Source organism: Trichosurus vulpecula, chromosome 4 (genome assembly GCF_011100635.1).
Source record: "Trichosurus vulpecula isolate mTriVul1 chromosome 4, mTriVul1.pri, whole genome shotgun sequence".
NCBI lineage: Eukaryota > Metazoa > Chordata > Mammalia > Diprotodontia > Phalangeridae > Trichosurus > Trichosurus vulpecula.
This window is the reverse complement of record NC_050576.1, coordinates 13033107-13609822: the sequence shown is the minus strand read 5'-3', so window position 1 is coordinate 13609822 and position 576716 is coordinate 13033107. Positions and strand designations below refer to the sequence as shown.

At 42.2% G+C, this 576716-nt stretch overlaps 1 protein-coding gene across 2 annotated transcripts; it reads left to right on the top strand.

The window, feature by feature from the left end:
• Positions 1 to 107549: 107549 nt before the first annotated feature.
• PDE4B (phosphodiesterase 4B) lies at positions 107550 to 551911 on the top strand. Of its 2 annotated transcripts, XM_036755376.1 has the most exons (15): positions 107550 to 107949; positions 385710 to 385904; positions 395478 to 395514; positions 395637 to 395707; positions 402059 to 402108; positions 502718 to 502830; positions 530808 to 530901; positions 536658 to 536839; positions 538262 to 538360; positions 538503 to 538667; positions 541262 to 541361; positions 543891 to 544045; positions 544150 to 544272; positions 545272 to 545454; positions 549576 to 551911. In XM_036755376.1, exons 1-15 carry the CDS (start codon positions 107714 to 107716, stop codon positions 549954 to 549956), a joined length of 2184 nt encoding a protein of 727 aa, XP_036611271.1. In that variant the 5' UTR covers positions 107550 to 107713; the 3' UTR covers positions 549957 to 551911. The 2 variants fall into 2 exon arrangements, with proteins under 2 accessions (XP_036611271.1, XP_036611270.1); XM_036755375.1 differs by lacking the exons at positions 107550 to 107949; positions 385710 to 385904; positions 395478 to 395514; ... (1 more) ...; positions 402059 to 402108; positions 502718 to 502830 and adding an exon at positions 529600 to 530167.
• Positions 551912 to 576716: the final 24805 nt, after the last annotated feature.

Below are 576716 nucleotides of genomic sequence, written 5' to 3'. Positions count from 1 at the left end.
TCTGAAGGTCAAAGGAGCTAGGATTAAAACCAAGAATCACCTACCTAGCAAAACTGAGTATGATGCTTCAAGACAAAATATGGATTTTAAATAAAATAGAATACTGTCAAGCTTTCTCAGTGGAAAGACCAGAGCTGAATAGAAAATTTGACTTTCAAATACAAGAATCAAGGGAAGCATGAAAAGGTTAACAAGGAAGAGAATTCATAAATAGACAGAAGGCACAGGGTGAGTTGAATATGAAGGGATGATATCTAAAAAAATCAAATTAAGGGATGAGAGAGGAATATATTGAGAGAGGGAGTAAGGGAGAGATAGAATGGGGTAAATTATCTCACATAAAAGTGGCAAGAAAAAACAGTTCTGTTGGAAAGGAAGAGGGGGGCAGGTGAGGGGGAATGAGTGAACCTTGCTCTCATTGGATTTGACCTGAGGAGGGAATAACCTACACCCTCAATTGGGTATCTTACTCCACAGGAAAGTAAGGGGAAGGGGATAAAAAGGGGGAATTATAGAAGGAATGGCAGATGGGGGAGGAGGTAATCAAGAGAAAAAACTTTTGAAACGGGATAGGGTCAAGGGAGAAAATTGAATAAAGGAAGACAGGATAGGATGGAAGGAAATATAGTCAGCCTTTCACAACATGAGTATTGTGGAAGTGTTTTACATAATGATACATGTGTGATGTATGTTGAATTGCTTGCCTTCCTAGGGAGGGTGGGTGGGAAGGGAAGAGGGGAGAGAATTTAGAACTCAAAGTTTCAAAAGCAGATTCTCAAAAAAAAGTTGTTTTGCATGCAGCTGGGAAACAAGATATTTAGGGAATGGGGCATAGAAATCTATCCTTCTCTACAAGAAAGTAAGGGAAAAGGGGATGGGGGGAATGGGGTGACAGAAGGGAGGGCTGACTGGGGAACGAGGCATTCAGAATATATGCCATCTTGGAGTGGGGGGGAGGGTAGAAATGGGGAGAAAATTTGTAATTCAAAATCTTGTGGAAATCAATGTTAAAAACTAAAATATTTAATAAAAATGATAAAATTCAGAAAAAGAAAAGAAGAGAAAAGAAAATGATAAAAGAAGAAAAAAGGGAAACTGGGCTTCTTTCGGGTAATAGAAGTAGATTTTGCCCAAATGAAAGATGTAGGTGGAATTCTGTTGAATGTATTTTAAAGGAGGGATGTCCAATGCCCCATAAATAACAGCCAGATTTATAGAACACCTGGCTCCCTAAGAGCTCTGGGCATCTCAACACTATTTACATAGCTCGTTATTCATTGGGTCCATCAGATAGCCAAGACTGTATAACTCATTTCTGTTGCAGCTGTTACATACTAACAAAGAGGGTAGAATTATGTGCTCAATATTCAGAGACATCATCTATCAGGCAGAGGCTAGGGACCTGTGGGAGGAGCTTTGGGGACTTAGCTAGAATCTTCATATCTAGATCCCTGCTAGACATTCCTAGATGTCCCACTGACACTTAAACTCAAAGTGGTCCCAAAGTGATCTTATACTTTCCTCTAGACCTGCCTCTCTTTCCAATCCAATCCAGTCCAATCCAGCACAACCTAGGGCTATGGCTCCAAGTCCATTACGCCAGTTAGTTACTTGATTAAAATTAATCAATGATGACCCCTAGGAATGAAAAGATACTAAATCATAAAAATAGTAAATTGTTATTGCATTCAAGTAGCAGAAGGAGGGAATGTTGCATTTTACAAAGCTTTTCAGCAGTGGTTAGGAATGTTTATTTTAAAAGCTCTTACAGTTATCCCAGAACTTCAGTGGCCAGAACATCCCACCTCCCAAACATCCTGGTGAATCACTGTTTTGCCTTTCCTGAATGAATCAAGTTGTTTTTAATTGGAAATAATCAAAAGTCAAATGAACAGTAGTGTTCAGAGTACTTCTAAAGTTCAAGATTAGATCTGGAAATGGAGATAGAGAAGAAATAAATGAATGCATAATTCGATTTGGCTTTCCAGAACAGTTGTACCCAGACACAGGTTCACCAACAGTGTATCAATGAGCCTGTTTTCCCACAGCCCTGCCAACATTCGTTATTTTCCTTTTTTTGGTCATCTTTGCCAACAGAGTAGGTATGAAGTATAATCTCAGAACTGCTTTACTTTGCATTTCTCTAATTATTAGTGATTTTGAACATTTTTGAATGAAGAGAATTTATGAAGCATGTTTTATTAAGCATTTGTGAAAGGTATATGTATATCCCTAGACGAATATAAAAGTGAGCCAGTTCTTGCCCTCAAGGAGCCTACATTCTACCAGGGGTTGAGAATAAAGAGCTGGGGCAGGAATGTAGTTGGCTAAGTTTCGATTTGGTGCTCCACACACTCTCTGGCATGCTATGACCTTTCATCTATTCTCTCTGTTTCTATGTAGATCTTGATTATACAAAAAAGATCATAGAAAGACAGCTCTAGGGACCTTAGGGATCCAGATAGGAAAAGGACTGTCTGCAGACACTACCTAGTTATTTGTGTATCATCACCTCCATTTGAATTTAAGCTCATTGAGGGTAGGGCTGTTTTTGCCCTTAGTAACGATAGCTCTTAGCGTGGTGCCTGGCACGTTGTAAGCACTTCATGAATTCTCACCGTCTGACTGAGAACCAGGACCGATAGTGAGTTTTGCAGCTCTTTTCTCTTAGTTCTCCTCTTTTCTGTATTCAAGAGTGGGAGGTATGATTAGAGATGAAAGGCAAATTAACAGTTTCACAAATCTTAACACAGAATAGAGATGCAGGATGGTTTTTAATTTGTTTTTTCTTCTAGGTGGCATAGTGTATCGAGGGATCAACTTGGAGTCAGGAAGATCTGAATTCAAATTCTGATTCAGACATTTACAAATTTTCTAACTCTGCTCAAATTATTTAGCCTCTCTGTGCCTCAGTGTCCTCATCTTTAGAATGGGGATAATTATAATCCCTACTTCACAGGGTTGTTGTGAAGATTAAATGAAATAGTATATGCTAAGTGCTTTGTGAATTTTAACTATAAAAATATCAACTGTTATTATGGTTATTTTCTCATGGACCAATAATGATATGCATAGGGTGTTTTAAAGTGTGCAAAATCCTTTTCAAATTTCTTATTTTATCCTCACAACAATGCTGGGAGATAGGGGCTAATTGTCTTCATTTGGATGAGGAAAACTGAGAACAAAGATAAGGAAAAATGAGATTAGGAAACTGAGGCTGACAGAAATTAAGTGACTTGCTCAGGGTCACATAGCTAGGAAGCGGCTGAGGGTCGATTTGAACTCAGGTCTTTCTGCCTCCAAGTCCAGTGTTCTCCCTACTATACAACCTAGCTGTTCTGCCCTTGGTATGCGCCATTGCCAAGAGTTCACTGTAATTGTCACCGTTTTATATGAAGTTAGATAATAGCGTATTCAAAGTGATTTCCTTAACAACCCTTTCTACTTTACAAAATAGCACTCTCTAGTTCACAGGTGAGTTGTATAAAGGACAGTGACATTTTCAAAGTTATGGCCAGATACTCCTTTTTAATGGAATTTTGTTAATAGAAATGGAAATTTTCTCCCAGATCAATCAAAACTCCAAGAAAACAGAGACGGTTTCATATTTTATCTTAGTATCTCCATCATTTAGTGCTGTGCCTGGAGCTCACTAAGTGCTTAGTAAATGCTTTTACAATTAAATTCATTTGAATTTTAGAGAGCAAAATGCTATAGAAATGTTTATCATCTACTTTTATGGAAGAATGACATAGATATTAAGGTAAAATGAAAAATGTGAATTTTGGTTTCACCTATAAGACTGATGCATATTCAAGTATTTTCAGATTAGAAAAATTTCAAATTTAAAAGCTTTTGTTGTTCAATCATTCAGTTGTGTCTGACTCTGTGACTCCATGGACCCGAAGGCACAGCAGGCTTTTCTATCCCTCACTGTGTCTCAAAGTCTGTCCAAGCTCACGTTTGTTGTTTTCATAACACTCACTATCCATCTCATCCTCTGCCGTCCCATTCAGCTTTTGCCTTCAATCCCTCCCAACATCAGGGTCTTTCCCTGACCTATTATCTGGCCAAAGTACTTAAGCTTCAGCTCAGTATTTGACCTTCCAGTGAACATACTAAATCAATTTCTATAAGTATTAACTGACTTCAAGCTGAGTCATTTTAAAAGAGAAATAAAACTTTGAAATATTTTATTTTGAGAGAGGGCTGTGATCACTTTCATTTTCACATCATGCTGTATGATAATGTTTGTTATTTATACAACTTGCATTTAACACAAAGTCCTCCTTCCATGCCTAACCATAATGTTGATGTTTCTCAAAGGTTATGTTAGGATAGTACAACGTGTCCCTTATGTTAGAAAAAACAAAACAAAATAAAACTTCTTGATGCTTTTTGCTTATGCAGTGATCGTTTCCCAGTTTACTTCACCACCACCGCCACCATCCCTCTAACACCCTACTTGTAACAAAGAAAAAAATTGATCCAAAAGAATAAACCCAAGTCTAGTCTACAGGTCTCTAAGTGTGTGCCCTATTCTGTACCCTGCCTCCTACTGAGACCAAGAAGGAATTTTCCACCGTTTTTCCTGTATAGTCAGGATTGGTCATTGCATTAAATCTGAATTCAGATGCTTTTCACTGTTGGTTTCATTTGAATTATTTTCGGCATTATGCATATCATTCTCCTACCTCTGCTTTCTTTCCTTTTGTCCCATTTCTCACGCATTCGATGATCATCTCTTTGCACATGATTCTCAGATTTATTTTTCCAGCCATAACCTGTCTCCTGATCTTTACTAGGGAAGTGATATGTGCACAGAAAATTAAATACAGAGCATATCCACACTAATTTATGAGAAGATATTAGTAACTTGAGGGATAAGGAGAGGCCTGAAGGACAGTAATATGTAAGAAGCCTGGAATATTTGAAATGAGCTAGGTTGTAAAAGGCTTTAAATTCTACACAGGAGAGTTTTATCCTAGAGGCCATAGGGACTTGTTGGAGCTTCTTGAGCAGGACACCAATATGCCCTACAGCTTGTGTTTTAATTTAGTAATGTCACTTTGGTAGCTGTGTGGAGGATGGACTGGGGAAGAGAGAGCTTGGAGGCAGGAATCTCAATGGAGAGCCTCTGGAATTTATTGAATTGGGTGATAAGATAATCAGACTTGGTTTTTAGGAAGATCAATCTGACAGCTGAGTAGAAAATAGGTTGGAGTGGGGTGAGATTTGAGGCAGAGTGACCAACAAACATGCTCTGAAGTAATCTAGGGATAAAGTAGTGAAAGCCTGCATCAGATACCGGTACCTAACATTGTATCTGGTATACAGTAGGTGGTTAATAAATGCTTTTTGAATGATGTTCTTAGTGAGGCTGGATGGGATAAGTGTTTGAGATTGTTGACTGATGTAACACCTTTGGGTTGTCTATGGATTTCTTTTAGACATTCTCTAGTAGTCTTCTAATGTCTTATAGAGGCAAAAAGTTGACGGGATTCAGGTGATGCAAGAAAGCCTCAGAAGATCATGGCCCTGATGTCCCGGTTACTGTCCTACCTCCTACCCCTAATTTCTTTGAGCTTATTGATTTTTTGTCAATGTATTGATTCTCCTGATCAATGGAGAATGGAAGCTCCTTGAGAGCAGGGGATATTTCATTTTTGTCTATATATCCCTAACACTTAACACAGTGCATGGTACATAGGAGTGCTTAATAATGCTTCGTTCTAGATTGATGACTGTGGGTGCATGTGTCTGCATGTGCACATGCATTTTCCATGCCTCTTAGTCTGATCAGCATTTCTTTTGTGCTCCTCTAGGGAGTCCCATGCCAGATGATGACTGGTTGAAGAAATGGGGGATGTATTGAGAAGAGAAGAACTGGGGGCAGAGCAGCAGTTTTCAAGTGTGTGAAAGGTTGTCATAAGAAAGGGGATACAGCTGGTTCTGCTAGACCCAGGAGAGTAGAACCATGAGGAATGGAAGCTTAGTAAAATCTGGATTAAGGAAAAAAAAACTTCCAGAGTTATCACTGTTGGATGCAATGTTTTGGAGGGCAACGAATCCCCCACCCCTCACTGGAGGACTGGAGATTTTTAAAGAAGCGCTTGATGACCATCTATTGGGCATGGATATTATAAAGGGGATCTTTTTATAGATAAAAGTTAGACCAGGTGATTTCTGAGATCCCTTTTGTCTCTGAGATTTGGCGATTATATTAAATACATACGTACATACGTACATATATGTATATATATGTACATATATGTATATATACACATATATACATATGTGTATGTGTGTGTATGTATATGTGCATATATATGCATACAGATAGATAGATAGATAGATAGATAGATAGATAGATAGATATATGTTTTACTGTGATTTCTATCCAGTAATTATTTGCTCCTATTCTCCATGGTTTCTAACTTCTTTGGCAGATCTGGCAAAGATTTGTTGCACATCACTGGCTAACATTGAGGACAGCTAGGTGGCACAGTGGATAGAACAATGAGCCTGAAATCAGGAAGACTTATATTTCTGAGTTAAAATCTGGTCAGGCACTTACTAGTTGCATGAGCTTGGGCAAATCACTTAATCCTGTTTGCCTCAGTTTCCTCATCTGTAAACACGGAGAAGGAAATGGTGAATCACTCCAGTATCTCTGCCAAGAAAACCCCAAATGGGGTCATGAAGAGTCAGATATGATTGAAAAATGACTCAACTGGCTAACATTTTCTCAGAAGAGGCAGTGAGAATCATGGTGGGCATTGAGTCGAGAAGACCTGAAATCAAATCCCCCCTTAGAATCTTTTTGGCTGTGTGATCTTCACCAAATAACTTCAAATCTCTGTGCTTCAGTTTCATTAAATGTAAAATGAGGGAGGGGGATTCAGTTGTCCCTGAGGTTCTTTACAGCTCTAAATCTCATGTAATCATGAAGTTCTCTCTTTGTTTTGATGATAAGCCTGGTAAATAGCGTAAAGATAGAGGAGAGGGTAAGCTGACACTTTTGACAATGTCAAATTGTTCATTAAGAAAATAAGATTGAAAGGTAGGGCTTCTGTGAATTCCTCTTGAGAAAAAAATCCATATATGGTGATGGTGAAAAGAGTTGGGAAATTTAAGAAAAATTCCTCTTTTTGATATTTTCAAGATTATTCCATGGAGCCTGAGAACTCTCAACTGTAGGAAAACATATTAAGGCCGTCAAAAATGTTCCACTTGATTCCGGAAGCATTTGCTGGCAATGAACTCATTAATTTGCCCATTAAGGCATTATTTATAGAAGGAACTTCATGTGAATAATTGCTAGCATTCTCTCTGTTGGGTTGTGGTTACACACAGTGTGTATCCTACAGGCTGCCATGGAGAATCGTTTCTGGCCTTCCAACCAATGGGTGTATTGATTTTCAGTTTGCACCCAGTTATTAATACTCAGGGAATTGGCTGTACGTGGTCATCTCCAAGATGATCACACCCCAGAGCGGCTCATTACTCCAGCTCTCTTGCCATTAGGCACCCAATTAAAAGAATACTGTTACATTATTACCCTTTTTCTTGGCTACAGTTCTTTTGCTCATGCTGGCTAATGGCTTAAGTTGGTATTAATTCCTTGTACTTACTCATCTTTTATCTGCAAATGCTTGTTACACATTACCTAATTAACTGACCTGGAGCCTTCTCCAAGAAAGAGGTGCCCAAATTTAAAAATGCTATCAATGAATCTTTGGCATTTTCTCCAAGAAATTAAAAAAGTAAACAATTCTTTATATCGATGACTACATTAATTCATGTGCTATCATTGGTGGTGGTGTTTTTGCCTTCAGTTCAATTTAACAAACATTTATTTAGCTCTCTCTGGATAAAATATTGAGGATACGGTGGGGGAAAATGGAAATCCCTGCCCTCAAGAAGCTTACATTCTACTGAGAGAAAACAACATAGGAACAGACCAATCAATATAAAGCATATGCAAATGAAGTTTGTGGGGTAGAGAACAGTAAGATTTCAAGTGAATAATTCAACCAGTGTTTATTAAATGCCTGCTCCAGGCTCGTGTTAGAAGTAAGACAAAAATGAAACAATCCCTGCCTTCAGGAAGTTTCTACTTGACTGACCAAATATTGCCTTACAGCATCACAGAATTAATATGGTGGATGGAATTTCAGCAGTTATCTGGCTAGTTCAACTCATGAAGGATCTCTGCGGTAGCCTGCTTGGCAAGTGTATGCCTGTATCTCCTTGAAGACCTCTGAGAAGGGGGAATCCACTGTGACCTCTCAGGGCCAATCCTTCCACTTGTGGACAGCGCAGATGCTTAGTAAGTTTTTCCTGCTTCAGACCTCATTGGGCTACTTTGTAACTTCAACCCCCGGGGTCAAACAGAACAATCTATTCTCTCATCTCCTCGACAGCCCTCAGATGCTTGACCACAGCTATCATCCCCACCCCCCTCTACCTGCCGGGCGCACAAGTTGTCCTTTCTCCAGGCTAAACATGCCTCAACTGAACTTCGTATGTCATCAATGACCTCCACTATCCTGGTTGTCTTTCTTAGGTGTGGTGCTGAACTGAACATAATACTCCAGAAAAAAATCTGACAAGGAAAGAGCATGGTAGGACCATCATGTCCTCATTCATGTAAGCTCTGCCCTGCATTGTGCAGTGAAGAAGGCATTCATTCTGTTGGTCGCCCCATCCCACTGCTGGTTCACATTGAGCTTACAGTCCATTAAGGCCCCCAGATCCTTTTCAGAACGGCTGTTGTCTATCCATGCCTCCCCCACTGTTGTTTGTGGAGCTGATTATTTGTTCCCAGCTGTAAGACTTTACATTTATCCTGACTGAATTTCTTCTTGCCACATCCAGTCCAATGTCTTAGCCTGCTAAGATCCATCTTGATCTGTCACATGCACAAATAAATATATGAGGAAAGTACCTAGAAATTCAGTTTCATAGGATCACAGAGTTAGAATTGGAAGAGACCTTATGTGTTAGTTGGACCCCTTTATTTTATAGAAGAGTAAAGTAAACATCAGAGGAGTTGAGTGAATTGTTCAAAGTCACATGGGGATAAGCATAATCTGGTAAAATTTGAACCTAGGCCCTCTGACTCAAGAGTCGATTGTCTTTTCATTGTAATTTGCTGCCTTCTTAATAAATACACATATACACAAGTATGTAGTATATTTTATTTATATAATATATTATTTATGTAATATAGATTTTGTTTATATTTGACATATACATACATACACACACAATCTGTGTAACAATACCACCAGCAAGTTCTAGGGCTGGGCATACAAATACGAAAATAAAACAGTCTTCACTCTTGAGAAGCTGAAATTATACTAGGTGATACAACATGTTCACAAGTAATCATACACATTTTTGCAAAATACAAAATAATTTGAAGAGCGAGAGAACACTAGTCATGGGGTATTGGGAGGGACTTTGTCCATTCCCACTGTAACACAAACACAGAGTTCTGAGAAGGAAATGCGATTTCCCCCATCTCACTAATTTCCCCCCCAGCAGGTTGCTGTTGACAGCTTCCGAAGTCCTGAGCCTGGGCAGGTGTGATCAGATTAGCAGTGACGATCTCATGACAGCTGTTGTTACACTTTATGGAAGCACATTCTGCCTGTTTACTCCTATGTGTGTCTAGAGCACTGTTTCCCAAACTGATTTGGCCACAGAACATTTGGAAACATGACATAACAGGATTGTCTCCTAACTTCCAAACTCAGAAGAATGTCAAATGTCATTTAGTCCCAGAACTCTTAACCTTTGTTCTTTCATGGATACCTTTGACAGTCTATTGAAGCCTGTGGCTGTCTTTTCAGAATCGTGTTTTTAAAAACATAAAATAAAATATGGAGGCTTCCAAAGGAAACTAGTGATTTTGAAAGATAGATATCAAAATAACTTTAAAAAAATCAATTTCCTGGACCCCAGCTTAAGACATCTGATCTAATGTGTTTTATAGGAGGGTCAGAAAAAGGATGTGTATCATACAGGCCATGCAGAGCAGAGCATGGAATCACAGGACCTGGATTCAAATCCAAGCTTTCCCAATTAATAGCTTGGGGATCTTGTGGTAGTCACTTTGCCAGTAAGTGCCATTTGCATCACCCATCTTTCATGGTAGAAATACTCTAGAAATGCCACTTATTCTTGGCACAGTATCACTGCAAGATGCTCAAGGCCAAACTCATCTCCATCTTTACTATAAAACAATTGTCCAAAAAGGTGCAATGGCGGTGGGAATTACACAAGTAAATACGCTAGTCTCTAGGCCAAAATGCTTCTATGAAGCATGAATCTGAGCCTTAACAAAGCCTTTATCAAGAGATAAATGAGAATTAGTGAGGAGACAATTAAAATAATGGGGATGGATAATTGCAATAGCTGTGCTTTTCAATTAAAATGATTTTTTCTTCCAGCATCTAACATTTCATAGATAAATAGAGAGACAGATAGATAAACAATAGATAAATAAAGCATTTATTAAGCACTTCCTATGTGCTAGATGGGACAGGTAGGTGGCACAGTGGTTAGAGCACTGGGCTTAGAATCAGGAAGACTCACCTCAGGAATTCAAATCCAGCCTTTGACACTTCCTAGCTGTGTGACCCTGGGCAAGTCACTTCACCCTGTTTGTCTCAGTTCTCTCGTCTGTAAGATCAGCTAGAGAAGGAAATGACAAACTGCTTCAGTGTCTTTGTGAAGAAAATCCCAGATGGGGTCATGATGAGTCAGACATGACTGAAACAACTGAAAAACAACAAATGGTAGAGAAGTCATCATCATACGAAGTAGCCTAGCCACACCATTTTCAAAAGGAAAAGCAGTAATTGTTACAATTTTAAAAATATATAGTCAAGAAAAATCTAACTATAGCTTTAGCCTGTTGTTGTCTGGGATTTGCAAAACCATGATCTTATGACCCTGCGAGTCCTTTTTCTTTTCTAAATCTATAATCCCACTGTAATATTAATTAAGGTGGGACTTTTGTTTTTACTGTTTTCTCCTTTAGAATGCCAAAGTAATCAAGTGTCTTGAATTAAGTCTTACTAGGTGCAATGCTTTAGGCCCACATTCTTTTGCTGATTAGGTATGAAGCCTTTGGGCCCTATATAAACTCAGAGGTTAGCATTTTGTTTGGGGCTCTCACTCACTGGAAGAGTGTTGGTGTGGAGACTCTGGGTAGCCATTGTTAAGACCCCCCCACCCCCGCCAGCTTTGAAGAAAACCCAGATATTGGTGCTTCTCTTTTTGGTAACTATGTATGTGTTGTTTTGATCAGACAAATCCTGGCTGTTGAATTGTGCTATTTGCTCTGTTTATATTGTCTCTGTTTGTAATTTATGTTTGTATTTATTCTGAAGTTCAGGGTGCTGGCTTTCCCCCCCGAACTAAGCAAATGATACATGTATGTTTGATTAAAGTGAGATTGTTAACCCCTTAAGGTTGCTTTCCTTAGAAAAGCAGATCAAAGAACCTGTGCTGACAGCTCTTGTTGCTGGTTTTTTTGGGTCTTACACCTCAGCAGCAGCTGCAAGCAGCATTGCTGTTACACCCACAAACCTAAATCTTACCTCTTCTTCATTAAGATAAAGCTTTTTTTTCCATGCATGTTAATCTCTTCTCTCCCTCTAGGTTATAAGGTCCTTGTGGGCAGAAACAACAGCTGCCCTTTCTTTTGAATCCTACATAGCAGGATCATCCTTAGCCCAGGGTTGAATAGATGAGGCACCTCTTAGAAATCCACAGTTTTGTGAATTCTGTATCCTCCCCCGTAGTTGTTGCTGCTGCTTGGGAACCTGGGTCATCATTTCTGCCTGCCCAGGAGCCCTGCTATTGCATCCATCACCCCACAGCCCATCCCGTCTTACACGTTATACCTGCCAGCCACAATTTTAAACTGGGCACACAGGGAATGAGGTTTTCCTGAGTAGTTTTTTTTTTTTGCTTCATTGGTTTTCTCTGCTGGCTGTGCCAGGTGGCGTAGTTCATTGGCAGTGGTTTCCTTCCTTCCTTTCTTCCTTCCTTCCTTCCTTCCTTCCTTCCTGCCTGCCTGCCTTCTCTCTCTCTCTCTCTCTCTCTCTCTTTCTTCTTCTTCTTCTTCTTCTTCTTCTTCTTCTTCTTCTTCTTCTTCTTCTTCTTCTTCTTCTTCTTCTTCTTCTTCTTCTTCTTCTTCTTCTTCTTCTTCTTCTCGTCCTCCTCTTCCTCCTCCTCCTCCTCCTCCTCCTCCTCCTCTCTTAAAGGCTTTTTTCCTGGAAGAACTATGGAGTTTGAATGGACATTGAAGAATACTATTCCACCCCCTCACATTTTTTCTTTCTCATGGTTTTTCCCTTTTGTTCTGATTCTTCTTTCACAACATGACTAATGTGGAAATATGTTTAATATGATCATACGTGTATAACCTATCCTGGGGGCAGTGAGAGGTGAACAGACAGTGTAACCTGTGTTGGGTAAACAGTGTGTCTAAGGATAAAGTGTATGCGAATATGGGGGTATGTTCATGTGTGTATATAGTGAGTATCTTTGTATGTTTGCCTGTGTATTATGTGGACATTCAGTGTATATATACACGTATGCTGTGTATAATGTATTTTGCAGTAGGTAACCACAGTGTGTACCATTACAAGTATAGCTCCCACATTTACTGATTTCTTATTTATCTATGTTCTTTTATACACAGCACAATATAAATACATATGTGCATTGTCTGTATAGGGGTACATATGTGTATACATGCACATAATACAAAATTGACATCCATGTACATGTATGTACATAAGCGTGATTACGTGTGCATATGTAGGTTTAAATACATATGTATTGTGCATAGATTCATGTGTATCTGTCTGAATGTGCATGTGTATGTGTGTGCGTATGATGGTGCGGGTGGGGATACAGTGTTAGGGCTTAAGTTGTTAAGCTGTTTTTTAGCTGATTCTCACATATACCCAATATTTTCTTGAGAAATACGCATACAAAATCATTCAATGAACTTGTATAAATATTTTTAGTGGTGCTTCCCACATACACATCACTTTGCTAGGCACTGTGGGTGTTACAAAAAAAGGAAAGAGAGAACTGTTCCTGGTCTCAAAGAAGCTCCTGTCCAGTGGAGATGGACTAATAACTACTTTTTATAAAGAGTTTTAGGGTTTCCAAGTCACATTCCTCCAAACAGGTTTCCTGGACCTCAGCATGTGCAGGTGTGGGCTGGTCCCCATACCTGAGCACGCTCCTTCCTGACCTCTGCAGCCTCCAGTTCCCTACTTCCTGCAGGATTTAGCTCAGATGCCACCTTCCTAGCACAGGAGGCCTTTCCTTACCCATTCCCCCCATTCCCCTGGCTCCACGACCTTCAAGATTACCATCCATCTGAAGTTCTAATCTGAATGTCTTATATTTATTCACTGATTTTTTTCCCCGGTGTCCTCCCTATGATAGGCATGATGGTAGGGGGGATCACAGAGAGGCTACCAGCTTGTGTTAATATAGAGTTGCCACACCCAGGAGTTCCCTGTTGCCATGAAATCACAGAGCTGTACCTTATCTCTGCCTTATTAGAATGTGAACTCCTGGAAGGCCAATTGTTTTTGCCTCTCAGAGACCCCAGATCTTAACATAGCTCCAAGCATAAAGGAAATGGTTCACAGATGTTTACTTACTCAATCAAACATAGTGAGGAATTGTTATATGCTCGGTAGGGCCCAGACAGTGGGGCCCAGGACCCAGAAGAAGACTGGGGGCCCAGGGAAAGCTTCATGATGGAGGGGACATTGGAGGCAGGCCTGAAAGAAGGGGTTAAAGCTGAACAGGTAGAAATGGGTTTGAATTCTGGCCCTGATGGTGACTCTTGTGGGACCATGGACAAATTATTTCCATTTTCTGGACTTCAATTAGACTAGATGATCTTTGAGGTACCTTCTAGCTTCAAATCTGTGAGAGGTCAGGGAGCGCAAAAGGCAACCAAAGACCAAGAGCTGGGAAAGCCTAGAAAGACTCCAAGTGGGTCAGGCTTCCTAGAGGGAAAGGTATGAGCATGGAGATTGATAATGTCCAAGCAAACTGGGAAGGTAGCTTGGACTCATGGTGGAGCATTCCATCCCAGGCTACAAAGCGTAGACTCTCTTTTTCTAACTCTCAGGGATGCTTCCCTAGGTTTGTGGTCTGAGGAGGCAGGTGGAAATGTCAAGTTCCTAGAAATTCTGCTGTGGAAAGTATAGTTATGAAACATGTGAATGCCTTGTGCTTATGCCCCCAGTTACAGAGAGAAGACTCTGTAACAGTGGGCTGGTGGATTGGGATCCCAACCTTGTGCTGGGAAAGGTCATTCTTTCCTGTGTAGCTCATGAATTGTCTGGTCCCCTCATGCCATGAACAAAGGGATATGGAGCAATTGAAGGGACTGGGTCAGCCACTGATCTGCCTTGCCACACCTCTATCCACTATACAACACTGCCTCCCATGGGAGAGATAACAAAAACTGAAATAAACAAGCAAACAAACTAGTTAATTCATTGAAGAATAAATGTAAAGTAGATAGAAGGTGGAAGAGAAGAAGGTGGTACCCTGCCACAAGTCTCTCCCCACTCCAGCCCATTCTCCACTCAGCTGCCAAAGCCCAGGTCTGACTGTGGCTCTTTGGCCCCTTTCTCCCACTCAGTAAACTTTATGATTTCCCTCTTCCTTCTAGTGTTTGCTTTTCAAACTCTCCACAGCCTGGCCCTTTTCTGTTTTCTGAGGCTCTTATGTCTTTACACCCTCGTGTACCCTCTAATCCAGTGACTTGGGCCTCTTTATTTTCATCTCCTCGTCTCCACCACCTACATTTCTGGGTTTCCGTCAACACTCAGCTCAAGTCTCTCTTTTTGAAAGCATCTCCAGCCCCACTCCTTGCCCCACTGGCGGTCCTTTCCCTCTGAGCTTCCCCCCACTTACACCACGTATATCATGCATGTAAATAGTCCTTAGCATATGGTTCCCCTATTAGACGCTGAGCTCCTGGAGGGCAGAAGCTGTTTTTGTTTTGTCTAGAAGTCGTCACACTGCTTACGAGCTTCAAAATGCTTGGTGAACTAATGAGAAAAGCTCATTGATTATAATGAGTATTTCAGTACTTTTATAGATGAGGAAAATTGAGCCTCAGAATGACCAAGGATGCCAGAGCATCTTATGGAGGATTTGAACCCCTATTCCTGACTCTAAGACCACCATGCTGGCCACTCAGTTTCAGTCTCAATCGTGCATTAATTAGAATTTATGTTCAATAAAAAATAGACAAATTACTAATTGAATATAATCAACCAATAATCCTTATTTGTTAAGCGCATACTATGTTCCCAGCACTGTGCCAAGTACTGGAGATGCCTTCAAAAATCGTGTATTCTAATGGAGAAGATGACATGTACAGAATTAAGTTCATACAAGATGCATACAGAGCACATGGTGGCACACCTTAGACAGAAAGATAAGTGACCTGGGATTCAGACAGTAACTCAGTCAGTAACCACTTATTAAGCACCTGCTGTATAATAGGCACTTGCTAAGTGCTGGCTAACTCAAGGTGGTTTATTCCTGTTCTCTTTAAGTCCTCCTTCTGTGTCCCTTAGTGTCAAAGACAGAATTGTGAATTCTCTGAAACTCTGCTGGTAGAATACAAGCTCAGAGGTTTGGAGAGACTTTGAAAAGGGGGCTGGGGACAGACAGCATGCCTGCCATCTAAGGACCAGCTAGATAGTTAAAGACACTGGTCACTGGAGGGTCGGTTATCAGGAGATAAAACCTGGGGCTTATAATGACTTTGGAATACATGCTGATAAGGAATAGAAAGGTCATGCTGGGCATCAGTGTAGGGAGAGTACAATGGGACCAAATCAACAGCCCTTCAAGTTTTGTAGTAATTTGTTCATAAACTATTTTCTCATGTCAGAAAATAATTCATCTCGACTCCCACTCCAAATTCCCAAATAATAAAATAATTATTTTCTTAAATACATAGCACTTGAAGGAAGGGATATTGTTAGAATATGTACTAGCGAACAACAGAGTCTTCAAAATGGATGGGTTGTTTGGACTAACAATTATGGATTACTGGAGGAAAGAGAGAAAGGAAGGAAGAAAAAAAGGAAAAAGAAAGGAAAGAAAGAAGGAAGGTAGGAAAGGAAGAGAAGAAAGGAAGAAAATAGAAGGAAAGAAAGAAGGAAGGAAGGAGAAAAAGAAAAGTAAAAAGGAAGAGAAATAAGAAAAGAGAAAGAAGGAAGCAAAGAAAATTGAATGAAAGAGGAAAAGAATGAAAAAAATAAAAGAAAGGAAGATAAGAAAAGAAAGATAAAAAGGAAGCAAGTAGAAAGCAATCTAGGAAGGAAGGAAGACAAGGAAAGCATGTCTCATGGCAGCTGACCAGTCTTAGGCCAGAGAACAAACATTGAACTGCACTCCCACCTGGTAGAGAGGTGCAGGCATACACGAACAGACCACTGCACCAAAGGACCAATTTGATTCACTTCAATTAGCATTTCTCAGGTGCCTACTATGCGCTAGACATTATTTTAGGCAGGGCTGGAGAGTTTAGGTGAAATAAAGGATGAGATATAGTAACAAGAAGAAGGAATTGCTGCCCTCCAAGACCTGATATTTGCTTGTGACTGTGGGGATGTTTCATAAAGAAAAACATCATTGCAGGACATGTCAGCTAGGTTGAGCAGTGGATAGAGTGCCGCGGCCAAAGTCAGGAAGGCTCATGGTGAGTTCAAATCCAGCCTTGACACTTAGTAGCTGTGTGACCCTGGGCAAGTCACTTAACTCTGTTTGCCTCAGTTTCCTGATTTGTAAAATGAGGATAATAATAGTACCTATTTCATAGCGTTGTTGCAAGTATCAAATGAGGTAACAAATATAAAGTGCCTTCTGTTATGTAAATGTCAGCTACTGATAAGGTCATCTTCCTGTCTGAGATGTGCAAAAAAGTTCATATCAAATTCCGTTTTCTAGTCTTTTTGTCATGATCAGAATGGATAATGAAGGCAAATCCCATTTTTGGTTAGACAAGCTTTTGTTAAATATCCTTATTTGAATTTTAAATGGTAAAGATAGTTTTCACAGTAGGCATGCTTGTGTATTCAGACATCTAATTATGAAATGTTTGTGATCTCACCATTGGGTCAGTCAGTCAACAATCATTTATTAAGCACTTACCACATGTCAGGAACTGAGGTAAGTACTGACGATACAAAGAAATGCCCGCCTCCCAGAATATTTTTTTAAAAAACAATCCCTGACCTCAAAGAATTCTTACATTCTAAATGGGAAAACAACCCATCAGTCAATGACCACATGCACACACATGCGCGCACACACACACATATCTCACACACACATACACACATATATGTATATATATATATAATGTATATATATACAGAGAGACAGTGAGAGAGAGAGAGAGAGAGAGAGAGAGAGAGAGAGAAAGACAGAGACATACATACAGTCAGACAGAGAGAGAGAATCAGTCAGTCATGTGCTTTAGGAAGACATTTGGAGAACTGAATGGTATGGAGACTTGAGACCCAGCAGACAGCTATGGAGGCACCCAGTCAAGAGGTTGTGTGGACCTACTGACCTACCCCAGGGCAGGGGACTGTGTGCGTATAGAGAATGGAATGTGTACAAGCAATGTCATGAAGGGATAAATGACAAGATGCAGCTGTGGATTGGAAATATGAGGAAGAGGGAGGAGTCCAGGACGGCAAGTTTTACCTTGGGTGACAGGGACGACGATGGCACCTTACGAATAAGAGCTGGCGTTAAGTCCTCGAAGATCTGCAGAGTCCTTTACCCATGTTAACCCAGTTGATCTTCACGACAACCCTATGAGGCAGGTGCTGTTGTTATGTTCATTTTATAGGTGAGGAAACTGAGCCAAATAGGTTGAGTGACTCGCCCAGAGTCACACAGTTGGTAAGTGTCTCGTCATGATTCAAATTTTCTTGATTCCAAGTCCTAAGTTCTATCCACGGTACGATGTATTTTCCTTTATAGCAATAGGAAACCTGAGAAGAGGGGAGTGTTCAAGGGGAAAAGCCTTGAGTTCTGTTTTTCTATTTTGAACTGTATGTGACCTCAGCATTCAATAAAATCCATTTCTTTTAAAGTAGTATTTTATTTTTCCTGATTACATGTAAAAACAATTTTTACATTTGTTTATTTTTAAGTTTTGAGTTCCATATTTTATCCCTCTTTTCTTACCATCCCCCTTCCCTAAGACAGTAAGCAATCTGATATAGATTATACATGTGGAATCATATAAAGCATATTTCCATGTTAGTAATCATTTTGTGGAAGAGAACCCAAACCAAAAAAGAAAGAAAGAAAGATGGATGGAAAGAAGGAAGGAAAGAAGGAAGGAAGGAAGGAAGGAAGGAAGGAAGGAAGGAAGGAAGGTAGGAAGGAAGGAAGGAAGAGGAAAATAGTGTTCTTTGATCTATATTCAGATGCCACCAGTTCTTTTTTCTGGAGGCAGATACATTTTTTCATCATGAGTCTTTGAAATTGTCTTGGATCCTTGTATTGCTGAGAAGAGCTAAGTCATTCATAACTGTTGGTCCTACAATATCACTGTGACTGTGTACAGTGTTCTCCTGGTTCCCCTCACTTCAGTTAGCATCAGTTCATTTGAGTCTTCCTAGGCTTTTCTGAAATCATTCTACTTGCCATTTCTCATAGCATAATAGTACTTCATTACAATCATGTACCACAACTTGTTCAGTCATTCCTCAACTAATAGATATCACCTCAATTTCTGATTCTTAGAGACCATAAAAAGAACTGCTATAAACATTTTTTGTACAAATGGATTCTACCCTCCTTTTTTAATCTCTTTGGGATACATACCAACAGTGGTATTGCAGGATCAAAGGGTATGCACATACCTTTTGGGCATAGTTCCAAGTTTCTCTTCAGAATGTTTGGATCAGTTCACAACTCCACCAATAGTGCATTAGTGTCCCAGTTCTCCCACATCCCTCCAACATCCATCATTTTCCTTTTCTGTCATGTGAGCCAATCTGTTACATGTGAGGTGGTACCTCAGAGTGCCTTTAATTTGTATTTCTCTAATCAATAGTGACTTAGAGCATTTTTCATATGACTATGGATACCTTTGATTTCTTTGTCTAAAAATTGCCTGTTCATACCTTTGACCATTTATCAATCACAGAATGACTTTTATTCTTATAAATTTGACTCACATCTCTATATATTTGAGAAATGAGACCTTTATCAAAAATACTTGCCATAAAAATAGAAAATGCATTTCTAATTTCAGAGAGGCACATATGTGTAAAATAGGCAATGACATATATGGGAACCTTCAACCTCAGGAAAATCTTTTATCTCTAAAAGAGCCTAGATCCAAAGCTAAGGAGGAGGTAATGCAGCTAAGCAGTATATGAATAAAAGGTGACTTAGCTTAGTCTTAATTTATTCTTAGAAATAGACAATGTTCTTCTCATCTGTTTTATTTTTAGAAATGAAAAACAGGCAATATGATATTCTACTTGACAAATGCAAAGATCAGGACAAAAACCATCATACTTCTGTTCTGTCTTATGGCCAGTTAATGGTGGCAGCTATGAAGAAGGAGAAGGAGCAGCAAAAATGAAGGAGAGAGAAACTGGCCAGGCAGAACAGAAGGGAATGAACATTTACATAGTGCCTTCTATGTGCCAGGCACTGTGCTAAGCAATTTACAAATATTATCTCATTTGTTCTCACAAAAGCCCCGAGAGGTGTATTATTATCCCAGGGTCATTATTTGCCCAGGGTCACAGAGCTAATAACTGTGGCAAGTGACTGAGGCTGGATTTCAATTTCCTGACTCCAGCTCGGAGGTTCTATGCCCATGGCACCGCCAGCTGACTCTAGACAAGAGACAACACAGATATGTATCAAGAACAAAGTGAAAAACTGAGGGAAAGACTACATGGCCTATGTAGGCAGACCTGTGTCCTTTCTCTTCTCCATGTCACTTTTACTTGGTCAGTTTTGACTTGGCCATCCACATAATTCTGTAAAATGATGGTTTGGATCCAGAAGCCCTGGGTTCCTGGCTGATGCCGGTAGCGTGTCCCTAGCATTCCAAAGTCAAGGACAGAGCTGAAACACCATCACGCTCTTGATCTCTATGTATCTTTGTGCAGACTTTGAGAGAGGTCTGTGTTTCCGGTGTTGGGTTGTACAGAACAAAGAAAGTCCACACTATTGACTTGATGTTCAGAAGGAATATGGCAAGCTTGTGATCCCCAGACCTTGGGGAACTCCCACATGGACTCAGATTTCTTATGCTTAGTGACTTATGTTGCATGGCGGTTTTGTTCTCCTAACATACATCTTGTCCTACTTTGATAATCTGTTGACTCTGCCATCTCCCAGATATGAGTACTCTCTCCATTGTTGTAGGTAGCAACTCAGAGGATCAGAATGGGAATCAGTCAAGAAGCATTTGTTAAGAGCTTTCTACATGTGAGGGCAGCTAGGTGGCACCATAGGGCTTAGAGCACTGGCACAGAGTCAGGAAGACAACTCACCTTTCTGAGTTCAAATCCAGACTCAGACATTTACTCGCTGTGTGACCCTGGGCAAGTCACTTCCTCCTGTTTGTCTCCATTTCCTCATATGTCAAAGGAGCTGAAGGAAAGGGCAAACACTCCAGCATCTCTGCCAAGAAAACCCCGATGGGGTCATGGAATGTGAGGCACTACTAAATGACTAAACAACATGGATACATAGGTCAGGCACTGTGCTAAGCGCTAGCCACACAAAGACCCCTCAAGGAGCTTCAAGTCCATCCCTTCATTTGACCGCGAATACTCTCTCCTTCATGTTCTCTCACACATTCTCTATAGCGGGGGGGGGAGGGGGGGGGAGGGGGTGCATCCGAGATGCTGGAGACACTTTTCCTATTTCTCCTGACATTGTGTGGATACTTCTGGAGCTCACAAGAACTATAAAAAGAGCAAGCCCCCCTGCATAATACTTTGGGGTTCACAGATATTACTGCGCTTGATCCTCACAATAGCCCTGGGAGGTAGTTGCTTTTTTATTCCCATTTTACACATGAGGAATTTGAGGCTGAGTGAGGTTAGGTGACTTGTTCAGGGTCACACAGCCAATACATGTAGGAGGTAGGATTTAAACCCAGGTCTTCCTGAAAGGTCAGATTTCTATTCATTGCATCAATGCGGTGAATCACTCTGAGCTTGTGACCTAAGTGAATCTAATTGTTTCCTCTCCTTGATTAGTTGAGTCCTTATTTCAGTCTTTTGAGACTTATTTTATGTCATATTTTTGCGCGGGTTAGTCCAATCTAATCCAGTGTAATATCCCATTCACTGCCTAAGCCGGGCTGGGCACTGGGGTTCCAAGTCACCACAGTCACGATCCTCAAAGAGCTGACTTTCAATTAGAGGCTGAGGAGTTTTGACATCATGGAAGGGGATTCTGAAATTACAGAGTAGGCCTTGAACTTTTGCTCTCTTCCTGTGCTGACAGCGCCACTGACTTTGGCAGGTGAGCTGGAGATGGGCCAGCTGCACGCGTGTGCTCAACCCACAGGACTAAGCTGTCAATCTGGTCTTCCTTTCTTCCCCGTAGGTGTTGAGAGCTGCCGGAAGAGCTGGACTGAGTAACAGGCATCGTAGGAAGGGGCCTGTTTCCCATTTATAATGAAGAAAAGCAGGAGTGTTATGACAGTGACTGCTGATGAGGTAAGGCCTCAAATTCAGAGGGTTTTCCCCCATTTCTATCTTGTGTTCATGTACTAAGAAGGTGTGGGAGAGAGAAACCCAAAGAGATGTTCTCATTTTGGGGAAAAGTGCAATGTTTCATGAGATCCTAGATCTGGGACCAAGGGGGGATGTAGAGGTTGTCTGGTCCAACCTCTTCATTTCTTACAGATGGGTAAACTGAGGCCCAAGGTGACTCAGTGACTTTCCCCAGGTTATAAAGATAATACATAAGCATCAGAGACAGGACTTGAACCCAGGTTCTCTGAATCCATATCTAGTGATCACCTCAATGGGATAATATTTGTAAAGTGCTTAGCACAGTAGCTGACACATAGTTGGTTATGTGGTTGTTGTCCTCCATGGTCAAAGAGGACCAAAATGACATCACCAGGCCAGGGTCAAAGTGCAGTGTGTCTGTGGCTGATCAGACCAATATGAGCACAGGGCAGGCACAGATCGTCCACATGAACATTTGGGATGAAGGTGTCTCTAAATTTGGACATCTCAGAATTCCTTAGAGCTGCTGCAACTCTGCTTTGCTCATAGAGCACAGTGCCTTCTTTGGTGCAGGCATGCCATGCTGGGTGGTCCTATGCCAGTGTAGGTGCTTAATAAATGCTTGTATCCTTCCTCCCTCCCTTCCTTCCTCCCTTCCTTCTTCCTCTCCTTCCTTCCTTCCTTCCTCCTCCTCCTCCTCCTTCTTCTTCTTCCTCTTCCTCTTCCTCTTCTTCTTCTCCTCCTCCTCCTCCACCACCACTCCTCCTGTTCCTCCCCTCCTTCCTTCCTTTCCTTCCTTCTTTCTCAAGCCACATTGTACCATACCCAGAACAGTTTTCACTCTACTATCGGAATGCCTATTCTTTTAGATTCTGTGTGGTACCAGGGAGAGGAGTTAAGATTTGGAATCAGAGGATTTAGCTTCAAGTCTCACCTCTGCTGCTTCCTACCTCACTAAGTATGTCATGTCATCTCTGAGCTTCTGTTTCCTTATGTGAGACTAGATGTGCTCCAAGTTCCCTTCTAATTCTAAATCTATGTATTCTTCCTTGATCCTCCCTGTGTAACCTTGTGCTCAGGCCATTTCTTCAATTTTCTCTTTTATAAAATGAAGGGGTTGGATTGGATGATTTCTGACATAACCAAAGATCTCCCTCCTACCAATGGCAAACAGAAAAGAGCTGAAAAATGTGTTTTGATTTTCTCAGTCCTTTGCTGTGAATACTCATCTTGTGTTTAGAATGAGACAAAAAAGGAGACTCCTGGGCTTCTGACACTTACCTTTGTTCACTGATAAAGTGACCCACTAAACAGGAGATGAGTACTTCACTTGATATTCAGTAGTTTTACAAATTACCTAGAGATTTTGGCAGCATAATTTTAAATTAAAAAAAATAATTTTAATTTAAAATATTTTAAAAAACAAGTAAGTAGACTGAGACCCCAGCAGCATGCTACCTTCCCAAGGCCATATAGTCAAGGGTTTCACTGATGTTCTTCCAACTTCTGATTCAGTGCCTTTTACTCCATATGGTACTGTCTCTTTCATGTGCTATGTGTTGAAGAAAAATGAGTCGGGCCACTCGCTGAACCAGGGGATCATGATTAGAATGTAAGACAAGCATCAGGAGGGAGAGATCAGGGGCAATAGACAAATTATATAGATTACATATCTTCCTCTCTCTCTGTCTCTCTCCCTCTCTGTCTGTCTGTCTCTATCTCTCTCTGTCTCTGTCTCTCTCTCTCTCTCACACACACACACACACACACACACACACACACACACACTAAATACACACCACCTCCATCTTGTACCAGAGAAAATCATGGCCATGAGGGAAATAAACTCTAATCAAGGGTAGGGATTTCTTTGGAGCAGGTGAAGGCTAGCATTTTCTTGTGGAAATTAAGTGGTTTCTTGAGCAAGAAGGACAGGAAAAATAAGACTTCATATAATAAGGGCAAATAAAGCAATTTACCCTGAAGGGCATCCCAGAGTAAGATGAGCTCTGATTCAGAAGCTGTGATAAGGATGGAGACCAGCCTGTACATAAAAGCTAAGCAGAAGAATAAACAAGTCAATGTTTGAAGTGTGTGGCAATTAAGTATTGAGCAAAGGTATAATTTTATTTTGAAGTTTTTTTTTATTCTTGTCCTAACTGGAATGATTAAGTGACTTCTGAATAGACGGTAGAAATGGAAAATTTATACTTTGTCTTCTATATTAATAATTATACTCAGTTTAAAATTGACAAGGGAATGATCTTGTGATATATCTCTTATGCCCTCATTTATTTGTCTTTGACAAAGACAAGATGCTGGTCTGTTCTACCCTGAATCGGCATCACTCTTTGTGTGGTGGCAGCCACCTTAGGTACTCTCCTGGAATCATTTATATTCTGACTCTCTGGTTGGGGGTTTTCTAGGTGCTGATTTTGTTGTTGTTGTATAAAGCCAACTGAGAGCTTAAAACTCTACTATTTATATATCAAATCTTACAAGGCTGTTTTATCACTGACTCAGAAAGGTAACGTTGATATGCGGGCAGGCCAAGACTCAAATCTCATTGAGTCTCTCTGGCTGAAATTGTATGCCAGGGGCTCCTGCCTCTGTTCACCACATTAATCCTCCATTCTAATCATGTCCCCTAGTCCGGATTTGGCCTCGGGATAGCTTCAACCTTCTGGGGATCCACATTGAGAGATAACTAACCACAAACCTACTGAGGATCCCCACCGGAACATGCACACACACAAACGTCTCAAACTATCTGTTAGTTTCATTTTGTCCCACATCAGCCTTTCTCTCTCACCCACATTGATCATGACTTCACCCACAGCCTATCACTGTGTGTTCACATTTTGCTCTCCACACATTTCAAAGCCCTGGAGGCTGCTTTCTCAAGCAAGCCCAGTCCATTAATTAGCAGCATACTGACCAATTCTTTTTAGCCTGGAGGACAATTCACACACACACACACACACACACACACACACACACACACACATAGAAAGAGACAGAGAGATAGACAGAGACAGAAAGATAGAGAGACAGAGGGACAGAGAAAGAGACAGACAGACAGACAGACAGAGACAGAGAGAGAGCTGGGAGGCCTCTCTTTGGTTCTGGTCCAAAGCCACTCTGTGTTCAGACTAGCAAGGATGGGCATACTGCCCACATGGAATGAAGTCAACTTCAATGGAACTAGGCATTGTACCTTTCTTCCTAGTTTGTGATTTGAATTTTATAACTGCTTGGAGTAGAAGTTAGCTCATTTCCCTAATGAAATTGGAAGCTATGTAAATGTAGGAATGCACAATATTCACATACAGAGAGCACATTATAGCCTTTGGCTTCTGGACAGCTAGGTGGCCATAGTGGTTAAAGAACTGCGCCTAATGGCAGGAAGACCTGAGTTCCAAACCAATCTCAGACATTTACTTGTTGTGTGACCCTGTGTTAGCTATTTAACCTCATGTTTGCCTCAGTTTCCTCAACTATACATTGGGGATAATAAAAGCACCTGTGTCCCAGGATTGTTGTGAGGATCAAATAAGATATTTGTAAGGGGTTTAGCACAGTGCCTGGCACTCAGTAAAAGCTATACAAATGCATGTTTACTTCTTGGACATTAATAAGGACAAAATCAAGCTGGATCTTTACTGGTATTTTATGTACCCAATTATATGCAATCTAATATTATCCAATCTCCCAGTGGGCCTGTGGGCACTCCCTCCAATGAGGCAGCCTCAAACTCATATATGCCTCCTCATCTTGTGTGGCTTGTGTCCAGCATTTCCTCTCAGTTCATCATGATGGGGGAAGGTTTACCTGATGTGCTAGGGACATTCCTTGTGTTCCCTTCGTGTTGTGAGGAGACCAATAGAATTAGTGGCCTCTCCTTCAGTGATCCTTTTCTTTGCTATGACCCCATCAGTCCATCTGGTTTTTCTTATGTACATCTCTTTGATTCTGTCTTTTGTACAACTTTCCATGTGCACTTCCTTTTTATGATGTGTTCTATCTGCTCAAGAGCACTTCCATTACCCTTTGGTGATCCTCAACTTTCCTTCAATGAAGACTATGATTTGCCTTGTCTTACAGACACATAACGAATGCCAGGAGACTTGATATTTCAAAGACAGGCCTTTGTTTCAGGGAGAAAGTGTGATGTATAAAAAGTTCGAGCAACATAATTTCTGAGTAATTAATTATTTTATGGCTACCAAGTAATTATTAAAAGGATGGTTGTTTGGCCATTTCTCTTAAACCAAAGATGGGTCATGGTTACTTCTTGATGCTTATATGCCTTTGGAAGAGTGGGTATTCCTGACAAGCAGCAATCAACTCTGCTTGGTTAATAATTAATAGGAAGAATAAATATTATAATGAGAGATATTCTAATAAGGGGTTGGGAGATATGACTTTAATTACATCATTTTTACTCCCCAGCCACCCTCAGCTTTGGCAATCTAGACCAGGGGTGGGGAACCTGCAACCTGGAGGCCACATGTGGCATTCTAGGTCCTTGGGTATGACCTTTTGACTGAGTCCAAGTTTTGCAGGATAAATCCTTTTATTAAGGGGATTTGTTCTGTGAAGTTTGGATTCAAAGGGCCACACATGCGGACCTAGAGTTTCACATGTGGCCTTGAGGCCACAGGTACCCCACCCCTGATCTAGACAATCCTACCCAAGCCTGAGCAGAACACAATTGGCTTCCCCAAGTGGGTGGGATCTGAACAAGATTGAGGAGAAAGTTAAATCTAAATTCATTATTAGTCCCACTCCTCAAGAGCTGATCTGACAGAACAGAAAATGAGGAAACAGGAAGGGAAAAATCCTTGATCTTCCCAATAGCACATGGTTACCAATATAAGAGAGAAATAATCATCTCCCCAAAGCTGGAAACGTTAAAAGAACTTTGCAATTTCCTGAAAGTGACTTGGTCTGGTATGCCCATCTTGGTCAGGCCTGAGCCCAGCTTACTGCCATTTTGGAGTGTCTAAAACAAGACAAAACAAAGGAATGAAGAATGGCTAAAGAGGCAGTCGGGCAGAGAACTTGAATAGCATGTACACAAATTTACATATGTATGTGCGTGTACATAAACATGTGTGCATATATGAGTACATACACATTTTGTATCATGCATACATATGCACACTGTGCTGTACTATAAGCAGTATTTGGCATACTATATATGTGCCTGAATGTATACACACACAAGTGCATGTGAGGGTTTATATGTCTGTGTGCAATAAGCGTAGCCTATGTACCTAGGCTACATCAGTTCTCTGACTTCATTGACTTGAGTGTAGCCCACTAACACAAAGTACTATTTAACATGGCTTCATCCTTGAGAAGGGGCCCAAGCCAAGTCCTCTTTATCATCCCTCTTGTCACATCCATGAGTTTGGAAAATCAACTGGCCTCCAGTCAAGAGGGAGTGCCCGACAGGCTGGCGCAGCCATGACTGGAGGACTGACCCCTTTCTCTAAGTTGGAGGAATTGGAAGGATTCCAGACCCCAGCATGTTCTCAATTAAATGAGGGAGATTTAGAAAAGGAAGGCAGAAACTATCCAGTCACCCTTGGGATTGGGAGACCTAGATTCAAGTCCTGCTTCTGATATATACTGGATGTATGACCCTGGGCAAGTTCCTTGTCCTTTCAGTGCCCCCCCCCCCCCAAGTATCTTTCTGAGACTCTAAGTTTTACCATAGTTCCTGGTCTGGATTGATGAAGAGGGTTCCCCCAGGAGGAGCTCCCTATGCCCACAAAATAATATGTGTAGTAAAAAGAAAAAAATGGAGGGGCCTTAGGCAGATTCACATCATCTATTGTGTAGTTATGTTAGTTTTCCCTAGCTTGGGGTACCTTGGATGCTGACATGGGTCAATAAGCTTAGACTTTTGTCTGTCCTTATATAACTTTTCCCTTCCTTTTTTCTTTTGGTAAGAGATTTACTTCCAGATTTTTCTTTGCTACTAACATTCACATTTACTGGTTCTTAAAGAAGAGGTCATCAGGGTACTGGGGATAGACAGGGTAGATAATCCTCAAACATCCCCAATAATTCTCACTTGGAACACTTTAGCTGGTGGATATTTATTATTATTATTATTATTAGCAACAGAAAATCTATATTCTGTATTATACTTTCCTGAGGCTAATATTAAAATTAATGTTCGTTCCCTGAATATATGCCAACTGATGAGTGGTGGAACATTTCCTGCAGGCACACGGGGACGCAGAGAGAGATCAGACAGGGCTTGCAAATTTGCTGGAGATAATTGATAATTAACTATATTTGATTTAGGCCTAAGGCTGTAATCTTCTTGAGAATTGTGTTTATATTGATTATATTATATGTATTAGAAACATTAGAGATCCACGCCTATGTTTTACAGACATATTCTAAAGTCAGAAGATCAGATAAAGGTTCAGTAAAAAAAGCTCTGAATTTGGGAGACTTTGAACTCATAGTATTAGAATGAATATTCCACAGAGGGAAATAAACAGAAGCCAAAGAGCAATGTCCTCAGTGATTATGATGTGTGAATGGAAAGGAAGTCCAACATTGAGGAATGGGAAAACCAATGAAATTCCCAGAGAATGCATAGGTAGAGATTCTTCCTCTCTCATGGCTGTGAATAAAGGATATTTAGTCTCTTACCTCTCTGTCATGAGGGAGGGAATATCTTCAACTCTGTCTTCTCTGGGGTCTTTATTGGTTTCTCCATTGCTCTGTGTTGGATTTACTTTTTGTGATTTTTCCGTTTATACATCATAGCCACTGTGGGGATTAATCTTTGGAATCTGTTTATTTCACTCAGTGAAATATCCACTGTGTTTATAATTCATTGTTTCCTTTTTCTTTTCTTTTCCTTCTTTTATTGGTCTAGAATGTTAAGGATTACTTGGAATGCAGTCTGAGTAAGTCTTATAGTTCCTCCAGTAACACCCTGGGAATTGACCTGTGGAGGGGGAGAAGGTGCTGCTCTGGGAACCTCCAGTTGCCCCCACTATCCCAGAGACAGTCAGAAAGAGCCCGGACACCTGATGGAGATGGCATTTCCAGACCCACCACTCTACCTTTGCTGACACTTCCAAGTATCGCCATCACTACCGTAAGCCAAGAGAGGTAAGTGGCTTCCAAATTAAATTTCTAGATTAAAATTTAATTTGCCAAGTGCTGTTTCCTACCCCTGCTGCAGGGATGCCAAGGGCTTTACTCTCCTCATTTAAATTATTGCTTCTTTGTGAAACAGTTATTGGCCTTTGGGGAGTGTGGGTCTCTTGTCACTTCACACTATGGCTTCTTAACAAGGAAACTATTTTCTGGAAGATAATGTGAAAGAGTTTTGGTTTGAGCAGTGATGTATGTAAAAAGGAACCCAGAGATGTTTTTTGTGATGGCAAAAGGCAGAGAGAGTGTGTGTCGTGGGCCTCAGTTGTTTCAAGACTTCTTTGGTGGCATGTATCTAAGACAAACAAAACAATGTTCAATCCAATAAAATGGAACCTTGTTTAATATACCACTTAGAACAATAACACATCTGTTATAGAGAGAATTCGTGCCACTGAAGCCATGCGTGCATTTGCTCATTGCTGTTCTTTTTGTTGAAGAGGTAACATGGTATGGTGGTTTAAGAACTGGCAAGTAGACCTGGGTTCAGGTCCTGCCTTTGACACACACTGACTAAGTGACTTAACTTCTTGGTGTTCGAAACAACTCTCTTCAGCTGTTATAGAGACACTGATGGCTTGATGTGGGAGAAATTGCTGCCCAATTTAAGGATTTCTTCTACCAGTGAAATCAAAGGTCCGGTCCCGTTCTTTATCCTGTTCTATCTGCTATCATCCTATCCTCACTCAATATTTACGATGTTGCCTTGAAGGTCTTACTGTGCCGTCAAAAGAGTCCTGAATCTGTGTGTGGGCAATAGGATTTTGTGGCAATTTGAGGTTGGCCCATTAAAGAATATTTTGGAATGTTTAGATTGACTAATGCCATGGGTGTGTAGCGGAGGCAGGGGGGAGTTTCTTGGCAATCCCAGCTTGGCTTAGCAAAGGAATATTTTGGTCTATATTGTCTATATTGACACATAGAAAAAATGTTTAGGAGATTATAGATTGTGCAGCAGAAAGATTTTGGAATGTCTGGATTGTCTTGGAGGGGTTGCTCTCTACTAGATCATGTTTGAAAAATCTATTTAAATCCTCTGCCAACAAGTGGTATGCAACTCTCTGTTGATGTTGTGAGAATGTAGAAATATATCAGGTTATATGCTCGATTCTTTCCTCATTGAATTGTGGAGAGCTACTCAACAAATTTCTGTGCACCCAGGATTGTATGCTACAAGGATGAAAGAATCATTTCAGACATGGAAGCATCTTGGCAGATAATCTACTCCAACTCCTCCATTTCACAGAGGAAGAAACTGAGGACCAGAGAAGGGGATTGACTTACCCAAGGTCACACAGTTTGGAGGTGGCAGAGGCAGGATTGAATTCAGGTCTCCTGCTGCCAAATGCAATCCTCTTTTCACTACAGAATGCTGCATTTTAAGCTCTCCTGTCGAAAACATGACTTCCTAAACTTTCAGATCATTTTTGTAAGGGATTGGAAGACATGGTTATCTCATACAAACTCCAAAACTGAATGATTCCAGAAAATTGTAATGTTATAGTTTTAAAATATTTTTTTGTATCGTTGTTTCAGGGAAAAAGTCTTAGAAGCTTAACTTTCAAATGGTGTGTCATTTGAATGAAAATCAAGGTCTTCCTCACTCTTAGATTTCATACATTTTTAAAGTGGCAAATTTAAATACCATAATTCATATAGTGAATGTGTCTGGTGAATCATACCACATATCAAGCTTTCCAACATTGATGGATATTTGTTTTTTGACTAATAGTGCCTTTTTGTAGAAGAAAAGGCAAATAGTTAAAACAAGAATCCTTGAGAATCCAGGCTTCCATAGAAAATATCATGAAAGAGGGATTTCAAAACTTCTCTGAGGATAACACAATAGAATCTCATCAGGGCCATGCTTGATTCATGTCGATTATATTCACGATTCAGGTTTGAACCCCACCTTAGATATCTAAAAGCTGTTTCTAAATATACCTTATCCTCAGTTTTCTCATCTGTGGAGTTGGGAGAAAAATAACAGCCATGCCACAGACTTGCTATATCAATTCATATTTATATATAAAGCATTTGTCAAACTTTGAAGTACCATATGTGTATATGTGTGTATATAAGTGTTATGTGTGTATATGTGTTTATATGTGTGTGTACGTGTGTATATATGTGTGCACGTGTGTGTATGTATGTGTGTATATGTGTCTGTATATGTATGTATATGTGTGTAAATGTGTGCATGTGTGTGTCTGTGTGTATATATGTGTGTGCATATGTGTGTATATAAGTCTGTATGTGTGTCTATGTATATGTGTGTCTATATATGTGTGTCTGCATATGTGTGTATGTGTGTGTACGTGTGTATATATGTGTGCACGTGTGTATGTATGTGTATATGTGTGTCTGTATATGTATGTATATGTGTGTAAATGTGTGCATGTGTGTGTCTGTGTGTATATATGTGTGTGCATACGTGTGTATATAAGTGTGTATGTACGTGTGTATATATGTGTGCCCGTGTATGTATATATATGTGTGTGTATGTGTGTCTGTATATGTATGTATACATGTGTAAATGTGTGCATGTGTGTGTCTGTGTGTATATATGTGTGCGTATGTGTGTATATAAGTGTGTATGTGTGTCTATGTATATGTGTGTCTGTATATGTGTGTCTGTATATGTGTGTATGTGTATGTACGTGTATATATGTGTGTGCACGTGTGTGTATGTATGTGTATATGTGTGTCTGTATATGTATATGTGTGTAAATGTGTGCATGTGTGTGTCTCTGTGTATAGATGTACGTGTGTATATATGTGTGCCCGTGTGTGTATGTATGTGTATATGTGTGTCTGTATATGTATGTATATGTGTGTAAATGTGTGCATGTGTGTGTCTGTGTGTATATATGTGTGCGCATATGTGTGTATATAAGTGTGTATGTACGTGTGTATATATGTGTGCCCGTGTATGTATATATGTGTGTATATGTGTGTCTGTATATGTATGTATACATGTGTAAATGTGTGCATGTGTGTGTATGTGTGTATATGTGTGTGCATATGTGTGTATATGCATGTATATGTGTGTGTATATGTATATATATGTGTGTGTGCTGTTCCTGTTGTTTGCCTTGTCCGTTATTTTGATGGAATTCAATCAGACATGATACCCGTTATCAATATGGCCATAGCTGCTGTTGGGGGGCAGTGGGGCAAAGCAGACAGAAAGCCAGCCTTGGAGTCTGGAAAACACAGACTCAGGTCCTTCATTGGACGCATGCTGGTTGAATGATCTTATATCTCAGAATACTCACTCAAGGTATAATTTGAAGGTCTAACTGATATTGGTCGTAAGTGAAACAACAACAGCAAGGGCTCACGTTTATACAGCACTTTACAGTTTGCCAAGTACTTTATAAATATTATCCCATTTTATCCTATTTTATCCCTCCCTCTGGGAGGGAGGGGCTATTGTTACCGCCATTTTACCAATGATGAAATTGAGGCAGACGGTGGTGATATGGCCAGGGTCCCATAGCTAGTAAATGGCTAAACACAGATTTGAACTCAGAATCTCCTGACTCCACGTCCAGCATTGTATCCATTTGCCACCTTTCTACCCTCCCTGGTAGAGAGAGTTCCTCACCAGGAAACATATCACTGTCATTATTAATATTATTGCTTAATCACAGATGAATCATTTTGCTGCAACCCCAGTAGATAATTAAAAGATCTCATAGGAAGAGAGACATTGTCTAATCCAAAGCCAATTCATTTCCCTTGTATGGACTCAGGAATAATCTCAGATTTAGATTCTTAGAGACTTCCACCAGATTTATATTTAGGATCCACCATCTGTCCCTCCGTGGGATTAAATGTGCCTCATAAACCAAGAGTTGGGTAAATTTACACCATTTCAGAAACTGAGCCCTGCATCCTTCCAAACAGAGTGAATGCTGAGAGTTCCTTAGCAAAGCTGGTTGGAGTTTCCCAAGCTATGTCTCTGGCATATGTTGCCAAGCTTTATTTCTCCAGAGTTCAGACAGAAATAGAGGGCTCTATATTGCTGTAGTGTATGTGTCCTGTGTCAGATAACATCAACAAACACTTATTAATTGCCTGCTGTGTACCAGGTACTGTGCTCAACACTAGAGATACAAAGAAAGCATGACAAACATTGGTACCATAATGGATGGAATGCTGGGCTGGGAATCCAGAAGACCTGGGTTTGGATTTCACCTGTGATCCTCTGCACAGGGCTAAGCATCTGTGGGTTGCATACAATTTGCAGTTGGAAGGGACCTCAGTGGCCACCAGGTTCAACTTATCCCTGAAAGGATCTCCGTTAGAGCATACTAAACAAGTGGTGATCCAGTCCCTGCCTGAAAACCTCTAAGGAGGGAACCCTCCCACTGCTCAAAGCAGCCCATCCCACTTTGGGGCAGTGCTTGAGCCTTTATTTACTTTTGGACAACTCCCTAAGACATATCTACTAAATCAGAGAGAGATGCTTTACATTTGTGTGCTTGTGTTCTATAGACACCTGAAGACATGTGAACAGGATTACCACCGCCTTTCTGTGGTCCATCAGTAGTCCTTGAAGAATGCTTTGGGGTATCTCAAGCTCATGGACCAAGAGGTTTCATTAAAAGTCCTAGAGAAGACTTAGGTGGGATGTGGGAGTTGTCTTCAAGTATCTGAATAGCTCTCATATGGATGAGGGGTTACCTGCTCTGATTGGCTCCAGTGGATGGGATGAGGAGCAATGGGTGGAAAACACGAAGAGGCTAATTTAAAATTGATGTCTAAAAAAAAAAAAACCTACCCAACTATTAGACCTATTTAAAGGTAGAAATGGGTTGCATTAGGAGGTGATGGCTTCCCCTTCAAATAAAGAATCCATAACTACTTATCCATATGCTATAGAGGGGATTCCTGTCCAGGTATGGGTTACACTAGATGGCCATCAAATCTCCATCTTACTCTGATATTCAGTAATTTTGTGAAATGGCAGACTTGGTTTCAAAGAACTGTGAGCAAGTTTTTGACCAAATGCCCACATTGAAAATTTCAGTAGAAACTCATTCAATCAAATAATAAAGTTCTTCTTTAAAAGTCATTCCCTCACTACAGTTCCCTTAAAACTATATCTGTCCGTACAGCAAGTGCTGGAAAGAACAGTGAACATTCTGGCCATATATTCTATTTGAAAGAACATTTTTTTGGAAATCAGAGGGATCCAGGCATTTTCAGCCTGACTCACCCTCATTACTACTCACTTATTCAGTGGCCCCGGGTGTCTGAAACAAAGAATTCCATAACCCAGGACTCTGACTTGAGCAAAAAAAATGGCCACCCTTTACTACTTGGGATGATGGGGTTACTTCAAAAGCTAGCATGGACTCCATAAGTAAAGAAACACTTACATCACTGCATTATTATTTTGTATCATTATTTCTATACCATATTAAGGCTTGCAAAGTGTTATCTCACTGACAATGGGTTGAAAGCAATATCAGAGACCTGTTTTCTTATCCACTTAGAGCTTTGAAGTTAAGGGCCTAATCTTGGAACTTGAGTTAAAGGAAGGGTGCAGTGGTTGTGTGCCTTTCCGTGGGGTAGCCTGCACAGTGACTAAGGATGGCTGATGGCTTTTCAGTTAGGAAGAATCTGTCCTGATGAGGAATGGAACATGGTACTTCCAGGTTTGTGTCCTGTGCCAATCTCCTGTTATAATTACAAGCTCTTATTTTGGGAAGTACAAGAGCATAGTCAGTCAACAAGGATTTATTAAGTGCTTACTACGTGCCAGACCCTGGGGTAAGTGTAGGCAGAGGTATCAGACACATAGCCCATTGTGGCCCACAATATTTCTGAGTGAGACTGGTATCATATTAAAATGTATTTGGGACATATTTAACAAAATAAACAAAATACAATAGAACATAGATAATGTTAATATGTGACTTTTTAAGTCCAATATGCAGTTTGCAGAGATCTTTATGTAGTGTTTAATGGCTCTTGTTTCTAATTGAGTTCAATACCAGTGGGGTAGAGGGTACAAAGAAAGGCAATACAGTGGCTATTATTTCAAAATCTTCATTTTGGATTGCTTTGGGTACTTATTCTTTCCATTTACATTGTTGTGGTCATGACGCATTTTGTTTTCCTGCTTCTGCCTGCATTCACTTTGTATTGGCTCAGGTAAGCTTTTCTATGATTCTCTGTTTGTCATATCCATCATTTCTCATAGTACCAGAATTCAGCGTGTCATTCCCTAATCAACGGGCATCTACTTTGTTTCTAGTGTGTTTGGTATCATGAAGAGTATTGTTAGAAATAGTTTGGTACACGCTGAGCCTCCTTGGGGAACGCTCCTGGAGGGGAATCTCTGGGTCCAAGTATATGGATATTTTAGCTACTTGATTTGCATAATTCCAAATTGCTTTCCAAAATTGTTATACAACATGTATAACCTAGATCAGATTGCTTCCTGTCTTGGGGAGAAAGGAGGGAGAAAAATTTGGAACTCAAAATCTTACAAAAATGAATGTTGAAAACTATCTTTACATGTAATTGGAAAAAATAAAATACTATTAAGTAGAAAAAATCAAAATATATTTAATTTTTTTAAAAAATGGTTGTACTAATCTATAGCTCTACCAGTAATGCTGTCAATGATGTCTTAATGCACATTCACTTATCTCCCATCTCCCACCCTTCTGCCTTGGGTGCTACCTTGCCTTTATGAAGATTTCCCTTCTGAACAGGATGGTTCCATTGAGGCACTACTTTGCCTCACTGTCTCCTTGTCCTAAGTCTCAAACTGCATTTTGTCCTCACTTTAACTTTTTGAACCTGAGTACAACTTTCTTGTCCTCATTAGCTGCTTATTTTGTTCCCAAGCCAAGGTGGTGGAGGATGGCCCAAAGAAGGAGGGGTTATCAGACACAAGCAGTTTTTTATTGCACCCACAGTCTGTCACAAGTTGACAGCCTGCTGGGGATTTCAATTAAATATTGTCTCCTTCCATACTGCTTTTCATCCGCTGATCTCAAAGCTCTGTTTCCGGGATCAAAATAACCACAGATGCTGTGTGCAAATGCCATAAATTCAACCAAAGTTGGCACAAGGAGGGGATGCTGATGAGATATGCATCTGCTTATTCTTCAGCAAGTTCTGCCTTCCTGACATCTACGGGCTTGGCAAAGTGCTTGTCAGACAAGTTCCCCTCCATCCTCTATTGTCAGCTAGCAGGCACAAATTCACTTTAAAGATTTTTGTCCCAGGCATATCTGGGGGTGTTTTCCATGCACACCATCACTTGTGTTCTATGCGATTCATCGGCTGATTTTAAGACCCCTCTCCTGTTTCTGAGTAGCCTGCTCTGACTTCGCCTGTGACAGAAGAGCACTCATGTTAACATTGCTATGGGACAAGATCACGGGGTCATAGGATTTAGATCTGAAAGAGATATGAGAGACCTTTCCATCCAGCCCCGACATTTTGCAGATGAGGAAAGGTGGAGCCATTTGTTTTCTCTCACACAGTTTCTTGAATGAAATTTGAGGAAAAGGTCAACTCAAGCAGATCTCTGAACGAGATAACATTTATAAGCATGGGCATGCTACCTGTAAATAAATGAGTCAGTGGATTGACTCTATTTATGCCAAATACCTTGAGGAAAAGGACAGTTCCTCTTACATATGGTTTGGGGAGTGCAGAAAAAAGACTAGAATAGAGTCTATGACTCCAAGGGGTTTAGTACAAAATGACTGGTTACAGGATGCAGTGGGAGACCTTGGCCTTTTCAAGCTTAGTTCTTTAACAGGTCTCGGTTTGACTGATTCCCCATTTGGTGATTTAGGCTTAGTGAAAAAAAAATCAGGCAAAGAATGGCCTCCTTAAAAAAATTAGATCTGGCAGAGGAAAGCCCTCAGGGTTTCTGGCCAAAACAAAAACAGCTGTAATTTACATTCACTCTCAGCCAATCAGGGCTCAAACAGTGACCAAGCAGAGCTTGGTTTGGTACCATAGTGATTTGGGGATAAGGCTGGTCTTTAATAGAAAAAAAAATAAAAAAGTTTCAGAGTTTAAATTGGGCAAAGCACAGGCAGGTAAAGGTGTAATACCCAATGTGGAGAGAGAGAAAAAGGAAAGGAGAGGAGAGGAGAGGAGAGGAGAGGAGAGGAGAGGAGAGGAGAGGAGAGGAAAGGAGAAAGGAAAGGAAAAAAGAAAGGAAAGGAGAGACCTAGGGACTAGGGACCAAACTTCCAGTTGGGCAACACAAATTATATATAACAACAATGATAGGGAAGTTAGAAGGGGGAGGAGGGTTTAGGGTGAAATATGAGTTCAATTTTAGACATGTTGAGTTTAAGATATCTACTGGGCATCCAGTCTGAGATATATGAAAGGCAGTTGGACATGGGATATTGAAAGTCAGTAAAGAGATAGGGGAGGGATAGGTAAATTTGAGAATCATCACCATAGAGATGGTAATTAAAGCTATGGCAGCTGATGAGATCACCAAGTGAAGTAGCAATAGAGGGAGAAGAGAAGGGGGCCCAGGACATAGTCTTGGGGTAGACATCTGATTAGAGGGCATGATCTAGAGAAGGATCCAGCAAAGAAGACTAAGAAGAAGCAGTAAGATAGGTAGGAGGAGAACCAAGAGAGAGGGATATCCTGAAAACCAAAGAGATTATCAAGGAAGAGAGGGATGAACAATGTCAAAGGTGGTCAAGGAGAATGAGGATTAAGAAAAGGTCATTGGATTTGGCAATTAAGACATTATTAGTAACTTAGAAGAGACCAGTTTTGGTGGAACAATGACATTGGAAACCAAATGGTCAAGGTTTAAGAAGAGAGTGACAGGAGAGACTGTGGAGGCCCCGATCGTGGATGGCCTTTGGGAGGATGTTAGGGACCAAGGACAGAAGAGAAATAGAATAATACTTATAAGAAATGAAAGAATCAAGTGCAGACCCAAGATTCAAAGCAAAGGCCTCACACTCTAAATCTAGTTCCCTTTTTAGTACACCAGCTTGGTTCCTAGGACAGCAGATTTAGGGGAAGGGGCTAGATGGGACTGGGAGAGATTTGAACCCAAGTACTCAGAATTCAGAGTCATTGCTCTTTCCATTCTACCTTGTTCCCTCCTAATCACTTTGCAAAAGGGTCATTGATTTAGAGCTAGAAGGAATCTCAGTAGCCATCTATTCCAATCTCCTCATTTTACAGATGAGGAAATCGAGGCTCAGAAAGATGAAGTAATTTCTTCACAAAGGAAGTGGAAGGGCTAGGACTGGATCCAAGGATTGGAACATTGTCTGATGCCCAATTGAGATCTCTCTCTAATGTCCTACACTGCCTCTTTGTTAGATTAGGACCTACAACCATGGCTTTCCTTGGTTCCAGATAAATCATTGGTGGGTATTTAAAAGAGAAACAGAGCACCAAGAGCAATGCAAAATCTAGAATTCTTCTTGGGCTAAAGGATGAGGCAGGAAAGAGCTGTTTAGTGGATCAAGCCTTCTAGTTATCTTATTTCCCCTCCCCCACGTTTTCCCTTTAAAATGGCATATGGGTGTTTCAACAATCCAGCTAGCCGCTGTTGTGGGGGTGAAAGACCAACACAAGCGCAACAACAAGAATGCTGCCAAAGCCCAGGTTCTTTTGATCTGCTTTACTAAGGAAAGCAACATTAAGGGGTTGACAAGCTTACTTTAATTCAACATACAAATACTATTCACTTAGTTCAGGGGAAAAAGCCAGCACCCTGAACTTCAGGGCAAATACAAACAAATTACAAACATCCACAGACAGACCAAATACAATTTATAGTTACCAACATCTAGGTGCAGCCCGGGAGCTCATAACAAGGGCTGGCCCAGAGTCATGCGTGCCACCATGGCTGTGGGCAAGAGCTCTGAAAAAGAGAAAGCCACCCCTGGTTTTAGATCTTTTTCAGGGTCAGGGGTGAGTCACACATGCGACTCACCCATGTGACCAAAAATCTTCACAAAGATCTAAAAGCCTCTGATTCCCAAACATGCCACTCAAACTCATGTGTAAACTAGGCCCTCCCCTGAGACAAGGAGGTCACCAAGGACTCTCAATCTAATCAAGGAAACAAAGGCCAAACTCTTCAAGGGCACTTGGTTGAACTGAGTGCTAAGAGCCCATTTTGTTTACCAACACAGTGGGCTTTGGAAGGGATCATCAAATAACTGTCTCCTGATCTAGTGCTTCCCATGGCTCAGAGGGAAAAACATTTTAAGCCTTTATTTCATTTCCATGATGGCAGCAGTAAGTATGAATTGAGGATTTTATGAGCTAGGAGAAGAAAAGGGAAAATCACACACATATATGTATATGTATATATGTGTATGTGTATATGTATATTATATATATATGTTTCAAAGAGCTTTAAAAACTAGGTTTTTGTATTTAAGAATTCCTTTCATTTAATTTTTGAAGCTTTTTAAATGGTATCCATTCATAATAATAGCTTCCATGTATATAATACCTACTATGTATTAGGCACTATGCTAAAAGCTTTACAAATATTATCTCATTTGATTCTCACAACCCTGCAAGGTAGGTACTGTTAATTATCCCCACTTTACAGTCAAGGAAACTGAGGCAAACAGAAGTAAAATGACTTGCCCAGGGTAACTCATCTAGAAAATATTTGAGACTGGATCTTTTTTAAACTCAGGTCTTCCTGACTCTGTGGCTGGCCCTTGACTGACTGCATAGACGTAATCACAAAAAATCTGCTTGATATCGTGCGGTTGACTTTGCATTTATCCCTGTTGTGTTTCATATTTTTTGATTTGGCCTGATCTTGACTCCTGATTCAAATACTCTATGTGTAAGATAACTTTATGCTAGATGTGATAAGCATGTTCTTTATGGTTTTGTTCAAAACATACATAGCACACTTAGAGAACAGAAGCACAGGTTAATAGAGACTTCCTTATCAAGTTGAAATCAAACCATTAATGGTTATTCTTTGGGTCTAGCCATTCAGCCAGCTCTAAATCCACTTATCTGCTCTAGCCCACACTTCTCCATCTTATCCACAAGAATTGCCTGAGAATTTAATGAAATGTTTTGTGAAAATCAAGATAAAATTTATCTACAGCCTTCTTCTAATCTCTTTAGTCTAGTACCCTTTCAAAGTGATCCTATTCCTAATGAAGCAATTTTAGCTCTTCATGGTCACTACTTCCTTTTCTTTGATTATATAGTCTACATTATACACAGAATCAAGCTCCTCAGTTACAGATTTATAGTCTCTATTCCCTTCATTTTTCTTTTCTTTTTGAAAGTCAAGATGCAACTTTTTAACCTTTTCCAATCTTGAGACACTCCTACTGTTCTCCACAAGCACTGGAAAGTGTTCTCCATCCCTGGCCAGGAGCCCGGCTTCCCCATATTTTATTTTATTTATTTTAAACACTTTTAAAGTATATTCTGTGTTTACACCACAATCTTCTTGTCAGTTTTCCACTTCTCAGTTCTGCCTTTCTCTTGACACCTAGGTTTTCATTTGTCAGCAGTGAAGAAAATACTATGTGTCCTTGAGTCCTTTACCTTCTGGCCCAAGACTTCAGAACTTTTAGTCTTGCTTCCTTTCCTAGATCCAACCTTTTAGTATAATTTGTGTCCAAACGAATCTCCATGAAGTGGATAGTAGTCATCTGATTTGTCAAAATAGCAGTTACTGCTTTTGAGTCCGAATTGAAATTCCATCTCTTATGGGGAGTACTCCTTCATTATCACAGCACACCAGGAGCATCCATTGTGTATACCACTTACTAGTTCTCTAAAAGCATGCATTGTCTACATCGCTCACTTGTTCTTGTCATATGTAGATAGATCCTGATTGATCAGGAGGCAGAATCTGCAAGATCTTAGAGTTTGCAAGTGCCTTGCATGCAGTAGGTTCCTCATAATTGATTAGTTGAATTTCAGGCGCATATTTGGAATCTGGAATATGGTTCACTAATGTTATATTAATAAGAGAAGAAAAAGAAATAGAAAGAGTTAGAATAGACAAAGAAGAAACTAAGTTATGCCTCTTTGTAGACAATATGATAATATACTTAGAGAATCCTAGAGAATCAAGTAAAAACTATTTGAAATAGCAAACAACTTTAACAAAGCTGTAAGATATAAAATAAAACCACATAAATCATCTGCATTTCTATATATTACTAACAAATCTCAACAGCAAAAGATAGAAAGAGAAATTCCATTTAAAGCTACTGTAGACATTATAAAATATTTGGGAGTCTGCCTGCCAAGACAAACCCAGGACCTATATGAGCACAATTACAAAACACTTTTCACACAAATAAAGTCAGATCTAAATAATTGGAAAAACATCAGCTGCTCATGGGTAGGCTGAGCTAATATAACAAAAATGACAATTCTACCTAAATTTATTTACTTATTCAGTGCCATACTGATCAAACTAACAAAAATATTTTATAGAGCTAGAAAAAATAATCAAAATTCATATGGAAGAACAAAAGGTCCAGAATATCAAGTGAATTAATGAAAAGAAATGCTAGGGAAGGTGGCCTCACCATACCAGACCTTAAATTGTATTATAAAGCAGGAACTATCAAAGCTACTTGGTACTGGCTAAGAAATAGAGGGGTAGATTAGTGGACATAATAGTCAATGAGTATAGCAATCTAATGTTTGATAAAACCAAAGACCCCAGCTTCTGGGACAAGAACTCACTAAATTGACAAAAACTGTTGAGAAAACTGGAAAATAGTATGGCAGAAGCTGGGTATAGACCAACATCTGATACCATATACCAAAATAAAGTTCAAATGGGTACATGATTTAGATATAAAGTCTGATACTACAAACAAATTAGGGGAGCAAGGAATACTTTATCTGTCAGATTTATGGAGAATGGAAGAATTGATGACCAAACAAGAGATAGAGAACATTATGAAATACAAAATGGATAATTTTGATTACATTAAATTGAAAAGTTTTTGCACAACAAAGCCAATGCAACCAAGATTAGGAGGGAAGCAGAAAATTGGGAAAGCATTTTTACAACTAGTGTCTCTAATAAAGTCCTCATTTCTAAAATATATAGAGAACTGAGTCAAATTTACAAGAATACAAGCCATTCCCCAATTGATAAATGGTTAAATGATATGAACAGGCAGTTTCCAGAGGAAGAAATTAAAGTTATCTGTAGTCACATGAAAAAATACTCTAAATCATTGTTGATTAGAGAGTGCAAATCAAAACAACTCCGAGGTACCACATCACACCTTTCAGATTGGCTGACATGACAAAACAGGAAAATGATAAATGTTAGAGAAGATGTGGGAAAGTTGGAAAACTAATTCATTGTTGGTGGAGTTGTGAGCTGATCCAACAGTTTTGGACAGCAATTTGGAACTATGCCCAAAAGGCTATAAAAATGGGCATACCCTTTGACCCAGCAATATTGCTTCTAGGGCTGTATACCAAAAAAGATCACACAAATGGGAAAAGGATCCACATGTACAAAAATATTTATAGCAGCTCTCTTTGTGGTGTTCAACAACTGGAAATTGAGGAGATGCCCATCAATTGGGGAATGGCTGAACAAATTGTGGTATATGAATGTAATGGAATATTATTGTGCTATAAGAAATGATGATCAGGCAGACTTCAGAAAACCTGCAAAGACTTATATGAATTGATGCTGGGAGAAGTAAGCAGAACCAGGAGAACATTGTATACAGTAACAGCCACAGTGTGCAATGACTGATTTTGATAGACTTAGCCCTTCTCAGCAAAGCAAAGACCTAAAACACTTCCAAAGGACTCATGATGGAAAATGCCATCCACATGCAGAGAAAGAAGTATGGAGTCTGAATGCAGAATAAAGCAGACTTTCTTTTTTGTTTGTTTGTTTTGTTTTGGGTTTTTTTCTTTCTCATGGTTTCTCCCATTCATTATAATTCCTCTGTACAACATGACTAATGTGAAAATATGTTTAATAGCAATGTACATGTAGAGCCTATATCAGATTGCAGGCCATCTTGGGGAAGGAGGAGGGAGAGAGGGGGAGAAAATTTAAAACTTATAGAAGTGATTGTTGAAAACTAAAAATAAATAATTAACTAATAAAAAATCATGAAAAAAGAGAAATAATGTTATATTTAAAAGAAAATACTTAGGATTATAAAGGATACCAATTTTATATTGAAATACAATTCTCTCTATATACATTTATATATAGGGGTGTATATATATGTGTGTGTATGTATATATGTATATAGATATAGAAATGTGTGCATATGGGTGTGTATTTAAATTTCATGGATCTCAGGTTAAGGAAGCCCTCACTAGTAGCAGGTCTTGCCTCCCTCTGGTCTCCATCTCACTGAAGTCTTTTCTTGGAGCACCTTGTGGTTGGTTTATCTGTTTGGCTGTTTGTAATGCCCATTTTATAATGTTTGTAATATGTCTCTTCTTCTTCTTCTAGCTGCAAATCCCTGATGCCATTGGTATCTCTGCTTGCTGTGCTTATTGGGAAATAGGGTGAGATCTTGGGCCTTCATCTCTGTGCTTCCATTGCACAAGCAACCCTTTTGGAGGCTTTTCTGAGGATTTTTTCTGTAAAGTCAAAGAGAAGCAGAGGAAAGTGTTGCCTTTGGAATAAAAGGATGAGGGTTATAGACTAATAATTAGTAGTCTTTGTGTGACCTTGGACAAGTTATTTCGGCAAGTTGTTTTGTCCTCAATCTCCTCTTCTGTATGTCACCCCTCCCATTTTAGACTAAATAGTTCTGAGATCCCTTCCAGCTCTAAATCTATGATAATATAGAATAAATATAATATAACATATAATAATTTTATATATAATTAAATACAATGTCTATTTTATTCTATTACCGTTGCCCCCTCTCTCTTTTTATATTTCTATTGCCTATGAGAGAGACAGCAAGGGTCTAGGGGCTTGTGTTGAACCCTTCTGACTACCCCAAGATTGAGGAGGAGCTGTTTGGGGGTGATTTGAAGTATGCTAAGCCAGACCAAGCCTCCAGGGAATACAGAGCACCTATTCACAGAGTTTTGCCAAAGCACAAATCAAATATTAAAGGGTTTCATTGGCTGGACCTACAGAGAAGTGCTAATAATAGTTGCCATGTCCACAATACTTTCAAGTGGGCAAGGTGTTTTAGACACATCATCTCATTTGAGTCTCACAAGAACCCAGTGAGGTTGGTTGGTGCTAGAGAGATTATTTTCCCCATTTGTATATGTAAGGAGACTGAGACGCAGAGAGTCTCATGGTTAGTCAGTTAATCGACAAGTATTTATTCAGTGCTTACCATGTGTCAAGCACTGTGTTGAACTTTGGGGTATACAAAGAAGGCTAAATGCATGGTGTCTACCTCCAAGGAGCTCACCCTCTAATGGACACAGATAGTAAGTACCAAAGGTGGGATTTAAGCCCAGGTCTTCCTGATTTCAAATTCTGTGCTCTAACCTTTACACAATGTACACTGGTGATTATGAGCCAAATAAAGGGACAATGGAGTCATCCTCCATTCTCTCCTATCTGGGCTCGTTCAATACATCAAACTGATGTAAGCTTTTACAGAGACTGATAGAGAAGTGACAACTGGAGAGGGGAGGGAACATTATTCTTTTCAAAAATTGACGGGGTAAGGAGGCATTCAACCATTCCCCGATTCCAGGAATCCAGGAATTTTGTAGCTAGCATAGAATTTGGTCAATGTCTTTCAGGTGATGTGGTTCCTTTTGCTGTCTCCAGGGTTGGGAGAATTCTGCTGGGATTTCAGGGTTTGGGGGACACCATTGTAGACTGATGTATGTTCCTTTTTCCTTCTGTAACCTCTTGCCATTTCTAGCTTTGACCAAAGACTGGCTTTTCGGTCATAACAGGAGTTCATCTCTCTCAATACCCTTAGTTTATTCTTGGTTGCTGGCAAGTACACTCCTTGCAGGATTGTTCACACCATCCGGTACTGGGCATAGATACTTCCCCTCCATGGCTCTTTTCCTTCCAGCTCAGCATACACCTGATACAATTATATAAGGCTCAAGTCTCACTGCATTTGGATGTCCTCAAGCTTTCCCCAGGAATAGTAGGAGTGTAGGATTATAGATTTAGCCCCTTAAGGGGGCTCAGAGGCTATCTAATCCAAACCTCTCATTTGGAAGTAGACAAAATTGAAGCCAAGAGATATTAAGTGACTTTGCTAGTGGTCACAAAAGTAATATAGGTCAGATGTAGGTTTTGAACTCCAACCCTCTGACTCTAGAGCCATGTTAATTCCATGGCATTATACCATCTCCTTTGTCATAACATTTATTATTCTTTCTTTACATTTCAGTAGAAAATGACTCTCAAACTATCCTGGGCATTTTAGCACAGAAGCTGGGACTTGGGCTTCTGCAGCAGGGGTAATGAGAAGGGCTGGGAATTAGGGACTTCAGGTAAAGGAAGTTAGGCAAGAGAGAGGGGTACTGTTATTATAATCTTTTGGGATCCAAGGTTTGATTGATTGATTAGAGCTGGAAGGAACCTTAGAGAAAATGTGGCCCAACCTAGACGCTGCTCCAGGCAGATAGGAAGCATGGTCACTACCTTCTACATATATATGGACAGAGTTGAGGTCTGCTGTTTGTTGTAAGATGATGAAGATGATGATGATGATGATGGTGGTGATGGTGATGACGACGGTGATAGTGATGATGATGGTGGTGGTGGTAGTGGTGACGATGATGATGATGATGATGATGATGATGATGATGATGATGATGATGTGTGTGTGTGTGTGTGTGTGTGTGAGACAAGGTAAGTGTGGGGTGCCTTGGCAGAGACTGCAGCACCAGGGAACTTCCAAAGTGGGTCCTGAAGCACAAGCCTCTGCTGAGTTTGCCCTGCTGAGTCATGGCAACTAGTGAGGGAGAGAGGCTAAGTGGGCACATCAGGGATGAGTATTCTCTACTGCTAATACATAAGACTGTTTATCTTGTACAACTTCTTGCCCTTTAGAAAGGAAATAAGCATTAGTTAAGAGTCTACTATGTGCCAGGCACTGTGCTGAACTTTTTACAAATATGATCTCGTATGATCCTCACAACAGCCCTGAGAAATAGGTTCTATTATTTGAGGCAGAAGTGATTAAATGACTTGCCCAGGGTGTCTGAGGTCAGATTTGAACTCAGGTCTTCCTAATTTTAGACCAAATTCTGTCGACTGAGCTATCTGGCTGCCCAAGAAGCAGCTGTAATCGCTCTACTTCTGGTGCATAATTCCTCTTTGGGGCTTTTGTTTACTTTTTGAGAGTTGGTTGGAACTGGAGAAAATGTTCAGTCCTTCATTTTGTTGGTTGTATGTCCTGGAGGAGAGACACATGAATCATAAATGTAATAAAACTGTCTTTAACAAATAGTGAGTATACAGACTAGATAACCATGGGAAGACATATTGACTGGTGCATAGTGAAGGAAGAAGAACCTAGAAAATAATGCACACCATGACTTCAACAATGTAAATGGAAAGTATAACATTAACATAAAAATTGAAACTAAATTCTATGAAGTCACCACAAATCAGCTTGGCTTCAAAGAAAAGGCAGAAGAGTGCTCCTTTCTCCCTTCTTTGCAGAGTTCATGGGACATTACACATAATGATGAATTTCGTCAGCATTCTGGTTACTTATGCTGAATCCGTTTTTTCCCCTTCTCTTTTTTCACTCTTTGTCACAAGGGATGGCTTTCTGGGAGAAGGAAGGATAGTTCGAGAATGGAAGGCGATGTTGAAAATGAAAGAATAATAAATAAAAACCAAAGACATAAAGGGATTTAAGCAAAAGCAAGGAACAATTGGTGAATTCCTAAGCACAAGTGTGATTTGCACCTTGAAGAATAGTGTCAGGACTATCATGGGAAGCAAAAGATGGCAGAAAGTGTGTTTTCCAATTATGGAAAAGAAAAGAGTCAAAGATGGGATAGGATGCTATTTGGGGTAGATAGTGGAATACAAACCAATAAGAAAAGGCAAAACTACTCAACTCTATTTCAGCTTCGGTGTTGATGAGTTCTGTGACTCAGCAAGTCACACAATCTTTCTTCATCTTTAAAATGCAAGGATTGGACAAAATGGTTTCTAAGGTTCCAACCAGCTGGAAATGATTGGTACTAAGTATTAATTTGAGAAGAGACAATATGTATGGTAGAGAGAACTGACCTTAGAGTCAAGAGGACCTGAGTTCAAGTACTGCCTCTGGCATTTACTGACTATATGGTCCTGGACAAGCAACTTAACTTTTGGGTACTCCAGCCAATTCTTTAAGAGTATAAGTTAACTGGAAAGACTTATGTGAAGTGATGCTGAGTGAAGTGAGCAGAACCAGGAACAACATTATCCAATGAGAGACTTTGATAGACTTGGCTCTTCTCAGCAATACAATGATCTAACACAATTCCAAAAGACTCAAGATGGAAAATGCTATCCACATCTAGAGAAAGAACTATGGAGTCTGAATGTATATTGAAGCACACTCTTTTCTCTTGTTTTTCCTTTTTCATGGTTTTTCCCTTTTGTTCTCATTCTTCTTTCAGAACGTGACAAATAGGGAAATAAGTTTAAACATGATTCTACATGGAAAGCCTATATCAGATTGCATGCCATCTTGGGGAGCGGGGAGGGAAGAGAGGGGGGAATTTGGAACTCAAAATCTTATAAAAGTGAATGTTGAAGACTAAAAAAAATTAAAAATTAAAGAGTATAAGTTGAAAAGAAGACATCTATATGCGTTGGTAAAAGAAGTTTCATTATGTAGGAGGTCTCAGTGAAATCACAGTCAGAATCTCCATCCCTGTCACTTTCTCTGCCAAAGAGAATACTCTGCACTAGAAGGGGTGCCCCCAAAATGATCTTTGCCAAGAAAACCTCAAGTGGGTAACATATTTTTATGACTAAAAATAACTCTACATTGATATGCATAGATGCCAAAGGGCCCTTGCTCTTCTGCATAAGAATCTTAGACAATCTTCCAGGCCAGTGAAAGGCTCTATGACTTGTGTGTGTGTCAGAGATGGACTCAAACCCACTTCTCAACTCATATCACTATTCTGCCAAATAATCTCTAAAAGGAGAGAAGGCCAATAAGTGGGGATATCAAGAACATGAGACAAGTGAGAGAACACCCAGATGCTTTAGACAAGCTCATGTTACAAGGCCCAGATGCATTCTTCCCTTAGGGACTGAAGAAGCTGGAAGATGTGATTTATGAGCCTCTGTGGGCACTCTTTGAAAGATGACAGAGATTGGGAGGGATGCCCTGGGACTTTAAAGGACTAATGTAGTTCAATCTTTCAAAAAGAGGTAGGGGAGAAAATGGAGTCTGCCAGCTATAGATCTGCAAGTTCACTTTGACTTTGATAATTGGCAAATTTCTCAAATGCGTCATTGAAAGGGTCACTAATGAATATGTAGAAAAAGAACCAGTGGACCAAAAGAACCAATGTGGCTTCATCAAGAACAGGTCATGCCCTTCTCCTGGACACACATCTCAGAGATGTTACAGGCAGAGAGGTTGCCACAGATAGCAAAATAATCCCAGCAGTGTTTGCTTGCTAGCTTTTTTTGGTAGCAAATAAATGGAAATTGAGTAGGGACCTATTGATGGGTGGTGACTGAATAAATTGTGGTGTATGAACATAAAGGAATATATCTAAGCAGAGTTAGAAATCACAATTATGAAGCATTCAGAAAAGTGTGGGAAAATTTGTATGAACTGATACTGAGCAAAGTAAGTAGATTCAGGACAATAGTATATAAGATGCCTAAGATAACGTAGATGAAGTTAACACTAAAAGGTAGCTAAACCCTGAATAATTATAATGACTGATCTTGGTCTCAGAACAGATTATGAAACCTACCACCCTGCTCTTCACAGAGAGGTGGGAAACTGTAAAAAGAGATCTGACTGAATGGTTGAACACAAAGAGAAATAATTAACAGTTATATATTAGCTAAATAGTCAATAGTCAATAAATATTAAGTGCCTACTATGTGTCATGCACTGTGCTAAGTACTAAGAAAAAGAAAACAGCCCCTGACCTCAAGGAACTTATAATCGAATGGAGAAAATGATAAACAAAAGAAAGGTAAAAATGTGTGTGTGTGTGTGTGTGTGTGTGTGAGAGAGAGAGAGAGAGAGAGAGAGAGAGAGAGAGAGAGAGACAGCGACAGCACAGAGTGTGCACAGCTCAAGAGTGTGATGTTTGTGGAGTCAAAATCGATCAGAGAAGCTGATGGAAAATGAAGTTAGCTGGGGAATTCTGAGCCTTCTATAAAGGAAGGCTTTGGGAGGAATGAAAGAAGTCTCTGATGGGCTGTACCAGGGGATCTGTTTTTGTCCCGATGCTGCTGCTGCTGCTAATAATAATAATAATAAGTAGCATTCGTATGGTGCTATGTATGAGGTTTAAAGGATACTTTACACACATTAACTCTTTGGATCCTCACAAGAACGCTGTAATACTGTTATCCCCATTTTACAGCTGAAAAAACAGGCAGACAGAGGTCCTGTGACCTGCTTGGCATCATACATATAGCTAGTAAGTGTCTGAGATGGAATTTGAACTCAGGAAGAGTTCAGCTACCTCAGAACAGAATGCTGTGTCCAAAGTGAACTCCTTAATGCAGAACCAAGATCCATTCTGTTCTGCTGGCCCTGGGCAAAAAAAAGCTGTGACGCGTCTCTGTATTCCCCACAGATTTATGTCTTTAAGGACACTGAGCTGGGCTACTGGGGGAAGGCAGTACTGCAGTTAGGTAACACACCATCTCTTTGCTTCCAGGGCAGACACAGACACTATGATTCAGAGTATGTTCCAGAGCAGAACTTTGAGTTCCTTGTAAGAAAGATACCACTTTGTATTTTTAAAAGGAAGTGACAGCCTATAGATTGAGAGTTTTAGGTTACATTTGTGAGTGGGTGGCATGAGGTGGGTCTTTCTTTTTTTTCAAGAGGGGCTAAAACTGGACCATGACTTTTCCAGGAATTGCCTACGTTAAAGCTGTCTCGATGGTTGAACCATCCCACTACTTCATTTCTTTGATCTGTAATTGAATCGATGGATAGACTACCCCACTTCCATTTTTCTCTCACTTTGAATCCCACAGTGTTAGTGACTTCACTTTGTTCACTAGGGCAGTAAGTAATAGAGTTGGGATGTGAAACCATACTCTTTGATTACAAATCCAGTGACTTTTCCGCTATTTCTTCCATGATGCTCCTTCACTGTGATGGGGGGTGGGGCATCTGTACATCTCCCCCAGCATTTCCCACATCTCCCAATCGCAGAGGATATTTGTCTTGCTAGGCTATGTGTATTTGTTATAAGTGGTTTTTTTTTTCTTTCTAAAATTTTTTGAGGCAGGAAATGGAGAGAGGAAATAAATGCTTGTTAATTGGAAAGAAAAAAGAAACGCTTATTGAATGAAAAAAATGAAAAAACCGACAGTCAAGGCCAGGTCTCAGCTGCTTAGCTCCACTTGCCTGTTAAATGTCTAGGCTATATTCTTACAGTGTTAGGGTGGCCATCTGTTTCTGTATTGTCCTCCCAAGAGGCACCATGTTTACATTTTTGTACCTTGTCTTTCCATAATAGGTTGGAAATTGATTGTTTCCAAATGTCTTCTAATACCTAGCTTAGCTCTCCTACACATCTGACAGGCCTGTAATGACCCGTATCGCTGTTCTGCCCTATTTCCATATAGACATGATAGTTAACCTTTTGTAAATTTCAAGTATTAGATGAAAGTTGACCATGAGACTTTCAGCAGTTTGCAAAAAAGCCACTGTTCATATCTGGTTGACATTGGGAGATGAAAACCCGTTAGGAATCTTCCTTTTTCATGATTATCATTCAATCTTTCCTCCATGAGAAGCAGAAGCATATTGGGTTATTTTGCCTTTTTTTCTGGGCATGGGCATGGTTGTGCTTAAATGGTGAAGAAGAAGAAGAAAGGGGCTCAGAAGGTGTCTAATGCCATCACACTAGACCTGAGGCACCTGTATTGATGCTATGCTCCTAATTGTACTGTGAAGGAAACAGGTGAGGTGGGGAGAGGAAGGGTTAAGTGGATGGGTTCTCTTTGTCCCGGAAGGAAGAACTAGGGAAAAAGAGGTGAGAGTTGCAAAGAGAATTTATATTTGAAGTAGGGCAAATCAGCCTAATGTATATGTGTGTAAACGTGTGAATATATACGTATTTATGTGTATATATACCTATGCATATACACACATATAGATACACATAAATAGAAACATACATATGGGTGTATATATGTATATATGTGATATATGTACATATAATATAAACACAAACACACATGCACAAGGCAGCTAGGAGGTAGCACGGTGGATAGAGCACCAGGCCTGGAGTCAGGAAGATCTGAGTTCAAGTTTGGCCCCAGACACTAGCTGTGTGACCCTGGGCAAGTCACTTAACCCTGTTTGCCTTGGTTTTCTTACCTGTAAAACAAGATGGGGAAGGAAATGCAAACCACTCCAGTATCTTTGCCAAGAAAACCTGAAGTGGATCACAAAGAATCATATATGACTGAAAATAACTGAACATTCATATACATAGATGCCAAAGGGCCTTTGTTCTTCTGCATAAAAATCTTAGACAATCTCCCAGGCCAATGAAAGGCTCTATGGCTTGTGTGTGTCAGAGGTGGACTCAAACCCACTTCTCAACTCCTATCACTATTCTGCAAAATAATCTCTAAAAGGAGAGGAAGCCAATGAGTGGGGGTATCAAGAAAGGCATCTTGTAGGATGTGGTCTTTGAGCTATGCATTAGAAGGAACATCTGCTAAAAGGCAGATGTGCCGAAGGAGGGCTTTGCAGACACGGAGGCACCTTGTGCAAATTCACGGAAGCAGGAGATGGGATAACATACGTATGAAACAGCTAGAGGGTGAGGTTAACTCGGCGTATTCACAGATCCTCATTTTGCTTCTGGAGTCAAGAAACAGAAGTTCTAACTCTTTCTTCTGTTATTGCTTTGTTAATATTATCCAGGGTTGGAGAAAGTGCATCTTTGAATTAATACCACTGTGCTTTTCTGAGACACTTATAACATCTGAGTCATAAATAACCATGACTTATATTCAAGCTATTTTTTTTTTCAGGGAAGCACAATAGGATTGAATCAAATCTTTGCCCCCAGAATGACCCAATAATAAGCCTATTAAAGGCTTAAACTGAAATCCATCACATTCCATGGAACCACACGGGGGCGCTCCTGCTCCTTTCATTTCATCTGCATCCAGTATTTGATGGCTCTGGGCAGACAAAGGGCATGGAACCACAACGGAGGGTATCTAAGCCTTTCAGAATCATACGTATGACGAGCCAAGTTAAGTTAATTATCACTTGCATCTGAATCATCTTAAAGTACAGAAAACAATATTTTCTTATGTGTGTTTGAGCAAATTATAGCGTTGTTTGTTACTATTTTTTTCCAGTTTTATATATAAAAAAGTGCTATTTCCAAAGAGAAAGCTACCTCTGGCCAGAGTGCTCCAAGCCTGACTGACCTCCAGCACCTCCAGACACCCCGAACGGCACATGGACCTTTTCTCCTCACATGAAACCGAGTGAAATGGGCAGATGCTGTTGTTACCCCCCTTTAGAGATGAGGACGTTGAGGCAGACAGAGGGTTCATAACTCGCCTTGGGGTACACAGCTAGCACGTATCTGAGACCAGATTTGAGATCGTGCTCCTGAGTCGGGGTCCAGTGCTCTATCCATATACCACAGAAAACAAAACAAAACATCAAGGTTCTTTGCAAATTTCACTATACTGTATACCTGCCAATTATCACTAGCCTTCCATAAAGCAGATGATTCTGACCTGTTCTGAAGACAAACTAGTCTCCCCGAGCCTACTCTGTTAAACCTGGATTTAGAAAACTCCTTCCTTTGTAAAGAATAGATTGTCTTTTATTACCCGTTGTCCCTCACAAACCCTCTCTCCCCTATTCGGGGGCTCTTAATCACCCTCTGCTAGACACAAGGAAAGCTTTAAAAATTTATAAAGTCTTGTTTAAGATCATAGGACTCAGATTCCAGCGGTCCCATTAAAACTGAACATATATCACTTCACCAGAGTGGTAGAATGGAAATGTTTTAATCTGGGCTCTCTAACTGTACCCTGTTGAAATACTTGACTCCTAATCATTTTGTGGGGAATGTACTGGGCTGGAAGGTCTAGAATTCCTTTGGCATTTCCATGCTCTTCCATCTTTTGTGTAGGGGTCTAGGTAGATGGTGGTCATCAGAAATGTCAGTGCAGACAGGCCACAGAGCCTTTTGAAAGAATTGCCCCAGAGGAGGCAGTGTATCTTCTCACATTCCCCACAAAACAGTGGGCTGCACCATCCATGATTTGTGGAAGGAAAATATTCCAGGGACAGGCCCAGCCCTGATGCACTAAAGTATTCCACCTTGGCAGCCAATTTAATTTTATGGTATATTAAGAGAGGCTGAGAGCCCAGGACTAGGGCCTGAGAGTCTTAACACACCCTGCCTTTCTTAGTACCCCTGGTGCTCAGCACAGAGTCTTGGCATGCACTAAGCACTTAGTAAATGTTTGTTGACTGACTGCCCTGGTTAAAGGGTCTTGAGTCTGTCGCCTGTGATGATCTTTGGAAGGCACTGGGGTTGTTGTCTTGGAGGAGAGAGGTCTTGGGGGCTGGATGCCCATGAGATTGGCTGCTAAACATTTTACTGTTTGTTCCCAGAGGGCAGAAGTGGGAGTGATGGGTGAAAATTGAAGAAACACAGATTTGGAATTGATCTAAGCACAAAATTATGCATAATTAGAGATAAGGAAAGACTGAATGATGTAATGGAAAGAAAGCTGGTCAGGAAGATGTGGGTTCAACTCCCAACTCTGTTCCACTGAACAAGTTTCAGCCTCTCAAGTTCCTAGGCACCTAACTAAGCTTGGGTTAGAATGTAAGCTACATAGGGAAGTGGGAAATTTCATTTCTGTCTTTGTATCCCCAGGACCTAGGATAGGGCAGGGCACACAGTCAGTGATTAATAAATGCTTCTTGCTTATTTGGTTTAGAGACTACAAAGCCGTTTCTGATCCACATTGGTGCAGGAAGTTTCCTCACTGGAAGTCTTTAAGTAAAAACAAAAACAAAATTAAAACACCCCAGTGAAATGGGCAGCCTGGGGAGACTCCCCCTGACCTGAGGACCTTCAGTAGAGGTTGAATAACCACTCGTCAGGTATATGGCAGCAGGGATTCTTTTTCAGGTATGGGATAATAAATGATGATGATGGTAGTGATAGCTAACATTGATAGAGTACTTTCTATGTGCCAGGTACGGTGTTAAGCACTTTACAATTATTATCTAATTTGATCCTCCCAACAAACCTGGGAGGGAGAGGTTATTATTATCCCAATTGTACATATGAGGAAACAGGCAGGTTAAGTGACTTGCCCAGGGCCATACAGCTAATAAATATCTGAGTCAGGATTTGAACACGGGTCTTCTTGACTCCGTGCCCAGGACTCTATCCACTGTGCTACCTAGCTGACTCGGTGGTCTCTGAGTTCCCCTCCAGCTTGAGATTCTGTATTTTCTATAATTCTCTGATGGAGAGCGAGGCACCTCATTCCATTTTGCATGGCTCTCATTGTTAGGAAGTTTTTAACCTCTTTGTAACTTTTGGATCTAAAATTAGTTGAGTTCAAATGTCCCTTCTACCACTTGCTACCTTGGGCAAATTAAATTTTCTGTTCTGGGCCTCAGTTCGCTCCTCTGTTAAAGGAGGAGTTGGCCTCTGAGACCCCTGGGAGCTCAAAATCTGTGATCCTCATTCTGCATTTCTGGGATCAAACAGGGTAAGCTATGTCCCCAAGTTCTGGGGAACATAGAAAGCCTGAAAATATCGGTTATTATTGGTGACCTGCCCTAGTATTTTTCAAGTAAAGAGTTTCTTGTGGGAAGAAGGTACAGAGGGATTTTGTAAACAGTGGTGACCAGTGCATGTTAACCAATGCCGTTTTATTAATATATAGTTCATAGGACTGCAGATCTCAGGCTGGAAGGAACCTCAGGAAATGTCTAGTCTCATACTCTCAATTTAGAGATGAGAGAAACCGAGACCTAGTTAAGTGACTTTCTGAAGATCACACAGGTAGTAAGTGTCAAAAGTGGGATTTGAACCCAGGGTCTCTGACTCTTGAGTCAGTTCCCTTTCCCTTGTTTTAGGAGCTGGGCTAGAAAAGAGAAACCAGGTGCTGGCATCTATAGCCTCCTGACCTTGGCTGATTCAGGCTGCCACCTCAGAGCAGGGCAGAACCAGTTCCCTGCCCTTAAAGGCCAAGGTTTTTTGAAGACGGATGGAGTCTTTCCAAAAGATGGTCATTTTGTCAAAACTGCTGCTAGTCCTGAGCCCAAGCAGGCTTCTCTGCCAATCTGAAAACTCTGCTGTGGCCCCCTTCTCTCTCAAACTCAACCTATGATTTGGACTCAGAGGACTTGAGTTCAAATCCCAACTTACTACCTCTTGGACCCTGGATGACTTTCATTAACTCTCTAAGATTTAGTTTCCTCATCTGCAGGTGGAGCGGGCTGGACCAGATGACTTCTAAGGCCTCATCTAGCTTTAAATCTGTGAATTGCTTTGCCTTTTGGCACCCTAACAAAGACTGAGTCCTGAATAGACAGTCTCTATTTGAGACTTCCTTGGTGGCAGTGGGGAAAAGCAGAACAAACGCTAGCTTTAGAGAGAAAAGGTACTGGTTTAAATCCTGCCCCTGCCATTTACTCCATATATTACCTGGGACAGGTCATTTCACAGCATCACAGAATCATCAAATTAGAAAGTTGGAAGGAACCTCTGCTATAGTTCAACCTCTTCATGAAGGATTCCCCCAAATGTTCATCCAAACTTGAAGCCTTCCAAGGTGGCAGGGGTGGGGAATTCACCACCACAGGAGGCAGCCCATTCCACACTGGGACAGCTTTGATCATTTAGACATTTCTCCTAACACCAACCTTAGCAATTTCCATTACGGAACCTGGTTCTGCCTTTTGGGACCAATCTGAACAAACTAATTCCTCCTCTTCGTATCAGCCCTTTAAATACTTGAACACAGCCATCATGATCCACATGTGTCTTTCATTTTCCAGGCCAAATATCCCCAGTTCCTTCAACTGAGCCTTATATGCCATGGACTCTAGGCCCTTCATCATCATGGTTGACCTCTCACTGAATATGCTTGAGCTAATCAATGTCCTTCTTCAACCATAGTGCCCAGACCTGAATACAGTATTATCTGCCCCATCTGGGGGCAGATAAAGGCCAAGAACGATAGGATTAGCGCTTCTATTGTCCAGGAAGGCGTACCCCTCCCACTGCAGAATGAACATAGGTTGGCATTTTTTGGTTGAACCATCACAGTGCTGACTCATCCAGAGCATACAGTATACTGAAATCCCCAGATGCTTTTCAGGAAATATCATTTTTGAGTGATTTCTCCATTTGTGAGAGTGAATTTCTATATTAAGATGTAAGACTTTATAATTATCTCTGTTGAATTCCTAGCCTAGGGGTCAACAAATTATAGTCATGGGCCAAATCTGGCCTGTCACCTGCTCTGGACTTTGGTTCCCTCATTCACAAAATGATGATGTTGGATAAGATGCTCACCCAAGTTCCTTCAAACTTGAAATCCTCTGAGACTATTCTGACCCTGTTTCCTTTTCCCTCTTGGTGTGTGTGGGGTTGGGTGGGAGGCGGGAGTTACTCTGTCTTGTGATGACCTGTGTCCCTGTATTTCTCCCTTCCCTGAGAGAAATACAGCCCCACTAGGGAAACTTCTTTAATTCCTAGTTAATCGATGTGACACAGTGACTCCATTTCTTCAAGAAGTGTGAATAGAAAGCATTTATTTCCTCTTCGCTAACTACCTATGCTTAGAAATGTTAATAATAATAATAAATGGCATTTATATAAAGTGCTTCGAGGTTTGTAAAACACTCCACAGACATTGGCCCATCTGAGTTTTATAATACTCCCATGAGCTAGTTACTAAAGGTATAATTTCCCTCATTTTAGAGATAAAGAAACCGAGGCCAATGGAGGTGGCTTATCCACGGTCACAAAGCTAACAAGACAATAACATACATGGGAAGGAACTTAATTCTAGAATCAAGAGAGCAGGTAGCTTTTTACTGCTGATGCTTATGACCAATGAGACCTTGTGCAAATAATTGAACTTTCTTGGGTCTCAATTTCCTTATCTGTAAAATGAGAGGACTGAATTAAATGGACTCGCTGCTCTGACTGTTTAATCTTCTGGAGTGTGGGGGGTGAAATTTGAAGCCAGGTGTTCTTAACTCCAAGACTAGCACTCTATCCGTTCTGACATAGGGCTTAAGGTACATGAAATGGGAACATGATGCCATTCTGAAATGATTACAGCTGATTATGACAAACAGTTGCAACACGCACACCGCTTCTGAGAGGAAGGTCAGCGTGGTAAGATGACTTCCTTGGCAGAAAGCTCCAGCTCATTTTCAGATGGAGCACAGTACGTCAGAGACATTGAGATGCTTCAAATATTAAACAGTTACAAACGGTTCCAGGAATCTTGTGAACTTCTCTACCTCAGGCCAGTGCACTAATTTCCCAGAATCCAAAGGGTAACCTTTTAACAGCATGTCTGATGGGAAATATAACCATCTAGACTATAAATATTGCTAGCTACGTTGCTTTCCCCTTTTTGGACGTGGACGTTGAGCAGATAAATGCATGGCATTTATACAGTGGGCTTTATGGTTTTCAAAGGTCTTTGCATGATTTATCTCAGTTTATTTTCTTAGCAACTCTATGAGGTAAGAACTACAGGGGTCCATTTTAGAGATGACGATATTGAACCTCAGAGAGACTAAATGACCAAGGTCACACAACTGATAAATATCAGAGGAGAAATTTGAACCCAGTTGTCTCCTAATTCCAAAGCTAACATTTTATCCATTATCTATATGATCTATTATGTCCGTTATCCATATCCATCCTGACCCTACAGAGAGATTAATTGGGTTTATAAAAGACTTTGAATGTTCATTTGGATGTCTGCTTGGGGGATCTGGCAAGGTTAGCTGTGGTGGAAAGATGCTGGGGACAAGAGACCTGGGTCTGAGTGCAGATATGCCAAAGACAAGCTATGTGACCTTGGACAAGTGACAATTCCCACACACACACTACCCACCTTTCCTTTAATTGCTAGGTTTAGACTCAAAGGACCTGAATTCAGATTCTAAATATGTCATTTTCTACTTGTGTAGAAATCCTTGGACAAATCACATAATCTCACTGGGCCCTAGTTATTTTTATCTGTAAAATTAAATTGGAGGGTCTTTTCCAACTCTTGATCTCTTGATCTCTGACTCTAAGACAGTTCTATCTACTCTTTGGACCTCAGTTGCCATCTCTGTAAAATGAGGAGATTGGGTTCAGTGAGCCCAGTATATAAGACTCCTTCCGGCTTTAAATATATCAGCGTAGGACATAAAGAAGAATCTTCCTTCTCTCAGCAATAGGGCCTGGTGAATAAGAAGTGATGGCACCTTGAAACCTGAGGAGGGCACCAGTAAGCCATTTGTGAACTAGATGCTTCCTTAGTCCCTACCATTTCCTGAGACTTTTTATTCTCTTGAACTGTGCCATTTTCCCCTTGTGCTATGACCAGGGAATGGCAATGGGGGATTGTATGAGACTTCATGGACCGGTGCAATGGCTTTTTGCTATCTGGCTACCAACATTAGGTATATGTGTGGATCCTGGATTCGCGGGTTTGACTTTTAGCTCTGATGCTTATTCACCCTATGACCAAAGGAAGATACCCACTTAATTTCTCTGAGCCTTGGTTTCCTCATTGGTAAAATGGATTTTTAGAACACTTGTGCTACTTCTCTTGTAGAGTAATGGTGAGGAAAGAGCTTTCTAACGTTCATGATACTGGATATTTGGAAATGAGGGGGACTGTTCAAGGAGCTCTCAGAGGCCAGAAGTGGTGGTATGGTGGCAGATCTTGAGACAAAGGGGAAACTGAGGAAACTCTAGAGAGGGGAAAATACCAAAGATACTTTGCAAATCATAAATGCTGTCCAAATGCCAGTTATCATGAGGATCTCAAAGGCATTGTGATATCCACAAAAATATCTATCCAACTTGGAAAAATCAATCAATAAGTTTTTGTTAAGTACCTACTATATTCCAAACACTTTGCTAGGTGTTGATGTCACAAGTACAAAGAATGAAACAATCCCTGATTTTAAGAAACTTACTTTCTTTTAAAAATATTAATTATATTCATCCTTTATTTTGAAGTTAAACATCCAAGAAAGAGTATTTTCCTATGTACAACAGAATACAAGAGGATGGCGTATGAAACTCTGAAGTCAAGGAGCCCACATTCTAAAGGGGAAGATTGCAAACACGTGGATAAGTATAAGCAGAATGAAGATGACTGAATAGAAGCTAGTTAAAGACAATGCAGTGAGTGAGGAGTGATCAAAAAAGATTTCATCTCCAAGGTGGCAGGTGTTATTTGAGCTGCATCTTGAGAGAAGAGAAGAATTCTATAAGGCAGAAGCAAGGAGAGAGTTCATTATAGGTATGGAGCATCGCTAATGCCAAGACACAGAAATGGGAGATAGTGCCATGTATGAGAGACAGAAAGGCCAAATTGACTGGATGTGGGAAAGGAAGTGATGTATAATGGGACTAGATAAGGAGAAAACGAGACAAACCCAAGCAGAAGAGTTTATATCTGATCCTAGAGGCAATAGAAAGCCACTGAAGTTCATCCAGGAGCAGAGCGACTTGGTCAGATGTCTTCTTAAGGAAAATCATTTTGACAAGTGTGTGGAGGATGGATTGAGAGAAGAGACAGAGAAAGCAATTCAGAAGCTTTCATGGCAACAGTCTGGGTAAGAGGGCTTGAACTACAGTGTGCTGTGTGAATAGAGAAAACGGATTGATCGCAAGAGATGCTGTGGGGGCAGAAAGAGCAAGTGGCGTTTTATTGGCTCTTTGGGGTGAGGGATCAGCGCTGACACCAGAAACAGTGGCACCAATGGAGGATGGGGGGCGGGGCGGAAAGAAGCTTGAGAAGAGCAAACAAATGCCACATTTTCCCAATTTCAAATTTATTAGTTAACTTATACATCTTTTTCTAATTACTTCTGTCTTCCATCCTCTTAGTTAACAGATATTATAGAGCACCTCCCATCAATCAGCGAATTCTTATTAAGATGGAGATAAGCATTTAATTGGGACAGCTAGTGGCACAGTGGGCAGAGTACTGGACCTGGAGTCAGGAAGACTCATCTTCCTGAGTATAAATCTGGCCTCAGACTCTTGCTACTGTGTGACCCTGGGCAAGTTACTTAACCCATTTGCCTCAGTTTCCTCATCTTTAAAGTGAGCTGGAGAAGGAAATGGCAAACCGCTCCAGTATCTTTACCAAGAAAACCCCAAATAGGGTCACAAAGAGTAAGACATGACTGAAATGACTCAACAAAAACAATTTCAAAATATTCGATTTACTTTGCCATCCTGTGTCCTTTATTTTCTTCATTTAAAGACATGATTCAGAGATGGGGGTCCATATGTTTCCCTAGATTGACTATCAAGGGGGTTCATAACTGAAAAAATGTCAAGAACCCCTGTTCTAATGATGTCATTAGTTTTTTCTAGAGTTCTTGTTCATATGATTTTCAATCAATATTTAACTAGCATCTCCTGTGTTCCAGGACCTGTTCTAAGACCAAGGTGAGTATGTAGTGAAGAGGACCCTAAATGTGGAGTTAGAAGATCTTAATTCAAGTTCTGGCTCTGCCCTTACTTGGGAGAGGCAGTGCAGTGCAGTAGGACGAACACTGGCTTTTGAGTCAAAAAATCCCAAGCAAATCCAGCCTTTGTCATTTACTTCCAGGGTAACTTTGGGCAATTTCTCTATTCTCTTTGGGCCTCAGTTTCCTAATCTGTAATATGAAGGGATTGGATTCTGTGGGTTCTAAGGCTCCTTCTAGCTCTGAATCTATTCTTGGCTGACTGAATGAAGCATTTATTAAGCACTTTATATATATACATGTGTATGTGTAGATATATATATATACGTGTATATATACATATATTATATATATATGTATATCAGAGTGCTAAGAACTGGGGACACAAAGAAGAACCAGTCCCTGCTCCCAAGGAGCAGCTGGGGAAACTGGAAGATCATAAGGTTGATATACCAAGAATCTTGAAGTCAACAATTTCAAAGAAGGATAATCCAATTCAATCCAACAAGCATTAACCACTTGCTTTGGCCCAAAGTGGAAAGGGATTTCACAGGACATAATGAACTCTCCATCCCTAGAGATCTTGAAGCAAAGGCCAGAGGACCATCTGTTGCATCTGATTAATATGGAGGGGGTTCTTATTCAGGTACAGAAATTCCATGATCACTCATGTCACCGCTCCTTCCAAGCGGGATGTTTTACCGCCCACCATCCGCCTGTCTTCCCTTTTAAGATGGAGATCTAGTTTGTATGTTACTTGGATGGAACTGGTTACGTACATGTCATCTCCCCCTTAGATTATAAGCTTCTTGAGGGCAGGGGCTAATTTTGCTATTTTGTTTTCATCCTTACAACTTAGTACAGCGTCTGACACAGAGTTACTCCTAAATGCCTATTGACTGACTTTTGCCTTACCAAAACCTCTTCCTTGATATGTTTTGCAAACAATGGAGTGACTCTGATATAGTATTCCTGGATGCTTGATGGGAGGAGGGAGGATAACAGCTAGGTTTTGTTAATCAGCTTGCCTTTTATTTTTCAAGTAATACCAATACATTTAGCAGCTAGCTGAATAACCAGGTTTCTCTGCACCAAGCACAGAACAGTGTTTTTTTTCCACTAGATTGAGATAAGCATTTTAAAGCAATTTTCATTTACAGATAATAATAACTCACATTTCCAGAGCAATATATGCTTTATGCCCTGTGAGATAGGTAGGGAAAGCTTTGTTCTCCCATTTTACGGATGAGGCTCAGAGACATATAGTAATGTGCCTAAAGTCACCAAACTGGAGAGAGGGATGCAAGATTTGAATCCCGATCTCCTGGATCCAAGTAAAATGCTATTTCTACTATACTGTGCTTCTTGAGAAGAAATCTGGCTTTATCTGGACACCACTGGTCTAAGGAAGTGTGAGAGAATTCACCACTGTTGATGACACCCATATCTCCCTGAGCTCAGTTGGAAGAAAACCTCCCTATGCAGCTGGAATGAGTGTGCTGAGTGTGGGACGTGCTAAGCCGATGAAAGGCAGAGTGTGATCATTTCTGACAGTGCTTGGGTAGGATGCCATTGTCAGCACGTCAGATGTCCTTGACAATAGCTAGAAGAATGAAAAGTGACAAGAGGAACAATGAAGAAACAGCGGCACGTTCTGGATCTCTGTGTTTTATTCTCCAGAAGATCCAAGCAGCCCTTCGGCCCCATTTCTGTGGCTGAGCTAACAAAGCAAGAAATGCCTGAGTAAGACAGTAAATGAGTCATATTACCCCCAGGGAAGCAGCAAATATGTCATGATGGTTTGTACGTATATGCACATGCATGTATACATATGTGTATACAGAAACATCTATTTTCCATGTATTCCCATGAGGCAGGTGACATAGTGGGCAGAAAGCTAGAGTTAGAGATTCCATTCACTGAAAGCACTTACAATTCACTGAGGACTTAATGACAGGATTATCTTCTCATTCAGTTTTACTGCTCTGGCCATCTTTAGCTCCCCACTATCCCCCTTTCCCTACTCCTCCTCTACAGTCCCATTATAACTACCCTACTTTGGAATCTACATTCTTTCTGCCTTCTGCTTTCTTCTTTCTCCTCCCTTCATTCCCACCCCCCCCCCAACAATGCCTCAGTAATCTTTGAAACCTAGCCGTGTGATCATGGCTCCCCGTTATTCAAAACCTTTCAGGGACTCTGTGACTTGTAGAATAAAGTATGAACTCTTGATTCTGGCATTCAACACTCTTCACAATCTATCTCCAACCTTACCTGTCTGTGCTTTTTTCATGCCACTAACCTTTTACATATGTGCTGTATTCAAACTCTGTCTCAGCTGATTACTGGCTATGTGATTTTGGGCATATCATTTAACCCTTTGATCCTTAGTGTCTTCATCTGTGACAAGGGAATGATTGGGTCTTACTTAAAGGGTAATTGTGGGCTTTCAATGAGATAAGGCATTTGAATTACTTTGCAAAGTTTAAAGGGCTGTATGTTTGTTATTTTGCTATATTTTGTATTATAGTCTGAATAGGAAAACTATTGAATGTGCTACCAATGAACGTTGTCAAATTTCTTGGACCACGGTATCCATGATCATTCCTTATCCATATGATGCAATCACACCCATCTATGCCTATGCACATAAAGAGGATCTCAAGTAAATGAAGATATCTATAGACCAATATAGTGCACTTAGTCTAAAATATTTATAGTCAGATATTTAAAGAGGCTACAAAACTGCATTCAAAGAGTCAGACAAAATGACCAGGCCAGTTTTATACCAGGAATTTGGGCTTGGTTCAAAATGAGAAATTCTTTAAACATAATGGACCATGATGATAACAAATACAACAAAAGTCACAATTATATCAATAGGTGCAGAAAAAAGTTATTGATTAAAAAAAATATATTCTCCTCTATCCTAATCTTAGAGAAGGAATTTTTATTGACAAGTTAGATTCTTCATTCAAAATAAAACAAAACACAGTCAATTTGAAAGAAGTCTGGATTTGGAGACAGAAAATCCAGATTCAAATCCCAGCTCTGCTACTTGGGCAAATCACAACCCCTCTGGGCCTCAGTTTCCTTATAGTTAAAATAGATAAGGAATAACTGAACTCTGGGGTCCCTTGCAATTCCAAATGGGTGATTCTCTGATCATTTAATAAGCACCTCACATTCTTTCTTCTGAAATCCCACTTGTTGTCTGGAGCACCATCATCTTTCTGGTTAACACCCTCAGTGTCATCTTTGACTCCTCACTCTCTCTTACCCCATGTAGCTAATCAATTGCCAAATCTTCTTTCCACCTCTACAACATCTCTCCCAGATGTAGATTCTCCACTCACAGTTACAGCGCTAGTCTGGGCCCTCATCCCCTCTTGATTGGACTATTACACTAGCCTACCAGTGGGTCTCTGTACCTCCAGTTTTGCCTTTCTATGATGCATCCTTTACAAAGCCACTAAAGTATTTATCTTTAATTGAAGATCTCCTCTTGCTGCCCAATAAACCCTCATGGTTTCCCATTGCCATTAGGATCAAATATAAATGTATCTATTTGGCATTTGAAACTCTCCGTGACTGACTCCTTACCTTTTCAATCCTCCTACATATATTTTCTGCATATATTCTACAGTTCATTTCTACTGGACTATTTGCACTTGACATTCAATCTTCTATCTCCTGTCTCTGTCTTTTTACCGGCTATCTAGCATGCCTGGAATGTTCTTCTTCCCCACCCCTGCCCCCTTAGAATTCCCATTTTTTTGAGACAGCTGAAGTTCTCGTTTTTATGAGAAAAAAAATTTTCTGGTACCCCCAGGGGCTAAGATTCTCCCCCATTGGATCAGTGAATAAAATGCTGAACTTGAAATTAGGAAAATCTGAGTTCAAATCTGTCCACAAGTGCTTACTGGGTATGTGACATGGACAAGTCAATTAACCAATCTACCTTAGTTTCCTTATCTGTAAAATGGGGATAATTATAGCACCTACCTTACAGGGTTGTTGTGAAGGTAAAAATGAGATTATATTTGTAAAGCTCTTTGTAAACCATAAAGTGCTATATGCAGGCTAGCTGCTGTCATTATTAATTTTGAATTTTATATTTTCTCATATATTAACATGTCTCTCCATTATAATGGGAGATCTTTGAAGCCAGGGACTATTTCCTTCCTTTCATTGTGTCCCTAGTACCTAGCATAGTGTCTGGCACCTAGTAGGTACTACATAACTGCTGTTTGGTTGATTGATTGTTGTGGAAGTAACTGGGTTTTCATGGGTGCTGGAGCCCATATTTTTCTAGTCCTTTCACTGAAATGTGCAATTCTGGCAAAGCTCTTGGCCTCAGGGTATCTCAGTTTATCAGTTTTAAACAGATTTTGAGGGTTAATTGTTGTAGACAGATGGTCGAGCATCTGCCTGAAGGTCTCTCTAATGATCAGTCTGTTGAATGGAATGTGAGATGTTATTGTGCCCTGGTCTGAGTGGGGGGTAGGCAGGGACTGATAGTACCCATGAAAGAGGTGTCTGTCACACTGGCCATATCATTGCTGGATGGGACAACTGGAGCAGAAATGAGCACCATGGACAGTGTTTTCTTATGAGAGAGTTGAAATTGAAGCCAAAAAGCCAAGATGGTAAAGAGTCAGATGGGGAATGAATCAGGAAGTGTCAGGCTCATCTGATGTGCAGAAGCCGAAACGTCCATATCTGGGAGAGTCCTCCTGATTATTTGGCACATCCACTTACTTGCACCTCCCTTCTGTCTCAGGACATGGACTGCCTCTGGGATCTGGCAGATTTAGACCATCCAGGGTCCTGATAGCAAGTTTTTGCCTTACCTTTTCAGGACTGTCATTATAATGTATTCATGTCAGTATTGAGAAAGTGGTCATTTCTATAGGTCACTATTTTTTTTAAAAATTATTCAATAAAACAAGTATTTCCATAACATAGTACAAGAAAAAAGATGATTGCACACGAAACTACAAATCTGCTATGCACAACTTGCTATTCCTTTCAAATATACAACAAAATTATCACATAAATTTCTTGAAATTATTCTATATGTACTTCTAGTAATCAGTTCTTTCTTTGGATACAGATAACATCTTTCTTCATATGTTCTTTATGGTTATTTTGTGTATTTATAATAGTCAAAGTAACTTGTTCACTCAAAGTTGTTCTTAAAACAGTATTGCTGATCCTGTATATAGTGTTCTCTTGGTTGTGCTCGTTTCACTCTTCATTATTTCATGCATGTCTTTTCCACGTATCATAGAGCTCATCATTTCTTATAGCAAGTAGCATTCCATCACAATCATATACCATACATACATGTACACATACACATACATATATATGTCACTTAAAAACACTTTATTCCTAGGATCGAAGATCTACAGCTGTAAGGGATCGCAGACGTCATCTAATTCAAACCTTTTGTTTTACATGTGAGACAACTGGAATCCCAACATGTGAAATGACTTGACCCAGGCCGTATTTCTTGGTTTGTTTTTTCATTGGTTTGGTTTGAATATCAGGGCTATACATGGATACACGCCACCTCCTATCAAAAGGAAGGCCCTAAAATGTCCTCATAATAATAACAAAAAAGTTGGGCCAAAACAGCTGAAATGGTGGCCGTCTTAGTCACTGTTAAGGGACATTCTGACCCTGCAATTGGTCAGTCAGTCAACAAGCATTTAGGAAGCATTTATTATGTTCAAGGGATTTTGACAAGTATTCTGGATACAAAGAATAGGCCGAAGCAGACCCTGCCCTCGGTGGGCTTACAGTCTAATGAAAAGACAACATGCAAGCAACTCTGTATGCATGCAATATTACACAGAGGGGAGGAGGAATTGTAGAAAAGAAGACACTAGCATCTGAGAAGATGAGGAAAGGGCTGCCTGCATAAGATGGGATTTAAATTGAATACTGAATAAGGTAAAGGAAAGGAAGGAGCCCCTTTCAGGTACAGGAGACTACTGTTAAAAAACCAAGGATTCCTCTTTCTGCTAAGAAGAGGGAGGGAGCTTTCATCATTCTGATCCCTGGGATCAGCTCATTGGGGTTTTGGAAACCTTGTTATTGCAAACGAATTAATACAAATGGGTAAAAACGTGTGCCCTTTCTTGTTATGACATTGAAATGATTCCAGGAATATACTTTGGGAGGTCCACATGATTTAATGCAGACTCTTCTAAGGGCATTGCAAAAGTATTACTATACCATCTTCTCTTTTCCTTTCTTTTCTTTTTTTCTTTGCTTGGGTTTGTCTGACCTTCCTAAAGGAAAGTGCCTTGTAATAGGAGACCTTTGTCTGGGTGAAGGCAGAAATGAAAGTTCCCTAATAAGAAGCTTGCACAGTGAATAGAGTGCTGAATTTGGAGTCAGGAAGACAGATTCAAATGCTGCCTTGAACACTTACTAGCTGTTTAAACCAGGGCAAGTCATTTTACCTCTGTTTCTTCATCTGTAAAATGTATGAGTTGGGCTCGATGGTCTCCAGGCTCCCTCTTAACTCTCCATCTAGGATCACATGATCCTGCTGTCCTTGGATTTTTAGTGGCAGCTAATTAAATGAATGTAACAACCTTAGCCTCCAGCTCCTTTTACCCTAGTGGCCAAGAGCACCAGGGTTGGTACCGTGGATAGGGATAGTTCCTTTTCTTGGTGCCTCATTATTTTCTCTTCGTCTGTGCACAAAATAACCCTTTTTTGAGGGTTCTGAGTAAGACAAGAGCATCCCTGCTCTTCAAAGACATTGTGGAAATGAATAATCATGTCCTCATGTCCAAGTTCAGTAATTACTGAATATGAGGGAGGAATTACTAAATGTGGAGTATTCAGAAAATAAAACAATGCATTTAGCAAAAGAAAATCACGGTGGGATATAAATAATTGGCTGATTGACTAGTGGGATTTGATTATATCTTGATATAATGATAATATTAGCTAGTATTTATGTAGTATCTGCCATGTGCCGGGCACTGTGCTGAGTATTTTACAAATATTACCTCATTTGATATCCACAACAATTCTGTGATGTAGATGCTATTTTAGAATTGAGGGAAAATGAGGTAAATAGATGTTAAGTGGCTTCCTGAGGGTCCCACAGATAGTGGATATCTGAGGCTGGATTTGAATTCAAGTCTTCCTGGTTACAATCCCAGAGCTATATCTATGGGACCAACTAGCTACCTCAGAATCTTATTTCATGACTTTCCTACAACATTCCTACCAAAAATAGCAAAGAGCATGCAAATAAAAACTATGCCTCATATTTTTTTCTGGAGTCTGGTGGATCAGTTGTGATGCTTTTACCATGACCTTTGGCCTTTAGTGCTGTCTCTGCCTTCAATTTTGTGACTCTGGGCAAACCATTGGATCTCTCCAGGCCTGTTTTCTCTTTGGTATGATGAGGAGAAATTGGGCTCAATAATCTTTGAGGTCACATCTAGACCTAAAATCCTGTAATGTGTTGTTGATGATTAAGTTTGCCAACTCTAGCTAGGCAAATTCTAGAATAATAGCTCTGCCTCCTGTTGCTGGGCCCATACCCATAACCTTCCCAGCTTGGCATACAACCTATAAGAGATCACATTCTTCACTCATAGCTCCTGAGAACCTGTAATTGCTCCTGGGTCATGATGCCAAACTTTCTCTCAAGGAACTCCCAGACTAATGGAAGCAAACAAAGAAGTACAAATAAGGTATATATGGGAGGAATCAGAGATAATCAACAAAGAGTTAAGGGGAGCTAGGAAAGGCTTCTTATTGAATGTGAAACTTAAGCTGAGTCTTGAAGGAGCCTAGGGAAAGAAGGAGGCAGAGGAGAGGAGGGAGAGAATTGAGAGCAAGGGGGACAGCCCCTGAAAGTAACCAGAGTTGGAAGATGAAGTTTCTTGTGGGGGAATCAGCAAGGAGGCCAGTGTTGCTTAATCAGAGTACATTGGGGTGAGTAAGGTATAAGAAAACTGGAAAAGTAGGAGAGGAGTAGGTTACAAATGACTTTGAATGCCAAACAGACCATTTTGTATTTGATCCTGGAGACAATAAGAAGCCAGCCACTGCAATATATTGAGTAGTGGGGTAACTTGGCCAGATCTGTACTTTAGGAATATCAGTTTGACAACTGAGTGGAAGATGGATTGTAGAAGGGAGAGAACTGATTGTAGTGGGGAGACCAAAAACCAGGCTATTGTAATGGTCCAGGCAAAATGTGATGAGGACCTACAACAGGGCAGTGTCAAAAGAGAGAAGGGGGCATGAGACATATTATGAATGTAAAATTGACAGTACTTGACCACTGATTGGTCAAGGGGGACAGGGAGTAGAGAAAATGAGGAGTTGAGGATAGCACCTAGATTGGAAGCCCATGTAACTGGGATGATGGTGGCAACCTCAAAAGTAATAAGGAACTATGGAAAGGGGAGAATTTTTTTTCACAGAGGGGTGGGAGTTAACAATATGTTGAGTTTAAGGTGTCTATGATACATCCAGTTTGAAACGTCTAATAGGAAGTTGGAGATATGAGATTGGAAGTCAGGAAAGAGATTAGGTCTGGATAAATAGAATTAAGAAGCATTAGCATAGAAATGATAATTGAGTCCATGGGAGCTCATGAGATCACCAAGTGAAATTAATGTAGAGGAAGAAGAAAAGAGGGTCCAGAACAAAGGGGAGGATACCCACCTTAATTGGGTATGATCTGGATGAATATCCAGGAAAAGAGACTGAAAAAGAGTGGTCAGATAGGCAGAAGGAGGATCAAGATAAAGAAGAGTCATGAAAACCTACAGAGAATAGAGTGGCAAGGAGAAGAATGATTGAGAGTGACAAAGGCTGCTGAGAGGGTAAGAAGAAGGGAGATTGAAAAAGACTGGTCACTTAACAGATTATTGGTCGAATTGGATAGAACAGTTTCTGTGCAATGATGATGCTAGAAGCTAGAGATTTAAGAAAAGAAGTGTAGCAGTGAGGCAAAATTCATGACCTTGGAGAGGGCCATGAACATGCCTGAGTGGTTCAGAATCTTGAAATATAAGGAATTCTCTAGGTAGAAGGCAGAGGAAGTATAACAATTATTTAGATTCCAGAGGATCAGATTCAAGGACCAATGCCCCCAATTTGATATTGCAGCAATAATATTCCAAAAACGATAAGCCCACCTCACTGTAGTAACAAGAAAATTATAACAAAATATTATAGCAAGGAACCAAGCCATACTGTAGCTTCCCCTCGATGCTAGGACCTTCCTATAAAAAGATCACTCGCAAATCCTAGCTCTCAGCTCAGTGCTCTCTCCTGCAGCTCTGCTGACTCCGAATTCCTCGACAGCTACAACTCTCACTTCTTCAGCACTCTCCACTCTGCACTCTTGATGCTGGCTCTCTGCTTCTGAATTCTGCCACTATCCACTCCACTGCTCCCAGTTCTGCTACTCCTAGTTCTGGGCTCTCATTTTATACAATCCTAGACATTGTCTGATTGACTGGAACTCAGCACAGATACCATTAGCTCTGGTCTTAGCAACTCCCCTTAAGGCCCTGAGGGCTTCACGCCTCTCACAAACTAGCAAAGTAGTTTGCTAACTATCCTGGGGCCTCATACCTAGTTAGTGAAAGTGTCTGGGCCTGTCTCTAATCAGGCCTCTCTTTGTTGGCCCCACCAGAAGCCTATTCAATGGGTGGGAAAGATCTTTCACTTATTGATTGGCTTTACAAGGAGAGAAAGTGGAGGCACTGGTGTAGACAGCCATCTCAGAGAGTTTAGCCACAAAGGCAGGAGAGATATGGAATGGTGGTTAGTGAGGGTGGATGAATTAAGTGAGGGTTTTTGGAGATGGATGAGACATGAACATGTTTGTACATGGTAGGGAAGCTGTCAGGAGTCAGAGAAATTTTGAAGATAAGCAAGAGAGTGGGGGTGATAGAGTGAGCAATCTGGTGCAGACAGGATGTAGTAGAGTGCAACTTCTGTATGTGTCTCCTTGTAGACAAGAAGGATCACCCCTCTTTTTGTGAAATAGAGGTGAAGGTAGAGATAGTGACAGAAGGCATCTGAGTGATGGGAAATGAGGAGGAGGGAAGAAAAGGGAGTTCCTGGGGAATGGTTTCACTTTTTTTCATTGAAAAGAGGCAAATATCATGTCGTCTGGGTGATGGAATACTATTGTGCTATAAGAAATTATGAGAGGAGTTATTTCAGAAAAAGCATGGCAAGACCTATATGAACTAATGCAAAAGGAAATGAGAAGAACCAGGAGATCGTTTGCACAGTAACAGCAATGTTCTAAAGATAGTCAACTGTGAAAGACTTGGTTACTCTGATCAATATAGTGATCCAAGACAATCTAAAGGACTCATGATAAAAAAAAAATGCTATCTACCTCCAGAGAGAGAACGGATGAACTCTAAGTACAAATCGAAGCATAATTTTCTGACTTTCTTTGTGTTTCTGTTGTTTGTTTTGAGATATGGCTAACATGGAAATATCTTTTGCATGATTTTACATGTATAATTGGTACCATATTGTTTTCCTTCACAGTGGGTGGGGGAGGGAGAAAATTTGGAACTCAACTTAAAAAGAAAAGAATATTAAAATAAATAATAAATTTGGGGAAGTTTATTTTAAAAAATAAAATCAATCCCATGAAAATACACAGAAAGAGAGAGAGAGAGAGAGAGAGAGAGAGAGCGAGAGAGAGAGAGAGAGCGAGAGAGAGAGAGAGAGAGAGAGAGAAAGAGAGAGAGAGAGAGAGAGAGAGGGTCATCTGGGGACTCATTTAAGGAACCAGGCATGTTTAGCACTTGTAAGACAAAAAAAAGGGACATATCATCACTATCTTCATGAATTTGAAAGATTGTATTGGGGGAAAGGATCTAAATTTCCTCTTCTTTTTCCCATAGAATATAGCTGTAAAAGAAATAGTAAAAAGTTGCAAGGAGGAAAATTTAGGTAAGACATGAAGAAAAAACGTAAGATAATAATAATAGCCAGTGCATTAAGATCTTCCACTTCTCGTGTTATTTCATTTGATCCTCACAAAACCTTGTGAGGTAGGTGAGATTATTATCCGAATTTTATCTTTGAAGGAACTGAGTCTCAGAGAGGTAGGTGGCTGACCCAGAGTCATCTAGCTAGTAAGCTTTCAAGGCAGTTATTTGAACTCAGAATTCTAACTCTACTGCTCTATCCATTGCACCATCTAGTTGCTCCAATGGCTAGGGCTCTCCTAAAGTGGAATGTGCTGTTTCAAGAGGTAGTCAGTTCCCCTCCCTAGAAGTCTTTGAGCAAAGCCAAGCCTATTTGTCAGGGATTCTAGAGGGAATATTCGTTCAGGGCTGGGTTCATGTTTGACCTCTAATTAAGGAAGAGTTGGGTCCCTTACAACTAAAGATTCTTTAAGTCTGAATGATGAAGGAAGTCTATTGATAGAGAATCTTATGAAAAAGAATGTAACTGTCAATGCCATTCTTTTGCATGTTCTAAAGAAATATGTTGCTTTGGATGCAAGCTAAATCCATGGAGTAAATGGTCCTGAATGTTAAGGTTGAGTGGGCACCCTTCTAGAGCACCTTGTTCTAACTTCAACTTTGTTCATCTCTATGACACCTTTGCACAGTATCTCTAGTATGCACACCTGCCTACAGACCAGAGAGAACCCAGTTTGAGGTGAGAGAGTTGGCTCTGGGTCTAGAACTCACATCCTTTTAGGACAGCCTCTGATTTCATTGCCATTCAATTGAGTGAGGTTTTAATTTGTTTTCACAAAAGCTTCTCAAATACAGACACTTAATTATTCTTGTTAAATACACATCTCCTGTTTGAAAGAGGATGCTGCATTTGGGTGTGTGGTAATCTTAATAATAATAAAAAAAAGAATCGGGTCAAGAATACTCTTTAGGAACTATAATATAGTCTATGGGAAAATCATTCTTAATTATAATGCTGTGTTTTTGGACAGTACAAATGATAGCTTAGTATTGAAAGGAGAATTACTATGATTACCATGAGTCTCCTTGACAACCAGATCTGTGTTGTGAATATTGAATCTTTTAGAGCTCGATACAGATTTCAGGGTTTCTCAGTGAAATTATATTCTTTTCTGTTCATCTGGGTCTTGAATAGAAATACTTTAAAATACCATTTGTTATTCTCTCTCTTTTTTAAGGAGTCCCTTAAATCTACTGACATCATTCATGTTTTCACTCCTGCCCATCCTCCATAGTCATTAACATTACCCAACACTTGGTGTGTACCTCCTGTATGCAGGGCATGGGTCCATGAGCAGCTAGGATTGTAGAAAACCAGTTGAGAGAACATTTTGCTTACTTTCTATTAAAAGGGATATCCCCATCCTCAGTACCCAGTGACTCAGCTTGGGATATTGGAACTGAAGCTCTTCACAGCTGCCTGGTGTTCCCACTTGAAGAATTTGTAAAAGGAACTGGTCTTGCCATTTCATTATTCACTTACCATCTCCCTAAATCTGCCCCCTCCTTAGGGGGATCAGGAGGAAGAGGATGGTGAATAAAAGCTTGGTAACTCTCCAGATTTCCCTCTGTCTTTTGGCTAAACTCCTGTTTCTCCTGTGAATCATTACTCTGTACATAGTGTTACCATTGTGTTTTCTGAAAGAGTGTATCCTTCCCAATCGTGGTACCTCTTCCCTGCTCCAGCCCATAGTTCACAAGTCCATGTCTGCTGTTCCATCTGCCTGTGGTAAAGAGCATACTTGGCCAAGGCTGGGTTCAGACTGAGCGTCACCATTCATTAATATGCATTTTCTTAGTATGTGTATGGTGTTTCCTTATGTGCCTACATGGTATTTTACCCAATAGAATTTAAGCATTTTGAGGGAAGGAAGTCTTTAGTTTTCATTTCCTTGTCTCCAGTCACCAAGCATTTATTAATCCCCTGCTATGTGCCGGGAACTGGGATAGACACTAGGGCTACAAAAACAAATTTGAATATTAGTATCTATAATATATGCAGCAGGTGTTCCAAAAGTGTTAGTGTAGTTTTTAGGCTTTGAACTGCATTATGACTTTTTGGATACCCTATATACACATGCACACACATTACATTTGAGTTGGTTACTTAATTAAATATAAGCTTCTTGAGGACATCTTTGTCTTTGTAGGAAGCACCACCATCAAAAATGTATCTTGGTATGTACAGATACATACAGTTTGAGTTGGATGTTCAATTTCATGATTGTAAAAAACTCTGACTCTAGATAAGAAAATTCCTTCCACTGATGCAGATAGTGGCTTGTTCGCAAATCATAGTCTTAGAAAATTTGGGGGGCACAAAGAGGTGGAAAGATGCCAAGTCTTACTGCCTCTGAAGTTAACTTTCTTCTATGCGTTTCATATAGTTGTATTTGTAGGAACCCCTCTCACCCCATTCCCCCAACTGGCATTTGCACTGGTGGTCTAGATTCCCAGAGGGTTCCTGAGTACTCTCCCATCAGGGTTTTAGTGGTAATCCTGGGCATCGGGGGTTTCTGGCACTGCCACTCAGCTAGCCCCTTTCATGTTTCCCATTGATTGTCAGCTAGACTTAATTTGCTTTCAGAAAGTGCATTTGGTAATCAGATATAAGAAGGACAGTTATAGAAAAAATCCTTCTAAACCGACATTGTACTCTTCCCTAGCACACACATGGACAAGAACCCTGGCAGAGTGGGCTCAAGCTTCTAAGTAAAAAATGATCAGGAGGTACATTTGTAGAGAACAAATGTAGCCAGAGACACCTTGCAAGTGCTGGTTGCCAAATGCCAGTTTCTCCCTTCATAGAGCCTTCGCTGAAGCTCCCTTTAGGTAACTCTCTCTCCTTGGATTGGGGGATCTGGGCTGTTTTAGAGTTCAGAACTAACACCTTTCTTCATCACCAGCAGTCTCACTCCTTGACACTGTCACCATACTCAGGTAACTGTCATTCCACATCGATCAATCTCAATTCTTAGTTTCTTCTTCTGTTGGCCATGTCTGCTCTGGGAACAGTCACTACTACTGTCTCCAGTGGCCAATTGGATCACTTATGACTCTCATTGATCTCTCAGACCCAAATGGCCACTGGCAAAGGTGGAGGGAAGAGAGGGGAATTCTCTCATCTCCCCAGGGATTTGGATGGACTGGCCTATTGCCTGAGTGAATGATTCCAAACTGGTTTATTCAATTACCCTGTGGGGTGGTAACAACCATAACAACAACAGCTAGCATGCATATAGCACCCACCATGTGCCAGGCACTGTGATAAATGTAGCTTTAAAATATTGTCTCATTCGATCCTCCCAACAACCTTGGGAGGGAGGTGCTGTTATCACTGTTGAGGAAACTGAGACAAACGGTGGTTTAGTGACTTGCTCAGGGTCACACAGCTAGTTAGTGCTTGACGCAAGATTTGAATTGAGATCTTCTGACCCTAGTCCCAGGGCTTTCTATCCACTGGCCACCAGCAGCTAAGACATAACTGATTCTCATCAACCAAACACAAGATATTCCCTGGGCAATGTCATCCGCTTGTATGCAATGATCCCAAACCTGTGTCCTTTAAATTTACTCATACCTTGTTTATTCTAATTGGTTGATTGCCTATTCATTTGAGATGTCTGGGAATTCTGCGATTAATTGAGATGAGGGTGAACTCTCACATTTACATATGTTTGTTCAAAATAGGAAGAACTGCGTTCAAATCCAGCCTCAGACTCTTACTAGTTGTATCACCCTGGGCAAGTCGCTTCATTTCTAAGCTGTAGTTTCTTTCATCTATAAAGTGGGAATTCTAATAACACCTACCTCACAGGGCTTTTGTGAGTGTCAAAATGACAATATTTGTGAAGTACTTGGAACGGTGCCTGGCACATAGTGAATGGTCAATCTATAAAGTTAGTTATAATAAGCTGTCACGTTGTTATACACAATTGGGTAGGTCAGACGGCTGCATGGAACAGGAAAGGTCTCATGGAGGAGGTGGCACTTGAGGGAAGCTTTGAGGGAAACTAGAGATTCTCAGAAAGGTGGTGAGGACGGAGAAGGCCTTCCAATGCCTGGCACATAGTAGGTGTTTGAACAACGTGGGGCGATTGATGGCCCTGGGGAAGGGCAGGGTGGGCGGTGAGTTGGAGTATCCAGGGACCATTCACAAGGACGTTTCTCTGTGGCAGATCAGGGAAAACCCAAATAGCTCTTGAATGGAGCTTCCTTTCAGTATTGCCCCTCAGTGCAGGTAGGAATCACTTAGAATAATATTTCTGATGACCTGAATGAGTTAAAGCTTCTTCAGGAAACCATGGAAGGTCTCTAGCATCAGATGACTTCGAAGATATGATCAATTTCACAGGTCCAGCCAGCCTTTCAAACGCCGAAGCCCGCGCATCTGTTAAGCAATTCAGCCTGCATCTGAGAGCAGCTGTCATGGATTGGCCACTTTAGAGGTGAAAGTGTCCTTTTCAATCATCTGCTCTGACCAAGAACAGTTGTTTTACTACAATGCCTTCTGATTGTACCATAATGTTGGTACATACAATCTCATAGCAATACCATAGCATCATGGGACTTAGAATTGTAAGGGATTTTCAAGGCCATCTTAGCCTAACAGCTCATTTGACAAATGAAGACACTGGACTCCAGATTTAGGGGAAATGACTGACCCAAGGTCACACAGTCAGAAAGCAGCAGAACTAGCATTGGAATCCAGATCTTTTGACTCCAAGTCTAGGGTTTTTTTTTCCACAATATCATGCTGCCTTAGGCCCTTTCATTTTGCAGATGAGGAAACTGGGTTCCAAAAGGATTATCATGCGGAATCATAATTGGAAAGCTAAGAGATGACTCAGAGGGCAAGTATTTCAACCCCTTTACTTCACAATGAAAGAAACTGACATGTGCAGTGGTCAAGTGATTTGCCAAATGGGTCACAATGGCTAGAAAGATCAAAGGTGGGATCTGAATCCAGGTCCTCAGACCCTATAGCCAATATTCTTTTTAGTTGTTGAACAACATAAAAAAGGCATATCTCCTATTATTAAAGTTTCAGAAAACACTGATTAAATTTTGTCACAAATTCATTGTTTCTTCTCAGATAATAATGTTCTGAGGTCTAAAGAGCAGTTAATTTGTAGCCAAATTTTGCTTTGCTGGACAATACATTGATTAAAATTAATTTATAACTAATGAAGTTTTACCTGTGATGCTGGAAATTGCTCTGAATAACTCGTTGGTGGATAGGAGGTTTTGCAGAGAATTTTTGGTTATTTATTTCTGTGTTTATCACTTATTTCTATCTTCTTGTTAACTTTTACCTCATTCCTCTCTCAAATCCATAGCATCTTCTTCATTTGGCATTAGACTAGGAAAGTCAGGGCTGAGTTAGAGTTATTGATGGATTCAGATTCTGCCCTCAGTCAATTAGCCATGCTGCCTGCTGATGGATTAGCTGTTCTCAAGTTGGCTAATGGCTTGATTTTGCCCTGTAAGCCACATTAAACAGGGGCAATTTAGGGATTCCTCCAAGATGGGGAGCAGGACAGCAGGGGAGGGGGAAGGGAGGACATCAGACTTGGAATACATATTAAAATCAAATATGTATGTAAATATATGTATGTATTCAAATATAAATATTTAAGTGTATGTTCCCATTTGACATAGCTCATTAAGGTGGAAGAACAATTACCACTTATGAAAACCCTGTGCCTATGATCAAGGCAGAAAGTATTTTCTATTATGCATCTATGGTTCCCAAAGAAATTATTATAGAGTGAATAATACATATAGTTCATGGTACTTATACCATAACTGCTTTTTCAACAACTGAAAATGTACAGATAGCAGTGTTTTGACTATCTATCTTTAGCTTTCAGCTGTTGCTGTCACGATTCACAATTCTGGAATCCTGCCTTAAGAGGAACATTCACTTTAAATCCATTGAATCTACAATGATAATCACAAGGGGGTGCATGTATGTGTGTGAGTGTGTGTGTGTGTGTGTGTGAGAGAGAGAGAGAGAGAGTGTGTGTGTGTGTGTGTGTGTGTGTGTGTAGAATTTGAATCCTCTGAAGAAGGAAGAATGGCACAGCTGGCAGGGATCTTGGGACATGGAGTTATAGGACATTGAATTCACAGTGTCAGAACAAGAAGGAGGCTCTTGGAGCATAGACTGTTGGAGTAGAAGATGCTAGAGTAGGGAAGGGTCTTAATTTTAATTTAGTCTCACTTGTGATTTTTAGATGAACATGGTGAGCCCAAGAGTGATAAAGTAACTTGGCCAAAACATAAAGCTGGTGAGTTAGTGGTAAGACTAGTCCAAGGCCAGTACCCTTTCAAGTACACGTTATAATTCCCGAAGTGGGTGCTCCCCCCAACCCGACATTTTCTTCTTTCCTTTGTCTTTTGTGTTCTTGGTCTATACTATTTTGCGTTTGAGGATATGTGTTTTTTAAATGAAATGATGACATGTCCCTTCATTTTCAATGTTAGAGGAAAGCAGCAGCTCAGTGGTTTGTCAATTAAAACCCTTCACTATCTATCTGTGGCTCACCTTCACAGGCTTATTTCACTTAGTCCACCCTTCTGTGCTCTTGGATCCAGTCACACCGGTAGACTGTGTTTGACTACAAAGCATTCTATCCATCTTCTCCTTCTGTCTTTGTACTGGCTGCCTCTCCATGCCTGAAATGCTCTCCCTCCTTACCTTTGCTTCTTGGAATCTCTATTTGCATTCAGGGATTACTTTGAGTGTCTCTTTCTTCATGTTGTCTTCCCCAATCCCCCAAAGTTATGAGATTCACCCCCCCCCAAATGTGTTTATTTTAATTGAGCGGACCTCAGATTTCATTGCAAAAATAAATTATATTCTTGATTGGCTACCAGTGAAATAAATTACTTTGTATATATTTTGAGTATATATTTTTTTATCTGCGCACATGTATATATCCTCCTCCCATCCCCAATGTCATGTAGGTCCCTGGAGACAGGGCCTGTTTTGGCTTTGCCTTGTCTCCCCATCACCTAGCACAGTACATGGGATATATTTAATAAAGTTTCTTGAGTAGAATTTAATAGAGTTTAATGGAACCAAATTGAATCACAGAGCTGAAAATGGAGGCGATTTTACAGAGGTCATTACAAGGACACAAAAGAAAGAAGGTTTAATGAATCACCCACAGGTTTCTTTTTGAAATAGCTTCCAGAAGTGGAGGAGACACAGGTATTAGGACCAATCAGAGGGAACAGAATGCCTAAGATCTTAAAATAACCCATTACATTTAGCTTTCACCCGTTGCCACCCCCATCTCCAGAACAGGGGAAAGAAAGTAAACATTTATTATACAGAAAGTACAACATGATGAAAGCACCATTTGTAAAAGCCTCACCTGGAACCTGATGAATCAGTCGAGATTTCATCCCAGAACACTGTTCCTAGTAACAGTAACCAAGAGCATTGGCTTCTGAACCCAGGGCATCCATCACAGAGAGTGCATCATAATGACTAAATTCGTGCTGGGACTAGAACGCACAATAGAAATTTCTATCATTTACAGTTTGGACTTGAGTGAATATTAGGTGAATAGAGAATTTACCTGCATATTTTCTGCAGAACAGTCTTTTAGGCACACATGAAGATTTAAGTGTATTCTCTTTTGAGTTGAAATAATAACTCAAATTTATGTATCATTTCAATGTTTATCCAAAATACCTTTCTCTGCCAATGTCAGTTTATTGTTGCACATACATATCTTTGACTGATGAAATCTACAAATATTGGTACATATATTCATGAAAGGTGTCAAGAACTGGAGCCTGGTAAATAGTGTTCAAATCTTTTACAAAGGCAAAGCAGTGGAGTCTCTAAGAATAAGCTAACCAGCTTGATTTTGAGTCATGGCAAAATTCTAGACTCTTATACAAGGGGTACTTTGTGAGCATTTAGAAAGAAAAACAGTGATCATTGAGAGCCTGCATTGGTTTCTCAAGCACAAGTCATGGTGGGCTATTCTTTTGTCCCCTTTTTGATATGATTGGTGATTGATGAACTACTCTCAAGGAAATTAATAGTTTTGCCCTCTATGCAAGAGTGCACAAGAACAACAGGACTGCTGTAGATATAGTGTATTTACATTTCAGGGAGGCATTTCACATTGCATCTCATGATATCTTTGTAGATAAGAATGACTGTAAGATAGTAGAATTAGGTGGAATGAGAAGGGCTTCAATTGCTGAATCCAAAGCATCTTTGATGGAGCACCTCAAGGATCTTAGTGACTAAGTATTGTGCAACATTTTTTTATTTTAAATATTTTTTTATTTATTCATGATTTTTAATTTTCAGCATTGATTTCTACAAGATTTTGAATTACAAATTTTCTCCCCATTTCTACCCTCCCCCCACTCCAAGATGGCATATATTCTGATTGCTCCATTCCACAGTCAGCCTTCCCTTCTGTCACCCCACTCCCCCATCTACTTTTCCCTTACCTTCTTGTACAGCAAGATAGATTTTTATGCCTCATTGCCTGTATATCTTATTTCCCAGTTGCATTCAAAAACAGCTAATTTTTTGAACATATGCTTTTAAAACTTTGAGTTGCAAATTCTCTTCCCTCCCCACGCACCCTCCCTAAGAAGGCAAGCAATTCAACACAGGTCACACGTGTATCATTATGTAAAACCCTTCCACAATATTATGTTGTGAAAGACTAACTATATTTTTATCCCTCCTATCCAGTCCCCCTATATTCCATTTTCTCCTTTGACCCTGTCCCTTTTCGAAAGTGTTTGCTTTTGATTACCTCCTCCGCCATCTGCCCCCCCTTCTATCATCCCCCCTTTTTATCTCCTTCCTCCTTCTTTCCTGTGGGGTAAGATACCCAGTTGAGTGTGCATGTAATTCCCTTCTCAAGTCAAATCTGATGAGATCAAGATTCACTCATTCCCCCTCACCTGGACCCCTCTTCCATTCGAACGAACTGCTTTTTCTTGTCACTTTTATGTTAGATAATTTACCCCATTTTATCTCTCCCTTTCTCCCTCTCTCAATATATTCCTCTCTCATCCCTTAATTTGATTTTACTTTTTTAGATATCATCCCTTCATATTCAACTCACCCTGTGCCCTCTGTCTATATATAGTATGTATGTGTGTATGTATATTCCCTTCAGCTACCCTAATACTGAAGTCTCATGAATTGCACACATCATATTTCCATGTAGGAATGTAAACAAAATAGTACATCTTTAATAAGTCCCTTATAATTTCTCTTTCCTGTTTACCTTTTCATGCTTCTCTTGATTCTTGTGTTTGAAAGTCAAATTTTCCATTTAGCTCTGGTCTTTTCACTGAGAAAACTTGAAAGTCCTCTATTTTACTGAGATTTCATATTTTGCCTTGGAGCATTATACTCAGTTTTGCTGGGTAGGTGATTCTCGGTTTTAATACTAGCTCCATTGACCTCCAGAATATGATATTCCAAGCCCTTTGATCCCCTAATGTAGAAGCTATTAGATCTTGCGTAATTCCTGATTGTGTTTCCACAATCAATACTCAAATTGTTTAGTTCTGACTGCTTGCAATATTTTCTCCTTGATCTGGGAGCTCTGGAATTTGGTGACAATATTCCTAGAAATTTTCTTTTTGGGGTCTTTTTCAGGAGGTAATCAGTGGATTCTTTCAATTTCTATTTTACCCTCTGGCTCTATAATATCAGGGAAGTTCTCCTTGATAATTTCTTGAAAGATGACATCTAGGCTCTTTTTTTGATTGTGGCTTTCAGGTAGTCCAATAATTTTTAAATTATCTCTCCTAGATCTCTTTTCCAGGTCCTTGGTTTTTCCAATGAGATACTTCACATTGTTTTCTAGTTTTTCATTCCTTTGGTTGTGTTTGATAATATCTTGATTTCTCATTAAGTCACTAGCTTCCACTTGCTCCAATCTAATTTTTAAGGTAGTATTTTCTTCAGTGGTCTTTTGGACCTCCTTTTTCATTTGGCTAATTCTGCATTTCAAGGCATTCTTCTCCTCATTGGCTTTTTGGAGCTCTTTTGCCATTTGAGTTAATCTATTTTTAAGGTGTTATTTTCTTCAGTATTTTTTGGGGTCTCCTTTTGCAAGTCATTGACTTGTTTTTCATGGTTTTCTCACATCCTTCTCATTTTTCTTCCCAATTTTTCCTCTACTTCTCTTAATTGCTCTTCCACGGTCTGAGACCAGATCATATTTTTCTTGGAGGCTTTTGATGTAGGCTCTTTGAATTTGTTGACTTCTTCTGGCTGTATGTTTTGGTCTTCTTTGTCACCAAAAAAAGATTCCAAAGTCTGAGTCTGAGTCTGTGTTTGTTTTCTCTGCCTGTTCATGTTCCCAGCCAACTAACTTGACCCTTGAGGTTTTCGTCAGGGGTGTGACTGCTTGTAGAGTAGGGAGTACTTTGTCCCCAGATTGAGCAGCTGTGCTGCTATTTTCAGAGCTACTTCTACACAGCAAGCTCTGCCACACCAGTGCTCCTTCTCTCCCAAGAACCGCCAACAGGATTTCGGCCCAGATCCAGGCAGGGCAAAGCAGCCTTTGCACTCCCGTTCTAATCTGCTGCTTAATTCCAGTAACTGCAGCTGTAGCTCTGGAAGCAGCCTCAGAACTGTAGCACCTCCACTGCCCCCGGGGCTGTGGCCAACTGCGAACTCCTTTCACTCTGTCCCAGAAGCTTTTCCTACTAACATTCTCTGTTGTCTTTGGTGTTTGTGGGTTGAGAACTATGGTAACTGCCACAGCTCACTGATTCAGGGAGCTATGGCTGTTCTGCCCAGCTCTCAGTCTGGTTGGTCCTGGCACGGCCCAGGCTGGGATCTGCTCTTCTCCGTTCCCAGCTCCATGCAATAAACCTTTCCCAGCGACCATCCAGGCTGCCCTGGGCTGGAACCCTGCTTCCCTTTGTTATTTTGTAGGTTCTGCAGCTCTAGAATTTGTTCAGAGCCATTTTTGTAGGTGTTTAGAGAGATCTGGGTGGGGGAGCTTAAGCAAATTCCTGCTTTCCAGCATTGTTCGACATTTTAATTAATGATTTAAGTAAAAACATATTTGGCATGCTTATCAAATTTACATCACTTAACCAAGATAAAAATGATTACATGACCTAGATCTAAAGAGATATTACAAGAAAACTTTAAGAACATGGAACATATAACCCATCAGACTTATGAATAGGTGAATAATATGTGAATAAACAAGAGATTGAGAGCAATGTGAAATGTAAAATGGATAATTTTGATTACATCAAATTATGAAGGTTTTATACAAATAAAACAAATGTAGCTAAGATCTGGAGAGCAGAAAATGGGGGAGCATTTTACAGACAGTTTACCAGATAAAGGTCTCATATATCAACTATATAAAGAACCTTGTCAAATCTATAAGAATATGATCAATTCCCCAATTGATAAATGGTCAAAGGATATGAACAGGCAGTTTTTAAATAAAGAAATCAAAACAATTCATAGCCACATAAAAATTCTCTAAATAATTGTTGATTATAGAAATGCAAATTAAAACAACCTTGAGATATAATTTCACACCTATCAGATTGGTGAAAATGATTGAAGAGGAAAGTGACAGATGTTCGAGAGGATGTGGAAAAATTGGGACACTAATTCACTGTTGGTGGAACTGTGAACTTCTAACCCTTCTGGAGAGCAATCTGGAATTCTGCCCAAAGAGATATTTAACTGCCTATACCTTTTGATCCATCAATTCCATTACTAGGTCTGTTTCCCAAGGTAGTTAGGGGAAAAGGAAAAGAACCTATATATTCTAAAATACTTATAGCAGTTCTATTTGTGGTGGTAAAGAACTTGAAATTATGGGGATGCCCGTCAATCAGGGAATGGCTGGACAACTTGCTGAACAAGTTGCGTTATATGATTGTGATGTAATACTACTGTGCTATTAGAAATGATGAGATTGATGATCTTAGAAATACATAGATGGACTTGCATGAAATGATGCAAAGTGAAATAAATAGAACCAAGAGAACATCGTATACAGTAACAATATTGTTTTGAGAACAACTTTGAATGAATGTCATTTTGACTATTATAAATACCCAAATTAATTACAAAGGATATATGAAGGAAGATGCTATCTGCATCCACAGAAAGAACTGATAAATAGAAATGTATATGGAATTGTTTTACACACACACGTATGCATGTGTGCACTTATGCGTATATGTATGTATGTATGTATATATGTGTACATTAGTATGTAATAGTAGCCATCTCTAGGGCATGGAGGGGAGAAGACAAAAGAAAAAAAAACAAATTTACATTATACATTTTAAAAGAATAGGAAGTTGTACATAACAGATTTGCAGTTTCATGTGCAATCATATGTGTTTTTCTATTCTACTTTGTTATGGGAATATTTATTTTATTTTTAAGTTCAGAATAATTTTTTTTAAAGAGCATGATAGAATTTGTTGAATATAATGAAATTCAAGTCCCTCCTTGTGGAGGGGGGAGGGAAGGAAGGAAAGAGTGAAAGAGACAGAGAGAGAGAGAGAAACACAGAGAGAGACAGAGAGACAGAGACAGAGAGACCTATACAGAGAGACAGAGAGATAGAGACAGAGAGACAGAAAGAGTGAGACACACACACACACACACACACATACATACAGAGGGAGAGGGAGAAAGAGAGAGAGAGAGAGAGAGAGAGAGAGAGAGAGAGAGAGAGAGAGAGAGAGAGAGGAGAAGAGAGAGAGGGAGAGAGAGAGAGAAGAGGAGAGAAGAGAAAGAGAGAGAGAGGGAGAGTGTGTGTGCCAGGCTTATCTACAAGCTTCCCTTTGTCTTTCCCCATAGTGTGTGTGAGCCGTTCGTTTTTAGCAAACACTCACTCAGAATGCAATAAAAATCAGCTTATCTTTATTTGGAGACAAAACCCATTACAGAAGCACAGACAGCAAATAAAGCAGATGTAAGGGTAAGTGCTACTAATTCACTAGGCAACAGTGGGGCACAGGAGGGAGAAGATGAGGGGAGGGAGTGGAATGGTGATGAATTCACCTGATCTCAGTGGGGCAGTAAATTCTCTCCATGTCCGGGAAGGTCATTCCCTAAGTGGATCAGTGAGCTGGACAATACACCAAGTGGTCATGGTTTTATTTTATACTCCATTAGAGGTAACAGTGTCCTTCCGTTACAACCAGCTGGCTACTGATGCTGGGCAAGTCTAGCCCCTCTGTGGGGCTCACAATTTCCACACCAGTGTGCCTTCTGTCTGCCATAATCATTCAGTTCTTCTGTCCAGATGAGAAAAACTACTTTCCATGCATCCTCTTGCCAATAAGGGCTACAAGATAACTTTGTTTAGGTTTAAAAAATACAAAAGGTCTAAGTAACATGGGAAGGCAATAGTTTATGTGAGAATTTTAAGGGGTAAAACTTTTTGCAAACTCAATATGAACCAATAGGGTGCTGTGGAAGTGAAAAGGGATGCATAGTCCTAGACTGCATTGAAAGTCATCTTGTCGATATGCCTGATTTTTATGAAGTGACTTGGATGTCTATGTTTCTGCTGATCTTGTCAGAATCTCAGGGGTAGAAGTCATTGCATGGAGCTCTGAATGAGCCAGTACCTGGACCATAGTAGGTGCTTGATAAATACTCAATGACTTTGAGTTAATGGAGCTGATTAGAAATCTATCTACTGCAGTCTACATGTGTGACTTTGGGCCAGTCACCTTGACCACTGCAAGCCTTTATTTCCTCCTCTATAATAATAGTTAATAAAATGTCTATAATGTTTTCAGCTTGGCATAGTTTGTAACATACATGATCTCATTCGATTATCACAACAACTGTGTAAAGTAGGTGCTTCCAGTATCACCTTCATTTTACAGATGAAAAATCTGGGATTCATGGAAGTGACCTGCCTTGCTCATGGCCACACCCAATTAGCAAAGGCACAAGGTGACATTTAGACTCAGGTCGTTCATGATTCTGAGTTCAGAACTCTTGCCATGACACAATTCAGTCTTGATGTTTCATATATAAGTAACCTGAGATTAAGAGGCATGGACAGTCTGGATGAGTTCATGTCAAGAAAAAACTGGGCTGGTGCCTAGTGGACCTACCTTGTTGTTGCTAGGTATCTAGGTGCCACAATGGATAGAATGCTGGGCATAGAGTTAGGAAGACCTGAGTTCAAATATGACTTCAACCACACTCACTAGCTATGTGACCCTGGCCCAGTCAATTAGTTTCTGTTTGCCTCAGTTTCTTTATTTGTAAAATGGGGATAATAACAACACCTACCTCTCAGGGATGTTGTGAAGATTGAATTACATTATAATTATACAGTGCTCAGTACAGTGTCTGGCACAATGTAGGTACTATACACATGTTAATTATTATGTTGATATTATTATGATTAGTTCTGGCTTTGGCCCTCAAGCCTTGTAACTTTGGGCAAAATCCCTCACTCTCTCTGCGTCTCCGTCACTTTATGGAAGAAGTGATGGGTGAGGCAGAATCGATTCCATTGTTCTTTCTGGCTTCCGAATTCTTTGTCTCTGAGAATGAAATTTCATTAAGATACTCAGTGAATTAGTGGAAGAAGCAGAGTTGGACCCAGAGTGTCCTGACTACCAATTTTATTGTTCTTTCCACTACACATAAGAGACATGAACTGGAGATTGAGATTTGAGAGTCATCCACTCAGCCATTATTCATTCATGGTAGCATCTCCTCCCCCTCCCCCATTTTCATCTCAGGGTCCCATGTTCTCCTATTGTCTGCTACTCAATGATACTGCCCCTACTGGCATGGAGGACTTATTACAGGTAGAAAAGAGTGCAGGGCTTAAGAATTATAAGGAAGATAGCCCCAGACAATAACCTTAGCCCAAGAAAGAGCAGATCATGCACAAGCAAAACTTGTTATGAATTTGCCACACTGGGGTGGCAAAAAATAAAAATTAAAAAAGTAAACATAGAATTCTGTGGACTGAGAAATTTCCAAACTATTTGAACTCATTGGAGAGATTCTTAGTTTGGTACATGGGATGGTGATAATTGATGGCTTGCTTTTCTCAGCCTCTGCCTCTGCCTGAGCTCAGATTAGTGACAGGCAAGGCATTTAATTCTCTCATCTTTGCATACATCATTGTTGAAATGTTTTTAGCAATGTGAAATCTTTGTCTGAAGCAGAGCCAGACATAGTGATCATTCTGCAGCCTCTGCTTCTTAGTCTTGGAGGAAAGGCTTCTTTTTTTGGACCATTAAAATTTAGTGAAATATCTCTGATCCAAAGGCATCTTGGTTTCAGGAGTGTTTGAGATAAAAATCAACCTGAGAAATGTCAGATGAACATTATTTAGATGAAATGGGCCATCGCCCCCTCACCTTGTAGTTAAGAAGCATTTGTCCTATAGGTGGGATACTGATAACTAGCATTTATATAGATTTTCAAAGTGCTTTACATTTGTCTTCTCACTTAGTCCTCATAAAAATACTGAAAGGTAGGTAGGTGTTCTTCTTGTCATCTCCCTTCATAGTTGAGGAAGCTAAGGGAGAAAGAGGTTAAGTGTTTTATCCAGAGTCACACAGCTAGTAAGGATGTGAGGAAGGATTTTAACCCAGGTCTTCCTTACAAGTCCAGCTCTCAGCTCTCAATCTACTGTGCAAGCTAAGAATATGTTCTCTGTGGGCAGCTAGGTGGTGCAGGGAGTAGAGCACTGGCCCTGGACTCAGGAGGACCTGAGTTCAAATCCAGCCTCAGATACTTGACACACTTGCTAGCTGTGTGACCACGGCCAAGTCACTTAGCCCCAATTTCCCTGCCCTCCTCCCTCCAAAAAAAAAAAAGACTATGTTCTCTGTCCCTTTCAGACCTGATAATTTAGGAGAAATTTCCTATTTGAATGTAATAGCTCCAAAAGTATAATTTAAATAGAGGATTCATCCAGAAATTGTATTCACTTTCTTTGGAGAGTCAGCCAAGTGGATATGATTTAATTTTAGGGTACTCAATAATCTTTGTAGGATCACTGTGATATCCTAGTTTATTGTACTTAAATATGAATGATGTATATTTACTTCATTTTATTTAATCTTTAACCTTGGGGCATACACAAATTCAATCTGAATATATGTGCATCATGGACATACATACACATCTACATATCCACATACATATGTAGATATTTATGTTTTAGACTCCATCTTCCATCTCTATATATTGGCACTGGCTTTCCCTCATGCCCAGACTGAATTGCCTCCTCACGTTTTCCTCATAAAATCCCCATTTTTACTTCAAGATACAACTCAAACACCACCTACATGAATGAAGTCTTTTATCCTCTTCCTGGCAGCTTCTCCCTTCCTTCTCTCACCCCTTCCTATGTATTCTCTTTGTACTTTGTAAGCCCCTTCGAAGTCGGGATCGTCATTCGTTGTTTTCCATTCCTTGGGGGCCCTTAATAGATGCAGTCAGAGGCCCTAGGTTACAAGCTCTGTTCTATTGCTTACTGCTTGCACGACCCTACATAAATCACTGAACTTCTCTGGCTCCAAATTTCCTCCTATTTAAGAGGAGTGTTGGATTAAATTGTCTCAAAGTGCCCCCCACCAACTCTCAATCTAGAAATCATTTTAGAGAAATAGAGTTTTTGCCCTTATTTTTAATCATACATATCAATAATATCCTATTCACTTAAAAACCCCCGTTCAGTAATTTGTGAGCAATTTTACATCATGCCAAGGGACTGGAGTATCCTCTTTGAACATAGATTTTTCGAACCTTGGCTATGGGCAGTTTTTCCCTTTCTTTTGGGGGGTCTGACTCTTTCTTGGGACTATTTCTTGATGTGAACAATGACCCAGGAAACAAAGAGTAGAGCTTTCTCTGGATTTTCATCTAAATAATGGGCTTTCACAGAGTATGCCTTGTGGAAGAAGCATCTAATTACCTTGCCAGAGTCAGAAATCGTTGTGAGGAGACAGCATCAAAAGTACACCATCCCTAAGACCCGCTTTGGAGGAGTGGGTGAATGCAGCCTTCAGGGCCCTGCTATCGATGCTGTTTTGACCTGGTACTCCTCAGTGAGCATGGTACAGATCACCTCACCCTTTTATAAGAAGCAAGATGTTATGCATGCAAAGGTAAACACAGGTAAATCGCCATGATATGGGGATGTTCACTCAGCATTGCTTTGTACAGAGAGTAAGATGATAGACAGAAGCCTATGCAGCAATCCAGGGGCCCTGGGTATGAAACTCCTTTTAATTCTGGCTTCTGTTAATACATTAAAAAAGTTTTGTTAACTTTTAAGGAGGATATAGAATTCGGCTATTATTTATGACCTGATGTAATCAGTCCATTAACAAGCATTTATTAAACATTCTGCGGATACAAAGAAGGAGACAATTCCTAGTTACAAGGACCATATATTCAAGGGGAGAGAAAATAGTCATATAAATAATTTTATGTAGCATAAAACAATGCTTTGTCCCAAACAGCATGAATACAATAAAATGTCCCAAAGGTCTCAGGGCAGTTTTAAGTTCTAATATGTCCCCAAAATCACAATGCAGTTTTAAGTTCCAGTAGTTATTGTAGAGAAAAGAATTATAAATATATACCAAGTAGTTAAATATAAGGTAGTTTGGGAGGGAGGGCAAGCACTAGCAGCTGTGGTAATCAAGAAAGGTTTCACTTAGAAGATGGTGTCTGAACAGAATTTACTTTTTAAAATTCACTTATTTTGTAAATATTTATTATCTCTCCCTTCCACTGTTATTCCCCTCCACTGAACATTTTTTAAATGAAAAAGAAGGGAGCTTCCAGGGCCAAAAGGGTGGAGTAAGGCAGGAACTTACCTGAGCTCCACCAGATTCCCTTCCAAACAAATTTAAAATAAAGTTTCATGTGCAATCATCTTTTTTATTGTACTATGTTATGGAAATGCTTGTTTTATTCCATAAATTAAACATTAAATTTAATAATTAAAAAAATTAAAATAATGTCTCAAAATGAATTCTGGAACAGAAGAACCAACAAAAGGTCAGAGGGAAACAATTTTCCAGCACAGAACAACTTAGGTCAATAGGAAAAGATCTGTTTTACTGAGATGAGAGTGGGGTGCAGTCCAGCTCAGGCATCTTGAGCAACTACAAACTAGGTTGCACCCCAACAAGTCAGTGCAGGCCTTAGGGGCAACTGAAGCAGCAGCAGTGATTCCAGGAGCTCTCAGCCCACATAGGGAGCTGATGATAAGGGGTCTGGAAATGACAGGGGACACTTTGCTGGCACTGTGTGCAAGACTCTGTTGCATTGCCCAAATAGAGATCTGGTGCAAAGAGTGGAATCACAATCCCATGGTGAGAAGGAGCACTAGCACACTAGAGCATGTGGGTGCAGGGGAGGGTGATCCTGTTCATATGCCCAAAAAAGAACTCCTAAAGTGCCTAAAAAGGATTTTAAAAATTAAATAAGAGAAGTAGAAGAAAAATTGGGAAAAGAAATGAGAGGGATAAAATAGAATAATGAAAAAAAAGAGTCAAAAGCTCAGTAAAGGAAACATAAAACTGGAAAAAAATGTACAAAAAGTAACTGAAGAAAACGACTGCTTAAGAATAGAATTGGTCAAATAGAAATGAAGGTAAAAAGTGCTGACTGAAGAAAATAATTCCTTAAAAATTAGAATTGGACAAGTAGACAATAATAACTCAATGAGACATCACCAAAAAATAAAACCGAGGGGAGCCAAGATGACAGGGACTCACCTGAGCTCTCCTCTAAAACACTCCAAATGCCTACAACATGATTCTAGAGAAATTCTAGGGCAGCATAACCCATAAAAAGATGGAGTGAAACAAATTTCCAGCCCCAGACAATTTACAAGATCAGCAGGAAAGGTCTGTTGCACCAAAATGAGAGAGGAGTGCAGTGTAGCACAGACTGTGCAGCACGGACCAGGCCCCAGTGAACCCAGAGCAAACCTTAGGGCAACTGAATTTCAGGCAGCTATGGTAGTTTTCAGACCTCTCAGCCCACAGACACCAGGGACAACTTAGAAGGTCTGTAGGAAGGATCTGTTGCATCAAGGTAGGAATGGAGTACAGTCCAACACAAGCCCTGTTAGTCCAACCCAGCCCCTGCAGACCAGAAGCAGTGCTTAGGAGTAACTGAATCAGATGCAACAGTGGCTGCTTTCAGGGCTCCCAGCCCGCAGATGGCAAGGGAATTGAAGAAATGGTCAGAAAGAGATTATAGGACTCTCTTTGCTAGCACTGAGGCAAGACTATGTTGCTTTGCTGCACTCACATCTGGGTCCCTGTCCTGGGTGGCAGTCCCTAGGTGAAGAGGAGCACTAGCATAGCAGAGCTTGCAGCAGCAGTGGAGGGGAAACCCTCATCACAGTTCCAGAGCAGAAAAGAATGCTTATGGTTGCTAACAGACAAGATCCTAGGATGGGAGAGTAGAAAACACCTCTCCTTAGATCATACCACCTTGGGAGAACTGAAAATTTACAAGTCCCTAGAAGTATCTCTGAAAACAGCTGCACGAAACCCCTGAAGTTTGGGACAGTGTGCCCTCCACCCTGGAAGCAGAGCCCTACCTTAACAAAGAGTTGAAAGTCAAGTAATGGGCTGGGAAAATAAGCAAACAATGGGGAAAAAAAAGTACTTAGTAGTAAGTGACCATAATAGTCTAGTGTTTGATAAACCCAAAGATTCAAACTTTTGGGAGAAGAATTCAGTATTTGAAAAAAAAATACTTCTGAGAAAACTGGAAAAGTGTATGACAGAAACTAGATATAGACAAATTATCTCCTACCATATACAAATATAAGGCCAAAATGAATACATGACTCAGACATAATGGGTGATACTACAAGCAAATTACCTTTTAGATCTATAGATAAGGGAAGAATTTATAACTAAACAAGAGATAGAGAGCATTACAAGATGTAAAATGGATAGTTTTTATTGTATTAAATTTAAAAGGTTTTGCAAAAACAAAACCAATGGAGTAACAAGAGTGTTCTTTTAAGAATAACTTTGAGTGAATAGGCCATTTTGACTAAGATAAATATCCAAATTAACTTCAAAGGACATATGAAGGAAGATGTTACCTATATCCATAGAAAGGACTGATAAATAGAAATATTTATAGAATAGTTTTCATATATAAATATTTGTGCATAATGATAGCCATCTCTAGAGTGGGATGGGGGTGGGAAGATAAGATAAAAAGGAACAAAAAAGATAGTTACATGATAGCTTTATTATATATGTAAACAGAATAGCAAGTTGTAAGCAATAGAGTTTGCAGTTTCATGCACAATCTTTTTTTTCTATTTTGCTATGTTTTCAAAATTCTTGTTTTATTTCTTAAGTTCAGAATAAAATAAAAGTTAAACAAAATAAAACTTTAATGCATGATGGAAAAAAGAGGGAAAGGAGAAAGCTGGATTTTTTTATTGCAAGTATGTCTGATAAAGTCTCTTTTATCAAATATATAGAGAACTGAGACAAATTTAGAAGAATTCAATTCATTCCCTAATTGATAAATGGTTAAAGGATATGAATAGGCAGTTTTCATATGAAGAAATCAAAGCTATCTATAATCAAAAGAAAAAATGCTCTAAATAAGTATTAATTAGAGAAATGCAAATTAAAACAGCTCTGAGGTACCACCTCACATCTATCATATTGGCTAATACGACATAAAAGGAAAATGATAAATGTTGGAGAGGATGTGGGAAAATTGGGATATTAATGCATTGTTGGTGGAGTTATGAACTGATCCAACCATTCTGGTTGGATCTATGCCTGAAGGGCTATAAAGCAGTACATACCTTTTGACACTAATACCACAACTAAATCTGTGTCCCAAAAAGATTTAAAGGTGTGTGAGTGGGTGGGTGGGGGCCCTATTTGTACAAAAATATTTATAACAGCTCTTCTTTTGATAGATAAGAATTGGAAATTGAGGGGATGTCCATCAACTGGGGAATGAGTGAACAAGTTGTGGCATATGATTGTGATGGAGTACTATTGTGGTATAAGACATGATGAGCAGGATGCTTTCAGAAAAAACCTGGAAAGACTTCCATGAACCGACACAAAGTGAAGTGGGACAAATGAGGAGAACAGCGTGCACTTTAACAGCAATGTTGTGCAATAACCAACCATGGATGACAACTACTTTCAGCAATACAATGCTCCAAAATATTTCCAAAACACTCAAGACAAAAAATGATCAAGTCCCTGGCCACCAAATCTATTGTCAGAGACAGCGTGTTTATACATAGCTAGTTAATGGCTAGCATTTTACAGCAGCCACTATATTCCAGTCACTGTCCTAAATGCTTTAAAAGTATTATCCCATCTATTTCTTACCCTATGAGGTAGATGCTGTCATTATCCCCATTTTGCAATTGAAGAAACTGAGGCAGAGGTTCAATGACTTGCCAGAGTCACACTGTGAGGAAGTGTCTGAGGCTGGATTTGAACTCAGGTCTTCTGGACTCTCGTGCTCTATCCCTTACACCACCCAGCTGCCTCTCTGTATTTAAGGATCTCTGATGTCTCTTCTAAACCTTAATGTTGTGATCTGGCTATTTGGTTTTCTGGTCTTATAGAGCACCTGCTGTATGCAGCAAAGTTTTAGGTATTGTCACAGCTGAAAAGAGACATCTCTATATAACATTCTTTGGGTAAATGACTTGGAATGTCAGGCAAATAGCAACCAATTAGAGCAGAGTTCTCCCTTCCATTTTCAGCTATAATGGGATATGAAATGGAAAGAATACAGTTATTCTAGTTTTTATCTTTTTAAAAGAATATAATTTGCTTTTTAGGGGAAAAAAGCCCTTTTGTTTGATCTGTTTTATTCAAAATACCACCAGTTTAATTTCCTCTCCTTTGGTAATAAGTAGCTTGTCTTTCATATCAGTCTAATGAGAATCATCGATGTTTTCACTTGTCCATCCTGCTTAGATCTTAGATTGATCTGGGAACTCATTGTTGTGGGCACTCCTGTCACTCATCCAGATCCCCACCCCTTCATGCATTCTCCTCCTCAGTATTTCTTTTCCATTTCTTTCAAAAAATCTTCTAGGGAAGTTCCACCCAGAATGCTGAAGGTTTGCTTCTGTTCTTCTAGTATTTTCAGATTATTGGTATACTAAGCCTAGAAGTAATGAAAATAATAATGATGAGAATGAGAACCATTATAACGATGGCTGGCATTCACAACGTGCTGTATACATACATACATACACATATACACACACACACATATGTATGTATATTACACATTCTTCATGATAATCCTGTTAAGCAGGTGCTGATATTATTCTCCTTTCTTTAACTAAATCTATGAAAATATCCTTTACCAAGACTGGCTGACAATGACTCTTTTAGTCCGAGAAGGTTAGTTGGGGCATAAGAGTGGTTGGCACTTGCTATGTGTAAGAGGTGAAGACCTGACCTGGCTGCCTCTACCCCATATAAAGGATGAGGAAATTGAATCACAGACAGTTAGTGATTAACCCTTAGCTAGGTAGGTGGCACAGTGGATAGAGCACAAAGCCTGGAGTCAAGAAGACTCATCTTCCTTAGTTCAAATCTGACCTCAGACACTTACTAGCTCTATGAACCCCAGCAAGTCACTTAACTCTATTTGCCTCAGTTTCCTCATCTGTAAAAGATGGGAAAAAAGAAGCTGCAGAAGAAAATGTCAAACTACTCTATATCTTTGCCAAGAAAACCCCAAATGAGATCATAAAGACTCAGATGTGACTGAAAATCACTCAGCCACAAAAACAAAAAGTTCTAATTTGGACCCACTTCTTTCTGACTTCAAGCCTCGCACCGTGTCTCCTGTCTGCTCAGGCCAGCCCTCTCTGAGCCATCATTGCTGCTAAGTGAACATCTTAGTTCTTTCTCTATGAGTTCATTTTCTTCATATGTGGTGTGTACGTCATTCATGCATCCATTGTAACAGCAGCTAGGTGGCATCCTGGACTTGGAGTCAAGGAAATGCAGATCTAAATCCTCACATTCACTCACCTGGGCAAGTCACTTCACTTCTAAGCCTCAGTTTACCTATTTGTAAAATGAGGACAATAACAGCACCTACCTCCCAAGGCTGTTGTGAGGGTTGAAGGATATGACATGTCTAAAGTACTTTGCAAACCTTAAAGTGCTGTATAAATGTTAGCTATTAATGGGTAATTGGTTGTGAACCTCCATGCTTACTTATTCAAATCATGGTGATGTTTTATTAATTGTTATTAATTATTCACCTTAAATAATAGGATATGTGCCTAGGGAGTTCTGTTATTGAAAACTGAGCCTTAGACATCTAGTGGGAATGCTCAGAGTGCACCATGACTATGTGAAACCTGAGTTATTATCCCAGCACTAACCCTGCCACGCATCTTGGTGTCTACTAGGAGCCCTTATACCCAAGCACTATGGAGCATTCACTGCTTCATGAAGCCTTTAAATAGCTGTCTGCCAGTTACTCTGGGAGATGTAGGAGTTGAATTAATTTCCATTCTTCTTGACTACCTGTAGAACAACAGAAACCTTCTGCCAACAGATCACCTTTGAATAACTATAGTCTTCCTTGGCACAATTGAAAAGAATTGATGTGGGACTTATTACCTGGACTCTGCTAGGGTTCCTTTAATATCACTATGATGCCATCATTTGATTCTAGCACCACCACCCCCATTTGACACAGGATGAATTTCTATTTATGTCTTAAAATGAGTCTTTCTCTCTTTCTCCCTCTCATTGTCCCTTTCCCAGTCCTTCTCTCTAGTCCTCTCCTTCTTCCTGTTGCTGCTCCTGTCCCTGTATCTGTCCCTCCCCCTCCTCATAATCTCACATCTTGGACTTCTACTTTCAGTCTTGAAAAACTTCCCACAAGTCACTCTTTGACTCACTTCCCTCATTGAGGGCTTCTCATGTGATCTCTGGAGAGAATGGCCCTCAGCATTCCTTACACACATAGAGACTAATAACATGTATCAAATGCAGAACAGCCTTTATTTTATCCCTGATTAAAATTCAAAAAACCCAAAATATGAAAGATCCCATAAATAATGAAAATGTCCTTAACTCTGGAGAGCCCCACATTTGGGCAGCCTACAATATTCCCAGTCTGTCTGTGCCTGAGATTCTCCCCAAAGGGAAATTCTCTTGAGTTTGAACTCTCATCCCCTGTTGAACCCCACCTCCTTCTAGGGGCTGCCATTAGAACCCAGACCTATGATGGCCCCTGTGCTTAACTCCAATCCATGTGCAAGTCAAGACATCACCTATGATGTCATTGGTCCTCTTCCAAAAACAAGAATGAATAACCACAACAAGAAAGATCCCCTAAAAGGGAAATTTATTTGGCATGGCTCTTTCCTGTTTAACCTGCAAGGTCCCTGTAACTCACAATTATCATGAAGGACAAAGTCTTGCTTTTCTTCTCCACATCTTGGTTCTATCTTTTCCTCTTCCTCCTTAAGGATGGTTGTAATAATAGATAACATTTACATAGGATTTGAAAAGCTGAAGATGTGCATGTACATTGCCTCCTTTGATCATCACAGTATTTCTCATGGTAAATAGCATAGGTATGATTATACCCATTTTACTGATAAACTAAGGCACTGAGGGATTGGGTTAGGGAACCTGGACATAATAAGGCAGAACTCTTAAGTGAAAAACCAATGCAGAGGGGGTGGAGCCAAGATGGCAGCTGGAAAGCAGGTTCTTGCATGAGCTCCCCACCAGGTCCCTCCAAAAACCTATAAAAAAATGGCTCTGAATAAATCTTGAGCTTCAGAACCCATGGAATAGCAGAGGGAAGCAGGGCTTAAGCCTAGGACAGCCTGTATGGTCACTGGGTAAGCTCTATTGAACCGAGCTGTGAACAGAGTGGAGCACAGCCCAGCGTGGGCCACATGGACCAATCAGACTGGGAGCCAGACAGAACAGACCCTAGGGTCCTGAATCAGTGAGCTGTGGCAGTTACCAGATTTCTCAACCCACAAATACCAAAGGCATCAGAGAAGGTTAGTGGGAAAAGCTCCATGGGACAGAGTGAAAGGAAATTGCAGTTTGGCCACCGCCCCGGGGGCAACGGAGGTGGTGCGGCTCTGAGGACAGCACTACAGCTGCAGTTGCTTCCAGCCTCAGGCCCACCTGGTGGGAGGAATTAAGTGGCAGGTCAGAGGTGGAGTACAGAGCCTGCTTAAGATCTGAGTTGCGGTTCCAGGTTGGGGTTCTTGGGGGAGGAGGAACTCTGGTGTGGCAGAGGTTGCTCTGTAGAAATAGCTCTTTAAACAACAGCACAGCATCTCAAGTTGGAACAAAGTACTCTCTACTCTACAAGCAGTCATACCCCGAGGAAAAACTCAAGGGTCATGTAGTTGGCTGGGAACATAGCCAGGCAGCTAAAATGGAATCAATCAGATTCAGACTCAGACTTTGGAATCTTTCCTTGGTGATAAAGAAGACCAAAACATACAGCCAGAAGAAGTCAACAAAGTAAAAGAGCCTACTTCAAGAGACTCCTAGAAAAACCATGAACTGGTCTCAGGGCATGGAAGAGCTCAAAAAGGATTTGGAAAAGCAAGTTAGAGAAGTAGAGGAAAAAGAGAAATGAGAGTGATGCAAGAAAACCAGGAAAAACAAGTCAATGACTTGCAAAAGGAGATCCAAAAAAATACTGAAGAAAATAACACCTTAAAAATAGACTAACTCAAATGGCAAAAGAGCTCCAAAAAGCCAATGAGAAGAAGAATGCCTTGAAGGGCAGAATTACCCAAATGGAAAAGGAGGTCCAAAAGACCACTGAAGAAAATACTACCTTAAAAATTAGATTGGAGCAAGTGGAAGCTAGTGACTTGATGAGAAATCAAGATATTATCAAACAGAACCAAAGGAATGAAAAACTAGAAGACAATGTGAAGTATCTCATTGGAAAAACACAGGACCTGGAAAATAGATCCAGGAGAGATAATTTAAAAATTATTGGACTACCTGGAAGCCATAATCAAAAAAAGAGCCTAGATATCATCTTTCAAGAAATTATCAAGGAGAACTGCCGTGATATTCTAGAGCCAGAGGGTAAAATAGAAATTGAAAGAATCCACAGATCGCCTCCTGAAAAAGATCCTGAAAAGAAAACTCCTAGAAATATTGTTGCCAAATTCCAGAACTCCCAGGTCAAGGAGAAAATACTGCAAGCAGCCACAAAGAAACAGTTTGGGTATTGTGGAAACACAATCAGGTTAATACAAGATCTAGCAGCTTCCACATTAAGGGATTGAAGGGCTTGGAATATGATATTCCAGAGTTCAATGGAGCTAGGATTAAAGTCAAGAATCACCTACCCAGAACAGGTGAGTATAATGCTCCAAGGCAAAATGTGGATTTTCAATAAAATAGAGGACTTTCAAGTTTTCTCAGTGAAAAGACCAGAGCTGAATACAAAATTTGACTTTCAAACACAAGAATCAAGAGAAGCATGAAAAGGTAAACAAGAAAGAGAAATCATAAGGGACTTTCTAATGTTGAACTGTTTTGTTTACATTCCTACATGGAAAGATGATGTGTATAATTCATGAGACCTCAATATTAGGGTAGCTGAAGAGAATATACATACATACATACATACATACATACATACATATATATATATATATATATAGACAGAGGGTACAGGGTGAGTTGAGTATGAAGGGATGATATCTAAAAAAAAAATCAAATTAAGGGATGAGAGAGGAATGTATTGAGAGAGGGAGAAAGGGAGAGATAGGATGGGGCAAATTATCTCACATAAAAGTGGTAAGAAAAAGCAGTTCTGTAGAAATGGAAGAGGGGGCCAGGTGAGGGAGATTGAGTGAATCTTGCTCTCATCAGATTTGACCTGAGGAAGGAATAACATACACAATCAATTGGGCATCTTACCCCACAGGAAAGAAGTAGTAAAGAGATAAAAAGAGGGGATGATAGAAGCAGACACTTTCAAAAAGGGACAGGGTCAAGGGAGAAAACTGAATAAAGGGGGATAGGATAGGAAGGAGCAAAATATAGTTAGTCTTTCACAACGTGAGTATTATGGAAGGGTTTTACATAATGATACACATGTGGCCTATTTTGAATTGCCTGCCTTCTTAGGGAGGGTGGGTGGGAAGGGAAGAAAGGAGAGAATTTGGATGGACCTTGAAGTTTTTAAAGCAGATGTTCAAAAAAAAAGTTTTGCATGCAACTAGGAAATAAGATATACAGGCAATGGGGCATAGAAATCTATCTTGTCCTACAAGAAAGTAAGGGAAAAGGGGATGGGGAAGTGGGGTGACAGAAGGGAGGGGTGACTGTGGAATGGGGCAATCAGAATATATGCCCTCTTGGAGTGGGGAGGGATGGTAGAAATGGGGAGAAAATTTGTAATTCAATATCTTGTGGAAATCATTGCTGAAAAGTAAAAATATTAAATAAATAAAAAAAGAAAAAGAAAAGAAAAGAAAAATCAATGCAGATCCTGAAGAATAGTGAACAAAAGACCCCTCTATCACAGCAGAAAAGTGCATGAGTACAGGGACAAAACATTGTAGACATTGCCAGATATGTTTGCCATGTTGGATTTGTTGTTGTTGTTATTCTTCACCGCAAGGGAGATGGGGGATGGGTGATAAATGCAAAGGCACTGATGCTACATACTCGAAAAATGAAGGGAGGCAGGGAACTCAGGGTAGTTTTTCTTGGTGTTCTGGTCTTGGGTGAGTGGGAAGCTGAGCCCAATTTAATTCAGTTTACCAAGTATTTATAGGAAGCTCAGTGGCTCTGTAGATGGAATTATGGGGGTGTATAATAAAGTAGACCTGAGTTCAAATCCAGTTTCACATCCTTATGAGCAGTATGACCCAGACAAGTCATTTAACCTCTGTCCATCTCAGTTTCCTCATCTGTAAAATGGGGACCATAGCATCTATATCATAGGGTTATTGTGAAGATCAAAGGAAATAATATTTGTAAAATAGAGTCTGGCCCTACAGTTCTATATGTAGTAGTAATAATAAAATAATAATAAAAATAGCTAACATGTATAGAGCTGCTCACTGTGCTGGGTACTTTGTGATTGTTCTCCCGTTTGATCCTCATAACATACCTGGGAGGGAAGCGCTTTTATAAGCCCTATTTTTAATCTTTTTTTAGAGGGTAAAAGGCAGGGCAGTTGGGGTTAAGTGACTTGCCCAAGGTCACACAGCTAGTAAGGGTGTCAAGTGTCTGAGGCCAGATTTGAACTCAGGTCCTTCTGACTCCAGGGCTGGGGCTCTACTCACTGCGTCACCTAGCTTCCCTGTACTAGCCCTATTTTACAGATGAGAAAACTGAAACAAACAGCTAGTGTCTGAAGCTGAATTTGAACTCAGGTCTTCCTGATTTAGCCCCAACTCTTGGTGACTTGTGATGTCCCTCACCTGCTTCCTGCTTCTGCTAAGCTCTTAATCTGTGTCATGCCCGGTGCTAGATTCTGGAGATATTAAGACAGAAAAGAAGCAGTTATGCCCTCAAGAAACTTATGTTCTAGCATGGGGGTAGGGGTGAGCAGGCAGAGAACATGTACATCGATATGCAAATATGAAAAATTACTCACCGGAAATACAGAGTAATTTGTTTGGGGTCTGGGGGAGGTGCACTAACTACTGGGGAATCAAGAAGAGCTCTGCATGCATCAGAGGCAGCACCTGAGCTGGGGTTTGAAGTGAGGTAGGGATTCCAAGAGGTAGAATTGAGGAGAGGGAAGGTTCTAGGTATAGGGTGGGAGAGATAGAAGGCCAAGGCCAGAGAATACAAGTCCTCTAGCTTGGCTACAAGGCAGAATGCATGAGGGAGAGTTGTGCTAATCATTCAGGAAAGACAGGTTAGAACCAAAACATGAACAGCTTCAAATGCCAAGTAGGAGTTTGGATTTTCTCTAGTATACAATTGAAAAAAAATGGAAGCTTCTTGAGCCAAAGAGAAAGCATGGGCTGTATCTGACATGGTCAGACCTGGGCTTTACAAACACCAGTTTTCCATCTGTCTGGAGAATGAATGGATTAGAGAGGTGAGACCTGAGTCATGGAGAGTGGGTAGGAGGCTATGGTAATAGCCCAGCAAGAGGTGAAGAAGACCTGAACCAGGGTGGTGGCTACAGAAGTGGAGAGAAGGGGGATGAACGCGTGAGATTAGGTCATAGACTCAGAGCAGAAAAGGATCCTGGAAGCCAGCCAGAGAGTCCAGCCCCCTCATCTAATAGATGAGAAAATTAAGGCATTAGAGGTTAGGAGATTTACCCAGGCTCACACAGTGTCTTGAGGCAGGATTCACACTCAGGCCATCCTGATTTCAGGAACATTCTCTCCACTCTGCCATCTTGTTGATGTTATAGAAATAAAGTTGGAAAAATTTGGCAATTTCGTTGGACATTTGGGGTGAAGTCTCTTCCATTCCCCAATGGGTGAATGAGAGGGAAGGAGGTGAAGATAACTTTTCTTGCAAATATGAGTAACTGGAAGAATGGTGGTATCCTTGAGGAAGGCTTTTGGGGGAAAATAATGAGTTCTGTTTGGAACAGGTTGAGTTTGAGATATTGATGGGATGTCCAAGTGGCAACATCCTGCATGTAGCATGGAATTGAAGCTCAGGAAAGAGGTGAGGGCTGGAGGGATAGATCAGAGTCATGTGCACAGAAATGAGCTTTGAACTCCTAAGAAGCTGATGAGATCGCAAGAAAGAAAGTTGTCAGCTGTAAAGGTAATCAGGCAGGGACTTTTTTTTACTGTTTTCTCTTTTGGAATGCTGAGGTAATCAAGTACCTTTGATGAGTCTTGCCTTTCAAATGTAATGGCAAGCAAAGTAGGAAGTTTTGCTGGGTTTTTTTTTTGTTTGTTTGTTTGAGTGGTTCTCAGCACTGAGGTAATCAAGTGCCTTTGTTTCAACTGGAAGTCTTTCATTGAATCAAGAGTCTTTGATGACCTGCTTAAGAACCAAAAAGCCTCAGGCCTCAGGCCCCACACCTTTTTGCTAAATAGGCTCTGAGCCCTCAGGGCCCTGAACAGGGTATAAGAACTCTGAGATTGGCGTTTTGCTTTTGGGGTCAAGTTCATTGAAAGAGTGTAGGTGATGAGACTCTGGGTAGCTGTTGGAAAACTCAGCTGATGGTGCTTTTCTCTCTGGTAACTATGCATGTATTGCTGCGATCAGACAAAAGCCTGTTTGTTGATCTGTTTATATTTTCTGTTTGTATTTGCTTTGAAGTTCAGGGTGCTGACTTTTCCCCCTGAACTAAGTGAATAATATATGTATGTTTAATTAAAGTGAGAGTCTTAACCCCTTAACATTGCTTTCCTTAGAAAAGCAGTTCAAAGGACCTGTGCTAGCAGCCTTTCTGCGTGCTGGTATTATTGGTCTTACACAGCCACAGTAGTGGCAAGCAACTTGTTGTTATATCAGGGCAGAAAAAGTAATGCCCTGGATTTCTGTCTACTGAGGTGGACTCACTTAAGGGAGTAAGATATGGGTGGTGATCCAGGAAGGGAAACTAAAAAGGAGTTGCTTCTCAAAGTATGGAGGTTGGAGATGCTTTGCAGATTGAGGGAGAAAAAGAAAGATTCAGGAGAGTCACTGTGGTTAATGAGAGAAGAAATCAATGAGTCCAAAAAAAAAAATATCGCTGACATACATTGAGGGTTCAGCCACCTTTATGCAAGAAGAAATAGGGTGCAAATAGTTGAAAAACGTCCCAAATCAGAAGTCAATAGACCTCTCTGGTCAAGTCTCCACTCTCCTCCTGAGCTGCCTGGCTGTGTGCCTTCAGCACATTCCCGACTCTCTCTGCTTTAGCTTCCTCATCAGTTAAATAACTGAGCTGGACTCGGTGACCTCATGAAGCCTCCTTGTCCTGACATTTCATGATTTTGAGAGTCAACTTACCGTAAGCCTTTTTGCAAACATATTCCTCAGTCAGAGTCACCAGCAGAATCCTATTAATTTGCCTTCCATCGCTTCTTATCGTAGGCAGTGTGAAGAGTGACGTCAAATGTCCCAGCCTGACACAGACTTGACAGTGGAGTCAGTGGGTAATTATAACTGTACGATTCATGGAGCCTCAAGAAGATCTTGTCAACACTTTCTTATCTGAGCTCCAGCTTCTTATCTACCCAAAGGAATTTAATAACTCCACAGCCTTCCTCCACCCCCTACTTTTTAAAATAAGTATTTTGGTGGTATTTTTATAAATAGTCATCACTTCCTAATGGTCCCCTATGCCTGTAATAGCTCATTCCTTCATAAGAAGAAAATTCTGGGAGGAGGGAGGTGTGTATCACCCTCAGTTCTCTGAACTCAAAATCGGTCCTGAATTGATCATAGAGTAGTTTTCTCTCTTCCAATGTTTTCCTGGACATTTTCTTTCTGCCATTGATCATAGCAACTCAGATTTATAGCAGAAAGGGACCTTGGAGGCCACCAAATCCAACTGCCTCATTTTGGAGATGAGAAAACTGAGTGCAGGTAAATGATTTTCCAAGTATCACAAAACCTGTCAGAGCAGGATTTGAACCCAGATCTTTCTGACTCCAAGTCACTCCCTCTTCCTTACACAGTGCTGTCTCTTATGTAGATTTCTTTCTTGGCTCCCTTCTCCAAGTTCCTCTCATTCCTTCGTATTCTATTATATTTATGTATAATAACTTGTTCAGTCATTCTTCAAGTGATGATCACCCAGAGGATCATAGGGTCAGAAACCAAGAGCCAGAAGAGACCTCAGGATCCAGCAAGTCCAGCCTTCTTAGGCACAGAGAGATTAATGCTTGAGGCAAGATTTGAACCCAGGTCTTTCTGACTCCAAATCCTGGGGCCTATCCATGACACCACACTGTCTCTGTCTACATGGATGTCAGTACTTTGCTATCACAAGAACTTTTGTACCTATCTCTGGGTCAAAGGCTATAATACATTTTAATAGAAATGGTAAATTTGGTACAAAAATTACTTGGAGGGGGAAAAATGTTTCCCAAAATGATGATTTTTGATAGGTTTCATGAGGAATTTGGGGGAAAAGAAACTATTCTCTAAAACTCTCCTAGATTTATCATCTCTTCAACATGGACATTCTCTCCAGTAATATAGATTGTAGCCTTTCCTGGGAAACTTTTGTCCATGTTCTCTCCAAAATTCTCAGCAGAGGTTCCACCCACATGTTGAAGGATTTCCTCAAGTCTCTTTATATTGTATGGTTATCAGAGGAGCAGCCAACAGTTGCAACTCTCTCTCTCCCACTACATCACTAGCCCGTTCTTTTCTCCCTGCTATGCATTTCTTGGATGAAAATTTCAAGGCCCTTCCTCCTGAAGAATTTCTAACTAATAATGAGTTATAGCCAAATCATTGTCATATGCATCTCCCCATGTTCTTCTGGGTCATCTTCAACTCCAGTCTTTTGTTGCATTCTATGGTCCCAGTCATACAACACCATGAAAACAATATTGATCATAAAAAGATGGGTCTTTGCTTCAGGGGGAAGCTTGGGATAATTAAGAGAATAACACTATCCCAAAAGCAGCCTCTTCTGTCCCCATCTTTTTTTTCAAATTCTGAGCCTAGTTTCTTGTCCTTTTGTTGTGCCTGACCCAGATAAATGTAAATAAGGACCAGCTCCATAAGTTTTCCATCCAACTCTGTATTGTAGTCCAGACAACACAGGTATTCTTCATCTAATTGGTTTTTCCCATATGGATGGTTGGGCCAAACTCTTTTGAGTGGTTGTGTATCTTATTTAGGAGGTTTTCTAATGTTTCAGGGCTTGGTGAGGTCAACACAATATCACCCACAAACCTAAGCATTTAAAGGACCTTAGTACTTCAAAATTTTTACTTTAGGAAAACAAAAAATTGGGGACTTTGGTAGAATTTTACATTGTTTCTCTCAGTTTTAAACCAAACAGGCATAATATTCACCCTCCCAACACTATTCCATCTTCTGCCTCCATGACTTTGAATAGATCATCCCTCATGCCTGGAATGTTCTTCCTCCTCACTTTTTCCTCTTGAAATCCCTAGTTCTTTACAAAGTTCATTTCTAACATGGTGTGTCATGGTGAAGAGTACCCAAAGTTTCCTGGGATCTATCTGTATATATTATTGTTGAATGAAAAGACCACAACCTTGTTCACATATCAGTGTGACAGCCCTAAGAAGTGATACTGATGTTCAAATTAACCAAACATTATAGTAGGGATCTTTCTAAAGGTTTTGCTTCACTGATACTAGCAATCTTATCAGATGTAACCATAATATTTCCCCAAAATGGATAAGGGTGGGGGGAAAGAGTCTGGGGCTAGGAAGAGGGAATTTCCCAACTTCCTCCTCAGTTCCTGAGTATTTTTTAGCTTAAGATGCCACCAAGTGTTAGTTCACTGTGGCTTGTGATACAGACTTATCACTTCCAAATTCATAAATATTCTTTTACTGACATAGAATATTCCCATTTCCAGGGTCCTTATGTATCCCACTGATGATTCTCTAACTGTTGATAAAGGAAAATCTCTTAAATCACTGGCAAAAAGAATGCTTGCTATCAGCATTAATATCCTTATCATGCCCATCACTGTGTCATGAAAACAAGACTGTGTTCTTTCAGCAGTAGTAATACATGCAGATCCTACATCTCATTCCCTTGACAAGTATTTTTTCCAATTAAATCAATTTATTTTATTATTAACAATAATTATTACAAATTATTATTTTATAGTTTTATAAATATTCTTATAAATTTATCATCTGATGATGATGATGATAAAACATGTCAAGGTTTGCAAAGCACTTTGCATGTACTATCTCGTTTGTTCCTCACAGAAACCCTTTGAGGTAGGAGCTTTTATTATTGACCTTTTACAGATGAAGAAACTGAGATTGTGAGAGATAAAACAACTTGTCTCTGGCCACAAAATTAGGAAGTGTTTGGGGCAGGATTTGAACTCAGCTCTTTCTCCACGTCCAGGGCTCTATCCACTGAACCATCTCACCATATTAACACAGCTTAAACCCACTTGATAAGTGTGATACTATACTTGATAAGTAACCACTAAAATAAAAGAGAATGACACAATGACTTCTGAGGTCCTTTCCGGCTTCAGGCCTATGTGTGACCATCCTTAGAAGTTTTATTGATGTCTAGTGAGCAGTTTCTCCTGGTTCCTTTCTCTGGGAGAAATACATCTGCTTATAGGTCGGATCTAGGATGACTCTGTTCCCTAAGAAAACGGCAGAAACAAAAGGCTTTTGGGAGGAAAAAACAATTCTCCTTGCCATCCTCCCAGGTCTTTGTGTGAATTCTCTCTCTTCCATGGCTGTTGCTGTCGCACTCTTCTGCTCTTTCCAGTTTCTGTGAGATCAGGCTGGCTCAGGCTCTGGCCCTAATCATTGCTGGCACTGCCTCATCACAAGAGCTTTAAGCACAGCATGCCACAGCACTGCTCGCTTCCAACTGTCTTTTGATACAGACACATTCCAGCACATTAAAAAGGAAAGGAAAACACATCCATTTCAGGTTACAATCAAGGTTTTCTGAATTTGGGGGGAATTTGACTCTGGACTCCACTTTACTTTCCCTCTTCATCTCCCTGCCTCATCCCACCCTGAAATCCCTATGTTTACACGCTCCTTGGAAATGCTTGGTTTGAGGGAAAAAAAGAACAGGTGAACTCAACGCACGTCAGTATCCTATCCGACTTCAAATTTGGGGAGCTTTGGAAACGCCAGGTGGTGCCCTTCATTCTGATCATCACTGGCTATTCTGGGTCATCTCTGAGCAATCTGGACAAAGAAGAAGGTGAATTAACAGGAATAGCCTTCTTAGACACAAATATGAGGCTTTAGTTTCTCTGGGAGTAGGCAGCAAATTTCCCATTGCCTTACTGATTGGCGTTTGGGGGACTGGTGGCTCTTGGGAGGGCGAGGCAAGCCATTCACATCCCCGATGTTTTGTTCTGAGAGGCATTTTGTGAGGATTTTAAGCCCGAACTAGAATTGTTGTGGGATGAAAGGGCTCCGCTGTTGCAGGGCGCTCACACAATTTTGTGCCAGCCCGAGTCATGGAGGAGAGAATCCCTTTTGCAGAAGGGTGAATTGAGTCCAGTTGTCTAAAGAAACTGGAGCCAATGAGCCTGGAGTGGGCGGAGCTCCAGTCAGTACGTTACATGGCCAGATGATAATTCTGAATGAAGATTTTTAAAAATCTGATGTGCCCTTTGCTCCATGGCTGACTCCAGGTCTGCTATTTTGCTCAAATAGGTGAGTGCCTCGCCTGTGCCCAGCATCCGTGAAGCCACTGTAGTTTGTTTGATGAGGTTCTCCAGCCAGGTGCATGGAAAAGGCTTATGAGGAGCCCTTATGAATATTTCATGAGTAGGTCTCTCCAGCTGAATGAATTCAGTGAGTGGCAGTGTGTAGCTTGCAGACAAGCCATCTCCACAAGGAGGCTACAGACAGAGCATACACTAGGGTGCTGTTTTCAGAGGTAGAACCGGGGCTGAGCGAGCTGCTGGGGACGGCCGGAGCAAAGCTTGTTGGAGCATGCGACGCACCCTCTGGGTACCACTTGCAGCCTTAGCACTCCAGCGCCAGGAGCTGCCCAGGGTGAGCCTCTCACCGCTCTGAGGTGCAAGTGGGCTTTTCTGCTATGCTCTGGCTTTTTCCTCGGTGTCTGTGACAGCTTACACACCACCATCCCAGACATGACAGCCAAGGAGCCTTCAAAGGAGCTGGGAACTCTTGAAACCGATGTGCGCATCCGGACTTTCAAGGAGCAAATGCACTTGGAGTTGGAGCTGCCCAGGCTGTCCGGAAACAGACCTACTTCTCCCAAGATTTCCCCTCGCAGCTCGCCCAGAAACTCCCCGTGCTTCTTCAGAAAGTTGCTGGTGAATAAAAGCATCCGGCAGCGACGACGATTTACTGTGGCACATACGTGGTAAGCCGGGCTTTCTATCCCTTGTTCTTTCCACCCCGGTGCTGTGAGAGCACCGGCTTTATGTAGCAAATGGAAACAAAACAAAACCCGGTTTCATTCACAGTACGCGCGGCAAGTGTGAGCTGAATGGGGTGAGAGGCAGCTGGGAGGATTTCTAAAGCTTTGCTGGGGAAATCGGCCTCTGGCGTGTTCTTGTTTTGCAGATTAAATCGATAAACCTCGACATTGGTAGGGTGGCTCATCCGGATTGTAGAAGCGGAGAAGGGCGCCAGGTGTGCTATGATGGTCATGACCGAAGGGAAGGTCCCGGGATTGCTTTAAGAAAATGTCACTCAGGAACGGGTGCCTACTTGTTCCAGGAGCAGTTGTGTTCAATGGGGTGTTTCTCGTTTGCTGTTTTGGAGTTAAAGGGTGAGCGGATGCTGAAATGTTCCCCCTTTCTCTTTCTAGGCCATGGCATGGCTTTATCAGTCCACTTAAAACACATAAACTAGTTATAGATCAGGTTTTTAAAGTAGGCTTGCAGTTTTAGTGGTCTTTTTCTTCTGTCTCCCCCGCCCCCCCCCCCCATCTATGGAAAACACATTTCTCGTTCTGGGTAAATCAAGTAACAAAGGGCCAATATTGTTTGTGCTTGTTGAGTTGGTGGATAGCGTCCTTTCATTCTAAGAGGAGAAAAAGTAAGACTCAGCTCTATTTTTATTCCTGAAAACACTGTAAAGCTCCAGGCTTGACTGGGGCTACAATCCTATTTCCATCTTCCAGAAATTGTATGCACCCTCCGTTGATTTAGTCCTCAACTTTCTAAGAAAAGGGGAATGGAAGTGGCAAAGGGGACTTCTTCCTGAAGAAGCCAGCACTCTCTGAGGGAATCAATTCTAGTTGAAGCTGCCCCACTGTGACTATTTGAGGGAAGAATGTTGGGTTTCTTTTAGTTGTTGTCATTTTATTGTGTTTTCACATACGGATCTGTGACTGAAATAGTGTGGGGAAAGCCCAGTGTGGAATTGCTCACCGCTGATGTAGATTAGCAACTCTTCTCTGACTTAGAGTCTTAGAGAGATGTCTGGGATACTGCTGACCCATTAGGTGACTTGTCCTGGTATCAGAGGCTAGACTTGAACCTAGGTGTCCTGGCGACTGACCATCTAACGACTTCATGGAAATACATTTTGTTCAATTCATAAAAACTTAAAATTCTAAAATGCTTAAGAAAAGCAGAAATTCAATCAGATTATACATAGTGTAATAGAAAGAAAGCTGTGTTTGGAGTCACACAATCAAGGTTTGAACCCAACTCTGTCACTTGATACCTTGTAACCTTGAGCAAGTCACTTAACCTCTGAGTCTCAATTCTGTAAATGCTTGTTGACTTGACTGTAAAATGAGGAGGTAAGACCAGATGACCCCTAAGACCATTCAGCTCTAAGTCTAGGATCCTGTAAGAGAAAGAACTGGATTTATCTACTTTAGTTTGTACAGCACGAGCTCTTGAGTAGGGTGCAGTCCTTTTCCTGGCTCAGTCGTGAAATCTGAGAAATAGCACAGCAGTTATTTAGTCAGCCTGAAATGAAAATGCAAGGGCATCAATTCATTTGCTTTTTTTAGTTGATTCTTTTTCTTTTTAATGATGGTACCGTTCAAACTTAGATTCCCCTGCCCTTGGATTTTTTTGATATTTAATAGGGGCAGACATGGTAATAAGAGGGGAGCTAGCATTTCCTGAGAGCCATTTCAGCATCCCAGTTTCAGAAGAATATATTTCGGCAGAGAAGATCACTCTATACTGGCATCTGGACAATGATGTTTGAGGCCGTAAGAATGAATATTCACTCTAATTCATGGGCTTTCAACCACTTGGGGGTCATGGTCCCTTTTGACAGCCTGGGGAAACTTATGGATCTTTTTTTCAGAGTAATGTTTCAGGTTTTTATAATTCTTAATGGAAGAATATGGTAAATTTCAGTTAGAAGTTAGTGAAAATAATATTTTTCCTCCTCAATTTCATGGATGCTCTGAAATTTATCCACAAACAAGTTAAGGACTCCTGCTTTAATTATATTTTCTCATTGCCTTTTGGTGTTCTAACATTAACCCTACAAAGTTTCAGCCTGTTCGTGCTCAAGACTCACTGTTGTTACCCAAGTCATAGCAAGCGTGGTCAAATAAGCAAGCTGACTTTTAACTTATTCTGGGTAAAACTACATTATGATGGAAGATTAGAGCTTTCCACATTATTCATTTGGTAACAAAACCTTCTTCTGACTTTTTAAGATCCTGTGATGCTGGCATTTTTAGCAGAAGGTTTCTCCAAAAGAACCTTATGGTATGCAGTCTTCCTTTCTGGGCTCCTCCCTCCTTGCTTATAACATGTGGATGTGTTTATGCAAATGTTTCACTAAATTGGGTGACTATAAGAAATAGCTGAATGAGCTATTAATTATGCTAAAAAGAAAGTAAAATAAAATGCTATGATTTATATATAAATGCATACATAGAGATACATTTAAATATATCCTCACCTGCATTGGTAGGGGGAGTTTCCTCATGTGAATTCAAAGGCCTGTTCCCTATTCTTATGTACTGATGTATATATGGTACATATATACATCATACTGGTACATACATGTATGCACCCACATGCCAATATGAATGAACATATATCCCTACCTGTAGTCAAAACAAGCTGCAATTTTTTAGCAGAAGCAAATCTAATTAGAGTTTTTAGTAAGCTCATTTTCAGATAATGATAAATCCAATTAAAGCTCAGATATGCCTCCCATATGATAATGATTTTAGCTACACAAATACATGACTTTTCTCCTTGGGACAGATTTGACGCAGTGCTATATATATATGGATTGGATTATTCTCCAAGTAGCCAAACAATATTTTGGAATAATTACTTTGTGCTTTTAATTTTATTCACATGTTGTCCCCTTAGTGCACATAGTAAGTTAAAGAAAGGAAATTTTATGATTTGAGCTTGAGATCATGGTAGATGACCAACTTCCTTAGTCAAGGGAATTCTGTTTTTCTTAAATCACCCATGAGAAAAATGCCATGAAGGCAGTGTGGTCTAGTGACTGAAAATAAAAATGCCTGGCTTCACATCCTGCCTGTTGCACTGATTAGCTGAGCGGACAAGTCTTCTCTAAACCTCAGTTTTCTCATCTGTAAAAGAATAATAATTATAGAAGCATAGGCACCTATTGTAAACTAACCTGCTCATTTTATACATGAAAAACATCAAGAAAAGAGAAATGTTAGGTGACTTGCCCAAGGTCACACAGGTAGGAAGTGAAAGGTTCAGGATCTGAACTCAGGACCTAGAATGTTCCACATATCCCACTGTCTCCTTTTGCCTGAGATACATACAGGGGAAGTGACTTCCCCTCCTCTTGCTCCCCCAAGTAGTAATTGTCAAAGTTGGGATTTGAAGCTATGTCTTCCTGATACTAAATCTAGCATTGCACATACTACAATCTAGTAAGTTTCTACATCTTGCCTCTGGGGCAACTAGGTGGCGCCATAGCGGATAGAGCACTGGCCCTGGAGTTAGGAAGACTCATCTTAGTGAGTTCAAATCTGGACTCTGACACTTGCTAGTTGTGTGACCCTGGACAAGTCACTTAACCCTGCTTGCTTCAGTTTCCTTACCTGTAAAATGAGCTGGAGAAGGAAATGGCAAATCACTCCAATATCTTTGCCAAGAAACCTCAAATATGATCATAAAAATCAGACACAAGTGAAATGATGGAACAACACATCTTGCTTCTTATGTTTTAAAAATAACTAAAAGGGTTTCCTGTCTTCTTATTAAGCTATAATATGGTTCGCTTTGGTCAATTTGTCATGACAGAACCCAGCAGCCTCTTCTGCCAACATTTTCAAAATCTTGCATTTAAACTGGAAATAGAAAATATGCTCTCAGAAATGAGGGAAAACAAGTTATTATTTTTCACTGGATGGGAGGCTTCTTTTCAGGAATGGTTTGGATTCCTAGCCTAAAAATTAAAGAAATTCTCAACAAAATCATTCATAGGAGAGCTTTTGGATTCGAACCCCTTAAACAGGTTCTTGTGTCTTTTGTTATTTATGGAGTCAGGTTTACTTTGATGAACTTGTAGGGTTGTTTTTTCCTTTGTTTGTTTGTTTGTTTTATAAAAGTCAGTGGGAAAATGGGGTAGAGATGAGGGCAGAGTAAATGTTGTCATCCTAGGACTTCCTTGTGAAATCAGGATCCTGACTGGGAATGTGGTCAAATTGTTAGCTCTAATTAGGATCACCATCAAATCTTCCTGCCTAGGATGGCCCTTGTCACATCATCTAGTTTAACCTTCAACTTCAGGCAAGATTATTTAACCTCCTAGATACAGCTCTGAAATTGCCCCCTTTACAAGATCTCCAGAGAAAGAAGCTCTATGATCTTTCTTCATGCAAAACGTAATCATTTTGAGACCGATATTATTATCATATTCTTATCTCAGCCAGTCAATAAGCATCTGTTAAACACCTACTATGTGCCAGGTACAGGGGATAAAAAGGAAGACAAAAGATAGGTCCTGCACAATCCAATTGGGGAGGCAACAAGCAAACAACTATATTTAAACAAGCTATATACAGGATAAACTGGAAATAAATAAAAGAGACAGGGCATTGACTGGGAATGACTTCTTGTCAAAGGTGGGGCTCTAGCTGGGACTTGAAGGAAGCTGGGGATTCCAGGAAGCAGAGATGAAGAGGGAGAGCATGGGGAATAACCAGAGAAAATGCCCAGAGCCCAGAGATACCTACATCTAACCCAGCCTCTCATGCTGAGATTTAAGATGGATCCTCATTTGGATATGGAAAAGTGAATTTCCCGTCTTTTCTGTAAGATGCCATGATTACTGGATCAGAAACGAAAAAGCGGAAGGGACTTTAGAATCCCCTTCATTGATTGTTTTCACTGACATCTGGGAAAAATGAGATCCAAGAAGAAGTAACTTAGGGCAGCTGGTGGTGCAGTGAGCAGAGCACTCGGCCTGGAGTCAGAAAGACCTGAATTCAAATTTACTCAGAAATTTACTAGCTGTGCGAACCCAGGCAAGTCATTGGACCTCTGTCTGACTCAGTTTCCTCATCCGTAAAATAGAGAAAATAATAGCAGCTGCTTCCTGGGGTTGTCGTGAGGATCAAGTGTAAAGCTTTTGTAAATCATAAAGTGCTATATAAACACTAGCCATGAAATTAAATTGGGGTAGCTAGGGGACACAGTGAGTCGAGCACTGGCCCTGGAATCAGGAGGACCTGAGTTCAAATCCGGGCTCAGACACTTGACACACTTACTAGCTGCGTGACCTTGGGCCAGTCACTTAACCCCAATTGCCCTGCCCTCACCCTTCCAAATAAAAATAGAAAAAGAAATTAAATGGTCCAAGTTACAATATCTGATCAGTGTCGTACCTGGGCTTCAATCCCACATCCTCTGACTCCAGCTACCTTCATGAATTTCAATAACGTTGGAAGTTGCCTTGCAGCCTTCTCTTCTCCAGGCTGAATAATCTCCGTTGTTTTTAGCTTTCATCCACTAATTTTCCACTCTCTTAGTCATCTCTGGGATTCTTCTCTGAACCTTGTCCAAATTTCTTAATTGCTTTTCTGTTCCAGAGCTCAGAATGAGACACCCAGCTCCATGAAGGATAGAATCAGGCCTGAGAATGAGAACTTCTGCCACAATACTATAGGAGTGGACTGGTGGCCAGTTGGCTGCTCTCTACCTGGGAGATGGCAGCCCCGGTCACCTAGTGTTACCCCAGCTGGTATCCCAGTTTGCAGCTTACACTTAGCTACCGCCATGGTGTCCCTGCTTTTTCCAATCTTTGCTACATTCGTTTTGATAATTACATCTCCTATATGCTCCCTCACCTAACATTTTTTGTCAGTTGTGAGGGGTGTATTACAGTGAATTCTTAGAGGGGAACAACTTCTGTAGGTCTAATCTGTACCCTGGGCCCATTACTTCTCACCTCCATTACACGCTTTCTCCGTTTGGTCTTACAAGCCAGTGAAAAACATTTTGATGTGTCTTCTCCTAGATGTGTTTTCCCCCCATTTTTCTATAGAGGGAGGAAGCCTTACTTTATTTCATTAACAGGAATAAAAATCTTAATGCCTCTCTGTCTCTCCTGATCCTAAAAATGATATAATGCAAAGTGTGCTAGATCTGGAATCACAGGTCCAGAGTTCAAATCCCTCTTTTGACCATCATTAGTTGTATTATTTAGGGTCTTAGTTTTTCCATCCTTGAAACTGAGGAGGGTGGACCAAAGAGGTACAAGATAGGCAACTCAGTGGATAGAACAATGGACCTGGAATCAGGAAGACCTGACTTAAAATCTGGTCTTAGATGCTTACTAGCGGTGTGACCCTGGCCAAGTCACTTAACCTCTGTTTGCTTCAGTTTCCTAACTGTAAAACAGTGCTCATCATAGCACCTACCTGCACAGGGGATTTGAGGTTCTAATGAGATAATATTTGAAAAATGCTTAGCACAGTGCCTGGCACATTTGCTGTTGTTGTGGTGGTTGTTGTCGTTGTTATTCAGTCATATCCAACTCTTCATGACCCCATGGAGCATAGCACACCAGGCCCTTCTATCCTCCACTTTCCCTCTCTCAGTCTGTCCAAGCTCATATTTGTGGCTTCCATCTATCCATGTCACCCTCTGCCTCCCCATTTTCCTTTTGACTTCCATCTTTCCCAATATCAGCCCCCCCCATAACTCCTCTTCTCTTATTATGTGGCCAAAGTATTTAAACTTCAGCTTTGGTATTCAGCCTTCCAGTGAATGGTCTGAATTAATTTAAGTATTGACTGATTTCATCTCCCTGCTGTCCATGGGAGTTTCAAGTCTTTGCCAGCACCACAATTCAAAATCATTGATTCTGCAACTCTTAGCTTTCCTTATAGTCCAGCTCTTACAGCTATACATTACTAGTGGAAAAACCATGGCTTTGACTGCATGGACCTTTGTTGGCAAGGTGATGTCTCTGCTTTTTAGTCTGCTGTCCAGATTTGCCATAGCTTTCTTTACAAGGAGCAAGTGTCTTAATTCCATGGCTATAATCACCATCTGCAGTGATTTTTAAGACCAAGAATATAAAATCTGAAACTGCTTCTATTTTTTCTCCCTCTATTTGCCAGGAAGTGAGGGGGTCAGTCATCAAGATCTTAGTTTTTGTTTTGTTTTGTTTTTTCATGTTAAGCTTCAAGCCAGCTTTTATATTCTCTTCTTTCACTGTCATCAAGAGGCTTCTTAATTCTTTCTGCTACAAAAGTGGTATCATCTACATATCTGAGATTGTTCATATTTCTCCCAGCAACCTTAATTCTAGCTTTTGATTCATGTAGCCTGGCATTTTGCATGGTGTACTTTGAATATAAATTAAACAAAAAAGGTGACAACATACAGCCTTGTCGTATTCCTTTTCTAATCTTAAACCAATTAGTTGTTCCATGTTCAGTTCTAACTGTTTCTTCTTGGCCTGAATACAGGTTCCTCAGGAGATAAGTAAGATGATCTGGTCCTCCCATCTCTTCGACATCTTTCCTGTATAATTCTTCTTTGTATTCTTGCCATGTCTTCTTAATCTCTTCTACTTCTGTTAAGTCCCTACCATTTTTGTCTTTTATCATACCCGTTTTCGCATGAAACGTTCCCTTGCTATCTTTCATTTTCTTTAACTTTTACTTTAGACTCAAACACCAGAACAGAAATACAGAATAGAGAAAAGAAACAAAAGCATATCATAAACTTAAATATTGGAACCAAAATATAAAGTAAGAAAGAAAAAAAGCATGTCATGTTCATAGCAGAACACAATAGAAGATTCAAAATATGAAACAGTAAATTTTCATTTCAAGAAAGCCTGTATCACAAATACTACACATTGTGTTGAGAGCTGTCCATCTTTTCTTTGCTTCCTTGTAAGTTTTCTTTTGTTCTCTGCTGTGTACCTTTTTACTTTGTTCTTGATTCCCTCCTCCCCCCACACTAGAAGGCCACATTTAAGTGTAGATGTATTTCTCTATAGCTGTAGATATATACATAAACATACACACGTACACATACATATATAGACATATACTTTCTCAAACACATTCTACTCTTGATCTTTGTTATCTTTCATTTTCTTAATGGGATCTCCTGTATTTCCCATTCTATTGTTTTCTTCTATTTCTTTTTATTGTTCATGTAAGAAAACCTGTTTTCTCCTTGCTATTCTCTGGAATTCTGCCTTCATTTGGGCATGTTTTGCCCTTTTGCTTCCCTTCTTTCTTCAGCTATTTATAAAACCTCATCAGGTGCCATTTTGCTTTCTTGCTCTTCTTTTTCTTTGGAACGTGTGTTATTGTTGATGACGATGCCTCCTGTACAATATTGAGAGCTTCTGTCCATAGTTCATTAGGCGCTCTGTCTACTAGATCTCATCGCTTGCATCTATTCATCACCTCCACTTCATATTCGTAAAGGATTTAAGTCATAACTATATAGTCTGATGGTTTTCCCAATTTCAGTTTAAGTCTGAATTTTGGAACAAGAAGCTCATGATCAGAACCACAGTCAGCTCCAGATTTTGTTTTAATGACTGTGTAGAGTGTTTCCACCTTTGGCTGCAAAGTATATAATCAATCTAATTTCTATCTTGACCACATCTTGTAATGCGCATGTGTAGTCACCTCTTGAGCTATTGAAAGAAAAAGTGTTTGCTATGATGAGTGACCTATCTTGACAAAACTCTGTTATTCTCTGCCCTGCTTCATTTTGTACTCCAAGACCAAATTTGCCTGTTATTCCGACTATCTTTTGATTTTCTATTTTAGCATTCCAATCCACTATGATGAATGTGCTTATCCTTTTTTTTGTTGTTGTTGGTGTCATTTCTAGAAGATGTTACAAATCTTAAAGGAACTGACCGACTTTGGCTTCTTTGGCATCGGTGGTTGAAACACAGACTTGTATTTCTGTGATGCTAAATGATTTGCCTTGGATTAAACAGATATCATTTAGTCCTTTTCTCACCCTTTTATTGACTACAAGGGCTACTCCATTTCTTCTAAGTGAATCTTGCTCACAGTAGCATATATAATGATCCCCTGAATTAAATTCACCCATTCCCACCCATTTAAGTTCACTGACACCCAAGATGTTGATTTGTAATCTTTCCATCTTCTTTTTGACTACATCCAGCTTAACTTGGTTCATATTCATTCCAGATTCACTTGGCACATAGTAGGTGCTTAATAAATTATTGTTACCTTCCTCCTTCTCCTTCCCTTCCAGTCTTAGATCTATGGTCCTAGGATCTATTTTTGAAGGCCAGTTATTCCTCTTTTGAACTTTTCTCCTCTTGCCTGCATTTGTTAATCATTTAATGAATAGGAATTAATTGAGTGCAGTGTGCTAAGTAGTGTATTATGGATGGTCAACCCCGTATATTAGACAAGGACCCTGCCTTTAAGAAGTTTTCTACCTAGTTGGGGAGAGAATATGAATTGAAGCCATAATTATTTCTTTCAACCCTAATGACCCTTACTAAACCACAAAATGGAGCATTTATTTAATCATTTCTCAATTTACAGATGATGAGATGGAGACTGAGAGAGGTTAAGAGACTTACTCATTGTCCTATATCTGGTAGACATCATTAGTGGGATTTGAACCCAGTACAGTCATGATTCCAAGTGTATTGCTTCCATTGCAATGTTAAACTAAATTAGTATTCATCATTACTTTCATAAATATAAGATAAGGGAGGCATGACCAGATAGCACTTTGATCTGAGGTGGACTCCGAGATTGATACAAACCAACAATTTGATTTAGTGCCAAAAAATCTTGGACTGTTTCTTTAATAAAAGGTCTGTATTCAGGAACAAAAGCTGATACTCCTATAATATTCTGTCCTGGTCAGACCAGCTCAAGTCAACTTAAGGAGTATTCCTTATGTGCTTACTAAATGCAGTATTGTGTTTGAAATGCTGGGTACCATAGCTTATGAAGGATTTTGGTATGCTCAAGAGCTTCTAGAGAATGACAACCAATACCACAAAGTGCCTCAGTATCAGGCTACATGACGATCAGTTGAAGGAGGTCAAGATTCTCAGCCTGTAGAAGAAAGATCTCGGAGTACAGTAGTAGTGATAAGATGAAGGTTTGAAGAGTTGTCACAGAGAAGGGAGAAGACTGCTTATGCTTGGCTCCAGAGGAGAAAGCAAAGAAGAATGGGTTGAGGTTGGGAAGAGGTACATTCAAGCTTAATGTCATAGGACTGATGACTTCCTAATAATGAGCAATGGGCTGCCTCAGAAGCTACTGTGTTTGATCTCATTGAAGATCTCTACACCCAGGCTGGATGGCCACTTGTTGAGGAGGTGGTCCAGGAAATGTCTTCCTAAGTTATAAATTGTGGATTGGAATGTAGGGGCACCAATCGTCTTTCCAATTCTGAAATTCGGTGTTTGTATAATTACCTTAACATTTTCACTCTTGAATAAAGTTGGAAGTTTCTTGAGGAAAGGGATTAAATCTTCTTTTCTTTCCTCTACATGCAGCCTGTGTACCATGGTAGGGGCTTAGACAATACTTAATAATTTGAATTGATAAAATATCAAGTACGTAGGTACTGTTCAGTTACCTTTCACTTCTCACTCATACCAAGCACAATTCCATAGCATGAATATGGCAATATAGTTGATATGTCTCCTCCCAAAAATGAACATTAATGGCAAATAGAACCGATGAGACCTCACCTGAAGGCTTGACTAGCTTTGGCTGAATTCTGGGGACCACGTTTTATCGAGGACCTCGGCAGCGTAGGATGCTTCCGGAGGGGAGAGACAGAATGGGGCAAGGACTGGTGAGCCTGACGTCTGAGGATGGGGGCTGAAGGCTCTGGGACTATTGGACCTGGACAAAAGAAAACATATGCTATGTTGTTGTGGTGCTTGGCCTTCATTTTTGAAGAGGACCATGACATCAGGGAAGTAATGACGTGACTTGCAGTTGACTTTGATTTGTTTGAGGGAGGGCCGTGCAAGATCACCAGCCTCACTTCTTCTTCCAGAGCCATCTGGATTAAGTAACCAGATAGTCATCAGGATGCTTGCAGATGACTCAGGATGTAATGGGAGACCCTGGCCCTTTTGATATGCTTTGAGATGATTTAATAACTGTTTCTGAAGGCCCACCATATAGAACAGGGATTTGATGCATTAGCATTGGCCCCAGAACAAAGACAATGGGTGGACAAGTTGCAGAGAAATAGATTGGGGCTCCACATCAAGAAAAAAAGATGTCCTAACAGCTAGAGCCACGTAGAAGTAGATTAAGCCACCTTGAAAAGTAATGAGTTCCTCCTAAATTTAGCCTCTTCCAGCAGGGCTGGACAGACACTTAGCAGGTATACGGGAAAAAAGCTAGCATTGAACATGTGGGTTATCTTGGATTCCTCTCCCTATGCTGACATTCTATGGGTTTGGAAGAATGGAGAGCTGAATGTCTTTGTAGGGCGATGTCTGCACAATTCCAATTCACCTGAAAATTGCTCAAGTGTATGCTCTTTTTGGGGTATGAAGATATAGCTATGCAAGAATGCTGTGAGCCTCTCTTCTTATCTGAATGCTAACACAAACCAATGCAGCACAATTTGTGTCTGAAGCTATAATTATAGCATGAGTTTTATCCATAATGAAAGACTAAGGGTTGTCTTTATGGTCCCTTGGAATCTTCAGTTCTTCCATATGTTGGATTTTGTGTGTGTGTGTGTGTGTGTGTGTGTGTGTGTGTGTATGTGTGTGTGTGTGTGTGTATGTGTGAGAGAGAGAGACAGAGAGAGAGAGAGGTGACATGATAATCATTCTGTGAAGCGTAGTTTGTAACCCCCAGCCCAGAACCCTAAGGGTGCCATGTGGGGTGGTATTATGATCCTGTCTGTCATTTCCCCCGTCCCTACTAAAAAGGCATCCTTCCTTCTCTCCTTTTCTGTACTCCACCCACCCACCTCATCTCCTGTTGTTTAGCTGAAATTGTCAAAATATCCCATCATTCCAACCACTACCCAGGCTGCATGACCATTGTGCTGGAGACTTTAAGTGATGTATTTGCCTGAAATGTGCCATGATGCTCACCCCCAACCCTACACACACACACACACACACACACACACACACACACACACAAGCACTTTCTATCTCATAACCCTTTCTTGCCCCTTCCCACTCCCATCCCGTAATTGTCAGCTCCCTGCTTCCTCTTCCCTGATAAAGTGCTCTAAGTAAGAGGGATGGAAAAATGTCAATTCTCAGGTAACCAATAATTACAAATTCAGGCCCGAGTGCCAATTCCCGTAGCAGTCTTGATTGCCTCATGTCATGTTCCAAGCTCATCCCCATAACCCGCAAACAGACAAGACTGATTGAATCATCTCAGATTTCTTTAATCTTAAACAGATACAGACAAGTTTGGTCCTTGAAAGCTGGGACTCTTTCACTTCTGTCTTCATAGTGTCGTGAGTGTCTAGCGCGTCTAAAACACTTAATAGATATTGAAGGATTGAGTGGTTGTGATTGCCTTCTTATGAGAAGAGCATGCAGGACTCATGCAAACTCAGACATGAGGCAAGGAGGAATAGGAACCCAGCAGTACTATAGACATCATTCTGGGCCCATGTCGTAGTTGTTTTTCAGTTATTTCATTCATGTCTGATTCTTCGTGACCCCACTTGGGGTTTTCTTAACAAAGATACAGGAGTGGTTGGCCATTTCGTTCCTCCCATGAGCCAGTCCCAAGTTGCCATCTCTGAGGTCATCTTCAAGAAGGCTCTGGCTTTCTCAGGACAATGCAGCCAGTCCAAACAAGCAACAGTACCAGTGATTACCTGCTGTACTTTCTCATCCATTACTGCCAATGACTACAAGGCTTTGATTGAATCTGGCTGCCTCCAGCCTGCCGGCTTGAGCCATTGTGACTTCCTGCTCTGGGTGGCTTCTCCTGGCTTTTCATGTGCCTCTGTTTACCTGTATTTGTGACAGCGGTGGTCACAACCTTCCTCTTAGACTTCACGTAGTGCTCAGGCTTGGAACTCTGACACACTTAAAATGCCATAATATATATTATATCCATCAATATTGTCATCTTCTCTTTACCCGGACTGCATACTCCTTGATCACAGAGACTGTCTTGCCTAAAATCTGTGTCTCTCCTGGCACCCCCACAATATTTACTAGCCATATGACTTTAGGCAAATCACTTAACCTCTCTGGGGCTCAGTTTCCTCACCTGTAAGAGGGGAGGATCAGACTACATGGTTTCTGAGGTTTCTTCCAGCTCTAAACCTTCAAAGTAAATGTTTAATAAACATTTGTTGTATTTTAGTGAAAGGAGAATGGCTGATGATTACTCTCAAGAATAATTATTACTGTTTTTACGTTGGAGAATGAGTGGAGGTGTATTTATTCTTTAACTAAATTGATTTTTTAAGGACTCGATCTCCCTCTTTCATCTAAGCTGGAAGCGCAGGGATTTCCCTTGGGCCGATCCCACTACTGATGGGCTTGGGAATTCTCACCTGGGAAGGGGAGGGAGGGAAAGAAACATTCCTATAGTGCCTGCTGTGTGCCGGTCATTGTGCCAAGCACTTTTTACAAATATTCTCTAATTTGATCTGCCCTGGGAGGCAGGTGCTATTATCAGTTCTGTTTTAGAGCTGAGGAAATAAGCAAACAGAGGTTGAGTGACTTGGATGGGGTCCCACAGCTAGTAAGTGTCTGAGGCTAGAATTGAACTCAGCTTTTCCTGAATCCAGGCCTGGCATTCTATCTATGGCTCTAGTGATTGCCTCTAAACCTGGGCTGATTCATCTTTTCTTAGGCAACCTGGTGGCTTCCTGTTTCCAGTACAGACCCTCCCCTGCCCCTGCCCAATGGACATTTTCCACCTCAGAAAGCTGGGAAATCCTGAGCCTCAAGAGATCCAGCAGCCTCAGTCTCTCCGGTAGCAGAGCCTATAGACAAACATCTTTACACTTAACTGGACACACACACAGACACACACACAAACACACACACATAAAGTGCCTATCAAATCCCCCACATTGTGCTAGGTACAAAAGAACCAGATACAAAAGCCAAGACAGTCACTGGCCTCAGCTTACATTCTAATGAAGGAGACAACACACCAAAGGAAGTGATCTCCACTGAGGGGCATGTTTGACATGAAAGGTAGTCTCCTTTAAGAGGACTTGATAAGGCACTGTACAGTTTTTACCAATTTAAGCTTTTAAATCAGATGCCTTGAAATAATTTAGTGAATTTCCTAATTCTTTGTGTGAGGACATTTTGGTTAATGATCCTCATATTTTCAAAAAGTTCTACTCCAATGCCTCTTCAGAGGTTGTCCAAGTCTGTGCCAATGGAAAGTAAGTTTTAGCAGATTGTTCCAAATTTAAAAAAAAATGCTGATGGGCCCAGTGATGGATTATATTATATAGGTCTTCTGTGTAAGCACCCTCCTAACTAAGGTAACAAAAGCTTGTCCTCAGTTTGACTGAAGGGAGATTCTCTTTATTTTTCTTTCAGACACTGCAAATCTCCAAGAAAGCACTTTGCAACTATTATCTGATTTTATCCTAACAACCATGGGAGGTGGATTCTGTTGTTATGCCCATTTTACAGATAGAGAAACTGGACCCAGAGTGATTAATTGATTACCCAGCTAGTGTCTAAGGCAGAATCTGAACTCACTGGGGTCTTGAAGAACGCATTTCCTACACTCCCATCCCTTCCCCACCTAGCTGACGCAGGAAGCAAGAATAACAATAAACTGAATGCAGATCCCTCATCACTTCAGCCCATCTTTCTTGGGACAAACATTGCCATCAAGAAGGGTGTGAGAGAGCTGAGAATCCCACTCACTACCTGTGTATTCTATCCTGGTCAGACAACATCTGGAGCAGCTGGTCAATTCTGGGCATTGACCAATTGTGGAACATTTAAAAAAAAAAGGAATCCAGACTAATGAGGAACCTCAAGTTCCTGCTAACTAAAGGCTGATTGAGAGACTGATAATGTTTAGTCTGGAGAAGAGGTAGCCCTGGAAATAAAGAGATTAGACTTGACCTGTTTGGCCCAGGGGCAGAACTCAGAGCCTTAGGGGAAGTAGCAAAGAGCCAGATTTAGGCTTGACTTAGGGAAAGGATTCCTGCCAATTAGGCCTATCCAAATGTTCAGTGAGCTGCCTCAGGAGGTGCTGGCTCCCCACTCCACAGAGGAGCAGAGGCAGGCTAGTACCCGTGTAGCTTGTTTTGTGGAGGGATTCGTTTTCCAGGTAGGTTTAACTAGATGACCTTAGAGGTCCTTCCAGCTCTGAGGTATTGTAATTCCCTCCATTCTCTCTAACCTTTCCCAGAGCAGGTGGAGGCAATCCCTGTCAGACACAGCAATTTGCTTGGCAAAGAAATGTTTGGGTCCTGCTGTGTGCAAAATAAAAAAGGGGGGCAGGGACATCATTTGTTGACATTCTCAGGTAGCCTCCTGCTGTATGATCTTACTGTGAGGGAAAAGAATTTCTGCTATGCTTTACATGAATCAGTAAAAGAGAACAGCAGGCTGATGAGGGCTCATCCAGTCGATGGATTTAGTGGGCTCCTCCTGCCCCCACCTCTAGAACAGATTCTTACTACACTTAACCTTTAGGAAGAGTGATTTTCAAAATGTGGTTGATGAACCTTGGTGCTCCTGAGAATATCACCTTCTTTGGAAGAAATTCTATTTCATCACATGCTAGCATGCCCTTGGCATTATCCAAAGGGTCTATCTAGACTTTAGAACACAGTGGATACAAAGGGTTCTGTTGTTCAGTCATGTCTGACTCTTCATGACTTCGTTTGGGGTTTTCTTGGGAAAGATGCTGGAGTGGTTTGCCATTTCCTTCTTCAGTTCATTTTACAGTTGAGGAAACTTGAAACAAACAGGGTTAAGTGACTGGCCCAGGGTCACACCACTGAGGCTGAATTTGAACTCAGTTCTCCCTGCCTCCAGACTCAGTGCTCTATCCACTGCACCATCTAGCTACCCACAATGGGTTCTAACAGTCACAAAGTTAGAAAGAGGTTTGTTAGGTGATAAAGGAGAGAGCACAGAAACTGAGTGAGCAATCAAAAAACAAGCATTTGTTAAGCTTGAGTACAGTGAAAGGCAAAAAGGATCCCTGCCTTCAAAGAACTTACATTAAAGTGGGGAAGATAAGAAGCATGTAAATAGGCACTGATAGAATGTCTGCTTAGTAAAGGCACTATAACCAAGGCGGGGAAAGCTCAAGTGGATGATGGGGGAGGAGGAGAAACAGTAAAACTCTACAGGAAGAGGTGGAATTTGAGCTGAATTTTTAAGGAACCCAGGGCTGTTATGGGCAGAGGTGAGGACGAAGGGCATTTGCGGCATGGGGGATAGCTGATACAAAGGCAGAAAGTCAGGAGTTGGAGTACTGTGTACCAGGAAGAGCAAGAAGTCCAATATTGCTGGATGGCAGAGAGGAGTGAGGTCTGAGAGGGCAGCAAAGTAGAAAGGGGCCAGTGAAGAGCCTTAAATGCCAAACATCAGATTTGATATTTAATTCTAGAGGTAATAAGATAACTTCAGAGAACTATGAGATGTGAACGAGGGGAGAAGAGAGAGCTCATTGTGAATAGTCTCAATTTTCCTAGTGTAATAATTTTCCTCAGCTGAGAGCCTGGGGAGGTGTATTGCCCTGGGAGAAGCAGGGGGAGGCTCTAAGAAAGACAAGAAAGTCCATTGGAAGAGCTGCTGTGGTGGAATTAAATCTACTACAGAGAGGCAAAATTATTGCCTTGGTGCAGTGAGAGCCCAGTTGAGATTGTATAAAATCAATTTGTAGTGGACCCAGTCATCTAGGTTTTGTAATTTCTTCCAACTATGTGCAGCATCACTTGAAAAGGATCAAAAGAGACAGATGTTGAGATTAAACAAGGTTGGGATTTGGGAAGGCAATTCAAAAGCAAAGAAAAAGGCTTCTTTCTGTATAGACATATGGATATAGGTGACAGAACTACCCTGGAACTGAATGCATTTTAATGAATATTTTCAGTGGCTTGAGGTAGAATCAAGTAAAGTAAGACGGGTGGAAGTCTTTCAGAGAGCTATTTACAGGGGAGGGGTCTGCTCATTAGCGGAGGCCTCATCCTGAGATTGAATGGGGAAACATCTAGTGGATTAGGTAAATGAAAAAAGCATGTAAATGGGTGTAGATGGTAAGCAATGAGAAGGGGAAGTAACAATTACCAGTCTATCTGTCTGGTCTTCTGCACTTATTTCTTATTTTAAGCCCCAATATGTGGATATTTTTATAAAATGATTAACACAACTTGCAGCCTTTTTTTTTAAATTGAACCATACAAATTTAAGAGTTGGGGGCTAGAATAGTCCAATAACACTCTAGGAGATTTTCCTGGTAAGAAGTTATTAGCAGTGTAGGTCCCATAAAATATATTTTCAGTGCATGTCAATATACTGTGTTATTGCTATGGGATTCAAGTTCTCTTACTACAAATAGAAATGCTATTTCTTTTGCCAAAATTATCCAAAATAGAAGATACATATGAAATTTTCTGTAGTTTCAGAATGTTTTCCATAGGCTTTTTTTAGGTTTGTTTTGGAGTTTGGGTGGTAGCTTGAATTGTGTTATGCAACTTTTATTTGTATTTTAAGACTGCGCTTGGAGTCAAGTATCGGGTTCTCTTTCTGAATAGACTACTGACTCGCCAAAATCTTAGATTAGTTATTTAACTGTCTGGGCCTCAGTTTCCTCATCTGTAAAATTAGAGGAATCAAAATAAGTGCTGACATCCAAGCTTGGGAGATAAGTTCTGCTTTAGAGTCCAAAGATTCCCCTTCTGAGAAAAAACTAGAAAAAAAGCTGTTTCCCCCTGCTGCCTTTGCTTCTTTTCTTCTCACTTCTCACCCCTTCATAGTCTAGCTTCCAGAATGATTACTCCACTGAAATGGCTGTCTCCAAAGTTCCCAGTGATCTGATGGTCTTTTTGTCAGTCCTTATCCTTTCTGGATGTCTCTTCTTCATTTGATACTGTTGACTACTCTCTCCTACACACTGTCTCGTGTCTCAATTTTCCTGTCTGGTTCTCCTCCCCCCTGTCTAGCCATGCCTCCTCACTCTCTTTTGCTGGTCCATCATCGTATCATGCTCCCATATCTGTCCATGTTCCCCAAGGTTCTTCTCTTCTCTACCTGCCCTCTCTTAGAAAACTGGCCACCTCCTGTGCATTTAATTAACATCTCTGTGTCAATGACTTCCAGGTCTATATATCCAACTCCATTTTCTCACTTGACCTTCCTCCTGCATTGCTAATTTCCTATTAGACCTTTCAAACTCAATGTCCAAAAAAGAGCTCCTTATCTATCCACCCCTCTCCCAAACTCACTTCTCATCCTGACTTTTGTATTTCCATCAAAGGCATCATCATCCTTCCAATAAGCCAGATTTGTAACATTGGCAGTATCCTACACCCTTCCTTCTCCTTCAGCACATGGGTCTGGCTCACTGGCCAGATCTTGCCATGTGTATCTCAGCATCATCTCTCATATCCAACTTCTTCTCTCTATCCAAAAAGCCACCTCCTTAGTTCAGGACTCGATTGTCTTCTAGAGTATTACAACACCCTCCAAATGGGACTCTCCACCTCAAGTCTCTTCAGGCTACCTTACATAGTGCTGCTGAAGTGAATTTCCTTAAGTGAGGATCTGAACACATAACTTCCCAATTCAATCACTGCCGTGGCTTCCTATTGCCTCTAGGATAACCTTTAACCACTTCTGGTTCGTTCTGAATGCCCTTTATAACTTGCCTCCAATCTATTTTTCTCTTTTCATTACATGTTAGTCCCCTTCTTCCCTGACTAAGTTCACCCATATCCTTCTACCTCTGTGTCTTGGCACTCTCTGTTCCCATGCCTGGAATGCACTCCCTCCTCACTTCTGCCACACAGAATCCCACTTTTTGTTTAAGACTCAGCACCTTCTTCAAGTCTTTCCTTATTTCTGTCCCCTACCCCCACACTTTCACCTCCCACTGCTGGTGCCCTCCCTCCCAAACCAAGTGACATTGAACTTCTGTGTATTCATCTTAATTTCATTTAATCTTTTAATATTTGTTCTATACACACTCATCTATGTCCTTATTGTGTCTACTGTTAGAAAGTAAACTTTGTGGGTAGAGATTTTGGGCTTGTATCCCCAACACCTAGTGCATGTCTGGCACATAGTAGGTGCTTAGTAATGCCTTTTAGACTTGGTCAATTGATTCAACTCCACATATCTAACTGTGTGGACTCAAATCTTCAATGAGTCTCAGTTTCTTTGTCTATGAAATGACACTGATACGATAATGATAATGACAATGTTACTCACACCTACATCACAAGGTTATTTGGAGGTTCAAGGGAGGTGATATATGAGTTATAGTCAGTCATTCAATAAGCATTTATTAAGCACCTAGTATGTGCCAGTCACTGTCCTAGTGGGGATACAAAGAAAGGAGAAAGCCTGGTAAATGTTAGGCTATGTTGCTTCACATTATATCATATTATATCACTTATCATTGTTATTATTTGCAAAACATTTTACATACTTTATATCAGTTGACATTTTCAACCACCAAGTAAGGTAGGTGCCATTTGTCCTGTGAAGTTTGGATTCAGTTGAAGGGCCACACTTGAGGATGTAGAAAGCTTCATGTGACCTCAAGGTCACATGTTCCCCACCCCTGATATACTATGGGCTTTATTTTCATCATTTTACAGATGAGGAAACAGTATCAGAGAATGGAAATGACTCCAATAAGATAACACCTCTAGTATTGGAATCCAAGTCTCTCTTGCCTCCAAAGTTAATTTAATTTTTTAACACCTGTAGGACCCACCAAACACTTCAATAAATGATGTCCTCCTGCTTCATTTGATTATTACACCAGTAATGTGGGCTTTTTCCCTATAAGTTCAGAGACATGACAAGGTATATAATGTGTTGCTTTAAAAAAAGAAGCCAAGGAGAACATGAGTTTGTAATATTCATAGTGTGATTCATTCATTAGAACTAAACTATAAGCTCTGCTTCTTCCAAGGTCTCATCTTTAATGTTGTAACATTCACATACTCGTGTATTATGATGGATCCAACTTCAGTGGAGGAGGGGCTACGTAACACTGGACAAGTGACTTCATGTCTCGGTGCCTCTAGGAAACCCTCTAACACTCTTGTGTTACAATGCAAGTGTTGATCTGCATCAGAAGATGGAGTTTCCTTTCTGGTAGTTCCCTTATAGAAATGAAATTAGAAGTCTGACTACCTTCCCCCACCCCACCCCAAATGACACTTATACCCTGGGGAACCACGTTCAAGTACACTTCAAATGCTATGTTAAATAATTTTGTTCATGCATTCACTCAAACAAACATTTGTCAAGCTCCTACTTCATGTCAGGCATTGGAGATACAAGACAAAAATGAAGCAGCCCCTATCCTCAAGGGGCTTATAAGAGGATTTTTATTCTTGTTTTTCACCAGATTAAAAACAAATATCTATTTGTACTCATTGGGCTGGAAGGCAATGAAATAAGGCAGTGTGGTATAGTGGGCAGAACACCATGCTTAGCATAAAGGATACTGGGTTTGAGACAAGAGGTTAATTCACCATAGGCAAGTCAACTGAGCTTCAGTTTTCCCATTTGGAAATTGAGATGATAATAACACCTGCTTCATAGCTACTGTTAGGTTTGTGGTTCAGAGGTACTCAAGACTCAGACAGAAGCAGTTAGGGGTGCCACAGTGCATAGAGCACCAGACCTGGAGTCAGAGAGGCCTGAGTTCAATTCTAGACTCAGATACTTAGTGGCTGTACCACCCTGGACGAGACATTTCATCTTTGCCTCAGTTTCCTCATCTCTAAAGTGGGGATAATAATAGCACCTACCACCCAGAATTATTACAAGGATCAAATGATATCATAATTGTAAAGCACTTAGCACAGTGTCTGGCACCTAGCAGTAGTGATGTCAATGTTAACTATTGGAATGTGTTGGTAGCATTGTTATTGTCGTCACCATTATCATCACTGTGCCTGGAGTCAGGAAGCCCTGTGACCTTTGGCAAGTTAGCTAACCAAGGTCTGTTTCAATTTCCTCCTTTGCAAAATTAGAATAATAATAGCATCTGCTGGCCAGGGCCATTGTGAGTACAAGTGACATAATATTTGTAAAGCACTTTGCAAACCTTACAGCACCTTACAAATGCTGAGCATTACATTATCACCATCACCATCATCACCATCACCATCACCATCATCATCATCATCATCACCATCATCATCATCATCATCATCATCATCACCACCATCACCATCATCAGCATATCACCATCACCGCCACCACCACTACCATCATCATCATCATCACCACCATCATCGCCATCACCACCATCACCATCATCATCATATCACCATCACCACCACCATCACCACCACCACCATTGTCATCATCATCACCATCACCATCACCATCATCATCATCATCACCACCATCATCACCACTACCATCATCATCATCATCACCACCACCAGCTCCACCATTGTTACCATCACCACCACCACCACCATTGTCACCACCACCACCACCATTGTCACCATCACCACCACCACCACCATTGTCACCATCACCACCACCACCACCATCACCACCATTATCATCATCACCATCATCACCATCACCGTCACCACCACCACCACCATCACCACCATTATCATCATCACCATCATCACCATCACCGTCACCATCACCATCATCACCGTCACCATCACCATCACCATCATCACCGTCACCATCACCATCACCATCATCACCGTCACCATCATCATCACCACCATCATCACCATCACCATCATCATATCACCATCACCGCCACCACCACTACCATCATCATCACCACCATCATCGCCATCACCGCCACCACCACTACCATCATCATCATCACCACCACCACCAGCTCCACCACCACCACCACCACCACCATTGTCATCGTCATCACCATCACCATCATCATCATTATCATATCACCATCACCACCACCACCACTACCATCATCATCATCATCACCACCACCAGCTCCACCACCACCACCACCACTACCATCACCATTGTCATCATCATCATCATCATCATCATCATCACCATCATCATCATCATCACCATCACCATCACCATCATCATCACCATCACCATCACGATCATCATCATCATCATCATCATCACCATCACCACCATCATCATCATCATCATCATCATCACCATCACCATCACCGCCACCACCACCCTCATCGTCATCATCATCATTATTGTTATTGTTGTTATCATCATCATCGTCGTCATCATCATCATTATCCTACTTCTGATGCTAAGTATCTGGGTATCCTTGGGCAAAGCATTTGAATTCTCTGGACCTTTTCTTCCCTTGCCTAGAAAATGACAGGGTTGGATTGGCCTAGATGGCCTCTGAGACCCTGGCCAGCTTCAGACCTCTGTTCCCATGAACTGCTTGTTAAACTTTAAAATTTAGGTCAACTTTACTTCTTATTAAACTAATTAAAATGTACCACATGGTGGCTTCTCTGATCCTTCCCTGTCACAAGGTTCTACTTGGAGCAAGTTACCCCAGGATTCACCTGAGTCTTTAGAAATATCACTTCCTTTTTTTTCTCTGACTATTTCAGCACCATTCTGCATTCCACCCCCACCCCCCCCTTTCTTCTGACCTTTCAGGAGCCTGGCTTCCAGGAGCTAATTGCATGAAGTTACCTAGAGTTGTAACCTGTGTAGGCTTTAGAGCCTTCAGACTTGAGGGCTAATTCTCTCACCCAGGATGAAAAGTGAGAGGGTGGAGGGGTGAGAGGAAAGGAAGAAAAACAGGGCCCAGAGAAACTTTGAACTTCAATAAGACCCTAAAGGTGTGTTCATGTCCAGAGATGACTTTCTGAGTAGTGACTGCATTCCGGGTTTCGTTGTTGTCTTTGGCTTAGGAGTGATGCGAACGGCAGCTAGAAGTTCCAGGACATTTAGAATAGAGCCACGGTGCTGAATGTCACTTGGGCATTTTGCATCATTCAATGAAACCATTGTTTCTTGAGTGAATTCCAGCCCACTGAGGACGTGTCCTTCCCTGCTTGACCCATAGGTCACTTCCTCTCTCCAGTGCCAAACAAAATAGGCTCAGCCTGGCAAGCACACAGGTTTTCAGCCCTCAAATGGGCTTTAGGGGTGAGGAATCTGTGGCCTCGAGGACACATGTGGCTTTCTAGGTCCTCAAGTGCGGCCTTTTGACTGAATTCACAGAACAAAAGGATTTTTGTTTGAATTTCTGTGAATTCAGTCAAAGGGCTGCACTTGAGGACCTAGAGGACCACGTGTGGCCTTAAGGCCCAATCTGCACCCCTGGAGGACCTAGAGTCAATCTAGGTGGAAGACTAAATGAGATGCCATCTTACAGTCTCATCTTTCCTTGTGATTTGTTAAGCCATTCCCCAAACTGCCTGTTTGGAGTTCTTCCTACCAGTGAATATGAAATAGAAGGATGTTCTAGTCAAGACCTATTTCATTCAAAGATTTATGCAACCTTTTCCCAAATGTCTTTGCAACATTTAAATCAAGTTTCTTTTTCTTCCTTAGTTCGTTCCTTGGCTGTTTAGAAATGAAAACAAAAGGAAAGGTTATTGCTGGTCTTCTGTCAAAGGTTTCCCTTCTCCCATTATCATCGTTCAGGCTCATGTTGTCTTTTGGCAGCTTTCTCACAATCCAAAGGTCTTATCTTTTAGAATGAGATGTTCAGTTCTAATGAACTGGCTTTCATTGAAAATAATTATTTGAATGCACATATAGATACCTAGCATTGACAAAATGAAAAACCTGCAGATGTTCTAATTAGCATGTCCACCATATGAGGCTTTAGAACCCCTGAAATCTGTAATACGTGTGAGGCTTTTTGATAATTTCATTTTGTTAACTATAGCTTTAGTAACTTCATTTGAATGAATAATTGTGTTAGTTATCATTCAGTAATGATTTCATTTGAATAAAAAAACCTGTGAGATCAGGTCCTAAGGTAAAAACTTATCCACAAAGAATGCAGTGCTTGGTTGGAATACTGAGGCCCTAACTTTTGGTACTGACTCTCTGGAGATGCAGTGTGATCTCTTGGAGTTAGAAGCTTTGTATTCAAGGTCTGACTGTGACAGTTGCTGGCTCTGGGACCCTAGGAAAGTTACAACCTCATGAGTCCTCAGTGTGCTCATCTGTGATTTAGACTTAATAGTGTTGCAGAATTTGGACTTGGAAGACAGCCCAGTGGCTTTCGAGTTGAATGCATATACCAAAGGCATCCCTACCATAATAAAGCTAACAAGTGGTCACTGAGCTTCTTCTCGAAGACTTTCCATCATGGAACTTGAACCTGTAACCTCTTAGGACAGCTCATCGTACTTTTGGACATCTCTAAGTTTTGTTATTATTGTTAATTATGATAATAACCCTCAAATAGCACTTCAGCCCTTACAAAACACATTAGCTATATGTATATACATACATACATAAATAAATGGATATGTGTATATATTTATACATATATGCATATGTACATGTATGTGCATATAGATTTTATCCTCAAAATAACCCTGTGAGGTAAATACCATTTTGATGCCGATTTTACCAATGAAGAAACTAAATCAGAGAGCAGTTAAGTGACTTGCCTAGAGTCAGTTCCCTGAGATAGGATTTGGACTCAGTTCTTCCTCACTCCAATTTCAGTGCCCTAACTAATACACCACCCAGCTACTATATTAGTAAGATTTCTTTTTTCCCCTAACATTGAGGCTAAATTTGTGTCTTCGCTACTTCTTCCCATTTTTCCAGGTTTTGCCCTCCAAGGCTAGAATTCACTATACATACTATATTGCCTCTCTAAGTGAAATATTGCATATCGCATGAAGCTCTTCAGATCCCACCTAGACAGTGTTATTTAAAGTAGAGATTGCACTGCCATGTTTGCTCAGATTGTCACATGGTGCTTGCAGTTTGAGCTGCATCAAACTCACTTCAAAATGAACATGCTTAAAATGCACTTCACCCTTTCCAGGTTTCCTTCGAGCCCTGGTTTCTCCATTTCGAATTTAATAGTATGGCTTTTAACAAAAGCTTCCATCTGTCTTGTCTTGTAAGTCGCTACCCAGTGAGAATCCCATTCTTGCTTCCTTTTACAGATGAAAAAACTGAGGCCCAGAGAAGTGAATTGGCTTACCCCGGGTCACCCATTCAGAGGCAACGAGGCATCATGGGTAGCGGGGCTGGCTGGGAGTCAGGAATCTCACGGTTCGCACCCCAACATGGATGCTTATTAACTGTATGACCCTGGGCAGACCGCTTCAACTCTCTGAGCCTGTTTGTCATCTTCAAAATGCAGGGGTTCGATATGATGACCTCTTCTGTCCCTTCTAGCTCTAAATCTAAGATCCTATGAGGTCATACAAGTAGGTGGTACTACACACGCACACACACACACACACACACAATGGATATTTCCATCATTCCTAGGGTATTCTTCAGTCAGACAGCAAGGGAAAAAATCTCTATCTGGAGAAATATTCTTCATCTTTTAGGTGCCCTGCCCTACCATCCTTCAAAACTCTTCTCCTTGAGGCAGCTTGAAAATGAAGGATGAGCAACATTAATTTGAAGCAGCTGGGTAGCTCGGTGGGTAGCATGTCAGGCCTGACTTCAAATCTAGCTTCAGACATTTCCTAGTTATGTGACAGTGGACAACCAGTCATACGTTGTCTTTCTCAGAGTCCTCAGCCCTAAAATGGGGATAAGAAGAGCGCTTACCTCCCAGAGTTGTTGTATTGATCCGGTGAGATATTTGTTAAGCCCTTAGCACAGGGCGTGTCACGTAATACACACTTAATAAATGCCTGCTTCCTTCCTTTGTCGATGCCGCTTTCTATATCAGGGGCCTTTAACCCAGGGCCCCTGGAAAGGGGTCTGTAGATAGAGTTCGAAAACTCCGTGAACTTGGGGGAAAAATATATCTTTTCACTAACCCCTGATTGAAAATTTTTTATCCTTCATCTATGTCTTTAAAAAGAGGTATTCAATCTCCAATAAATGCTTGTTGATTGAGTAACTGTTCTGAGATGGGGCCCACAGGCTTCATGGCTTGTTGCAAAAAAAAAAAAAATTGAGAACGCTTGTTCTACTTGAAGTATTTCCTCATTTCCCCTAGCTGCTAGCGTTCCTCCCTCTGCAAAAATAAACAAACAAATAAATAAGTAAATACATAAATAAATATTGTCTGCATATTTTGTATCTGTCTTCCACAAAGAATATCAATCCCTTGAGCACCAGGGCTGTTTCATTTTTGCTTTTGTATTCCTAGTTCCTAGCATAACGTCTAGCATGTAATAGGTGCTTAATAAATGCATGTTTTCCATTTGCTCAAATAAACCCATATTATCACACAACATTAGTGGATGTATGAATGATCTAGGTGTAAAGTTGATCCTGTATGACTTCAGAGAGGTCTGTATAAATCATATGAATTGAGTAAGACACTCTCCCAAAAGCAGCAGTACAGATTTCTGGCTACTAACGTCATGCTTCAACCTTGTGACATGACTAGCCCATTTCCATCTTGTCTACGCATTCGTAGCCTTTATAATGCCTTTTATGCCCCTTCTCATGCTTAAGCCATCGCTGGTAATATGCAGCAACTCGCTTATACCAGCCATAGCTTTTCCTATTGTTCCTTAAGCCACTTCCATTTTGATTCTTCTGAGATCAAGGGGTCACGTGATTCATAGCCATCTAGAATTACCGGAAGAATATAAGTGTTCCCAAAAAGGGCCTTTTGGTCAGCAAACAGCATGACATCATTGAAAGCCCTACGCAGTTTTGACAGTGCTATTCAGCATGATCTCCTTTTGCTATTCAACTCTAGACGCAGCTCATTGTCTGCCCGTAGGGTGGTGGAGCGACTCAGTGGGCTTCCCATCCAGCTGCAGGTTGGATTCTTGGAAATATGTTCTTCATTTGTTCATCAAATATGTACAGGGAGGTCGATCTCTCCTAAGTGACTGGGGATCTTGGTGAAGTTTTGTTGTGTCCCAGGCTTGGTGCAATTAGTTTCACAACATCTGTGAATAATATCATTTGGAGAACTTAATCATGCATAGGGATCCCACTTCTTTTTGGACTCCAAATTGGATTCCTCTATGCAACTAACTTAGGTGAGTCCCCATCTCTGAATTTCATCTTTCCTGATATTGGTATTCAGCAAAACAAAGTTTTTATGAATAAGTATGCATGTGTGTGTACATCTACATGCAAACATATAAACAGATACATACGGATACATGTACATATACATATACACATGCACATATGTATGTACATATGCCTGTCATTTAATAAAATGCATTATAATAGGTCTATATTATCTAAGTAGCATTGGAATACATAACATAGATTTAAAAGAAGAAGAAAGTCTCTAACATCTTGGGCATATTCTCTATGGAAGATTCATAAGAAGACATGCACAGGAATCAAGGAAGAGGAGAAGGCATTAATGAGTTCAAAAATTCAATTCAGTCTAATAGGCATTTATTAAGTCCCTTCCATTTGCAAGGCAGTGTGATAGAGGTTGGGAGATACAAAGACACTGTAATCTCCTCATGGTACTTGTATTCCACTGGAGAGAGATACACTCTTAAATAAATACAAAGAAATTTGGAGGTAGACAGGACAAATTGAGGAAGTCATGAAAGGTCTCATATAACAAGTAACATTTCATCTGAGACTTAAAGGTAGGTAGGGATTCCAAGAAACAGTTTTGAGGAGAGTGCTCATTACAGCCAGGAGGAACAGTCTTGCAAAGAATGGGAGATAGAATATTGTATGTAGACAAATAGGGCTAATAGACCAGGTTGGCTAGAATAGGGAGTATATGATTGATTGTTTTGGAGCTATTGTGATGGAGCTATTTATGGTTTTTTTGAATTTTCTATGGGATGAAATAAAGGCTGTCCTATACCCTGTGTATGCATTGTTACCTTGTGTGCTTGTGTGGGACTTAGGTATCTTTCAACCATATCTGTGCAAAGCTAATAATGAGTTTCATTCAAACTATACTAGGGTTTCCCAGAAGTGATTCTGGGTAAGAGTAATAAGAGAGGAATGATTTGAGCGGGGGAGTTCCTCCAAGATTTTTGAGCCACATCAAAGAGTGGACTTAATGTATACAAACTTATCGTTGAGGGTTTCTGTGACATGGGTTATATATAACTATATTGTCTGACTGGACATTGAGTTCTGTGAGATGTTTTAGCAAATATCCCATGTGTATCTTAGCCACTCATTTGCCACTGTGTCCTTGACTATCAGAAGGAGCCAAACACATATATTCAAAATCATCACCTAAAAAGGAAAAGCATTTATGCTTTAAAAAAAATAGAATCATTCTTTGAAGAGAATAAATGTGAGAGAGAAAAATGAAAAATAAAAATCTTCTCAATGACTAGCCTTTGAAATAAATACCAGGAGACTTTACTCATGACAAAGCAAAGCAGGAGACAATAGTTATAGTCACTTCCTAATTTGTTTTGTTTTCAATTACTCATTTTGCTGCTAAATGAGACATGGCAAGTTTTTTTGGATTGTCTTATTTTTTCATATATCTGAATTTCAATTTCAGCTTTCTTCCTAACTTTGCTAAGTGCCAATAGTCATGTTATGGCCACATTTTTCCAAGCTTCAATGCAACCTATTTGAGTCAAATTTCCATCAGTTCAAGTGTCATTAGAGGTGGTTATTATTCAGTGGGAAACAATGGTCAGGGAGTTTGGCATCCAATTCTGTTCAAGCTTTGGAGTAGTCCACATCAGATACAGTCACTGTGTTTAGATTGGGATTTATGTTTTAATATGTTCTTTTGCCATTTCGTGTTCCCATCTGGCCCTCAGAAAAGATTCCAGTTTTTCCCTGTGAATTGGGATATTATTTAAAGAACACCATTATCATTCTGTTCATGTCTCTACTTTGGTTGTGTAAATCACAATGTTTACCTATGTTTCTACCTGTAGATTTTTTTAAGTTCAGAAATAAGAGGTGGTTTTACTCCCTGGCACATAGAAAGAATGAGGTCATCATGCTCCAATGCTGAACTTCCTTCTGTACAGCAAGAGGCTATCAGGCAAGAGTAGAAACGTCATGGTGAGCTGCCAGCAAACAAACCCAGCCTTTGCAGGAAATCCTCCTCCAGCACCAGAGCAATCTGCTCTCAGGCACTGCAGATGGAGGCAACATTGTAGTATCCTATGACCCTTCATTATGGAGACTGGTGGCATTTAAAAAGGTTCAAAAGACATAATTTCTGGGTAATGTAATCATTTTATTAATAGTGCTTGCATTTTACTAGAAGAATGGCCATTTGGCTGTCTCTCTCTCTTAGACCAAAAATGATCAAGGTGGCAGGCTTACAATCTATATGCCCTTCAAGTGTAGATGTTCCCCAGGGTGGAAATCAACCTGATGGCTTAACAATTAATGAGAGAATGAATATTATAATGAGGGAGTGCACCTGAACTTTGATTCAGTCATTTACTGCTTAAATTAACCTCATCCTGGAGCAATCTATTCAAAGTATTTTATGCCCCACCCAAGTACAGGTGGGGTCTGAACAAGAAAATGAATCCAATCTCTCATCAGCAATGTCCTTCAAGAGACTGAACTTTTAAAAATCAATTTAGAAAAAGGAGACGGGGACTCTGGATCTCCCCAAATCATTGGTTATCGATAATCATTTTTGTCAGAGTGAAGGCTCAAAAAGGATTCTCAGAATAGTGAGACACCTGGGAATCCATGGGAATGAGTGAAGTCTAAGGCACAACAAAGTGCCCAGCATCTAACTCAAGACCTTGCTCATAGTAAGTCTTTACTGTTTGTTGATGCATAGAGAAAAGGTGAGAGAGGTACTATGGCCTGGTGGATGTGGGCTCCCATCCTGCCTTCAGTACTCACTAGAACACCTTGATGATAGATAAGCCAGCTTCCTCATCTATAAAATGAAGGGACTGGACCAAATGACTTTTACCATCCCATCCAGTTCTAAATCCATGAGCATCTGTCTTTAAGGCTAGTCACTTAATCCTGAATAAATTATTTAATCTCTGGATGTCCCAGACAACTCCTTAGGACTCAAGAATTGCTTTTGATAAAGTATCTCATGCCAAAAGAGGATTGCTGAAGGAACTAGGTATCTGAAGCCTAGAGAAGAGAAGACTCAGGAGAGAAATCATATAGTCTTTTTTTTTTTTTTTTTTTTTTTTTTTACAAAACCACTATAAACTTTTATTGAAGGGAAGCACACATCAGGGAAAAAAAATAAAACAAAATACAAAAGCCCAATATGGTAAGGAAGCCCTGCTATCTAAAAAGAGAGATGTTTTCTCAGCAGCAACTATCTGCAGCAATGACAAAAAATTCACTCCAAAATGGCATTTAATTGTCCTTTGATAACATTTCTTTGAGCAGCATAGAGATCCAAATGGATTCTCTCTGCTTCTATCACAGGTTGGTAATTTATTGAGTAAATATGCAAATCTACCAATACAGGTGAAGTCTCTTAGCTAGCACATATTAGTAATTTCCTTAATTTTGAAAATGCAGAGCTGATATTCTGATCTTTTTTTTAAAATTATTATTTATTTAGCATTTTTAGTTTTCAGCATTGATTTCCACAAGAGTTCGAATTACAAATTTTCTCCCCATTTCTACCCCCCCCACTCCAAGATGGCATATATTCTGACTACCCCATTCCCAAGTCAGCCCTCCCTTCTGTCACCCCACTCCCCCCCCACCCCCTTTTCCCTTACTTTCTTGTAGGGCAAGATAGATTTCTATGCCCCATTGCCTGTACACCTTATTTCCTAGTTGCATGCAAAAACTTTTTTTTTGAACATCTGATTTTAAAACTTTGAGTTCCAAGTTCTCTCCCCTCTTCCCTCCCAACCCACCCTCCCTAAAAAGGCAAGCAATTCAACATAGGCCACATTTGTGTCATTATGTAAAACCCTTCCACAATACTCATGTTGTTAAAGACTAACTATATTTTGCTCCCTTGACCCTGTCCCTTTTCAAAACACGTTTGCTTTTGATTACCTTCTCCTCCTATCTGGTTGGAGAATCTTCTACATCATAAAATAACTTATTTCAATTTTGTACAGGTCTGATGATTCCTTCTGGGGTAGCTAGGTGGTGCCATACTGAATACAGCACCAGGCCTAGAGTCAGGAAGACTCATCTTCATGAGTTCAAACCTGGCCTCAGACACTTACTAGCTGTGTGATCCTGGGCAAGTCACTTAACCCTGTTTGTGTCAATTTCCTCATCTATAAAATAAACTGGAGAAGGAAATGACAGACTACACCAATGTCTCTGCCAAGAAAATCCCAATGGGGTCACAAAGAGTTAAATATAACTGAAGAATGATGGAACATGATGACTCCTTCTAAGATTATCTTGAGTTTATTCCATCTATCTCTTCTCATTTTGTTTTGTTTACATTTTGTTCCTAGAGGACAGGGACAGGTTTCTTTTTAGTTTTTTTGCTTTGTTTTGTTTTATCATTCTTTATATCCCTAGTGGTTAGCATAGTGCCTGACACATAGTAGGCACTTGTCAAATGCTTGCTGATATGATTTAACTCAAAGAATTATTTCTGGGAAGTATTCTTCAAAATTAAATTTTATTTTATTTTCTCCCTCCCCCTTCAGAAAACAAGATACTAAAACCGCCATTATGGACCGAGATAGGTCAAGCAAAAGAAATCCCCACATGGGTCACATCCAAAAATATATGTCTGAATCTGCATTGTGAGTCCATCACCTCTCTCTTTCTCTTGAAGTAGGTAACATGTTTTATGGTGAGTCTTCTGGAGATATGGTTGGCGTTGAGAATTAAGGCTAGCCAGCATGGCCCCTCCCCCAAATGGAAGCCAAAGGGCCGATGAGGGAGACTAACCTGGCCGAGGGATAGCCCAGACTAAGAAAGTATTAGGGACAGTCGGACGTTCCAGAGTGTAGAGGCCCCAGGCGCTGAGGGAAGTTCTAGGATGAGAAAGGGTCGGAGGCAGAAGTCCAGAAGGTTAGAATGAAGCTTAGCTGGCCTCCAGGAGAAGCTCACCTTCGGGACAAGGAGGGCCATCCTGCTAGAGGGATAGGCCAGGATTAGAAGGCCGCAAAGGTGACAGTTAGTTGGTGACTGGGTGACACAGTGGATAGACTGTGGGCCTGGAGTCAGGAAGACCTGAGTTCAAAATCTAACCTCAGACATTTTCTAGCTGTGTGATGCTGGGCAAGTCACTTAACCTCTAACTGCCTCAGTTTCCCCATCTGACAAATGAAGATAATAATAGCACCTTCCTCTCAAGATTGTTGTAAGGATAAGATAATGAAATGATAACAGTAAAGCATTTAACACGGTGCCTGGTACATACTAGGTGCTACAGAAATGTTATTTATTATTGTTGTTGGATATTTCAGGGTGCTGAGAGAAATTCTCAGATGAGATAGCAGTTGGTGCAGGTCTTTTCCAGGCACTCTGCTATCTATGGACACCTTGCTAATCTTGTATGTTGAGAATATTAATTTTGTTGTCGTTCGGTGGTTTCAGTCACGCTCAGCTCTCTGCAATTCCTTCACCAGATCATTTTACAGATGAGGAAACCGAGGCAAACAGGATCGAGTGAAGTCACATGGCTAGTAAGCGTCTGAGGCCACATTTGAAGTCGTGAAGATGATACTACTTGACCCCAGGCCCAGAGCTCTATCCTCTGCACCACTCAGCTGCCTGCCCTGCCTCTCAAGCTAAGTTTCAGAGGAGGTAATCTGCATTTGCAGAGGGAGCTTCCTCCTCTAGGAATTCCTCATACCAGTGAAATCAAAAGCCCAGGCTTAACCCCTGCCCCTTATCAGAAAGTGGTCCTGGGCTTCATTGGCAGATACAAGGTTTGCACATAGAATGATCCTTTTTGGGATCAAAGTTCACAGCAGCTATAACCCAAGTCATTCCCATAACTAAAACTGCTTTCAGAAGTGTGTGCCCACCTTACCCTGAAACATGCAGAACATTCCAGAGTGCGCCTCATCCATTTATTCAAGTCCCTGAGCCTCCTCTGGATGTTTTCATGGTTAGCACACATGTGAGCCAGGCAGGGTTAGTGCAGGGCTGCTCCCCATTGGCACATGAGAGCTCAGTCCCTGCATCAACCCACAGGATTGTGTGATGGCGTCCTGTTGCTTTTCTTTCATTCTCAAAGAGAACCAATGACATCGTGGGTGATACATTGACTTGCACCTGAACTGGATTTAATTGAAGCAGAGATGAACCAAGTCTTCACCTTCACTTTCTCCCCCAGAGTCGTCAAAGTCCAGTGGCAAGATAAAAGTCAAGACAACCACCGACGGCCCAGGATACAGTGGACACCCTTGGCCTTTTAAAATTAAGATCTTTCCCGTTCTCAGTTTGTCTGAGGCAATGACCATTTAATGACTAAGTTCTAAGTCAGAATTGAGACAAAAAAATGGCCTGGTTTACCATCACAAAAGTATCAACATAGGAGGGGAAGACCCTCAGAGTTTCTGGCCAGAACATAAAATATTTGCTATATATACTCACCCTAAGCCATCAAAACCTATGACCCACTGAGGTTTGGGCTAGAGACTACTTTTAGTCATTCAATGAAAGCCAGAGTGACTTGGTTTTAAGGTAGAATCCAATAGCTCTACTTGAAACACAATGGGGTTTTTAAGCTGCTTTTTTCAGAGCTATATTTCATAAAAATCATAAATGAAAACTGTGCAGGACAAAATGTAAATTGTCCCAGCTTTTTTTTTTGGGGGGGAAGAAATAAATTAAAATTTAAAAAAATAAATCTATCTCCAAACTCCCAAATAGCTTACAAATTACAAGCAAACCAAATTATATTCCCATAAACAGAGCATCCATGTGTAAGGACATGACACCCTGAGTGGAGAGAGGGACCACATATGATGAGGGAAGAAGAAAGAGAAGAAGGAGAAGGAAGAGGAGGAAGAGGAGGAGGAGGAGGAAGAGGAGGAGGAGGAGGAAGAGGAGGAGGAGGAGGAGAAGTAATAACATTAGTATTTTTCAACTTCTACTCAAATTGACAGGTTGATTCCACAGAGGGCAGCTACTACTACTACTCTCAGGGTTCTAGAGGTAATTCAGAGAGAGAGACTATGCTTCTCCTGACTGTGGTATCCTGACTGAGGACATAAAAGAAATTATCTTAGAGAAGAAATAAAGTATATGTTGTAGGTGACATAATTTTGAGGGCATGGAAGGATTGGTTCTCAAGAGAGTTCAAAGGAGACATAATACATGAAGCAGAAAATTGTGGAAAGAAAAGGAAAGGCTTCTACAAAGAATGGATGATGAGAAGACTGCTGGACAAAATTCACATAGGAATGAAGTGCCATTAAAAACAAATAGTGGATTTCCTAAAGGAAAGTTGAAATACTCAACTATTGTGAGACACTGCAACTAGGCTTTCCTGACTTAACCTGCTAATTATGATGATATTCTTAAAAAACAAATTATAAATGGAGGCTACAGAGTATAGAGATGAAGCTCTTGTAGGTGCTTCTTTCTCATTAGTTTTGCCTATTACACAAAGGCCAGTGTGTTCCATGAGTTAAAATAATAATGATATTTTCTCCCTTTGAACATGGAGACATGCATCTAGTGGGCAAAAAGTAATCCGGTGGATGAATTGGGTAGTTTTTTTGGCTTGAATATTGAGGCAGTTGATACAGTTATTTGCTTCATTTTTTCTGGATACAACTAACAAGACATTTTTATGGCATTTTTTAAAATCAGATGTTCAAAAACAAAAAACAAGTTTTTGCATGCAACTAAAAAATAAGATACACAGGCAATGGGGCGTAGAAATTTATCTTGCCCTACAAGAAAGGAAGGGAAAAGGGGATGAGAGGGGAGGGGGGTGATAGAGGGGAGGGCTGACTGGGGAACAGGGCAACCAGAATATACGCCATCTTGGAGTGGGGGGGGGAGGGTAGAAATGGGGAGAAAATTTGTAATTCAAACTATTGTGAAAATCAATGCTGAAAACTAAATATGTCAAATAAATAAATTTAAATTAAAAAAAAAAGTTCCCTGGCAGGCATTTCTAAGCACCCATGACCATGTCCACTGATTGTTCAAGGCCAAGAAAGCCCTCCAACTGCTTGGATTGTAGGGTGAACTTAAGAAGCAAGTAGCCAAAAATCATTTGAATTTATTTTTTAACATGATATTTCTACCAATTATCAATACTTATTCATTAGCTAGAGATGGGAATGACGAATAGACATTCCATGTCCCAAGACTTACAGAAAAGGCTCCCAACATATTGGATGGATCACTGTAGAGGACTTGTCAGGATGTGTATGGCCTATGGTCCCTAAAGATGGAAAGGCATCAGAACGGTGGGAATACACATTGTTGGAGGAAGTATACTTGGTGAGACTCAATTTAAGCCAATAAAATTGTCTTAAATGCTTCCTCTGTGCCCAGCATAATTCTAGGAGTTGAGGATAAAAAGACAAAACTAAGGTAATCACTGCTCTTAAGGAGTTTAGAATCTTATATCAAAGAACTTGCTTGTAACTTTTATTTTTAAATCATCCACATTTCCTAATGTAATTACCCCTCCACCAGCTATCCATTTTAACAAAGAATAAAAAGGGGAAAACAGGTTAGCTAAATGGCTTTATACAAGTCTGATGACAATATTCCACACCCATAGTACCCCCCCAACCCCAACATGCAAAAAAGAAGGAATGAGGGGAATTGTTGCTTGTATTTTTTCTTTGGAAACAAACTTGGTGGTTAAAATTTTACAGTATTTAGTTTTATTGTTTTATGCATATTCTTTCCGTTATGTTGCCAGTCACATGTATTGTCTTCCTGATCCTGCGACTTTCATGTTGCATGATATCAAATAATTATCATCATCATTCTCATAGCTAACATTTATATAGTACCTGCTCTGTATCATGCACTATATCTATATCTATATATATGTATATATATAATGTGTATATATATATATGTATGTGTATACACACACACGTATATATATATATAATCTCATTTGATCCTCACAACAACCTGTTATCATTCCAAATTTTTAGAAACAGAGGCAAACAGGGGTCAAGTAACTTGCCCAGTTTCACACAGATAGTGTGTGAGGCTGAATTTGAGCACAGGTCTTCTGATTCCAGGCCCAGCATTCTATCCACTGTGCTATCTGGTGGCCTCATAGGAGTCTTTCCACACTTTTCTGTATTGTCCATCTTCATAGTTTCTTACCCAGAGGAATATTTCTTTACATTTAGGTATCACAATTTCTTTAGCCATTTCCTAAATGGTGGCCATCTATTTTGTTTCTCATTCTTTGCTACTACCAAATGTACTGCTATAAATATCTTGGTGTTTATGGATTCTTTCTTTTCATCATTGACCTCAATTACTTACATTCTACAAATTCAAGAAAGTATTGAGACACCAAAGTCAATTAAATGTCGTGATGTTATAGATCAGAGGGCATCCATCGAATGCGATTTTAAGTGAACAGATTGACAAGAAGCTCACAATTCTCTGATTCTTGTTGCCTTAAAAACAGAGCCCAAGAACATGCTTTGATGATTAAAGGTATGGACAACACATATTATGCTGTAAAGAAAAATTGCTTGAAGTAGTTAATATGCCAGGTGCCCTGCAAAGAACACTGCCTGCAAAAACCGAAAATGTTGTTTCTTATTCTGGTTATTGGATGAAGGAGTAATTATGCTTGCAAATGAATGGCAGAAGTTACCAATCTCCATTTTCAGCTTTAAATGCTTCCCTCGGTAATGACATGGCACTTTCAGGGCTTTGGCTAATCCTCATGGAAACTTGGAATGGCTTTGCCGGGGGCCAACACTATGCTGCCGATTTAATTTTGATTTTATTACACTAACAAGCAGAAATGTATTGGGGATCTCCCTGGGATATGGAGCCTTAAGTAAGGAACTGAGGCCTCATTTGTTTGAGATCACATCTTACTCAAATTTTACAATTTGTCACAGGGCTTTTCAAGGAGGTTCCAAAGCAGCTTGTAGGAGATATTTTTCCAGGGAACTAAAGGCATCTTTCCTTGGAAGACTGATGCACAGTCAGATAAACCCATGCTATCAATGTTATTAGTAGGTTGAACTTGGGTAAGTCATTTTACTCTTACAGGTGTGTTTTCTCTTCTGTATAATGAGGGGGTTGGACTAGATCAGAGATTTTTAACATGGAGGCCACACACTCCCAAGGAGAAGAGAATGTGATTAATTTCAGGGAATCTGTGAAGGTGAATGGGGAAAAATGCATCTTTATTTTCACTATAACTGAGCTCCTTTGTGTTGGAATCCTTTGTCTTTTTTTTTTTTTTTTTTTTTGTACTTAAAAACATGATTCTAAGAAGCAGTCAATAGGTGTCACCACACTGCTCAAAGGGTCTGTGAAACAAACAAAAAATGGTTAAGAACGTCTGGACTAAATGATCTCATAGGTACCTTCTAGTCCTATGACCCTATAAGCCCACATCCATCCACCCATCCATATGTACATATACACCAACTCAGATATGCATAGACACACAGACTCACACAGACAGTGCTGAACTCCCTTCACCACTACTCCCAGTCTTTGTTGGGATGAGGATGACCTGAAACCAGGCTGTGCAGTGGAACAAAGGGCCTTCATTGTTCTGTAAAAATTAGCAATTTGGCTGATATGCATCCCAAAGTTAACTGAAGCTTTCTTGGTACTAAGTCCTTGCTCTTGGTTCAGGGCATCTTTCATTTCCTAGGCTTAGGGTGCCTCATTACATTTAAGTCTCATGTCCGAAGGAGAGTGGGTGCTTTCGATGTCCAAAGAAGCCTGGGAGCTAAGAGGTCTTGGAAGAGATCTCAGAGGCCATCTAGTCCAGCCCCAATTTGAATAACAGTCTACTCTGCCATGCTCCCAAGTGGTCACCCTTTGAGCCTTTGCTCAAAGACCTTCCAACCCTACCATCTCCCAAAGCAACCCAAGCTCCTTTTGAATAGCTTTAATTTTTCATGTGAACAAAAATGTGTCATAGAATCATGGGATCATACATTTAGGACTGGAAGGGCCCTTCAGTCTCATCCACTCATTTTATAGATGGGGGAATGTAGACTCAGAGAGTTTAGGTGAATAGCCTGGGGTCAAATGGCTGGTAAATGTTTGAGGTGGGATTTGAACTCATAGAATGTTTGAATGTGAAGAGAACCTCAAAGCCATCCAGTTCAAACCATAGATGAAATATAATCCCATCTCCAATGTTCCTGGCAAATAGTCAGTGATCCAGCCTCTGCTTGGAGACTTGCAAATGCATTTTGCTTACATATTGCTAAAACATACATGAATAATTGTTAAATGAAAAATCTGTGATAAGAAGACATGCCTTTTTCCAAAAGAAAAACTCAGGCAAAGTCATGACTTGGTTAGAAATATTTGTATTCTGTACTTTGCAAATTCTCTATAGAAATCTCTTTCTCTTCTCACCACCTCTGTCTTTTCTAGCCCATTCCCCTTCTTCCTTTTATCCTACCACACCATTCCCTTCTTAATGCTTGCACCAGCTACCTCTCACTATCTGGCATCCTCCTGGATGCTGTTCCTCACAACTCTACTGGTGCGTGCAGAGGCAATGGAAACTAATTTTAATATTATGCTAAGGAAAGTATAATAATGCCGGTAAATTGTCTCTCCTCCTCCCTCCCTCCTTCCCTCCCACACCTCTCCTCTCCTTACCCCCTCTCTCCCACCCTCCCTCTCTCTCTCGCCTCTTTTTCACAATATGTATATATTTATATTTAATATGCAAAATCACATATTATATGTGTGTATGATTTATAGATTATTTAGGTTACTACCACCTCTCTCAATCTGAGACTTGTACTGGTCATACTCATAAAAGATTTAGAAAATGGAGAAACAAAGTAGAAAAGGGTCAGGGTTAAGTCCAACCAAGGCTTGAACAAGACTTTACAACAGTCCCCAAGTGGTCATCTAGCCTTTGCTAAAAGAGCCTTCTGGAAGAGGAACTCTATCACCTTTCATGGCAGCCATGATAGTGTTTAACAGACCTTTACATACACAGTGATGTCAAAGGATCATAGAGGGGCAGCTGGACAAGGCCAACTCCACCACTTTGTTGATGGTGAAACTGACAAACAAGAAGATGAAACATTTTTCTTCTAATGATTTTATATGAGAATCTTGAGGTCTTATTTTTTTTAGCATTTTGACATTAATATTATTTAAGATTATCTTAGATTACTTTTCATTCAAGTTAAGCAGATGGCTACTTTTTGTTAGAATTAGCTCCACAAAGATTTCATAAAATTTGAAAAATGTTTGTAGTTATACATGCATAATTTCATCTTTTTGATGGAAATTTCCCTGTTTCGAGTTAATGATCAGTACTGTGACATAGAGTTGAGCTTTTTAATACTTCTGTGGATCTGGGGTCACATCAGTGGGACCATACCGTTTACTGGTTCAGATTGCGACCCTTTTATGGCACTTGCTTCATGACTGACCTCACTGCCTGTTCTGGAGATGTAACAACAATTTTTCTTCAAGAGGGCGAATTCTAGAGTGAAAAATATGTTAGTCAGATTTTATCTGCACTTGACATGATGGTCCATTTTATCTTATCAGAGATTTATTTATAATCATAGAACTTAATATATTTAATAGACCCTTGATGTCATCTGATCAAGGGTTCTTAATTCAAGATCTGAACTTTTAAAAATGTTTTGATGATTGCATTTCAATATATTTCATTTGCAATCCTCTATATTTTATTGGATGCATTTAAAGATATGATTGGGAAAAAGAGGTCCCTAGGCATTATCTATGACACCCCCCTACACCCTCTCCATTAAAAATTTTTGATCTAATCAGTCTTCTTTGTAATTTATAGAGGGGGAAAATGGAGACTCAGAGATGAAGTGAATTCTCTAAAGTAGCACAGCTGGTTAATGGGAAAGGTGAAACTAGATCTTGGCCTCCATGACTTCTGTTCCAATGGGCTTTTAATTGTACACTGTCTATTCTTTCAATTCTGATTAATTTGGAGGCTAAATAAGATCATGCTTTAATGCCTACTAGTTTTTGATTGCTTGCTTACTTTTCCTTCCTTCCTTCCTTCCTTCCTTCCTTCCTTCCTTCCTTCCTTCCTTCCTTCCTTCCTTCCTTCTTGAGTTTTCTTCCACAAAATGGCTAATGTGAAATTGTGTTTTATAGATTGCATACATATAACCTATATCCTACTGCTTACCATCTCAGAGAGAGGGGAGGTGAGGGAAGGAGAGGATTTAGAATTCAAAATTTAAAAAAGAATGTTAAAAATTGTTTTATACATGTAATTGGGGAAAATAAAATATTTTTTCAAAGTATACTGGTTCTAGGGTCAAAAGACTTGGGTTCAAACCTAATTCTAACATTTGCTGTCTGTGTGACCTTGGGAAAGCCACTTAATTCCCCTGCCCCTACCTCAGTTTTCCTATCTGTGAAATGAAGAGGTGGGACTAGATGGCCTCTGAGGCTCCTTCAGGCTGTCGATATCTGATCCTATGATATTATTGAGTTAATGTTCTTATTTAGGCAAATCCACATTTTCCTGCAGAACATGTCCTTATCTGCCCCATTTTGGAGGCCCTCACTTCTCAGAAATGCTTCTGCTTCTAGGTACCCACTAATGCTATTAGATAAATCCTGAGGTTGGAAAATAAGGACATTAAATTTTCCCCTCTTCTCCTTGACTTGACAAAAATAACAGTTCTTCATAAACTGCTACAAGAATCACTTTGGAGAAGGAAATAGCCAACCACTGCAGTGTCTTTGCCAAGAAAACCCCAAATGGGGTCATTAAGAGTCAGAGGTGACTGAGACAAGTGAACAACAGCAGGAGAATCACAAAGTCATTGTTTTGATGGGCTATCTGGCCGATGATGCTCGGTTGGGTTGGGGGTGAATTCCCCTCTTCATACTCATTGATCCAGCTTGCGCTTTGCCCCACTTTCTATCAATCCATCACTGTCATCATCGTAGCTCAAGGGCACTGGCCGTACAACACTGAGAACCATTTGGGAGTTCATCTCTGACTGTTTCATGTCTATGACTCGAGTTTTCTCACTGATAACATGAGGAGTTTGCACCAGGTTCAGTTTAATTCAGATAACATCTATTAAGTGCCTCCTATATTGCACACACAGATCTGAGCCGTGCAGATACAGAAAAAGACAAATATATTGATACATGGTCCATACCGTCAAGGAGCTCACATTCTAATGTGAGACACAACGTAGAAATAACTATGCACATATAAGACAGATACAGGGTTGATGGGAAGATTTCCCAGAGGGAAGACACTGGTAGAGGGATTGGGAAAGGCTTCTTACAGTGGAATTAATAGAAAGAGATTTGAAGATGCCCCCAGTCAGGAGAGGTGTCACATAGAAATGTGTGTGTATTTAGGAATTCTGAGAATATGAAGGTGGCCGTGTATGTATATGTGTTTGGATGGAGGCCAAGTCTGACTTTGGTAGTAAGAGTGTGAAATAGACATTACAGGGACATAGATTTAGGCTTAGAGGAAACCTTAGAATACATTTAGTTCAGTTGCCTCAATTTACAGATGGAGAAACTGAGGACCGGAGAGATACCATTAGATATCATTTTAAAGACCTTACAGGACTAGTCCAAGCTTTCTTAGACGAGGTATTTGAGGCCCAGAGAGTTTAAGCCATTTGCCCAAATTCACACAGGTTTCCAAACGTTGGGCTTCTTGGTTTCCTCTGAAGTTCTTTTGCATATATCCATCAATAGCTGTCCAGACGTATCACAGGAGTCTGACGACTGCTCCCGCCCTTAGTCCAGTTTCTGGTACATAGTAGGTGCTTAATAAGTGTTCATCACTTCATTGGTTACTGGAGAGTTTCTCATTCAAGGAACCCTTTGAGAATACTTAGGTAAAGTGAAGAATTTGCTTATCATGGGAATAATTCTCTTACCTTGCTAGATTTTGTTTCTAGAGTGCTCTAAAATGGGGTGTAACTGTAGAATGAAAGAAACCTCCAGCAACCAAAGGATTTCAGAGTTCAGAAGGAACCTCAGTGGCCCTCCTCTGACCCACATGTGAATGAGATTCCCGAACAAGATCATCCAGCCTTTGTCTGATAGAGTCTCTCCAACCAGTGGGGTCTAAGTCAGAAAGGGATCCGTGGGGGCTGAAAATTAAAAAAAAAAACACAAATTAACATTAGAAAACCACAAATTAACATTATCTATACTTCATAGAATTTTTGTTTATTTCGTTAGATATTTCCCAATTATCTTTTTCATCTTGTTCAGTCCCAGCACACACCTCTGCTCTAACCCATCCCTGACACAGCTGCTCACATGATTTTCCTAAAGTGAAGTCTGAACATGACAGTCCCTTGCTCAATTAACTCCAGTGGCTCCTTATTGTCCCCAAGATCAAATATAAATGTCTATTTCCTTTTAAAAACACTCATCACCTGGCTCCAACCACCCTTTCCTGTCTTATTAATTTTCTCCCTTTTCAATACTTCAAGCCAAACCGACCTTCCAGCTATTTCTCACACGTGATTTCTTCTATTCCTTATCTCTGAGCAAATGTACTCCTGCCAACACTTCAGCCTCTCAAAATCCCTTGTTTTATTCAAAACTTTGCTTTAAGTATCACTTTCTACCAAAACCTTTACCTGTCTCCTCCCACAAATCACCTTTGCCTTAGTTTCTATATATTTTAAACATAATTGTGTGTACCCAGCATTTCCCTTAATAGAGTTAGGCTCCCCAAGGCAGGCAGATAACTGTTTGATCTTGGTCAATGTGTATCCACAATTTGTTTCCACAATGTATCCACAGTGTGCACTCTGAAATTATATGATTCCTCATGGTTCTTTATTCTTATAGTTATATCCCCCATGTGCTCAGTTCCTGGGCATTTTGGATGTCCAACAAATATTGATTGATTTAAGACCTTCAATGCTAGGGAAACCAATTCCTGCCAAAGGCAGCCCATTTCTAATTTTGATAGCTCCAAAGATTAGAAGGTTTTCCCTTCTATCAAGCCTAAATTTTCCTTTTCTACTTCCAAGCATTCCTCCTTGTTTGGTCCCTGTGGGGCTAACTAGAACCATTCTACCATGGATTGCCACCTTTTCAATAGCAATGTATACATATATGTATATGTGTGTGTGTGTGTATGTATGTATATATATTTTAATTATCTTCCCAATACCACAAACACACAAATGAAATATTGGATTCAGAGTTGTTTGCTCTTCATCTTTCAGTCTTGAAGAGGACCAATGACATCAGAGGGATGATTTCTTGACTTGCAAATGAATCAGATTTAAGTGAGGCTGAGCTAGACAAAGCCATCAGCCTCACTGTCTCTTCCAGAGTCATATGAGTCCAGTGACAAGAAAGACATAGGTCAGGATTTCTGGAGATGGCCCTAGATGTTGGGTAAATGGACTCAAGTCACGAAAGCCTGGATTTGAGTGATTTCAGCACCTAGGTTGGTGAATGTATCTGGAAACATTCTTCTTGCCTCAAGGCTCTAAGCTCCTGCTCTTGGCTCTGGACATGCATCTTGGTGTGAATTGTAGGGTGGTTGGTGGAGTATATTAATAGTTTAAATGATACCCTGCTGTCTAAGGAATTACAGCTTGGCTAGTTCTGAAAAGACCTGTGCACGACATCCGATAGCTGTATTTAGTGTCCTAGGGATTGCCCATTACCTTCTTTCCCCCCAACTAATTGGGTGGAAGTGATCCTAAAATGGTAGTCTTTGGAATTCTAAGGAAAGAATATGCCCAAATGACTGAGATTAAGAAGAGAAAAAAAATGAGTATCAGGAAAATGGATTGCAACAGGCTTAGAGAAATAGTAGGAAACATATCATAAGGAGCATGAGAAACAAAGGGATTAGAAGAGTCCCCAGAAACCATTTAGCTGAACTTTTACCCAGGAAAATCACCCCCTCTATGATCCAATGGAGTGTAAGAAATCAAGAGATGTAGCTGGTGAGAGATTGGAAGAGAACTACCTTCTCTTTTGTATGGCAGCATTTCATCTATTCCAACAAACTTTTATGCGGCACCTACTGCATGTCAGGCACTGTGGTAGGCAGGGGGTACAAAGACAGAAGCAAAACAGGCCCTGCCCTCAAGTAGCTCACATTCTACTGCCCCTTTAGTATATCTGCAGGATTCTTGACCAGCAGCCATTGGAAAGACTTTGTGACCACACAGTACATATACCTATGTTATCCAGGTCAACAGTAAATAGGCAAAAAAAAATCTGTCCCTGGTGTGAGGGTGAGGGGAAGAGTTCTTCATCACATACCAGGAAGCAGGGTTCCCCTTCCTTCAAGCTTCTACATGCTTCCCTGGAATGCTTTGGAGGGGGTCCCTTAAGGAGGACCCTAAGGGTGATCTCAGGTAGGATGTAAGCTTCTCAAAGCCAGGAGCTATTTCCTTTGTCTTTGTGTTTTCAGTATCTGGCACACTGTAGGTATTTAATAAATGCTTGTTGATTGATAAGAGATCACAGACTATAACTGGAAGAACTCCAGAGAATATCTGGGTTCAATAGATATTTAAACTAGGATGTCCTCTACACCACCCCCAACAAGGGGGTATTCAAACTATTGCTTGAAGACCTCCATTAAGGGGAACTCTCAACCTCCTGAAACCACTTATTCTGCTTTGGGACTGTTCTGATTCTAAAAGTCAGCTAGGTGGCACAGTAGTTAGAGTTTGGTCTTGTGATCAGGAAGACCTGAGTTTGAATCCTGCCTCTGTGACTGTGAAAAAATTATTCAACCTATCTCAGCCTAGGTTTCTTCTATAAAATAGAATCGTAATAGTACCTTCATCAGTGAGGATCAAATTAGATGTCATGGTTAAGGTACTTTGCAAACCTTAAAACACTATAAATGCTAGCTATTGTTATTGTCCTTATATTTGTGGTTATTGTTAGATTATGAAGAGGAAGAAATATTTAAGAAGAGACCTTCCCTCTCTTTCTGTCTTGGGGAATAATGGCTTATGAATGGGATTTCACTTGGTGGAGGTGAATCAAGTCCCTCTTTCTTTCAGGGGAATGAGGATGATCTTCAGCATCTTTACATAAAACCTTCTGATCTGCCCTTTCTGGCACCATCTGGCCCCCTTTCTGGGTAGGACCTAGGAAAAGAGGGGAAAAATATACGTATTACAATTCATTTCAACTCAGCCAACATTATAGAGCTAACATGGTCAAGACACCACACTATGTGCTAAAGATATAAAGACAAAAACCTGTTGTTAGCACCTGCCCTCAAGGACTTTACATTCTACTGGGAACATATAACAGGTACACAGGTGATTCAGGAAGACCTGAGTTTAGGAGGCCATGTGACTCAGAAACTACTTAAATCTTTCAACCTCAGCTTCCTCATCTATAAAGTGAAGGAACTGTACTCAATGGCCTACAATGTCTCTACTAGCACTAAATCAATGACCTTATGATCCTGAGTAGATAAAAATTAATTTGAGAAAGCAGAGAGCATTACTATATGCCAAGTGATGAGTTCAGGAAACTAATCTTTGTGTAAGATGTGGTCCATGAGCTGAGCCTTAATGAGAGCCATGTAAGGCAGAGAGGTGAGGAAAAAGTGGAATAAATGCAACATGATAGAAAGGCATGAGTATGGAACATACAATTCTCAGCTCAGGAAACCAGTAGTTTGGAAAGAAGAAAAAGAAAGGAAGAAAGGAAGGAAGGAAGAGAAAGAAAGATGGATGTGAAATAACTCAGGGAAGGCTGGGGGGCACTAGATTGTGGAGGACTTTCATTGTCAGGCTGAGGACTCTCTACTTCAGTTCTGGGGCTCCTTGAGTCCTCTATGGCTCCCAATAGCCTAAATTCTTCTTACATGGGAAATTAGAACAAACCTGGCAGCTGGTGAGGCAGAGGCCATTTGCTACAAGTAATGAAGATAAATGAGAGGAATTATGCATGCAGAATGGAGATTGAAGAGCATGAAGTACATTCCTCAGAGTACCCAAGCAGTGACAGTGAGCAGGGGTAGTTGATGGAGTCCTTGACTAGGAGTTGAAACACAGGGGAGGTCATGGCTTCTCTCATCCTCACTTTCTTTATGTATAAAATGAAGATGATAATAGCTACTACCTCCCAGGGCAGTTATGAGGATCAAAGACATCATATCAATGCTGTTATCATTATTTTTATAATCCATGAAGGTAGAGGATGAGATAAAAACTAAATAGGAAAATCTTGGAGTTGGATTAGATTGACACCTGGGCGGGACCTCGGAGAGAAGATTTAGTCTAACCCACCTGTTTAACAGATGAAGAAAACAAGTCCTAGGGAACTGAAGGGAGTTGGCCAGGGTCACATCAGTAGCAAGTCTGAATTCAAACATCATTCTCCTGAGGCCAGCCTCATTGTCTGTATCTCTATGCTGTGGGGTAGGATGGAGTAGATTGGGAGTTGGAAGACTTGAGTTCAAATTCTAGCTCTGCCATTTACTCCATGTATTACCTTGGGTAAGCCATAATGAACTAGGCTTCAGTTTCTCATCTGTAAAATGCGATGGTTGGGCTAAGGGATCTCTTAGGTCTCTTCTAGCTCATGATCTTGTTATCTTCATCAGGGGTTCTTAACCTAGGGTCTTTGACCTTTAAATTGTGTCTCTGCACATGTGTGTGTGTGCGTGCGCGCGCACGTGCACAAGTGCACACACATACTCATACGAACTATAGTTCAGTATAACTGGCCTGCTTTGTAATCCTCTATATTTTATTTTATTCATTTAAAAACATTATTCTGAAACAGGTTTGTAGCAGATGACCAAAAGAGTCTAGGACACAAAACAAGTTGATCCCCCCACCCCCCATGGAGGGCAGATTTGGTAAGACTTGGCAACCCTTTGGATAGGAATTTGGGGGACAGAAAAGAAAGAAAATTTTTCTCCTCCTTGGCCTCAGTTTCCCATCCTTATAAAAAAATCTGAGACTTTGTCTAGCACTAGTTCTAATAGAATACAAGTACACAGTATGGGCTTTCATCTAAGCGTCTCAGAATGCTGCTTTAGGGGCTAAACAACAATCGGGGGCCCCCAAATTACCTCCACAAAAAATAAAATGAGTCCCATTTTCTACAGAAAAAGCCTCTCCTAGTCCTAATTAATCTTAGTACCTTATCTCTGAATTGATTTCCAGTTTATTCTGCTTATATCTTGTTTATACATATTGGCATGTTGTCTCTGCCATTAGACTGTGAAAATAGGGACCTGTTTTTTCTTCGCTTGTTTTTGCCTTTTTTATATTCCCAGCCTCTATCACAGTGCCCGGCACATAGCAGGTCCTCAATAGTGTCCGCTGACTCGACTTCTCCCCATGCTTAGGGCTTTCTCAGGTTTCGTCCTCTGTTTAGATTTATTGTAGTTAGGAGCCCAAGAGAATTATACGGCAGGACTCTTTCTTTTACTTTTCAGCAGAGTCACTGACTGAGTCAGGATAAATTTTCCTAAGACTCCTTATGTCTAATAATGTCAGGAAATCTAATGCCTTCATGCTCGTCTACCTCATTTGAGTGTCAGAGTGTATAGAGCTGGATACCCACCCCCACATAAGGCAAGGAACTGATTCACCATACTTTTCCAGGCTCCTGGCTGGTCCTCGTTGTAACAACATTGCTACTTGCTGCTACTGTGACTGTGTAAGGCCAGTAACACCAGCGCACAGCAGAGCTGTTAGCACAGGTTCTTTGATCTGTTTTTCTAAAGAAAGCAACTTTCAGGGGTTAACAATCTCATTTTAATCAAACGTACATATATCATTCATTTAGTCCAGGGGGAAAAGCCAGCACCCTGAACTTCAGAGAGAATACAAATAGAAATTACAAGCGTACCTTATATAAACAGAGTAAATAACACAGAGAGATTAACAGACAGGCCTCTATCAGGTTCACCAAAGAATTACATAGTCACCAGAAAGAAAGGCCCCAACATCTGGGTTTTCAAAGGCCGGGAGGTGGGGGTGGCATCAGCGCTCCAGCAGACACCCAGAGTCTTGGTCTGGTCAAATCACAAGACGTTCTTCCAGTGAGTGAGAGCCCCAAAGGCAACCTCAGAGTTCTTATACCCTGTTCAGGGCCCTGAAGACTCAGAGACTACTTAGCAAAAAGGTGTGGGGCCTGGGGCCTCACATCTAGTTTGTGAAAGGGTGTGGGACTGCCTCTGATCAGGCCTCCCTTTGTTGGCCCCACCTGAGGCCTATTCAATGGGTGGCAAAGGTTTTTCACTTACAGATTGGCCTTACACCTGTGTAGCTCAACCTGTGCCCTGGCTGCTTCATTCTGACTTGGTTTCTGCTTCCTATTCCACTCCCAAGCTTGTGAATCTTCCTGGTTACTGCTGTTTTCTGATGTTATAACTCTCTCATTAAATATAGGACCCATTTTCCTGAGTTTCATCTTCTCTCTATGGATTTTATCTACCAAATGCTTTTGTGAGAAGGACCTTCTGCTTAGCCATCATGTTCCTTGCCCAGATCCTGTCTTCCAGCTTCTTTCCCCTTCCTTTACCCCAAGTAAACTACCTTTTTTAATGACAACTTCCCATCTAGTAATGACCTTCCACCACCTCCCCCCGAATGCAGGGACAAATACATCACCCTAGATGGGACCTGTTCAGGATAAAAAGACCAAAATGTTCATAATCTTGCATGCTATGTCTTTCATATTATAAAATAATTCCTTATTAGTTTGGCTGCCATTTGTTAACGTAGGGAACATGTTGAGATGACAGTTCTTTAAAATGCCCAAGTCTTTTCCAGGTGGGCAGCTATGTCTGGAAATGTCTAGCTACATTTCCCCCATCTTGTACTTGTGAAATTGAGTTTTGGAATCCAAATGTAAGATCAAACATTTATTGCTATTCAATTCCAAAGGGCTAAGGGGAAGGTTGGCTATATTGGATTTTTCCAGGTGAAGAACCACTTCCTAATGACAAGAGACATGTGCATGAAGTCACAACAAACAAACAAACCAATATTTTCTCAGTCGTCATCCTAGGAATAGAAACAGATTTTTAGCAGTTGTGTATAGCTCATATTTTAATGTGACACATACATAGTTGGAGTCATAGATCTCCATACCCTGTAAACAAATTAGAGAATGCTTGTTTTTCTTGTTATTAATTATTGATTGGCCATCTGTAAAGTTTATTTTCCACTAAATTGGAAGTGGAATCATTGTTATACGTGTGTGTGCGTGTGTGTGTGTGTGTGTGTGTTTTCCTGGAGTATTTGTTCCAGTAAACTCCATATGGAGTTCTCTTAGTTCTTAAAGCTGTTCAATAGTGCAGAATCATGACAGACCATTTTTGAAAAGTCTAGTAATATAGATGACAGTAAAATAGCATCATGTGGTACTGTTTCAACAGTTTGGCTAGCAGCTGCTGTGGGGGTGAAAAACCAACACAAGCCCAACAACAAGAATGCTGCAAGCCCAGGTTCTTTTGATCTGCTTTACTAAGGAGAGCAATGTTAAGGGGTTAACAATCTTACTTTAATCCAACATACAAATGTCATTCACATTCACTCAGGGGGAAAAGCCAGCACCCTGAGCTTTGGAACAAATACAAACAAATTACAAACATACATTTATGAACAGACCAAATACAATTTATAGTTACCAAGGAACCATCAACATCTGAGTTAAGCCGGGAGCTCGACGAGGCTGGCTCAGAGTCACGCACCACTCCTGCTGTGGCTCAGAGCTCTGAAAAAAGGAAGCCAACCCCTGGTTTTATATTTCTTGTTCAGGTTCAAAGGTGAGTCACACACACAAAACTCACCCATGTGACCTAAAATCATCACAAAAATGCGACTTAAACCCACATGGTCTAAAAGCCTCTGATGTCACAAACATGTCACTCAAACCCATGTAAACTAGGCTTTTCCTTGAGGCAAGGAGGTCATCAAAGATGCCTAATTTAATCAAGGAAACAAAGGCCAGACTCTTCAAGGGCACTTGGCTGAATAAGTGCTAAGAGCTCATCTTGATATCCAATACAGGTACCTACTGGAGGGATCATTGTAATATATATTTAAATGTGCAGCACCCTTTCTTTCAATCACATTTACCATATGCAAAAGGCACTGGGAATATAAAGAGAAAAGGAAGAAAACCCCTGTCTTTGATGAGCTTACGTTCTACTAGGGAGATACAATGTTCACAAGTAAATAAATAAGAGACATACACAAAATATATAGCGATTTGGAGAGAAGCCTTAACAACTGAGGAAATCAGAGAGATTTCTTGAAAGAAATGGCACTTGAGCTGAATCTTGAAGGCAGGTAGGGTTTGCAGGAGGCAGAGACATGAGGGAGGAGAGTGTCCAAGACACATAGAACAGGGTAGACAAAGGAATGGATATGGGAAATGGAATGTGGGAGGTTGGGTGAGAAGCCAATCAGGCCGTAGCAAAGACTGTCTTAAAGAGAGTCATTGTGTTTAGAAACATAGACTGAAGCCACTGAAATTCCTCACGCAGAGGAATGCCGTAGTCTGACCTGTACCATAAGAACACTAGCTTGGTAGATATATCTCTGGGATGGATTTAGAGAGAGGCGAAACAGGATTTAGAGAGGTCAATATTGGGCTCTTGAAATAGAATTCACTATTTCACAAAAACTGCTGGGAAAATTGGAAAATGGTAGGGCAGAAAGTGGGCATAGACCAATATCTTATACCATACACCAAAATAAAGTCAAAATGGATTCATGATTTAGTAACAAAGGCTGATACTACAAGCAATTTGGGAGAGCAAAGAATAGATTACCTATCAAATTTATGAAAAAGCAAAGAATTTATGATACGACAAGAGATAGAGAGCATTACAAAATACAAAATGGATAAATTTGATTATGTTGAATTGAAAAGTTTTTGTATAAAAAAGGCCAGTGCAACAAAGATGGGAAGCAGAAAAATGGGAGAAAAATCTTTACAACTAGGGTCTCTGATAAAGGCCTCATCTCTAAAATATACACGGAACTGAGCCAAATTTATAGGAATACAAGTCATTCCCCAATTGAGGCAGTTTTCAGAGGAAGAAATTAAAGATATCTATAGGCATATGAAAAAATACTCTAAATCACTACTGATTAGAGAAATGCAAATCAAAACAACTCTTAGGTACCACATCTCTCCTGTCAGATTGGCTAACATGACAAAACAGGAAAATGATAAATGCTGGAGAGAATGTGGGAAAATGGGAACATTACTGGTGGAGTTGTGAACTGATCCATCCATTTTGGGGAGCAATTTGGAACTATGTCCAAAGGGCTATAAAAATGTTCATACCCTTTGACCCAGCAATACCACTTCTAGGGTTGTATCCCAAAGAGATCACACAAGTGGGAAAAGGACCTGTATGTACAAAAATATTTATAGCAGCTCTTTTTGTAGTAGCAAAGAATTGGAAATCAAGGGGATTCCCATCAATTGAGGAATGGCTGAACAAGTTGTGGTATATGAAGGTAATGGAATACTATTGTGCTATAAGAAATGGGGAAGATATGGACTTCATAATAGCCTGGAAAACCTACACGATATAATGCTGAGTGAGCACAGCAGAATTAGGAGAACATTATACACAAACACAGATATATGGATTCTGTGAGGACTAATCCTGATAGACTTCACAATACAAGGTTCAAAGACAACTCCAAAGAACTGATGAGGGAGAGAGATATCTACATCCAGAGAAAGAACTATGGAGACTGAATGAAGATTGAGGCAAGCTGTTTGCTCTCCTTTTTTTGTTTTTTTTTTTTGTTGTTGTTTTGTTTCTTCTTTGTCATGATTCATTCCATTGATCATAATTCTTCTTCACAACTTGACTAGTATGTAAATAAGTTCAATGTGAAGTTATATGTAGAAGATATATCGGATTCCATGATGTCTTGGGGAGGAGGGGGTGAAGAAGAAAATCTGGAACTCAGGATCATGCATAACTGAGTGTTGTAGACTAAAAATAAAAAATCTTAATAAAAAAAAAGAGTAGAAAAAAGAAATAGTCTGGGGAACAGGTTATATGGTCCTGGCCTATGGCAATTCTGATGTGAGAAGGGACAGAAAGATAGATGTTAAATGTATTGAGGAAGCAGAGTTCACAAGAGTTGGTAAGCAATTGGATATGGGAGTGAATGAAAGGGAAGAATGGGGGATGGTCCCTTCTCAGGTTATAAATCTGAGTGAATTAAAGGATGCTGGTGCCCTTGACACAAATAGTGAAGTTAAGGGGAAATGTGGGTTTAGGAGAAAAGATTTATGATTTTTGTTTTAGAACTGGAGCTCAGAAGAGAGATGAAGGCTGTATGTGGATATCTGTATAGAGATGGTAGTGGAATGCATGAAAATTGACATGAGAGAGAGAGAGGGAGAGAGAAACAGAGAGACAGAGAGGGAGGGGGAGGTGAGGCTCAATTGGATTTGGTGGAGAGGTGATACTCAGTTGGTGGCAAGACAGCTAGTAAGAAGATGGTGAGGGGACAGTGTGAAGTTTGACTAGGTCTGATCTAGTTAGAGTGGGCCAGGTGAGACATTCACCAAGCAGGACAATGGAGTTTCAGGTCAGGAGTTCCAGAGCAAAATGGGTTAAGTCCTCCTGGGCAAGGTCTCTGGTGGTGAGGGAGTGAAGAATTCTCATTGGAAGAAAATGTCTCTCACAATTTGAAGGATGACCAAGTGGAATGGGAAGGGCTCACAAGGCAATGCCCTACATTCTCATCACTAAAGGTCTTTGTAGGATTCTAGATGACCATATATAAAGGGACTTCGGCTGAAAAATAGGGTTTGATTGACCTTTTCAACACAAAGGTTCTATCATTCTGATATACTATTAGGAATTCTATATTTATTTTGCACCTGGAAAATAAAGGAGTTCAATAAGTATTTCCTCACAGTTGCCCAATGAAAATCAACGGCTAAGCTAAGCCTGACATTTTTCCATTTGTTGTTCAGCAACATTCCTTTTTCTTCCTAGAGGCAAATGCCCTGATTCCCCCTCAGAGGCCATTCTAGGGCCTGAGTCAGGATTCTCTGGAAATCAATGAGTATTTCAAGTGATGGTGCCCTATTTGTGGTAGAGTTAAAGAATGTCAAAGCTGGAAGGGGTCTTGAGGGTCGTCTAAGTCAAAGAGGGGGACCCGGCGCCTGGAATGAGGATACTGTAGAGAACCAGAGTTGCCGTATATAGAGAGTCATGAGAAATATTGTTAAATAAAGTCCACAGTCACTTTTTTTCAAATGCAACAAAATCCTGGAAAATACAATTATTCTGGGAGGGTCAGGCTTTTAAGTGGCTCACTTACAGGAAGAAATTGACCATGGCATGTTTTAGAAATTTAAAATCAATGCCTATTAGTGCTTCCTTTAAAAGAGGATTATTCAATTTAATTATATTTAAACACCTTGAGAGAACAGCCTTAGTTGGTATTTTTGGTATTGCCACTGGGGGTTGTGACCTTAAATTGCAAAGGGAGAACATTTTGATTTAAGAGAATGATTGCCTTTTCAAGCTGGGTTATTGATGTTGGCTCCTCAGATTGAGGCCTTGCGTGTTCAGAGGGAACAAGATTGCTGTCAATTCAATTCATAAGACTGTAATTTCATAGGATCAGAGATCCAGAGCTGGAAAGAACCTCAGACGCTATCTAGCCCAAGCTTTTCACTTTACAAATGAGGAAACTGCACCTCAGGGAAGTAAAGTGACTTACCTGAGGTCACCCAGATGGTAAACATCAGAGGGAGGCTTTAAAGCCAGGTCCTCTGACTCCAGAGACAGAACTTAATTCCATTGTACTTTACTGCCTCTATCCCATAAGCATTTATTCAGGACCTACTATGTGCCAGGTACATCACTGGGTGCTGGGGATACAAAGGCAAAAATGAAGCAGGCCCTGCCCTCAGAGAGTGTCTAGTCTACTGAGGGAAAGCAGTTTATGTACAGGCAGCCATCTTCAGGTATTTTAAGGATTGGTAAATGGGATACATTCAATGCTTAGATACTTATTAGGTATTTATTATGCATTATTATGAATTATTTATGTGTATTATGTATCATATTATGTAGTGATATATTATTATACAGTATATATGTATATTATATTTACATATATAATTATGTATATATGTATATTATATTATATTATGTGTATTATATATATATGTATATATATATATATGTTATGTAGTGTTATATACCACTGGCCGTTCTGGGGCTGGACATACAAAAGTAGTATTTGCCATTAAGGAGCTTATTGTCTATTAGGGAGACTAGCCCATACACACATGAGCAAATGAAAATCATTTACTACGTGATACAAGTCTATGGGGCTTGGGGGAGCAGCTGGGGGATCTGGAGAGCCCTCACCTGGAAGGATGCGTTTGGACTGAGCTTGGGAGGAAGCTAAGGATTGAGAGGCAGAAATGATGTGTGTGTAACGTACGTATGGCCAGAAATGTATAAGAAGGCTGAAAACACAGGTTAGAACCAGATTGTGAAGGGCCTTATATGCCCTAGGGAAACGGGACCCGAATTTTACCCTTGAGGAAACAAGGAAGTCTTAGGGTTATTCAGTTGACCTTCAGTTGTGTCCTATTCTAAGTGACCCCATTTGGAGTTTTCTTGGTGAAGACACTGGAGTGGTTTTCATTGCCTTCTCCAGCTCATTTTACAGATGAGGAAACTGAGGCAAGCAACATTAAGTGATTTGCTCAGGGTCACACAGCAAGGCAGTGTCTGAGACCGGGTTTGATCTCAGGTCCTCCTGAGTCCAGGCCTGGTACTCTATCCACTGTGCCACCTAGCTGCCCCTAATAAGAAGTTACTAGAGCTTTTTGAGCAGGGGGATGACATAAGCCGACTTGTCCTTTAAGAACATTCCTTAGGTAGCCTTCATGGAGAGGAGGTGTTTCAAGTAACTGATGAGGCTGGGAGCCAGATTACAAGGGGATTGAGAATTGGGAGAAAGTAGAAGAAATGCGTAGAATGGCTGAATAAATCTTTTATTTTATTTTATAGGTTCCTTGGAATTTGGCTGTGAAAGGAAGGAGAGAAAAAGATTGATAGCTTGAGGGAATGATGGGGCCAATTAATGATGGGGAGACCTAGGCATGTTTGTAGGCAGCCAGGGAGTAAGAGGTTGGAATAGAGAAATTGGAAATTGGAAAAAGGAAGGAGAGACACAAAGAGACAAAGACAAACAGAAAGACAGAAGCAGACAGAAAGACAGGAAAAGAGAAAAGGAGAAGGTGATTGTGGGGTGATTTAGTGAAAGATATTAGAGAGGGGATCAAGGGTACAAATAGAAGGGTTGGCTATGTCAAGGAGAAAGGCTATGTCTTCATCACAGATTGGAATGATGGAAGAGATAGTGAGAAATAATACCAAGGAGTTTGAGATTTTCTGTAGAGAAGAGGGAGCTCGTGGCCAATGGCCTTCCCTTTTTCAATAAAGTACATGAGGTCCTCTGCAGACTGTGGTGTGGAAGACCTGAAAAGGGACAAGGAAGTCTGGACCAGTTGCTGTGATGAATTAGAAAATGTATTCAATGCTCCAGCTTTGCCCCTTGAGAAAAGAAGTAGGGACAGTTGGGTGGAAGCTGCTGAGAGAAAGATTTAGCTTTGATGCCAGCCGAGCTATCTAAAAGTGCAGTGGGAGCCTTGGAAAATAATGATCCCTCCCACTGGAAATCTTCAAGGAAAGGTCAGCGACGACTAAGGATACCTGTCAGGTATTTTAGAGGGGGGATTCTCAATCAAGTTTAGGTTGGAGGATGTGGTTGTTAAAGTCACTTCCACCTCTCCAATCCTGTGACTCTGTTTGTGGCTCAGGAACCGCGGATGCTTGCGTGAGCTCATCTTCTGCCGTGGCTATTTTCTGACTTTGCAGTGGGCATGTGTGCTCTGAGCTTCTCCAGGATGATCAAACATCTGATGCGATTTGTGTGTGCGGGAACATGAATAGAACATTAAGGAGGAAGTCTGAGAATGAAATGAGCAAAGCTGATGAATTTCTCTAGTGAGAGGACCGGATAACTTTAGAAGGAACAAAGGAAATGAAAGGGGAGCGCATTTTATTTTTTGACAGAATAATGCAATTACAAAGTAGAATGACATATACGAGAAAATTCATCTAATACGTTCACCCCCTCTCCCCCCTCCTCAAGGTGTATGTAATTAACCCTTGAATCCAAACTTGAGCACAAATCACATGAACATGAATCACAGACCTGGGACTGAAGAGACATCAGAGGCCATCTAGTCTGAGTGCCTTCATTGTACACATCAGAAACTTAAGACCTAGAGAAAATAAAGAAATTGGCCAAGGTCACACACCTCAGAGATAGGATTTGAACCCAGGTCTTTCAGCTCTAGAGCCAAAGATCACTACAGGTCTCAAGAGAGAATGACCAATGCCCAAGTCCCTGATTATTAGGAAGGAGAAGATCCCTTTTAAAGAAGTTTGATACTCAAGTACGAGTGTCAATGGATAGGAGTATGGTTTCCATTTCTCTAGTTTCTGAGCTAAAATTGAAAGGGGCAAAGCAACAGAACCTAGCTATTGTGTGGCCTTAGCTTAGGGGTATTTCAGGAGACAAGGCTCGATCTTCCAGTGAGCCTGGAGAAAAATATTGGTAACCAACAGAAGTTAGCTTTCCTAGATCAAACAAAACTGTGAAAAATCAATTTAATTTAAACCTTGAATCCAGAAAAGGGAAATCTGTTTTAACCTCCTCTTTGAGAGAGATGCTTGGGTGAAATTGGCTCAGGTGGAAGGTAGGCCAGGAAGAATTTGAACCCAGAAACCTGAACCAAACTAGCTAGACCGGCAGTAGTTTGACATTCTGCCATGAAACACAGAGATGGCACAAATATTATTTTTGCTTTGAAATATTCCAAGGGCTCAAATTAAGACAATTGAATAGGACATTGCAAAGTAGATAGCCAAGGCAAGGAGTCTGTGACAGGATACAGTCTGAAAATGCAAAAAAAGAGAAAATGCTACTCCTCTCTCCCCAAATATCCAAACACCATTTTCCCCTCATACAGAATAATAATCTTAACTGAAATTTAGAGTGCTTTGCAGAGTGCAAAGTACTTTCCATATTTAAGACTTCTCCACGGCCTGTTAGATTCTAAACTCCTTGGGGGAGGACTGTCTTTTGATCTTTTATGTCCTCCCCCTAGCACACAACAGGCACTTAAGAAATGCTTCTTGATTGAGTAAATCCTGTAATTCAGGAATTATTTCTCCAGTTTTACAGATGAGAAAGCTGAGGTTCGTAAAGATTAAAATAAGGTGGATGTGGATTAAGAGGACCTGAATCCAGAAGCCACTTCAAATATTTTTGACCTAGAGCAAGTCATTCCGCCTCTGGGGGCCCTAGCTTTCTCACTGGTGAAATGAGGGGGTTGAACTAGTGCTAGATGATATCTGAGGTCCTTTAGGCCTTCACACCTATTACTGTCTGCAGTGACTCACAGAGGGGCACAGATTGGGTAAGTTTTTGAGGCAGAGTTTGAACCTGGAGCTTCCAAACTCCTGCCAACACCCTACGAGTACCCTGCTGCTTTGCCTTTTGTGTCTCTGCCAATGCTCTGTCCAGTAGGAAGGCTTCCCCAGTCTGCACTGTTGCTAGAGCCTTCTCCACTAAGGTTACCTTGCATCACCTCCTCATGTATCTTGCACATCTCTACTTAGAAAAATACCACTGTCAGCTCTTTTGAACAGCAGCTGTTTGTGCCTTCTATTTCCAGCACTTAGCGTAGTGCTTTCTACATAGTAAACACTTAATAATAAATGTTGTTTGGGCGATTGATTAATTGATCTCAGAACTGGAGCGAGCCCAAGAGATCTACTAGTCCAACTTGTGCCTAACTAGAAATCCCTTCAATAACCACATAAAAGAATTCTTTACCCTTAAAAGTAGTTTATAAATCACATTTCAAAGAGTTGCTTATAAATCATATTTGAAACATACTCGTGAAAGAAATCCAAGAGTTGCGTAAAGGCAAATAATTGGACCTTGCTTATCTTCTGTGTATATGTACGTATGTGTGTGTATGTGTGTGTATGTGTGTGTATGTGTGTGTGTGTGTGTGTGTGTGTGTGTGAATCTACATGTTGACAAATGTGGTTTCTTTAAAGCAGGGGGAGACACATGCATCCTGAGCCTATCCTAGGCAACTGGTGGTACAGTGGATTGAAGGTTGGGCTTGGAGTCACAAAGAACTGAGTTCAAATCTGCCCTCAAACACTTACTAGCTGTGTGACCCTGGGCAAGTCACTTACCCTTTGTTTCCCTTAATTTCCTCATCTGTAAAGTGAAGATAACAAGAGCACTTACCTTGCAGGGTTGTCTGGGGATTGAATGAAATTATAAAGTGATTCCCACACTGCCTGGTACACACGGTAAATGCTCTGTAAATGTTGGATCATGAAGAAGGAGAAGAAGAAGAAGAAGAAGAAGAAGAAGAAGAAGAAGAAGAAGAAGAAGAAGAAGAAGAAGAAGAAGAAGAAGAAGAAGAAGAAGAGGAAGAAGAAGAAGAAGAGGAGGAGGAGGAGGAGGAGGAGGAGGAGGAGGAGGAGGAGGAGGAGGAGGAGGAGGAGGAGGAGGAGGAGGAGGAAGATGACAACGACAACGATGCTGCCTAAAATGAACCCTAGCGGCCATGAAGTTTAGCCCCTTCATTCTCTATACTAGGAAACAGACAGAGAGAAATTAAGTGATTTGATAGAGGTCATGAGACTAACAAGTATCTTAGGTGGGATTTGAACCCACATCTCCTTGACTCTCAGTCTCATGCCCCATCTATTCTTCTATGTTGCCTCTTCCTCTTCCCATGGTTCTTCTGTCTTGATGTTAAACTCATTGTCCATTGCATCAGGGCTTTGTCCAAGCTTTATGGTCTTCCCAACTTTCTACTGTGCATGAGCAGTTGACCTTAGGTTCATTTCCTGCTCTCCGTCAGGCTTTCTTCATGTTCCAGAACCCACAAATCACATCTGACATTTTGTAATCCAGTCTAGCACAGAGCACATGTGACTGACTGTCTGTGCTGTCTCTCCTTAGTGCCCCAGTCTATTGTGCACAGAGCAAATCTCATTTCCTGCCTGGTCACCTTGATGTGCTTAAATTTCTAATTAGTATCCTGAGCACACTTCTCCACAGTCAAATGTCTGTGAGAAAGATAAATGGGTATATATTTTAAAAGGTCATTTTTGACATTTAAACTCATAGATTAGGTGCTAGAAGGAACCTCTAAGGCCATCTTGTCTGATGTCACCTTATAGATCTGCAACAAGGCCTGAAGGTGGTCAAGCAGGAAGTGAGCAACAGATCCAGGATTGGAATCCAGTACCTTTGCCCCCCAAATCCCATCCTCTTTCAGGGGTCACATACTTTGCTAAGGCTATATTATCCCAGATGACACAATCTAGACCAGTGCTTCTTACACTTTTTGACCTCAGGATTCCTTTACACTCTTAAAAACTATTGAAGATATTCCTTCAAGAGCTTTTGTTTATAGGGGTTACATCTATCAGTATTTACTGTATTAGAAATTAAAATGTCTTAGTATTTTTATGAAAATGCTTCTAACCTTGTAAATCCTCTGAAAGAGTGTCAGGAACCTCTCATGGGTTCCCAGACCGTAATTTAAGAGTAACTAATCTATACCATCTGGCTTGTGTGCTTTGTACAGTGTCTGGCACACAGTAGGCACTTAATAAATATTGATTTTGTCAACTTATCATTTGAAAAATCTCAAACGCAACAGCTCTGATGTTTGACTTTGCACCCAGCAAATCAGCAAGGCTGACAAAATAGAGAAGCTGTCTATGTTAGGGGCACTCCAGGAAAACAGGCACACAAAGACTTTGTCAGTGGAATGGTAGTCAGTTGAATTCTTCTGAAAGGGCTTTGGAATTACGCTAAAGTGATGAAAATATCTATACTCTGACCTAGAGATTGTAGGAATATATATCCCTGTAAGATCAAAGGCAGAAAGATTGCTTGTCCTCAGGCACCAAAATATTCATAGCCATACTATGCATGTTAACAAAGAATTGGAAACAAAGATGCTGCCTCTCACTTGTGGAATGGCTAAGCAAATTGTGGAACATGAGTGTGCTGAATATTATTGCAGTGTAAGAAATAGAGATGGAGGATTCAGAGAAGTGACAGAAGACTTATATGAACTGATGCAGAGTAAAGTAAATAGAACCAGGAAAAGAATATACACAGGGACTATATTAATGTCTTTAATTAATTAATAACAGCTAAAAACAACCCTGAAGGTGTACTCTATATAGTCATAATCACCAGAAAATTTGCCTTGGAGAAGTGAGAAAATTCCTCTCCCTCTCTCCTGTACAGATGTGAAATAGAGAACAGACTATGAAGAGCTTTAAATGACAGGGACTTTTTACTTGATGCTGGAGGTAATGGGGAGCCACTGGAATTTATTGAGTGTGTGTGAAGGGAGTGATGTGTGACATGATCAAACTTATGCTGTAGAAGAAAGGGGTTAGAATGTTTTGATTGGCTAGAGAGGATGAACTAGAAGCAATAGATTGATTAATGTTTGATATGAAGGGAACTTCCTAATCATTAAAATTCCTCAAAAGTGGAATGGGATAACTCTTGGAGTTGTAGGTTTTCCCTCACTGGAGATCTTTGAGAAGTTGGATGATCACTTGTCCAGGGTGGTGGAGGGAAGCTTCCTAGTGACCTATCGGAGCTGCGGGAATTACAATGGCTGTACAATCAGAGAATCTAGGTCCAAGTCCCACCACTGACATTTATTACCTATATGCCTTTGGACAAGTCATGCATGCTTTCTGCTCCTCCATTTCTTAATCTAAAAAATAAGGAGCAGATGAAGCAGCCTCTGAGGAACCTTCCCAGCTAAGATCTTTTCTATGATATCATAATAATAAAAATAAAACTGCCTCATATAATGCTTTAAGGTTTATTGTTTTACAAATAATATAATAACCATCATCATCACTAGCGTTGATAAAGTGCCTACTATGTGGCAGACACTGTGCTAGGTATTTTATATTACCTCCTTTTACCTTCCCCAAAATCTCGTGAGGTAAGTGCTATTAGTACCTCTATTTTACAAATGAGGAAACTAAGGCAAATACATATGTATCTGTGGGTTTCCCCCTTTTTAATAGACTGCCTTGAAGCTTTTACCAAAAAAATGGTTTTGTTTTCTCAGGAAGTGTTAGCCTTTTTCCTTTCAATTCAGAATGATGGGTAGAGTAGATAAAAGAGAAAGTCCGTAGCTCATACATAGTTTTAGAGAGACTCTTTGAAAAGGAACTTTATCCCTCTTTCCTCAAGTATTTCTGGTGGGTTTGAGGTTTTTTCCTTCTTTTTTATTTTTAAACTTGCTAGACAAAATACCCCCAGGTTTTTATTGCATGACATTCAAACACAGCTGTTCCATTGTCACCCTTAAAACCTAGAAAATGGAAACATGTTATAATGAGTCCACGTAGATAAATGGCTTTGATCATAGACTTCCTTTTCATGTTCAACTGAAGTTCCAGATCCAGAAACATCAAAAAAATAGCTAAGTCTTTCTTCCTTCCTTCCTTCCCTCCTTTCTTTCTTTTTTCTTTTTTTACTTCCTTCCTTTCTTTTTTCTTTCTTTTTTCTTTCTTTTTTCTTTTTTTACTTCCTTCCTTTCTTTTTTCTTTCTTTCTTTCTTTCTTTCTTTCTTTCTTTCTTTCTTTCTTTCTTTCTTTCTTTCTTTCTTTCATCTCTTTCTTTTTCTCTTTCTCTCTCTCCTTTCTTCCTCTCCTCTCCTCCTCTCTTTCTTTCTTTTTCTTTCCATAACATCATACCTACTTCCCCAATCTTCAGGACTTAGATCATCCTGGCCCCTCTCCTTTATGTGTTTCCTAGCTTATCCTTGGACTGCTTAGGATTCCATGGCTTTTACATTTATAAAGCCCCTACCCTAGAGTTATCTTCTGGAACCCTGGAACAAATTAATAAGTGACTGAAAAAGCATTTCATTAGGACTTGTTATGTGCAAGGCACTGTGCTAAACTAGGATAAACGATATAAAATCACTGGTCTCAATCATCGTCCTCATGGAACTTACATTCTACTTGGGGAAAGCAATTAGAGAGTCCTGGACAAGGAAGGGAATTTTGGCCCATAAAATCTCAGAGATGATGCATTGATCCATAAGGGGGAAAGGGGAAGGGAATAAACATTTATATAGTACCATTGTGTATGAGGCACTGTGCTAAGCCCTTTGATCTCATTTGAATGACATAACTCTTTCCAGAAGCAAAGGTAGTAATGGTTTAATTACTGTACCGAAAGCAAGAAATGGAAAGATGGGTGTTAGGGGTGGTGACAGGGATTATGATAAAGTCACCATGGTGTACAGATGGAAGGAGAGGACATGTGACCTGGTCTGAGGTTGGCCAGATATTATGGGCCAAGTGAGTTCCTACTTCTTTACTAATTTAGAGAGCTGGGCCCCCAGGAGGGGGAGTTCCAAATCTGAATGGACTTAATACCCCAGGTATTAAGGGCCAGGTACTGGAGGTCTTGTAGAGAAGGTCATATTCCAGGCATATAGAAACAGGACTGTGACAGAGTCAATGATGAAAATTTTAAGGGAGGACAGCTGAATGAGATGTGAAGCAATGGAATTCACAGACTCCTGGGGTCATGGAATCTCTGAGTTTAAGGAGACCTCAGAGGCCATCTATACAACTGAGATCTAAACAATAATCCATCCTAAACCATCCCTGACAAGTGGTCACTCAGGCTTTGCTAGGAAACCTCCCATACTGGGGAGCTCAGTACCTAACTCCCTTCTCTTCTCTGACACTGAACCCATCCTGGTGCAGACCCTCATAATCACAGCTGGACTATTGCAATAGCTGCTGGGGGTGGGAGGGATGGGTCTGAAGCAGGGTCTGCCTGCTTCAAGTTTGTCCCCACTTCAATCCATTCTCCAAAGAGTTGTAAAGGGATTTTCCTAAAGTGCAGGTCCAATTGCGTTACCCCCACTCAGGGTCAAATACAAAATTCATTGTTTGGCATTTAAAGCCCTTCATTACCTAGCCTTCTCCTACCTTTCCAGTCTTCTTATGCCTTGCTTCCTGACACATACTCTTTCGGGCCTCTTCTCTGTTCCTCTGTTCCTCCATCTCCCTATACACTCTCCATACACTCCATCTCTCAGCTCTGAGAACTCTCTCTGGTTGTCCCCCCATGCCTGGAACACTCTTCCTCTTTTGCTCCTACTACTGATTTCCCTGTCTTATTCTAAATCCCCACTAAAATGGTACCTTTGACAGAAAGCCTTCTTCAACCCCTCTTGATCCCCATGCCTTCCTTCTGTGAATTATTTCCTATTTATCCTATATATAGCTGGCTTTGTATATATTTGTTTGCATGTTGTATCCCCCATTAGATTGTAAGCTCATTGAGGAAAGAGACTGTCTATTACCTCTTTCTGTATGCCCTGGACTCAGTGCCTAGCACATAGTAGGAACTTAATAAATGTTCATTGATTGATTGATCCCAAGTCAGCCTGATACTCATTTGGACAATTCCAATAAGTAGGGAGTTTTTCCTCTCATGAAACCTAATTTTGCTTTTCTGTTCCTGGTTATGCCTACTAGAGCCAATCAGAACCAGAACATAGTTTCTCTAGAACACATTTTTAAAATTACTGTGTTGAGCTTGGGGCTAATATGTTCCTATGTATTCCAAGCCCCCTTCACTTAAAATCCCTTTGCAAGAGTGTGTATGGGGAAGAAAGGAATCTTTCTTTAAAGAAAAGAAAATATTTTTCCAAATAGCGGTCACTCTCTAATTTCCCAAAATAACTTCTCTACTGCTGCTGAGGGTGACCAGTGGGTATGAGCCTATCTGAGAAAAATAATTGCTAATGGTGCCATGTATCCTTTCCAGAGGCTGTTCATAGAAATGCTGCTTTTTGGTTTGCAGCTGTGGCCTTTTCTTGCAGAACATGATACTCTTAGTAATTCATCTCCTTTTTCTGGTCTCCCCAACATCATAATTGGAAAAGATCCTTCCCTAACTCCCCACCCCAGTGTTATTAATCACTAATTGCTTCACGACTTTTGCTTCTGGCTCCTGTGGTTTTTTCAGCACTGTGGGTTCTATCTTCAGATTTAACATTACCCTTTAATTTGGTTTTAGAACCTTGATGAGTTAGGAAGCAGACAGAAAAGAGGGGGCAGGGTGGTCAAAGACTCAAGTTTGGAAAGGCATTATGGTATAAGCAAAAGAACTTAGGTGGGTTCAATGAAAAGGTTAGGATAGATGGCTTGTGAGATTCCTTCCATCTTCAGATCTATGATCCCATGAGGTCATACCACGTGAGGATTGGTTGGAGTTACTCATACCGTGTATCCTAGAAAAGAGAGGAGTTGGTAGACATGATGGCTATCTTTGGGTATTTGAAAGGCTATCATAGGGAAAATGAATTAATTATCATTGTCTTTTTTGGGCTCAGAGGACAGACCTAGGAATAATGGGAGGAAGTTGCGGAGGAGCCAATTTAGACTTGATGTAATGGAAAATTTCCTAACCCTCAGAGCTATCCCACAGTAGATTGAGATGTGTCAGGAGTCAGAGTGTTCCTTTCAATGGAAACCTTTGAGCAGAGGCTAGTTGACCATTTGTTAGATTGTTGTAGAGAGGATTGTGGTGGAGGAAGGGTTAGACTAGGTGGCTGCTGTGGTCCCTCCCAATGCTGGGATGCTCCAATTCCTTTCCCATTCCAGGCCCTGGCTCTATAACATCTCTTGTACAACAGCTGCTTGGGTAGCCAGATGAATTCCAGTCTTGTCTGAATCCTTGACCTTTTGCTTTCTCTAGCTTCAGATTTATTGGGCAGTTCCACTTTAATACCCAGTGGTCACCTCAAAAGCCTAATTTCCAAAGCTGAACTTATTGTCCTCCCAGATCATCTCCCCCTTCCTCCCCAACTTTTCTGTCTCTGTCAGTGACTTCACTATGTTCCTAATCTCCCACTCTTGACATCCCAGGACTGTCTTTGATTCATCTTTAATAGCTAGTCAATCACCAAGTTCTTTTAATTTTAATTTACTTCCCTCTTAAATATGTGTCCACTTTCCATTCTCACTGATATCCTGTCTATACCTTAAATTATAGAATTATTTGATTCATAAGTGGGTACAAATTCTAGAGGCAGAAGAACTGGTGGAGCCATCTAGTCAAACCCTTCATTATACAAGTGAGTAAAATTAATCCAATGGAGGTTAAGTGACATGCCCCAGGTCACACAGGTTCTAAGTATCAGAAGAAAGACTTGAACCCAAGACCAGTAATTCTAGAGTCAGCACTTTTTCATTATACCTAGGAAATCAATTTGCTTGACCAAAGTCACAATGATAGTGAATGTATGAGATGGGGATTTAAACCCAGGGTCCTCTGATTTCAGGGCCAGTTTTCTTCCCAAAATGCCATGCCAACTTCCTATATTGGGGGAAGGGGAGTGGTTGAGAACACATATGGTTATGGAGGAAGGGAGGAGTATTACCACAAAGTATTATAAATTATAAAGAGAAAAAGATGAAGGAATTCCCCCTTGGTGAACTCAGCCTTGTTAGCAAAGTAAACTAAGCTTCTATAGTGGATGTAGGAGCTAGGAGCAGATCTAAAAGGGAGGGAAGTTGGTGACATCACTGCCCAAAGAGGGCTTTTTTCTCTAAGCATGTCAGCAGCAACAGTATTCCCCAGATCCCCAATGCTCATTTTTATCTCTACACTTGCATTCACATTTCCCTAACCTCCGATGCTCTGGCTCTCTTTTCCCTTCCCCTCCTTCCATGATCCCTTCCCCCACCATCCATACTCCCTGTATTTAAGGCCCATCTCTTCCCAAAGGCCTGAACTGGTGATTGTGAGCTTCCTAGACCACAAATCTAACCATGCCATAGCTCCAATTGTGTGTGTGTGTGTGTGTGTGTGTGTGTGTGTATGTGTGTGTGTGTGTGTGTGAGAGAGAGAGAGAGAGAGAGAGAGAGAGAGAGAGAGAGAGAGAGAGAGGAAGAGAGGGGTGGGGCAGGATATGAACTTGAGTCTTTCTGACTCAAAAAACCCACTTTTTCCCCTTATAAGATATCAGCTCTGAGGGCAGGGATTTGTCCATTGTTGACTCTTAACCCCCGTCCCCTGCTTCAGTGATTGGCTTGTTGAATTGAGCTCTGATCACCTGAACGTTGTCTCTCAATATGAATCAACATATAATTTGTCTTAGGTCATCCTTAAAACCTGTGCTTTCTGGATGAACAATTTCCTGACAGCTAAGGAGCTAGCTCTGCCAGCCTTCCACGGGCTTTGAACAATCTTTACTTCAGTCAATAGTCCAGGTTCCCATAGGCTCTTATGACTTACAGATTCTTTATCCCCCCTTCAGTTGGAACTATTGTGACTGATTCTGTCCTCTAGGGCCAAGCAGAGGAAATGTGATCCTTCTTCTACATGTCAGCTCTTCAACCACCTAAAGACAGCCACCCTGTCCCCCCTAGTCTTCTCTTCTTCAGGCTAAAAATCCTCAGTTCATTCAATCCGTAATCAGACGGGGTGAACCTGAGGCAGTTCACCATCCCACTACGAGTCAATCCATCTATCAATAAATAGTTTTTAAAAGCATCTTCCATATACTAGACATTGTGTTTGAGGCTGTGGATATAAATCTAAAGAGTGAAACAATCCTTGCCCTTGGAGTTCATATTCTTTAAAGAGGAGTTTTTGACCTAGGCTCCACAGACAGATTTGAAAGAATCTGTAAATTCCTTTTGTTTTCTCTAATGTTCTGATAACTATACTTCCATATAATTAATTTTGGGGGTTTTTTGAAATCTATTTTATTTTATGAGCAAAAAAACCCCACGAGTCTGAGAAGAGCTCCACAGGCTTCAACAGATTGCCAAAGGTCATAGGACACAAAGAGCCACTCTAGAGTAAGGACTTCCTTTCCATTCCTTTTCTGCCATCTGTGTTTGGGGTTCTCCTCATTTTCTCAATGCAGCTTAAATAACTCCCCCTCAGTTTACTCATTTGTAAAATGGAGCTGGCAATCCTACCTCTCTCAAAAGCTTACAGTGAGGATAAACTGAAAAAGGAACTGGATGGAAAAGCATTTATAAAGAGCCCTGTACAGATATGAGCTACTATTATGATGATACAGTGTGTCTAAAAGAGGGACTGCAGGAATGTGGGCTCTAATCCCAATTCTGCAAATTTTCTAAACAGTAACTTTGGACAAAGACCTTGGCAGTGTTGCATAGTGGGTAAGGAAATGAACTTGGAGTCTGGAAGACCTGTGTTCAAATCCTGTATCTGACACTTCCTGCCTTACTTGCCTGGGTAATCATTTAAACTCTCTGTGCCTTGGTTTCCTAATCTAGAAAATGTAGTAATTGTAGTCGGTGGCCTTGAAAATGGCTTCCAGCCTATGACCCTGCGATCCTAGGAGGCCTTCTTGGAGGTACAGTTACTTTATTTAGAAGACAATCCTGACTGGGCCCTGATTTTATTAATGTCATAGTTGGATTTTTTTAAAAGACTTTCTATCTAACAGGTATCATGTTGTTCCTGTTCATTGACTGTACCTGTATATTTCATGCCTTTGCTTGACACCACTGAGAATCTGAGACCCAGATGGTGCATGTGCTGTGAAGAAGGTGGGGGCTGTGGACATACCTGTGTTCACTTTCATGGGATCATTTTAACTTCACAGTTGGAAAGGACCCGAGAGAGCACAGTACGGTTCTCTCATTTTAAATTACATCAACCCGAGAGGTGGAATCAATATCTTCCTTAACATCACCCAGTGGATACAAGTCCAAGTCCAGACTCGAGCCTCGGTTTCTTGCTTCCGACCCCAGGACTCTCTCCCCCCGACCATGGACTCCTCAGGATGTGACTGATGACCGTAACAAGAGCTGCCAGGGACCTTAGAAGTCAGACAGTCCAAGGGTCTCATTTTACCAATGAGGAAAGTGAGACCTGGAGATCTGTCACACGGATAGATGGGAGCAAAGACAGGATTTGAACCCAGCTCTTGTATTGCAGAGCTAGTGTTCCTTTCTCTATATCATACTGCCTCTTGGATTCAAAACGTTTCAGTTTGTACTGTAATAAAAGCAGCAGTGATAATAATAATGATGATAATAACTATCATTTATTTAATTACTTTACAAATGTCATCTCATTTTATCCTCAGAAGAGCCCTGGGAGGTAGGTGCCATCATTCTCCCCATTTTACTGATTGGGAAACTAAGGCAGACAGATCCCTTACTCAAGGTCAGAGAACTAGTAAGCATCTGAGGTCAGATTTGAACTCAAGACTTCCTGACTCTCTCCACTAAATGATCATCGGATGCATCTTAGGTGGCCTCTAACGTGCCTTTCTTGCTTTGAAATTCTATAATTCTTCGATGGATGGGGAGAGCAACACACAAAAGAATCCCAGATTCAGAGCTTTGAGGATGAGGTCTTGGGTCAGTCAGTCCAGCCTTTTTATTCTATCCAGAAAATCACAGACTGGAGATTTGGAAGGACGGCTCAGTGGCCATCCAGCCTCACCTCCATCGAATGAGTCCCCAGGATAACACAGCTCACACGAGATCTACCAGCTCTCTCATTCTACTTGGGACAGCTCTCAGTCAGGAAGCCTTTTCCTGGAGTTCAGTCTGAACTGAGCTCTGTGCTACTACCCCCAACACTTGGCTTCTACCCTGCGGAGCCAAATAAAGTAGGTGGAATTCTTTCTTCAGTGATCGTTCTTCAAGCACTTGAAGCCAGCTATTATGGTTCCCCGATTCTTCCCTTCTCCTGACTGACCAAGCCCAGGTCCTTCGATGGATCTGCATAAGCCGTGGATTCAGGGCTTTTCATACTTTGGTTACTTTCCACTGGATATCCTTCAACTTAGCAATGTCCTTAAACCCTGGGGCCCAATTCTGCACACAAGGCTCCATTGCACACGCACAAGACAGTGGGAAATCATTCCTTTCTTAAAGCAGCCAAGATTACATTAGCTTGTGGAACTGCTATATCACATTACTGACTTGCATTATGTTTGCAGTCCACTAAGGCCCTCAGATCTTTTTCGTGAAGACACTGAAACCCAGCAAGGTGATGTAATTTGCCCAAGGCCACACAGGCACGAAGCCACAGAACTGAGATGGAAACCCAGGTCCTCTGACTGCAAATCTAGCCATTTTGCCACTGGACTGCAGCATCTATCAGAAAGTGCAGCAATCCCCATGTACAGAACAGCTCATTGGCTGCTACTGAATAGATAATATTGTCTACTGAGACCTGGGTCTGAATCCAACCTCAGACACTGACTGTAAATGAATAAATCACATCACTTCTTAGTATGCTAAAACAAACAAACAAACAAAAAAACCTCTCTGAAGCTGGAAGCACAACAGCTGATCTCCATTGTTCTAGGGACTTTCTCCACTAAGAGTTGCGTGCGCCAATGAAGTCGTAGGTTGGGTCATATGTGTGTCTTGTCCATGTATGTACATACATATGCATGTTATATATTGAGATCTACTTAAATCCTCTTTAAATGCAAAAGGAGAAAAATCAGGCAATTAAAAACCAATAAGCATTTTAAGCACCTACTATATGCCAGGCATTCCAGTGGTACAAATGTAAAAGTAAGACAGTGCCTATCCTCAGAGACTTATACATTCTACTGAAAACGGTGAGTCTGGGCAAAATTGATGTCTGGGTGATCAGTTAAATTTTGTTCCCTCTCTAAGACTCTATTACTCATACAACAGCCTGTCAAATCCAATTCAACCCTGAATATAAGATTATGCCGAACCCTCCTCAGAGCTCAGCAGGTAATACTAAACCAGCTCCGGATTTGTTTCCCCAGATGCCCAGTCCCGCTGGGCACCTCCATCTGATTTTCCTAAGCAAAGGGAGAATCACTGTTGTTGGTTCATAAGAGCCCAGCTGTTCTGAAGGCTCCATTGTCTCGGTGGCCAGAGGCAGAGATGCGGCTGTGTGAGGCATCGTTGTAACCATGACACCGGTGACATCATAGAGTGGAAATAGAATTGGGAACATTTAGGAAACAAAGCCCAGGCAGCTTCAGCTTCAGGAGAGCCAGGCTGAGTGCTGACAGCATCCAATGAGCCCAGTGAATGAGCCCATCTGCTTTAGGGATAAAAGGAAGGTACCTGCCTGTTGTTGGAAGCTTCTTCGGGTATAAACCAAAATGCCACTTAGTTTGCAGCCCCAGAAGTACCCCTGCCCGGGCCCAGGGTCATAGGATTCATTGACTTAGAACTGAAGGACCCTGAGGAATCATCTAGTCAGTCGGATGATCTCATTTTACAGAGGGTAAAACAAAGGCTCAGAAGAGGGTAAGCACCCTCCCCAAAGAAATACAGGGAATAAGAGATCAGGTCTTCTTCCCTCTGAATTCTCTGCCTCTGATTCTCTGCCTCTTTTTAAAAATGTTACTGTTTAAAGAACCACTTCCACTTCCTAGAATCCCCAACATCCTTCAAGGTTTGACCCGATGCCATCCTCCATGAGAATCTTTTCCTGTCTTCTGGGTCCTGAACTTACCCACTTTTCAATATGACCGCCCACTCTTGGGCATTTTACATTCGTCCAATTCACTTGGACTCTGAAAGTAACTGACCACAAAGGGATGCTTAGTTAAAAGCCTCCAAAAAGATTCTAGAATCTCTTTTCACCTTCCTCATTGGTATAGACAGTTGTGCTGCTCTATTCTTGTCGTTAACTCTTGATGCGGCCCTCAATCTCTCCCAAGGTCTGCTCCCTCATCACCCATTGCCTATTGGTCATTTTGACCCTGGTGTCCCAGGGGCATCTCAAAACCACCATGTCCACAACAGAATTAGTTATCTTTGGCTTTAAACCCACTTCTCTTTTCCAAGTACGCAGGACACTATCATCTTTCCAGTGCCCCAGGCTCAAGTTTATCCTCGACTCCTAACTCAACACCTGCCTTACAGGGACCATGTGAGGATCAAATGAGATAAGATTTGGAATGCACAGGATAGGGGCTTAATAAATGCTGGCTCCCTTTCTCCCTCAGTCACATGTCCTCTCCTCCTCCTCCTCCTTCTCTTTCTCTATCCCTCTCCCTCTCCCTCCCTCCCTCCCTGTCTCTTTCTCCTCTCTCTCCTGTCTCTGTCTCTCTATCTCTCTCTCTGCCTCTGCCTCTCTTTGTCTCTATCACTGTCTCTCTGTCTCTCTCTGTCTCTGTCTCTTTAACTGTCTTTGCCTCTCTCTCTCTATCTCTATCTCTATCTATTTATGTGTGTGTGTGTGTGTGTGTGTCTGTCTGTCTGTCTCTCTCTTATCTCCTTTCCAACTCATCCTCCATTCGGCTGCCAAGTGATTTTCCTAAAGCCATGTCCCCTGCTTCTCATTAAGAAGATGGCTAGATAGAAAACTCACTGTTTGAAAATTAAATCTCTTCTTTACCTGGACCTTTCCTATCTCTTCAGTCACACACACACACACACACACACACACACACACAAACACATACACACACACATACACACACACAAGATTGGGGGACAGAGTAGATACAAGATTTAATTGTACAGAGTACATGAGAGGTAGCTAGACTGTCTCAGGGAAGTAATTGAGAGTCATGGCATACCACTGAGCAGAAATGCAGAAAAATGAAGAGAATATTTAAGCAGAATTACTCTGTCAGTAGCATGGGCTGAGTGGTATCTGGGAGAATAACTGGAGACAGAATTCAAAGAGAAGGTGACAAAGGCCTGGAAGAGGGTGTTGTATATGAGGATGGAGATTCGGGGAAGGAAACAAAAATCATTTCACTGGGATGGTAGAAAGGGCTTGGGTGACTGAATGGGCACATGGGTTGAAGAAGACAACTTTGTACCACGGAAAGAGGTCTGGTTCTGGAATTGGAAGTCATGATTTTTCATCCAGTCTCAGGTGAGACTCCTCTCCCTGGGCCTCCCTGATCTCTATTGCAAAATAATCAGGGGGTTGGGGGGTAGGTAAGAGTAAATGCCCTCTGAGGCCCCTTCCAGCTCTAGAGCTATGAGCCTGTGAAGGAAGGGGTGATGCCAAGATGTGGTTTTAGTTGAGTGTGGGAAACAAAAGCCAGATTTGCAAGAGTTTAAGATGAAAGGAAATGGAGAAGAAATGGGAGCCCTCCATTATGTTTGATGGAGAAAGAAAAGAAATAATATAACAGGGAGAGGGAACAGAAGGGTCAAGTGAGGGGCTGTTTTTTTTCTCCTTATTTTCAAGGTAGAGAAGACCAGGCCACATTTGAAGGTAGAGAGATAAAGGTACCATTGGAAAGGGGGAGACTAAACAGAGATATTTTCAACAGGAAAATATAGTGTTGGTTGGAAATTTGCAAAGAAAATGAATGAAATGATTTAAAAGTTATCTTTGATCTCACTTCAAAAAAGGAGCTAACAGATGAATAGCATTCATGATCCTGTTTACTTCTTAAGATAAATTGTCAGATAGAGAAATTAACATTAGTCATCTTTTTTATATTTGCGATTAATTTTGAAAGATGAGCATTACTTCCGTGCCAGGTAAAATGTTCTCTAAAAATTTATATTTGTGGATGAATGTTATTCACAGATCCCTTTTTACTTTAAGCAAATTTTTAGCTACTATATTTTAATAAGTACCTTCAAAGTGATCAGTCCTGAAAAAACAGGTTTAAATTACAAATATGCTATCACATTTTCTAGGGTACTGCCTTTAACAAATCACATAGAAATGGGAATAAAAGTATTATAACCTGTATTGAACAAACAATTCTCTCTCTTTAGCTGTTGGAAGGCTGTTGGAAAGTTTTGGAGGAATATTTTAGCAAGCTTAGAAAGTAATCTAATTCATCCCTTTTCTTTATACACATAAAGGATATAGCCAGAAATGGCTTGAGGATATCTCTCTATGCATATCAACAAGTATATATTAAACACCTACTGTGTACGAGCCTCTGTTCTAGGTGCTAAGGCTACAAATACAAAGAATAAAACAGTCCCACTCACAAGGAGCTTACCTCCCAAGTCTGAAATTTGCTCCCTGCCCTTCATGCTTTCCTTCAAGTCCTAGCTAAATCTCATGTCATCTGGATCTATATCTTACCACTGGACCCAAATGGCTCCAGAGGAGAAAGTGAGGCTGGTGACTTTTCACAGCCCTACCTCACTTAAATCCAATTCACTTTCATGTATGTCATGACATCACCTTCTTAATGCCATGGTCCTCTTTGAGAACAAAGGACAGACAACAATAATAATAACTTTTTTCCTCTGCCACATCATCTTCCTCTTCATCTCTCCCATTGCTTCTTCACCGACCCATTTCTGGGTACCAAGGCAGATATGCAGGTGTATCTAACGACATGTATGACACAATCCGTTGGAATCCCTTGGACTCTACAGCCTTTGGGAACACAGCATGAAGAAGTAAGGAGTCTCCCTGGAGTCTGAAAATGTGTATGAAAAAATGGCTACATTAGAAGAATCTTGCTTAACAAAACCCTCCTTGGGCCGCCCCAAGTTCTTGACAGCCCATTGATTCTCCGATCCCTTCTTGGCTGATTTTGATCAAGTCAAAATTTTTTGTCAAGTATTTGTACCCTTGACAATTGTGATCCTGCACTTTTATTCAACCCAATAAGCCTTTTCCATCAATTCTTTGTGCTAGATGCTGGAGATCTGAAAGGACCAAAAAAAATCGTACCTTGAAGGATTTTACATGCTAATGGAGGGAATTGACAAATACAGAGATAAATAAACATTGTGTGTGTGTGTGTGTGTGTGTGTGTGTGTGTGTGTATGATCGTGCACACATAGATACACACACAAATGCACAAAATGATTTTTGGGGAGTGGGGAGTTTGGAGCTAGCTGGGTGGATCAGGAAATGCCCAGAATGTAGGAGGATTGTTGGGAGTGGGTTCCAAAAGGCCACGTTAAAAGGGGAGAGAATTTTCTAACCATTGAAGACAGAACACCTATAAAGGCATTGAAGGGAGCTAGATCACTGTGTACAGGGCAACAGCAAATCCACAAAAAAGGAGTAACAGCTGGGGGGCATTTGTTAGAGCGCTGTACCCGGGGTCAGCAAGCACTAATGAAGCACTTACTGTGTGTCAGGCATAGTGCTATGTTCTGGGAATACAAAGAAAGGCACTTAACCTCCTTCAGGCTCAGTTTCCTCATGTATAAAATGGAATAATAATAGCTCCTACCTCCCAGGGTTTTTGTGAGGATAAAATGTGATCACATTTGCAAAGTGCTTTGCAAACTTTAAAGCACAATATAAATTCTATTATTATTTGAGAGGCAAAGGAAATGAACAAGCATTTCTATAACACCTACTTTGTACTAGGCTCCATGTTAGGTGTTTTGTACAAATGTTACTTCATTTATAATTGAGACTGAAACAAACAGAGGTTGAGTGACTTGCTCTGGGTTACACAGCTAGCAAGTATCTGAGGCTGGATTTGAACTTAGGTCTTCCTGATTCCAGGACCAGTGTTCTATGCACTATGGCGCCACCTAGCTGCCTCTAAGCAGCAGCAGCAGCTGCTGCTGCTGCTTCGAGTTTCCATCCTTGCATTATTTTTAGGTATCTGAGTTATTGCTAACTTCCCTAGCAGAGGTATAACCGTTTAGGCTGTTTAAAATAAGCTAGGATTTTATTCATTCTAAGCAAAAGATTTTGAACCACTGGAGGAAAGGAAGGAAGGAAGGAAGGAAGGAACATAGGGAAGGAGGAAAGAAGAAAGGAAGAGAGGGACAAAAGAAAGAGAATGAGCCTATGTTGTGAAGGCTCTCGAAATCTCTCTGGGTGAACTGATGCAGTGTGAAGAAATTAGGCCAGCATGAATTAAAATTGAGATGCACAAGAGGAATGACCAAGAATTTCTTCTCAAAATGGATGGTCTGAGTCTACACCTGAGCTCATGGGCAATTGTTCATCGGGATGTACAGGGAAAGTTAGCTCATAAATGGCCAAACTGCTAAGATCGGTTCCTGAGCTTGAAAATCTATGGTGCTCTCCGTGCTGAAGCCCCATTTGTTTGATGAGACAGGACCCCAGCCAATGAATTAGCCTCAGTTGTGGTCATCAGTCTGACTCTATCCCTCACTGGACTGGAATTCATCAGGACTGAATTATGTTTTTACCAGATAGTAAGATGTTCTCAATCAAGATAAGTTCATAGGGTCATAAAGTTTAGAGCTGGAAGAAATCTTAAATATTTAGTCCAATCCCTTCATTTAAAGCTGAAAAAACTGAGGCAGAGAAAGCTTCATAGCACTTAGAGCTTCATGAGACCTTAAGATGTCAGGCCTGACCCCCTCATTTTATGGGTGGAGGAACTAAGTCCAAGAGGGAGGAGGTAATTTGTGCAGTCACACTAATAGTAAATAGCACAATCAGAATTTGAACTCATATCATCCTTCTAATCCAGTGCTCTTTCAATTCTACATTAGAACAAATAATAGAGAGGCCATACCTATGCATGGGCCAAAGAGGTTACAGAACCAGGATTTTGCCTTGTTCAGTGGGAATGATTCAATTTGATTAAAGTAAGCAAGCGTTTATTGTGCATCTTCTATGTACAAAGCACTGGAAGAAAAAAAAAGATTACAGAATAAGGCAGTTCCAGCCCTCCTGGAGCCTGCAGGGTATTGCATGCAGGCATAAAATATATACACAAATGAAAGTGATATCAATTAAAGATGGAGTCACGGGCAAAGAAGAGATCCAGCAAAGGACTCGAGAACTGTTTGAGAAGACACTGGATGCTTTCAGCTAGAGAGGACTGGGCAGCCAGAAGGGAAGAAGAAGGTAAGGATTCTAAGCTACACAGGTGAGGAGGGAATGTGTGCCTGGCATGGAGGGCAGTTACCGATGTGAATGTATGGAGTCAGGAGATTACATAACATTTTTAGGAACTGCCCTGGGTAATGGGAGGTGAAGACAACAGAAATCTAATATTTACAAAGATGAGAGAATAGCCCCTATTTTTCTGAAGTAGGAGTGATGAAAGCCTTCACTCTGGCTAAAGATTGGAATTCTACACTTTACCCAGGGATGACTCAAGTGAATTCAGAGCATGGACCCTGGGATTTCTTGGAGATCCAGATATGGAAACCAGTAATGTGAATGTCTGTGAACTCCAACAAAGTCAGGGATCTGGATGCAAAGATGAGGCCTCCACAGTCTCTGCTGGATTTAGGGTCCTGTTACCCAACTAGGGAAAACACTCCTCTACCATCTTGGATGAGAAATAGACAGAATGCAGAAAGTGTGGCACAGTACCCCAAACTCAAATCTAAGTTCTAGATCTGAGAGGAACCATAGAGGCCTTCTCTTTTAACCCAGCCATTTTACAGACGAGGAAATGAAGGCCGAGGCAGATTAAGTGACTTGCCCAAGCTCACAGATGTTAGAGAGTAAAAGAGGCAGGATGTGAACCCAGAGCTTCTTCCATCCAGAAGATGAGGGTCTAGCCCTGGCTCTTCTAATGCCAAAGGTAGGATCATCCCATTCTATCCATGGACCTCGGTTTGCTTTTCTGAAAAATGGGGGCCTTAGAGCACGTGAACGGTGAGGTCCTTTCTAGGACTGCTGCTCAGGTTTGACTGTGCTGTTCCAAAAATGTCCTTGTTCCCCAACTACTGTGCGTGTGCGTGTGTGTTTGTGTGTGTGTGTGTGTTTGTATATATGGACTTCATAGATTTATATGAGCTCATATATACACACATAAATACCCATACCTGTATTTATACATATACAAATATATTTGCATACATATATCTAGATAGATGTACACATGTACACACACACACACACTCAACACTGAGGCTGCAAGTCTGGATGTCTTAGAAGATGGTGGTACCTTCAACAATAATAGGAAAATTGGAATAAGGGGAACATTTTGGGGAAAAGAAAACAGGTTTTGCTGCTATTGATATGTTAAATTTAAAATGCCTACTAGCCTTCCAATTTGAGGTATCCAAAAGGCAGTTAGTGGCATGATACTGGAGCTCCAGAGAATCATTAGGACTGGATATATGGATCTGCAAATTGTCTGGATAGAGACGATAGTTGAACCCATGGGAGCTGATGAGATCACCAATTGAGATACACCTCCCGCCTCCCCCTGCTGCCCTGAAAGAAGGGAGGTAGGGAGAAAGAGAGGAAGGAATGAAGGAAGGAAAGAACAAAGGAAGGAAGGAAGGAAGAAGGAAGGAAGGAAGAAAGGAAGGAAGGAAGAAAGGAAGAAAGAAAGAAAGGGAAATAAAGAAAGGGAAAGAAGGAAGGAAGGAAGGAAGCCTTCCCACAAGGAGCTTATATTCTATCTGAAGAAATTATGTACTCAGATCAGTTTATAAAGTATGGACAAAGGCATAGTGGTGGTATGCTGGGGTGGTCAGGAGGTCTTTGTAGTGAAGTTCTAGGCTAGGGAATTACCCAAAGCACATAAAGGTTGAAGGATTTGCCTAGAGTCAAACAGTTAACAAGTATGAAAAGCAGGATTTGGACCTAATTCTTTCCCTCTCCAAGTCCAGTGCTCCACCCCCTCCACTATGGTGCCACTCCCCTAATCAGTGCAAGATTATTCTCTCTTAGATCTGCACAAGACTGTAGCTCAGCCCATAGGATCATAGGATTTCGGGTTATGCTGGGAGTGATTTTAGAGGCTCAGCCTCCTCTTTTTGCAGTTGAGGAAATGAAGGCCTGGAGAGGTTGTGACTTACTTGCCCAGGGTGGCAGTCAGTGGCAGAGTCCAGACATGAACTCAGGACTGCTAACTCCAAATTCTGTCCTCCCATAGTCAAATCAAAGAAGCTGAATGCTAGAATTGACTTCAGACATCGTCTAGTCTAAATCTTTGAAGGTCCAGGTGAGTCAATTGAAGCCCAGAGACGATCTGCATTGGCAGAGTTTCTACCTGTTCAGCTGCCATCATTCCACATTAGACGGCAAATGGGAGAAAGTCATTAGCTCCATGTTAGCAGAATGAGAGATTTGCCAGAGCTCTTGCCCTGCCTGGAAACATCTGTTACCAAAGTTCTTCATTTTCTCCAGGGGGTGAGGGGCACATTAGTAAAGTTCACACTGAGCTAATTTTGAAGTTTGCACGTATTTGGGGGGAAGAGCACACTTCCCTAAATGGTATCTCTGCTTGGTGCTCCAGTCTGCACATTCATTTGGTATGCAAAGATTGGAACATTTTAGACTATTTTCATGGAGAGAGTCTCCAGCCCTGCACGATAGAAGCCCCACAGGAGGAGGCCTAGAAAAACAGCTAATTGGTTTGCCAAGCAAATAACCCCAAGTACAGAAAAATCTTGGCTAAAACAAAAAAGCAGCCACCACTCTGGTTTTCTTAACAAAATGCAATTCCCTACCATCCAGATCCACTTTCCAGTGCTATTCATGGAAGCTGCTCTAAGTAAGTGCCTCTCTCTCTCTCTTGGCTAGCTATTGACAGTAGATGATTCTTTAATGGAATTCACTAAACTTTCCTGCAAACTTACCTTTTTACAGATCAAATCTCCTTGTCTCTCAATAAATAGAGAGGATGGTGATTCAGCTATGGCTTAAGTGAAAAAGATCTGGTGCCTTTAGGTGACTACCATCTTCATGTTCTCCAATGATGTGAATGCTATTAGCTAAAAATGTTAGCACCATCTTGCTTTGAGAGTTTGGGGAATTGAAGTTTTGTGGGTGGGTGTTTTCCATCCACTGACATAGATAATGATCATTTAGTTAATCAGCCAATAGGCATATAGAATTGTAGGTAGCATTCATTCATTTGTTTAATTTGTAATTTAGCCAGCAAGCTATTGAAATACAGATAACATCCACTCATTCATTTAATTATTAAATCAACAAGCATATCTAGGTCTGTAGAACATGGATACTATCAGTCAGCCACTGTGCTGGACACTGGGGATATAACCCTACCCTGCCCAAGAAATTGCTTTCTCTTAACTTTGACTATATTTTGCTTTTAATTTTGTGCATCTATTCCCCTCTGTGACTTACTAGACATTTTTTGGGCATTGTTCTTAATGAAAAAATTCAGTGTCTTTCTCAGCCTGATATGATCCTTTCTAAACTTAGCTAAGCTGCTCCTTCAAGGGCAGACATAGTCTGTCCCCAGTCCTACAGCTGAACCCTTTCCTGCTAGGTAGGTAATCTATTGCTATAGCCTTTAAGAACTCAAGGTCACCTTCATACCATGATGATCAATATTGGAATAGGAGAGACGTCATTATTGGCCACATCTGGCAAACTCATTCAGCAACTATTAAATGCCTTCTATATGCCAGGTACAAAGCTATGCACTGGGGATAAAGAGACAAAAATATAATATTGCCCTCAGGAAGCTTACAGTCTGCTGAAAAGGGAGTTGAGAACACAGGAAGTCATGGTCCTATGCTAGTCAGACAAGATTCTATAGGTTCTGTTTATGGCAAGGAACCATATTTTGAAAGGGATGTTGACAAAATAGAGGTGGTAAACCAAGTGATTAAGGAATTACTCACCATGCTATTTGAGGAATGATTGAAAGATGTTTACCTTGGAAGAGACATGATGGTTGTCTTTATGAGTTTGTTCGGCATAAAGTCTGACACATAGTGAGTGCTTAATAAATGCTTGTTTACTTGACATAGTTTAACTCCCCTGTGCAAGAGGTTGTTGACTTGTTCAACGCATGTCCATAGGAGAGAACTCAAGCGTGTGGAAGTTATAAAAAAACAATTTTAGCTCAGTAGAGGAAGGAACATTCAAACCAAATGGTATGTGTCATAGTGGAATAGTTATTGAAGTGAATTAATAGTGATTTGGAGACAGTCAAGCAGAGGGAGGGTGACCATCCCTCAGGGATCATTATACAATCAGAAATTAAAGTCACAATATTCGTAACAAATTGTTTAGGCTGGAGAAAAAAGGTTAAAGGGCATTATAGTTGTTTCCAAATATTGAAAGGGCTGTCATATAGAAGAGGGAGAGAGTACTGAACTTGGAGTTAGGCAGTCCTGGGTTCAAATCAAATCCCTCACTAGTAGTATGTATGTATGTGTGTGTGTGTGTGTGTGTGTGTGTGTGTGTGAGAGAGAGAGAGAGAGAGAGAGAGAGAGAGAGAGAGAGAGAGAGACCTCCTAGACAAGTGACTTAAACCTGTTTGAGCCTCAGATTCCTCATACATATAATGAAGGGGTTGACTTAGAAGACCTCTTTGGCCCTTTCCATTTATAAATTTATGATTCTATGATTTCTCTAGTTCAATCCCAGAAAGCAGAAATGAAAACAATGGGTGGAAATTGAAGGGGCAGCTTTGGGCTTGACATAAAAATGCGTTTCCAGACAGTCAAAGCCATGCCAAAATAAAATGGGCTGCCCCAGAAGGTAGACGGGTTCCCCATCACTGGAAGTCTTCAGGCAAAAGGTCAGATGAGTGCTTGTCAGATTCACTGTAGAAAGGACTCCTGTTCATTTGAAGATATATTAAATTGGCTCTGAGGTTCCTTCCAAGTCTGAGATTTTATAATGAGAGAGAACTCTCTTTATACAGTTTTGATAAGGTTACTAGTCCAATAAATCAGGGGAATGCTGCATTCCCAGAACATCTGCACTTACCTGAGGGATTTGACACCCTCTCTAATGATCAGAACTCTTGTGGAAAGCACCCAAAACAAATTCTGGTTATACTGAAGTGAATTCATAGCTCATAGAACCATCACTAAAAAGTGTTGACTAATAGGTCTGTGTCAATCTAGAAAGAGTTCAGAAAACTTTAGAGTTTAAAGGACTTTTGCAATTATCTAAGTCTTCCCATTTAAAAATACATTTTATTGCTATATTTTGGTTTTGCATTCCTTTCATTTTCCAGTGTATCTCCCCCCAGAGAACTATACCTTACAATAGTGGTATCAAATCTGCATAGAAGTGGGGGCCACTAATCCCCACATAAGATCCCTATGGGCCTCATATTGACTTAGTTTTAGGATGTGATATTATGCTTTATTGTATTTTCATTTATTTTGTTCAAATTTACCAATTATATTTTATTCTGGTTTGGGACTCTTGCAACTCTTTTGGGCCACATGTGATCAATGGGGCACGCCTCTGACACCTCTGCCTTCCAACAAAGAATAGAAAAAAAAGAACAGTTCAGTAGAAATGATTGCCCAAGCCCCCAACAAAAAATCCTAGAATTATCTTCGATGTTTCTTATTCACAGTCCCTCCATTCTATATTGAGGGAGGAAGTACTTCATCGTGTGCCATCTTTGGGATCAACTTTGGTCACTAAAAGTTTGTAGTCTTTAGTTTCTATTGTTTTACCGGTTTTTTTTTCATTTACATCATTTTAGTCATTGTGTATCTTTCTTTTCCATTCTCCGTAAGTTTTCATACTTCTTCCCATGATTCTCTATATTCATCATCTTCAACATTTCACAGTAACATTCCATTACATTGGCATTCCACAACTTCTTTAGCTATTCCCAGTTGATGGCCATCTGCTTTGTTGAGAGTTCTTTGCCACTACAAAATATAATATGATAACTTTTTTGGTATGTGCGGGACCTTTATTTTTACTTTTGAATTCCTTGCAGTATTCACCTAACTGTGTATTCTCTGGGTATCAGTGGATATGGAAAGTTTAGTCATTTTCATTGAATAATTCCAAATTATCTTCTAGAATAGTTAGACCAATTCACAGTTCCACCAACAGAGTGTTAATGACCCTGCCTTTCCACAATCCCTCCAGCATTGGCTGCTTCTATCTTTGGGCTTCTTTGCCAATGCATTAGGTGGAAGGTAAAATCTCGGAGCTATTCTAATTTTAATCTCTTTTATTATTAAGGATTTGGATTTTTTCATATGGTTGTTAATAGTCTGCAACTTTTTTGAGAAGTGCTTTTGTATGTCCTTTGACATTAGCCTCTTCCTTTTATAGACCAGGATCATATGTTTTCAGTCAGAATGAACTTTAGAGGTAATCGAATCCAACCCTCTTGCTGTAGAGATCATGATATGGAGGCCTAGAAAGAAGTAACTTGCTTACAGTCACCCAGCAAAGGCAGAATTTGAACTCAGATGCTGTGACTCTAAATCCATCATTTCTGGAAAGGGGGAAGGGGATGAGTATATATGTACTGCCTACCATATACCAGGCACTGCACTAAGTGTTTATTACAAATATTATCTCATTTGATCTTCAAAACAACCTTAAGAAACAGGTGATATTATTCTCCCTGTTTTACAATTGAGGAAACTGAGGCAAACAGAGGTGAAATAACTTGTCCAGGATTACAAAACTAGTAGGCATCTGAGTCTGGATTCAAACTCAAGTCTTCCTGATTCCAGGCCACCAAGTGCCTCTAAATTTCTGCACTGAGTAGGAATTTGGAGTCAATAATCTTTAAGGTCCCTTCTTAGTCTAAAAATAATTTTTTATAATGTAACAAAATGACTGTACAAAACACTACATATCTGTATTAGAGTATTCAGTCATTCATTCCTGATAACAGTGGAGTGAATCACCATATTTCAAAGTGTTGGCTATCAGAGTTTGGAGTCAGTGCATTCTCTTTTTTTTCCCCCTCTTTGGGGCATAGACATTAATGTGGGAATTAGGATGGGACCTTTTAATTCAGAAAAGAACCCTTTGAATGAGAAAGTGCTTCTCCTGCTCAGCCACATTCACAGTATATTCCTTGCCAGCCATGAACTTTAGGATTTAAACATCTGTTAGCCAGTGCTTCCCCACTGTCCACTTCCCCAGCTCCTGGCTTCATCGATGGCTTCCTGCCTGTGACATTATCAAAACCAGAGTCCTGAAAGCACCTTGAAGGCAGGGAATATTTTCCTCTTGGTTTTTGTATTCTGTACACTGTCCAACTATACATTGTATTTGGGCAACAACATATGCTGGATAAATGCTTGTTGGATTAGATTGAAAAAAAAAAACAAAAGCAATCTTGAAGACATAAAAAATATGGAAGTGTGTAAATGCACATTTCATTATTACCAGATCAGATTGTAAGCTCTTTGAAGGCAGCATCTGTCTTTTGTCTCTTTTTGTATCCCCAGCATTTAGCACAGTGCCTGATACATTGTAGCTGCTCAATAATGATTGTTTAGTTGATTCATAGAGATTAGACTAAAGGAATTTTGGCGAGGAAAATGATAAGCAAATTCATTTATTCATTCTTTCAGTTATTTAATGCCACATTATTAATGGTCTAATCCAGAACTCAGATATGAAAATTCCATTCAGTTCCATTTACATTCTGGCTCCTTTCATTAGACTCAACTCAGATGCCACCCCCTACAAGAGGGCTTTCTTATTTCCTTCAGTTATTAGTGCTTCCTTTCTGAAATAATATTGTTTCTATTTTGTGTTTTCTTCTCTATTGTTTTCATCCAGCTCTCTTGGATCCCAGAAGAATGTTCTCTCTTTGAGGGCAATGAATATTTGTTGCTTGCTTTTTTATCCCCAGTACCTTGAACTTGGTAGAGAATAGGCTCATAGATTTAGTTGGATGAGATCTCAGCCAACCTAAGCCTCTCCTTTTAGTGAGGATAAGGATTTACTAAGGATAAGGATCAACACAGGATAACCAAAGAGCATGACTTGTCCAAGGTCACAGAAACTGTGAGTTCTAGAACTCATATTTAACCCAGATCTTCTTACTTTAAAACCCACATACTTCCTACTGTTCCATACTTCCTCTCAATTAGAATTCTTAAGCTATTAATCAATATTCAGCAAATTGAATTAAACCATGAATCCATGAAAGGGAACAATTTGAAGCAACTTTAGAAAGGTAGGAAGGTGCCAGATCATAGAAGAGTTTGCATTTTATCCAGGGTGCATTAGGGGGCCAGTGGGAAAGGAAAACATATCCTTTTCTTTATGGATCTTCCCCAGCAGCAACATCTCCCTTTGGAGGCTCTGCCCCCTCTTCTGGTATTGCTTTTCAAGTGTAGTATCTTACAATTTTAGATCTGTAAGGAGAATTCAAGATCATCTGGTCATTTTACGGATGAGGAAAATGAGGCATAGACATTACCTGAGTAGTAAGTGGTAGAACCAGAAAGCATTTTATGCACTTAAAGTTGGATGGAATATTACCAGACTCCTTACATGTGCAAGGAGATGCATTGTGGTGTTGAAGGAGTGTCAGAGTTGGAGTCAGGGTGTGAATCCTATTTCAAGTACTTACTGTCTGTGTGATCTGAACAAGTCACTCATCTCTCTGGGTCTATTTCCCCCTATCTAAAATGTGCACTTGATGACTTTTAAGGTCTTTTCCAACTTTAGATCCAATAAAATTTAGTCTTTAAAAGTGTCCTTTGGTCTCTCATAAATTGATCAAGTATTTCTAGGATGCAAGTAGAGTCTGACTTGGATCAATCTGCCTTGATGATAAGCTAGAGAAAATGGTGCTTAGGTTAGCTAGCTCCCCATATATTACAATCAAGTAGCCCTGGAAGTACCACATGCATATGCTATATTTGATTTTGTTTTCTTTGTGTTCTTCCAATGTGGTGAAAGGCTGTACCCTCTGCCCACTTCATACCCCTTCTTTGCCACAACAACTTAGGACAGTATGAGAGTAGTTCTGAGAAAGTCATAGTTTGGGATTTGATTGGTTGGTTGGTTTTTGGTACTGGACCTGTGATTTCATTGTTATAGGGAATTTCCAGTGGGGAAATCCCTCTGCCAAGCCAGATTGGAACCTACTTTGCAACATATAATCTTAGAGAGTTGCCTGGTACCCTGAGAAATTAATTGCCTCATCTGAGATCACATAACTGGTGTGTATTAGAGGTCTTGACTCCAAAGCCATCTTTCTATTGACTCTATCAAGCATGTTTTCTTGCTGCAGATATCCTTAATTCAATCATGAGCCTTTTCTTCCATAAATCCACAAACCTTTGGATCTGGTAGAGGCCTGAGCATTTATCTGATTGAATAGCTTATGCATAATGGGAAGAATGCAGAGATGATTCAGTAAAGGAGATTAAAGAGGAGCAATCAGATAGGTTAAGGAGAATCAGCAGAGTCTATTGTCATGGATACCCAAGTAGGAGAGAATATGTGATTCCTGAAAATCTAGGATGAAAGTATTCCTCAGTGTGGATGCATCTATTTTGTTTCATGTATGGCCAGGATAACTTTCTTATGAAATTTACCTCCTTAGATGGAGGACTTGTTGCTAAGTGACAGAACCTTAGTGTCGGAAGGAACCTTCGAGTTGTTTCATGAAACCTAATATCCAGTCAATGAATCCTCTTACAACATTGTTGGAATATAGTCATTTAGCCTTTGTTGAGGATCTACTAACAGGCACTACTCTACCTGGCCTCCCATTCCATCTTGGGGCAGTCCTAATTATTAGGAATTCCTTGTGCGTACCTGAAATTATACTTCCTATAATGTCCATATATCTCTGCCCACTGGAGATAAGCAGATCAAGTGTCATCTGTCTTCCATCTGCTAAAGGAACATAATATGGAGCTCTGATTTCCTTTGTCGTCTACTCTCTAATGTTCCATTTATGTTTCTGGTAGCTAAAATAGATTGTTGATTCATTCTGCACTTAGAGTCAACTCAGAGCTGCAAGCCTGTCTCTGAGGAACTACTATTAAACTGCATCTCCTCCATTCTGAAGAGTTGCTATTGATTTTCTGAACCAGAGCACAGGACTTTACATTTAGCCCTTTTAAATTTCTTCTGATCTCCAAGGGCCAGTGTTCCATCCTGTTAAGATCTTCTAGGATCTTGTGTCTGTTTTCCATGGTAGTGTTTCTTCTCTGCTTGGTCTCACCTGAGAATCTTATTAACCTGCCATTAATATTTTAATCTTTCATTGGCCAAAAATATTGAAACAGATAAAGCCAGGGACTCTGAGGCTTGCAACGATGCAAATAAAGTAATTAAAATGCCCGCCCCTTTTGACCATATATTCCACTGTTTTGCATAGATCCCATATACAGGGATCCTGCAAAGGTCCCATTGAAACAAACTGTTTTTCACAAAACTCATGTGTGTGCGTGAGCGTGAGAGAGAGAGACAGAGAGACAGAGAGAGAGAGAGAGAGAGAGGGAGAGAGAGAGACAGAGAGGGAGAGAGAGAGACAGAGAGAGAGAGAGAGACAGAGAGAGAGACAGAGACAGAGAGAGACAGACAGAGAGAGACACAGAAAGAGACAGACAGAGAGAGAGAGAGAGAGAGAGAGAGAGAGAGAGAGAGAGAGAGAACTCTTACCTGTTACTCAGTCACTTATTCCTCAGATGACTTTGGGGAAGTCACTTCCTTTTCTTGGCTCCAATTTCCCAATTCCTTAAAAACTGTTCTGAATTTGAAGTTAGGGGACTTGCCTTCCAAACCTGTCTCTGACACTAAATGCAGGGCTTTGGGTAACTTCCTTCCCACCCTGGGCCCCAGTTTTTCTTCTATAAGATAAGGAAATGGGACTAGATAGCCTCTAATGTCCTTTCTGGCTCTCAAAAGATGATCTTATTCTGCAAAAACAAAACTAAACTAACAAAAGGCCTCTTTTCTTACAGCACAGTAGCATTACATTTCATCCATGAGCCACAATTTGTTGAGCTATTTTCCAATGAATGTTTATCAGCTTTGTTTCCAGTTTTTTTGTTACCACACATATACAATGTGTTGCTATAAATATGTTGGGATATATGAGGCTTTTCTTTTTATCAGTAATCTTTTTGGGATATATGCAAAGTAGTGGAACATTCTGGCCAAAGGGGATGTACATTTTAATCACATTCTTTACAGAATGCTACATTGTTTTCCATAGTGGAAAGTCAGTCAACAAGCATTTATTAAAGTGCCTACTATGTGCCAGGCAGCGTGCTAAGTGATAAAGATGCAAAAAGTGGCTAAAGACAGTCCTTGCCCTCAAGGACATGTGGGGGATTAGCAACAAGCAAACAAATATGTACAAACAAGCTATAGACAGAATGAATAGGAAATAATTAAGAGAGGAAAGGCACTAGAACTAACAGCTATTGGAAAAGTCATCTTGTAGAAGATAGAATTTTCATTGGGGCTTGAAAGAAGCCAGGGAAGCCAGGAGGTGGAAAGGAAGAGGGAGAATATTCCAGGCATGAGAACCAGGTAGAGAAAAAGATTGAAGTTGAGAGATGGATTGTCCTGTTTTGAGGAAGCCAGTCTCATTGGATCACAGGATAGGTGGAGAGGAGTAAGGTTTAAGAAGACTGGAAAGGTAGGAAGGGGTCAAGTTATGAAGGACTTTGAATGCCAAACAGAAGATATTTATTTGATCCCGACAGAGCCACTGGAATTTACTGAGTAGATAGGGGCAGTGATATGGTCAGACCTGTGCTTCAGAAAAATCACTTTAGAGGCTACAGGGAGGGTGGACTGGATTGGGGAGAGACTTGAGTAAGGCAGAACCCCCAGCAGCTGCTGTGATAATCCAGGCATGAGGTGATAAGGGTCTGCACCAAGGAGGAGGCAGTGTCAGAGGAAAGGAGGAGGACTATCAAGAGATGTTGCAGAGGTGAAATCTACAAGAGATGTTCTTGTTTGGGGGGGGGGGGAAATCTACAAGAGATGTTGCAAGGGTGAAATCAATAGGCCTTGGTGATAGGTTGGATATGGGGGGATAAGAGAGAGAGAGAGAGAGAGAGAGAGAGAGAGAGAGAGAGAGAGAGAGGGAGAGGAGAGAGAGAGAGAGAGAGAGAGGAGAGAGAGAGAGAGAGAGAGAGAGAGATGGAGGGAGGTATATAGAATGACTCGTAAGTTGTGAGACTGAGGAACTGGGAGATGGGTGATGCCCCATAATGCATTATTGTGTTTGTCTTTCTATAACCACAGTAACATTGATGATTTCTGGGTTTTGTCATCTTTGGCAATTTGCTGGGTGTGAGGTGAAATGTCAGGGCTATTTTGATTTTCACTTTGCATTAAAACTGATTTGGAGCATTCTCTCATGTGGTTTTAAAAATAATTTATAATTAATCTTTTGAGAATTGTTCATATCCTCTGACCATTTATCTATTGGGGAATGACTTTTAGTCATATATTTCTCTTAGTTTTGTGTATATACATATACCAATATACCTGTAGGTATACATACATATAAACACACATATATACATATATGTATGTATATTGGCATATATGTGTGTATATATATGTATATATGCATGCGTGTACCTTGAATGAAGGTTTGTGTCCTCTGACACAGAATGAAGTAAGTAAAAGCAGGAATACAGCACACACAGTGGCTGCAACAATTAAAACTGAACAACAACAACAACTTCTCAAACCAATAGGAACCGGATGTTTCAGAATTACAGAGAGTCATCTTGGCCCCAAGGAAGTGATATGAGATGGTGCCGTCCCTGCTCCTTTGCCGAAGGGGGAGGGGATGTCTACGGATATGGAACATTTCATGCTGTCAGTTTTTTCTCAATGTGCCGACTTATTTTTTTCTTCTTGCTCTTAAAAAATATTCTGTTTTGTTTTCCTTATAAAAAAGTATCTTTCTTGGAGGAGTTCATGGAAATTGTCGCTGAGGCAAAAATTAACTATATCAACGAACATTTATTTTTTTTTAAATCACTAATTTCTGTGAACATCTGACCGAGGACTGGGAAAATACCAGAATCCTACCAGATTATCTGTGATGTTTATGTTCCATTCGAATTCGGAAATCCTATGATGTTGAAACCTCCCATAAGGACAGCTAAATGGTGCAGTGGATAAAACATTAAACCTATAGTCAGGAAGATCTGAGTTCAAATCTTACCTCAGATACTAGCTGTGTCTGTTTCAGTTGCTCATATGTAAAACCGAGATCATAATAGCACCTACCTCCCAGGGTTGCTGTGAGGATCAAATCAGATGACATATGTAAAGTGCTTAAGCCTGGCACACAATAGGCGTTTATTCCCTCCCTTTACCCATAGATGTGTTAATCAACCTTCTCTTAGCTATGGTTCAACAAGCTACATACTCTCCAACCTCCATCGCTTTCTGTCAAGGTCTCTATCATGAGTCCATTTATGGAATGCTTTGTTTAAAGGCGGAGATGTCGCGCCCGTATCACTTTCCTGGTTTATGAGACTAGGACTCAAATAATTACATGGATCTATGATCTCATCACTTTAGGCAGCCCCTCCAAGCTATTAAAACCCGTCTTTGTTTACCTATCCTACATAACTCTTGTCCTTCCCCTCCCATAATTTCACCACAGGGAATCTACCCAACGTATTGGCAGCCCTCTTTACTTTCTGCTGATATCTCAAGAATACCAATGGATCACTATCCAGCTGCCCTCCCTCACCCTCACTGTGTGATTATCCTAGTAGAAATGTGAGTTTTTCTTATACAACAAGTTAAAATGCTGATTTACTTTCTCATTGAAAATTCTCAAAGTCTCAGACTTGAGGAAAACTCCCAGATCATTAATCTAACCTGTACCTGGAGGATCCTCCAGATCTGAAGCCATCTTGTGACAAGGAAACTGCCCTCTGCATGCAGTCACTCCAAGTCAGGTACTTCTTCCACATCAGATCCTTCAAGTTCATGAACATAGCTATCACGGACACTGCTTCTCCCGTCCTTCCACCCCACAGTTACCCGGCAGGGGATAGAGTGTTGGGCCTGGAGTCAGGAAGACTTGAGTTTAAATCTAGCTTCAGATACTTACCATCTGTGTGACTCTGGGCAAGTCACTTAACCCCGATCAGCCTCAGTTTCCTCAACTACAAAATGGAGATTAAAACCACATCTACCTCACAGTTATTATAGCGTTTTTTTTTTTTATTTTTAGTTTACCACACTCGGTTCTACAGAATTTTGAGTTCCAGATTTTCTTCCCTCCCTCCCCCCTTCCCTCCCCAAGATGGCATGGAATCCCATATAGCTTCCATGTATAACTTCGCATTGAATTAATTTACACACTAGTCAAGTTATGGAGAAGAACTGTGATCAATGAAATGAATCATGCGAAAGAAGAAACAGGACCAAAAAAAAAAAAACAACAACAACCCTAAAACAAAAACAAAAGAGAGAAAAAGAAAAAGAAGAGCGGGGGGAAGGCTAGCATGAAGTGTGCCTCAATCTGCATTCATACTTCATAGTTCTTTCTCTGGATGTAGATAGCATTCTCCATTGTGAATCCTTTGGAGTTATCTTTGTACCTTGTGTTACCTCACAGACTTCTTGTCAAAATCAAGACAGATAGTATTTATAAAAGCTGTTAGTGCAAGGCCAGGTACATAGTAGGTGCTGTATAAATGCTTATTCCCTCCCTTCCCTTCTTTTTTTAAGCTAACAGCCCAAGTTCTTCCGGTAATACTTACATAACGTGGACTTAGGATCATTGGGTCAGAGGATGAGAGATTTAGAGCCATAGGCACTTCAGAGGCCATCTAGTCCAACCCCTTCATTTTACAAATGAAGAAACTGAGGCCCACTGAATTTAACTGACTTGCCAAAGGTCACACATGGAAATCTAACTCCAGATCTATTCTCCTTTCCCCGTTCCCATGAACATCCTTCACCATTTTGGTTTCCCTTTTCACTCTGTATTCTTGAATGTGGCAGTCAGAACTGAACATACCTCAGTTCTTAGCAGGGCAGGGGTACAGAGGGAATATCAGCTCCTTATTTCTGGTAGCCAGGCTTCTCCTTTCTGGGCTTGTTGCACCTCACCCCACCCAATCCTATTCTGTGATTCATTGACAGTGGCCTCCTTCAGTTTATTTTCCTGCTGTAAGCATCTCTACTGGCTGCTCCCCATTCCTGAAATGCTCTCCCACTTCATCTCCACCTCCTGGCTTCCCTGGCCCCCTTCAAGTCTCAACTAAAATCCCACCTTCCACAGGACACATTCCCTGCTCCCCCTCAACAGTAGAGCTTTCTCTCTGTTGACTGTCCACAATTTATCTTCTCTATTGCTTGTTCCTACTTATGTGATTGTTTGCATGTTGCTTCCCCCATTAGACTGAGTGCCTTGAGCGCAGAGATTGTCACTTGCACTTTTTTATATCTCCACTACTAGCCCAATGCCTGGCACACAGCAGGGGTTTAATAAATGTTTATTGACTGATTCCTCGTTCTTCACATGAGACCAGGCAGATCACTGTTAACTTTCTGTTTCACATGGCATCTTTTTTAAACATCCAGGGACAGCTAGAGTGCTCCTCCAAGTCTGCCGTTCTCCCGGTTAAGCACCCCCACGTCCTAACCGAGGGAATGTGAGACAAGTTTGTGTCAAGGAATGCCTTATTTCCTTGAGTGCGCTCTTTTCTGGTGAATCTCACAAAAGCCGATTTCTCAACGATCTCGGAACGAATGGCTCATCACAGCCCGAGTCTGAAGTCATTGTCTGACGCAGACCTCATTTTGTCGTTTTGTCGGAGGAACCCTTTCAGGAAGTCATCTGCCTTGGGACAGACAGTCTGTATCCTGTTGAACCTTCTGAAATGATTAGGGGTATCTTCCTTATTTAGCTTGTACCCTGCATACTGAACATTGTAATGAGGCTTGGAAAAGGTCAGAATTAACCACGGGCCACCGAGTCACCCAAAGTTGAATCAGCTATTAAGCCTGGCGGTATGTTTCCCCTGAGATCTGGAGGCAGTTTTAGTGCACCATGAAAGCAAAAGATTTCCTCCTCCCTGAAATTTTCTTACTAGCCCAGTTTTCCATGAACCTGTGACCCCAGAACTACTTATGGCATGCCTAGCAAAGGTATGAGACAGATCTGCATTCCAGGATATCAGAATGGAAAGGGACTTCAGACTCCAGAGGGCAATTCATAATGGGAACAACCAGCCCCTCTCCAAAGTACCCGACATGTGGTGGTACAGCCCGAGTTTGCAGACCACTAGCGAGGGGGAGCAGAATTTACAGCTTAATTTAGGGCAAAACCTCTTAATGATATGAGCTGTCTAAAAGTGGAAGGAGATGTCTCAGGAGGTGGAGAGCTTCTCTCTGATGATTTCCAGCTGGATGCCCACTTGTCTGGCAGCGTGTTGGGAATTCTTGCTCAACAATAGGTTGAACTAAATCGCTTCAAGCTCTGAATCCGATCCTGTAAACTATTTGAATCCAAATCAATTCAGCAAATGGCCATCCAGTTTCTCCCTGGTGCAAGACAAGAAAGTCCTCATGTAAGAGGCAGGGCTTGATGCCATCTTTGAATGAACTGCTGGGTAGCACAATGGTTCCAGCACTGGAGTCGGAGTCAGGAAGACTTGAGTTCAAATCCTGCCCCAGATACTCACAAGATGTGTGGCCCTAGGCTAATGACTTAACCACTCTCAACCTCAGTTTCCCCCACTGTATAATGAGAATACCAATAGAGCCTGCCTCACAGGGTGGTTGTGAGGGCTAAATGAAAGCATGTGCATGAAAGCTTTGCAACATTAAAGGGCTGTATAAATGTTGATTATTATTAACTATTCCCCCGAGTGGGAAATATTAACAGTCACATCTTAGACAAAGGAGGATTAAACATCTAGGTGGCATAGTGGATAGAAAACAGGGTTTGGAGTCAGGGAGCCCTGAGTTTGGATCTCGCCTCAGCCCAGCTGTGTGATATTGGGAGCATCATTTTTCTTTCTCAGCTTCAGTTTTCCCATTTGAAAAAAATGAGACAGACTCTATGGCCAGTGTGTCAAGGCTACTACTGGGAGGCAATAGGACATAGACTATTGGACTAGGAGTCAAAAATCTTACCAACACATAATAGTTGTGTGACCCTGGCCAAGTCACTTGACCTGTGTCTTAAGCAACTCTCTAGGATCATTCAATCAGCAACTATTATTAGTTAACCAGTTGCTATGGTACAAGTAGTGCTCTGGGCACTAAGGACAAAAAGCAAAGGAAAAATAGCTCCTGTCCTCCTGGTTCTTACATTCCAAGTCACTTAGATTCTAGGGCATAGACTCTACACAGTTTTTATGGAGTGCTTCAACCAGATGTTTCACATCTGCCAAGACCATGGCTCCTTCAAGTGTTCCTGCAGGGTCATGTCCCTATGGTGTTCCTAGGGAGTGACCATGAGGTGGGGGTGCTGGGGAAGCAGCCAATCAATCATCAGTCATCCAGGGGATCAGACTAAAAGGTGCTATTGGTTTGATCTGGACTTTGACAAATGAAAAACATTTAAAAAATCAGTTACCTAAATCAAGTAGAATTTCAGTCCCTCAAGGGCAAGGTCTGTTCCTTTGTTTTTGGTCTTGTGATTCCTAATGTCTGCAACAGGGCCTGCCATAGTAGGTATTTAATGAATCTGTGAAACTGAAGTGAATTAAATTGTCTAATTCTTTAGGGGTTCTACAAGTAAAGATTGCATTAGAAGCCTCATTGTAAGCCATTTGTATCAATAGTACCAACACAATTCTTTCGTAATTTTCTTTTTAATTTAATTTGCTCTTATCGTATGTTTATAAAATCATTGAAATTTGCTTTCCTGGCAGTGATTGTGATGGAAACAGAAACCCTACCCTGAAGCTGCCTTCTATCGATAGAATGAATGGGGTATTTTTCTAAGTGTGCTGGGGAAAAAAAAAAGGTAATTTCCAACAGAGCAAAAAATAATTAGCAACATTTCTGTTGAATAAACAAAACTGATTTCACTTCTGAATTTACCCACACTGCCCTGAAACCATGCTTTGCAAAAATGCTTTGTGCAACAGCAGCAGCTCCTCAGAAATAGGTCAAAGAAAAAGCAAAATTCTGGGTGCTTGCATGCATTCCTTACGAGATGGCGAGTGGAATTCTGCTGCCTCAAGATAGGTTTGTTTTCTGGGCTAAAATGATGTGATTTCAGATGAGCATTTGCTTCGTCTTTTGTCAAGGCAATCCATCATTTTTTCTCTTTCCAGGGAGTGGGGTGAACTGTGAATTCCTCTAACCTTATACTGGCACAGCTCTCTGGAAGCTCTGCTGCTATTTTCAGGGACCAAACCAAAATGAGATATTGTGGCATGAATATTAAATGGGGAATTCTTCGTGATTCTTTTGTTTCAACTCCTGGCAAGACAGTGAGATAGTTTGATGGCTCCTTTTCATGAATATATTTAAGCTTCATGTTGACTTGACATCTCACCAATGAACCCTCTGGAAAAAGGATGGTGGGAGAGTGCTACCCGTTGGCGATATCGGTTACTGAATGACCTTCTATGGCCCTGGCCTCTTACAGCTTCCTGCTATTGTATAGCCTGAACGAAGTTAGCAAAGACATAATTAGGTTAGGTGGCGCAGTGGTTAGTGGGCTGGACTTGGAGTCAAAAGATCTGAATTCAAACCCTACTTGTCATACTTACTGGTAGCTAGGGCAGCTAGGTGGCACCATGGTGCATAGAGCACCAGACCTAGAATCAGGAACTCATTTTCATGAGTTCAAATCTGGTTTCAGACACTTCTTAGCTGGATGACCCTGGGCAAATCATTTAAACCTATTTGCCTCAGTTTCTTTATATGTAAAATGAACTGGAGAAGGAAATGTCCAACCACTCCAATATCTCCCAGGAAAATCCCAAGTGGGATCATAGAGAGTCAGACATGACTGAAACAACCAAACCACAATACTTACTGGCTGTGTAACCTCGACAAGTCACTTAAGCTCCCTCAGAATCAATTTCCTCCTCAATAAAATCGAGAGTAATAACAACAGCTCACTGGGCTGTTTGAGAACCCAATAAGATAGCATACTTGAAGCACTCTTCCAATATTAAAGTGCTCTAGAACCGCCGGCCATTGTATAGCTGACCCTTGATTTCATTTCCTCACTACATGAGTATTTACATGTATACACATATGCACGTATATGTGTATATACACAGCATGTTCCAACAGTCTTAGGGCAGTATTAAGCTATTAAAGTTTATGTTTTATAAAGGGGAGTCTTCCTTGTAAAGGGAGAATTCACTCCCATCCCAAGGCATCCCTTTCCAGTCTTGGACCAGTCTCACTGGTAGGAAATTTCTCCTTCTGTTGACCCTAAATCTTCCTCTGCCTCTTCTAATCGCTGTTTCTAGTCCTGTCTTCCAGGACCAAGTAGAATATGTTTTTTAACATGACACATCTTCAGATATTTGTGGCCAGAACTCATGTCCCTTCTAAGTCTTTTCTTCCTCCAATCCTATTTCTCCAGCCCCTGTAGCCTGTCATAATATGAGTTGTCTTCTAGTCCTTTAACCCTCCTGGATTCTTTCTACCGAACACTTGTTCATATAACTGTCTCTCCTGAAATACAGTGTCCCAGAGGGAACACAGTGCTCCATATGTAGTCTGTCTGGGGCAGAATATTGGTGTTTATCTCATCTCTGGGTCCTGCAGTCCCACTTAATACAGCCTATCATCAAATTAGTTTTTACGACTACCATTTCACATCATTAACTCATAATGAAGTTTGGCTTCCAAAGTCAGAGATTCTTTTCTCATGAACTATGGTCTGACCACACTTTCACTAACTTGTGCTTGTGAAAGTGATTCTTTTGAACCCATACTGATTTTACATTTTCTCTGTTACATTTCATCCTTGTAGATGTTCATGGAGCAGAGTTGTGAGTGTTCCACTTAGTATGTAAAGCCAAGGAAGCTTCATGAAAGGAGGTAGGTTTTGACATGTGGAAGGATGAATTGGATAGATAGGGACCACACTTTCCATTGTAAGGAGCTGTGGCAAAATATTTTGAGAAAGGGAATGGTAGTTGAAAGGTAATGAGAAGGAACCAGAAATGGTTCCAACATCATAAAATGATTCATCCCAAGTGTTGGCCAATTTGATTTTTTTTTGTGCAGAGACATTTTATTTTTATCATCATAGATTAAGAACTTGAAAGGTCTTTTGAGGCCAGCTAGAGTTTGTTGATGAGGAAACAGAGGCACCAGGAGATTAAAATTAGTTACCCATGATTGTGAGGTCACAAATTTTAGAGGAAGAACAGGCTATGAGGGGTCCACCTGTCCTACTCTTCATTTTAAAGATGAAGAAACTAAAACCCAGAGATGTTTAGTATTGTGCCCAAGGTCACACAAATAATGAGTAGCAGAATGAGAATTTAAACCTAGGTCCTCTTGACTTCACATTCCCTACTTCACTGTCTCTGTCTCATTGCCTTTTAGGTGGATGAAATTCCAACTCCTCCCCCCATCCCCAATAAAAAAGTAGATGAACTGAAATTTCCATGGAAACAATTACCATAAAATATTGATCGACAAAGATAGATTTGGAAGCAGAAAAGGAAAGCGATTGTCTCTATGGAAACGTGGACATTTGGGGGGAAATGCATTGGAATGATTTCCTTATTATCTCTTTCACTTAAATTTCAGACACTATTGTTCCATTCTTAGCTTGGAATCTTTGGCTTTCAAGATGACAACAACCACAACAAACAATAGATTTACCTCCGAACATTTTTGTTCTCTTTGGGAGTTCTGTTTATTGAAAGGAATGTGAGAGAGTGTGTTTAGTGTTTCTATTTTCAATCTGCCTCTCCATTGAAAAGATGCCATTCCGTCTGCTGTTGCAAACTCCATTCTTAAAAACAATAAAACACCGTACTTGTCTCCACGGGAAGACGTACCTTCCGATGAAAGCAAATGAAATTAAAATATCATGCAGCCCTCTTTTTTACACCCTTTATAAAAGCCTTGGATGATGGGTCACTCGAATGATTACTGCTTTTTGGCTAAATTAATGCTTTTCCATTTGCTTTGCATAAAATGCTTTGTGGTTCTGAAGTCAAGTTCATTTTGAGTGTTTTGTTCTGGGGTGACTCGCCACTCCCCCAGCGTGTGCAAGCACTCACACACATACAGCTAAACCTATACACACAAAAGCATGCAGAATACACATACACTGACTGAGACCCAGACCATACCCGCTCACACTCATACACCTTCCCCCATAGCAGCCCACTTGGTCTCTGAATTGTGCTTTTAATAGTTGGAACAGGACGACTCAAGAATTCTTTGCCTGTCTAATATGTGATGATAATAAAAATAAAAATAATATTCCCATAATATTTAAAATTTACTCTGGTCACATTATTTTATTTCAGCCTCTCACTGATGCTTTATGGTGCAATTCTGTATTCCTATCCCCATCCAACGAAGGATGAAACTGAGGCTCAGCTGAGTTAAATGACTTGCTCATGGTCACAGATGGTAAAAATTGTGAGCACCCTCTGTGCTCCAGGTATTTCGCTATACCCTGAGAATAGAAAAGCTGAATTGAAAACAGGCCCTGCCTTCAATGAGCTTCCATTCTACTAAGTGGAAACAAATTGTACTGAGATGAAATCAATGCAACATATACGCAGAATGAATTCAAAGTAACTTTAGGGGAGCAGGTTGTAAGCAGCTGAGGTTGCAGGCAAAGCTTCATATAGACGGTGATCAATGAGCTGGGCTTTGCTAGGGATTCTAAGAGGGGCCACTAGGGGGTGCCATCATGCATAGAGCGTGAGGCCTGGAGTCAGCAAGACTCGTCATGAGTTTCAATCCCGCCCCAGATGTTTACTAGCTGTACGACCCTGGGCAAGACACTTGACCCTGCTTGCCTCAGTTTCCTCATCTGTAAAATGACCCAGAGAAGGAAATGACAAGCCGCTCCTGGATCTTTGCCAAGAGAACCCCAGATGGGGTCATGAAGAGTCAGACCCAACAGGAAGGAAAAAAAAAAAAGACTAAATAGCCAGAAGAAGAGGCAGAAGTGAGGAAGGAACAGCATGGCAGAGCATGATACAAATAGGAGTGGGAGCGAGTGCGTTCTAAGCAGGGGGCACAGCCAAGGCGTGAGTGAGAATGGAATGTCGGGCTGCAGAAGCAGGCAGTAGGACCGCAGATGTGGACCTGGAAGGGACCTTGCTAAGCGTGCAGCCTGACCTCTCGCTGTACAGGTGAGGACACTGGAGTTAAATGACATCCACCCAACAGGTACACGGATTTGCTGTTGGCTGTACAGGTACTGTGACCACATTGGGATTTGAACCCAGGTCCTATGACTTCAATTCCAGGCCTCTTTCTAGTTCGGCTGAAATGTAGATCTTATAAATCAGGCCTGGAGTCAGATAAGGAAGGGCTTTGATTGCCTAAAGGAGGAAATGGTATTCCATCCTGGAGACATTAAATCTTTTTAAGGGAAGGAAGAGAAAAGGATTAATATGGCACCGCCTGTATACCAGAAACTTGCTATGGGGACATTAACTTTCATCCTCCACCACGCTAGGGAGGTAGGTGTTGTTATTATCCCCGTTTTACAGACGAGAAAAGTGAGGCTGAGAAAAGATTAAGTGACTTAGTCAACCTGGCTGTTAAATCCCTAAAGAGCTATTCACATTCAGATCTTCTTTTCTCCAAGGCCAGGGCTCTAACCATTGGGGCAGCCAGTGAGGTCACTAAGCCGCTAATATCCATTTAGTAGCTGCCTAGGGGATATTTTAAAGAGCAGAGAGTCTGAACGAAAGTCACTTAATCTTGCTAAGCCTCCATGCCTGAATCTTTACACTGGGGATAAAAATAGCAGAAAAAAAAAAAACACAAATAAAGAATAGGAAAAAAAAAACCCTCAGGGTTTTTCCGGGTCAAAATGCTTTAAAACCTTTCACCTCTATATAAATGGCATATGTGACTCTGAGCATTGAAGTCTATAGTCCAAGTCCTGGGAGGGGGCTCACGAATTGCTTCAGGATTGAGTACAAACACCCAGTAGACTTTAATTTTATACTTACTTAATTTTTATATGTAAGTATATAAAATTCAAGTGTTTGATGCACCAGCATCCCCAGTAGCAAGGATTAAAGATCTAGGCCACTAGATAACTAGTCCAGAGGACTATGGACTTAACATATGTATGTGTGTATACATATATTTACATATGTAGATATACATGTATAAATGTATTGTTATAAAACTGCATTTCAATATCAATTATTTTCTTTTATAATCCTATGTATTCCATGTTATATATTTAATAAGAGGTCTGAGAAAGGATTCACCAGGTGGCCTTAGGAATCCACTAAGTAACCTTTGACCTACAGCAGCAGTTCTCGAAGTGTGGCCCAGGGAACCTATGGGTCCAAGACCCTTTCAGTAACTCCACTGGGTCAAAACTATTTTCCTAATATTTTTAATATGTTTTAATGTCTAAAACAACAAATATCAGTAGATATAACTCACGAAAACAAAGCTCTTGGGTGGGGTCCTAGATAATTTTTATGAGTGTAAAAGGGTCCAGAGACTGAAACATTTGAGGACTTTTTGTTCTTAAATAAAACACTGGTCTAGGGCAACTTAGAAGAGGGAAGGATTTGATCTGGTAGAGAGAGGGAGGAGGAATCAAGGATAGCTCCATGGAGGATCTTCCTCTTTGAGCCCCCAAATCCAGCACAGTTTCTACCACCCCATCTCACTAGCTCCTGCGGTTGAGATGGGAAACAAAATTATTTTGTTCCAAACAAAGAGGGGCTGTTTATTTATTTTTATTTTTATGTGAAATTTTTTATATATATTTTTTAAATTACATATTAAAACCATTTTTAACTTTTGACTTTTAAAATGTTGAGTTCCAAATTCTCTCCTTTCCTCCTCCTTCCCTAAAATGGCAAGCAATTAGATACAGATTATACATGTGCAGTCATGCAAAATATGTTTCCCTATTAGCCATGTTGCAAAAAGAAAACAAAAAAAAGGAAAAAAATGAGAAAAAATAAATTTAAAAAAAGTATGCTTCAATCTGCATTTAGGCACTTCTGTTCTTTCTCTGGAGGTGGATAATCTTTTTCATCATAAGTCCTTTGGAATTGTCTTGGATCATTGTTTTGCTGAGAGTAGCGAAGTCATTCACAATTGGTCATTGCATAATATTTCTGTTACTATGTTCACTGTTCTCCTGGTTCTGCTCATTTCACTTTTGCATCAGTTCATTAAGTCTTTCCAGGATTTTCTGAAGTCATTCTGCTCATCATTCCATTCCCCAATTGATGGCAATCCCCTCAATTTCCAACTCTTTGCCACCACAAAAAGAGCTGCTGCAAATTCTTTTTTTTTTTTTTTGTAAAAATTGGTCCTTTTCCCTTTTTCTCTGATCTCTTTGGGATACGGACAGAGTAGTTCTGTTGCTAGGTCAAAGGGTATGCACAGCTTTATAGCCCTTTCGGCATAGTTCCAAAATACTTCTCCACAATGGTTGGATCAGTTCACAATACCACCAACAGTGTAGTAGTATCACACTTTTTCCACATCCCCAAGGAGATGCTATTTAGAGCAGTGGGACAGAGTTGAAAATGGGGAAAGTAAGCAAGTGGGAGTTTTCTGGACAATGACATTTACAGAATTGTCAAAGAGCTATCCAGAACTGGGGTGGCAGCTCTATTCCTGGAATAATTAAAACAAAGCTGGAAAATAGACTAGAAATTCTATCACGGAAATAATTTCTTACTTTTGATAGACTAAGTAAATTCCCTAATTTTAAAAACTTGTTTCAACCTCCGATTTCTATGACTCTATCATTTGTCTGAGACTCATTCTGTTCCAAGAGGCTCTGTAATTGTTTTGTACCGTACAACTCTAGAATAATCAAAGGTAATTTCTTACTGTGCGAAGAGATACAGGACATAAACGTGTATAGACAATATATTATTGTGTATATATGTATTATAAAGAAAGAGAGAAAGGGGGAAGGGGGAGAGAGACAGACAGAGACAGAGAGAGACAGAGACAGAGAATAAATGCACAATAAAAACAAGGGAGGGAGGGCTCTAGAAGTTAGAAGATCAGAAAAGACTGCATGTAGCAAGAAGGTGGTATTTGCTTATAGAAGCTAGTGAGGGATTCTTTGAGGCAGAACTGAAAAGGTAATATATTCCAGACATGGGAAACAGCCATTGCAATGCTCCAGAGATAGGAGATAGAGTACCATGTGTGACGTACAGAAAAAAACAAGGGAGGAGGGCAGTTTGGCTGAATTGTAGAGCGTGGGGATGTACAATGAAGCTCCAAAGATAGGTTCAGGCCAAGTTGTGATGAGATTTTAAAGTCAGAGAAGTTTATATTTTATCCTAGCGGCATTGGAGCTTATTGAGTCAGGGACTGTCTTGAAATTTATAGGTTTAAAGTTTCTTGGGGCTCTGAAAGAATAGATGATTTGCTAAGTTAACAGATACACTATTCATAAGCAATAGGATTTGAACCCAGGTCTTTGTGATCCTGATGCCACCCTCTATCCAGTCTCTCTCTGTCTCTTTCCCTCCTTTTCTCTCTCTCTTCTCTCTCTCTCCTTTTTCTCCCCCTTTCTCTCTTACTCTCTCCTCCCCTCTCTCTCTCTTTCTGACTTTACTACTGATATTATTATCTCCAGAAAATGAAACTGAGGATCAGAAAAGCTAACTAATTCATACATGGTCAGAAATGAGATTTAAACCCAGATCTTTGTGACTATGAAACTAAAGCCCTGTCTACTAAATCAGGTCACACAGACAGTGGCAAAATTGGGATTTATGTCAGATCTTCTGCCTTCCAAGCTTACATTTTTTCCACTGTGCCACACAATTTTCTCTAATGAAGACATTAGAGAGACTATAGTGCCTAAAGATATGATTGTTGGGGGAGGGGGAGACTGTAATTTATAATGAAAAGTTCAGAAATCCTCATATACCCTGGGAAACACACACTGAGGAGAGGAGAAAGGAGGGGGAGGCATGAGATGACTTATGTGTAAATTCCCAAGTGTTAGAATGGATTCTCTTGAAGACAAAATCAACAAGGTGTCAATAGATTATTCAGAGTAAGACCATGCAGTGATACCTTACCCTTCTCTCTCTCATTTTTTTCACTCTCTCTTCCCAGGAGGCTGGGAATAATTGAATTAAGAAGTAAACTTCCCTTTCCTCTTCAGGTTTATCTGCAAGATTAGTTCTCTACCTTCCCACCTCCAGACTTCCTTATTTCTTGCCATTGAATTATAGTTAAATTAATTCCTCACTTCCCATTCTGATACGAGGAGGAAAGACTTAATGTTTTCTCAATCTTTCTTAGAATGTTTGTATTCCAAGCCATACTAGTTTATCTTCACAAAATCTCAAGGTTGAAATGGACCTCTGAGGACACCAAGTTCAACCCACTTCTGACCACTATATTCAACAAATGGTTATGTAGGTGCTTTAGCTAGTGTAGTCAAAGTCCCAACTACTTCCCCACTTGGGGCAAATGTGACTTGGTTAGCAAGGTTCTTGCCTCCACTAATGTCATTCACGGCTCTTATAGGTCTCTGTGTTTAAAAGTTGCCATAAATGAGAAATACACCCCTTGGAAGCCAAAAAATTATGTGAGCTGGTCCTCAGATGACAGAGCTATCATTTGTCACTGAGTTAAAATTCTTTGACTTTGAGATAACCAATGAGATATGACATAACCTAACATAGCTCTTGGTCATTCTCAGGGAGGCGTCTACATGAAATTTCTGCTCTTGTAGGCAATTTTTTTATCTTGGTCAGATCTTTTATATTTCTTCTAACCCATTTTAAAAGGTAGGGAATGGAATCCATTTTTGTTGCCAATTTCCTAATTAATCAGCAATCATTTGTCATATATCTACTATGTGGCAGGAGTGCATAGATGAAACTATGTTTTCCTTTGTTTTCAAGGAGTTTACATTCTTCAGAAGTTCAGAGTTGGAGCCACAAAGTGCTTGCATTCCATAAACTTCAGGGGTCCCCTATTACCTGCAGGATTAAATGTCAACTCTTTTATTTGGTTTTAGAGTCCTTTGCCACCTACTCCTAACTTGTCTTTCTGGCCTCATTATGGTAAAGGTAATGGACTAGACTTTGGGGTGGGGAACCTGCAGCCTCGGGGCCACAGGTTCCCCACCTCTGGACTAGAGTTACATACCTCTTGTCTAACCCATACATGAACATGGACCATCTTAGCAACATCCTTCACAATTAGTTGTGCAAACTTTGCTGAAAGATATTTAATAAGAGGGTGGTCCACCCTATTGTGCATGGGAGTCTTATCGGATAAACTACCCAGTAGGGCGTGGGCCAAATACACCAATGAAAGGACCCACAAGTTCTTTGGCTTGGACCAATTTAATGTTTATCGAGCAAATGAGTGAAGAATTCTTTGTAGTAATTGTCAGATGTTTTACCCCTTCTCTAGTGTGCCCCTGGTGTGATTTCTAAAGCAGTCTCTCTCTTTAGTGTTGGATGCTAGCTTCTGTTATATACTCCCCATCTGATGCCACTCATTATCACACCATAATAAAAGATGTGTGCTGACCCTACTCAAAGGACAGTGACAAATTGAGGTTTCTAAGAAAGTCAGATAAAAGAATCTGTGACATTTCTGTTAATAACGGTGATAGCTGATATTGCTTGAATTTCCCTCCCTAATTACCTCATACTCATTTTGTTTTCCTTCTGCATATGCTTATATATGCACATTCAGTCTGATCCAAGGGAATATAATCACAATGCATGTTTTTTCCTCTTTCCTTTATATCCATAGCATTTAGAACATACACATACATAGAGAATTTTCCAAGAGCCTTAGTGTAATTTTAAGCTATTAAAATTTAAAATAGACAAATAGGGATATAGATGTAAATGAAAGATGATAAAATATGGATATAGATGTTACAGATATAGATATAAGCATAGGTAGAGATATAGATAGATTTGTATAGATATAAATATAGATATAGATACACAGTATATTATACATATATATGCACATATATGTATATATAGATAGAGACAGAGACAGATTGCTTTAAGATTTACAAAATACTTTTCCAAGTATTATTTAATTTGAGCTTCAAAGAACCCTGTGAGGTAGATGATATTATGAGCTCCATTTTTTAATCCCTAGTGTTTATGAGAGACCTTGGACATCTAGTAGGTGCTCAATAACTGTTTATTGACTCTGATTTTGACTCTGAAAGGCAAAAATACCATCTCTGTTCATAAAGAGATCATATTCTAATGAGGGAGAGATCAAGCAAATAAATATACATAAACGATATATACGAGGTCGATAGAAGGCAATCTCAGAGGAAAGGCACGAGCAGGAGGGAGGACTGGGAAATCCTCCTGCCAAAAGTGGAAGCCAGAGAAGCTGGGAGTCAGAGGTGAGGAGGGCAGCATTCTAGACATGGAAGACAGCCAGCACAAATGCAGAAAGCCAGGAGGTGGAGTGCCATGTGTGACCAGCCACAAATAATCCAGAACGGCTGCATTACAAAGTGTATGGGGGGAAGCAAAGTCTAAGAAGACTGGAACATTAGGAAGCAGCCTGGTCGTAGATGCTAAATAGAGGATAATCTATCTAGTCCTGAGGAAAACAAGAAGGTATTGGAGTTTATTTGTGTAGGGAGGGGACTTGGCTAGGGAGATCACCTTGGCAGCAGAATAGAGGATGTATTGGAGTGAGAGGAGGCTTGAGGCAAGGGAAGCACTCAGAAGATTCTTGTGACCATCTGGGCAAAGCAGTATGCGGCAGAGTGTTTCAACAATCTGGCTAGCAGCTGCTGTGGGGGTGTAGAATCAACGACAAACAGCTCACAGAATGATGCAAAAGCCCAGGTTCTTTTGATCTGCTTTACTAAGGAAAGCAACATTAAGGGGTTAACAAGCTTACTTTAATCCAGCATATGAATACCATTCACTTAGTTCAGGGGAAAAAGCCAGCACCCTGAACTTTAGAGCAAATAAAAACAAATTACAAACATTGACAGACAGACTAAATACAACTCATAGTTACCAGCATCTAAGTTCAGCCCAGGGGCTCATAACAAGGGCTGACCCAGAGTCAAGTGCGCCACCATGGCTGTGGGTAAGAGCTCCAAAAGAAAGAAAGCCAAACCCTGGATTTGTATCTTTTTCAGGGTCAAGGGTGAGTCACATATGCGACTCACTCACATGACCTGAAATGGTCACAAAGAGGCGACTTAAACCCACGTGGTCTAAAAGCCTCTGATGTCCCAAACATGTCACTCAAACCAATGTGAACTAGGCTTTCCCTTGAGGCAAGGAGGTTGTCAAGGACTCCTAAGTTAATCAAGAAAATGAGGGCCAAACTCTTTAAGGGCACTTGGTTGAACTAAGTGCTGAGAGCCCATTTTGATTGCCAATATACTCTATAGTGTGTAGGGCTCTCACTCTCGGTGGTGTGCTGATGTGGAAACTCCAGGCAGCTGTAGCTAAGAGCCCTCCAGTTAGTAAACCTGGATGTTGGAACTTTGTTAAACTCTGGTAACTATGTATTGGGATTTGAATCAGACAAGGTCTGTCTATTGAGGTTTGTAATTTGTTTGTATTTGTTCTGAAGTTCAGGGTGCTGGCTTTTCCCCCTGAACTAAGTGAATGATATTTGTATGCTGGTTTAAAGTAAGCTTGTTAACCCCTTAACGTTGCCTTCCTTATTAAAGCAGATCAAAAGAACCTGGTCTTGCAGCATCCTGTGAGTTGGTTGTTGTTGGTTTTACACCTCCACAGCAGCTGCTAGCTGGATTGTTGAAACACAGAGATGGAAGATGAACTCAGGTCCTCCTGGCTTCAAGGCCACCTTGTTATCCCTTATGCCAACCAAGCTCTTTTTAGATGTTACTGAATGACAGCAACAATTTTAATTACGATACCCCATATTTATATAGGGCTTTGAGGCCTGCAAAGTACTATGCATACATAATAAAAAGAATTCTAGATTAGGAATCAGGAAGGTCTGGGTTCAAATGCTGCCTTAAATACTACCTACATGTCCCTGGCTAAGTCTCTTAACCTCTCTGTGTTTTAGTTTCCACATCTGTAAAATGAGGAAGATGAAAATGATTACCCACAAAATCCTCTCAAGCCCTGAATCTATGATCACACAACAGATCTGTGAAGTAGATGTGAGGTGTACACTTTACAAAGAGGAAAACAGGGTCAAAGTAGTCAAGTAACTTACCAAGAGTCACACAACTGGGGTCAGTTTTCAAAAGTAGGCCTTCCTGACTGGAAGACCAAGAATTTCTCCCCTAAACCAAGCCATCTTCCTGCCCCATGTATCCTTGCTCTGAGCTCAACGTCCTTCTCTGTTACCTTAGTCGGTATCTTATTCCCTCATGAAGAAGGACAGAAAACCCAGCAGTAGCTAAGAAGTTTAGTGATGTTTTAGGGGAGGAAGAATCTAGGTTGGCTTTATGGGCAGCAAGGGAAATAAAATCATGACAGTGGGTGGACGATAAGCTGCCGTAATAAAGGAAGTTACTGCGCACTCTGACATCCGGAATCTCTCTCCGTCTCCTGGGTGGACTTTACGGGCATTAAGTGGGCATCTGAGGTGTAGCGTGCAAATTTCCCCTGGGCTCCATGGGTTATGGGGAAGAATGAGGAGTATGTTCTCCATTAGTCACAGAAAAAGAAGGTGATGTGACTGTGGATGTCTGCAACCATCATTAACAATGATGAGCTCAGCTCCTACGCAGAGCTCTGTGTCTTCTTACCCACATTTATTTGTTGTTGTCGTGAAATAGTAAGAAAATTAAAAACAAAAGGAAATGGCGCAAGACGTCAGAAAGACGGTCAGAACCTAAGTAATCAGGCATCTTAAATATGGAAGCATTCCCTGAATCAGGAAATTCATGCATTCTAATTGCAATCATCCTTCTCATGCTACCATGGCCAGGGGGATTTCTCAAGGATTTTTCTTTTTACATCAGCTCAGCAGGCTCTAATGCCTACCTCCCACCCAAGTGGGAGAAAAAAAATAGAATTATTTAACAGAACATGAAAAACGCTCCCTCCCTCCCCCACCCTAACAACATAAAGACATTTCTGGAGTGTTTTTTTTTTTCAATCAAAAGCATGATTCTGCCTTGAGTCTTTGTTGCAGTCTTTAGGGAAACTGGTCCAGAATCATACACTGTGGGAAAAGTCTTGTGTTCTCATTTATAATTCTTTATAGAGCTTGCAGTCAGGTGGGATATTAACATTTTTTACTCCCTTGTGAACCGAGAAGATAAGAACAGTGTTGTATGGGGAGGCCCAATAAAAGAGAAGGCATGTAGTCAGAAGTCAGATGGTGAGAGCCAGGGGAGGCCATAAGGATACTATTTAGGACTGCCATTTTGATCAAGCACATTCCACCTGCCCTCTTTGATTTCTGTTCTTTCATATTTTACCGTTAGAGAAATCTGGTCAGTGTTTAGATGACACTGTTGGCTTTAATAGAGAGAAGGAGAGAACTGAACCTATCATTTCAGTGATATAAAGAATACCAGATGATTGTTGTGAAGATTATTCTGTGTCCTGTCATGGTTGGACCATATTTCTGAGAAATGAGAAGAGCTGAGGATTGGAGAGAGGAGCAATACCTGCCCTTAGAAGCTGTCATCTTAACCTTTTCTGGCCAGTACAAAATTGCCAACATTTGGTAATAATAACTTCATGCCTCAGTTTCCTCATCTGTAAAATGAAAGACAGACTAGATGACCTCTAAGATCCCTTTTACTTCTGAATCAATGATCCTATGATTTGGATGATTTTGTTCAGTCCTGGACATCTATCACCATTTAAGAGGGCCTTGATAAGTATTCTTTTTTCAAATACATTATTTTATTTATTTTTAGTTTTCAATATTCACTTCGATACGTTTCAAATTTTCTCCACTTTCCTCCTCTCTCCCCTCCCCAAGATGGCATGCAATCCATTATAGGCTCTACATATACATTCCTATTAAACATATTTTCACATTAGTCATGTTGTACAGAAGAGTTAGAATGAATGGGAGGAACCATGAGAAAGAAAAAAGAAACAAAGCAAAAAAGAAAGAGAGAGAGCTTTGATCTGCATTCAGACTCCATAGTTCTCTAGATGTGGATGACATTTTCCATCAAGAGTCTTTTGGCATTGTCTTAGATCCTTGCATTGCTGAGAAGAGCTAAGTCTATCAAAGTCTGTCATTGCACAATATGACTGTCACTGTGTACAGTGTTCTCCTGGTTCTGCTCACTTCACTCAGCACCTTGATATGTATTCTGAGTAGCCATCAGAGGAGGACAACCAAAATAGTATTGGTCCTAGAATCCATGTGACATGATGATTATTTGATAGAATGGGAAATGTGGAGCCTAGAAAAGAGAATGTTCAGGTGAGATGTGATAACTGTCTTCAAGTATTGCAGGAGGGATTAGACTTGTTCTCTTTGTCCCTAAAGAGCAGAACTGGGACCAAAAGATGGAAGTTACAGAGGGTAAAATTCTCCCTAAGAATTGAAGCTGTTCACAAGTGGGATAGGCAACCTAGCAGTGGTGGGTTGTTCTGTAGAGAAGAGATTGTATGACTTACTAAGCTGGAATAGGGAATAGTTTTGGGCATGAATTGGATTGGACGACCACTCAGGACTCTTTCAAATCCAAAAATTAGTAATTTGGGGCAACATATGTCCCTTTTTCATACAGTCCGAGTTAAACAGAGGCTTGAAATCCTTCTCAACTTTTACATGGAATAATATATTTATTTTCTCTCTTCCTATGAAGAGAAAAGAAAAATGAAATGTGAGGAAAAGAATAAAGAATGATTCGTGTTCATTTGTGAAGCCTGAAATCAGCGATTGATGCTGTTGAAATGAGCAATTTGCTGCTGGACTAGTTTCTGCTTTCTCTTACCTGCTTCTTTGCTGTTAGAGCAGGGAGAATTAATTCCCATTGTTTCAGCTCACTTTAAACTATAGTAAATGCAAATAGAAAGAGACAAAGCCAATTAATGAAGAATTCCCATCCTCAAATATACCTAGAATTCAAAAAAGTTGACTGATTGCTGTGAAGATTCTTTGTATATTCCGTGCCCATGAAACTGATGTAATTTCAGAATATATAATGTCATCTGATCATAAAATCTTGGTTTTGAAAAAAATTCCAAGGGCCGTCTAATCCAATCCATTAAAAAAAGGATAGGGTCATCTCACTCACTAAGCATTAAATAAAATAGGGAGAGTTCTAAGTCCTAGGATGCCCTACTAGTCATCCTTGATGATTGGTTAATTCGCAAGGTCTTGCTAGGTATTTGTGGTACTGGGCTGGTGCCACATGCACATCTCCCCAAGCATCCTTTATGTGGCTTCCTCCCCCACCCAGGAATTGAGTCAAGTAAAGCAGGGGGAAGTTCATGTATTGACAACGAGATGTCCCCCCACTTGGTTTTATGAGCAGTGAAGAAGGCAACTGCTTTAGTCAGCAGAGTTGGGAAGCATGGGGGGTTGAAAGGGGAGAGTGGGCTTACGCAAATCCTTGGCATACAAGATATTGGTAACTCACACCAAGAGAAGGGCACTTTGTGTCTCTGACTTTCCTACTGGTGTTCTCATCTACTTCTCTAACTTTTGTGATTACTTTGCATTACTGGCCAACTCTTCTGCATTGTCGCACGGTGATGAAAGCAGCTAGATGGTTCCTTCATTGAGCATCAGGCCTGGAGTCAGGAAAACCTGATTTCAAATCAGCCTCAGACACTTCTTAGCTCTACCTCTGTGGCCTTGGCCAAGTCACTTCACCTCTGTTTGCTTTGGCTTCCTCCATGGTAAAATGGAGATAAAAATAATACCTACCTCATAGAATTGTTGTGAGAATCAGATGAGATGATACTTTTTAAATGCCAGGCACGTAGTAAGTACTACCTAAGTGCTAGCTATCATTATCACGATCACCATCATTATTAATTATCTGTTTCTTTGATGAATAATGGGACTTCCTCCCACTCATGCCTGGACCCACCTCCTCCACAGGCCAAATGGTCGACGTCACTGATTTCATAGCTTCAGTCTGCCTTCATATACCCCCATCACTCCTCAACCACTTCTCCTCAGAGGAATCTCTCCACTTCAATGAGTTGGATCATATTATAGAAATATTTGGCTCTTTTGTGCTGAGGACATGATGTCCTTTTTAGAGATCAGGCACCATTTTCTCTTATTAAAGGACTCCACTGAACATTCAGAGAAAGCCAGAGTTAAAGAAAATTGTAACTGTAACTTCATAAACTTATGTTTCTTTTTTGTAGCATTTGTTCAACCCAAGCTTACTGGGGTGCTCTTCATCAGGAAAATTCAGTGGTTTCTTAGCAACCAAGGTTCCTATGGTTCTTTGGGCTGTGTGTAATAGCATAACCCCCGTGGGCAATTGAAAACATTTAGAAGATAGGACCCTTTCCCCTCCCAAATAAAAAAGTGCAAAAAAAAATCAGGTTACTGTTAGCTGTGTGACTATGTGATCAGGATAAATAGGTCATACACATTCATAGCCCATACTAAGGTGCTGAACACTGAGAGAGGAAAGCAAAGTTGAGATGAAAATTCAGCCTCTTCATCTTTACCCCTCTCTTTCTTTGCCTGCACTAAATTACCTGAATTGGGGCAAAAAACAGTCTTTCCTACATGAATTCAATTTATTTTAGCAAGCATTTCTTAAGCAATGACTAGGAGCAAGAGCATCTCCTATTGACCATTGTCTCACATTGAGTGTACCAATTGTTAAAACTAATGAGTTATCATTTTCAACATTTAAAGGAGTTCAGATTTACTGTAAAGGAAGAAGAATCAAGTTCATGCTTGTTCAATGCAGGCATGTTAAAATTAAATCTTTTTTATTGTTCCCAAGTCTTTATGAACTATCAAAGAGTTGTCATTATTCAAAGATAGGATTCAGTAAAATTATCTTCCTGTTCTAATGAAAGCTCATTCTCAACACTCATATGAACAGTGGAGGGATAGCCAAAGCATTCTGCTGTAGTATTCTTCATTTGTTCTGCTCTCAGTGTCTGGGGTCTCCATGCTCATAGAATCTCATTGCTGTCACCATGACAGCCCCACCGCCTTGGGCCAAGTGTCTTTCAAGAAAATTTCCAACATTTGGACAAATGAGAAGCTTCAGATGAATGCTGGTGTTTCAGCGATTTGTGTTGTCAACTTTCCCATGTTCATTTGGTCACAGATTTCCTCAGTTAACGGAATAACGTGCTGAGTTTGGACTGCTTTGCTATCTGTAGTCCCTTTTTAAAACCAAGCTAGAATTCCCATCATACTGTGTTAAAGGGGGTGGGGCAGAAAGTTGATTGGCACAGTGTAGTGGAATGGGCACTGGATTTCAAATCGGGAGAAAAGAGTATCAGTGAAGTTGGAGTGAGGTTTGGCATCTGAAGGTGTACAGTTCAAGGAAGCAAAGAGAGAAGATAAAGCAAGCCAGTTTTAAGGAGGGGAAAAGCTTAGAACTAGAAGGGCAGTCAAGGACAATGGGAATAGGTCATCTGGGGGTCCCAGGTGGAATTAGGTATGCATGAATTGGTAAAATATGGTGGTTTTTATAGGGTTCTGAGTCAAGCAGAACCAGATAGTGGAGGAGAAAGAGTGCTCCCTGGACTTAGGACTAGTGCAGATTCATGTTAGACACCCCTTCTCCAACATCAGGAAGGCAACTTTTAGGCATAACTCCAGGCCTTATTTGACAGGGGGATTCAGGACATTTGAACCTCACCAGTGGCTTCTTTTAGTGGGAGGGGAGGGTGCTAAGGCCATACAATAGGTTTGAATTGCAGCTCTGCTATGTAGCTTTGTGAGGATAAGGAATCACTTAACCTCTGTGTGACTTATTCTCACTGGTAAAATGAAGATCATTTTATAAACACTAGTTTTATAAAACTACATCACGGGTTTACAAACATGTTTCAAGACCCCTTGGGGAAATGTTTAGATTTCATTGGATCCATGCACTTGAATAAGAAAAAAAAAATGCGTCTTTATTTTCACTAAGTTCTCGCTAAAACTTAACATTTCTTTCAATCATGAACATAGGCAACAAGCACGATTCTGAGAAGGGCTTCATTTTAGAAGGGATCAAGGGCACAAAAAATGGATGAGCACCTCTCACTTCAATTCTAGCTCTAAAGTTTTCTTATTGTGCTTACAGATGGGATTCTTGCTGTTTTTGATCATCCTTCCAGATAATTGAGGACAGAAGATATCTTTTAGCCCCCAGTTACTTGAATTGCCTATATTTGGCAGCCTCTTTAACCTGAGTGTTGCCAATGGACTTGGCACACCAAAAAACATAAAGATCAGAGAGAGGTGGATAGGAGTTGGTGAATTGATTCATGTAAGAATTTTAATCTTGTGAGAATTTTGTGTCCAGCTATACTTTTATAACCACTGGGACCAAACTGGAAAAATAAACAAACAAACCAAAAAACCACAATAAAAACCATTGTGTTTCTCTTACCTTCAGTGGCATTATTCATCCATAAACATGAAACCTTCAAAATTTCATGGTGTTATTGATTCCTTTTATTCATGAAATCATAGATTTTGAGCTGGAAGGAACTTTGAAGGCCAAAGAAACTGAGGCATAGAGAGATTAAATGATTTTCTCAGACTTGCACAAAGAGGTATTTGAGGTAGGATTTGAACCTAGGTCTTCTTGGCTTCCAGTCTAGTGCCCTATCAGCCATACGACACAATGCTATGAAGAGAGCATTTAATTAAAAGATGCAGCAGGAAATTGTACTCCCCACATGTTTTGTCTTTGCATGTTTGACAAGTTCTTGTTTAACAATTAATTGCTTGTGCCCTTATTTTTTTTTCAAGCCAACCCTTTACATAAGAAAAATAGGTGTCGATCAGAGAAGTGCAAATCAAAACAGCTCTTAGGTACCACATCTCTCCTGTCAGATTGGCTAACATGACAAAACAGGAAAATGATAAATGCTAGAGAGGATGTGGGAAAATTGGAATATTGTTACATTGTTGGTGAAGTTGTGAACAGATTCGGCCACTCCGGAGAGCAATTGGGAAGTATGCCCAAAGGGCTATAAAAATGTGCATATCCTTTGACCCAGCAATACCACTTCTGGGGCTGTATCCCAAAGAGATCACACAAAAGGGAAAGGGACCCGTATGTACAAAAATATTTATAACAGCTCTTTTTATGGTAGAAAAGGATTGGAAATCAAGGGGATGCCCATCAATTGGGGAATGGCTGAACAAGTGATATATGAATGTAATGCAATAGTATTGTGCTATAAGAAATGGGGAAGTTATAGAATTCATAATAACCTGGAAAGAACTACATGATATGATGCTGAATGAGAGGAGCAGAACCAGGAGAACATTGTACACAACCACAGATATATTGACTCTGTGATGACTAACTTTGATAGACTTGGCTCTTCTCAGCAATACAAGGTTCAAAGAAAGCCGCAAAGGTCTCATGATGGCAAGAGCTATCTACATCCAGATAAAGAACTATGGAGTATGAATGCAGATTGAAGGAAACTTTCTGCTCTCTCTCTCTCTTTTTCTGTATCTTTTCTTTTGGTTTTGTTTCTTCTTTCTCAGGATTCACTCCATTGATCATGGTTCTTCTTTACGACTTGACTATTGTGTAAATATGTTTAATGTGAAGGTATATGTAGAACATACATTGGATTCTGTGCTGTCTTGGAGAGAGAGGAGAGGGGAGGGAGGGGGAGAAAATTTGGAACTCAAAAACCTATGGAACTGAGTGGTGTAAAATAAAAATAAAAATTTTAAAAAGAATAAAAAAAGAAAAATAGAAAAAGTTTGTCAGAATTTGAGTGTTTAAAGTGTTATAATTCTTACATAAAGATGGGAGATAAGGAGTAATGAGACCCTCTCTCCATGTCATTTTTTAAAAGGGAAAATCCTTTGCTTCCTTTTCTTCTTAGTGAATCTCAAGTTTAATGTTACCTAAAGGTTCATGGATCTTAGATTTAGAACTGGAAAGAACCTTAGAAGACATGATATGTACCTCCACCCTCACCTTGTGGAAAGGTTAAGTGTCTTGTGCAGCATCTTGACATTCCTAAGTATTTGAGACAAGGGCATGAACCCAGTTCCTCCTAACTCTGAGTCCAGTACCCTCTTAAGGCTCGTAGTATCAGGTTAGATTTCTGAAACTATACATTTTGACATCAACAAAGAGGGAGGAGAAAAGTAAGGAAAATAATTTTCTTATGCCTCATGCTTATGCTTAGGACACATCCACACTAATTCCAGTTGGTCTTTTTCTTTTGGATTGCTCAGACCAATGTAAATGTACAGGTGAGTAGGGATTTTGCCATATTAAAAAATTACATTCTTTTGATGTTGGTTTTACTTTTTTAAATTGCTGATGAAGAAGACAATGCGGTATAAATATCTGTGTTCTTGAAGCATGAATTTATAGGGTAATAAGCTGAGTTGACTGAAGGTCTTTGTGTATTGTACATGATTTCCCCAGTACAACTAATCAAAACTAGAGCTCTCCAAAGACTTCCTGTACCAGTGAAACCATTGATTTTTACCTTGCATGAGAGTAAGTCTAATCCTACATGTCTCTTTGACATGCTTTGTTTGCTGAGATGCCTTAAAAGCATGGTTTGTTCTGTGCAGAAAATTTCCCCGTCATCACTTGCAAAGCATCCTCCACCGTTCCAGCTAACAAAGTATCCACAGCGTCAGAAGATCATTGTTTTCTGGGGCAGAAAGGGAGCAGAGAGGCCACTTAGTCCAACCACCTAATTTTGTAGATGAGGAAACTGCAGCACAGAGAATTGAGGTGGCTTTTACAAGGCCAGAAAGGAGTGACAGAGACAAAATTTAAACTGACAAAAAAAACCCAGTTCTATCAGAATATGGCAAGATGTAGGGTCAGTAGAATCATCAGTTGGGAGAGGAGCGTTGGCCAGTTGTGATGCTACATACCAGAGAGTGGAGATCATGGGCAGCTAAGTGGCACCCCAGTGCACAGAGTGCTGGACCTAGAGACAAGAAAGCCTATGCTGCGCGACCCTAGGCAAGTCCATTTACTGCTGTCTGCCTCAGTTTCCTCATCTGTAAAATGGAAATAGTAATAGCCCCTAACTCCCAAGGTTGTTGTGAGGATCAAATGAGATAATTGTGAAGCACTTAGCACAGTGTTTGGCTCATAATAAGCTATTGTCATCGTTGTTAAGGAGCGATCAATCAGTCAACACACTTATTAAACATGGACAATAGTCCAGTGTTTCAGGCACTCTGTCAAAGAAAGACAAAAACATGATGCCCACCCTCAAGGAGCTCACACCCACTAGAGCAGGGGGGGGGGGGGAGGAAGTTGGGGGTGGAGGAGCTTCATTCTTCCTCCATACCCCAGCCTTTGTCTGCTCTCTGCTGCCCAACCTGGCCAGCCAGCACCATCCGTTAGCCTATCACCATCACCGCCCTTTTGGGCATCATTCTCCAGTTTCCATATGCATTAGACACAAATGAATGATAGTCCAAGGGATCACATGGTAACAGGTCTGGAGCTAGAAAGAGCCCTCAGAAGTCATCAAAGCCAACCCTTTCATTTTACATACGAGGAAACTGAAGCGTGAAGAGACTTGCCCAAGTCACACATGTAGTAAGTGACAGAGCAGGGATGCAAGCTCAGTGTGCAAAGGACCACTACCACCACCACCAAAAACAATGTTGACTTCTCCAAGTACGATGTTCTTTTTGGTGAACTATGCTGCCTTCCCTAGGAAGAAATGCCTACAATCAAGGGTTCCCTAAACTCCAGTTTTTATACAAGTGGAAGACCGTAAGAGTTCTCTATACATGACCCCACCTCCAAGTAATAGTACACTAACCTCTTGCATGTTTTAAAGAAGAGGTATTACTAAGCCTTATATTAATACAGTAATATAGTAAAACTTGATGGAGGGTGGAGAATAGATTTGACTGAAGGGGAACGGGGGTCTGTAATAACAGATGGAAAGGATTATGGCAGCACAAATTCCAAAGATTTGTATACTTTAATCTTGGTTTCAGCATTAACTCCAGAACACTCAGAACATTCTGTTTAGTGAAAGGATGGATGGAAGGAAGGAAGGAAAGAAAGAAATGAAAAAAGGAAGGAAGTGAAGGTGGGAAAGAGAATGGAAGGAAGAGAGGAGGAGAGAAAGGCAGGAAGGAAAGAGGGAGGAAGATAAGTCATAGATGATAGATAACAAATGATAGATTAAGAGTGAGTACTTATTAAGTGTTTATTATATTCTAGGCACTGTGCTAAGTCCTAGGGATATAAATGCAAGCTAAAAAGAGTGCCTGCCCTCAACTGAGCTTACGTGCTAAATGGGGGAAGACCACATGTAAAGGGAAGTTAGAAAGCTGAGAAAGAGGTAGAGGGAGTACAAGGCTCTGACAATGAGGTAATGAAGTCCAGAGAGTGAGGAATAGAGTTAGAAGGGAGGTGAGCATCACCTGGTCGACAATTAAGTTGGCAGCCCAGGCTAGGACTCCCTAGTCAGAGTCAGAAGAATGAGCCTGAAGGTGGAGATATCTCGAGAGTAGGCAGCTGCTGCTGGTGAGGGTTTTGCCTCTTCTCAGATGGTCTGGACTTTGATATTAACTTAGCTCCAGCTCCCTTACCCTAAATTGTTCTGCATAGAATAGATGCTTAGCAGTCTACCAGAATCAAGTCCTCTGTGAATCATGCACAGCAGGTTGTCAGGCTCCCTGAGGTACTTTCTCTTATATCCTCCCCAGCTCAGACATCCTTGGGCTATGTCAGTCTGATCTGTGTAAACCTTTCCCCCGGTCCTTAACTAGAAAGAACTTTCATCTCAGATTCCATCTTGTCCAATTGGCCCATTCCACAGAGGGGGAAAGGAGACACTCAGAATTCCTAAGTCTGACCTGGGGCTAGAGCCATTTTGGTCAGACTCCTAGGCCAGTGATCCTTTAGCCACGTTACTGAAATGTAATTTCCCTCCATAGTAATGGGTCTGGCCTCATGACTCAGGACGTGCTAAGCAGGAGAGGACATTCTTGGTTCTTCCAAGGTATATTCTGGCCCTAATTTCACACCAGACTCTCACTGCTATGAATCCCTAAGCAGCATAAATGAACAGAGCCTTGAGAGAAAAAAAAATATTCTGTAGACATGGGAGGCAAAGGCACTTCTGGAAAAGTGTGGACATCCCATCTATCCTCAGACAGTGCTCTTCTTAGAGAGAAAACTGAAGAAATTTCACCAAACTGAGAAAATGATGCCCAAGAAGGGAAGAATTTTGTCCAGAGTCACACCAACAGTATGTGATCCAGTTGGGATTTTGAACCCAGTCAGTCCGGCAGTCAATAAACTTTTACTAACCCAGATACTTTGACAACAAAACCATTGATTTTTCCAGTCCACTCTGCTGTCTCTATCTCTTGACGTTTCCTTTCGAGACACCAGTTAGTGCCTATATGCTTTTTGTTTTCATCTGAATTGAGGGAGCCGCTATCTTGGGAAGGCTGACTTTTCTTTTCCTGGAATGATTATGTTTTTCTCTTGATTTTCATATGTTTATCCTTGTCCTCATGCTAAATCCATGGACCCTGAATGACCCAACCCAAAGATTCTAGTCAATAGAACACTTGGAGCTAGACCTAAATTCAAATCCTGTTCCTGGCACTTACTGGGTGATCATAGACAAATCACTCATCTCTCTCAGCTTCATTTTCCTCTTCTCCCAAAGTTTGGGATGGGACTATATTATCTCTAAGGGCCTTTTGAATTCTAGTGCCATGATCCTTTGCTTCAGCCAAGTCTGGACACCAAGAAATATGTCAGAGAAACTGAGGTATCCCCAGGACAGCAAGGGCCCAGAGCTGTTTACCTTCCCCTATCTAAGAGATCTCTTCTATCCTCCGGGCTATTATGGGTGGAGGCAGAGGTACGTTTCTCAGCCTACCTCTGGTCCCCATACTAGTTCATCTTCTTAAGGGTAGAGGCCAGTCCACATTTCTCTTTATCTACCCATAGCCTAATACAGTGACTGGCACATAATAGGTACTAAATAATGCTTGCCAAATTGAATTGGCATTCTAGAAGAACAGGGGAAGAAGCATGGCTTCTTGGCTTATAGCTTTGGGGGCAGTGTCCTTGATTTCCCAGAGGAGCAGAGGTCCACCTAAGCAGGTTTTAGAAATGATGCTGTCTGCAGTGACTCTGTCTAGACTGACTCGATGACATCAGCCACTCTGATTGCATTCACCACCCATGGGACAGACCCGTTGGAGGGCACTTTGGCTGTCGGATCAGCCTCTAAAGTGAGAAGCCTTTCAGGGAGACGTTGCTAGGAAGAGACGTCGCTAACTGCCCTTGTTTTTTATTCTTTTGAAGACCTCAAAATATCCTTTTTGTCTTAGATTTTCAACAGATAAGAAAACCCTTGGGAAATTTCAGGCTTCTGAAGGGAAGCTTCTGCTGAGTTTTCTAAATTCCATAAAATAAAAGTTCATTTTAAAACAATTTATGCAGGCTCACATTGAGATCTTTGACTCTTTGCTAGCAATAAATGTTTTAATTATTAGAATCGTAGATTATTAGATTTGGAAAAGTCCTTAGAGATGATCTAATCAAATCCCTTCATTTTCATCGAGGCATGCTTTTTTATTAATAATAGCTTCCATTTCTATGGTGCTTTAAATATTGTGAAACACTGCATATATTGTTTCATTCCATCCTTGCAAAAAACCTGATGAGGTGAATGTTATTTTATCCCCATTACACAGATGAGGAAATGGAGGCTTAGCTAGCCAGCCAACAAACATTTATTTATTAAGCACTTATTCTTTGCCAGGAACTATGAAAGCACTAGAGAACTGCCCACTCCCCAAGGGTAAAAACGTGTTCCCTACAGTCAAGGAGCTTACATGTGGAATGGAGGAAACAGTATGCAAACACCTAGTTTCAGTGTTTTCCCTGGATCAGTGAACTAGCATCTGAGGTGGTTTCCAATCTCCCAGACTCTGAGTTCAGCGCCTCACAGCGCCTCTATTAAGCACCTCTGTGGGTGAGGTACCATGATGGATGCATTTGGTGGTTGTTGTTGGACTGGACTGGTGATTTTCTTAGGGTAGAGAGGGAGCTTCCTCTACTAATGTATCTCAGTATCTGCCCCACAATTCATAATTTAAGGATGTTGCCCGGGATTACTGTGCCATGGCCACATAACCAGTATGTGCCAAAAGTGGGACTTGAGCCCTGGTCCTGCTGACTTGAAAGCTGGCTTTCTATCCATTGTATTAGGCTGCCTCTCAGATGCAAAGTAGAGCTATCCATCATTGGAATGGACTTCCTTGAGAAGTAAGGATTCCCCACTTTTCCTTTTAACCTAAGGCTGGATGATTATTTTTCCAGAGCATACAGTGTAGGTAGGGAATTCTGATTCAGGAACAGGATGGGTTCTAAGGCCTCTGAGCCCCACTCCAGCTCTAGGATACTGGCTTGTCCAAGAAAATAAGCCTAGTTAGGGACGGTGTCAGGAATTCAATCCTGATGTCCTGATGGTCTGCTCAGTCTTCTTCCCAGCAGTCCCTGCTGTTACTAAATGGCTCCAAGTTCTTAAGGTTTCATGCCTAGAATATTGTTATCTAAGAATAAAGTCAGCTATGGAGGATCATACAGAATTTAGATTACCTCGGTTTTCTGGTGGAGGAGGGAAGCATGGAATTGAAGAAAAGGTAGTACTCTAATACTTTTATGGATATGATTTTTCATAGGATTGAGGTACCAGTACTTATTATTAGCAGCCCAAGAAGATCATTTTGCCTCCTATGTACAGTTTTTATTTAAGAAAAGGCTTATTTACTTCTACACATTACTGCACTGATGGGTTTGTTAACACAGGCATACCTTAGAGATACTGTGGGTTCAGTTCCAGACTACTGCAATAAAGAAATATTGCAATAAAGTGAGTCACGTGAATTTTCTTTGTTTCCTAGTTCATATAAAAGTTATGTTTACACTATACTGTGGTTGGTTTTTTTTTTAGTCAATCAGGGTTAAGTGACTTGCCCAGGGTCACATAGCTAGTGGGTCGCATAGTCTGAGGCTAGATTTGAACTCAGGTCATACTTTGGTCTATTCAGTGTGTAACGATATTATCTCTAAAACCATACATACCTTAATTTAAAAATATTTTATTTCTAAAAAGGCTAGCTGTCACCTGAGCCTTCAGCAAGTCATAATCTTTTTACAGGTGGAGAGTTTTGCCTCAATTGTTTGTGCTGACTGATCAGGGTGGTGGTTACTGAAGAGTGGGGTGACTGTAGCAATTTCTTAAAATGAGGTAAAAATGAAGTTTGCCACATCGATTAAGTCTTCCTTTCACTTGAACACTTAGAGGCCATTGTAGGGTTATTAGTTGGCCTAATTTCAATATTGTTATGTCTCAGGAAATATGGAGGCTAGAAGAGAGGAAGAAAGATGAGGATAGATAGAGGAAAGATAGGTCAGTGAAGCAGTCAGAATACACCCAACATTTATAGATTAAGTGCCATCTTATATGGGCATGGTTTCATAGCACCCCAAAACAATTACTTCCCCTCTCACTCCCTGCCTCTCTTCCTCCCTTTGTCCCTCCCTCCCTTCCATCCTTAATACAGAACACCACACCATGGACTGGAGAATCTTGAATGCCTTTTTTTTTCCTCCATAGAAACAGTGTTATTTATACACAAGTCTCAGGCAAGTTCACAACAGCTATAATGTACCTGGTGCATCATTCTGTATCAATAATGTAATGGAATCTAACCATTTGAAATACTGTTGCGTACAGCAGTGTTTCTATGGGAGAATGTTTTCAGAGGTCTAGCATGGACACCTGGGATACTGGGAATACTGTTCTCTAAGTTTCTAGCAAAGTGAAGGACTCATCGATTAGGGCCCTGGGGAAAGGAACAGAAGGGGTTAGAGTGAAGGGAGTCTCAAAGAATGGGCTGAGTATTCAGAGGTATAAGGGTTAAGACAGAACTAGATAAGCTCCTTCCAGCAGAAGTCTCTGGGGACACTGTTTGCTCCTGGTCTATCTGCCTTGGCCACCCCCTTGGTCTTCAGTCTTAAGAAGTGAACCTCCCTACGTGTTTATACTGTGGCAGTCCGTTGTTCCTATCTTGAATTTCTCTCCTAACTGGCATACATTGGAACAAAGCCACTCTGCCTTCCCCCAAAAGTATCCATCCCTATGATGCTTGGTTCTGAAAAATGTCATCTTGCCTTATCATTTTTAACACTAGACAGACTTTGAGCCTACGTCCTAGCTACCTGCACACCATACCCCCATTTTCCCCATCACTTCTGACTCCCCTTTGTGTGTTGTCTTCCCCAATTAAAATGTGAGCCCTTTGAGGACAAGGATTACCCTGCTGGTTTGTATCTGCATCCCTGATGCATTGCTTGGTCCACAGGAAATGCTTAATAAGTGTTCTATCATCTATCTGTCTATATCTGTATCTCAACACAGTGCTTTGCAAACTTTACAGCCTTTTATAAATAGTATTAGTCCAATAGATAGAGACAAAGAGACACAGATATAAAATATAGAAACACAGAGACAGAGACAAATGGACAAAAAGATACACCCTGCGCTAAAGAGTTTACATTCCAACAGGGGATGCGTTCTCTGTCTTTCTGTAGGAGATCTGGACAGCTAGAGAGTGGGGGGGGGGGGATAATGTATTTTAAACATAAAGGTGTTAATATAGTTTAAAAATATATGTTAGTGCTCCATATGGTCTCAGACCCATATTCACTTTCCTGTAAAGACTCTTATTTGCACCAAAGCATATGTTCCATTCCTTTCTAGGAAATAGTAAGTTATCATGTTGTAAGCATCTCAACACGGAGACAGGTTAAATGCAAGGGAAGCCACATGTGATTGGCACAAGAATTGTTCTCACAGAAATGAGGAACATGTATATTCAAGATAAAGCAAACTCAATGAAGACAATGGCCCACCAGTCCTGGCCATATTTATCATACTTTGATACTTGGGCGAATGGGTAACTCACTGATATGATTATTTCCTTCATGTTGGAAATGAGAATCCATCCATGTCTTCTCTTCTTATGAGGCAATTATCCATGCTCTCCTGTAGATATTGTCCAAGGTGCCTACCCACCATGCTGGGAGATAGCCTCATATTCTCAGGTTTCCATGGCACCACTGGAAGCATGCTTGCTGTCCAGCAGTTAATCTGTCCTATCACTATATGACTTACCTACCTTCTTTTCCAGTCATACCACAGTCTCCTGTATGATTCTTTTTTGATAGAGTGTCATAGACTGAGTTGCTTTCCATGGGTCCCTCCATTGGCCTTTGAGTGATCTTCAAAATTAATTCTTCAGAGACTCTGGTTTCCCATTCTCAGAGCCAAACGGCATTGTACATTTTCTTCAATTGGTTACAAATTATATCATAAGCAGGCTTTGTGACCTTATAGCTCTGAGTTTAAGAGTTTGATCTCCCTTTTGTCCAGATTGGTTTCCTCCCAATGGAGGTACTCAGGGAGAGGATGAATAATCAGGATTCTTTTGTAAATGTGGGTTGCACTCAAGTATGCATATCTGGTATATCAGAAATGAGTGAGTGAGTTAATGAATGAATGAATGAACTTAACTTTAAGCATTGAGAATAAAACTACGAAACTGAAGAAGGCTCTGCCCTGGAAGAACTTATATTCTAATAAGGGAAGACATCATATATAAGCAAGTAATGAAGGGGGTTTGGGTTTGGAAAGTTAGAAGGATAGAAAATGAAGTCACAACAAAGGAAATTGACACAGCCTTTCCAACAGCAATGGCTGCATTGATTTTGTTATGGTTCTAGAACTGGAAAGAGGGCTCTGTGTTTGGGGCGGGGAATAGAGTGGAAAACCAGGAGCAATTTAATGTCTCAAAAAATGTAGTGCTTTGTGTCTCAGTTTTTGGTTGTTTTTTGATGTAACCTTTAGTTTTTAGTTTTAAAATAAGTACAGTTGCTTTAGTTTTTTTTTTAGTTCAATGAGTAAAAATGTCCTTTATTATTGAATATTAAGTAAATATTTACTTTCAAAATTAAGATCCCTTGGCCATGCGCCCTAATTAATTGTGCTACACATCCCCCTAGTTGTGTTGACTGGCCACTGAGGTTCCTTATAGCTATAAGAATCTGTGGTTTGTAATTTAACTGAATTTTTCACAGAAAAAGAGAAAGAAGTCTATATTTCCCTTAGGAGATTTCCATGGATAAATCCAACATGACTCCTGAAAAGTCAGCTGTTACTTGTGAGCTTCCCCACTGTAAAAAAATACAAGAAACTGTAGGACACAATATCTGGAAATATCAATCATATTTTCCAGGCAGAAACCTGCCTTAACTTAAAAAGGTTCTTTTCCCTAGGAAAAACTTAGTATTCTATAGATGCTATTGAGAGTTGTATGCAAAGTTGTTGTTGTAAAGTTTTTTTTTGTTTTAATTAAGTATGTTAAAGTAGGTCACAAGTCTATGGTTTTGGGCAAGTTCTATCTTCTGGGTTCAGCAACTTCTTCATCTGTAAAATGAGGGGGTTGGACATAGTGCCCTCTAAGGTCCTCTCCAGCTCTAAGTCTCTGATCCTTTAGAAGCCACTCTTAAAGAAAGAGAGGAAGATTGCTTAAAAAAAAACTTCTCAATTTATACTAGGATGCTGGGGAAACTAGAGAACAGGCCGTACAGTGATCAGTTCAAAGTTCACTAACCAAGGGTCTTATATATATAGTAGGTACTTTACAAATGAGTTGAATTGATCTGGGTTGATCAAATTGAATTGGTAGCCTGAAGAAGAGAAGATTTAGGGGGATACTTAAATTCTGTCTTCAAGTATTTGAAGGGCTGTCGCCTGGAAAAATAATTAGTTTTTATTTTTCTTGGACCCAGAGGACTCAGACTTTAGGAGCATTGGGTCTAAGTTGCAGAGAGGGAAAATTAGACTTGATAATAGGAGCTACTTCCTAAGGATTCAAGCCCCCCCCAAAGTAGAAAGGGTTTCCATGAGAAGTGATGGGTTCCTCGTCACCAGCAGTCTTCAAAGAAAGATTGCAGAGCCACTTGTTGAGAATTTGGTAGAAGGGAGATCCTGTATTGGAACTGGTTGGACAAAGTGATTCTCTGAAGTCTCTGAAGGTTAAGGTTCCTTGATAAATTGATCATAGCCAGTGGAGCGCTCCATACCCTATTTTCTCCCTTATTTGGGGAAAAGCCTATTTATGAGGTTGCAGAAGCAGCTTTTCTGCATTTCTCTGGGAAATAAACAAGCATATCATTTTGTTTTTTGGTAAATTAAGTTACCAAATTGTGAAACTCTAGTTAAACCTCATTAGGCTCAACATTAGTATTGATGGTTTTAATTATCAGAGATACTATGGTGATACTAAATGTTGTTGTTTTGTTCTTCAGTCCTGGCTGACTCTTCATGACCCCATTTGGGGTTTTCTTGGCAAAGATATTGGAATAGTTTGCCATTTCCTTCTCCAGCTCGTTTTATGAGGAGAGAATGAGGGACGGTGAGGGAACTGAGGCAAACAAGGTTAAAAGACTTGCCCAAGGTCACATAGCTAGTCAGTGTCTGAGGTCAGATTTGAGCTCAGATCTTCCTGACTTTGGGCCTGTCACTCTGTCCACTGAGCCACCTAACGGAAATATTTCTGCTCTTCCAAACGATTCCTATGTCATCCCAATTTCCATGGGTTTTCTTATAACACTGTGTTCACATATGAAATCTGGCAAATGAGCTCCAAGAATCAGAAAGTATTTGAAGAAATTCCCCAAGCCACCTCCTGGTCTAACTTAGATGCCACTTCCCCATTGTGTTCTCAATTGGAATTCTGTGGGCTGCTTGAGCATGTCTAATTGCAATGGTGAAATTGCCTTATCTGTAGATGTTCACATACAATTACTAGTAATGAGTTTTACAATAACTCTGTTGGTCATCTGCGTTAATTCCAAAATTACTTCTCCATCAGTGATCCTGGTGATACTCAAGACACAGTCATTATCCAAGGAGATCATGTGTATCCCACCATCAGCAAAGGAAAATTAGAGGGTACGGGAAGGAAGTAAAAGGGTCTCCCATCCATACCAAATGCCACTTTAGGATATCAGCTTGAAGAGGTCAAAGAGCCAGAGTTTATATCACCAATGACTTGATTAAAACTCTGTAACAATCAATTTTTACATCTAGACCAAGCAGTACAAAATCACTAGGATTAGGGCAATAAAATGTGTCACTCAAATGCTATTTGGAGACCACTGAGCAGAGGAAGCAGACAGCATCTTATTTTAAATAATTTGTATTGGCAGCTCAGTGCTATATTTGGTCAAGCCTAGGCTGCTGAAGAACTAGAGATGCTATGAGTCCCCTCTAAATTTCAGCATCTTAGGACAAAGTTCTGGTCACCTCACCCTAGTTATAGATATTATTAGTACACAAAGTTCAAATGGAAACTATTCATCTCAGGGAAATACATTCAATCTAGTGTTTTAAAAAATCAGTCGAACCACCCACTTGAATTAATGGGTCAGTTCATTCTTCAAATTTGGGTTGGAGATATTTGTAGGAGCTAACTTTTGCTTACGGGGATTTAGCACTAGATGGCACAGTGGATAGGGTGCCTGGCCTGAAGTCAGGAAGACTCGTCCTCCCGAGTTCAAATCCAGCTTCAGACACTTACTAGCTCTGTGACCCTGGGCAAGTCGCTGAACCTTGTTAGCCTCAGTTTCCTCATCTGTAAAATGAGCTGGAGAAGGACATGGCAAACTGCTCCAGAATCTTCGCCAAGAACAACCCAAATAGGGTCGGGAAGAGTTGAACACAACTGAAAAACAACAAAGGAGTAACGATAAAATGTTTCCATACCCTGGGTTCCGCCAGCTTTCAGAAACGCCGTGCTGGAGACCTGGAAACTAAACAGACATTCCTGGCGATAGTAAAGGGTCGTATAGGGAACATGTTAACCAACGTGTTAACAGTCACAATCTCATTCCTCTTCTCCCTGCTGTTTTTGCTCTAATATTGGGAGGGGGATGGAGAAGGATTCCTAAACCTAGAGACAGAAGGGATCGCAGAGATCATCAAGTCCAAACTCTTCATTTTACTTAAGAGGGGACTGGCTGAGAGAGGTGGAGGAACTTGCCTGAGGTCTCAGAGCTCATAACTGGCAGACTTACTTCTCCAGGTTCTCTGACTCCAAATCCAGTTCTCTTTCCACTGTTCCATAGTCTCTCCTTCAAGCAGGAGAGCAAGCGATCGAGGTCAGTGGCATCAAACTCAAATAGAATTGGATGCCCACAAATTAGCGTGGTCTATGTTGTGTTATATTTTCATTTCTTTTCTTAGATATTTCCCAATTACATCTGAATCTGGTTCAGGCAGCACTCTGTAAGTGGAGCCTACCCAGCATGTTTGACACCTCTTGTCTCTTAGCTGATTTATTCGGCTTTGACACTCAAAACTTTATCAGCTCCCTTCTGATGGAAGGGCTAGAGGGTGGAGCAATAGACTACTCCCAAAGCCTCCCTTTAGAGAAGGCTCAGAATTTTCCAGCAAACATCATTTTCCCTCATCTGATGTGCTTGGTTTAAACTCCACTAACATCACGCACCCACGCCAGGGCACCCTTCAGTACCCCCACCTCTTCAGCTTCCTTTTGGTTGTTGTCTTCCCCCGTTAGATTCTAAGCTCCTTGATGATGGGACTTGGCTTTCTTTTTCTTATTTGTGCTCCATGTGCTTAGCACAGTGCCTGGCACAGAGGTGAAGCTTAATAGTTTATTAACTATTTGCTATGATTAAGTATGGGAAGATTAGAAAAAAGTCACAGGATTTAGAAAGCAGTAATAAATAAAAGTGAAGGTAGTTCTCTTATATAATCTGAAGTGGGCCCTCACTGCAGCAAGGCAGTCATTTTTATACCTCCCTAATTGATTCATTATACTGCCAAAGCTATTCAAAACCTGTTCACTCCTCAAAGCTTTTGTGAATTTTATGGGTATCCCCAAGGCTGTCTCTTCTTATATAAGAACTTTGCTAATCCTTCAAAGGAAAAAATTGAGGCTATTCCCCAAGAGCTCCCTCTTCTCTCCTCCTCCTCCTCCTCCTCCTCACCTCACATCAACTCACTTCCCCAGTAGCTCCTCCTTCACCCCATCTCACATGAAGAGATGGCCTTTTTTCTTTTCCAAGGTTAATTCCTCTACATGCACAAGCTATCATATTCTGTTTCATTTTCTCCAGCAGATTGCCCCATATATCACCCCCACTCCCTCACTAATTTTCAATCTCTCTCTCTCTCTTTGGGCTGCTTCTCTGTTACTTAAAAACATTCATCTTTTCCTCATCATTAAGAAATTCTCACTTAATCTATCACCCTGCTTAGCTATTGTCCCGAATCTCTTCTCCCTTTTGTGATTAAAGTCCTCAAGTCATCTATAATCAATGCCTACCCCTCCTTTCTTCTCTCTTCTTAACTCTCTGCAGTCTGACTTCTGATCTCATCATTCCACCAATCTCACACTCACCAAAGTTAACAGTGATCTCTTAATTGCCAAATCCAGTGGCCTTTCCTCAATCCTCATTCTCCCTGACCTCTGTGCAGCCTTTAACACTATTGGTCACCATTTCGCTCTTGATATTCCCTTTGATCTAGGGATTCTGTCTCCTTGTTCTATTCCTACCTGTCTGATTATTCCTTCTAAGTCTCCTTTCCTAGTTCTTCATCCAAATTTTGCCACTAACTGTGGATATCACCCAAGGTTCTCTCCTTGACCCGCTTCTCCTTCTATGTCTATACTGTCTCACTTGGTGGTCTCATCAGCTCCCATACTTCCATTATTACCTCTATCAAAATTATTTTCAAATTCATTTAGCCAGACCTAATTTCTCTCTTCCGGACTCATATCTCCAACTGCTGACTGGACATACAGAACTGAACGTCCTATAGCCATCTTAAACTAAACATAACCAAAACTGAACTTATCATTCCCCCAAACCATCCCCTCTTCCAGACTTCCCCATTACTGTTGAGGTACCACCATGCCCTCAGTCACCCAGGCTTATTCTCCATTGCAGATTTGACCATGTCACCACTACCCCTCACACACAGGCCCATGCACACATGTGTGTGTTGCGCGTGCACAAACACACACACACACACACACACAGAGTCAGTAAACTCCCGTGGCTCCTTATTACCTCCAAAATCAACTATAAAATTCTCTGTTTGGCATTTAAAGTCCTTCATAATCTGGTTCCTTCCTATCTTTCCAGTCTTCTAGATATACCCTGCAATCCAGGGACATTGGCGTACTTTCTGTTATATGCACAAGGACACTCCATCTCTTAACTCAGTGCCCCTTTTTTGACTATGCCCTCAATGCCAGGAAAGGAATGTGTTCACCTCCTGATTTCCCTGGCATCCTTCAAATCTTAGCTCAAATCCTACTTTTTCTGAAGAGTCCTCCCCATTGTCCCTTAATGCTAGTGCTTTCTTTGTGAGATTATCTCCAATTTACCTTGTATACATCTTGTATAGTCGCTTTGCATGTTGTCTCCCCATATAAAATGTGAGCTCTTGAGAAGGATGTTCTTGCCTTCTTTATATATTAGCACAATGCTTGGAACACTGTCTGTGTTTAATAAATGCTTGTTGATTGGGGATGGGAAGTCGAGGAGTGGTGAGTAAAAGTGTTACTTAAGACAGGTGAATCATGATAACAGATTTGGTGGAGTGCAAAGGGCACTGGATTTGGAAATTCAGATTCAATATTCAACACTAGTAGTGTAACCCAAGGAAAGTCATTTAACCTTTACAAGCCTCAGTTCCCTCACCTTTAAAATGGGGGTACTAATAATACCTACTTGGCAGAGCTTTTATGAGGATCAAATGAGGTGACATTAGTAAAGTCAGTCAGTCAACAAGAATTTCTTAGCTGTTACTTTGTGCCAGCAACTGTGTTGAGTGCTGGAGATACAAATGAAGGCAAAAACTCAATCCCTGCCTTCTAGGAGTTCACATTCTAATGGGGGACACAAACATGCAAACAACTGTGACCACACAAGATACATCCGATGTATCTTAGGAGATCAGCTCATAAAAAGGCATTAGCAGTGGGGTAGCCAGAAAAGACCTCCCTGTAAACTGTAAGCACTCCAGAAATTTAACCTATTATTATTTTGAATTGTTGTTATTATTAGTTAGAAGATGGAGGTCTAGATGGGAGGACTATCCTCATCATTGATTTACTCGGCATCTATTGAACGCCTACTCTCTGCAAGATTCTGGGGATACACAAATTCAAACTACCAAAATTTCTGACTGCAAAGAGCTTACCTTCTCCTGGGATATGTGGGCTATGACATGTACACACATAAAGAGAATGAGATATGGGAGTTTCCAAAGTACGTATTGCATTGCCTTCCCCTTCTTTTAAAAAAAAAAGTCCATCTCCTTTCGCTTGATTAAAAAAAAGGTCTGCTGGTTTATTATATCGTACCTACTGAATGAGTGGTATGACCAGTATTATGGCATTTTCATTTCTACTCAAAGGTCATTTGAGGTACCTCCAACAGCTCGGCCAACCAGGCCCCTATCCTAGGTATCATCCTCACCTTCTCACTGTTGTCTTTGACTTTTGATTTTGCCTTGTAAATTCTTGAAGTTTACATGCCTCACATTCAAATGCCTCAGGCCATGTAAGGACATAGCCCATCTGTGTCATGAACTAGTACCAGCTGACGATGACAGTGGCAGATCACACCCGCACCAGGCTGACTCAAACTTAACCTCATTGACGCATTTTCTATTAAATAATTACTGTGTTTCACTCCGAGAGTTTGAGTGAAATCCCTACTCTTGTTGACTCTAATTTGAACTGTGTTTTCATTGAAAAAAAAACAAATGGATTTATTTATATGGCTATACCCAATCATTTGGCAATAGAGGCAAGGTGGTTTAGTAGATAGAGAACTAGCCTCAAAGCCAGGAAGTACTGAGTTCAAGCCCCTACACACACACACACACACGCACACACACACACACCCATGCTGGCTTTGCTATTATAGGCAAATGATGTAATTTCTCAATGCTCTAGGAAATTACCTAAGATGATAAATTACAAAGATAACCTGCATTAGCAGGTTTCCTCACCTGGGAGTACCGTATAGCAGTGAAATCGATGGTTCAATCTCTATTGCTCTTATTCTAGACTCCATCCCAGCTACATCACTAACAGTCATTTTTTCTTCCCTGACCCCTGCCAATGCCCCAGGAGCAGAGTCCCACAATTTAGAAAACTCTAAGTTTAATATGTAATGAGGAAAAGGGAGAGATAGAGACAAAGCACTGTAACCGAGTTTGAGGAGCAGTGAACCACTTTCAGCTGTAGGGATCAGGGAGGACTGAATGGGAAAGATGGTTCTTGAGCTGAGCCCTGCAGCAATAAAAGGATCTTGGAAAGCTGTTGGGGCTGGAGTAGAGATAAGGTCCCTGGCAAAAGTCATCAGGGATCTAGATGTAGGGACAGGGATTTAGGTGGAAAACCAGCCCTTACACCTGAGGAATAGGACCCTAGTCATGGTAGGAAGGCAGTTAAACCAAGGGTGAAGATGGAATGGATAAAGCCCAAGGTGTAAGGTGGCAGCAAATTTTCTGAGAGGAGCTACCCCAGTAGCATGCCATTTCCTCTCACTGGAGGTCTTCAAAGACTAGGTGCCCTCTTGTTAGGTATATTGGAGAGAGATTTTTATCCAAGTGTGGATTGGACTAGATGGTCTCAGGGGTTGCTTCCATCTTGGAGAGTCTGTGTTCTCTATATTGATGGAAAATTAGCCTCTGTTTGTCAGAGGGAAAGCAGGTTCCAAGTCCCTCGATGACCAGAGGCAAAGGCTTCTTCTATATAAAATAAACAACACCATGCTTTCAACTAGAGAGTCAAAAGCTGGTCAGAGGCAAAGCAGATCAGTTTAAGGCTGGGAGGCAGCAGGATCTGAGGGTGATGACAGTCACTCACAATCAGAGATGAGCCTCACCCTCCTCTGACCTAGCCAAAGACTAGCTGGAGCATAGTGAGAGCCTTGAATGAAATAGCATACATGTGGCACTTTGAAAAGATTCAAGCCGTACAAGCATATGTGAGCAGATTTTTATGTATATATAAATACATTTTATAGAAATTTATATAGAGAGAACTTCATATAGAAACACAAATTATATAATATAAATATCTATTTATATAATGTATGTGTTGTTCTACCTCACTTCTTTGCAGAGATGAAGGACTGTGAATGTGGAACACTGTATATACTGTCATACAATCAATAAAAAAAGTATTTATTAAGCACCTACTATGTGTTCTGCACTGTGAGAAGTACTGGGTTTACCAGTACAAAGAACGAAACATTTTCTGCTCAAAATAAGTTTACATTCTAATGGTTAGTTTTGCTAAACTTTTTCTCCCCCTGTACTCCCTTCCCCTTTCCCTTCCCATTCCCTTTCCTTCCCTCCCTTCTCCTCCCCTCCCATCCTCCTCCTTCTCTTTTCTCTCTCATTCTTTGTTTCAAATGATGTCTCTCTGAGTAGGCTCCAGAAAGAATGTATTTACAAATGCCTAATAGAAAGATTGATCCGTGCATGCATGCATATGCACATGCTCCCATTCATATGTTCATACTCTCACACATTTATTACATGCTTACTATGGGCCAAGCACAGACACCAAAAAATCATAGATTGGAGTTGGACCATAGAGGCCATCTAGTCCAGCCCACTCATTTTGCAAATGAGAATACTTTAGCCAAGAGAGATGAATGACTTGCCCAAGGTCACACAGATAATAATCATCAGAAGGGATATTTGAAAACAAATCCTCTTATATTGATGTAAAAACAAAAGATATCAATATTTTTAAAAGAAACATACATTTTTAAAGCACAAAATGACAATAAATATTTCATTGTTCGGTTATTTCAGTTGTGTCTGCCTCTTTGTGACCCCATTTGAGATTTTCTTGGCAAAGACAATGGAGTGGTTCTCCATTTTCTTCTCCAGCTCATTTTGCAGATGAGGAAATTGAGGCAAAGAGGGTTCAGTGACTTGCCCACGCACATTCAGTAACTGTAGGAGGGCAGATTTGAATTCAGGAAGATGAGTCTTCCTGATTTCCAGACAAGTATTCTATCCACTGTGCCACCTAACTGCCCCCAAGCAAACAATATACAGGTTTAAAAATCTCCTTCCTGGTTACCACATTTGAGGAAGGCTATTGACAAACAAGAGTATGTTCAGAGGAGGGCAACTAGCTAGTGAAGAGACTGGAGACCCTATCATATAAGAATCCATTGAAGGAACTGGACATATTTAGCCTGGACAAGAGAAGAGCTCATGGGGACGTGAGAACTGCCTTCACTTGGTAGAAAGTGTGGATGTGGAAGAAGGATTAGTCTTGGCCCCAGAGGGAAGAATCAGGAGCAATAGGTAGAAACCAATGTGGGGTCTGCAGAAGGAAAATCAAACAATGCCTAGCAACTGGAGCAGTTCCATTTTGAAAGTGGCTGTCCTGGCAGGTAGTTGTCTCTAAGGAAAGCTGGGTGATCTCATCAGGGATGCTAGAGAGGGGATTTTTTTTCAGTTGCACTTTGGACCTCTGAGGTCTCTTCCAACTCTGAGTTTCCCTGATTCTATTTCTCAGGGTTCGAGCAATGAATGCCTACACCAGCAGAGGAGTTACTTCAATGGTGAAGGCTGTTCTGGCCAATAATTTTATGCTTAGTGAACTAGCGGCACACAGGTGGGCCTTTAAGGCAGGGTGCCCATCTGCTCTCCTTAACAGGCCTCTTCTCTGCCACAGACAGACCTCAGGTTCTCCTGAATGGGAGGCACATGTGTCAACACCAGGGCATAGAAGGAGCTTGATATTTGGCCAAGGACAAGGGTAGGGGCTGATCACATGAGGCAGAAGGACATCAGCTTTTAAACTGGGATATAAGGAAATAATAAGAGTAACTTGAATGTCTATAGCACTTTAAAGTTTACAAAGCGCATTACTTTTGTTACCAGAATGGCAAACCTATGCAGAATCTGCATCCCCCAAAATGGATGCGCCAAATGGTCCACCCAACTGCATCAGGAACCATAAAGAGAGGAAGTAGGACCAGGTGGGGAGCCTCAAGGGATGAGTGGGCAGAGAGCTGGCCACTGCTGCCCAGAAAGCTGAAATCTCTCCATTCAATGGCCACATGCAATTGGAATTCCTTCTAAGCATATTGTTTAAGTGGCTATTTCTGGGGAGGATAATAGAGGTCAAGCTTGGATGAGTCATCTTTTTTTCTCGGGGAAGCCCAGTCATTTGTGTCCAGGATACTCAGGTGAGGGTTTTCAGGTTGGTCCACAAAATGATCACATTCAGCACCTATACTGTTTTTCAGCTTGGTCTTCTTTATGGGAACCCCTACAGTGGGATAGGCGCACAGATATTCAAGTAAACCAATAGCCCTGGTCAAAATTGCTAAGGGCACATGATGACAGAAACCACTACACTAGCAGACCTGTAATAGGTCAATTCGTCAAGGATCTGTGATTTTACCAGCATGGGTACTTTTTTTATAACCCTTTTCCAACTTGAGTGAAGGGATTGAGCAGTCCAATGAGCTGCCCAGAGTTTGTCAGGATCAGAGGTGAGATTTGAACCCAGGTGTTCTCATATAGACTCAGCGTCAAGCACTTGTCATTGCAGCCAATACCCAAAGTCTAGGGGAATCAAATTAAAATGTCACTGTGAAATATTTAGCAAAACAAATAAAAACACAATGAAGCATAGATATTGTTCACTTGTGGTTTTCTAAGTCAATATGAGGGCAGCAGGGATCCTATTGTACATGGCCCCTGTTTGCATTTGAGTTTGGCACCCCTGCTATCGACTGACCCCTACTGCCTTTCTCTAATGGAGCCACAAACAGTGAAAACGAAACATTAATGTGAGGTTGCTATAAATTGTTATAAAATATGGTAATTTCAGAAAATAGACTATCATAATCTCAAGTCAGAAGAGAGCCTGGAGGCAATTGAGTCCAATGTATACCTGAATACAAATCCCTTCTACAGATTCCATAACAACTGGACATCCAGCCTTGGCTTTCAACTTCTAGCTTTCAGAGTGGGCACCACCCACTTGATAATTTCAGTTCTAACTGTTAGGGTGTTTTGTTCTAGGGTTATTCAAAAACACCTCTTCATTGCTCCCAGCTCTGGGCTCTGGCGCCAAAAAGAACAAGGCAAATCCCTCCTTCAAGTGATAACCCTCCAAAAACTCAGCATTAACTCTATTGCCTGCTCCCTAGATGTGTTTTCTTCCATTTTAAACATTTCCAGTTCTTGTAACTTATCCTCATGTAGCACAAATGTAAGCTTATTGCAAGTTAAAGATGGTGTTTTACTATGTTTTATTGTGTTCTAAGACCTGGCATACAGGAGGTGCTTAATAGATATAGTCACTGATGTCCTGGCTGTTTGACCCTAGGCAAGTACTTATCCTCTCAGTGCTTTAGGCGGTGCTCTTAGATGAAGTTTGCTAAGAAGGTGATGACCTGCACTAAAAGAGGGAGATTCCTCATCTGGGAGTTCCCTAGACCAATGAAATCAAAAGTCCAGTCTTTATCACTACTGCCCCCCCCCCCCGTGGTGTGTATATATATATAGATATATAGATATAGAAATAGATATAGATGATATAGATATAGATATAGATATAGACAGGCAGTATATGTATATAGTATAGGATAGTATAGGGTGTGTGTATATAGAATGTATATAGTACAGTATGTGTGTGTATGTATGTATGTATGTGTGTGTGTGTATATATATATATATATATATACACCTCATTTTACATATGAGGAAAATGAGGCACAGAGCAGCTAAACAGCTTGCCCAGAGTCACTTAGTGTGTAAGTAAGGCCAGGACTCAAACCCAGTAGTCTTTCTGCTGTACCATACTGGCTTTCCAAGGGCCTTTAGTAGTCTTTGCTTGAAGACTTCCAATCAAAGCAGCGCATTCCATTTTGGGGCAACTCTCATTATTAGGAAGTTACTCCCTTACCCCAAGGTTAAATGTGCTTTTCTGTAGCTTCTACCTTTCTCTCCTAGCTTTGCTGTGTGAGGCCCACTAGGACAAGCCTGATCCCTCTGCTTTTTGGATAACCCTTGAAATAAATGAGGCCAGCTGCTGTGTTCCATGTGAGTCTTCTCTTCTCCAGCTAAACCTCACCAGTTCCTTTAACTGAGCTTCATACGGCACGAACTCGAGGCTCTTGGCCACTCTGTCTGCTCACCACTAATTCTCTACAGATTTGGGGGCCTGTCCTCTACTTTGGTGCCCTGAATTGAACTTAATCCTCCAGACTGGCCTGCCCAGAGCTAAGCACAGTGGTATTGTCATCCTCTGGGCCTCTGTCAGCAAGGGCTAGATTGCATTAGTTTCCAGCACAGGGGTTCCAACAGGCCTTTCAATATCTAGAGGTTACACATCCAGCCCAGTTAGCATCAGGAAGCTATATTTTCTCCTCAATCATCCTCTGGCAAAAGCAATGTCCTAGTGGAGTTTTTTATATGTATGTATATGTATATATACGCACCTGCACGCGCGCACACACACACACACACACACACACACACGTGTGTGTGTATATATATATATATGAAGTTTTAACCACTGCCCAAGATTTTAGTGCTAATACATTCTCTGCTCAGTTCCCAGTGATTATAATTTATGGAGGTGGAACAGATGTTGATTAGTCATGCGGGGCCAGCCTTAGACCTGGGTTTATGTCACAAGGATGTATGTGGATGTGATTGCCTATTGTCTAGGAGGCAAGAGCTAAATCTTGTTTGGTCAATGCTACGAACATTGCTTCTTGACGTGGGATTCTCAAGTGACTCCAGCTCATGTGGAGTTCTCTTGGCTTTGCATACCAACAGACATGTGGCATAATGAAGGGTGTCTAGACTCCGGGTCAAGAAGACCTGGGTTCAGATTCTGCCATAGATTAGGTGTAATAGCTGTGTGACCTTGGACAAGTCACTTAATCTCTCTTCCAGCATCACTTTTCTCAAAGGAAAATGAGAGTCATGGGGTTCTTATCATTAATATTAAAAACAACATGAGCTAGCCTCTATGGAGCACTTTCTGGTTTGCATGTGTTATATCACTGCATTCTCATAAAACCCCTTTCGAGATAAAAGTTGTTTTAATGCTAATTCTAAAGATAAGGAACCTGAGGCTAAGAGAGGTTAAATTACTTATTCAGAGTTACATAGCTAGGTAAGTGCCTAAGAGGCTATTTGAACTCAGGTCCTCCTAACTCAAAATTCAATAATCTCTCTACTTGTGACCATCTTCAAGCAATGTGTCAGTATTAGCTATCATCATCATCACCATCATCTTCATTAACAATGCATCTTTTTAATTTAGAGGGATTACCAGGGACTCCTAGAAAAAAAGGTACTTCTGTGTAGCCTAGGCTAGTTACAAATTTCCTCCACATTGAAAGAAAGAAAAGAAGGGAGGGTGGAAGGAAAGAAGGAACAGAAAGGAAGGGAGGGAGGAAGGAAGGAAGGAAGGGAGGGAGGGAGGGAGGAAGGGAGGAAAGAAGGAAGGAAGGAAGGAAGGAAGGAAGGAAGGAAGGAAGGAAGGAAGGAAGGAAGGAAGGAAGGAAAGAAGGGAGGGAGGGAGGAAGGGAGGAAGGGAGGAAGTTCAGAACATAGGTGAAGTTACTAGCCTTGCCCTGTGGAGAATCAGAGTTCTCTTTATATTTTTTTTAAGCTTGGGTCTTCCATGTTGAAGTCCTGAAATTGAAAAAGCCTGTGTAATTAACTCAGATTGGTGAGCTGCCTTGAGAAATTATCATTGTGACTAACTTTGATAGACTTGGCTCTTCTCATCAATACAAGGTTCAAAGACAGCTCCAAAGGACTTATAATAGAAAGAGCTATGTACGTCCAGAGAAGGAATCACGGAGTCCGAATTCAGATTGAGGCAAACTATTTGCTCTCTTTTTTCCCTTCTTTTTTGGTTTTGTTTCTTCTTTCTCATGATTCGTTCCACTGGTCATGATTCTTCTGTACAACTTGACTACTGTGTAAATAAATTTAATGAGAAGGTATATGTAGAACATATATCAGATTCCATGCTGTTTTGGGGGATCAGGGGGGAGGAGAGGGAGGGGAAGAAAATTTGGAACTCCAAAAATTGTGGAACTGAGTGTTGTAAACTAAAAATGAAAAATCTAAAAAAAAATTTTAAAAAGAAATTATCATCATCATTAGTTGTCTGAGTTATTGAGAGGTTACAGGACTTATCCATAGTCATACATGTGTCAGAGGCAGAATTTGAACACAGGGCCTCCTGCTTCCAAGGCTGGCCCTTCATCCTCTCTATATCTCCTTTCATATAAGGCATTGTGGGGATGATTTAAGACAGCAGAGTCAAACTCAAATAGAAAAGGGGATCATTAATCCATACATAAGGATCCCTGTGGGTGCATTTTTACTTAGTTTTAAAATGCAATGTTACCTGTTTTATTATATTTTTATTTATTTTGTTAGATTTTCCCAATTACATTTTAATCTGGTTTTGACCCCATTTGGGAGTGTTTGGGATGCATGCACCCCAGGCTGTGTTTGACACCTCTGATTTAAGAGACTGCGCTATAGTTCCTTTTCCTCAAGGGCCATGTATTCTGCTCTAGGTGACAGAATACTAAAATCTGGAAAGTTAAATCGCAGTATTTTTTTCGATGCTTTAAAATTTCATAGGGTCCCATAATCATATAGCTAGCATGAGAAGAGATTTCAGAACCCATCTGGTCTAACAAGGCCCAGGGACATGGACTGTGACCTACGCTGTGAGGGACCTCAACCCTTAGAGTCCAAGCCTCTTACTGTACAGATGAGAAACCCCAACACAGAGGAGTTAAGGGCTCATAGCTGTACCCCAAAAGGACATCAAATCCCACCTTCTCATTTTACAAATGAGGAAACTACAATTCAGGTAGGGAGGTTAATGACTCGCCCACATTCCCAGCCAGATTCAGAGATAGAATTTGAACTCTGGCCTTCTAACTCCAAATGATCTCTGATCCTGCTGGCATGGGTCTCCCCTTCAGCACTGGGCAGGCAGGGACAGATTGGGTCTCTGTCACGGAAGGGAACAACCACCTCCACTTAGTTCTTTAATCAACATTACATGAAATGTTGTGACCCCAGAAAGTGCATCACCTCATTAGCCAGGGGTCTCTCTAGTCATAAATCTGAATCAAACTAGTTTAAACATTGGACAGTAGAAGTGCCTCCTATTGCTGGACCAATACCCGAAGTCTTCTTAGAATGGTGGGACCTGCATGAGCTTAATGATGCTTCATCTTGAGCCCTTGGGAAGCCAGGCTTATCTCCATGACATGATCAAGCATTGGAGTAAGCCATAGAATAAGCATCCACAGAGAGGACTTTTTTTTCTTTATATGAGACTTGTGATTGGTATAATGAATTCCTAGTGAGAAATCTCCCTCTTCCCAAGCTGATCACAGCTATTCCTCATGTGAGAGTGGTAGAGAGTTGACTGAGGGTCAGTGAGGTTCTGGGACTAACCCAAGGTCACAGAGCCGAGGTAGATGATTCCACCCTGAATGGAGTCCCAACTCAGTGATTGAGAGTCCCTGCCTGGAACTGCTGCCACATGAGAACACCCAGGTAGGCTGCTCACTCTTCTCCCCCTGCTCCTCATTCAGCACTTCCTGCCCCACTCCTTCCTCAATTCCCTTTATATTTTAGCTTCCATTCAAATGTGAGTTCTTTTGCAATAAGGACTGTCTTATTTTCTTATTATTGTACTCCTTGTACTTAGCACAATTCTTGGCACATAGTAACTACTTGATAAATGTTCCATCTATCTATCTATCTATCTATCTATCTATCTATCTATCTACCCATCTCTCTGTCTGTCTATTAGACACAGAACTTCAATCGTGGGGCACTGTGAGAAAAGCATTGGCTCAAAGTACCTGGGTTCAAATTACACTTCTGAGGTTGAATAATGTTGGGCAGGTTATGTAGCTTCCCTGAGACTTGGTTCTTCCTCTGTAAAGTGAGGGGGCTGGACATTACCCAATTGGCTCCAAGGGCCCGCCCAGCTCTGCATCTCTGAACCTACAAACCTGGGGCTCTGACTTCAAGACCAGATCCCTATCCACTCTGCCATCTTAATGCAAGTTCTGGCTAATCCTGCAAAAGTCTGCAGAAGGCTAATGTGGATCTTTGGCCATCTGCATCTCCTTTGTCTAAGGCCCAGCCTATCTGAGCTCAAAGAGATGGAGCATGAGGTCAGTTACCCAGGGACACATTGTTCAGCCACGGTAGCTTTCAAAGGCTTTCTTCGTTAGGCATAGAGCAATCCCAGTCTGCTGCAAGGGAGAGAAAATTCACACCAATTAAACTGCAGACCCTTTGAGTCTGGATGTGCCAAGTCCAGGGCCAGGCCCTGGGAGGGATACATTATTCAATAAGATGTGGTCCCTGCCTTCAAGGAGCTGGCTGTCTAATAGAGAACAGCAAGAGGGTTCTGGGAGTGCAGAGTCTTATGTGCTGGATTGTGGGCAATGGAAGCCTTCCTGGAATCAATGGATGGGGACGTTACACAGTCAGTCAACTAGTGATTACTGACTAGCTACTATGTGCCAGACACTGGGTTAGGCACCCTGGATACAAATACAAAGAATGAAACAATCCCTACTCTCAAGACAGGCAGCCTGAGATGGAAGATGGGTCACTTTTGAAGGGATGAAGGAGAGTGGGCATTCCAGACCTAGATGAGAACACTGAACTAGATGCTCAGTAAGGGGCAGGATTGTGTGGTGGGTAGAACTCTGGACATGGAGTCCAGAAGACAAAGTCTGGAATCCTGCCTCAGACACTTATTAGCCCTGAGCAATTCATTCCTCTCAGCCTCAGTTTCCTCATCTTTAAAATGAAGGGGCTGGAGTTGCTGACCTTTTAAATCCTTTCCAGCTCTCTATCTATGATCTTGTTTAATCCCCAATCTCATCTTCATGACTCACCTCTCTGTAAGCCTGTCACTAAGAAGAGCAAAATAACTGGCCTGAGATTTCACCAGCCTTCTTCACCCAACACAGAAAATCGAGGAGGATAGAGAATGTGGCCAACTGTGCAAGAAGCTTCTGTGAAAACTCTTCTCAGTCTGGCTTTGCTGGTCAACCTTTCCAGATTTATTGCTTCTTTTCTCCTTCACTCCATATTCCTGTTCTCCATCTCCATTATCCATGCTTGGAAGACAACTTACCCTTTGCACAGAATGCATCTCTGAATCTCATCTCTGCCCTTTACTATCCCTGGCTCTCTTGCCCACCCCATCTACCTCCAGTGCTAAGCTCATGTGCCATCTTTAGTGAAAATCCCTTTCTTGATACTCTTGTTTCTTCCTTCCCCTTCCTTCACAAATTATTGTACATATTCTTATGTCTTTGTGTGTTGCAACAGACAGTATGCCTTAATGGATAGAGAGTTGACCTCAAAGTCAGGAAGGCCTGTATTCGGGGTCCACCTCTGACACATGCCATCTGTCAGTGGACAAGTATCATCTCCCAATCAGGAACAAGTAAAGTCACTTAACTACCACGCTTTTCAGGCAACTCTCAAAGATGTGTCCTCCCCACCCTGCCCCATATCAATAGAAGGAGTTTCCATAATTGGGGGTTCCCTATAGTAATAAATTCAAAGATCCTATTCCTAACCCTGTCCCTATCTTTGCAAGTTGCGATCCCCCCACCTACCAGTAGAATATGTGCTCCTCAGGGAGAGGGACTCTTCTTGTATCTCTGTCACCTAGCATAGTGCCTGACATATCCAAGGTGTTTCATAAATACAGTAGAGGCTTGATCTGGAAAGTGACTCTCTGATCATCCCAATGCACCTGCCCTTGATGGCTTGCAGGCCATGAACTTTTTCAGAAAAGGGACCCTTCCCATGAAGCTGAGCTTGTGCACTACAACCGCTTGAGAACAAGAACTCCTGATTGGTCCTCAGTAATAAATGCTCATAGGATTAGTGTCAAGCCAGCATGCATTCACTATGCCCCTGCTGTGGGCCAGGCGCTGTGCTAAGTGCTGAGAATTCAAATCCCAGTGGAGCTTGCATTCTAATAGAATGGGGAAGGGGAGGAGGAAAGATGAAGGTACTCAGCACAGGCTCATTGTAGAGAAAGTCCAGCATAGACAGAGAGCAGCCTAGAAAGAGTGAGGATCTGGCTGGCCCAGGAATTCTCTTTAAAATGAAAACTCTGGGAAGAACCAGCCAATCTCAGGAAAAGGCCCCAAGGACAGAGGATATTTCCAGTGTGAGAAGTCTGGGACTGTAGGGAACTTCCAGGGTGAAAAGATTTCAGAGGCTATGTTGAAAAAGTCCAGGTGAGATGGGAGTGCAGCCTGGAGAGGCAAGAAGAGGAATGAATTTAGTTCTCCCTGTTTCTTGGTTTTTACTTTGATCCAGTGTTTCTTGCCGGGCTATTGGGTGAAGATTCACAGCTCCAAGGATGTTAGATCTGGGGAGGCATTAGAGTTTATTTTGTACAAACCTCTCATTTGATAGATGTCGAAACTGAGACCCAGAGAGAGAGGTAACAACTTTGTAAGGTTAGTCAGCTTTGAAGAGAAGTTGTTTGCCTTCTATTGATCAGAGTAGTCCAGAGGTGGAATGGAAAGCCTGAAGAGGCCCCAGGATCCTCCCCACCAGGCAGAGACCAGAGGTCCACTTGTGATATTATAGAAGAGATTCCTGGTCAAATATAGGTTGGATCAGGTGGCCACTGAGTCCTCACCCCAATCTGAGACTCTGTGATGCTAGGAGAACTTTAGGGTTTGAAGCCACGTCTTTTGGTCCTGAGCAGAGCACTCTATTGAATGTGAAAGGTGTTAGAAAGCACCTTGCCATCCATCTTGGATGCTAACCAGAGTGGTTCTGGCTTGGGTACTAGTGCTGGTTTGGGAGCCAGATGACCTATGACCAAATCCTCTTCCATTTTCTACATGAGCGAAGCAAGTAACTTATTCAGATGTGTCAATTTCTCTTGCCCTTCTTCAATCAACAAAGAATCGATAAACACTGAAGAAGCCCTTACCTATGTATCAGGAACTCTGGTAGGTACTGACGATACACAGCAAAGGAAAGCAGACCCTCAGAGAGATTACATTTTACATTGGCTGCTAGATTTAAAAATTCCTGATAATCAATTTCATTCTCTCCATGTGGAGTTGAATTGAAGAAGAAAATGGGCATCCCCCAAAAGGTTCACATATTGAGCAAAGCTGGCTGTTCTGCAAAGCTGGAAAGCTAGTTGTGCCCTTGAATTCCACATGTTCCTGGATTGTGAACTCCTTCATTTGCATAGCTATTTCTCAGCTAGCAATCAATTTACAATTATAATTGTTATCCAGAGTTGACTTTAACTAGCATTTTGCAAGGGAAAAGCCCAATTTACATTATTTTGCTGAGTTGGAAAACATTTAATGGATTATGAAAAATTGGTTTTCATTAAGCCAAGAGTGAAATCGCTGTTCCTGCTCTGGGGTTGTAATCACTCCTGAATACAGGATCCCATTATTTTAATATGTGTGTTTTACATTCATTGTGGCCTTCCATAATAAGATAAATGTTATTATTGAATTATACAATGGCGTTGTAAAAATTAGGAGCACAAATCTAAGCAAGAAAATGAAATGTTGAATTGTAAAGGGCCCTTCATGATGTCGATGAGAGCAATGTCTGCGATGACACTTGCAGCGGCTTTGAACCTTTATCTGTGGCTTTCTGCACATTTTTAGATCTCATTTAGAAAAGGAAAATGCATTTGTGATGTACGCCATTCCTATCTATTAGTTCTAGGGATTGCTTTCAGCTTTCCTGAGTGTTGAAGGCAGTAGAAGAGCTAGAAAAGAAGACCTCTTCAATGTGGGTGGTGTATGTTATCTTGAACGGTGATAGACAGAATGGTAAATGGTGTACTTAGACATTGGCTGGCAGAAGGGTCTAAGTAAACACCAGGGTAAGTGCCTGTGTTACTTTTTTTCAGAGCAAAGTAGTTGATGAAAAAATGATAGGATGTTAGACACTTAAAACTAGGAAAGAGCATAAAAGCCATCTAGCTGAACCTCTCATATAATGGGAAAATCTCTTATGGTGCCCTTGACACACAGCCATCCAGCTGCCACTTGAACATCATTATCATCTCTATGCAGATGGCTCTCAAATCTATCCCTATATTTAGCCTTAATATCTCTCCTAGACGTCAGCCATGCCTGATCAGCTGCCTGCTTGATAACTCCTACTGGATATCCCCTGAGCATAACAAGTACTACATGTCTAAAACTGAACTCAGGTTCTTTGGCTTCCCATTATAAACTTGCCCTCTCCTTCAATCTTCTCTACTTTTGTTGATAAGATATTTCCAGTAAATGTTTATAACCTTGGAGTCATCTTAGAACATCTGCCTTACCAATATCCATTCCCCCAATAATAAATCAATTATCAAATCTTTTATTTTTATTTTTTACTATCTTTTACCTCCACTCCCTTCTCCCCATTCACATAGCCAACCTCTTAGTTCAGGTCTTCATCATCTCTTACCTGAATAATTGGAATAGCCTCTGAATGGATTATCCTACTCTAGTCCTTTCCAAGCTATTATCAAAGTATTCTTCTGGGTGGCCAACCTGATACTGCTACTCCCCTGCTCAGAAAGTTTTGGTGACTCCCTGTTGCCTATAGCATAACATGGAAATTCCTTAGACTTAGATGGAGCCAGTATTCCAAACAAGCTTCCTGATGGTGAGTGTGATGCCCTTCCACATTCTGCAACCAATTTCAGATAAAGCATTAGGTATTTCTTCTTATTGTATGGAGTTCAACTGCCATTGTCAATGGAAAAGTTGGACCTACTTCTCCAGTTTTCATGGAGCCTCCAAACATTAAGTCTTTGTATGCATGATCCTTTCACTTGTCCAGGTTTGGAAATTTGGCTTGTTCTTGGACTCTTGAGGCAGTATGCTACCATGGAAAGAATAACAGGATTTGGAGTTAAAAGACTAGGCATCAAATCTCATTTATGTCCTTACATTCTTGATGGTGGCAAATGACTTCACCAGGTCATTTGTTTCCCAGAATGGCTAGAGCAGGTCACTATTCTGCCAACAGTTTATTGGTATACCAATTTTCCCTCATTCCCTCCAACATTTGTCATTTCTGATAGGTGTGAGATGGTACCTCAGAGTTGGTTTAATTTATATTTCTATAACCAATAGTGATTTAGAGCTTTTTATATTACTATAGATAGCTTTGATTTCTTCTTCTGGATACTGTCTGTTTATATCCTTTGACCATTTATCAGTTGGAGAATGGCTCTATAAATTTCACTAAATTCTCTATATAGCTGAGAAATAAAGCCTTTATCAGAGAAACTTGTGGTAGAACTTTTTTGATATTACTTCATTGTCTATGGTATTTTTTTTTTAGCAAAATAGAGTTTCTCTTTTTTATCTCCTTTAATTAGGTACCTTTTTGCTTTTGCTTTGTCTGAGATCATTATTGCTACCTCTGCTTTTTTTACTTCAGCTGAAGCATAATGGATTCTGTTCCAACTCTTTATTTTAACTCTCTGTGTGTCTTTCTCTTTCAGGTGTGTTGCTTTAAAACAACCTATTGTTAAATTCTGGTTTTTAATCCACTCTGCTATCTGCTTTTGTTTTATGGGTGAGTTCAGCCCATTCACATTAAGTTATGATTACTCAATGTATATTTCACTCCATTCCATTTTCTTCTGTTTATTCTTCTCTTTCTTTGTATCTTGTCCCTCCTCAAAAGTCTATTTTGCTTCTAACCACTACTTTCCTTAATCAGCCCTCCCTTTTACAATCCCCCTTTTCTCATTTCCCCCTCCCCTACTATTTCCCTACTGAGTAAGATAGATTTTTATACAAAACTGAGTGTGTGTGTGTGTGTGTGTATATACATATATACGTATACATACACATATATAGTCTTCCTTCTTTGACCCAGTTCTGATGAGAGTAAGATTCAGGCATTTCTTGCTACTGCTTCCCATTTTCTTCTGCTGTAAATGTTCTTCCTTTCATGTCCTTTTTATGTGAGGAAAAAAATTTCCCATTCTACCTCTCCCCCCTTCTCCCAGTGCATCCTTCTTTCTTACTCTTTCATTTATTTATTTATTTTTGGAGATCATTATTGACTCACACCCATGCCCTCTATCTATGTAAACTCCTTTTAAGTACCCTAATAATGATAATGTTCTTAGGAGTTACATGAATCATCTTCCCAAATAAGAATGTAAACAGTTTAACTTTACTGAGTGCCTGATTTATATTTCAGGTTTATCTTTTTATACTTCTCTACAGTCTTGTGTTTGAATGTCAAATTTTCTATGCAGATCTGACCTTTCATTAGGAATGCTTGAAAGTCCTCAGTTTCATTAAATATTCATTTCTCCTGCAGGATTATGCTCAATTTTGCTGGGTAGGTTATACTTAGCTGTAATCCTAGCTCCTTTACCTTTTGCAATATCATATTCCAAGCCCTCTGTTCCTTTAATATGGAAGCATATTAAATCTTGTGTAATCCAGACTGTGGCTCTACAATATTTGATTTATTTTTTTCTGGCTACCTGCAATATCCTTTTGTTAACCTAGGAACTCAGGAATTTGGCTGTAATATTCCTGGGAGTTTTAATTTTGAGATTTCTTTTGGGAGGTGATCTGGATCTGGACCTAAGATACTGGACAATTTTCCTTCATAATTTCTTGAGATGTGATGTCTAGACTCTTTTCATCATGGCTTTATGGTAGTTTAATAATTCTTATATTATCTCTCCTTGATCTACTTTCAAGGTCAGCTATTTTTGATGAGATATTTCATATTGTTTTCTATTTTTTTGTCTTCTTAAAAATTGTTTCTTAATGTCTCATGGAGTTATTACCTTTCACTTGCCCAATTCTAATTTTTGAGGAACTATTTTCTTCAGAGAGCTCTCATCCCTTTTTCCATTTGGACAATTCTGCTTTTTAAGGAGTTCTTTTCTTCATGGAATTTTTGTGCTTCTTTTACCATTAGACCAATTTATTTTTTAAAGTTATTTTCTTCAATATTTTTGTGCCTCTTTTACTAAGCTGTTAATTCTTTTTTAAAAATAATTTTCTTGCCTCACTCTTATTTTTTTTCTTAGTTTTTGCTCTACCATTCTTATGTCTTTAACTCTTACAGGAATTCTTGTTCAGTTTGTATTCAATTAGCATTTTTCTTTGAGGCTTTACTTGTAACTGTTTTCACACTGGTGTCTTCTTCTGAGTTGGTATCTTGATCTTCCCTGTCATTGTAGTGGCTTTTTATGGCCTAGTTGTTTTGTTGTTGTTTACTCATTTTTTCCACCTATTTCTTAACTTTGAATTTTATGTTAAGGTTTATTTCTGCTCACCTGGGGATGGGGAGGCATTATCCCAAGTTTTAAACTTTTTGATGCTGCTGTTTTCAAAGCTAATTCTGGTGGTCTACAAGTCTTTAGTGCTTCAAAAGTGATGTGATTGAGGGAGAGATATGATCACTGTTCTCTTCATCTGCTCTCTGGTTTTTACACAAGAAGGGCCCCATCCTCCTTAAGCTGCAAGCACTAGTGTTTCTCTTTGCCTTGGGACTGTGACCAGGGCCCAAGCTCTCACGCGACCAACCACAAGCACTCCTCTCTACCCTGGAGCTGTGACCCAGAACTGTTTATGGGAAATAGAGTTGCCAGTCAGTGCCAGCTGTACTCAGTGTCAGCAAAAGGTCCCCTGTATTCTCTCTGAATAGTTTGTTCAACCTTTTTACTGTCTCTAGCCTGAGAGCTCCCAAAGCTGTCACTGCTACTTCAGCACTGCTGTTGCTTCCCCGCCCCCAACATGTAAATGCTCCAGACAGGCCTTCACCATGCATAGACCTCACCTGCTGACTGCCTAAGTTTTGTTAGGCAGAAAAAATGTCTCACTCTGACCTTTTGTTGGCTTTAATACTCCAAAATTTTATTTGAGGCATCATTTTTTGAGGAGAATGTTGAAAAAGTTTAGGTGAGTTGCTGCCTCTAATCTGTCATCTTGGCTCCACCCCCACCTCCCACCCCCACTGGCAATCTGTTAACATCAAAGTCACAGATCTATAGTCTCTGGAATTTACCGTTACATTCTCTTTAAGTATCAAAAATGTTTAGCCATTTCCAGTCCCATTGCATCTTTCTAATTGAATTTCTCAAGATTATCAATAGTGATTCAGAAATTTCACCTGCAAGTTCTCTTTGTCTCTGAGATGTAATTTGTTTAGGCTAGAAAACTTGAACAGGTGTTCATTTACTATCTCCTCACCTATTTTTGGCAACAGTTCTCCCTTCAGCATGTTTGCTCAATCTTTCTATCTGAAAAAAAAAGCCCTGTGCTAATAAAGAAAATGGAAACTGAGTGGGAATTGAGCAATTCTTTTTCTGTCATCTGTTTAATTATGCCATCTGCCTTAACCCTTCTCTGTACTTCTTCTTGTGTGAAAAACTACGTGAAATGGTCTTCATGGTTTTCTTTGACACTTTTCCTTGATAAATGTTAATTTCATAACCTTAAAGCACAATAGAAATGTGAGTTATTATTTTATCATCATCATCATCATTATTTGGGATTTAGCCTTCCTGGTTTTAGAAATTGTCTTCCTGGTCTAATAATGCCTTGAATATGGAGCAATGAAAATTAATAGGAATTAATGTAAAGTCTTATACTTGGTTAAAATTTATTTCAAAAGGACAATATAGGGGAAGCATGGGGTTCACTAAAAAGATCTGAGGAGTTTATTTTTTGATAAGTGTAATATGGATCACCAATATGATATGACATGGCATAAAAATGAAATTGAATGGAATCTTAGGCTGTTTTAAAGTGTGTTGGATTAGTTTTACTCTACCTGGTCAAGACATATGTGGACTGTGGTATTCAATTCTATACACGATATTTTAGGAAGGACATGGATAAATTAGAGAAGGAGCTCTTGAATTCTTTATGTCCTGAATCTCTTGCACTGTCCAGTGAAGCCTCTAGACCCTTTCTCATAAGAATGATTTTAAATGCATAAAATAAAGCCAGAGTAGTAGATGAAACCAATTGTATTGAAATGCAGCTAATGAACATATATCTTTAAAAAAATTCATGGATCCAGGTTAAGAACTTCTGATAGGGAGTAAGGAGACTAGAATGGTGAAGGGTCCGGAGTCCATGCTCTAAAAGGATTATTGGAAGGAATTGGGGATGGTCAACCTGAAGAAAAGAAGATGGGGTGGAGAGGGAGACCAGGGAGCTATTTTTAAGTACTTGAAAATCTGTCATGTGGAAAAGGGATTAGGCTGTTCTGTTTGACTGCAGAGGTCAAAGCTGGAAGCAATGAAAGGGAAATTGCAAGAGATAAATTTATTCTTCTACTTTTGTTTGTTCATTTTTAAAAGACTAGGTCTCCTCATCTTCCCCAAGAAAAATGTCCCCCCCCAAAAAAAAATGGACCAGTTCAAGGCAGGACCTTTAATCTGCTCCATTTCCAACCTAGGGAGATTTGCTTAGTTTTATTCCCACCAAACTCCCTGTGCCCCCATTCCCCCACTTGACACTGGAGCTCACCATACTGATGCTGTACTTGATATAGATATGGATTGATATAGCCCACCATCACTCAGAACTACTGAGTTCACGATATCTACCAACCTAAGCTTCCACAGCAGCATGGAGGACAACACTTAGCTAATTTAGTCTTGATATAAAATAAAACTTAGTAACAATAACTAGTATCCAGAGGTGGGATGGGCTGCCTCTGGAAGTAGTGGATTCTCCCTAACTGGAGATCTTTTATAAAGCAAAGGCTGGGATGACTCATTTAATCAGTGTGATCTGGAACTCATGCCTCTGAAATATTATCTGCCCCTGGGGACTTTCCCTCTGCTTGGAGGGTGAAGGCCTCCTCCCAGCATCTCCATTTAAGAAGGATACCAAGGCCATTCAGATCCTCATTTCCTAACTGGATATACTCTCTGAAATTCTCCATTGTGCCCCATGCATAGCATTTTCTTCCCTCCTAGCCTTTTTCAACTTCTTTATCTGTATTATTTTCTTCATTATGATACAAGCTCCTTGAGAGTAAGGACTATCTTTCTCTTTCTTTGTATGTGTATTCCCCATGCTTAGCACAGTGCCTGGGATATAGTAAGCACTTAATAAAGGTTTGTTGACTGACTGACTATAGTAGAGAGAATATTATTTTTAAATATTTTATTTTTTCAAATTACATGTAAAAACAATTTTAACATTTTTTTAAAAGTCTGAGCTGCAAATCCTCTCCTTCCCTTACTCCTTGCCTTCTTGAGACAGTAAGAAATTTGATATGGGTTATACATGTGCAGTCATGTAAAAAGTATTTCCATATTAGTCATGTGGTGAAAGAAAACATAGACAAAAACATGAAAAAATAAAGAATGCAAAAATAGTATGCTTTGATCTACATTAGACTCCATTAGTTCTTTCTCTGGAGATGGGTAATATTTTTCATCGTAAGTCCTTCAGAATGGTTTTGGTCTTCGTATTGCTAAGAATAGCTAACTCATTCATTATTGATTATTGTGCAATATTACTGTTGCCGTATATAGTGTTCTCTTGGTTCTGATCATTTCACCTTGCATCAGTTCATTTAAGTCTTTCCAAGATTTTTTTTTCCAGAAAGCATTCTATCCATCATTTCTTATAACACAAAATTATTCCATCACAATCCTATACTCTAACTTGTTCAGCTACACCCCAATTGATGGGCAACCCCTCAATTTCCAATTCTTAGTCACCACAAAAGAGCTTCTATAAATATTTTTGCACGTTTAGGTCCTGCCCCCACCTCTTTTTTCTGATCTCTTTGTGATACAGAACTAGTAGTGGTACTGCTGGGTCAAAGGGTATACATAGCTTTATAGCCCTTTGAGCAGACTTCCAAATTGTTCTACAGAATGGTTGGATCAGTTCATAACTCCACCAACAATATGATAGTGTCTCAACTTTCCAACATCCCTTTCAACATTTACCATTTTCTTTTTCTGTCACATTAGCCAATCTGATAGATGTGAGGTGGTGCCTCAGAGTTGTTTTAATTTTCATTTCTCTAATGAGTAGCAATTTAGAGCATTTTATATGACTATAGATAACTTTGATTTAATTCATTTGAAAACTGCCTATTCATATCCTTTGACTATCAACTGAAAAGTGACTCATATTCTTGCAAAATTGACACAGTTCTCTATATATTTGAGAAATGATGCCTTTATCAGGGAAACTTACTGTAATTTTTTTTCCTCAGTTTTCTACTTTCCTTCTAATCTTGATAATACATTGGTTTTGTTTGTGCAAACAAAATTTAATGTAATCAAAATTATTTATTTTACTTCCCATACTGCTCTCTTATCTCTTGGTTGGTCACAAATTCTTCTCTTATCCACAGATCTGACAGGTAAAATATTCTTTGCTCTCTTAATTTGCTTATGTTGTCACCATTTATGATTAAGTCATGTACCCATTTTGGCCTTATCTTGGTATATGGTGTAAGATGTGTGAGAAACCTACCTAGTTTCTGCCAAACTGCTTTCCAGCTTTCTCAGCAGTTTTTGTTGAAATGTGAGTTCTTGTTCCAAAAGCTGAGCTCTTTGATTAGACTAGATTGCTATGGTCATTACCTACTGTGTGCTGTGTACATAATCTATTCCACTGATCAACCACTCTAAGTCTTGGCCAGTACCAGAGAGTTTTGATGATTACCACTTTATAATACAGTTTGAAGTCTGGAACTGCCTAGGCCATCTAAAATTCACATTTTTTCATTAATTTCTTTGATATTCTTGACCTTTGGTTCTTTCAAATGAACGTTATTATTTTTTCTAGCTCTATAAAATAATTTTTGGTAGTTTGATTGGTATGATGCTGAATAAGTAAATTAATTTTGGTAGAGTTATCATTTTTATTATATTGGTTTAGCCTTCACATAAACAAATTAGTATTGTTCCAGTTGGTCAAGTCTGGCTTTATTTGTGTGAAAAGTGTTTTGTAATTATGTTCATTTGCTTCCTGGATTACATACAATATTATTATCCATGTATGGGTTGTAATCAATGTTATCTGCAATCCCTTTCAATTCTGAGATTCTATGGTTCAGTGAATGGTTAGCTGTTCTTTCAGACGGCAAAAGATTTGGGGGAACATGGAAGGAATGGGGGAATGGAATGAAGAATGAATAAATAAATGAATGAACAAATGAACCAAAATACTTATTAAGCAGAGTTCCATGCACTGTGATGTGTTACACATGTAAATGCAAAATACAAATACAAAAGCAAAGATTGTCCCTTCTCTCAAAGAGGTTATATTCTAATAGGGAGAGAGATAATGCATGTATGGAAGTGGTGGTCAGGAAGAAGTATTTTGATTTGGAAAATTACTAGAAAGTTGTATAGATCCAAAGGGGTTCATAATTACACACTCTTTCTAGAAGTAGTGATAGTGTTGGTTTGATTATGGTTTCAGTACCAGAAAGGGGATAGGGAGAGTTACTTGTGCTGAGGCCTGACTTCTGTAGGGAGGTGATGGGTATTGGGATGAACGTGATGGGTATTGGGATGAACATGATGGGAGTTGGGCCTAGATGAAGTAGAACGATGGAAGTCACCAAGAATTTGTACACTGGGAATACTGTGGGTGGAGTTCCAGGGAAGATAAGGTTAAGTTTGCAGAAGCTTGGTCTCTGGTCCTGGGGTCAAGGAACTTGGTGAAGAAATAGTTGAAGACTGGAAAGAAGAAAGTGAGAAAAACTTCTAATAAAGTTGGTGTAATGTAAACAAAGCAGTTATTTTAATTTTTGATGTTTCACATATTTTGTCACAGTGCCTAGTAGAAATACCCTGGTGTGTTTTTGTCCAGCTGTTTATGTAGATGATAATAATTCTCTGAGCAAGATGAAGCATGTGCCAGGTAATGACTGGGGGTGGGTGGCAGGAGGGCAGACTCAGACCTGGTAGCCAGTCTTCTTTCAGCAAGTCCCTGGTTCAGTACCCTGGATTTGATTCATCTCCATCTCCAGGTGAGTCTGTCTTGCAAAATCTAACTGGGATTGATTTGTTTACTTTCCCCATTTGGGAAGCATTCCTTCTTCATTATTTCTTTGGCATTGGTAGTGAGAGTTTTCATGGGCTTGAAAGCCCTAGAACAGACCTTATTTCACTGTGATGGTATCACCTTGCCTTAGCCTTCTGTTGCAGATAGAGTCACCTGCTACAGAAGCCTTGTTTTACCTTGGGCGCATCACTTAAACTCCCTGGACCTCAGTTTCCTCACCTGTGAAATAAAAGGGGGTTCAATTATATAGCCTTTGAGGCTCCTTCTAGCTCTAGAGCAATCAGCATATATTCTCTAATTCCTCCTTTCCTAACTCCAGTTCTTCCCATTCTTTTTTCACTGACCTTCACACCACATTCGTCAAGACATATGGCTTCTGACCATTAGGAGAATTCTTAAATTACGAGGAGTCTCACCTTGAACTTTTGGAGGCAGCTAGGCAGAGCATTGGGCCTGGAGTTAGGAGGACCTGAGTTCAAATATGACTTTAGATAATTAGTAGCTACGTGACCATGGGCAACACATTTAACTTCTATTTGCCTCAGTTTCCTCACCTTTAAAATGGGGATAATAATAGTACCTACCTCCCAGGGTTGTTGGTAGGATTATATGAGACAATATAAAGCTCCTAACAGAGTGCCTGGCATGTAGTAAATGCTTAATAAATATTGGTTTTCCTTCCTTCGCACTTATGAAGACACATAGGTGCTGACCATCAGGGCATTCTTTTTATAATCAATTTACATATTTTTAGCTTTCAACATTCACTTCCGAAAGATTTTGAGTTCCAATTTTTCTCCGCCTCCCCAAGATGACATGCAATCTGATATAGGCTCTAGTTATACTTTCATATCAAACATATTTTCACATTGGTCATAATGTAAAGAATAATTAGAATTAAGGGAGGAACCACGAGAAAGAAGAAATAAAACAAAACGACAAAAGAAAAGGAGAGCAAATAGTCGGTTTCCATCTGCATTCAGACTCCAAAGTTCTTTCTCTGGATGTGGTAGGGACATTCATAAATCACAAGGAATCCTCTCCTTCCTCTCTCTCTCTCTCCCTTCATTTCACTTTTCCTTCCTTCCTTTCTTCCTTCCTCCCTCCCTTCCTCCCTCCCTCCCTTCCTTCCTTCCTTCCTTCCTTCCTTCAGTAATGCCCTCTCACCTCCAATTTAATTCCAGCCAAATGGGCTGATTTGCTGTTCCCTACACAGAACATTCCATCTCCCACCTATGTGCAAGTTATCTCCCATGCCTAAAGTCACCTCTCTCCTCACCTCCACATCTCAGAAGCACCAAGAACTTTCAAGGCTTAACATAAGTGACACCTCCTCCATAACTCCTTTCCTTCTCCTTCCTCCCAGTTGTTAAGACCCTCAGCTTCTTGAAATTAGCATGCATTCATATACGTGATACATTAAATACCATTGGTCTTTGTCACCATTATTTCCAATAGATCTCAGATTGAACCCTCCTTTGTGACAAAGGAAACAAGTAGCAGCATCCATCCTAATCACAACATCTGACAATAAATACAATATTCTGACCTGGCAGCCAGTTCCTTACCTCTCTGTCATGAGGGATGTAGGCATATTATCATTGATTTTTTTTCTCTAAAAATTCTCTAAGAATTTTTTTTCTGTTCACTGGTTTTTCAGCTATTCATAATTTGACTTCTTTTTGGCAAGTTTTACATTTGCATTGCTGTAATCATTGTGTTTATGTTGTTCACTTAACATCTATTTTGTACTTCCTTGTCTGCGGGAGAGGCAGTATGGAGTGGTGGGTAGGGACCTGGCCTTGGAGTCGAGAACTCCTAGGTTCAAGTCTAGTTTCTGTATGATCCTGCTCACCTCACTCATTGTCTCAGTGTCCCAAGCTCCTCTCTGTGACCAGAGGTGGCAGAGCAGGTTCTGACAAGAAATTCTATTTGTATCCCCAACATTTAGCATACTGCTTAGTACATAAGATCTTAGTAAATGCATATTTACTGTTGACTGACTAATAGATAGTTCCCTCACTTCCTATACCAATGAAAGCCCAGTGTATTTTTGTCTGACTGGTTACCAAGATGATAATGATTCCACCCTCATCCCTCACCCACCATACCCCACCCCCCAAAAAAAACAAATGGGGGAGAAAAAGTCAGAGACCGTGATATATTCCCTTTCCCCCAATCCCCTGGAATGTCAGCTGATTGAAGGCAGAGAAGAAAAGACTTAGAAAGAGTATAATGGCTGTTTACAATTATTAAAGTTTTTCACGGAATAAGATTAGATTTGTTCTACGTGGTCCCAGATAACAGAGCAGGGAGCCCTGGTTGTACATTTCAAAGATGTAAGTTGAGAAAAAATAACCTTCCTATCAACCAGAGTGAGTTAAAATTGGAATGGGCTGGGTGGGTCATTTGAGTGGCCTGACTTCTGCCCTGTTCCAACACTTTGGGATCTTTGAAAACAGCAACCATCTCTCTTCCCATGGGCCAGGTGATGACCTATTGTTGATGCTGTAAAGTGAGAAATCATGTTCACACTGGGATAGGACCAGATTCCCTCTTGGATCATGGCCAACTCTGAAATGCTGTAATCTTTGCTTAATATTTGGCTAATAACCCCAGGGCCTAGCACAGTGCCTAGGACTTAAGCTACAACCCCCTCTACTTGTAGGGCCCAAATTCCATTTAATGACTTAACATCCAAGAGTGCTTAATAAGTGTTTGAATTGAATTGATCCCTTTCTCCAAAACCTTTCTCCTTTCACCTCTCCTTCTCCCTTATACCTTCTCCTGATATTCCCTTCAACTGTACCCTTTTAAAAAAATGGCCTGAATGTACTAAGTTGGTTGATGAATGCCCATTGAAACCAGCTCAGGGCGACCATGTTCCCGGATCGTTTGCCTGCCTGAGACCAGATGTTCTGAGCACCAATTTTATTTCCTACTTTTATAATGCATTTTCTATTGATATCCAGCCCCCACCATCTGCTGCAGATGTCTGAGGGCAACTTCCAAAGTGCATTAGGTGGTGAAATAACCCATTTAAGGAGGGTAGCAGTTCAAAGTACATTACAATACTTTAATTGGAAATGTGAACTGTAATAAGAAAATTTGATTCCTGAGGCTTCTGATCCCTAGCCCTGCTTTCACTATTGAAGCACGAGACCCTGGGGATGGGAGAGGTCAGACGGAGGAGCGCCGATTCTTATCGTCAAATGGTGTGGCCCAAGCACCAAGCTTGGGGAAGCCCCATGAGAGAGAAGTTTTCCTTGGCTTCTCCAACCCCTGGCCCATTAATATAGTAGAGAGGTCAAGGAGCCCCTGACATGTTGTTCAACTCCAAGGGAAACTGTAGGTTTGTGGAAAGGGATCAGTCTGATGTTCAATCTCTGAGCCTTGGTACTGGTTGTTCCCCATGCCAGAAGTGCACTCCCTCATCCCCCTGCCTAGTAGAATGTGGTTTCCTCAAAGTTTAGATCAAATCTCATCTCCAGTAGAAAGCCTTCCCTGATTTCCCTACTCCCACAGCTTGTACTTTCCTCTGAGAAAATTATATAGATATATGTACGTATACTTATGTAGATATAAACACATATGTATGTATATGGATAAACATATGTGTGTATATACATATGTGTGTAGGTATTCTGTCTACACCTGTATATGTACGTTTGTTTCCAGTCTCCTTGGGGGGAGGCAATACCTTGTTTTTGTCTTTGGATCCACAGTGACCAACACAGTGCTTAGTACATACTAGCCACTTAAGAAATTCTTGTTTACTTTTTGGAGTCAAAGAATGGCATTCTGATTCTCCCTCTGCTACTGAGTAGTCTGGGTAACTCTGGGAAGTCCACATACTCTAAATAGTTACATATTGTCTCCCCCATTGAAATGCATACTCCTTGAGGTCAGAGACTGGCTTTTGTTTCTCATTTTTGTGTTGCCTTTCTTTGTATCCTCAGCCCTTAACACAGTGCTAGGCACTTAGTTAAAATCTTGGAGCAAGCACATAGTTAAGAGCTGAATAAATGCTTGTGGGCTGACTTACTTAACCCATTGAGTCTCTGTCTCCTCGTCTATAAAAGAGAGGGTAATAGTAACAACGCCTGCCCTCCTTAATTGGTAGGGGTGCTGTAAGGATTTCACTAATCTGGGGCAGATGGAGTGGGGCAGTGGATGGAGCACTGGACCTGGAATCAGGAAGACTTGAATTCACATTTGGACTTAAGCCATTGCTCGCTGTGTGAGCCTGGGAAAGTCATTTAATCTCAGTTTACTTGGCTCTAAAATGGGGATAATAATAGCACCCACCTCTCCTGGTTATTGCGAGGAACAAATGAGATCATGTGTATAAAGCGCTTGGCACAGTGCCTGGCACTAGTAGGTGGTATATAAGTGTTCATTATCATCATTAATTTTAAAACTGAGTGGCGCCTTTAGAGGTCATGGAGGTCATCTTATTCTGGAGCAGAAATCTCTTGGGTAACATTGAGTTAAATAGATGTTTTCATCCATGGCCTGTAACCACTCTTTTCCCAAGTAGTTATTATCCACCCTGAGGGCAAAGGTCCTTTGTCTCTCTCTTTGGACATTTGACCGAGCTTTCTTCAAATGAGGTATTCAACAGTGTCCATGATTGATTGGGGTACAATGTCCACCCACTACCCAGTGACTTCTCTCTAGAACCATGTGACTTCAGGAGATGAGGATGGGCAAACTTTTAGAGCCCTACTGCCCATCATAGTGAAAAAATGCTGAAATTTTGGGAGAAAATACAGGGGTCCATGTCAAAGGCTAATGAAGGAGATCCTGACATTTTGAGAAAAGAAACACCATTGGGGGAATAGGATATTGCTAAGACAGAATTTCTTAATGCTTTTTGTGTCCTGGACCCCTTTGGCAGTATATTGAAACCTATGGACTCCTCGGATTCATGTTTTAAATGCATAAAATAAAATACATAGGATTGCAAGGAAAACCAATTATATTGTAATAAACATGTAATTTTTTATCTCCCATCCAAGTTCATGGACCCCCTGAAGACTCTCCATGGACTCCTCAGGGAAGAGGGAGGTGGTTGATAGATCCCAGGTAATAAAGTCTCTGAAAGGCAATCCCTTAGGAATCCTTCCTGCCTCTAAACCCAACCCCTTAGGACTCAGTTTCTCACTAGAGAAGACTAGCTACCCTGCCAGGGTTAAGCCTGGTTCTCAGGAAATAGTGAGGTCCCTTTACTACATAAGATTATATCCCTAGAGATGGAAGGGACCTTGGAAGCCATCTAATCCAATACCCTCTTATGAAGAAATGAAGAAAGTAAGGTCCAATGGGCAATCCAATGAGCATAGGTGGTTTTGCTCAAGGTCACACAGGTAGTGGTTACTTGTCAGCAGTAGGATTTGAACTCCAGTCCTCTGACTTCAAAGTCAATATTCTCTCTACTATACTATGCAAGTTCCTCTACTTTCCCTAGCCCCTGCCCCCCACCCCATTGAGATATTTCAGCAAAGGCTGGATTTTATTTGTTATTTAGGGTGTTCTTCTTCAGATATTGGTAGAATTCAATGGCCCCTGAGGTCCCTTCTTGCTCTGAGATTCTGTGGTTCTGGGGTAATGTATGTAAAGTGTTGTGCAGTGAGCTATTAATAGCAGTGCTTGTTAGCATGACATTGCTGTTCAGCTGTGTACTCACAGGCTCTGTATGCAGCCCTCAAAGCTCTTCTGGCAAACAGAGCCTCTCTCTTTGGGGATGCCAGTCAGTGTCAGTGAGCACCTGCTGGGAGCCTGGCATCGTGGGGACATTCAGGAGTATTGTAGAATAGGGCCCAAGCCTGAAGAGTGTTGACAGGACTGGGGAGAGAAATTGATGGTGTGGGACAGGGGAAAGAGTACTAGGATTGGAGAAAGCAAACAGCACAAAGCCCATTGATGTCATTGGCTTCCTCTTTGACCCTGGTCCAAGTCATTTAACCTCTCTGGGCCTCAGTTTCTCCATCTGTATAGTAGACTTAATAATATCCATAAACACAGCCCTTACCCTCAAGGAACTTACATTCTCATGAGCCTCAGTTTCTTCATCTGTAAGTCAAAGACAAAAATAGCACAAACAAGAATAGCACATAGAGGTGATATGAACAGTTAGTCACTCAACAGACATTTGTTAAGTGCCTACCTATGTTCAGGGCCCTGGGCTAAGTGATGGTGTATAGAGAGGTAAAAGGCTCACTCTCTAGGAACTCACAGTCTGATCAAAGAGACAATATGCAAACAACCATGTACAAACAAAAGAGATACACCGTAAGTTGAAGAAGATCTCTGAGGGAAGGCGTTAGTATTTAAGGGGGATTAGGAATGGCTTCCTGAAGATGATGGGGCTTCAGCTCCGACTTGAAGGAAGCCAAAGAAGCTAGGAGGTAGAGATGAAGAGAGTGAGGGTTCCAGACATGGGTACAGCCAGGGAAATTTTCCTGGAGTAGGAAGATGGAGTGTATAGTGGGAGGAACATCAGAGACACCAATGTGGATCACAGAGTCCATGCAGGTGAGGTGTAGGTGTAAGAAAACTGGAAAGGTAGGAAGGGACTGGGCTGTGAAGGGATTAAAAGCCAAAAAGAAGATTTAATATTTGATTCTGGTGGTAACAAGAAGTCACTAGAGTTGATTAAATAGGGAAGTGACCAGGTCAAACACCAGTTTTAGGAAGATCGCTTTGACAGTTAAGGAAACAGAGGCTGGAAATTGAATGAAATCACCAGGATCTCACAGCTCCTAAGGAACTGAGGCAGGATTTGAATCAAATCCTTCCTACCTCCAAGTCCACTACTCTGACTGCTATACCACACTGCCTCTATCTTATGGAAATGTCTGCTATTGTTATTAAATAAGTAGAAAACAATTCATCTTGTGGTCCTAACTAGAAGCATGGTAGGGATCCAGAGAAAGGAGAAAGATCATTTTGATGTGTGATGTTCAGAGTATATTTTCCAGAGGAGGGAGCATTTGGGTTGAGCCTGGAAAAATTTAGAGGCAGTAGGCAGAGGGTGGGCCTTTCAGGAAGAGGAACAGTTCAAGGTATTAGATTTAATGGAAACATGAAGGCATATAAATATAATATATTCATAGTAATTAACATAATGCATTAAAGTTTCCAAGCATTGCACATATATTACCTTATCTGAGCCTCTCAGCAGCCCTATGAGAATGGCTGTAGGTCACTATTATTCCCTTTTTTACAAATGAGACAGCTGATCCTCAGAAGTTGGCCAAAATGTTCATGGTCACAAAACTAATGTAGAAACCTCATTCTAAACCATCTCTTCCTTACTCCAACTTCAACACTCCAACTCCCATGCCACTTGACTCTCGATGAGATGCCTGGAAATCAAGCTAGATAATTTGTGTGGGGGCAAATTATAGAGGCTTGAAAGTAAGGCAGAGGCATTTGTATTTAATTGGGCAATCAGAAGGCAGCTAGATGGTGAGACATTGCCAAAAGGCTCCTTCAGGATATAAAATATTGATGAATATTTTCAATTATGCTGGCGATATACTGAGGGTGATGTGCTATTCCTCAGCCAAACCTCTGGCTCTGGCCAGAGAGAGATAAGGACCTCATAAGACAAATCATCTGGTCAGTGGATTCTGAGAGGCATCCAACAATCCCCAGGTAAAGCTAGAAGATGTTCTATGGATTCAATAGAAAACTTGGTTTCTTACCAATATTACCATGTGACTATGGCCTCAGTTAACTATTCAGAACCTCAGTTTTTTTCATCTCTAAAATGGCCACAATATTGCATACACGAACAAAAGGCTGTTATGAGGAAAGAATGTTTTAGGTATTAAAATCCTCTGTAAATGGAAGTTATTAATAGTTGTAGTATTAGTATTAGTAATATTACTATTATTTTAAATCATTATTTAACCAAAGCCCTTAGAAGCATGACTGTGACTTTTGGTCTCATCCAAACTAAGCCTTCATATAAATAGCTAGGATCTTTTTTTAACAGCCAAGGAGTCCCTTTGAGAGGACAGAAGCAAGTGAAAAGGTCAAGAATTCTGAGACTAAAAGCCCTCAGAGTGTCAGAGCAATGCACTACCAAGGAGCTCTCCAGGGTACTAGGACAAAACAAACACCTGCTTCTTTTGAAAAGCTAATCACAGTTAGACATAGCTCTCAGCATGGTGTTCACACCTATACAATTCAGCATACAGGTGGGAAAAAAGTGTCTTCCCAAAGAGCAAAAAGTGAAAGAAATAAAAAAAATGTTAAAGGGAGAAAAAAATCAGAGATCAGATAATCTAACCCTCTTATTTTGCAGAGGAGGAAATAGAGCTTCAAAGAAAGGGAATGACTTGCCCAAAGTCCTACAGCCAAAACACTCAAAGAGGAGGTATTCTGACTCCTGGCCTGATACTCTGTCCATCACATGGTGCCATCTCCTCGTAGACTGAAGCTAAGTGAGAAAACTTCCCAGCGACACTGGGCTGTCGTAAATGCATCTCAAAGGGGAGAGAAAAGAAAAAGAAAATTCCTGGGAAAGTGACCATTTCCTTTATATACTGTGACTTAATCTAGAAAGAAATAATATAACTCTGGGATAATAATTGTGTCAAAAACATAATCTGAAATTAAAATAATTGAGTGGTTCCATATTTCTTTGCCTTAGATTTATATCTACCAGGGAACATAAAGTCACCTAGTCCTTTTTCTTCATTTTATAGATGAAGAAATTGATTTGCCAGAAGTTGAACAGGGAGAGAATAGCAGGATTTGAACCAATGTGATTCCAGGTCCAATTGCCTTTATGGTACATCGTGGTCCTCTTCATTCACATCGAGCATAAAATCTCCTTGTTATCATAACCCCTTGTCATGGCATCATAAATCTAGTGGGGAAAAAATACATGGAAAAGTTTTAAAAGAGAAAGGCATAGCTACCAAGAATGATAAGATGGTGTTCCCTTCATTGGTCAAACCACTTCCAGGGTACCACATTTAAGGAAAGATCATGCTAAGCTCAAAAGCATCCAAACAGGATGATGAGGGAATTTGAGACTATGCCATTTGAGGATTATACTTATTCTTCTTGGTCCCAGACGCCAAAGCCAGATGTAAGGCATGGAAGCTACAAAGAAACAAAGTGGGATTTAATATGAGGAAAACCTACCTTACAGTTAGTGCTATTCTCAAGGGAAATGGGCTGCTCTGCAGACTTAGTGGCTCTCCCTTCATTTGAGGTCATTTAAAAAAATTCTGAACTTAATAAATGAAAAGAGCTTTCCCAAATTCAAAGAACACAAAAAGAACATTGTATATGAAACAGTTGATCTCAATTCTACACCTGCCTTATTTTAAATATATATGCATATAATATATATGTAATATGTGTGTATACATATACATATATATGTGTGTAAATAAATTTAATCCATTACTTTCAAAACTTCTGCTTAACTGTTCTTTCTTTCTGAACTTTCTTCTGGACTCTGTGCTTTTTGAACATAGTTCAATGCTAACTCCTCTCTACCCTTAACCTCTAACTTCCAATTAAAAAAAAACTTGTAACAAATAAACATTGTCAAAAAACACAAAGGCACAGGGTGTCCGCGTATATGTGTATGTACACACACATATACATGTATTCCTATGTATGTATATATATGTGTGTGTGTGTGTGTGTGTGTGTGTGTATGTATGTGCATATTGTGTATTTATGTATTCCTGCATCTTAACCCTCTCATTTCTCTGAAGGGGATGGGTTATATGTTTCATAGTATGTCATCTGGAGATGTGATTGTTCATTACTTTAATCAGAACTCTCAAATCTTTTCAAGATGTTTTTCTTTACAGTATTGTTTTGATGGATTTAGTTCTCTCCTATGTCTCCTGACATCACTCTGCATCAGCTCCTATTTAATATGATTCTTGAAAATGTCTCTTTCATCATTTCTTATGGTACAATAATGTCCCATTATATTCACACACTGCAATTTCTTCAGCCATTGCCCAATTTGTGGGCGCCTCCTCAGTTTTCTTTTTTCTTTTTCCTTTTTATCCCTCTTTTAGGATCAAGAAGTTTGTCTTGTTTTTATTCTCTTCTCAATGTTTTCCTCTCTCTTAACTGCCTTCTTTTCCCTATACCCACCTGTTTCCCTGATGACTTTTACATTTTTGTAGATAAATTATTTGTGTGTTTTTATCTTCCTTTGCTTTAGATAAGAGTGAAGATCATTTGATACCTGCTCCCCCAATTCCTTCTTCCATATTACCCCTATTCTCATGCACTCCAAGTATGATATCATACCATTCTTCTTTCTTTCTACACTAGCATAAGCCTTTAACTCTACTCTTTCTGTCTCCTGTTCAAACCCTAAGAACAGAACCAATTAATCCTCAGGTCCTCTGATTTTCTTTTTTTTTAGAGTGCAATAAACTTTATTAAGGGCAAAATATGGCTCTTGGCTTGAGGTAAATGCCCTTGATTTAAGTCTAAAGGCATCCTCCCAAGAATTGGCTGGCTATGCAAGGCAGCTGAACTGTTGACCCAGCCCCTTGAAAACGAAAGCAGAAGCAAAACCAATATAAATTATGGCAACATGGGACCATGAAGGAATGAAAGCAAGATGCCAGGTTTCCTTGTAAACCTCAGGTGACTTCTGGCCTGGCTGGCATCCATGCCTCAGTTAGGGTGGCTGATTCAGGTTTTTAGAGTGAGGAAGGAAGTCCCACTTTATGAGTCAACAGGGAAAAGAGGAAGTGATAAATGAGGAGGGGAACAGATGTTCTAAGGAGAGCCCAGCCAGCATCCCCCCTTTTTTATCCCCTTCCCCTAACTTTCCTGTGGTATAAGATACCCAATTGAGTGTGTATGTTATTCCCTCCTCAAGTTCTCCTTGATAATTTCTTGAAAGATGATGTCTAGGCTCTTTTTATGTTCATGGCTTTCAGGTAGTCCAATGATTTTTAAATTGTTTCTCCTGGATCTATTCACCAGGTCAGTGGTTTTTCCAGTGAGATATTTCACATTGTCTTCCATTTTTTCATTCCTTTGGTTCTGTTTTATACTATCTTAATTTCTTATAAAGTCACTAGCTTCTACTTGCTCCAATCTAATTTTTAATGTATTTTCTTCAGTGGTCTTTTGGACCTCCTTTTCCATTTGGCTAATTCTGCCTTTCAAGGCATTCTTCTCCTCATTGGCTTTTTGGAGCTCTTTTGCCATTTGGGTTAGTCTATTTTTAAGGTGTTATCTTCTTCAGTATTTTTTGGGTCTCCTTTAGCAAGTTGTTGACTTCTTTCTCATGGTTTTCTTGCATCACTCTCATTTCTCGTCCCAATTTTTCCTCTACTTCTCTTACTTGCTTTTCCAAATCCTTTTTGAGCTCTTCCATGGCCTGAGACCAATTCATATTTTTCTTGGAGGCTTTTGATGTAGGCACTTTGACTTTGTTGACTTCTTCTGGCTATATGTTTAGATCTTCTTTGTCACCAAAAAAGGAATCTAGATTTTGAGTTTGAGTCTGTGCTTGTATTTGAGTTCATTTTCACTGCCTGTTCATGTTCCCAGCCAATTACTTGACCCTTGAGCTTTTTGTCAGGATATGAGTGCTTGTAGAGAGTACTTTGTCCCAAGCTCTAGGGTCCAAGCACTGCTGTTTTCAGAGTTACTTCTACTCCACCATCACTGCAGGCTCTGTCACCACAGCTCTCCTCCTCCCCCAAGATCTGCCAACCAGGACCACAATGCAGATCCAAGCAGGGCACAGCAAGAGAATCTGCCTTTGTGCCCCAAAGTGCCCCTTGCACTCCCACTCTGATCCCGCTGCTCTATTCCTCCCACCGTGTGAGCCAGGGACTCGGGAAGCAGCTGATGCTGTAGCTCTGTAAGCAGCCTCAGGAGCTTCCCGCTGCTGCCATTGCCACCACTGCACCATCTCCACCACCCCCAAGACTGGTGGCCAGACGCCTCTGAACTCTATCCCGCAGTTTCCCTCTAACCTGCTCTTTGGCATTTGTGGGTTGAGAAGTCTGGTAACTAACACAGCTCACTGATTCACAGCCCCAAGGCCTGTTCTGGCTGGCTGACTCTTGGTCTGGTCTGTCCTGGTGTGGCCCAGGCTGGGCTGTGCTCTGCTCCCGGCACCATATGATAGACCCTTCCCAGTGACCATCCAGGCTATCCTGGGCTGGAGACCTGTTTCCCTCTGCTATTCCATGGGTTCCACAGCTCTAGAATTTGTTCAGAGCCATTTTTACAGGTGTTTGGAGGGATTTGCAGGAGAGTTTAAACAGGTCCCTGCTTTCCAGCTGCAACCTTCTGATTTTCTTATTTAACTTCTTTCATACCACCTTAAAGACATTAAGATTCTGAAGAGACACTTGTTTCTTCTTTCCCGATTAGAATGTCAGCTTTTCATTAGCATATAGCCCCTTCTGGTTGCTCAAATAAATACACATCTCCAATTTGCTCTTGAGGCTTCTGTTTGCATTTCAGAGCTCCTACTCAGCTCTGATCTTTTCTTCAATAATACTTGAGAGGCCTCTATTCCACTGAATATCTTTTTTTCCTTGCAGCTTGCATAATAAGCTATCCTTAATTGCAAGCCTGTATCTTTTGCCTGTTGGAATATTGCATTCCAAGATCTCCTCTCATTTATAGTAGAATCGGTCAGGTCTTGGTCCTTCAACTGTTTCTTTCTAACTTCTTGCTGAAATATTTTTCTTTAACTTGGAAGCTCTGGATTTGGGCTTTGACATTCCTGTGGCTTTTTCTTTGGATTTTTCTTTCAGGATCAGTGTATTCTTTCTATTGTCACTTTTTTTTTACTTCTAATAGATCTGGGCAGTTTTCATTTATTTCTTTAAATGTAGTATACATGATAGAGTGTTTCAAGGAAGCAATGACTCTTATGTTGTCTCTCTTTGGCCTTTCTTCCAGATCAATAATTTTTTTTCATAGCAATTAGCTCATATTTTCTTCTAATTCTTCAATTTAAGAAGATCTCATTCTAACATTTGTTGCTATCTATCTCATTAGATTCATTGCTATCTGTTTAGTCCATTATAATAGGACAAGGGTAAGGCTCACTACTTTCTGTTGTCTTACTTCTCTTCCAATTCTTTCTTCCAGAGCTTTAATTTTTTATCTCTCATTTCATTTATTCTATGTATTTTTCCAGTCCTTGCTGAAAAATCAATTCTTTAAAAAGCTTCTGCTTAAATTTTTTTTATAGATTTACTCTTCTAGGTTGGATTTTGGGGGTGTTTCTGAATCAATTTTAATTTTTTAAAGTGGTCTATTTTTGTGTTTACTCTTCTATCCACTTTATGCCAGGACCTAGTTTCACCTCCTATTAGTAACAATAGATTACTACTTATATAATGTTTTACAAATATTATCCCATGTGATCATCACAGCAACCCTGAGAGGTAGGTGCTATTATTATCATCCTTGTTTTACAGATGGGGAAACTGAGGGAGACAGACATTAAGTGACTTTCCCAGAGTCACAAACCTAGGAAGTGTCTAAGACTGGATTTGAATTTAAGTCTTCTTTACCTAATGTCTAGTATTCTATCTACTGTGACACTTAGCTACTTGTTACAATTTTGTATGATGTGGTTACCTCTGGATCTTGACATAGGCATAGGTCACCTGTGTTTCAGTTCTGATATTTACCTCATAGAGTTAGCTCTTCCCCCTATCTTTGAAGTTCCGAGTGATTGATCTCCAGGGTCCTTGATGGCATCTCAGAGAAGGGTGCTAAGAACCTTGGAGCTTCCCAGCTTGGGATAGCCCACCTTGAGTGCTACTGCATGTGGACTGGTCACTGCTGCTCCAGATCACTTATAATACCCCCTTTTATGGGTTTTCAACCCTTGTATATGGAGCCTTGTGGTTTACAATATCTCTGACCTCTTTGGGAAGCTGCTATCTTATTTGCATGCATGTTGGCTTCTTAATGACTTTTTGGGTAGTTTTGCAGTAGAAGATATACTATAAGGCATAATTGAATTTACTGATCATTATCCTCTCTGCTGTGATTTGTAGGGTATTTGGTTTGGTTTTAATATATGAGAACTGGTCTGTCTGCCTAATTTTAGGCAGCCATATCTGTGCAAAGGATCCTCATTTGAGGTCTTCAGGCAGAGGCTGAATGTTCACATGTTAAGTATGTTGTAGTGGGATTTCCTTTGGGGGCATAGATTTGACCATATTGCTACTGAATTACTTCTAAATCTAATATGCTGTGATTCTTTGTTGTCAGAAAATTTTACTTTTCCTTATATCAGGCTCTAATTTGTCATGTCCAATATTTCTTCCAAATGACAGCCTTTCAAATACCTGAAGAAATCTAGGATATCATCAGCTAATTTTTTATCTGCTCCAGGTTAAGCACTCTCAATTTATCCAAGCAATCCTCATGAGGCTTGCAATATAAGCTTTTCATCACCCTTGTTGCCTGCCTCTGGACATCTCCAGCTTATCAAAGCACTGCCTAAATTGTGATGCCCATTCCATACACCATTTGACCTAGACAGAGCACAATGGGACTAAAGTGCTGGGCAGCTAGGTGACGCAGTGGCCAGCGTGCCAAGCCTGGAATCAGGAAGACTCTTCTACATGACTTCAAATCTGGTCTTAGACACTAACTAGCTGTGTGACCCTAGGCAAGTCACTTACCCCTGTTTGCCTCAGTTTCCTCATCTGTAAAATGACTGGGAAAGGATATGGCAAACCACTCCAGTATCTTTGCCAAGAAAACTCAAAATGGGGTCATGAAGAGTCAGACATGACTGAAAGGTGACTGAACAAAAGCAATAAAACTCTTCTTTAATTTTGGAAACCATGCCTATGTCAGAGACAACAGGGCATTGTAGATAGAAAGCTGACTTTTGAGTCAGTAAGGCTGGGGTTTAAATCCTTTTTGACACATCCAGGCTATATAAACATGGTAAGTTACTTAACCTCTGAATTCCCCTAGGCCCCTCTAGCAGAGGAGTTCTGGATCTTCATGTGTAGAGGTTATCCATCTTCTGGAAGCTTTCTGCACTAGTTATGAACATACACATTCAGTTCAGATTTGTTTTTAAAAGCCTTGTTCATAAGAGGAAACAGTTCTTAACCTGGGATTCATGAACTTGCTTTTTAAAAATATATTCTGATAATGGCATATCAACATAATCAGTTTCCTTTGTAATCCTATGTATTTTTATTTTATGCACTTAAAGATGTGAGTCTGAGGGGGTCCAAAGGCTTCCCTACATTGCCATGGGATCCATCACATGCACAAGTTAAAAACTCAGGTCCTGGAGGATTCATTAATCCAGGCATCACTTGATTAGCTCAGATTTCATGTGGAATCAGTTTGTCCCTGCCTCTCTACTTTCTCACCTCTTGCCTCCTCGCCTTGTAGAATCCCTAGATTCCATAAGCATCAGTTCAAGCGCCACCTTCTACATGAAGCCAATCTTGATTAGCCCAGCTGCTACTGTACTCACCTTTCCAAAACTACCTTGAATTCATTTGCACATTCTGCATGTAAGGAGTGTGTGTTTGTGTGTGTGTGTGTGTGTGTGTGTGTGTGTTGAAGGCAGGAGAGATAAGAGGACTCAGAAGATAAAAAGGGGCCAGACTATAAAGGACTTTAAATGCTAAATAATTTTCACTTTGATCCACAAAGTCACAAGGAGGCACTGGAGTTTCTTATGGAGGAGGGAGGATGTGCTCACCATTGTGCTTTAGGTAAATTATGGGCATTTGAACGGAAGATGGATTGTCAGGGGGAGACTAGAAGCAAGGAAACCAATTAGGAGCCCATTGAAAAAATCCAAGTGAGAGCTGATAAGAGCCTGACATGAGGTGGTTGCCCTGTGTGTGGAGAAGAGAGGACGTGTATAAGAGATGTCATGAAGGGAAAAATAAGATTTAACAAACAATTGGATATGGGGGAGGGGGGAGACAAGTTGGTATGAGGATTAAATGTATGTAAAGCCCTCTGAAACCTTCAAGCAGCATCTAAGCATTGTCACCCCTTGATTAGGAGGGATAATGGATAGAACACCAGAATTAGTCAGGAAGTTCTGAGTTCAAATCCAGCCTTAGATCCTTACTGAGAGGTATGTGACCTGGGATGACGAGTAGGAGAATATTTTTCAGCCTTAGTTTTATCATCTGTTAAATGGGGATCATGACAGCACCTACTTCTCAAAGCTGTTGTGAGGATCCAACGAGACACCATTTACAGGGGGCTTTGTAAACCTCGAAGCCCTACGTAAATGAAAGCTATTCTCGTAGTCATTATTAAGTCATTACTGAGCACCATTACTATAGGGACTTGTCTTTTTATCCTTGGGACCTACTGTGATATCTGGCCCTTAGCTAACTGCTGATTAATGCTTATTGTTTGATAATTTGGATTGACTAAGCACAGAGAGATGATCTAGTCCCACCCCCACATTTTACAGCTGAAGAAATTGAGGTCCAAGATGGCGACACGACCTACCCAATTCCATACTGGTAGGATGGGGCAGAGCCAAGAGTAAAATCCAGGTCCTCAGACTCCAAACCCAGCATTATTTCTACTTCCTACCATCCTGATGACTGAACTTCGTCCTCTGGGTTGGAAGGAAAAAGATTTAATCATAAGAATGATGGTATGTTCTGTATCTTTTGTGCCTTTCCCCATTGCATGGCTGAGACTGAGAAATGAGGGCATAAGATGGCATGGTTTGGGTCAAAGTTGACCTTGAAGCTTCTTCGGGATATTTTACCTGTTCAGGGTTGGGATGTTGTTACTTTACATTTTGGTTCCCTTTTGGGGGGAACCTCCAACCCATCAAGTTGTGACATTTGAAAAGGTCAGTGTTTTTCCACACACTGTTGAGCACATTCCACTTGGAACAGATGAAGCCTTAGCTGTTGGAGTTAGACAGTGATTCTAACCAGACAAGAAGAGGGTATGACAGATTTGTTCTCATGCCAATAACTTCATCAAGTACGGAAACAGGGCTGAGGAGGATCTGTTTGGCACGGATCCAAAATGAACTTGTCCTTGCCTGTATTCTGAAGGGAAGTTCTCCCCTCCCACCATAATCTATTCCAGAACAGTCCAACATGCTCACGTCAGTGGGAGCTATTAGCATGCGTGGGGCACCCAGAGGACAGCGTGCCCTTCAGGAAGGGATCCCAGCCTGAGTCTATCCACTCCCTCAGTATCTGCATGGATCATTTCTCATCTGTGTTCTCTAAATAGGCCTGGGAGGGGGCTCCAGCATTTGCTTTGGAGGCTTGTCACTTTTCTCCTTTACACAATCCATTCCTGGAATTCACTCCCTCCTTATCACTGACTAACAATGCGTAATAGAATCATTAGTGTTTATATATGGCTCCAAGGTTTCATCTCATTGGATCATCTCAACAACGCTGATATTATTGTCCCCATTTTACAGACAAGGAAACTGAGGCTGGGAGAAGTTGAATAATAGTAATGCTGTTCAGTTGTTTTCCAATCATGCCCACCTCTTCATTACCCCATTTTTTTTTCAAAGTTACTGGAGTGGTTTCCTTCTTCAGCTCATTTTACAGATGAGGAATCAAGGCCTCACTAATTCCATGCCCAATAAACTGTTCGCTGTGACACATAGCTGCCTCAGAAAAAAAGCCTCCCTTCCGGCAAGACCCAATTCGAGGATGATGCAACTTCTGAAGCTTTTCCCACCCCTGCCTACCAAACTACCTTGTATGGATGTTGAATTTGTTCTATATGCATTTGTTGTGGTAGACGCAAAGTTCCTTGAGATCTAGGACTGTTTCCTTCCTTGTATTTGTTATTTTCTCACCTAGCACAGTATCTGGCACACAGCTAGTATTTAATAAATGCTTCGTAGTGGGTTGGTTGATTCTCCCTTTTCTGAGTAGGAGAACATCTTCCTGGAAAAGCCTCTGAGGATCCTTCAACTTGAACTTCACAGCCCATTCTTAGAAATAGAGATGATGGCTCTTAGTAATGCAACTTTACAAATGAGGAAATTGAGGCTTATAGATGTTAAGTCATTTGCCTAGAGTCAAACAGCTAGCAAAGTGTAGTGATGTTTTGCTTTTCCAAGGAGATTAAGACCCCAGAGAGCGATGCCCGTTGAGCTCCTGTCCATCCCTTCAGCAGTTTTGCTCTGATCTGGAGACTGGTAGAGAGCCTGATTTTGACAAGTTGGTCCCTCCCCACCTTTGGATTTGTGTGGAAGAGCTTCTGTGAAAGCACAGCAGGGAAGGAAAAAACCAACATGCCCCCACCCCACCCCACCCCCCCGCTCCCAGCTGTGAGGAGCTTTGTGAGAGGAGGTTGAAGGGGGCAGTTGCCATGGAAGTAGAAGCAGGGCTCTAGGATAGGGTCACCATGGCTGGACCCTGAAGCCTGGGGAAGTGTCTGGGGGATCCTGCTGGGATTAAAACCACCTGGAATACTAGACCTAAAGTGGGGAGTCTCCATTGCCCTTATCCCATTTCCTTCCCTCTCTTCCCGTAGGGTGTGTAACCAATGTTTCTGATGTCTCTGTTACTTAAACATTTGCTTACTTTTCTTTGTTTAAATATTTACTTTGTCTTTTAAGGAAGCAATTGTGATAAATCCTGTTAATCATTTGCATTACTAATCTAAGTGGGTCATTGCTCCAATGTTATGGAGAAGGGCCAGTGGGTTAGGGAGGAGAGAGAGACTGATTTAAAGCTGCATTATTTTGTTACAGTACTCTAACCAACTGGAAGTTTAGGGCTGTTGATTCAGTTCCTATAATGCCCCAGACCAGAAAGACTCCCTAAACCAGGACAGTTGAATGAATCTTTATTGGTTGGGGGTAGGTGCCCCTACTAGTTTGGCTGGCATTTAAGTGAAATCTTAACATTTTCCTTCCTCTTGTTTCTCCTGGCCCACTTTGAAAGATAAACCACTTTTTGAGATGTTGAGAAGATGAGGGTGTAGCTGAGGAGAAGTCATGCACCCCGAGAGAAGGATTGCAGCCTACAAAGTGGTGGAGTGACTGACAGTCTGTCTCACCACCATCACCACATCACTGCTAGGGAAGTATGATGAGAGCAAAATGTGAACTCAGATTCCCGACATCACTACAGCCACTTTACCCATGTGCCCATTTTCTCTGAGAGATGGAAGCCCCTATCATTTTGTCTCTGTATCCTAGTGCCGTGCACATGGTAAGCATTTAATGAAGCTGATTGACAGGTTGTCCATTTTTAAAGCATATACTGAAGTTCTTCTGTTTGTCTATCACTGGGCTAGGTACTATGGAAGTCAACAAAGAAATAGTGTAATATTGCATCATGTATTCAGCATTATCAGGGAATGAGGTGGTATAGCTAAGTGAGTGTTAAAGGAATGGAAGCTTACTTCTTTAATCAAGGAAGCTATTTTTTAATTTAAAAAGACTTAATCCTTTTCTCTCTTACCAAAAGTCTTTGTAAAATAACATACGCCATGTTCCTTATTAGACCATAAGCTTCTTGAAGGCAGGGAATCTCTTTTGCCTCCTTTTGTCCTGAGCATTTAGTACAATGTCTGACACATAATAGATGCTCAATGAATGTTGATTGGTTGAATTATGGATTCTCTGCCTATGCTTTCTTGATGTTTCTCAAGGGTCCCTGTGAACTGGCATGTGGTCTATTTGGGTTCAACTACTTCTCTAAAAATAAGGAAGAGTCAGCATCAGTCACTGCTTTTTTCCTTTTTTCTGTTTTCCCCCTTTTCTGAGTCAGCAGCTTTTTTTCAATTCATTCATTTATTCTTTCAACAAGCATTTGTAAGTCCCTACTATGTGCCAGGTGTTGCATAGGCACTAGAAGATAGATAAAAGTAAAGATGCCCCCATCATCAAGGCACTTACATTCTGGAGGGTGGTACCATAGAAGGGACAACAGATGCATAAACATAGAAGTACAGAATATATGAAAAATCCCTTCCAGGTGAGAAGTCACCAATACTTAGATAGATCAAGGTAGGTTTCTTGCACATGGCACTTGAAGTGACCTTTGAAGGAAGCTTAGGATTCTACAAGGTAGCACTTAGGATGGAGGGCACTTCAGGATGGGTCATAGATTGCACAAAGACGTGGATGCGAAGAATTACCATCCTGTACATGGAAGAAAAGGCAGGCTATTTTGACTGGACTCTACAATGCGAGAGGGAAAGTAACGGACAACGGCACTGGAAATATCCTATAGGCAAGAGGGAGATTGTAATGAGCTTTAAAAGCCAAAAGAGGTGGGGAATAGGGAGCTACTGTAGCTTCTTGAGCAGGGGAGTAACTTGGTCAGTCTCTTGCTTTAGCAATACAAAAAGGGCAAAGATGCTTAGAGAGGGGAGGCATACCAAGCTAATGCAGTAATCCAGAGGATGAGGGATTGGGATCTGAACTTGGCAGGTGACCTTGAGAATAAAGAAAGAGGATGAGGGAGGGAAAAAGCATTTATATAAGATCTACTATGTGTCAGGCACTGTGCTAAGTGCTGTACAGATATTATCACATTTGATCTGCACAACAACCCTGCGAGGTAAGTGCTGTTATCATCCCCATATTACAGGTGAGGAAAAAGAGGTTAAGTGACTTGCCCAGGTCACTCCAGCTAGTAAATGTCTGATATCAGATTTGAACTCAAGTCTTTTTGACTCCAGCTTCTACACAGTATCCACTATCCCCGCTTCCTGGAGGTAGACAAGGCACAGTTGCAATGGCCTGTATTGTCTCCTTGTCTGTGTTCTTTTCCTTCAAATCAGTGCTGACTTTTGTCATAACCAAGTGATGTTTTGACCATCAAAGAAACAACTGAATCTCACATGATTCTGACTTCAGTGAAATTCAACAAGCTAAAAGACCTATTGGACACCAGTCTCTGTGCCAGGTCCTGGGTATACGAAGACAAAATTAAACAAAGTTTCCTCCCACAACTAGAAGGAATCCCTCATTCCTTTTCAGATAGAATTAATTCCCCAAGCTTGACCCGAAGAAAAGATGAGAAAACATGCCTTTTTTCTTTCTTTTTCAGGTGAGGAACTATTCATGTGGAGCATTTCAGTTCTTCTCAATTCCTGATTTCTTGGTTAGCTTTTCTTTAAGCTTCTTCTTCTTCTTCTTCTTCTTCTTCTTCTTCTTCTTCTTCTTCTTCTTCTCTTCTTCCTTCTTCTTCCTCTTCCTCTTCTTCTTCTTCCTTCTCTTCTTCTTCTGCTTCTTCTCCTTCTTCTCTTCTCTTCCTCTTCTTCCTCTTCTTCCCTCTCTTCTATTCCCTTCTTCTTCTTTCTTCTTCTCTTCCTCTTCTTCTTCTTCTTCTTCTTCTTCTTCTTCTTCTTCTTCTTCTTCTTCTTCTTCTTCTTCTTCTTCTTCTTCTCTTTCCATTGTTACAAGTGATGGCTCTCTGGATGGGGAAGGGGTGAGAAATATTCATAAACAAAGATGAGGTCAATAGAAGCTAGAAAATGATAAAAAGCCAGCTTCATTTTTTGTGATTGAACTTGATGCCTTGGAGTTCTCAACATGGCACAGCTTTGTCTTATAAACAAGTGACACTGCTGAGTAGCCCACACCCCTGAGTCAGCTTTCATTTCTTGGTCCTGAAATGTATTCCACACTTCCCTGACTTAATAAATCTTTATTTAACCTGTTATTAATGTTTCTTGATCTTCAATATGAACATCATATATTTCAGTATAATGTAATATATCATAGAAGCATCCTAATTCCAGTGCCTCTCCTCTGTTAATTATTTCCTATTTATCCTGAATCTGGATTGCTTTGTATATGTTTGTTTGCATGTTGTTTCCCCCATTAGACTGTAAGTTCCTTGAGGGCAGGGAGTATTTTTGCCTCTTTTTGTATCCCTAGCCCTTGGCACAGTGCCTGGCACATAGTAGGCACTTGATAAATATTGATCAATCGATTGAAAGCATCAGAATCTGTTGAAATCTCCAGAATTATTTGTTTGCTCCCCATCCCCCTACTCAAGAGCTTAACATATCTGTTTGTCATGGTATTTTTATTTTCTAGTTAGGGTTCATATAATCTGTTCTCTGGTGTTGGGTTAGCTGTCACTTCTCACTACTTTTATCTGGTTTGATTCTAGCTAAAACCCTCCTCCCTCCATCTGACCTGATACTTCTCTTTTTAATGTATTTTTTTATTTTTAGTTTACCACACTCAGTTCCACAAGTTTTTGAGTTCCAAATTTTGTCTCCCTCCCTTTCCTCCCCCCTCCCCCCAAGACATCCAACCTGATACTTCTCATCTGTTCTGCACCATACTCTAAGAGCTGAGGGAAACAAGAGAACCTGACATATATTAAATCAATAACATGAGTCTTGTACATAGTATTAAGCAAGCCCTTCTTAGTCCCACTTTGACCCACGTTGGTCCTCTCCTGTGCATGGCTCTTTCTCTCATTGTTCAGAGAATTGTCTCACTTAGGTCAGTTGCTGTTGTTTAGTCACTTTTCAATTGTATCTGACTTTCTGTGACCCCATTTGGGTTTGTTTTTTTTTTTGCAAAGATATTGCAGTGGTTTGCCATTTCCTTCTCTAGTTCATTTTACAATTGAGGAAACTGAGTTCTGATTTGTAAATTTCTGAGATTGGAACCTCGCACTCCCCCTATGGCTCAGCCCAAGTGCATCCTACAAAAGATTCTTCCTGATTTTCTCAATTAGCAGTCCCCACCACCCCAAAATGCATATAATATATACATATATATATACACACATATATACACACATCTACATATATACATTATATACATACATACATACATTATATATATAGGATATATATATATATATATATCCTATGATGCACATCTCTGTCCATGTTGCCCACCACAATCCTAGAAGGGTCTAAGCTAGATGTTTTTCACCTTTTTTGTGTCCCGGGCCCCTTGGTAAAGAAAATGGACTCCTCTCAAGAATGTTTTTTAAGTACATATAATACGTTGGGTTAAAAAGGAAGCCAACCATGTTGAACTATAATTATTAAGGTATATTAAAAAAAACAAATTCATGGACTCCAAGTTAAGAACTCCTGATCCAGGCTTTTTAAGGGCAAGGGCTGTTTGATTTTCCTCTCTGTATCCCCAATGCCTATCATGTCTCCCTGTATACAGTAGGCACTTAGATATGTGTCAAGTTGAATTGCATCAAACTAAATTTACAAAAGTCTCTAATTTCTAGGTCATTAGGGCATTTCTCACCTATTGATTCTACTAACGTGTTGTTAGTAAGCACTATCTTTAGTATGACTTGATTCGTACAATGAGCTGAGGGGGATGGCTGACAGAGAAGATGTGGCCCCTGAGTGCAGGTCCCTTAAAATGCAATACTTCATTTTCATTAAATGCCTTCTGTATGTGGAACACCATGCCAGGCATTGTGGCGTGGAAACAGTCAAGACAAGATAAGGACTTTCACTAAGACTTTTTTGTGTAAAGTTACAAAGTGGACAGAAACTGTCTCATAAATGTTGTTTCCCAGGACCAAGCATATAGGAACATACTTGTTAAGAACTGATTAAGTCATTTGGATCTTTTAAGCAGCTTTCTAGAAGAAAGGAAACACTTATCTTCTGCTGTCTGTTGAGTCTACTGTACCCCTAAAACATGAAATTCCAAAATTCATGGATTGTTTTAAGCTTTCATCTTCATGCACCTTCAAAGCTTATCCCCACAAATTATTTGCATGGTTTTGCTCTAGAGCCAGAGGCATTTAATGGGGATCATTAGTACATGGTATATATGGCAGTTCTTTAGCTCAGTAGCAAACTAGTAGGTCAGAGGAATTCTGTGAACATAGCTAACCTAAATTTTTGTTTAACAAGGACATTGGTGATCTAGAGACAGCCCAGAGGAAGGTAACCAAGATAGTGAAAGAGCTTAGGTCTTTGCCACATGAAGATCTATTGAAGGAAGTGGGAATGATTAGTCGGGAGAAAAGAAAACAGGGGAGGTTATACATGGGCTGATAGCCATCTTCCCATACGTTATGCAGACAATGGGTTGGATTTATTCTGTTTTGGCTCCATATGACAGCACTGGGAACAATGCATAGAAGTTACAAAGAGGCAAATTTGGGCTGATTTCTGAAGAAATTAAAGTTGTCTAGAAATATGTTGAACTGCTTCAGGAGTTAGTGGGTTATGTTTAATGAAATTCTTCAAGCATAATTTGGGTGAATATTTGCGTGATATATGTTTGTGTATGTGTGACCTTTATGTTTTACTCATTGACCTTCTTGGGGTGTATGCCCAACAACATCATCTTTGAGTCAAAGGACATAAACATTTTTGTCACTTTCTTAGTATGATTCCAATTTGCCTTCCAGAATGCTATTCCAATTATTAATAGCTCCAGTCATTAGAATGTCTTCCTTCCACAATTACCCTGGTTCCTCTGAGTCTTTTCTTCTCAAGGCTTAACATTCCCAGTTCCTTCAACTAATTCTCCTATGACATAAAGTCAAGACCTTCTCTCTACACCCTTTTTTGAATGCTCTCCATCTTCTCAATGACTCTCTTAAAATTGACTCCTGAATTGGAGTATTCAGTACTCCAGGTGGGGCCTGATAGCAGGATAATAACCTTCCTCTTTCTATAGCCTACACCTCTCTTCCTGCAGATTTAGATCTTATTCATTTCATGGTTGCCCAATCTCCAAAGCAGAGCTTCACAGAGAAAGACTAGCCCTTTTAGAAGCCCAACGCTGACCTATTGATCAAACAGCCAGCCTGGTGATATTTCCATCACGCACTCACTCCCACGCCCTTACTACAGACAGAGGAGTTCATAGGGCACTTAACCATTCTCTAATCAGCTCACAGTGGAAATGAAGCCATAGCAGATAAAAGTAATGTTAAAATGCTTCTGGAATAGATTGTTCCGCTGCATCATTTCCCTTAAGCCCTTATCTGCCTTTCCCCAGTACCTTCTAAGGAACAGAAAACCTCTGCCCGCTTTGTGCTTCATGATAGAAAGTCATATGGGACTCAGGTAGGATTAACAGGGCAGCTCTGGACTTCTAAATTTTGTCTCTAGCTCAGAAAGTCAAGGCTGAAATATTGAAAAGTGAGTTTGTTTTTAATACCCAAGATGCCAAGTACAGAGCTCTCCCATGCCCTCATGGCTTGTTTTGGGATGTTGCATCCTATCCATCTGGGGCAGATTATACCCCATTAATACCCCCCAAAAGGGCATTGACTTTGCTAATGTCTTCTGTCCCTTGAGATGTGGAGATGCCAGAATCTGGATATGGGATTACTCAACCTACAGCATTGGATAAGTTAAGCACCCTGTATGGTAGATCACTGTATTTTATGTCATGACATGAAGTCAGGAAGACCTGGGTTCAAATCCCACCTCAGATTCTTAATAGGCATGTGACTATAAGCAAGATATTCAACCTTGATGAGCCTCAGTTTCCTCATTCATAAAATTGGGATAGTAATGCCTATAGTACATCCCTGGCAGGCTATTTTCTGGTTATATAGATAAAAACATTTGCAAACCTTGAGGTGTTATGTAAATACCAGTGGCTATTCCTAGAAAATATAAGCTTCTTGAGGGCAAGAACAATGCATATTTTTATCTTTGTATACCTAGCTCCCAACACAGTACCTTTGCACATACTAAATGCTCAATACGTATTTCTTGAACGATGTAGGAAGCAAAGGTAATGATGACTGACAGACCATGGCTAATCAGATTTGATGTCTCCTACCATAGAACCATGCATCTAGACTTGGGAGGTACTTCAATAGTTGTCTGGTGCATTCCCCTCATTTTACAAATGAAGAAATTAAGGCCTGGAGAGGTTAATCAATGTCACATGGTGAAGATAAGAGGTGAAAAACTTAAACCTAGGCCCTAATTCCAGAGTCCGTGCGTTGTCCACTGCCTGGCACCGGGGAGAGATATTTAAATGCAAAATCTCTTTCCAGCAGAGGGGAGGAGAATTTCCGTGGTTCATCTAAGGCCTCTGGTTGTCACCACTTTTACACTCATTGTTCTGTCACTGGACAGGGACATACAGTCCTGCCCTCCAGCTGCTTTCCATCTCAGCTGCTCATCTCCTGGGCTGTGCTGGCTCTCCTTATTCATTATAGCTGCTCACCGCAAACGAGAGATGGACTGGAGTCAAGCACAGGTGGAAGTATAGCACGAGTCCTCTTGCTTCAACTACTGCTCCTCAAAATTTCAGTCAAGGGCATTCTGTCTCATTCAACCCATCAGTCAAGAAACATTCATTGAGTACTGACTAAGGCCAGGCCCTGTGCCTAGAACTGCCATTTAGCATATGGGTTATCTGGTCCTTTCCATGGTGTCTCACCCTTATGGGGAAGGCCAGCTAGAGATAGGGTCTCATGATTCAAAGACAGGAGGGGCTGAGCCAAGACACTAGACTCAGCCTGAGAGCCTGTCCTTCAGGCCCTTCTCAGCCAACCCTAACATTTCACAGATGAGAGGACTGAGACCCAGAGAGATCGATTGATCTGCCCAAGGTGATAGGAACATAAAACCATACATTAGAACTAGGAGGAACTTTTTAAATCATTTAATGCAATCCTCTCCTCCTACAGATAAGGAAACTGAGGCCCAGAGCAGTTGAATGACTTGCCCTCAGTCACATCATGGTTATGACAGAGAGCTAACAATCACCAACTACTATTTATTGTCCATTTACCATACGTTGAATGCTAGGTAAAATGATGAGACCATAAAGAGAAGAAAACAGTCCCAGTACATGAGCAGCTTACATTCTGGTGGGGAAGATAATACATACATAAAAATCAAACCCAAGTCATCTGAGTCCAAAACTAGTATTCTTTCTCTCTGTGCCTCTTCTCTCGCTCTCTCTGTCTCTGTCTCTCTCTTCTCTCTCTCTATCTCTTCCTCTCTGTCTCTCTCTTTCTCTTCCTCTCTCTGTCTCTTCTCTCTTTCTTTCTCTCTCTCTCCCTCCCTCCCACCCCCCCCCATAATATTTGTATGCTTATATTGGCATTTCCTTTTTCATTTTCAACAGCCTAGGATGTTTTTAGCATTGATGATGCTGACATCAGAAGGTTGACCACTTCATTAGGGCAGGATGGTCCAAAGATGTAATATCACTGCACCAAAGCTTGATTCATCTTCCACTTTTTCTTTATTAACTAAGAGGAGTGGTTTTCCCCACCCTGGGTAGTTAGTTGGCTGTGGTGAATGGGGATTTTCGAGGATACTCAGTTGAAGGGTTCAGGCAATTGTGTCAGCACATTGGGAATGCCAGGCATCTCTAATGTAAATTCACACAAAGGTTTATTTGTTTGACTGGTTGTGGCTGAGCTAAGTGGGATTTTATTGGATTTTACTTCTAATAAAATGGCTGATTTTGAACATTTTGTCTGCTTAAAATAGGCAGACCTTGGGCCTAATTACCAAATTTTCTTTGCTTAAAAATCTCTGCAATGGAGGTAAAAGGGTTTGTTTCCAGGGAAACAAATGTGCTCAATTTCCATTGCAGAAAATGTTTTCTGTTTAAAAAAAATTCCAAAACCAAGCTCTAGAGACATACAGTGTCATCAGGCTGCTCTCATTGGAGTCTTTTCTAAAAGAAAATTTATTGGGTTTCCATGCCCTTTTTCCCAGCCCCGTACTCCCTAAAAAATACCTACTCCATGCATATCGTTACCATTCCCGAAATTTAAAACACATACAGACGTAAACATACAAACACAACAAAGGAATTTTGTTATTTCCTTATTTGTCATTAAATTGACTACTCCAGGAGAAGAGGATCTGATTTCCCACTGCCCAAGGTTACCAGCCCAGTTTTGTCTAAAGAATATTTGTACTAAAGGCATCTCGATGTAGTGGACAAAGTGCTGGACTTGGGGTCAGAAAGACCTGAATTCAAATCCTGCCTCGTACACTTACTAACTGTGGTACCCTGGGAAGTCATTCAGTCTTTGGGAGACTCAGATTCCTCATCTGTAAGGTGAATGGGATTAGGCTTGGTGGTCTCTAAGGCCCCCTCCTTCCAGCTTGCGTATAAGATCCCATGACATGGTCAGGTCTGTTCCTCACAAAGATGCTTTGGACACCCATATGAAGGATGGATTGGAAAGGGGAGAGGCTGGGGCCAAGGAGGCCCATTAGCAGGTCATTAAAGTGGTCTGGATGAGAGAGGACAGGCTCCAAAATAGAGTGGTGGCTTTATCAGGTGAAAGTAATTGACAGGGATTAGAAGTGTTATAGGGACAAAACCCAGCAGTCCTGTGGGAGGGCAGGGATGGGGCAGAAGAGGGAGAGATTTACTTGAAGTGTGACCCTGCTCCCAAGACGGGCAAACTCAAACCGACTCAGAACACTCAGTGAGATTAGCAATGAGCCTTTTGGAAATGTGAACCTATGACTCAGATCACAGAGACATGAATCTCCATATTGGAAAAGCAATTAATAGGAAGGAGATAGACTCAGAAGCAGGGGCTTCAACTTGGGGATAGCCTTTCCCACGATTCACTGGGCATGTCACTTAAGCCTTTTCCTCTATTGCAAAGCTGGGGTAAAAATAAGACAGTTTGCCAGAGCCCTGGAAAACAGCTAATGAAACAAACTTCCCTCCTCTCTGTAGAGAGGTGGGGGACTATGGGAATGGAATGTGGCATACACCATCTGACATAGAAAAATGAAAGCAGCTTCTCTTTTTTTCCTCAATATTTATAGGATTTGGGATCACTCCCAACTTAACTCTGGAAAAAAATAACCTAATGCCTGCATGTAGATCCAGTTTCCAAGAAGGCAATACTTGTGTGCTTTGTTTTTACAGCCCATTAAAACATATGGAAGATGAGTTCTTCCTGTGTAAGAAAGGACCAAAAACTTGGTCAGATACCCCAGGGACTCACTAAATGTGCCCAGAAAACAAATGTTTCCTTCATTTGCTGACAAAAGGGCCGTAGAGTGATAAAACAACATACAGAAAATAATATAGAATAGAAAAAAATTATATTACTCCTTTTACACCTCAGTCCTGTGAGGTAGTTAGGACAATCAGTATTATCCCCATTATAAAGGTGAGGAAGCTGAGGCTCAGAGGGTAAGTGACTTGATACCGCTGATAAACGCCAGAGGCTGCATTGAATCCCAGGTCTCTAGTGACACCGTGACTCCCCATAGAATTACTGAATATTAGAGCTGGAAAGGGCACTTAGTTTATTTCTCAGTACGTTGGATAAAAACATTCAGTACAGCATTTCTTCAGAAGTGTTTACTCATTGGATCATACGGCAATTAGGTGGCACTGCAGTGGACAGCTCCTTGGACCTAGGGTCAGGAAGACCCGAGTTCAAATCCAGCTGCAGATGCTTAACTTGCTGTTGACCCTGAACAAGTCATATATCCCCACTCAGCTTCAGTTTCCTCATCTGTAAAATGGGGATAATCCTATTGCCCATCTCCCAGCATTCCTGTGGGAGGTAAACGAGACGATACTTGCAGAGTTTTGCGTGCTTCGAAGTGCTATATAGATGTGGATTATTACATATGTAAAGCTGAATGAGACCTCAGAGATCGTGGGGCCCTTGCAGGACATTGAGTCCAACCTTTGCATTTTACGGATGAAGAAAATGATGCACAGAGAGGACCTCGTCCACTGTGACACTGGGAGGATGTTGTTAGAATCAGGGCCACTGACTCCAAACCCAAGGGTCTTTACAGTTCCTCAATAACGTACCAAGGACTCTAAATCAGAGGCCAGCAGAACTTCCCCGTATGCAGCAGGTGTTTAATAAACATTTTCTGTATCGACTCCTGGGGAATGGAAGTTGTCCATTTGCATGAACTTTCTTCCAGATCCCATTTCTTCCTGTTGAGCACAGCTGTTTTTATTTTTCCCAAGTTACCGGATAAGGGAATTTCTGACCCCTGGAGCCTTCCAATTTCTGTCATTCTTGGTGTCTGGGAAATGCTATTAAGGAGACTATTTGAGGATATTTTTCTCATTAATAGGATTATCTAATGAGGATGACAGAAGTAGAGGCAGAGATAAGAATAGCTGCCCACGTAAGAAGATAGCCACTAGTGTTTATTTTCATCTGAGACTTCCTTTTTTCTGCCAATAAAATTATGAGACAGTGTGGCTTAGTGGGCAAAGAGCTAGACTTGGAGCTAGGGAGAACTGTGTTCAAATCCCAACATACTTTGGCTGTGACACTCTGGCTGGGCAAGTCTCTTAACTTCTTAGTGACTGAGACCACTCTCCAAGACTATCTATAAGTCATAGGTGTCAACCTGCAATAGTGATGGGGAGTGGAGTTTCTTCATCCTGGAGTTCCCAATATCAATGACATCATAGTTCCAGTTTTTTTTTCAAATCTGGCTTCAGATACTTCCTGGCTTTGTGACCCTGGGCACACATAGCCTTCCCGACTACGTGCCTCGGTTTCCTCGTCTGTAAAATATAACAATAGCACCTACCTCTGAGGGTTGTTGTGAAGATCAAATAAGCCAAGATTTACAAAACACTTTCGCCAACCTCGAAGCACTGAGCGTTAGCTATTCTTAGAATTATCATTCCCCATAAAATTATGGGTAGACTTGCACCAAACTTGTGAGTTGATCGAGATTCCAGAGGCCCTATCGTTCGACCTCCATCTGAACAAGAATCTAGCCTGTCTCTTTGAAGCTCTCCAGCTAGAGGAGAGCCGCTCCTTCTGGGGCATTCCATGTCCCTTCTGAATGTCTCTCATCGTGACTTCAAGCCTTAATTTACCTTTCTGTAATGTTTGTCCAATCCTCCTACTTCTACGCTCTGGGGCCCTCTCAGGGTGATAAATAGCCTCCTGAGCATCTGAACGTGACAGGCACGGCCCCCTCCCCTGTGTCCTCTCCTCTTCAGGCTGGATCCTCCGTAGTATTTCACCTGTCCTCGAAGGCTCAGACGTCACGCATCCTCACTGCTCTTTTCTGAACATTCTTCAGAACGTTCTTTTTTGTCTGTTACTCACATCCAACTATTCGTGACCCCATTTTGTAGTTTTCATGGCACAGATACTGGGGCAGTTTGCCATTTCCTTCTCCAGATCATTTTACAGATGAGGAAACTGAGGCAGACAGAAGTAAGTGATCTGCCCTGGGTGGCGCAGCTAGGAAGTGTCTCATGTCAGATTTGAACTTATGAAGATGAATCTTCCTGATTCCAGGCCCTGTATTCCGTCCATTGTGGTGCCGCCTAACTGTTCTTAGTTGACCAATGCCCTTCCTAAATTACAAAAAAATTAAATCGTAGTCTGACTATGATGGAACACACTACGGAGAGCTACCAAAGAGAAGGCCTTACTATACCTGGAGTCCAACAAGTGAGTTGTCCCAGGTCTGGGATTTACTAACTGTATAACTATAGGCTTGCCACCTAAACCGAGCCTCAGTTTCCTCAATCTGTAAAGTGGAGATAAGAAATCTCTCACTGAGTTGTTGCAAGGAAAGTAGTCCTGAAATCATAAGAGAAATGTGATATTTGGGAGTGGGCATACGAGGTAAGAATCAGCTTGACTTGGAAGGAACCTCCAGAAGCCAGCTAGTCCAACCCTCTCATTTTACAGATGAGATAATGGAGGCCCGGAGAGGGCTCCATTATTTCATTGGTCTAGATTTAGAAGGGATCTCAGACATCATCTAATCCAACCCCCTCCTCCTAGATGAGAGGAAAATGAAGCCTATGGAATTTCAATACCTTGCAGAGGTAAGACTTGAAACCAGGTTCTCTGATTCTTGAGCTGGTGCCCTGTCCCCCAGTGGCTGAGTGGGCAAGGCGATCAGTGGCTGATTTTGCTCTGCCTTTGCTTCATTCTGTCTGGGGAGAGGAGCGGGGTCAGGAGATGACTCACCTATAGCTTCTTTTTTCTTAAGAGATCATCAGTTGCTTTTATTAGTATTTGCTCCAATGTGGCACATAGCGCTGTGCATTCTGGGGATCATGAAAACCAATTTCAAGGGAGATGTGAAGGCAGTAGAAGGCCCTGGAGACAGCAGGATGACTTGAAGCCCTCTCTCTGCTCCTCCCTCTCTCGTCTCTCTTGCTCTTTTCCCAATTCCCTCAGAAAGGTCCTTTGAAGTCCAGCACCTCAAGGCAGCCAGGTTTTTTTTTCTTTTTTCCCCCACACCCCCTTTTCACACCAGCCTACCGGTAACGACCTCCATGATCATAAAGAATTCACGGGGACGCATTTGAGCTGAATGCTGCCTCTGTCTTTCTGGCTCACATCTAAGATTTTCTCAGAGAAATAATTCAAAAACAGGGCCAAGGAAGGCCTAAGGTCACCCGACTGGTTTAAGTGGCTTTATGGGAGGCAAGGAGATGCAGATGTGGATCACAGTCAGCAACAGCAGGGCTAGTTCGTGGAAAATTCTGTGCTGAGAATCCCAGGTTCAGGGATTGGGCAGCCAGCTAAAAGTGAATTATGAAGACAATGCTATCTCTGCCAAGCATGGGTGGGGGGAGGTGGAGAACTCCAGCTGAGCAAAGAAGGAACCCACTCCCCCTTCAAACTCTTTATATAGACACATGTTGTCTAGGTGCTTAATAAATGCTTATTGACTGACTGGTTGACTGGTTATAGTGAGTATCCAAGACAGTGGGAGATGTTGAAGATGTAGATGGGAGGAACAGATGTCTGTGTTGCCTTGGAAATCTAGGAGGAGGTGTGTGTGTGTCTGTGTGTGTGTGTGTGTGTGTGTGTGTGTGTGGAGGAAGGGGAGGTAGGATGTTACATGCTGATGTGAATTATATATTCTAATTATATTCTATTGTAATGAACCTGTCTCCTTCTCTTCTCCTCCTCCTCTTGAGTCATTCCACAGTAGGAGACCTTTCAGAGCTCAGGGCCCAGTGAAGCCAGACCTCCTTGTTGGACTCTTCAGAACACTGATTCTGATACCAACCGTAACCTTAACCCTAAACACCTCCAACTCTAACCCTCTGACTCTGTCATGGAAAGAAACACTCTCCATCAAGAAATGCACAGCTTTACCACTGTATAAATAGAAATAATCAATCAGCAGAGACTCATAAGCACCTACTATGTGCCAGGTACTGTGCTAAGTCTGGGGTGTGAAGGAAAAATAAAAATGCTCTTATGGAGATAACCTTCAACTGTAATTAATTAATTAATTAAACATCATTTCAAATAAGATGATATATGTGGAATCACTTTAGAAGATACCAGACTGTGAGCTTCTTGAGGCCAGAGACTGCACCTTATGTATCTTATTTATCCAGTGCCTAGTACATAGTAGGCACTTAGTAAATGCTTGTTAATTTTTTTCCACATTGCCCTCTGGCATGGCATACCTTACTCTGTGTGTGTTGGGGAGATGGAGGAGGGTTCAGACTCATTCATTTGGGAACTTGAAGCGAGAAAACTCCCTCTGTCAATGCTGATCAGCACCTTCTCTGAAATGTATGGCCTTAAAAAATTGAATGGAGCATTGAGGATTAACGAGCCATGCCAAAGGCCACACAGCCAGTTATATGTCAGATGAGGAGTCTGAACCCAAACCTTCCTGACTCTAAGGTCAGCCTTTCATCTACCACCTAACACTGCTTAATAAATGTTGATTAAATGAATGTGCAGAACAGCTAGGTGGCGCTGCAGTGGAAAAAGGAAAATCTGATTTCGAATCTGGCCTCAGACACTTATTAGCTGTGTGACCCTTGGCAAGTCACTTACCCCTGTTTGCCTCAGTTTCCTCAACTGTAAAATGAGCTGGATGAGGAAATGGCAAATCACTCCTATATCTTTGCTGAGAAAACCCCAAATGGAGTCATGGAGAGTTGGACGCAAAACAAATGTCCATAGGAATAAATGAATTTTCCTGGTGATTTATTAAAAGTTTCCTCATGTCTTTTTTTTTCATTTTTCTTTACATTTCCTATGTTCAGTCATGGACATTTATGACTAGAAACCACAACTCTACATGCAGCATAGGACAAACAAAAATGGTACACTCGGACTACAGGAAGACGTCTAAATGAACAACCTACCACTAAAGGAGCAGTTTATCATTTTGCCAGAATCATGCAGCTTCCCATGGAAAATATAGCATAATTCTAGAACTCTGACACATAGTTGTGCCTTACTAAGCGACCGATGTAGTTGGCATTACGGAGGAGTTTTGGATGTAAGAGAGTAGGCATGAGTCATGGGGTAAATTTATTTTTTAACTTGTACTGTTTAATAAGCTTCATTTTTAAAATAAAAAGTTGTTCAAGGAACAGTTTAGAACCATACACATGCCTATTGCTTCCCTTCTATCCTTATAAGCCTCCTTGAGCCTCCCTTCCCTACTGGTTCTACTTTCTTATTTTAAGGGAACGATTAGAAGAAGATCAGATAGAGTGTAATAGAAAGCAAATTGCCTCAGGAGTCAGAGGGACTGAGTTCAAATCCAGCCTCTGACTCTCACTGTCTATGTGACCCTTGAGCATGGTCATGTCACCTCTCTAGGTCTCAGGTCCCTCATCTGTAAAAGGAGGTAGGTGATCCAAATGGCCTCTGAGAGGTAGCCCTAGGGCCATGACCACAAGATCTCTAAGGCTCCTTCCTTAGATGCTGAGCTTTTATCATGCATTCAGATCTCTCTTATACTCCCAAGATCTACCTCATGGAAGGAAGCATCAATGATACATCTGGATAAGAGGGAGATTTTGTTCAGTCACTTTTAAGATGATTCTGATTCTTCATAACCCCATTTGGGGTTTTCTTGGCAAAGGTACTGGTTGGTTTGCCATTTCCACTTCTAGTTCATTTTACAGTTGAGGAAGCTGAGGCAAAGCGGGTTAAATGATATGCCCAGGGTCAAACAGCTAGAAAGTGTCTGAGGCTGGATTTGAACTCACAAAGATGAGTCTTCCTAACTCCAAGCCCAGCACTCCATGCACTATTGTGCCACCTAGCAGCTCACTATTAGTACTACTACGTTACCGATACTACTATTTTCGCTTCAGAGACCTCTTTTTCCTTTAAAATTGACCCATCATGATCATTTTAACCAGTTTAAGGAAAACTATAGGTATAGAAGAAAGAGACACTGACTATGTCAAATACCTCATGTCTCCAAGGGACAGCTAAGTCAAGTCAAAGCAACCAGCATTTATTATGTGACAGACATGGTGCTAAACACTCACTGGATATAGAAAGAAAAGTGACCCCAGCCCTTACAGAGTTCCTGGTCTAGAGGAGGAGACAGCAGGCAAACAGCTGTGTATAAATAAAACACATGAAGGATCAATGCGAGGTGACTGTAGAGGAAAAGTACTGACAATAAAGGGGAGCAGATCACCCCATTTTCTGTACCTACCTTAGAAATGATCTGCTATACAAGGTGTCCCAAAAGTCTCAGTGCATTTTTAAATTATTAAAGCTTAAATTTGAAATAAAACTTTTGGGACACCTTGCATACCATTTTAAGGTTTAAACCTCTCTTCCTGCCTATTCTGTCTCTGATTTCATCTGCAATACAGTGAAGAGGGTCAGACAATTTGATCTCAAACCTTGCCTTAGACACTAACTGTATGATCTTGGGGAACTCATGCACTGTCCCACTGAATCTTCATTTCTTCTGTAAAATGAATGAGTTTGATGAGATGGCTCTGAAGTGCCTTGCAGACCTACATCTTTGGTGCCTGTGATGTGTGACTTAGGCACCATAGGTATTAGCATTCTGAAACTGAGCTGCAGAGAGGTTAACAACTTGCCCAAAGTCACACAACTAGAAAGTGTCAGGCACAATTCAAAACCACCTCTTTCCTGCCTTTGCCAGTACTCTTTCTACCCCACCATCCTGGCTTTATAGACAAAGATCTTAAAATATGATCTCCCCCACTCCTTTAGAAAATGAGAACAGAAAACAACAAATACTGAGGGATCGATCTAATGTGAAGAATGAGGCATCCTTGTATAACACAACATAAAATATGATTTAAATGTAGAAAAATAGTGTTCCATCAAGAACCAAAGAAAAATGTAGCAAAAATATACCCTTCAGGACAATCAATATAATAAAAAATATAAAAGCAAAACAAATGAAGAATGCCTCTTAATATGAGATACCGATGTTCAGTCATTTTACACTTGTGTCTGACTCTTCATGACCCCAGTTGGGGTTTTCTTAACAAGGATACTCAAGTGGTTTGCCATTTCCTTCTCCAGCTCATTTTACAGATAAGGAAACTGAGGCAAACAGGGTTAGGTGACTTGCCCAGGGTCCCGAAGCTAGTAAGTGTCTGAGGCCAGATTTGAACTCAGGAAGAGGAGTCTTCCTAACTCCAGGTCCAGCACTCCATGCACTACAGCCCCACCGACTTGCCCCCATATGAGATATCAGCAAATCAATTATACCTCCCTTCTGCATATAACGAATACTATTCTCCTCTTCCTATACGTGTGTTGCCCATGTTCTGAAAGTCTTTCCGAGACCGTCCATGCCTTTATCATTTGGCTCTTGCAGTACAAGAAACAAAACGCTTGAAGTCCTGATATGAAGGACCACAAAAGCCATCTAGTCTGACCCTCTCATTTTACAGATGAAAAAACTGATGCCCAGAGAAGGGAGGTAGTTTGCTCAGTGTCACAGCAGTGGTATCACAGATGGACCATGAATCTAGGTCCTCGGAATCCAGAACGAGTCCTCTTTCCACCATTCCATACTTGCTCTCAAGTCAAAGGACTTGGCTCTAGCTTAGACACTTAACTGGCTAAGTCATTCCCCTACTCAAGAAGCTGCAATGCCTCCCTATTGCTTCTAGGAAAACATACAAATTCTTCTGCTGGGCATTTGAAGTTAGAATGGGCCTTGGAGATCATATTGCCCACATCCCTCATCTTTCTTATGAGAGATCTGAAGCCCAGAGAAGTTAAATAATTTCTCCTAGGCCCCACAGCTGATTGGTACAAACTGTTCTTTTTTGTTTATTTTTTAAAATTTATTTTATTTTTAATTTATAAAATAAAACAAACATTTTCATAACATAGTATAGTAAAAAAATTATTGTACCTGAAACTATAAATCTATTTTGTACAACTTGCTATTCCCTTTAAATATATTATAAAGTTATCATGAATATTTGTTTTTTTACTTACCTCCTCCCCTCCACCCTAGGGATGGCTACCATTAGACACAAATAGGTATATATATGTATATGTATATATATATATATATATATATATATATGTATATACACATACATACACACATATACATACACATACACCTATATCTATATGTATATATATATATATATGTATGTAAAATTATTCTATACATATTTATATTTGTCAGTTCTTTCTCTGGATACACATAATGTCTTTCTTCATATGTCCCTTATAGTTAATTTGAGTATTTATGATAGTCAAAATGACTTCTTTGCTCAGAGTCATTCTCAAAATAATGCTGCTGTTACTGTATACAGTGTTCTCTTGGTTCTCATTTGGCTCTTCATTATTTCATGCACCTCTTTGCCATTTTTTAAGATCATTGAGCTCATCATTTCTTACAGCATGGTAGTATTCCATCACAATCATAGACTACAACTTGTTCAGCCATTCTCCAATTGACGGGCATCGATTTCCAGTTCTTTGCCACCACAAAAAGAGCTGCTATAAACATTTTAGAACATATAAGTTCTTTTCCTTTTTCCCTAATCGTCTTTGGAAACAGATCTAGTCATGGTATTGCTGAGTCAAAGGGCATAGGCAGTTTAATGATTCCACAATAATTCCAGATTGCTCTCCAAAAATGGCAGGATCCATTCACAGGTCTTCCTTGTCCAAGTTCAGAACTCTCCCATGCCTTGTGGACCTCTTACTCATCAAATCATACTGCTATAATGTCTTGAGTCCCACTTCCCAACTTTGATTGGCACTTTCCCAGATTATCTCTCTTTCCATCTTTTGCCAAGGATTCAGTATGCAAATATTTTCTAATAAAGAAAACCATAAGAGAAATCTGAGTTTATTGCAAGATTGCCAACCCCCTGGAAGGAGATTTTTAAAGGCAGGAAACAGCATTAGTGAGCAAACACAATGGAGCTCATTTACAAGAACACCTACTTCCAAAATAATTTTTCTGCTGGAAGAAACTGATTTCTGGATAAATGACTAGTCATGGAAAGAGCTACAAATGAATATGAGATGTAGTCAGCTCTTCATTAGAGGCAGGCAGATGACTCATGCCTCAGTTTACCCAGGGCACCAAAAGAATGACAATGTGAGATTCTTGGCTGTGATGAAAGTGGGATGAGTTACTGGACTTGAAGATATCATATAGGTGGCCCTCAACATTCTCGAGTGCAGTCTGAGCCATATTAAAATTTTATGTGTTGATGTATTAATATTAATTAAAACATTAATAAAAAAGAATCAATATGCAGCCTGCACAGTTCCTTATTATGGTTTAGTGCCCTCTGTTTCTAATTGAGTTTGACCCCACTAAACTAGACTCATTAAGAGTCAGCCCGAGTCAAGAGATCAAGCATTTATTAAGCACCTATTATTTGCCAGACACTCTGCTAAGGCCTGGGAATAGACAAACAAAAAAGAAAGACAGTCTCCATCCTCAAGGGGGTTACATTCTAATGGGTTAAAACAACATATAAAAAGAAGCCCCAAAAAAGGGTCAGGGGAAGGTAGGAATGGTGGAAAATTTCAGTCTCACAGTTCAGAGTATGTTCAGAGGAAGGAAGAAGTGAACATGGCTGGCCTGGGCACTTCCTTAAGACAGAAGTTCTGGGAGGAATTATGCAAAGGTCACCGCTTCTATGCCCTCCTCCTCTGCATAGCTAGAAGTACTGCAGGTGGGGCTTGGCCACTTCCAAGTCTTCTGAATCCAGATTCAGGGATCTTCTATGCTGCATAACAACCTGTTACAACAATGAGCTCCTTTTACTAGATATCTAGTAGATGCAACATAATGGCCCCTGAGATTCACATGATGCCCCTCTCTACTGCTTTTGGGCACGTGGATTAAAAAAAGAAGCTAGGAATATCATCACAAGCACTCTGAGCCCCCAGGTCAGAAAGTTCCTAACAATTAGACAGAAGTTTGGCTTTCTGCTTTCATTCACATTTCTCTCTATCTCTTGTTAACTCCTGCCCTCTTCCTGGTTGAGGAAAAATTCAGGTTGCAGGAAATGTTTTGATGAAAGAGTTAGTGACAGGCAAGCCCTAGGAGGAGGAGTTAGGGGGAAAGTAGACCTTTTTTTTTTTCCTGGGACTCCCTTGAGTCCTTAAAGCCATAATATGGTCATACATATGTGATGTGGAAGAGGCGTCCTTGCTGTTGTTAAGTGTTATTCTTAAAGTTTTGTGATGGCTATCACTTTAGGCTAACTGTGATGCTTACTTATTGATTTATTACTAATGAAGGTGTTCATTTTATGTACAATGGCACAGCCTTGGAGTCAAAGCCCTGGCCTGACCCATACTGGATGTGTGAGCCTGAGTTAGCTCTTGCTTTCCTGGGGAACCTCTAAGGCAAGGCTCCATAGCCTTTTTCTGTATCATGGGCCCCTGGTGAAGCCTCGGGTCCCCCTCTCAGTAGAATGTTTTCAAATTCATAAAATAAAATCATAGGATTATGAAGGAAACCAGTTATAGCAAAAAGTGTTATAATTGTGGTTTGTTTGTGGTTTAAGTTCATGGATTCCAGGTTAAGAATTCAGCTCGGAGAATATGTTGACGTGTCAGTGACCTTCAAGGTGTCTTATCTCTGAATCTAGGATCCTATTATCCCAAGTTATAGACAAGGTGATGCTCTGCATTGGTGGAGGCACATTCCACAGCAGGAATTACTTACCAGAATATCACAGGTCCAGATCTGAGTTCAAATCCAGACTCAGACACTTACTAGCTGTGTGACCTTGGTCAAGTCATTTAAACTCTGCCTGCCTCAGTTTCATTCATTATCTGTAAAATTGGAGTAAAAATAGCACCTACTTCCCAGGGTTGTTGTGAGGACCAAATGAGATAATATTTATGAAGTGCTTGGCACAGTGCCTGGCACATAGTAGGTGCGCTATATGTTAGTGATTGCTGTGCTATCATCATCGTCATCATCATCGTCATCATTATATAGGGGACTCCAGTGACTTCACAGGATCTTGGAGTTGAAAGGCCTTAGTGGCCAACCATTCCAACCCGCACTCAAACAGGAATTTCTCCTAATGCGTCAGCCATCTACCTGAAGACCCTGTAAGGAATCGCATTTTCCTGTTAAGTACCTCTAAATGGGGGGAGTTTTTCTTGATGTAAAATCTACCTCTACCTATCCGCCACTTTCAGCTGTTTCTCCTGGTTCAGCCCTCTAGGGTCCAGCAAGGCCAGTGAGTTTTCTTATCTATCTGATGACTCATGTGCTTGAAATATCTCACATCCTTCTGCACTCCCAGTTTTCTCTTCTGCAAGTTAAATATCCCTAGTTATTTTGACTGATGGGAAGCAATTGGAGTACAGAGGGGAAAGCATGGGATTTTAAGAACTAGGACCTGTATTTGAATCTGTGTACAACCACTTACAACCTGTTTAACCTTGGAGAAGTGATTTAAATGTACGTGAGATCAGTATCCTCATCTCTGGAGCCAATTTCCCTATATAATCTTGAGCTGCAGTACGGGAATGACCTTTCCCCCTACCCCAGAATACTCTGAGATCCACTCTCCTAACTCAGAGTTTACAGAAAACTAAACCCAACTTTCCTCACCATATATTTCATGAACTCTAAAATGAAGGGTTCAGTCAATCAACAAGCATTTGAGTTCTCATTATATTCCAGGAACTGTGCTAATCCTTGGAGATATAAAGAAAAGCAAAAACAATCCCTGTCCTCAAGAAACGTACGTTCTAGTGGTCCTTCTTCCCTGGCTGCCTCAATGGCTTTGGTCAGCTCCAAACTATCACATTCTTTCATCTATTAAAAGAGAAAAATTGTTATCAAGACTAGTCAAGAATACATTAGCTTTTCTCTTGGGGCAGTGCAGTATAACGGAAAGATCTCTGGCTTTGGAATCATAAGACCTCAGGTCAAATTCTACATTGGCCGCTGATCTGTGTATCCTTTGGCAAGTCATGTAACCTCTGTGGGTTTTATTTTCCTTATCCGTAAAATGAAGGCATGGGACTTGATGGCCTCTGAGTTATCTTTTAACTCTAAATCAGCAGTCCTGTGCTTAGGGAGTTGAAATCCCTCACTACTGTCATATCATGGAACCCTGTCAAGTTTCTGATCTGCTTCCCAAACTCATCATCTACTACTTCCATTTGACTGGGTGATATCTAACACAATCCCGCTCCAGTATCTTTGCTGTTTCTCCCTTTATTGTTTTTTTTATCTAAATGCATTCCAGTTCTTGAATTTCTTTACATGAAACTACTTTCTTCTGTCCCAAATGCACCCCTCCCCCATTTCACCTGATCCATTCTTCTGAATGTGTTAGGCCCTTCTGCGTCCACATTCCAGGCATAGCTCTTTTCCTACCAAGTGTGTCATACTGATGTGATCTTTGCCTTCTGATCTCCAGTTCACTTGTTCATTACCCAAATATCGTTTATTCATGTATGGATACCAGCGGCCATATGTTTAATTCCATCCCTCTTGTTTGGAATTTTTCCTGTGAATTACAGCCTTTCCCCTCTTAGTCTTCTTGTATTCATTGTCTGCATCATCTGTCTTGGTGAATAAAGATGATCAGGTTTTTCCCTTCCCCACCTCTCCAATTTTGTTTTCCTTTAAAGACTGTTCAGTAGGATTATGAGAGAATGGGGCAGTTCAGCTCTCCTCTTGACTCATCTCAGAAAGACAACTATGGAGTTTGTTGTCATATTGCCTAATGCCAGGCCACAAATAACTCATTTTTACCACTGGCATTATGGTGCTCTGATCTGTAATATTAAGGTATTTAATATCTTCTGAATGCAATCGATTAATTCCATATCAGCAAGTAATAAATCAACAAAGATCAAGCATTTAGTAAGTACCTACTGCATGCTATATACATAGTCAAGAAGACCTGAGTTAAATCCATTCTCAGCAATGAGATTAGCTGTGAGACCCTGGGCAAGTCACTTGAAATCTATCTGCCTCAGTTTCCCAATCTGTAAAATGGAGAAAAAATAACACCTGCTTCCCAGTGTTGTTGTTAGTATAAAATGAGATAGTATTCATAAAACACTTTGAAAAGTGTTTTAGAGTGTAATAGAAAAGTTGTAAAAACTGTAATAGAAATGTTGTTGTTGTTAATACTATTGATGCCAATGTAAAGAAGGAAATAATATTCACAAGAAGCTTACATTCTAATGAGGAAGATAACATATATATGTGTGTGTGTGTGTGTGTGTGTGTATTATATATATATATGTTTGTACTTAATAATACAATACAAATAAATACAAACAAATAGGCTAATGGATCTGGGATCTCATTGGTTTCAGAGTCCTTCCATTGATACAGGTCACGACACACACATGCCTGCCCATCCTGGGTTACTTTTGCCAATAAGTTCATCATAGGGAGCCTGGATGCCGTGTTGGATCCTTACTTACTTTCTCTCAACATCAAGAGTGTTCAATGACCACTGGAGCACTTTGGTTGTCCCTCTGTGACCCCTCACTCTTGCCACATGATCAGTCCATCTTCTCTTTCTGTCATACAGTTCTTTGATGACGTCCTTTGTTCCAGTCATCTTTGAAATTCTGTTTTGGTGATAAGTTACAACCTCCTCACACCTGAAATGCACTTTCCTATCCGTTGTCCTCAGTATGCTCACCTTTGGCTCATTTAAGGTGGTGATGTTCTTTGTCTTGTTGCCATATAACAAGCCCAGGAAAATGTATTTATTGAAAAGATGTTTTCATGGAAAGCTTGAGGTCAGTAAAAGAACTTTGTGATTTCCCAAGGACAATTCATCCTATTTTCCTCATTCTTTACAACTCTGGGTTCAGCTCACTGTCCCAGTGAGTACTCTCTGTCTGAGATACTTATACTGCTAGACAATTTCTATAGGCTGTCCATGGTCAATGAAGACTATCTATTGTCCAGATTTCTACATACATTTGAATGGACATAAATACAAGATAGTTGACAGGGAGAGCGCTATCAATTTGTGCGATGAAGAAAGGCCCTATGTAGAAGGGAGGACAGTGCAGGATTCAGGATCGGGGAACCCGGAGTTCAAATCCCACCACTAGCACAGACTATCATGGGCAGATAGTTAACATCCCCAAGAAAGATACTAATTCAATAAGCATTTCTATTAAGCATTTTGTATGTGCTGAGGGCCAGGGATACAAAAACCAAAAATGAAAAAAAGGAAACAATCCATGCCCTCACTAAGTTTGCATTCCACTGAATAATAATACCTCTATCATCTACTTGTCATAGTTGTTGAGAGGATGAATAAATATTGCTAAAAAGAAGTATTTATTGATCACCTATTATGTGCAGAGCACTGGACTAGGTACTAGGGACAAAAATATAAAGAATGCAACAATTCTGGCTGTTAGGGAGCTTGCATTTTATCAGGTAAGATAACATGCATTTTCTATTAGTATATACAAAATCAATGCAAAAGATACATATATACACATATATATATATATATAACATATGATTCATCAAATTATGTAATGCATGCAAAGTACTCTATAAATGTGAGTTAGTATTTTAATATGATGCTAATTGAGGTGGGGAACCTTTAGCCTTGAGGACACATGCGGCCCTCTAGGTCCTCAAGTGCCATTTGGATTCAATCCAAGGGCAACACATGAGGACCTAGAGGCCACCTGTGGTTTTGAGGCTGCCGGTTCCTCATCCCTTTAAGTACCTTATATGCCAAGGATACCTTGATTAAAACTAGAAAAAGAGAAGGTGAGGCTGTAGGATACATAGTCCTATAACATTCTTTACATCCACATGTCCACACAAATGGGTACATGTTAGATATTGAATATATTGAGTATCTCCTATCTGTTAGTTTTTCCCTACCTGAAAGGTACATAACTTGAAGGCATGGTTTCCTAGAGTGGGATTATCGCCTTCTGAAACCTAATGACTGTGATCTCCCAGGGGAAAGAGTTTGACTTCATCTTGTACTATTACTCCCTATGTGACCTGGGGTGAAACATTTCAGAGAATCATAGGATAGGGTGGATGACTGGGTTGGAACAGGGGTGCAAGGAAAACTTGACAGGAGGGAACTGTTGGAATGGGGAATAGGGTATTCCTATAGATAGATTTTGCCAACTTCAAAAGTAGGACCAGGATTCATCCTATTAGTGGTGCCATCTATAGAAACTTGGAAATTGAGGAAGACCTCATTTTAGGGAAGGAGGATGAATTTCATTTTAGAGAGGATGAGCTGGATGTCTTGATGGTTATACTCTTGCCTTAGTGCCTCATCATGGCAGAGAAGTGATGATAGGTTCTCAGTGGCTAAGGAATCAAAAGGCATTTATTAAGTACCCACTACGTGCCAGGCACTATGCTAGGTACAAAGAAAAAAGATGAATACAGATGCTGGCCTACAATGGAGAACAAACCCTTCCAACCAAATGGGAAAGTCCTCAAGTGTGGGCCTCAGTTCTTCATCCATACTAATCTATGTAACCTTAGGAAGATCGCCCAGTCTCTCTGAGGCTCAGGTTTTGTTTTTGGTTTTGTTTTTTTTACTGAATTGAATTGAAGCAAAGGGCTAGATGACCAGTAAAGGGTATATGTGAATATGTCAGATGGGAGAGTATTATGGAAAAGATTTCTATAGGGGGAAGATATTAAGTGATCTCTAAAGTCTCTTAACTCAGAGATTCTGTAAATAAATAGATATTAATCCAAATTAAGTTGGAAAGTAACATTTGTGTACCATTCAGTCATATATTCAACAGGAGGAAGAATGGGGGAGAATCTTATAAGGGTAAGTTCATAGGTCCAGAACAATTTATCCCTTTCCAAAATCAATAGCTATTATTGAACTTAACAGAGCATCCTTTATATGGGATGAGGGTAAACGCTTGATGGAATCAGGACAAAATTTTGAAGATGTCATCCAAAAGGCTTGAGACAAGGGCTGTCACAGAATCTTAAGAGCTTAAGGCTGGAAGGTCCTCAGGGTCCATTGAGTACATCTATGCCATACCAAGAGTCCCCTCTGGGGTAGGGAAAGTGTACAAAAGTTCTGATTCATAGACAGCTAATGCTTGTTCAGGGCACATCCACCCAACTGAGCTTTGCCTTCTGCCCAGCTTTTTGAATTTTTGTAAAAAGAGAAGCTGTGTAAAATGTTTCAGGTTTGCAACCAGAATCAAGTGAGTTAAAGACTTCTGAACTTGACTTGACAGTCACACTTCTGCTTACCAACCTCCCTGGCATCCTGCAAGGCCCAGCTGAAATCCCACCTTCTACAAGAAGCCTTCCCCAGCCCCTCATAATTCTAGTGTTTTCCTTCTTTCATTTATTTCCTGTTTATCCTATATATAGCTTGCTTTGTATGTATTTGTTTGCTTCTTGTCTCCCTTTTAGTGTAAACTCCTTGAAGGCAGGGATTGTCCTTTGCTTCTTTTTGTATCTCCACTTTGTATCTCTACTATGTGCCTGGCACATAGTAGGTGCTTAATAAATTTTAGTGAATGACTGACAGATGGGAAAACTAAAGTTCACAGAAGCTAAGGAAATTGCCTCTGGTCACAATGCTAAGAACTGTCCCAAGCAAGGGTTTTTTTTATTTTTTTTATATTTTTTTTGAGAATTTTTGTTTTTAGTTTACAACACTCAGTTCCACATAATTTTGAGTTCCAGATTTTCTTCCCCCCCCTTCCCTCCCCAAAACGGCATCAATTCCGATATATCTTCCACATATAACTTCGCATAAAACTTATTTATACAATAGTCAAGTTGTAAAGAATTATGACCAATGGAAGGAATCATGAGAAAGAAACAAAACCAAAAAAAAATTAAAAAAAAACAAAAGAGAAAAAAAAAAAACAAAGGGAAAAAAGGCAAGCATCAAGTGTGCCTCAATCTGCATTCAGAATCCATAGTTCCTTCTCTGGATGTAGATAGCTCTCTCCATCATGAGTCCTTTGGAGTTGTCTTTGCACCTTATATTGCTGAAAAGAGCGAAGTCTATCAGGTTAGTCATCACAGAATCCATATATCTGTGGTCGTGTATAATGTTTTCCTGATTCTGCTCCACTTGCTCAGCATTATATCATGTAGGTTTTTCCAGGTTATTATGAAGTCCGTATCGTCCCCATTTCTCATAGCACAATAGTATTCCATTACCTTCATATACCACAACTTGTTCAGCCATTTCCCAAATGATGGGCATCCCCTTGATTTCCAATTCTTAGCTACTACAAAAAGAGCCGCTATGCATATTTTTGTACATATGGGTCCTTTTCTCACTTGTGTGATCTCTTTGGGATACAACCCTAGAAGTGGTATTGCTGGGTCAAAGGGTATGAACATTTTTATAGCCTTTTGGGCATAGTTCCAAATTGCTCTCTAGAATGGTTGGATCAGTTCTCAACTCCACCAGCAATGTAACAATGTTCCAATTTTCCCACATCCTCTCCAGAATTTATCATTTTCCTGTTTTGCCATTTTAGCCAATCTGACAGGAAAAATGTGGTACCTAAGAGTTGTTTTGATTTGCATTTCTCTAATCGGTAGTGATTTTGAGCATTTTTTCATATGCCTATAGATATCTTTAATTTCTTCCTCTGAAAATTGCTTGTTCATATCCTTTGACCATTTATCAATTGGGGAATGACCACCTGCATTCCTACAAATTTGGCTCAGTTCCCTGTATATTTTAGAGATGAGGCCTTTATCAGAGACACTAGATTTTCTCCCAATTTTCTGCTTCCCTCCTAATCTTTGTTGCATTGGCTTTTTTATACAAAAACATTTCAATTTAACATAATCAAAATGATCTATTTTGCATTTTGTAATGCTCTCTATCTCTTGTTGTGTCAAGAATTCTTTTCTTTTCCATAAATCTGATCGGTAAACTATTCCTTGCTCTGCCAAATTGCTTATAGTATCAGCCTTTATTCCTAAATCATGAACCCATTTTGACTTTATTTTGGTATATGGTGTAAGATATTGGTCTATGCCCAGTTTCTGCCCTACCATTTTCCACCAAGCAAGGTTTGATCCTGCATGGATCTGACTTTACATCCATTCTAATGCCTGACTCCCCTGGCATGCCGCTAAGGAATGTGGGCCTCATTTCAGATCTGCACCCAGACAGAAAGGGAATAAATGAGCGCTCCACCAGGAAGGAATTAAATAATTCAGAGAAACAAGCTGCTTTTGGAACCGAAACGTATAATTCTTTATTTCCAGCCAAATCATAAAAAAATCACTGTCCCCTTTCTCCTTCTGCCCCCCCCCACATGCACACCTGCCAAATCATGGAAACCGATCATTTTAGCCGCAGGAAAGAATCCAATATTTGTAAAGTGCTTAGCACCAAGCAGGCGCTATAGAAATGTTAGCTTTTACTATTATTATCAAGATCAGATGCTCTCAGAAAAAAAGAAAATATGGATCATGTGAGCTTCTCTTCTGCTGAGGAAAAACTTGTGAGTTGAAATCATCAGTGACCATTTCTTCTGAACATTTGTCACCATCTTGGTCATAGATGGCAAAGATTGTGAATGTCTTTTTTTTTTTCATTCATACCCGCTAATATATATGTCGACACTCATATGAGTCATTTTTAAAGCATTAATTGTATGGTACAATTGGATCGATTCTACCATTGACTGATAAAGCTATCTCTCCTGCTCAGTCACCCCCATCTCAGTTTACAGTGTCTCAGCCCTAAAGAAAGGTGACCTAAGTATTTTTCAGCAAGGACTATTCATCAGGTCCCCCCAAAAAACCATTTATACCAGCTATCCATTATATTTCCTTCAGACTTGAAAAAGAGTGGTTTTGCTGGTTTGGGGAATTCCCCTAGAGAAAACTCGCTGTAGCTAAGCAAATGCCCAGCTGTTTGCAATTATATTTTAGAATGTTGCCAAGGGCATTCAGAAGTTAAGTGATTTGCCCAGGGCCACACAAGCAGTATGTATGAGAAGCAGACCTTGAACCCACGCCTTCCTGATTCTGAAGCTGGCTCTCTATCCACAACACATACTCTCTCTTTGTGTATATCAGAGGTTCCCAAACTTATTTGGCCTACCACCGCCTTTTCAAAAAAATTAAAACTTGCTCAGCACCCCTGTGGAAATCTACTTTCTTTAACCATTTAACAGTTTTTTTAAAATTTGCAGCATTTCAAAAAATATATAATTTTAAATAATACATCTTAAATTTAATAATTTAATGTAAATTTATGGGTTTTTCCTGCATTGAAATTTTGATGATGCAATATTGCCTCATGTAACCATATAGTATTGTACTGTAAACAAGTCATTACATGCACATATTCCTGCTGATGCATGCTGGACTTCCTGATATGCTAGCCTGCCAACACTTGTTCGTTAAGACCTGTTGGTGGACTTAACCACTTATGGGTTATAACTTGCATTTTGTGTGTTTATTTGGAAAGGAATACAATCATTGCAACTTTAATTCTGTCATACAACTGATAAAACACGTTTGAACAGTTTTTCAAAATTTTCTTCTCTTCTTTCCTTATGCTTCCACCATCCCCTTATTTTTATTAAACACATCCAATTGTACCCAAGGCTACTAATGCCCCCCTGGATCGTTCCAGCACCCCCTAGGGGGTAGTATCTCCCACTTTGGAAACTTATGAATATCCACATTCCTATGAAAACCATAGTAGAAGAAAGAGTTTGTTCAGCTGCTCAAGTCTTTTTACCTACTATGTCAGGATCATTTACTTACTATGCTGGGGATCAAAGATTAAAATGACACAGACCCCAAAGAGCTTACATATCCTATTAGAAGAAACAACATGCCTACACTTAGGTAACCACAAAACATGTAAGAAGTAAGCACAAAGTGGTCCGATGGGCATGTGTCCAGGGCGCCTGATCTCTTATGAATCACCTAGGGACTGGGGCTGGTTGTGAGCATCACTTTCATGGTGACATCATATTAGTTCCCACTGATATTATGTTTTTAACTTTACAAAGTGCTTTACATAAGCTAACCAAGCTCTCTCTGCTGCTCTGTGAAGTAGGCTGCTATTCTGTGCATAAGGAAGCTAAGTCTCCAAGAAATTGGACGCCTTGCCTAGAGTTACATGGTAGCAAGTAAGAATCTGAATCAGAAATCAATTCCAGGTCTTCCTCACTCTAAGTACGATGCTCTCTCCATTAGACCATGCTTCAAGGAACACAAGTCTTAGATCCAAAAGGACTATGTTTGGGTCTGAACTTGGAAAAGGATTCACTTGTATGACCATGGCCAAATCAAGCTCTTAGGTCTTCAGTTTCTTCATCTGTTAAATGGGGGAGGGGAAGACTAGACTCAAAGCGGGGGTTTAAGCTGAGGTACAAAAGATATTTTGGTAATTGTATTTCAATAGAATTGGCTTCCTTTGTAATCTCAAATATTTTATTTTATGCATTTAAAAAGATGATTCATAGAAGGAGTCCATTAGGCTTCATCAGACTGAGGGCCAGGGATCAAGGGAATTTTAAAAAGCCCTTCAGGAGACGATTCTATGATTCCTTCCAGCCCTAAACCTGATGTTCTGAAATCAGAAGATAAGGAGTGCTGAAGTTCCATGGATTTTAAAACAGACCAGGGAGAAGTAGGAAAGGGCTGAACTATGGAAACATTTATTTTTCTTCTTACAAATCGATGTCTCATTAGCTGTGCTACAAGCAATGAAGGTCAAGTATTTGTTAGGAGTTTACCATGTGCCAGACGTTAATGATAAGAAATGACAGATGCCAAGTACTTTGAGTTCTACAAAATAGTTTACATCATTCAGGCATCACAAAAACCCTATGAGACAGGTGTACAAAAGTCCTGTTGTCCCCATCGCACAGCTGAGGAAACTGAGGCTCACAGGTGTTAAGAGATTTGCCCAGAGACAAGCAGCTAGTAAGTTTCAGAAGCAGGAATCAAACTGAGATTTTTCTTGATTCCGTGCCCAGCATGGTCTGTGCTACTCACAGCTTCCTCTCAATGATTGCTTTGTACCTAGAACACCAAGCCCCTAGGAGCCTGGTCCTCGGGTTTGAGTGGCATTTGGGAGCCAACTGACATTCTTGAGTCTGTGTCCCCTCTTTTAGGTGACTGGAGAAAATGTCAGTTCTGCTTTATTAAGGTATCACAATGGCTTGAGAGCTAAAACTCATTCCAGATGTAGAAAAAAAAAAGATATCCCCATTCATTTACCTTGCAGCTATGAGCCTAGAAGAATAAGAGATGCATGCCCAGTGCCCAGGACCCAGCGCCAGCAACTGAGAGGCACGAGAGTACTAGCAGGGAAGCTCGCAAGAGGATAATTCAGCCTCTAGCCAAACTGCTGTTCCCTTTGGTAATAGAGACGTTTTCTTTGCTCTGTAATCTCTGTGATGAAAAGGACTTTATAATCCATCCTGGGTTTCTTCCTTCTTTGTTGTGGTCTAACATATGTCATTCAAGAAATCCAATCCCTTGGGTTAGGTGCTCTTTCATCGGTCTCTGAATGGACTGAACAATGCAGGGCCAGTCCAACAGGAGACTCTGGGGCTCCAAATGCCACAAAAAAGGGAGTGGGAGAAGGAGAGGGCTTAATAGGTTTAAGATGAACACTGTGGACTTTGGGATGATGGATTTGGAAAGCCACTAGACTAGTTTGGAGAAATCCATGTGGGTAAAGGACAGATTCCTAAGCTTCAACAGAACACTGTCATGAATTAGGAAAATGTTTTACTTTGTGCCAAGTGAAAGTAGAAGAAATCCTTCCTGAAAGTGCAGGTAGCAGCGCTTCCCAATTGCGCCGGACACATCTTCTCATTTGCCATCGGAAGGAAGCTACCGATGGTGTGCATGGTGCCTGTTTACATTCTGATTGCAATGGCCCCTGCATTCCCTGGTGAGATGACATCCACCCTGCTATGGGGAGTGACATGTAATCAGAAATGAACAGTTAAGAAAGGTGCTGAGCAATGACTGCATGCCAGCCGGCAAGGACGTGGGGACAAACTGGAAGCTGTTGAAAAAGAGAAGAAGTGGATTTTAGAGGGAAGGAAGAAGCCAGTGCTGTCGGTTCCAGCCCTTGAGATGTTAAACATTCATGGTTTCCCTCCTCGCCGTCATTCTTGGATCTGGTAGGTGTCTGGGGTATTTGGGGCAGGGAACTTTATCAGACTCTCCTAGACAGAGATGAGTCATAGAAAAGCAGAGAGTCAAGTCAGATCTGCAAGGGCCTTGGAGGAAATTTAGTCCAACCCCATCATTTTTCCCAAGTCGGAAAGAGATTCAAACCCAGACCTTCTGATTTAAAACCTCAGGTGCCTTCCACTATAACACATTGCCTCAATGTCTGGTTTCCTTTTCTGTGGGGCCAAGTACTAGGTAAATAAGTTGGAGCTCAATGCCTGTAGATGAATGCTTTGTTTTGTTTCGTTTTGTTCTGTTTTAAGGAATAAAAGGGTATGATGGAAAAAAAAGTATTCGTGATCTCGTTCTGCTTTCAAGCTCCCTTTCTCACTTCTTTTCTGTCCCAGGAACTGCAAGGAACTTAGTTTCAAGCTTTGTAACTAGAGGGACCTCACTTTTCCTTAAGTTCCTCCATGAGGTTTGCACTATCGGGAAACAGAACTGTTTCTCTTGCTGCCGTTTGCCTAGGAATCCAAGTAGCCAATCATCATTTTTCTCTTTCTTTCCTGTTTCCAATAAGGTTTCCTAGAAGAAAGTTTTTTTTTTTCTCCCAGACTATTTCCATATCTTGAAACATAAAGGGTCCCAGAATCATAGTGTTAGAGGGGGAAGGGAACTTGGGGGCCATTTAGTCAATCACCTTTATTTCAAAAAGAGGAAATTGAGACCCGAAGAGGCAAAATCAATGAACAGTAGCCGTGAACCAAGAAGCTCTATTTGAAGTTGGGGGCCAATGCTTCTGGTTACCTCATACCACTAAGTGCCAAGTAAACCATATAGCTCCATCTCTTGAGGGACCCCAAAGAGCCACACCGGGACTTCTCAAGCACTAGGAAAATTTGTTTATCATCATCAATATAATTTCTACTCATTTTGAAGGCTAACCACTTCTGATAAATGGGATTGCAGAATATTGAGGGTAAGATATCACAAATTAGAGCAGAGTGATGGTAGATGGATTTAGATGGATGTTTAGAATGACTCCCCACTCCCTGGCCCCAAATCTCTGCAACCTGCCAGACTTGAAATTACACACTTATCTAAACACAGAGTCTGGCACAAAGGAAAGATTTTAGCTTGGGCCTCCCACTGGTGGGGCTTCCATGCACGCTAGCAACCTTCATGAAAAAAGGCTTCCGTGTTTGTGGCTAGGAGGACAATCTGTGCTAGCAAAGTGTAGTGACCCCAGTGGCTTTTATGGAGCAGCTGGCAAACAGTTACACACAGTGAGGTCCTCAGGAACAGCTTCTGGGTAAAAATGATGACAGTACATGAAATTTCTGTGGTACTTTATAATTTACAAAGTATTTGGTTTAATCCCTAGCTTCCTCAGAATTTAGTTTAATTGTCACCTTCTAAATGGGGTTTTCTTGTTCCCTCCCTGGTTTCTAGTGCTAGGAAATTTTATTTACTTAAAATATTTGCATCTATGTGTATTGTATGTGTGTATGATATATATATATATGTGTGTGTGTGTATGCATGTCTATATATACATATATATGTATACATACCTATGAGAAAGAGGAGAGAGAGAGAGAGAAAGAGAGAGAGAGAGAGAATTTACTTATTTATTTATTTATGGGCCCTTGTAGGAACATAGATTTAGAGCCTTAGATTTAGATGCAAGCTAACCCAACCCCCTCAGTTCATGTTGTTTCCTGTCAAATAAAATGTAAGCTCCTAGAGGGCAGGGGCTATGTTGCTGTTGTCAGTGTATCCCATACATATCTAGCACATTGTAGACATCATAAGTGTCCATTGGATGAATGAATGAATTTGATGTCCACAATGTTGTAAGGCAGATAGGACAGGTATTACTGACCCATTTTATAGATAAGAAAATTGGGCCTTAAAGGCTAATCAATTTCCTTGTCCTAAGTCATGTGACCCCATGTGAAAGCTGCCACTAAATCCACATCTCTTGTTTCTAAGATGAGCGCTTCTTGTCTACACTGCCTCTAGGATGGGGGCAGTGATAGGGCACGGACCTGTGATTTAGTTAGTGGATGGAACTCCCAGGTGAGGGAAATTCCTCAACCAGGGTAGGTTGGCCCATTTTCTTCAACCATAGCCTTTAAGAGCACTCTTACTCCCACTTGGAAACATAAAGCATATTCCTGATCTTTGGCTAAGGTCTGGAGAAAGGCAGGCATTCTCTCTGTGAAGAGTTCCCCCGAGTGCAATGTTGCTCCTACCTTCATGGACATGAGCCTGGAAGAACCCTGTATCTTTGCCACATTTTAACCAAAGCTAAATTTCACAAAGGGTCTTTTGAGGCTTTTGTCTGAAAAGTCCTTTTGGTTTTTCTTCTACTGCAACTTTAGTTCCAAATCACAATGATCTTATGAGGGGTGAATGAAACCTTTCTTACATGAAGGAAAGAGCAATGCTCCTTGTTTCTTTTCTTGTTAAGTTGATTTTAGAAGTCAGGGAAGCCATAATTAGAAACTATTACTGTCAAAACTCTGCCTACCACTTTGCATCCCCTTTCTGTCTGCAACCAGTTGTAGACCAGAGACCACTACTGACCTCCCTCCCCTTGGCTATTCTGAAAGTTTTCACTGATTCCAGATTTCTCTCAGAGGAGTATCAGATCAGTCTAGGACATATAAGATGATAGATGGAGGGCTGAAGAGGACCTTCAGGGTCATCTAGCCTGACGCTCATTAATTACAGATGGGGAAACTGAGGCTCAGAGAGGGGAACTGGCTTGTCCGTAGTCAAATAAGTAGTAAGTGGCAAAGCTGGTTCTCAGATGCCAAATCCTTCATGCTTTACACTGTACCACATTACTGATATTTTCAAATAAAGGAGCAAGTTCATTCCTAAGAGAAAATGTGCTGGTAGGGAGGATGCTTCAAAAGAGGAACGTATGATATGTGCGTTTAAGGGTCTAAACGTGATGTGGACCACTGCTAGCCTTCAGCTGAAATCAACAAGGGTCTTTGGAATGTCACAACACAGGTAACTAACACTCCTCTGAATTCTCCCTCCTGTCCCGTCTCAGAGAGGTAGCATCTTCCTCAGCGGCAAAAGGATACCATCTATTTCAGGAAATATGTTCATATTCTGTTTTAGAGAGAAATGAGCTCTAGAATGAAGAATCCCCAAGAAATCCAGGCACCAAAAGACAGTATATAATTGCAAAGAGTGAGATTTTGTTGTTTATCCATTTAAACTGTAGATACCAGGGAATCCGATCGGGAAGAAATTTATGCTGAAAAGCATGCTTCACTTTCCTGGCTCAGCCACAGTCTGTGTGAGGTTGGCTAAATCACCCCCTCTCTTGGACTCAGTTTCCTCAGTTGTAAAATGAGAGAATTGTACTAGATGACCTCTGAGCTCCCTTCCAGCTCCAGATCTGGGATTCCTGTCTGATGAGGGCTGACCTTTCTTATGCAAAAGGAGTATTCCCAAAATTCTGTGGGTAATATCTATTTTGGGAAAAGTACTTGCCAAGCAGTTTTATTCAGTAGAAAGGACTGACTCTGGGGTCAGAGGATCTGCCTTTGGACCCTAGATGATGGGCTATTTCTACCTGTGGCACCTTTGGCAATTTATTCCACATCTGCATGAGGAAGAGGTTTAAAAAGATGACCTCTTAGGTCCTTTCCAGCCTTAACTTTGTGATGCAATGGTCCTCACTATTCCCTCTGAACATGCTGAGGTTCTTTATTATCGTCACTTCTGTTTACTACTAAGAAACCAGGGCATAATGTATGTAAAGAGTTCTGCAAGCCCCAGGACTGCTATCATCATTACTTACATTATTCCGCTGCCCCAGCCCCTGTGTCAATTATCTGTAACTGCGAGTGGAAGATGGTGTGGTCTTTGAAGTGGACATTGAGAAAACCAGTGGAAGCCCATGGGATTGAGATGTCAGCAGTCAGGACTGGGCAGGGTTACTGTTCAAGTAGGAAAAGAACAATCAGTCCATTCATTAATGAGCTGTCTGTGTTTCTCACATAAAGGACCATCTTTCTCTAGCTTCAATAAATCCCTCAAATTTGAGTATCAGTGTTAGGATGGGGAGGTTTTGCCTAGGCCTAGCTCCTTCATGTGAAATCCAAGGTTTCTGAAATGGATGCTATCAGATTTGTGGAGATGCAAACTTTATCTCATTTACTAACAGGTACAAATAATAATTGAAGGTAGGAGAGCCTAATTAAGAAAAAAACCTTTATAGGGGACAGAAGAATAATAATACTGACAAGGTGGATAGAATGCTGCACTTGGAATCAGGAAGACCTGAGTTCAAATGTGACCTCAGACACTGACTAGCTGGGCAAGTCTGCCTCAGTTTCCTCATCTTTAAAATGGGGATGATAGTAGCACCTAGGGTTGCTGTGAGGATCGAGTGAGGCAATGAATGTGAAGTGCTCAGCACAGCACCCAGCACATAACAAGCACTATGTAAATACTATTACTGTGGTTGTCGTGGTGGTTCTCTGTTGCATATATTAGCCCAAGTCCCGTCTTTAGCCATGGAGCACATGACGTGTAGAAAGTGCCTGCCAGCTTCCTCGATTGAAGGACCAGATATTTTGTACTTTAAGTATGGAGAACCAGAGCTTCACGTATTCAGCCGAGTGATCCATCTATCAGCAGTTCCATTGGCTTTATCAAGGGTCGCAAGGTAATTGGGTCATAACAGTAATAGCTAACATTGATTTCCGCAGCATGTTTAGGTGCGCCCCACACTTGACATGCATAAACTCCTTTTGTGCTCACAAGAACTCTCTGAGGTAGTTATTGTCATAATCCCCATTTTAGAGATGAGAAAACTGAGGCTGGAAGAGGTTCGATGACTTGCCCGGGATCACACAGATTCAAAGTTATTTACATCCATGTGACAGCAAAGACAGGCAACATGATGTCATAGAGAAAGAGCCAGCCTTGAAATCCGGAGTCCTGGAGCCCATGCCAGCCTTTGACACCTGCTATTTGTGTGCCCATGGGAGATTTCACACCAAGAGTTCTCCATGCTGATAAATCCCAAGGTTCAGAAGACAGAAAAATGAAGTGAACTCTTCCAGAAGAGATGCATCTATATGAGAAGACGAAAGGCAATGTCCTTGAAAATCCAGAAAAGGTAGCAGTTCTGGAAGGAAAAGGCCAAGAAGAGGCCGCGGTTCTTAGTCACTCTTCAAGCCCCGTGAAAGACAAATGGACACAGTGAGTGTTCGCATCCCGGGCTCAGATCTGCAGAAGACCTGCAATTCCCCTATGAGCTGATGGCTGAGGGGGCGTCCTTTTGTCCCAGAGTCCTCCCTCTGTGTCAGAAATGCTCTGCTCTCTCCTTGTCAGGCTGAATCACCAAAAGCCACATCTCCCCAGCTGCACGCTGGCTTGGAGTGAAGTTCTGAGCATTTCAGGGATGAGGAGCTGGAAATTCTCTTTGCCCTCAACATCCTCCTAGATATTGTGTCTCAAGAAGGCTACCATTTAAGGATCCTGAGTGCCAAGCTTGACATGCAAATTCAGTGCCTGGCATTGGCCTGAATTAATTAGGGAGTGGGGTCTGTCCACCCTCTGAGTCACCTCAGTAATATTAAACAGTTCTGATGCCTCCAAAGCCACAGTTTCCTTCCACTGTACAAGTTTACTCAGCTGATAATCCTCTGTACTTAGAGAAACACAGTAATTTAATTTTCTCCTGATAATTGGGAAGTTGTAGAAAAGAATGTCTTAAGTAAAATTCCATCTTCTTCCCTAAGCTTAGCCAAATGATTTTATCATATCAAATTAAACATTTTTAAAGATAATCTGGCCATAAAATTACTGTTTCTAGCGAGTTAGTTTGTGTCAGCTAATTAAAAGTTCGCTTCTGAGCTTTTCACTTACTGAATCAGCTTTCCTGCAAACAAAGTGAATAGCGCTTTGCACAAAATGGTACCATTTCAACCCAAAACAGTCCTTAATTTACACATTAACTCAGACGTCAATGTACAAAGAAGATGTAGTAATCATAATTTGTCCTTGGGGGTTGTTCCTTTAGAAGTATGGAATTAAAGCTTCCTACTGGTGGTTAAGCTGCCTGTTTGGTTTTAGGGCTTAAAAACATTCTCCTTTAACTCAGTGATGTCAACATTTGGTGAATGTCATCTTAGGGCAAGCCATAATGTCAGTCATGGGGACTGTGCTTTCCAAATAATTTTGGCCTCTCTTTTGATCTGGAAAAGAACCCAAGTATTAGTGGCTTTCAAGCCGGTTCTACTCCATGGTATGTTTTCAGGGTCATTCAGTGGGGCTCTATTTTCCAAAAGGAAATGATACCCACCCAGAAGCATATTGGGAGGAGGCGGGGGAGAGAAGAAATCTTGTTTTTTAGACTCAGAAAGTCAATTAGCAACCTTGATGTGGATAAACACTTTTATCTTGCCGTTGGTATTGAGACAGCCAAAGAAAACATTTTCTCTTCTGAATAAGTTCTTGAGCTGGTTAAAATGTTTGCTCCTTTTAAAGGACTATTTATTCAAAGGGACTTCTTCTTGTTCCTTTTTATCTTTCTCACAGAGTTGCTGGGATCATACCTTAATCTGATGACTGTGTTACATTCCAGGAGTCTAGGCAGTGGGAGACAGTAGACAAAGGAAAGAATCTGAAGTTAGAAGAAAGAGGTTTTCAACTTGGTTCTGTCACATATTAACTATGATGATGATGATGTTGATGATAATAATAATAATACCTAACATCTATATAGCACATACTCTGTGTCAGGCACTGTGCTAAGGACTTTTAGGTAAGTCACCAGACCCTTCTGGGCCTCAGTTTCCTCTTCTGTTAAATGAGTGGTTTGGACTCAATCATCTCAAAGGTCCCTTCCATCACTAAATATAACAGCCTGCAGTTGTATATGCCTAGCTTGTTGGAAAAGAAAGAGTGATGAATTTGGAGGTACATGTCCTGGCCATGAATTTCCACTAAGTGTGATACTGGGCAATTCATATCATGTCTCTGGGCCTCAGTTTCTTTATTTGTAAAATCAGAGAGTTGGACCAGGTGGCCTCCAAGATTCCTTCTGGCTTCAGACCTATAAATCTTCCTCTCCACAGTGATGATGGCAGCCAGAATCCAGTAGGTATTCATGAAAATAATCACTTGAATGGAGTTCCAAAGCACTCCAACATGCGACAAGAACCCAGATGCTCTAGCCCCCTGAGAACTTACTGTATGGCCAGCTTCTCTTTCCATGTTTATATGGCAGAGCCTTCCTGTAGAACACTCCTGGATGAGGCCTGCCAGAGAAGGATGTGCTCCTGAGAAGACAGGGAGAAGCTGCTTTTGCAGCCGGTGATTTGGTTAATCTAGCGCCCCTTGAGGTTTGCCCTCCCTTGGAGATTCCTCCAATTTTCTCTGCCTAGATCCTGTTTGCACATAATTATTTGCATGTTGTCTCCTCTGTTAGACTGTGAGCTCCTTGAAAGCAGGGACATTTCTTTGTTTGCCCAGCCCCACACGGTAGGTGCTTGACAGACCGCATGATTTGAGAAACTGTGTGGATGAAGGCTGCATGTGGACCAGAAGGAGATGCCTTTAAATTCTGGCTTAGAGATTTTTGCAACCCTAGGCAGTGATTGGCCAAAGGCCAAGAGCTGACATTGTCAAAGAGCTGCTGTGAACACAGGTATAGCCATCAGACAACACACAATCTCTTTGGGAGCAGAGGGTCTGGCAGATGCCCAGTCTCCTTCTTTGATCATCATCTGACATGTGTCTGGAAAAGCTCTTGTCACCAGATCCTACCAAGGTCACTGAGAAATGTAGCCTGGGGTTAGCTTAGCAACTCTGTGTAAAATGGAAAGAGCATTGGTTGGAATTGGAGTCAGGAAGATCTGAATTCCCATCCTGCTTCAGACACTTATGAGTCATATGAGCCTGGGCGAGTCATTTATCAGTCTTAGTTTGGTCACCTATAAAATGGGGATGGTGAGAACACCTACCTCTCTGAGTTGTTGGGAGGATAAACTGACAGAACATTTGTGAGCACCTTGCGAACCTGTATACATTCTAACTCTTTTTTTTTTTAATCAGGGATGATCTCTATGGTCAAGTCTGATGCTTTAAACAAAAAGAGCCTCTGACAGTATCTACATTGATCCTAGGCCTGGCACTTAGAAATTAATTTGTCTGTTAAATTAAGATGGAAATAACTCTAATAACTGGGGTGGGGAGATCAGGAAAGACCCCATTTAGAAGGTGACGCCTGCGTATTTGAGAAAGCTAGGGATTCAGGGAGGCATCAGAGAGGAGATGGGCCATGTGCAAGGAAGAGCTGGCAGCAACGTTTCAACAGAACAGAGAGTGTATGAAGGAGAGTGATTTGACATACGTCTGGGAAAGCAGACTGGAGCCAGAGTCTGGAGGGCTCTAAAAGCTAGTCTGAGGATTTGTACTGATATTATCCTAGAGACACCAGGGAGACGTTGAAAATTGTTGGCCTGGTCTCAAAGCAAATAAAGTCAACCCCCAAGCCGCATAAACATCTTCCAAACTGAATCTCTTCAGTGCAGCAAATGAGCAGGCGCAGAGGGGAAAGAGAAAAGAATAAGTATTAAGCACCTACTGTGTGTCAGGAACTTCACAATTATTATCTCATTGGATTCTCATAACAGCCTGGGTAGATGGTTGTTATTATTACGCTCCATTTTACAGATGAGTAAACTGAGGCAAACAAATGAATTGCCCTGGGTCACTCTGTTAGTAAGCATCTGAGGCTAGATTTGAACTCAGTTCTTCCTGACCCCAGGCCCAGTGGTCTGTCTCCTGTGCTACTGTAATAACTGATTCAGTGGCCAGATTTTAATAGAGTTAGCAAGTGCAGAAATATAAACTCAAGTATGATCTGGGGTGAGTTTTCTTTCCTAACTATTTAGGTCCATGGAGATCTTGGAAAAGCATGGCCCTAATTAGGACACGGAAGCTGGGACTTTGCACCAGCATGTGAAAATGGAGAGAGGCCTGTCAGCCCTTAACCTCCTTCAGCAGCATTGAAACAATAGAAGTCAGCCCCTAGTTAGCAGGGATCATTATTTATGGGAGGAAGCTACTAGATAGCCGACTTACTCCCTCCCTGAATTGCACACCCCATGGCTGCCGAGCTCCCTAACCCCACTTGGGTGTGATTTTCCCAATAGCCAGCTAATCTGGTGATGGCTCAACCCCACTGCTGGGCAGTGGTCTGGGATCTCTTCCCCCCACAGGGGCCTTGTGATGCAGAGTCCCGCTCCAACCTTACATCCTCACCGCAGCTGAACGTACCTTAGAAAGAGCCCTGAGCCTGGGGTTCTAAACCACGAGTTCAGAGGTCATCGTTTGTTTACCAGTTATGTGACGTTAGGCCACTTATTCCATCTCTCTGAGCCTCAATGTTCTCATGTACCAGATGAAAGAGCTGCACTAGATAAGGCATTGTTTTTTGAGCCTGGACCCCTTTGGCAGTGAGACTGATGAAGCCTCTGGGCCTCTTCTCAGAATCATGTTTTTAAATGCAAAACATAAAATGCATAGGATTACAAAGGAAAGCAATTTTATGGAAATAACCATCATCAAAATATTTTACAAACCAAGTCTGCTGACCCCAGGCTAAGAACCCCTGAACTCGATGTCCAAGTTCCCTAGGTCCATGATCCTAATTTGAGAGTCCATTGTGTTCTGCCTCCCCAGACATACCTTGTACTCCTTGCCCCAGGCATCAAATTAACTAGTGTCAGCTCTGTTGGAAAGTAAATAATTTGACTCAATGAGTTGCAATGCTATTCTTGACTGGGCACTGCCACTGGGTTATTGTCACATGGTTTTAAGGACGCTCGGCCACCTGTCTCCCTCAGTAGGTTGTAGCTACTTGAGAACAAGGCTGGTTTCATCTTTTCTTTGTATCCACAGTGCCTGGCATGTGAAAGACACCCAAAACATCCATATTGATGGATGGATTTATGCTTAGGCAGTACCCCTGAGTACTCCTTGCAAGCCACAGGCTCATATCTGAACCCTGACTTTGGCAACATCTAAAGAACCAATGACATTAGAAGACAGCACATAGCCACAGACATAGATTTGGTCCAGAAGAGTAAGTTCCCAGGCTCCCATGGCATTGGGACATGACCCTATCAAAGGTTCCTTCCATTGTGCTTTTCACTGGATTATTTCCCAGGCAAGGCACTTCACAGTGATGGAGGATGTCTCTAAAAGGGATGTCATGATTCCCCTGTAGACGAGCAACAGGGAAGACTCAAGGGAAACTGCAGGAGTTCAAAGGCAGTATTTTGCAATGGAAAGTCAAATATTTTCCTATGATTAAAAATGGCTTCCTACAAAACAAAAGATCCATTGTTGGGATTAGTCTTTTTAGCTTTCCCACAGAAGATACCAAGATTTCCTTGTCCCCAGGATCCCTCCCGAGTGAATACAGTCATGATGTTGAGGGGTATATAAAAACGAATGAAAACATTACTTGCATCTAAGGGATAGTAGATAAGGGAATCAGTTTCATCACCCTTAGGGCAGGGAAGCCCATGGGACTGAAAGACAAGCCTTGCTGGGTCATGTTATCATGGCTGCCTGGGGGACAAGCCAAGCTAATGTCTCCAGGAGTGACTGACCCTCTTCTATTCTAGCCCACAGCAATTGTCAGCATGACCAAGAAGAGCCCATACAGGAAGGATACATGCTGGACCTGTGTGCAAATCCTGGTTTTACCACTTCTTGCAAAACCTTGGGCAAGTCATTCAACTCCCTTGGGCCTTCAGGTTCTTATTCATAAAGTAGAAGGATAATGGCCCCTGGGGTCCTTTTAATTTGAGATCCATGATCCTATGGTTCTGTGAAGAACTTCTCCAAAGTATAAGATTCTGCTCTGGAAGGTAATAGGTCTTCAAGAACAGTTGGGATGACACTTGGCCAAATCCAATGCAATCCATATTTATTAAATGCCTACTATGTGTTAGGTACTAGGGCTACAATGGAAAAATGAAAAAAAGACACACCTTCAGCATTATCGACAACAGCAAGCATTTATCAAGCACCTCCTCTCTGCCAGCTGCTATGGAGATCGAAGACAAAGGAAAGCAGTCATTCTACTGGGGGAGGCAGGAAGGGGCGGGGGAGCATGACAAAGAATAATGGCATTAGGGCTTTAGAGCCAGAATCCAGTCCAAGCCTCTGATTTTACAGAGGGTGAAACTGGGGTTAAGGTACTTCCCCAAGTCCCACAGAGTGTATGCATGATGGGCAGAATTTGAACCCTGGTCCTCTGAGCACAGAGTCTACAATGATAAACATTCATGATGATTTGAGGCAGAGGAGAGCATTAAATCCATAAAGGCATCACCTGAGACACCTTAATCCCAGAGCCTTCCCCCGAACATGACCTTATTTTATCCTGTCTGAATTATGTTTGTTCAGTAATTTACGTGTTGTCAGCTTCCATTATGTTGTGAGCTCCTTGAGAGCAGGGGCTGGCTTTTGCCCTTTTTGTGTGTCCCCTGGGCTTAGCACAGTGCCCGGCATATAGGCAGTGTTTAATAAATGTTTATCGATTGACTGACAGAGAAGTTGGAGTATGTACTGGGCCTGGAAGGATGTTAGGGATGCTCTAAAGTGGAGGAGAGAGGGAGGGCATTCCAGACATGGTTAGGGTACATTGTAGATGGGTCCTCATTCAGGAACTGTGGAGAGGGAGGGCAGTAGAAGGCCTCAGAGGCCCCCTTCCAACCTGTGATTTTGTTTTGATTCATTTCCTCTGATTCGGAGCATTTCTTGAGAAAAGAAAGAGAAAATGGGTAGATGTTTCCTTTTCTCTGTTCCTTGAAAAGCTCATTGTGAGTAGTTTGGCCGAATCTCAATTTTTCATTTCTTTTCTCAGATTGAATCAATTGTAAAACTACTTGGCCAAGAACGTTAAAATTAAGTGAAGCTATTGAATTCTAAGGGTTACCAATGGCCATTTGTGCAATCATCAATGATTTAATGACTAAAGGCCATGGTTTTCCTTTTGGTGGCCAATAAAGTAATTTATTTTCACATTTTGATAAATATTCATATTAAAAATAATTTTTCTAACACAATCTTGATGAAAAGGCCAGCAGTGTAGCTCAAGTGCAAATTTGGATACAGAGGACCTACCAGGTCACCTCCTCTGTGAAGCCTCGAGTAAACACTCACTCCACATCAGTCTCAGAAGTGGATAGGTCCAGACTGGAGCAAGCCAAAGCTGGGGTTGGGGAGGACCACTGGAAAGCCACTCCAGGAGTTAGGGGAAAGGTGAAGCTTCCATTTTAAATGTTCTCTGCTATGGAAAGAGTCTATGTGTTACTTGTTTTAGTCAGTGCTGTGAACCAGAAAATGGAACTAGAAGGGAGGGGGTTGGTTTGAGAGATGTAGTTTAGTGTAAGTTTTATGTAATTGGCAAGTGGGCCATCAATCTTGTACATGGTCACTCTATGTATGGAACAACTTCCTAACAATTCAAGCTATTCCAAAGTGGGATGGTTTGCCTCAGAAGGTATATTGTTGCCCCTCATCTTCAAGTACCAGCTGGATGACCTCTTTCAAGTATAGCCTAATGGGATTCCTTTGTGGCCATGGGTCTGACTAGATGACTGTGGAGGTCTTTCCATTCTAAAATTTGGTGAGTCTATGATTCTAGTGGGCTTTTCCTGCTTTGTGACCCCTCTGGAACCTATCTTCAACCCCTCCCCATTTTCTGACCCAAACAAGACCTAGAGGCAAAAGAATGAGGGCCAGGGCCCTAAGACTACAGGCAACGTAGGCCACATTGGGGAGACGAATGTGACTTTGGACGCTCGGACTCACTCACATCATGAATACAAACCTCAGAGGAAGCCAGTGCTTGAACAGTGTATTTCCCATGCACCAGTGACCTGTTAGCATTAAGACTCTCAGTGACTGTTCTGTGAAGTGTTGTTCCCTCTAATGACCTGCATTTTATTATATGTGCCTTGGTAGATAATAGGAATGGAAAGGGTTGAGAGTGGAGGGAATTTACATTTTGTGTACTGTAGATCATCAAAATTGAAAGATGGTTGGAAAATTGCTTAGAACCAACTAATCTATTACACTTTGTAGGCATGTACCCTGAGTAAACAAGGCTCGAATGGCAGGAAGTTCCTCATTCTATCTAACCCAAATCCTTTCTGCTGCCACTTTGGCTTCATTCTCTTTTCCTCTGCCCTCCTTGGAGACAGCAGCTGGCCGTCATCTTCTGGATAATAAGCTTTTATATTCTCAGAGACAGTTAAGAAATTACAGAATATATATCGTAGAAAACCTGATGTGAGGAACTTAATGAGAACTTATGTTGGTGATGTGGAACACTCAGGAGGAACTGCTGTCTGAATGGATTGTTTCCTGTGTTGCCTGTCCTTGGCCAAGTTGCCCGTTGTTCGGATTAAAGGGGCCAATCCTTCAACGAGCTTGTCGAGGTTGGCTCTCTTAGGTCAGATCATTACTTTCTGTACTGCTCTGTTTTCATGATTTTGAGAATTATATTGCCTCTCTTCATCCATCCAACCATCCATCCATCTGTCCACCCATCCATCCATCCGCTCATCCATTCATCCATCCATCCATCCATCCATCCATCCATCCATCCATCCATCCATCCGTCCGTCCATCCATCCGTCCGTCCACCCATCTATCCATCCACAAACATTTACTAAGCTTTGCCTATGTGCCAGGCACTGTATTGGTGCTGGGGGTTTATGAAATAGGTCCTGCCCCCAGGAGTCACATTCTACTATCCTTATCCCCCAGTTCTTCTACACTCCCCTTCCCTTGCCTCACCCCCAGCTTTTCATTGACAGGGCTCTCTGTTCACCTGCTCTACACAAGTAAAGTGGGGGAAGAGGAAGGGCTTTCTGTCTCTATTGGACAGAATTGGAAACTCTTCCTATCAATGCAACCTATAGCCTTAGAGAATTTTCAGAGCACTGAGAGATTTAATGACCTGTCTTGGATCACTGTAGTGGTCAACTACGTGGCTCAGCGGATAGACAACTGGGCCTGGAGTCAGGAAGATCCAAATCCAGACTCAGATACTTACTAGCTGTGTGACCCTGGGTAAGTCAATTAACCCATATTTGCCTCAGTTTATCATCTGTAAAATGGGGACACACCAGAGAAGGAATTGGCAAATTATTCCAGTATCTTTGTCAAAAAACCCCAAAAAGGGGTCATGAAGTCAGACAAGGCTGAAAAACAACTAAAAAGCAACAGCAAATTACTGTTATTATTATTTAAAATGAAGGGTTTGGACTGGATGGTCTTCAAGATCCTATCTACCCCTAACTCTCTCATCACCAAGCAGCCTTGGTGGAAGGAGTTTCCAGACTGGGATTTCTTTAAACTAATAATATTATAGGTCCAGACCAAGGGGGTGAGGGGTGGGGGAAGGCAAAGGATATTATACAATATTAACGTTGTGCTTTGATAAGCTTTTAACAAAGGTGCATTTGCTAATTTAACAGGTAGTTTTCAATGAAGCGCAATTCTTAATACTTTAAAAAATTAAAAGTGCTCAGATATTTAATTGAGCAAGATATTTCTAAAACAATCCCCCATTTGATCAGACATTAATCGCTTTATTCATTGTTGCCAAGCCAATTCTTCCTGGGGTAAAAGGGCTGAGCAGCCCTGTTCTCCTCCCCGCTCTTGCCACTGGGAATGATAAAGTGCCTTTGATTTGGTGCTGAGCCAGGAGAGAGCTTGATTGATAATATCTGTCTCGGATGTCACCCCGAGAGAAAAGAACAAAACCTCAGTGGGCCCGGTGCAATGCAGATGTCTCGCTGAGCGCTCATTTTGAGGCCCTATTGACGTCATTGGGAGCTTTCAAACCAGTCCAGTGTGTCTAGTAAACTTGCACACAGATGAAGCACAAGCAAAAAAAGCTCTCGTTCCCTCCTCCCTCCCCCTCCTCAATTCACTGAGAGAGGAGCTGCTTATTTCCTCTGTCGAATAATGGACAGATGTTTTCTCATCTTCTCATTTTAAATGATTGTATCTAAATGCCAAGAGGCATGGGAAAAACCAAACAAAGGCAGACAAAGTGTGGGGTGTGCTGAGAGAGCCATTGGGAAAGGCAGATGGATGGCGTCCTGCTCAGCCCCTTGGGAGAGCTTTCCCAGGTGCGATAACCTGCAACCAGTCCATTTGTCAAAGCAGGAAGGTCTGTCTGAGGGAGAGAAGGTCGTCTGAGCCAGCCTGCTCCCAACACCAGTACCCCCGGGAGCCTTCTGGCCCAATTCCTCCCTCTTCTCTGGCGTAGTCTTTTGTGTTGGCTTCTAACTGAGCTGCATCCATACGTATTGCCCAGATGCACCCCCTCCCCCAAAAAAGTCTTTCCCAGGCCCTATGACGAGCTTACCAGGTGAGTTTCCTTAATTATTTCAGGCAAGAACCAAGCAAAGGTGGGGAGACAAACAAGTCCCAGAGACATTTTATCAACCTCATACATTGAATATCAGGCACATTTCTCAGCCTTAAATATAATTTATTAGCTGCCTTTTCTGGAGACTTATATGTCCAGGAATCACAGAATCAGAGATTTTGAGCTAGAAGGGAAGGCATTGAGCCCAACTTCCCTCATTTTAACCAACAAAGAAAAAAGAGTGACTTGCCCAGGGTCACACAGCTAGTAAGTATCTTTGGCAGGATCTGACCTCCAATCTACTTGATGCCAAGCCCATCATTCAATCCCACTGCCTCAGGGGTTGAGGGAATATGGTCCTGGGATGGATATTGCACAAGCATAGAATAGTGGAGGCAGTGGCCCAGCCTGGCCTGGCGAAGTGCTGGACTGGTGGTCATGGTAGGGTGCGTAGGAAGCATGCCCCAGTCCATTTGTTCCATTATTGTCCTAGGACCAGGTCACTCTGGTGGTTGAGAGCTTCACAGGTCAGGTGGCATCTATGATCCTAGAGGCGATAGAGGGCCACTGGAATTTAATGAATGGAGGAGGGGTGTGCCATGGCCACAACTGTGCTGTAGAGTAGAGAATAGTGCAAGAGGAGAGATGCAGAGATACTTGTGGTAGGAAAGCCAAATGGGAAGCTATTGCAATGTCCAGGCAAGAGGGGATGAGGCCCTACAGTCTCTAAGGCTCTACTAAAATATTATAAACTCTGTCACATCCAACCAAGTCGGTGGAATAAGTGGCGCATTGTTCAGCATGGAGTCAGGAAGAACAGAGTTCAAATCCTGCCTCAGACACTTGACCCTGGGCAAGTCACTTGGCCTCTATGTACTTCCGTTTCCTCATCTGTCTGATGAGAGGCATTGGACTCAATGGCTTTTCAATCTCTCATTCCATTCTCTTATAACTACAGACTACCTGCCACCTGAGAATCAGCCTAGCTAACTTCCAAAAACCCCATAGAATATTTGGCTACTCGAGGTAGGGAGAACCATTTTTGGCCACACCAACACTCCAAGGGTTAGAGTGAGAGTAAGTACGCATGCACAGTGGCAGAGGAGCCGCAATCTGCATTGGTGCAGGAAAGATTCCCAAGGAGACAATCATTGATCCTTGAAAAGTTGATCATTCAAAAAAGCATGAAAATCATTGTGCTAGACATTGGGGGAGATGCGAAGTTGGTCAAAGTTTGATCCCTGACCTCATGGAGCTTACAGTTTACTAGGGGGATAAGACACTAACACAGATATACATAATAAACAATGTGACTTAATTTTAAATACATGAGAGAGACGCAAAACAGATTGTTTGGTGAGGTCTTAGGGGAAATTTCATTCCCAATAGAGAAGAGTGGGACAGGGAGGATAAGGAGAGTTTGGATATGAGATGGGCTTTGAAGGATGTATAGGAACTCAACAGTTTAATAATAATAATAATGGTAATGTAATATGAACTAGCATTTGCAGAGCACCTACTATGTGCCAGGCACTGTGCTAAGCAATTTACAAATATTTTCTCATTTGATACTGACAGCTACCTGGAAGGTGTATGCTATCATTATCCCCACTTTACCAATGAAGAAGCTGAGGCAGAGGTTAAGTGACTTATCCAAAGTCGCATAGTTAATAAGTGTCTGAGGCTGAATTTGAACTCAGGTCTTTCTGAGCATTCCCAAGCACTCATTGCACCAGTCGGTTGGCTGTTAAAGCCAGGAAAGAAGGGCATTCTGCGTATAGGGGGGACTATAGGTGAAACAAAGAAGTAGAAGAAGAGAGACAGCTATGTGATGTAGGGGACGTAGTCCTGGATTTGGTACGAAGAAGACCTGAGTTTAAATACAGCCTCAGCATTTGCTAGCTGTGTGACCCTGGGCAAGTCACTTAATTTCTGTTAGCCTTGGTTTCCTCATGTGTGAAATGGGAATAATTACAGCCTCTACCTTCCACGATCGAGGATCAGATGAGGTAATACGTACAAATCTCAAAGTATTATGTAGATGGTTCTGTCATTGTCATGAGGTGGCTGAGCATGGCCCCGGCTGGCTGCGCAGACAGGGAAAGAGGCAGCGATTCAGTTATTAACACAGGCATACTATGTTCAGTTCTGGGCTCCATAGTCTAAGAAAGACATTGATGAGCTGGACAAGATGCAGAGAAGAACCAAAATGAAGAAAGGAAGACTCTAGTCGATGCCGCAGGAGGATCCCTTAAAGGAACTAGTCATGTTAAGCTTTGAGGAAAGACGCTGGAGGTGGTGAGGACAAGGGGGGAGATTTCATAGTCAGCTTCAAGTATTTGAAGGGCCATAGCTGGGGACAGGCATAGACTTGTTGTGTTTAACCCCAGAGGAAAGAGCCAAGGACTATGGTTGGAAGGTGCAAAGAAGTTATTTTTGACTTGATGTCAAGAAAACCATTCTAACCAAGAGAACTATCCAAAAGTGGAGCAGGCCCCCTGGAGAGGTGGGCAGTTCCCTGCCCTTGGTAGTCTTCAAGTGGAGACTGGGTGAGCCCTTTCAGGTAATGCTGGGACTCTGTGGCCTCTGGGGTCCCTTCCATCTCTAAGATTCTGACAGCCTGGGATTCTGGAAGTTTTCTTACCATTAAGAGATTTAAATTTTGTAGCCCAGTATGATTTGTAGTGTCATGGAGATTAATCTCCTCTATGAAAATTGGGTAAGATGTAGGATTGAAAGTCAATGAAAATAGTGCCCAGGGTCCGTGTGAGGCATGATTAAGGAACTTCCCAACAAGTGATGATTTTTATTGGCTCTTCCTTGGCACCCGCATAATCACCAACCATGAATGATTTAAAGATTCTCCTCTCTTCTAGGGGGTCATTTGTATGAATGACTCATATTAATATAGTGTAGCGTAATTATTTGCCTGCCTATAAGGGAGGCTGTGGCCAGAAGGGCTTGTGCTTAGTGCATGGATCTGGGGGCTGAGGGATTCAGATTCTCTCCTGGCAGAAGAGAATCTATCAGCAAGAATGAATTTTGGTGACCTACAAAAAAAGATACCCTGAGCACAAATGAGGCCAACTTCTGGCCTCAGCTCAGCAATCGGCCACTCCTCCAGAGGGTCAGGCAGGGGAGGGAGCCAACATGCAGGTCCTGTGCTCAGGAAGACTGCTGAGGGTCTAATTTGGCCCTGCAGGTCTGACCTTTGTGAGAATGACAATGAGAGAAGCCTGGCTTAGTGGCCGGACTGCTGGGCTTCCGGCCACAAAGAGCTGCTCAGAAAATTGCTTCTCAGCTTTGTTAGCTTCATGACCCTGCAGGAATGCCCAAGAGTCAGTTCCTTCCTCTGCAAAATGAGCTGCTATCTAGGGCCACTCAGTCAGATGAGAGAGAAGCCTCCTATCCTTTACTGGGCTGGTCCAAGTTGTGCTGCCTTTCGAGAGTTCCAAAGCCTTGTTCCAGTCTTTGGTGATCCTGATCCACACAGCACACTGTGTGGTCCAGCTGCAGTGGGCTTCTATCTGTTTCCTCCCCAACACCGTGCTTTTCCACATGGGCCTTTTCACTCTGGATCTTTCCTTTAATGCTCAACTCATATATTTCCCTCTCTGGGAAGCTTTCCCATATTCCCATATTCTTTCCCTCCCTCCTTCTCCCCCTCCCTCTCCCTCTTCCTCTCTCTCCCTTTCCCTCTCCTCCCTCTGCCTTTCACTGGATCCTTTTCCCTCTCCCTCTCCCCCTCTCCCTTTCTCTCTCCCCTTTTCTCTCTTTTCCTCTCCCTCTCTCTCTTTCTCTTCTGTCTATAATTAAATTTTATATATAACATTTTGCATTGCAACTGTCTAATGCACTTACCAAGAAGTATGTTTTATTATAGTTAGCTATTAATTAATATAACACAATAGACAAAGTATAGAACAAAAGACCAGGGTTCAAATCCTGCTTCTGAAACTAAGCTTGTCTGACTGCATAGATCCTCTTACCTGAGATACCTCCTTATACAACTAGACTTGGAGTCACAAATCCTGGCTTCAGTCCTCATTCTGGGGCCTCATCTTACCTGAATTACAGGGAGCAAGTCAACCTCCATAGACTTCATTCAGTTTCCTCATTTGTGAAATAGGGGTAGGGAGAGAGGGCGGCCGAGCTGAAAGCTCTTAAACCTGTGGTCCCTGAGTTCACTGATGCTTGGATTTACAAAGTCCTAGACAGCTTCATTCCTCAGTGCTCCAGGACATCACCTCCTTGCAATTTCCCACGATGAAGAAGTGACACATCAGTAATCATTAGCGATGTATGTGGCCTACATCGCTCCAAGGGGTTAAGTTCCAGGAGGGAAGAGCCAGCACCTTCTCTAAATACTATGTCTCGCCTCAGAGCCTAGCATAAGGTCTACTATATAGTAAGAGCTTACTTAATGAATGTTTAGTGACTTGAATCAAACTCAGATTCCCTGTAACAATGGGTTTACTCTGAAACTAGTGTGTGGAGATAAGAAAACCCTCTATTCCACTATTCTTCACTTGGTTACCAATCACTCTTTCTCAAGTCTTGACCACAAACTACCTTTCTAACAGTCTCGATTGACAGAATGGAGACCCCTCTTCAGTTGGGACCTTATGACTGTGTAGGCTGAATGGTAGAATTCTTCATGAATATAAAGAGAGATCTCTAATTCCTCTGCATTTTCAAAACCAAGGGAGTTGTATACAGTATAATCAGGTCTGCTACAGTTTCAGTCATCTTTACCAGCGGATTCATCAGCCTGAAATGCATCTTGTCTAGGCATCCAGAGCTGCTGCCTCCTTTCGCTAGGACTAATCTCAAATTGTAAGGAGCCAGAGAGACTCTTTCTGCTCTGACTTAGGCAGCTGCTGATCCAACAGCGCTAGGAGTCAGATCTCATCACAGATCCAATGAATCTCAGAACTGGAAGGGACCTAGCTTCTGTCTAGTCCCATTAGTACCTAAGCAAGCATCACTGACAAGTGACCACGTAGCTTTTGCCTGAAACCAGCATGTTGTAGTGCCTTGAGGGCTGGCCTGCAGGTCAGGAAGACCTTGGTTCAAATCCTACCTTGGGCATTTACTACCTGTGTGACCCCAAACAAGTCAGCTAATTTCTCCAAGCCTCAGTTTCTTCAGCTCCAAAATGAGTATTCGAGATCCCCTTGAACAACAGTGTCATACTCAAAGGAACCAGGGGCCAGGAAACCAAACAAAAGATTTCCTCCAAGCAGCAAGTTGACTTAGAAAGGGATAATGAACATTATCTCCATCCTATTGGGTTTAATTTAGTTAGTTAAATATTTCCTAATTATGTTTTAATCTGATTCAAGCCCAGTTGGGAGTGTTGCTTTGAGTCTGACACCTCTGCTTAGAGCTCTAAATATGATTCTCGTGGAGGGCGGGATAGCCTGTGTGTATGTGTGTGCATAGATGTTACATAGATATAGTATATATAATATCATGTGTTCTATAGATACACATACACAAACATACATGTGGTGCTGTAACAGCAGTTCAGTCATTTTCAGTCATGCCCCACTCTTCATGACCCGATTTGGGGTCTTCTTGGCAGAGATAATGGAGTAGTTTGCCATTTTCTTCTCTAGATCATTTTACATATGAGGAAATTGAGGTAAATGGGACTAAGTAACTTGCCCAGAGTCACACAGCTAGGAAGTGTCTGAGGCTGGATTTGAACTCAGGTCTTCCTGACTCCAGGCCCAGCATTCTATCCACTAAGCCACCTAGCTACTCCGTATATACATGTAACTATATGATAAGATAAAACCTTCAGTGAGAATGGAACTGACTCCCAAGTCAGTATATTTTCTTTCATATATTTTATTATTAGAAAGTCTTATTTTACATCTAGTCAATACGCATTTGCTTCATAACTTATGCTTGTGTTTAAAAAAAATCAGGTTCACATATATAGGATGGGGGACATATGGCTAGATAACAGTTTGCCTGACAAAAATCCCTGGGGGTATTAGTGGATTGTGAGCTCAATCTGAATCGAGTGTGATATGACAGTTGAAAAAGCTAATTCAATCTTAAACTGTGTTAAGAGAGACAGACTGTTCAGGACTCAGGACATAATAGTCCCAGTGGACTCAATTCTAGACACAGGATGTCTGGAGTGTTCTGTTCAGTTCTAGGAACCATATTAGTAGAGGGGGAGATCAATAAACTTGAAAGCATATGGAAAGGATGGCCAGGGACCTTGATGTCATGGATTAGAGAGACAAGTAGTGTTTAGCTTGGAGAAGAGCAGAAGTATGTTGAGCCTGGTCATTATGTTCACAGATTTGAAGGACTGCCATGTGAAAGAGAAGAGATCTGTTCTGGTTGGCCCCAGGGATCAGAACTGGGATCAATGAGAGGAAACTGGGGAGAGCCAGATCCAGGTACAAGGTAAAGAAACCCAATCAGTTATCCTAGTGGGCAATGTGCTGACCTGGAAACAAAGGACTCCCTTTATTGGAGGTCTTCAGAAAAAGCTTGGCTGGCCCCTTGTTTTGTGGATATTTCTATTCAGGGGTTGGACTAGTTGGACTAGTTTGAGGTCCCTTCTACTTCCAAACTTCGGAGATTCTATTCATGCCTGTACCTCCTAAACAAGCAGTTCTTCACTCAGGTTATGACCTGGCTATGTTTAGGGAGCAATGCAGGAGATGCTAGTAGCTTTAAAAACTGAGCCCTCCAGAAAAAAGAAAATGCCCACATGCTTTTAAGTTCAATCTGCATCATTAACATTTAAGTCTAGGCTATCAACCAAACAAATAAAAAAATCAAGTCCTGATTTGTAATCTGATTTCTGAGATAGAAATGTTCATGTTGAAAATTTAACATGCTGACAAGCTGGTTAGAGCTGGTTCCAGCACAATTTGTCTCCTGCTGTCCATTCCCTGTCTGCTTCAGCTAAAGAAGACATTGGTCATAGTATACACAGTCCATACTGTCCTTCTGCCAGACTGGAAAAGGAAATGACAAACTCCTCCAGTATCTTTACCAAGAAAATCCCAAATAAGGTCATGAAGAGTCAGACACAACTAAAATGACTAAACAACAAAATGGATGTAGATATAAAATATATAAATATAGACATAGATATGGATATAGACAAAGATATGGATACGGATATAGACATAGATATAGATTATCCATACAAAAAGGAGTGTGGTCAGTGAGATATGGGAATTAGCACAGGGGTACTGATTCTTCATGGACTGGTGTCTTTTATGACCTTGGACAATGAAGAAGCTGAGTCATAGATAGAATTTTAGCCTCTCGGCCAACTGAGTCTCAAGGTTGGTGTCAATCAGTACCTTTTAAGGAAAAAACAATCTAGTTTGGGTAGAATAGGGCTCCAGGGAAAACTAGCCCATCTTCCATAATAGGCAACACTATTTCTGCCACAGCTTGGCATAAAGCCACAGAGGAAGGATGGCCTGTCTATGGAATGCATGGTACCCCCAGACTATGAGGACATTTAACCAAAGCCCTATAGCTTACTAAACCAACAGAGTTCTAAATGATGGGCAAGCAGAATCCCTGGTTTAGAATTCAAATGGACTTTAGAGATTAGTGGGAAAATTGAGATTAAAAACATAAGCAACTTGCCTAGACCAAGTAGGTCTAAAGTGCTTTAGATTCCTCCTCCTAGACACCATGCCTGGGAGGGCTGCCTTGCCGCTCTGAGTGTCTCCCTAGCTTCTGGACTCCCCTTCCCCCATGTTCGTTCCCTCCCTATGCATTAACTTGAGGGAACAGCCACTGCTTCCTCGTCACAGTCTGTTTTTGTGCAACTTGACCACATCCCTTCATCCAAAGCCTAAGACATATTTACTTCAAGGATCTCTGATCTCATCACTGAGGGGACTCCCTCTATGAGGGACAATCACAAGCTGTCTGTAATTTAGTCGCTAAATCTTGTCCAGTTGATTATGACTTAGAGAGAGAGAGAGGTCCAGCCTGTGGTCACAGAGCTAGCAAATGTCCATGGTCAGACTTGAACCCTGTCCTCTCTGACTATATCCACTCTGCAACACTGTCTCTCTGGAGCCACAGTGAAGCCAGAAGGTGGGAAATTATAAACCATGTCTATTTTCCAGTAAGAAACCAGGAGCAGTTAGAAGGGGCCTTAGACATGATCTAGATGCACCTTCTCATTTTGCTGGTGGGGAGACATTATCAGACTCTCTCTGGCATATTTTAGCTCCCATAGATTCTTTCAGGGAATGTTTTCTTGCATCTCACCTTTATGACTCTAGCTGCAGGGAGACCACATTGTCCAACATCAGCCACTCAGTTAAGATGGAAAACAGCTATTCTGGGTCCTCTGCAAAATAACCCCATGTGCACATGAAGGCTGTGATCAAGTCGGCTCCCAAGGCTCTTTCCCTAAGGATAAATTCCTCTGTCCTTTCATCATAAATCTTCCTTTCTAACCCATTAATCATTTTCCTTTGTCTCGGTAAACTGTCTCCAAGTTCCCCATCGTGTTGGGGCACTGTCGTCCCTAGGTCTGAAAGGATTTAGTTTAATACCACAAGAGAATTTTAGCACAGCTACCATTAATAATGATAATGCCAACAACTAGCCTTTATGTGGCATTGTAAGGTCTGCAAAGAGCTTTCCATAAATTATCTCATTTGAGCCATCGCAGTAATCCTCAAGTCAAGTCAACAGGTCGGCAACCATTTATGAAGCAATGACTGTGAGCCGGGTGCTGCCCTAAGCCCTGGGAATACAAGGAAGGCAAAAACCAAACAAAACCCCTCCCCTGCACTCACGGGACCCCATCTGATGGGGAAACAACATGTAAACAGAGAGATACACACGAGATTTATGCAGGGTCATGTGTGCGCGGGGATGAAGAAAAGGCTTTTTGTAGAAGGTGGGATTTCATCTGGGGCTTGAAGGGAATCAGGGAAGGTAGATAGTGGAAATGAAGAGGGAGAGCGCTGGAGCTGCAGGAGACTACCTTATGCTGGAAGATAGTTCATTATTTATTATTATTATTAGCAATTATTACCTCCACTTTACAGATGAGGATACTGAGGCTGGGAGGTTAAGGCCCTGATTTGCCCAGGGCCACACAGCTAGTACGTATCTGAGGTAGAGTTTGAACTCAGGTCTTCCTGACCTGATTAAGTCCAGCGCCCAGTCGATTGCGCCACCTAGCTGGCTCGATATTAATAGTGACATTTGTTGTTGTTCAATTGCTTTTCAGTCACGTCTGACTCTTCATGACCCATGTGGGGTTTTCTTGTCAAAGATACGGAAGTGGTTTGCCATTTCCTTCTCTAGATTATTTTACAGATGAGGAAACTGAGGCAAACAAGGTTAAGTGACTTGTCCAGGGTCACACAGCTGGTATCTGAGGCTGGATTTGCACTCAGGGAGGTGAGTCTTCCTGACTCCACTATGCCATCTAGCTGGCAGACATATAGTAGGTGCTTAATAAATGCTTACTGCAATTCTGCATTCGTACATAAATCTGGATGCCGAGAAAAGCTGCCTAACAAATAGAGCTATTCAAGGGTACACTAGAACCGTAATTATGGAATTTCAGTTTGGAAAGGAATGAGTAAGCACTTATTAAATACCTGATTAAGGTATGAATGAATGAATGAATGAGAATTTATCAAGCCCTGTGTCCATTTTGTCTATGTCTACATCCTACGACTAATCAGAGCTCCCCCTACAACAGTCTAGCCAATGGTCACCTCCGGCACCTTTGCCTGCAGAGTCCCAGACCCCTCTCTCCCCAGGCTACCCATGCCTTTGCTCCAAGATTACCTTTTACTTACCCCTTATCAATCTTGTGTCTATGTCCAGAGTTTTTTCATGTAACCCCCTGCACTGGAACATGAGCCCCTTGACAGCACAGACAGTGATTTTTTCCTCTCTGTGTATCCCCAGCACTTGGCACAGTGCCTGACACATAGTGAATGCTGAATAAATGCTTGTTAACTGACTGATGTGCATGGACTGGAAGTCCCAGGAAGGCAGAAATTGATTCTTTACATCCCTCCCCTCCTGCAATACTTCCCACAGATGTCATCAAGGACAGTGAGATTGCTTAGGTCAGTACCAAGATAGAGCTGAGATGTGGGGATATGAGAAAACAAATAGCTAAATGGCCACTAATGGGGACCCAATGATCAGGAATAGCAAACCACTGTTGTCTGGAAGTAATTCAACAAACATATATTGAGCACTTAATATGTGCAAGTCATTGTGCTATGGATGGGGCTGGAGAGAGAAAAGGATCACCAATTGGAACCCGGAAGGAACCTCAGCGGTCACAGCATCCAATCCCCTCATCTCAGAGACAGGAAACTAAGTGTCAGAGAACTTAAGTGACTTTTTCAAGGTCATATTTGTTGCCGAAATGTGGTACAGTGGAAGGAATGTAGGTGAGATTAAGAGGACCTGGTTTCAAATTCTGTTTTGAAAAATTGATCTCAATTCCTCATATTTCTACATCATAGGAACAACTGAGATTAGTTGTTAGCAAAGGTAAAAAGCATAATCCTTAAAGGGGCAGGCAGGTGGCGCAGTGAATAAAGCACCGGCCCTGGAGTTAGGAGGACCTGAGTTTAAATTCAGCTTCAGATACTTGACATTTACTAGCTGTGTGACCTTGGACAAGTCACTTAACCCCAATTGCCTTGCCTTCTCCCCTCCAAAAAAGATGAATACTTAAAATTGTGAACCATAAAAGAACACCATTTCTCCCCTAGAAGCCACACCCTAGATGAGCTCTTCCTCAGACTATAATGACCCTGCCTTCCTCCATGCAACTAAATTTAATATTTTAATGAAAATTTAATAGTAACAATAACTAACATTTATATATATAATATGTATGTATGTATATGTATATGTGGACATATATATAGTGTGTGTGCATAAATACTTATATACATATACATATACATATACATATATATATATATATATATATATGTATGTATTTAAGGATTGCAAAGCAATTTACAAATATGGCCTCTTTTTATCCTCACAGCAACTTTGGGAGGAAGGTGCTATTATTTTCCCCATTTTTATTTTTATTTTTACAGATGAAGAAACTAAGGGAAACAGAAGTTAAATGACCTTGTTAGAGTCACATAACTAGTAAGTGACATGAGGCAAGCTTTGAACTTGGGTCTTTCTGACTCCAGGTCTAACACCCTATCCACTGCCCCACCAGTTGCCTATTAAGTACTATATGCTAGGCACTGAACTAAGAGCCAGAGATTAAATGTATACATATACATATATATATGTACATATATACAAATAAATTCTTAAAAAGTGAACCCAGTGCTTCCCTCTAGGAGACTACATTTTAATGGTAGAGACAATGTACATGTAGCAGGTATACATAAGAAACAGACTAGAGGACAGTTAGCCTTAGAGGAAGGTATTAGCAGCTTGGGAAGGAAGGAATTAAGACAAGCCTCCTGCTGGTGGTGGAATTGAACAAAAGTTTGGAGGAATCCGGGGCACCCAAGAGGTGATATGAGTATAGAGAGCCTTCTAGTCATGAGGGATAGCCAGTGCCAAGGCAGATAGGGGAAAGGGAGTGTGTGTGTGTGTGTGTGTGTGTGTGTTTATATGTTCATACGTATATTTGCATATGTATGCATGTGTTTGTGTGTGCATATGTGTTATATGTGTTAAAAAAATTTCTCCAAAAGTTGATTTAGGGGTATAGTTTATGCTTCTTGCCTTGGGTGCTAAAATTACTCATTATTTCTCTATCAGTGGTTGATAAATTTATGATTCTGCTACTTAAATTTCTTAAGTTTGTTCTTTAAAAAAATTGATGCCTCCTCTTTTTTCTGCATGTTTTTTCTGCCTTAAGAAGGACCATATTTAAATGGCTTTTAAATGGCTGTTCATCATCGAGCCTATTACATTCTTGGCAATAAAGGCATTAATAAACACATTTTTTTCAATACCCAAATGTAAGATAACTCACAGGAATTCCCCAAGAGCTGCCAACAATACTTGGCTATGTCCACTCTATCTCTATTGGGAAATTGGCATGTGGAGAGGCCATGTTTCTCATTAGTAGCAAGAGGAAAAGCAGGAGGAAGAGGAGGAGAAAAGCAATTTGGGACCCAGCTGCTGGTAGCTGGTCATGTAACATGAAAACACCACTGGGGAATGGTATTTGTTGGAGTTTGAATTGTGTTGCAAGCCTCTCCAGGGACACATTTTTAAACAGAGCCAGCATTCAGGAGAAGCCAGGTAAGCAGCTACTTAAGGCCCAAAGTGGAGCTAGAATACCACAGGGGACCCATTACTGCTATTACTGATGAAATGCATGAGAGGCTGTGCAAGAGAGTAGGGGGAGAGCTAGCCTTGGAGTCAGGAAGATCCAGGCCCCGACGGATAAAGGCTGTGTGACTCTGGGCAAGTCACTTAACTCCCAGTGCTCTAGAATAGTTGTGTCAAACTTCACTAGAAACAGGGGTCACTAAAGCATAGAGAAAGCTTCCTGCGGGCTGCATACTGTTGTCATTGTTCAGTCACTTCTGTCATACCCAACTCTTCAGGATCCCATTGGGGCTTTCTTGGCAAAGATGTTGGCGTTGTTTGCCATTTCCTTCTCCAGCTCGTTTTACAGTTGAGGAAACTGAGGCAAACAAAGTTAAGTGACTTGTCCAGTGTCACTCAGCTAGCATCTGGGGCCAGATTTTAACTTAGGAAGATACATCTTCCCAACTTTAGCCCTGGTGTTCTGTGCTCTATGGCGCCACCTAGTAGCCCCTGGGCTGCATATTGACTTAGTTTTAAAAACTAATTTATCTATATATTATATTTTAAATTTTATTTCATTAAATATATCCAAACTACATTTTAATCTGGCTTGGGCCACATGTAGAGATTTTGTGGTTCTAGGAGCTGACATTTCTCTAAGACTATAAAGTGAAGTAAGGGTGCTTGTATTGGTAGAGGGAACTTCTTCACATGGGACTTCCTTATAACAGTGAAATAATAGGTCCACTCTCTGGATCAGTGAATAGACAGACAGAGACAAAGAGAGACAGAGACAGAGAGAAAGAGAGAAAGAGAGAGAGAGAGAGAGAGGAGAGAGAGACAGCACAGGACATAAGCTTTTTTTTTCAACAAAAAGTTAAGTCTCATGTGTTGGAATGAAGGCCCCCAAACTCCGAGGGTGCTAATTAGCAGCATAGGGGAAAAGACGCTGGATTTAGAGGTGTAAGATGAGTTCAAATCCTGGCTTTGACACTTACTAACTAGATGACCTTGAACAAGTCACTTAAGATTTCTGTCCCCTTTTTTGTCTCATCTGTCTCTAGCATCTATAGCAAACCCTTTTATATAGAGAGATAACCCTAATAGCCAGCCCATGTTCAAGATTCTCTGTGGATCCACACCTACTTTAAAATGATAGTTCCAAAGGCCCCACCCTGGTGTCTACATTTTATCTATTACTCCAGAAAACACAATTAGTTCTGAACAAAGGCATTTAAGCCTATTAAGAAAGTTAAGAACTTTTCTCCAAAAATCCAGAGGTGATATTCTCCCGAAAATATATGCATCGTGGTTGTGGGGTATGGAGTGGTGAGCATACAGAGGGATTGGAGGCTGAGGGCCTGAATGTGGGGACTACATGTTTGGGGGCAAATGTTCTTGCCCCTTTTTGTGTCCCTACCATTCAGCACAGTGTAGGTGCTTGATAAATGTTTATCAACTGACTGATTAAATGCTTTGGGCCTCAGTTTCCTCATCTGTAAAATAAGGAACCCAATTTCATGGCCTCTCCTCCTCTCCCCTCCTTTCAACCTCTTTTCTCTACCCTCTTTCTCTCCCCATTCTCCTCCTGTCTTTGAAAATCTAGTATTCTTACTTCAATTTCTATTTGACCTTTACTGTTATTTCTGGGAATTTATGACAAAGTGACTCCTGCTGGGCTCTCACATTAGCCACAGGAAAAGGCTCAGTGGGTCAGGTCAGTCAGCTTCACTGCCCTGACTCTAAGGACCTTTTTTTGCAAAAAGCTTTTTTGGATCTACTGCTTGGCTGCTTCCGCTTCTCAGAGGCAAGAAAACAGTAGAATCTTCCCATGTGTCAACTAGCTTGTATTAGTAGAGCATTAACATGATATAATTTCATATTAATCTGTGCTCAGTTATTCATCGGCTCCCAGTTTACTCCTTGGTCAAGTAGAAATTCCTCTGTCTGGCAGTCAACAAGCATTTCTTAAGTGCCTCCTGTTTTCCAGGCACTGTACTAAGCCCTGGTGCTACAAAGAAAATCGAAAGTGGGGTCCCTTCCCATCAGGAGCTCACATTCCAGTGGAGGAGATGGGCTGCAGACGGTGATGTACCAGTAAGATATGTGCAGAGAAGATGGCAGGGGTTCTCAGAGGCCAGGAGGGGCCTTGGAAAGGGCCTCTTGCGGAAGGTGAGATTCGAGCTAAGTCTTAAAGGAATCCCCGGGAAGAAGCCAGGGCTCGGTCCCTCCCTAACATGGACCTACACCTCACAGGCTAACTCTTGAGGATGGACTTTGTAGCAGAAGCGTTTCTTTCTTTAAATCCATAAACTTGTCAGGTTTAGACCTTAGATTTAAACCTTAAAGGTCATCTAATCCAACCCTTTTATTTTTACAAATGAAGTGACTTATCCAAAATCATATAGATAGAGAGAACTCCAAGGTTTGAAAGCAGGTGTATTCTGCTGACCCTCAGGGGGAAGAAGGGGCCGCAGAAAAGGAGTAACAAAGGCAATCTGAGCGTGCATTATCACGGGATGGCCCCTGTAAATGACTGTTCTGCTGCTCAAGAGGAAATTGTGAAGGGCTTTACAAAGTATCCCAAAGCAATAGAAGCAAGATATTATGTAGCAGTGATGGGACAGCTGTGGGCTGAGGAGCAGAATTATTCAGCCATTTTTATTTGCCCTGTGCTGCCGTGGATGGTGTGGATAGAGTACTGGGCATAGGGTCGGGAAGAGCTGAGTTCAAATTTGGCCTCAGACAGTTACTAGGTAGGCTATGTGACATTGGGTGAGTCATTTAACCTCACTCTGCCTCAGTTTCCTCATCTGTAAAATGGGAATCATAATAGCACCTACACCCCCAGAGCTGTTTGTGAGGACCAGCTGAGACAATGTTTGTAAAATGCTTAGCGCAGTGCCTGGAACAGATGAAGCACCATGTAAATGTTAGCTCTTCCTACTGCTACTACTACTACTGTCACTACTACTGCTGCTAGTACTACTACTTATATCAAGATATGTAGAGGGCAATGCAGTAGTACTTTCTTTGTTATGGGAAGTTTTAAAAAGGACACCTCTAACTATCTCTATTTTTTTTTTACCTCTGAGCCTTCAGATAGAAAACAGCACTTTGGCAAGATGCTTCAGAATAAAATTTCTCTCTTCTCCAAAGATTCTCCCTCTCATCCTAATCAGCAAGTGTCTACAGTTAACATGTTTGTAAGGATAAAATAAAAATATAAAGAAAATTAAACAGACTTTTCAGGGAAAGGCTTCAGAGTTCTAGGAGGGACCCCAAAGGGAGGAAGGAGTTACAGAAATATGACTTTGTACCTAGAGAGTGGAAGAGGGTGGTTTCAGCAGCACAGCCTCCACCCCAACACAAAGCCTTGCTCGCAGAGTCCTGGCCCCACTCCTTGCCGTATCTGCTTCTGCCTATCCTTTTGTTCCCCCATTCATATGAAGTTTCTCATACCCTCCTCTTTTCTAGTGTGTATTATCAAGACCTGGGATCCTCCTCTAATATGACTCCTGCCTGGATTCAGATCGTCCTCATTAGGCTCTCCGGCATGCTCCAGCTACCATCTTCAGTTAGAATTCTTTCAGAAAGAAAGAACACAGACCCTTGTCCTATAACTGGAAAAAGCCTCCCAGGTCTGATCCCTTGGGGATCCAGCTCTGAAGCTTATCTCCCAGGCAGGAGGTTGGAGAGTAAGCTAATTCTTTTTTTTTTTAATTTCCTCCTTACTACAAGTTTCTTGGATAACTCTGAATCCTGTGACTTGTGGTGATTTTCTAGAATACTTACCAAATCTTGATCTCTGCAGGTTGGTCCATAACCATGCAATGATCATTTGTCCAATAGTCAAATAGTTCTGGGGTTTAAGGCTCCCCAGAGTTTAAAGCTCAAAGTGACTAGGTAGGAAAAAATATACAGAGGCAATCTCTACCCTGGGCCCAAATTCATTGTCTTGGTTGGTGGCTCAGCAATTTCTCTGGTCTTTCCACATTCAAATGGGCTATTCAAAGCCCCACAAACTTCACTAGGTTCAAAGGTATACTCAAAGTTTTATACCTTTAACACCAGACAAAATTATCTGCTCAAATCTAAAGGGGAGAAGAGTAGCACCCTTTATAGTGAATGAATGCAACCTGAAAGGGACACATTTACATTAATAAAAAGGGAATGGAATAAAATATTCATAGGATAGCATTTTCAAAAAATAAATAAGCCAATTTACTTCTGGTTTATCGTTGTAAAATGTTTACCTTTTTTCTTTATTCTTTTTCTTTCTCTTTCTTCCTTCCCTTCTTCCTTCCTTCCCTCTTTCCTTCCTTCCTCTCACCTATACTCTTTCCTTCCTTTTTTCTTCCATTCCTCCTTTTTCTTCTTTCTCCCCCCTTCCCTCCTTTCCTCCCTCCATTTTCCTCTCCTCTTCCTCTTCTTTCTCCTTCTCCTTCTCCTTCTCCTTCTCCTTCTCCTTCTCCTTCTCCTTCTCCTTCTCCTTCTTCTTCTTCTTCTTCTTCTTCTTCTTCTTCTTCTTCTTCTTCTTCTTCTTCTTCTTCTTCTTCTTCTCTTTCTCTCTCTCTCTCTCTCTCTCTCTCTCTCTCTCTCTCTCTCTCTCTCTCTCTCTCTCTCTCTCTCCCCCCCACTCTGGTTCTTCATTTTTACAGTGATAAAATAAGGAAGTTGGGCCCATGACCTTCTTTCAAGGTCTAAATCATTTAATCCTATGATTTCCACAGAAGTGCTGTCATAGATTTCTATCACACTATGTGTTGTCCAGGATCTCTGCTATCCAAGAGCTGACATTCAAGTTGGGGAGGGAAAGTGTGTGCCCAAATTTCATAGCTGGCGCAATCTTGTACTACATTGGTGGGGTTACAGCTTCCAGGAGGTGATAATCTCACTGTTTGCCCTTATTAGACTGATCTGGACTCTTGTATTCTGGTCTTGGCCCCTAAGAATTTCGATAAGCTGAAGACTGTCCAGAGAATGCAGCCTTGATGGTAATGCGCCTTAAGTCCGTGATATAGGAGGATCAAGATAAGGGGCTGAACATGTTTACTCTCAAGAAGAAAAGACTTGGGGAAAGGATTGGGGAAAGGCATAATAGCTGTCTTCAGCTATCTGAAGGACTTTCATGTGGGGAGGGGAATAAGCATTATTAAGTGCCTACTATGTGCTAAGCACTTTACAAATATTGCCTCATTTGATCTTTATAACAACCCTGGGAGGCAGACACTGTTCTCATTCCCATTTTACAGTAGAGGAAACTGAGGAAAACAGAGATTAAGGGACTTGCCCAGGGTCACACAGCTAGGAAGTATCTGATGTCTGATTTGAATTCAGGTCTTCCTGACTCCAGACCCAGTGCTCTATCTACTGCACAGTGAAACTGCTTCTAGGTAGAAGGGAGTGTGATCAGCTGTTTGGCCCCAGAAGGCAGAGCTAGAAACAATCTGTGAAAGTTGCACAGAAGTCATTTTAGGCTGGAGGTCAGAAAACACCTCTGAACCCTGATAACTGTCCTCCAAGGGCTCTGCCCAGGGCGCAGTGCCCCCCCTCTCTTTGGAAGTCCTCAAACTAGGTCAGAACACAACCTATCAGATACATTCAAATGAGCATCTCTCTGGTGTGTAGCTCGGACTAGATAAGCCTCCAAATCCTTTCCAATTCTCAAATTCTTTGATTTCGTAGTTTATAATATACTTTGATAGGGGTAGAATTTGTATTTGACACTGAAGAATAGATGGGATGTGGCAAGGCAGAGAGGGTGAAGGGCATTCCCAGAAGGAGAGGACCTGACAGCAGGATCCTAGGATGAATTGCAGTGGGGACGACCTCGGAGGTGGGGGTGCTCATTAAGAGGCTATTGACGTAATCCAGGCTGCCGGTAATGAGGGCTGAGCTAGCTGGTGGCTAAGGGAATGTCAAGGAAGATAGATGAGAGAGGTGGTTTCCTATTAGCTCAGGGCCATGATGGAAAAACTGATTTTTTTTGTCCTTCCTCATTTGGTTCTGGAAATGTTATGTTGGTGAAGCTGTTTATCCCAGTCACCTCAATCAGCCCCTTGAGATAACTAGAAGATAGCTCTGCAATGAGCAGGTAAATTTCATTGCAAATGATTCTCTGGTTTTCTTTGAGAATGCAAATCCAGATGGAGAGGTTCTGGAATTCTCGTTTTCCCTGCAGCATTTCCCCTTCGGATCGGAGCAGATCCTGGGAATTCCTGAACTCCTAGAGAGTGATGGCCTCTGACATCTGTGAAGCTGTCTTTAGATTCCATGAAAATCTATAACCTAATAATCTATAACTCACATTTCCCGAGTGAATAACAGTCAAAACCACACTTTCCCTGTTTCTGCAACAAAGACATCACAGGGTTTCAGACACAGAGCTGGAAACAATCATTGACTCTATTTTAGACTAACCTCCTCGGTTTGCAAATGTAGGAGATTTTCCTGGCCTAATCCCTACAGAATATCAAGGAAAATTAAGAGAAGAAAATAAGAAGTCAAATTTTGAAGCTTAAGGAAACATAATTCTGCATTAAGAAATACATTGTATACATGCTCAGGAACCTGGGTTTTCATCCAGGTTCTACAATTTGTTTCTTTGGCATGGTAGGCACTTAATGACTCTGCTCCTCAGTTTCCTCATGTGTAAAATGAAGAGTTGGACTTGATAGTTTATGAGGTTCCTTTCACATATATCTTGTCGAATCCCCCATCAGAACAGAAGCTCTTGGAGGCTTGCATTTGTTTGCCTTTTGCTGATGTATCCCTAGCATTTAGCACAGTATCTACACATAGTAACAGTTAGGGCTAAAGTTAATAAATACTTAGTCCTTCTCTTCCCCTTTTTATAAAGGTGACACACCCTTGGGGGTAACCCTTCCACCACCACCCCCATTTGTACAAGCAGGGGAGGTATCCAGAGGGCAAATGATTACTTTCCCCCTCAAGATTTTAGTGCTAACCCTGAAAGTTTTTGTTTGGTTGCTTGTTTGGTTTTTTTTAGTATTGTCTTCTGATTCATAAGCCCCCAACAGTGTGCTCCTTACTGATGATCAATTAGCCAGACAGACTGATTTAGCCTTTTTAGGGAAATAGGCAGCATAATTCCAATTGGTATAAAACATTCCCCCCAAAAGTCTGGGACACACTCTCCCACAAGAACATATAGAATCTGGGCAAAAGATAGAGAGCATATATGACAAATAAACAATTCATAACACTTAGTTTTATGGAACTACTTTTCTCTATTTTGAAGGTCAAAGAGTTTCTCCTAAATGTATAGCTCTCTCCTGAGTTCAAAGGACTGAGAATCGTATAGAATCTTGAAGCTTTCTTTCTATCACAGTGTTATCCTATGCTTCCACAGCTCCTGGATGGTTGCATTTTTGCTACTGATCCAGTCTTTCTGATGACTCTGTCATGAGGGGTTGGTAAAAGGAGAATGACACTTCCTCTGTCTTATTCTCCCCCTTCGTTGAGAGACTCCAAAGAGTCTGCCTCCTCAAAGGCTCCTGGAACCTGACCTCTGAAGTGTTTGTTGGAACACCTCCTCTTCTGATATACACAGGCCTAGAGGTATATCTAACTCTTTAAATGAACCCCAATACATTTTGTCACTTGATTTCAGACGATGTCTCAATGCAGTTTGCTTCTTGACCCTAGTTAATACCTTTGGGTGTTTGAAAATTGTTAACACCTAGTTTATATATTGTACTGAATAATCATTCCATCAATAATCATTTAAGTCAATGGAAAAGGCATTGGCATCTGATACAGGAATGAGGCCATCGAACATTTGTTTTAAAGTTACATTAATCAGGGTTGGATTGTGGGACACATTCCTCCTTTCTAGACAAGGAAAATGAGATGAGACTAAGAGAAGTTTTGACTTGCTCAAATTGACACAACTCCCAGTTGTCACAGTGGAGACTTGAGCCCAGGTTCCTCATTCCAAATCCAGTGTCCACTGTATTACATCCTTTGGTCTTTTTATTCCTGGAAGCCTCAACCCCCACTCTACCTTTGTGCAGGCTTGCAGTTCTTATCTTTGGGTTTTGCCCTCCTTGCTCCAGTCTATTGTAACCTTCCCATTTTGGGGATCTTTTGGCAGAGATCTGCTCTTAGATAGCAATCATTGGCAAAGGATGTGAGAAACTCCTGCACACTAGCAATGGTATTCAGACCAAAGCACTCAAGGCCAACGTGGATGTTTTTACTTGCAAATTCTTGCTCTCAGAGACTTTAACTTCCCAAGACAGGATTCTATAGTGTAGTAGAGCCTTCAGGCACATATGTAGTACTCAGTACCTACAAATAGGGCTTTGGGAAAGTTCCATTCCCCAAACAGATTGACAAAAGTTAAGACTTTCCCTTGTTACTCATCTTCATATGTGAATTTATGAGTAATAATGTGTTTTTCTCACAAAAATTATTTTATACAAACATTATAAAATGAGAAAACTGAGGCTTATAGATTACCTCTTTTGTACCATCAAAGAATGGGAATCCGAAGGGTGCCCATCGGTTCGAGAATGACTAAATGCATTATTGGCTACCAATGTGATGGAGAACTTTACTCTTTAAAAAGGATAGGGAAGGTGATTCAGAGAAATTTAGGAAGACTTCTAGGAAATGATGCAGGATGAACAGAGCAAGACCAGGAGAACAATTTACGCTTTGACAACAATATTGTGAAGATAAACAAATTTGAAAACCTTAGGAACTATGATCAATGCAATGAATGACCTATCATGATTCCAAAATACTCATGATGAATCATACTACCCACCTCCTGATAGAGAGGTGAGAGACTCAGAAACTAGATGGAAACTTTGGGGGGTTGGGGGTGTGGGTAAGGCAGGAATTTGTTTTGTTTAAGTATAAAGATATATGCCACAAATTTTGTTTCACTTGCTTTCTCAATAAGGGTTAGGGGTTAGAGGGAGAGAAGTATGCCTTGATGATAAAAACAAAATGTAATTTTTTTTAAAACTTTTTTTTAAATTAGATAGCATGAAATACAGTATAACCAGTTGGCAGGGTTCCAGGAGCATTCAGTGACTTTGTAACTAGAGACAAAGAAGGTTCATGGTGAAGTGTGGCCTAGTATGATCAGTGATAGGATCAGAGGGGCAAGGGATTCTGGGGCAGAGGATATTATTTATTAGAGTGGTCTATCTTAAGGGTTAAGATTGTGACAGCAGTGAGGGAAGACTAAGAAAGATGGCCTGGAAGAACAGGTATGGGTGGAGCAACTGGAGGCTGGAGTGAGTGTTGTGTTAGGAACAATGAGCCAGTGGAAAAGATGGCAAGAGAGAAAGTGATCAGAGAGCAGAATTTTAGATGATTGGGAATCACCATCAGTCACAACTGCCACCTCCATAATCCAGCCATCTCAAATTCTCCCTCTCCCATACCAGTGTGTTGGGGAGGATGAGAAAAGAAGCCCCGAAGGCTAAGGATGCTTTGATGTAGAGGGAAGGGAAGGATAATTTCCATGAGATGAAAAGAGTGTGATAAGCAGGTCTAGGATTAAAGGGAGTTTGGTAAATGATTTTGTGAATTCCAGAAGAAAGTCCAGATTTATGGGAAACCACCAATGGGTAGTAATTTAGGGGAAGTAGTCCTAAGCTGGTTTAGGTGTGCAGGTCCTTGCCTCCCGGAGTGGTAACTGAATCAAAAGGCTTTAATGAAGGAGGAAGAAACAAAGTTGTAACTAGACTATATGTGCCTAGGACAAATTCAGTTTGTGCAGGAGCAAGGCAGAATGGGAGGCCATCCCACTGGAAATGGGGTCCATGACCTGAGACAGATGTCCAATTTCTTCATTCTAATAAGGCTCTGCAAGTTGAGTATCTGCTAGCCACAAGATGGAGGAAGAATCAGTTGACTGGAGCCTCTATCATCCTACAATTCTGTAATGACAGAAGGAAGTTTCTGTGATGGGTCAGTGGCATCAGCCTGTTCTCTCCAAAAACCAGGGAGCTTTGATCTATAATTAAATTAAATTAAATTTTATGAAGGAGCTAATATATTCAAAGTATGGTGGTAGGTTCTGAGGGAGATCTGAAGCTTAAATAAGATCCGGGTCGTGTCACCACGGAGCTTATGCTTTAGCAAGGAGAGGAGGTACATACAAAGGAAAGTAAATGCAAAACACTGTATGAGTATGGCAGGCAATAAGATGATCCTTGCCTGGAGGAGGGGGTAGATCAAGGAAAACTTTATGGAAGAGGTGGTTTCTGAGTTGAGTCTTCAAGGATGAGGAGAACGTCATGCAGGGGAGGAAATCAGGAGTTAGAAGGTGTCTCAGGAACCATCTAATTCAACTTCATTTTACAGATGAGGAAACTGAGGCACAGTGAGATTAAATGACTTAATCAAGATCTTAAGTGAAGTAAGGCATCATGGTGTAGTGATTAAAGTCCTGGACTTGGAATCAGTAACACTTGGGTTCAAATGCTGCCTCTGACACTTCATGACTATGTAATGAAGAGCAAGGCCTCCAGCCTCAATTACCTCACCTATAAAATGGGAACATTGGACTGGTGACCTCTTCCATCCCTTCCAGCTCTAAATCTATGATGCTCTGATTCAAGAGCCCTTGCTCTTTCCACTGCACTAGGCAGAACTGAGGAAAGAAGGGATTCCAGCTATAGTGAAGGTCTCTGAGCAAAGGCAGAGAAAGGGAATTTCAAGATGTATAATGAGGTTGTTACAACCTTGGGGTTGATTATGATAACTTAGTAGCTTGATTAAGAAAATTTAATTGGTACTCTGTGTCACTCATCCTCCCATTCTCCAGAATTTCAATCCAAAACCTGAATATTCAACACAGGTGACATTTTGCTACTATAAATATTTATGAAGGCACAGGTCACCTCAGGGTGATTTCTCCACCAGGAAGATTTAACAATCTGTGGCAAAAAGGAAGAAACTGCCATTCACAACATTTTGAGCCACCATTTAATCTTTTTCCTGTCAATCACACTCCTAGTGGGACTCAGAAATGGAGCCCTCCTTCCAGGCGCTAAGAAGCACAAGCTGCTTCATTTCTTCTGTGGAGCATGAAGAAGCCAGGCCTGTTCTGGGCTGTGGTCCCCAGTGCAGTGGTGAGTCACAGCTGGCAGCAGCCAGCAGCAACCCCACTCTTCTCAGCCACCTCCTCCCAGAGCCAGCGCATCCGTCCAGAAATTATGTAATTGTTCCTCCTGGATGGGTTTCCTGATTGGTTTGTAATTACCAAATGCTCCTGGATTCCTTTGGCATCCTAGAATTAAGCCTTTGAAGGAGCAACAACAAGTAGAAAGGTCCAAGCCCAGTGTGTTCATGCTCGTTGTGCTCCGTTTTCCCAATTAATAAAGCAGCTTTCCATGTGTTAAAGGATGACTTTGTGATGCTCTCAGTGAGGCCTGCATGCATCATCAGCTACTTAGCCTAATTGGAGAGGAAACTACAGAGAAAGTTTGTCATTTGTCCTACAAGTTTGTGCTGCCTTTGTTTACACCACCCCAGCTCAATCCCCTGGGCTGCTCATCTATTTCGATTTCATCGGCATGCCCAGCATTGGGTTTGAGGCTGTTTGTCTGCTGCACAGTGTGGGCAAAAGCCAGCATGAGGAGAAAGTGCAGGATGTGTGCAGGCACCAGACTGCCATGCAGTCCGGCTAAAGCAGCAAAACGTGAGGACCTTCAAAGACACACAGACATTTTCTAACTTTTTTCAATTGCCAGTTGGGAACCACCAACAACTTCTGAGGAGAAGGACGGGCTCGAACCCCTGTAGGAGAGCTACTGACCAGGCCAGAATGACGAGGATGATGATGACGATGACGATGATGATGATGATGACGATGACAATGACAACAATGATGATGATGATGACGACGATGATGATGATGATGATGATGACGACAATGACAATGATGATGACGATGATGATGACAATGATGATGACCATAATAATAATAATGATAAAATTTCTATGGCACTTTATGGTTTGCAAAGCTTCTTACAAGTATTATCTCATTTGGTTCTATTGCCATCCCCATTTTACAGATGAGGAAACTGAAGCAGGCAGAGGTGAAATGATTTGCCCAGGATAAAACAATTCGGAAGGCCCTTCACTACCCCACCAACCATGGATATATGGCTTCTAGATAACTCCAGAAGACCTGAGTTCAAATCATGCCTCTGGTACTTGCATATGTGACCTCAGGCAAGTCATGTGTCCTCTGTGAGCCTCAGTTTCCTCACCTTTAAAATGGACCAGATCGACTCGGATGCCTCTTCCAGATCTAAATTTGTGGTTGTAAACATTAAGAAATTTTTTCTTTGTTTGAGTTTTTCCCCTACATCCAAATTTGTCTCTTTATATTTTCTGTCCACTGCTCACAAAATCACATAAGTTGAGAATGGCAAATTCAGGCTTCATGTCAAGGAAAAATTTCATAGGGTCATAGATCTGAAAGGGACCTCCAAGGTGGTCCTAATAATTTGAGATATTCCTAGTGAAACCAGTTGTCTCCGGAGACAGTGGGTTCCCTCTCATGGGAAGTCTTCGAGGAAGGCTGAATGATCCCTTGTTAAGCATGAAGCAGTGGGTGATTTTTTTCACTTATAGGTATGGCTTCTAGATCCCCTTTGTCTTTAATTTCTGTGATCCATTGGGAGTGACCAATGTGTTAGGGAGATGGACCAAGAAACCTTCTATTTTTCTTAGTGAAAATGCATATTGATGTGTCTATCTATTGAGCTTCCAGTAGTTTCAGAAAAGAAAAAAAAATAGTTAATCCCTTGATCCAAGAAACTACAGTTCTGCAAAATGCCAGGCGTTTTCTTAGATGACTGTATTTAGGAGGGGAAAAAAATCAAACAAATCCTCAGATGGTGTATTATTCCTTAAAATTTCATCTGGCGATGTTTTATAACTGTGCAAAGTCTTTGAAATGAGAGGTAATTGAGGGGAATAGATGTGGAAAGGGGCCATTAAGTGTCCAGGGAGGTTCTGATGTCTGAATTTTAGTGCAGAAGGGCACCAAGTAGAATCGGAGAATTTCACATGTCAAAGAGTTCTCAGTGACCATTAGACCAATCAAACCCGAAGAAACATCCTTCTCCCTACCACATGCTCAAGTGGTCATCTGTCCTTTTCTTTAAGATCAGAAATAAGGGAGAGCTTCCAGCTCCTGAGAGCACATTCTGCTTTGGAAATATGTCATCATCATCAACAATAGCAACCCAACAATGATACATGTTAAGGTTGACAAAGCACTTTATGTATTTTCTCTGTATTACGGCATTCACGGCTCAGATTTATACAGTACCTCGGAATTTACAAATCCTACTTCCCACTCCACCTCTATGTGACAGGTGGCAAAAGTATTTTAGTCATAAGAAACTCTAAGGCTCAGAGGGATGCTGGGAGGTGCCTGTGTTCAGACATGTTAATGTTAATGCTAATGCATATTGGAGGTAACCCTTGAACTACGGGATCCCGGTGGAAGAAACTCCTTCCTATCCAGGTTGGGACCTTCTCTTCAGGAGAAGAGTCTTAGAGCACCTCCTACAGTCCTGAGAAGTTCATGACTTTCCCAAGCTCATATGATCACGTGGAAGAGCTGGGAGGTACCTCAGGGGCCAACTAGTCTAACCACTTCATTTTTCAAATGAGGAAACTCAGACCCAGGCACGCTGAGTTGCTCGTCCAAGGTCACAGAAGCAATAGGTCCCAGAAGGCAGATTTGAACCTGTCTTTGAACTCCATTTTTGTTCTTTCTATTTGTCAGAATGAAGCAATGAGAAGATAAATGCACTTATACCTACTATTCCCTTCTTTTCCTGTCACCCACCCACCAGCCCAATTCCCCTTGGCCAGGGAAGGACTGAATGCAGTGAGCTCTGCCAGAGGTATTCAAATCTCATTGATTCACATCCCATAAATTCAAACTTAGGGCTTGTGTATCTATCAATTAAAAGATATTTAATTACTAGCTTAAACAAGATAAGGATAAAGAAAAAACTGCAGGAATAAAACAAGCTATTTTGAGGGACTTTTAAAGCCATTTTAACTATACCCTATAGTAGATAAGCAATTTGATAATTCGAAGTGATTCTCATCTGGGTGATCTTGATGAAGGATTCTCATCAAGTGATTCATTAAGGCAAGGCAAGTAGGACTTCTTCTTAGCAAGTATGTTCATTCTCTATACTTAGCAGTATCCTTAGAGGTAGCATAATGAGAAAATCACTCTGAGGGATATGCGGGACAGGTATCATTGCCTCCATTTCACAGATGATAAAACTGATTCCCTGAGGGGTCATGTGATTTGTCTCTAGTCCCAGATAATAAATGGCAGTGTTGGGTCTTGAACCCCAGGTCTTGTGGCACTCTTTCCAACACACCACAGGGCTTGAAAGTAATAAAAACTGCATTTCTTTTGAAAAAAATCTATACCCAAGGCTTTACACTAAGAATGGCAGGCCTTTCTTCAAATTGGTGTGTCAAGTTTCATTTCATTTCCTTTCTACCATCATTAAACTTACCATAATTTTGAGAACTATGTGTATCATGATTAAGAGATGACATGGTGGATTGAACAGAAGGCTAAGACGTGGAATCAGAAAGACCTGTGTTCGAGTTTTATCCCTGGCATATGCTAGCTGTGTGACCCTGGGCAAGATTCTTAACTTCTCTCAGTCTCAATTTCCTCAGCTGTAAAATGTATTAGCACCTGCATTGCTCTTTTGAAAATAAAATGAAATAATATTTATAAAATGATTTCCAAACTTTAAAGCGCTGTACAAATGCTAGCTATTGTTGTTGTCATCATTGGTGGATAGATAGGTGATAGTTGGATAGTTAAGGAGAGACAGAGACAGAGACACAGAGAGGAGGAGGAGGAGGAGGAGCAGCAGGAGGAAGAAGAGAGAGAGACACAAAGAGACAATGATTAGTTGAGTTGCTGTCTGATAACTGCAATCAAAGGAACAGTTAGTAAATTCATAACTTGTGCTTCTATCTTAATTCAGTTCAAGAAATATATCAAATACCTTCTAAATGACCAGCACAGCGATAAGTGCTGTCGGAGTGGAAAGTGGTCCCCACCCTCAAGAAGCTTGACAATTCCCCTGGAAACAGGACATTATAGTCAACTAACCATCGAAGACAGGAAATGGTCCAACACCAAACTGAGGGATTCACAGGTAGCCAACAGGGAAGAGAGTAGTTCATCTGAAAAAAAGGTCTGCAAATTTTTGTTGAGCTAACTACACTAGTCTAGGCCAACATATGGAAACAACATATCATAGCAGTTAATGAAGTTTATGCACTCAGAGGTTGCATTAAGAGAGCCATGCTGTCCACAAAGAGGAAGACAGTAGCTTCATGGGACTCTACCCTGGTCTGAACATAACTAGAATGCTATGTTTCATTCAGGGGTGGGGGTGTTATATTTTAGGAAGAATATTGATAAATTGTAGAGTATTGAGAAGAGGGCTGCCACTAGGATAATGTTCATGCTATATAAAGATTGGTTGAAAGAACTGGCCTAAAGAAGGGACATGATAGATATCCTCATGTATTTGAAGGAAGGATTGCCATATGGTCTGAGTATCAGATATCCCAGAGGGCATAACTAGGAGCTGTTCCAAAGTGGAATTGGCTGCCTCAGAGATGGAGGCACACCACTCACTGGAGGCCTTCAGGTAGAGGCCAGAGCACTACAGTGAAGAAGTGGTCCATGTTGAGGTATAGCTTGGATTAAATGGAGGCTGACAAGGTCCTTTTCTGCTTTAAGATTTTGATTCCATATTTTTCAAATTCTGAATTTGATACCACCCACTTAAATTTAGGAATAGATGGGTACTTGAATCATATCCTACAGAAAAGCTATTTTTCATCTGTTATTTCAGTGGCTCTTCCCAGCAGGCCTGTGAGATGATCAGGGCAGGGATTGTCCCTCCTGAAAGAAGCAGCCAGAGATGCCTAAGATGGCTGTATTGACTTTGCAATTCTTAACTTTCTCCTATTCAGTCTTTGGACCCCCACTACCATCTATGATAGTGCACAAGGCACCAAATGATTGTGGAAGTCAATGAAGTTATGTGGGTCATCTTGTTTGTTTCCCTTCATCTAGGTGGTTCACTGGATGGAATTCTGGGTCCTAGAGTCAGGAAGACCTGAGTTAAAATTTGGCCCCTGATTACTAGCTGTGTGACCCTGAGCCAGCTGCCTCAGTATCCTCAACTGTGAATTGGGGGTAATTGTAACACCTGCTTCCCAAGATTGTCATGAGGATTAAATGAGATAATATTTGTAAAGCATTTAGCCAATTTCTGGCACATAGTAGGTCCTTAATAAATGCTTGTTTCCCTATTCCCAGCATTTAGCACAGCGCTTAATAAATAATAGTAATAAATAGGAAGTACTTAATAGATGCTTATAGACTGGCAAAGATAAGTACAAATTAACCAGAGGTATTTCAGTGCTGTACAGATAGATGTATGTGCAACCAAATGGGCATTACAGCTGTAATGGACTTTAGTGGTCATCTGGCATTGTATAATCATAACATTATAGAGCAAGAGCTGGAAGAAACCACAGAGAACATCCAGCCCAACCCCCTCCTTTCATAGGTAAGGAAACTGAGGCACAAAGTGGTTAAATGACTTGTTCAGGATCACACAGCTAGTGCTAAGTAAAGATTTAAACCCATGTGCAGCTGACTCCACTCCTCTGCTTCCTCACGAGTCACCTCCATTCTACAAATGAAGAATCCAAGGCCTAGAGATATTGAGATGACATAAAAAAGGACACAAGAGGGGAAGCTAAAGTTGTGGAATGGCATGCTGTATTAGAAAGAAAAAATAATAACCATGCCTCACTTTCCCCCCATTTTATAGAGCCTTTGCCTCTAAATCACCACCATTTAGGATATAAGGAAGCTGAGGGATAAAAGAGATTAATTGAATTACACTAAGCTTGAGCCTCTTTTCCTCAGAGTCTTTAGGTATTTGTGTGAGAATATCATAAACTTTTTCAAGTAGAATGTTTCTACCTATTATGGCGCTAAACTACCTTAGTAAGGACTCCCTTTCTAAAGGCTAATTGGTGGGAAGCACATTGATGGGAGCTCATGAATTATAGAATTAGAAAGCCAGGACCTCTTAGGCAGTGATGTGCTGGAGCCAGCTCTTACTGGCTCCTGAGAGAGCTGATTGTAAAGTTTCCAGTATAAACATTGATACCTAATAAATCATCAAATACTTACTCATCTCTCTTAGGCTGTGGGTTAAGTATGATCTTTACACTCTGAGCAGGAAAGAATGCAAACCAGGAAAAGGGACTACGTCATAGTCTCACTGGTTTTAAAGACATGGTCTATTCTTCTTAGGTAGCCAATCAAAGAAGGCTCCTCCCAGACACACAGTGGGGGATGCAGAACACCTATTTCCATGTTAGGCAATCCAGGCATGTTCCAAAGACCTCTCAAGATGTCTCTATGGTACAAAACCTAGGCATGCCCCAAAGACCCCACTATGTATGTGTGTATTTATGGGTGTATATATATATATATATATATATATATATATATATATATATATATATATATATATATATATATATGCATATACTTACACAAAGGTAGAAAATAAAGTCCATGATGACAGGAACAGTTTAATTTTTGTCTTTATATCCCCAATGCTCGGGATACTTGGCATATCATAGGATGAGGGTAGGGACCGGACCTATGGAATGTGATTCCATTTGTACAGGAGCTCCTAGGCGAGCAATTCCCTTACCAATACACAGTGCGCCTTCTCTATATCTTAGACATTTAGAGAGCTGTCTATGGTGCTGACAGATTCAAGCGATCTTCCCAGGCTCACACAGTCACTATGTGGCAGACGCATTACTTGAACCCGAGTCTTTGCTGCGAGGCCAGCTCACTATCCAATGTATCACACTGCCTCTCTAATGACTATCATCATCATCATCATCATCATCATCATCACCCTCTCACTGATTCTAGATTGATCATATGCACAGTATTCTGCATGCAGTAAGCATTTAATAAATGCTTGTTATTATGAAGTTGTTCACTTCTTTCCCATTTTGAAAAGCCTGTTACATTTCTAGATTCACACTGTTTCTTCTAGATACAGTATCTTCAAACCAGCTCCTAGAAATGGGTTGGCATTTTTTTAAACTGTCATATATTTAATTTAATGAAACCATGCTGTCATTAGATAATGAAAGCCAGTTTGGCAACAAGCCTGCTTTTCTGAATCATCTCATCCTAGCATTTAACAGAGATTCAGCAATGGAAGGTATTAGCTTGAAATCAAATTGGACAATTCTGATCATTTTGACAACTACTCTCTCTGAAGTTACTGCTGCTCTCTTAATTGCCAAAATATGTTGGCCTTTGCTCACTCCTCATCCTTCCAAATTCTCTGCAGCATTGGGTGATGTTTTCCACCATTCTCTCTGAGATATTCTCTCTTATCTGGGGTTTTAATGACACTGGTCTTTCCTGGTCCTCCTCCTGCCTCTCTGACTGCTACTCATCACCGTCCTTTGTTAGGTCTTCGACCAAGAAATGTCCCCTTTTGAGGTATCCCACAGCTCTGACCTGAGCCCCCAGCATCTCCTCCTCTTCCTCATTCTTCTTCTTTCTTCTTCTTCTTCTCCTTCTCCTTCTTCTTCTTCTTCTTCTTCTTCTTCTTCTTCGTCTTCTTCTTCTTCTTCTTCGTCTTCTTCTTCTTCTTCTTCTTCTTCTTTCTTCTTCTTCTTCTTCTTCTGCTTCTGCTTCTTCTGCTTACTCTTCTTCTGCTTCTTCTGCTTACTCTTCTTCTTCTTCTTCTGCTTCTGCTTCTGCTTCTTCTTCTGCTTCTTCTTCTTCTTCTTCTTCTTCTTCTTCTTCTTCTTCTTCTTCTTCTTCTTCTTCTTCTTCTTCTGCTTGTTCTTCTTCTTCTTCTGCTTCTTCTGCTTCTTTTTCTTCTCTTCCTCCTCTTTCTTCCTTCTTTCTTCTTCTCTCCCTATCTCTGTTTCAGTCTGCCTCTGTGTCTCTGTGTCTATGTCTCTCTTTCTGCTTCTGTGTGTCATTCTGTGTCCATCTTTTTCTGTCTCTGTCTGTCTGTCTGTCTCTCTGTGTGTCTCTCTCTGTGTATCTCTCTCTGTCTCAGTCTCTGTCTCTCTCTGACTGTCTCTCTCTCTCTCTCTCTCTCTCTCTCTCTCTCTCTCTCTCTCTCTCTCTCATAATGATGACTGAATTTCCCACCTCCAAGGTTTTGTACAGGCTTCCACCCCCATGCTTTGAATGCCCTCCTTCCTCACTTATGCCTCTTAGAATTCTGGGTTCCCTTTAAGTGCCTGTTTGTATATAAGACCTTTCTTGATCCACCTCCCCCCAGGCTACTAGGTCTAGCTACCAAAATTATTTTTTTTACATTAATTACCTCCTTCTATCTACTTACCTATGTATCATGTGCTTACCTGTATACCCACTGTGCATGCCACAGCTTCTTGGGGCTACAGGTGAGAGTTGCGTGTCAAATAGAAACCCAAGGTGGATGAGCAGCCTATAAAAGGGACTGGCAGGACTTCACACCAGAGGTACTAGTCCTTCTTTGAATACTCCAAACATTCCATTTCAGCAGAGGCAAAACCAGGTTTAGGGCAATGTTGGGTGAGTTTGGGGGAGCAGTATCGGCCTCAAGCATGTGAGGACTTCCCCTGATGGAATGGGCAAATGAGAATAATTTGTTCCAGTGGCCATGAAGGCAACTGAAGCAGGTGCTGTAAAGAGCTTAGAGCTTTGTCAGACGTTGAAGGCACCAAGGTCATCCACTGCCTCACAGGCCATGGCCAGTCATCCTGACCTTTGTCTTGCCATTGGACTATGATGACTCTGGTTTGTGCAACTCTGCCTCTTTTAAATCCAATCCACATGCAAGTCATGGCACCAAGATATCATATCAGGATAGTGCAGTGGATAGAGAGTTGGTTGCCAGGTCCAGAAGACCTGGGTTTAAGTATTGTTTCTGACTCTGGATATCACTTGTATTTTCAGTGCACCAGGAAACTGAGACTCTACATTGCTGAGCAGATATCTATTTGCACTGGTTAAAGAATGTCTTTTCTGGGAGCATCCTATGCCAATGAGATCATAGGTCTTGTCCAAAATAGAAAGATACAGTTATAAACATAGATATAGAGATGTTGTTTCCTATGTATTTTTGTCTTTCTTTGTATCCCTAACAGTACACTGCCTAGTACCTAGTAAGCACTTCATAAATACTTACTGAATTGATTTGATTAGTTCAGTGTCTGGCATATAGTAGGTGCTTAATAAATGCTTGTTGATTGATTCATTGGCCTTTAGTGTTACAAATCATTTTTTCCTAGCACACAGCATAATATTTGTATGTGCACACATATAAATATTTATATATGCATATTTGTTTCTCTATGCATATTTATTTAAATGAGAGCTTCACTTCATCCTCTGGTGTCTAGTAAGTATAGCCAGTCTAAGTTCCATGTCAAATGAGAGCAGAGAGAAGTTGGTCCATATTTAATTTGGGGAGAGGTTTTAGTGTTCCATTTAGGAACTAAATGCATGGCTAAAAGGCTGCTTTGAGTGGTTGGCTATTTTTGTATTTACTTTCGAATACCCATGGATGGAAATGCTTTCTTCTTCTGGCATGATCTGGGTATACTCAGATCTCAAGGGGGTCAGAATTCTGTGGTGAGTTGGGCAGAATCCAATGTGTCTGGCATATCCCAGCTCACTCACTGCTCTCCTCTCCCCCTATTCAGAAACTATAGTAGTAATAGGTCACATTTCTATAGAGTTTCAAAATTTGCAAAATGTGTTCTCACACAAAGCTCATGAGATAGGGATAATGCATCTAACTCTTTCCATTTTATACATGAAGAAACTGAGGCTCAGACAGTTAGGTAGTTAAGCCAAGTCATGCCCCTTGAAGGTTGTCCCTCCCCTGTCCTCCAAGGCCTCTTGCTGACTTTCTTAACTTCAGATTCATGCCTTCTCTACTGCTGCCTCATCCAACCTACAACTTCTCTCAGTATCCAGAGACTCCTGACCTTGGAACAGCTTAAACTCTTGAGGTCCTCTCACCCTGGAGTATTCCTTTCCGATGGTCACCCCCACACACACTTCTCCTATTTGTGAATTTTTCCAGGATCTTTGATTTTGTGAAAGGGACCAGGATCTCTTGGCTTCATTCCCTTCCCAGCCCCATTCCTAACACCCACCCCTTTCAGTTCCCTTATGTGTATTTACCTTGAGAGCAAGGTAAATTTCTTTCTTTCCTACCTTCCTTCCTATCTTTCTTTCTTCCTTCCCTCTTTCCTTCTCTCCCGCCTTCCTTCCTTCCTTCCTACCTTTCTACCTTCCTTCCTTTTTTTCCTTCCTACCTTCCTTTCTTCCTTCCCTCTCCCTCCTTCCTTCTTTCCTTCTTTACTCCTATAAAATGAAGTGGGCCAGATGTCCTCCAAGGTTCCTTCTGTCCTTAAATCTCTAATTCTATGATCTAGGATCCTCAGCAGACATCCCCTGGCAACTAAGTCCTTCCAGTGCTAAGCCTTCCCATATTTAGCCAGGCTGGCCCTTTGACAATAAGCAGCTAGTCTGTCTCCAGGCTTGTACTCAAAGACTTTTTAGCTCTCTAGGACCTGCTAGGGCTTGCCATCCACCAGAATCAACTTTGAGAATCTCAAATCACTTTGATATATCCAAGATCACCTCAGTGCCGAGATGGAGCATTTTCAATAGGTTCATTTAGTGAGCACCTACTATGTGTCAGACATTGTGCTTGGCTCAGGAGAAACAAAGCAAAGAACATTAAGTGTCTGTCCTTAAGAAGTTCACATTCTACTAAAGGTGATCTTGGCCAATTTAGCTCCCAGAAAAATCTCATTCCTGCATGATCTCATCTGTAACTGAACCCCAGGACTTGATGCCTAAAAATAACATGACGATGAAGGTCCCAAGTAGACTTAAAAATAAAGGACTGGGGAAAAGGAGGAGAGGATGGTGGGAAGTGATGTTCTAGGCTCAGCAAATTATAGTGGAAAGACCACCAGATTTGGAGTCAAAAGACCTGAGTTCATATCACATACATTGTCTGAATGAGGGTATTGGACTAGGTTAGTCTCTGAGGTCCCTTCCAGCTCAAAGTCTTTGATCTAAGTCTTTGCCTGGGTGGGCCTCAGTTTCCTGATCTGTAAAATGAGTTGATTGGACTAGATTACCTCTGAGGTCCCTCCCACCTCCAGGTCTATGGCCTGTGATCTGTATCTGCCCAGCTCTTTTATTCTTCCCCAAGTAGGGCAAAGAGAAGAGACAATCCTGGGGAGCCACCTGCTGGTCCCTCTAGTCAAGTTCACACTCCAAGCCAAACACTTCCCAAGAGGCATCCTTTTTTTTCTCTTAAGAACAACAGAGAATGTCTTCAAAGCAGAGGACCTACATTCAAATATAATTCTATTTCTTACGAAATGAGTGGTCCTGGCTAAGTCACTCTACTTCCTAGATTCTCCATTTCCTCATATGTAAAAAGGGTGTGTTGTGGGGCAGAGTAGATATAGGTAGGGTTCCATCCAACTATAAAATCTTGTGTTCTTAGAATCACAAGGTATGCTGGCCAGAATTCCATTGCCCATGGAAATGGGAGAAAGCCATTCATCAATATCACAGTGTCTCAAAGCTGGAAGGGACTCCAGCGGCCATGTGGTCCAACTCTTACCAAAAAGAAAAAGATTCCTTCTCCAACAGAAGTGTCAAACACACTGGGCTCACAGCACTTCCGAGTGCAACGGGAACCAGATTAAAATGTAATTGGGACACTTTTAACAAAATAAAGACAATATAGAAAACATTTTTTTATAAAGCTAAGTTAATATGAGTCCACAGAGATCTTTATGGATGGATTAATGGCCTTGACCACAATGTCCCCAACAAGTGATCATCCAGCCTTTCTTTGAAGACCTTCCTTGGAGAAATTAAGTGATTTGCTCATGGTCATACAACTAGTGAGAGGCAGCATGGTGTAGCCCCAAACTGGAAATACCTGGGTTCAAGTATTACCTCAGAGACATCCTGAGTCTGAGACTCTCACTAAGTCATTCAACTTCTCCATGCCCTAGGCACCTCATTAGGGTTCTAAGTTACAGAGAATGTGTTGACCTGCAGTGGTAGAGGAAAAGAGAATTTCCTTGACCTGGCAGTTATCTATGTCAATTAAATCACAGGTCTAAGCCCTATATCCCCACCTCCACTGCCACCAACCATCTAACTAGCATGTCTTAGGACTTGAACCCAGGTCTCCCTATCCTCCAGTAGACTGGAAGCTCCCAGAGAAGAGGGGCTGTCTTTGTGTCCTTTTTGCCTTTCTTTGTGTCCTAAGTGTTTAGCAAAGTGCCCAGCACATGATAGGTATTTCCTAAATTCTAGTCAATTGATTGACTACAGCTGTTTTCCTTTTGTATTTGTATCTATGTTGGCTAGCACAGTGCCTGGCACATAGTAGGCATTTAGTATATGCTTTTTTGTTCATTCATTCATCACACATTGTTGACTCCAAGTCTGGCCTTCTCTCCGCTATCCCATGCCACCTGGGAGACTTGCCTATTACATTATAAGTATCTGTAATTAAGAAATGCTTGTGGGATTGCTTTGGATTGGATTAGATTCATTTTAGAGAAACTAGAAGAATGGGAAAAGTTCTGGATCGAGAGTCAGAAGACCTGGGTTTTAATCTTAGCTCTTTTATTTACATCCTACATGACCATGAGGAAGTCTGGACTGACCTCTGGCCTCTAGTTTGCATCTCTGGAAAATGGTGGGCTTGGACTAAATGGCCTCTAGCTCAGCTCTAACATTTTCTTATTCCAGAAGTCTATCCTCTCCAAAGTGGAACTTTCCATCGGGGGCCACCTAATGTTCACATCGATTATCCAAGCTTGTTTTTGCCACTGCAAGGAACCCATTTGTAATAGAAAATGGTGAAGATGGATGGGCCTGTGAGGGGCCTCTGGCATTATAAATAGGAAAGAGGGTGACCATCTGAAGTCACTGTCATCTCTTGTTGGTAATTCATCCTCCTCTCAGTCATTTTTCAACCACCATACCGAGGCGTGCACTGTTTTTCCCTGACCTGCTCTTTCCTAATAGCATAGATCTGTATTTACTGTGGGCAGGCTGGGAAATTGAGAATTAGAGAAAGGTGTCTTCCAATTGGAACTGAAAGCTTTCTGGAGGTGGGCAGTTTACTTGCATTAGAATTGATGGGCCTTGAAGGAGAAGGCTTGAAAATATGAGCAGAGCTGGTGGGTGATACAGTAAGCCGCAAGGAGCAATTCCTTCATTCAGTCCTTCAAATGCATTTTGGCTTTTTCTAACCAAAATATTTAGTGGATAGGACAGGTTGGGACCTTATTAATTATAGACACTTCCTTACTCTGTGATCCAGGGCAAATTGCTTTACCCCTTTGAGGCTTGATTTCTTCATCTGGCAGCTAAATGATGCAGTGGATAAAATACTGCACCTGGAGTCCAAATCTGGCCTTGGACACTCACTGGACAAGTCTCTCAACCTCTGTCTGCCTCAGTTTCCTTATCTGTAAAATAGGGATACTAATAGCACCTACCTCCCAGTGCTGCTATGAGTATTGCATGAGATAATATTTGTAAAGTGCCTACTTAGTACAGTGCCTGGCACATAGTGGCACTGAATAAATGATTGTTTTTCTTTCCTTGTTCTGTACCCCCATCCCGTGGTTGTGGGGTCTCTTTGATGAGCTTGAGCCCTCTTGTGGGCACTTCAACACTTTCATCAGCCTGTCACCGCACTGACATGGAACACAGATCACACCCTATCCCTGTCCCATCATCCTTTGGTGCTTTTGTTTCTATTCTCCTCAGCATGCCCAGGGAGGGTGGAAGAGCATGGGAGGCAGAGTGCTGGACCTTAGATACTTCCATTGGAGACAGCATTGTGACCCTTGGGCAAGGCAAGTAACTTTGAGGCTTTGTTCCCTCATCCATAAAAGGGGGATAATATTTGTCCTACCCAACTCATAGGACTGATGCACAGGAAACCTGATATGTGTGTAAAGAACTTTGGAAGTCCTGATTCACTGAGTGAAAGTCAGATGTTATTGAATTATGGCATGTGTTGTTATCTTGTATATTATAATACATATAATACACAATAATACATACTATATTATATTATAATTATATTGGTAATCACTATCACTGCTACTGATGATGGCAGTGGTGCAGTGAATAGAGAACTGGCCTAGAAACCAAAAGCTTTATGCTGGTTGTGTGACCCTGGGCACATCCCTTAACCTCTTCAAAATCTAGGCATCTCTCCAAGATGGTAAGTTGCAGAAAATGCCAACTTGTCTCAGTAGAGAGTTTCCTTACCTGGGAGCTCCTTGTACCTGTGAAATCCCAGGTGCAGGCCCCATCACCACTCCTGTTAGGCACCTGGAGATGTTGGGAGTCGCCTCAATTACAGCAGCACCATTAAATGGCATTTCTCTGGTTCTTTGGACAGGCCATGGTCTCTTGCTACTTGACCGATCTACCTCATTTTCTGGCAGTGCACCTTATTGATATTTTCATACAATTTCTTCATAATTCATCATCAGTAAAATGGTGCCACCTACTTGTATTTGTCAAGCCCTTTTTTTGTTCACTTTTGAGTCACTCGGCTTTTTGATTCTTTAGAGCTTGGAGCATCATCCACCATCACAAGAAGAATATGAGTGACTTTGGTGTCGGAGACAAACTTGGGGTTATTGCTCACTTTGCCAAAAGCTGTCCAGCCCTCTCTCTTCCTCCTGTTCTATTCTGGATCCAGGTCATTGTCTGGCCATAGCATCTATACATGTGCCCATGGACCAGCTCTGTGGGCTTTTCATGGACCTATGTATCAAAGGCTGGACCAGACAAAATACAAAACAATTTGGGTTTCTCACTTCATGGGTCACAAGAAACTTTTGGTAGCTGAAGCACACAGCATGAAAACAATGGCCCCCAAACCCAAACTCCTACACAGGAATTGAAATTCTTAGTACAAAACTTAAGTAGGATGCACTATTGCCTGTCTCTCATCTGTGAGTGGTAATAGCTCCCAAGATAGAGAACACAGTGAGGCAGAGAATGTGGGCACAGCACAGTGTGACCTATATTCCTGGAGTGTCAGAGACTTCATCTTCTGTCTCATAAACAGGCCACGAGAAAGTGTTGAATGCCATGACTGATGAAATTCATAAAATCTAGTGTGAAGGTGTGGGCACCTCAACTCAATTCCCTCAAGGAGAATTATGTGATCATGTAAGGGTGGTTTACTAGGAAAGAACATTGCAAAACAGAAGATATTGGGCTCACCCACTGTGAGAAGCTCATAGACTCTGTTCTGAGTCAGAAACACATAATGAGTAGCCCTGAGCCATCTTGATTATTGGCACAGATATTTTGGTCCAATTGGGTAATTGACTAGGGAGCTAAAATCATTGCGTATTAAAGAGGAAATGCATGTTTATGTAGGGAATGTTAACATGATGAAAGTTGGGGTGGGGTCATTGAAAAAGAAATACTAATGTAGGGTCATATAATTTCTCTATAAATATGTTCACTTTTGGGAAGAAAATCAGGGAATGATTCAGGCAAAAAGAAAGAAAGGGAGATATAATATCTTAAAAGTTGAATATATCTTGTGTTTTCTTGGTTCATTGGAAGAGATTATGAAGATCCTGCAGGGGAGTGAATGAATAGGCCGAGGGGAAGGAATGAAAAAGTGAGGAAAGGAAGGAGGCCTTGTTTTGGTTTGGGGAGGAGTTTCCAAATGAACACTTTTCTGGGTGAAGAGAGAAAGTCTATGAAGGAGGATGGAAATTGTGGCCTGGATGTGTTCTGGGGGATTTGATACCATAAAAGACCACTCACCCCCTCTTCATACTTTGAACTAGGGAGGATAGAACTCCTGGAGCCAACTGGCACATGGGGAGTGGAAGGGCATGAACCCAGAGAGGAGATCTGGGGGTAAATGGAGGGGAAAGGGAGAAGGTATGAATCGGTGACAGGCTGCATAATCAGGGATGTGTTGGAGGTTGGGGGAGATCCTCTGACAACTGCAAAAATTGGCTTGTTCTAGGATTGAGACACAATGGAAAAAAAGGCAGCAGTAGTGCCTCGGGGGGAGATCTCAGAATGGATACCCCAGAAGTTTGGATAGGATGAAGACTACAGAAAATGAAGGGAGACAAGATAAGTATCAGGGTCATGAATCAGCAGAACAGGTCATGAAATGTCCTTTGATCCTTAAGCAAAGTAGTGTGGGCTATGGGGACAGAAGGTCCCGTACATTGTTGGGTATCAGCTTGGGTTGGTTCTTCTTTGTTTCAAAGAAGGGCTCAATGGGTCCATTGGGAAATGTTGGGAAATGCAGTGAGGTGGGAAAAAAATCCTGCCTGGCCACATCTCCTCTGTCTGTGTTGTCATAGAATATAAGCCCTTTGAAGGCAGGAGCTATGTTGCTGCCTTTGTATCCCCAGATTTGGAACTGTAAAAATTCTTCTCAATTTATATGTTTAAATGCATTCACATTAGTTGTGTCACCTTGGAAAGGCCACCTTGCTCCTCTGAACCCTTATTTCCCTATCTGCATAATGTTTTGTTGTTTTATTCAGTGGTTTTCAATTGTGTCCGACTCTTAGACCCCATTTGGGATTTTCTTGGCAAAGATACTGCAGGTGTTTGCCATTTCCTTCTCCAGCTTATTTTGCAGATAAAGATACTGAGGCAAACAGGGTTGTGACTTGCCCAGGGTCATACAGCTAATAAGTATCTGAAGCCCTTCTTGAACTCAGGAAGATGAGGGTTCCCAATTTCAAGGCCACTTTGCCACCTAGCTGCTCCCATCTGTATAATGGGTATAGTGGCTATTTGCATTCTTTAGCTCTCAGAGTAGGAAAACAGTCCTGGTCCTGTAGTGTGGTGGAAAAAGCATTGCATCGTAAGCTTCTTAAGAGCAGGGACTGGTTTTCACTCTGGTCTGTCTATCACCTGTGCCCAGTGTATAATAGGTGCTGAACTGATGCTTATTGGCCACGTTTCTTGGTTCTAATACTAGATACAGCCATTGATTAAATGTTTAATTTTCAGTAAATCCCTACTTGTTGTGTCTCAATTTCCTCATATCTGAAATGGGGTGAAGAAGAAAGCCATAGAGTAGAAAGAAAGAAAGGAACAAGCATTTATAAGGCACCTTTATGCCAGGCACTATGCTAAGCACCTTACAGATAGTATCTCATTCAATCCTCATAGCAATCCTGCAAGGGAGGGGCTAATATCATTCTTACTTTACATCTGAGGAAACTGAGGCAAACAGAGGCCACATGCCCTGCCCAGGGTCACACAGCTAGTAGACTGGGAGCGAGATTTGAAGTCTTCCTGGCTCCAGGCTCAGAGTTCTGGATTGGAATCCTAGCTACGTGACCTTAAACCAAGTCATTTAGCCCTCTTGGTCCTCAGTTTGCTTGTCTGTAAAATAGGTGGCATTGCAGGAGATGCCTCTGAGGCTCCTCTAAACAAGGTGCTCTTAAACTGACTGCATTGATTTTAAAAATAAAATGCTGTCTGCATTTCAGTATAGCTCATTTCTTTTGTAATCCTATGTATTTTGTTTTATGTACTTGAAAGCATGATTTTGAAAAGAAACTCATAGACTTCACTAGATTTCCCAAAGGGGTCCAGGATACCCAAAAAAAAAGGTGAAACCTCACAATCTAAATGTACAATCCAATAAAAAGTTCAGGTTTTCTAACTAAAAAGGGAGGGCTTTGTCAGTCCCTGGAAACATCAAAGTTATTTCTTTCTGACCTACCCTTGAAGAAAAGCTGATATAAGGGACCTTTTCTCAATCCTCATTCCCCTTGATCTCTCTGCAGCCTTTGACACCAATGATCACTCTCTCCTCCTTGATCTTCTCTTCTCTCTAGGTTTTCAGGATGCCCATCCTCTCTCCTGGTTCTCCTCCTGCCTCTCTGACTGCCCCTTCTCAGTCCCCTTTGCTGGATTCTCCTCCCTTTAATCTTAGGTGTCTCTCAAGGACTCTTTTTCTATCCCCAGCTGTTAACAAAATGTCTGCCACATAAGAGGTGCTTTATGAATGTTTTTTGACTGACTAGGAAAAAAAAAAGTATTTTCCTCCTTTCAATGGTGTCTGTAAGGGAAGTGAAGTGTTTCACCACCCTCTTTCCTCCTTCAGGGGGCCGAGTTATGGCCTCCCTCCCCCTTCCCTGCCATTCCCCTCTCCCTCTCCAGGCTCCCACATACTTCTCCGGGCCCAAGATATGATCATGGAAAGCAGAATTGCTTTTGTTGAGGAGGCTAAGATGTGGCTCTAAAGGCATCCTTTGGGCTTTGATTGCGTACTTGTATTGCTAAAAATAAGCGCAGAGAGCAGTGAAGTCTGGAAGGCTCTTGTGGATTCCTAATAGAATTGCACACTCGCCTATTTCTAGAATGATGCTCTAAAGGCCGTCAGAGACAGAATTGGGGCTTGATAGTTTGATGCAGTGCATGTGGCATTCTTAGAGTCAGGAAGAAGACCTCAAATTGGCACATTCCATCCCTCAGCAGAACATACAGGGGATAGTACCTGGGGAGGGAAAGGAAGAAAGAAGGGGGAGGGGGGAGAGAGAAAGAGGGAGATGGAGATGGAGAGAGAGAGAAAAAAGGGAGGGGGAGAAAGAGAAAGAGGGAGATGGAGGGGGGAGAAAGGAGGAGATGGATAATGGAGAGGGGAAGAGAGAGAGAAAAAGGGAGATGGAGAGAGAGAGGGAGGGGGAAAGAGAGGAGAGGGGGAGAGAGAAAGATGGAAATGCAGATGGAGAGAGAGAGAGAGAAGAGAGAGAGAGAGAGAAGAGAAAGAGGGGGGAGGGGAGAAGAGGGAAGAGAAAGGAGAGAGAAGGAAGGAAGGAAGTCCATTATTCTTTTGTCAGTGTTCATTGGCACTCTCCATTTAGAGCAAGCTGCTAAAAGATAGATAGCAGTCATCACAGCTCGTGTGGATGGAGTAGGAGGTAATATGGACTAGAAGAGACTGTTAGGTGGACCTGGGTTCCAATCCTGCTAACATGGTTGTTGTTCAGACATTTCAGTCATGTCCAACTCTTGGTAACCCTATCTGGAGGTTTCTTGGCAAAGATATTGGAGCGGTTCACCATTTCCTTCTGCAGATCATTTTACAGATGAGGAAACTGAGACAAACAGGGCAAAGTGACTTGCCCAGGGTCATACAGCTAGTAAGTGTCTCAAGCCAGATTTGAACTCACAAAGAGGAGTCTTCCTGACTTCAGGGCCTGCTCTCCACCCCCTGCACCAGCTAGCTGCCCTCTGGTGAATGGTAGATGCTTACTAAATGCTTATTGACCGACTGACTGATTTCAGACATTTATAAGCTCTGTGACCCTGGCAAATCATTTAAACTCCCCCAGCCTCCTCTGTAGGGTGGTGGTGGAGCCCAAATGAGATTATATGATCCTAAATTTGATGCTTGAAAGGACCTCCTCACTTTACAGTCACCCAGTCAATCCACAAGCCCATATTAAGCTCTTAGTATTGCCAGGCACTGTGCTAAGTGCAGGGGGTACAAAAATGAATCAATTCCTGCCCTCGAGGAGTTTCCATTCCAATAGAGAAGATGACCAATAAATAGTGTTACACACAAGATCTATGCGGAGTAAGGAAGGCAGCCTGAGAGGGGATGGTGGGAAAGCATTAGCAGCTGGGGAGACTCCTGCAGAAGGAGGGATTTGATTTGAACTTTGAAGGAATCACTTTTTTTTCCTTCTTTTATTCTACTGTTATAGAAATGCTTGTTTTATTTCTTAAGCACAGAATAAAATAAATAAAGCTTTTTTAAAAAATTGAAAGAAGCCAGAGAAAGAGATGGAGGTGAAGGAGAAGAGCATCCCATGCTTGGGGGACCAAAACCCAGTGAGGTTGACTCCTCTGTCCAAAGTCGTACAGGCAGCAAATATTGGAGCAGAATTTGAACCCAAGTCCAGGGTTTGTCTTCCCCTTCCTGTCTACTGGTCCATTCTTCTATCACCATGGATGTCCTAGATTTTCTCCACACAGTAAGAGGCAGGGGACTCTAGTGAAGTGACAGGGTTAAATGAGGTTTGGGCACTTAAGGAGCGAGGAAAGGATTTGGAACAAACATTTAGGAGAGGGTAAAATAGAGTCAGTCAAGGAAGAATGAAAACCTGTGAAGCCCATTGGACCTTAGATAATGTGGATCTGTGGCACAGCTCTCTGAACTTCCACCCCCAACATGCTTGAAGAAGGTAGATTGTGGAGGTGAGGCACAGGAGGGAGGGGACCCAGAGGAGAGAATCCCTCTGCATTTGTTTTTTTTGTTTTTTTTTTTATTTAAATTTATTTATTTGACATATTTAGTTTTCAGCATTGATTTTCACAATAGTTTGAATTACAAATTTTCTCCCCATTTCTACCCTCCCCCCCCACTCCAAGATGGCGTATATTCTGGTTGCCCTGTTCCCCAGTCAGCCCTCCCCTCTATCACCCCCCTCCCCTCTCCTCTCCTTTTCCCTTCCTTTCTTGTAGGGCAAGATAAATTTCTACGCCCCATTGCCTGTGTATCTTATTTTTTAATTGCATGCAAAAACTTTTTTTTGTTTGTTTTTGAACATCTGATTTTAAAACTTTGAGTTCCAAATTCTCTCCCCTCTTCCCTTCCCACCCACCCTCCCTAAGAAGTCGAGCAATTCAACCTAGGCCACATGTGTATCATTATGTATAACCCTTCCATAATACTCATGTTGTGAAAGACTAACTACATTTTGCTCCTTCCCAACCCATCCCACTTTATTGAATTTTCTCCCTTGACCCTGTCCCCTTTCCAAAGTGTTTGTTTTTGATTACCTTCACCCCCATCTGCCCTCCCCTCCATCATCTCCCCCCTTTTATTTTTTTTTCTTCCCCCCTCTTCTTTCCTGTGGGGTAAGATACACAACTGAGTATGTATGGTATTCCCTCCTCAGGCCAAATCCGATGAGCGCAAGGTTCACTCATTCCCCCCTCACCTGCCCTCTCCCCTCCTCCCACAGAACTGCTTCCTCTTGCCACCTTTATGTGAGATAATCCACCCCATTCTATCTCTCCCTATCTCCCTCTCTCAGTATGATGCTCTCTCATCCCTTAATTTCATTTTATTTCTTTTATATATCTTCCCTTCATCTTCAACTCACCCTGTGTCACACATATATATACACATAGATATATACATACATACACATTCACTTATATATATATATACATAAACATATATATATATATATGCATATTCCTTTCAGCTACCCTAATACTGAGAATACTCATGAATCATCCATGTTCTCTTTCCACGTAGGAATGTAAACAAAACAGTTCAACTTTAGTAAGTCCCTTGCAATTTCTGTTTCTTGATTACCTTTTCATGCTTCTCTTGATTCTTATGTTTGAAAGTCAAATTTTCTATTCAGTTCTCGTCTTTTCACTGAGAAAGCTTGAAAGTCCTCTATTTTATTGAAAATCCATATTTTGCCTTGGAGCATGATACTCAGTTTTGCTGGGTAGGTGATTCGAGGTTTTAATCCTAGCTCCATTGACCTCCGGAATATTGCATTCCAAGCCCTTCGATCTCTTAATGTAGAAGCTGCCAGATCCTGGGTTATTCTGATTGGGTTTCCACAATACTCAAATTGTTTCTTTCTGACTGCTTGCAGTATTTTCTCCTTGATCTGGGAGCTCTGGAATTTGGCGACAATATTCCTAGGAGATTTCTTTTTTGGATCTATTTGAGGAGGCGATCGATGGATTCTTTCAATTTCTATTTTGCCCCGTGGCTCTAGAATATCCGGGCAGTTCTCCTTCATAATTTCTTGAAAGATGATATCTAGGCTCTTTTTTTGATCATGGCTTTCAGGTAGTCCAATTATTTTTAAATTCTCTCTCCTGGATCTATTTTCCAGGTCAGTGGTTTTTCCAAGGAGATATTTCACATTGTCTTCCATTTTTTCATTCCTTTGGTTCTGTTTTATAGTATCTTGATTTCTCATAAAGTCACTAGCTTCCACTTGCTCCAATCTAATTTTTAAAGTAGTATTTTCTTCAGTGGTCTTTTGGACCTCCTTTTCCATTTGGCTAATTCTGCCTTTCAAGAGATTCTTCTCCTCATTGGCTTTTTGGAGCTCTTTTGCCATTTGAGTTAGTCTGTTTTTTAAGGTGTTGTTTTCTTCAGTGTATTTTTCAGTATTTTTTTGGGTCTCCTTTAGCAAGTCATTGACTTGTTTTTCATGGTTTTCTCGCATCCTTCTCATTTCTCTTCCCAATTTTTCCTCTACTTCTCTAACTTGCTTTTCCAAATACTTTTTGAGCTCTTCCATGGCCTGGGACCAGTTCATGTTTTTCTTGGAGGTTTCTGTTGTAGGCTCTTTGACTTTATTAATTTCTTCTGTCTGTATGTTTTGGTCTTCTTTGTCAGCAAAGAAAGAATGCAGAGTCTGAGACTGAATCTCGGTGCGTTTTCGCTGCCTGGCCATAATCCCAGCCAACTAACTTGACCTTTGAGTTTTTCAGTGGGGTATGACTGCTTGTAGACTACAGAGTTCTATGTTCCACGTTTGGGGGGGAGGTGCCAGCTCTGCCGCACCAGCACTGCTCCTTCCCCAAGGACCCCCAACCCGAACTGGGCTCAGATCTTCGGCAGGCTGTGCACCCCTGCTCTGATCCGCCACTTAATTCCTCCCACCAGGTGGGCCTGGAGCCGGAAGCAGCAGCAGCCGTAGCTGCCCCACCTCCGCTGCCCCCGGGGCTGGAAGCCGAACCGCCGAACTCCTTCCACTCCCGCAGCTTTCCCCACTAACCTTCTCAGCAGTCTTTGGTGTTTGTGGGTTGAGAAGTCTCGTAACTGCCGCAGCTCACTGAATCAGGGCGCTAGGGCCCCCTCCGCCTGCCTTCTGGTCTGGATGGTCCAAGTCGCTCAGGCTGTGCTCTGCTCCACTCCGTTCCCAGCTCCCAGCTCCGTGCGGGATAGACCTCACCCGGAGACCATCCAGGCTGTCCTGGGCTGGAGCCCTGCTTCCCTCTGCTGTTCTGTGGGTTATGCCGTTCTAGAATTGGTTCAGAGCCATTTTTTATAGGTTTTTGGAGGGGCTCGGCAGGGAGCTCAGGCTGGTCCCTGCTTTCCAGCCGCCATCTTGGCTCCACCCCATCCCTCTGCATTTGTAAGTGTTCGGTGCCATAGATGCAGGGCATTTTTAGGTAGTAATTCTGTTTCTAGAAGGAGGCAGGGTGGTATAATAGGTACCTGGCCTTGAAGTCAGGACCTCTGGGTTCAGATCTCCCCTTGGGCGTATATTGGCTGTGTGACCCTGAACAAGTCACTTCTTTCAGTGTTCTGGACAGTGTCCTAAGAACATCGATTGCAAAGAAAATGTCAACCTGTAGCAGCACACAGAGATTCCTCACCTGGAAGGTCCTTATACCCATGGAACCTCAGATCTGGTCCTTTTCACTTATATTTAGAAAAGAATTTTTTGTCTGCAAAATGATTTGGACTAGAAAATCTCTGAGGGTCCTTCTATCTGTGAGATTTTCCTTCCTATTTTAACATCGAATTCAAGTCAATGAAGTATTATTAAAAGGGACAAAAAATAGGGCTCCGAATCCCAGAGGGATGAACCTTCCCTAGAAGAAATCCATCCTTTGGTCATTAAGATCTTTGCCCAGGAATGTTTTTTGCTTTATTTTTAAGGGTCCTTCTCCCCTTATGTATTTCCCATCAAGTTTGTTTTCTCATTCATTAAAACCACTGGAAATTGTCTTGTAAAACAATGCATTCTTTGTGATAGATTCCTGAAGGATTCAACCCATCCCATTCCCTACTCTGAGAACAAAGTTTGTCCATACAAGCCATGCTGGCTTTTTTCATCTTCAGCTTCCTTTCTACACCCACCCAGTCACTCAAAATACACTTGGCCCATCAGCCATCTTGAAGGGTTTCCAGTGGACCACGGGGGAAACCAGGCTGCTCTCAAATGCTGATTTCCTTCAGTCCAAATACAAGCAGCACTTTAATTTAGGATCACAGAACCAGAGCTTAAAAGAACCTCAGAGGCCTTAATCTCATTTGACAAATGAGGAAACTGAGGCCCAAAAAGCTTAAATGACTTGCCCAAAGTCATATGGGTCATGTCAGAGGCAGGATTTGAACTCAGTCAGATACTCTCCCTTTCCTCATTTTTTTAAATCACTTCTGGTTCTCCTCCTCCTAGGCTGACTGCATCTTCTGGGTCTCTTTTGTCTAGATCCTTCTCTCACCAAATGGGAGGAATTGTTAGCATTTAGGAAGTAGGGAAAGGCACAGGCAATTTGCTCCACATTAAAGAAACTCTCTACGTGGAGGAGCAGTTCGACTGATTTTGTGTAGTGCAAGAAATATTGTACTCCAGGCATCGGGCGGGGTAGACGTCTTGTACTAAAGTACACAGGCAGAAGAAACAAAGTCAGTTTCCAGGAATGTGTCATACTGGAGTCCAGTTTGGCAGGAGTGTGGGGGAAAGATTCAGGTAGAGGTTGGGCAGCCTGATCACAGATAGGGTGCTACAAATGACTATCAGTAAAGGGAGTTTTTACACCAAAAAGTTCTCAACATCAATGAAATCACCACCATCCCTACTCCCTCCATCAAAAAAAAAAATGTGTGTGTACATGTATATATATGTACATATATATGAGTGTGTATATACACACACATGTATATGCATGTATATACACATATATTCTTGTGCATATACATACACATAAACATGCGTATATATGTGTGTCTGCGTGTCTATGTACACACACACATACACACACACACACACACACACACCACTGTTGATGACTTCTATGCTATGGGGAATTCTTGGTGTGAAAACTACATCTACTGGTTCAGCTCAGCTGCTCAATTATGGCTGACAGGCTTAACTGACTCGATCATTGAGGGGTGAAAATCATACATCCTCATATATTAGAGGCAAGACTTGAACCCCAGTCTTCCCGACTTCCAAGGCTGGCTCTCTAACCAATAGGCAAGCTATAACCTCTCCCTCATGGTGTCATGCAACCTTTCTAAAAATCTTCACTCTGTCAGGCCTTGGAGACACTGGAAGGGTACATGGTAGTACTTTGTGGAGGAAATGACTTCCTCCTAGTCCCTGTTGATTGATTTTGTGAAGTTTCACTTGGCACCGGGATGTGAGCTTGCCTTAAAGGGTGGTCTCACTTCTGGAAACATTCTCCTCTCCTCCACAGGAAACTGATGCATTGAGCCGTTTTTCACCTTGTTGGAAATAATGCCCTTATTATGAGTAAATGGTAATGTTTTAATGTGGGGCCATTTTCCTTTCTCATTAAAGTCTTAAAACACAAACACAATTTGAAGCTATTAAAGGCTCATTCTAAAATACCGTCTCAGGCAGCTGAAACTGAATTTCAAGAAAATTGGCCCCCAGCCCCTCAATCTCATTTTCACAATCTGGTGCTTTGGTGGGGAGGGGGAGTAGGAGGTTGTTTTGTTGTGTTGTTTTTTTTTTCCTTTTAAACTGTTTGTTCCCTCTGTCAAGAGACTACAACCTAGGAAAGGATTCCAAACAGCATAAAAAACACTTAGCAAACACATTGTCCCAGCAATCCAGGCCAAGTGGTTTATCTGCCAAGTTTCTCCAACTGAAGGAATATTCAACAATCATTAAGATTTAATGAGGTTCAACTCTGAAAAAGAGAAAGTCGAGCACGGGTTAGATCATGCATTTTGAAGGGGAATCTTTATTTTGTTGCATAGAATTTGGTTGCATTTAATATCCCTTGAAATAGACTAGAATTTAATGAGATGTTAAAACTCAAAGGGACTTCAGTGAGTCCAGACTCTGGTTTTAGAGACTGGAAAACAGAGGAATGAGGGGCTCAAATGACAGGGGCAAGGTCCTGCAGGTAAGAAAAGGCAGAGTCGGAAGCCTCGTTTTCTTAGTCCCAGTCTTTCCTGTAAAGATCGGGCTATGGGGCAGCTCCTAGAAAGCTCTGATAGGTAGAGTTTTTCATTCTGCTGATTTTTGTTCTAATGGAATTTTGACTAAAAAAATGTCTTTACAGAAGGAAATAGAAGTGGGCAGGACCAAGAATAAAGGGGCATGAATCCAGCAAGAAGGAAGGGGCCAGCTGCTTCTGTGATCTTACAGTCAGACTTCTACTCTTTGCTCTGTTGGACAGGGGGAGAGGGGAGACTTGGGACAAGACCTCCTAACTCCTCTATTCCCATCTGAAACTAGACAGAAATCCTCTCTACAATGAGCAGAAAGCAGTTCCGCGATGATAACGAGGATGGTGAAATAATTTCAACGAAAGCCATATGAGAAATGATCCCAAGAACTGGGGATGTTTAGCCGGGAAAGGAGAAGGCCAGGGAAGGATGGGATATCTGTTGTCACATATGTGAAAGAGGAATTTAGCCTTCAAGGGCTCTTTCAGCTCAAGATGGAGGCTACCATGAAAGCGCCTTCCTCATGAAGGCAACATCCCTTACTCTAGACTCTGGAATCTAGACTTAATAAAAAGATTTGTTCTGTAAAGTTTGGATTCAATCAAAGGGCTACACTTGAGGACCTAGAGGGCCACATGTTCCCCATCCCTTGTCTAGAGCATTTGTGTTCACAGACTTGAGAGCTCCACAGAAGTGGAATCTTCAAACAACTTGCAAATATTGGATATCGGGGTTGGGGCAGGGGTGTCTAAAGGTAGAGACTAATAACACCTCACATTGAAGTTTATACTTTACATATAATATTAAATTTGGTCCTTACAACAGCCCTAAGAGCTAGGTGCTATTAATAGTCCCACTTTAGAGATGAGGAAAGTGAGGAAAATGAGAAGGGTACATGACTTGCCCAGGATCCCACAGAGAGCAAGTGTAGGATATGAACCCAGGACTTGTTGACTTAGAATCCAGTTCTCTCTCCACTCTGCCACATGTCTCAGTAATTCTAGCCCTGTTCATTGACATAGTTAGGCAATAGAAGCCCCATTGGGAATAATGAGGCCATTGGGAGCTGAACCCCTAAGTTCCCATCGCCACCAGCTCTGCCTCAAACAGAAAAATTCTCTAGAATCCGCCGGGATGTTACCAGCCACCAGTTCCCCTTGAGGATCTCCCTGCCGAAAAGGAGCCCCTTCAAAGTGGAGAATGAATTAGTCCTGGTGACTCTGGGGCTCTGCCTTTGTGCTGCAAATTTCAGTTTGCCCAGCAGCAGCGGGGGGATCTGGAGTGAATAACCACGAGAGGCTGGCAGCTGGGGCTCTTACATGGGCTGTGCTCTTAATGTTCTCATGCTCTAACGAAAGGTCTAATAAGCACCTTGTGGTCCTGTTCCCGTCTCCTTCTTTGTTCGACTCCTCGCAAGCTTTTCAATGTGATTTTTTATCCTGTTTTTGTCTGAGTTCTCTTCCTGTTCCACGGATTCTGTCCTAGCATTTTTCCTTCTAAAGGTGGCCAAGTAAGATGTAGCTGTCTTCTGCCATCTGCTGGTTTGCTGTCTTCAGTGGGGAAGGAAGGAAGGAAGGAAGGAAGGAAGGAAGGAAGGAAGGAAGGAAGGAAGGAAGGAAGGAAGGAAGGAAGGAAGGAAGGAAGGAAGGAAGGAAGGAAGGAAAGAAGGAAGGAAGAAAGAAAGAAAGGAAGGAAGGAAGGAAAGAAGGAGGGAGGGAGGGAGGGAGGAAGGAGGGAAGGAAGGAAGGAAGGAAGGAAGGAAGGAAGGAAGGAAAGAAGGAGGGAGGGAGGGAAGGAGGAAGGAAGGAGGAAATGAAGGAAGGAAGGAAGGAAGGAAGGAAGAAAGGAAGGAAGGAAGGAAGGAAAGAAGGAGGGAGGGAGGGAGGGAAGGAAGGAGGGAAGGAAGGAAGGGAGGAAGGAAGGAAGGAAGGAAGGAAGGATGGATGGAAGGAAGGAAAGAAGGAGGGAGGAAGGGAGGAAGGAAGGAGGGAAGGAAGGAAGGAAAGAGGGATGGAGGGAGTGAGGGAAGGAGAGAGGGAGGGAGGGAGGGAGGGAGGAAGGAAGGAAGGAATTCTCTGAGATTTTCTCATTGTCCTATACTCTAAGTCACTGAAATGGCTTTATTACCTTTTACAGACCATGGCTGACCTTAACTCCCACCATTCCACTCTACCTTAAAGCCTGGTTACAATACCTACCACTCTGACCCATCTCTGTCACCAATTCAAGTAGCATCTGGGGGTAGCAGAAGGTGCCAGTGTGTGTCTGGTGACAAAAGGGCAGAGGAGGCATTATGGCATGGCATAGGTCTTTCCACATGCAAGGATCCTTGGTAGCTGGATCATGCTGTGTAAAACAGGGCTCACTGCTTTAAAAAGAACACACCCCCCAAAAAATAAACAAACAGAAACAGACAAGCTCAAATATACAGGATCATCCATTTATAGTGAGAAGGAACTTTAGAGGTCATTTAGTCCATTTTACAGATGAGGAAACTGAGGCTTCAGTGATTCAGCCAAGGTCACCCAGGCCTCAGGACCAGAGACATTTGTCTCTGATTGTTGAGATAATAGAGACCATGGGGGCTTATTGAGGAGGGGAGGCAAGATGGGCAGACCCCTAGATTAGGACATGCTTGCAAATGAGTTTCCCCTCCCTGGTGACCTTCAAGAAAAAGCTGGATAACAACCGTCAGGAAGGTGGTAGAGGCATGTGCTGGGCCAGGTGGCTTCTGAGGCCCCCAGCAGCCTGGAGTCTCTGAAATCTCCCTCTTTCTTTATTTCTCCTTCCTTCCTTCCTCCTTCCCTCCCTCCCTTCTTTCTTTCCTTCTTTCCTTCCTTTCTTCCTCTCTTCCTTACTTCCTCCCTCTATCTTTCTTTCCTTCCTTCTTTCCTTCCTTCCTTCCTTCCTTCCTTCCTTCCTTCCTTCCTCCCTCCCTCCCTCCTTCTTTCCTTCCTTACTTCTTTCTTTCCTTCCTTCCCTCCATTCCTTCTTTCTTTCCTCCCTCCTTCCCTTCCTTTTTTCCTTCCTTCCTGCCTCCCTTCCTTACTTCCTCCCTCCAATCTTTCTTTCCTTCCTTCCTTCCTTCCCTCCATTCCTTCTTTCTTTCCTCCCTCCTTACCTTCCTTTTTTTCTCTTCCTTCCTTCCTTCCTTCCTTCCTTCCTTCCTTCCTTCCTTACTCCCTCCCTCTATTCTTTCTTTCCTTCCTTCCTTCCTTTCTTCCTCCCTTCCTTACTTCCTCCCTCTATTCTTTCTTTCCTTCCTTCTTTCCTTCCTTCCTTCCTTCCTTCCTTCCTCCCTCCCTCCCTCCTTCTTTCCTTCCTTACTTCTTTCTTTCCTTCCTTCCTTCCCTCCATTCCTTCTTTCTTTCCTCCCTCCTTCCCTTCCTTTTTTTCCTTCCTTCCTTCCTGCCTCCCTTCCTTACTTCCTCCCTCCAATCTTTCTTTCCTTCCTTCCTTCTTTCCTTCCTTCCTTCCTTCCCTCCATTCCTTCTTTCTTTCCTCCCTCCTTACCTTCCTTTTTTTCTCTTCCTTCCTTCCTTCCTTCCTTCCTTCCTTCCTTTCTTCCTCCCTTCCTTACTTCCTCCCTCCAATCTTTCTTTCCTTCCTTCCTTCCTTTCTTCCTCCCTTCCTTACTTCCTCCCTCCAATCTTTCTTTCCTTCCTTACTTCTTTCCTTCCTTCCTTCCCTCCATTCCTTCTTTCTTTCCTCCCTCCTTCCCTTCCTTTTTTTCCTTCCTTCCTTCCTTCTTTCCCTCCCTCCCTCTCATCATCAATTTGAACTAGAAAGAATCTCAGAGGTGATATAGCCTGACTCTTTCATTTTACAGATAAGGAAGCTGAGGCCTAGAAATTTGACTGGCTTGTCCAAGGGAATAGATGGCAGAATCTGTTTCCAGCCTCGGTCCCCTAACTCCTCATCCTTCTCTTTTTATAATGTATACCAAGGTTTTGGCAAATTTCTAAGTACTCTGTATACATGTCAGCTATCATTGTTATTCACACTCAATCAGGAAGCACTTATTAATTGCCTACTGTGTACCAGGCATTCTGCTAGGCATTGAGGAGACAAATACTAAGAATGCACCAGTTCTCCTGTCCAGAAAGAGAATTCAGAATCTCAGAGCTGTAAGGACACAGAGTGGCTGCCGTGAGTAGCTGAACGAGAACCCCCACCACATAGTCCCAACAAGTAGACACTCTGATTGGATCTGAAGACCTCTGGTGAGGGGGAACCTGAGGCACCTAGAACATAGAATGTTAGAGCTGGGAAAGACTTTAAAACTTGGTCCACTCCAACCCCAAGCCTAAAATGTCTATGCTGGAGGTGCTCACTTCTCCCTCAAATTTCTCATGGCATTTTGCACATGCCCTACTCTCTTCTCATAGTCATCTTTGTATTTTAGTCCTTTATATACCTGTCTATTCTCCCTGACTCAGCTTTGAATTCTCCAGAGCAGCCACTGTGTCTTATTCACCACTATCTCTGCTCTTCCACTCTGGTCCATCTAGCAGTGTCTACATGTCCCCTCCTAGGATCTAGGATTGTTTATACAAGGGGGAAACCCATTACCTTAGACTTCACAGACAACTGATGAACTGGCTCCCAATGGCTTCTCAAAATAGTTTCTGTGGGGAAAGGGATCATCGCCCTGAGTTCTGCCACTCCATGTTTAGAGGTTTCAGCTAATGGACTCAAGTCAACATGTAGTTATTAAGTGCTTACTGTGCGCTATGCACTGTGTTAAGCACTGGGGATACAAGTAGAAGCAAAAGAGAGATGCTTACATTCTAATTCTAGGAGCTTTCATTGTAATGGAAAAAGACAACACAGAAAAGGCAGGTGGAAAGTGGGGGGCAGGAGAAGGTATCCATATTGGACGGTGGTGGAGAAAGACTCAGGAATGGAACCTGGAGAGGAATGATTGTGGACATAGCTAGCCTGGATACTCCTTTGAAAGGGGGGCCTTCTGTGTTATATGATTGTAATAGAATATTACTGTGCTATAAGAAAAGACAAGCAGGATGATTTCAAAAATTCTGGAAAGACCTACACAAACTGATGCATAGTAAAGGGAACAGAACCAGGATAACATTGTACACAGTAACAGGAATATTGTTCAATGAAGAATTGTGAATGACTTAGCAATTCTCCACTATAAAGGGATCCAAGACAATCCCAAAGGACTCATGATGAAGCATACTATTCGCCTCCAGAGAAAGAACTGATATTGACTGAATACAGACTGAAGCATGCTATTTTTCACTTTCTTTCATTTTTTTGAGTTTTCTTGTACAAAATAACTAATATGGAAATATTTTACATAATGGCACATGTATAACCTATACCTGATTGCTTACCGTCTCAGGGAGGGGGTAGAGGAAGGAGGGATAGAATTTGGAACTCAAAACTTTAAATAAAAATGTTAAAAAAAAAACCTTTTTAAATACAGTAAAATACAAAAGGGGAAAAAAGGAAATAAAAAGAAAAGAAAAAGAGGCTTCCGAGAAGAAATGAACGGCAGAGGGAGGGATTTCATAGGGTAAGGAGGCTACTGGGACATGGTGGGGAAGATGTTTTCCAGAAGGAGCTACAGCTGGAGAGATTAGATATACTCACACAAATTAATATTAACACTGATTAAATTATGCAGTGCTACTTAAGCATCTACTTTAAAATAGATTTCATTCTTTTGTCTACCGTATTGTCTCAAACTTTTATGAAGCAAAAGCAATTCATAGTGACCAGATAGCCCCACTTGGAGGTAGAAAACATCCTGAAGGAGCAGCAAGGATCCAGAAGGTGGTGTGGGAAGAGTGGTAAAACAAGGGTAATGTGTTGGCAGAGTAGAACAGGAAAGTCAGGAAAGTGTCCTTGTTTGCTCCCAATATGGCCCTGGGGAAATCCTAAGTCTCAGGTAATGTAAACTCCTGGACTTGGAAAGGAGCTTAGAAGTCTGGCCCAACCCCAACCCAAAGCATAAACTACTTAGCCTCTTCCTGACAATCTCCAGTGACAGGAAACTGATTTTCCAATAATGAAGTCCATTCAATGAAGGAGCGAGTAATAGCTTAGAGTCCTTGTTACCTGGCTCAAAACCCATCTCTTTCGACAGGCCGCCCATTGTTCCAAGTTCAGTGCTCTGGAGTCAAGTAAAATTGGCTTAATCCTTCTTTCACTTACCAGACTGTTTTCAAATATTTGCAGAGAGTGGTTATTGAACAACCACCCCCGTCCCTACCTACCCCATCCCAATCTCCGCCAAGAATCCACAGTGTCCTCATTCAACATTAGGGCACAATGAGTAGGTAGGCTTAGATTGATTCTAGGGCAGCAGGTTAGCACCTATCGGAGGGTGATGGTGAGCGAGGATCGATGCACTAAGACAAAATGGGGAAATCAGAACAGGGATGCTAAGGGAGGAATTGGGTCAATCTTCTCAGAAGGGCTCTGGGATAGGGGTCACTTCCTGACTAGGTTGGGAGGGGGAGGTACATCTCCCACCTAGTCTAAAAGTCTGTCCTCCCCCCTGGAACCATCCATCCCTTTAGTGAACTCCAATAATTAGAGCCTCTACTCTGGAGGTTAAGTGGGTCTATGTGACTTAAATGAAATCTCTTTGTGGCTACATTTGCATACATTATACAACTCCACCTCAGGCTGGCTCCTCATCTCATCAGTCAGTGGGTGTTTTCTGGATAGCAGGAGTTTGTCCATAAACATCTGAAAATATTCATAGTCTGTGGTTAATTAGACTGTGAGATTCATCAGCTGGAAACTCTGAGGTGCTTCTGTATAATCAAATTCTTAGCTCCCAGGCCCTCTTCTCTGCAGAAATGCTGTATTGTAACCAACCCATTTGGCAGAGGGGGAACTCAGTCTTGTTCTAAGTTCTGTATCATTGCCTGGGATCATTTTTCTCAGTCTTCCCCATACATTTTGCTCTGATTTTGTCTCAGGTAAAAGGTGGATGATCTGAGATTGAGACAAAACCATGTAGTTTATCATAGAAAGACAACTGCATTTAGAGTCAGAGGACCTGAGTTCAAATCTTACTTCTCCCACTTATTGTGACCATGGGAAACCATTTATTCACAGAATTACAGATTTTAATGGGTTGTAATAGACCTTTTTGGTCCAACCCATACCAGAAAGGAACCCCTACTGTAACATACCCAATAAGTGATGACCCAACTCCCCCCACCCCACCCCCCATGGCTCAGTTTCTCATTTACAAAATGGGAGGGTTGGATTAGTTAGCTTTTAAGGTCCTGATAGAATGAAAGGACATTGATGGGGCGGGACTGTCCCCTCCCCTAGCACAATGCATGGCACATGGTAGACATTTAATAAATGCTCATTCATTGATTGATCCTAGCCCTCAAATGCTGATGCCAGGAACACAAGTTCAACTTTGCCACTGCCCCCCTCCCCCCACCCCACTCCTGACACAGGTAGAGGACATAGTGGTTCTTTCCCAGGATTACTAGCAACAGGCTAATCCCACCTTGGATCACTTCTAGAAGTCACTGGCCTGGAATAAAATGTAGATTCAGCTCATACCATCAGAAAAGAAAGGGCAGTAACCACTGGGTGACTGGTCTTGGTAAGCACTTTGTGTGATCAGACTCTATGGGGACATGTTGAGCCAATGTGATAACCAGCAACTGGTGGGGAGCCACCAGCTGGTTCTTATGAAATGTGCTCATAGGTGAATGAAGGAAACTGTGACTCCTGATTTACACTGGTCTCGTACATACAGTCTTTGCCAATTCTGGTCATTTCCATCTCTCCAGCTTCTCCTGTACAAGCTCCCTTCTCTCTACTCACCCAGCCACTCCCCTAGCTCCAATCTCCATTCCCACTTGCCTGGATTATTGTAGCAACCTTCTAACTGGTCTCCCAGACTCAGGTTCTATTCAAGTTAGTAAATATTTATTCAGGACTAACTATGTGCCAAGCATTGTGCTAAGTATTAGGGTTGCAGAAAGAGGCAAAAGACAGTCCCTGACTTTAGGAGCTTATAATCCATTGGGAGAAACAACATACAAGCAAATATACAGAAAGCAAGCTCAATATAGGATAAATAGGAAATAATTAAAAGAGGGAATGCATTGGTAAGGTCTCATCAAGCTCTAATCCATCCTTTACAGGAAGCCTTTCCCAACTACTCTTAGTTAGACTACATGTAGCTTGTTTGTACATATTTGATTTCTTGTTTTCTCTCACATTAGATTGGGAGCTCCTTGAGGGCAGGGTCTGCCTTTTGCCCCTTAGCACAGTGCCTGGCGCTTAGTAGGTGCTTCGTAAATGTTTATCGACTGACTGATCTTTGTGCTATTCCTCACGCATGACACTCCATTTCCAGACACGCCATCTCTGGACACTCCAGCCTTTGCATTGGATGTACCCCATACCTGGAATGTTCTCCCTCTTCCCACCTCCACCTAAAGCTTCTTTGACTTCCTTCATGACACAGCTGAAATCCCACCTTCTGCAGGAGGCCTTTCCTGCTTTCCCCTGTTCCCCCAGAGCCTTACCCACTCTTGAAATCTCTTCTAGATACAGTCATTTGCCTATTATCCTTCCCATTAGAATGTGAGCTCCCTGAGGGCAGAGCCGGTATTTTTGTCTTCCTTTGTACACCCAATGCTTAGCATGGTGTCTGGCAAATAGCCAATACTTAAGTTTTTGTTTGTCAGTTTGTTGACAGACTGTAGTAATAATTGATTACTGCTATGACTGTTCCCAGCCACCTCCCTCCCCTTTTAAGGCTGTGAGGATGGTCTGCCTACCAATTAAAGCCTGGTAACCAGGGAAGCTAAGGAAATGGGAACCATTCTGATGATGTCCGATGATACTTGGATGCCTGAGTGACTGACAATGGTGACATCTCCCTTGAGCACAAGTGACTATATTTCTCTGTTTTCTTTTTCAGTTTCGATGTGGAAAATGGCCCGTCCCCAGGTCGCAGTCCTCTGGATCCACAAGCTGGCTCTTCCTCCGGGCTTGTGTTACACACCACCTTCCCAGGGCACAGCCAGCGTCGGGAGTCATTCCTCTACAGGTCAGACAGTGACTATGACCTCTCGCCAAAGGCTATGTCTAGGAATTCTTCCCTTCCAAGCGAACAGTAAGTATAAGCTGCTGGCTTCCAGTCTCACACCTACTTCATTTATTGACACTATTTAAAACAAAACAGACACACACAAAACCCTGAACAACTCTTTTTCATCTGGGACCAACAAAGCATGAAAATGAATAGAGGAAAATGTTGTGAATATTTTCAGGCCCTCAGGAACATTGCTGAGCATTGGGAACACAAGACATGTGTTGTCAAAGGCATTAACAATGTGGCATGCTTAGGGTGTGGGTAGGAATTAGGGTAATGAGTACTTTCAGCTTTATTCCATGAACTGTTTAGACAACAGGGGTCTTAAGATACTTTTAAATGTTCTTAAATGATATTTGGATTTTCGGCTTATTGGGAGTCCTGGCAAGAGGGGAGAGCAGCTAGTCAGGCACCTGGGTTTTCCTTCTGGCAAAACATCCTGATGGATTTGGAGCAGGGAGGGGAGGAAAAACAGAACTGTCTCCCTCTCTTGAGTCTTCCAATAATGCCCATTTGTTAAGATATTTGCTTAGTGAAACTCCACTCATGGAGTTCTATTAATTAGCTATAATCAAGTGTTTCCATTTTCCTTTGATTAATTAGGGGTCTCTGATTTTCATTTAAGGAACAACTACTGGGTTGTGTTTCTGGTTTAATCTAATTTCAGAATCCAAATAACATTGAATACTGTAGTCCATGAGTTAAAAACTTTTTGGGCACACGTGTAAGGTTTTTGGTGTCATGGCTTATAAACATTGCATATATAAAAACATCAGTGACTAACTTTAATCAAAAGAGCAAAAATTCTACTGGGTCTTCTTTGGTTCCTAGAAGGGATTCACAGAATGGATAGAAATGCCAAAGGCCAAGGCAGAGAAGATCATGAGACACGATGGAAAGAATGCTGGTTTCAAATCTCAGTCTTGCCATTACTGGCATGACCTTGGTCAACATGTACCTTCTCTGTTCCTGTTTCCCCACGTTGCCTTCAAATTTAGGGCACTGAGCCTGGAACCCAGAAAGACTTGGGTTCAAATCCTGATTCAGACACTTGCTGATTATGTGACTTAACCTCTCTGTGCCTCAGTTTCCTCATCTGTAAAATAAGGGGGTTGGTCTTGATGCTCTCTAACTATCATAAGTGGTTGGAGGTTGGATGACCTCAAAAACGTCTTCCGGTCCTAGATCCATGAGCCTGCGAGGGCATCCCCAGAGGCTTCTGTGCAAATCATCAGCAGGCACACCTCAGTGAGTCTGAGTTATTGTGAATGACTGCTGAGGTCTGTGCGATCTCCCTCGACAACATCTCTCACTCACACGGCTTCATCGGTGCCAACAGCTCCCACGTGTAGTTTTCCCATCCTGAGTCACAATCTCAGATTGCCGACTATTCATAGGCCATCGCTCCCTTAAACGATTTATCACCTCAGCTCAGGACAGCCTAAAATAGTATCTCCCCCCCAACACACACACACACACACACACACACACACACACACATGCACACACGCACACACACCTGCTTCTCCATCTGATTTTACTGTTTCTATGGGCGACCCTACCATTTACATGATGTCCTAGGTTCATAAGCTTGAATTAATTTTGTCAGTTCTCTCTTCTTCATACCCACTGGACATGTAACTTCTCATGGCCAGTCAGTCAGCAGGTACCCGTTGATCTCATCTCTGAAACAGCCCTTATAGAACAACCTCCTAATACACATCTTTATTACCACCTACATGGATTCTTTCTTTTTTTTTGATGGGGGAAGGCGGGGCAGTTGGGGTTAAGTGACTTGCCCAAGGTCACACAGCAAGTAAGTGTGTCAAGTGTCTGAGTCTGGATTTGAACTCAGGTCATCCTGACTCGAGGCTTCTGGTACTCTACTCACTGCCCCTCCCCCTGGATTATTTCAGTACCCTCCTTATGGGCCTTCCTGCCCCTACTCTCACATTATTCTAATCCTTTTTTCATACTCCTGCCAGAATAATCAATTATTACTATGTGTGCAAGTGTTTTGCTCAAAAATCTTAAGTGTCTTCCTTTGCCTTCCAAGGAAAATTCAAACTCCCTTATGCAAAGCTTTCCACAATCTGGCATCTGTCTTCCTTGTAAAACACACACACACACACACACACACACACACACACACACACACGTACACACGCACGTATACACACACATACACACATGCACGCGCACACACATGCGCATGCACACACACATACACACACGAGCACACACAGGCACACACACACGTGCATACATACACACATTGTCCCAAAAGTCTCAGTGCAGTTTTAAGCTATTAAAGATATGTGTCTATTAATATGTACACATGAATATGTGTATATTGCTAGTTTCAAAAGCTTAAAACTTAACTAAGACTATATATATATACATATGTATATGTGTATGTATCTTTATGATTTTAAAAAAAAATTTCCATAATACACATATTCACTCACATATAGATTTATGTGTGTGTGTGTGTGTACGTATTAATGGATGGTTTTTTAATTGCTGTGATTTGCTAATGATTTCCATCTTCAGGACAACCCTTCCTAAAAACAAACAAATAAACAACAACAAAAAAGACGTAGACCACATCTGAACACACATTTCATTTCCTTACCCTGTTAGTCCACCACTGAACCCCCAAGGGGAAGAAAGGTGGCTTTGCCAGTGGCCTGTGGAATCCATCCTCCTCCGCTCCCAGCATCATCTCCTGCTGCAGATTCCTTCCTTTCCTCTCCCCTTCATTACCACTCCTTTTCACATTTACAAGGCCAGGCAATAGAATGAATCAGATGATTATACCGCTATTCTGTTCCCCATACCCAAGTTCACCTATTCATTCATTCCTTCCTTCATTTATCCATTCAATCATCAAGGAGTCCTTTGTGCCTGCTGTAAACCCTACATACCTTAATGGCTCTGGGAGATAAATACAATATACAATGTTTGACCCAGAGACCTGGGTTCTAATCTGTTCTATGCCAAATAGTATCTGTGTGACCAGAGATAAGTGACTTCTTTTCCTCCTCTGAATAATGGGGATAATAGCCCTTGCTGCCATTGCTTTAAAGACCCACATGAGGAAAGCCTTCTGCAAACCCATCATCTTTTTACTTTACGTCTATTTTGAATCTCTTATGTGCGTAGAGAATAGAAGCTGGAATGGATACTAGAGGCTATGACCTTATTTGCAGATAGTAACGATAATAGTAGATAGACCCGATATAACAATCTCAGGTTTGCAAAGCCTTTTCTTACTTTGTTCTCACAACAACCCTGGGAGATAGGCGCTATTCTTATCCCCATTTTACGCATCCCCAAAACTGAGGCTGAAAGTGGCTAAGGGGCTTTCTCAGCATCCCACAGCTAGTATCTGAGAGCAAATCTGAACTCTAGCCTTCCTGACTCCAAATCAGCATTCTATTCAGTGTACCACCTGCCTTCCTGATCAGGAAACTGAGACACATAGTGATTCTATGACTTTCCCAGGTTCATACAGCTCAATGGCTGAAGCAGGCTTTGAACCCAGGCTTTCCTGACTCCCAATCCAACATTTTCTCCACCACATCACAATAAGTAGTTTCCTTCCAATGGAATACAAGTTCCTCAAAGGCAAGGACCATTTCACATTTTTGTTGGTTTTGTTCATCCTTCATTTTTGAAGAGGACCGATGACATCACAGGGTAATGTCTGATTTGCGTGTGAATTGGATTTAAGTGAGGCAGAGCTGTGAAAAGTTGTCAGCTTCTGTATTCCTAGTACAAAGCACAATGCCTGGCACTTAGTAGAAACTTAACCAAAAGGCATTTCAAAGACCAAAGTCCACATTTTCAATTGTACTCAGAAACGGGCATTTGTACAGAGCTTTTAAAATGGTCAAAGCATGTGCTTGGCATCTTCTCATTTGAGCTCCATGACAGCCCTATGGAGGACATATCCCAGGATTCTCATCTTACAGATGGAGAAACTGAAACCCAAAAAGAAGTGACTTGTCCAAAGGACACAGAGCTACTGAGTGTCAAAGGCGAGATTTGAACCCAGCTTTCCTTGCTTTCTCTCCAGTTGTCTGGCTGCTTTCCCATGTTGCCTCCTTCACTTAGGATATGTAGCCCATCCTAAGAATCTTCTGGTTACTATTTCTGCTAACCCTCTGTCTGTCTGAGAAGAGCTCAAGAGGAAGGATCTGCTCTTCTTCTCCCAACCCCGTAAGCAGCGACTTGGATTAGAAAAGCTCCAGTGCTGAAGGCAGCAGACAGACCCAGTTGGGACCCATTGAAGGAGCTCTGGGCTGGGAGTCTGACAGCCTGGCTTCAAACTCCCTTCTTCCACGTACTTTCTAGGTGCCTCTTTGTGTTTTAGTTTCCTCCCAGGTAAAGTAAGAGGATTGGACACGCTAACCTCTAAAGCCCCAGCTCTGAAATCTATGTTCCTATCATCCTGAAGTTTTCTGAATATCCTAACTGAGGCCACACCATGAAGAGAAGAGGAAAAAGAATTAGTGATGAATGAAATCTTGACAAAGATAATGGTGATATTTAACTCTTATCCATCTTTTAGTCAAGAGAGGAGTCTGCAGGTGGCTCTATATGTTTGCCCTATGCTGGCTCAATTCAATTAAATGGCTCAGTAAGCGTGTTAAGTGCCCACTGTGTGCCAAGAATGGTGTGCAAAGACAAGAAGAACATCCAGATCCTTGAGGACTTTGCATTCTATTATAGGATGCAAGATCCATACAGAGAAATAAATACAGAGTCATTTGAGAAAGGAGAACGCAAACCACTTGAAATATCAGGACACTATAGGAGGCAGCATCTCCCAGGGAACAGAGTGAGGGAAGAAATGAATTCCAGGTGTGGGGAGCAAGCAGTCTGTGCAAAGACCCGGAGGATGGAGATGAGTAGTCCACATTGGCTGGGTCACCAGATGGCGCTCATGCACTGTCCCAGCAGGTTTCCAGACATCTTGTTCCAGCCATTTCAGAAATGGTTGCAGGAGAATGGCCCGACATGAATCATTTTAAAATAAAGTGATTAGACTTTATATTTTTATATTTAATTCATAATAAACCTTACATTTCATTTTATATTTAAATGCAATCTTATATTTAATTCAAAATAAACAGGATATTTGCATTCAGAGTGAAACTTATAAAGATAATACCTTAATAAAGCACTTTACAGTTTATAAATAGCTTTCATATCTATTACCCGACGTGAATCTTATCAACCAACCAAAAAACAATTATGAAGTACCTACTATGTGTCAGGAATTGTACCGGGTGTTAGGGTTAGAAAAATTTAAAATGAAATGGCCCCTCCCTTCAGTGAGATTCCATTCTATTGGGGGATGCATGTTCACAAATAAATATAGAATATACAAAATAAATAGGCACTGATTGGATGGGGTATTAATGATAGCATTTATTCTGGGCTCTAGGGTTTGCAAAGTACTTTACAAATATTATCTTATAGGAACTTTACAACAAACTTGAGAGAAAAATGCAGAGGGAAACTGAGGCAGGCAGAGGCTAAGGGATCTGCCCAGGGTCCACACAGTTAATAAATGTCTGAGGCAAGATTTGAACACAGGTCTTCCAGACTTCAGATCTAGAGCTCTAAGTGCTGCATAGTAAGTGCACTTACTGACTGGAGCTCATCCTTAAGGAACTAGGCTGTGCTACTTGAGCAGCGACAGCTAGGTGGCGCCACAGTGTACACAGTGGGGGCCTAGAGTCAGGAAGACTCGTCTTCCTGAGTTCAAATCTGTCCTCAGGCACGTACTAGCTGTGTGACCCTGGGCAAGTCACTTCACTCTGCTTACCTCAGTTCCTTATCTGTAAAGTGAGCTGGAGAAGGAAATGCAGAGCACTCCAGTATCTTTGCCCAGAAAACCCCAAATGGGGTCACAAAGAGCTCCCTGTCCTCTTCTCAGATCTCTTGTTGTTGCCAGAGCTGATCTGTAAATAGTGACCGGTGCTCAAGTGGTTTGAGGGGGCCCCGTCCCCATTTCTGAGCTTGTGTCCTTGCTTTGATCTGTGAGCCCCGATTGGCCTTGTGAGGCTCCGTGTCAGAGCAACCATATGGATTTCATCTAATGTCAGCCTGACTGACGTACTGACAGGTATGTCCCTCCACAAAGACATATGACATAGACGTCTCATCAGCCAAAGTCACAGCCAAGGTCCCAGCCCATTCATCATCCTGTTTACTAGTCTTGGGAATGAGGCAGTCAGCCTTCGCGGCCCCAATGTATCTGATGGTGCACACTGAGCTCGAAGTGGGGCTGGGGCTTAGACTTCTTATCTAAATCCATTTGCCAGAACCCTTTCTATAAGACTCATATAAGGCCTCTTTTTATATCCCTTGAAATTAACACAGTGTGGTGTGCACATAGTAGATGCTTAATAAATGCTTCTAGATTGATTGATGGAAGGCATACAGGGATAGTTGATATCATTTTAACAGAACCAGATACACAGAGGGGAAGGTCAAGTTTCAAAAATTTCAAAGATGGACCTAACCTACAGCTGAACAGAAATCTCCTTTATAATACACCTGGCAGATGCCCTGAAGCCTTCGCTGGAGGAGACGCTGCTCCCTCCTGAGGTCACCCATGCCCAGCTTTGCACTGATGCAGACCACGCTAATGGTCAGGGACCTTTCCCTTCCATCGATTGGAAATCTCTCTTTTAGTCACCGGTGCTCGTCTCTCCCCCTTCAGCCCTCATTTTGTCGAGCAGAACAAAGCTAAGCCCTTTTGGAAGGGATGAGCATTCAGATCCTTAAAGATGGCGCCCTTTCCTTTTGAGACGCTTTCTCTTCTCCAGGATAAATCGCCCTAATTTCTCACTCAGTGTGATGTCCAGACTGCTCCGTTTGCCCTCCTCAGCTCACTCGCTCACCTAGCACATAGGTCTGCTTAAAACATATTGCTGAAAAGAAGGACAAGGAAGTCCCTGGACATGGTCTAGTCCCTGGGCGAGGGTGCATGAGGACCACCAGCTTCCCCGTCCTGGGCAGCTCCCACTTCACGCTGTTGTCTCTTCATGAGCCTGAGGTCCACTCAAATCCCCAGATCTTTTACAGGTTAACTACTATCTGGGCTTGCCTCCCCTGTCTTACATTTGGGAAGTTGATTTTCTGAGACCAAGCTTTGTATTTAGCCCTATTCATTTCATCATTTGCAGTGAAATCTGTTTAATAGATTGAGGCCCAAGGAGGTTAATAATGATTTGCTCAAGGTTGCACAGGTAGGAAGTGTTATTGCCAGGATTTGAACTCAGGTCCTATGAAAACAAACTTTTTCCACTGCAGAAGAGCAAACGAAGGCCCAGGTTGAAGCAACTTGCCCCAAGTGACCGAGGGAGTAAGAAGCACCATCAGGACTGGAACCCAGCTCCAAGGCCAGCGATCCTTCCATCCTGGAAGTATTCCAGATGACCTCTGAACTTCCTGCGTACACTTCCATTTCCAGTGATTCCTTCTGCTTGCTGCTGTCTACACAGCCCTCTGCGTCTTTACACAGGCCGCCCAAGGTGCCTTCAGTTCAGCTTCACCTCTGTTACGACCCACTTCCTTCCAATGTCGCCTCCTCCTAATGGTTGGCAGCTGGGGGTGCCATAGGGCACAGGACGTTGGGCCTGGAGTCAGAAAGACTCATCGGCCTGCATTCAAAACTGCGCTTCCCAGCTGTGTGACCCTGGGCAAGTCACTTCACCCTGTTTGCCTCCGTTTCCTCATCGGTACAATGAGCTTGAGAAGGAAATGGCAAAACCCTGCAGTATCTTTGCCAAGAAAATCCCAGACGGGCTCGCGGAGAGTCAGACAAGACTGAAATGGCTCCACAACGACTCTCCTAAGGGCCCCTTTGTTTTTATTTTGTGTAGACTTATGTGTATGCGTGCTCCCTCTTCAATTGGCTTAAGCTTCCTGAAGGCAGGGGCTGCTTCATTTACGTCTTTATGTCCTTAGCACCTAACGAGGTTAAGCAAATGCCGGTGGATTGAACGATTCCATCTTTCCCCTTGGTAGGAAAGCCACAGGAAGAGTCATGTCCTGTACGGTGAAAAAAAAAGAAAAACCCAAGACAAAAAAAAGCCAAGGAAGAAGAGCTTGCTGTAGAAGGAGGGTGGGAGGATAGATTGTTCTGGAAAGGCAAAAAAGAAAGAAGGAAAAGAAGGGGAGACAGCCCTCCACGATGGCTAGGTTACCGTCATGCTTCACCTAGATGTGCGTTGTATCCAAATATTAGCCTGTTCCTAGTCCTTGCTCAGGCATAACCCCTAAAGGCCCAAGTAGAAGTTTTGATGGATAGTGACCTAAGAAGGCTTAGCCAAACACGCGCCAATTAAGAAAAACACTTCTGAAAGCATCGAAGTCTATATTTGGCTCTTCCTAACTACATATTTGCAGAAAACCATTCTGAGTTTTTGTCTAAAAGATTCAAGATAGTGGGCAGGCTTCCACTGAGCACTTTTCAAAAGCCACATTAAAAACAAAAGTAATGGGATTCCCAGACAGCAAGCGGGCGTTTCAGCAACCTTAGGCTGCCATTCGGTTCTATAAAAGCCAGGAAACTCAGTTAACCTTTCCGCAGACTGTGAGGCCTTTTTTTCCAGGGCTGTACCCTGTATACCCGAGAGAGACAGAGACAGAGACAGAGACAGAGGAGAGAAAGAATAGAAGGGAGAGGTAGAGGAAATAAGCAAAGGATAGAGGAAGGGAAGGGTGCAGAGAGAGAGAGAGAGAGAGAGAGAGAGAGAGAGAGAGAGAGAGAGAGAGAAGAGGAGGAGGAGGAGGAGGAGGAAGAGAAGAAGAAGAAAAGAAGAAGAAGAAGAAGAAGAAGAAGAAGAAGAAGAAGAAGAAGAAGAAGAAGAAGAAGAAGAAGAAGAAGAAGAAGAAGAAGAGGAACAAAGAAGAAGAGGAGGAGGAGGAGGAGGAGGAGGAAGAGGGGGAGGATCAGGAGGAAGGGAAAGAGAAAGAGAAAGCAGCCCTCCCTTTCAACTTTCCGGCTCCTGCCAACAAAATTCACCAGTTGTATTGAATTTCAGGAGGCCGAGTTAGCTACTTCCTATGCCCATGAACCTGGTAGGTTTCTTGATAGGGAGAATGTAATCATCCATCACCAACCCCAGGCAATGAAGCCACCATGATTTCTGTTTCTCTGAGGTTGAGATATGCATCTTTATAATTATATCCACTACTGTTAATATGGTTTCCAAAAAAATGGAATGTTGGTATCATTTATATTCTCCAGAGCTAAAACTAAACATTTTTGTCCCTCAGACAGGGGGCAAGGAGTTTATCTGGCATGTTGTTGATGCCCTCCAGAATAACCCACAAGGTTTCTACCCAGCTGAAGGATCGGTGGCTGCTGAGAAGCAGGGAGGAAGAAGCAAACCCTGGACTGGTGGCCTCCAAATTTTTGTGCCCTGAGGCAAAGCCCTAGTCACCCAGTCCTAGTTATAGCCCAGCTACCCCCCTGTATCATTCAGGGGTCAATGTGTTTACTACCATGAAATTCTAGCATTCAGAACAATTTTTAATTCCTTCCTTTTCTCTCTTCTTTCTCCCTAGACATGGTGACGACCTGATCGTAACACCTTTTGCCCAGGTGGGTATGAGACTTGATTCCTGCTTGTCTGGACATCCCTTTTTCCTGCATTTACCAGGCCCCTCACATCATCGTGTTGCCATTTCTAAATTCCTGACCCTTTACATTAATTCCCTTTCTAGGTGCTCGCTAGCTTGCGAAGTGTGAGAAATAACTTCACCCTCCTGACCAATCTGCACGGAGCAGCCAACAAGTAAGTCCAGTCGATTTTGTGAATTCAGACAGGGCCTTGGAGTCAGAGACGCTGTGTGTGAATCCAGGCTCTGATCTTCCTGGATGCTCCGTCCTCACCTGTCTGGGTCTCAGTTTCCTCGTCCTTAAAATGAAGAGGGTGGACTGGAGGGCACTTGAGGTCATTTCTAGCTCCTAATTTACGGTCCTGTCGTCGGCTGAGATCATATTTGTAAAGTGCTTAGCATGTGCCTGGCACATAGTAGGGGTTTCATAAAAGTGCGTTTGAATCTCAGCTCTGTCATTAACTTCCTCTGTAGTCTGGAGTGACTCGTTCATTTCTTCAGGCCTCAGTTTCCTCCATTGTAAGATAAGAATTCCGATGAAGGCGCATCCAAGGTCTCTTCCATCTCTGAATCCACAATTGTAAAAGTGTTGGTGAAGGCTGGATGATACGATCGGATGTGCCTTTCACAGCCGAGCCACAAGATGGCGCCCTTTAGCGTAGTCCAGATTGGAACACACATCCTCAAGTCCAACCCTGCTCATTTTCCAAGAAAAGAAACAGGCTGGGCTAGGTGCCCCAGGTCACACGAGCAGTAAGAGTCAGAGGCAAGACTGGAACCCAAGCCCTTTGACTCCTACCAAGCGCTCTTCCCACTGTACCACCCTTGGAGGTCATGTGAATAGCCTGATACCACACACAGAGCAACTGACAAAAGAGGGATTGGGCAGCTAGGGGGCACCATGGTAGATAGAGCACCAGGCCTGGAGTCAGGAAAACTTGAGTTCAAATGTGACCTCTGACAATTACAAGCTGGGTCACCCTGGGCAAGTCACTGAACCCTGTTTGCCTCAGTTTCCTTATCAGTAAAATGAGCTGGAGAAGGAAACCACAAAACCATTCCAGTATCCCTGCCAAGAAAACCCCAAATGGGGTCACAAGGACTCGGACACGATTAAAATGACTGAATGACAAAAGAGGGATCTGAACCCAGCTCCTCCAACTCCAAAGCCAATGGCCTTTCCACGTAGTCCCAAGCATTTGTTAAACACTGTGACAGGGACTGCAGATACAAGACAAGGACAGAACAGTCCCTGCTCTCAGGATCCTTACATTCTATCAGAATTATAAATACTCACAGCCATGTGATTAAGTGCCCAGGGTCCCACAACCAGGAAGTATCTGAGGCCGGATTTGAACTCAGGGAAATGAGTCTTCCTGATTCCAGGCCCGGGGCTCTGTGTACTATGGTGCCACCTAGTGACCCCATTCTAGTATAACTTTTATCTTAAAAGCAACTAGGTGCTGAATAAATGCTTGTTTAGTTGGACTGAACCAAATTTCATGAAATGTATCAAGTGGAAATTTTGTTGGAGAAAAGATCAAATTCCAGGGAACTGTATTCTTCTTCTTCTTCTTTCTCTTCTTCTTCTTCTTCTTCTTCTTCTTCTTCTTCTGCTTCTGCTTCTGCTTCTTCTGCTTCTGCTTCTTCTCCTTCTTCTTCTTGTCTTCCTCCTCCTTCCTCCTTCTTTCTTTTTTACCTTCTTTCTTCTTCTCTCCCTGTGTTTCAGTCTGTCACTGCCTCTCTGTGTCTGTCTCTTTTTCTATCTCTGTGTGTCTCTGTGTCTCTGTCTGTCTCTTTCTGTGTGTGTCTCTACGTATCTCTCTCTGTCTCTCTATCTCTGTCTCTCTGTCTCTGTCTCTCTCTGTCTCTGTCTCTCTCTTCTTCTCCTTCTCTTCCTCCTCCTCCTCCTCCTTCTCCTTCTTCTCCTCTCCTTCTCTCCTCATTCTTCTTCTTCTTCTTCTTCTCCACCATATACTTCTGAAGGAAGGCACAAAGTAACCTCTCTTCCCCCACTATACCCAGTGGTTCACACTATAGGAAATCAGGCCACCATCATCCTGAATTTTACCACCCACAGAGTGAAAAATCCCCGTGCTTTTTTTTGGTTCCCTTCCAGTGAAATATGTCCAGGTGCAGGCCTTGATCAGTCTTTTTTTTTCCTTTTGGGTTTCAAGTTAAAATACACATTTTTAAAGACTCTGGGAGCAATGGAAGAGAGGCAGGAAGAGGGGATTCTAAAGACATGGTGGGCATCCCTCGTTGCCTGTTCAGTTCAATTATTGCCCCCTCCTCCCAGCTTCTTTACCCCATAGAGACCAGGTGGGTGGGTGCCTCATTGAGATTGGAAAGAGGACTGGAAAATAGAAGACAGGGCTGGAAGCAAGAACTTCTTGTGCTCTGACCACTGTCCTCCATCACTTATGACATGGGAGAAGGGGGCCGAATGATGCCAAATGATTTAATATGGCTGTGTTGAGATGCTTCTAATCTACAGGTACATAATCCTCCTGAAAAAAAATAATACTCTTAAATTGATGGGATCAGAGATTCAAAAGCTGGAAAGCATCCTAGAGGTCAACTGGACCACCCCTCAACCTCCCCCCCAATAGAGACAAAAACCACTACCTGGAGAAATCTAGTAATTTACCCAAAGTCATATAGCTAACAAGCGGCAAGGCTGGATTTGAACCCAGGTGCCTTCTTTCTGCTCTTTCACACTGTCTACCTGCGATGGCCAACCCGTCTCTCATTATTTCACTACTTGTCTGCACAATTGGGGGGTGGGCTTGGGCGGCCCTATGAGACATCTATCAGTCGATCAACAAGCATTTATTAGCTCTTCCTACATCCCAGGTTCTGTGCGGTTTGAAGAGAAATCCTTATAAGCTTTAAAGCGATGTGGACAGCAAGCTAGCCTCATGCTTCTTGTTGTGCTGGTGAGGATAAAGTCATGAGAACCATTTCTATAGCACTTAAAGCTAGACTTAGCTGGCTTCATCTGGGCCCCACATCAGCTCTGTGAGACACTACCAATATCACAGTACCCATTTTGTAGACGGAGAAACTAAGTCTAGAAAGGATAAATACAGTCCATCAAAGCCTTAGCAAATAGCCGTCAAATGAGTAGGGATGGGAGGTGCATTTGAAACTGGGTCTTCCCTGACACCAAGTCTATTTATCTCTAGATTATATTAATATTCCTGCTGATTGTCGACCCGGCGAGATGGATAGACGGCTGGCCTCACGTTCAGGTCCCACCTCTGACAGACATAACAGCTGTGTGACCCTAGCACATCGCTTGACCTTTAGGGGCTCCAGAAAACTAACCTTTGATGAAAAACTGCAGAATGGGGACATTCTGTGACTGGCAGGGCTTCCCACACTTGGAGCCAGCTCCCTGAGCTGATGCAATCGTTGGTCCAGATTTAATTATAATCCCCATCTCTGGAACGCTTTTAAAGTTTACAAAATTCTTTTCTCACAATAAAACTGGAAGGGAGGTAGTGTTATGAGCCCTATTTTATAACAGAGGAAACTGACCCCTACGACAATGAGTGACTCATCCAAGGTCACACATTTGAGGCAGGATTTGAACCCCAGTCTTCCGACATCAGAGCCGATACCTCTTTGCACATTACTATTTTTTCTTAACAAAGCCGGTGATAGACTTAAAAGCTGGGAGGGACTTTAGAAATCAGACCACTCACTATCGTCATTTTACAGATAGGTAAACTGAGGCAGGTAGGTTCAGGGACTTGCACAAAGTCAGGTAGATCCATTTCTCCAAAGGTACGAGTGATAAGGGAGTCCTCCAACCCTAAATCCACCACTCTTGCTAGAGTTCCAGCCTTGATTTTCTGCCTCCGGGTCTAGTCATCTTTCCAGTTCTCCCTTGTGGATTGGGAACAATTATTTTTTCCTGATCCTGCTGTCATTGACGTCATCTTCATCTTCTTCATCATCCCCTAACATCTGTCACTTCCCCCAATTGCCATAGGTAAATGACTTCCTGTCCGGAAGTTGAACACCTTGGGCAAACAAACTACGGTGACCAGGGTAGGCCACAAGAGTCCCGTTGTCCACTCATGCTCGACTCATAAAGTACAAAAACACCCCTTATGGCCCACGAGAGACTATGCGCCTCCCACGGGAATGAGCTTCCTTGGAAGAAGGTGTGTGTCTACTCAGAAGCCCTTAAGGAATGCCCCTTGTGTTAGGCCTGGCACTTCTCAGAACTGGGGATTCAGAAAGGGCTCCACCCTGGTCTGGGTTTGATCTCAGCACCTGCGACTCTGGGTTGTTTGCAAAGGTTTTCCCGTTTTATTGACCTAGCTCTGAGTCCTTATTCTGCTTAGTGACCTTGGGGGACTTGCTCATGCCTTCCAGGCCACACTGTCCTCATTCGGAAGATTTGCAAGATTCGAATGGTTCTTTTAATCATAGTGAAAGGAGGCGTTTCCACTCCCTGAGAAGGCGAGCTGGAATCCACATTTGAAAGGCTTCAGATCACAAAGGTAGCTGACTTTTGCAGAGCCCTTTGTTACCTGTGTTTCCCAGCCCTCTGAGCCAGCTCCATTTCACAGCTAGGGAAACTGAGGGACAGGGATATCGTGCGACTTCCCCGCCATTTCACAGCACTAATAAAAAGTGGAACCGGGGCTCACACCCATGGGTTCTGATTCCTCTCGAGGGTTCTTTTCAGTGACCTACTTTACCTCTTTAAGCTATTTTAGCCTCAAGACCTTGGGTTCAAGTCCTAACTCAGATCCATACTGGCTGTGTGATCCTGGGCAAGTCATTTCCCTCTCAAATTCCCTGCCAATTCTCTAAGATTGTAAGTTACAGCACAGGTGCTGACCCATATTGGTGAAGTTTCCTGAGTGGAAGCCCCCGCACCCCCAACCCATACCAATGAAATCACATATCTGGCTAAAAAAAAAAAGTGTTCCTATTATCATGACTGCTAACATTAATGCTAGTTAAGACTAAAGTAGAAGCCAGACAATCTGACCATAACAGTTGTGAAACATGCCAAGGGTTCAGGCTGGATGCCTCAGCACTTTGGTTATGCAAACACAGGTTATTTGCGTCTTTTTCATTTTTTATTCAAATATGCTTTGATTATTTCACACGTACGATAAGGATGATTAATGTCAGGGTGGAAGGAATGAAGCCTGAACGTCAGGAGTCCCAGATCTGCTGCTAATTAGCTGTATGGCCCAAGAAGACTCCTCTCCACTCCAACCTATATGATAGGGGGTGGGCCACAATGACTTTCCACATGGTGTGGAAGAATGAACACTAAGTTTGAAACTGCTTGTCTAGGGTTTGGATTCTGGCCTGGGGAGTGATCCTGGTCAGTCACTCTCCTTTACTGGATCTTTGCTCAACTGGAAAATGGGCCTCATACAGGAGAACCCTTGCATTTGTCCCTTCCTCCTAGGGTTGTTGGGAGGAAAGTGCTTCGCAGACCTTGAAATGGTTCCGAGGAACCCAACTCTAACACTGAAAGGGATTCTTGGAGGCCGGGTAGGCCAAGTGTCTCATTGACAGATGAGGAAGCTGAGGCCTGAAAAGTCAAGTGACTTAGTCACACTTGGAGCTGGAAGAGAACTATAAACCCTTCTTTTTCATAAACGAGGAAACTGGGTCCCAGAGAGAGAAAATGATTTACATCTGAAGATGAAAGGGACCTGAGGAACTATCTTGTTAACCCTTTATTTTACAGATGATGAAAATGAAACCCAGAGAGGTCAAGTTGCCCTGAAAGATTTCGAACTGAGGCTCAGAGACTATATTGTTAAAAAAAAAAAACTTTCATTTTACAAACGGGGAAACTGAGTTAATACAGGTTAAGTGACATGCTCAAAATCAGGCGGAAGTGAAATCTGAACCAGGACCCCTGACCCGAAATGCAGTGCTCTTTCCGTATTACCCCTCTGCTGCTCAGCCGAGCTATACCATGATGCCTTCCAGAGCTGACATTCTAGGATCTTACCGGAAGAGATGACTGTGGAGATTTAATTCCACATAACAATTCCTGAGTAAGCGTGGAAATCTCCGGAGGCCCCTTCTTGGATAAGCAAAAGAACAAAAAAACAAGGGTTGAGGGGGAAGCCAGGAACAAGGCTGGCTGCAGAGCTAGAGCAAATGACTTCCTTCCTGGAAAGTCTGGGGTTCCTTAAGCAGTATATAGGGAAATTCCAGGGCTGGAGACAGGGAGAAGATTGCAGAAGGCCTTTACCTCGTATTACAACGGTTTGGCTTCCAACACTCGCATTGTGTCCGATTGTCATATAAAATCACCTTAATGGTCAGAGGAAGGTCAGCTAAATGAGCCTTCTTAGAAGCCCCGTGGCCCTCTTTTGAGCTCGGTTGCCATTATGGCTGCAAATTAATGAATCCTCTCTCTCTCTCTCTCTCTCTCTCTCTCTCTCTCTCTCTCTCTCTCTCTCTCTCTCTCTCTCTCTCTCTCTCCCCTCTCCCGTCTCCCTCTCCCTCTCCCTCTGTCTCTTCCCTCACAGGAGGTCTCCAGCTGCTACCCAGCCTCCTGTCTCCAGAGTTAATCTCCAAGGTAGGATGTACTGCTCAGACTTGGTGGACAGTTTTATAAATGTGGTCCCTTTGTTCAGAATCTGTGTAAATGAAAACTTTTGTCTACGAACCTGAATTTGTCGCCCTCAGCATGCCCCCTGTGGATTGTTTCCAAAGGTAGAAGGTGTTTGCTCTCTATTTTTTTCTTTGTAAAATCAAGTCCAAGGCATTGCAGGAGGGCTTGCCAATCCATATGTGCTGACCTGTCAGAAATTGATGAATTTGCTGTAAGAATTCTAAGAACAAGGGGAGGGAGGCACGGCTGCATCTATCTCAGACCCTGACCTCAGCTGGGTGGGCCCAAATGAACTCTCAAAGAGCTAACATCAAAAGCCTGGCTCCATGGATCCCCATGTGGCCTGTAGGGTCCCTTAGGCTCTGCCATATCTGCCCAGATCCAACCCATGGACTATCAGCTACCACCCATAGCTATCTCCTCCACAGGTGTGAAGTCAAAGTCTCTCTCTGGGTGATAGATCATCTCTCCTGGAGAGGGTCCAATTTGTTCTGCAAAGGTGTCTTGCAAACACCTGCCCTCTTCTTCATCAGTTGCACATGATCCACCATGAAGCGTCTTCTCCAAGTAAAATGGAATCACTTGAATGGGAGATCTTGGAGAGCAGAGCTTACTTTCATCTTTATATTTGCATATCTAGCACCTCACGTAATACCTGGCATGTAGTAGGTGCTAATTAATGAATGGATTGCAACTGGTACCATTGGAAGGTCTATAGCTCTACTGGAGTGTTAAAATGTAAATATAACTTACTGCGCTGATCACTGGGTATTTGCTGTTGGATTATTTGTTGCCTTTTATTGGATGGCGGTTTTTGGTCCCAAATTCCAAGACTTCTGTAGAATTCATGAATTTGAGAGGAAACATAGGAGAGATAATAGGCTCAAGGATTAAGAGCAAGAAGTGGCCTTCAAGACCAACTGCCTCACTTTATAGATGAGGAAACTGACCCCCAGGAAGGCCCAACAACAATACTGATAGCATTTATATAGAGTGCTTAAAATTTGCAAAGTGCTTTATAAATGTTATCTCATTTGATCCTTATAGGGACCCAGGGAGGCAATTTTTAAAAACAAATACATAATAAAATTAATTTTAAAAAAATTCCTAAAGCATAGGCCTGACCATGGCCTCCAGGAGAGAGTCTTGTGGGATGATAATGAGGAGGAAATGTGCCTTAGAAGACAGGAAGGGATGGAGGGAAAGAGGTGAACAAAACAGATGCTTATGTTGGGCATGAGAAGGCCCATAAAGAATGTCACCAAAGAAGTACCTGATCTTTAAGTAAGATGGCCTGGGCATGTGGCAAAAGCAAAGATAACTGATGAACAGACTGTATCTTTTTTAAATCACATTTAATTCTTTAACTCACAGAAATTTATTTTACCTGCCTCCTCCACCATTGAAAAGTACAAAAGAATAAACAAAAGCCTTGTACCAAATATGCACATTCATGCAGAGAAGATTCCCACATTGACCGAGTCCAAAGATAATTGTCTCATTCTATACCTTGAATCTATATCTTGAATCCCTCCATCAGGAGCTGAGCAACAGGCTTCACCATCCATCCCCTAGAATCATGGTTGGTCATTGCGTTTGCCGAGTTCTTAGGCTTTTCAAAGTGATCTGGACAGGCCACGCCTTTCCTTCATTACTGTCCTCTGAACATCCAGAAATCTTTGAGGAAGGCCCTCTGTGCTTTGAGCCAAGCCCCTGTGGAGAACTTATACAAAGACCACTTGAGCAAGAATCAAAAATAGTTGGGTTGATATGTGTAACACTGGAGGGAGTAGATACATCAGAGAGATCAGAGATGAATTTGTAGTTGTACAAAGAGTTGTGCTGTGCATTGGGAATACAGTGGGGGTGAAAAGAAATAGAGTGATAGTGAACGCAAAGTGTTGCCCAACTTTTAATAGCTAAAAAAAATGACTGTGTGTGTGTGTGTGTGTGTGTGTGTGTGTGTATGTGTGTGTGATAAGAGAGGGAGGGGAGGCAGGGGGAGAGACAGACAAACACAGAGACAGAAAGGACAGAGACAGAGACAAAGAGAAGAGAGGAGAGAGACAGAGATGAAAGAAACAGAGAGAGATAGAGGGAAGGAGAGGAGAGAAAGAAAGAGACAGAGAGAGGAAGAAAGGAGACGAGAGAAAAAGAAAGAGAGAAGGGGAAGAAGAGAGAGACAGAGAGAGGGGGGCAGAAAAGACGAGTGGGAGAGAAAAGGGATGGAGGTAGAGGGAGAAAGAGGAAAGGAAAGTGATTACCTATTAAACCATCTGATATGAAATCAAAGGAACTGAAAAGGTCTTTATCTGAACACTTCAAAAGCCTGGGGGTGTGTGAGGTGTTATTTTCTTCAGAGGTTCCATCCAGACAATCTCTACAGAGTATTTTCTGAAAATAACTGGTGCTATAGCCTCAAAGATCAAAGAAAAGCGTATGGAAACCTCTAGCATGGCATGATGTTGGCGGGGCAGTGAGACATTGGCACTCGGATTTTGATCCGTTGGATTCATCAAGGTGCTTCTGACGTCAATTAGACAATATCAACTATGTTTTCATGGTTTTGTCATTAATACTGACACACAGTCAGGAGAAATATGAAATGTATGGCTATAAACAACCCATCTTGGAGCCAGCACTGCCTTTGGAAAAACGATTCTGCGATTCTTGGCACAGTAAATGCAACTTGGCAACTGGCAAGCCTAGTGGTGATGTCTGCAAGGCAGGGTGGTAAAGCAGCTATAATACCAATTAGGTAGTTTAGAAAGAAAATTTTTTAAAAGGAACTGGCCTTTTTGTGGCGATACCAATTATTACGTAATTATAGGTTTCAGAATCTCCTTCACGTTTCACCACAGGCAGAAGAAGAAGGAGAAATACATCCTGTGTTTTGTTCTTATTATCAGCTTGTATGCACCAGGCAGACTTTTCCTGTCCTTTTAATATCTATCAGCTTATGACAAAGGAGCATTGAAATGCAAACTTTGAAAGGGGATGGCTTTGGAGCATCCTTTTAGGGATTGTGAGTTAGGCTATGATTGGAAAAGGTGTCTTCTTAAATCACAGAGACTGGGCTTTTCTTGGAGGGGTTTTTTTGTGTTTTAAATGCCCCTATTGAAAGGCCTTAATTTCTTTTTGAAGTTCCTTCCCTGTCCCTGAAGTGAGTTCCGTGGGATTCTGTAATACTTCCTTCACATACAGAAAACAGGACAGGAAGAAATGCAAAAATCAAGACCATTGGTTCAGCCCCTTCATTATTTTGATCACGAGGACACTACCTAAGAGACATAATCGATTGATGTGGTCAATTAATCAATATATAAATATGGACCAAGAGGAGTGAAATCCTCATACAGAAGCATTTAATACATCAGTGAAGCAAAGATCATAAATGTAAGCCTGAAGAGATCTCAGAGGCCATCTGGTCTTAAGCCCCTCATTTTACAGTTGAGGAAACAGGGAATCACAGTTAGCAAATGATATCCAGGTGGGATTTGACTCCAGGTCCTTGGACTCAAGAGCTGTTCCTCGTGCTTTTGGATTATGCTTTATCCATGATTCATTTGAAGTTAATTGTCAGGAATGAGGGCTCAGTTGGCATGTTCGCCCTTTCCCATTGATCATTAATGTGGAGTGGTGGAAAGGACATTGGGTTTAGAGTCACAGGACCTGGCTCTGATACTCACTGGGGTCAAACTGAAGTTGGTTTGGGAAATCAGGAAAAAGTGGCTTGGCTGGAATCTGGCAGGCCTAGATGTAAATTTGGAAAAGAGCTGAGAGGTAACCTGTTCTGAGCCCCTTGTGTTACAGAGGAAGAAGCAAAGATGAACTGACCTCCCCAAAGTCTAAAACAGTAAATCACAGAGTGGATGTTTCCCATCCCATCTGCCTGTCTACCTGGAGAACCTTGTCCAAGTAGTTTCCCCTCTTGGAAGCTCAGTTCGGGACTAAATGGCTATACTAAATGATGTCTAAGTTTCTATATAGTTCTAAATACCATGTTGCTGTGAAATAATTGATGAGAAACCCTGTGAGAAACTAGAAATTCATGCCTTGAACCTGGAAGAGATAACAGGACTAGAGATATGGAGATATAGAGCTGGGGAGTCATCTGCCTGTAGGTGGGAGTTGAAGTCATGGGAGCAAATGAGGTCATCAAAGGATGGAGGGTAGAGAGAGGAAAAAAGGGGGGGACAATGACATAACCTCAGGAAAAACCCACATTAAGAGGTGGGAAGAGGATGAGGAGCCAGGGAGGGAACAAAGAATGAACAGTTAGAGGGGTGGGAGCAGAACCAGGAGAGGGCGATGATTCTGGAACTAACAAGGAAGAGTGCACAGGAAGAGGAACTGGCTAGCAGTGCCAAAAGCTGCAGGGATTGATGGGGATGAGCAAGAAAAAAATGGAGATGATAATTAAGAGCCCTGTAGGTTGCAATCAGTCAGCCAATAAACATTTGTTAGGCTTCTACTGTATGCCCAGCATAAGTACCTGGAATGTAAATAAAAGCAAAGTCAATCCCCGCTGACAAGCAGTGTGTTAGGCAGACAACATGCAAATAACTATGTGCAAAGAAATTCTACAGGGGATGTTAACCTCAAGATCAGGATGGTCTGGAGTGGGAAGAATATACACAATAAATCTGAAATCATGAACACAGCAAAGTCACTTGCATTAAGGATGAAGACTTCTGGTAAAGGGTGGGATGTTAGCTGGGATTTGAAGGAAGCCAGGAAGCAGAGATGAGGAGGGAGAGTATTTGTGGGAGACAGCCAGAGAAAATGCCCTGAGACTTGTTTGAGAAACAGCCAGGAGACTAGTGTAACTGGACTGAAGAGTAAATGGTGAGGAGCAAAGTTTAAGACAGCTGGAAGGGGAGGAAAGGACTAGGTGATGAAGGTCTTTGAAAATCAAACTGAGGATTTTGTATTTAATCCTGGAGTTAACAGGGAGCTCCTGGAGTTTGTGGAGGATCATCTGGAATGGAAGGATACATGACAGGAACACAACCGGTGATCTATTGTACTAGGGCAGGTGTGATGTGACGAGGGCCCAGCCCAGGGTGTTAGCAGTGTCAGAGGAGAGAAGGGGGTATATACAAAAGATGTCACAAAGGTAAAATCTACAGGACTTATCAAAGATTGCAAGGGCAATGTGAGAGAGAGTGAAGAGTCAAGGATGATGCCTAGGTGGTGAGTTGAGTAACTGGGAGAAAGGTAGCGCTCTAAGAAGTTATAGGGGATTTAGGAAGAATTTAGGGAATTGGGGGTGAAAGATAACAAATTCAATATTCAGCATGTTGAGTTTAAGATGTGTGCATGGCATCCAGATCTAAATATCCAACAGGCACCTGGAGATGTAAGAGTGGAGGTCAGCAGAGATAGAGAAATTTGGGACTAGAGACAATAATTGAATCCATGGGAGGTGATGAGCTCTCCAAGTGAGGTCATATAAAGAGAGAAGAGAAGAGAGTCCAGGACACAGCTATGGTGGACTTTCAATGGTTGGCTAGCTTAACCTGAATGAAGATGTAGCAAAGGAGACAAACCAAGAACAATCCAATGAGTAGGAGGAAAACCAGGACAGAACAATGTCACAAAAACCTGGGGAGAGCTTAGAGAAGGAAGTGTGTCAAAAAGAAGAGAGTGGTCAATGCTACCAAAGGCCTTAGAGAGGTCAAGAAGCAAGAAAAGGAGAGAAGGCTATTCAACTTGGCAGTTAAGAGATCCCTGGGAACTTTAGAAACAAAAGTTTTGGTTGAATACTGAGTTCAGAAGCGGGACTGTAGAGTTAAGAAGAGAGCATGGTAGACAGCCTTCTCTAGGAGTGTAGCCACAACAGGGCAGAGAGATATGGGATGATAGTGAGAACGGACGAATCAAGTGAGGGTTTTTCAAAGGTAGGGGAGACATAGGCATGTTTGTAGGCAGTAGGGAAGCAGCCAGCAGACAGGCCAGGTAGAAGGTGAGTGAGAGTGGAGGTAGCAGAGAGGATAATCTACTGGAGAAGACAATCAGGGGTGGAATTACTTGTACAGGTAGAAACATTTGTCTTGGCAAGGAGAAGGGATATGTGAGGAAAGTTAATGAGGCCTCTATGGCTGAATTGTAGAGTTTGTAGAAAGGAATAAAGACCAGAAATGTAGGGAAGAGACCAGTGGTAAAGAGCTTCAAATGCCAATCAGAGGCTGGCTTTGAGTGGGGAGAGATTTGAGGCAGGGAACTCTATGAGGAGGATATTGCAATCATCCAGGAGGAGACATGAGAGGCATCTGAACTAGGATGGTGGTAGTGGGCAGAGAGCAGGGGTTGGATTCCAGGGAGCTTGTGGAGATTGCGATAAAAACACTTGGCAACAAAATGGATGTGTAGTGTGAATGCAGGAAGAATCATACTATCCATATCCCAAGTCACTGGGGAATGGTCACAAAACTTTGGAATCCCAGCTTTAGAAGGGCCTTACTCCAATCTGTCCTTAATCAGAAGTTGCCTCTATAGGAGCCCCTACAATTGAGTCTTCACTTAAGACCCTATGACAGCCTGGCTTTGATCACTGGGAAGCATTTCCTGACATGGAACCTCAATCTACCCCTATACAACTCTCACCCATTGCTCCTGGTTCCTTTCTCAGGGGCCAAGCAGAAGAAGGCTAATCCCTCTTCTCCATGACAGCCCTTCAGAGAAATGAAGAAAGCTCTTATGTCCTGCCTCAGTCTTCTCATCTTCAAGATAATATTTCCAGTCCTTTGTATGACCTGGTTTCCAGGCCTTTCATCATATTGGTCACCCTCTGGACTCTTTAGCTTAATTTGTCTGGTGAATTTGAAAGCAGATAAATGATTAAACAGGGAACTATAGCTATGGTCCGACCAAGGCAGATAAGAGTCCTACCTCATTCTGGGCATTATGTGTCTGTTAACGCCCCCCAAGATCAAATTGCATTCTTGGCTGCCATGTCATACTGTTGATTCCCACTGAACTTCCATCCACTGAAGTCCCTGAGACCCCTTCTACAGGGATGTCCCTCCCTTATCTTTTACTTGTGACTTTGATTTTTTACTCCAGGTTTATGATTTCACATTTATTTTCATCAACTTTTACATTATTGGATTTGGCCCTTTGTTCTAGTCTTTTGAGATTTTTTTTTCAGATCCTGATTCTAATGTCCAATGTATTAGATATCCTTCCCAACATTAGGCCTGCTACTTGATGAGCTTGCCATCTTTGCCGCATCATTGACAAAAATGTTAAGTAGCAAAGAGTAAAGAGTGCACTTCCTGGCACCCTCCGTGATACACCTACCTCTGAACTGATATTCATCTATTAAAGATTATTCAGTCATTTATCTAGTTCCAAATATACCTAAAACTACCTAATGCACAACTCTCACAGAAGCTGAGTCAGAAGGAACCTCAGCAGCCACCAGACCTGAGAGGAATCCATCTTGACAGTACGAATAACCAAAGACACTTTGATCAGGTGCTTTGCCAAAATCTAGGTTTACTATCTTGGCAGTATTCCATCATTGATACTAGTAGAGGTATCTCTATCAAAAGAAAGCAAATGAGGATAGTCTGACATGGCTTGTTCTTGGTGAACCCATACTGGCTCTTGGTGATCACTGCTTCCCTTTCTAATGATTGATGTGGCCAAGGGTGACATGATATTAACAAGCTTGAATTAACTCCTTTCTCCACCCCCCTGAGCCCCAGACACTGTGTGTGATACAGAATTTGGGTAATTTAAGTGAACTTTACATGGAAGTACCCTAACTTAGTGATCTCCTTTTTGTCTTCTTCAAGCACAAAAGACAACAACCAACCAATAGGGAAGTGGGTTGATATTTTTGTGGGCCTTTTGGGCAAAAGAGTATACAAGGACAGCTCCATATACTAAGCAGGAGGCTTTGGAGACCCCCTTGGAGCTTACTGCCTTTCTGCTTTTACAAAACTCCTTGTGGGCTGTGGGCTGCTTTTACCTAAGGGTCACTGGGAATGTGTTTAGTAAAGTAACTGTTTACCTGAAGCCTGAAGCTCTGAATGGTCTTTTGTGCTAGATGTGAAACCTCTTCCCAGACAATGTTTCCCAGCCAACTCTTTAGCAGAATCTTACAGGAATTGGCTAGAAATCAAAGTCCAACCCACTGGCCTCTTAGCTACTTCTGGCTGCTGAGGTCTGGGCTCTGGGATACAGATTTCAGGTGAAGAAGGGGTTGTCCATAGGAGACTGGGCCTCACTGAAATTTCTCATCCAGACTCATTTCTGTTATGCTCTGTGCCCCCAGTGGGCCTGCTCTGGCACAGGTATCCCTGCTCTTGGTTTGGAAAACAGAGGTGAAAGAGAGATTTACCGGAGCCTAAAGAAGGAGCCCAGAACTGGAAGAAAGGAAGGAAAGAGGAAAGCGGTAGGCATAGAGGACTAAAGGAATGAACATTTGTTTTTAACAATTTGCAAGAGTTACAGTCATGAGGTCACTCATTTCCTGTAGAATATTCATGAAATTTCTTACACTCAAGTCATCCTTAGGGAAATGGATCAGCAAAGAATAGTTAAATCCATTGTGGTCAATGAATGATACTCTGAAGAAAGAAAAGATGGGGGAGCAGAGAGAAAAAGGAAAAAAAAAGAAATTTGCATGATAACTTTATTATATATTTAAAAGAAATAGCAAGTTGTACATAATAGATTTGCAGTTTGTGTGCAATCATCTTTTTTTAATTATACTGTGTTATGGAAATGCTTGTTTTATTCCATAAAATAAAAAGGAAAAAAGAAAGAGAAGGAATAAATGAATCTGAGGAACTCAAAGATCAAGGGCAGATGTCTGTGAAGTGATACAGAATAAGGAAGGCACAGAGAGAGGTGTGGTAGAGCGGGAAAAGCTCTGGACTTGGAGTCAAAGGAGCCGGGTCCGAACACCGGCTCAGCCACATGTTAACTGTGTGATCTTGGGCAGGTCATCCGCAGCACAGACCATAAGGTTCTCTCCTTCTAACATGAGGGGCTTGAACAATGTGGGTCACTTTGTCCACTCTGGGGGCTCTTCTATTAACATATGAACATACGCAGCGACTAATGATAGCCAGCATGTACTTTAAGATTTGTAGAGCGCCTTACAGGTATCATCGTGATAACAACCCTGGGAGATAGGCACCCTTACTATCCCATTTTGTCGGTGAGGAAACTGAAGACAGCAGGTAAGTGACCTCCAGCTAGTGAATATCAGGGGCAGGATTTGAACTCAGGTGGTCCAGCACAGCCTCCCTGCCTCTGTCCCTAGTACACTGATGTAAGAGAAGACAAGACTAAAAGACAAAAGAGGGAGAAGTCACTGCAATATCACATTTTCGACCCGGAACACAGAAGACAAAAATATTTCCTCCCCTTCAGTAAAGAGCTGGGGGCCAACAGGGACAGAATGCCGCATGCCCTTGAAAGCACTGGTCACTTGGTCAAATGTTTTTCTTTGTTACAAGGGATAGGTTGATTTGAGGAGGGTTCAATTTTGGGAAAAGACTACAATATAAAGAACCAAAGGCACAAATAAAGTATTTGAAGTCAATAAAATGCCTCAGCCTGCTCATATCCTCCACGTATATTTCCATTGTTCTTGGGTCACCTGTAATTTTGATTTTTTGGAGTTGTTTTGTTCCATGAGTCCTTCCTCCACATCCCTGGAGGGGATATAGTCATTCAGCAATCCCTGGGGGCACATTGTGGCTAAAGAGACAGAGCTTTGTGTCAGAGAGTAGATTGGAAGCCTTCCTGCTACTCCCCACGTGCAATCCAGACAGCTCTCTCCTCCTGTTCAGTGCTGACCCTATCTCTCGTCAGAAGCATGTGAGACACTTTCCTCGATAGGCAAAGAGGTCATTTCATAAGAATGAGTCATCCAGGTAGCAGCAGCACTTTTGAGACAAACAAATATAGTACAAAATTGTCCCCATTTTATCCCCCAAAAGACAAATACAGGCCCAAAGCAGGCTCCATGCTCTGATATTTCCTGGAGGCCTCCAAACATGTCATGATTCGAGCATTGCTCAATAGGGCTCGTCTGTACCCAGAAATGGGCTGTTGTCAACGACAGGGTTTTCCGTTAACAATTATAGCATGTTGGCACAAGAAAGCGTCAGACCGAAGGGATTCTTTTGAACTCTTGATGGAATCCAAGTTCATTGTCTAGCAAGGGCATTCTGAGAAAAAGAATGATTTCTTTATCAGTTGATAAAAGAACAGAATTTCCCTTGGCTGGTGCTGTATTCTCAGCCTCCCTCTGTGTTTCTCCTCATTTTGTATGGGTTTCTCACAAGCCTTTACATGATGGTTGAATGTCATTTGGGGGTTTTTTAGTATGGGTGTGCCAAGTAAACTAGCTCCGTTTAAAACATCGAGTGCATTGAGAGGATTGGGTAACTGTGAATTCTGTGGAGCGGAGACGCTGAGGATGAGTAAAAACCCTTTGACGTCGGTGGGTCCCGGGGGATGGGGGATGAGGCCTCTTGGACACTGTGACAAGCACTGTGGGAACCTTGGTGAGGGCTCCCCAGCTGGGCCACCTCATGTGACTGGAAATGAAGCCTGACCAAAAAAAAAAAAAAAACGGAACCTTCTCCTGCTTTCTCCAATGAAGCAAGAATCTGAAGCCAGATTACAACACACGTGGACAAACAGAAACAAAATTTTCTGTTACTGAGGAAGGCCATGGCTGCTGCCACAGGAAGGGAGTCAAAGAAAGAAACCATCTCTGCCTCAGTTTTCTGAGTATAGTCATTAGGCAATGCTATGTGGGGTGGAGAGCTGGACATCAGGAGTGACCTAGGTTTGAATTATCCTGGCAACCGGTGGGGCAAGGGGCCTGGTTTCAGGAAGACCTGAGTTCAAATTTGGCCTCAGGCACTTCCCGGCTGTGTGACCCTGGGCCAGTCACGTTACCTCGGTTTGCTTCAGTTTCTTCAACTATAAAATATACCTTAAAAGATTATTGTGGGGATCAAATGAGATGACATTTGTAAAAGCACACAGCACAGTGCCTGGCACATAGTAGGTGCTATATAACTTCCTATTCCCTTCTCTTCCTCTGACACTCCCTAGCGAGGTGACCCCAGGAAGCCAACTGTCTCCTCTCAACTTCAGGTTCCTCGTTTTTAAAATGAGGACAATGATCACTCATCCCTGGAAGGGCTGTTATGCTTCAAATGAAAAGAAAATGCACGAATCCTGTCGCCAACCTACAAGTTCTGCATAAACGTCGGTAGTGATTCCTGCTTGGCAGAGGCACCCGAGCTGCCAGGTAGTGTATAAGCGCAGCCCCTGAGACAGCCTGGGCCTCCTGCCCTCTTCCTGCGGCCTTTGGCAGAGGAGACTGAGGCTAGAGACCTCAAGGGATGGAGTTAGCAACGCCTAGGTACAAGACTCAAGACCCATGGGCTCCTGGCTCAAAATCCCGTGGGTTTTGTTTGTATGGTTTTTTTTTTACTTCTATGCTATTGTGCTTCTCACCTCTGTGGGAACCATTCCACTCGTCTGTAAAACGAGAGGGTTGGGCAGTGACTTTTAGGATCTGCTGAGCCCTGAGACGGTGATTCTTCAGGCTGCGGAATTTTGAATTGGAATATTACTCCCTGCCTTCTCTACAGAGCAGCATGATACCAGGAAGCACCACTTCCTGCCTGCTTGACCCTGGGCAAATCACTGACCCTCCGTGGCCCTCAGTTTACAGTTCTGTAAACAGGAGGGTGGACTAGGCGGATGACCAGTAAAAGGGTCGAGAGCTGATCTCTGATCTACACGGAGGCCTGGCTCTCAGCCCCGGATTTGCGATTATTTCACGCATTTCTAAAATTGAGCGCGGGGTCGCCTTAGAAACTGAGCCTTGAGCTCAAAAAGCGTGAATAGTTAAAATGCTCCCCCTTGAAGCACATAGTGCCAAAAATAAAGCCCTGTCTGGTTTGAAGCCGCTGAACCAGCCCTGAAATCAATGTGGAGGTTTCACGCGGCCCTGGGACTGAGCGGGTCTGGCTGGGTGTGGAGGGAGGACCCCCACCCCCACCTCGCTCCATCCCACCCAAACCCACCCCACCCCAGGCCTCCTTTCCAGTCTGGCGGAGGAGGGAGAAGTCCGATCCAGGCCAGACTCCATCTCGTGTTTTCCTGAAACTGACAAACACAACCCACCCCCTTGGAAGCGAGAAGGCTGGAAGCCGGCAGGCTCCGGAGTATTTCAGTTATGCTATTGACGTCAATGGAGTCATTAAATAGATTGCTGGCCCTCCCAAAGGCACATCCCTGCCAGGGACCTAGATACAGACACGTGGGCTTCTCTCCCTCCCTCCCTCTCTCTCTCTCTCTCTCTCTCTCTCTCTCTCTCTCTCTCTCTCTAATGTAAAGCCAACCATGAGGTCTGGTTGCAGCACTGAGCGAGGGAGGGAGCCAGAGAAAAGTTGATTCTGTAGCCAGCCCAGCTCTAAACCCACCTTTTCTTTTCTCTTCTTTCCTTTCCTTTTCTTTTCTTTCTTTCCTTTTCTTTTCCTCCCTTCCTCTCTCCCTCCTTCCCTTCCTTCCTCCCTTTCTTCCCTCCTTCCTCCTTTTTCCCTTCTTTTTCTTCCTTCTTTTCTTCCCCTCTTTCCTCCCTCCCATCCTCCCTTCCTTCTTTCCATCACTCCTTCCTTCCTTTCTTACTTTCTTTTCTTCCTTCTTTTTCTTCTTTTCCTTCCTTCTTTCCTCCCTCCCTCCCTTTCTTTCTTCCATCCCTCCTTCCTTTTTTTCCTTCTTTTCTTCCTTCCTTCCTACCTTCTTCCCCTCCCATTCCTCCTCCCTCCCTTCCTTCCTTCCTTCCTTCCTTCCTTCCTTCCTTCCTGCCTTCCTCCCTCCCTTCCTCTTTCACAACACTTCTGATGGGCTGAGTTCATTACCAGCACCTTGTTGTCTAATTGTGTATGCATAAACATCTCTAATTGGGAGCCCAAAGGGCAGCACCCTGCTCTGATACCACAGACTGGGATCCCCATGTTTATCCCCAGACATGAACTTCCTCAAAGGTGCTTTGAGCAGATGTCCAGGAGACAGCAGCAGCACCACTGTGGGAAAGATAGCCCCGTCCTGGAGTCAGAGGGCTTGGGTTCAAATCCTCCCACTGAGCTTAAAATCTTAGCATCCGTGTGACCTAAGTCATAGAACCTCCCTAGGCGTCATCTGTGAAACGAGAGCAGAGCAGAAGCCTCTGAAGCTCTTTCAGCTTCTAAATCTATGACCATTCATCCTCTGCTCTGGTACTGAATTTCATCCGTAATCTAAATGGCTGCTGAGGCACCTCCTGGCTCCAGAGCTGTTATCCTACAGCAAGCCACTTAGCCCGGGCCTCAGTTTCCTCATCTGTGAAATGAGAGCTTTGGTTGGAATGGCTCTGAGGTAGCTCCCAGCTCTAGAGCCCGCATCCTGAGTGTCCCGAGTTCAGGGCCCTTCACAAACTGCCCTTCCTCCTCTGCAGACTCTGCCCCGCCTCTCTCTGATGCTTTCTCTGTCTTCATTGCAGGGAGGGGAGGTGAAAGGGTCCCGCTCTGGGGGCTTTCCCAAGGGCCACCCCCCCCCCCCGGGCCCATGGGCTCCCACCACCAGCAGCTGTCGGGCACAAGCCTGGTCCTGCAGCTGCCTGGGGAGGCCAGCCCGGCGCAGCAGCAGCTGCTCCGCCAGGGATCCATCTGACAGCCGAGGCAGCAGCAAGGGCAGCCCCGGGAGCCCCAGGCTGGTGTGCAGCACACCTGAGCTCCTCCGGCTCTGGCCCAAGCTTATGTAAGCCTGTTCTTGAGGAGACTTGCAACTGTTTATCTAAACCCTCAGGCCTGCGGATGTGTTCCCAGGCTCCCCCTTGACAGCATTTCTTCTCCTTTTCCTCAGTCCAGCCCTTTCTCCTCCTAAGCACCTGCCTAGGCCTTCATGGCATGGGTTCTCCCCACTTACACACAGCCCTGATTCTGGAGTTGAGGTGTGCACTCGATGCCCAAATCTCACCTCTGGGGTGAACTAGCTGCGGAAGGGGCTTTGGCAGCCATCGTGGCAACCATTACCTGAACAGGAATTCCTAACACAAAACCCAGGACAATCCAGAATTCATTTGAGTACCTCCAGTGATGGAGAACTCACTACCTTCCCAAACCATCTAGTCCATTTTGGATTAACTCTTGTTAGAAACATTTGCAGTGACTTTCCCCCAGAATCGACCATTCATGGTCATCCAATGCTTTTTAAAAAATGGCAACATATCCAGGGCTCTTTCCTTGGTTTATAGTGGTTAGAACAAGGAACCTGGAATCATGAACACATGAATTCAAATCCAGCCTCAGACACTTATTAGGTCTATGAGCCTGGGCTTGTGGCTTCACCTCTGCTGACTCAGTTTCCCTATCTGTAAAATGAGCATAAGGACACACACCTCTTGGGTTGCTTACAGACAAAAGGAGATAATTTGCATGAAACTCTTTACAAAACACAAAGACAAGTCAGTGTAGGGAACTCCCAGTGAGGAAACTCTGTCTCCTAGTTCAGATCTCCACCTGCTTTGCAAGTTGCCTAGAGGCACTAGGGCATTAACTGACCCAAGCAATGTCTCTCAAACAGGACAGAATATGTCTGCCTGCAGCAAGACTCGAACACAAGTCTTCCCAGCTCTGAGGTTGGCTCTCTAGCCACCACACCATCCTGCCTTTCAGTGATGATAATGACAATTACTATTAGTATCCATCAACCCTCATTATTAGTTCCCTGTTACACAGGAAAATACTGAAACTGCTCATTCTGCCTAAAATGGAATTCTTCCGGAAGCTCGGATCCCCACGGGTGGGACGGAAGTAGTGGGAAAAGAAAGGCTGAAAAGACGGGTCTTCTAGACCGCGAGTGTGCCCACCAGGGCCTGGGAGAGAGAGCCGTTAACGGTCACCCATCGGCGCTGACCCTCGGTCCCCACGTTCCCGTCCCTGGCCCGACGGCCGAGCGAGGCCTCCTTCAGGGATCGGGGATCATGAAGAGACTCTGGGGGAGGTCCCAGTGTGACAGAGCCCCCGAGGAAGAACCCCCGGAGTCTGAGTCCCCATAGGCCTGCCTCCTCACTGTACACAGGAGGGCGACTGAGGCTGCGAGAGGAGAGTGCCTCGCTCCCCATTACACAGCCATTTAGTGGCAGAGCCGAGATGAGCCCAAGGCTTCGCACACACACACCGTACACCACACACACACACACACACACACACACACACACACCATACACCACACATCATACACACACACACATATCATACACACACACTCACCACACACACATCATATACACACACCATACACACACACTATGCACACACATACACCATACACACACACACCACACACATACACATACACCACAGGCATACACACACACACCACATACACACCGTGCACACACACCATACACACACACCATGCACACACATACACCACACGCACACATGCACACACCACACACACATCATACACACACACCACACACACACACACACTAAACACACACATACACCACACACTATTCCATTATCCCATGTCAGCATCATCCAGAAGACCAGAAGATGGACATATGGAGGCTGGGGGCGGGGTCTTGTCTAGTCCCCGCCCCCAAGACCACAGGCATGTGGTTCCTGCTGCAGCCCCATCCTGCTCTCCTGGGTCAGAGACCCCGATCCGAAGCTTCTTCTGCCATCTAGTCACACAGTTCCAATGGCAGCAGGAGGAGGGAGCTAGCTAGCCTCGGGCTGGGCTGAGACCCCGTTGTTGTTTAGCCCAATATCAGGCGCTTGCTTGGTCATTCCTGTCTGACTCGCTGTGACCCCATTTGGGGTTTTCTTGGCAGAGATTCTGAGGGGGGGGTTGCCATTTCCTTCTCCGGCTCATTTGACAGATGTAGAAACTAAGGCAAATTGGGTTACATGAGTTGCCCCGGGTGGCACAGGTGGTATCTGAGGCCACATTTGAAGAGTCTTCCTGGCTCCAGATCCTCTATCCATTGTAACACCTCCCTGCCCTGTCTTAATGGAGATGATGATGATGATGACTTCCTCCTCCTTCAGACCTCCTGGCAGGAACCTCCTAATTTTACTGAATGGGAAATTAAGGCCTGAAAAAGTAAGCTGACTTTCCCAACGTCACACAGTTCTCAGTGCCTGCATTTGAACCCACATCTCTGGACTACAAATCCAGGGCCAATTCTACTCTGTCATAAATTTTGTATCTTTCCCTGCACACTCTCAATTACATCTGCACGGCTAAAAGTGAGCTGAGAATCTGGCAATTATCCAGTTAATTTGATCAATGTAGACAGACAAATGGTCTCACTCAGGTCCCTCCAATGTCCTTTGGGTCGTGCATTTCCTGTAACAGTCTTGGCCTCTGCATTGATCAGACAGACCAGACAAATGACAGAGCCCACCTTGTCTCTTATGTAAATAGCTGTGGGGGGCAGGGTGGGGAGGAGACAGGAAAGGGAAGCAAGGCAGAGACGCTCCTGGCCCTTCTCAGTCTCTCTGAAAATGGAATGGACTGGATCTCTTTCCCAAGGTCTCTTCTGCTCACCAGTCCAATCCGACAAGCACTTATTAAGCTCCTACTGTGTGCAAAGCAGTTTGGTATAGTGAATGGAAAGGGAAGGGAGCTAAGGAGACCTGGGTTCAGTCCTTTTATCGCCATATATTATGAAATTCTGGGCTAGTTATTGAAATTATCAATGCTCTATGCAACCCTCTTAGACTGTATATTGGGCAGTTCCAGGCCTGGAGTCAGTAAAATATGAGTTCAAATCCTACCTCAGACACTACCCAGCTGTGTGACCCTGGGCAAGTCACTTAACCTCTGTTTGCCTCAATTTCCTTACCTGTAAAATGGAGATAATTACAGCCTCTACCTCCCAAGATTGTGATGATCAAGTGAGATAATGAATGTAATACTTACTACTTACTACAGTGCCTGACACATAGTAAACACTATATAAATAGAAGAAGAAGAAGGTGAAGAAGAAGAAGAAGATGATGATGATGATGATGATGATGATGATGTTGAAGGAAGATGAAGAACAAGAAATCAGTGCTATTCTGCATTGATAGAGTTTCGTCACCTGACAATCTCTACACCAATAAAATCAGAGGTACAGGACAGTCCTTATTCCTGGGCACATAATAAAAAGAGCCGTAGACTTGGAGTATTAACACAACTTGCATTCACTTCAGACACCTATTGGTCTTATGATTCTGGGAAAGTCGATGAGGCTCTGCAAGCCTCCATTTCCCCAGTAAAATGGGGAGGGAGGGGTGGTGCTTCTTCCACAGAGATGTTAGTAACTGTGCTTGGTAAATCTGAATGGGCTCCATTAGCGTGAGCTATTGTTATTATCACCATGACAAAACCAAAGACCCCCTTCCCTCAAGAAGCTTACACTCTACTGAAGGAAGAGGTCAGGGGAATTTATGGTTCTTGTTCAGTCATTTCAGTCATGTCCGACTCTTTGCAACCCCATTTGGGGTTTTCTTGGCAAAGATACTGGAGTGGTTGGCCATTTCCTTCACTTTACAAATGAGGAAACTGAGGCAAACAGGGTTATGTGACTTGCCCAGAGTCACGCAGCTAGGAAGTATCTGAGGCCAGATTTGAACTTATAATGATGAGTCTTCCTAACTCCAGGCCTGGTGTTCTATCTCCTTTGCCTTCTAGCTGCCCTACTATGATATTCATATATAGGAGGTAAGTAGAGTGTGAAAGCACTCTCAGAATCATGGCATTTCAGGGTTGAAAGAGACCTCAGTGATAACCCCTTTTACTCGAGTGCCTCCCAACACATCCAGAAAGTGGCTGGGCCAGATCCTGAAGCCAATGTCCCAAGGGCAGGCTTCTTTCTGGGTACCAAGGGACTTTCTAGCTCATGTGGGAATTGATTCTCTCAGGGCAAATTCTGGTGAATGACAGGAAGGAGCCAAAATAAAGAAACAGGAAGAGTTACAGAAACCCCAGCAAGGAAAGGACAAATGAGAACACTTTCCCTGGAGGGAGAGTGGCCTATCACCTCAAAGGAAAGTCAGGTATACTGAAAAGTGTGCAGGCATTTGGAAACAGCCCTAAGGGGAAGACTGCTCTGTAAGTTCTGGCCTGGCCTGAAATGCATTCCCCTCTAAGGGAGCCGGGCTTGAGAAAGTGGCATCTTCCTGTGGGCTCAGTGCTTAAATGTTGATATCCACTTGGGTGTCTGTAGCCTTCCGAATAACACCTGCCTTACAGGGCCATTGATTGAGTGGAAGGAGCCTTGGACTTGGGGTCTGGAGAGCCCTGGGTTTGAATCCTACTTCCGGTACTAAGTAGATGTGTCTCTGGACAGGTCACTCAAACTCCCAGATTTTCCTCTTCTATATAACGGGGATGAAGATACTCACAGTATTGAGCTCACAAGGTGATCTGAGAGCTCAACACAGTATGATGTATGTAGAAAGCACTTGGTAACCTAGAAGGAGGCCACCCAAAATCGGCCGCTAAAGGCAGCCCCAGCAAATTGGATGCCTCATGGAATCGTAGAACCAGGGCTCTTCGCTGGTCATAGGCAGATAACCTTAACAACCATCTAATCCAAGCTCTTCCTTTTACAGATGACAAAGTGGAGGCCCAGAGTTTTGCATAGTATCACAATCAGGATTTGAACCCAGATTCTCAGACTCCAAATCCAGTGCCCTCTCTCCATTGGCTCAGTGTTACTGAATCCCCGGGCTGTCACTTCCTTGCCTAGCAAGGGTCTAGCTTGACTGTATATTCTGACGCACATCTCAAACCTTCCCTGTGCTGGGCCCCAGGAGCAGCCCTGTGTTGTATTTCTATGGTCTAGACGTCTTTGGAGATTTCTTTGCAATAGGGACTTATTTTTTTTTCCTTGCAAATGTATGTATACCTGTCCTCTTCAGACAATGAGCCCTTTAACTCTCTGAATAGCCTAGTTTTCTGCCCCACAGCCCTCCCCCCACAAAGTGTGGGTTCCTCTCTCCCTCTCTGTGAATACAAAGATTCTCTCTTCTCACCAACCTGCCTTCCCATTATTTCTTCCCCGTCTCATTCAAGCCAAGGCAAGCTGTTTTTAGTCCCGTATTTTCAGCGTCCTTTTCCCACCCCCATGCACTGGTGCCTCCATTCCCATCTCCAATGACCCATGCCAATCCATGTCCCTCACGTCCTTCACAACGTGACTCAAAAAACCACATCCTTCAGGCACTTTTCCAAAATGAACCAAACTTGGCCCGGTGGACTTGCTTGATGGAGATGATGATGGTGACTTCCTCCTCCTTCAGACCTGCTAGCAGGAACCTCCTAATTTTACTGAATGGGAAATCAAGGCCTTAAAAAGTAAACTGACTTTCCCAAACTTGGCCTGGTAGATGGTCTTCAATTAAGGCTTTTGATTGCTTTGCACCTATTAATATGTCCTTTAAAAAGGCATCATAAGGGCAGCTAGGTAACATAGCGCATAGAGCACCAGCCCTGGAGTCAGTAGGCCTGAGTTCAAATCCAGCCTCAGACACTAGCTGTGTGACCCTGGCAAGTCACTTAACCCCAACTGCCTCAATAAAGGGGGAGGGATTTTTGGTCGTTGGGATATGAACGTAGATTTTGTCTCCCCAACTCAGGGAAGGGACTATAAGTTCTTATAGAACCTCCACGTTGGAAGAAACCTCAAGGCAGACTGATACAATTGACAGGAGCCATGATCTAAAGTCAGAGGACCTGGGTTCAAATCCCACGGGAAAACCTCCTCTGAGTGGGAACCCATTTCCTCTAGAAGTGGCTCTTTCCACTTAGGAATACGTGTGATCGGTGCAAAATCCCAGCTCGGCCGCTTTGGCCATGTGAGGCTGAAGAGAAATCAGGCCATTTTCCTGAGCCCCATTTCCTCATCCTGACTTGAAGCTGAAATTTTCCTGCCCTCACGGCTCCAAGTGTGGCCCTTTGGGGTCAAGCAGAAGCAAATCTGCTCTTTCTTCTCTGCGATGACCCTTCCAAACCCTGAAGACAGCCGCCCACCCCCTCCTCCTTCAACCCCCCATGACCACACCCTCCCACATAGATCTTTCAGTCCAAACAGGGTTTCAGTTTCTGGTGCCATCTTGTTACTCTCTCTAGATGCAGTCCAGTTGGCCCATCAGTCACTCAACTAGCATTTATTAAGTGCTTTTATGTGCCAGGCACTGAGCTAAGTGCTGGGGATTCAAAGAAAGGCAAAAAACAAAACAAGAAAAGTCCCTGTTCTCAAAGAGCTCCCTACCTAATGAGAAAGACATGTGCAAACAAGATACAGAAGGGACAAATAAAGGGTGGTTTCAGGGAGAAGACGCTAAAATGAAGGAGGCCTGGAAAAGGAGTCTTGTTAAAAAAAAGCCTTGAAGGAAACTGGAGAAGCCAGGAGGCAGACGCGGGGAAGGAGAGCACTTCGGGGATGGAGGACAGCCAGAGAAAAGGCCTGGAGTCCAAAGATGGAGGCTCGTGTGCAAGGTCCTACCAAGGGACCAGTGTCACTGGATCACAGAGAGTCAACGTCCCTCCTCAAATTCTGGGCAAGATGTTCAAGACGCAGCGACTGGCACAGAGACGCCACAGCAGGCTCATCACTTCCCTTTCTCTGCCTCTCTGGACACAACCTGAGGTCACCTTTGGTTTCCTGGCTACCATCCACCCTACTGACGCTTACTGGACATGTAGCACTGTAAAGCCTTCAGATATACATACATATATACATTTTATATGTTTTATATGTCTATGTATATGCTTATAGATTTTTATGTGTATGTATCTGTATGTATATGTGTATATATTTTATATGTGTGTATATATGTATTATGTATCCGTTATGTATATATGTATATATGTGTATACATTGTGTGTATGTATTTATGTAATGTATATGTATTGTGTATATGTATGTGTATGTGTGTGTGTATGTATATATGTATCTGTGTATATGTTTTACAGAAACCTGTGCCGTCATGTTTCCCCCACCCTGTACTTGTATAATTAATTTTTGAACCCGAATAAGACTTTACATTTATATTTCCCTCTATTACACTCTATCTTACTCTTTCCATAATACCATTCCAGCATGCTGAGATCTTTTTGGATGCTGGATGGATCACCCACTGTGTTCAGTGGCCCTCTGAGTCTTGGGTTATTTGAAATGTTGCCATATTTGCCTTTTTCCAAGCCATAGGTGTAAATAGATATAACTGTTAAACAGATTAGGTCCCAATGGGGGCCTGCATCTAGGAATCACAAGACCCAGTGTAATTCTCCAGCATAGCTTTAAGCAAATCAGTGAACTCCCTTGTTCTGAAGCCTCCTGCCCTGCGAAATGAAGGAATGATATCTGTTCTAACTGGTTCTCTGGTTTGTTTCAAAGATCAAAGGAGATAAGGCACATGGGAAAATATGAAGTACTGAACAAATGGTATGTATGTTTTTTTTGATTTATTCAACAGCCATTAATCAAGTGCCTGATCTGTAGAAGACACACTTTGCCCACCTGTAGTATTTAGTGTTCTGTGTACAGTAGGTGCCCCTTACTAGAACAGGATGTCTTTTCTCTTCCTAGTTCTCCAAGACTTCTCAAAATACTCCCATAAGGATCTTACTTCCTAAGATGGAAAGAGTCTCTTAGGAATACATTAAGAGGAGTGTGGTGCCTTGAATAGAAGGGAGGACCGTATCATCCCACTCCACCCTGGTTAGGCTATTCTGGGCCCTATATTTGAGAAGGAACCTTGGAAAAATGGAATGTATCTAGAAGACAGAAACTAGGATAGTAGGGAGTCTGGAAATCTGACCGTATGTGGATTGGTAGAAGGCCCTGAAGAAGTTACTTTTGGAGAAAAGAAGACTTGGGATGGGGACATGAGCACTATCTGTAGACATTATAAAAGGTATCACATGGAAGAAGCAGAAAACATATCCTGTGTTGAAGAGAGGGCCTGGAGCACAATTGAATGGCTTCCCTGGGAGGCCACAAAGCCCTCCCAGGCAGACACAAGCAATTAAGTAGTAGAGTTTGGGGGGCCAGAGAGATATAATGGAAAATTTGCTAAAATAAGAACTTGTCAGAAATGGAAAAGAAAATCAACACAAAACTCAACCACAGTGTTCCAGGGGGCCAGTGATGAAGAGTAGTGCCCCCCTTCCTGACACAGAGGTGATGGACTCAATTTTCAGAAGTAGAGACATTTTTAAACATGGCCAATGTGGCAATTTGTTTTGATTGACTATGCATATTTGTTGTGAGAGTTTTGTTTTTCTTTTGTAGTCGGAGGGAGAGGGGAATGTGGGAGAAAGAAAAAAATGCTTGGGCATTGAATAATTATTTTTAAAAATAGAAAGGACTGCCTTTTAGAATGGACTTGGTAAATGTTTATTCATTGATTTTGAGCTAATAATCTATCATGGCATAACAAGATCAAAGATTTAGAGATGGAAGGGATGCTTGCAGTCTTCTAGTCAAGTTATCTTGTTTTATAAATAAGACTGAGGCTAGAGAGTGTCTATGCAAGGGCATCTGGGTAGTACATGGTTGAATCCAGTACCTCTGACTCCAAATCCAGCACTCTTTCCACTGGCCCAGGCTGCTTTTCTTGGATGGATGGATGGATGGATGGATGGGGTGTGTGTGTGTATGTGTGTGTGTGTGTGTGTGTTAGGGGAGGCTGATGTAGATTCCCTTTAAGGGCTCTTATAATTCCGGAAGCTGATTCATCTATGGGTTAGTTTGCTTTCTGAGCATCATCAGCTTTGGGGTTGGTTATCTAGACCCCACCTTCAAAAGTTACAACAGGCATTTGGCAGCCTGCACTGTGGGTACCTAAGCCTCTGCTGCCATTGCTCCACCCTGCTCTCCTTGGCTGCCAAGACCCTGATCCTGAGCTGCTTCTGACCCCCATTCACAAAATCAAAAGCTGGAAAGGAACTAGAAACGCAGCCTGAGCCAACCTCTTGTCCAGTTTGAAATAGAGGAGAGGCAAAGTGGACTGGGACCCAGAGGACAAAATGTAAGGGGGTCGAGAGAGAGAGAGATGTTAGGGAATGTTACAGAAATACTATTATATTTTATCATATTGTATTTTATTTATATTTTATCTTTGTATCCTCAGCATCTAGCACAGGGTCTTTTGCCCTGTGAATAGAGACTCGACCTGCAATTTCATTGATCTAAAGACCTTCCATATGGGGGCATTCCATCTACCAATAACAGTTAGCACTGTATCTACAACTTATAATTTTAGAGCAGAGAACCTTACCCTGCCTTAGATGCATGAACTTCTTTTTTTTTTTAATTAGGCAACTCTGGACTTTTTCCATTTAATAATATTTTATTTTTTTCTAATTACATGTAAAGATAGTTTTCAACATTTGCCTTTATAAGGTTTTGAGTTCCAAATATTTTCTTCCTCCCCCCTCCCCAAAGATGGCAAATAATCGGATATAGCCTATACAAATGTGTGAATTTCTTATTTTTTAATTAAGTTAATTTATTTATTTTTAGTTTTCAACATTCACTTCCACAAGTTTTCAATTTTCTCCGCCTCTCGCCCCTCCCCCTCCTCAAGAGGGCCTGCAATCTGATATAGGCTCTACATATCCATTCTTATTAAACATATTTTCACATTAGTCATGTTGTATAGAAGAATTAGAATGAATGGGAGGAACCATGAGAAAGAAAAACATAGAACAAAACAAAAAAATAGTCTGCTTAGATCTGCGTTCAGACTCTGTATTTCTTAGATGCAAGAACGTCTTTAAAAATATTTTGATAACTGTATTTCAAGATAATTGGTTTCCTTTGTAATCCTATATTTTTATTTTATGCATTTAAAAATGTGATTTGAAGAAAGGGTCTACCACACTGCCAAAGGGGTCCATGACAGAAATAAGTTAAAGTACCCCCTCTTAGAGGGTTGCTCGAAGTATTGAGAAGTTAAATGACTTGTCCAGTTAAATGACGTATCAGACAAGACTTGACACTTGTTCCTTCCTGAAGGAAATATGGATGCAGCTTGGTGGTGCCACAGTGCACAGAGCCCCAGGCCTGGAATCTTGAAGCCCTGAATTAAAATCCTCAGACCCTAGATGTGTAACCCTGAGCAAGTCACTTAACCTCAGTTTGCCTCAGCCTCCCCAACTGTAAAATAGGGGTGGTAATATTTTCTACCTCCCAGGGTAGTTGTCAGGATCGAAGTGTGGAACTATTTGTAAAGTGCTTGGCACAGTGCCTGGCACACAGTGAATGCTATATAGATGCCTATTATTGTTGTGGTTGTTGTGGTCATCATCACCACCACCACCACCATCATCATCATCATCATTATTTCTCTGCATCCGAAGTCAAAGGGCCAACATCCAGATTCCAACTCTGTTGCTTTCTACCAGTGTGATCATAGACAAGTCATGTTGACTTTCCGTGACACATGTTCCTCATTTATAAAAAAAGTATTGAGAGGGAGGAAAAGTTGGCCTCAATGACCTTTAGGGTCCCTTCTGCCTCTGAGTGGAAATTCCTATCCTCGGTCGGGCTAGGACAGCCTTGACAAGAGAGAGGCAGAACGAGGAGAAGGGAGGGGAAGAGAAGGGTTTATCTCTGGAGCATTTCTGGCTGCCTTTGACGATACTTGTCCTGCCTTCAGTATCACAAGGAACTAGACAAGAGACCCATCATGAAACCGGGGTGTGTCATGAAAAGGAAGAAGCCAGCCAAGCCCCAGGCTGGTCTTGAAAAGCCCAAGCTTGAATAATTAATTACACTCTGGTTGGGTTGTGACCAATTTACATACACATCAACAATCTCTCATTTCGTGTGTGTAAAGATTCCCTCTGTGGCTTAAGGCAGGATCTTCAAAAGTTCCATAGCTGAGCTGCTTCCAAACAACAGACACGTGCTCTGTTTTCTGTGCCCTTTACAAGTTAGTCAGAACTTCAAGCTAAACATATCTGAGCCGTTGGCTCCCCCCGGGTCTCAAACTACACCGTTATTGTCATTCCTAATGTAATCATTTATTACTTAGTATTGCGTATTGCAGTCGTCTGTGTTGGTATCTTATCCCCCTACTATGTGGGCAGAGATCACATCTTATCGAAATTGCATATCCCCCAGAGCCTAGCACAGGGCTCTGTGCATAGAAAACATTTGATAAATGTTCATACGGTGGTGTTGTTGTCTTGGAGAGAGCGAGGAACAACATTTATCATGCGCCTACTGTGTGCCAGGAATTTGCTAAGCTCTAAAAATAATCTCATTTAATCTTTGCAACAAGCATGGAAGGTAGATACTATTATGGCTTCCATTTTACAGTTGGGGAAAGTGAGGTAGACAGAAATTAAGTGACTTATCCAAGGTCACACAGCTCATAAGTGTCTGGGTGGTATTTGAACTTGGGTCTAAGCCCAGCGCTTTATCCACTGTGCTACTTTTGAGTAATGCCTTAGAGGAGTTACTTATCTTTACTTTGCGTTGGGCAGGGGCAATGGCAGCCACATTTGTTGGGGAGCGTTACCCACACACCCCCATACATATACATACCCAATACCTCTGCTTCGTTATGGCCCTTGAAAGATGCTATCACCAAGTCACATTATTACCCTGATCTCTTACCTGTGCATTAGGTATCCCTCTCAGCTTCCTGTAATCTTCAAATATGATAATCATGACATCTGTCCCATTGTCCAAGGAAATAATTAAAAGGATAAACAGCACAGAACCAAGCATGGACTCCTGGGACCCTCCACTGGAAACCTCCTAATCTGATATGGAAAAGTGATATAAACTTCATGATCATAAGGTTTGACCAGACTCAGATCCATGCACTGGTCTATTGCCTAGCAGACGCATCCCACCACAAAGCTTTCAAACAGTCAAATCCATCATTCTGGGGATAGGGAAGCTTCTTTAATATAACTCTACCATCCCCAAAGTAGAAAGGCAAGATACACCTATTCTATAGAATCCATACAATATTGGGAGGCAGTGAGACACGGTGAAAAGAGTCCTGGGCTTAGCATCTTCAAATCCCGCCTCGGATACTTACTCGCTGTGTGGCCATGGGCAGCCACATCATTTTCTGAGACTCTGTTGTTTCCTTCTGTATCAAATAGAAATAATAGTACTTGCACTGCTTACTTCAGTAGGTTATTTTAGGGATCAGATGAGATAAACAACAAACAAGCATTTATGTGCCTCCACCCTTCTGTAAGTGAACTATTTCACAAACCTGAAAAGCACTGTGTAGATGTAAGTTACTATCACTAGTATTACTCACAAAGGAAATCCTGCAAGCCTATGATAGAGATCAACAGGAGGAACCAATCAGAGCCGAGTGCCTCTAAGAAGCTGCTCTAAAATATTGGTTCCTTCAAGGAAAAGCCAAGGTTAAATGTGCTAAGCAAAACTGATTTTTAAAAAAGGGACACATGTACCACTTAAAACGGGTGAGCATGGGAGAATGTTTGCTGCATCAGGGTATCATTGTTTCTCTACCATGAGGAATCTCAGGTCTTAGGAAGGACAGCTGTTCAAATTATTTACTGATCCTAAGCTATCAAAACCTGGCAAGCAGGGCCGTAAAATACAATCTCATCCATTGTGATACATGGTCGATGTCTTACCTAAGTTGTTCTCAGTGAATAAAATGTGCCTGGTCTAGGTTTCAGGTTAATGGAAAAGAGAAAACAAAAAGAAGGAAGGAAGGAAAGAAGGAAGGAGAGAGGGAAGAAGGGAAATGAGGTAGGGAGGAAGGAAGGAATGGAGGGAGGGAAGAAGGAAAGGGAGGTAGGGAGTAAGGAAGGAAGGAAGGAAGAAATGGAGGGAAGGAGGGAGGGAGGAAGGGAAGAAGGGAAGAACAGAGGAATAAACAAAGGAAGGAAAGGAGTAAGGGAGGGCTAAGTTTGCTCTTTTTTAAGGCAATGAATGCTAGTTGGCTTTTTTTGATTTTACTTTTGTTTTCAGAAGGGTAACTTTAGCACTTCAAGTTGAGAATTGTCATTAGATGAATTGACATAGTTGGGGAGTTAATCAAGACACAACGAAGAACTTCATAGCTTTCTCAAAAAACTAACTTCTGACCACAGTTTATCCAGTGAACAGTTTTATAATGTTGACTGTGCTGATTCATTTTCTCGATACTATCCAGATTCTGCCTGGGCAACTGGAAGCAAATGCACTATTTTCTCATTTTTTTCTCATTTGTGCCTCATTTTCCTCAGCTGGGAAGTGAAGGAGTTGGAGTGGATGACATCTAATGTCCCAGCTTTATGACTTACATGACATACTATGTATATTGTACATATAGGTACATAGTAATTCATCTGAAAAAGATTTGAGTGAATTGCAGAGGATTAAAAGCCCAATGTGAACCAATAGTATGATGTGGTGAGAATAATAGCTAACATTTACATAGCCGTTTTGTGTGCCCAGGCACTGTGCTAAGCACCTTACAGATATCTCATTTGAACTTCACAACAACTCTGGGGCATTGGTGCTATTATTATCTCATTCTACAAAAAGGGAAACTGAGGCAAACACAGTTAAGTAACTAAGACAGCTAATACAAAATGGGTTGCATTAAGAGGGTGATAGTGTCTAGGTCTAGGAAGGTGATAGTCTAGCTGTGCTCTGCCCTGGTCAGATGCAGTACTGGGTTCAGCTGGTGGTCAGGATGGAGCAGGAAATACCCTGAGTGTGTGACATTTGAAAATCAGTGGAAGGAACAGGGGATATTTCACTTGGGGGAGAAAAGACTTTGGGAGACATGACTGATGTCTTCCAGTCCTTGAAGGGTGGTTACATGGAAGAGGGGACAGTCTTTTCTGCTGGTTCCAAAGGGCAGATCAAGAGTCATGAGGGAGGAGGTGAGGTGATGAGCTTCACTGGGCTGCCTTGGACACTTACCAGCTCTCTCACCTGAGCCAATCATTTTACTTCTCTCTGCCTCAGTTATTCCATCTGCACAAAGGGGAGGAACGAGCATTTCTGTAGTGCCTACCGTGTGCCAGACACTGTGCTAAGCACTGTTTACAAATATTATCTCACTCACAAAATTCCTGCAAGGTAAGTACTGCTAATATGCCCATTTTGCAGTTGAGGAAATTAAGGCAAACAGAAGTTAAGTGACTTGCCCAGGTCCATACAACTACTAGTAAATGCCTGAGACTGTATTTGAACTCAGCTCTTCCTGACTCCAAGCCAGGCACTCTATCCACTGAGCTGCCGAGCTGCCTAATGAGAATAATAACCTCCCAGGGTTGTTTTGAGAACAAAATGAGACAATATTTGTAAAACGCTTCACGATCATCAAAGCTAGCGATCATTTTTTAAAAATGTTTTTAGATTTTTCATTTTTAGTTTATACCACTCAGTTCCACATGTTTTTGAGTTCCAAATTTCCTTCCCCTCTCTCCCCTCCCCCCTCCCCAAAGACAGCATGGAATCCAATGTATGTTCCACATATACCTTTACATTAAACTTATTTGCACAATAGTCAAGTTGTAAAAAAGAATTATGACTGATAGAATGTATCATGAGAAAGAAGAAACAAAACCAAAAAAGAAGGAAAAAAAAGAGACAGCAAATAGCCTCAAATCTGCATTCAGACTCTGTAATTCTTTCTCTGGATGTAGATTAGCCATCATTATTATTATTATTAAGCATAGAACCAATCTCTGAATTGAAGAGTACTCTGTGACCAAACCTGCACCTGACCAATAATCTTCTCTCCAGTAGCCCTGACCAGGGGTCATCCAGCCTGTGCCTGAAGGCCTCCAGTGAGGGGGACAGGGCAGCTATAATTATCTGCCATCAAACCCAAACTTGCCTCTTGGGAATTTCTACTTACTGCCTTTTGTTCTGCCTCTGGCACCAAATGGGACATTCCTCTTCCTCTTCCTCAGGATCACCTTGGGGAATGGTGGAAGTATAATTGGCCAAGCCTCCACACGCACATGCCACAAGGCTCCCATGACTAATAAAGGGAATTAGAAAGAGGCATCCGCTCAGATGCTGAAGGAGTCACCTTTTCCCTTTTTACTTAGTCAACAAATTCTTACGACATGCTTTCTATCGGTCAAACTCTCTGCAAAGCTCTGAGGGTACAAAGAAAGGCAAGAGCAGGGCAGCTAAGGAGACCCATCGCTTCCCTCTCTTCGGTGAAGGGATGCTTCAGGACGCCATCATACACAGCCCCGTTGGGATTCCCAACACCTCCCCCTGCGTGTGTCCTACACTCAGCTCAATAAACACTTTATGGCCTCAATTTCTTAATCCCCTAAAAAAGGGTTTGGACTAAAAGACATCTGCGGTCCCTTCCTGCTTTATACCTATGATCTCATGATCTTAAATGCTTGCTGAAGTGAACTATGACTTTGTGTGAAGATAGGATGATGATGACGGTGTGTGTGTGTGTGTGTGTGTAAATCACAGATCCAGACCTAGAAGAGACCATATCATCCAACCCCCTTATTTCACCAATGAGGAAGCATCCATCTCATCGTCATGCTTATCTTCATCCTCATTACCATTGTCCTCATCACTGCCAGTCTTCATAATCATCATCATCTTCATCTCAATATTCATCACCACCATCGTCACTGCCATCCTCACCACCACTGACATCACTATCTTCATCATCGTCATCTTCATCACAATATTCATCACAATATTCTCATCACCATTGCCATCTTCATCATCACTGACATCGTCGTCATAGCTAAATTTGAAAATAGAACATTGTAAAGCTTGTAAAGCTCTCTGATATTTCCTTTGATCCTTAAAAGCAGGCCACCGAGGTGGGTTCTATTATCTCAGGAAGGTCCACGAGCCCCAGCTCTGCCATTTTGTCAGTCAATCAATAAACATTTATTAAACCCCTCCTATATGCCAGGTACCATGCTAGGTTCCAGATATAAAAAGAGGCAAAAGACAGTTCCTGCCCTCAAGGAACTTACAATCTAATCTAATTTTCTGTTTATCGGACCTTGGACAAGTAATTAAACTTCATCAGGCTTGTGTCCTCAACAATAAAATGAAAAGGTGAACTAGATAGAAGGGTTCTTCACCAGAAACTTAGGAACTTGTTTTAATATTTTGATAACTATGTTTCACCATGATTGGTTTCTTTTATCTTCCTGCATGTTTTATTTTGTGCATGATTCTGAGAAGGGGTCCATGACACACACAAAAAGGCTAAGAACTCTTGCAGAGTATGCAATTCTTAATTATGTCAACCTTTGATCACTGTATTAATTTGAGATGAGAGCTTTCATTTGAAGGGGAAGGAATAAGTCAGGAAACCAGCTCATTTGTCCTCTGGGCTTTACCTTCGAATCTTATGAGCATAAAACAAACTAAAGCAAATTAGCAGAGGTTACCTGCAGCCTTTGGTGTACCCACATTCCCAAACAGAAGGACCCAGAAACCACCTAGCTCAGTCTTCTCCTTTTACCAATGAGGAAACTCCGGCTCTGAGCACTCAGGTCACTTGTTCCCAAGGCCACCTGGCTACTAAGTGGCAGAGATACATTCAAATTTAGGGCCAGGGACTCACAACCCACCCCATGCACCTCTACACAGAACTGTTTCTAGTGGTACAGAGTTCACAAATGGTGGTTTCATCACCGCTAACCAGTTAAAGGACGTTCCAAGCAGCAATAAAGACAAGGATTAAGAAAATCGCTTGGGAGAAGGTCACTTCCGCCCATGATTCACTAATTACTTTTGCAGTCAGAGAGCCTCGTTACCCTGCCCCTGGAGGTCAGGGCACATCATTCCTTCCATCTTTATGAGAAAAAGACAGGCAAGGCAAAAGCAAGATGACGTTAGGGTATTTTTTTTTCAAGCAGAGAAAATCCCCAGTCGTTGACGGGGATAAGAGCCATTTCATCCCATCCCATCTGCACCATCCCGTGACACCTGTGACAATGACCCTAAGCCATTACAGACTTAAACTGTTCAATATTCTCGATTTTAGAAGTTAGGCAGGGACTCCTTCTATCCTTTGCAGAGGTGGGGGACTACAGGTGTGGAGAGTCCCTCCTAACTCACTCTCCTTTTAGACAGAATGAAACGGGATGATCTTTGAAAGGACAAAAACGAGTCATAGGATGAACAGATCAATTAATTAATAAACATTTATTAAGTATCTACTATGTGCCAGGCACTGTGCTAAGTGCCAGGGGTACAAAAAGAGGCTAAAGACAGTCCCTGCCCTCAAAGAGCTTATAATCTAATGGGGGAGAGAACTTGCAAACAAATATGTACAAGGCCAGTTATAGCCAGGACAAATAGGAAATAATACTGGAAGGGTCTTTAGAGGTCATCTGGTCCATTTCCCAAATTTTACAGATTTGGAAACTGAAGAGGGGGGCACTTAAGTGACTTGTCCCAGCTCACAGAAGTCATAAGGAGATTGGGGCATAGGGAGGTTTAAGGATTTCTGTCAGGGTTAGTCAGCTGTCAAATGCCAGAGGCAGGGATTAACCCCAGATCTCTCTCACACCCCAGCCTAGCAATCGGTCAGCTATACCATGATGAGAAGTGACTCTTCTGTTCACCGCACCTCACTGCCTGCCACAGAGGCACTCAGATTCTCAGCTACACACGACTTGTTCACCTTCCATTTGGGCAGATGCTGTGGGAGACAGGACTGTGATGAGGCCCCTGAATGTTGAGGATGCCCAAGGCTCTCAAGAGGAATTCTTCCCTCTTCCTCTTCCTTCTCCACCCCCAGGTTCTTGCAGTGTTAAGGGAGGTGGGAAGCCACATTCTCAGGATTGAGGATCATGGGCTTGAGAGCTGGAAAGGACTTCAGAGGTCCTGTCCTTTCCTTTTACAGGTGAGGAAACCGAGTCCCAGAGAGATGGCCCCATTGACTCAGGCAGGGAAGAAGGAGCAGAGCTAAGCATATCCTGCACCTCCAAATCCACGTTCTTCCACTTTGGGGGCACCTGAGGCTTCTCTGGTTTTGCAGAAGCCTTGGCGCGCCCTTGGAATCCTACAGCCAAGACCTACTTGTGTTGAGTCAGCAGAGAGTAGCCAGTGCATCTGCTGCTCTCCATGGTTCCTGCACCCCTGGTCTTGCGGGGCTGGGCTCTCAGTCAGGCCAGCCACGGTGGATACCATGAGCAGGCAAAGCTTAGCCAACCAGCGGCATTGGTGGGAAAGGAAGGGACCCTCACCTTGCCTTTGGGTGTGCTGGTCCACTATTTCTGGGGCTCATCAGTGCAGAATTGCTGCCTATGCCCCTGGGGTACATAGGAAGACCCTGCAGGGGCTGTGAGCAAGGAGCATTAGAAAGAGTGGGATTTGGCCACTTTCCCCTTAGGTGACCTTTGGCAAGTGACTTCCGTTCTCTGGGCCTCAGTTTCTTCACCTGTAAAATGAGATGCTTGGATGAAATGATCTCTGAACTCCCTTTCAGCTCTAAATTTACGACACTGTGTTCCCCCAGTGAGCTCACCCTCATCAGGGCATTCAGGCAAAGGCTGCACGACCATTTGTTGGGTTTATTTCATATACATATACATATACATACATATATATATATATATATACACATACATATATGTGATAAACTAAGCATACATGTTGTCTCCCCCATAGGAAACTAAGCGGCATGACAGAGCACTGAATCTGGAGTCAGGAGGCCTGAGTTCAAATCCAGCCTCAGATACTCACTAGCTGTGTGACCCTGGGCCAGTCACTTCACCTGGTTTCTCTCAGTTGCCTCAACTGTAAAATGAGCAGGAGAAGGAGATGGAAAAATCCCTCAACTGCCAACGACTTTGTTTTCAGGCCCCTAGTGATGGGGCACCCCGCCCAAGGGAGCCTGGTGTGCTTCAGCATCGTTCTGATAATTAGGAAGTTTCCCTTAAATCAAATCGACCTCTTTGTGTGTGTCTGTCATACGTGTGCACATACGTGTGTACGTTATGTATAGTATGTAAATATACATATACATTTGTTGCTGTTCAGTCATTTTTAGTCATGTCTGACTCTTTGTGGCCCCATTTGGGGTTTTCTTAGCAGAGATACTGGAGCAGTTTGCCATGTCCTTCTCCAGCTCATTTTACAGGTGAGGAAACTGAGGCAAACAGGGTGCGGTGACTTGCCCTGGGTCACACAGCTAGTGAGTGTCTGAGGCAGGATTTGAACTCAGGAGGATGAGGCTTCTTGCCTCCAGGCCTGGCTCTCTAACCACTGCACTGCCCCATATATGTACACATATATATCTATGTATATCTGTTTCTCTCCTGCACGCATCTCCACATCGAGCACTACTTTGACAAAGCTCACTACGAATGTCATAAACAGAAGAGGAAGATACAGCCAAGCTTCTTTTCCTTTGGTTCAGCCGCCTGCGTGTGCCCCACAGTCACAGGATTTGAAGATAAATAAGACCGTAGAGGTCATCTGGTCCAAACTTCTCACTTTACAGGGAGAGAAACTGAGGCCCAGATAGAAGTAACTTGCCCAAAGTCAGATAGTCAGCAAGCTGCAGAAGCGTGATTTGAACCCAGCCCATCTGACTCTGAGGCACCCCATTGTCTATTTCGACACATTCTTTATTATCCAAAGCAAAATTCAACAAAGATATTAAGTTTAGCCAATCCAATAAATCTGAAAAGTATCATGGAGTCTGTTTTGGGGAAGTCTAGTTCAGGTACGTTTGGATGGAAGCCTCTGGGAGTCACTTAACTCTCTGCATGATGAGAACTATATTTATAGTAATTAAAGAGAATCAGGCCTTTCAGAAGCAGGATGTTGTTTCCCCCTCCCCCTCCCCTCCCGCTGAAGGAACCATCCTTAAGGCTGATTATGAGTCACAGGTGAGGATGTGCATCATAGTTTTCATCTTTTATTTTGAAGCAGGAGTAAATCTCAGCAGCCAGAACCTTAGCCCGGAGTGTTGGCAGGCCAGAACCCAGGTGACCTCATGGGAGTTTTCCTTGTTCCTCTCTCTGCCTCTGAAACCCCCTGGAGCAGATGCCTTGCCTGCCCTCTGCATTGCTCCATGTCCTTGTTAATCAGTGCCCCATCCACAAAAACAAACAGGAAGGCCGGGCAGAGAGTCCTGTTTGCTCTGCATACATAGGGATTGGCTTCCAACATTCCCAAGTCATCAAGGGGCTGATTTTTCCCGTTACCTCACTGAAGAAATGTGAGAATTGGCACTTTGTTTTAGGAAGGTAAACAGGGGACAATTTGTGGCTGTAAAATTGGGATGGTTCGTTCTGGGAGGGAGGGAGAATAACGGGTGGGGCATTTGCGGGTCAGACAACATTAGATTTGACTGGTGGGTTTGACTGTAGCACCGTTTAAATGGAAACACTCTAAGAATAAACATGGCATGGAGTGGACAGAGAGCTGACCCCAGGGTCAGGAAGGTCTGAGTTCAAATTCTTCCTCTGACACATACTGACAGAATCACTTAAATTGTAAAGGCCTCAGGCAGGAGACTGGCACTACAAGCTACAAAGAAGGTGCCAACTTATAATGGCAAAGGCTTACATCAGTGAATCAGGGGAATTCATAGATAGATAAACTGATCAAAGGAAGTACCTTAAGAGAGTATGGGCACTTGACTGTGAGTTAATACAGGGAGTTTTAGCCTGCAGTTTGGGAATTTGTGTTGCTGTCATTTAATTTTTATAATTGCATTTCAATACAATTGCTTTACTTGATAATCTTATATATTTCATTTTATGTATTTTAAAATATTATTCTGAGAAGAGGTCCATAGGTTTCACCAGACTGCCCAAAGGGGCCAGTGCCCAAACAAGGGTAAGAACTCCTGCCTTGATGGACCAAGAGAGTCAAAGAGGAAGAGGGGATGAAGCTCCAGACTCAGAATAAGGAAGAGCTAGGGTTCAAGTCTCAAGTCTGATATTCCTTATCTGGGTGAACACAAACCAATCACTTTACCTCTTTAAGGCTCAGGCTACTTTCTAAGACTATAAATTGTCATCAAAGTGTGATACTTGGTCCAACACAAATGAAATCCCAGATCCTTGATACGTTTATTGACTCCAAGCAAATACCAGAGTGATGGTGCCTGCTTCTGTCACCATATATGGCAAAACCAAAGTCAAGAAGCAGATATAGGCTGGATGACAGGATAAAGCCTCCTCTCATTAGAGTCTCCCCCAGGAGGAATGGACTGTCTTCCACTCGCCAGAGGTTTTCGATCAGAGCCCATGTAACTCTAGGTGGGTGTGCCACAGTGGGGACTCTTGGTCTTTCCAGTTTGGTCTGGATCGCCTCTGAGGTCCCTTCCACCTGGGACTTTGAGATTTGGTGAGAACCGTGTTCACATCACTAGCAGATTTCAGAAGCCAGATTCAGAGTCAGGTCTTCCCCATTCCATGTCCAACCCAGCATTCTCTCCACTACCTTTAGGCCTACAGGATTAGGGCTTGAGCCCTTTGTAGCATGACCACAGCTATGAAATTGTTGTAGCCTGGAGGTGAAGTATCAGGTTTAGTGAACAGTTGATACCTCTCATAGGTTGGAATGCAGGATATATAAAGAAGAAACTAGAAACTATGAAACTAGACCGCAAAAGGGAGGTTAGGCCTGGGTGGTAGAGGACCTTGAGAGCTGGGGTAAGGCACTTGGGTGGGATCCTGGTGTCCATAGGGAGCCACTGAAGAGTTTTTGAGCTAAGGAGTGATGGGAAAAGAGCTGTGCCATGGGGAGATGTTTCTGGGTAGCTATCTGGAGGATATATGAGACAGGTGGTGAACATGAGAAGGAAGACCAATGGAGAGCCACAGATAATGAAGTGGCTCCAGGAGAGATGTGACAGGATCGGTGGAAGATGAATGGGAGGAGAGAACAGCATGACTTAAGACATCATTGCTACCATTTTCATCATGGCCCCTTAAAGGTAGAAAATGTGTTACATACATTACTATATATAGTGTATTACATGTTACATGCATTACGTACATTATCTCACTTGAGCCTCACGACAATTCTCCCAGGCCAGTTGTAGAGGTATTTTTATCCCCATTTCACAGATGACCAAGATGAAGGTCAGAGGTTCAATGACTCAAATGTCAGAGGGAGGATTCAAACCCAGACCTTTTTCTTTCCTCCATATTTAGTGTTCTTGTTACCACCACTCTTCTAAATGTCTGCTGAATGGAATTGAATTAAGAAAGCCCTGGTTTTGAAGTCACAGGGCCCTGTTTCCAATCAAGAGTCTATAGCTCACTGCCATGGGGGTGGCACTTGGCACCTCTGGGGGTCAATGGTAGAAAGAATCCCAGGCCCACACCAGGACAGGTCCCTGTTGGACATCTAGTCCAGCCCCTTATTTAAATGAAGTGATTGGCCTATGCTCTTAGAGCTAGCACATAAGACCCAGGTTCTCTCACTCCAGGATCCCTGCTCTAGACTCCAGAAATGCCTTGAGGAATCATGAACAATCCCTAGAGGCAGCTAATTGGTGGAGTGGAGATAGTGCTAAGACTAGAGGCAGGAAGACAAGTTTGCATCCTCTCCCAGAGACATATGGCCGAAGTGACTCTGGGAAAGTCACCTAACTTCCCTGGGCCCCAGTGTCCTCATCTATAGAATGAGAGAATTAAATGTGATGGTCTCAAAGGTCACTCGTAGCCCATAAGGTCAGTTCCCCATTTGTAAAATGATTGGATTAGTTTAGATCAGTGGTTCTCAAAGCCTGGCCCACAGACTCCTGGGGGTCTGTGAGGTCAACACTATTTTCATAATATTAAGATGGTTTCATTTCTATGGCAATAAACATTGATTAAAAACTAACCCATATAAACAAAAGCTCTTGGTTAGGAGAGAGGGTTCCTCAATCATTTTTTAATGTGAAGGGGTCCTGAGACTAAAAGGTTTGAGAAGCAGCAGAACAAATGTTCTTTAAGGTCCCTTCTAGGTCTGAATTAATGATCCTATCATCTGCACCCCTTTGTAGGAACTGAATTGAATTGAAATGGTTTGGACTTGGATGGAATTGGGGTAGAGGCAATGGGAGAGAAAGAGAGAGAGAAAGGGAGAGAGAGAGACACACACACACAGAGAGACAGAGAGACAGAGACAGACAGACAGAGACAAAGACAGACAGAGAGAAAGTAGGACTTCCTGGTAAAGCTGGTGAAATCCATGGGGTCACAGGATCAGCAGAGCACTGCTATCCCCAAAGAACTAGAAGGAGCTGTCTACGCATACCAAGATAGTGAAACCCTTAGATTGGAAGTCAGGACATATTAATGAAATTCATAGGGCATTCAGCCCACTGGTAACATGGATGTTGCAACAGGATGACCTCTCATTGGTATTCAATCATTATCCAGACATCAGGTGTTTATTGAGTACCTGTTAGGCAAATAACACTAGGCTAGGCACTCTGAGGAATCAAAAATAAATGTTTTTTTTTTGTTTTGTTGTCATTTTTTGCAAAGAGTTTGTGATCTAGTTGGAAAGATAAGAAATACATACATGATAATATGAAAATTGACTATAAAGGACATGTGAAGAAAGATGCTATCTGCATCCAGAGAAAGAACTGAAAAGAAGTATGTACAGGATAATCTTTCGTACATATATCTATTTGTGTCTAATGGTGGCCATGGCGGGGGGGGGGGGGATTTACATGATACGTTTGTTGTATATTTGAGGGGAATAGCAAGGAATAGGGTAGATTTACAGTTCCGGGTTTATAGTTCCACATGCAATCATCTTTTCATTTTACTATGTTTTATTCCATACATTTTTTTTAAAAAGCATAGAAAATGGTGATGATCTAAGGACCAGAATAAATGGGGCAGACCAACAGTTCTCCAGCAGGATTTATGAATCTTTTTGTATGCATCATCGTGCCCTTGCGCAGACTGGTGAAACCTATGGCCCTCTTCTGAGGAATCATGTTTTTAGATGCATCAAATAAAATACATAAGTGTGCAAAGGAAAGCAGTTATATTCAAAGATAGCTGGAGCAGTGGATAGAACGTTGGATTGGAGCCAGGAAGACCTGGGTTCAGATACTGCCTCAGATACTACTACCTCTGTGACCCTGGGGAAGTCATTTAATCTCTCTCCGCCTCAGTTTCCTCACCTGTAAAATAATACTAAAAGCATAGGGTTGTGATGGCCAAAGGAGATAATATATGTAAACAGCTACATAAATGACATTATGGTTATTGCGTTATTATTGTTGGCACAGCGCTTGGCTCACAGTAGGCGCTTAACCAATACTGGCTGATTATTGCTTGATTGACGAGGAAAGCGGTGCGCAGAAAGGGGAAGGGACTTGCTCCTGGTCACAGAGCGAAAGAAGAGAGAGAAGCTAGACTGAAGCCTGGCTCTCCCGTCATTGGGCGTTCCATTTCCTCTTCTGGATCGCAGTTTGGAATATCGCTCCAAGAGAAGCCTCTCATTTGCGTGCATGACTTCAGCCATCCCATTGAAGAATACTCTTAGGATTCTAGGTCGACATTGAACTCAGGAGAGCTCCTGCTTTCTCCTAAGCAGGGCTGTGGCAAGTACAGTCAGACCACCCTTTCTCAGCATGTCCCTACATATTCCAGGGCTGAAGGTACTTTGGAAAAAAAAGGCTCTTAAAGGTAACCTTCTTGAAATGTGAAACACAGGTCTTTGCAAAAAGTCATTTGTAGCATTGAACTGGATGGCTTATGTCAGGGACCCAGCTCCCTAACCTGAAGGTGAAGATCAATGGCAAAACTGGTTGCAATTTTAATGAACTCATTCTCTTTGTTTTCCCAACATCTCCAAGGTGGGAGGTCGGAGGGAAAAGCATAGCATCAATGCCATTCTAAAATGTCCTTTCAGGATTATTCCACCCAGTCTTCTTCGCTGCCTCCTCTTCCCCAATCTCCCCCAAAAGCTTGGGACCAGCTGACCAGCTCTGTGACTTCTGAACATTCTACCACCAAGTGACAGGAGACACAGCTACGACCTCCGGGAAAATCCTTCAACAAACAGATCCATGCCTTGCGCTCACAGGCTGTATGACGTCGCTAGCCAACACCCCACCAGCAAGTGAAGGAAGTCGCAGCGTTTATGCCACATCAAGGTCCTGAGTGAAGAGAACCAAGGCTAATGAAGGCCAAGCTACCCTGTATTGATGATTATGGAAGAGATGGAATCTCTATTTAAAAAAAAGCACAATCTCTGTCGGTTACACTGTATGCTCTCCAGCTTTCTCAGAATGAGTCACTAATTAGTCTGAGTGAGCAAGGCAAAGGGCGATGTTATCTCCCTCTCACTCTCAGGGAAGAAGCAAGCTGGCTTGGGGGTTTGGTTTGCCAAGGTTATGATGATACTTTTCTGTGCAACATTTAGGAAAGCCCAATTTGAAATGTGCTCTTGGAGAAAGTGGGTGTGAAGACCGTCCATCCATGAGTCTCCTCCTCTCCCTCCTTCTGACTTCTCAGTGCATTTAGAGGCCCAGGATGATCAGCCACAGAATTTGAGAGGCTGAAGGGTCCTAGGCAGCTCTAGGGACCAACCCATCCATGAAAAGAAATCTTGACTATCACATATTCAATAAGTGGTCATCAACCTTCTCCCTCAAAGCCTCTAAGGAGAGAGAACCCAGCACCTTTAGAATCCCCCATTCCCTCTAATAAGAAGGTTTGGTTGGCTTGGCTTGGCTTCTGGGTATCCTATCTAAACTTACTCTTTGAAGTTTCCACCCTCTGTTCTTGGTTCTGTGTTCTTGGGCCAAACACATGAAACCTCATCCCCCTTTCACATGACAGCCCTTCAGATGCTGAACCTGGTTATTATCCTCTTCCTCAAGTCTTCTATTTTCCCAGCTGAACATCCCCAGGTCCTTGAATTGTTCTCCCTAAATGTAAGGCCCTTCACCATCTGGGTGGCCCTCCCCTTGTCAGCATCCTCCATAGACTGTGACTGCCCAGAAGTGAAAGACGTTACTCCAGTGTGGCCTGACCAGGGCAAGGATGGAGGGACTCCCTAGCACCTCCTTAGTCCTGCCTCTCCATGTGGCCCAGTCTGTGCTGGCATTTGTAGCTGCCCTGCCCCACCTCTGATGTCAGGCAATAGACCCACAGTTTGATATTTATTCCATAGAGATGAACATTCTCTCCCTCTTGAATGGCCATGTGGCATAATGGATGGAGCCTTCCATCTGGGCTCAGACAGATTGGGGTTTAAATTCTGCCACTGGCACTTAATAGCTATGTGACCATGGGCAAGTAATTTAACCTTTCAAGACTCAGCTTTCACATTTGTAAAATGGGAATGATAATACTTGGACATAACTCACAGGGTTGTTGTGAAGCACAAATAACACGTTTGCAAAGCATTTTGAAAATCTCAAAACACTATGTAAATGTCAGCTATTTTTTCTTTATCTCTCCTTCCTCCCTCCTTCCCTCTCTCCCTTCCTTCCTTCTTTTTTTCCCTCCTTCTCTTCCTTTCTTCCTCCCTGTCTCCCTTCCTTCCTTCTTTGCCTCCCTCTCTTCCTTTCTTCCTTCCTTCCACCCTTCCTTCCTTCCCCCTCCTCCATTCTTTTCCTCCTTCCTTCTCTCTTTTGTTCCTCCCCACTCCTTTCCTTCCTTGCTTCCTTTCTTTTACCCTTTCATTCTTCTTTCCTTCATTCCTTCTCTTCTCCCTTCCTTCATGCCTTCTCTCCTTCCTTCCCCCTCCTCTCTCCCTTCTTTCCTTCTTTCCCTCCATCTCTTCCTTTCTTCCTTCTTTCCCTCTCTCCCTTCCTTCTTTCTTTCTTTCCCTCCCTCCTTTTCTTCCTTTCTTCCTTCCTTCCTTCCCCCTCCTTCCTTCTTTTCCTCCTTCCTTCTCTCCTTCTTTCTTTCCATTGTTCCTCTCCATTCCTTTCCTTCCTTGCTTCCTTTTTTCTACCCTTTCACCTTTCCTTCCCTCCTTCATTCCTTCTCTTCTTCCATCCTTCCTTCCTTCATGAGATCATCAGTGTTAGAGTTGGATGGGACTTTTAGAGATCCTTTGGCATAACCTCATTTTTGCTGATGTGGAAACTGATGTCCAGGAAAGGGAATTAAGGTGCCCCGAGTCCCATAGATAATCAGTAGCAGAATGCAGAATAAAAGTCGGTTGATTCTAACCCTTTCCCCCCTCTTCCTCCTCTCCTTTTATTCATCTTGTCTTTATTGGGCACTTTCTAAGTTTGGGGCTTTGTGCTAAGTCCTAAGGGGAGATAGAGACATCAGTGAAATGTGGTGTCTGCCCTCAGAGAGCTTCCTGACCAGGATGGCTGCGTCACTGTAGGCCCCTCATGGGCAGGGCCGAGAGGCAGCCCTTCTCTCCCCCAGCATTTACCACAGAGGCAGCCTTCTACCTAGGTGACCTAGGGCTCACCGGGCCACACTTTCCTTCTTGGAGAGAGATGACTGACTTGGACTGAATCAGGGATTCTTTACCTTTTCATGTTATAGGGCCCCTTGGCAGTTAGTCTGTTGAAGCTCAAGGACCCTTTCTCAGAATCATGTTTTAAAATGCAGAAAGTAAAATACTCAGGATCACAAAAGAAACATAAGATTAGTAAAAATAGTTAATTTTCCCCCTCCAAGTTGAGAGACCCCCCAAAAAATATCAGGACTCCTTAAGGGTCTGTGGATCCCACAGGCTGAATGAATTTCAGAATCCCTTCCAGCTCCAGAACCTCTGATATGTCCAGATAATCCATGAATTCAAACCCCTTTCAAAATAATTGTAGGGTATAAGAACTCACAGAGAACAGACCCGAGGATAAATTAGGTGTCACTTGGGCCTGTCCGGGCCCAGATTAAGGCCTCTGGGGAGGGCAGGAGATGAAGGAGGCTCTCCCATTGAGGCTTTCAGGAATTGTCATTTTCCAGTGAAGTCTGAGCCCTGGAGCTGGGCCCTCCCCACAGCCTCTACTCTGACTGCCAAGAGCAGCAGGAGGACAGCAGACGGATGCGACACGTGAGGGCCTGTCACTTGCCCAAACCCTGTTTTTTCAGGCGGCAAGAAGACAAAGCTGCTTTGTTCCCAGTTCCTCAGGGCTCCTCCCTCTAGGGCTGACCCAGCTCAAGGAGTTCCAAAAGGTCATTCTACCAAACTTTCTGGTCCACATGAGCAAGCTTGAATCATCTTGTGTCACAATCAGGGCCCTGAAGCCAAAAGGCACTGGCCTGGTCCTGTGTCATCCCTGAAATGGGTTCATTATAGATGAGGTTTGCTCTGCTCGGGTCTCGGAAATAATGCCTTATAGTGGGGCCCATCAAGCCCTAGGCAAACACACACACCAAGAACCTTGCCACCTTAAACCTCACTTGTTTAAGAAAAACAACTGAAATTCTGTGTGCCTTTCTCTGTGCAGTAGCCTAGAATTGTGCTATGTCCAAGCCCAGAGGAGCCTCAGAGACCATTAACCCCAACAGGTGCCTGAAGAAGAATCCCGCCTCCAAAGCTATGTAGCTGAAGGCGGCCAGGTGGCCCAGTGGGTAGAGCGCCGAACTTGTGGAGTCAGAATTTAGGAAACCTTGTGGAACTTAGAAAATTGAGTTCAAATTCTGCCTTAGATATTTACTGCCTGGGCAGGTCACTTAACTTGTCCGCCTCAGTTTGCTTATCTATAAAGTGGGGATAATAATAGCACCTACCTCCCAGGGTTGTAAGGATCAAATCAGATAATAATGGTAAAGCGTTGAGCATAGTGCCTGGTACGTAGTGATGTGTGTGTGTGTGTGTGTGTGTGTGTGTGTGTGTGTGTTCTATCATCATCATCATCATCGTCATCATCGTCATCATCATCGTCATCGTCATCATCATTATTTAACCTCTGTTACTTAACTATAAATAGGGGTTGGGCACCTACCACACATAGGTTTGGGGGGAGGGGCGGGAATCAGATGAGGTAATAAACATACGGTGCTTTGCCAGCCTTAAAGGGTGATATAAATGCCAGCTAGTAATACTCTAACCACATGGTCCTCCAGTCTTTGTTTCAAGACCTCCAGTGAGGGCAAACCTGCTTCCTCCCAGGCAGCCCATTCCTCTTGAGATCATCTTAATGACCCATAGAATCACAAACCCAGGGCTGGAAGGAACCAGAGGGGTTACCTAGTCTAATCCCATTGATTTTATAAATGAGGAAACTGTGGCCCACAGACCTCATGTTTACGGAAGTGTTTTCTTCAGCAAAGCCTATGTTTTCCATATAGAAACTTCAAGCCACTGCTGCCAGTTCTGCCCTTTGGGGCCAAGCAGGACAAGGCTGTTGCTTCTCTTGGATGAGACCCCCACCCCATCCAAAGCATCTCTCATGGCTTCCCTCAGTCTTCCCTTCTGTAGGATGATGGTGTCCAACTCATGCCTCATGTGGCCCTCACTTGGTGCAAGTGGAGTGGTCTGCTGATGGCCAATGCCTAGCCTAATGCCTGGCACATAGTAGGTACTTGATGAATGTTTGTCAACTGACTGACTAATGACACAGGCATCAAACATACAAATGCAGAAAAAAAGTAGTTAGGTTAGATTATCGAAAAATGTTCAGCCCAAAACCTTAACTGGGAGGTTTGTTTTTTTTTTTTTAACACATTTAGAGATGATAAATTTAGAGCTGGATGAGAATGTAATGATCATCTAATATGACCAATTCACTTCACACATTATGAAACTGAGTCCCTGAGAGATGAACTGACTTTCATTAGATCACACGGGTTGTAAGTAGAAGACCTAAGATTTGAACCCAGGTCCTCTTACTTCAGGCACAATCTGGATGACCACTTCTCACAGTCAAGAATCCTTTCATGAATGAGTTTGGCCAGATGGCTTTTGAGGTTCCATCTAACTTCAAATTCAGTGACTATGAAATTCTTTGATTTTCTTCCACTGTATCACACTGATTCTGAACTGTTTAGGTTAATTTCTTAGATGCACATTATTTAGTTTGGCAATGAATAAAATTAGTGGGATTGTTGCTTGGTTTTCTGTTTAACTTTGCCTGAATACAGCCCTATCTATAGTGGGAAACTTTGAGAAATTATCGATAGAGGGGTGGTAGGCTCCGGGAGTGGAATGTTGCACGACTTTCAGTTTTTCAGAACTGTTTTTCTTTGCTAGAGAGGAAGTTGTATCAGTGGGAAGTTATTGAGATACAAATGTGGTATTAAAAAGTAGAAAGTATCTATAAAAACATTAAAAAGGAAGACTAAAGAACAATGAACACCATAGTGCCTTAATATGTCTGTGTGATTTGGGGCAAGTCACAAGCCTCAGTTTCCTCATCTGGGCTCGATGGCCTTGGAGTTCCCTTCCAGCTCTATATTTAAGGTCCTACTATTCTATACACCAACACAGTAGGCACTTCATGTTGATTGAATTGGACTAAATTGAAATGATGCCTGTCAGGTATCCACAAGAGTCAACAGGTATCAATGACCCAGCACAATGCTAGGCACCTGGGTTACTAACAAAGATCATTAAGGTAGGGTCCCTGCTCTGCTGGAGCTTCTAGTGTTGTAGGGGGGTTAAAACACATGTGCAAATAACCCTAATACAAAATGGTGCCTCCAGTGCTGTGTGAGACCAAAGGAGGGTTCACTGTTGACCCGAAGGTCGCTTCAGCTTTAGGCTTTAAAACATAAAGGGAATATCCACAATTCTCAGGGGTTGGGGGGAAGACAACCTGCCATCAGCTGTGTACAAACAATAGATAATCATTAAAGGATAAGCACCAGCATGAAGAGGGAATGGAGAAGGCTCCTTGCCAAAGGTAAGGTTTTAGCTGGGAGGTGGAGATGAGGAGGGAGAGAGTTACAGGCATAATGGATATAATATGGATGGAGAGGAGTGACGTGAGGTAAGATTGGGAGCTGACTTGAACCTAGACTGGAGAGGGCCTGGGAGAGCAGGACGGGGAATTTGAACTTGATTTAGGAGGAATAATAGAGAGCCAGAGAGAGATTCTGAGCAAAGGGGTAATAGCCAATCTGCAAAAGCTTAATGCAGCAGCTGAGTGTAAGGCGGCCGTACATATATAGGCAGTTATTTACACAGCATCTCCCCTGTTAGAGTGTGAGATCTTTGAAGACAAGGACAGTCTTTTTTCCCTCTTGGTATTTTAGCACAGTGCCTGGCATGTAGGAGGAACTTTAAAAAATACGTGTGGATTGATTGAATGATTAGAAATAGTAGTAATAAGAACAGTTGAGTCACTGGTTGGAACTAACCAAATGTTATATCAGTTTCATGTCAATAGAAATTTAGAAGAGGGCCAGAGATGAGCTTATGCACCAAGTGTTAAGAAGGTTCAGTCATTTCAGTTGTGTTCGACTCTTTGTGACCTCGTGGGGGTAGGGGGAGGTGTTCTTGGAAAAGATATTGGAGTGGTTTGCCATTTCCTTCTCCAACTCATTGTACAGATGAGGAAACTGAGGCAAACAAGGTTAAGTACTTGCCCAGGGTCACACAGCTAGAAAGTATCTGAGGCCAGATTTGAACTCAGGAACATAAGTCTTCCTGACTCCAGAAGGGGCGCTCTGTGCACTATGGCACCACTTAACTGCCCGAAGTTAAGGATGTTAAGAATGGTGCTATAGAAAAAGAGTGTTAGAAAGATTTCATTTGTACAGGCACAAGAGTCACCAGAGAAACAGAGACTGAGTAAGGATGTGGATGGCTCCCTACCCACCCATTCGTGTACCTGTAGATGGTCTAAACTCACAAGCCTCCCTGAGTTCAAGGTCCAAGTGTTCCTTCCATCTATTCTCAGATCATGAATTCAGAGCTGAAATAGACTTGGAGGTCATCTGATCCAGCCCTCTCCTTGTACATATGAGGAAACTGAAGCCCAGAAGAAGAGACTTTGTAGGGTCATAGAGCCTGGGATGTGAGCCCAGGTCCTCGGACCCCAAACCCAGTTCTATTTTCACTGGACCATGTTGTCTCCCTTATTTGTCATAATAATTAACCTATGTATATGGCCTCCATGATTTATGTATGTGTGTAGACACAGACCCAACCAATGGTTGTGTCTACATAGCTGATGTCTCCCTTAGTCGTCTCAGTGGCCTCCGTAATTGGTATGAATAGACTCAACCAGTGGTTATGTCTATACAGCTGGAACAATGAGACTTCCTACTTTGGTAGGGCCATTTTTCTGGTTCCTTGTTAGCAGATGGGTAAGGGTTGAATGGATTATGAGAAAGCTGGAAAAATCCACCAGCTGCAGCACTAGTCCTAAACTCTTAAGCACAGTCTGCATATTTAGCACACTTAGGATCAGATGGATTGGACTGGTCATTTCAATCAATCAATTAAGAATTTATTAATCACCTAGTATGCGTCAGGCCCTGTGAAAGGCATTGGGTATTCAAAGATAAAAATGATTTAAAAAAAATTTTAAAACCCTGCTCTCAAGAAGCTTATGTTCCACCAGAGGGATATAGCTGGCATGTAGTTAGGAACTGGGACCAGACCTAGGTTTCACTGGTATTGGGAACTCCCAGGTGAAGAAATTCCCTCTGCTGGTGTAAGTTGGCACCTTCTCTGCAGCTTGCATTCTTACAGATTGACCTTGGAGATTAAGTGACTTATCTCAGAGGAAGGACTTGAACCCAGGCCTTCATAACCACCAAACTGGTCCCCAGTCAGCTTTCTATGCAGCCACTGGTTACTCCCTTAGAAGTCATAAACAACATGGCACTTTAAGACCTCAGATTGGGACGAAACTTAAGAGTCCATCAAGTCTCCAGCATATGGGGCTCAATTTGCTCCATGCTTTCAGAATGACTCTCTCTCTCTCTCTCTCTCTCTCTCTCTCTCTCTCTCTCTCTCTCTCTCTCCTCCCCCCCCCCCCCCCCCCAGATATAAAATAGTATCTCTGCAAACTTATCTGTTCAATCTGACCCAGCTCCTCTGGACCATTTCGGCTTCAAATGGATTTTCATTCATCCTGCTTCATTCAGACTACCCAGACTAAGTTAACCACAGCATTACCCTTGGCACCCATTCCTCTCTCGGCTCTCTTGAGTTCCGCCAGCTGAGGCGGGAGGGAAAAGCAGGCAGCGGGAATCGCTGGACCACAAGCTAGCTCAGAAAAGTCACGCTTTGCATATTTGCCTCCTTGAGGGGATTTCCGCACCTTTCCTCTTCCCACAGATCCGGGCTGGCAAATGGAAGGGTGAAAGAAAGGGGGTGTGGCCTAGAAAGGTGAAAGAAAATGTTTCAGAAAGTTTGGCAGGAAGAGGAGAAAGTGGCGGAGGAACAGCGAGGAGGAATTTTTCGGGAAAAGCCCTCTCTGTCTAAAGGGAGGTGGAGGGTGGGAAGGGGGCGGGCTGCACTGGCTTCCGTGACTCACATGTCTTGGTTGCGTACCTGAGTGATTCATTAGGTGGAAAACACATCCCAGCCAGGGAGCTCATTTTACCACGTTGCAAACTTCCCTTGGAGCCATCTGGAACTTTGGTTTTTCCATAGACAATTTTCTATCCCCTGCCTTAAAATGGAAACGGCATCTTCCCACCTGAGAAAGTTCAATTTCTCTTTTGTCTTCCCGGAAGGCCAGGAAAGCTGGATGTTGGATGGATGCGTTTAATTTGGACTAGATCCTGTTTCCTGAGGTATCTTGGGGTCACTATTCACAGAGCCCTGGGACCCAAGGCCCGAAGACATGCGTTCAAATCCAGCCTCAGACAAAAGCTATGGGAGTCACTTCATATCTTTGCTTCAGTTTCCTCAAGGGAAAACTGGGGATAATAACAGTACCTACGTGGCAAGGTTGTTGTGAGGATCAAATGAAATAATAACTCTAAAATGTGCCTGCACTCAGGAGGCACTCTATAAATGTTCGTTCCTTTCCCCTTCCTGGTAGACTGCCAGACTGCAGGTGTTTGGGCTAGACCTAGGTTAAGAAAGCTCAGTTGTGAAAACTAAAAATGAGACATTCATTTTTAGATATGGCCAATAAGGGAGCCAATTTTATTTGACAATGCATATGTCACAGGTGTTTTGGTTTCTTTCTTCTTTTGGGGGGAAAGAGGAGGGAGGCAAAAAAGATACTTGATAACATTTCCAAAGAAATTTCCAATTTCTTGTACTTGGATGCGTCTTTTCTAGTTATGATACTTTCTCTACGTGTCACTAGGCACAATTATTTTCTACTTGCCTCTTACCTGGGGTCACAGAAGCTCCACATTGAAGAGACTTCAGAAGCCTGATTAATGCCCTTCCACCATGTTCCCCAAATTGGTTTTTCAGCCTTGGCCTAAGGACCTACAGTGAAGGAGATACTCCAACCTCCCAAGGCAGCCTATGCCCCTCTTAGAGACTTCAAAGGGTTAGGAAGCATTTCTGATTATTCTTTCTAATAGCCAGTAGAGAGGATCGGGAGTAAGAAAGCTCTGAGACATCTTGTCTGTCTTGTACCCGGACAGGTATCCCCATTACACTCTACCCAAATGGTCTCCTAGCCTCTGCTGGAGAGCTGCAGTGAGGAAGAAGCCACCACTTTCTGAGGCAATTTGGTTCACTTGGGGACAGCTTTGATTGCCAGCCAGCACTCCTTGAGTTCTGTGAGCTAAAAATGGACTCTTTCTATTCATTCCATTCAGTTCCACAAAATTATTTACCTTCACTGTGTTTCTACCTACACTACAATGGGAACAGAAAAAGTCAAGGAAATCAATAGCTGCACACTTCACTTGGGTTGTTCCCTGCTCTGCTGGAGAGCTGTGTCAAGTAGAAAAAAGAGTCTGACTCTCATCCACATGAGAGCCTTCAAATATTTGAACCCCACCCCCTCCCAGTCTTCTCCCCGTTATTTCAACTGTGCCTCCTGTGAATGTGGACTCAAGGAATCTTACCTACTTTCATTGCCCTCCTCTGAATCCCTTCCACCTAACCAATGACCTTCTGATTAACTGTGGAACCTCTAGCTGGGTAGAGTCTATTAGATATGATCTCACTAGGGCAGAGTCCCTGGGAACTATTATCTCCCTCATTCAGGATGTTGTGTTTCTTAATGAGGACTGAGATTACATTAGATTTTATAGATTGCCATGTGATGTTGTGACACATTTTGAGCTTGCAGCACACTGAAACCCCCACTGCTGTTTCCATTCTTTTCTTATGAGATCAATTATTTGAAGCCAGGTCTCCATTTTTCCCCATTAAATTCTGTCTATTTAAATGGTACTCACTTTTCCAACCTGTCAAGATCTTTTCTGATGCTGCCACTATCATTCAATATACGCCTGCTTCACGCTTAATTTTGTCTGCAATAATAATATGCATGCTATCTATGCTTCATTCCCATCATTATTTACAGCTGCACAAATCCCCAGTACACTCCAGTAGTGACCTCACTCCAAGTTAGCATTGACCTGTTAATGAATGCTCTCTGGGTCCAATTAGTCACTCATCCTACTTTACCGTCTTCTTTCATTTCTCTCCCTCTTATGGAAAATGATGGGGTGATTGATTTGTCAGATACTTTTTCTCAAATCTAAGCCAACTATATTGGCAGAATTCTTGGGACCTACTCTAGTCATCCCATCAGAAAAGGAAATGAGGTTAGTCTGTCCTGACTAAGTCATACTGGCTTTTAGCAATCACTATTTTCCTTTTGAAATGCTCAAACCCTTTAATAATATATTCTAGCATTTTTCCAGGAAATGAACTCAAATTCACCAGTCCATAGTCTGTAGACTGCCCCACCTCTTCCCTTTTTTGAGAATTGAGGTAACATCTGTCCTTCTCTGTTTTCCTCACACTTATCCCCAAATCCATGAAATGTCTCTGCAAGAATAGTGGTACCAAGGAAAGGGGATTCTTTTACAACAGACAATAATAGCCTAAGGGTTGTTTAATTGACTGAGAGCTTTGTGGACATTACAAGATCTTACTGTGTATAGGATTACTTTTTAATTTACTCAGTCTAACAATGATAAATACTTACCATAAAGGTGAGACAAGGAAAAACAACCAATAAAGAAACTAGAGGTGTACTAGTCAGAGAGTTAGAAGGAGACCCAGTAGAACATAGCACCACCAAAATCAAAGAATATGATATCAAGGCTATTTAATTAGCAGAGAATCAATTTATCTTGCCTTACAAGAAAGAAAGGGAAAAGGGGATGGGAGGGGAGTGGGGTGACAGAAGGGAGGGCTGACTGGGGAACAAGACAATCAGAATATACACCATCTTGGAGTAGGGGGGAGGGTAGAAATGGGGAGAAAATTTGTAATTCAAACTCTTGTGAAAATCAATGCTGAAAACTAAATATACTAAATAAAAAAAGAAAAAAAAATAATTAGCAGAGAATCTTCCACCATAGAATTTTGTATAACTTTAACAAATATGTATGGAATATCTTTATCTGTGAAGAGACTTCAAGGCTACATTTTGACCTAGCAATTAAACTTTTTTTATGAAAAATTCATAAGCACATGGGATCTTATAATTCCTATGATTCTTCGTCAGTTGTATGACCTTAAAGACATAGCCATGCAAAAACTTGCCTATTTTCTTGTAATGTTTTCATCAAGGACATCTTTTATACTTGCTTAGACCATTCTCATAAAGATTTTATAGAGACAAGAAAAAGTGGATACATAAATTTAATATTTTTGTCATTGTTTATGTCCCAAATTAAGTTCATCATCTCCCTCCCCGACTCATTCAAAGGAAATAATATTTGTAAAGGACTTAGCACAGTGTCTAATACATAATAGACTCTATATAATTGCCTATTTCCCTCCCCTTTTCACTCCCTAAAGAAACAAACTTATTTTCCTGCCTCAATTTTTGTTAATAGTGCTATATTTACCCTGTAATCAAGAAGGAACAGGATTTTTCTGCTTGTTTGCTTTTGGGAGGAGAGGTGACACCTGAGATTCTGGTCAGAGATTCAGAGACATATCTCCAATGGGAAGCTGACAGTTCAGGTTGAGAAGTCAGAAGAGAGTTTAGGGCTGAGATGTCAATTTGGGAACCATCCAGAGACATCAGCAGAAGTCTTGGGAGTGGGCAAGGTTACCAATAGAGGGTATATATAGAAAAAAAAAAGTGAGCCAGGGATAAAACCTGGATGAATAATTACTTTAAGGGAGTGAAAGAAGGAAGAGGAACCAGTCAAGGAGACGAAGGAGGAGATGTCCAAGAGGTAGGAGGAGAACCAGGAAGAGTGCTGCATCAATAAGGCCAAAATATGAGTGCCCAATGCCTCCAAGAGATGAGAGAAGATAACTGAGAAAGGCTGACTGGGTGAACAGTGAGCAGGCTGCAGATCCTTGGGGACAGGAGCCAGATTATAAACAGTTTAGGCAATATGGCATAGTGGGTAGAGCCCTGGACCTAGAGTCATAAATTTGAATCCTGCCTCAGATACTTGTCTGCTTTCTTACCCCAAGCCAGTGACTTAACCCAGCATTTAGCACACAGTGCCTGGAACATAGTAGGTGCTTAATCAATGTTTATCAAATTGAATTGAACCTCTCTGAGTGTCAGTTCCTTGTCCGTAAAGTGAGGGTGTTTGGTGTGATCACTAATGGGCCCCATAAATCTATGATCTAATGAGGAGTGAGTAAGCGCTGAGGTTGGGGCTTTAGGTGCAGACTACTTCTTCAAAAACCATGACAGTGGAGAAAAGAGAGACAGGGAGCGACAGAGAGGAGAGAGAGAGACAGAGAAAAAGAGAGACAGAGAACAAGGGAGAGAGAAAAGGGAGAGACAAGGTGACAGGGAGAGACAGAGATGGAGAGAGGGGGAGGGAGGAAGAGAGAGAGAGGTGGGGGAGAGAGAGAGAGAGAGAGAGGTGGGGGAGAGAGAGAGAGAGAGAGAGAGAGAGAGAGAAACAGAAACAGAGATGGAGGTAACCCAGTGGTGTAGCAGGGTCAAGGAGTTTTGTTTTATTTTTTATTTGTTTGTTTTAAATAATGTGGTAACAAGAACCTAGACATGTGTATAGACAATTCAATAAAATTTTGTTAGAGTCCTTCTGTGTACAGTTGGGGACATGTTGAGTGCAAGATGTCTGTAGGACATCTATTACAAATTTTACATAAGCTAAGCTGCTGAGACTCCAGAGTGCTGGATTTGGTGTTGGGAAGATGAGTTCAAATCCAATTTCAATCACTTGCTGACAGTATGACCCAAACCAATGACTTCCACCCTCTGGACCTCAGTTTCCTCACCTATAAAATGAGAGGGCTGGACTTGATGTCTTCTAAGGTCCCTTCCAGGCCTGATTCTATCCTCCTATCATCCTTCTTGCTGCCATCTGCCACCTTCCGGGGCCCTCTTCCACTCTTCTCCACCCATCTATGACTTTAGCACTCAGTCTCCCTTGTTCACTTCTCTCCTTCCACCATTCTCATGTCACTATCCAAGTTAATGACTGAACAAACTGACCTCACTGCACCTCATCCTCCATAACTCTAGTGACCTCTGTCTCTGCTTTGGCTACTCACCAACATGGCCCCACCTCAGACATTACCTCACCTGCCATTCTGTTTCTCTGAAGATTCTGAACTCTATCCATCTTGTCAGACACCCAAGCTCAAAACTAGGTGTCATCCTCCACTCCTCACTCTCTCTCTCACCCCCTTAAATGCAATCATTGCCTATTCTGTTGCTCCTACCTCTGGAACCACTTTCCTCTGATATTGACCCACCCTGGAGCAACCCCGCCCCCACCCCACCCCGCAGCTCCCACCTAGACTGTTGCAATAGCCCTCCTTAAGTCTTTCCCCAGTCCAGTCCATTCTCCACTCCACTGTCAACAAGTTCTTCCTAGAATACAGATCTGGTCATATCTACTCAACAAAATCCAGCCACTCCCTATTACCTCTGGGATCAAATACATAATCCTGTTTGGTGTTCAAATCCCTTAATAACCTGGACTCTTCCTACCTTTCCAATCTTCTTCTACCTTATTTTCTTCCATGTAAACCAGTGACACTGATTTCTTTGCTGTTGCTCAAATAAGACACTTCATCTCCTGACTGACCATTTTCATTGGCTATCATTCCCCATGCCTAGACTCTTCTCCCACCTCATCCTCAACTCCTGGTTTCCTTGAATCTTAGCTACAATCTCACCTTCTAAAGAAGCTTTTCATGAACCTCCTTCATGCCAATGCCTTCCCTCCAAAATTATAGCCAATTTCTCCTTTTTGTATGTTGCTTGTACATAGTTGTCTGCATGGCCCCATTAGTCTATGAACTCATTAAGGGCAGGGACTGTTTTTGACTTTCTTTGTAGCCCATAGTAAGTGCTTCATAAATGTTTGTTGTCTTGAACAATTTGAAGTCAGGAATATTGTTGGAAAATGGTGGCAGGAGAATGATCTGGAAGCAGTCAGTGGGGAACAAGAAACATCCTGACCGTTTGTCTGAGCTTTAGGGTGAGAGAAGCAGCAATCCTAGAAGATTTGTTTTCTTTAGCGCATTGAAATGCAGTGAGGGTAGTTGCTTTAGAATAGAATGGAGTTTCCAAGAACCCTGTGTACAGGGCTGGAAGAAGAATGTGACAGGATGCTGATGTAGGGTCTGCAGGGTAGTTGCTAAATTTCTTTGTATTTGTAGAGTTGATTCACCCCCTCCTTCATTGAAGGACTTGTGTAAGAAATGACTTATTACTTAATACCCTAGCTTCTTTCCCATTTTATGAATAGTTGTTTGTATGAGTGTTTTCATCTTCAGCCTTTCTCGTTTTCAGTACTTCTAAATGACACGTTGTTTTGCCCTGTAACAAAGGAATGCTTATGAGCTTTAAAGTTTCCCATCCTCTTCCAAGAAGTCACTGCTTACGGACACTGCCACGGACGGCATTTATGTCAAAGAACAAATGAGGCATGTTCTTCCCCTGATGCACTGAGTAAGCAGATGTTGGTCACTCATCTCCAGTAGACCCAGCCCACAAGCTCCTTAGGGTATCCTTGTGAGAATGCTCTTATCCTAACTTTAGAATTTTGTTAGAAAATCACATAGCTGCCATCCGGTCCAATTTCCTTGTTTTTTAGATGAGGAAGCTGAGGCCCAGAGAGGTTAAAACGCTTGTTCTACATCACCCAGGTGGACCTAGGTCATCTGATTCCATAAGAAGTACTCTTTCCACAAATCAGTGGCTTCCCAACCTTTATTAACCTACTAGCGGCTTCTGTAGGCTAGATACTGTGTTAGGTATGGGAGATACAAAGACAAAAATAAAAGAGCCCTTTGACCCCAAGGGCTCATATGCTATGTGTAAGGCTCTGTCCTAGTCAGAGGAGAGAGATTCAAAGATAAACTGAACCTATCACCTGCTCTCAAAAGGCTCATAGTTTAGTAGGGAAGGGCAGGCACGCACAATAACTCAATAGAATGGAAGCTCCTTGAGAGCAAGAGGGGACTTATCAGTTTCATGTCTGTATCCCCGACACCAGCACAATCCCAAACATGTAATTGAAATGAATGTTGGATGACAGAGTGATATGTGTACAACCATGCTAAGATGAGCCTTCAAAGCCGTGAGTAGTCTTGCCTCAGCATAACCCAAGAAGACTTCATGGAAGAGGGGCCATTTGGGCTGGCCAGGATGAGCAGAAATGATTGTAACAGGTAGAGACGAGGAAGGGGAGATGTTTGTCTTTTGTCTGTTTCTTCAGTACGATCATTCGTTACATTTCTTAGTTAGGGTTGGGGGCTGAACTTGTGATTTTATCCATATTGAAAAGTGCCCATGTAAATCATCAACTTTCCTAAAGCTTATAATGTTAGAAACTGGCACAGAGCACTGGGAAGTTACATCCTTTGCCCAGCTAGCTTATGGCAGAGATGGCACTTGAACCCAGCTTTTACTGACTCTGGGGCCATCTCTCTATCTACTCCACCATGCTGCCTGTCATTATTCAGTTAAAGTACATAAATGACAGAATCTGAAAATTACAGATTTGGAAGGAATGTAGCATACATCTATCCAAATCCAAACTACCCAAGAATCCCTTTTCCAGCAGCCTAAAGAGGAGGGCATCCACTCTCTACTGGAAGGTCTCCAGTGCTAGGAACATCACCACCTCCCAAGATAGCCCATTTCACTTTTGGAGAGCTCTACTCCTTAGGAAATTTTCCATACATCAAGGTGAAGTCTGCCTCTCTGAAACTTCCACCCACTGCTCCTAATTCTGCCTCTGGGCTCAAGCTGGACAAGTCTAATCACACATCTACAGGATAAACCTTCAAAGAATGGAAGACAGCCATTCAGTTGCCCCATCAAGTCTTCTCTTTTTCAAGTTAAATACTCTTAGTGAATCTTTGGATGGATGGCATGGTCTCCCATCACCTCACTATCCTGATCTCACTTTCTTCACCACATTCTAGCTTATCTGTGTCCTTCCTAAAATATGGCAGGCACCCTGAATGGTATGACTTACTGCTACTCCATGGAGGCTGCTTAATTAACAGTTTCCCTTTGCACGGGGAGTAGAGTTCTCTGACCTGTGGTTAGAACCAAGTTCATTTGTTTTGAAAAAATTTCCAGTTGAGTTCTCAGTAGTTTGAGAACCATAGACCCATTTTCAACAACTATATCAAATACTTCAGAATGGGTCTGTGACCTCACTGATGGGAATATTCTCTTCAACAATGTAGATTGCTGCTCGTCTCTGTGTGCCCCTCCTGCCAATGGTTCATCCATTTTCTCCTAGAAATCCACTACAAGGGGACTCAAGTGGTGACCTTCTCTGAGCTCTCTTGCTGTTCCATTGATACATCTGTTATTCCTTGCTCCTGCTACTTAACCGGCTCTATTTTTTCCAAGCTATATATCCTTTATATGATTTCTACAGCGTGATAAGTGCTATTGGGATGGACAGTGTGGTATAGATGGTGAAGTACATGATGCCAAGGAGGAAATAGAAACAATATGATAATTCCTGTTGCAGTGGTGGCAGTGGTCCAGTGTGGCTGTCCCAACAGTTCTCATCTACCAGACTGGCTTAAAAAGCTCTTAAGAGTTCCACTGCAAAATCATTCCACCAGGGGTCTTCTGCATGATCCAGTTTTTCTTCAGATTGTACTGGCTTTTAAAATTATGTGCTAGAATAATATAGAGGAAATAGAGGACCTGGGTTCTAATTCTAGGTCTGCCTGTGCAACTTTGCCCAAGTCACTTAAGCTCACTTGGCCTCAGTTTCCTTATCTGTATAAAAGGGGGTACTTAGAATTTTAGATATCCTGTAAGGTTCCCTCCTATTCTAAATCTATGAGCCTATGAAAGCCATTACCCATGGTGCCAAGTGGATATTATGGCATTTTTTGACCAGAGTGTGTCCTATTCATCTGGACCACATTTGAAGAATCCATATGAAAGCAACCTGAACCAGAAATTACAAGATAATATCACTAAATGACTCCTGAAAGGGACATACTTTTAATTAAATCTTCCAATCTGGCCGAAATATAGAATCTTCCCATTTAACTTGTCAAGAGGCAGATTTTTGGTAGACTTATCCCCAGAGAATTCCCCCATTCGAGGTTAAGCTTCAATTCAAGTCCAAGGAATGTGAATAGTACTGGAAATGTCATGCTATTATTAGGAAACCGTTGCAGCAGCCATAAAAGGCATAAAATATTCACTCACATATCATTTAGTCTGTATGGTGGTCCTTAAAAAATCCCCTAGTCATACAAAGAATAACACAGCTCAGATTTAGAACCAACCTTGGAGGCTATCATGTCTAGCCAGTACCTGAATGAGAAACCCTTTGTGACATCATCCTAAAGTGGTCCCCCAACCTCAGCTTGAAGTATGATAGAATTCACACATATAGAGTGAGAAGGAGCCACAGAGGTCATCTAGTGACACCTTAATTCTTACAGATGAGGACTACAGAGGTTTGGTGTCTTGTAGAGATAAGATTAGAACCAAGGTTTTCTGAGGCCAAATCCTATGATCTTTTCACTTCCTTAGAGCCTGAAAGTCTATAAAAAGAGAAAAGCCCACTTCTTCAGGAATCATGACCACCAGTTCACTCAATAGTGTATAATATAGTTAATCTGGTGGAGGGATAACTAACAGCCTGACTGACAGAGTTAAGATCCAAAAAAAAAAAATGTCTTGGCACTGGCAATCTCCAATGGCTGGAATACCCTCCCTCCCCACCCCTGCCTAATAGAGCTTTTCTCTTCCTTTAAAATGTCCCAGGCATGATTTTCTACATGAAGTCTTTCCTGATCTCCCAAATGCTACTGCCCTCCCTCCCAAATGACCTTGTGTTTAACAACTGCATATAAAAACCTCCATATGTATGCTGTACATATTTTTTTGTAAATTTATATCCTCCATTATGTGTGTTCAGTGAGAGTAGGGTTAATTTCATTCCTTGCATTTACATTCCTAGCACCTAGCATAGAGCATGACACATAGTAGGTACTCAATAAACACTTGCTAGTTGATTGGTAGAACATTGCATCAAATCCAAGACTGAATCAAATAGAGATAATTAAAAGCCTTAGATTGGTTCAAAAAAGTCTACTTTCCATGTTCAAGATGGAGAAGGAATGGGCATTAATTTGCCTAAAGAAGGTATGGGTGGATTGTAAGTAGGGTCTGCAAAAAGCAACACACATTTTTAAGTTTAATCTGCTGAACATTTTGTCCACCATTTTCTGAAGTCCAGAAAATCAAGAGAGGTTCTGGAAATCCAAGCAGCAAAGACCCAAAGGTTGGAGTAAAGTGAGAGGGATTACAGATTAAGACAAATTGAAAGGCATTGAGGGGAAGGAACCAAGACCCCATTATAGAACATCAGAATATTCGATTCTCTGTCCCAGAGAATTTGACTTTCTTCATCTGTTAACTGGAGGTACAGTACAATGTTGCCTGGTTGTCAGAATGCTGGATTTGAAGTCAGGAAGACCCAGCTTTCGATCCTGCCATGAATACTTACTAGTTATACAACCCCAGTGACATCACTTACCCTGAGACTCAGTTTCCTCATCTGAAAAGCATAGGTATTGATAGCTATAGTAATGACCTTTGGGGGTTGTTCTGAGGCTCAAGGGAGATGATGTCTATGAAAAGCTTCGTGAACATTCAATTCAACAAGCATTTCTTAAGAACCTCAAATGTGGCAGCACTTTAGGAGATGCAAAAATAAATCTAGAAGCTTAGCTTTTACAGATGGGATAGAACCTAAACACAGGTAAATACGTATAGCTCCATGCAAAACAGTCTCAGGGGAGGGGAGCTGGTTTGGCCAGAACACAGATTAAGAGAAGGAAAATGATATTTAGCCAGATTGGGAAGGACTTGAAGGACTATAAAATGGGAATTATTATTTTGATTCCATTTTTCCTTATTTTTCATTTGATAGGATTTAGATTAAAAACAGTTCTGGGACAAGTCACTTCTTTCTTTGATTAGTGTTCCAAGAATTCTGATGCAGGTGAATAAAAAGAATTATTTTTTTATAATTGAATAAAGGTTTTGGGGATGCATGTTTATATTCTGTAGATGAGCAGAAAGCTTCTTGGTCCAACCCCAGTGTGGAAAGGATAACAGGGATGGTGTGTTCTCACCATGCTCTACTTCCTCATAATTGCCTACAGGCTACAGATGAGGATGGTGATGGCAATGGTGATGGTGATGATGGTGATAATGGTGGTAGTGGTGATGATAGTGATTGTGATGATGGGGATAGTGGTGGTGTTGGTGATGATGATGGGGATACTGTGGTGGTGATGATAGTAATGGTGATGATGGTTATAGTGATGATGACGGTGAGGATGATGGTGGTGGTGGTGGTGGTGGTGATGATGATGTTAGCATTTATGTAGCACTTCAAGGTTTGCAAAGCACTTTACATATTTTAATTTATTTGATCCTCACAAGAATCCTGTGAGGTAGATACTATTATTATTGTTCTCATTTTACAGATAAGGAAACTGAGGAACAGAGAGATTGATTGACTTGCCTAGGGTAACTAAGATAGTATGTAAGCAGAATTTCAATTCATGTCTTACTGATTCCAAGTCATGTTCACCATACACTGTACCACCTAACTATGAGGAAACTCAGACTCACTCTGGTAAAGAGACTGGCCCAAGATAATATAGCTTCCTGTTCCTACATGGTTTTGACTCCTTCTACTAGGTCTCTATGTTTTGAGAACTTTTCATTCCATGTAGTTGGAGACTGAGTTTTTGTTCTCGCATCATCTAATAAAAAAACAAATCACTTTTCACACATTTTTGTGGATCAGTGTTGTGTCTGGACGATTGTGGGCAACAGTTGTGTCTGTCATCATGCCCCAACTCCAATACAGTTTTGGTAAATTCTCGAGGACAACTTTTGATTTCTATCTGTAGCCTAGGGAACTGATGTCTGCTAATTTATTAAGAATATCAATCAATCAACACACATTTATTATGTGCCAAATGTGCTAGGTGCTAGCAATTCAAATGCAAACAATGAAGCAAATCCTATTCTCAAGTAGCCTTTTGTTGTTGTTATACTGTCATTTAGTCATGTCTAACTCTTTGTGACCCCATGGACTGTAGCACACCACGCCCTCCCATCCTCCACCATCTCCAGAAGTCCGTCCAAGCTCATGTTTGTTGCTTCCATGACGCTATCTATCCATCTCATCCTCTGTTGACCCCTTTTCCATTTACCTTCAATCTTTCCCAACTTCAGTCTCTTTTCCATTAAGTCCTGTCTTCTCATTATGTGGCCAAAGTATTTGAGCTTCAGCTTCAGTATTTGACCTTCCAGTGAAGAGTCTGAATTCATTTCTTTAAATATTGACTGACTTGATCTCCTTGCTGTCGTAAGTGACTCTCAAAAGTCTTCTCCAGCACCATTGATTCTGCAGCCCTCAGCTTTCCTTATAGTCCAGCTATCACAGCCATACACTACTGGAAAAACCTAGCTCTGACCAAACAGACCTTTGTCAGCAAGGTGAGGTCTTTGATTTTTAGTATGCTGTTCAGATTTGCCATAACTTTCCTTCCAGGAAGCAAACGTCTTTTAATGTCATGGCTGCCATCATCATCTTTGAGCCCGAGAATATAAAATCTGACACTACTTCCATTTCTTGTCTCTCTATTTGCCAGAAAGTGATGGGACCAGTTGTTTGTTTGTTTATAAGTTTATTTTTATGTTAAGCTTCGAGCCAGTTTCACACCCACCTCTTTCACCCTCATCGAGAGACTTCTTAGTTCTTCTTCACTTTCTGCCATCAGAGTGATATTGTCTGCATATCTGACGTTGTTGGTATTTCTCCTGGCAACCTTAATTCCGAGTTTTGATTCATCCAGCCTGGCATTTTGCATGATACGTTCTGTATATAAGTTAAATAAATAAGGTGACAGTATATAGCCTTGTCATACTCCATTTCCAATCTTAAACCAATCAGTTGTTTTATGTTTGGTTCTAACTGTTGCTTCTTGACCCACATACAGGTTCTTCAGGAGACAAGTAAGATGATCTGGTAGTGCCTTCTCTAAGGACTTGCCACTTTTTGTTGTGATCCACACAGTCAAAGACTTCAGTGTAGTTAATGACGCAAAAGCAGATTTTTTTTTTCCTGGAACTCCCTTGCTTTCTCCATAATCCACCAAATGATGGCAATTGGTCTCTAGTTCCTCTGTCTCTGAAAACCAGACTGCTCTTGTGGTAATTCTCTGTTCGTGTATTGCTGAATCCTAGCTTGCAGAATCTTCTATGTAACCTCACTAGCGTGCAAAATGAGTGCAATTGTTGGGTAACTTGAATAGCTTGCCTTGGATTTGAACAGACATCATTTTGTCATTTTGGAGATCATACCCCACTATTATTTTTCTCACTTTTTATTGACTATGAGGTCTACTCCATTTCTTCTAAGGGATTCTTGCCCACAGTGGGATAGGTAATGATCACCTGAATTAAATTCACCGTTCCCTTCCATGTATGCTTACTGACAGCCAAGATGTTTCTGTTTAATCTTTCCACCTTCTATTTGGCCACATCCAGTTTACCTTGGTTCATAATCTTACATTACACATTACTTTGCAATATTGATCTTCAGAGCATCAGATTTTCCTTTTCTCATCAGATGCATCCACAGATGAGCTTGCTTTTTGCTTTGCCTCAGCCTTTTCACTAGTACTGGAGCTACTTGTAATCCCCAGTAGGATGCTGGAATTTTCCAACCCAAGGGGCTCATCTTCTGGTGTCAGCTCTTTTATCCTTTTATTACTGTCCATGGGATTTTCTTGGCAAAGATCCTGGAGTGGTTTGCCATTTTCTTCTCCAATGGATCACCTCTTATTAGAACTCCCAGACTTTTGTCAGAACCTTTGCATCTTGGGTAACCCTGCATGACATAGCTCATAGTTTTATTGAGCTATTCAAGCCTCTCTACCATGACAAGACAGTGATCCAGGGAGAGATGCAGTGATCTAGCTCTATCAATGGAGATAAGAGATAGAGACAGCCAGAGATGATAGAGATATAGATGTGATGAGATGAAGGTATTGATGTAACTACAGGGATAAATGTAGGTGTAGATATACATGCTACATATAGATGTAGAAATAGAGATCATAGATATATTAACATGAGTATGTATTGAATAAATACCAATCAAATACAAGGTGATTAGTAAGGAAGGGCACTAGCAATTGGCATCAAAGAAGGTTTCCTGCAGAAAGTAGTGCTCAAGCAGTCTTGAAGGATGAGAAGAATTCTGTGAAGGAGATGAGAGCTGGGAGTGCCTTCCAGCAATGAGGCACAGCCAGTGCAGTGGCATGGTGATGAGAGCAAGGCTCTGGTGTATAATTATGGTACTGTTATCATTATGCCAATCATCTGCATTATTCTTATGGTCCTCCTTGCCTTGCCACTTTGTCACATGAAGAAAGCTCTTTGAGAATTGTAAAGTACTATAGAAATGTGATCTATAGAGGTTACTACAACACCATTCTGCCTTCACCTCCAAGGTCTTCCTTCAGGCCCTCAGGGAGCTGAGATTTCTTTGGCATGGTGCTCCCTCCATGAAAGCAGATTCCAGCTTCAACGTGACTCAGTAGATTGCCTTCTACTGCCACTATGGCTGAAAAAAAGCCATCGTGCTATGGCCAAACTGGGATGATCCTGTCTGCATTTCTCCAAACTAGTCTCTAGGTGGCCAACACCCAATCTATCATGGGACTTATATTTGGAAGCTTTCCAGTTTAGTAAAGCTGGCCAGGGCTTTTCAGCTCTGAGGCTGCCCTAGTCTTTGAGAAGCTACATCCAACTCCACAGAGCCCCAATGAGGCATTCAAGGATGGCTTTAGTGGAGGATTAAACCTCTAGGAGAAATGAAATAAGTTACAAAGAAATCCTTCTACCCTTAGAATGTGAATAATAGCCCTGAGATTAAGCTTTTCAAGTTCACTTAAAATATTGCCTGGAACTAGGTCGAGAATGCATCCCATAACCTCTGAACCATGTGAACATAATTGATCCACTTTCGTAAGTGACAGATTTGATGTCACGCCCATGTGAATTATAAGCACAATATTTTTTCTCCCTCGTGAACATTGCAGCAGGGCTGCACCCAAGCAATTATTGCTGCGGCAAAGTGTTGATTGAATTTTCAGAACTCTGTGGCATGTTCCGTATAAAGCTGGGTTTGTTGTTCACCCCACCACATGTCATCATCTACGCAAATCCATGAACCCTGTGACCCGCGTCAGCCCACCCAGATCACCAAGAATTGGGTGACCCAGTTATTGTCAGCCTAGAAGCAGAGAGTAACTGGAACAAGCAGGCACATGGCAAAAAGAAGTCTTCTCAGAGTGCATTTTGGTAGGAGCCCAAATCCCTCATTTTGTAGAGGAAGAAGGTTCATATCAGAGAAGTAATGGAACCCACCCAAAGCATTGTAGATGATGGTACCATGTGGACTTCTGGATCCAGATACAGTGCTTTGTTTTTCCCATCTTGTCTTCAGCAATCATCAACAAATTGCATCATGAGAATTGTACTACTAATAACAAACACTGATTAAGCACTGACTTTGTGCAAGACGTTTTGTGTTAAATATTCATTGCATAAAGAGAGACAACAGTCTCAGATCTCCAGAGTCTTAGAGTTGAATAAGAAGACAAGAACACAATTGTAAATGACGACACTGATACCTTTAACCTATATTCAGCTCTCAGTTATCAGCTAATGGAACAGGACATTAGCCAAGGAAAAATCAAAGACCTAGAAAATCTAAAAGCTGCTTTGTCGATAATGACAATAACACATGAAATAATTTTGATAGCAGATTTTCAATCCTAATTCTGCAACCAATTTGATTAGGCTGATATTCAAATTGGCTTTGTCTTTACCCATCAGCATCCAGCAATGGAGGGAGGCAACCAAGGTTGGGTAGTGGAAGGAAGCCAATGGGTGATTAATATATTACCCTGTATAATAATCCACAAAGCAAAATGGAGATGAAAGGATAAAAAGTCACATGTTGTGGTGGAGAGTAGTAGGTTTTGAGTCCACAAAACTGGACTCAAAATCCTAAGTCCTAGTCTTTATTAAAAGGCAGTTTGAGGGAGGCAATTGAATGCCTTACTTAGTCTGGGCAACATTTTCAGAGCCATCCTCTGACATTTACTATATGGACTAGTGACTTCAACTCTTTGGGACTCAGTTTCCTACTTTCTTGCAGCATTGTTGTGAGTCATAAACAAGATTTGATATGTAAAGCACTCTATGAAAATCACTTAGTGTTACTATGTGAGTTGGAGCAAATATGGCATAGTGGATAGAAAACTGCATTAGGAGTAAGGAATACCTGGGTTCAAATCCTTCCTCAGCCATGTGACCTTAGGCCAGTCTCTAAGGCTGTCTGGGCTGCAATTTCTTCATCTGTAAAATGAAGGGGTTAGACGAGATAGCCTCCAAAGACCCTTCCCTCTCTAAATCTATGATCCCCTGACCTATAAAGTCACTCCTGTATTATAAGACACACTCTGATAATTGAGAGTTGGCTAAAGCCTACCTTACTTGTTTGTAAGAACAAAAGACCTACTACTGCCAACAAGTCATTTTGGCAGATTGTCTACTTATGGAAACAGGTAGAAGTACCTAGGACCTTTATTTTTTTTAATGCCATGAAAGTCTTGGCTAAAATGTAATTTAGGTTCATAGATTTTAGGGTAAGAAGAGATCGGAGAAGTTATTTATTTCAACCCTCCCATTGTATAGATGGACAAATCAAGGTGGAGAGAAATGAATTGCCTTGCCCAGAATCTCAGAGCATTCCAGATGTTCAGGGAAACAGCCAGACCCCTTTTTTAGGGAATCAAAGCAAGCTCAGCTGGTACCATTCAGTTAGGCAGTAATGGGCTACAGCTGGAATCACAGTTTTCTCATTGTTCCGCATGATGGCATATGCTTGGTATGAGCCTTCTGCATGGTGGGATGAAACAAAGAAGAGGTTAGAAATGTCCGAGGTCCTGGGTGCAAGCCTTCACTCTGCCACTTACTCCATGCATGTCCTCACACCAAGTCCTAGCTGCTATAGGAAGCCCTTCCTGATCTAATGACTGGTTTAACCTCTCTGGGTCTCAGTCTCCCTCTCTGTAAAATGAGGCCTTGGTAGTGCTCAGGGCTTCTTAACTTCTTTTGTATCTTGGACTCCTTTGGATGTCTGATAAAACCTATAGACCTTTCTCAGAATAACGTTTTAAAATGAATGAAACAAAATGCATGGAGTTACAAAGGAAGCCAATCACATTGAAGTTCAATTATCAATTTTTTTTAAGTAAGTTTACAGACCCCAGATTCAGAACCCCTGCAATAGATGATCTCCAACATCCTCTGCAGGTGTAAATCTATGGTGCTGTGATTCAGGGAGATGTGCCTCCACAAGCACCCATGAACACACCCACAGTTTAATTCTGGCACAATAAATGATATCCAAGTCTAAGCCGTGAGCCCCACAATGTCATTTGATGTCAGAAGGTGTGGGTTTGAATCCAGCCTCTGGCCCATTCTGCCTGTGCCTTTGGGAAAGGCATAGTAACACTTTTGGGTCTCAGTTTCCTAAAGTACGAAATGGTGGAGTTAAAATGGCATCCCCCAGACCCAGTCTCTCTACACCTCCTCTTTGCCAAGGTGGGGGATCACAGATGTGGCACACTGCATTTGGCTCTAGACTTTTCTCACTGTGTTGCTTAGTTTTGCTTATATATTTTTGACTTTCTCTTTTTCCTTTGTTATTATAAAGGGTGACTCTGGAGGAGGAGGAGAGGTATAAAGTAGGCAATGTGAGTGATACAGAAACAAAATATACCAATATAATTTTATTTAAAATCACATCCACAAGCCTGTTCTGACTCTGGTCAAACTGCTCCTTCCCCCACCAAATAACGTTGCTCTCCAATCATCAGCTGCACAGCCCCGAGTAACAACTGATCTGTATGAGCCACCAGGTGTACATCAACACCTTCCAAATTCTCCAGCAGACATTAGAATAATCAGAACACATCCCTGGAGCGATGGCAGCCAACTAGTCCAACCTCTTCCCTTTACAGTCAAGGAAGGGTCAGGGAGACTAAATTACTTGGTCTGTGAGCAAGCATAGGAGGTAGGATTGAACTCCAGGTCACCTGACACCAGAGTTCTGCCATGCCAATGCATCCCCTCTCCCCAATATTCCTTGAGAAATGTTGGTATGAGCAATCACTGCCTTTTTAATCCATTCCCACTCCCATGGAGGAAACTTTCCCTCTAGCTTGCCAATGGCCACGCCCTCCCGTGTCTCAGGCTCCCAGCCCAGCAGCATCCTAATCTCCTGACACACAACCAGTCAGTGCCCATCCCAGAATGAAGACATGGGTTTGTGGGGCAGACTGTACATGTGAGGCAGAGGTCACAGTGTCTGTAACCATGTCAGTCAGTCATGGATTTGGGGCAGAAGCAGAAGGCCTAGCAAGGAAGGCTATTTTTAGAGATGCAGGAAAACAATTCATTGAGCTTATCTATTTGTTACTAATGCTCCTTCCAAGTTGAAGTGTCCAAACCACCAGCTTCCAAATGGCCTTTGCTGGGAAGGACCCCTTACTTGGTTACATCAGGTTATTTATAAAACCCCTTCCCTCAATTTAATATAATATTAGAAGGTCCATATGAAACTCATGAGATACATTCTTGGAAGCACACTGTAGATTCAATTACCAGATGGATCACAGACTCCAAGACATGCAAGGGATCTTAGGGGCTCTCATTCAACCCACGCCTGAAAGAGAATGTCCTCAATGTCCCCTGAAAGGAATCCTCCCATCTCTGCTTAAAGACACCATTTAGAAACCTCATGCTTCCTGAAGCAGAATGCTCCTTTTTTATCACAAGTTTTATTCCTTAAAAAAGCCTAAATCCGCCTCTCTTTGATTCTACTTCTCCCCTCTGGAATCAAGCCGAGCATTCCACAAGATGGTACCTCAAATACTCTAAGACAATCTCACATTGCTCCTAAATCAGTTGTTCTCCCAGCAGATTTTCCCAGTTCCTTTTAATTGATCCCCTTATGACATACTCTCCAATCATCTCACGACCCTGGTCACCCTGGTCTGTACACAGTCTTGCAATTTCTTGTCTTTCCTGAAAGACATGTGGCCCCCAGACATGTAACACAGGCACTGCAGAGGCAGTCTAACCAGGGTGGAGCATGATGGGCACATTTCAGAGACTCTCCCTCACTTGAGTCAGCCTAAGGGAGTATTAAGATCCTGGCAGCCAGGCTTCTTTACCTCCCTTCTGTCATAGATCCCTTTGACAGTCTAGTGAAGCCAATGGACCACTTCTCAGAAAAATGGTTGCTGCCTGCATTCATAATTGCAGTAAATGCTAAATTTCAGTTGGAGATTGAGGGTTGAAGGGAGGAAGTAATTGTTTCCCATCCAAATTCATGAACCCCCCAAGCTCTACCCATGGACTCCTGTTTAAGAACCACTGATACAGCACAACCATATATAAAGAAAGATGCTATATGCATACAGAGAAAGAACTAACAAAGAGAAGTTTGTATAGAATAATATTATATATATATATATATATATATATATAAACGTATATACCTATTTGTGTCTAATGGCAGCCATCTCTAGGGCAGGTGTGGGGGAGGGAAGAAAATAGAAAAAAAAGAAATTTACATGATAACTTAATATTTAAAAGGAATAGCAAGTTGTGTGTAATAGATTTTCAGTTTCATGTGCAATCATATTTTTATTATACCATTATGGAAATGTTTATTCTACTCTATTAGAATATATTCTGTTGAACATGGGATAAATTATAAATTTAATATAAAATTATATATTATATATAAATAACATAAATTAGAAGTAAAATAATTCTATTAGAAATAAAATAAATGTAAAAAATCCTATGGTAGATGGATAATGTGATTTCCCCCCAGTCCTGTTGATATTATTATAGATGACAAGGTATTGTTACTATGTTAATAAGGTGATCACTTGACAAAGAATACTTTTCTCTTATTGAATCTGAAGGGACAGTGAAATTAGTTGGGCGGGGGGAGAGAGGCCGGGAATTGGCATTTTCATGAGGTTAGTGGAGAGCATGTCATAAGAGGGTCCTTAATAGGCTGAGTAGTTAGGTCTTCAGTCAGTCTAGGCCATAAGCTGGCAATGGAGAAAGAAACTAGCTCCTGAGAGGGAATCGTGCTTGGAGAGATAAGGAAGGGATTTCCTTCTCCACTGCTCCCATCAGCCATGTTGGGTTTAAATGGAAAGCTACTCAACCAGAGACACGCTAGCTGCCTGACCCTGGGCAAGTCACTTCACCCTCTTTGCCTCAGTTTCCTCATCTGTAAAATGAGTTGCAGAAGGAAATGTCAAACCACTCCAGGATCTTTGCCAAGAAAACCCAAAATGGGGTCATGAAAAGCTGGGCACAACTGAAAAAATGACTGAACAATAAACAACCCAACCTGTAGAGAGACGTGAGGAGGGCCTGTAGACAATGGAACATATGAAGATGGAAACACATACACACACACACACACACACACACACACACACACACACATATATACATATACATATACACATAGATGTGCTTGCATATGTATATATGTGTGTTTAGATAGATAGATAGATAGATAGATAGATAGATAGATAGGGATAAATATCCATCTCTATCCATCTATCTCTATCTGTGTCTACATGTAAGTGGGAGTGAGGAATCAAAGATAGCTCCAAGGTGGCCAGCCTGAGTGACTGAAAGTATGACGGTACCTTCCTCAATATTGGAAAAGTTTGAAGAAGAGAGGGTTTGGGGGGAGAGTTGATGAGTTTTGCTTTGGATATGTTGAGTTTGAGTTGTGTTTAAGACATCCAAGTAGAATTGTCCAATAAGCAGTTGGTGATGCAAGACTAGAATTCAGCCATCAGTCACTCAGGCACTGAGCGCTTATTCACTGCTTACTATGTTCTAGGTTCTGTGCTAAGTCCTAGAGATACCAAGAAAGGCAAAAACCCACTGCTGCTCTCATTGTCCAGTCTAGGTGGGGGAGAAACTAGGGCCAGATACACAGATCTCTGAGTCATCTGCACAGAGATGGAAGTTAAACCCATGGGAGTGAATGAGATCACCAAGACTGAAGTTATATGTGGAGAAACAAGAGCAGGGTCTGGAGCAGAGCCTGGGAGTGCATCCACCTTCACAGAGAAACAAATGAATGATGGTCCAACAAAGGAGGTGGAGGAATGTTAAGAGACATAGAAGAAAAACCAGGTGTGAACAGAAAGAAGAGATTATCTGGGAGGAAAGGGTCGTTAACAGCGTCAGAGTAGGAGATATGGAAGGATGAAGATTAAAATGAGGCCACTCTATTTGGCAATTCAGAGCTCCTCGGTAACTTGTAAAAGAGCAGTGTCAGTTGAATGATGAAAGTGGAAGCCTGGTTGTTAAGAGTTTATAAGGGAGTGAGACAAAGTGATGAAAAGACCACAGACAGCTTTTGGAAGGAATTGATTTAAAAGGGGAAGGAGATAAAGGGTAGGCCTTGATGAGAAGGGGCACATCTTCATCAGAATCTGAAATCAAGGAGCAGAGAGTGGAAGAAAAAGTCAAGAGGTTGTCAGATAAGGAGGAAGAGGAAGCTCTCAGCAAAAATGTTGTGATTTCCCCATAAAGGGTGAAATGAGGACCTCTACTGATTGTGAGGTATGGGAGGGTTGAAGTAAGAAGAGAATGTTTAGAATAGTCACTGTGAAGAGTGGGGTAGAGACCCAGTTAGCAGAATGTGGTCAATTAGGCAAGCTGTCACCCAATTATTCTTTCTACAAGGAGTAACATGGAGTCTTTGGAAAGGTGCCTGACACATAGTAGGCACTTAATAAATGTCAATTGATGATAACTAGTCAAAGGATATGAACAGGTAGTTTTTGGATGAAGAAATTAAGACTATCTATAGTCATATGAAAAAATGCTCTAAATCACTATTGATTAGAGAAATACAAATTAAAACAACTCTGAGGTACCACAGCATACCTATCAGATTGGCTAACATAACAGAATAGGAAAATGATACATGTTGGAAAAGATATGGGAAAATTGAATACTAATGCATTGTTGGTGGAGTTGTGAACCAATCCAGCCATTCTGGAGAACAATTTGGAACTATACCCAAAGGGCTATAAAACTGTGCATACCCTTTGATTTAGCAATACCGCTACTAGGTCTGTATCCCAAAAAGATCATAAAAAGCTGGAAAGACTCACATGAACTGATGCTGAGTGAAGTGAGCAGAGCCAGGAGAACACACTATACACAGTAACAGTAACATTGTGATGACCAACTTTGTTGGACTTAGCCTTTCTGAGCAATGCAATGATCTAAGACAATTCCAAAAGACTCGTGATGGAAAATGCTGTCTACATCCAGAGAAAGAACTATGGAGTCTGAATGCGGATAAAACATACGATTTTCTCTTTTTTGTTGTTGGTTTTGTTTTTTGTCATTGTTTTTTTCCTTTCTCATGGATTTTCCTTTTTGTTCTGATTCTTCTTTCACAGCATGACTTATGTGGAAATATGTTTAATATGATCATACATATATAGTCTACATCAGATTGCTTACCATCTTGGGGAGGGAGGAGTAAAGGGTGGGAATTTAGAACTTAAAATCTTATAAAGACAAATGTTGAAAACTCAAAATAAATAAATATTTTTAAAAGAGAAAAAATGTGCATTTCTCTGATCAGTAGTGATTTAGAGCATTTGTATATGACGATGTATGGCTTTGAGTTCTTCTTCCAGAAACCGTCTATTCAAATCCTTTCATCATTTATTGATTAGAGAATGACTACTGGCTTAATATTTTCCACCTTCTGTTCTAAGCCATTTATTGTCCTATTTTATTTCTCCAGAGTTTCTTTCATTTTCAATTAAAGTTTTAATTGCCTGCTTCAAAAAAAAAAAATGAGTGAGCCCTACCCAGAGATCTCCCAGGTTTCCAACCTTAGTCTTTTATCTCAGCTGCTGCTAAAATATTCCCCAGAACGGAACTTTTCCACCCTGAGGTCAAGTCGCTATCCAACAAGCTGACCTAAACCTCCTCTCCACCCAAACCAGCCTTTTCTCTGACTTTCTTATTTCTCTCAGAGGTTACCATCATCATCCCAGTCACTCAGTCCTGAACCCTTGGAGCTCTCTTGGACTTCCTCCCCAATTTCTACCCAAGTCTTGCGAACTTTTCCTTGAAAAGTCCTTCATGTCCATTTCTTGATGTCTTTCCCACCACCACCACCCTACTTCAAGCCCTTATTAACTAAAATCCATTTTTTAACAGTAGCCTTACCAGTCCTTAGGTTCTTCTGTCTCTTCTAAGCATCCTCCTCCAAAATCCATCCTGGACACCATTGTCAGATGAATCTCTGCAGGCTCATGTGCTAAAATGTCAAACCACGTTACAGTGGAAAGCTGTATCGTGCTACGCTAGCATAAATATTTCAGGACAGATTAGTAGGCATGGGACCTGGGTTCAGATCCTGGTTGTGCCATGTAATACCTATGTGACCTTGGGTTAATCACTTAGCCTCTCTCTGGGCCTCCTTCACAGTAATATGAGAGGGTTGATCTAACAGACCTCCTAATTCCTTTCCAGGTCTACAATTTGACAGACCGTTAGATCCTTGAAGGCAGGGCCTTTCCATTTTTCACTGGTACCTGCAGTACCTAGCACAGTGCCTGAAGTATAGTAAGAGATTAATAAATGATGACTGAGTGATCCTTTGGGGCATGTAAACATGCAAAGATAACAATGACACTCGTTCTTCTTTAGCATCCAAAAGTCTCTGAGATCTTTCCTTGCTGTAATGCTCTGTGGTCAGTAAAACCAAAGCAACTTAAATATCTAGGAATTTACAAAGCACTCTACATACTTCACAATGGACGGTCAGAATGGCTGTGAGGTACACAATGCTGGCAGGAGTACTCTCATTTTACAGGCCAGTGCTTGGTCCTGTGCCTGGTACACATTGTGGGAGCTTAGTAAATACTGGTTGACTTGACTTGACTTAGGGGAATTCTTTGTAAATCCTCTGTTGAACCACAGATTTAGAGTTTGAAGGAACTTCAGAGGCTCGCTCGTCAAAACATCATATTTTACAGATGAGGAAACTGAGGCACACAGCAGTCAAGTGACTCGTCCCAGGTCACACAGGTGGTTAGCGTTAGAGATTTGGTTTGAACTGAGGCTGTATGAGCATGGGCAGGTGTCTTCATCTCTAGGACCTCATCGTTCCAATCTGTAAAATGGAAACAGTGGACAACCATCTGTGCCACCCACCTCACAAGGTGGTTGTGAGGATCCAATGAAATAATGCAAGTAAAGTGCCTTAAAAACCTTAAAAACTAATATTTGTGGCTCTAGTATTTAGAAAGCAACAGTATTTCTTCAGCTGTAATTATTTTATTTCTTGGTTTTTTTAATGAAATGGAATTTCATATATGAACTATGTATGTTTATTTTGAAGGAAAACAATATTATCAAGAAAGTTTGGGCCTTTAGTGTTAATGAGCTATTCTTAGCACTTTCAGAGAGGCCTGGAAAAAGGTTTAAAGAAATACCAGCTGGTAAGCGGTAATATCTCTCTGGGAAGGTCCTAAGAGAGCCACATGACCATCCAAATATAAATAATGTGATATGATACAGCTTAGAACACAAGACGAAATGTCCCCAAGTGTTGGAGAGTATGGACAGGAGAGCTGGGACAGGGGCTTTCTAAAATGGAGCAACCAGTTTTCCACGCGGGCTTGGGGAAATGTCGCCACTCTGATTCCCAGTTACCATTTGTAGGTCCTTCTCGGTAGTTAGCTATTTCAGGATCCAAGTGCTGGGTTACGGTGGATTTGGAAACATCCCAAATTAGAAGAAAGTTTCTTTGGAGAGCTCTCTGCTGCTGGTTACCTCGTAGGTGCTATTTGCCACTCACAAAGTTTTCTTGGAATAACCACAACAATAATAATGATATTGGAACCAGTATTATTATTAATGCAGCTGACTTCCACTTTGCTCCCCCCCTTCCCCCGCCCCCATGCATTCTGTGATCCGGCTATGCTGGCCTGCATGCTGTTCCTCAAACATAACAGTCATGCCTGGAATGTCCTCTCATCACCCACACCTTGTGAAATACTTGGCTGTGTACATGTCTCAGTTCAAATGTTACCTTCTACAGGGGGACTCCACTGATTTCCCTAGCTTCAAGTGCCTTCCCTGTCTTTTGAGATTAACTTCCATTTATCCTGTATCTATACTATTGTTGCTGTTCAGTTGGATCTGACTCTCTGTGACCCCATTTGGGGTTTTCTTGGCAAAGATACTGGAATGGTTTGCCATTTCCAGCTCATTTTACAGATGAGGAAACTGAGACAAACAGGGTGAAGTGACTTGCCCAAGGTCACACAGCTAGTAAGTGTCTGAGGTCAGATTTAAACTCAGGTCTTCCTGACTCCAGGCCCAGCACTCTATGCATTACAGCACCTAGCTGCCCCATATGTATATATTATATATATGTAATATATATGTGTGTAATATATATATGTTATATATATATATTACACATATCTATTTATTTACATGGTGCCTCCCTGTTGGGATGTAAGCTCCTGGAGGGCAGGGTCCGTGTCGGCCTTTTGTTTGAATCCTCAGTCCTTAGTACAGTGCTTGGCATAGAGTAGGCACTTAATAAATGCTTGTCACTGACCAACTGACTTTCTGAGCATCATTATAGATAAAACTATTGGTCACAATCGCCAAGTCTTCACATCGATCTGTAGGAATGTAACGATGACATTTCACACAAATGCCATCATGCTGAATCCTCAGAAGTTCCAAACTCTGTAGAGTAAAACATTTGCACATTATGGCAAGCAAGCAGAAGACGGGAGCAGGACAAGGTCTGTACCGTCTCTCCCGGAGTCATGTTCAGGAGCGCCAGATTAGAAAAAGCAGCCACTTTCTCTGCTTATGAAATAGAATAAATAATAATATAAAATAAATACAAAAGAGTGAGAGCCAATGATCCCCCTGTCTCAGCGCCTTTCAGTCTAACTGGGTCAAATAAGAAGAATCATAATATCGCACTCAGCACTATTGACATGCAAAATTACTACGATGCAGCAAACATTTAAAAAGCACCTACTGTGTGCAGAACTTTGTGCCAGGCTCTGGAGAGATCCTGGGTTGGAAATGAGTTAATATTCCTGATCTCGTGAAACTCTGAGTCTGGTAGAATCTTAAGCCAACAATGCAGATGACTATGATACACAGTGTCACACAACAAATGCATTTGGGAGAGGTTGCGGGTTCGGGACCTGACACAGCACGTGTCTTGCTGAGTCCAGGGTCTTGGGTGGCTAGATTTTGAGCCAGAAGGGAACTTAAAAGGTCAAGTCCAAGCCTCTTACTTTGTGTATGAAGAAACTGAAGCCCAGAGGGTTGGAGTTAACAAGCATTGATTAGGCACTTGCTGTGAGGGAAACAATACTGAAAAGGAAGGTGAAAGGTGGGGGAAGGTGGGACCAGCTCAGGAGGAAAGCCCAGAGAGTCCTGGAGAAGCCCAGAGGGTCATGAAGATGTGACTGGCTTGGCTGCCGTCTTTGCAATGGAGGATCAGAGGGAGAGGCCTGGGGAGGAGGGGCCTTTCAGCATGGGAAGTCCAGAGTGAAGTGAGCTTCCAGGGAAATGGAATGAAGTCCCAGTCAGGAGTGCTGCCAAGAGAGGAATGAAGGGACACGGGAACTTGGGGGACGTCTAGGCTGTGCTCACTCTTTTTTGCAGCTGCTCCTAGAGAGAAGAGTCTTGGGCAAGGTCACAGATAGAGTAAGTAGTTGAGGCAGGATTTAAACCCAGCTCCTCTAACTGGAGGCCATGCTCTTTTTCTGCCTTATGTCTCAGATTTTAGGGTTAGTGTGATCTCATAGTGTGGGGAGTGGGAGGTCATGGAAGACTTCCTGGAGATGGCAGAAGTTGATTCATGGGTTGGAATTCCACCACTCGAAATGAGTAGTGTGAAGGTCATTCTAAGCCTAGAAAGCAAAATTTTGCTCAGGGTGGGTTTGGAGGCAGAGAATCATCCAGATTAGCCATAGCATAATGTGCATGAGGGAAACACTAGGGATTGGTAGGAAGAAAGCATAGTCAGAGCACCTGGGCTGAGAGCTGAGCTCTGTTGCTTAAGACCTTGGCAAGGCCTCTGGGCCTCAGTTTCCTTATCTGTAAAGAGGAGGGGGAGGAGAGAGTGCCCTAAATGACCAGTAAGATCCCTTCTAGCCACGAGCCCAAGACTGGAGGTAGAAGGAGAGGAAGGCTCTGAATGCCACGCAGAGTCCAAACACTTAAGTTTCAGGCCATAGAGGACCAAGCCCAGGTCCAAAGAACCTCTCACCAAGGAAGCCAGCCTGGCAGCTGAGGGAAGGTCTCTCTCCTCCAGACCTGTCTGCACATTGTCTCGGTAAGTGCCAAGGATTGACGCCCTGCCAGTCACCGTGGCCACTGGGCACTGAGATAAAGGGTGCTCATCTGGGAGGTGCCCGGTGCAAAGCCAGCTGGGCCAGTTGGGTGGGGTGGAGTGGAAAAGGCAGCCTGGTCTTGTCATGAGTCCAGCCTTTCCCAGGCTCCTACCAGCTCTCTTGTTAGCCTACAAAGTAACTCAGGAGTGTGCAAAGTCAGGAGCTGCAGAAATAAATTATCTTAAGTATCTGAGCACCCTTTCTCTCAGGACCCTTTAAGAAGTCTATAATGCAGTCCACAATTATTAACCACCTACTGTGTGCCAGCCAGGTCCCGTGCTTGCAGTAATGGGACAAACAAAGGGGTGTGTGTTAGTAATAACATGTTTATTCACGGAAACACATGCTTTATGTAGGTCAGTTAGTCAATGAAGTTTATTAAGTGCCCACTATATGCCAGACACTTAATAAACATTTAAGTACCTACTGTGTGAGGGGCACTGTATACAAATAAAGGAGACAATGTGTAGATACATAGCATTTTCGAAATAACCACAAAGTATACAAAGTAGCTTGGGAGAGAGGATGTCAGTAACGGAGGGAACCAGCAAAGTTTACAGGTAGAAGATGGTGCTTCAGATATGTCTTAAAAGGAATAAGAGATTCAGTGAATCAGAGGTAAGGAGAGTGGGCCTGGGGGATGGCCAATGGCAAAGGGAAGTGGCAAGAGATGGCATGCTTTGTGAGGAAACAGCACAGAGGTCTATGTCACTGGACCATAGGGAGAGGAATGATGCCCAGCTAGGTTGAAAAGGTAGGTAGGGCCCACGTCAGAAAGGGCTCCAAAAGCCAATCAGAGGGGTGGTGCTATGACACCCTTGAGTGAGGAAGATGGAGCATGATGAGACTGGCACTTCAGGAGAGTCATGTGGTGCCTGTGGGGAGGATAGAGTGGAGTGGAGGCTAGAGACCAATTAGGAGGTCATTGCCTGGTCTAAATAAAGAGGTGATGAGGCTGAACAGATCAATGTCATTGCCTATTTGCTTCCCTGGGTATTCAAGGGTAGAGAAAAGCAGTGTGGGCACTAGAAGAGAGGGACAGCCTTGGAGCCAGGAAGACCTTGGTTCAAGCTCTGCTTCTGATCCATGCTGGCTGTGTGAGCGTGGGCAAGGCACTTGTCTCATGGTGCACTGAGAGATTAACTGTTTAACTGGCTAGGAATGAAATCCCAGTTGGTGATCTGCATTGATGGCTGAGGTTTCCACTGGCTAGGGATGACATCCCAGTTCATGATCTGATTTGATGGGGAGGTTTTCACCTTGAAGATCCCCACCCTGATTAAACCCCAAGCCAAGGGAGACAGAGGGGACACAATGGGAAGGTCGGTGGCTTTGCCCCCTTGTCCCATCACAGAGCCTTCCTTGCACAGGAGTGGAAGAATTGGGAAACCAGGCTTTGTCCACCACACATTTAAGTGAATTGATGTCAGTGAGAACTTCCCCTCCCAAATTGCTTCCCCCTCCCACTAGTAGCCTTTGACACTGCTGATCACCCTCTGCTCCCGGCTTCTCGCTCCTCCCTGGATTTGGGGGGTACAGCTCTCTCCTCTCTATCCCTTCCTACTTGTCCTGCTGCTCTGCAGCCTCTTGCTGGTTTTTCATCCAGGTCCCTCCCACTAACTGTGGATGTCCTCCAAGGTTCTAGCCTTGGTCCTCTCCCTCTATACCATTTCACTCAATGATCCCATTGGCTCCAGTTGGCTCAATGTTCATCTTTATGCCCCTGATTCCCAAGGCTGGCATCTCTCCTGAGTTCCAGTCCTAAAGTATTTCATGCTTGATGTCTCATAAGCATCTCAAATTAAAATGTCTGAAGCAGAATTTATATCTCTCAGTTGCTTCATCTGTATAATGGACATGATGCCCTCTGACATCCTTTCCACCTGGAGTTCTATAATTGCATGATCCCCAGGCATCTTGCTTAGGTGTGGTGCTTCTGCCCATCAGTTGATTCTGGTTAGCTACAATTTCAGATATTTTCAACCTGGTTCAGTCTCTCCAATTCAATATGATCTAATTTAATCAGCTTTTATTAAGTGTATTCCGTGAGCCAGGAGTGATATTAAGCTCTGGATAGACAATGACAGTATGGACAGCTAGGTGGCACAGTAGATAGATATCTGGGCCTGATGTCAGGAAGACCTGAGTTCAAATCCAGCCTCAAACACTGACTGTATGATCCCAGGCAAGTCACTTAACCTTGTTTGCCTCAGTTTCCCCATCTTAAAAAGAGTTGGAGACAGACATGAAAAACTACTCCAGTATCTTTGCCAAGAAAACCCCAAGTGGGGTCACAGAGAGTTGGACGTGACCGAACCAGAATCATACAAAGACAGACATGAGAAAGAAACTACTTTACAAGAGCTTACATTCTACCCCAGAGGAAAAACACATGTACAGAGAAGTAAATTGAGAAAAATAGAATGTAAATTCAAAGTAATTTTAGGAGCCTGGTGAGGGAACAGCACTGAATGGGTAAGGGGAGGTTAGGAGAAGCCTTGGGAGAGAATACTTGAGATAAGCTTTGTGGGGACCTAGGGATTCTGACAAGCAGAAGTGAGGAGGGGGAGAATTCCAGGGGGACACACACACAAATTATGGCATGCCATGGATGGGGGACTGCTGGAATGTAGGGATTTAAAAGGAAACTGTGTGGAACCATCTTGGAAAGACAATTGGAATCAGATTCTAAAAGGTTTTGATCACCATTTTGTCCTAGAGGCCATAGGGAGCTAAGGAAACTTCTTAAGCAGGGGAATGACACAGTTAACCTTCTTATCCATTAAATAGACCCTCTTCCATTTAACCCATTCCTGTCAACAGCATCCTCCATTCCTCCAGTTTCCCAGGCTTGAAAATGTAGGGCTATGTGAGACTCTTCCTTCTCCCACATCTCCCGGATCTGATCTGTCACCAAGTTCCAGTGTTCCCTCTTTCAGTAGGTTTCTCAGGCTCCCTGCTTCCCTAACTGTTCCCATAGCCCTCCCCAACTCACCCCAAGATTACTGCTGAAGCCTTCCAGCTGGGCCATCTACCTCTGATCTCTTTCCTGTCCAATCTGTCCCATGCCCTCCAGCCAGATGCATCTTCCCAAAGAGGTTCATTAAGCTGTTCTCTGACTTGAGGGCCTAGAACAACTGCTTCTTCTGCCTGTCTTTTGAGGCCCTCTGTAATGTTACTCCACCCCACCTACCCCCTTCATTACACTGTGTTCCAGTCAGGCCTGTCTCCTAACATGCCTCCATGCATGTCACACTCATGTGTTTTAGAAAACCTTAGGCTCAAGTGCTGGAAGGAATGCAGACGCAATTGCTTCATTTTACCCATCAGGAAACAAGCCTAGGAAGGTGACATTCCAGAGAAAAAGAATTTGAGATGGGGGGATGGGTGGACACCGTGCTAAACACTTTACAACATTGTCCCATTTGTTCTTCACAACAACCCTGGAAGGAGGTCGCAGTGCTATGTCCCCATTTGTAGTTGAGAAGACTGAGGAAGACAGAGGTTAAGTGATTTTCCCAGGGTCACCCATTTAGTAAGGCCACATTTGAACTCCAGTCTTCCTAACTCCAGGCCTGGTGCTCTAGCCGTTGCACCATCCAGCTGCTTCTTACCAGCTTCCCAGAATTGAGAAGGGACCTTATCATACCAAAGAGGTAACTTAGCCTAGGACAGGGCACAGGCCTTGGAGTCAGGAAGACCTGAGTTCAAATTCCACCTCAGACACTGTGTGACCTTGGGAAAATCACAATCTCTCTGGGTCTTATCTGTAAAAAGAGAAGTTTGGACGTGAAGGCCAAACTCTAAGGAGCCTTCTAGCTCTGATTCTTTAATCCTGGTATCATTGGAGGTCTAGTCCAACCTACAGCTGAAATGGAATTATATCTGTAAAATACATGACAGACTTTCTTTTTTTAATTTAATTTTTTATTTTTAGTTTACAACACTCAGTTCCACAAGTTTTTGAGTTTCAAATTTTCTCTTCTTCCCTCACCTCCCCCATCCCCCACAAGAGGGCATGTAATCCAATATATGTTCTACATATACCTTAGCATTAAACTTATTTACATAATAGTCCAGTTGTAAAGAATTATAACCAATGGAATGAAACATGAGAAAGAAGAAATGAAAACAAAAAAAAAGGAAAAAAAGAGAGAGCAAATAGTTTGCCTCAATCTGCATTCAGACTCCGTAATTCTTTCTCTGGATGTGCGTGACTTTTTCCATCATGAGTCTCTTGGAGCTGTCTTTGAACCTTGCATTGACAAGAAGAGCCAAGTCTATCAAAGTTAGTCCTTACAGATAAATGTGTGCCTGTAATCGTGTATAATGTTCTCCTGGTTCTGCTCTCCAGACTCAGCATCAGTTCATATAAGTCTTTCCAGGTTTATAATGAAGTCCGTCTGCTCCTCATTTCTTATAGCACAATAGTATTCCATTACGTTCATATACCACAATTTGTTTAGCCACATTCCCCAATTGATGGGCATCCCCTTAATTTCCAATTCTTTGCCACCACAAAAAGAGCTGCTATAAATATTTTTGTACATACTGGCAAGACAAACTTTCAATGAAGGGAAGGCTATCACCTTTCAAAGCATCCTGTTGGGATAGCTTTAATTATTAGGAAAATTTCCCTGGTATCCAACCTAAATTTGCATCTGAAATTCCCATTCATTGTTCCTGGTTCTGCCCTCTTGGGGGGATCAGAACAGAATTATGGAATTTGAAAGTTGGAAGGGAGCTCAGCCACTATTGAGTCCAACCCAACCCCAAAAAGAATCTCCTCTAGAACATGCCAAGCAGTGACTTGACCAAGGCTGGAGATGTAGTAACTGAGCTGAGAAAGGATTTAAATCCGGTTGCTCTGACTCCATGTTACTCATACTCTGGCTCACGCAGTTCCCCCAACCTGGTCTGCTGTCCCTTCTCATCTCTCCCCTTCCCAAATCCTACTTATCCTTCAAGGACTAGCTGAGGTCCCACCTCCTCTGTGCAGCACCCCCCCACCCCCAAAGTGATCCTTCTTTCTTCTGACCTCCTGCCATACTTTCATAGGATCATAGGATTCAGAGGCAGAAAGGATTTTAGGAATTACCTAGTTGAATTTCATCGTTTTCTAAATGAGGGCTAAGACAGAGAGGGGAGGAGATTAGCCCACATACTCATGGGCAGCAACACCAAGAGGGGAAGGTACCAAAGTCCAGAGCCAGGCTGCACTGAGGGTGTGCCCAAGGTCACCTAACTGCTAAATGTAAGGACAGGCTTTGAACAAAAGTCCTCAGATCTCAAAGCCATTATGCTTTTCCTTTCAAAATATTTGAAGATGTTTTGTCACTGTTTTATCCCTGTAGGGTTAATCTCCCTACAGAATTGTGAATTTTTGTTCCTTCCTCCCTCCCTTCCTTCTTTTCTTCCTCCCTCCCTTCCTCCTTTTCTTCCTTCCTTTCTCCTTTTCTTCCTCCCTCCCTTCCTCATTTTCTTCCTCCTTCCCTTCCTCCCTAATTAGTGAAGAATGACTAGAGACCAACTTAAACCCCCTTGTTGGGTAAGTGTCCATGGCTCTGACTTCATTATTCTCCCTAATTAGGTTGTCTAGGCTATGTCTTTCACCTGGGCTTTAGACCACGGTGCCTGGAAGCCCATGCAACACTAGAGTCCAGGGCTCTGGAAGTCTCGTTTGGGTCATAGGCCATGGCAGCTTCCCTCTGCCCTCTCCAAAATAAAAGCCAAGTCCAAGGTCATCGTGGGCTTCAGCCTTCCTAGCACAGCCTTGCTCCCCATGCTCCATCGGACCTGCCCTCCTCCCCAGCAGTACCCTCTGTAGTCATCTTTTCCGCTGCTTTTCAGTTCTTGGCTCCTGCCATCCCAGCAGGTCCTTGGAATTTCAAAGCCACAGGAAATAAAAGGAGGCATTTTCTCTGTTTGTTTGTTTGTTTGATCTTTCTGGCTCTAGGCTTTGTTCTGGATGGGATCAGGAACATTGAACTCTACCTGAAACCTATAGCTTCCCATATGCTCTTACGACTCTCAGCTGATCTTTTTCCCCTTTGACCTTTTGACTCATTGAATCCCCACTGGCCCAGGTCCAGGAAATGAAGGAATGGCCATAGACAAGGGCAGATGGGAGATAGTGACTACCTGGCCATTCCAGTGGGAGCCTCAGCCCCCAGCCCCAGCATTCCAAGTGACTCTCCACCCACTCTCAACTCAGTCTTTGCCACACCTGCCACACCCCTTTCAAGGTTCTCTCTGTTTTTCACACTGGATTTGTGACAGGAGATCACGCCTAATTCTCAGTACAACCCTTTGAAATCTCTCACTGGAGCCCCCCTCACCTGAGCTGTAACAGCTTCAGCTTTAGACCTTCTGGGGTACTGAGCCATAGGATCCTAACCTGGGAGGGACCTCAAAAGCCAACTAGGTCATTACCCACCCATTCCCCTTTAATTCATGGAAAAACTGAGGCCCAGAGAAATTAAGGAATTTTCCAAGGTCACACATGTACTTTAGGACAGAAACAGTATTTAAACCCCAGTATTCTGACTCTACTGTACCAAACATGATGCATATCCAGATGTTCTCAAACATTCAAAGATGATGATGATGATGATGGTGGTGGTGGTGCTGGTGGTGGTGGTGGTGGTGCTGGTGGTGCTGGTGGTGGTGGTGGTGGTGGTGGTGGTGCTGGTGCTGGTGCTGGTGGTGCTGGTGGTGGTTGTGGTGGTGGTGGTGGTGGTGATACTCTTATTCTAAACTGCATTCCATTCGCCGTGGGAATCTAGAGGGGAATGGGAAGACAGCAATCAACAGTGAACCTATTAAAGCTTATGATCCATATTTCCAGCCATTAAAGCCTGGCTGCAGCTCCCAGTCAAATGCCCAGGGAATGTCCCGGAGCTGGCAGGGATGCACATCCTCAGTGTGTGCCTGGGCAGTTGTGCTGGGGGTAGTGGGAGGAGGAGGCTCGGAGGTTGATCTAAGCCAATATTTTTTCGCTAGTCTGCACATTTATGTTGGCAGGGCTCCCCTGGTAAATATTAGTTTAAACTGAACACTGAAATCCTTAATCACATTGGAACAGACGCCACATTATTCCGCTAGAAGAAGTGGGCTGGAATAGGGGGAAAGAGTGGAAGTGATTGCAGCTAGGTTCCAAGGGTAAAGAGAAGAAAGGAGCACGAGTGAGGCCATCTTCTTCCCCAGAAAAACAAAGCTCCCCCAAGAACCCTGACAGATGGAAGGGTTCATATTTCCATTATACGGTGGGGAAACTGAGGCACTGAGGGTTAAGTTATTTGCCCATCACCATACATCTCTGAGCTTTTACTGATTAGTTGCCCGCTTGAAATTATAGTGTGTTTAGTTTAGCATTTTCAATGTGATAGAATTGGTCTGCTGTGTAAATCTCTGGAAAGCTAGGACTGCTGTGGGAGTTTTTCTTTGCATCTCCTCCTGATATAGCCACGTGTCCGTCCTTTCCATGCCTGACCATTCTGTGTGACTTGTGTCTGCATCACCCCCTCCCTCACCAACAGAGAGCCCCTGGAGAGGTCTGCCCAACGTACTGGGGGTGGGGGGCTCTTTTCCATCCTTTGAGATCAGGAGGGCACGGAGAAGCACACACGGATTTCCTCGTCTTTGACCACCATGACTCAATAAATGCTCAGTGGAAACAAATATGTACTGCACAGGGCTGAGTGGGGCTGAGCCTGTGTCAGAGGCCTAAGGCTCCTTTCCTCCTCCCATGCTTGTTCCTTTTGTGACTTTGAACATGTCTCTTCATCTCCCTGTGCCTCTGTTTCTCCATCTGTAAAATGAAGGGGTTGGACTCCACATCTATGATGGAATCGCAGGAAAAGGACCCTGGTACTTCCTCAAGTCTTGGCCTCGATGCATTGCACGCACAGATCAGGGGGAGGCAGGGCAGAACAGAAGGATTCTTGCTTGAACCCTAGAACTGGACCCTCTTGGTTTCCTTTCTCATGCTCACCCAGAAATCTGTCCCTGCATCGCCGAGCTGTGGCACCATGTGTGTGGCGGTCAGATCAGCTGTTTCCTTTTGCTAGTTTCTGGTTCCCAATTTGTCACAGAGAGCACCTGCCTGCCCACCTCCAGGAAGTAGAGCTGACATGACATTTAGCACCTCCTCCCTCTCACTCTGCCTTCTTCCCTGCATCTTCATTCAGATGGAAGGCTTCTTAATGAATCATAGGGAGCCCACACTCCTCTCCAATGCCCGGATGACTGCTTTAAATGTCCCCTTCTCCTCCAGCCCCAGCTCCACCCACCACTCAAAGGCACCAGGCTCAAGCTTCCTCCTGGATCAGGCTTGGCCAGGGAACAACTGCTTAATCTTTGGGAAAGATTGTACACACAGAAAACGTGTGGCCTGCCGATGCAGCCTGGCTGAGGGAATGATGGACAACTCTAGAGAAACCACGACCTCCCCTGGAAGTCTGGATTTGCATCTCATTTCTGAGAGCTGGCTTTTATTTTGAAGGGGCAGTATAAAGAATGCTGAATTGGGCATTGTGAGACATGGTTTTGGATTCTTCCTCTGCCCCTTTGCCTTCATGACCTCGGGCAAATCCCCCAAACTTCTTGGACCCATTTTCTCCTCAATGCGATGAAAGGGTCATACTAGATGACTTCTCAGTTCTCTGCCAGTTGCAAATCTTTGCTCCTGTGAAAAGAAGCTGGGCCACCAAAGAGGACTCAGAAAGCTACCAAGAAATGAATGGAATCTCGTGGAAATCTCAAGAACAGCACAAAACACTAGGAGGGGTAGGGGGACTGGAGAGCTGGTTTGGGGTTCAAGTGACCCCTCTGACTTTGGCCGCCTCTATGACTTTGAGTAGGTGGCTTCCCCAATCTGGGCCTCAGTTCCCTCATCCATTAAGTGACCTTGGGGCTCCTTCCAGCTCTAAAGACAATGAAGACAAGTTGGAGGATTTTGGTTTTTCTCCCTTTTGGTCCAGCTCACAGTGATGATTCTGAGGACATAGCAAGTCATCTTCAAGAAGGCAGAGCTGGTGACAAAACATGCAGTCCTCTACCGAGCATTTGTCAATCAGAGACAAGCCATTCAAAAGACCAAGGCATTCCTGCCACTTCCAAAGCAAAGGAGAGGGGAAGGGAACAGGCATTTATTAAGTACCTACTATGTGCCAGGCGCTATGCTAAGAGCTTTACAATTATTATGTTGTTTGATCCCCACCACAACACTGGAACACAGGTATTGTGCTATCGTTCCCATTTTACAAATGAGGAAACTGAGGCAAACAGAGGTTAATGACTTTTCCAGGGTCACACAGCCAGTAGGTGTCTGAAGCTAGATTTAAACTCAGTTCTTTCTGACTCTAGGTCCAGGGCTCTATTGACTGTGCCACCTTGATACCTAGAAGGTTAGCCATAAGGATCTTTAGGTTTTGTTTCTTTATGTGGCCCTTGTATCCCCAGCACTTAGCATAGAACCTGAGTAGCCCCTTAATAAATATTGATCAAGAAAAGGTCTATCAGCCTCCCAACCAGTCAGCCCAGCTCCGTCTCCCTCCAATTCATCCTGCAAGCTATGCCTTGGGAATCTTTCTACATCCTGAAGCCATCATCGCTTGGCTAGAAGACTTCCTTGGTTCCCTAGGGCCTGGTATCATCACTTCAGAGCTGGAAAGGCCCTCAGAGGTCAGTCTGTGAGCTGGTGACTTGCCCAAGGTCATGCAGTGGCAGAGCTAGAGTTCAAACCCAGGTCTTCCTACTCCCAAGAGGCCTTTCCTCCTGAAGGATGCCCAGGCTCAGTTGCTGGTCAGGCAAGGCCCTCCATGACTTGGCCTCGGCTTCCCATTTCTACCCTCCCCTTCTTCCCTCGTGCTACCTTTCAAACCACCCAAATCATTCTCCTTTCTCCTGTTCTGTCCCACATCCATGGCCTTACTCACAAAGCTCCCCTAGATCTGAAGTGCCAGGTTTTTCATCCCTACCTGTTGAAACACAAACAACTGGCTGGAATTCCTGGTTTCTGTCGAAACTGCTCAGTTTCCACCCTCTAGATGAAGGCTGTCCTCCTCCCCCAGCTCTGCATCCTCCCTCCCAAGAGAACCCAGGGTTTCTTTTGCATATACTTGCATATAATTTGTTGATGTACATATTACTTCCCCCAATAGAGTGAAAACACCTTGAAAACACAGCTGTTCTGTTTGTGTTTGTCTGGGCCTGGTCCATAGCCGATTCAGAGGAAACTGCTGTTGAGTCAATGATCGTTCTCCTTTGAGGCCTCCCTCATTCTCTGCCTCCTCCATGAAATCCTCCTGATACTCCAAGATGCCATCTCCCCCTTTAATAACTACCCAGGATGGTACTCTGTGATGCCAGGATGCTGACCTCCTGGAGGTGCTTGGTCCATGACGCTCCATCTCTAGCTGGTGAGGTGCCGTTGAACAGAGGGCCTCAAAACAGGAGAGAGCATGGCGGGGACACGAGAGAGAGTCTCAGTGGCAGGGTGGCACAGTTCACATACTGTATGATTTCGCTTAGGCCTAGACCCCTCTTCAGGCCATAGCAATAGGAAAAGTGAAGGAGGATTGGTTGGATTTTTAGTTGCATTATCTGCACTCTCTGAGTTCTATGTAACGAGAGGCACCAAGTGACCTACTTTCTGCTCTGATTTCCCTCGAAGGCATTAAAATTCTTCCTCCTTGAACCAACCCAGTGGTAATTCTTGTCATTTACAGCTGAAGAGTGAGAAGATTATATTGCGTCCTGCCCCAAAGGCCAGAGGGTTTAAAACGTGTTTGCTCATGGAAAAACTGAGTATCTGAAATAAATTTCCCCCAAGTTTCATATGATATATTCTAGGAAGGTTTATTTTACAGGTAATGACAAAGGAAATAAGGTGTTTCTTAAAATGGCACATGGAATTTTAGGTGTGCCCCTACCGAAAAGACGAGATAATCCTCGATTTAGAGACGCAAGAGACCTTAGGAGTCATTTACTCCAAACCGCTCATTTTACAAGTGAGGAAAATGAAGCCCAGGGATTTGAAGTGACTTGCCTGATGTACTAGTGGGAAGTGGGAGAGATTAGATGAAGACCCCTGTCCCCTGACCCAAAATCCATGCTCTTCCAAGAGTACCACACTTTTCCCCTACCTTCTGGGAATCTACATCAATGATAGAAGTGTTGAGCCTCCCTGGCCAAGAACAGATCCCTGGAGCCCTGCAGAAGAGACCTCCTTTCAAAACAATGTGGAGCTGGACTCTGTGGGTCGGCCTACTCATTGATCTCTGAATGAACCGTCTAACTGTACAATCATGCAGCCTACGCATCTCCATCTTGCTCTCTGAAGAGACATTTTCCACTCAAGTTCCTCGGGCAATCTCTGGGCAGTCACCAGGCTCAGAGGATATCTGAGTGCCGGAGCCAGTTCGATGCTGGAAACCAGTGGAAGGGAGATGGTGAGAAGAGACTCGCTCTAGGATGGTCACTGAGCACTTCTGAGGCTCACTGTCTTCACCTATAAAATGGAGATAAGAATTCAAGGAGAAGCAGCAGCATTGGGTCATGGAAAGAGTCTTGGAATCAGGAAACCTGAGTAGGACTCCCAGCTCTGAGGGACCCAGGACAAGTCACTTAACCCATCAAGTCTCAGCTCCCTTATCTATAAAACTGGAGTGGTCATATCTACTCCACCCACCAGTCTCATAATACCCTTGTGAGCAAAGTGCCGCTCTTCAGCCTTGCATGACTCCAGAAATGTGAGCCCTGCTCTTGCTCCATTCAGCCTTGGAGAGATGACTCCAGCCATTGGTAACCCACCATCTTGAGGCATCTTGCATGTAAAGATGATGGGTCAGGATTACTCCATCCTGGCAAACCCAGGTGGCCAGACCCCTGGCAGGCCTCACTGTGAACAAAACCCCAAATCTACTATCTTAAATGACTGCCATTGAGCAGAGCACGATTACCCATGGGAGCCTGGGCCAGCTGCCTTGTTGTCCTCTAGACTGAGGGATGTAGACTAGGTGACCTGAGGTCCCCGCCAGCTCTGGATCAATGACCTTCTGACTTATCAGCTGGGTAAGCTTGGCTAAGTCACATTAAAATCTCTGGGGCCTTGGGCTCCTCATCCATAAAGAGAGGAGATTGGATTAGATGGCATTCAAGGTCCCTTCCAGCTCTAAGACTGTGATTGTCACATGGAAGGAACATTAAATCTGGCTTTGGAGGAACCAGGTTTGAATCCTGCCTCTGTTCTTTACAATCTGTAGGATCCTCTCAAATTATCTCATTTTTCTGGGCCTCAGTTTCCCTTTCTATAAAACATGGAATTTGGACCAACTGGCCTGTGAAGTCCTTTATTTTATTTTATTTTTTTATTTATAGAATAAAACAGGATTTCCACAACATAGTACAACAGAAAAGATGATGGTACATGCTACTGCAAATCTACTATGCACAACTTTGCTATTCCAGCAAAATTATCATGCACATTTCTTTTTTCCTTTTTTTTCTTCCCTCCCCCTAGACATGGCAACCATTAGACATAAATAGGTGTGTGTGTATGTGTGTATACATATGTTTGTGTGTATAAGTATCCTATACATGCTTCAATTTACCAGCTCTTTCTCTGAATGCAGATAGCATCTTTCTTCGTATGTCTTTTATAGTTAATTTGGGTATTTATAATAGACAAAATAAATTGTTCTCTCAAAGTCATTCTTAAAGCAACATTGTTGCTACTGTACACAGTGTTCTCTTGGTTCTGCTCATTTCACTCTTCATTACTTCATGTAAGTCTCTCCAGGCTTTTCTGAAATCATTCTACTCATCATTTCTTATAGCACAGTAGTATTCCATCACAAGCATATGCTGCAACTTGTTCCACCATTTCCCGATTGATGGGCACCCATCCTTGCTATTTCCAGTTCTTTGCCACCTCAAAAAGAGCTGCTATAAACATTTTAGAACATAGAAGTTCTTTTCCTTTTTCTCTAATCATCTTTGGAAATAGACCAAGTAGTGGTATAGCTGGGTCAAAGGGTATAGGCAGTTTAATAACTCTTTGGGCATAATTCCAAATTGCTCTCCAGAATGGTTGGATCAGTTCACAATTCCACCAATAATGAATTAGTGTCCCAATTTTTCCACATCCTTTCCAGCACTTGTCACTTTCTCTTTCGATCATTTTTGGCAATCTGGTAAGCATAATATGATCTCTCGAAGTTGTTTTAGTCTTCATTTATCCAGCCAATAAATTATTTAGAGCATTTTTATATGACTACAAATTATTTTGATTTTTTCATCAAAAAACTGCCTGTTCTTATGCTTTGACCATTTATCAAGTGGGGAATGACTTACATTCTTATAGATTGGACAAAGTTCTTCATATATTTTAGATATAAGGCCTTATCTGATAAGCTGTTGATAAATTTTCCCCCGATTTTCTGCTTCCTTCTGACCTTGGCTACATTTTTTTAGCTGTAGAAAAACGTTTAAATTTGTGTAATCAAAATTATCTATTTTACACCTAACTTTGCTCTCTAGCTCTTATTTCTTCATAAATTGTTCACCTATCCATGAGTCTAATGAGTAATGTATTCCATGTTCTTCTAATTTTCTTACAATATCTCTCTTTATATCTAGGTCTTGTATCCATTTCGAAATCCACTTTCTTAATTTTTAGTTTAATCCACTTTGTTTTATTAAATACCCATTTTCCCCCTGAAGAATTATATTCAGCTTTTCTGAGTAGGTGATTCTTGGTTGTAATTCTAGTTCCTTTGCCTTCCAGAATATCATATTCCAAACCCTCTGATCTTTTAATGTAGAAGCTGTTTAGTCCTGTGTAATCCTGACTGTGGTTCCACAGTATTTGAATTTTTCCCTTCTAACCATTTGTAGTATGTTTTCCTTTGCCTGGGAGTTCTAGAATTTGGCTATAACATTCCTGTGAGTTTTTGTTTTGGGATCTCTTTCAGGAGATGATATTAGTGGATTCTTTGAATTTTATTTTTCCCTCTGGTTCTAGAATGTCAGGGCAGCTTTTTCTTGATAATTTCTTGAAATATAATGTCCAGGGTCTTTTTTTGATCCTGGCTTTCAGGTAGTCCAATAATTCTTACATTATCTCTCCTCTATTTATTTTCCAGTTCAGTTGATTTTCTGATGAGAAATTTCACATTTTTTTATATTTTTTGATTCTTTTGATTTGATTTTATCGTTTCTTGATATCTCATGGAGTTATTAGCTTCCACTTAGCCAATTCTAATTTTTAAGGAATTATTTTCTTCACTGAACTTTTATACCTTTTTTTTTCCATTTGGCTAGTTCTACTTTTTAAGGAATCATTTTCTTTGATAATTTTTCGTATATCTTTTTTCCCATATGTTTGTGCTTCCTTTACCAAGCTGTTGCCTCTTTTTTTCATTAATCTCTTGCATTAATCTTATTAGTTTTTTTTTTCAATTTTTCTTCCAACTCTTTTATTTGCTTTTTAAAATCCTTTCTGCCCTCTTCCAGGAGTTCTTTCTGGGCCTGAGACCAATTCACATTTTTCTTTGAGGTTTCATTTGTAGATATGTTGACCTTATTGTTGTCTTCTAAGTTTCTGCCTTGATCATCCCTGTCATCATAGTAACTTTTTGCGGTTAGATTCACATTTTGGTTTTTGCTCATTTTTCTCCCATTTTGTGACTTTTTATTTTTTGTAAAAATGGAGCCCTGCTCCTGGAGTGGAGAGGGCACTGCCCCAACCTTATTGTGTTGAGGGAGGGGGGGAACTCAGGGACTTGCTGCTGGCTTGCAGTGGAGTTGGGGAAGCTTGCTGCTGGCCAACGCTGAGTCTTGGGCCTCACTACCGCTGGCTTATGCCACAGCTCAGGACCTGACTGCTGGCCTGCCCTGGGGTTTAAAGCCTGACTACTGGTTTGCACCGGGGTTGGGGCTTTGCTGCTGCCCCCCACTCTTGGGGTTGTAGTTCTGTTCCTGCTCTAAGCCTCATATCCTATGGTCCTGGTCAGATATAAAGGGACAGTCGAGTTCTCTTGCCTTGTGACTATCGTCCCTCGTAGAGAACACCTGAATTCTACCGCCTGACTCCGCGCTGACTTGCTACTGCCTTTGTCCTTAGTCAAGGTCACTCTACTCTTTCTGGGCCTCAGTTTCCACAGCTAGGAAGCAATGGAGTCTAGAGAGGATTATGGGGTCATCACTGGAAGGGACCATCTAGTCCAACCCCCACATTTACAAATGAGGAAACTGAGACCAGACAGTAGAATTGTTGCCTAAGGTCACACACATAGTAAGTGTCAGAAGGGGGGATTCGAATTCAGGACCTCTGACTCTAAAGCCACCTTATATCCAGTTCATCCTGTAGACAGCAATATAGACGTGTATGCACATGTACATACGCATGCGTACATATATATCCATATATGCGTATGTGTATATATACACATGTACCCATCACCTCTCTGTAGTAGAGGTCATTTCACTTTTGGTCCTCAGGAATCATGTATGGTCACTGGATTTATCAACGTTCATCAAAGTCTGTTAAAGTTGTTTCTTTCCAGCGTTGTTGTCATAGTATGAATTGTTCTTCTGGTTCTGCTCTCTTCCCTCTGCATCAGTTCACATCGATCCTTTTGAAATCATCTATATCCTCATTTTTACAGCACAATAGTATTCCATCCATTACAGAACACAACTCATGCAGGAATATGCATATTTCTCACCTGCACACTGCACCTTCACAAAAACTGATCATGTCTTAGCTCACCTTTCTTACCACTGCACCAGGGCTGACTCTAGAACTCTACTTGAGAACCTCTCTCTGTGTTTTAATAACCAAGGGCCACTGACTCATTGTGCTGGATGTTTCCAATTACTCTCATCCCTCTTTTCCATACTTCTCTCAGACCTACAGCACAGGACCTGGGTTCAAATCCTGGCTCCGTAATTTACTTACCTGTGTTACCTTGGGGAAGTCTCTTCATGTCTTTGTGTCTTGGTTTCCTCCACTGTAAAGTGAAATAGCTATATTTGATGACATCTAAGTTCCCTTCCAGCTCAAAATCTTACATCCTCCCCTCTCCCTGGTTTTTGTTTTTTTTGTCATGGTAGGCTGAGTCATTAGCCAGGCTGGACGGATCAGAGAAGAAGGAAACCAGGAAATGATAGCTGTGGTATGTCAGATTACTTACACAGTTTTGATTTCAAATTTGCCCAAGAATACAATGCAAAGCCCATTTCAGAATAGCTAGGATCTATGCAAAGAACATGGAAAAGTCACAGACCGGCTTTCACCCACCAGGATGCAGCTCTTGGGAAAAGTCTAGAGACAACTTGGAGTGAAATCTCAGCCTCCGACTGCTCACCTGGGGCCCCGAGTCCAATGGAGATAATTATAGCTATGCCCTGCCTGTGTTGTAAGCCATAATGACTAGTGCATTGAGTTCTTTTAAGAAAAGAGCCTTCTGCATACCAGGTATTATTATTGTATTAATTATAATTATTCAGCCAGCTTCTCTTCCTGCTTTGAAGAATATAGCAAACCAGCCTCCAGAACTTGAAGAAAGGAGAAGCGATCCTTTCCCTGTTCCTCTTGGGGAAAGGACTGGGGCCAAGAAGGGGCTGACCTCCTCCCTGGGGAGCTGTCCAAGGGTGCAGGGGGTGGGGGGGCTGCCTCGGGAGGTGGTGGATGCCCCTCCCTAGAGGTTAGTAATAATTAAGTAGACCGACAGCAGCGGCAGCAGCCCGCATTCTCATGGTATTTTCAAGTTTGCAAAGCCATTCGTGAGCGTTGACTATCTGATCTTCTCAACCACACTCTGGTGAGGCAGGTGTTCTTGTTGTACACGCTTTACAGATAAGGCAACGAATGACTGACCCAGGGTCACACAGCTGGTCAGGATCGAAGGTCTTCCTGACTCCTATCTTCCCTTTTCCTGGCTTCCCTGGGCTTTCCTCAAGTCTCAGCCTTGAATTGTCCCACCTTCTGCAAAAAGCCTTTCCCTATCTCCTTAATGCTAGTGCCTCCTATCAATTATTTCCAATTTAGCCAGTATTTATTTTGTTTGTACACAATCATTCGCATGTTGTCTCCCCTGTTAGACTGTGAGTTCCTCGGAGGTAGAGACTGGTGTCTTTGCCTTTCTTTTTACCCCTAGTGCACAGTGCTTGGCACGTGGTAGGTGCTTAATGTATGCCTGTTGATTTGATCTTACTTGATCCTCCAAACACCATGGGCATATCATTATCCTCATTTGACATGGGGGGGGGGTGGGGGGGATGAGTAGAGATCAGAGAAGTCACAGAGGCACACAGCAAGCTAGTGAAGTCATCGAGCAGAAATGGGAGAACCACCAAAGTGTCTTAGAGTGGGGAATTCCATTCAGGGTTGTCGATTGAGATCTTTTTTAACGTGGAGGATCATAGCGTGATTCTGCAGAACATCTACTCTCCTCCCTGACTTCCCCATTCTAAGGGATAATCGTCCTCAGTGTCTTAGCCTCAGGGCGACCCACTCTCCTCCTCACCAGTCTTCTGTTCCACTAGGCTAAGCTCTGTCTGCCCCCTTCCTGCTGTTAAAAGTCATTTCAGAATCGAAGGGGACCTGGAGTCCAACTAGTCCAACCCCCTCAGTTTTCAGAGAAGGAAATTGAGACCCAGAAAAGTGAAGTGCTTCGACACAAAATGACAGAGATAATAATCAGCAGATCCAGCATTTGGCATAGCTCCCAGCACACAGCAGGCACTTCGTAAATGTTTGCAGATTGACTGCGTGACTATACTGCTCAGCCTCCGTTAATACCTTAGCATGAATGAGTTTGTCAGATTTGCCGGGGGAGGAGCAGGGGGCATACAAATGAGAATGAGGACCTGGAGGTAGCTGTGCTGTGGCGGTTAGAGCACTGACATAGCAGTCAGCAGTTTGTGCTTTTGTAGTCCCAGGCCTGGGGGCAGGGGAACCTCAGAAACCATACAGTGCAACCCTCTTATTCTTCAGAGAAGGGAGATCACAGAGTTAGGCATGGGTCATCTAGCCCAATCCCTTCCTTTGACAGACGAGGAAACTGAGACCCAGAGAGGCTCATAACCCTACAGCTGAAAGGGTCTTCAGAGACCATATAATCTAACCCCTTTATCTGCTAGCAAAGGAAACTCAGAGGCCCAGAGAGGTCATAGGACCCTAGTCTCCCAGAGCAGCTGGTCCAACCCCTCTCTTTTCTGAGCAGGATGCTGAAGCCCAGGGGGGCCTAAGTGGTTTGGCCAAGGTCATTGTTAGCAAGTGGCAGAGTTAGATTGTGAACCCCCACCACTGTACCCCACTGTGCCTTAGCTCAATCTCTGATTGACCAGCCACGTGACCTTGGGCTGCTCATTTCTCCTGAGCCCCAAGTTTTCTCCTCTGCAAATGAGAGGGCTGAACCATTATGATCTCCAAGGTCTTTTCCAGTGTGTAAGTTCTGAGAGACCATGCAAGGAAAGTAGGGAGAAGGCCCAGGCTACTGCACACAAAAGCTGTGCTACGGAGACTCAGTCATCCCTTGTGTACTACACAGTCAAGTGCCCCAGCCCGGGAGTCTACATGTGGGTGAAGACCCCAGCTCTACTCTGTTTGTACCACCTGTGTCTCTGGGCAAGTCACCTCTCCTGGGGGATCTCACTTTTCTCATCCATCCGATGAGTGCTTTGGACTTCTCGGGCCATGGATGGTAGACAGAGGACCTGGTTTTGAATCCTGATTCTGCTATTCACTACTAGTATGTGAACTTTGGCCACCCTGCCCCTCTGGGCCTCAGTTTCCCACTCTGCCAAATGAGAAGGGTGGACTAGATAACCTCTGCATCCCCTTCCAGCTCTCTGGCCATGATCTTGTACTCTCTTCTAGGTCTAGCATTCTTGGGAGGTGGCGTTCCCATGTCCCTAGTGTTAGTGCCAAGAGGCTGTGGCCTGAACAACCTGAAAGATCCTACAAGAAGAAAAAGAAAGAAAGAAGGAGGAGCTCATGATACAGTGGAAAGCATACCTGTTTGGTGGTGGACGACCTGGGTTCCAATCCTGTCTCTGTCACTAACTATGTGATGTTGGTCGCATCACTTCATCTAAGTAGGATTTGGTTTCCCTGTCTGCAAAATAATGGAAAGTGGTTTGTGATCAGAGATTTAGAGCTATAAGGAACCTAAAACTTGCTCCCCTCATTCATTCTTAGACTCTCTCTGTCTCTCTCTCTATCTCTTTCTCTATCTCCTTGTCTCTTCCCTTCTCTCTCTCTCTCTTTCTCTCTCCCCCCCTCCCCTCTCCCCCCCCTTTCTCTCTCTCTCTCTGCCTCCCTCAAGACTTCCACTATCCTTTCACTACATTTCTCCCCTAGAGCATCTTGTTTCCAGCCTAGTGACTCCCTTCTGCGGACTCAGCTATGCTTCACCTCACCCCTGCTGCTCTCTACTCTCTCTTAGGACTCCTCCTACCCTCATATCTCACCATCCAATTTTCCAGCTTGCCTTTATCAGCTATATTCCCTTGTTAGACTGTCAGCTCTTGGGGGGCAGGGACCATTTTACTTGCTCAGCACACTGTCCAGCACCTACTAACCATTTAGTGAATGTTCTATGTATCTCTCTTAAAAAGTCTAGTCCAACTTGTTGAGGAAACTGAGTCTCATGGAGTTGGAATGACTTTGGAGAGGTATTATTAAGTAGCAGAGTCAGGATTTGAACCCAGGTCTGCAGACTTCAAATCCAGGACTAGAGCACCTCCAGAGTCACTCTCAGTTCTAGAGCTATCCAAATCCTAAGCTGCGGATTCTCACCGGCATTTCTTAGGCTTTCCAGCTGGAAGGCCCCTCAGTCACCCAATGCCAAATCTGTCACTCCTACCCCTGACCAGACTTCACAGCCCAGACAAGAACCAAAGCCTCCAAATTCTGAAAAATCATTTTCTGCTCTTGCTAATCTTGGGTGGGACAGGACTAGCCAAGAAAGAAGGCGTTTCTAGGTGCCATGCCCTGGCCTTTTCAGCATCCCGGGAAGCTGGAAGGCTTGCTGCTTTTTATTCTGGGTCGGAGCCCCGATGGGATGGTTCCTGGGGTGATAGCAGACAAGGAGCCTCCTTTTTGAAAAAGTGCATCTGCTGTATAATTATAGTGTTTCCTTTGTTGGGATCAGGCGGAAACCTGACTCTCCTGAAGGAGAAATATGATAGATCACCTTACACTCGGTTTGCATATCAGCTTATTAAAAGGGCTTGGGGCTGGGGGGATTGGCGTGGGCTCGGTTTGCTGCGGGCCAGGGCTGAGCTGAGACCAAGGTTTTGTGTGGCGTGTGGTTGTGCTAGATAGTGGGGAAGGCGCGCACGCCGAGGGAAGCTGCTCCCCCCTCACCCTCACTCTCACCCCCCGCGGTGAGAGGAGGGCTCCCTCGCTCCTCCGGGGACCGACGTGGGTGGGAGAAGTGGGGGAGAGGGGATTGCAGAAGATCCCGGACAGAAGTCAGGGGTGTTTCTGGCAGACTAGAGTCAGGAGAAATCCAGCTGAGGCAGCCCTGGAGAACCAAGAAGGAAGGAGGGAGGAAGGTATGTGCATGTCCGTGGTGTGTCCGGCTCTGCAAGCATCGCCCAGCCTCCCAGAGCCCTGGGAGAGAGACTGAGGAAGTTACCTCCTGTGGTTTGGGTGGTTTGCAAAGTATGACATACAGGAAATCGAATTTTAACTCCTGTTTATACTTAAGTTCAGTTTTGTCCAGGGGGTAAACAAAACTACTATTCTTTGAAACTGGTGTCGGTGGCCAAGGGATTCCTGTCAGTTCAAAAAAAAAAAAAAAGCCTTTTTTTTTTCTGCCTCAGGGCTTTGAATGCCTCACCCATTAGGTTAATAACAGAATCTCCAGCGCAACATTCCAGCGCTTAGCACAGTGCCTGGCACATAGTAGGAGCTTAATAAATGCTTCCTGATTTGAGGCTGTTAGAGGAGAAGTAACAGGAATCTGGACAACCTGTGTGCTAGTCCTGGCTCTCCCCACAGGCTTGCCGTGTGACCTTAGATAAGTCTCTAACCTCTCTGGGTTCCACTTACCTTCAAGGGTACAATTAGAAGGTTGGATGAAATGATCTCTTAAGTCTCTTCCTGCTCTAAAAATGTATCATCCTATTTTTGAAAGCCATTCAATAACCCAACAAGAACGTAGCATTTTTCTGGAAGCTTGTTTTCTTTTTTTGTTTTAAGATGTTTTACAATTTTATTACTATATGCTTTATGATGGTCACATTCCCCAAGCCTCATTCGGGCATGGTTGTGTGTAAGGAATCTACATTTTACTTGTTTTGGGGGGAAGAGAGAGGTTGGGGTGGGGAGTGGCAAGCCAGTGTTTAAATGGGAGGTCCTTGGACTCAGAGTCCTGTGGGTGTGAGCATGTTTTCATCCCTCATGCTATGTAGTACCTGTGTGAGTTGAGCTAAAGGCCTCTCAGAGACTTAGTTTCCTTAGTGTAAAGTGAGCCAGTTGGTCTAAATGGCCTCTCTGATATTTCCCGGTTTTAAATCTATGACCCAATAGCCTGTGTTCAAAACCCAGGTCCGTTACTTATGATGTGGGACCTTGGCTCAGCCACTATCTTTGTGGGCCTGAGTTTTCTCACCTGTAAAATGAAGAGATTGGACTATACTATGCCTAAGGTCCCTCACAGCTCTAAATCTCTGATCCCATCGCCAAGAGGGGGATAGTGATTTGCCCAAGGTCAGACAGACAATATAAGTCAGAGGTAGGACAAGAACCCAGCCTTTTCATAGCTGTTCTGCCTCTCTCATTTTAATAACCCATCCAATTCATAGGCTTTAGAGGTGGGAGGACCTCAGAGCACTTCTACTCTATTTATTCTATTCATAAAAATTACCATATTTTTATTAGAATAATTTTAGCATATGCATTCTGAGAGCCATTTACTGAAGGCAAATCCTCCTTCCCACAGCCCACCCTCCAGACAAATAGGACCATAGCTGGTTCTGCCTTTCCCTTACATAGCCTCCCCATGCCTTGTTACTTCCTAGAAAGATGTCGCCTCTACCTCTACCTGGGATATGGCGTCAGAGCGGGAGTAGACCTCAGACATCAGCTTTCCCAACCTCCCTACCCCCAATGAGGAAACTGGCCCAGAAAGAGTAAGAGACTTGCTCAAGCTGCCACATGTAGTAAGTGGCATGGAAGAGATTCAGACTCAGTGACGAATCCTGTGAAGTCTCCATTGCTTCATGGGAACATTTGCTGCCTTGCTTCAGTGGCCCTCTCCATGAAGATTTCCTGGAAGGTTCCAGATAGAAGGACCCTTTGCTTCCACTGTGCTTGTCAAAGCCTCTATCGGATTATTTCCTAGGATGCTTGTCACTTAGTCCAACCACCTCATTTTACAGATGGGGGAACTGAGACCAGAGAGAAGTAATTTGTTCAAGCTTGGTGATACAAGTAGTAAGAGGTAGAATTTGAACCCAAGTCCTCCAAATTCAGAATATTTCTTTCCCCTGTATTAGGCTGCCTCCCATATTTGTTGATTTACTAATAAAAGCTGTTATTTAGATAGGCCTTTGAGGTTTTTAAAGCATTTTACATTCATCATCTCACTTGATCCTCTCAACTTTCCGGGGAGGGGGAGGTGCTCTTATCCCTCCCCTCCATTTTAGAGATGAAGAAACTGAGGCTTAGGGTGACACATTGAGTGTCTGAAGCTAATTTGAACTCAAGCCTTCCTGAATCACAGCATGCCCCTCTCTCATCTACTGTGCCATACTGAATCAAAATTGACTGTAGATTATAAGCTCTTTGAAGGCCAGCACCAGGTCTTCTCTAAACTGAATTTCTCCTTATCATCTAGTAGGATACCCTGAAGTGCTCTGCAAATGTTTGTTGAATGAATGAACACACCCATACATTTTTGAATTTGAAATCAAATGCTTATAGAACTAAGGCAGGACATAGATAAGAAAAAGGACATAGAACTAGGAAACACATTCAAGGTCGTGTAGGCTCCCAGCAATTTACATTAAAACAACTCTGAGATGTGACTTCCTGCTCTGCCCATTGGCCAAGATGCCCCAAATGACAAGAGACAAGGGTCCCCCTTTATCCTGTCTCCTTCTTGTTTGGACATAGATGTTGGCACGTTGTCTCCCCAATTAGACTGTGAACTCTTGGAGAGCAGGAACTGGTTTTTACCTTTCTCTATATCCCCAACTTAATGCATAGTAGGCACTTAATAAATGCTTATTGACAGATGGACTGGGTGGGGGCACTGTGGGAATAAAGGGTCATTAATATTCTACACTGGAGGATGGGGAGAGGGCTGTGAATTGGGCCAATCCTTCTAGATAATGATTGGAATGTTACCAGAAAATGGATAAATTGTCTCCACGCTCTGACCAGATGATCTAGATATATGAACCAGTGATGAAAAAATAGAAACACAAAATCCTGGTACATGCCAGTGCACAGAGTTTGTGGTAACAAAAAACTGCCGATAATGAGAGCTAACACTGACGTAGAGCTTACTGTGGGCCAAGCCCTTTGCAGGTATTAAATCATTTATCTTTATAACAACTCTGAGAGGTGGGTGCTGTTAACACCCCATTTTACAGATGAGCAAACTGGGGCAAATAGAAATTAAATGACTTTCCCAGGGTCACACCTCTACTAAGTGTCTAAGGTCAAATTTGAACTCAGGTTTTCTTGACTCCAGGCCTCTGCCTAGCTGCCCGCCAATAAACTAGGCTCCCACTGTTTGAAAAGACTGAATAAACTAGTATATAGAAATCATCAATCAATAAGCATTTCTTAAGTGCCTACTGTTTGCTGGGTTTTGTGCTTAGATGCCAGGCTAGACCAATGCTATTATGCAATGAAATGGCACTTAGAAGGAATTCAGTGGGGAAAAGGTAGGGAGGGGATTTGTATATACTAGGACAGAGTGAAATAAACTGAACCAAAGGAACACTATAAAGAATGAATTAAACGATATAAGTGATTGCCAAGATTCAGACTAGTAAGATTGCTAAAAGAATACCAGGTGCAGAGAAAATTAAAAAACAAAACCAAACAAGTAATGGTCTGAACAGGCAGAGAGGTGAGGGCTACCAGGGCAGAACGTTACATACATAACCAGCTGGCTTGGTTACATCCTGTGTTTTTGTTTCCCTGTTTGATTTGGTATTTGTACTTAGATGTGTAGGTGTAGAGGAGGGCAGGGACTGTTATAATTTTGTCTTTGTACCCTTCCACTCTAGCATGATAGCTGGCACATAGTAGGTACTTAATAAATGTCTGTTGCTCAATGGATTGAATGGAGAATTCAGTGTACACAAGGCCTGGGGAGTTTTGCCAGAACTGAAGATGATTGAAAAACAAGAAGCATCAATAAAACTTATTTTTATAGAAAAGGGGGGTGGGTAGGCTGTAAATATTAACAGTTGCAAGCGTTGTTTTTTTTTTTATTGCACACTAAAGAATTTTTTCCTGCATAAAAGACCCCTTGTTCTGTTGAAGCCTATTGAGAAATCTGCTCAGGAGATGCCCTTTTAAAGACAGCTGTGCAAAAAGCCCAGGAGTTAGGCAAAGCCCAGAGAGAAGTCAGCCCTAGGTCCTTTCCAGATCCCTGGCTGAGAATCCAGTTCGTGATTTCTCTGAGCTCTTGGTCCCCAGCAGAAGGAAAGACCGAAGTTTTCTCATTGTTCAGGAGGATGAGAGCCCCAGGACTCCCCAAGCTTCGAAACTTATTTGCTTCTTGCCAGCTCCAGGCACTGTTGCTTCCGACCCTCCCACCTACCTAAGTCTGAGCAGGGGGTCCTCTTAGTTAGCCCCCTCATTCTAAGTAAGGGGTGATATGGGGACCTGAGACCATGCCCTCCTTCTTAGAATGGGTCTGAGTTTGGGGAAGTCACTTTAGGCAGCGAGGGAGCGCGTAAGCCAGGAGCCTCATGACTTTTTTGCCCAACTTCTCCCCTTTGGAGAAACAACGCGTGGCTGCTCACTTTTCTGTCAGCCCCCGATCCTCTCCGAAGTGACATCACACCGCCCAGGGCTGCTGACTCAGGAAGGCACTGAGAAAGGTGGGGGGAGGAAGGGGGCGGAGAGGCAGTGGCCGTGCCTCTCTAATACTCCCTTGGCCTCAGCAGCAGCAACCTTATGCAGATGAGGCTGGCAGTGCCCGCCTCAGTCCTGCCCTCCTTCTCCTCCTCCTCCTCCTCCTCCTCACCCAGTGGTGCCTAGCCTGCGAGCTCAGTGACATCTCCTGCCTCCTGGCCAAGTCGAGGGGGCGGGCGCCGGGACGGCATTGGCCGAGGAGCATCCCAGGCGCAGCCCTCTGAGTCTTTAGTCCTCCCCCAGGCCGGAGAGCGCCAGAGAGGTGCCTGGCCTCATGATGAAGGAGCGCTGTGGTCCCTCCAGCAGCCCAAGCCTCAGCCCCGTAGCCATGGACAGTCTGCAGCCGCCTAACTACATGTCCGTGTGCTTGTTTGCAGACGAGTCCTACCAAAAGTTAGCTATGGAGACTCTGGAGGAACTGGACTGGTGTCTGGACCAGCTGGAGACCATCCAGACGTACCGCTCAGTCAGCGAGATGGCCTCCAACAAGGTAAGGATCCGCGACGTCCTGGCCAGAGCGCGCTCCTTCGCAGCCTCTTGGCTGGGCCCTTTGTGAACACTGATTAGAGCGCCGGCGGTCTCGGTGCGCCTTGGTGCACCTTGGTGCGGAGCGTACTGTCCTGCGTGCGGATTCCTGAGCCCGGGGCAAAGGGACACGCTGGAGATCTGAGGCGCAGTCCTATCTCCGAAAGGACCCTTGGCTTCTGCACGGTGGGCAGAGCAGGGCTGGCTTTAAAAAAAAGAAGCTTCCAGGGAGACAAAAGAATTTTTAGAATCTCCTTTTTTATTTAGCTGTTTGACACTTAAGAAAAACACAAGGCAGGCTGTCTGAGAGGAGGGCGAGAATGTTTGACAGAAATGCGGTGGCACAACTTTGCCTGGCTTCGGTTGGGTGACTTTGGGGCCGTCTCTTCCAGCCTCGGACCCCCACTCCCCACCGCCACCTCAGTTTCCTCCTCCGTAAAAGGAGAGAGGTGCACTGAGTGATTTCAGCAAGCTCCCTTCCACTTCTCGGGTGAATAGTGCTCGGATCTGAGTGTCTAGCCAGCTCGATGAGTTGGGAATTAGTAAGTTAAGTATTTGCCGAACTTCTTTTAAGTCATCAGAAGGGGAGGTGTCATTATTGGGGGAGGCAAGGCTGCCGCTTCCCAGTGGAGAGTTTTCCAAAGTTTGTGGGTTTAAAAAAAATTCAACTGCCTAAAGTAAAGGAAAAACATTTCCGTCTCTAAAAGCGGGTTATTTCACAGAACGCCCTAATCGCAAAGGTGGCAGAATTTGAAATTAAAGCCTGCTGTCAACAAAGGACTTTTGTGTTATAAATCCCCCAACAAAACTTCTCCCTGGTAGGGCTTTAATTAAGGGGTCATTATATCATTTGTTTAATTAACACCCAGACTTGCAGTGCTAATTTATGTAGCCAGGGTTTCAAACAGTTTGTCTTTTCTCCTGGGGAAGGCTGACTTCCATACTTGGGGGAGGAGTTGAGGTCACCCCTTACCCCCCAGGATGTAGTTATTCACTGTCCAGGCCCACCTGCCCGGAACTATAATCTGAAGTCTCCCCGGGGCACTAGATCCACACCTGGAGTGGCTTCTAGTCCGCACATGCCGAAGGTGCTCCATGCTTGCCCAGACGTTTTATTACTTTGTGTGGGGCACTCTCCGCTAGGATACTTTCAGGGAGATTCCAGTCCCTGCCTACAGAGGCTGAGCCTAGGCAGAGATACCACCCAAGTGGCCCGAGCTTTGTAGGGGGTCCGCTAAAAGGAGGGGAGGGAGCTGTGAGTGTCCTTCGGCGCCTTGTTTGTTTACAATAATGGAGTGAGCTGTCCGGATAGGTGGTGAGTTTCCCATGCCTGGAGGTATTCAAGTGGGAGTAGTTCGGTGGCTTGTGGGTATGTTGTGGTAGAAGAGTTTCTAAGAACCGGTGGGGGGGAGACAAGTTTGTATTAGTAAGTTCCTGTAAATGTATTGACACTCACTTTTTTTAGAAGGAAGGAAACGCAGAATTTAAGCTTATGATACCATAGAACAGTTGATATTTGAGTTGCATTGTTAGCACGTTTGATTTTTGTCGCAGTTCGCCCCTGCCTACCATATCATCCCCCATCAAACGACCTTCCCACGGTGTGCAGTGAGAAAGTAGCAGAGTTGGGATTTGAACCCAGGTCGCCAGGCTCCTAACCCAACTTTCCATTTCTGCCCTTTGGTTTCTGCTCTCAGTCTTCTATTTAAAGATAAAAGTCAGGGCTCTCTCGGGCCTGAGGGAGAGAGACTCCTGCCTGTTGTAAATATAGTCTGGAGGGGCCCTGGAAGCATTTCCACATACACTTAGCATCCCTTGTAAAGACCTCCCCAATGCCCATGTGGTCCCAATACGGAGAGCCGGGGCTTCATTCCGTCCCATCATGGTGAATGTGAGCTACAAGCCAGGAGAAGGAGTGTGGCTATACCTTGTGTGTGTATATGCATGTGTGTTTGTGTGAGTATGCAGGGGGGATGGATGGAGAAACTGCATTTTCTCTGCCTTAGGGCCTCAGTTTCCCTATTTGTGCATCAAACAGATTGGACCTACTAGCATTTTGCAGACCACTGTTAGAACTGAAAGGGACTGTGGCAATCCAGTGGAGCCACCCCCTTACTTGACTTTGAGGAAACAGGACCTCAGAGAGGGGCAGTAACTTTCCTAGACTCACGCAACTTGCATCTCAAACCCATGGGCATTCTTTGGGTCTTGCTGCCTTGCATCCAGATCTTCTTTCAAGGTCCTCTCTTACTGTAAACCCTACAGGGATATCAAGGTATTAGTACTTCCACTGGCTTTGTTTTGGAGGTACAGCAGTTTGCAGTTTTCTTGGGGGTATTCATAATTGAAGGAAGAGAGAGAGAGAGAGAGAGAGAGAGAGAGAGAGAGAGAGAGAGAGAGAAGAAGAAGAAGAAGAAGAAGAAGAAGAAGAAGAAGAAGAAGAAGAAGGAGATCGATTGCTCTCCTGCCTCACAGCTCATGATGTTCTGGGTGCAGGGAGTTTGTCCTGACCTCCTGCATCATGTCCAGTTTCCGATCTTCTTCACTAGCCACCATGCAGGGAACAATGAAAGTTAAGCAGGCTCTAGCACTAAAGAGAGGACCAAGGCTTCATTCTGGTTGGTTGAGTAGCTCAGATCTTAGGGCAGGAAACTTTTCTGGGCTCTCTGTGTGCCTCGGCCAAGAAGAGCCTATGGAAGGCACAGTGAAATGCCCCCACTGGCTTGGCATAGTGGATAGAACACTGCAATTCAGTCAGGAAGATCTGAGTTCTAATCCTACCTCAGATACTGTCTAGCAAAGTGATCCTAGGCAAGTCACTTAAGTTGCCTCAGTTTCCTCATCTGTAAAGTGAGAGGAATGGACTAGATGACCAATAATGTTGCTTCCAGCTCTAAATCTATGATTTAAATTGTGTAAACCCCACCTCCAGATTAAAGGCAGAAATAAACCCTGGTCTTTTCCCTGCCGGTTTTTTTTCTCCAAAGTCTAAATAATCCAAATAATTGTTAGTTTAGACTCTTTAGAGAAGTTTAGAAGAAGAATCCCAAATGACTGAATAAGGAATGATTTGATGTCATTAGAAAACATGAAACAAACAAAAACACTTCCCTGGAAGACAGGATGGTCCTCAAGATGCATGGTCTGACCTGGGAGGGACTGGGATAGAGCTCTTGGGGCAAAGACTGGATGTCCAGTTGTCAGGGGTTCTGGAGAGGGAACCCTTGTTCAGAGACCAGCTGGACTAGGAGGCCACTGAGGTCCACCTCTGGCAATGAATATGCTGGTGGCCTAGTGCCCGTTCTTGTAGATTACACACTGAATGGTAGGATCATAGCTCTGGAGCTAAAAGGAGCCTCAGAGGCCATCCAGCCCAACCCCTCATTTCCAGAAAAGGAAACTGAGGCCCAGGGTGGTTAAGTGTAATATTAGCCCACTGTCATATAGATACAAAGTATCAGAGGATTCTTTTTTTTTCCTTTTGGTCAATAGGAAGTGGGGAGAAGAGAGTACTTGGGGCAATTGGGTAGTGCATTGGCAGTAAAGTATTGCACTCCGAGTCAGAAAGGCCTGTGCTCAGATCCTGCCTCAGATACTTTTTAGCTGTGTGACTCTGGGAAAATCATTTAACCTCTGTCTGCCTCAGTTTCCTCATCTGTAAAATGGAGTTAGTAATAGTACCTCCCTCCCTGCCTCGTAGGGTTGTTGTGACAATTAGAGGAAATAACCTATGGAAAGTTCTGTGCAAACTTGAAGTGCTATCTGAATGCTAGCTGCTAGGATTTAGTACCTACTATATGTCAGGCACACGCCTGCCCGCTGACCAGCGGTGGGAATTAGTTACATGTGTTTCATGTTATCAGCAATGCTTAGCCATTCTCAGAATAAGAAAATCATAGTTTTAAAGCTGTGAAACATTTTGCAAACCTTAAGGTGTGATCTGTCTTTGTCGTTGGGTCGATGATGATGATGGGATAGCTAGATGGCGCCGTAGGACACAGAGCACCAGGACTGGAGTCAGAAAGAATCTTCTTCCTGAGTTCAAATCCAGCCTCAGATGCTTACTAGCTGTGTGACCTTGGGCAAGTCACTTCACCCTGTTTGCCTCAGTTTCCTCATCTGTAAAATGAGCGGGAGAAGGGAATGGCAAACCGCTCCAGTGTCTTTGCCACGAAAACCTCAAATGGGATTGGACGCAGCTGAAGAAAATGACTAAAATGATAATGATTATTATTATTTCATGGAGTTCATAGTCAGACCACAGTAGCAGTCATCGCTGTCATCCTCGTAGGTGTACGCAGAGCCTAGACAAAGTGTTTTGCACACTCATGCTCTATGGATGCACATCCTGGAGGTGCTTGGGATGTTTATAGCAGAATCCTGATGGTGCTAATAATATTTCCATCTAATCGCAACAACTCCCTACATTTAGGCGTGCAAGTACTGTTATCCCCACATTACAGATGAAGAAACTGAGGCTCAGAGGTTAAGTGACTATCCCAGGGCCACACAACTGATGAAAGCTAGGGCTGACACTCTAATCCAAGATAATTGGCTCCATATCCAAGGCCCTTAATGTGGAAGGAAGAGGAACTGTCATCTTAACCCTCATGCTCCATTCAATGGGAGGTGTCCCCGAGTGACTTCCCCAGGGCTACTCTCAGAGACGGAGCTGCAGAAATCCTGGTTTTTGTGTGTGCCTCTCCTCCCAGTGGCCAACCCCTGAGACCAAATGGATTTGAGCATGATCTCAGAGGAAGGTCCGCTGATGGCTTTTGCAGCTGAGGTAGCCGCCCCTCCCCAAATTATAGAAATTAAAACACTAAATAGCCGGAATATATTCAACTTCTTTTCTGACGCTATGGCATTGTCTTTCAAGGTGCAAAAGGATGTCAGCAGTGCCTCGAGCCAACCACTTAAGGGCCACCAAAGGCGTCACAATGCTGGCTCATTTCTAACTTTCAATATCCCGTCCCCTTCTATAGCAAAGGAATTGTCTGGGCTCCAAATGAAGTAAGCCCATTGGAGTCCAGGCCCCTCATTGGCCAAACCATCAGATGTTTTGAAAACAGGATGTTTAAGCTCCCCTCTAGAAAAGAGGAACGGAAAGAAACCCAATAGGGAAAGGAAGAAAGCAAGCAAGCTCCCTGGGCATGATTCCCCCTCGTGCAACCATATAAACAGTGACCTGTCTTCCTGACTTAGCCAGGCTGAATGTCTAACCTTGTGTCACCAAAGCCCGGCTACGTCAGAGGTGGCCGATAGGGGGAATGGCCCAACTGCTGGGAGGGGTACGTGGGTTTCCTGTCTCCTTCCTGACCGACTGAGTCAGGAAAGTACAAGGTTGCGCCAACAGCAGGCTCAGAGAGAAGCCTCACAGACACACTCCCCCAGGAAGGTGGATTTCCCTACTCCTGGCTTTTCAGAGAAACCCAGGCAGGCTCCCCCGATTTTCATGGCAAGAACATCAGAGGGTTGACTTCCTTAACTGCCATGAACACTCTCCTAGGAGACACCCCTGCCTGAGCATTTTCAAAGGCACTGAGATGGGAAAACAGACAGGATCCGATGTGGGCATGGACGGCTGCCCCCCAGCTCAGCCTGACCCACTTGCAATACTCCAGGGTCCCCACTAGTCCAGCTACAGACAGATCTGAACTTAAATACTAAAAAAAAACCCCATTTCCTTATCTGGAACAGAATATACGCCCATCCAAGGGGTTCCATCTAAAACAGTGAGCCACCATTTCATATTGCTTGTTTTTTAATAAAGGTTATAACAAAATTCTACATGTTACTTTTGAACCTTTGAGAAGCAGTTGCACAGTGGAAGACCTGAGTTCAAATCCTGGTTCTGTGACCCTGGGCAAGTCACTTAACTCTGTGAACCTTACTTCCTTCATCTATAAAATGGGGAGAAGAAGAGCATCTCCTTCCCAGGCTGTTTCAAGGACCACCTGAGTCACGATGGAAAGTTCTTCGCAAACTTTAAAGTGCTTTGTCAGTGCTAGCAAATGGTCATGGCTTAAGTCAAACTATATGAGTTTTGCATTGATTTCAGAGGAGCACAGATGGTCTAGGTCCAAGTAAGAGGGAAAAGGGGCAGCCTCAGGAAGATGCTGACTGTGTGACCTGAGCAAGTCAATTTCCTCTCAGTCTCCCCACCACCACCACCATGGAAGGTTTTGGGGACTCTTAAAATGTAGAGCAGTTGCTAGTCGGGGGGTGGCAGAGAGTTTCCTCTCTATGTATCAATGAAATGACAGTCCAAAATAATAATAATAATAATAATAATGGTCACTAACAAGAACAAGCATTTATAGAGTGCTTTATGGTTTCCAAAATTCTTTACATACACATCATCTAATTTCATCTGAAGAGGAGGTGCCATCCTGTAGCAGTGAAGGGAATTTCTGCATCAGAATGCTCATACCAGAATGAAATCCCAGGTGTGACCCCTTGTTTCCATACCCCTACCCCCACCCTCACCCCACCAAAATAAAGTAGATGAGGAAGGTGAGGCTCTGAGACTAGCCTGTGCACTAGCTAGCAAGTGTTAGAACTAGGATTTGAACCCAGAACTTGGGAGCCTGGATTAAGTTTTCTCTCTGTTTCCTTGTGTTATTGCTTCAGTAATGTGAAGAACATGGGAGAAAATTTTGCTGGTAACCAGCAAGTACCTTCACTGGGACAAGCTGGGTTTCCTCCTGTGTGAAATAAAAGAGTTGGGCCAGATGGCCTCTGAGGTCCTTTTCACCTCTAAATTTGGGACCCCATAATCAATCAATGGATTGATCTTGAATTTGCATCAAATGAAATTTTTTTCCTGATTGTAGAAGAGTGTTTATTTCGGGTAGGGAGTGGGGTACAGCTAGAGCTAAACAGCAACCTACCCTCCTAAGAAAAGGAGAATCAAATCATACCATTCCACCTTGATCTTTAACCACAGGCAGCTTGGGACCAAAGCTGAAATGTGCTCATTGAGGGGCTGATCTCCCACAGCTGAGATGAGTCCTTTCCTGATAGATTGAATGCCTATTGGTGGGCAGAACTCTTAAAGGGGAAGAACTCTTAAAGGGGAAGGATGAGGCTGGAGGCGTGGACTAACACGGACCTGTTCAACAGCTCATCTTCTAACTCATCCAATTAAAAAAAAATAGGTGGGGAACAAATGAGTGAATTTTCCTATATTCTTCCTTAATTTCACCCAGTAACAATTAACAGCTGACATTTTTGGTTGCCTTTCAAGGTTTACAAAGAGCTTGACATACATTATCTCTTTCAAAAGCTCATAAATTTAGAACTGAAAGGAAATTGTAAAAGCCACCAAGTCTAATCCCTTGTTTTATATTTAAGGAATCCGAGGAGCATAGAGAGGCAAATGATTTGGCTGGGGTCTAAGGTAGGATTTGAATCCAAGTCTTCCTCACGCCAAGTCAAGCATTCCTCACAACAACCCTATAAAGTGGGTGCTGCTATTATCCCATTTTATAGGTGAGGAAACTGAGTCTGAGAGAAGTGATTCACCTAGGATCAACAATTAGGAAGTTATCAGCGCCAAAATTTGAACCGAGATCCCTTTGACTCTAATCCAGTGAATGACTGAGCCGACTCACCACAGCTTGATCCCTTACTCCTACCTTAAAGGCAAGTCAGATGTGGACAATCAGTGTGGGAGCCTCACATGTCCTTCCTAGGTCATGGTTCTGGAGCCAGGAGGGACCTCGGAGGCCATCTAGTCCACTCTCTGCATAGCACAACTGAGGCTGGAGAGATAAATCACTTTCTGAAGACGTTTACATATGCAGCTAGTAAATGTCAGAGATGAGATTTGAACCCCGCTCTTCTGACTCCGGAACCTGCGCTCGTTGCATTGTAACATAGGCCTCCACTCTAGCTATCTCTCGGGTAGTTTCTTCATCCTAGTCTCCTAACTCCAGCACCCAGTTGGTCAGGACTGACTGTGAGCCCTAATCTTCTCACACATTCTGTGCATCTGGTCCTATCCTCTACCCTCCCTCCCTCCCCAAGTGACCGCCTACCTCACAGGAGACATGAGAAGGGAACCACACGGGTGTCAGATTCCCCTGCATGTCCTGGGAGTGTCAGTAACCCTGCCTCACTGGAGGAGGCCGGGCAGAAGAGCCTCCCACGTTGCCCAAGATGCCGGTTTTATGTGTCTTTTCTAAAGCAGCTCGGCCCTACGCCATAACTGCAAGTCACAACCTTCCAGCGTTGTTGTGAGAGAAAAGGAGATACATTAACGTGCTTTATCAATGTTGTTGCTATTGTAATAGTTTTTGAAAGATGAGAAAATTGTAGCCCAGTAATAAGACTTTGCCAAGGTCACTCAGATACAACAGAGGCAAAATTTGAACCCGGGTCTTGTGACTATAAAGTCAAGGCTCCTTCCTCAAGTCAGTAGAATTGGCAGTAATTCTCCTGAGTCATTCTGGTTTAACGGGCACATTGACCAGAGAAGGCTTGACTTGATAACTTAATGCCTAATAATGGCTCACAAATGGTGTGTGGTTTGTTCGGCTTCCGCCATCTCATCCAGCAGTTTTGTCGGTGAAGATTTAGCAAGTTATTCCTGAGCAAAAACAAAGGTTTTAATCAGTCACACCTATTATGTCAAAATACAGCTTTCTGGAAAGTGGGGTGCCACAAACAGGAGGCTGGTCTGACCCAAACTGAGCTAACTAAACAGTGAGAAAGTTCATCATCCTTCCTTGCTAAGCTTCTTCCTGACTTTGCTTCAAAGGCAAAGTGCTGAGTTTGGGGGAGAGATCTGGGTTCAAATCCATCCATGACACTTAGCGTGTCTGGGACCCTAGCAAAGTCACTTCTCTTTAAAGTCTCATTTTCCCCATCTGTGAAATCAGAAGGACCCACAGAACAATGAATCCAGGGACTGGCTTGGGGTCAGGAAGAGCAGTGTTCCACAGCCTGTCTGTGTGACCTTGAACAAATCAGTACATTTACCAACTCTCTGGGATCCCAAGTTACAAATGAATCTGCATTGGTGGAGGGAGTTTCCAGACCCGGAATTCCCTACACTCATCAAAGCCTCACATTACAAAGGATTGGTAATAGCTTTGGTGTTGCAGGGATCAAATGACATTTATATGCACACACACATACTCTGTCTCTCACACACACACACACACCCACAAACATTACATATTTATGTATGCATATCTGCACATTGTGTATATCTGTATATATACAGACATGTAGATAAATATGTATGCATGTATATGCTTATAGGCATGCATGTATATGTGTCTGTATGTCCATTTATATGAATATGTGTGCATATACACATCAGGGTTTACATGCGGGTGTATAGAAAATGTTTTGTAAATCCTTGTAATTATTACCTGTTATCACCATCATGATGATGCGAATGGGCTTTGCAAGTGCTCACATGGTACAGAAATGCCCATGACAGGCATAAATCTCTGGCCCTCCATCTTCCACAACTGAGGAGTATGCCCTTTTAATGGCAGCTTCCCCCTTGGCCTGGAAAAATCAATTGAATGATCATACTTTAATGTCAGAGATCGATCAGTCCTGCTTGTTTGGGGGAAAAACAGTAGAGAAGCCGGATCCCCAGTGGGACTGATGGTGAAGCCACCATCACACGCCTGGAATTTTGTTGTGGTGGTTGTTTTCTTTTTCAAAAATACCAGCCAGAACCATCCCACAGCACCGTCTTTGTTCCCTGGGAAGGGGTTGGGGAAGCAGGTTTTTTTGCCATGGAAAGGGGAATCTTTCTGTGGCTAAAAGGCTCCCCACACTGAAACAAGGCCTCACTACTCTGGAGGACAGGAGAGTAAACTCCTGGGTATCCACCACAGGGGAGGGCAGGCAGCCAGCCAACTGCCTATGTGCCTTGAGTCACACAGCCTTCCCCACCCCGGGCATGTTCCAGGAGCCAGCCATCCCCCTATGTCGAGCCCCTAGCTGATGCCAAGCTTGTCTGTCTCCTGGTCATCTTCCTGTTACTTCCTGTGTTTGACTTGCTTTCATACACCCGGGCTGGTCTGCAAAGGAAGGGCCCTTTCACGCTTGGGACATGGGGAAGACAAAGAGATGTCTAGCCCAGTGCCGTCTTTTGTTCCTGGCCAAGCGGTAGTATGTATTTTGTTTTTAAAGAGCGTGGTCAGACAGCTCACTTCTCCAGGACAGTCATTTCCAGCTTTAAAACCGGCATTGACCAAAACTCAAAAAGCTCATTGGGAGAAGTCGCTGGAGAGAGGGGGCCCCGGTCAGGAGCCTCCATCTAGGGCCTTCTTCACCACAGCTGGAGCAACCCAAGCCCTTGCATTGGTGACCTGGACTAAGGAGCCTCCGACCTGGTCCAGGCCTCCCTCCATCATTGTACGAAGAGAAACGTGGGGCCCGGCCAGGCCCAGTGACTCTCCCTGTAGCAAACAGGGAACACGTGGCAAAACCACAATTCAAAGCGCACTTCCTCTGATGTCAAATCCAAGTCCTTTTCCCCCAATGGCCACCAAGAGGATAGCTTGAACAAACCTGTTCTTCTGCCAATGAAGAAACCAAGGCTGAGACAGAGAGGTCTTCTCCAAGGCCAATGAGCCGCTCCCCTGACTCTCACACTGCCTCCCTTCAGGAAGGCTTGGAATGAAGCTGGAGGGGTGGGAAATCCCCTGCTTCTTTCCCATGAATATCTTACCTTCTCTTTGCCCAGTCTGTCCCTAAAAAGGAGCTATACTGTGGGGTAACTCATCATGGCTAGATAAATAGAGCAGCTCTACGCAGAGCCACCAATGGTCTGGACAGACAGATCACTCTTCTGGGTCTATTTCCTCCTGTGGAAAATGGCTGAGTTCTGCAGCTGGACAGGATGAAAGAAAACTGTTTCTGAGACAGGAAGAGCTGGGTTCAAATCCTGCTTCTGAAGATTACTACGCCATAGGGTGAATCATTTCACTTTTCTAGGCCAAAGTATATTCATCTCTGAAGTGATGACATCAGACTAGATGGTCTCTGGGAGCCTGGCCAGCTGTCTGGGTCTAGAGCTATGACTCCATGATCATTCTGTTCATGTAGCTTTCAATTTTGTGGAAACTCCTTCCAGGCAGGGATTGAGGAAGAACAGAGATTTGCTTGAGAAAGTCAGCAAGGGTTTTATTGTCTTCTGAGAATGAGTGCAAATAGCCACTTCTCCCCCCTGTTTTCCCCATTCCATTGCCTAGAACACATCTATCTGGATGGCTCCAATTGGTGGTGGTCCCTCAGCTCTGAAATGTATCATCCATTGGTCCAGCCTTCTTGAATTCCCATCTCCCTCGTATGGCTTGGCTGACAGCCCTTCTTTCTGGTGTCCTCTCCTCTCCTCCCTTCCCCCCTTATCAGTGACTCCCTTAACTCATATTTCAGTTATTTCCAAGCGTGTTTATGTCTGCCTAAGATTAAGCGCTCTCAAGAACGGAAGTCTTGTCTTGGATATCTTGTGAAACTCCACATTTCCCTCTAGCCTAGCTGTGTATGATTTACACAAGAAAAGAGAGAATTGAGATGTAAATGAAGGGACTTTTGGAGGGTGGGGGGAGAGAGAGAGAGAGAGAGAGAGAGAGAGAGAGAGAGAGAGAGAGAGAGAGAGAGAGAGAGAGAATAAGGATTCAGTCGTTTTCAGTTGCTTTGGTTGTTAAGTACTCTGTTTTCTCATGGGGATTTCCAATAAATTTCCCCAATCTTGACCTAGACTTCTCTCACAGACCTCAGTGGTTTTCTTGGTCTTTTGCTTGAGCTCAACATAAGGCCAGAAATGGGACTTCTAGGTGTTTTCAAGGACTTCATTTCATGCAGTACTGATCTAGAGTGGCCAGTGATGGGCCCAGGCACAGCGTTCTTTTGAATGCCTTTCTGGCAGAATGATTACAACTTCCTGATGTCATGTACATGAATCAGTCCTTTAACAAGGATTTATTAAGTGCCTACTATGTGCCAGCCATTGGGGACACAGGGACAAAATAAGGGAAGACACCAACACGAAGAGGGACCAGCATCACTACCATCATCCCCTTACGAGCTTGAAATCTGAGACTCATGAAGGTGAGATGTTATCAGAACTAGTCAATGTTACACAGCTGCCAAGTGTCACCACAGAGAGGGGAACACATGGCTTGGGCCTGAAAGATCAAGGACCTCTCTGGTCCACCAGGCAGCATCTCCCTCAAGGCAGTTGCTCTTAGAATCCCCAAGGTGGGTCTGAAGATATTGCCCTGTGGTCTACACAGCCCTCCCAAATCTTTTGACCCATTTTTGAGGGTCTGCTATCCAGACCGCCTGCAGCCTCTGCTGCTGCTGGCTCCTGCTGGCTCTTCCTGGCCATCGAGTCAGAATGATTTACTCCTAGTTATGTTTCCTGGGGCAGGGCTGGTGTTTTTGTTGGCTGGACTGTATTTGTTGCTTTTCTTTCAACACGGAAAGTTGTAGCTGATTTGGACAGTGCTGCATTTTAACACACCTGCTCAGTCCTGTTCCACAGGGATCATGAGCTTGTTTCTAGCACTTCCTCCTTGCAGACTTGGGCACTTTTTGAATGAAGACCCATCAGAGCTTCCCCTGATACCTGCTTCCCAAGAAACTTAATGATGTCCCTTTCTGAAAATTGATGAGGGGGAGGGGTAGAATTGGATTCGTATTTTCTTTTTTTGTGTGTATGTGCCTTTACTTCTCTGGAAAGCTAAGAGGTTCTTGAGGTTGGAGAGGGAAAGGCATGCAGTTCTAATCCTGGTTTTAGCCACTTATTACCTGGGCAACCTTGGGCATTTCATCTCATTTCATTTCCTCTCTCTCTCTCTCTCTCTCTCTCTCTCTCTCTCTCTCGCTCGCTCTCGCTCTCTCTCTTTCTCTCTCTCTCTCCTTCAGTTAAAATGAGAGGATTGGACTGGATGGTTTCTAAACTCTCTTCTAGCTCAGAACACAACACTCCTCATAGGATGCCAGAGTAAGAATTTGGCCTCATCATATGAGCCTCTATACATAGTAGCCTTTTAATTACAGCGTCTGTGATTTCTTCTCTGATATATAACCCAGGGTCAAGACAAAAAGGAAATAATGGATTTGATTCTATTTTTTAGAAATGTCTGCCAATAGATCATTGATTCATAGCATCTTGGAGATGGAAGTAACCATAGAGACAACAGTAACTCATATACATGTAATACTTTACAAAATAACTGCACTTGATTCCAGAACGATCCTAAAAGGAAAGTAGTATAAATATTGTTATCCCCGTATCACAGAGGAAAAAACTGAGGCCTATGCATATGTCGTTGGCAGAAAGGCTGGCACTAGAATCCAGCCTTAATAAGAACAAATTTCTTTGTTGACTTTCCTGTCCCTCCCTTCCTTCCTTCCTTCCTCCCTCCCTCCCTTGCTTCCTTCCTTCCTTCTTTCCTTCCCTTCTTCCCTCCTTTCTTCCTTTCTCTCTTTCTTTCTCCCTCCATTCTTTCTTTCTACATATACCAATTTTATTTTCAAGTTCAAGAACACGGAAGTAACTTGCATTTGGACCCATAGTCAACAGTCCTCAAAGTTGATCATCCTCACACTTGAGCCATAGAGTCTCTATGATTTACATTACAGCCCAAGGTAGGAAAGGGCAGTGTGCCTCCATGTTGCCTCTCCCACAGATCTTTGCACCATGCCCATGTCCCATCTGGAAGGCTCCCTGTTCCCTCTTTTTGGCTATTTGCCTTACTTGATTGGGTTTAATAGGAAACCATGCCTGCTCCCATGATTGCCTCTCCCTTCACCCACTCCAGGGAGCTTTCTGGGACTGAGACCCAGTTCCTGGACCAGTCCCAGGGTCGTGGGCAGGGAATGGAGAGCCCTCAGAAGAGCAAATGTTTTCTCCGTCGCTCTTGGGAAACAGGGGCTTTTATTTGGTTTGGCACTTGGGTGTGTGGTTTACCTTTCTCTGGAAAAGTCTGTTTCCTGTGGAGCCAGGACCCGAACCTTTCAGGGATTGGCTGAGGCTGTTAGGAGCTGGGCTGGGTGTTTATTTAATCTGCTCATGTTGTGTCTGCGCTGTGGCCACTTTCCGTCACCGTTGTGTCTGGAGTTGAGCTGTCTAATTATTTTACCATTGTTCTGTCTTTTGTTTCTGGCTAATGCTCCTGTTTTCCCTCTGGAGTTCCACTCTGAGCTAATTTAGAAAGGGAAACATATTAACTTCCATGTAAAACTAGACTCTAGACAGAGATCTCATGGTGGGCAAGAGGGACTTGTCATTATTCTCTAGTTCATGAAAAGAAGGAAGACCTGATTGAGTTGGGGTAGTGAGTCATTTGCAAGTACAAAGAGTCTGTGATTTTGTCAGAATGGGAAACTCCCACTGTGGGAACTCCCTCTACCATTACTGATTCCAACCCTCTATAAGTCAATAGATAAATCCTTTTCCTTCTGGATTTGTCTCCAGAATTGGATACTGATGACCACAGCCTCCTTCTCAGGAGACTGTCTTCCTTTGGCATCCAAACCATTCTATCTCTTGGTTCTCTTACCACTATGACTATTCTACCTTAAATTCCTTGGCTGCTTTAGCTTTTTGCTCCTGCCTCATAATTGTGGCTGCACCTCTTAACCCTCTCTCTCCCGAGCCTCTCCCTTGAAGATTTTATACACTCCCATAACTTCCATGGTCAGATCTAGGTAAATGATCCTATTTAACTCTAACTAGCAACATCTTCCCCAAGAATTTCAGTCCCACATATCTGATTGCCATACAGACTTTTCCACCCAGATCAATCCACCAAATAACAAGCATTTACTAAGCAATTATTCTTTGTGACTGGGCTAAACACTTGGGATAAGGAAAGAAAGAAAGCAAGGAAGAGAGAAAGAAAGGAAGGAAGGAAGAAAGAAGGGAAGAAAGAAAGGAAGGAAGACAGAAAGGAAGACAGACAGAAATAAAGAAAGAGAATCCTTGCTCTCAAGGAGTTTACATTCTAGGTTAAGTAGGGGAAATGTCTTGCATTTGTCCGTGGTACCTCAGACTGAACGTGTGAGACAGCATAGTAAAGTGGAAGAAGTCTTGGATTTCCTTCAAAGGTTCAAATCCTGACTCATGCATATTACCTGTGTGACATTGGGCATATCACTTAACATTTCTGTACCTCAGTTTCTTCAACTCTAAAAGCCGAGGATAGATAGCCTTTAACATTCTTGGCCTTCCTGTCTCTGGTGAGTGTATCACCAGCCTGCCAGCCCCCCAGGCTCATAAACTCAGGATCATCTGAGGCTCATTCCCTCTACACTCCCCCAGCCCCCATCCTATTGGTTGCCAAATCCTGGTAATTCTCTCTAAACTCTATCTCTCCCATCCATCCCATTCTCTCTATTCCCACTGCAGCCAAAGCAATTCCAGCTCTCATCCCTTTATGCCAAGATCACTGTAATAGCCCCCTAATTGATCATTCCTCCCTCAGTCTGTCTATCCCCTCTCCTCTCCCCACACCTCTCTCCTCCCCTGACGCGGCTAGTATTCTTCCTAATACTAGGTTCTGCACACACCACTTGTCTAATGAGAAACCTTAGGTCGCTCCCCACTTCAGCTCTTCCTCCTGGCATTTAAGGTTCTGTAAAATCTGGCCCCAGCCTCCATTCTGACTGGATACAGAGCATTCAGACTGGAATCTTCTTCCTCCCTTTCCAAACCCCCATTCTCCATTTCCCCTGTCCTGTCTCCATGACTTTGCTCCCCCATATTGGAGTCAGAGCCCCTGACCCTCCCACCTCCCAGCCACTTCTTGAAGCACCTGCCTTCCATTCATACCCAAGCAAGCCCCAGCCCAGTTTGTCTTCTCCATGTGATTTCCCTTGAGCTCTGGCCTTCACTATGAAGCTGATCTCTCCCATTTTGCATTCTCGTAATACTTAACCTGGAGTTTCCTGGTATCGTGGTTCATGGGATCATCAACCTTCACTTTTACCAGTGGGACAGCAGAGGCTGAGAGAGGTTAACTAATTGCCCAGGGTCACATGGGAAACAAGAGTCGAAGGCACAGGATCCTCTGATCACATGGCCAGTGTTCTTTCTCCTGTCCCATTCTGCTTTCCTTTGTCAGCCTTTTCCCTCATTATTGGACCGTGCGATTGCCGAGAGGTCTGGGTTGCATTCTAGTTTTGTAATAGTCAACTCAGAAAAGTAGTGAAAGAACCAGAAGGGGTCTGTGTTCAAATTCTGCCTCAAGCACTTGCTAGACATATGGCTCTGGAAATCATTTAACCTTTCTTAGCCTGTTTCCTCATCTGTGAAATGGCGGCAAGAACAGAACCCACCCCATAGGGTTGTGGAAAGATCAAACGGGCTCATATGTGTTAAGTGCCTTGCAAAACTCAAATGCCTATATAAATAAAAAGAAATGTAAATCCTTATTTAAAAGCCTATATATTCAGACCATCTTGGTACTCCCGTGCCTTGTATGTGTTAGACCCTGAAACATTTCTTGAACTCAATTAATCATAGAACATTTATTAAGCACCTACTATATACTGTGTGCCGGCACTGTGCCAAGCCCTGGGGATACAAAAAGAGGCAAAAGACAGTCCCTGCCCTCAGGGAGCTTACAGGGTGCTGGAGGAGACAACAGGCAAACAAACAAGCTATATACATACAGGATAAACAGGAAGTAAATTGATCAATCAGTAGACATTTGTTAAGCACCTACTACTTGCCAGGCCCTGTGCTAAGCATCAAGGATACAAAAAGAAGCAAAAGAAAGTCCTTGTCCTCAAAGAACTTACAATCTACTGATGGAGACAATATGCAAACAAATATATACAAAGCAAACTATATACAGGGTAAATAAAAAGTGATCAGCAGAGGGAAGGGGCTGGGATGAAGAGGGGTTGGGGAGGATTCCTGTAGGAGGTGGGATTTTAGTTGGGCCTTAAACAAGTCAGGGAGGCCAGAGAGGGCAGAGATGAGGAGGGAGAGCAATGGGGGAAGTGAGGGAGAGCAATGGGGGAAGTGAAGGAGACTTTGGGGAAAGGCAGTGAGCAGCCACAGGCTTCCTCTTTTGTTTTCAACATTCACCTTTTGAAGTTGAGGTGTTCAACTTGTGTCTCCTTGGCCGTGTCTCCGGCAATTCAGGTTTCTGCTCCTTCATCAGGAAACGTCAAACCAGCTCGTCCAATTTTCTTGTGAGTAGTTCATGTGTCATGGATATCAGCTGTGTCATCGGTGCAGGGGCAGGCTATGGGAAATGGGGAAGGAATTATGTTGGTTCTACAGAGTGAGACTAAAGGGCAGAGTTTGGTGCAGAAAAGCCCACTCCATCCTCCAGCCTCAACTCAGACACAGACCCAGAGGGAACACACTCTAGATTGCGTGATCCTCATAAGCAGAGACCATGTCACAATCAAACTTTCTAACAAGAGGCTTGGCCGGAGGCTCTCAAAGTATGTTCCAGGGTTCCCTCAGGGTCCTTGAGATGCTTTTAGGGCAACTGTGAGGTTAAAACGATAGTTGTGTTAATAAGATGCTTTATTTTCTAATATAACAATAATATCAATAAATATAAATGACACAAATGAAAGCTCCTCTGATGGTGTGTGCATGTCTGAGGGGGGATCCCCAATAAATTTTAAGAATGTAAAGGGGTCCTTAGGCCAAAAATTTTGAGAATCACTGGTATAGTGGGTTGAATGTTGGTCTTGGAGTCAGAATGATCTGAGTTCAAATTCTGCCTATTTATTAGCTCTGAAGCTTTGGAGATGCAAGCCAGCTGGGGAACCTTTCTAAGTCATGTGCCAAGGGACAGAGTCCCACTGGCCATTGGAGTGTGATCTACAATCAGGTCTATCTCAGGCCATGTCTGTCTGAGGTGGCAAAGCAGAAAGTGCATTGGCTTTGGGATCCAAAGAGCTGGGTTGGTGTCTCAGCTGACCACTAACTATCTCTGTGACTTTGAGCCTCATCTGTATAGCAAGCACACTCACAGGGCCCACTGCAGAGTGGTGACGAAGGCGAAATGCCATGACATGCAAAGAGCGCTGGGACTGTAGCCAGGCGATCTGTGTGTGAATCTCCTTGACTGGAGGAGACATCTTTGGCCTCTTCCTTGATGTGTGACCTTCTCTCTTTGGGCTTCACTTTGCTTATCAGAAAAGTGGATGGAAGCTTGGAGAAAGCCAGGCTTTTAAGTCTGAAGCAGAGTAGCTGGGTAACACTCAGAAATTCACCTTTCCTTTGAAGGTGGAACCGCCTTTTAATGGGAGAAAAGTGTTGGACTAAGTTTCTCATCAATCGGTCGACCAGCATTTAACATCATTATCCTCCCCATCTAACTTCATTCGATCCATACATTGAAATGGTTTGTGAGTAGCTGTCAAGGACCTCAGAGAGTTTGTCCATGCCTTGGTTTTGCTTTAACAGAGCACGCTCTGAAGCACTTCCCCACCTGTCTCTGCAAAGCATTGAGTGATCATAACTTTAAGGGGCAGTCCAAAGCTGTTCTCAAGGGGATCGCATCGACACTTGGGATTTTCTTCCCAGACTGAAGCATTAACAGCAAGTGACTGCCTTGTCTCTCTTAAAGGTTTTACTGGGTTCGATCCATTGTGTTTGGGAGAGTGGAAGGAGTACAGGGTCTGGAAGCAGAGGACTTTCTTCTTCTTGTGCCCTTACTTTTCATGGGCCTCAATTTTCTGATCTATAGAATGGGGATAACCATAGTCTCCACCTCACAAGATTGTTAGGAGCATCATTTGAGATAATATTTCCCTTTGTAAACCTTAAGTGCTGCATAAATGTTAGCTACTAGTATTAAGCACACAGTATATGTCAGATGTATACTTGCCCCCTGACCAGCAGTGGGGATTAATGACATTTGTATCATAATCCTCATTAATACTTAGCTACTCCCAGAATCCTAGTTTTAGAGCTAGAAGGAACCTTTGAAGTCAACTGGTATAAATTCCTCACTTAGGAACCTGAGACCCAAAGGGGAGAAATTCCTTTCCCAAGATCACAGATTGAGGAGGGGATTTGAACCCAGGCCTCTGACTCCAGATCCAGCACACTTGAGCTCTCAGGGATGCGGATGCCTCTCTAGCTATTAATTTGGGGGGCACTTCAGAGTGTGGGGGTACTTGAGAACATGGACAAACCGAGCGGCTTTTCACTGGCACGTTATCCTTCCAAGTTTATCCCCAACCTTGGAGCTCATTCTGTTTCCAAGATGCTGCTGCTTCCATGGAGTCGTAGCTGCTGACCCGAGAGTAGGCGCTTCCTGGACAAGAACTCTTTTCTTCTCAGCAAACATTAGCGGTCCTTGTCCCCTTTCACTTAGCTCAGGCTCTCAAGCCTCTCCAGTCGGGGGAAGAAGCCAGCCTCCTGTCATCAGACAGACAGGAAATCAGGTCCCTGCAGATGATTGGGAGAGGGCTGAAAGGGGATGGTGGAAGGTGGTGTGTGCTCTTCCCAGCAGCAGGCCTGGGGTCCCATCCCAGCTCAGGCCCCTTCTTTTACAGATAAGCCTCATGAAGGTCAAGCAACTTGCCGAGGGATGCGTAGATAAAGACAGAATGAAAAGAGGCTGCAGCACACCCCAAATAGTTTAAGTAACCTGGAGTTTGAGTAAAGAACACTTAGGTCCATTAGGAAAACAGGAAAGGCACCATCAAGTGGCTAGATTACCTTTCTTTTCCCCCTCAAATTAAAACAATTTAAAAAAGAAACTTTAAAGATTCCATTTCACAAAGAGAAGCAGCAAATTTGAGAAGGATGTAATCCTGGTGAAGCGTTGGCAGCCCAGCATTCTTGCCATAGCATAGCCTTCTGCCTGGGGGTGGGGGAGACGGGAGGTGCTATTTCTCATCCTAAAGCCTCAGTTTCCACACCTGTTAAACGGGGCAATTGGCCCAGAAGACCCCTGAGGCCACCTTACAGCCCTAGTTTTCCATGAATGGAATGCAACTCCTTTGCTTTCCCAACATCCTGCCATTCTTAATGATGTTTTTACTAACAAAATACGATTCAAGATCATGTCCTGCGTCAGGTCAGTGGGAAGGCCCTAATGACATTGGCAGGCCATTGCTCCAGGCGTCAGAGCAGGAAGGTCTTGCACAATGGGGCGCCTGTCTCACAGCTGGGCACATGCTGTGGCCTCCCTGCCAGCTCTCTCATTTCTTCCTGCTCTGCATGGGCTGGTCTAAGTGACTTCAGCCCAAGTGTCCCATGCTCCAGCAAGGGTCCAGTGGAATAAGGGTCCCAGTGGGGCAAGTGTCCCAGTGTGGAGAGGGTCCCAGTGGGGTGAGGGTCCAGTGGAGTGAGGGTCCAGTGGGAGCACAGTGCCCATCCATCACACCCCTCCTGGACTTACCACTGACTGGGGTGCTGATGATCCCAGGAGTGCAGAACCTCCAGGTCAGAAGGTACCTTAGAGACCAGCTCGTGTAGAGCAAACCAACAGCAGATCAGCAACCCCCTGGACAATAGACCCAACACCCAGCTGTTCCCCCTTTCCTTGGAGATCTCTGAGGACAGGAAAGCTACACCCTTCTCAGGCAGCCCAGACTCCTCATGAGCTGCTTTAACTGCTAGGAAGTTGTTCAATAAAGAAGACTAGTTATTCAGAGATGACCCAAAACAAATCTGGTGCCATCTTTAACACAAGCAAACTTTTCATGGATGTAGACTTAAGACCAACCCAGCCTCATTTTTTTTTTTGAAATGTGCTCTGGGCTTGCTTTGCAATCAGGGAATATTAAAGATCTTAGACGACAGAGGGTGGCAGAGTAAGAAAGGGACTTAGAACATAGAATTTCAGAAGGAAGAGAGGAAAGAAACAAGCATTTACTAAGTACACTGTGCTAAATGCATTACAATTATCTCATTCCGTTATCATAACTACCCTTCAAGGTAGGGACCCATATGACAGTTGAGGAAACTGAGGCAGGCAATTAAGTGACTTACTCAGAGTCACACAGCCAGTAAGCATTGGAGGCATATTTGAACTCAGGTCTTCACGACTCCCAGACCATCCATCTGGCTGCTTCTGACTACAGAAGGGCAGATCCAAAAGGGGGCTTAGAACACAAAGTGGTGGTATGTAGAATGGCAGATCCAGAAGGGACCTTAGAACACATTTTAGAACTGGGAGAGGCCTGAAAATATGGAATATTGGTCCTGGAGATGGCCTCAGATTATAGAATGTTAGAGCAGAAAGGGACCTTTGAACCCCAGATGTTGGTGCTAGGAGGCATCTTAGAAATCAGGCCCTTGACAGAAAATGTTAGAACATGGAATGTAGAGTTGGAAGGAACCTTAGGGATAATCCAGCTGCCTCCTTCCTGTCTCTTTATTTTGGCTAAGAATTCATTACAGGGATTATTGTGTACCAGCGTCCATCGATTTGTGCACGTAGTCCAAAATACATTCCCTCTACAGGAAATTCAGACAACTGCTAAAATAATGGAGACGGAAACAATATCTCTCCGCAGCAGCCTCCAAAGTCAAGAAAAATTGGAGCCATAAAACAAACAGTTCCTCTGGGGAATGCTTGTTTCAAAATTACATCGTGGCTATTGGTGGTATTTTTTTATAGCTATTAAAGAAAGTCAAGGAACAGACATGAATTGTAGTTGCCCTCATGGAGAAGATGGATTTCTGGAAATCTCCCTGGGCAAAGCTCAGTTCTGAGTTTTTCAAGATTCTCTCTCTCTTTTAAGTTCTATTTGTATTTTAAAAGAAAAGCCCAATTCAGGTCACTATCAGATTTCCATACATCAAAAGGAGGACCCATGATTTTGTCAATGTGGGTGTTGCCCAATATGTCTTAATATATGGCCTTTGGGAGTTTCTGTGGCTGAAAACTATTGTGATTCAATAGGCCATCTGGTAACATGTCTAGAGAGGCTGGTCATCTGATGTGACTTACTATCATCACTGGCCCATATTTGAAACTTTTGCAGCATGGTAGAACCTTCCAGAATCTTTACACTGCTGGCCTCCCCTTTGGAACTCAAGGTCATCTTCATGCCAGAAAGAGGTCTTGGCAGAGGACCTCAGAGTAGGACAGTTAGGTCTAATGCCAACCAATCCAGACTCCCACCCTCAGCATCCTAACAAGGCATCCAGAGCGTTCCTTTTCCTGAACAATATATTTATTACAGACCTGTGCTTGCTTGTGTTGAGAGTGGCCCCGATGGGGACTTTTTGACTCTGAGCAGGATTCTGATTGAGTTCTCACAGAGGAAAGGAAAAGCAGAGAACATGAAGAAACCTCCACTCCAGGAGATCTGGCATGATGGTGGGGGGAGGGGAAATCATCCTTGGGACTTCAAAGTAGGGAGAATTTCTTGGTATTCCCAAGATCTCAGGCCTAATCTGGGTGTCTTGGGCTGGCTGGGTAAGCTAGACAGGAGACAGCAAAGGCAGGCATGAGGCTCCCTAAAATCTGATTAAGTATGTGTCTTCTTCGGCCATTGGCCCGTCCTTCTATGCCAAAACGTTACCAATTTGGGTCACTCCAGTTATTTTTCAGAAACAGAGGGACTTTTTATTTTCTCTTAGTAATATAATAATTCCTAGGCAAGCCATTTAATCCACAATTTGCCTCAGTTATTCAGCTATAAAAAGGGGACAATAATAGAACCTACTTCCCAGGGCTGTTGGGAGGCTGTTGAGATAATTTTAATAAGCGCTGGGCACATAGTAGGTGCTTTTTGAAAATGCTCTAAGAAGTAGAGGCAAGGATTGAGAGCATCTGGGGCAAGCAGCCAAGTGTCAGAGCCAGAATTTGAAAACTGGTGTCTCTTCACTCCAAGTCCAGAACCTTTTCCACTGTATCATTTGGACTCTGGTAAAGAACACACGTTGAGAGCTCAGAAAGCTCCCATCAGCTTCATTTTAGAATTCAAAGGCATTTAGGCAACTAAATGAGGCAGCAGCAAGTAGAGTGTTAGGTTAGAGACAGAAAGTCCCAAGTTCCAATCCAGACAAAGAAATCGAGTAGTTGTTTCTCCTTGGGCAAAGTCACTAACCCTCTCTCAGCCTCAGTGACCTCATTTGTATATAAGATCGTACATATCTCATGGGGTTGCAAAGCGCTACACAGACATTTGTATCTTTAGGTATTGACTTATTCCTGTCCCGCCATTTTGTCACCCACAAGCAACTGAGTCAGGATTAGAATCTGGGGCTCCTGACTTCCGTTCGAGGGTCTTTACCCTATGCCTTCTGATTGAATAAGCTCGAATTCCATACAGCAGCTCGATGTTGAAATCCTAACTAGGCCACATCCACTAAGCCATCTCCCCAGCCCTAAGCATAGGTATGTTATATCCTGCCTGTCCCCCACAGTGTCTTATCATATACACTGGAGCTAATTGAATTAATTGGACTCGTGACACCCTCACCCGCTCCTCCAGGGCAGGGACCGTGGCTGTCTCTCTTGGAGCCTTGCATTGGTTCCTAAGTAAGTGGGGACCTCATAAATGCTCTCTGATGAGGATAATGATGGCCTCACTCAGCTCAGTGATGCCGGTCCCCACAGATACAACACATCCTTTTTTTTTTTAAAGGAAGCAGACGATTGTTGCTAAGCAACATTTAGAGGCCTGGGTCTCTTTCTCACACTAGGTGGAGGGGCAACAGCTGTTCCTAACTTCATTCAAGGACCAGTTGCTTTAGCAAGAGTATATTGCCGGGTGATGTCCCTCTGCCCTGAATGATGGGCTCATGGAGGAACTCGGGATAGGAAAAAGAGAACACTCTTGTCTCTTTGTCTCTCTCCATTTGTTCGCTGCCAGTGCCTTACCCACAATCAGGGTGGGAATTAGTGGGACACCACCTATTTGGCTCTGATGCTGGATTGAAGTCTTTTTCTTTGAAGTACTATGTCCTGTGGCTGGCCTAGTAAATGAAAACACATTGGTGGGGGCTTCTTGGGTGCCATGGTTTAGATGGATGCCACAAACCTAGCATAGATCTCTGGGGGGGTGCACATGCCCCAGTGACTTAGGTGCTACATTTTGTTAATTCTTTAAATAACATATAGTATATTTGGTTTGTCCAATGAGAAAAGAGGCAAGACTAAGAGTTTCATTTCACAAAAGAATGAGTGAGGACGAGGGTTCTGTCTTCTCCCTTCCAAAGCAGCTGCAAGTCTAGAATGGGCCTCCCCAGTTGGGCCACAGCAACAGCTGTGCTGAAGCCAAGACCCTAAGGAGGACGCATGATATAATGTCAGGAGACTTCTTTCAGAAACTGTCTGATCATGGGGTTTAGATACCACTATCTCTGCCACTTACTATGACTACGTCCCCCCACTGGGTCTCAGTTCCCTCGTCTAGAAAATGAAAGACTGATGCTCTACATCTGTGACTGATTTTCCAGGACCCTCCCTCCCCTGTGATCTTCAGGTAGTGACTGGAGGCAGACAGCCTGGCAGTGGTCTTTTTCTCCCCCACCCCCACCCTCCTTGTTGCTCTGACCCTCTCGCTTGATCTATTCTGACAAGGCCTTGTAAATGCCTCTGCTTACCCTGTTATCAGCTGAGAAACACATGACTCCAGATGGGGAAGAGGTGGCCACAACCTTTCTTGGCTCTTAATCCCCAGAGTTTTAGGACAGGGGCCTCAGCCAGGAGCCCCTGATGCCTCTAGCTATGGCCCAGTCATGTGTACTGTTTGCATCACCCATCCTCCTTGGAGCTGGAGTCACTTCAAAAGGGAATTTGTCCACTCATGAGGCCTTCTGAGCAGGAGTTTGAGGAAGCTTTCTTTGGTTTTTGCATGTGATTCATATTCAGATATCTGTATCTATATGTACAGATATTTTATATTCAGATAATATATGCATAGAATATAAATCACATGTTACAGGGCTTTCTTTCCTGGGTCAGCCTCTCTGGGAAGATGCGATGTGTGTCAGTCAGTATGGATGGATATATGCATATGTATGTATATATACACACATAATGTGATTTATATTCAAATAATATATGTACATTTATGTGTACACATATGTGTGTGTGTTTATACACACACGCACCCAACGAGTCCCGTGGTGCCAGTTGTTCTAAGTTGCTTTGGCCAGAGGAGATTGCCCGGTGGGCTGGTGGGGTGAGGGTTGGCGCTGATCTTCACAAGTAGTGGTACAGTGGGTATTATTATCCCTCGGTTACAGCTGAGCAGACTGAGGCCAGGAGAGGTCCAATGGTCCACCCAGGGTCACGCATAGTGAGGGGAATGGATGGCTCTTTGCTCTCGGCCTTATTTTTATAGCCTATTAAGAAAGGGCTTGGACCCAATGCCCTCTAATATCTCTTTTAGCTCTGGGGCCTGACTCTGTGCCATAGAAGATCATTGGTTTTGGAATCAGAGAGGACTAGGGTTCAAATCCCACTTTTGACGGTCGCTACCTGTGTGACCTCAAGGAAGTCACTTACTCTCTCTGGGGAGGCCTTGGTTTCTTTATGTAGTAAGTGAGAGGCTCAGGCTACAAGGTCCCTTTTAGTTTTAAGCTTCAAAGTTAATTAAATCGACCCAGAACTCCAAGCCCCTCCCCCCATCCTGGATCAGCCCCCTGCAACCCCCCACTCCTGCCCAAATGCTGCTTCCATCGTTCATAGGTCCCCAGCCTGTAACTTAGCCTCTCATTGCCCTATAGAAAATCCTATTGACTTCCCCTGGAAGAGGACTTGTCTGTGGCTGTATGGCTATCCCCTCAGGGCATGGGGCTGGCCAACAGAGAGGCTCTCCTCTAGGCCTTCACCTAAAATAGCCTGTGCTCTCACAGTTTCATGGCACTGCTGATGATGGGGCACAGATCTGGTTATCTGTGGACGAAGGCCATCGTTGGTGCAGGATGCAGATGGGAAGAAAGAGGTAAGCCTTAGTGATGGCCAGGTGCCATGTGAAACTGCTGCCTGAGCATTCCACTGGTTCCCTAAAATTCATTCCAGGCCAGGTCTAGGCTTGGAGAGGCAGTCCTCCTGCCCTTAGCTGAGGTTGGCTAGATGGAAGAAGAGAGGAAATTAGATAAAAAGTAGGGAGGTGAATTAAACACTGTTAAAAAAAAAGAAGGGAGGAGTATGAGACAGAATTTGAACCCAAGAATCAATTTATTTTTCTTTTCGATTCTTCCCTGGGTTCTTAAGGAAAGGATTAGATAGAATGCTAAAATTCTCACAAAGCATAATTGTTCATAATCACAGGTGGCTCATCACTGTGATTGACAGCCAGCAGTCAATAGCCCATCTAGGGATTCCTCCTGCCCCCAAGAGTGGGAGGTTGAAAGGGGCTAATCCTCCCTGTAAGCTCCTGCCACTGTCCATTAACAACAGATGAGCTAATGATATTCTGCACATGCAGTCCTTTCAAGAAGGAATATATCCAGGATATTCCCCCTCCCCGCTAGCCCCTTCCCCCAGCCTTTTTTTTTTCTCTTGGTCAAAGCCGGCAGTTTAGGCATAGCCTGGGTTTGTTAGAAAGAAAACACAGTAGGTGGATTTGGTTTTTGGTGTTTTGTTTTGTTTTTAAATAACGCTTACCTTCTGAGCACCCTATCAGGAAATATTTACAGCTTGTGGCATGTTGGAAAGGAGGAAAATCAGCCTAGAAACGGAGGGATTGGGTGATGATGCAAATGTGGAGAATCTGTCCTTTGTCTTGAGGATGCTCCTGCGGGATTCTTTGCTCTGTAAGAGAAAGGGTTAAAGAACACCTAGTCAAGTTGGGGGAGGGTGGCCACTTCAGGATTCCTTAAGTATCTCGAGGGCTCCCTCCATCTTTATCAACGTTTTTAGAAAGATGGCCGTGTTTCCCTTGCTGGCAACCCCCTCCGAAAAGATTCATCACTCCTCCCCTGTCTTTTTCTGCTGAGCAGGACTAATGTGAACTGGAAAGCCCTTGAACCACCAAAGGCATTGGGGCGATCTATAATTCATAAGTGCCTCCAACCAGCCAGCTGAATCCATTTGGGCAGGCTCTCTCTAGCTCCTCCGTGCACTCCCTGATTTCATTATCCCCTTCTGCCAGAAAATCACGGAGCGATACAGCTTTTCTGCAAGCATGGAATGCAAAGATGGGCTTTGTTTGGGACCAGAGAATGCCCCCAGTTGGGGAATCTCTCTATTTTAGGACTTGTCGTCATTTGGCCAGTGGATCTGCTGGGGCTTCCTCGTTCCTCAGGAGTTGCTGTCTCTGGGCACCGGGTACTCTTTGCAAGGAATTTTTGCCGGTCGTGGTGTGCAGAGCTTTCCAAAATGCCAGAGGCAAACTATCTATTATCTGTATCTTGGGGTTATATCAAGGTGGGTTCTTCTCCTTAAAGATTACTTGTCAATGTTTGGAGAGTGTGTCTGGAGACAAAGATGGGCAATATTTCTGTCTGCGTGTTTTATGTGAAGAAAGCATTCGTGGTTGTTCACCAAGAATTAGCTGTGCCACTGGGCTCCCGTTGACTCTGAAATAGTAGCAAAGCCCATTACTTTTCTTCCTGGTTCTAGGCTTATTTCTTTTTAAAACAAGCGTTTCACTTATTTTCTCAAACTTTTAATGTGCACGTTTCTTTTTGCCATGCAGGTTATTAACCCAAATTATACATTGCAGCTAAGTACTAAAAAAAAAAAAAATACCAATAGAAAGCAGCATCTTGTATGTTCTTAGACCAATTCTTTCCAACGTGAAAAAAAATCTCTTTTCTTTGTCTGTGTAAAAAGGGGTCTGATGTTGATGGGAGTAAGAGGAAATCTGTTTCCAAAGGTAGCATTGAAATCATGTCTAATTAAAGTGGTATTGTGTTTTATGGAAATGAAGCCAGATGAAACCTATGCTCTCATCCAACTTCCCCAAGGTGGTCTCTCCAGTAGGAAAGTTAGGAACAATTAGACTGGTGATAGTTCCCCTTTTCTTCTATTAATAAAGTATTTTTTTTCTTTCTCTCCCAAATAGTTCAAAAGAATGTTGAATCGGGAGCTGACACACCTCTCGGAGATGAGCCGGTCAGGGAACCAGGTGTCTGAATATATTTCAAACACTTTCTTAGGTAAGACATTTGCTGTGAACTTTTCAAGTACTTAAAAAAAATCAGACTTTTTTCTAACAATAAAAGACATTGGTCACTGGGACCTTACCTAGGAGGGGGGGTTCAGGGCCTGGAATGCATTATACGGTGTGCCCCCACCCACCAGATATTTTTATCCAGGTGAAATCAATCTTGAAGGGAAAAAGGAGGCAATGATGTCACAGAAGTACCCTGGGTGTTCATGGAAGAAGGGAGGGGGAAATGTTATCAGCTTTGTCCTAATGAGAGGGGCAAGTCTGATTATTGGTGAGGTCTATGTCCAATCATTTTCAATTCCATCTGCATTCCTTCCCTGCTCCCAGTCGTTGGCCGTAAAGGAGCTCAGTCCCTCTTCCCTCTGCTCCAAAGCAAAGAAGCCCAGTTAGCTGTATCCTAGGGATAGTCCTGGCTCTCCTAGGCTTACACACCCTAAGATGGGTTCAGGGACTAAGTATTAGAAAGGTGTTTCCTTACATAGAAAGGGAGTCGCAGGTGAATATCTCCCAATGACTCCATACGGTTAGTTGGGTTTTTCTCCTAAATTTGAAGTTTCTTCTACCTGTAATCAAGATAAACATTAAAATAAAAAACCTTACAGTTGGAGGTGAGTGGGAGGGAGAGGAGACAGGGCCAGCATCATCTAACTAGCCAGTATCTTTTTCCAGGGCCACCGCTGCCTGGTACCCGGGTTCTCTCACTGTTGGAAGCTTTTGTCAGAAACTGACTCTGAGGCAGGTTTGATTGTAGCTGGACCAGGACTGAATTCCTTCTGTGTAACCCCCGCTGGTCCTTGGTCCAGGACTTGGCCTTCCATGTGGCACTGAGGTTGTGGAGAGTGTGAATCTATGTAGAGTCCCCTTTTTGGCCAAGTTTCTTGAGACTTCTGTACCATCTTCGGATAGATGCCCAAAAGGGCCAGGCTGGTGTTTCACAAGCAGATTTTTGCTGGCTCGTGTCTCCCTCAGCCACTCCATGTGCCAAGGGGACCTCATGCTTCCCGAGCTGCGTGCAGCGCCACCCTTTGCTTGGCATAGCAACACAGCATTAAGGCAATGTGCATTTTCTTTTATACCTTGGGGAATTACATTACCAGAGGAGAGGAGAAGAAAAGGGAGAGAAAGGGAGGAAGAAAGAGAGGAGAAGAAAGTAGAAGAAGAGAAGAAAAGGGAGAGGAGAGAGAGAGGGAGAGAGAAGGGGAGAGAAGAAGAGAGGAAGAGAGAGGGAGGAGGAGGAGGGAGAGCAATGGGTGGGGTGGGGAGGGAGATCCATCCAGTTTCTCCATCAATACTAAAGGCCAAGCTTCATCAGCTCACAGAGAATCAATCGCTCACCAATTCCCACAGCCTGAGTCCACAGTACGGCATTGCCCACTAACAGAAAGAGACCAGGGATATTGACAAGGGCTTTTTCCAGAGGATTTTGGAATGTGCAGATTTGTTTCTCCTCTGCCTTTCAGTCTGAAATCCCAGAGGGCTTTGTCTGAGAACAAAGGAAAAGAAAGTCGCCTCATACTTCTGTCAGCAGGCTCCTCTCTCCCACCCCCTGCTCTGACCTTTAAGGAAGGCATCTTCCAGCTAAGGACCCCTTCCTTTCTACAAGTTCCAACCCTCAGCCAGTCCCTTTCATTCATTCCCCTAATCCTCCCCTTCCCTCCCATAACCACCATTTTGGGGTGATGAGGCTGTTACTTTTCAGATCGTGCAATAGGGTGAGTTACAATGCAAATCTGGAAAAACAGTCATTGATGTGATCAGCACGTGTCCCCTAAACCTCGCCCATCTGCCCAAAGAGAGATCTCAGTCAGTAACGGGCAGCTGCCATGGTTTGATTCAGCTTGCCAAGGCTCAGGGCTAGACTCAAGCATGGCCCATCACACACACACACACACACACACACACACACACACACACACGTACGTGTAAGTGGGAGACTATTAATTGCAGCCTCATCTCAAGCTCTCATTGAGAATTGTGACAAGAGATAACACTGGTCTTTCAAATATGGCTTTTTTTCTCCCTTTTCTTTCCAAATGTCAGCTTTCCCTGGTGCTTTCTATGCCCTTGGTGGCAAAGGAGATGGAAAGAGGGGAGACAAACATTTCCTGGTGTTTCTCAGCAGACAGTAGACCAAGTTATTGAGGAAGGTTGGGGCAGCAGCCTCTCCAGGAAGCTTTCATCAATGCGTTATGGAGACTTAGAGGACCTGAGTGCATGTGGGCAAATGATTTCATCCCTCAGACTCAGTTTCTGGGGAATGAGAATAATAATACTTTCAGGGCATGGTGACTGGATTTGCAGTTAAAAAATCCCGGGTTCGGGTCCAAATATATGCCTCATTCTAACTCTGAATGTCACCTCCCTGAAACCTCAATTAAATGAGGATAATAAATAATACCTGTAGGATGTAGTCAAGGCTGGAAACTGGAAAGCCTCGGTCCCACTCTTGCTGGCTTTGTGATCCTTGACAAGTCTTCTAGCCTTTATCTTCGGTGTTCTTATCTTTGAAATGGGGCTAATAGCAAAATTCTAGCACCTTGGCACAGTTGTCATAATATATCTCAGGTGTTTTGCAGACTTTCTAGCACTGTGTAGATGGAGCTGTTACGACACTAGCTCCCGCTATACTATCGACCTAAGCTCAAATGAGAAAACGTATCTCAAACAAGAAGTGCTATCTAATGCTGGCCATTGTGGCTGTTATTGTTAGCTGCCTCACAGGGTTGTTATGAAGCTCAGACAGAACCATGGTGTGTAAAGTGTTTTGCCAATTTTCCATCGTTAGAGAGAGGTCAGTTCTGGAAATAATCCATTATTCCATCGTCTGTTGCATTTCTCCAATAGATGGTAAAGTTCTTGAGGTCAGGGACTGTGCCACAGCCAAGCAGAATGCTTGGCATAATCAATGTTTGTTGATCAATTGAGTTCAACTAAAGATTTCAAAGGCTAGCAGTGGGGAAAATCACCCTAGCCACTTGCACAAGTGAGTAGTGAGAGGCCTGCAGAATTCTGACCTCATTAGGAGCCAGTTTTCTCTTGGTTGTTTGATTTTTAATCTGACTCAGCTGATGCTTGTAAAAGGGAGCATTTCTGGGGATCCCCATTCTAGCAATGTATGTGGCATTGCTGGGTTCATATTTCATAGGAGATAGTAGGGCTTAGAGCCCAAAAGCACCCTGGGACCTTAGTCTGGCGGTTCTTAACTGGGGGTCTGGGAGTCAATTTTTAAGAGACATTTTGATAGCCATGTTCCCATGGAATTGGTTTCCTTTGTAATGCTGTGGATACTCCTTTATGGATTAAGAAGTGTGATTCTGAGAAGGGCTCCAGAGGCTTTGCCAGGCTGCCAGGGAGGTCCAGGACTCCAAAAATAGCTGAGAACTTGTGATCTGATGCAAAGAGGAAGACCGTGGGCTCGGAGAAAGGTGCAGCCTTGCCTGGGGTCACAGAGCCAGTACTTACCGGAGGCGGCATTTGGCCCGGGTGTCCAGTCCAGCCCTCTTTCCTCCCCTAAGTCAGGTTTTTCAATTTTATTTTGATTTCAGCACACCCCCCCCCACCTCCTTTGCTGATGGGAGGAAATTCAGAATAGGGAAACCCATCAGTTGTTCCATTGACCACACAAGGGAAACACCCGTTAGTGTCAAATTGGTGCTCTCGCTTCTGAAGAATGACTTTCTCCTTTATTGTGATGTTCCAGGCACAGCGGTAGGGCAGCTCGATTACCCACTAGTGTAGGAATCTTTAATTAAGCCCAGGAAGAAGCTGCTGGTGCCAGGATCCCCTGGAGACACACATATCTGCACAGGCACAGGATGGCCTAACAGCCCCTAACCAGATCATGAAAAATGGTGGTCATGAAACACAGAAGCAATAGTTCCCCACCCCCACCATTAGTGCAGTGATTGTTTTTATGCAATAAAGGGAAAAGGGAAGACAAGAAACCAGTTGCTAAAGTGGTTAAAGTACAACCATCCTTCAGACCCAGAGTGTAGGGGAAAGAACAACGTCCTTGGAGTCTCAGGACCCAATTCCATCTTGGACACCGCTTGTGTGACCTCAGATAAATTACTTCCTCTTTCTCCCTCACCTGAAAAATGAGAAGGTTGGTCTAGATAAGGTGGCTTCCAGCTCTACACCCAGGATCCCGGGAGCCACAGAGGGATGGTGTCGTTAGGAGAGAGAACACTGGATTTGGAAGGTGGGACCTAGGCTCAGGTCTGGGTTCTTGCGAAGGGGACGCAGGAACACATGAGATCTTGGAAAATTCACTTAGCCACAGTTCTCTCATCTTAAAATAAGGGGATAGAAACGATCATTTCTAAGGTCCCCAGGAGCTCTAGATCTTACTTCAAAACGTATTTTTACTTGTATCCTGGGGTTGGATTTAACTTGATCCAGAGATTAAGCGAGCCATCAAAAAAGCATGTATTAAGTACCTGCCATGCCCCAGGCACTGTGCTAGGTACTGGGGTTCCCAAGAAAAAAATAAAATCATACCTGCCCTCAAATAGCTTATATTCTATCAGATGAAACAATATGTACAGTGTATTCTTTTTTATTTTTTGGAGGGGGAAGGCAGGGTAATTGGGGTTAAGTGACTTGCCCAAGGTCACACAGCTTGTAAGTGTGCCAAGTGTCTGAGGCTGGATTTGAACGCAGATCCTCCTGACTCCAGGGCCAGTGCTCTACTCACTGCCCCACCTAGCTGCCCCCTACATTGTATATTTTAATGATTTTAAATGGAATTAATGAACACAGAGGAAAGTGTTCTGGGAAATACAATCTTGAGCACATATAGAAAAACATGTATGCGCCAATGTATATTATTACATTGGTTATCTATATTACATGTAAAATGCATACATTGTTAGTATGATACATTTCTATAAGTGCATTAATATAGGTATGTTGTTACATGCAATAGATGTAATATTGTTTCATGTGTAATATGTAATTATTATATATTTAATAATAGGTATAGTATTGTATCGATCAGATCATTAAATTAACCCCTTGTGTTTCTAAGCCTCTCATTACCAAGCCACGGGAAATAAAGAAGCAAAAAGAACCTTGTAAAATCAGTGAGTGCCAAAGTTAAAAGGGGTACGTGAGACCAGATCACTTCCTCTAGACTGTTCATTTTACAAATGAGGAAGCCAAGACTAAAAGCAAAATTACTTTTCCAAGGTCACAGAGATAGTGAGCCCAAACATATGATTATAGGATCATGGATTTAGAGCCCCAAGGGTGCTTAGAGGTCATCTAGTCCAAATGGCCCATTTAGCAGATAAAGAAACTGAGACTCAGATTGGTGAGTGACTTGGACAAGGTCACACGGCTGGTACATACCATTTATGTGTGTTTTTGATCAATGTTTATTGAACTGAATTGGAAAGATTCACCTTCTCCTATTTTCCTTTATGTTAACTTCAGCCACTGAGAACCTGTGGTGGATTTCCTACCTTTCCTCATTCTTCTAATATGCTAGTTGCTCTTTAAAAATAGTCCTCTACTTAAAACCCAGTTTCATTGCACGGAGTGTCTTTAGAAACATCTGCTGCACGTACTGAGTGAGGGAGTTCATTTGTTCGCTTTTCACCATGTGGTCACTGACTTTGCCTCATTGTGAAAATAATACATGGTCCGGCATTGCCCAATGCCCTACCCTACTAAGTGTGAATTCCTTCTGCTGTGCCGAGAGCCGACTGAGAATGTACCTCCCTTTTCTCTCTTTTGCAGACAAGCAGAATGAGGTGGAGATTCCATCTCCCACTCAGAAAGATAGGGAGAAGAAGAAAAAAGAGCAGCAAGTCATGACCCAGATAAGTGGGGTCAAAAAACTGATGCACAGCTCTAGTCTGAACAACACCAGCATCTCTCGCTTCGGGGTCAAGACGGAGAAAGAAGATCATCTGGCGAAAGTATGTATGAGCTCGGGCATAGGGATGTCTGTGCTTTGCAGAGACTGAATGTGAATGGAAGCTTAGTTCATCCTTAGGGAGCCATCTTGAGAGTAAAGGGAGAGAAGCAGCAGATGGCACTGGGGCCAAAGTATTGGCCTGGGTGCCAAAGGAACTGGGTTTTTAAAATCCTACCGTGGGTGACTTTTTTTAAAATCAGAGACAACATGGAAATTTTATTTGCTTGACTATGCATATTTGTTATAAGTGATTTGTTTTTCTTTTTTTCTGAGAGGGTGGAGTTGAGAAAGAAAGAAAAGAAAATTTTATTAATTGAAAAAAATTAATTGAAAATTAATCTAACATAATTACATGTAGTTAGCCAAACTTTGCTTAAAGACCTGGTGTGAGAGGGAACCCATTACCTCCCAACACATTCTACCACTGGCTAAGAAAAGTGAGCTCTTTTTCTCCCACTTAAGAGCTACATGACCTTGGTCCATCAATTCATCCTTCTGGGCCTCCATTTGCTCTTCTATCAAATGGAAGGATTCATAGGATTTAGACCTGTAAGGAACCTTAGAGATCATTTAATTCAATACTCTCACTTAAGGGGATAAAAAGAGGGAGAAATAACCTTCCCAAGGTCACCCAGTATTTAAGAGCAAAGCCAGGATTTGAGCCCAGGTCTTCTGACTACAAATCACAGTTGTTGAAGTGGATGTTTCCTATGATGACTTCCAACATTCTAAAGCCTCCAAAATGAAATCAAGTTACCTGAATGAGGCATGACCTCGGTGGAACTCTGCAGCTAAAACCTCAAAACAGAACATTTCTCCCAGTTCTCATTTGACAACCCAGTGACTCTAATCTGTAAGACTTAATCATTGAATATGATGGTGTGTATGTTACCCTTTTAAGGTTGAGTGATCGAGGCTGACTTATACACCATAATATCCTGACAGTTGAATCCATCTTTGCTGGCTTTCAGCTGCTGTCCTCAAATGTCAGGAAGGTCTCCCTAAGCCTATATCTAAAGCTGCTGCTGTGGTCCTGTAGGAACAGTAGAAAGATCATTGGCTCTTAAGTCAGAAGACATGGGTTCACATCCGCATTTCATGATTACTGCTTGTGCAACCAAAATAAAATGAGAAGGGTCAAAGAAATTGATGGAGAGTTGGGATGGGGAAAGCAGAAGCAGAGAGAAAGCATTTAGATGTACTAAAATCATGGGAGATCAAGTAAATGAGAATGAAGACATAGATTTCCATAGAGGGAAGGACTCAAAAACCTGTGTGAAAATAACATATTTGAATATAAGTAGTTACCAAGGAAGTTTCATCGGTGACAATGATGTTCTGTGGTTAATCTTCATTGAATGTTTTTTTGTCTTTTTTAATGAAGCAAACTATTCTCACTAAATGGCTTTACCATTGATTTTAGGAGCTGGAAGACCTGAACAAATGGGGTCTCAACATCTTCAAGGTAGCTGGATATTCTCACAACAGGCCCTTGACGTGTATCATGTACGCCATATTCCAGGTGAATAAATTGGGAGGTTCCATTGAATGGCCCTTTATTTTTCCCCCATGCCTGTGACTTTTCCAGTTTCCTTCTGCTCTTTTTGTGGGTAAGCATTCACCATCATCCACTTATTTGTGTTTTTATCCATTTTCCCAAACAGGAAAGAGACCTTCTAAAGACGTTCAAAATCTCTTCCGACACCTTTGTCACCTACATGATGACTTTAGAAGACCATTACCATTCCGACGTGGCATATCATAACAGCCTCCATGCTGCTGATGTTGCCCAGTCAACCCACGTTCTTCTTTCTACCCCAGCCCTAGATGTGAGTAGCGATCATGCCTGATTTCTTATGCTTTTCCCTGTCCCTTAAAAATGCTCTGCAGAATTTAAAGTAGGATGCCTGCGGGTTCGTCAATGTGGCATAGCCAGATGCTCATCATTGATGAGTCGATTCCTAAGACATCATCTTTGACTATTTCATTTTAAAAATAATGGAGCCCTTTACTATTGTAATAGACTAATCTTCAATGACTTCTCTTGTAGAATGAATATTATTTAATGAATCACAGGTCAGCCATAGAAAAACTTCAAAGGTTGGAAAATGACACCTAAGATTCAGTGTGAAAAGGACCTTAGCAGCTATTTTGCAGATAGAAAACCAAGGCACACAGATATTGCAGGAATAGTCTAGAGTCCTAAAGAGTCAGGATTGCAACCCATCTAATTGAATTACTGTGCTGATCCTCAAGTCTTCATTCCACAAAGCTAGTGAAGCTTCCATCCCCCTAAAGACAGGTGCAGAGGCCTGGGTTCTAGTATCAACTGTATCCTCTACTCGCAGTGTGAACTAAGACAAATTACTTTCTCTGAGCCTCAGTTTCCCCATTTATAGAAAGATGAGGTCAGATCAAGTGGTGTCTGAAATCCCTCAAGTTCTCACACTGGAGCTCCAAGTGTGTGTCCACCCACCATAAGGTTAAATTATCTTGTCGGGGGGAACAGCACATTCCTAGTGGTAAAGTACTTACAGCCTCTCTGAAAAGAGAGAACTGGTGTCAATGAAACCATCAGTGAGCAAGGAAGTGCTGAATGGTGTGTTGCTAATAATGAGGGAAGAAAGAATTCAGAAAGAGGGGAGGTTAGTAGGTGCTTCAGGAGTCTGAGAAGGCTCAAGAGGAGGCAGCATTTCCCTCTTAAAGGCCACTGGATCTCCAGATCTAATGATCATGTGGGTTTCCACCATCTCTCCTTTAAAGAAACCTCTGTTTCCCCATATTCTCTCAGTGGGCCAAATTTGCTCTCAGAGGAGCTGCTCCCTGAAGGATGAATAGAGTTTAAGTGAGAAAAGTGAAGTAGGGAGAGAACTCTGGATCTGGGCTTAAGAAAATATCACTTCCAATTCTGAGTCCACCACTCTGTCTGTCCCTGTGACCTGTGGAAGTAACTTCACCTGTCCTGGTTGTCAGAATGAGAGTGCTGGACAAGGGCCCCTTTGAGATTGAAATTTCTGTTCTTGGGATGTGACCAGAGTTCAGATCCATCCCATGAAGGGGAAACAAACATGAGAGATGCTAGTGATCAGTAACTCAGAAAGAAGGCAAGCTGGCATGGGAAAGGAGACTCAGAAACTGGAAGAACTCAAAAGTCCAGGCTGACCTCTTAAGAATATTAGGTCTTACCTTTAGTATTCAGTCTGGAATGAATGAGTGAAGGAATGGATGTCTCTGTAGGACCATACTTGTGACCCCTACAGGGAGAGAGACTTCATCTCCATTCCTCTGAGGCTAAAACTTGGCCCTGGTTCGAGAAGCTACTCAGCCAGCAATTCTCCAAGTTCCTTATGTGCCACCTTGGAAGTGTCCTGGTTTGCTTGGAGGGCTTGTAGGAGCATGCACCACATCAGCGATGCACTGTATCTCCTACAATCTAGAGTTAATAGTTTACATAAACCACCTTGGCAGTGTGGCAATGATCTACCACGCTTGGACCTGCAGGCTGGAGTGGGCAAATAACTCTGTCTCCAAGCCCTCTTAGGTCAGAGATTGAAAGCACCTTACGCTAACTGACAGACATGGTACTTTTTGTTAAAAAGTATGGTTTTATTCAGGCCTCTTGTTTAAAAAAAAAGCCACCCCACTGTAAGGATGAATGTAGAGACTTTTAATAAATTGTCATCACACACATATCTCCTCATGCTAAACCCATGAGGCAAGTATGATAGCTATCATTCTATACATTTTACACATGAAGACACTGAGGCTCCGCTGGGTTAAATGAACAGGCTACCTCTAAGGGGTTGTAGACATCTCCTCACTGGCGAGAGAATGGTACCGTGCTAAGAACAATGGAATTGGAATCGGAGCATCTGAGTTCAAACCTGATTCTACCATTTGCTGATTCAAACCTGTGTAATTTTACGTCTCTTGACCCTCAGTATTCTCATCTGTAAAATATGGGGGTTGGACTAGGTGACCTCTGAGGTTTCTTTCACTTCTAACTCTACTATCCTGTCACTTAATCTCCCATGGCCTTGATTTCCTCATCTGTGAAATGGGAGGGGGCAGGGCTGGATAATACCATGTCTGAGATCTCTCCCAGCCCCAGATCTGTAATTCCAAGAAGAACTCAGATGACTTTTTGTCAAGTTTCAGAAAGCAATCCTGTACAAGCACAGGCTAGACTAGATGGATGAGGAAACTTTCCAGCCCCAAGTTTCTGGGATTCCGTGCTTTGTTTATGGTGACCCAGAGACCGAGTTCAGTGATGGGATTCAAACCCAGATTTGTCCTGATTTCGTGGCCAAGGCTTTTCCACTGTATCCTCCTGCCTCTCTAATCAAAACAAGCCATATATGTTTTTCCTTTATTGGGTCAAAGAGCCTTGGGATGAAATCTTCTTTTTTTTTTTGTTCTCTAGGCTGTCTTCACAGATTTGGAAATCCTGGCCGCCATCTTTGCTGCTGCGATCCATGATGTGGATCACCCAGGGGTCTCCAATCAGTTCCTCATCAACACAAGTGAGCTCACCTCTTGGGCTGTGATTCAAGGCAGCTCCATGACTAATAGCATTTTCCCCCGTCTATTGTTTTCATTTGAGATAGTGGCAAGTATAAGTAATGAGGTAATTCTTCCATTGTACTGGGCACTGGTCAAGCTCTTCCCTGGGTATTACATCCAGCTCTTTCTCCACAGTTTTACAAGCTGCAGGATGAGCTTGGAAAAGGTTCAGACAAGGGCCATAAAAAACATTTTGGAGAGTGGAAAACAAGACCTAGGAGGAAAGAAGCAAGGAAATGTGATGATTCAGGATGGGGAAGGGAAGGCTGAGGATGAATTTCATAATGGTCTGCAGGAGGATTTTCTGACTCACACTGGTTTATCTCTCCTGAGGACTAGACAAAGTGTTTGGAAATGGAGAAAAATTTGCTAAAGTTCCAGTAAGACAAAGAATCAGTCGCTCGTGAAAGTCAATACTTGGAAGTTGCAAAGATTCAGTCTAGATGATTTGGGAAGGTTTAAAGCAAGAAGAATGATCAAGATGACCTTGGCATGTCCTTCCAGTATTCTGATTCTGTAACATAGCTCAAAGTTCAATTTATGCCTTCCCTTTTTCTCCTGTTAATCATGGATCATAGATTTAGGGCTGGAGGGACCCTTCAAGGCCATCAAAACTGTGAAAAACTAAGGCTCAGAGGGGGTGAGAGACTTGCCCAGGGCCACACAGGTGATCAGTGTATAAAGCAGGTCCTCAATTCCAACCCCTACACCTAACTGCCTCACACAACCTTCAATACGCCAATAAGGATTCATTCTTCAATACGTCCATTCTATGAATTTCATGTGTCTCTTGTTAGTGACTCAACCTTAGATTGGTTTTCTCATCAAAAATAATTACCTGCAGTGGTGACGATTAGCATCCTGGTGTTGACAGTTTAATAGAGACATTATTTCATCTCTTCCATGCTTAACATCCATGGTTGTAATTGAGAAAGAGTTCAAGCCTTTGCTTCTTGTAAGGCCCTATTTATGCACGGGTGCCCACCTTTGGATAGCTACCTGTGGGAGCTGGTTAGAGCAAGCTTCAGTCCTCCAACTGTCCATTTGGCTTCACCGGAGAAAATTGTTTTGTTTTTTTTTCCCATAGTAGGCATCTGCTCAGCCAGCCATATGGTATATTATTCAATTGAGCACCTACTGTGTGCTAAGCAGGGTAGATATAAAAGAAACAGTCCCTGAGCTCCAGGGAGCTTACTTTATGAGGTCTCTGACCTCAGGGAAATCACTTGACCTCTCTGGAATAATTTGCTCGTGAGGGTAATATCACTGTTGTAAGTAAATTGCTTTGTATACCCTCAGGCAAGTACAATCACTCAGTCAGTCAACAAGCACATATTAAATGCATATTCTGTATGAGGCACTGGTCTAAATTCTGAAAATGACCCACAGTCTCTGCATTGTAATAGTTGGAGCAGGCAACGCTAATACTGTGTCCCGAGTGGCCGCATTGACTGGTCCTGCAATGCCATGTTCTTTCTGCTCCACCTGCAGGACCCCACTCAGACTGGCCCTTTAGGAAGCCCTCCCTGATAGCTCTGACCCCATTGTTCAGCACAGCTTTTCTAAGCTGTCGGTGCCCATCTCCCTTTGGCATCTGCGCATACAAGTGCGTACCTGCCTGATCCTGTCGCTTGGTTACTTAGGGTGATGACTGTATCTTATTCATTGTGTCCTGCTTACACGGTGCTTTTATGGTCAATCAACAAGCATTTATTAAGCACCTACAAAGACAGAGTCCCTGCCTTTAAGGAACATACTTTCTCATAGGGAAAAAACAGGGACAGTCGGTCAATAAGCATATATTAATCACCTACTGTATTCTAAGCACTGTTGTGTTGTCCTGTTGTGAAGAAGTTAATAGTCTAATGTAAGTCGATGATATGACTACATAGTATATGAAGGTAATCAGAAAGGGGAGACTTTCCTAGATGCTGATTGAATTAACGAATCAAATGAGTGAAAGTGGAGAGAGTAATAGAAAGATCTGAGTTCAAATCCTGCCTCAGACACTTACTAGCCATTTGACCCTGGGTAAATCATTTGTAATTTCTCTCAGCTTCAGTTTCCTTATCTGAAAAATGGGATAATAATACCACCCACCTCCCAAAGTTGTTAGAAAGCTCATATGAGATAGCATATGTAAAGTGCCATGCAGACCGAACCTTCAACCCTCCATTGTCAGCTTTTTACAGCTCATTGTGTGTTTGATTTGGAGCTGGAAAGGACGAGGTGCCCCTAGAGCCCTGACAATGGCAGGCACATCCACAGTCCACAGCAGAAATACTGACTTGTTTTGTGGCTGGAAGGGATGGCCTGTCATGGCCGTCATGGATAGGTTAGACTAGATGGTTGCTGAGGGCCTGTTTCGCTCTCCACGTCCGGGATTCTAGGACTATTATTTATGTAGGAGAAGACTTTATGTACATATTATGAATGATTGCTTTTGGCTTTTTTAATGGAAAATCACTTTTCCCCTTGCTTCCCCCTAGATTCCGAACTCGCTCTGATGTATAACGATGAGTCTGTTTTGGAAAACCACCACCTAGCCGTCGGGTTCAAGTTGCTCCAGGAAGAACACTGTGACATTTTCCAGAACCTGACCAAGAAGCAGCGTCAGACCCTCAGGAAGATGGTGATCGACATGGTAAGGCTTCCCTCCCCCGGCCATCCTCCCTGCTGCCCTCTCTGGTGCTTGGGGGAACATCGATTGAGTGGACTAAACTACTCACTTCTCCTTTTGGGCTGCAGGTTTTGGCGACGGATATGTCCAAGCACATGGGCCTGTTGGCAGACCTAAAAACAATGGTGGAGACTAAAAAAGTGACCAGCTCTGGTGTCCTTCTTCTGGACAACTACACAGATCGGATACAGGTACCTGATGGCCATCTGGGCTAAATACTTCTTGATGACGTGGCACCAAGAATTCCATTTGGGGAAAGGGCATAGGATTTGGGCAGTGGAAATACACCTGGAAGGTTATCTCCCATCCCTGCTTTTGTTGAGGAAGCCCACAGAGTCTAAAACTCTTGCCCAAGGTTAGAATGGTTGGAACAATCAGAGAAGGAGAGGTTGAAATAAGAAGTACTAACATTTACACACAAATTGCACTTTTACATATACAAGAGGCAGAAGGCCTGTAGAGGATAGAAAGCCGGCCTTTTTGCCAGAAAGATCTGGGTTCAAGTCCTTCTTCTGACACATAATAACTTGTTGACTCCAGGCATAAAACTTCAATTCTCAGTTCTCTAGGTAGCTAAGATGTCAACCTACATTGGTAGAAGGACTCACCTTGAGTTCCCTGTTTCAGTACCATACGAGTAAATTACTAAATCTGTAATTAATATGAGCTCCATTTATTCTATTTCAAAGGGCCCTTTCCTTTTAAAAACATATGTTTAAACCTAGTACTAATAGCCCATGAGCGTCAGTCAGTTCTAGAAAGTAAATATAAACCCCTTTGATTTGAAATGTGTTGAGGCAGTTTTGGTCACCTCGAATGTCAGCTGCCTTTTCATTCCATAGAGGGCAGCGGGGGGGGTCTCTGAAAACATCCTCTTTTAATAGCATACCTTTTCCTAAGAAAGAAGGGACTAAAATCCTCTAGAATTCCATGTCTTTAAAAAGACTCTTGTTTCTCCTGTAATGCTGAAGCAAGCATTGGCCTTGACCCACAGGCCAGCAGGCCTGAGCCAAGGCTTTCCTAAGAGCAGTGTCTTGCATAAACGCTCCACAATCGTCTAACAACCCAAATATTCTTGGTGTCTGTAAGGAGACCAAGTGTGCCATGATGGGCCTGAGGAGGGCAGAAAGAGATGTTCCCTCAGTGTGCACATGCTTTTTAATGGGATTTTTTGAACTTGATCACCCCAGGTCCTCCGCAACATGGTACATTGTGCTGATCTGAGCAACCCCACCAAGTCTTTGGAATTGTACCGGCAATGGACAGACCGCATCATGGAGGAATTCTTCCAACAGGGAGACAAGGAGAGAGAACGGGGCATGGAGATCAGCCCCATGTGTGACAAGCACACTGCCTCAGTTGAGAAATCCCAGGTATCTGACATAGGCATCTATAAGATTTATTTGTGGATTTTAACATTTTTCTTTGGAGTTTGAGACCTTTATTTTGTTCCCTCCGCTCCCCCCTAAATAATATATTTCTGTGGAAGTCACTTACCCACTTGTTTCCATTATGATGACGACTCACTGGACCTCTCCATTTTCATCATACTTTTAATGGGTAGGGATGATTAAGCAGTCATAGGAAACCCATCAAAGTTTGGTTCCATGTATCCCCCTGCTGTTTGTCATCTTAAAATTCCATTTGATTTACCTGACCATAGATTTAGGCTTCCTCTGGCTATGTTTTTTTTTTTGCCCTTTCCTTTACTCATAGGATTATAGAGTTAGAGCTGTAAGGAATTTACAGATGAGGGAACTGAGGCACAGAGAGGCTAATTGACTTGCCCATGATTACACAGAGAGTCTATGAGTGTTCCAGGTAGAGTCAAATCTAGCTCTTCCTGACTCACAGTTCAATGTTTTATCTACTAGCTCACTATCTGCGTGTCTCCTCACCTGAGCTTGCCTTCTCTGTTCTTCTGTCTATTTTCGATGTCCCTACATACAGAATCCATTCCTCCCTCTGCCCGGAAGAGCCCAGAGGTAGGGATCTTTATCCCAGGCTCAAATGATCCCTCCTCCCTTCCACTCCTATCCCACAACACTGATCTCCCCTCCTACCTTTGTGAGCATACCAACATTTCCTAACAACCTCAGCAGCTAGACGGTGGAAGTTCTGAGGTCCCCACATGCTGATGAACACTTGCCACAGTCCAAGAGATTCAGGCATGTTTCAGATGCCAAGAGCAGCTATGAGGCCAGTAAAAGGCCCTTGGGCCAGCTCAGAACACAGCAGCATTTTTGCAGAATGACCAATGGACAGAGCCAGATGGCCCTTTTGGGGAGTAAGTCCAAGATCTAGTGAACATCGGCATTGGAAAAATGACTGGGTTTCTCTGGTGTTAATTCTTATCCAGTTGAGGAGCCATTTGGCTGGCCCCAAATTAAAATCTGCTCTTAAAGTTGTTGGATATCTCATAAGTAACCGTGACTTCATGACATCTTGAAGTTAATTAGTATATGGAAATTATAGGTGACATATATGTGTATGTATATATACATACATATGTATTTGTATATATGCATATGTGTACATGTGTACATATCGCATAGAATTTGTACATACATATATGTGCCTATACATACATGCATATAAATGTGTGATAAGTATATAGAATACTATAAAATTTTCAAAATATGAAGAAATTGTGTTATTTATTATGAATAATATAGCTAAATATATTGTTATTCGATAAATATCTATTAAAGACCTACTATATACCAGGCAGTGTGCTAGGTGCTGGCTATACAAATATAGAAATGAAATAGATATTTCCCTCAAGGGATTTATATTCCACTTGTGGCAAACAACATGTAATACAGATAAATAAATATAAAATAAACTCGCATGAAATCTTTCTCCATTAAAATATTCCTCCAATGCTTTTCCATAGCATGGAGGTATCCCTCAGTTCTCAAAGGCTTGCCCGGTTGGCTACAGAATTGTGGTTGTTTACAGCTCCCTCTACTCAAAGGCCTTCTCATCTACTTGGTGATGGAGGAATTATTCAACTCTGGTTAAAAGAGGGTCTGCTCCAGTGAAATAAAAGATCTTTAAAGTACTGCACTATGGAAAGGCAGATGGCCCAGGATGTAGAAGAAGGGTGTTGAAATTAGGAAGGCAATGGTTCAAATCCTGCCACTGACACTTGTGGCCGTGTGTCCAGTGGAGAGTCCCTTCTACCTCCCCTGTTCTCCAGCCTCCCAACCTCCCCCACTCCACTCTCAGCCAATCGAAGGACTTGATAATGCTCTAAGTTACAAAGAAAGCAGCTGATCTGTATCAGTGAACGTAATTTCCACACTGAGAGTTAACAATGATGAAAAAAAAACATAGGTTTAGACCCTCCTCCCCGCAAAGAAAACAAAGTCTTGAAGAAGAATTGAAGTCTCATTCTGAAAAATAGTGTTATGTGTCAGAGATAGTGGTTTCGTGTTTTACGACAATTCACACATATTTAATCCTCAGAACAGTCTTATATCTGGAAAACATGATTAATCCCTATTTGAAAATCAAGAATCATTCATCTAGTCAGGGCTAGATCTGATAAGTTGGGTCTTGGGTCTCTCAGGCTTTTTTCTGCTCTTGTATCTGTTAGCAGTGCTGTTCCCAAAAACTAATTCCCTTCTCAAGCTCCCCTTCCTCAAGCACATTCTCACTCCTTTGGCTATCCCAGAAGGTCCCAGTGCTGGGGTCCTTCCAGAAGCAGGAGTTAAGCATGTTGTTCAGTCATTTCCAGTCTGGTCCAACTCGTTATTTGAGGTTTTCTCCGCTAAGATATGGGAGTAGTTTGCCATTTCCTTTGTCCATCTAATTTTACAGATGAGGAAACTGAGGCACACAGAATGAAGTGACTTGCCTAGGGTTACATATCTAGTAAATGTCTGAGGCCAGATTTGAACTCATGAAGATGAGTCTTCCTGACTCCAAGTCCACTTCTCCAACTAGCCACCCCCGAGTTAAACATGACTCAAAAAAAAGTGAGGAAGGGGAGAACTCTTGAAAGTTCTGATTCTGTAGCTTTTCTTGAAATTGTTTGGGATCCTAGAAAAAAACCTTAAAGGTGTCATTTTTAAAGATCATTAAATGCATACACAAAAGGAAGCTCCACCAGGGGAAAAGTGTGTGAGAGAGGAGAAAGAGACAGAGAGGAGATAGAGAAGGAAGAAGAAAGAATGAGGAGGGGGAGAATGAGAAGAGAAGCAGAGAGGTAAGATCAGGAGTAGAGAAGGGGATGGAGAGGGAGAAGGAAGTACATGAGCGGTGTGACTCATAGGCCAGCAGTCTCCCTTAACCACTGAAGATGGGGCAGACCCAGGGAATGTGTGTGAGATCTCCAGAGGCCAACCAGCTACTTCTCAGGCAAAGGGGTCACTTATGGCCGAGGTCTTATTCCCTGGAAAACGTTTAGTCAGGCTGACCCGAGTGTGTTGACAGGATGGCCAGTGACCAGAAGTGAATAAGAGTCGATTTCCTCCCCGGTGGAAAGGTTGTCTCATAGGAGACTGTCCCCATCCCTCTTCTCCCCACAGCTCCTCAGCTCCCCAGCCCCATTACAGGGGAATTCCATTCCCTCACTCCTTTCCAGGCCTATTCTTTCACTCTCCCCAGAGCTTCCTGTTTGTCAGACACTGTGGGGGTCAGGTCCCGGCCATGGCTAGCTCATGGAGGATGCGAGGGCCCACTCTGCACCTATAATGAGGCCGTCAGCCACACGTTTCTCTGCAGGAGCCCGCGAAAGGAACTGCTGCATTGTTTGGCATTTTCCCTTCTTTCTCCTGGTGGAAATGACTGTATGCCCACAGAACCAAAACAATGGCAGATATGTCCACAGAGGGAATATTTGTTTGCACTGTGGCTGGACATGTTTTCCAGTGTTTTTACCAAGCCGTAGGAAAAGCCCACAGAAGCAGAGAAAGTCTGGAGAATTCTGGGGCCTCCCACTGACGATCTGAAACCACCAGTGGATAGGGGTCAAGATAGCCATGTTAAGTGGGTGGCTCACAGGGCATAGTCCTTTGGAGTCAGAGAACTTGGGTTTGAATCCCAACTGTCCAGCTTACTATCTCTGTAAAGTGAAGGATGGAGCTTCCCTTGTCCAGGCCTCAGGGTTCTCACTTCCCATCCTCACACAAAGGCTGGGTTCATGATCCCTAAAGCCCAGATCTGGCCAGGGCCCAGGCTAGACCCACTTCCAGGAATGCCCTCTCTCCTAGTTGACTTCAAGACTGTTAAATGTCATCTCCTGCATGAAGCCCTTCCAGATTGCCAGACCACCCCCTATGAGCTCTCTCCTCTCTCCCTGAAATCATTGACATTTACTCAAAAAGACCATTTCCTCTTTGTCTTTATACCCCACAAGGCTAGCACTGTGCCTGGCACATAGTAGGTACTTAATGCTCGTTGACTTGGAGTCTGCCTTAAGATGTTGTAAAAGAAATAAGGTTTCCTTACATGTCAGGAACAAATATGCAACCTTCTTTTTCCCTAGGTTGGCTTCATTGACTACATCGTCCATCCCCTCTGGGAGACCTGGGCGGACCTGGTGCAGCCCGATGCCCAAGACATCCTGGACACGTTGGAAGACAACCGGAATTGGTACCAGAGCATGATCCCTCAGAGCCCCTCCCCCCCACTCGAGGAGCAGACCAGAGACTGTCAGGGGCTGATGGAGAAATTCCAGTTTGAACTGACCTTGGAAGAGGAGGACTCTGAGGGGCCTGAGAAGGAAGGGGAGAACATCAGCTATTTTGGAAACACAAAGACACTGTGTGTGATTGACCCAGAGCACCGAGAGTCTCCGGGGGAGGCTGACGGAGAGACTGAGATGGGAGAGGCTGAGATGGGAGACACATCCCCCGTCGACACATAATGCCTGGAGCCAGGCCCTCTCGCCAGGTCGAGGTGAACATTCAGTCCTTAAAGAGCATGCCCGCTGTCCAGTAGGGCCAGCCTGCAATGCGGGTCTGAGGCCTGCTTCTGATGAAGGCCAAATGACCTTTGCAGTTCCTTGAGATTGGAGCCAGAGTGGGAGAGCGTGACAAGAACGGCTTCTCAGGAAACTCAATGAGATGACTTGTGTTGGCCTTGGGGCCTCTCCATAGCGGAAGCTTTCTGTCTCTATGGAACCAGCTTGAACCGCTGCTGTCGTCCGATTACCCAAAAAGATGACACTCAACTTGAGAGAATTTTGTTTTTTTCTGCACTGGGAAACCTGAACCCATTAGAGGGGCAGGACCCACTGACCGATAACTCTCTCTCTGCAAACCTGCCCCTCTGTCCTCCTGTCTGCAAACCCGTGTGCCTTTTTTGTAAAACATTTTCACGTCTCTAAATGCCTGTTGAATACCCAGAGTTTAGTATCAACTTCTACGCAGAACAAAGTGTTTTGGAAATTTCTGTACACTTTTTTCCGAGTCTTTCTGAAAAGGAAAAGCCTGTCTTCCTTCTTCCCCGGGCAATCTCCTTCACCTTCTTGTCTCTCTTTTACAAGCTAGAGAAGAAGGATCTTGTTCTACCCTGCTTCCTAGTCTCCCCTTCCCTGGCCATGTCCCGCCCTGCCCACCCTCCTCATTCCCCAGGGCACCCCTGCCTTCTCGCTTGGCCTGCTTGGATTCCACTGGGGTTGCCCATAGAATAAAATTTAACAAGCAGGGGGTTGGGTGGGTGGGGAAGGGCTCCTTCATTTTCTTCGGGACCACGATGGTCCACACTCCATTCAGCATAAGAAGGCTTTGTTGGCTATGTGTGGCGTGTCTTCCCAGTCCCCTTCCCAGTGAAAGTTGCACGCTCTTCCCTTCTCTCTCCCTCCCCTCCTTGCCCCTTACTGTAGGTGGTTAGGTTTAGCTAGGCCATCCTTCTCTTGCACTGTCCTCGGCTCTAACACCCTCATTACTGTTTATAACAGTGTATTTATTACTTATGTATATAGTGTAATGTTTTGTAAGTTATTAATTTATATAACTTAACATTGCCCGCCAATGGCGGTGTTCAAGAAATTTGTCTAGAAAGCTCGAACTGAGAGCTGCACCTTTGTCACCTTTTCTATGGCGTTCTGGAGAACCTGAACATAGCTCAAGAGAGACATACAGACCCCCAGCCTCCTCCCACCCTCAAGGGGCTTTCATCCAGAGAGAGATTCTCTCCATTTTGGGTCAGTCACAGCTGACGACGGAACCCCTTTCAAACACTGGTGCTGGGAAAGAGGACTAGCCCCTATGTCAGAGACAAGGGGATTTTAACTGGGCTCAAGATTGGGGAGCATGGGATGTGCCTCCCCGTGTCCCATAAACCGTGTTCCAAAGGTGTTCCGGCTGCCACCGTGGCTTCTGCCTCCGGAGCAACACTACATACTTACACGCACAGGTGGTCCCTCTGCCTATATCCAAACTACTGAAATGCTCAAGAAAGCCCCCAGCGCTGTGAGTGAGGGGTGCCGTGTTTTGGCCAATGAGAGGAGACACAAAAACCGGCTGCTTTGCTGCAATGTGAATTTTGATAGCAGAATGTGAACGGATGTCATAATTATGCTAATGTGAAGCTTCTTCTGACAAACCGTGGGAAACACATCCCTGGTGTCTGTCTCCGTCTGTAAATTCTTTGGTCTAAACTTGTGACCCCAATCATTGGCAAATACTTGCACAGCTGTGCATGACCGAAGGGTCTGTGTGTCTGTTCAGCACTGCCTTGTTCCAGGTGGATGTTTTATTGTTTTCCAAAGTTTCTCACAATGTATGTTACGGTATTATTATAATTATTATAATATTGTGTTCAGATGCATTCTGGAGAGATTTTTATATGAAGTAAATAAATGAAAGCATGACCTTATGGGACCATAATTCGTGATTATTTCAGGGGCAGTTATGTACAGGGAAGATTGATAATCCAGTACACCCCTACCATGCCTTTACTCAGCAACTGTTAGGTGCCATGTACTGCTCTTCACAGGGGAGGGACAGAGATAAACATGACTCTTACAATCTTCTCCCTCCTAAGACAGGGCTTCCTAACCTGGGATCCACAGACCTCATGGATGTGGGGAGAAATTTCAGGGGAATTCATGAATTTGAGGCTAAAATAATACCATCTTTGTTATAACTAACCTCTCGCTGAAGATTAGTAGGTAAAAACCATTATTCTGAGAAGGGATCCATAGCTTTCCCCACACTACCCATGACGCAAAAACTTCAGAATTCCCGATCGAAGAGCAAGCCTACCATTGAGACAAGCCAATTCTATAGAAAAGGACAGAACCTGGAGGACAGAACTGGGGATGACGGGTAGAAGTGACTGGGACATAGATTTAGGCTTCAGGATAGGAGACATTGATTCATAATTTAAGCTTGTGAAAAGTTGAATTGTATGTCTTTGGAGAGAGTTGGTTCCCTCCCCTTTGGGGGTCTTCAAACAAAGGTTGGGTGGCCACATATTTGATGAGATAGTATATGTAGAGACTTGCATTGTTATGTAGATATAGCATTATCATATAATATGTAGAAAATAGAATACCAGGTATCCCAAAAGTCTTAGAGCCATTTTAAGATTTAATAGTTTAAAACTGCATTAGGACTTAGGGGATACCCTGCATATAGTAAGGTATATATTAATATACATATACATATGTGTGTGTATGTATACATGTATATATAATATAATAGAGCATATATTAGCAAGTATAACACGTAATCTATGGTGGATCATTACAATATACAATACAGAGCATAGCACGTAAAGTCAATATATAAGGCACTGAACGGCATATGAAATATAACGGCATGGTTTAAAGTGCTTTAAAACCACGCAAATGTATAAACATATAGACATACATATACATACAGTCACATAGGTACAGATAGATAATTTTTTTTAATCCTCGCAATAACTCTAAGGCAGGTTATACTGTCATAAATCATTAATAGAATATAATAATTCTATCATATGGTAGAATATAATGCCAATAGAATATAATAATACAGCGCTCATATAACTCCCATTTTGCAGGTAAAGAAACTGAGGCTCACCAAAACTGACTGGGCCAAAGGTCACATAACTAGGGTGTGAAGGAGGCGCTCTGGGCCTGTGGGAACAGGAATTAAAGTCAAGGGCAAGGAATTTAACCACTAAGGTCCTACATTTCCTCCTCTGAAAACAAGGACTTAATGATGCCTAAGGTGTCTACACTCTGTGATCCTTTCCATAAGGTCTTTTGACAGTAAGTCCTAGGGTGCTATCCACTACACCATGTTTTTCATGTGAAAATTTCCCTCCTTTCATGTCTGGCAAGAATAAGAGCTTTTCTTAAGCAAATTATTTAGTATATTGATCCCTCCAAGATAGCATCATTCAATCAAAAAGTACCTATTATGTACAGGCATTGAGTGTGCTAAGTGACGGTGGTACAAACAAAGGCAAAAAGAGTCCCTGCCCTCAAGGAACTCACACTCTAATGGGGGGGACAAAATGCAAACACAACCAATACAGGGTGAGTAGAAGGTAATCCCAAAGGGAGTGCATTAGCGCAAGTGTTGGGGTGGGGGCAGGGGCTGGGAAAAGCTCCTAAAAGAAGGAAAAGTTTGAATCTGAATCTGAAGGAAGCCGGGAAGTGGAGGGAAGAGGGGAAAAGCATCCAAGAATGGGGGAAGACATCATTCTTCAGTGCTGAATGCCTTGTCACCTCAGGACTGTTCTAACCTTGGAATCACTGAAAAGAGATGAAAGTTTGTTAAGATGTTTATGTTACTATGTAGCGAGCACTAAGGATACAAATACAAAAGCAATTGATAGTCCCTACTCTCAAAGGGTTTACACTCTGAAGGGGAGAGAAACAAGAGAGCAGTGGCCAAAGAGTGGTGTTTTGGCCTGAAAAGTCACAGGGATATTAAGTAGAATCATAGAAGTAGAAAATCTGAGCATCTTCCCCCCAGACTAATACTATTTGTTGATGGTAAACTAGGCCATCTCTTATCTCAATTCTTACCTAGCCCTTAGTCATTGAATGGGTGTTGCCTCAGACAAACTAAGACCAGGGAAAGACCTTAATTTAGAAAGGCCAAGGTCACCCGCTGCATCCTGAGCCATTGCCAGGCATCTTGACTTTTTCTTGCCACTGGAGGAGAGAGTGAGGTTTGTTGTGACTTGAGATGCTGGGGACCCTGAAATATAAGCATACAGGTAGAGTCTGCCTTGAAAGAATTTGACCACTCAAGCCTTCTTTCAGTCAAAGTAGCCATGTTTTATTATAACACCAGAATGACGGCAAGATTTCTAGTAAATCTGCTAATTTGATGAGGATGGGACTGATACTTATGTACAAAAAAGATGATGAGAAATCTAATGGGATGAGGGAGTGGGAAGTAGCCAGAGGTTGGCCAGGTGGAGACAATGAGGGCCATAATGAAAGGGCAATTAAAAGGATTACTGAGTATCTAGGAAGACTGGGATGGGCCAGATACCTCAGGTGAAATGCCACTGACCTGAGCTGCTGAAATATGTGGGAAAGTTCAGGAGCTGAGTTGCGTTCAAAGACATGGTCTTTTCCTTTTAGGGGTCTAGGTTCCATAACCCCATCAAGGCTGATGATTTTGCACAGGCTTCCTCACTTCATTCTAATTCACAGGTAAGTCAGGATCTGGTCCTCTTTGAGAATGAAGGACTGAGCAACAACAAGACAGTCAATGGACATTTCGTCTCCTAGAATTGTAATGTTCATTGAGTTACTATTCCCAGAATGAGAGAGGGAAAATGGATTATAGGAGGGGAGTACTCACATGGCTAGATTGATAGCTGGGGTGGATGGGATAAGAAATATGGCTTGGGTGCTGGAGCCTATTGGAAATTGTGGGCCATGGGTTCATATTGGTGGACATACCAGTCAGGACAGCATGGCCCCAGAGCTGTGATAACAAAGCTGATGTGTGTTGAGGCCCTCAGGTCTGAGGTATTCTGGTTGTCTGGAGGAAGAATCACAAGGTGGATGGCAAGAAAATGGCTGCAGCAAACAGTCAGATGGAATGTGAAGCATCCTATGGGCTCCCAGATTCACAGATTCTCAGAGCAGGAAGGTTCAACTATTATCTGAAACAAATCTGTTCTATAAAAGGCTCATAGATTTGGAGGCAGAAGGGACCATTGTGGTCATCAAGTTTACCTTCCCTCATGTTACAGATGGAGAAACTGAGTCTCAGAGAGGCTAAATGATTTGTTCAGGGTCACACACATCCCACTAAGTATCTGAGGCATTGTTTGGACCCAAATTTTCCTGACTTATAAGAACTGAAGCAAAGCAACATTATCAGAACTAAGAAAACAAAAGGAAGGGAGGGGAGGGAGAGGAAAGAAGAGAAGAGGAGAAGAAAGGAGGGGAGGGGAGGAGAGGAAGGGTAGGAAAGGGAGAGGAAGGGAAAATGGAAATGGGGAAAGGGAAGGTTGGAGACTTAGAGTGTATAAGATATGAGTTTGAATCTCACCTCAGACACTTAACCTAGCTGTGTGACCTTGGCCAATTTGGCTGTTTCAGTCTCACTTTTCTAATCTGTAAAGTAAGGAGGCCAAATAATAGTACCTATTCCACAGAGCTTGTGTTAGCATCGAATTTGAGACCATGTAAAGTGCTATATACATACTGGCTACTGTTGTGACCAAGCTTGATCTCTCACTTTCTTTGCAGAGGGGGAGGACTTTGGATGTTGGATGTTGCAGATAATGTCAGACTAGGATGAGAAGTTCACTGGTTTGCTGAATGCTTTCTTCTCTTCTTTCTCCTTTATTATTAAGACTCTTTGGGTTGGGGGATGTATTAACAATCTGGCTAGCAGCTTCTGTGGGGGCGTAAGATCCCCCCACAGCCAGCACCCAGGAGGCTGCTGGCACGCCGGGAAAGCACAGGTTCTTTTTATCTGCTTAAACAAGGAAAGCACGGTGAAGGGGTTGACCAGCTTACTTTAATCCAGCATTCAGTTAGCATACAGACAACATTCATTTAGTTCAGGGGAAAACGCCAGTGTTCAGTTAGCATTCAGTTAGTTCAGGGGAGCAAAGAGACAAGCATCAAGAGATATACCAAATACAGATTCATTCACGTACTTCAGGGAAAAAAGCCAGCACCCTGAGGTTCAGAACATTCATTTAGTTCGGGGGAAAACAAAACCAGCACCCCAAACTTCAGAACAAAATACAAACAAATTACAAGCATCAACAGACAGACCAAATACAGTTTCATTCACTTACTTCAGGGGAAAAAGCCAGCACCCCAAGGTTCAGAACATTCATTTAGTTCGGGGGAAACGAACCAGCACCGCGAACCTCAAAACCAAAATACAAACAAATTACAAATATCAACAGACAGACCCAATACAATTCATAGTTACCAACATCTGGGCTCGGCCCGAGAGCAAGGGCTGGCCCAGAGTCACGCTTGTCACAGCTCCCACACCAAAGAGAGCTCTTCAAGCTGTCCTCTCCCCTCTTATAGAGTTCTTGACATCATCAAGTGCTGACTGAATGACCAGAGCCAATTGGTTCTTGAGTTGGCCTCTCCCCCTAGCATAGACTAGGTTAACACCCAATAGGGCATGGCTCTGGAGTTAACACCTCCCCTCAGCCAGCCCCATGACTCATCACACAGGAAGTTCTCTGTTCCCAGGCATGGTTGCTGGGCTTCCTGCCCCAGAAGAGAAGCCCCAGCACCCAGCGAGGCCCAATGAGGTAAGCTGAGTCACTCAAAGAAAACAAAGGCCATTCTGGCCACAGGGGAAGAGATCGATTGGGAAATTAATGTAATAAAAAAAAGATATCAGGAAAAAAATTTAAAGAGAATATAGGTAGGAAATGAATACGTAAAGAGAAGAGGGGAAGATCCACAAAGATAGAGAAAATAGCTGTGTATGGTCTTGGCAGTTGGAGAGTACTTCAGTTTGGCAGAAATGTAAAGGACGGGCTTAATATAAAATCCAGGCTGAAAGGGCAGGGTGGTGTAAGGTGATGAATGCCAGATGGGATGACTAGTTTGAACATTAGTCAATGACGATTAGGGAGATACTCGAGGTTCTTGAGTGGAGAAGTAACGCAGCCAATCTGTTGGTAAGAAAGATGATTCTAAAGGCAACATGGAGGGTGGATTAGAAAAGGGACAGGTCGGAGGCAGGGAGATCCACAAAAGGGCTGTTACAATAGTCCAGGCTGGTGTTCATGGGGATCTGTGCTAAGATGGCACTGTGGGAATGGAGAGCTAGTTTATTAACCTAACCATAAGTGGGTCATTTATATTTGGCCCAGTGGTGCTAAATATTACCTCAGTAATATCTATTCTCCTTAATCCATCCTCATTGCTCACATCAGTATTTCAAGGACCTGTGATTTCCTGGTGTACAAACTCCCTCCACCTAAACAAATCACAACCTGTCCAAAGCTTAGTAGATGTGTCTAAGAGTTGCCTGTAACTCAGAGAAATCCTTACCCGAGGGCATCCAGCCAGCAAGTGTCAGAGGCAGGATTTGAACCTGGATCTTCCTACCTCCAAGTCCCATATTCTCTCTACTATACCAACCTGCCTCCAAATTAAGTTATATGCTAAGTATGATTCTGGGTTTCTGAACATCCTGAAGTCTTTAATAACTCAAACATAGATATGTGCAATTGAACTCTCACTCAGTGGGGAGGAAGGAAAGTTTTCCCTCAGAAATTGAGTGGATGCTCATTCAGACATTTCTTCACTAAAAGCAGATCATTGGCAAAGCTGGCTAAGGCATGCAAACAAAGCCGTTCAGCACCCCTTCTCCTCTATTGTGTCCCCATCACCAATCCATCAATCGATCAATGGAGCAGCATGGGTTAGGTGACTGCTACGTGCTCGATCAAAGTACTAAATGCTAAGGATTCATTCATTCATTAGATATTTATTAAGTGCCTACTATGTGCCAGACACACACAAGAAAGAATAGAAACAGTGTCTGCCCTCTGGCAGCTTACCTTCTAATGAGAAAGATAATATATACACATACAGCACATACAAATCAAATTCAAGGTAACCTCGTGACAAGATCCAAGGCACTAACAGCTGGAGGGACCAAGAAAAGCCTCCCATTCAGTGGGAAAGTCATTCAGGAGGTCTGGAATATAGCCAAAGCACCCTCTGATGAGCAGACCTCAACATTCCCACTACGTCATTCCCACCATGGTCTTAACATAGAAATAATGAAGGCTCAGCCAAGGAAGCTTGCCAGTGGGAGGCTGGGACATTCCAACAAACCCCCAACGTCAGGGTCACCTGCCACTGTTTGACTAATAACATGAAGCCAAAGGAAAGCCATCCAACAGTGAGGAGGTCTGTGAGGGAATGAGTAAAGGGTCAAAGACTACAAAGCAAGCCCTCTGGAAGGAATAAATATGGAATGAAATGGGGAGGAGAGAGGAGGATGAGAAAGGGGAAAGACGGGAAAGGAAAGGAAGAACAGGAGACAGGAGAGGGATGGAGAAAAACAGGAAGAAGAGGGAAAGATGGAAATGAAAGGAATCGCAGGAGAGGGAGAGAGACAGGAAGTAAGAAAAGGAAAGACAGAGAAAGAGAAAAATGAAAAGAAATGGAGGAGAAGGAGAGATGGGGAGAGGGATAGAGAAAAGGAGGGAGAGACAGTGAAAGAGAGAGATGAAAAGAAATGGAAGAGATGGAGAGACAGAGGAAAGACAGGGGAGAGGGATAGAGAAAAGGAGAGAGAGACAGTGAAAGAGAGAGATGAAAAGAAATGGAGGAGAGGGAGAGACAGAGGAGAGACAGGGGAGAGGGATAGAGAAAAGGAGAGAGAGACAGTGAAAGAGAGAGATGAAAAGAAATGGAGGAGAGGGAGAGACAGAGGAGAGACAGGGGAGAGGGATAGAGAAAAGGAGAGAGAGACAGTGAAAGAGAGAGATGAAAAGAAATGGAGGAGAGGGAGAGACAGAGGAGAGACAGGGGAGAGGGATAGAAAAAAGAAGAGAGAGACAGAGAAAGAGGGAGATGAAAAGAAATGGAGGAGAGGGAGAGACAGAGGAGAGGGATAGAGAAAAGGAGAGAGAGACAGAGAAAGAGGGAGATGAAAAGAAATGGAGGAGAGGGAGAGACAGAGGAGAGGGAGAGAGAAAAGGAGAGAGAGAGAGAAAGAAAAGAGGAGAGACAGAGGGAGAAACAGAGAGAGAAGTGGAGAGGGAGCACGAAGGCCTCCTCCCACTCCCATATGGTGGTTGGGTCACAGTGACCTCAGAGGAATGATGTAGATCAAGACTTCTCAAAGGAAAGAAAACAGGTTCCAGGATGTGATGATTCTGGGTCAGCAGAAAAGAGATGCTTAAAGGAAGGGGCAAAACAAGGTAGTGTGGAGTAGCACCAGCAACAATGGATATAGAGTAAGAGGTCCTGGGTTCAAATCCCACTTCTCCTATTTACCACCCACGTGATCTCTGGCAAGTCAATTCAGTTTGACAGACATTTATTAAGTGCCTACTGTGTGCCAGGTCCTGATGGGGGATATGAAGTCAGAATGAAATGTTGCCCACCCTCATTCCTTCAACACAAATGTTTTTTAAATTCTCCTGTCCAAACAGTGTCTGCCCTCAGGGATTTCCATTCTCCTGGCAGGGAAACAACGGATCAGTCAGCACAAAATATAGATGAAGTAAATTCAAGTGAGATCAGGTGGTCCTTGGGAAATCCCATAAGAGCAGGGACAGACAGGAAAGGCCTTGTGGCAGAGCGGCGTCTGACAAGCCAATGAAAAGCATGAACCCGGCAGCAACAAAGTCTAACTGAAATGCTGGTGACTGACCCATCCATGGGGGACCCTGCAGCCTGTGAGCTGACTCAGAAGTCCACACCTCTCTGTGGATTCATTTTCTAACATTGAAGGCAGAAAGCAGCTGCCTTGCCATCTGATTTGGGCCACACTCGGGCACATCCTGGGCCACATGTATGTTTGACATATCTGTGCTAAGAGACCAAGGGAAGGGGGGGCACTCCTGGCATGGGTGGTGCGTGGTGCAAAGACAAGGAGACTGGAGATGAGATGGTGAGTGTGCCAGTCTAACTAGAAGCACAGCACGGAAGAAGCGGAGCAATAACAGAGCTGGCGTTTATACGGCACTTTAGGGTTAAAATACACAACACATTGAAGGCAGAGAGCAGCCGCCTTTCATCTGATTTGGGCCACACTCGGGAGCGTCCTGGTCCACGTGCGTGTTTGACACATCTGTGCTAAGGGACCAAGGGAAGGGGGGGGCGGCACTCCTGGCATGGGCGATGTGTGGTGCAAAGACAAGGAGACTGGAGATGGGATTTAACTAGAAGCACAGCACAGAAGAAGCGGAGCAATAACAGAGCTGGCATTTATATGGCACTGCAGGATTAAAATGCTTCATGATTATTTTCTCATTTGGACCTCACAACAACCCTAGGAAGCAGGTGCTATGGTCACTCCCATTTTGCAGATGGAGAAACTGAGGCAGACGGTGGTTCTGTGATTTGCCCCGGGTCATACAGCTTGTAAATATCTAAGGCTGGATTTGAATCCAGGTCTTCCCGATGGCAGGTCCGGCTCTCTATGCCCTGCGGCACTCCCTAGCTGCTTTTTATGGTAGACCCTCAAGGATCTTACTGTCCACATTGCGCTACCAGTGTGATCCTGCGCAAGGATGTGACCTCTTGGACCCTCGGTCTTTTCATCTGTAACAAGAGAGTTGAACCAGATAACATCTGAGGACACTTTCAGCATTGATTCTATAGGACTGAGAAAATCATCTTTGTAAATTAAATAAAAACACATACCCCCATCTTAGAGGTGACATGGCCTCATCAGTCAACAAATGTCATTAAGCACCTACTATGGGCCAGACGCTATGCTAAATTCTGGGGCTACAAAGAAGGGTCAACGACAGCCCTTGCCCTCCAGGAGCCCTCAGACCGCTAGCAGAGACAACATGTCAACAGCCATTGTCAAACACGCTAATCTATAACATACCATCCTGAGGGAAGCTGCTAGAAATAAGAGGCATTGGGAAAGGCTTCTTGGAGAAGGAGGATCTTATCTGGGACTTGAAGGAAGCCAGGAGTCAGAGATGAGGAGGGGGCATCCCGAGCATGGGGGCCAGCCTGAGGGCACCCTGGGCCAAGTATGGAGGGTCCTGTGCAAGGAAAGTGCCTGATTAGGAGTCAGGGCTCAAGTCCAGACTCTGGCATTGATGGCCTCTGTAACTGGGCCAGCTACTTAATCTCTCGGGTCTCAATTTCCTGATCTGTACAGAACAGGGTGACCACCACTAAAGCCCCTCCACAGCTTTATGACCTCTGGTTTAGGCCTACTTGTCTTGGGTAGGTTTTCACATGTGGGATCACTTTAAAGTGGAACATGCCTAACTGTGCAAAGTGGCCACTCGTGGAAGAGTGCATCAAAGTCTGGAGTCTACCAGAGGGCCCTCTCCTGAGACCAACAGAACCTAAGCATAAATCTGTGTATTCTTTATGTGTATAAGTGCAAATAGGTCAGCTCAGAGCAATCCCCATAACTTGCCCACCTCTGGCCAGAAATCTCCTACATTATCAGGTGAAGTTGAGAATTTTAGGATCCCAAGTTCAAAGCGGGAAAGACAATAGAGCCCACTGCCCCCATCCCAAACCCATTTCACAGATGAAGAAAATGAAGCACATGTATGTTAGATGATCCAGCCACAACTACACAGGAATCAATTCAGGCAGGATTTGCATCTGTCTTCCCACCTCCAGACCAGCGCTCTATGTCCTAAAAGGGAAAAACAGACAGAAAGGACACAGTAAGAAACCAACACTTCTTAGAGCCAGGGAATGTCTAAAGCTGAGATTACCATGGCCACTGAGATGTTCCTTACTAGTTATAGATAGGATGAACATGTGGCCATCTCAATGGGAACTTTGTTATCATCCTTCCAGACAGGGTGGTACAGAGGATTAAGCAAGGCTTAGGGTCAGGAATGATTCCTGCCTCAGACACTCAGTAGTCATGTGGCCCGGAATGATCTGGTTCATCTCTGCTTCAGTTTCCTCACCTGTAAAATGAAGAGGTTGGATTATTGGATGGCCACTAAGGTCCTTCCCAACCTTAAATCTATGATAACTATTGTCTTGTTTGGCAGACTCATGGAAATGCCCTTCAGGATTCTTTTGAGAGACAAGGAGGAGGAGGAATTTGAGCACTGAAATTTAGAGTCAGAAAGGATTGGGTTTGAATCCTGCCTTAGACACTCACTAGCTATGGGACCCTAGGAAAGACATTTACTCCTCTGGGATTTGGCTTCTTCTTTTGTAAAATGAGGCATTGAAATCCATGACTTCAAAGAACACTAAGCCTTCTTCTCTTCTCCCTCAGTACTACTACACTTGGTGATCCCATCAGCTCCATGGATTCCATTATAAGGATGAATATCTCTAGGAAGATGACTCTTAGGTTGTTCAGTCCTACCTCTCTCCTGACCTCCAGGCTCATGCCCAAAAACCTCCCTTTTCTTGACTTCCCCAGTACTGCTGAAGACACCACCATCTTGCCAGTGACCCAGGCTTGCAGATGAGGTGTCTTCCTCCACTCCTTACTCTTTCCCATCCCCTTTTTCTAATCAGTTGCCAAGTTCTGTCAATTCTACCTCCACATATGTCTCTGTCACATATGCCTCCTTCTCTCCTCTGGCTCTTCCACCACCCTAGAGCAGACCTTCCTTCTCACCCCTCCTTAATCTTCATACCTTCGCTCTGAGATCACCTCCAATTTATGCATTTATATTATGTTTGTACACAGGTGTTTGCATGTCATCTCCCCATTAGACTATGAGCCCCCTGAGGGCAGGAACTGTCTTTTACCATTCTCTGTACCTCTGGCATTTACCACAGTACCAAGCACATAGTAGGTGCTTAGTAAATGCTTGTTGACTTGACTTTCTGCTCTAAATCTACAATTCTGTGATCCTTTGATGATCTGAGCTTTTCTGGCCAGGAAACTGAGGGGATAAGATTACTTGTCCATGATCCTAGTTAGTAAGAGACTCTGGCCAAGAATCCTGGTGTCCTGCCCCCAGTCCTGTGCCCATAGAACCACGCAGAGTTTGAAGCAATGCAGAAACAGAAAAGCTCATAGGAAACTTCTGGAAATATGTTCTCAGCTGCCCAACGGCATTCTGCCAACACTTTCCAGGCTACAGAAACATGATGCCATGGCAGAAGCTGGGGAGCAGCGGTTATTCATATTCATTCTTTACTTTTACAGCTCAGCCCCAGAATAAGTGGACAGGAAAGGAGGCTACAGTCTGAATCGTGATTTGGATTTCTGGTGCCTGTGGCAAATCTGACCTGGGAGATGGTGTCTCCTGATTGGGTGCAGCCATGTCAGGCAACTACTAGAGGATGGGGGGGGGGGCAGTGGGAGTGAGTAGAGAGTAAGCTGATGGTGTTGGAGCTGGTGTACAACCAGCAAGGGACCAGAGGAAACTGACCATAAGGAATAGAAATTGTGGCAGAGGACTGCTATGGGGAGAAAGCATGCCTCCTGGACGTTGGCTGCCAAAGACAAAGCTCTGATCACCCAGCCCTAGTTATAGCTCTGACTATATGAATCTCATGAAAAGAGAGGGTATCTGGTCCCAGTCACGATCTTTACCACCATTGATACTAGAAATTAGCAACATACAAGTGATCACATTGAAAGTTTTTCCAACTATGTCAGCCTGCATTAGCAAATTTCCCCCTCTATTCCCAACCCATCCCACAAGGGAAGGGTCAAGTGGGAATAGTAACAGGCTGAGAATGCAAAAACCCTGGAGGAAGCCCAAGGATGGAAAGTGACTGAGCCCAGTGGGAAGAAGGATGCATCAGGAACTGCCTGCGTAAGTGCATTTTCTTTTCTCAGAATCTCCTGACATCAGGATTGTAAGGGGAGCTAGGGCAAGCACCATCAAATCTGACCATGTCATTTTACAGATAAGAGGAGTCAGGCCCAGGAGTAACTGCACTGGCTCAAGGTCACTGAGCCAGAAAGTTGCAGAGCCAAGACTGTCAGATCAAACCAGGTCATTTGATTCCAGGTCCATTCTCTCTTCTCTAATATGCTTCTTCCTTCGTAAACCACTGACCAAAAACACTTCACCTTCTTTTCAATCTGTGTTTGTTTTTAATTGAATCCTCAAAATTCCAATACAATCTGGAGAATACTGGTCAGTAGGTCCTTACAGGGTCCATACCATATCTTTCCTTTTCCTAGTTCTTGAAGGAGTCCTAGAGAAGAGAGAGAGACACAGAGAGACACAGAGAGAGAAAGATATAGAGAAACAGAAACAGAAAGACAGAGACAGAGAGAGTTTGTTGTCTAAGCAAGCAGAGCATATTGTAAGAGAAATCCAATCCAAAGACCATCGAGGACCCAGGTTTGAGGGGTCGGTGAACATATGAACAGATATTCCCATTTAGGTCGTTTGGTGGTGAAGTGAAGTGCACAGTGCTAGGCTGAATTCAAACCCTGACTCAGACATTTAATAGTAGCTGTGTGACCTTGGGCAAGTCATTTAACCTGTCTTCCTTCAGTTTCCTCAACCATAAGAGGGGGAAAAGAATAGCACCTCCCTTCCAGGCTTGTAGTGAAAATAAAACAAGATAATATTTATAAAGCACTTAGCACAGTGCCTGGCACATAGTAGGTGCTTAATAAACGCTTGTTCATTGCTAGACAGATTACTCAGTATAACAAGAATACAGTCAAAAGGCCAATAAGGCCTCAGTCATTTAAGAGTCAACACAAAAATCCTTGCTGGACCTCAGTCTTTTCATCTGGAAAAGGACATTGGCCAAAAAATCTAGAAGGCCCCAGTCTATATCTAACAGTTTCCTTATATGAGAAGACAGGCAGAGTTTGTTGACACGTTCCTCTCACTGAAAGGCTCTCTCATTTCCCATCCTTGGGCTCTCTCCAAAGATATTTTGCATTCTTGCCTTGTTCCTGTTCATTTGATGTGGGTCAGTTGACTGACCCAAACTGATAGGAATCCTCAGCTGGGCCACATAAAGTGTTGCTAATTTCCAGGATGAATGATGATCATGCAAAGTTAAGGGTGGGGTGAGACACCCTTGCCTCTGACTAGGAACTTTCCCTGACCCTCATAGTCTTTAGTGCTCTCTTCTTGTATATATGGTATCCCTCACAGGAAGAATATAAGCCCTCTGAAGGCAGGCAGGGACTGTCTCCTTTTCTTCTTTGGATCCCCAGTGTTCCAGCTCAGAGCCCAGCACACAGTAGAAATTCATTCATTCATTCAATAAATATTTCTTAATTGCCTACCACTACAAGGCATTGTGCTGCTGGGGATGCCTATGAATGAAAACTCACACATGCCTTCAAGAAGGCTCCATTTTACTAGAGGGAAATAGATGTAACTGATAAATGAATACAACATAATCTGAGGAGAGAGAGAAAACCATAACTAAGACACATCTACTTGGCTTCTTGGAGGAGGTAGTACCTGGGTAGAACCTTGAAGGGAGCTAGGAGTTCTAAGAGGTAGAGCTGAGGAGAGAGGATGTTAATCAGTTTCAGACAGCAGAATGGAATTCAGTTTGGCTGAAATGGAAAACTAAAAAAAAGAGGAGTAAAAATTTGCTAAAACAAAATAAAGTGGTAAGAACCTTAGACTTGGAAAAGAAGACTTGCCTTTGAATTCCGATTCTGACACTGAAAATTAGAACTGAAAAAATAGAAGTGAATGACTCCATGAAACATCAAGTTAAATCAAATATTAAAATATAAATAAATATTAAAACAGATAAAAGACTGGGGGAGGGGAAGAAAATGTGAAGTATCTTATAGAAAAACAACTGTCCTGGAAAAACGGATTAAGGAGAAATAAATTAAGAATCATTGGACTACTTGAAAGCCATGGCCATAAAAAAAAAGAGCATGGACATCATATGTCAAGAAATCCCAGGTCAAAGAGGAGATGAGAAACGAGGGGAAGGAGAAATATAAGAGAATATGATGGAAGGAGATGCACAATGAACAATCATAACTATGAATGTGAATAGTATGAACTCACTTATTAAATGGATGAGAATAGCAGAATAGATTAGAAGTCAGAATCCAATAACATGCTGTTTACAATAAACACACTTAGAATGATATACATGGAGTTAAAATAAGAGACTAGAACAGAAATTATTGTGCTTCAGCCAAAGTAAAAAAATCAAGAGTGGTGATCATTATCTTGGACAAGGAAACAACAAAAATAGACCTAGTTAAAAGAGAAACTAGGCAACTGTATTTTGCAGAAAGGCACCATAGATAATGAATTAATATCAATAATAACCATATTGCACCAAATGGCACAGCATCTGAATTTTTAAGGGAAAAGTTAAATGAGTTTTAGGGAGTCATATATAGTAAAACTATAATAGTAGGGTACTCAATTTACCCTAGAAAATCTAATCATAAAAGGAGAAAAATAATAAATGAAGGATCTGATATTTTAATAAAAGTTTGGTATAATAGACTTCTGGAAGGAGAGAAAAAGAGAGGAAGAAGTATTTCTATAGCATCTACTTTACACCTGCCACTGTGCTCTGATCCTCACAACAATCAGGGGGTGGGGGGAAAGGTACTATTGTTGTCTCCACTTTTTCAGCCGAAGAAACTGAGGCAAACAGGTTAACTGAGTTACTCAGAGTTTCACATAGTGAGTATCTAAGGTCATATTTGAACTCAGGTCTTCCTGACTCCAGGTCTAGCATTTTATCCACTGTACCACCTAGCTACCTCTGGAGAATATTGAGTGGGAATAGAAAGGAATATACCTAATTCTCAGCTGCATGATGCAGTAACAAAAATTGACAATGCATTAGGGCATAAAAACCATGCAAATAAATTTAGAAAACCAGAAATATTAAATTGATCTTTTATGGACCACAATGCAATAAAAATTGCATTCAATAAAGGATCTTTGAAGCAAAGATTAAAAATTAATTGGAAACTAAGTGACTTAATCCCAAAGAAAGAGTAGGTCAAAGAACAAATCATAGAGATAATCAATAATTTCACTAAAAATAATGACCAAAATGAGGAAGCATACTAAAATTTGGGGAATGTAGCCAAAGCAGTACTTAAGAGAATGTGTTTATCTCTAAACACTTTAATCGATAAAAGGGAAAAAAGCACCAATCAACAAATTGAGAATGAAACTTTAAAAACCAGAATAACAAAAAATAAGAAAAGAATAATTAATTACCAAATTTGAAGTCCCAAAAATCAAAATTGAAAAATAAGTAATAAATAGAACCAGGTGTTATTTTTCAATCTATGAAATAGATAAGCTATTAGTTAATTTTATTTTTAAAAGAAAGAAAAAAACAAATTATCAGTATCAAAAGTGAAAAGGTAAATTCATAACAAGTGAAGAAATGAATGAATTTATTAGGAGCTTTTCCACCAGACTATATGCCAGTAATACTGACAATCTAACTGAAATGGATAAATATCTACAAAACATAAATTCCCCTGATTAAATGAAAAGGAAATAGGGTACTAAAATTACTCTATCTTAGAAAAAGAAATTGCACATACCATAAAAGAACTTCCAAAGAAATAAAAAACACAGGACCAGATAGATTTGCAAGTGAGTTCTATGAATGATTACTTCCAATACTACCTAAACTGTTTGAAAAGAATAGGAAAAAATCCTACCAAATTCTTTCTATAACACAAACATGGTCTTCATACCTAAGCCAAGAAGAATCAAAATGGAGAACTAAAGCTAAAGACCAATATCCCTAATGAATATTGATGCAAAAATTTTAAATGAAATGTTAGCAAGGAGACTACAGCAACATATAAGAAAGATATGACATCAAGACCAGGCTGGATTTTTAGCAAGAATGCAAACCTAGCTCAGCATTAGGAAAATTTTAAACATAATCAACCATTTCAAAAACAAAAATCACATAATTATAACAATTCATGCAGAAACATTTTTGACAAGATACAACATAGATTCCTTTAAAAAAATACTACAAAATGTAGGGATAAACAGAGCTTTTTTATCATAAGTAGTATCTATCTAAAACCAAGAGCCAGCATTATGTTTAATGGGGATCAACTAGGGGCCTTTCCGATAAGATCAGGGGTAAAGTAAGGATACCTATTATTATCAATAGTACTCAATATTGTGCTAGAAATGCTAGTTGTAGCAATAGGACAAGAAAAAGAGATCAAGAGAATATGCACTAGCAAAGAAGAAATACAATGATCATTTTTGCAGATGTTTGATGTTTTTTTTCGGGGGGAGAACTCTCAAGCAGAGGTGTCAAACATATGTCCCACAGGTCTCACAAAGCTCCTGAATGTGGCCTGGATCAGATAAAAATGTAAGTAGGAAGTATTTAACAAAACAAATAAAATACAATAAAAAAACTAGGTCAATATGAACCCCACGGAGATCCTTATGGACAGATTAACAACCCCTGATTCTATTTGAATTTCATACCACTATCCTAGAAAATCAACTAAAAGTCAAATAAAAATAATTAATCATTTCAGCAAAGTTTTTGGATATGAAATAAACTACACAAATCATTAGTATTTCTGTATATTACCAGGAGGAGGTAGAAGAAAGATTCCACTTCAAAAAATTTGTGAGTCTATCTGCCAAGCTATATAGGAACTATCTGAACACAATTACAAAATACTTTTCTAGAAAGATCTAAACAATTTGAAAAATATAAATTGTTTATGGGTAGGCTGAGCCAAAATAAGAAAAATGACATTATTTAGTGCCATATCATCCACTGCTAAAGAATCACTTTAGAGATCTAGAAAAGAATAACAACAATACACCTGCAGGAAGAAAAGGTAAAGAGCAGCGAAGAAATTGATGGGAAAAGTGGAAAGGAAGGGGCCCTAACAGTACCAGATCTCAAACTATCTTACAAAGCCATAATCATTAAAATAATTTGGTATTGAGTAAACAATAGAGAGGTTGATCAGAGGAACAGATCAGGTACATCATATACAGAAGTAAATGAGCACAGTAGACAAGTGTTTGATAAACCCAAAGATCCCAGCTATTGGTGCAATAACTCACTGTTCAACAAAAACTGTTGGGAAAGCTAGAAAGCAGTCTGCCAGAAACTGTACAATATATTAAAACAAGCTCCAAATGTGTATGTCATTTAGACAGAAAGATTTACATCATAAACACATTAGAGGAGCATAGAAAAAATTATCTTTGGATAGAGAAAAAGTTCATGAACAAACAAGAGACAGAAAGGTTCACAGGAGATAAAATGGACAGTTTTGGTCACATAAAATTAAAAGGTTTTGCAGAAACAAAACCAATGGAAAGAAAATTAGAAGAACAGATAGAAATTAGGAAAAAATATTTGCAGAAAGTTTCTCTGAGAAAGACTTTATTTCCAAACTATAGAGAGAATTAATTCAAATTTATGAGAATAGGAGCCATTCTCAGATTGATCAATAGTCAATGGATGCAGAGGAAGAAATCACAACTATCAATAGCCATATGAAAAAAATCTTCAAACTTACTAATAGAGAAATACAAACGAAAACAGCTCTAAGGAATCACCACACATCTATCAGACTGGCAAAGTTGGCAAATGCTGGAGGAGCTCTGGGAACATAGGTACATGAATATACTTTTAGTGGAATTGTGAACTGGTCCAGCCATTCTGGAGAGTGATTTGGAACTATGCCCCAAAAGCTATTAAACTGTGCGTTACCCTTCGACCCAGCAGTTCCAATATTGCTACCATGTAGTATCCTCAAAGAGATTTTAAAGGAGAGAAAAAGGACACAGAGGTACAAAAACATTTATAGAAGCTCTTTTCATGATGACAAAAAAAGTGAAACCAAAGTTTCCAGTCAGTTGCATTCAGTCCTGTCCAACTCTCTGTGATCCTATTTGGTGTTTTCCTAGCAAAGATATTAGAGCGGTTTGCCATGTCCTTCTCCAGGTCATTTTACAGGTGAGGAACTGAAGCAGGGCTAAGTGACTTGCCCAGGGTCATGCAGCTAGTAAGTGTCTAAAGCTGGATTTTAACTCAGGAAAATGAGCCTTCCTGATTCCCCACCCAGTGCTCTATCCACTGTGCCATCTAGCTGCCCCTTTGAACTTGAGGGGATGCCTATCAGTCGGGGAATGACTGAACAAGTTACAATATATTGTGCTGTAAGAAATGACAAAGGAAACAGTTTCAGAAAAAACTTGAGAAGTCTTGTATGAACAGGCACAAAGAAAAGTGAGCAGAACCAGTAACAGCAATGTTGTAAAGACAAACAACATTGAAAGATTAGGAGCTCTGATCAACACAGTGACCAATCACAATTCCAGAGGACTTAGGATGAAACCAGCCACAGAGAGAAGTAGTACAGACTGAGACATTGTTTTTGTACACAGCCAATGTGGGAGTTTGTTTCGCTCAACTGTCTGTAACAGGCTTTGTTTTTCTTGCTTTCTCAATGAGCGAAGAGAATTCAGAGCTGAAAAAAAATTAAATTTTAAAAATTTAAAAATATATATTTATTTCTATATTCCTATAAAGTAGGAGCTGTGGGTAGAAGTTACAGAGAGGCAGATTTAGATTTGTCGACAAAAGAAACCTAAAAATTAGACTGAAGTCAAAGTGAGATGGGCCAGGCTGCCTTAAGGGATGGTAGTTTCCCGTCACTAGGAGTCTCTAAGAAAAGACTAGGTCACCACTTGTCAGTTATGTGCTGGAGGGCACCTACTGAGGTATAGCTTGAATTAGATGGTCACTGAGGTCTCTTCCTTGTCTGGCATTGGGCCAAACTGACATTACTTTTCCATATCCCTTTGAATGACCTGCTGGTTTGCTTAAACTTTATCTGAGATACTTTTGCATCGCTGAATTACCCACATGACTAGATAACAGACAAGAACTCCCAGACCTGCTCCTTTCTTCCCCTCTCCAGATACTATATATGCCTGTCTCTCTGTATCTGTCTGTCTATCTCTGTCTCTCTGTCTATATCTTTGTCTCTCTGATTCTGAATGTCTCTGTTTCACCTGCCTGTCTCTCTGTCTCTGTCTGCCTATCTGTCTGTGTCTCTCTATCTCTGTATCTTTGTTTCTCTGTTTCTGTCTCTTTCCTATCTATCTCTCTGTCTCTGTCTCGGTCTCTCTATATCTATCTGCCTGTCTCTCTGTCTCTGTCCCTCAAAAGTACCAAAGAGCCAGATCTCCATCTCTTAGCTGAGTGACTAACCCATCCCTGGAAGCCAAAGTTCTCCGCTGTTACCCATTTTATTCCTCATCACACTCAGATTTCTTAGAAAATAAAGGACCTCGATTTAAAACTCAAAGTCTCATAAGAAACAAATGTTGAAAACTATCTTTACACATTATTGAAAAAAATAAAATACTATTTACCCAAAAGGGGGGGGAGCTCCCTCATTCCTCCCCGGAGTCTCATGCAGCCTTTCCCTGAGGATGAGGGCATGTGGCTTAGTTTCTGGGAAGGATTGCCTAAAATAATTACCCTAGATTCCAGTTGAGTATTTTTAGACTCAATTAATATACTCACATGCACACAATAAAATAATAATAGTCGAGGTCTGTTTATAGTGATTCTAAGCTCTCTTACAACAGCCCTGTGAGAGCATGTGCGAAACGTTCAAATCCTCAAGTGGACGTGGGATTTCATGGATTTGAAAGTTCCCTTCTTTGATGTAGATTGTGATTCATCCTCGCCTGTCCACCATGTGTGACTCTTGGGCACCTCCATCCGTCATCTCCTGACCAACAACAAGGGGCTCACTTCATGTTCCCATGGCCTTCCTCACCTCCTCCTCCTCACATGGTCAGAATGCAGGTGAAGTCCCCGGGCTAGCCACCTGCCGTCCGTCCCTCAGCCTCACCTCGGGTCCAACTTCTCTTCCCTTCCCAGCGTACATCCCCCAACAACATCTCTTATTCTTGCTAGTCAGAAATGCCTAGCGCAGTGACTGGTACACAGGAAGCACTATAGAAATGCTAGCTAACGATAAGTAATAATTGTTACGATCGTTATTTTAGATTGTAGCTACTTGTCCCAGTCACAAAAGATGGACTTTTGCCTGCAAGAGAAGCTTGAAATAAAGAGAGAGATTTTGCCATATTCCCAAAGGTAATCAAGTCTGTTCTCTCCTAATCTAGTTCACCCTTACAGTGAGGTGCCATGGAATGAGTTCTGGAATTGGAGTCCAAAGACCTGTGTTCAAATCCCAGGTCTGTTATTTAATAGCCGTATGACCCTGGGCAAGTCATTTAACCATTTCCTTAACTGTAAAATGAGGGGGTTGGACTGGATTATCTCTAAGAATCTATCCTCTCCTCAAGGGCTAGTGACCTGAAAATCACTTTGTGTCTATTTTAAATCCAGTTTTCTGGGACAGTGCATGCTGTTTCCCAGCTCTCCAATTGATTCTAAGCTCCCCGAGGGCAGAGGCTGTTTTGTTTCTACATTTCCAGTGCCTAGCGCATGGGGAGCTTAAGAAAGGACTTTTTGAATAAATTAATATTTATCACTCTACCTGTGCTCTACCCACCCCCAACTACTTAACACAATTTGGACCTCCAGTAAGTGCTTAATAAAAGTTTTCTGAATAAGTGAGTAAAAGATAACTGGACTGACCTTAACCAGCCCACCCACATCCCTCTGGCCTCTCCTTACTTCACCCCTGCCCGGAAACCTGCTCCTGGGAAGTCTTCCTCAGCAATAGACCATCACGAGCTGGGCTGTGGCTCCACAAAAGTAACTTTATTTGTTTTAGTCGTTGCCAAGACACCTGAGGCTAATGAAATTAAAATGGATGCCAGGTTTAAGGTTTTCTGATCTGGGAAGGCTGAGAAGGAGAATCCCAGAGCTTCCAGGAAACATTAAGCAAATCCTGGCTATCAGTGATGTTCCTCAGGCTTCTCAGAAAGGCTGGGAAGACCAGGCTCTGCACTGTCTCAGTGAGTTGGGAATCACTGAGTCTGAGTCACCAATCAGGATGTTAGAAATAGAAATAAAGCTAGATTCTTGGCCTTTAAAGCCTTGTACAATCCATCATGGCGCATGCATAGATAGATATAGATATAGATATAGATATAGATATAGATATAGATATAGATATAGATATAGATATAGATATAGATATAGATATAGATATATAAAGGGTTGTTGATTGAATAATGATTGGACAGATGAATGGGTGAATTCCTCCTTCCATGGGTGTTTCCCAATCCCACAAAGAGATAGAGAGAGGCAATGTATCAGATCTGGATCATAAGAGATCCCACCCAACCTTTCAAGTCAAATACCATAGATTTCAATTAAGATCCCACCTATTCTAAGAAGCCTTTTCTGATTCCTCACATTAGTAATGACCTCCCCAAAATCTGGCATCACACCTTCCTTTTGTATATCCCTTTCAATTGTCATAATAGCTTTACTATTCTCAAGATTGACATATATGTGTGTGTGTGTGTGTGTGTATATATGTATATACATACATATATATATATATATATAACATACATAAGATGATATAACCCTATATCAAGATGCAAATAATTTGTCCTTATTGATTAATAAGTTTGTGGGGGTTTTCCCCCTGTTTACCTTTTTATGTCTCTCTTGAGTTTTGTATTTGAAGATCAAATTTTCCATTGAGTTCTGGCCTTTTCATCAGGAAGGTCTGGAATTCCCTTATTTTGTTGAATGTCCATCTCCTTGCCTGAAAAATTATGCTTAATTTTGCTGGGTAGTTGATCCTTGGTTGTAGTCCCAGCTCCCTTGCCCTTTCATATTCCAATTTCTCCTCTTATTTAATGTAGAAACTGAGAGATCCTGCGTGATCCTGACTGTAGTTCCATGATATTTGAATTGTTTCCTTTTGGCTGCTTGCAGTATTTTCTCCTTGACTTCATAATTCTGAAATTTGGCTATAATATTTCTTGGTGTTTTCAGTTTGGGATCTCTTTCAGGGGGTGATTGGTGGATTCTTTCAATGACTATTTTGCCCTCTGGTTCTAGGACCTCTGGGCAGTTATCTTTGATAATTTCTTCGAAGATACTGTCAAGGCTCTTTTTTTCATCGTGTATTTCCGGTAGACCAATAATTCTTAAATTGTCTTTCCTGGATGTATTTTCCAGGTCAGTTGTTTTCCCAGTCAGATATTTCACATTTTTTTTTCTATTTTTTCATTCTTTACATTTTGTTTTACTACTTCTTGATGCCTCATAGAGTCATTGGATTCCACTTGCTCAACTCTAATTTTTAACGAGTTGCTGTCTTCATTTTCCTTTTGAGTCTCCTTTTCCAATTGGTTGATTTTACCTCTCAGGGTGTCATTTTCTCTATTTAGATTCTGAATCTCCATAGCCATTTCACCAATCTTATTCTTTAAGGACCTGATTTCATCAGTGGATTTTTTTTTCCATTTTTTTCCATTTTTTCTTTTACCTCCCTAATTTGGTTTTTAAAATCTTCCTTTAGCTCTTCCAGTAATGCTTTTTGGGCTTGAGACCAGTTCACATTCCCTTTTCAGGTATCAGATGTGGGTATAGTGTCATTGCTGTTCTCTTCCAAATTGGTATTTTGATCATGCCTGTCTCCATAAAAAGAATCAATTGTCCTCGGTTTTTTTGTGTTCTTCTTCATGTTGGTTAGCCTTTTCCGGGATTTACAATAAATCTGCTTTTGGGGCTCAGAGCTCTCTGTTCCAGCTTTCTTGTTCTAGGGATTGTGAGTCTAGTTACTGGCTTTGTGAATTATAACCTTCAGTTTCCTGAGGTGTGGGGGAGGTGTCTGACTGCCTGAAGTCTCCTCTTTCTCTGGGGTTGCTCTCCAGCACTGTTGCTCTTCAGCAATAGTCTCAGCTTTTTGTTGTTTCAGCTGGTGTCTGGCACTTCCCCTGGGGGAGCAAGGGTACATCTGGGCTCCTGGTGTTGACCCCTGCTGGCTCTGCCCCTCTGGGACTCAGGAACTCCCACTACTCGGCCACTGAAGCCCCACTTCTGTCTCCTCTATTCCAGCGTTTTCTTCTGAGGAATTCTCTGGGTGGGGGGCGGGGTGGCTGGGAGGGATTAGAGCCATTTACCTGGCCATTATGTCTCCCTGAAGTTCAAGAAGGTGAGTTTCATACCTTTGGGCTGCAAGCCTCAGGAGTTGATGTCTCATGGCTGGTGGTGTTGTGCTGCCTCTCTTCACTTCCACAGACTGCCGTCTTGTCTTGGGAGGCCTGGGGATCTCCACCAGTTTCAGGCACCCAGCTTTCTCCCAGCCTGTCTCCAACATTGGCTTCCCCAGCCGCTTCCTCTTTGGTGCTGTCTGGAGCAGCTCTGCATGCCGAGCTCTTTCCCAGCCTGCAGATTCGTCCCTTCGGCCTTTCAGACTCTCCTGGCTTGGAAATTTGCCTTGCTCAGACTGCTTGCAGTTTCTAACTCTCTCAAATCTGCTCAGATTCATCTTTTTATAAGAATCTGACAAAACTTATGAGAGAGCTCCGGTAAGACTCTGCTTTCACGCAGCCATCTTGGCTCCACCCCCACACCTTCCTTTTGTAACTCTTTAATATGCATATCATGTAAGACCGTATCTGTACTGGTTAGTGCCATCCCCTTCCTGGGCTGGAAACTCCAGGAGGGCAGGATTATGTCTTCTTTAAACTTCCTATGTTTCCCAAAGCCTAAGTATCTAGAAGGTACTTAAGACAAGTCAACAAGCAAGCATTTATTCAGCATTTACCACATGCCAGGCACTGTGCTAAACTCTGGGAAGATGATTGGAAGCAAAAAGAAAGACAACCTCTGCACTCAAGGAGCTTACACTCTGATGGGTGAAGACAACACATAAGAAGGAATTGAGGGGATGGGGTGGGGATGAAGGTAGAGAAAGTCTGGAAAGTCAGGAGTGCAGCCTGGGAAGGAATGACAACATGGCTAGCCTCCATCTCCTCCTTAAGATGGAGGTTCTGAGGGGAGGGGAAGGTACTTCCAAAATGAGAATTGGTCCAGGGATGGAGTAAGCTTCCAGAGAGAAGACGTCGATGGCATGGTGGCTACTCGCTCTTGTGAAGAGTCAGGAGTTCAGCCTGGGAAGGAATGCTTGTTAGATTGTATTAACTTATAGTCAAGTCAAATCAACAAGTATTAATTAGTGACTACTATATGCGAGGCACCATGTTAAATGCTGGGGATACAGTCCCTTCTCTCTAGGATTGCCCAGTGTAATGGGCTGCATTTGTAGCTGATTGTCACTTCCGTTTGCCTAACTCATAGCAGATAGAGGTAGAAGGGCCACTGTTGTTGCTGACTTGTTTTTCAGTTGTCACCTATTCTTCATGACCCCATTTGGGGTTTTCTTGGCAAAGATCTTGGAGTGGTTTGCCATTTTATTCTCTAATTCATTTTACAGATAAGGAAACTGAGGCAAACAAGTTAAGTGACTTGCCCAGGGTCCGCAGCTAGCAAATGTCTGAGGCCAAATTTGAACTCAGGTCTTCCTGACTCCAGGCCCAGAGCTCTAACCACTGACCCACCTAGGTGCCCTAGAAGGGTAGTTAGAGATGCTTTGTTTTGACCTATTTCATTTTTCTATGAAAAAAAATAAGA

Bases quoted from the DNA above. Each gene is read 5' to 3' on its own strand.
- PDE4B (XM_036755376.1), top strand. From the start codon at position 107,714: ATGACAGCCAAGGAGCCTTCAAAGGAGCTGGGAACTCTTGAAACCGAT. The intron at 538,668-541,261 runs GTGAGTAGCGAT...TTTGTTCTCTAG, and splicing joins TTTCTACCCCAGCCCTAGAT to GCTGTCTTCACAGATTTGGA. The intron at 544,046-544,149 runs GTAAGGCTTCCC...TTTGGGCTGCAG, and splicing joins GGAAGATGGTGATCGACATG to GTTTTGGCGACGGATATGTC.